We start from the raw sequence: 407,098 nt of genomic DNA, 5'->3' as shown, positions 1-407,098 counted from the left end.
TGTCCCCATTGGTATGATTTATAATATAGCCGTTTAAAGTATTTAATACTGTATAAGAAATAGTCATAGTAGTTGAGGTATGACAAGTTTGATGATTTATCTATACAAGAAGGACTTTTGTATATATTTTGTTCGATAAAATTCCTCCGATTGTTTGTTTTACTGTAAAGAGCGCTCGGCGGGATGATCCAAAGTTGTGCAATTCACCCGTAATTGTTCATTTCCGGGGCGGAATTCGACGAATAGGGACTTGAACTGGCTACAATCACGCCAAGAACGCTGTTGAAAACTAAGGTAAACTGTTCTTTCCCTCCAGAAGATGAGGAAAGTAAATCGGACGTATGGGGCTCTAAAATTACATCTGAAAATAAGTAGATAGTCATTACTATTCTTACCGTTAACAGAAATTGTTAATTTGTCATCACTACGTCCGTTTTAGCTGTAAATTGATAATCGTTTATAGGAAGAGGGCCTAACCTAGACAGCGACTCGCTTTTAAACTCTTCTTTAAGTAGAATGTGAACGTAAAGTGGTTTAGAATGGGGTAATCTGTGTAGTTTTGTTACTGACTAATTCACGATGATCCATGCATCAGTCACGATAGTTTATCTTTAGTTTTAAATGCATTCCCTTACAAAATGTAACTAAATGAGTATTTTTCAGAAGAGGGACACCACTATTTAAACTGTGGAATAAGTTTGGAGATTTTAAGTTTTTGTGGTTATTTATGTTCATTAAATAGAAAAAGACGTGTGAGTAAAGATGTAAAAGTACCTAACCTAACCTGAACTGTGGTTATTTCACACAAAAAGTGGCGGTCCTCTTCTGGAAAGACCGAAAACGATTAATCAATATTTATTACATGTATACATTGACTGTTTCTATTTTACTGCACCTACTTCGCAAATACCTCAAGTTTACAATCAGCCTTCAAATGCGTGTCGCGGACCCGTAAACAATCCGTTGGTTGTCAAGTAGCGGAGACAGGTCAAGATGTCGCTGACGAGAGAAAGTGATTCCGTGACAGCCGACCCTTAACTACGATCAAGTCATAGGGACGACAAACTGGGCCTTTACCGTTCTGTGACTGGAGGTAATTAATATAACCGACGTCTACCCGCGAGCCTGTCACGTTCCGAATCTCAATAGAATACCGAGGGGTTGGCGAAATTAAAATTAGGCTTAGAGATTACAGGGTGACGTTAATTATGATGTAAAAATCAGTGTTTATGATTTGCCAACGTATACGGAATTTTTACAGGGAAAGGTTCAAAGTTTAGTTTTGTTAAGGTAACGAAGGCATGTTAGGAAGCATAGTTATCAATAAAAAAAGTCGTTAGATTGTAACCAGACCAGACCAGGGTTTGCACAGTTTCCGTTTAAAAACGTAAAAAATGCTAATGGCGTAACATCTAAATACTAGCCTAGTACTACGATACATCTGGCGACAGGCTGCTTTAGTAAAGCTTTCCTATGGCCAGGTAACGAAAAGACAATAAAGTTGGTCAATAGATGACTTTCAGATTTTAAAGAAGCCTCTTTAATTTCATAGCTAACTGGTTAATGTGGTCGATTAAGCGTTGTTATCAAGCTTAGTATAATGGTGACAAAGAAGAAGCTGGTTTTAGTTACAAACCTACACAATTATTACATACTTCTTTATCAATTTTCTCATGTTCAGGTTGAAATGTGACAGCTTCCTCCGCATCTTCGTTTGAGATTTTTCCTTTGATCAGATTAAGATTTACACTTTGCCGACCCACTAGGCGTGTATTTTATGAAGAACGTGTGTTAAGTTAGGGATCAGTGTTGAATAAATGATTATAGCTTTGTAATGTGTGTGTGTGTGGAAATTATTTTGTGTTTCCTCAAATAGTAAAATTATTAGTAAAACCCCAAAAATTCTATAATTTGGTCCAGTTTAAATCCACCAAAACTACTGACTATAATAATAACTGTTACTTATAATTGCCGTAACAACTTACTTCTAAAACAATTCTACAACTAACTAAAAAAATATACACCTTGCTCCAAATTCTCTAATTGTAAACGATCAACTGGAGGAAGACTTGGCACACTTTGTACCAATCTTAACAAAACATTCAAGTCGTGAGAAAGTTGCAGGATTGTCGGGGTCGCGTGTTCCTCGGTCCGTGTTCCTCAGTTAATTACTCAACTTTGGTCCGTATTTCTTGTGATATTCGTATTTTTGACATAAACTATTCCGTGCCCGTCGTGGATTTATTTGTGTTCCTTCTCGCGGAGTTGGGTCGGTCTCGTCCGGCACGACATCATCGTCACAACCTCGATTTTTGATGGCTTTTAATGGATTTACGTAGACAACTTGAGAGCATCTAAGGGGCGTAGCCCGAGGGGAACTCATGGTATTAAATAAACCTATGACATTCCTTGTGCTTAATTTTGGCTGTATCCGTTTAGTATTTTAGTCTCGTCAGCTGTCCAGACAGACAGACACCACCTCAATTTTATAACAATAGATAGATGATTTTGCTAATCCCTCTTACATATACGAATAAAAAATTAAATTAATGACTTTATATACAAATTAAACCCCAAAGCTGTTCAAATGCAACCAAAGAAAAAATGAACTGATAAATAAAAATGAATAATTTTAAACAAAGTGAATCTTTGACGTGATTCATTTTTAAACAGTGATTGAGACATGGTGGAGACAGAAGGAAGCAGTGATGCCAACTTGTTAGACACGCTAAGCCGGCCACATTGTTGACAACATTATACATCAAAATACCTCTTCCATCGGATAGTGAAATATTTTGTTGAACTTTTTCTTGAAGGAGTTGAGAACTTGGTGAGCTTGGTAAGGTAAAGCTGTCCAAAACCCTTTAATGCCTAAACATGAGAACGTGCAACCCCATATTCCTGCATCAGGAATCGAATTCGTATCTCTAGCACCGTAAGTCCGAGATGCATCAGGAATCGAATTCGTATCTCTAGCACCGTAAGTCCGAGATGCATCAGGAATCGAATTCGTATCTCTAGCACCGTAAGTCCGAGACGCTAATCGCTGACAAGTACTGTCGTTTGTCTATGCCAGTAGGTTAGCAACTCAGTCAATTCAGTGTCGTTAGTATCCCTGTGAGCACACTGGCAATAACTTCTAACAGGATATAAAGATCCAAGTTTAAAAATATTTGAGAACTTAAAATTAATTAAAATTATATTTTCTGAAAGAAAACTATAAAATTTGAGTTGTAAATTAAACTAGGTGAACTGAAATGAACCAGACCTAAGCAAGATGTTGACACAAACAGTCGCGTGCGCCGATGTCTCGTAGTTTTCAACTTTTAATTATTCCATTCGACTGCAAGTTCTAATATCCGGTTTTCAGAACACGAGTTTTGACTGAATGGGTTAAAACTTTTTCCAAGTGGGGAACACCGATCCACCGGAAATAAAAAGAACTATTCGTGTCTGAACTAGTGTACTGTTGTTTCTTTGGATGTCACAAGTGACTTTTGCACCTAGAATTGTATAAGTAAAGTAATCTTATTGTTTACATTGTTGTGTGTTTGTCCTACGTTAAAATTACTCTTGAATGTTTTAAGAACATTTTTCATACAATTAAATGTTATATTTTAATCCTGTTTTAGGGTGTATGTTTTATGAACAAGTGATAATTTCAAAGAACAAGTAACATTTGTAAATAGTTTTATAGTTTTAACTGATAAAATTGTTTAATGTTGATTAAAATAATTAACAAGTAGTGAATAAAAAACACTCTACATACGTCGTATATTTATGAATATATATAGTTAATTTCTATATTAATTTCAATAACTCTTTTTTCTGTTCGTCGCGCTCAGTTATTGTTCTTCTCATTTACAGTATATATTTCTTGTGCATCTAAGTCAGCGTGATTAAGTATTAATGTAATTACACGGTAAAGTGACAAATAAAAAAATCTCTCAGTAGAAGTGCATATGAACTTATTAAGTCAGACCATTACTTTTGAGCTATTTTTATAAAAGCCCCGACAGGTACAAGTTTCATTCAAAACGTTTATGCATCTCATTGAGGTATTTCCATGCGAGGCAGATATCAAAATCGATATTTAGGGAGGAGAATGGATCTTATTTAATATTAACAGCCGGCAAGAGTGGACCAGAAGAGAATTCGAAACAAATTTCATTAAAGCGACAGTTCGGGAAAAGTTATGAAATAAAACTGCTAAAGTTTGACGATCGAGATAGGAGCGTAGCTGAAGCGGACTGGATTATCATCTATGTTATTGTATCTTCCTACACGTGATTGTACGTTGGGCTTATACATGTTGAGTGTTTTGTAAAATAAATCTATTTACTATACTCATGTAAACATGTTTTTAAATCGTCAACACTCCACATTCATACGTATTACTCTTAAACGTGCGATTATTTTATATGCACTAGCTTATTTTGATGTATCTAAACAATTTAGGATTACATAGTTATGCTAGTGTAAACTTATCTATTTTATAGTATATTTTTTATAGTATTATTTTATAGTAGTATCTGTAGTCATATTTGGGTTACAATACGCACCTAGTGGCGTCCCCATCTTAAATAATTGATTGATTGATTGATTGATAAAGTTTAAATGCCTCATCGATATTAATGAATAAAATGTTTACAAATGAATCAGCTGTTGAATACAGTTGATATCTGCGGTGGGACACACGGGGGGGACTAAGGCTAACATATCTTGTAGTGTCAGCGTTCGCCGCTAGAACCGCTAAGTTGAAAAAATTAATTTTTTTATTTTTAGTTATAAAATTAACTTTTTAATATTGTTTTAAAATTATAAAATAAATTTTTAATTTTTAAAATAAAACTGTCATAACATAACCTAACCAACCAGACTTGCTGATCATATAAAAACTGTATAAGATAAAAATCTAATTAATGATTATTTATAATTTTTAATTAATTATTAAATTAATTTTAAAATTTAGTATTATAAAATTAAACTGTCATAACCTAACCTAACCAACCAAACTTGCTGATATCCTCAAGAGTAGACATTAGCCACTAGAGATATGACGTCACTACACCTTTAGCCTTAGTCCCTCCCGTGTGCCCATTCCGTGATATCTGTAAAGTATAACGGAAATCACACACCAATAGCAAATAGTAACTCTATCATTTCAGCCTCTGGATTGCTTATATAATCAAATAAATAAATAGTAAAGTCTTACCTTAGCAATCCTTGTTATGGTGGTCCGATATTAATTTCAAACCCGTAGGTTCATCATCAGTCGGAAGTTTAGGTAGACCAAATTTTTGTTATAAAATCCACCCGATGGGTTTCGTAGAAATGTTGACATTTAACACGAAGACACACATTACAGTTGACATAAATAATATTCTGAGTTTAGGGATAAAAACCATGGTTTTATAAAACAGTGGGATAACCTCACTTCAGTCAGGGAACACGCTGCCGGTAGAACTGTCAAAATTTAGTCAGATTGTGGGTTGAGGTTATGTTGACATTTTTTGACTACGGAATGAAAAAACATATGATGGATGTATTTGGATTGATGCGGCTAGGTGTCTGATTGATTATTTGTTCTCAGAAGTGTATCAAAAATTATGTTTGCTGAGAAATTACGTTGGTCATTGAGGACTTCAGACGGGTTGGATTTAGTATTGCTGTATATATGGAATTGTTCGATTATGTCCAGCTTGTTGCTTTTTGGGCCTTTATGTAGGATTTCTAGGTCTTGGTCTATGGTCGAATATGAGTGCATATGATTTATAAGATGCTCAGCGTATGTGGACTGGTTGGTATTGGAATTTCTGGGAAGGTGTTCTTTGTATCGGGTTTTGAAGCTTCGGCCTGTTTGGCCAATATAATACTTAGGGCAAGTGGCACACTTGAGTTTATATATCCCCGAAGCTTCATAATCGTTTACTCTGCTATGCTTTGGTTTGTTGAGGATCTGGGTTAGGCTGTTTTTTGATCTGTAGGAAATTCGGTAACCTTTGTTACTTATGATGTTATGGATGGAATAAACGGCCTAAACCCCAGAACCAATTTGTTGTGATGACATACCACGGCCGAATTAACAATTCCATCCATAACATCATAAGTAACAAAGGTTACCGAATTTCCTACAGATCAAAAAACAGCCTAACCCAGATCCTCAACAAACCAAAGCATAGCAGAGTAAACGATTATGAAGCTTCGGGGATATATAAACTCAAGTGTGCCACTTGCCCTAAGTATTATATTGGCCAAACAGGCCGAAGCTTCAAAACCCGATACAAAGAACACCTTCCCAGAAATTCCAATACCAACCAGTCCACATACGCTGAGCATCTTATAAATCATATGCACTCATATTCGACCATAGACCAAGACCTAGAAATCCTACATAAAGGCCCAAAAAGCAACAAGCTGGACATAATCGAACAATTCCATATATACAGCAATACTAAATCCAACCCGTCTGAAGTCCTCAATGACCAACGTAATTTCTCAGCAAACATAATTTTTGATACACTTCTGAGAACAAATAATCAATCAGACACCTAGCCGCATCAATCCAAATACATCCATCATATGTTTTTTCATTCCGTAGTCAAAAAATGTCAACATAACCTCAACCCACAATCTGACTAAATTTTGACAGTTCTGCCGGCAGCGTGTTCCCTGACTGAAGTGAGGTTATCCCACTGTTTTATAAAACCATGGTTTTTATCCCTAAACTACGTATATTATTTATGTCAACTGTAATGTGTGTCTTCGTGTTAAATGTCAACATTTCTACGAAACCCATCGGGTGGATTTTATAACAAAAATTTGGTCTACCTAAACTTCCGACTGATGATGAACCTACGGGTTTGAAATTAATATCGGACCACCATAACAAGGATTGCTAAGGTAAGACTTTACTATTTATTTATTTAAATAGTAACTGCTGAAATATTATCAACATATAGTTTGTAGCATGAATACTACAAAAATACCGGTATGGTTCATAAACATAAACAAACCCCCTATATCAATAGTATTAATTAACATATGGTTTTGTTTACTTTCGGGCCAAAAGCGTCATTTATTTATGTTTATGATCCATACCGAGTCTTTCCTAGTACAGTATTCATGGTTTGTACACATGCCCGCTAATTCATTAAAACCTTACTTATGATAGACGACCTGTGAAAACACTTCATGATGTATTAGAAAACACTAGTTAGATCAAAGATTTTTTTTTAAATTTATACTGTCAATTAATTGATAAGATTATAAGTACCGTATGCTAATTTGTATCCAACAGTACATAAATAATCACAAACAAATAATAATACCGAGCGGTATTAGGTTAATCAGGCACTTTGAATTTTAATGCAAAGTTTTTATTTCCATAATTTATTTCGATAGTAAATACAGTTACAGAAATTTTAGATTCCGCATCTAAGATTCGCCATCACGGTGGTTGTAATCAGTGTCTTTGCTGAGGCAGTATGAGTTCAGAGTTTCTTTGCAGTTTGCGGGCGTTTTCCATTTCTGAGAAGAGGGAATCTTTGCTGTCCCTTCTCTTTTCTTGGGCCTTATTTGAAAGTAGATGCATTTGTCTATACTTCACCAAATCCGTCAAGAACTCTTGGTATGTATTGTACTTCTGCAAACCACAACAGCAAACGCAAATATAAGTAAAGTAATTGCACCCTTGAAGATTGATACAAAGTACTTTAAACTATCACAAACTCGACCATCCGAATCAGTAGAAATGTAAAGAGTTTTATAAAGTTTGTGGCCTCATATTTTTATCTGGGGGTGCACAATAACAAACTGAATCATCAAAACCAAGCATATGGAAATAGCATTTGAAATATTGAAGATCGACGAATTCGAACGCTTAAAATAACAACTCTTTTCTTGACTTATTTATAGCAACACTGTGTCCACGAGTCAAAATATTGAAATGATGAGGATATGTTTTGATTTATACAATGTTTTAGAAGATTTCTTCCATTTGACAATCTCTAAACCCTTTCTTACTAACCATATATAGTATTTGGTTAGGTGTAAAGGATGCCGTGCATGGCATGTCATTATCAGCAGTCCAGAAGTCCTGTCCAGGTGATGTGAAAGGCGTCATTGTCGTTGTGCTGGGATCTCACTGATAGTCACTCATGATTGGACGAATGCTATATTTACAAATTGTTTAGGTTCCAGATTTTCTCGAAGAAATATTCTTGTTTAGACCCGCATTGTACAAAAATGATCTTGTACAACTTGGGGCTCTAAGTCGAAGTAGTTTTAGGAGTGGAGAAGAAGTCAGGAAAATAGTTAATAAGGTGAATAAATGAAAGTTGTACTTATTATACATATTTAGTATGTTTCTCTTACATTACCACTCCACGAGCTAACCTTAAAATAAGTCTTAAAAACTTATAATTTGAGGTAATATTTTGCCCATGCCTACCTTTTGGTCGTTGATCTTATTGGTTCCCGCCCAGTTTCGTTCGGCCGGCTCAGTCAGGCCCAGGTTTTCACACCAGTGGCTGTACTCGTTGTTGTCGTGGCCGTACCAGTATTTGATAATCGCGTAGCTGAAAATATATATAAAACTTGTATATTAAGCATGGAGATACTATTCATCATTAGAAAATGATAGGTGATTTTTTTGGGTTGTGCGTGAACGCTGATCAATAGATTGAATACAATGTTTTTACCTACCACCTTAAGTTAGTTACTATTTGTTCCCTTTACGCTCAACAGAGCCTTTGTGTCCTTTAAATGACTTTCTCTATTAAATACCTTTTTTCAGTTCACATTTTAAAAAGGTTCTTAACAGGTAAATTGTATCTCAGAACATTATACCATCGGTAATAAATGTCCTTGAGTGAAGTTCAATATGTTGTTTGAAATTCATATGAAAATGAATTATCTGCGTTTAGTTTCTGGAAGAAAGATATGAGTGTGTCTTTTTAGGTGTTCATAGAAAAACTATTAAATTATGCAGGATTTTTATATTTAATATTTCCCCTGAAAAATTATCATAATTTATTGCAATGAAAGTTTGCTCATTAACCCACCCAATTCCATCTATTTTGTGGTGCATATTTACACTATTATTTACTAAGTTTTGTTCTCTTTCAACTTTTGCTAAAATGTTATTTAACAGTTTTACTCACGCCAAACCATCTTCGATCATCCTAGACACTTCCTGGTTCCTCGTAATCAACAGAAACTCCTGATTGTCTGGGTTTCTACGGATGTCGACTAGTTGCCAAGGTGGAATCAGACCGAATCTCACCCACTTCATCACCTCAACCAGGGACTCCTTACGGTTCTCCCAGTCGTACATGAGCCACCTGACTGCAGACATGAAAACTTCCATCTCGCTGTAACAAATAAAGGTGTCGAGGTGAAACTATACTGAACCTGTTCCACGTTATAGCCGCAAATAATGTTCTCCCTAAAGTCAGATTCTCTTTTGGCTGAAGTCCTATCGGCTGCAGACGCAACTAACATAATTTTCATCTGTCACAGCTTGCTCCTAGGCAATGTATATCCGAATCTACATATATGTTTAAAGATTGAGAGGGAATCCTTAGTTCGTAGGCTATTTCCTCTGCTCAGAGAATACCAACATGGCCAGAAAGCCATCTGACTTGCTCCCATCAGAGACTGATGACCATTATATCTCGAGAAACTTCAAAATACACCCTGGCGGTGAATCCACGTTTGCTCACAGTATAGTCAATTTATATAGTCTTGTGATTTTATTTTACTTTTACCATTACCTATCCGCCTCATTTGCTACTAAGCTCTAATTATTCTCATACATTACAAGTTTTTTCCATAACGTTTAAACTGATTAAAGTGTTAGAGCCAACTCAGTACTGCTTAGTTCACTGCTGAACCTACAGTGGTTCTCTGTAGAAGTAAAGAAACCAAGAACAGAAGCTTACCAATGGATGCAGATGTAGTTGGATCGCAAGAAGACGCACACCTCGGGTTCCGACATCTCCAGGAAGTCCCTACTGGAGACGAGGGTCAGGAAGAACCTCTGGACGCGAGGCACCATCAACTCCATGACGGCGCCGACCCCAGCGGCGCGAGCGTCCAGGTACAACAGGAACGCCTTGTCTTCGGAGAACAACTCTTCGTTGTCTATAAACGCCCAGCACTGCTCCTCCAGCTCTGTTAAACAATCTCCAGAATTAAGAAAATCTAGACACTACTCGTGAACTATAGGTTCAATACTGAACTCCTAAAATTACTCAATCGCCTTACTAATAAGCGGTACGTCACTACTTGTGCATGTATTTAAAGCTGAACATGTTGTTACGAGTAAAGTGGAGAGGTTGATGAAGAACATATTTTTTCTGTAGCCAGGACTATTTATCAAAAGGTTCCGGATTGCTGGGTCCACTTTTCAAAAATCATAAACGATCAGACTTTTCTCAGGATCGAACTAGTGTTGCTAATTACACACTATAACCGCTCGAGCCAGGTATACAATTAGGGGTTAATCTTTTCTTTGATATCACCAATCACCATCCATTGAGGATCTACTAACCAACCCAAAACGAAACTTAGATTCTCCCAAAAAAAATTACCAACCTTTAATCTTGAAGTACTGTGACGCCACGAAGATCTCCAGAATGTTGTCCCGCCTGAGGAGCGAGTAGCTGTCCTTGCCCAGGTGCAGCATCCAGTCGTATATACTCGAGAACGCGTTGCTTGTCACCATCGCCTCCTCCACTTCCATCCGGGCCGTGGGTCGTTCCACGAACAGCGCCGAGTAGCACTGCAGCACCAGCAGGTGGCAACGAAACGCCTTGTCACCCACCACCACGGTCACGTCGGGGTTGACTCCGTTGACGATCTGATAGTGTATGAGGTCGTGGAGGTCGGTTTTTGGCGGGAGTTGCACCTTGGTCCACTCGATTGGCGGGCCCTGGCTGAAGCCCATCTTGCTGAGGGTTATCTCGTGTTGCAGTTGGGCCACAGTGCAGGTGTCTCTGTGGTCGCCGCGGTTGTGGTCGAAGACGTCTTGTCCGGATGTTCTTGCAGGCATCTTAGAGAATAACTCCGCCTGGAACAAAAGTAATTATTCTTTGTTGTATTATTATGTCGATGGACTACAAATTTATGGAGCAGTATCGCGAGTTTGCACTCCAGTACTGTTTGGTTTCTTGAATTGTACTGGTTCACTCATTTTCTACATACGCTCCACGGACAGGTTCGACGCTCATGTTAGACTGGTAAATACAAGGTTAAACAAAATACCGCCAACTAAATAGTGTTTATATAAAACACAGTTAGTGTTTTACCTACCTTTCTAGTCTTTCTAAAAGCATTCGATAGGATTGTGCCTTTCCCTGTCGTCGCAATCGACATTTCAGAGCTTTTGGACTATCGCGAGTTGTTCCCATCTAACGGTTATGTAACAGGTGGCATCATCGAAAATGTAGTCCAATGACAAAAGAAAACGTCAACATTCATCTTTACCCAGTCACAGATAGAGTATATTCTATATACGTGTCTGTTATAGATAGAATTATTAGACAGACAGATGAAAGCATATGTGCATCTTTACGTATTAGTTTAACTTTTAAGAATCGGGTATGTTTCTCAACCTGTTGTTACGACACGTATTTTTAGTGTTGATGGATCGTAGCTATAAGCAACATTAATCTGTCCTGAACAGTGACCAAGTTCAATTTCCTTTGATAACCAATTAAACTAACAGGATAGTTAGATCCCACCACGATCGACAACTCCATATGTATCCACAAATTATAAAAGCTCTACCTCTTAAGTTAGACGAGCTTTCTCTATGATAAATGGAAAAGTATCCATACTTCGTATTGATCGTACATAAAAATCCATAGGAAGATTAAATCATCACATCATTGTTTTAACAGTATTATATTTAAACTTACCGGGAAGGTAGTCCTGTCTCCACTCATGTCTTTGATAGGATTTCGACTGTCAGGCTTTATGTTTACTTTGGTCCTTTGAGGATCTGCTGCTACGATACTCAACTGCTTTGACTCGTAAACCACCTAAAAATTATAAATTATGTTGATATTGATTCACTTTCGAACCATCAACCTGTTAAATTTTATCCCTCTGTTTCAACAACGTAGAACCTTTAATATAGCCTAATATAAGTACGACTTACTTTCATTGTGCAGTACTTACCTAAAATACTACTTGAAGTAGCAGATGGTCCTACTTACTCAAAAGCGATATCCAAATTTTACTAACATAAATAAATTTTGGCTTGAAGATACTTTTGAAATTTGTGTCACCTACAGGTTATGTTATTATTAATGTTATGATTGATTCGTACACCATATGGTGTATCATAATTTGTTCTTGCAATAAAACATCAGTTAAAACAAAACACCAGTTTTGTATTTGTGTATTTTATTTCAAGGCATTGGTTTTGTTAACTTTAGACGAGAAGTTCTGTTCAGTTTATCGACATTTACAAGTATTTACAAAATACCTACAAAAGGTTAGTTACATAACTAATAAAGTTCCCATTACTTTACACTGACTAAATATAAAATATGTGTTTTAAAATTTAATAGCTACACAATATTTACCAGGTATTAAAATAATAGGCATAATAGTGAGAAATCTGTTTAACATTTAATTGGATTGCTGAAGCTGATTCAAATATTGAACGAATATTGATTTCTTGGATACTACGGATTTACACAATTATGTATGGCATTATTTGTATCTACCAGAATCCAAACAAATCTATATAGCCTAGGTCAATTAAATAATGGATTAGTACCTAATATTTACAAAATATCACAAACTACCTTATAAGTTGTTTTCACCCATTTTAGTCGCTGACTAAAACACTTCTAGGTATATATTTAGATGTATTCTTCAAAAAAATATTTTTTAAGAAGAAAATTAAAAAAAGGTAAAACAAAAACAGGGAGCTTTAAATTTATTATAAACCTGTTGAGGGACCACTTTAAGGTTGCCGCTCGGGGTCGGCTGGAAGGGGAAGGATGGTTTGTCTTCTGAAGATGACAAGTCCGAAGTAGTCTGATCATCTGATGACCTAAAGTCGTATCTGGAAATATAAACAACAACAAAAATTAGATTCAGCGGATTTAGAAATGTGGCATACAAATATATAAATTAAATTACCATTTATTGAAATATCTGTAAACACGGATCACGGAAACACGGATCGGATTCTGTGCTTGCTGAAAGAGAACATGTCCCCCAAAAATGTTTCATTTTGTTATAATTGTTTTCCAAATACTCTTCTTGCACTTAACTGTAAATTGTTAGCTTCGTGATGGTGGTTATGGTGGTTATAGAACCAAATAATTCAATGAGATGAGCTTCGGTTTTCGATAGTTCGAACCTGGACCAAGACGTTCTTAATTACTAGTGGTTTAAAATAATCCTAAATGAGCAGCTAGTCTTAGTGAGTAACATAAACACTCAGATTATGTCATTCCCTTCCCTTGCATTCAGCTCAAGCTAAACATTAGACCTTGAGTGTTCGTCACTGTGTAATTTGGATTGATCGATTGATTGATTGGCAAAATAAAAAAAAAATAAAAACAAAAGAAAACCTTAAAATCACACATATACAGAAGTCTTAAGATAGTTTCATATCATAAATACACCTTACTCCAATTTACTTTTGTGCGTTATTGACGGTTACTCAAACCAAACATTTCCCTAACAAAAGTAAACTATTTTTAGCGGATTTCCCATATAGGGAACAAGCTATTACCGTAGTACTCATGGTAAGACCTGGACCCGGGACCAATTTACTTTTTCGTTTTGAGGTCCAAACACCAAAAACACCATCCGTTAAAATTCATATATATATATATATATTTATATTTATATATATATATATTTATATATATATATATATATATATATATATGTCCGTTAGCACGATAACTCGAGCAAAAATGATCCGATTTTAATGAAATTTGGTATAAACTTGTAAACCTACATTTATTCGAACGAGTTCGCGAACTAGCATGATCGGACTATGGGAACGGGGGTTTAGGGGGGGTTTTATGGGGTAAAAATAGGTTTTTCCCATTTTCGACCCTAAAAACACAAAATTTCACAATTTCTTTCCAAACCATCTTGTAAAGCTTAAAAAAAACAAATAATTTTGTATATTGAAGCGTTGTTGTGCGCCTAATGGTTACGGAGAAAATTCCAAAAAATTGTAATTCTATTCTATTTAAATAAATTCTATTTAAATAGGGAATAAATGTGATATATTTTAGTGTAAATCCAATCAGGCAAATGGAAATTCGCTTAGTCTGCAGGTTTGCTGCGACGGGGGTATTTAAATTCAAAATGACTTGGTTAGGAAAGCTTAACCATATTTATTTTATAGATCTTAACAATAGAGATTAATAATTTGATATTCTCCGTTCCAAGTTTTATACTCACTTTCCACGTACGAAATTACCGGACATATCAGTCTTCTGGTGCTCTAGAAGTTGATGATAGAAACTCTAAAATCTGTTAACAAGGAATACAAAACCATCAACTCTAATCAATGTAAACCACAATGTATAATTTTAAATTGACACTAAAATGACATATACAATTAAATATATTATGAGGTTGTAATATTACGAAGAATTGTATTATTTCTACAATACCTGCTTCATACAGATTGTGAGTAATTCCCACCAAAATCTTAATCGTTCTATGCACGTTTTAGGTTATGCATTTAGCTAAACCAATATTGTAGTTTAAAAAGTTTAACCAGAATCTTGCAATCGATGGATACTATTTCAAATTTGTTAGTCTAGGACTCGTAATCACCTAGCTATTGAGTTTGCCGAATATTTTTTCAAACAATTGTATACATTTTACAATTTTAACCAAACTGCTTTCAAAGATATGTAAAGTTAACATTACAACCATAAGCAGTTGTAGACTAGTAATTTAAAACGATTTTGTTAGTAGATGTTTCATTAAAAGTACACCACTTACCGGTGTCCGGAAAATAGTTTTCTTCACGAAGTTAAGCCGATATCAGTTGGAATTTAAAACTTCAAAACTAAACTAACAAACAGAAACTAATTTTAAAGCTATTTATTTGTTTTCATCAGCTGACACGATGAATATGTGTAAATAGACACAAGTATTAATTTTAACTAAACTACCCACATTAAAAAACACATGTGACTGGTAAAGATCGAAGAACGGTATTAATTAATAGATTTATTAATTTCAGATAAAACGAATTCTGGATACTATATGAAATCCAACTATTTAACCTGATTTATGACACAGTATTTGCACCATCGACTGTGAATAGTGCAAGTATACTTTTGTCATAATGTGAAATATAAACTATGTTTTGATATATGTTTAATGTTCGTCACTAATATTAGCACAAAAGAATCTACAAGCATCATGCTAAATCAGGGATTATATTTACTGTAATATGTAATCGTATCCAACCCAACCATCACATGATCCAACCACACTTTTAAAATACTTGCACTTAAATTAAAACTACTTTTTTCTGATATTCCTAACGCGGGACTTTGATCAGTTTATGCATTGTTTAAATATCGGCATTCACTACGTCTTTATGTATGAAACTTAAGTAAGGAGGTGTAATACAATAATTTGCAATATTAAAATTATACCGACCTAGTTTCATACCTTAAATTGAAGTGAAACACAAACTTAGAATTAATTGGGATACTTTCATTTCAGTTTTAATTTCAATGGCCAAGAACTATCTCAAACCATTAAAGTGTGTAGTCTCTATAGAGAATAATGACTATGGAGCTGAACATGTACTAAAAGAATATTATTTGCTTAGTTTTCATGCACACATTTATTTGATTGATACAATTTATATCTCAAATCGTTTTCCTCAAAACAATTGACGGTCAACGTGTTACAACTTGACGAGGACTGATGACGTCAAAGACCACGTGACGTGTGTCAGCCAATCACAGCTCGTGTCATTGGTCCCGAGGGCCCCGGGCCCCACACATGTCTCGTCATTGATGGACCTGCAAAGCCGGGCCCTTGAGAATTCACAATGGAATTCATTTGTTATTGTTTACACGTCGATATGTAACAGTCGTTACGCTTTGGTTTTTGGACATCCCAAGTAAACATCCCATCTATTTGGACTGGATGTAGTTAGTTTTAAATTTAAAAATAACATGAGTTGCATTATAATTGCCAGATTTATGATTTAACGTGGAATGGTAAATGAGAAGTACTTAATTTATAGTGTAGTTGTCATTGGTTGGAAATCATAATTATTTTACACACAACTTGCTATCATTTCATCGTGCTATCTAACAGCAGGTCTTGGTAAGTTATTAACTAGACCAGGGTCTGATCTGGACTGCTCCCCAACAATGCTCGTAGAAATGCTAGGAACAACAAAAATAACAAAATAACATTACGACATAACAATTCCAAATTTAACGAATCTATATCATTCGAATGAAAATCGAATGTGTCTGGAAAACAGCTGATGCTCCCCTGCTTTACCAGATTGGGTTTCTTTAAGTACTATTGTACAGCTGATTATATTTGACAAGAAATGGTTATAAACAAAACATAACCTCTCCTAGAGATTATGAGTAGTGATTTTTAATTTTTTGTTCTTTACAACCTGTTTTATAAATATGATGAAGAACAAGTAAAATGTCATGCAATACAACAAGTAAGTAACGTTTGAGTGTTTTTTTTTTTTTTTTTTTTTTTTTTTTTAGGGTGAGGAGGGAAAATGCTTTTACGCACACAGGTAGCCAGCCTGTAGTGTGAGACTCCTGAGTTTATCACAGACTACTCACTAAAAAACCCCCTCTACTCTGTTGGACACAGACCTGGAATTGTTTGTCACATTACTTCAAGTCAGGCCAACATGTGACCTAAGCCCACAGGGCTCGCACCGTTTCTGGCATTATTTATTTTTTGACCTACACCGCATCCCGGTCGAGGTCAAGCTTCTTGGCGCGGAGAACACCCTGGATGTAAAGTGACACACAGGTCCAATTGTCCTCACCCTCCATCATCATCGGTATGACCGTGTCCACCGACAGCAGTCCTACGAACTGTTGAGCCTCTAGGCGGGGCCTTTCCCAATGCTGGCAGTGGAAGAAAGTGTGTTCCACGTCATCGGGAATGCCTGGGCAGTATATGCAATCGGGTGACACGGCTTTGCCCATCCTGAACAAGTACGACCGGAAAAAGCCGTGACCCGTCAGAAATTGGGTGAGGTAGAAGTTCACCTCTCCGCACCGCCGATTAACCCAAGGTTGGACCTGTTGTATCAGTCGCCTGGTCCAGAGCCCCCTTGTCTCCTGTTCCCAGCTCTCCTGCCACAGCTGGAAGGTCCGGGTGCGTTCCTCAATACTTGCCTGGTCCTCCCCACGGCGCTGATAAATTGCCTTCCTCTCCGCCGCCAAAAGTTTGACGGGGATGACTCCAGCAACCACCAGGACGGCGGATTCGGACACTGTTCGATAGGCAGATGCTACCCTTAGTGCTGCCTGACGCTGCACTCGGGCGAGCCGCATCCTATATACCTCCTTATTGAGAGCGTCTGCCCAGACCTCCGCACCGTACAGGAGCACTGACTGGACCGCAGACATCAACAGCCTTCTGCGGCTGGACCGTGGACCTCCGACATTGGCCATTAACCGACTAAGGGAAGAAACCATTTTAGCGGCCTTGTCCGCCGTACGGGTGATCTGGTCTCGCCAGCTGAGCTTGCTGTCCACCATGACCCCAAGGTACTTTGCGGCACGAGTGGTTTGGACTTCAACGTTCCCCACCATCAAAGGCACGATGGTGTCAATCCTCTTTTTAGTCAGAATGACAATCTCAGTTTTGCTCAGAGCGAGCGAGAGACCATGTTCTGCCATCCATGCGTTAATGGTTCGCATGACTCGATTTAGTTTCAGCTGGGCAAGCTCAATGCTACGTGCAGCTATTAAAGCCGCAACGTCATCTGCATACCCAACTAGGACGGTTTCCTCAGGCATCTCGGATCTCAAGAGGCTGTCGTAGGCGACGTTCCAGAGGTCCGGGCCCAGTATGGATCCTTGAGCAGCACCAGAAGTTACATCCATCGTCCTGGAGCCTTCTGTAGTGTCGTAAATGATGAGGCGGTACCGGAGGTAGTCCTCTATCATGCGCATGAGGTATGCCGGGACGTGGAAAGTGTTCTCCAGTGCGTCGAGCATATCGCACCACCTCGCGGAATTAAATGCGTTTCGCACATCAAGTGTTACAAGCAGCACAACCCGACGAGAATAGTTGTTAAACTCCTCAGCTCTCATTACGGCTCGCTTTACCTCCTCAATAGCGTCAACCGTTGACCGTCCCTTCCTGAAACCGTACTGACGAGGGGATAGATTCCCTGCAGCAACCACGGCTGAATTCAGTCGGGAACGGATCAACTTTTCCAAGACTTTCCCAGCAGTGTCCAACATACAGAGAGGTCTGTAAGAGGAGGGTAGGTCTGGGTTTCCTTTTCCCTTCCCCACGAGCACAAGCCTAGCTGTTTTCCAGCAGAAGGGAAACTTCCCCTCGGCCAGACAGGCATTGTACGTGCTCAAAAGGATTTGTGGGTTTATTGAAAAGACTTTCTTCAGGGCCTCACCAGGTACCCCATCCGGTCCAGGAGCCTTGTTGTTCTTCAGGGACAGAACGGCCGCCTCCAACTCCTCGAGACTGAAAAGCGGTACGTCGTCCACCCTTCCGAACTCCCGCAATGGACGCAGTGTGTGAGTCGGGAAAAGGGACTTTACGATCCTCTCCATAGAGGCCCCGTCCATAACGGAAGGTGGAGAGCGGGTGCCAAGCTTCTTGGTTACTATCTTGTAACCAAGGCCCCACGGATCGGAATCGACATCGTCCCTTAATTTCTCCCAGCAACTGCGTTTGCTCCGGTTAATGGCCCGGCGAAGAGACTTCCTTGCCACCTTGTAAGCGTCAGACTTAAGACGTCTATCTTCAGGTTCTCTAGCCCTGGTAGCAAGACGTCTGGCTCTCAATGCTGCCCGTCGTAGTTCTGCGATCTCGGTTGTCCACCAGTACACAGGTCGCTTATCGCACCGGGATATCCTGCGAGGCATTGACTCTTCGCAGGCCGAGACTATCAGCCTCATCAATGATGTAACTGATGTCTCTGCGTGAGCCACGCCGGATGCAGCAGGTACCACTGGCTCTCCCCGTAGTATGACTTCGGTGAATTTGGCCACGTCCAGCTTTTTGGTGTTCCACCGAACGGGCACCTGCCGAGACACGGTAGCTTGTCTCTGATGACTATCCATGACATCAAAAATGATGTACTGGTGGTCACTGGCCGTATAATCCTCTAGGACTCTCCAGGCTCGTATCCTCGGCAAGAGGGACTCAGATGCAAGCGTGATGTCTGGGATCGTTCCCCTCATTCCGGGACGCTGGAAAGTTGGCGTGTTGCCCTCGTTTATGACAACAAGTCCAGCCCTGGCAGCAAAGTCCAGGATGTACTTCCCCCGGGAATTAGTGAGAGTCATTCCCCACTCGACAGCCCTAGCATTGAAATCCCCCGCCACGACAACGTGCCCGGCGGTATCGCGCACGCTCTCTTCCAGGCGGTCTATCTTTCCACGAAAGTCACGGATAGCCTCGTTGGGGGTGAGGTATACACTAAAGTAAGTGACATCCCCGCACCGGACCCAAACGAATCCTCGGCCCTTCGCGTGACTCCTTACCTGCACTTTAGCTGTATTACGAACCCAGAACGCAGCAGTACCAAGTGTATCGGGAAACCAAAGAGATGGGTCCCTGTCCCGGTACTGGTACTGTTCGCTGACCAAGAGCGCGTCAACACCGTGTTCGAGGGCAAGCTGACTGAGAAGCGCGTCAGCCGTCCTGGATCGATCTACATTGCACTGGAGGATCCTTATCTTCGTGGTTGGGCTTTCGCTTGTTGTAGTGCGCCTTTAAATGCACTGCACTGCCCAGACCCAGCTATATGTTTAGCGTTTTTATCATTGAGGCCTTTCTCCTTACAGAGGAAACAGGTCTCAACTTTACAGTCCCTACGAGTGTGACCCACCTCCCCGCATCGAAGGCAGTTCTTGCCTCGGTCGGGCCCTTCGCAGTTTCGGGAGGAATGGCCGAAATCAAGGCATTTAAAACACCTCGTTACTTCCACCCTCCGTCTCAACCTGCAATTAACCCATCCAACCCTCAAATGCTGGAGTGCCAAAACCTTACTGGCGTTTGCGTCTGCCATTTCGGCGACCGCCATCCGCTGTTGACTCCGGTTTGGTTTCGTGAGCCACACCCTCAGACTAGCCGTTTGTCCGGCAAGCTCGGGGACAGCTTTTTTTAGGGCATCAATGACGTCATCCTCCGTTGACACACAATCCATATCCCGAACCTCGACGGACGTCTTGGGTTCGAGAGCACGAACGGTGCCCTGACCTTCCACAGCTGCCTTTAGTTCGGCAGCAAAGGCGGCTTTATCTTTAGACTTACCCAGTTCGAGGAGGACGTCCCCGTCCCGGGTTTGTCTAATCGACCGTACAACCGTGTCGGTTTGCTCTGGCTTAGCCTTGGCCTTGATAACACCCAAGACTTCGGCGAATGATCTTCCCTCCAAAGGCTTGACCAAAATTGCCTCAGTCCTGGGCTTTTTGGGCCGCGACTTTTTAGCGAGTGCCGAGCCAGGCACAGCTTGGGCCACGCCGGTCGATTGCGCCCTCACTGCCACATATGTCTTGGAGCCGACTTCCGCGTGCCTCAATTTCCTCTTCTCCTTTTTCGTAAGGCGCTTTTCCCACACAGTCCCAGATGGTGTTTCTACGACTGACCCCTTTCGGGAGCTACCCTCAATGGGTGTCGCAGGTTGCTGTGGCTGTTGAGGTTTCGCTGGAGCGGCAACTACGTCAGAGAAGGACCTAGAAGTCTGGGTCGCCTTGACCTTAACTTTAGGCTTTGCTGTCTGAACAACCTCTTCTCTTTTTGGAGGGCTTTCTGATGTAGGCCTCCTGCGTTTCTTGGAAGGTCGCGCATTGTCGTCAGGTAGGGACACCACCTTCTCGGCGATCCTTTCCATGGCCGCCTTGCTCACCAGCCGGCAGGCGAAGACAAAACCAAGGTCGTCCTCGAGCTTAGCCATGCCATTTTTAACCACTTGGTTAACTCCTCTCTGCGTCTTAAAGGTTTCAAGCATTGCCTTTATGGTCTGCTCCATGTTTCGAAGCCGGTTTTCAATGTCATTTTCTGCGTCGAGATATTGCTGACGCAGAAGTACCATTCCCGACACTTCCAAATCTAACGCTGTTGTTAGGGATTCCTCCGGCATCCCTTCACCAGACTTAGAGGGTGGTCCACCGTTTCCTTCTCCACTTGTCAAGGGAGATCCCAAAGTCAAGTCTTTTGTACACCTGAAAGATGCAGGTGGAGGGGACGTCTTCACGCCTTTCAATGTTGGCGATCTCTGGACCTTGGAGCTTCGCCCAAAAGGGTCTCGCTCTACTTCCGACTTCTTTTCTTGCTCATTCGAGCTACTTATTAAAGATGTGTTCAGGGTATTTGTTATAAAAGCCATCTTGTGTTTACCAGCGCATCGTGCGGCAAGGGGCGGCCCGGAATAGTCAGGAACGGGTATAAAACGTTTGAGTGTTAAAAATAGCTGTTAAGCACTGTCAACAATATTCTTCAATGAACCATTTCAAAAATATTTAAGGGGAGATCCGGAATTCAGGGTCCTTTAAGTCTATAAATTGAATGCTAAATGATTTCGTTGAAATTCTTCTTTTGAAACATGTATTTCACTGAAGGTCATGATTTCGTCCTTAAATGTGAGTCCCCACCACACTAGGTAGCAACGACCACAGTTGTCCGGTAAGCACATATTTTCCGGACTAGTAACGTAGTCTATTACAATAACTAATCAATACTATTAGTGGACTACTACAATAAATAATCACGAGTAACTTAAGTCATCATTGCAGGATTAAATGTAAAGTGTTTTCTCAATTTATAAATAAATGTAATATTAAAAAGTAAGGTGAGTTGGTGGCTCAGTAGTAGTGAAATGTTTTTAAAGTCACGCATGACGGTGATGTCACGGGTTCAAACCTTCGTAATCGCCACAAAGTTACACCAGTACAGATTACTCTTGTATTGTACCGGCTCACCCCTTGATTGGCTGGATACGTTCTAAGCACAGACCCAAGGCATTTTTGTAAACCAAATGGTTAAAAGTGGCCGCCAACCTCTTAAAAAGTAAATTCCCATAATAGTCTATTATATTACTTCTTGAATTATTACTAGTAGTATATCTCCTGTAGATTTAAGTGAGTGTGTAGCATTTTGATGGTTTGAATTCGGACCCAGCTGTCCTAGATCATTTTGCTTTTCATAAATGGTCCTAAATAATGAAACAGCTGGTCTTAATCAGTAACAAAGGTACAAATATTATCTCACACCATACTGCACTCATAATTCACTCATAATTGGATTAAAATACGCACCTAGATGGTGGCCCAATATCAATTGATAATGATAATATGGATAACACTATCATTTTTCTCCAGCATCATTCTCGATTTTGAACAATTATATAATACAAAAGCTAAATGATATTTCTACATAACCCTATTACACCGACCATCACTGTGTTCAATATGTTGGAGTGAATGCAGCTGATGTAATAAGGTCTGATAAGCCCATTAATGTTATTACTGTTCGGATGGAAAGGCCTAGTTTGCATACAGAGGAGATCATATGTCAGACGCCCCACTGCTTCTTACTTCCTTCCTTAGATAAGCTGTACAGATATATAGACAACAGGTCGAATCTCAGCGTCTAGACTATATGAAGTGGTTCACTACGTCTTTTTATGGCCTTTTAAGATTTTCTCATTCGAAATAGATTAGTTGGATTTAAAACTGCACCTTTAAATTGATGTTAAGTGTGTATTGGATTACTTGGTGAAGTTGAATTGGTTTTACTAGAGATGATCTAACGAATTATTTATTTAGGATAAGAATTTGAAACAAATTTTAATGTCGAAATCATTATACATACTTCGTTACATAAGGTCGTAGACTAACCAACAACAAGTAGACTCTCATTCTATTGTAAATTTGGAAGCTTTTTTTTCGTGCCAAGTTCATGTCCGGAGACACTGGGTGTTAGTGTCGAAGACATTTGGTTTATATTATTTTTGGGTTAATTTTATGATTTTTGTTTAGTGTTTGCTTATATAACTAGAGTAAGGGGGTAGGGGGGGGGTTCATTGTTTACGAATAGATAATTTTATTTGGTTTAACGAGGTTTTAAATGGCTGAAATTACGAGAAACAAATTGTAAATATACACGACCTCTACAGTGCACCGGACAGAACTAACAATAAAATTGGCTTCAGCTGTTTCATAAGGATGAGAAATCTACTAAGGGAGTTTATTTATTTATGATAAGGTATAAAGAAATCAGGGTGATTTTGAATATTTTCTTACCGTAGATTATAAAATTAAATGTGTTACCCAAATGTTCTTGAATATGATCTGAATTATCAATGAAAATATATGAACGCCACTTTGAAAAATCAACAAAAAACAAATAAATATATGGTGAGGATTTTTGATCGGAATCAAGCAGTTTTACGAATAAATATTTTAAACAATAATTCTTTTAACTAAATTTACTGAATTAAACGACTCCGTAGTATTTGCGACAATGTTCAGTGGTGGTTAGTTCTATCAGCTGTAGTTTAGATTCTGTGATCGTCCACACGATTGCAACGTTAATGCCTAACTGACCACTGGCTACTCCCAAGCATTAGGTTGATCAAAGACAACTACTGTACAGTGCACATGGCGAATACTGTCTTGGCATTGGTCTGCTGAAATACCCGATGTCGGACTACATACATTCTTGGTAGATCATAGTGGAAAAAGAATTAAAAAATGAACCATTTAAAGGTTAAAGATCTCTTTATCTCTCAGAATATGTTCTCATTACGAATACAAATGAAACTATTAACAATAAATAAAATGTTATAACAGAAATATAGTAAGTGAAGCTAAATAATGTAAAATATGGTTACCACAGGAAATTTGAGGAATATTACAATCCACTTTGAATATACATTTGTCACTGTACGTACAAGTCTGTTCCAAGTGACTATCATATGATCCGAAGACCATCATAGGCCTGCAAAGAGATTATTTGACATCATTAATTTTTAATAGTCGTAGTTTTTAAATCGGTTCATATTTACATGTTGTATTAACTAAACTTTTTATAAATTCATTATTGTCTAATGAGTTGTAATAAGTATTCTGTTTAATTTAATTTTTGTTTTTAAATATAAACCAATCATGATGAAAACAAGACCAAATAAATTACTGATTGAATTTAAATAAAGCAAACTACTGTATTCTTGTTTAAATAGACGACGAAGGGGACCTTCACGTATTGCATTTAAGAAGGCGCGAAAAGCAATTTGCAATCTGAGTTCACATTGCGTTCTGTCATTTGCAGGCGTCAATTTGTGCATTTGTTTACTCTCAATCCTTAGTAACTCGATACAGTATTAGTCCACATTTTGATATAAATATTTTCATAATTTCACAATTTTGGTAATGTTGACGTGTATAAACAATGTTAGATAAGTATCAATTTAAAACACTGGAAATATTTTAGTTCATACAAGTATATTAATGTAGATCATACAAGAATTATTCTTTCGGTTCAGTTACGCTTTATACACTCCTTCATAGGTCCCAATTCAATGGAATTATTCAATGGAATTCAATGGATAACGGTTCTCATCAATGGATGAGAAGTTGTAATAGTTTTGTTTGCGAGCTACAATTTGCCAATATAATGATTGTGTTACTAATCCTCCTGGATAGGCCAGAAGACCACGATTCTAGATCGTATTACTTTTTATTTTATATCTAACTAGCTGTGTGCCCGTTCTACGCACGGGGATCTTATAGTAGTCAGTTGAATGTGACAAAAATCACAAAATGTGTCGGGTTTTTGGACATTTGTAACTTTATTTCTTAAGTAGGTAGGCCATGTATTCCATGGATAAGTACCAGTATCAAGGATCGTCATCGAAACGGTTGTTATGAATAAATAGGTAGGCGTACGTACCCAAGATATGGGCTATGGGCCTATTGGCTCTATGGTCCAGCGATTGCATCACATGGTGAGTAGAAACAGAAAGTGACACATTGGAAAAACGAGTTTAGCATCATCCGTATACCTCTATTACTTACAATCACCCACTGCAGTTGTGATTTTTTTACTTTACACTTTACACAACCGCCATTGAAGCGCCGTCAATGAGTGGAAACCTTGTTTGTAAGCTATTAGCGACGATCATTAATAAATTCAAGTTTCCCAGCCCTATACAACACTGATTCAAGGTCTTCTTTCTGGTTATCAAAACTCAAGAACAATTTCATACACAAATAATCTCTGGTTCCTGACCTGGATGATGCCTAGCTATTTAATTTCATTTACGGTTACACTATAATATTGCACTTGCGATTAATTAAATCCGTTATGTAAGAAAAACGTTTTTAATCTCACTTTGTTTGGGATTTGCTTTCAAAACGTGATCGGAAATGATTGCGGTATTTGTAAACAACATTTGTAAACATATCAGTGACAGCTAGAAAAAATAATCTTGATCCGAACAGTTGTTCGTTATTTCATAGATGATTATTATGTGATAAAAATTGACCGAAAACTTGGCAAAAATCGCACAAAACTGCGTTTTGAACGTCCGTAATTTTATTTACAAAGTAGTGAGGCCATGTTTTAATGGCTAAAGACACTATCGCCAATCCAGTGAATACATTAAAATAACTTGGATCTTGATAGGTACTCTCGTTTTCATGGAGAAGATTGCGTAAAATGCCATCTTGAGTGTTACAGAAAGACAGACAGAAATAGAGATAAGACTTCTTTCTGCTTCTTTAATGCATAAAACGTAAAAATAACCTAAAAATAACCTAAAAATATATAATTCTGAGTAATGTACAGACAAAACTAATTTTATTTATATAGATGTGTTTATTTGGAAATATCGCTGGCGTTTTTAGACGGATAATTTGATTATTGAATCCCATGAATTGTCATGGGATTTGATTTGCATAGTTTTACGTATTGAAGCTTTTTAATATTTATATTTTATTACATTAACCTTTTAATTTTATGAACTTCTGTGCAATTGTGAACAACATTTAAGCTTTTTAACTTTATGTTTGTATAATGCTTTGGCGTGCCAACAAATTGTGGTCGTTTCTTAGGGCAGGATCTGTAGCATTACTCATATACTTCATTAATGTTATGACCTAATTTGTAGAAAAATGTAAACTTAGACTATACGATTCGTATTTTTAATTTTTTTTTTACAAATTCATAATCTATTTCAGAGGTAGTTTTAGATTTTTTTATCAGTCTCAAAATAAACAAATTTACACAAATCGTTATCGTTAATTTGTATATAAGTGAGTATCACAAACTCAAATTCCATTTCAGTAGGGTATATATGTCTCTTTCTCTTTCTCAAGATAAACAAACAGTAAATTATCTTCATCTCTCACCCCTCTAGAAACCTCCCTTATACAAACAGGGCTTTTACAAATAAAGCGAAAAGCAATAAACAATATCCTATAGAAGCTGGATGAAGACTCGAGGCGATGGTTAGCGGACCGGAAATGACGTCATTGTCCCAGTGTCAGACGAACAAAGGTCTTGAACCGGAAGTTGTGATCAGCTGTGAATGAAGGGGTGGAAGTGGGGGTGGTAGGTGACAAGTGTCGCTATTCTAGGGATTTGTTTCATTCATTAGCATTGTTTAAACGGCTTCAATTACACACGTTTTATTGGGTGTATAACTTTAATGGGGTGCGGTAAATAATATATCGTAGTTATTGAATGGGTTTTAATTAAATAGGGGTAGTTTTAGGACAGTGATGTGTTGTCAGTTAAACCTATTTAGAATTTTAAATCATTCGTAATCGTTTGTGACTTTATGTGGATGATTATTTCTGAATTAATTGACCTAAATTCAAATTGTGTGAGATACTTAACTGTTTGTGCTTAGTTTGACTATTGGAAAACCAAGATTATGCACAATATTTTAAGGTTTTTTTTAAATTATTTATCAGATTCTTGTTTTTGAAATTATTCAAAATCAAAATATAATACCAGGTACCGTTGTCGATAATAATTTAAAATAACCATCGTTTGGTAAAATTTAGCTAAATATAATACACATTTAACAACATTTTAGGAAATTTTTGATTGTCTTGTAGATTACACAAACTAACGTGTTGTTTTATTTTCAGGTAAGTGTCTCAGAGCTTTTTCAAATAATTCAAGGAGAAACTGTAAGTATGTGTTCATTTGTGTGGAAATTATGGAGCTATATCATCACACTGGACTATGGATACGTTTACTGATCTCTTTATCTAGTAAGTGATATAGCATCATTGAATACGATTTAATACCACCTTACAAGAACAATCGGACTATATTATGTAGTACAGTAATGCCGGGACTCAGGAGCAAGGCTGATAGAGTGGTTGAGCTCCATACTTTTGTCCTGAAGGTTTAGTTTTACTAATCATTTATGAACATTTCTTGTAGTATATTCGTAAATCAGTGGTTCGTATTCCTTTATTACCTGTAGATCCACAATTCAGGATTTCGTGGACGAGACGAATCACCTGCGTTTTGGATATCTCGTCCCCATAAGGGGCTACAAGATTCTCTTTCAATGGGTGACTTTTGACAGTCAATACTTTTTAGTTCAATAACAGAATGAGAAACTACTTACTGATTAACACCATACAAAACATACAATCCCGATCGAATCACCTAAACCAATAACCTAGATCCAACATCAACACATTGCAACTAACAAACGTTTACCCTTTTTTATTACATCATTAGCACCCCAATTACCGCAGATACCAGCCATAACAGATTTTACCGCGATAAAAGTGAAACCGGACCATCCAACTAACGGTTGGTGAAAAGCCGCGGAAATCGCGACCGGGGATTAGGTGTTGCAGAACCGGCTTATTCGCACTACTGCTAGACGATTTGTCAGCGAAATCACTTTGATGGGAGACAATTAGTGGAACTGCAATAACAGGAGCGTTCGATATATCCCTCCCTCTCACTCTCTCTATCTCTCTCTCTATCTCTCTCTCTCTCTCTCTCTCTTCGTTGTTTCTCACGGATGACAAATCCTCTCATCTTTATTTGCTAACGATTGCCCGGTCACGCTCCCGCCTTTGACTTCCGATTGAATAATTTTTCTTTTTACTCTAATCCAGAGCGATTGCTATCTATTTATTACTCGTAACTTCGGATGGCGGGATTTTATATCGGATTGTTATATCGTATTGTTGTATTAAATTCTAATTTGAGTACTTGATGGTACAGTACTATTGTTTATGTTAAAAGTGTATAACCCCAATGAGATTGAGTGATTGGAATCATGAAATATTTTTTAAGTGAAATCGGTTACACCTCTTAAATTCGTGTAGACATACTAGAGGGACGGATCGAATCTGAAGTCCGACAGGCTAGTTAATTGATATGACAATACACCCAAAAAGATAATGACTACTTAAAAGGTAAAATTCTAATAAAAATAACAATGGGGATTGGGTGACTACTTCAAGAACGAGTTTCGAGTTTTTCTAGTAAAAAGCAGAGCAGAGGCAGGGATAAAAGTAAAATTTTTACCATCTCTTACAACCGAACTTTTAGTTTTTAAAGAGATATTTACATATATTTTATGAAACTTACTCCATAAGTGCGGTAGTAAAAGACACGATGAGCTTTGAGTGAAAATGTCAGCCTGCATACTGACATATTTGGTCAAATTTACTAAAACCCTATTCATTTAAGGGCAGCTGGGTCAAACATTAGAATATTCCCTTCAACCGGCAAACTTATAACTTTTTTAAAACTCCATTTGCAGTTATATTATATGGTTTGCTAATATATTTAGAATTAATATTTATAGTCGAGTAATTCATTTAAACTGTAATTTATTGTATAAAAACAAGCTACAACTATCTAAATAACAATTCTTTTTTTTCATTTATTATTCCTCCACAGAGAGACTCGGCGAGAAGGCGCGAGATGCAATTTGAGTACTGCCTTCATATTGCGTCCGCGAACGTACAGGCGGCGTTGTAGTTCCAGCTATCAATATTTTATCAAGTTTCCTTTCTCACAATACATTTTTATATATTTTTAATGAAATTGTAGTCTTTGTTTGGATGAAAATGTTTTTCCTTATCTACGGCAAAGGAATGCTGGTGTATTTTTGAATGATATGATCATGCATTTTGATAGAAGCCTAAGTTTTAAAGTTTTGTTCAATTTAAAAATTTATTTCAACTGACTTCGTGTAATTGTTACTCTGTCTTTCTTTCTAATTGATTGATAAACGAATTGAGTGATGGACTAATTTAGTTGAATATTACAATAGTACTTGTAACAAATGTAGTTAAATGCAATTTAGTCATACCATAATTTCTAAAGTGGTTTAATTGTGTTATGTTCTCCATACAGATTTGATTAAAAGGTTGACATAGTCACACTCCAGGAAACTCCACTTTGAACATATTTAGAGTAATGAAAGAGTAAACTCTCCGGTATATAACTAACGTCACAATCGAGATATGGGGACATATTACGTATTTCCACCCAAATATGAATTAGATATGCGTGTAGGGAGAGTGACAGGCCCTGTGTTGCTTTGCTATACTTACTTGGAATCACCGAAGTTCGGCCGCTTAGAAAGCGACCTCCTCCAGCATTGGTTTAGCATTAGCGCGCAGGTCGTTTTCTAAGCGGCCGAACTTATAGAATATTCTTTTAGCTAATGAAACAGCTGGTCTTGGTCAGTAACAAAGCTACTCAGATAGTCTCATTTAAATCTACACTCATTCTCAATTCAATTTAGGTTTAAAATACCCTAAGTTTCACCCCATCTTGACCCGAAATAAACCAATAGAGATGAGCTGTTACTATTTACTAGAACTATTTATATCTAGTTGTTCAATGGCCATAAACAGCTAGATTCAGTTTTAAATCATAAACTACCCTTGAATTTAACCAGGATTGAACTGACGACGTTCTTTCACTTAGTTACCAGCTAAGTTACTGGCCTTGTAACTTAAACAACTTAAAACAGGACTTGTCTTAGATTTCATCGGTAACGCTTGGGTTTTACTCCTAATCAAAATAAAAGTTGAGTCTAAGATGAGAGAAAATGCGAAGCTTGTTTTCAGATTACATACCTTTTTTGGCCAGATCCATTTACACTAGTATAAAATTAATATTAATTCCCTAGTTATCAAGGACTCTGTGCAGTTTTGAATCATCAAACAATTATTGATTTTTGATCAGGATCGATCCTATGACCTTAAAATTGCTATACAAGTACTGTAACTACTTCTAAGATCAGCTGTTATTATGGCCAAAACAATTGGTTGATAGTAAAATTATAAAAAGACCGTCGGTGCAGTTTCGAACCATCATAAGCCTCTCGACTTAAGAAATCGACCTAATTCGACCTAAGGAACCGTTGACCTTGAAACGATTAGGTGATCTTTCAGCTATCTTGAGACATTAGTACAATATCAAAATCCTTAATTCAGGGATGTCAAGTAAACATTGTTGTTTTTGAGGACCATCACACAAACTAATGACAGTTTCGAAATGGCAAATGAAACCTAGTGGTGAGGACTCTAACCACTCAGTTAGCCCCACTTTTAGTGAAATTCAGTACTCCTAACTCAGAATCTTTTCCCGGAAACAGAACCGTGAAGACTTACCACACACCAGACGGCAGATACCTCACCATTAGATACTCCCGGAGGTAGTTAAGAGCCACGTTTATATTAGTCAACCACTACCCACTTAGCTATCCAATTGTTAGTCTTGTAATTTGCATCGTTGGCACTCGAGTCCCTGAATTCAGGACATTCCTTGAGAAATGTGCCCAGTGACCTGAAACCGGACCTGGTAGTCGAAGGGTAAGGAGACAGGTTTCCTCATACAGAGTATAATAGCTAAGTAGCTGCTAGGCTGCCGCTAATCAACTGTTGAAGGCCATCGGTTCCTGAGAAAAGTACAGTAGATGGTTCGACTTGTACAAGGAATTCGGGACCAGGAAAAAAGATCGTGAAATTGTAGCACCACTATCCAGTGGTACATACTAGATACTCTGGGCGGCAGGTAAGGGCGGCAGCGGCCCGCCCAGTCCCGCCCCGCGCCTGCGCGTGTGTGTGTTCTCTAAGGGCTGGGAGGTCTCTGATACCTCAGTACCCCGACTGCCGCCCGCGTCGTCCGTGCTCGACCCTTCCTATATTTTTGTACCCTCTCGCCTCTTCGACTTCGCGGCTCTCCGCTTTTCTTCTTCCTCTCGCGTTTTGGTGTGATTTTCGGTTTAAAAGTTGTTCTCTCTGTAGAGTAGAATTTTTTAACTACGATAAGGTTTCGATACTTAGTGGTGAGTTTTGAGTGTAAGTTGTAAGTTTTTGGGGAAATTTTATAATTAGTATATTTGGTTCCATTGGAATATCCGTTAGATTTTTTATAACATGTATGAATGGCATGGTTGACAAAATAATTTTCTTAACTTTTCATAGTTTTTAGAGATGTTAGTATAAATATTGTCAACAACAATGCAATCAGTAACATTTTTATTTAGTGATTTTTGCAATTGCTAATCTGTTAAATCTAAAAGGCATGTTCCTATTTTAAAAAATAAAACAAAACGGAAAAGAAAGACTTTTCGTATGCAAAATATAGACTGACTTGAATTCAACCTCTTTTTCGTGACGTTAATTTTTACAACTCTGTTCGAATACATTAATAAATGTTCGTTAATAACCTTATAAAAAGTTATATAGTAAGGATTATCCAAAGGTTTATATTTACTATCGTTATGGTGCGGCAACATTGCGTTATTTTTGCGTTTTAATGTTGCTATTTAATATAATGTCAATTAATATTAATATTAATTATCAGATAATACTTACGGTAGTACGATTTCAATGTTACCGTCATTGACAAATAAAAACAATTATTGTATTTTTTAAGCAGTACTGGCTTTTGGCCGAAGTAAAGGAGACAACGTATACATTCTATTTTGTAAATACTTTTGGAAAAGATTACTGTAGACTTATAGAAGTGTAAAAATCTCTAGTAATATAAATTTGACATGAAATATGTATACATTTAAAAGAGTAATAAATCAAAGAAAGCTGGATATGCATTTAAGTTTTTAAGAATTTATTAAATATATACGCCAACCTAAACTTGTTGTATAGTAGGCCTACAAACTAAGTAGAGTTAAATACGCTTATAAAACTAAAATGAATTATTTTTTTACCAAAGATTTTATTGTTGTGCATAGATTTAATGTCTGTTAAAATAATCTATTTATTAATTGATGCAATATTTTTTCGTAGACATGATCTAGACTTCTATATCATGATAGACATCAATAGACATGACGAAGATAGATATAGCACAAATTACATAAATTGGCAAGATTTTATTTCATGATAGAAGAGTTTTACCAAGCCTCAATAAAAATGTTAGTTTTTTGTATTGGATAAACCCAGTAATCATAGATATAATGTGAAGGGGTTCTACAAGCTTGGGGTTGTCCCAAGGTGGTTTAGCGCTGGTTTTATTTACAGATAATGTCGGGTTTACGGACTATAAACAGAATTGAGTCTGGCAAATGAGTCAATTGCATAAATCTGGTCTCAACTAGGCCCTGAAGTGGCTCGAAACACGGACAAATAACTTCTTTACTCAAATAACTAATTTGCCTTCATTCTTTTTATTTTTCGATACTGTCTGCAACAGTCAAATTTTTTATTAAAGAACCATCAATGGTTTTGAGGAAAAGTGGTACAAATTTCAAAAGTTAATAGATTTTCCGGGTACTGAACCTGTCTGTTTCCGTATTTACAAAAACTGACGCACAATGTCATAATGATAAGTTAAAAACGTCTTTAAGTGTAATTATTTTTGTCTAAAATATATATACATATGTAGGCTGAATGTGTGCATCTAATTTTAATTTTTCTGTACAGAATCACCTGCATAGGTTTTTTAACTAAGCCATGCTTCTTATAAAAAAAATTCACGTTACAATAGTTGTTTCCTAATAAATGTGTTAGAAGACTTATTCAAGAAATTTAGGAATGCATGTAATATTATTTGAAACTACTGCGTTTAAAAAAAATAATGACAGAATTAGAACATAAATACTGTATTAGGCTACTAATTATATTCGGTATTAGATAAATCTATTTAATACATTTAAACCCTTTTATACTTTTTCCTCTAATAAATACCGTAACAAAAAAACACAATATTCATTGTATGACTAATTAGGTGTACCCCTTAAAAACCCCAAAATAAAACACAATGGGTTTTTAATGTCTTTAAGGTCGAATTTGTTTTTTATAGTAGCCTAGTAGTAGGACTTATAATTCACAAGTATAATGATTATTAAGATCCTCTTTCAAATCGTGACCAAGTCGACAACACGTTTTACCCAGAAAGTCGGAAAGGGTGGCCAGATTTGGTTATTGATGTATTGTAGTAGGGAACAAAACATATGTTGTCTGTCGGGAAAACAAACACACATTGTAAACAAACTGACACAGATTGGACAAAACAATATTCAGCCTCTATATAGGTTGTGATTGTGGGCCAATGGGGGTACAACTACCAGCAGAAATTTGGCAAATATTTTTTTAATGTTATGTTATTCTTCCCTAAGCCTAAAAAAATCACCTCTTTTAGTTGTGTATTTATGGCCGGAATCCCTTTGTTATTTCAATAATTCAAACATTAATTCATTCCAGCTCGTTTAAAATAAAACTCTAAGACATGGGGTGATTTTCCCTTATTTACAAAGTAATTCAATGTTTATTGTTGGTGAAATTAATTTATATTGATCAAAAATGTTTAGTAGCTTTATATATTTAAGGATGATTGTGGACATTATTCTTTTATGATTAGCTTAAAAATGTTTTACAATGAATATGAATATTGACTATGATCCCCAACACTTTACATCGGAAGAAGGGATATATAAGATGACAAAATTACTAAACACACTAGTGTGAAACCAAAACCACAAAGGTATAATTTATTTGGATCAAAATAGAAACTATGAGAATAAAGGGAAAAGCAAAAAGGTAAAAGGCAAAAACTGGAATAGAGCTGTAACAAAAATAAGTTTGGTGTTAAAGATAGCTAATGAACATTTTTTGTTTAGATTTCCTCTCTTAAATTAGCTTTCCTTAGTAGGGATGCGTTTGAATGGATTCTTACTAAAATGATCCTCTATTTTCATGTAAAAAATATGGTATGCGTTGAATCTTTGTTATTGACTTTGGGAGATGGAATTTTATTGAAACTGTAAAATCTTAAGCCTTTTTGGATTTGGATCATTTTAAGCTACGATTGAGTTCGTGATATAAAAAAAATATTAAGGTAAACTCTGTAGCATATTCTCCACTTACAGTAAACTTTACAGCGGATGCTTTAGCTGCTAGTATAGATGCCAGTCGAGAAGAAACAATATCCAAATTTATCTTTTCATAATATTTTCACCGTTTTTTCTTTTTTAGTTAAATAAACATCAATAATAAAAAGTTGGCATAAAAAGTCATTCCTCGTTCTATAAGGGACAGAAAAGTACATTGAAACTGGTTTCATAATAGGGATGATAAAACTATAAGAAACATGTCTAATCTAATTGTTTTGTTGTATACAGTCTTGAAAACATTCCTATTTCAAAATTACTACTATTACACTATTTTAACATTTCAATAACACCAACACTATTAATATCAACCGGTCCGATCTTCAGAAACACATTATCCCTCTACATGGGATCGAAATGAAAGTCTATATCAAATACATCAATCTCTGTGACTATCAATTTTCTGCGCAACGATTCATATTTCACTTTCACTTGTCCAATTTTCGATATCACTTAGTGAAACGTTTGTTATATGTAGAATGTATCAATCTTTGCACGCGTGCTGTCGTTTAGTACTGTCAGTTATTTCTGCGAGAGAAGTTTCAACCCCTTGTATGCAAGGGAGGATTATACAGCTGTAGATTAAACATAATCGGTTATGGATTTATCATTCTATGGGTCAGCTGAAGACTATAGTGAGGTATGCCAAATCATGGTCTTCGCAAAGATGACAGAGTTTTTTAATTTGTCATACCTTTCATGACGGGGTAATTTCATCCGTCAACTTTGACTATGAAGGTATATAGTCAAGATTAGGTTTTGGGTGACGTCTGAAATATGCACTTTGCGTATTACTGTTAAGTTATTATTTTTTACTAACTTTAAAACAGTTCTTGTCATACTTCGGCGAAAACTGCTGTTTTTAATAAACGCGTTGTGGGGTAACCTTTTTTACCCTTAGGGACTACTTTTATCTTACTTTAAAACTCGCCCGCTGATTTTGCGGACGAAAATAGTCCCAATAACAACATTTGTTTGTATTTATAACAACACGTTTTCTGTTTAATATGCAGTCATGCATCGTAGGCCACACTGAAATTACATCAACATTCATCTGTTATTGGCATGTAAACGAATCGGATACATTTGAATTTATATTATTTTGTTTGTGGAGTAATACGTGCTGCTTCTGACCAACGGTAACGTCATTCTGTTCTTGTACAACAGTAAACCAAGTCGAAAATAATTTTTGGGGCATTTAAAAAGTTAACCATGTACGAATCATAGTTGTGTGATTTAGTTACTTAAACAATTACGCAGTAGTGTATCGAAAATGATCCAGAAGTTTCTTTTCGACCCTTCCTCAATGCCTAACCTCTGCTTTGCCTCGGTCATTAAACTATATAATTCGTATTGAAACAAGTCACAAAGTTTATCTTGTCCTTAGGTATTATGAAGAATGTGTGAATGAACACTGTAAAGAGTAATCAGAGGAAAACATCTCCAATGTATTATGCCAACCCTGAAGTGAAACAATATAACTGGCATCAACGCACTTAAAAACATCAATACTTTTAATATTGTTTAGGGGAGAACGCATACCGAAAATATTCAAAGCCAATACAAAACATTGGTTATTAATTTTGTCCGACATGTTAATAAAATAAATTGGTTAAAAATGAATCATCTTGTAAATCAGTATAACAATATACGTAATAATCGAGTACACAAAGCTTCCTGAAAGTGTTTAGTGAAGTATTTCCTTAAGTAAACAAACGAAACTGTAAAACTAAAAATACGCATATCCGTACTAAAGAGGAAAAAGTCAACCGGGCTAATAATATACGTGTTTCCCGAGTACATAACAAATAAACTTTTCCCCACGTAGACTAAATGACTGTAATAATATCACGTGAACCGATATTAAAATATTGCTTTTCCCCAGGTCAGTTTTGTCGTGCGTGTTCCCCACACACGCTAGTCTTCGTCGGAATAAGGAGGGGGAGGGGGAGGGTTTGATTTTTGTGTGAACACTAAACCTCTAAAGTATATATAAATTGATCGTGGAATTCTTTGATCTTCTCTGAAATCAAATGACCTGATAGCATTCAACGCGTATGCCATACTAAACGTACATTGTTAAACATTCAAGTAAAACGTTTTAATATATATCTACAATTAACATTCTTTAAACGTAAAATACAGTATGTACAGACTAGAATCTTTGATCATTATTAGACTGAATAAGATACTGAGGGAATCATAATAGCGATTTGCCTAAATTGTACTATTGGTCACCTGAACATTCAGGAACAAAATTTAAGCTATGAAAGTTGACAACTGTTTACATTTATTTATCCAAATTTTATTCATTTATTACATTCCCTTTGTAAAATGTTGAAAATTTATTAGAGTTGATTATTAATAAAAATGTCTATGAAGTTGAACTCAATGTCTTCCAACCATTGGACATTTCCCAACGTGTGTGAATTTACATTTCATCGTATATTTTTGTTAAAGTGCTACACAAAAATGTAATATAAAAGCTACTCTTATATTGTTCTATCAAGGGAATTACAGTCATAAGAGTGTATCAAACGTTTTAGTAGCACATTTTAATGCCAATAACGTCCGTAATAATAACTCCAAATTACAACAAATACATCCTGTTCCTCTTTTGGCAAGACACACCTATAGACAAAACATACCCTTCTCACCTGGTTTAGTCTATGGCACACCTTTTATGATACAACTAGTTCACAATAGCAACACTTAAGTAGGAAATCAAGGTGTAAAGTTAAAGGTTGTAATTATGATTTACAGAAAATATTTAATTCAGAATCACCGAGTGGGCCTTATAATGACAGTGACCGGTTAAATTCTAACGCTATTTTGACATAATACTAATAAACATGCTGTATGAGTGTAAAAACTCTCAAGTAGGGCTTATTGAGTTAAAATGCGTAATATTTTCCACGTTAACCCAAATATATGTAATATGTGTTGTTTTAACGTATATAAAATGAAGCTCTCACTCCGTTTCCTCGCATGTTACCCGCCCTGGTTTAGCAGGTAGGGGAGGAATGTAGGGGAAGGTTTCCCAAGTGATAAATCGAAATGACATGCGACCCTCTACACTTGGCCTATCTCGTGACGAGAGCTACATATCGATAGTAGTATCGGATACAGCATCTATCACCGACTAATTTATCGATATCCCCTTCTCGACATGCTTGATTGCCAACATAGGGTATCGCCGTAGCGACACTCTTTATATATAACATAAGAGCGATAAGATGTATGTCAATAGAATTGTAATTTTGACAAATAATATGAGATTTAGCAGTAAATTTGTATTTCTGTGTGCTTAATATCAAAGTGGGAATAGTTTTGTATGTTTGATTTGTATCCTATTTTGGATGGCATTCTATTGGATTAACTGGATAAGTTCGTAATCGTCTGGTAAATAATACATTGAAAATTATCTCTTATAGTGCACCAAGATAAGTAAAATTTTAACAGTTTTTTTTTGCAATGTTAGGAAATAGGGAAATAACATAACTAAATCACAGTTTATCGTGAAACATTATTTCGATAGAACCAATCAATCTAGTGAAAATATATCGAAATAAATTCAACTGTATGGACATACAATCCATATTGCAAGGATAACCTGTACTTTGCCTTCAATATGGCGTTTTCCTGTAAAATGGAAACTTTTAAAAGTGATTTCCAAACCAGTGTAGTAAACATATGATGGGAGTTTTTCTAAATCTTATCTTACGGAATTTACCAACAAAGTTGGATTTTCTGTAATTAAATACAGAAATCCGTAGGTACATCACGAAACACATGGGTATGGGTACATGAAATATTAGTTTATGAATCAAGGAGTTTGTAAAATATTGTAACTATCTCACTTTTATTGATTTCCATAATTTATTGATGTACGAATCCCATTGATACCATAATCTACCAATCCCAGTACTTGCAGTTATCTAAACAGTTTAAATCTTCTGAACACACGACTCTAGGGCTTTTATGGTTAAACTGTATCGAAACCTTTTCGTCATTCTTTCAGCTTTACTACAATTTAAGCAATAATCAAACGAAAGCAATAATCACAATAAATTGTAAGACGCAAAAGACAAACAGTGACTATGTGCGAGAGTGAGACAGTTGTGTAACAAAAGACAGCAAGCTGGAAGGGTTCGGAAGGTACGTGCACCATGGGTATGGTGTCCACCATGGGTACCATCATTTGCACCATCACACACACCATGTGCACCATCGAGGACCACCATTGGGGTTCCCTCACCATCACAACACCGTCCAGACGTCGGCTGTCCAACCTCTCAACGCCAGTAAGTTCCGATTGGAAAGTTATAAACATGCATGAGTTATGTAGATCTATTATTTGACTGCTAGGGCTACCTGAAATCATTAAATTATTACATGGTGAGACAATGAGAATTCCACACAAATAGTACAAAATGTAACACTAGTTACTTCATTTATCTACATACCGAATACTCGCTCTATCATTTCTTTGGAAATCGCTCAAATTTCCTTGTTGTTTTGTAGCTATACTTCAAGCAAATCTCTGGGACAATTTTAAAAACTTTGAAATTTAAGTAGCCTAGGGATAACCCCCCAAAAGGACAGAGCCAACGGAAAGTTTCCAACAACAAAGGTACGGCTAACCTTGGCTTTAAGCTTTGACTATTAAAAGGAATAAGGAGGTCATTTTTAGACTATGGGAACGCGACACGTATTTTTTTCCAGATTACCTGGATATCAGTGTTCGAACAGTTATTTTTGCTTTCACCAATCCATTTTCAGGTAAAAGCTGTATTTTTAAACAGTTTTATCCATGTTTTTAATTGCTTTTCGATCTGGAACCGCACCTTGTGGAACAACTATTAAATGCTTTCCAAACAATCATCGAGTTAAATAAAAAATTGTTATCTAGTTTCCACAGAAAAGGCTCAGTTTTATGACTCCATAACACCATGTTTACTAAAATTACATAGTTTGATGAGGTTATAAGCAAAGCTGTTCATTCCTTGTTTGGTTATTTATCATTTGACGGTGAAACAAAATTCTTGTACTCTCATTGCCTCACCTCGGTTTTTGTTTAGTTTTGGATTCATTGTAACTCTAAAACGCTCATTAACTGAAGAAATTAGTAGCTAAGTGGTTTAACATCCATGTAATCCTTCTCTTGTTATTAATATGATCATCATATTGTTGTATAACATCACCAATGCTGACTTTTATGATTTTTTTCTCCTCCCCTGCGTACAGCTAGAAATGCCTATCAAGAGGCAATGCTAATGACCCAGCAAAGTTATGGCCATAAGAGTTATCTGGTGACGGACACATGGTCCTAGCGTTCAGTCAGTAATCCGCCTATCGTCCGTGTAATAGATGACTGTCCATGCAAGACGAATGACGATGTGGAGGCAATAGTAGCAACTGTTGTCTCTCGAATTAAACATCTGAAGTGGAACTTAATTTTTACGGAATCTGCAGAAGAAAATCCTATATGTATGTGATAGTGCAAAATATATTTCCTTAACATATGCTTGAAGATTTGGGGTTTCTTTACAGTTGTTAGTGGATTAATTTAATACCGATTTCCATATGTGGATCATTTTAGTGTACAATTGCATAACTCAAACTGTACTATGTGCAAGTCAAGCGTGGTAGGGGAGTGCTTCTTTAGAAGTTCGCCAGTTCGATGATTCGAAACTGAGCCCAACTGTTCTTGATTATTGGACTTTAGGTAAGCCATCGTGTCTAAGGAAATGGCTGGCCGTAGTGAAAATCCATACTGATCGTGTCGTTCTATTCTACACTCATCATTCTTAACTGTAAATTGCACTTAAGTTTGCAACCCGTCTCGAAGATTAGTTTATATATAATTTATTTAAAAGTCAGTATTTTTTTATTGTTAACTAAACCCAAATCTCCTTGAATCAAATAAATGGTAATTGGTATTTGTCAAGGTAACCGCTTCCTCTAGTCATTCTTGATAGTGTTCAATATGTTTTAGTTTCTCCCTACTTCATCAGTCATAAATACAACGAAATATTTTTCGAGCCTTCCTCGTGTCGTACCGGTTTTATACTGTGAAAGGTCAGTTACTCTATGTTTAAAAACTAGATCCAGAAGTCCTGTATGGACAAGAAATTGACATAGTAATGACAAAGTTTTTCTTAACACTTCTATCAATTTTGTAGCTTTCCATTTTTCTCAATAAACAATACATAACGCACATTTATTCCTCGTACCGTTGTAGATTGTGTCTACAGTATGGTCTGGGTATATAGGCAAGGTCGTAGTTCGCGGTCCGTTGTAGATTGTGTCTACAGTATGGTCTGGGTATATAGGCAAGGTCGTAGGTCGCGGCCCGTTGTAGATTGTGTCTACAGTATGGTCTGGGTATATAGGCAAGGTCGTAGGTCACGTACCGTTGTAGATTGGGTCGCGGCCCGTTGTAGATTGTGTCTACAGTATGGTCTGGGTATATAGGCAAGGTCGTAGTTCGCGGTCCGTTGTAGATTGTGTCTACAGTATGGTCTGGGTATACAGGCAAGGTCGTAGGTCGCGGCCCGTTGTAGATTATGTCTACAGTATGGTCTGGGTATATAGGCAAGGTCGTAGGTCACGTACCGTTGTAGATTGGGTCGCGGCCCGTTGTAGATTGTGTCTACAGTATGGTCTGGGTATATAGGCAAGGTCGTAGGTCGCGGCCCGTTGTAGATTGTGTCTACAGTATAGTCTGGGTATATAGGCAAGGTCGTAGGTCGCGGCCCGTTGTAGATTGTGTCTACAGTATAGTCTGGGTATATAGGCAAGGTCGTAGGTCGCGGCCCGTTGTAGATTGTGTCTACAGTATAGTCTGGGTATATAGGCAAGGTCGTAGGTCGCGGCCCGTTGTAGATTGTGTCTACAGTATAGTCTGGGTATATAGGCAAGGTCGTAGGTCGCGGCCCGTTGTAGATTATGTCTACAGTATGGTCTGGGTATATAGGCAAGGTCGTAGGTCACGTACCGTTGTAGATTGGGTCGCGGCCCGTTGTAGATTGTGTCTACAGTATGGTCTGGGTATATAGGCAAGGTCGTAGGTCGCGGCCCGTTGTAGATTGTGTCTACAGTATAGTCTAGGTATATAGGCAAGGTCGTAGGTCGCGGCCCGTTGTAGATTGTGTCTACAGTATAGTCTGGGTACATAGGCAAGGTCGTAGGTCGCGGCCCGTTGTAGATTGTGTCTACAGTATAGTCTGGGTATATAGGTAAGGTCGTAGGTCGCGGCCCGTTGTAGATTGTGTCTACAGTATAGTCTGGGTATATAGGCAAGGTCGTAGGTCGCGGCCCGTTGTAGATTGTGTCTACAGTATAGTCTGGGTATATAGGCAAGGTCGTAGGTCGCGGCCCGTTGTAGATTGTGTCTACAGTATAGTCTGGGTATATAGGCAAGGTCGTAGGTCGCGGCCCGTTGTAGATTGTGTCTACAGTATAGTCTGGGTATATAGGCAAGGTCGTAGGTCGCGGCCCGTTGTAGATTGTGTCTACAGTATGGTCTGGGTATACAGGCAAGGTCGTAGGTCGCGGCCCGTTGTAGATTGTGTCTACAGTATAGTCTGGGTATATAGGCAAGGTCGTAGGTCGCGGCCCGTTGTAGATTGTGTCTACAGTATAGTCTGGGTATATAGGCAAGGTCGTAGGTCGCGGCCCGTTGTAGATTGTGTCTACAGTATGGTCTGGGTATACAGGCAAGGTCGTAGGTCGCGGCCCGTTGTAGATTGTGTCTACAGTATGGTCTGGGTATATAGGCAAGGTCGTTGGTCGCGGCCCGTTGTAGATTGTGTCTACAGTAAGGTCTGGGTATATAGGCAAGGTCGTAGCTCGCGTGACTGTTTGTTTCGCCCACATTATAATCCAGGCAGTGACCGCTCAATGCCGCCGTACTTACCTACATCAGCCTTTGATTCAGTAAATAAACCCAAACTGGCACTAATAAACGTTATGTCCTGGAATTTTAGCGGCTTAATGGGGAGGTTTTGTGTAAAAACTGGTAAACGGAACACACGAATATCTTGGGATATTGTGTTATTATTGTAGAGGACAAAACTTGCTGGTACTTTCGTATTATACCAACCACACCTAAATTGGTCAAATAAAACCCTCAGGTGGGGTTAGGTTAGGTATATTTTGTAATTTAAACTAATTAAAATCTTATTTGGAAGTTGATTTGGTCGAATACGAAAGTACCAAATTACTTAATACGCCTAATAGTTTATATTTTTTGAGATTTTGAAGGTGTTTTCCGTGAAATTGTTTAATTGGTCCAATACGTCTAGAATCCAATTGTTGTGGTACTAGTTGGAGGAATTTGTAGTGAAACTAACATCCTAACTAACATTTGTTATATTTTTTAATCAATGCAGGTAGTTGAAAATATTAATAATTTTAGTTTGTGCCAACACACATTATATCTGTATGTGGGTGTAATGTAGAGCTGTTATAACTTAAACTAAAAAATGCATTACATCTTAATATATTCGAACGATAGCTGTAGAAAATGGTTTATATAAACTTAAAACTTCCATTGGACATATTGGAAGCCTTGTATTGAAAGTGTCAATCAAAAATATCCCGACTACTAACGCCTTATAAGTATTGGGATATTTGATAAAGTGATTACTTTTAATGAAATTTGAATTGAAAAAAAAAATATCATAACTGAGCGGGACACACTTATGGTATACCTTAAATAACAATAAAGCAAGAAGAGGAACAAAAAAATTATCAAGAACGGTACATTTTTTAAAACTAATGATACTAAAAACGTAAACAAGAATTTATCCACCATGAACACCATGATGAAAGATAAATGCAGTCAAAGGCTGCCAAAGTGGTTGGAACGCTGCGTTCGATATAGTCGTGTTTTTCTATAATAGAGTTGTCTAGCATCGCATGCCTGTGGACGGTTCATAATATCGAAGGTCTCTATAGGGTCGGTTGACATCGCCCTGTCTGTACAACTACTTGTTGACAACACGACACACTCGATAAGCACGATTATTGACATTCGATTGTTTCATCCGGTTTATAAATCGAATGTATCGTCTCTGTTGTATTGGGTTCTTTCCTCAATCTTTGGCTGGATTTACTCAAAATTGTTGACAAATAGATACTTTCGATAAGTATCATTCTATTGTGTTATTCGGTTTGCAAATAAATGTTTTATCAGGTCCAGGTAAATCGCGTTCTTATCCTTCTCTAAGTATGTCCTGGATGTGACGCACACACCATCCAACCTGTCGAAGATATTATATGACGCTCAATTGGGAATCACACTGAAATGCTTGGATGTTTTTTTTACAAAATAATTTTGATTAGGAGTTCAGAAATGTATGAATCCTAAGATTATCTAATCAGTTCCCTTTTCTAGTTTCTTTTCTAAGTTATACATGTACCTGTAACTAATCGACTTCGTTACATGACAATTTTAATCTGGAACTGAAAAAGAACAAGTTGAGTTGATTTTCTAAATTTTTTGAAATGAAAGCTCAAAGTGTGAAACTTAAGAGTGGAAACACTGTATGCTTGACCCGTCGCGTCGTCTGGTCGGCTCAACAGCTGACTGATTGGCGCGGTTCGTTACCTCGGCTGTTACAAATGGCGGGAAAAATGTAATTGTCGGTGATAATTGTCGCGCTTGTTAGCAATTCATATCTCCACTCTACACTTGCCGCTGATTGAGGCGAAGTGTGGCTTTAACACGGCGAGAGAAACGTGTATCTTGGTTGAATGTGTTAGTCACGGTTCTTACCTTACTACCTGATTTTATTAAATCTTTGTTGCAGTTTAACATTACTTTCATTTGTAGAATTTTCATATAATATTTAACTTGAGATTCTGTTTTTGAAGATCGTTTAGTGGTTAGTATATACTGTTTTGGAGATTACTGCGGACTTTTTCACGGTTAGTAAATATCTAGAATCTGAATCCGTTCTCCAGTGAGATAGTACATAAAACATAACAAGATTAGCACAAAACCCAAAGTAGCTTTCCAACTGCGGCTAGGTTTGTGTATGTGTGTGAGTGATGTTTTAGACACTTTCTTACACTTGTACGGGATCAGATTTCAAGTTTTTCGATATAGGAATTTAACTATGAGACAATACTTCACTAGAGGTAAATTTAATTTTCGAAAACAGCACGGCAATAACAGTTGATTGACAATTTTAAGTTAAATCGGTAGCTAAACATATCTATCACTATCACCATTGACTATCACAGTCAGATATCACCTACGTTTTATTTTTCGAACGGCAGCAATGACAAGTATAGGTCGGCCGCTTAGAAAACGACCTCCTCCAGCATTGGTTTAGCATTAGCGCGCGGGTCGTTTTCTAAGCGGCCGAACTATAGTAATTAAAATACCTTTGCCACACTATTCTATTGAATAATCTTCTCTTCTACTTAAAACAGGCTTGGTTTCAATACAATATTTCTTATTGCCTCCCGATGATAATGAAGTAATGCCCTTTCGTATTCAAATAGATGTAATCTGAATCATTTCTCTGTGCTGTGAAGTATTGTAATTTTTTGTAAATTTGGTGGGATTCTGGATCCATATCAACGATGCCATAGTGATACCATCACGAAAATCAACGTAGAAAAATACTTTAAAATTCCAATTGTGTTAAAACAGACAGTATACAATCTAATGGTCAGCTGTGCGGTTAAGCAAACTAACAACAGTACCTATATTGCGTCATTGAACTGCAGGCTCTTCGTCCAAATCTCCGTACGTCCGTACTATTCACTCCCATAAGTTCCATAACCCTTCATAGTCAGTAAAAATAAAAAAATTCTAATTACTTAGGCTTACTTTGAGTTATAAACTTTCTACACCAAGTCTAAATAAACATTCGTTTTTATTTACTCTATGATATAAGTGTATACTTCAGCATCGATAGTTGAACATGACCCTGTTTATCTTCTTTGTAAGCACATTTACAAGCCGTGTTTAGCGTGTCATTTACAACACATTTCGTGACAGTAACAACCTGTTAACCTTACGTCACAAAGTTCATTTACTTTTTTGTCAACGCTAATAACGGCCATTGTTTCCCGCCCTAATTTCCCGCGTTTTTTCACGGATCGGCTGATTTACGAAATTAACAATAGCGTTGTAAAAATAACAGAGAAACGATATGAATGAACTTTCGATAACGAGAATAATGCTATCGCGATCCCACTATGGCGCGAACGGCGATGAGTTTTTACGAGATGAAATTTTATCGCGGATCGGTCCATTATGGTCACAATGCAAATCTGATCTCTTCAATGATTTATTGACTGGGATCCTATACTCGCAGTCGCTTCATTTGGTGAATAGTGTTTTAGGATGTTTATTTACGCGGTGTAAATTGGCTAGTAACACGTCTAAAATGATGTATTCACATTTGATACAAATTTGAAATTAGCTGGATATCTGGGTGGTTGCCAGATTAGGGATACTTGCCTACTAATCAAGAGGATCACCAGTTATAACCTGAGATAAGTCAGTATCTTTTTGGTGGTTTGAAACTGGACCCAGCCACCCTTAATCATTGGGCTAAAGTTGATGTTTCTGGCTAATAAGAAGCTAGTCTTAGTCAGTAGTAAATCTACATTGATCATCTGACTATCCTTCACTCATTATTCATTCACATTCAGCTAGAAATATGCAATAAAGTCTGCTTCGTCGTCTTGGCGTGGCTTGCATTTTGTGAACGTACATGTCGGTTTCGATGGGTCACTTAAATTATCCAAATTGCAAGTGTGCAATAGGGCTGGTGAATCATTGTTTGCCATGGTATTTCCTAGCTCTTATATTTTAAAATTTTAATATGTAAGTAGTCGCAGTTAAATAATTAACTTTCAATGTTATGTAATTAAATTATCTTAATAAGTACACAAATGTATCATTTTATTTTCATATAATTTTATTGATTTTAATATTTCACAACCCAATCGTCGTGCAGACACTTTCCCTGCTCTAGAGTCATATATTCTACAGAGAAACTTCTCATCTCCTAAAAAACTACCCTTTTCGCTTTTTAAATAAGTTTAAATAAGTGACCTACTGTGTAAGGTGAGTTAAATTCCACTGAGTCATGACACTAACACAAATTCATTAAGACCATTGGTGATCGTTAGAACTCTAACCCTGCGCTTCTAAGACGAAGGACAGTGTTAGATGAAGCAAGTGGACTTCTAGTCATGTTATTACAAAATTTGTAGTTTTTCAACTTTTTCCAAAGCTAATCATTCCTGACCGATTTTGTTTAATTTAATTCCAAAGTACGTCCTTGCCTATTTTCCGTTACTCCAGTGAAAAAGTTGATAGAAATCTCATGTTTTACATTGCGAACGACCTCTTAGCTTAAGGAGAAATGTCATCTCCATTCATAGGTGAAATCCATTGATGATTAGCGGGGTTGAAAACACGCTCAAACCGCTCGTAAAACTGAGTCTCTAGTAATTTAAACAATATTAATAGATAGATTATTAAATAAACGGGATATACAATTCACTTATTCTACAGCAATTTGAAGTATTGAACTAATTAACACCTTGTTTCACTTACGGCGATACATACAGTTTGTCAAGTAAAGAGTTAATAGCAGGAATCACGCGGGTTTGTGATGGCGGGCGATTATCGTGTCAATACTCAGTTTCCAAATTTCTCAAAAACTTGTCTGATAACCGGCGCCGATCACGTTACCAACATAAACTGCTCCGGCAATAACCCGCTAGTTATGATCCGAGCGCTCGTCTGTCCAAGGGCCAACTTTGTTTTGTCGAAATGGGACAGTTTTGTGTAATACAACCGAATTGGGGTTTAGTTGTAACATGTTTTAAATTTAATATTGGAAATTACAAAATCACCAGGTTAAATACATTTTAAAATAGTTTCTTGAATATTATAGAACATTAACGGACAGTAAATTAAAAATACGTCTGGTCACTTAAAAACATATTTACAATTATAATTTACAAGACGGTAAATATACATAAACAAATGGTGAGCGGTGATCAATTTCGATTGGACACTCCAATCATCATTAGACCCAAAAGCGAATGATTTTAACGTGTGTTAAATAGAACCATTTTTGTATTTTTATTCAGACGATAGTGTAATTTAAATATGATTTGGCTAAATATTTGGGTTTATGTAATTAACTTGTCATATAAAGTATGAAGATAGATTACCTGTCAGAGTTAGTTAGAACATGGTTGTTAGGAGACGATAAAGTTAATGGCAAAATAAATGGGTAAAATTAACAAATCTCTTGATTATGGAAGGATAATTTATAATCACTATGTCACAGAATTCAGTCACCAAAGAAATCGTTGTCACCTTGTATTTCTTTATGTCGCTCAGTTTGGGAACCATTCTGCATTTGAACAGTTTCAGTTTAGCCATCTATTAACATATCCTCATTAATGATTATATAACTGTAATCTGAAGCCTCTTACCGGAATATGCAGTTTGTTTTTACTTTTTTATATTTTCAGCACAATGAATACTATTACATCTTAAAATAATGGTTTATTAGTAACATTAAGCCTGTTTAGTGTTATAGCAAAAGAATAGATTAAATTCTGTAAAATTCATCCCGAGGCAGAAAATCAACATTTGGTCGACATCATTTCACTTACGCGGACGTCAAACTTGCTTAAGGCGATAAGGCTAAGTTCAGTATCTACAGTCGACGATCAACAACATTTTTTACAAGCATTTACAGTTAAAAAAAAAAAAAAACACTCAGCAAAAACACTCAGCAGTTAACACTTTTTAAGTTTGATTTTAAAGTCCTTTTAAAAATGATTGTTTAGCATTGGAAAATAGGAAAATACTTGCAGCCACTCATAGTATTATTTAGGCTAGTATACAACGTAAAAACACTGAGCATTGTAAGAACAACTCAACACAATAGTTCACTCTTAGTTGTTAGGGAGCAAGCTATTACTGTAGTCTCATGGTAAGACATGAACCTGGTAACTAACACTTAGCAATAGATAGATTTCTAGCACCATTTACACTACTGTTATTGAAATAGATTATTGTGAAAATCAAACCAGGCTAGTGAAAATTCGCTTAGTATGCAGGTTTGCATCCTTGAACAATCAAAAATCTTATAAAAGTTTTCATCTGATTGCCAACTTTCTTGACGATAAACGGCCACTTTATCCACTCAGCTACCTTAGTAGTGGCGAACCCAGAAAGAGCCATCACTTTAGGCACGTTTTCCCCATAAGAATAACATGGTGAGCTTTTTTTGACCACTTTTTTAAAAATCCAGCTCTCGGCCTATACAAGCCTATATAAATGTTCAATACCATTGTATAACACTATTACTATTTCAAATCCATATGCATTCTCATATATATTCTCAAAATCATCAACTTGATAGTGCGAGGTTTGTACGCGAACTCGGGCATGATCCCCCATATAAAATGCATGCTACCCATATAAAATAATGTTAAATTTTTTTCTTACTTTTTGATTTTTTTATGTTGTAATATTGTTTATAATCAAAAGTTGACACCCACTACGTTTGCCAGAATTTCAACCGTTTTGCCGTATCTCAAGCCGTTTTCGAGATATAAGCGTTTTTAGATAGTTTTACGGACTTAGACGATTTTTTATGGTAAATTTTATTTGTACCCATATAAAATAATGTTAAATTTTTTTCTTACTTTTTGATTTTTTTATGTTGTAATATTGTTTATAATCAAAAGTTGACACCCACTACGTTTGCCAGAATTTCAACCGTTTTGCCGTATCTCAAGCCGTTTTCGAGATATAAGCGTTTTTAGATAGTTTTACGGACTTAGACGATTTTTCATGGTAAATTTTATTTGTACCCATATAAAATAATGTTAAATTTTTTTCTTACTTTTTGATTTTTTTATGTTGTAATATTGTTTATAATCAAAAGTTGACACCCACTACGTTTGCCAGAATTTCAACCGTTTTGCCGTATCTCAAGCCGTTTTCGAGATATAAGCGTTTTTAGATAGTTTTACGGACTTAGACGATTTTTCATGGTAAATTTTATTTGTACCCATATAAAATAATGTTAAATTTTTTTCTTACTTTTTGATTTTTTTATGTTGTAATATTGTTTATAATCAAAAGTTGACACCCACTACGTTTGCAAGAATTTCAACCGTTTTGCCGTATCTCAAGCCGTTTTCGAGATATAAGCGTTTTAGATAGTTTTACGGGCACTGCCACAAGGGCCAAGTGAAGCGGTCATGCGACTGGGGAATCCTCAGGTGGTGACGTCACTGGGGACGAGCCTATATATAGAAGTGGCATCCGGGTGATATTTCATTCTCGAGCGTGATGCCGACCTGTCAACACTGCTCCGCTTCGCTGTCCAAGAAGAGCAATTTGGTCCGCCACTACAAGCTAGTACATCAAATGAAGGTGAAACTGTGCAAGGTATGTGATTTAATCTGTGATGATAATGTGGTTCTAAAATCGCATATATTACAAAGTCATAAGAATTGTAATTTTTGTAAGAAAAATGTGGTTGGTCATTTTAAAAGACATGTCAATTCTTGCAATAATTGTCCATATACAATGATTGAATTTGTTGGTGAATCGATTAGAACTGAACTTAAAAATACTCTTCAGTCTTGTCCTCTGCCAATAAAATGGACTTTAGTAAGGAGAATTAAATTTATAAAATATTCAATGGATCAAAGTGGACAATTAGTTAATGAAAAAGAATGTATTGCAGATTTTAGAAGCCTTACTACCTTAACTATTGAGAAAAGAGATTTAAAGCCTCAAATTGAAAATGCACTTTTAAAGATTGATGCTTCCATACACAAATACCAAGCCCAAGGCAGTGGATGGATATATGACCATACTAAGTATTGGAAGTTGCACGTTTACAAATATAAGCCCTTAACTCCAAAGTCATATATTCCCACACCAGAGAGTATTAAATCGAAACATGCAGTTTTAAATATAAAAAATGATGAGAATAAATGTTTTCTTTGGTCGGTATTAGCAGCTTTATATCCAAGGAACTCTAATGAAAATGCTAATAGAGTCTCCAGCTATGCACCCTACATAGGTCATCTGAATATGACAAACATAAAGTATCCTGTGAAAATATCTGATATAGATAAATTTGAAAGACAAAATAATATAAGCGTTAATGTATTTGGGGTTGAAGATGATAAATGTATATATCCATTAAGAACAACCAAACTAAATAGTAATACTCACATCGATTTATTATTATTACAAGAAGGTCGTAAATCACATTACTGTTTAATTCGTGATTTTAATAGGTTAATGTTGAGATCTACAAAAGATAACAATAAGAAGTATTTTTTTAAGTTGTGTTTGCAACATTTTTACACTAATGATATATTAGAACGTCACATAACATATTGTAAAAATTTTGATGCTCAACGAGTGGAAATGTCTAAACAAGATACATTACAATTTAAAAATTATAAATATCAACTTAAAGCCCCATTTGTGATTTATGCAGATTTTGAATGCTTTATAAACTCTAATAACCATACTCCATCTGGATTTGCATTTGTCTTAGTGAGAGATTCTAAGATTATTTCTGAAGAGTTATATAGTGGTGCAAATGTTATGGATGTATTTTTCAAAAGGTTATTTGAGACTTATGACTTCATTAAACGTCAAATGTCGATATATATTCCTCTTGTAATGACTCCTGAACAAGAGGCATCTTTCCAAAACTCAACGCATTGTCATATTTGTGAAAAACCCCTATATTTTGATAGGGTGCGAGATCATTGTCATTCATCTGGCCGATACCGTGGAGCTGCCCACAATGATTGTAATTTAAACTATAAAGTAACAAAGAAAATCCCAGTATTCTTCCATAACTTGAAAAATTACGATGGACATTTAATAATGCAACACTTGGGAAAATATGATCGTAAATTAAATTGCATAGCCAAAGATATGGAAAAGTACATTTCATTCTCTGTTGATGATTTAATATTTTTAGATTCCTATAACTTTCTGTCACTTCCATTATATAAATTGGCTTCCAATTTAAATACATTTAGATTCATAGACAATCCTCTACTACAGCGTAAAGGCGTATTTCCCTATGAATATATGACGGGACCAGATAAGTTTGCAGAGTCTCTACCCCCAATTGAAGCATTTTACAGTACTCTAACTAAAGAACATATCTCTCCCATTGAATATGAACATGCTAAAAATGTCTGGACCCATTTTAATATAAATAATTTACAAGAATATCATGATTTATATCTTAAAACAGATGTATTGCTACTGGCTGATGTCTTTGAGACTTTTAGAGACCTGTGTTTAAAGGATTATAAACTTGACCCCGTACATATGTATTCACTTCCTGGATTAACATGGGAGGCCTGTCTTAGAATGACTGGTATAAAATTACAATTATTTCAAGATATTGACATGCATTTGTTCATAGAAAGTGCAATCAGAGGAGGAGTCAGTATGATTTCTACACGTTATGCTAAAGCCAATAATAGATATATGGGTGAACACTATGATCCCAATCAAGAGAGTGTGTATTTAATATATTTAGATTGTAACTCGCTATACTCTACAGCAATGTGCGAGCCACTGCCTGTGGATGAATTCCGTTGGACTAATGAGATAGACTACAAATACAATCAAAATTATGAGTTTGGTTACATTTTAGAAGTTGATTTAAAATATGATAAAAGCTTACATGATTTACATAATGACTATCCATTGGCACCAGAGAAAATGAATGGGAAATTAATACCAAATTTAAATGACAAAACTAAATATATTTTACATTATAAAGCATTACAAAAATATGAGGAATTGGGGTTGGTTGTTACAAAATACCATAGAATTTTAAAATTTAGACAATCAAAATGGCTTGCACCCTATATTAATTTTAATATTGAAAAACGAAAAAGTGCTTATAATGATTTCGAAAAAGACTTTTACAAATTGTTAAATAATAGTCTCTTTGGTCGAACAATTATGAATCAACGAAAGTTCCGTGACATATATCTCAAGGATGAGTCACTATTAACAAAATATGTCACTAATCCAAGGTTTGACTGTAGCAAAAAGTTCGATAACAATTTACATGCTATACATTTAAATAAATTAGTTGTAAAGTTTAATAAACCAATATATTTAGGAATGACAATTTTAGATATTAGTAAAGTAATAATGTATGATTTCCACTATAATTATATGTCAAAATTTAAGAATAAAAGATTTCTAATGACAGATACAGATTCATTAATGTATGCTATAGTTACAGAGGACTTTTACAAGGAAATAGAATGTGACTTGCACTATTTTGATACCTCTGGATATAGTAAAGACCATTTCTTATACTCTAATAAAAATAAAAAAGTCACAGGCAAGTTTAAAGACGAATTAGGTGGTCATATTATGTATGAATATTGTGGTTTAAGACCAAAGTTATATTCTTATATTCCTCTAAAATGGTTATATGAAGAAGACAAGCAAGCTTTAGAGGTGAAGAAAGCTAAAGGAGCTGATGGTGCCACTGTTAAACATCTCCTCAGACATCAACATTATTTGAACTGCCTTGCAACTGGGCAAGATTACTATGAGAATGTGACAAGAATTAAATCTACAAATCATCATCTTCAAACCTTGACCATGAAAAAGAAAGTACTATCCTTTGACGATGACAAGAGGTTTATTCTGGAAGTTGGCATCAATACTCTTGCTCTTGGTCACTATAAAATTGATCAAACATAAAATGTATGTAGATGCAAAATAAATGCAAATGTTAAAAAAAGTCTTTTATTTATTTACCCTTACCATCCTCTTGATAGAATTGGTCAAACATAAATCTATATTTGCCATTATTCTTTGACCTTTCTTTGTCTATCACGAAAAAGCCATATTTAGTTTTATCCCAACATTGATGACAGAGATTTTTAAATTGGTTAAATGAAAAGTCATTACCAACATGATTGTTATATACATGTTTTAAATTTAAATCATCTTGTTTAAATAATATTAGGAAATTTACATTATCACGTAAATGTTTGTGTGATTTGCTGTAAGATTGACACAAGTAAAAACAGTTAATATTTTTATGTCGACCCATTGAGAAAAATTGTGTAATATTTGGATTATTTATGTCATCAAATACAACAACTGACTGTGATTTTACATCATTTGGTGTGATTTCACAGTCAGTAAACGTGTGTAATTTCACTTCGTCACACAAACTAAATATTTCAATTATTTTTTTATATTTTTCTTGTTCTAAAGATTTAGATATTAAATATAAGTTTGTAAATTTTAATCCTTCCTTTCTTACAATTAAATTATAAATTACAACCGTCTTCCCACTTCCACTTGGACCACAAATAACACATCTAATATTGGTAGGAAATAGACCCAACTTCTTTGGTATATTTTCCTTAGTATGTACTATTTTAAATTTATGTTTTTGTTGAATAAAAGACATTTTTTATATAATAAAAATGGTAAAAAATGTTAATAAGAAAACATGTAAAAAGGGGAAAGGTTTATTCTTAAAACCTTACAGGGGTCGAGGGTTATTGAATACTCTTATAAATAACCTTCCATTTCCACTTCACATACCATCTTATCAGTACTGTGGACCTGGGACGAATGTACGTGAGAATTTAGCTAAAAATGTACCTCCAAAAAATAAACTAGACTCTTATTGTAAAGAGCATGACATATTCTACATGAATAATCCTGATACCGCTGCTCGGAACAAAGCAGACATGAGATTAGCAGACTTAGCTTGGACTAGAGTAACGGCCAAGGACGCAAATCTTGCTGAAAGAGCAGCTGCTTATGCCGTGACAAATTTGATGAAGGCAAAAGCAAAAATGGGAATGGGATTAAAATTTAATAAAAAAGATGGACAACTACCAGCTGTTAGAGGCCGCAAAAGACGTGCCTCACTTCCGGGGGGTGTACCTAAAAAACGAGCTAAAAAATCTAAAACCAAGAGTAAAAGAGTGCGGAATAGTTAATTTGGATAGCTCATCTGGCACACATTGGACAGCATATCGTAAAAATAAAGATATTGTAATTTATTTTGACCCATTTGGAATCCAACCTCCAAAAGAAGTAATTAAATATTTTGAGGGATATAAAATCTTCTATACAACCGATCAAATACAAGATTTAAATAGTTCTATTTGTGGAATTTTATGTTTATCATTCATAAAAAATTTTTGTTTATAAAAATGGATTCATTTACTATAACATTTTCGGGTACAGAGCCAGAGCTTAAGTCAGTGTTCTTTCCTCCCATAGAATTAAATGATGATTATGTAATTGGATTAGTAGATTTTCAAAGTTATAATTCTATATTTAATGTTAAAAAACCTCTAAATACTTTAACATATTATAAAGTAGAGAAAAAAACATTACCAAAAGGAGATATCTCAGTTGATGATTTAAACCAGTTATTAGATGGTAAACTTAAAGTTATAATAGATAAAAATGGAGACGCATTAATTAATACTAAATCCAAACTTTTATTCAAAGGGCTTATTCCAAAATTAAATCAACTTAAAGGCAACAAATTAACCATTGGAGAAGGTGATGATGTTTTCTATTATGATCACAATGCTCCAGTTACAATAGAAATTTCTGAAGGAACATATGAGGTGGTTGAGCTTGCAAAGGAAATTCAAAAGCAAATCCCAGACTTTTTCCTTACAGCTAATAATAAAACTATGAAAGCGACATTACTTTCTAGCCATGTGTTTGATTTTACAAAACCATGTTTAGGGTCTGTCTTATTGGGATTTAAAGGTGTTTCTACTCCTGGTGTTCAGTTTGAATCTACAAATAAAATAAACATTAATAATGTAAATGTGATTAGAGTAAAATGTAATATTGCAAACGGGTCCTATTTAAATGGCAACAAATCACACACCATACATAGCTTTTATCCAGAAGCTCCTCCTGGCTACAAAATTATTGAAGTTCCAAGAAATATTATATATTTTCCTGTAAATAAGAGAAGTTTAGATGTTGTCAGTATTACATTTGCCGATCAACACGACAAGGCAATTGACTTTAACGGAGAAGAAACTACAATTACTTGTCATATAAAAAAGATATGAGAATTTATAAGAATTTATCTATAAGTGTACAAAATGCTAGGTTCCTAAAGTCAATAGGACTAAAGTTAAAATTTTCTATTAATAAAAATGGAAGATTTTCTAGACGTTACAGGGAAATCCCAATTCGACGATAGTGTGGTTAAAATTACAAATCACTCCTATGTTCCCCACAACACTTTGGCAATAAATAATTCTGATGAAATTCGAATATGTATTAATAATCAAGATTTGCTAACTCTCCCATGTAGGAGTTATCTGTATATTAAGGGAGAAATTGAAAATCATGATAAAGGTCATTTTATAAATAATGCATTTGCTTTCTTATTTGATGAAATTAGATACGAAGTTGCAGGTAAAGAAATAGACATTGTAAGAAACCCAGGAATTTCTAGTCTTATGAAAATATTGAGCTCTTACAATAAAACTACTAAATTGTCAAATGTAGCATTTGATTCTGACACGAATTTAAAAGAGTTCCATAAAGGTGGCAAGTTCAGTACTTGTTTGCCATTAGAGTTGTTAATGGGTGTATTCGAGGATTTTAATAAGGTTTTAGTAAATGTCAAACAAGAATTGGTGTTGAAAAGATCCAAAAATGATTTGAATTGTATATTAACAACCACTAGTGCTCCAGCCAGTGGCACTGCTGATACAATTCCCAAAATTACACTTAACTCTATTCAATGGGTCATGCCACATGTGATACCATCAGATGGGGAGAAGTTACAATTACAAAAGATGTTATTGCAAAATAAAAATTTGCAAATTGCATTTAGAAGTTTAGAGCTGCATGAACTTCCATCATATCCCAATACCACAAGACATACATGGTCAGTAAAGACATCTTCAAGTTTGGAGAAGCCTAGGTATATTATATTTGGTTTCCAAACAGCTAGGGATAATAGTGCACAAAAAAGAACTGACGAATTTGATCACTGTAAATTAAAAAATCTCAAAGTATTTCTAAACTCTGAATATTATCCTTATAGTGATTTAAATCTTGACTTTGAAAATGGAGATGTCTCTAAAGCTTATGAGATGTTTATGAGGTTTAGAGAGACTTACTATAATACTATCCCAGATCCTATGATTAGTAGGGCTGAGTTTATGAAGAAATATCCACTAATTATAATAGACTGTTCTAGACAGAATGAAACAGTGAAGGAAGGAATTGTTGATATTAAATTAGAGATTGAAACTGCAGACAATGTGCCAGCAAATACATCTGCATATTGTTTGATAATACATGATAAAGTGTTTGAGTACAATCCTTTGTCAAATGAGATAAATAAAATGTAAATAAAAGATGAAAAACATTCAACAAGAATTGGTTGACTCTGCAAATCAAATACGAGAGAAATATAGAGCTTTAAAACGTGGCAAGTTTCTAGAGGCTGAAGAGAGGTTCCAAACATTCCAACCTTTAATAGAGCCATTACAAGAATTAAAAAAAATCACAGCTATTGGCAAAACAGAGAGGCCTCAAATGGAGATACTCCCAATGACTCCATCTAGAATATCAATGATACCAAGATTACAACCATTACAACCATTACAGCAATCCACTCCACAGAAATTAGATTTTGGTCTTTTAGCATCAGACTATTTAGGAAATTACCTCAGTAAAAGTAGTATGACAGACACTACATATGGTATTAGACGAGAAGCAAATAAATTTTTTATTGGAAATAAGGAAGTTGATATTGCCAATGATGATGTCACAGTTGCAAATAAAACCTACAAGGGGACAAAAGGCTTGTGGCAGTTGTTAACTTTAAAAGAACCTGAGGATTATACTCAGGTTGATTTGCAAAATTATAAAGAGATTTTGGAAACCACAAATGGACATTTAAAGAGTTACAAAGATGGTGCACCAATTTCAAGTAATAGACATACTAAATATCTTAATATAATTAAACCTCTTTTTAAATCTGTTGGTGAAGGTTTGAGACAAGTGACTGGTAATAAAATAGACTATATTTATTGGGATGATCCTAATGAGCTTGTAGATAGGTTAAGACTTCTTTGGCTAAGTCGCCAAGCCGGTAACTCAGGAGTGGATAATGAAATAGATTCCATTATTGAGGAATTAAGAGAAAGTGGAATTATTTATTAAATAAAAATATGTTTATAGATAAATTTTATCGTTTATATAATCCATATAATAAGCCTACAGAACCCAGGGCTAGTAATGAACCTACTTTAAATTTACAAGACGATAGTTGGAATTGTTTAAACCGTAAAATTGGTAATGTTAAAGATGGGGAGTTTGTAGATGATGTATCAACTTTGGGTCAGACATTAACTAGAAAAGGTGATGTATTTTTACAAGGTAAAACTAAATATGAGTTTTTAGAATCTAAGAATAAAATTGGAATGCTAAAAAACAGAAAATTACTAATGTGGAAAAGGGTGAAAGTTTAGATGATGTGCCCACTTTACAACAGACTTTAATACGAACAGATGGTGGTACATTTGTACAAGACAATAAAAATTATGAATTTTTAGAATCAGAGAATGGTGTTTGGAATGCTAAGAAACGGAAAATTACTAATGTAGAAAAGGGTGAAAGTTTAAATGATGTGCCCACTTTACAACATACTTTAATACGAAAAGAAGATGGTAAATTTGTACAAGACGATAATAATTATGAATTTTTAGAATCAGAGAATGGTGTTTGGAATGCTAAGAAACAGAAACTTAGCAATTTGATAGAAGGTACAGATAGTAAGGATGCTGTGAATGTTTCACAAGTTCCAAAAATGGAAGCAGGCTATTGGGATTTTAATAATAAAAGGTTAGTACGTGTTAAACCTGCCGTTGATGACACTGACTGTGTTACAAAAGAACAGACTATAACTTTTGATAAAAAAGAAAAATGTTGGGATGCCAAAAAACAATATATAAGAAATCTGCCAATGGGGGAATATTTAGATGATATTTGTTTAATGTCACAAGCTATGTATTATGATGGATCAAAATTTGTATATGGAGGAAGAAAATTTAATTTGATGGAATACAATCCTGATTTATTAGTTGCCGACCCCACATCTTTGAGTGGATTTAAGTATATAGATAATAGACCATATATACCAGAAAACTATGTATTTAAAAGAATGGAAGATAATCTATTGATTGGGGCTAATGGTAATATATTTACAGTACAAGGAAAGAGTGATGTTATAAAAAATGAATGAAATTGCATACGAACTTCATAAGCCTGCAAGAAAGAATTTCATTAGAAGGTCTTTTAAAGTATTAGGTATAAACGAAACTGTACAAATAGATTTAATTGATATGCAAAACTATGCTAGAGAGAATTCTGGCAATAAATATATTTTAACTTTAATAGATACATTTTCTAAAAAAGCTTATGCTGCTCCGCTAAAGAATAAGACGGGTTTGGTGGTTACAGAAGCCATTAAAACCATTCTACCAAAGGGGGTTAAAAACATTCAATCTGACAATGGAAAAGAATTTTTTAATCAATATTTTAGCAAACTAATGAAACAATTAAATATTAATCACTATCACACATTTTCTACAACTAAAGCTGCAATTGTGGAGAGGTTTCAGAGAACTTTAAAGAATTGGTTATATAGGGAATTTAGTGCTCAGGGGAGTTATAAATGGTTGGATTTACTTCCAAAGTTAATTCGAAAATATAATAATAAGGTGCATAGATCTATAGGAATGAAGCCTAACCAAGTGAATATTAAGAACAGTAAATATGTGCATGAGAGGTTGACTTCTAAAGTAGTGCAAGTTAAAAAGCCAAGATATAAGGTAGGTGATAGTGTGAGAATTTCCAAGTATAAACATGTTTTTAGTAAAGGATATACCCCGAATTGGACAGGGGAGCTATTTACAATAGCAGAAGTAAAGAATACCAAGCCTGTGACTTATATCTTGAAAGATGAAAATGGTAATATAATCAGGGGAGGCTTCTATACAGAGGAATTGTTAAAGACCAAATATAAAGACATGTATTTGATAGAAAAGGTTATTAGGAGAAAAGGTGATTTATTATATGTCAAATGGCTTGGGTTCCCAAGTAGCCAGAATTCATGGATTTCCACTAAGGATGTCCAAGGGAGCGCGCCATGAGCCGGGAGCACGCCCGAGTTCGCGTACAAACCTCGCTCGATTTTGTGAATGCATATGGATTTGAAATAGTAATAGTGTTATACAATGGTATTGAACATTTATATAGGCTTGTATAGGCCGAGAGCTGGATTTTTAAAAAAGTGGTCAAAAAAAGCTCACCATGTTATTCTTATGGGGAAAACGTGCCTAAAGTGATGGCTCTTTCTGGGTTCGCCACTACTTACCTTTCATCTGAAGACACATTTGTTCTTGACAATAACTTCATGAATTCTTGTAAAGCGAACCCCCTAAAAATTACCACTAAATCTATCCTACATACCCTAATTTTCATTATGTATGAAAGACCATGAACACTATTTTATTTAAAAAGCATAGATTGTATCTAAAACGCGACGAAAGACCATAACACTTACGCAGCCCTCTTGTTAGCCGAGAACGTACTCTTGGTTAGCATATCTGTGGCGTGGAGCGTATCTGCTCACTTGTTGATACAAACACGCGCTTGCGTGGACAGCCGCGGTAAATTAATTTAGTGGATAATTTATACCAGGGAACTGAACGACTCATGTAGGCATTTCAAGATGGCGCGGTTTCATTTGATGAGAAATCAATATATTGTATGGCTTCTTCAGATGCTGGAGATGAATCAAGTTTTATTATTGTCTTCAAGGTAAAAAAGTGTCGATATTTTCTTTCTGTCAAATTTAAGGTGATGAGCCGTTTGATACTATCATCGATCGTGCTATCACGGCTCAAAAATTCCAAAAGAGCCACCAATAGGGAATTATTGGCTGTTTGATTGTTTGTCATTCCCAATTCATTCATAGCTCTAAAAGTTACATCTACTCACCTTAGTAAGAAAGATATTAAGTAGTTTCAACTGCTTTTCTGAAGGTTCTTTCACCTCTACCTCCGATTACTGATTGGACTTAGAAGCAGTTTCGACTTTGGAAAGATATATCGAAACCACTTTGAGGAAACGCCGTAGAAATTCAGTTTCGTTCAATCTGAAAGGTCGGTCGGTGTTTTCGGGACTTTAAAGACCTTATCCTTAATAAATTTGAATAATTGTGTAACTGAAAGCTGGGTAAGATCTTCTTCTCTCTAAGAAGCTTCTGTTGACACGGGTGAAGCCATGAAGAAAGTCCCGGTTTTTAAAACATAGAGGAATTGAAGGGATCACAACTGCTCACTTATGTTATAATAGGATGAGAAATAACTGCTTCTTTCAAGGAATATCCCATATATTTTATTTCAATTTGATTAGTCCCATGCCTTGTTGATATATTTCCCCATCGACTCGGTGCTGTCAACGCAGGATCGCGTGCTGGGTCCACCATTGCCATTGTTGTGTGTTGCGTGTATGAATAATGTTTCTATATGCTCAATGTTTTCAGTAGCTTTAAATGATGAAGTAATTGCGCTATTTTCACTTCGATTATGTGAGGAATTCGTATGTTTTTCCTCATAGGAAATATTACAGATTCGATTGCATTGTTCTAATCGATGTTTGGGTGATAAGATCTATGTAGGGAAAGAACATGTACAAAGCTATGAACTTTGTTTATACATATTCAATTTACTTTGTATTTTATAACCTGAAAACCATATAACAATTTTGTTCTTGTGGAGGGTTAAGAATATTTGGTGAGAAATCATATATCAAATCCAAAGTGATATAATGTAGTGTATCATTAGGTGTGTCATCGAGTTCATATTTTCATTCCACTTTCTATAAAACAAGTTACTCACCTAGCATTATTTAGCTTAAAGTATGCACCAAAAGTAACTCACTGTGTTACTAAAGTGAGTAAGTTTCAAAAATTTTCTCAATCAAGCATAAAGTTTCAATGGCATTTCGTTTCTAACATCATGCCAACTCTAAACATATCAAACCCCCAAACCTTTGTTGTAGATTGTACTAGGGCAGTGTCGTTCTCTCCGCGCGTCTGTGTGCGTGTGTTATTGTATGGGTGTGTGTGTGTGTGTGTTAGTGTGTGTTCCGTTATTTATTATTGCAATACTCGTGACCCGAGCTCAGCTCAAACAATGTAAATTAAAATTCCACACCCGGTCCGGTCCAGACAAAGGTACGCCATGTCAATCCCTCCCTTCTTTTGGATCATAAATATGTATTTGATTATTCTGAAATGACACTTGCTATTGATGTAGTGAAACAATGAAACTGGTTACTATATTTGTGTGAACTAAAAGTATTAACAGCACATTTTATCATCTAATTATCTGTTATTATATTATTTAAGTGATACATTCAAATTTTACGTAAACGGGTTAAGGACATTTTACCAAATATAAATATAGGCATTTGGCACGTGAAATGAAGCTTAGAGTGTGTAGATTTGCCGAACATTATTGGTATGGACGAATTTGTTAAGGGATTTGTCCCACATGCCGATTTCTTAAGGCATATTCCTAACGTGCTTCTAAACTGTAAATGATTTAATTTATCTAATCAAACAGCTGGACAATGCAATTAACTGGTGTTTGTTTATTTACATGATAAAGATGTTTGTGGTGCTTTTTTATAGTTGTGTTATTTAGTAAACGGGTTATGTTTGGTTAAAAAAGGTAGTAAAAGTTTTGTAGAGTATTGAGCACAGTTTTATAATTCATATACAGTAGTAAGCTACACAATTGATGGATTATGGTAAAACATCTCATTCATGAAGCATCAATATCAAAATGTTATTGCTACACTTGAGGTATGTAGTCATATTATTTTGGATCGATTCACATCAAAAGTGGGGGCTTGAAATTACCCAAAGAAGGGGTTTACACTTTCAAATCAGTTTATCTTTTTAAATTAAACCACACAGTTGCTATATTTTAAACACACGTCACTACCACTTATACTGTGCATGGGCTGTTTTATGTTATGTCAGTAGACAATCACATACTGTACTATGTCCATATCTCTTTAGACACACTTCCAACTAAACCTTCATCTGATATTTGCATTATACACAAAGCTCCAGCTAAACCTTACTGTAAAAGTAAATACCTTACTTAACCAGTAAATAATCATAAAAAGCGAAAAGACTTACTCGATCAATGGACAATTGCATCAGCGGAATCCTTATTGATCTTTAGATACATTTTTTGCTAAACTCTACATATTTTTACAAAAATCTAACCGAACCTGACCCAACAACCTTGCTTAATCAGCGAATAAACAAAACACCAACAAAACCTTTCTCGATCAATAGACAATTGCATTAACTGCAGTCTTACTGATCGTTTGATACATTCCCTGCTAAAACTTACATATTTTTACAAAAATCCGACTGAACCTTACCCAACAAGTAAATACTTTGTTTAGTCAGCAAATAAACATAAAATGCCAACAAAACCTTAGCCTACTCGATCAGACAATTGCATTAACTGCATCTTTACCGATCTTTAAACGCATTCTTTGCTAAACCCTACACAATTTTGCAAAAATCAAACTGAACCTTACCCAACAACCTTGCTTAATCAGCAAATAAACATATAACGCCAATAAAACCTTACTCGATCAGTAGACAATTGGATTAACGTCTTACCGATCTTTGCACACATTTTTTGCTAAACCTTACATATTTTTTGAAAAATCTAACCGAACCTTACCCAACAACCTTGCTTAATCAGAAAATAAACATAAAACGCCAACAAAACCTTACTCGATCAATAGACAATTGCATCAGCTGAATCCTTACCGATCTTTAGACACATTTTTTGCTAATCCTTCCATATTTTTACAAAAATCCAACTGAAACTTACCCAACAACCTTGCTTAATCAGCAAATAAACATAAAACGCCAACAAAACCTTACTTGATCAGTATACAATTGCATTAAATGCATCCTTACCGATCTTTAGATACATTCCCTGCTAAACCTTACATATTTTTACAAAAATCTAACCGAACCTTACCCAACAACCTTGCCTAATCAGCAAATAAACATAAAACGCCAACAGAACCTTACTCGATCAGTAGATAAACGCAAGGCACGCCAATTTTCGTGACGGCTGGCCAATAAATGAGCCTTGTTGTTATCGCGACTTGACGACAAACCCCGTATCTCGCCCACATCTGGGAAATTGAGTGTGAAAGTCTACCATTGTATTTACCTTCGGGTAATTGGAATATAATCCAATTACCTTGGTGCTCTTCTTTCAGTGATTAAACTTAGTGGAATATGTAGGATTAGTTCGGAATAGCAAACAAGTTTCTGGTTATCTAACTTAGGAAACTCTTCAATATAATGTTTATTTTATTTATTTACTGACACATTTGTAGGCGTATCACAAGACTAGAATTTGGACAAAAACTTTCAAATGCCAATACCAATAAAAAACCAAATAAGAATTTTCTAAAATTATATATGAAATATGTATAAATAAAACTAGTATCTACATAAGCCTCAGGTTAACTTACACATCATTTTTTAAACCCCTTGAGAAATGCCATGAGTCTGGGGGATGTAAGGTCGTGACAAAGTCAGACATCTGTCGACAGAACGACTCGACACTTTCATATTCAGAGTTGCCAACTTTCCGAATACAAATTAGGGAGGAAACTTTCATAAGTGCTTAATATTTGAGCGCAGGTGGCGACCCTGTCCCGACCGAGCCGTTCTGATCGGACTGTTTACGGGTTTGGTGTTTTAAAGTATATTTTTCGTTCGTAATCACTGTGATGTTAAATTTATCGTCTTAGTAATAAGCTATTAAGTTCTGAGCTCCTGTTTTATTTGTTTGCACGTTAAAAAGATAAATGTACAAATAGCTCTAGAGTTGAAAAAAAATTGAATCCTTTACTTCTCTCTTGAAACAAACAATTTAAGTTGAATTAATATAGTTTTCTAAAAACTGGTCGAAAATCAATATGAGCTAACGACCATGGATTAAACCCTTCCCTTTTGTAGGAAGAATACAAAAAACGTCACTGCAAAATAAAAATAAAATATTAAACGAAATTACGTTCCATTTATATTACGGAAAAACTAAAAGAATGCGTAGGATGTTTGGATTTTTTAAGTTAGTGGCTTTTTGGATGTCGAGACGGGTGTGAACAAAAGGCGTCGGTCCCCGAGGAGGTTGGCTGTGTTCTCTGTTCAGTCGCGCAGCTGCCACTGTACTCAATAATGTACTGGTTCACAATACATACACAATCACACACACAATCACACACACACACACTCATGCAATGTGGCAACTATGTGAAATGTTGAATGCTTTTAAAACTCTTTGTTCTAGCTTAAACTTTTTTCTTATTATTATACTTTTTCCAAGCATACAGGTCAAACCTGTTTGGTTAGTATTGTGTAAGTGCTATGTAACGTTTTTCTATATTGCCAAGTTATTTTTAAGTCGATCTTTTTGTTCGTTGGTTTCGTAGGTAATGTAAAAATAAAGTGTATTAAAATTTAATGATGACGTTTGTTAATCGTCCAAAAAAGTTGTAAAAATTTGCTAAACCATTTAGTAGTTATGCCACATACATTTCAACTTGTTCTTTTGCGTTGTGCTGTTTGTCCTTTGTCCAATGAATTAGTTGTATGTTTTTTTTGTTTATAACGCCATTGTACATCTTAATTTTTTTTTTAGAAAGGTCCTCGCTAACTTGTACATACGACCAATTTGGTAGCTGGACCAAAGTCATGTCTATCGGAGAGTATCATTAATTGATGACTGAACGACAAATGGCTTACATATAAGTAATTGTCCTGAGGATAAAGATAATGTCTATCTACAAAATCTATGCATCCCCGAATCCAACGGATACGAAAACCAAATAAATCTTTTACACACAATAATAAACATAATTTATGTGTATATGACGCAACAATATTTAACTTTAATTTACAATAAAAAAACCACATGACATTTCTTGACTACACCATCGCCTTATTTGGTCTAGGACCTTCGCCTTATTTTTTTACAAGGACGGCGATGTTTTGAGCGAACCTTCTTCTTCTTAGGCTTACACATTGGTTTCTTCTTTTTAAAGATCATCTTCATCAACTTTTTGATAAGCCCTGGCTCAGGGCGACATTTTTTCCTGATCTTCTTGGAGCTGGATTTCTTGGGTGTAGACCTAGCTCTACAACCGCAACGGCTGCTGCCAACATTACAACAATAAATTTTACTTATGTTTCAACTAAGGGTTCTCTACTTCTACATTATTACGATCCAATGGGGCCAGATAGTCCACTTTTGATTTTAATAGTCTTCTTAAAATTTCTGATGGAAACGAAAAACTAACTCAAATATTAATACAGTTAACCCCTTATTCTTAAAAGAGTACACAATTTGAATGTGAACTCAAAAAATCAAAGCCTGTTTACTAAAACTATTGTTGTAATATGATAATTTTCAACTTACCCGTCAGTTTGAACGTCTCTAGTGTGAAGACCCCCTCGTTTTCGACCAGGATATCTATCGATATCTTTCAAGAACTGCCTAATCATTTCTCGCGTCACCTGAGCAAAAAGTATACAAAATTAAGTCTACCAAACCGGTAACCGATTAAAAATCAAGGAAACTACGAGTGAACTTAGTTTAGACATAGTTTAAAAAATATTTTCCTTTCTAACTACTTTACCTCGTGTGCTAATTACACTTAGGTAAGCTTCAAACATTAGTTTAACTCTTTGTTTTAACAGCTTTCATTTACGTAACACTAGTCAAGTGGTACTTTTAGTACATTCTCATTAGAAAGTTATTTGTTAAAAGATACTAAGTCGCTCATTTATTCGCTGCGATTTTACTAATAGAAAGCACTGCGAAAAATAATACAAATTCGAACTTAGTCCTTCATATGTGATTGTTGCTGTATTAAACAGTCTCTTCAACTTTATATTTGTGATATGATGGATTGTTAATTGAAATCATTGTAAGGGATTGGGCGAAGGGGTTTCTTTACAGAAAACGGTTCTCCTCACTAGTGAATATACACAAGGGTGCTCCTGTTTAATAATTTAACATAGCTTGGTAACATTTCGTCTTCGAGCATTCTAAAGTTTAAAATTTAATTAATATGAATGCAATTTCAGAAAAATACGTACCGGTACCTTCTCTTTGAGACGCATTTTCTTCAAAGTGCGACACATACCGGCGACCGCTCTACGGTTCTTCAGAGGACAATGGTTCTTATGGAGAGTCATAATACGTCAGATTTAAATTTCAAGTTGGTTTATCAAATAATTTAGAACTATTGTAAATTTGTATCCATGGTAATACATGTGCATGATTTTCTTGACTGTAGAAGTATTTTACTTTATTTTAGCGTTGTTCATTCTTGAAAGTATTAATCTGAAAACTGAAAAATGCAAGTCTAAACTGTCATTCAAGTTCGAAATGTAAAAGTATGCTTTTAAACTTGAATTTATATATATATATATTTTTTTTTGCAGATGGAGAACCGATAAAACTTCCCGAAAACCTAGAAAGTCTTCCCAAGGCAGAACATTTCCCCACCCAGCGGCATCGCTGGAACACCAATGAGGTAAGAGTTTACTATTCACATGTTGAGACTGAGTTGTGTTATTACTTGTTACGAATAAGTGACGCAACATTCTACAATTGCGTTTGTACTTTGCGTAGACTCATGACGTTTTATATGTGCCTAGCCTAAGAAAGCCAAGAGTCTGAGCTGAATAGTATTTGTATCTGTCAGTGATACTCAAAATTGCAATTTTTACCCACTTCAGGAAAACTAAAGAACCGATTAAGGTTAAAATAATTTTACTTTATTCGCCAATTGGTAAAAAGCTCTCGGGCTATTTAAAAATAGCCATACGTTATTAATAATAAAGTAAAGTGTTATCAAACGTCGTTACAACTCCTAACACAATAATGGTATACATTCGAAATAAGAGGAAAGATACTATATTATAATAAAAATCACTATAATCCTTATCATTGTAATCTTAGGTAACTGTTCGCAATCGCAGACAGTACAGTTTTGACAGACGAATGTTGGTTCCACGTTGGAAGACGACGCGAAATTGTGAGTTAGAGTCGAAGGGATTCGGAAATGAAGTTAAGGTGGAATTTTGGAGGTCGGGATGGATATTTACGAACAAGTTCACTTGATAGAACTTTCAGGGTAGTGCGTTTTGCTGTTTATTTATTTATTAAAATAAACAACACAATGACTATCGTTACATTTTTTAATAGTTTGTAGAATATTATTGTTATATGGAATCAATATTTTTTACTTACAATTAATTTTTCTTTTTTATTTAGTCGCGAATATTAATCGATGGTGGTGCACCTGATTCGTTTAGTCATTGACAGTTGCCAGTCAACATTGTCACTTCGTGTCGTGTTATATAGGTCAGTAGTGAGTTTGAGATCGCGAGTCGATATCATTAATAATTGCAGTTATTACATACAACACCTTTAGTCGGGGACTACAAATGTATCGGAGATGAAATGGCTTGTCACGATACTTTTCACGTTTATGGGGTTTGTTTATTATCACGCATCCATTGTTATAATTATATTATTATTTGAAAGTTTGACATTTTTTATGGTTTTATTTTTGAAACTAGCTGTTGTACCCGTGCTTTGCAACGGGAAGAGGACACAAAATAGAAACATTTTAATCATTATCTCTTGCATATAATAGTTACAGATCCGCCAACGCTTTTAGAAATAAAATTCAACTTTTATAGCCTTAATAGAAACGTTTAAGTTATGACTTTTAAATCTGGTAAGTAGTGGATACCACCATTTTGGTTTTGATTAATTTAAAATCTTGTGGATGCTGATATGAGAAAAACTGACCAAATCTTCGAGTAAAACTTGAACATGATTTACCAGATTTTCCTTCATCTCCCTTAATTACACATCTTTTAATTTATTATTGACATTTTAAATTTCAATTTTGAAGTTGCAAAAATACTAATTATTAAATTTAAATATCTTTATATTAAACTCTTCTTTATATTAAATCACAAATCCTTCCATCTCCAGTTTCTTCACTCACAATTAATAAATCATTAGCAAAACTAAGTCAGCTGTTATAAACTTTAGAAATATTGCTGTGCCTTATCAATACAGTCTTTTGAAATATTAAAGAAACTATATCCATAGGTACTATAAAAAATTTCAAACAAATAATTTAGCATTAAAGACAGCAGACAAAACTAATATGATTATCAAAGCATCAAGGACTAAAAAATGTAATAGCAAATACAGAATATGTTTCATTGCATCTCTGATTCTACTATACAAAAATATCAACAAACAACTTAATATACAAACCAGTTCTTTTAATCAGTTCCATCGTCCATTGCCTTTACATTTTCACACTTACCATTAAGTAAACATAGTAACAGATATTTCATTGATTTTAGAAACAAAAGAACACTGTGTACTGCTTAGTTTTATGATATTTTCCTTGGTTTAATTTAATCAGTGGTGTGGCAAAACTCAAACAATAAATTTATCAAATAAAGTAAAATTTGAACTGAAAGCTATGTTAAGATAAAATAAGAGTATTTTGTATTACCGCACATATACAACAGATTTTAGAAAACAAAAATCAAAGACATTTTAGTTATTGATCGTATTCTTTAGTTTAATTTAAGCATAGGCTTAGCAACACACAATAACTTAATTTACCTAAATATACATATAAAAAACAATGTGATGTGCAAATTATAGTTAATCTAACACATGTGAAGCAGTTTGAATTTATTTAAAGTAGCCTCCAAATTCATACAAAACATCTATAAATTGTAATTTTCATACTGTTTCCATGAAAACATATCAATAACATTATTTTCACTTAAGATTATTAACTTAAGACGCTTTAAAAAATCCAAAGCAGAGCCGGAGTTGATACAGCAACGGTTATAAATTTTTTTTCTATAATCATTGACATAGTTTTAGAATAAATAATCCATGATAAAATGTTGGATCAAAATAAACCTACCTCATATTTATGGAAAATATTATTTCTTTGTATCAGCTGTCTGAAATTGTGAAATAGGCAGTTTAGCAGTTCTTCTTGTTTACATTTAAATGTCAAAGCAAATGTAAGCAAACATTGTTAGTGTTCTCATCACAGCCATGGAGACCAATCAATATTTACTTTTAAAATGTTCACCTAAGAACTTTTAAAACCAAAGAGGCAAAGCCTACGGTCAGTATCGAAATGTGAATAGTCCTATAATGGTCCTTGGTATGGTAACTATATTTTTGTAAAATTTAAGCCCAGTTAGTTCAGTAGTTTTTGCACCTATTAGTAATACACATACAGACAGACACCATTAGATTTTTATATAATAGTATAGATGTGTATTGTGTGTAGGGGCGTGGGTGGTCTAGTCCTGGTTTTCTATATTGTAGTTTTTTGCCCTGAAGTTCAAGGTTCTAATTCTATTAATCACGAAAAGCATTTTACTATGTAAACACGCCGTGAAATGATAGTCCGAAGCTCAAATTAGGAAATGTAAAATCACCTGTTCAGTTAAACTATAAGGGGAGGAGAAAATTAGGTTGATCGAAGAACTCTCTTAACTGAAATTATAACAACAGTAGATCTTGACTTTATTAGAGATAAACTTGAAATAAGCGCCCCCCCCCCCAAAGTCACCCCGAAAAGTGTATATTTGAATCCTTTTACTTTACGTACGGAGAAATTATCTACATTCTCAAAGTAACTATTATTTTAACACAGTACGGTACTGTAGGCCTAGTAATAACTTTTTTTTATTTGAGTAATTTACAAATGTGATTATAATTATTCGACACTTTCAAAATCAAATTGTTATGCAGAACTACGTCTAATATTTTGCAAAAACCTGCTAACCTTTTACAACATTACCTTAGTTGAAAACAAATCAGGTTACGCCCCAGACGGTATCAAAACACGAAAACCGCGCCGGATGTGCGAAATTGAGCGGGAACTTACATATTGGCGGGAAGCATGGCAGCGGCGACACAACGTTTCTGTCGTCTGCTCACATAAAGATGTTACTTGCTTTACAACATACAAGCGCAGAACATTCAACATGGCAGCTTACGACTGCTTGTCATGTCATGGGCAAGCTTTGGGTATAGCTTAATTTGTTTATAGGTTTTGTCAAAGTGTTGGTAGAGTTTTAAACCAAATTATATTGATGTAGGGTTTTGGTAGTGTTGTGATGAACCTAGTTTTTGCGTCAAATTATCGTTGCGATAAGTTTTTTTTATGGCTTCACTAATCTGATTACCGATTTAAGTAAAGCATATTTACACGTTTATCGAGCGTAATTGTGTTATTTCTGTTGTTAATGTTCGTTGTGTCATACCTTAGACTATTAACTATTAATTAGACACTCAAACCCCCCTCCACCAAAAAAAAAAAAAGTATTTATGACTGAAAATACTTGATGTCCTCCATCGTCAACCATTAAAACACAACTAGTGATCGTCCTGTGGTCGAAACTCGACCAAAAATAATTAATGTACAGACTTCTCTATTTTCTCCCCACACTGTAAATATAACATGTGATTGGAATTTCTTCCATTTGTTTTGATTGTCTGTTTACATTTTGTTGTTATTTCGTCACCATCATGGCAACCCATATGGTCCATGTTAATTTTTTGAAGTTTTCAAATTCATTTTTTGTTCTTATTTGTGAGCCTATTTTAATTTATAAAGGGATTCTGCACATCTACAGGAAAATATCTTTCCAACAGTATGCGTAGATTTTCCCTGCGATGCACACAAGCTGAGAAAAAAGGTTTTAAAGAAACATGCTTGCCTATTAATATATAAACGAGAGGTCGTCCAGTGGTCGAAACTCGACCATAAATATGTAATGTAAACTTACTCACTTCTCTATTTTCACCCCACACTGTAAATAAAACATGTGATTGGAGTTTCTTCCATTTGTTTTGATTTTATGTTTATATTTCGTTGTTATTTCGTCACCAGCATGGCAACGCATAAGATCCATGTTAATTTTTTCAAATTTTTAAACTCATTTTTTGTGCTTATCTTTGAGCCTATTTAAATTTATAAAGGGATTCTGCACACCTACAGGAAAGTAGCTTTCTAACGGTATGCGTAGATTTACCCCACGATGCACACGAGCTGAGAAAAAAGGTTTTAAAGAAACATGCTTGCCTATTAATATATAGATAGATAGATACATAGTTTTAGTAGTGCAGCACACTCTATGTGAGGGGCCTACAAACTGCATTTTATTTGAGTAAAACTTGTTACACCTGTTGCTTAAAAATGTTGTGTCCAAAGTAAAATGGTAATACAGAAAGTGTTCTTTTTAGCCATGTTTTTTTATTGCTATACTGTCTTTTACCAACGCTGGGCTAGAATTAGAAGCTAAGGCGCGGATAGGCAAAATGAGAACTGCACCTATATTGCGTCACCGAATTGCAGGCACTTTTCATTACCAATCCTAATAATAAGTTTACTATTAACTTTTTTGTTTTGAATTTTTATTGTGTAATTCGTTGACCATTGTTGTCTAGTTAACTATTCTCTCACTTTACTAGTAATATTTTCTACGTTACCACACATATATTGGTTGTTATCATGAAAGTATATTAATAAAATAGATCATAAGCCAATCAATTTATTATACATATAATAAATGTTGTATTACATATTCGTTAAGATACTTTTTAGTTAAAGGCATATAAACTTTTTCTTAAATTATACATACTTTTATCCCTAATATATAAACTTGAGACGATTTAGAAGGATTTTATCTTTGACTTCGACCGGTGTTTTGCTGTTTACTGTTTGATTCTTGTTACTTAAAAACTATTTTTTAACTAAAAATGGTAACATATACACATAAACTATTGTTTGTAACTTGTACTCGTATTATAATGTAGCAAACATCAAAACAGACTTCAGAACATTCAAAATTATAATAAGTCCTGCAGGCAAAGTCGCTCTTACCTGAATATCATTGAATCTTTAACGTTGATTAAATAATTACCTTTTACCTGAACGTCTTAGTAAGATCGCAATAAGACTAAACTACTAGTATTTGTCGCTGTAATGTTGGTACGACTGCGTGTGTTTGTTTCGCCAATGTTGCCAACCGTATGACAAACGCGGCTAACCGCCAGAATTTAATACCTCCCGCTCCCTCTGTTAAAAGCATTGGCCCTGAGACCCGACTCACGCTTTTATCACTACATACCCATTCTTCTTAGCATTTAAGATTTTCTGACTGTCAAATTATTGTAAATATCCCGGAATTATCGTATTTTTTAATTTAACGGATATTAATTATCGTATATTTATATGTATGCCCTAACACCTGAGTCAAGTCTTAAGGGGAAAACCCCCTATTTTAAACTGCCCTATTTTGTTTTATGTGTTAGACCGACCTTAACATTATTTTAGTTTACAGAATAATTTATTATAAACAAATAATTGTAGGCTTGACACAAATAATCCAGTTTATGAAATACCCGTATGGCTACCATATTGTGATAAATTTCACAAGCTACCTCGGATAGTATTATTATTTGTACAATGTAACTGATATTACTCTATGTACCAGATATTACTCTATGGGGTGGTCTGCCCGGCGCACGACCGCCCCATTTATCTCGCATCTATAAATGCACTCTGGTCGCGATTTTAAACGCCGATACGGCCCAATTAGTTTAAATGGCTTTTATTGACGTAATCGCACAAGGTTTTGAATTATTTATTACCTCTTTGTGTACTTGTTGCTGTTGTAATTTTTTAATGATTTTTAAAGATAAAAACTTGCATTTTAATGCTAACATGCTGTGTAATTTTGCATGTTCAGAAAACAATTATTTGATTAAGGAATTAGCTATTGTGTGACGTTTGGTTCAAGGAAATTGTCCCATACAAAGAAGGTTCTCCTCGCTAAGAAGATAGGTATACTACTTAGGAATTTGGTTAGATTTGGAACATCTGTTAAATTATTTTTCATATGTTAAAATTGGCTAGTATTTAATTCATATTGTTTAATATAAACCATTCTTATGAGCGAGCGAAAATAAGTAAGCTGGTTGAATTTAATTGATTAACCAATTATAAAAACGTTGCCAATAATTGTAAATATTTTGAGTCACACACTTAAAACAATGCCCTTCGTCAGATGTAAAAGTAGTAATATTTTCTTAGTTATTGTTCTAACAAACCTTTTCCGACTTCGCCTCAGTCAACGATTCCCGGCCTTGTAGCCAAACAAAGATGTTGTAATAAATAATTTTTAAAAACGACTGGAACAATAGAATCGGAGAAAGAGTTCTTCCCTTGATTTTTCGATAGTCTGGAAGAAAAATGTAACAGGAATAAGAGCATCTTTGACAAATTGGCTCTTGAAAACGGCGAGGGGACGGAAGTTGGGGAATCTGGGCCGGAACATGCCCCCCCCCCCCCACCGAGTGCCTCACTCACACATACACGCTTATACACTAACACGGTGTGGATATATGCTGTGGATATTTGGTGAGTCAGTATTGGTCATTTGCGGGGCCTCAGATACCAAAGCCCTTCACTCTTTACAATAGACAAACTCTCTCCCTAGTTTGATAATTCAGTATCTCGGCAGGCTGAGAAACTTAATGTAGTTACATTAGGATTACAACGAAGTAGGTATTTACACCAATTATATATAAATTTTCTTGGAAATAATGTGGTAGGGTTAAACTAACTAATGGTAAAGGGATACTTACCTCTCGATTTTTTTCATCACTGAAGTACAGTTTTGTACCTCCCATGTTGATTGTAGGTTAATTAAAATAAATTAGAATTAACATTCACAATTAATTGTAATATTTGGAAATTGCAATAGTAAGTTTCAAAAATCCTAACGTATTCGTAAAAATTATGTTTATAGTGTAATATTTAGGACAGATTCTAAAGCAAGTTGAAATTTCATTCTTGAGTCCTTGAATACAAATTGGATTAGTCATAAAAATAAAAATATTTATGAACGTAAACCTTAAATAGCCAAAAGCACAATGGTGAGGGGGGGGGGTCCACCACATTTACTGCTTGTCCATATACCAGATAAGATCCAAGCTGTGTTTGTATGTATGTATTCATATAGTGGGGGACACGCGACTCTCAAAATTGTAAACACCCCCCTAACCCCCCCCCCCTCCCACCAAACAATGGACTGTAGTCCCAGCTGTTATCAAGAATATAGAATTGAATAGGAAACAAAGGGAAAAATGAGAAATACTTTAATATTATACGGATTGTGCTGAATCCGGACATAAATTTCAGAGCAGTTTGTAGATATTATAAAAAAAATCTACGTTAAAAGTATGCCACTGTGAATTGTAAAAAATCTGCAGATCTCTGTAATGTTAGCGTAGTTAAAGCTAACTTACGTTATTTAAGGTGTTTTCTGTAAAACGTTTTCCAACGTTCTCTGTACCCAAACTGCTTTTAAACAAAAAAAGATTTGAATCCCTTTTCTCGTCTTACTTCATAACCTGACTTTTTAATTTAATTCAAATTTTATTTGATGATTTCAGTAAATTGATATCGTAGAACAGTATTGATATTAGTCCTGACTTGAATCCAAACAAAGTCTTTGAACCTTTTTGACGGAGCTGGTTGGTAACAAATAATGAAACTAGAGCCAGCGTTGAGGGAAGATCGTATATTTCCAATATTGGAATTTCAAGCTCAATTTTGCACATTTGACTCCTCACGGGTGAAAGGTTCTTGTTATTATTCTATACACAATGTACGAATGTACGTTTGTGAGTTTGTACAGTCATTTTTTTGAATTTATTCTTATTAAATTGTTTTATCTCAACTTATAACTTTGATGTTCTTACGTTGATTACATTTGTAAGACTCCAACGATTGAACAAAACTGGAGTTCCATTGTTTGAAAATTTTGTAGGTGTTATCTTCTAATTTAATTGTTAATGTTTAAATGTGATGAAAATTCTGTTGATTATCATGGTACACAGCTGATTTATTGAACTGTAGACAATTTTACAATAGAATAAAACTTCTTGTTATGAGTTACTCACAGAGTAGCTACGGTACAAATTATATTTTACTTTTGTATTTTGCTTCCATGATTTGTCATATGATATTAGATGCCATATTTTAAATATTTGTTGTTGCGCTGCAAAAAAATGTATTAGTTAGCAGAAATTTAATCATATTTTAAAAAAAAGTCCATAAAAGTTTTATAAACATCATGTAGACCTTATAACTTATAAACCGTTGTTAGTCAACTTGAAGTTAAGAAGGCGTATCAAATGGTAGTCCTAGACTATGGGACATAAAACACAGGACTTAGCGAAACAATAAAGACTCAACGACAATATTGTAACAAAAGCAGTTAGGACAATAACATGAACACAATACCGCGCGTTTATAACAATAAACGGGAAAGTAAAGTAAGTGTAAGTTTGTTCGGAGATAATTCAAGGGATATACACAACACCGACACTGGGCGTAATGTGATATTTAGCACCTTTGTTTGTAGAAATATATTCAATTTTACATCTCCGCTTTTTATAAATTAGCTTATGGAAAATGATATTACAGTTTATGATAGTTAAGTTATTTATATGAAATTTTGGCGGACAATAAATTGTTTTGTTTTAATAGTGTTTTCTGTAGATGGATGGTTACAATAAATCGTACCTCCTATACAGAATTTTGAGCCTTGTGTAACTTCAATTATTTAGATGTTTAAGAATCTTAAACTTAAATGAAAGTCATACATCGGATTATAAAAAGAAATTACAGGTTAGCTAGGTAATTAAACATAAAAGAAAACAATTTGTATATAATGTATTTAGTAGTTAATTAATTTCATAAAAATGTAATCTCTTGACTTGGCCAATGCAATGTATTGTTAATCTGGTTGAATAAAGGACTTTGACTTTGACTTTGAATCATATAATTATGTATTCTGTTTTGCTACAGAGTTCAAATTAGCAAATTTTGTTTATTTCAACGCCAATAGCCATTACTTTTTTACGTTTGTTAGGTAGTCCAACCATGGGTCCTGCCAATTCCTTTTGTCCTTATTTGGTTTTGTTTACAAAAGCGTACTATACTATTTCTAATATTCATTTGTGACTGCCCAAAAGGTATATTTCTTACAATCTAACCTTCTGATTTAACAACATGATATTATACTATACTGCCTGGATAATTTACCTAGCAAGAGGGTGTCATGAATTAAATAAATTTGAAAGTAAATCAGGGAATTTATGTATACTTGTATCTGTCGTTTGCCATTTCAAGCTGAAGCTAATCGGTTTCTTGATTCAATAAAAGAACGCGAGGCGTGAGGAGGGAAAGGGTAGGTTATTGGGTGCGTGAGGATAGAGAGGAAGCCATTATCAGCTGATTCACCGGAAGTGATCAGGCAGGATATACCGCCAACCGGAAGTCCCCGTTACAACCAATCAGTAGCCGAAATTTCCTGAAATTGGGGTGTTTTTTTATAGTTTCTTTTGCTTAAGTTTAATGTAATGTATATTAAATCGTATCGGTTACTCCAGTTGCTGTGTGTTCCGAGGATGATAAGTGCACTATTAAAATATAAATAAATAATAAAAGCAAGATTAAAAAAGTAACAGCTAGTACATGTTTACGCCCCACAAAGTCCAGAGTTAGACCTCGTGGAAAGAATAGATAGTTTTGAATTATAGCCATTTACCTTACAAGTGTAGTAAGAGCGTTTTTACATCACGCAGGTGAAGGTTGTGCAACGAGCAGAAGCGAGTTGCATAATTTACCTAAGTGATGTAAACACGCTCTTGCGTAACGTGTAACGTACAAGATTTTACCTGATCCGACAATATACAGGAGGTTACGAACAATATTAATCATTATCCATTTCACTCATCTTCTAACAGTAACGTTCATTTACAAACAAAAGCTAGGTTAGGAAAATTCTTCAAAACATAACAATTAAATTCAAGAGCACAGCTGATTTCTAGCGTTGAACGTCGTTGGCTCCATAGAAGTATATTTTTTAAGTTAATAACTCAATGTTATTTAAATGGGTTTCATTACATCACCGAGTGAGTTTTCAATACTTTACATCACTCGAGAAGTAAGGAAGTTGTATACATCACGCTTGGGATAGGGAAGTTTAACATGGCGGGTTAGGTAAAAATTATTATAGATGAGTAATACATGTGCTTTTGGTTTATTTAAGGATGAGTAATAAATTAGGTTAATTATAACATTAGGAACTTTAAAATTCAAATGGGAATAGTGGCGAATGAGTCATTTTACTGTGGTATTTGAGTAACATAATAAAGACTTAACCTAATGTTAGGTTTTAGTCGATGCTTAAACTAAGACAGGAGTCTATAAATATAATAACGAGATAATATTTAATTCATATAGTAAACAATTGGCCATTATAATCATCTCCAACTGGGTTAGTGAACCATCACAGATGAAAGAGTTACTGAGCTTTTTAAACCAAAATAACAAACATAGAAAACAGGTTACTTTACTTTAAATATTTAAAATTATATATTTTTGGTAACCAAACTATTTCCAGTAGTGATGAGGTGATACAATCCTATTCGATCAGTCTGTGTTAGTGAGGAGACGGCCTTGAGGAGGGATTCCAAAGTTGATTCATTGTTGAGATCTAATCACTGTGTAAAGTTGGTATCACTGGTGCCAGCTGTACTGTGTTCTGCTAACTCGGTCACGTGACCAAAGAAATGCATAGTGCAAACATTAATCAGTACACAATACTTCATTATCCAATAGTCGATGATAAAACGAATTACAATTAGATAACAGCTTGTTATGGGTATCAGTACAGAAACAATTGTTAGACTATACCTAAATGCTAAGTTAGGATTCCTTTTTTTGGTTTGTATGTAGGTAAAATAAAAAAAATAAACACTGGGTATATTTTATTTAATTCAAATTCCTACGTTATATAACAATTTACAGATCTCAACGAAAACGGAATTTTGAAGTAAAGACCTATTGTTGTTAAGTGACAATAATTAAGTTGGTAATTCTTAATTTACTATGAGACCCTATTTTACCCAATCATAATACTTTTAAACCAAATTTATTTATTGAGCACTTTTTACATCGATCGCATCGTGGCACTCTAAGATACTATGAAATTAATAATATTTGTTTCATCAGACTTTTTAGAACTAAGAATATTTAAAACATGCCACATCTTTGGGGATGTGGTTGCTACAGACGTAAAAAATACTAAAAATCTTGAAATCTATGGATGATGTTATAGTTGAGTAATACTGCCTCGTTACTTCATGGCAGACAGTTAAAATTTAACCAAAGGAAGGTTAATGGGACTAAATGTCTTGATAAGTAAGTTTGATTCTACACTATTTAAAATATTTATTTTTATTTTGAAATATCTTCCCTCCCCTCCCTTCTTTGTGCTGGGACATCGCCAGCGCCTTCGGCTTCCGGTCGTTCTTTACTCGACAAATAAACTACCCGAAGCGACCGATGGTGTAGGTCATGGTCGGGAACTAATCTTTTAATAAATTTTATATGTATCTTCCACGTTTGCAAGGTTTTTTCATCGTTAAATGACGCTAATCACTCGTTTAGGTTTACACCCGAAAACACTTCAACTCTCGCTTTTACCCAAATTAGTTCTCAAAACTGTATAATTACTTGACAATCCATTCCTAAGTTAAGTTCTCAGAATATGGTGCACGAAAGTCCACGTGAAATAGTGGCTAGTTCGATACAAATGGGCCGGTGTCCCTAAAGGACTGATTGGAGTAGTAAGATGTCCCAAACCCCAAACAAATTGTATAAGACATACACTTTTTCTGAAGATTAATTTTTAAGTTTGAAATATAAATTATACACGTATCAAAGGGTATTGTAGTAAACATATATGTGGCGCAATTTTAAATAAACTTGACTTTAGTTTCCAGTAATAAATTGATCCTATTCTACAGGTTTGTGTCCCACCCTTGATCATCGTAAAATACGACAAACCACCAAGCTTGGCATGAATTCTTATTAGGATCCACTTGGTAAAAATTATGTTTTATTTGTGATTGGACCCAGCTGTTCCTAATTATTCGGGTTTTATTGATCCTGACATAAAACCACAAGTTTTATTAGGTTACGAAGTTTACACAATACATCTCACCTAATGGATATAAAAAGGCAATTCACTTCCTCATGATGACTGGTGACAATTAAAGCAATAATAATATCTATTAACGGGTGGGGTTTGTTTCATTATACTAAGCTAATAAACTAATATTTCATTTTCGTGACTCATACTCTTAACACGTATGAACCAGTTTATTGCGACCACCTGATTCTGTTGAACAGCTGATTGATTTGATCCATTCACCTATTTGACAAGTAGGAACACAACCAGCGTCATATTTGCTCCAATCATCCCCGTGTCTCAATCAGCTGATCAGAGGGGGAGGGGGAGGTCAGCGCAAGGGTCCAGGGAGACCGGAAATAGACAGCAGTAACTGTTACTGGAGGGAGGTTTATTGGACGGACGTGGCGGGAATCACAACTTCCGGTCTGCCATTTGAATGTCTTCACTGACTTTTCTTCGGAATTCTTACTTTTGCTACAAAGATATTTGTGAGTGTTTTCGATTTGCTTGTAAGAAACGTTTGATAGTGTGTATTCTTGAATATTTTTTAGTTGCAATACTGAAAAACACTTACCCATAATAAAATACAGGCCAAACAACCACCACATCTATATTGTAGGTTTGTTAGTTACAAAAACATAAATTTATTTATCTGTAATAAAAATTGATGCATTTTATAAAATAATATAAATTAGGGATCTATTATTTCCAACTCTACTGATGATATTATAAATAATTCAAAAGGTTTAAATCGAAAAGTTTTTACGAAAAACGTTCATCCATACTATTTGTCCATCCATTGTGTTAATGATTTTTTTTTTCAATTTATAATAATTCCAATAAACATTGTTAGTCAACTAACTATTGTCTCGGTAAATTTAAGTTTTTTTTGTTGTGTTTTTTACATTGTGCATTTCGATCGTCTTTATTTCCTTTAAATCAATAATATCCTTAAAATTAGTATGTTAAAGTATGCACACTACAAAACCAAAAGTATACTCCTAGGATTATTGAAACAAAAATAACCCATTTAAATCTAAATTCAATCTAAATAAACGTTTGCATATTTTAGGAAGTGGTGAATATCGCGTGGGGTTAGACAGGGCGGTGATTTAATGGGGTCAAAATTCCCCCAACAATGGCAACAATAAGTCGGCAACAATGAGTCTACAATGCAAAGACTGAGAATAAACAATAAAGGAGCTCGAGGCACCATGTTAAACAGCGCGGAGACATCTCTTTGTCGAGGAAACTTAAGCTTTGCATTTGTCCTTCTGATTTGAAAACAATTGGCGATGTTTTGTTGAACGTTTCGTCCCTTGAGGTAAAATATTTTATATCGTCCACAGTAGTTGTAAAACACTATTGCAAGTTTGTTGTCTGGTTTGTATGTTGTGCAATTGGTTTCCTTAGATATGCTAACATCTGTCTAAGTAAGGTAGTATTTTGTCCCTTTTTCAGGGCTTACTACTATTTTATCGTATATTTTTTTAGTTTCTTTGTAAACGTACTTTTAAGAGCACAGTTTGATCAAATAGTTTATTTATGAATGGTTGTGTCAAACCTTAGGACATCACCAACTCTAGTCCTCGCTATTAAAACGTACGTTGTAACAACATCACCAAGTAATATTCCAATAATAAATAGCACTTTTTGTTCCAAACCCGACTCTTTCCATCATCCAGCAACTTCCCCCATCTAAACGAATATACTACTTATTTCAGACTCCATTCATACAAACCCCGCTTAATTCGGACAGCCATTTAACAAGAGTGTGTAAATATGTCATACATCTAGGTTAGGCATGCTGCATTGTACACTAGGCAAGTTTGATGCGCAGTAAGCAATGCTTAAGTACCTGTTAAAAGTACCTGTGTGTTTAAGGAGCTGTTTCAGAAAGTTAAGATTCAGAATATGTTAAATATTTCTTCAACATCGAGCCGTGTAATGTAAAACATGTATAACTCGTCTATAGAAGAAATCGTTTGTTTATTAGAGTTTTTAATAGTTATTGCTTGTAGAATAAACCAACAACGTTTCTGGGACGACTTCACTTTTATTTTGATGCTTAAAATTGTTTAACAGATTTTTACAAAGACACTAGATCGTCACGCTGTTTGAGATGCTAAAGTAAATCTACTCAAATGAGAGTCGGGGACGCGAGGGCATGATCTAATGTAAAACGACTCCAATAACTCAGCGAGCGGGACATTACAGCTGGAGGAATCCCATAAGTATTCCAGGATATTCAATAAATATTCCAGAATACAATAAATACTCCAGAATACACAGGATCGACCGAGGCGGGGCTGATTCAGACCCAGATTCCTTTGTAATAGACTACTTAAGTTCAGGAGATGGTCATCGTAAAGAAATGTGGTTAATCTTTACAGTCATTGTTAGTAGTTATTTCCATGAAAATTTCAAACTGAACAAATTTCCATTGAATAATCTCGTTAAGTAGAAAAAATCTAATTCTCAAACTTTGACAGCTTTCATTAAAATGTACAAGCAATTAGATATTTTATAATTTATTTTATGCAAATACGTTTACAAAAATTTTATAAAGGGATAATCCAAGTTACAAATTATTGGACTCAATTAACTATGGTCTAATTAACTGTATTGTAATTAATTATACTGTCATTACAGGTTTGTTTAAAATATCTCATACAAATGCCGTGTCTATTTATTAACATAATTTATCATTGATTAAATCAAATCATTCCTTTTTTTTTACCACAGACGTGAAAAAGATTTGTTATGAAAAATCAGATATTTATTGCATTAACTTAACTGTGACGACTAAATATTATATTCTATACGTATAGTAACTGACGTAATATGCCCAATATATTATTGAAATGTTAGAGGGTCGACCCCTCACATCTAATTGTTGTATTCAAAATAATAGTATAATAGTCAAAACGTTATAGGAGTAAAACAAAATAACTAATATAATGGTTTAAATACCTTCAGTCACCAGTTCAAATTAGTCGGCTATTGCGACCTAGGTTTCGGCACGAAATTGTACCATCATCAGGCGGGCCAGTTTTGAGTCTTCAGTCCAATGGACGTCGTTGAGTTAAAACAAATAAACAGTTCACGACATACAGCACAAATTTGTTTTAATGTGTTGTTTTGTTTTTATTTGTTTTAACTCAACGACGTCCATTGGACTGAAGACTCAAAACTGGCCCGCCTGATGATGGTACAACTTCGTGCCGAAACCTAGGTCGCAATAGCCGACTAATTTGAACTGGTGACTGAAGGTATTTAAACCATTATATTAGTTATTATAACCAGTTCAGGGGCAATCCCACATCTTATGATGTCGAAATTATTAAACAAAATTAATTTTTGATCAAATAAAATGATTACCTTATCCAACCACATTTGTCGGTATGACGACTAGTTTAGTCCCTTAGAACTTCATCAGGTAATTTCTTAGCAACCACATCATCAATGTACTATACATTGTGGTATGTCAATAGATTCTTTTTAAAAACAGAATTTTTTTCCATTCAAATATTATATTTGATAAATATATTAACAAGTTACAAATTAAAAAAGTATAAAAAAGAAGAACAAAACAAACTGAAATACAGGTGGCACTGGAGAGAAGAAGAAACACCATGATTCAGTCAGTTCAGTGACAGAGATAAGACAGTGTGCCAGGCCAGACTGTACAGTTTTCATTAGTTTAATCAATTTTCATTCCATTTTAACTATTTTATCAACATGACAAGTTTCAATTGTTGTGATTGTGACAGTTTTTTTTTAAAGAATCCATTGACATACCGCAATGTATTATAAGATATTGTGGTTGCATACAACATGACTTGAAGAAATTCTAAGAAACGAAACTGTGGTTGTATAAGGTAATCTATTTTTTATCAACAATATATTCCAACCAAGGGTCACAATAATAATTATTAGTTTGTTGGCCAAATCAATAAAAGATGTATTTGTTTTTGATTTACTACTAGTAACAAAAGTGTTCAAAAACAAAATTTTTAGTTTGGCATATTTATCTTAATGTTCACAGCAAATAATTGTTATAGTATGTAAGATTGCTGGTGAAAACTTCGTTTAGTAACTAATTGTAAAGTAGACTAGAGCTGTATTTATTTTCTTTATTTTCACCTACCATTTTATCTTTACATTTACCAATTACTGGAATATACGTTGTAGATGTGTGTTCATAGATTACTAAATTTCACAATAAAAAACCAAATGCAACACACGGAAGAGAGTATGAAAATGATAAGTACTGAAATAAAATAAATGAACTAGTCAATACCACATACATAACATGAGTTAGGATTATTATTAATTACTTGTACTTATTATTAATGTTACTTATTATTATGTACACTATTTTGTAAATGGTGTATCCGTTGATATGAATAAATAAATAAACAAGTAACTTAGGACACAAAATAAATTGATAACATTATTTAAGTTCAGTATGACTTATTGCTGTAAAAAAATCATTAGGACTTTGCGTTTTTAAAATTGTAATCGCATCTCAAAGAAATGAAACATTCGTCTACAAAATTGTACGATTACATAGGTTGTTTAAGTTATAGGTTTGCTACATCTATTACAGAGGGCGCCGAACATTCGGGGTACAAAGTCAGAAGGTGTTCACTATATTAGGAGATATTTAATGTGAAGTGTCAGGTGGGTCCCGTCCTGCAATCCTTGTCCATTATTTTAAAGCAGGCGGCGACGTGACAAGACTTAAGGTGAAAACTCCAGACGATTCTCTCTTCCTTACGACTTTCGAATACTGATATTAGTCTAATCGACTTGTCGATATATCGATATGTGCTGTATTGTTGATCGAAATTGACTGCTACATCGATTATAGATACTAAGAGAAAATGCAATACCGTCCGCATTTTTCATAAGTAAAGTTTTAATTACTTGGCATTGTTGAAAATGTCATCTGACATTTAAGTAGACTATTTAACATTTAACTATTCTGACATTTAAGTAGTTAAGGGAATATTTAAGTAGGGGACGACCTATCCATTTTGAACAGATGTGTCGTGATTTTTATCACTACGTTTGTACCCTGTTGTAAATGGACTTTTCTATTGAATAGAATATTTAAGCACGGTATTTATCTCACCAATTTTGACTTTCCTTTAAGGTCTGTATCAATTAATAATTGTTAGTAATTGAAAATTGACATTACCATTAATTTTTGAACTCTTGAAGTAGACATTTTATAGAAATTGGCTCGCTTTAGGTATTTTTCATAATTATTATGGTGGGAAATATGTAGGGGATTATTTCGGACATGTTCAATTACTATTACAGTAGTACAAACCAAGTGTTATGACGTTGAAACTGATTCCAGCATCGGGGGAGAAAGAACATAAAACAGTACACAAGTTTAGTCATAGCGGAGATACACAAACAGATCACACAAATCTGTAAAGTTGTCAAATTTAAGTTACCAGAAATGAACTACAAAACTAAGGAGATGAACAGCCATATTAAGCTGCTCAAATACTTTTATCGAACTTTTTTACGACACGTAATTTCCCATAGTCTCTACGCTTGTAAATGTGTATTGACAATCAATTCTCAAACCTAACTTTAACACAAGCCATGTTTTAGTTGCTAGTTTATAAACTGTCGGTTCCCGCCAAAATGACCCCCGGTTGTCTATTTTCCCGCGGTAAAGCCTAAGCCTGACCACTACACGAATTGGAGCGAGGTTAAAAATTGCCTGCCGCCTGTGACAACCCCTTGTTAATCTGGACTGGTTGCAGTCTGCTGGAACTAATGCTGAAACTATCGAGTAAAAAAGTTGATTTAGGAACATTTGAAAGAAAGATTTATCAAAATAATATCCCTACAACAACAACAACAAGTGCTAAATTGTTCCGAATTTTTTATGATTCCTCTAAATGCAAATTAGTTTAGTATTGTAATCACCGACAAAAAAGGTGGTAAATCCGAAACGTTACTAAACAATTTTCCTTAAACTTGCGGTGTGTCGAGTTGTGAAAGCGTAATTTTGGAAAATGGAATCCATGCTGGATGGTTTTGGCCGTGGATATATTTGTACAACTTTATCACAAATGAGCGAAGTATGAATATAGCATGATGTGAGGTACCTTTTATGGCTTATGTTATTTTACCAAGAACACTTATTTTCTGACCAAGAATCACTACCCGATAATCATACAACTAGGTGGATCCAGTTTCAAATTTACTTATGACTTGACTTTTCTCAGGATCGAACCGGTGACCATGTGACTATCAGGCTAGCACTAGTAACTCAGCCACCCAGACTACATACTTTATAATGTACATAAATATCAACGATGGCAAAACATAGGTGTGATCTTTAGTTACATTTATTTATATTATTCCTAATTGGATTACTAGACGAGACTACAGAGCGTGTAATGACAGTCAGGTGACAGATTCTCGCACGCTGATTGGCTGACTGAGGTCACGTGACGAGTACAACTGTTGTACCCCGACTAATCCCACAACACAATCAGTGAGATCGACTGATTTGAAACTGGATATTTAAAACTGTTTTAAACATCTTTATCAATCATAGTGTTAGGTTATTTTTATGAAAATGGTGCAAATGATACCTAAACTAAAACACTAAAATTGAAGAAAATGCTCCCTTCCTCACTTCTCAAGATTATCTCCTACTGATATATTTTCTACGTCTTAATTTGTTCAACATAATTTATTCCGTACATTCTTTTTTTTACCCATTGCACTATCTTGTGAAATTAAAAAAATTCGTATCAATTTGATGGTGTATTTTCACAACAAAATCTGATAGCGACGCCATTAGTACAAACTACACTTCTACCCTTTACCCTTTTACATAGTTGAACTGATTAAACTAAACCCTAAAGGTTTAGTTTTTATAGTTCGTTACAATTACACCGCTTAAGGGGCTGCTTAATAAAGTGACACAAAGTGGTAAGAGAAAAGGGTGTGCAATTATTCAAGGCATTTGTATTAACACGGTCTCATTACGGCGCGGTGGCGGGAAACCCTCCTCTAGCACATGTGTGACAGTGTTGCCAACATCGGCGGTGTTTTACATTTGGTTATCCAATGTATATGTATGCCAGTGTTACGAATAAAATGATAGAAGTGGTTATAACATGATTTATGTACCAGTGTTTATGCTGTTAAGAAAAGTTATGCTGTTTGGATTAGTGATATCTATAATTTTTAGATTTGAACTATGGATCTAACTAGTAATAATTCCATTCTCGTGGAAAATTTGAACCCAGGTTTACAATCAGAATACATGTAGTTGAACTGAACCATCATATAGATTGCACTGTTAAGTTTCTAGTATTTGTTAAATACCCCAGAATTTGAAGAAGTCAAACCGATAGAACGACCATTGACTATGGACTGCATATTGCAAATTATATTATCTTGTATATCACATCATAATGAATATAGCTTACAAAACAAGTTGAAAGTAACATTTAGTCACGTGGACGAGCTGTTAGTCGTTAATACATAAAATCTGCTATAGATGCAATGGATACTTCCGTATTCAAAAGTCAAATATTCTGTTGAAGTAAGCATTTCATGTGTAGCGTTTTAATTCCAATAATTGAAAATTTCGCTCACAATGAGTGTTGTTGCCAGCAATCCTATTGCTCACATAGATTTTGTTACCGTTATTGTTTAAACTATGACTGTTAAGTTGACATTATGTCAAAGATACATTGATACTACATTGTACAATGAGTTGACAGTTCTTGGTCAAAAACGTTATGCATACAGCAGAGACCAGTAATTTACATCAGCACACGGGGTAACTGGAAACTTTTAAACGATTTAAAAGACACGACAGTTACGAAAGCTATGCACTATGTCCTTATGCAAGTATACATACACTGTATATGTGAAGCTATGCTGTACATACAATCGCAACATGTTAAGCTAGAGTCACTGTTTTGCCATTCCAGTCAGGTCTGTCTCTCAATATTTAAACCGGTCACCTCTGTCACATCAGTTTTGACTCCCCCTCCTCCCCCCCTACACACGTGACCTCCCCCACCCCTTCTCTACAACACTTTGATGTTTTTTTTCACATAACTAAATCGTCCGAAAGCTTTCGATCACTTCCACCCTTACAAGGAGTAGGGTTAAAATGAGTTTAGTCACTTTGGTTGATCGTTTAGTAGTTAAATAGAATATTTGCCTTCAAAGATTCAAAATTTTTTTAGTCATGCAAAACGTATGGTTTTGTTTTTATAGAAAGTTGTTGTGTCTATTTGAGGTCCTCTTCATTTTATATTTCTTATGAGTTCTTAAGAAAGGTAAAAACACAAATTTTCATTGATTTTCAATTCTGTGTAAAATAACTACGCCTGTCTCATGTCGTTGTAAGGAAACGGTCTCAACCCTGGCCCTGTTTCCATCTAACGACGGCCTTTTAACTATAGCACAATGTTTGTAACTACTCAAGTAGTCAATCATTGAATGATAGCCAAATGAGAAATAAATGTCATCTGGTTCAGGTTACGATGAGGCTTAGAATCGAACTAGATTGATTAAGTTTTAAACTTTTAAATAAAACTGAGATTGCAACCATAACAAAATACATTGCCACTTACATCAATTTAAAAACAAATAACACACTTCCAATGGACCATAACCAAATATGTTGCAACCTGTAAAACAGTTTCGTCAACGTAACGTGAGCTAATCAACTGTTACTTATCTGGACCTAGTTAATTTTCACGCGTTACTTACCATGTATTTGTTTGAAAACACCTCATCCATCAAGCTACTGCCTCTTAGCTCGGGCGTTTAAAATGTTAATCTATACTATAAATCGTGTAGCAGGTTGAATAGCAGTAGCTATATTAGCTGACTGAAACAAATTGTAGTTCAATTTATGCATTTTGTCTGAACCTAAATTTTACTTTAAAATGTTTGTATACCTGCATGAAGTAATTCTTGGTTGCTGGAAAGGTAACTAGTTTCAGTTCAGGACTATTTCCATGCTTCAAAAAATCAACTTTAATCAATTATTAAAAGTTCACCAATTATGTTGGATAAACACTAGAAACATGATAAATATTTTAGCATATTAATGAAACATGTGATGGTAAAATTGAGTGATAGTTGTTATATTTACGGTACAGTACCTGAGGAGGTACTGTAAGGTTTAGGCCTAGTTTGTACCCCTATATCGAGTAATCTTCAGTGTAATCTTTGTTCAATAGTAACAACTAACTGATGTCTTTACTTTTGTACTGTATTTTGCAATTTGCTATCATACTGAGGATGACTTTTTATAAACAAATATTACAAGTCTTTTGTTTACTTTTTCCTTGTTATTTTGTTAACTAATTCTATTTGTCTATGTTAAACCAATACGGTTACTTGGCAACCCATAAGGCCAATTCAATTTTATTTTTTACTTGATTCGATTTTTGTTGGCAGTTTTAAATGCAGTAAACATGTTATTAGGCCAGATATAAATTATTTTCAACATTTTAAGGAAATTGTGCAAGCATACATACATACAAGCAAACATTGCTCATATAAGAGTGATAATCACTTAATGCCTCCTAGTTTAGATGTTTAATATCAAACAAATCACTGAACTTACAACATTTATGAACCTACTAAAGGTCTCCTACATTTTTAAATGTCCTCCTTTGATAAATAGAGTTGTTGTAATTACATATCATAAGACATAGTATGATGTCATTAGACTATGATCACTGGAGAAGGCCGTGAAAGATTGATGTATTTAATAAAGGTCCACCTGGATATGATGGATGCACTAGATGCGCTGGGAAGTTGAGTTGATGACTTGCACATCTCTATATGTTATATGTGTCATTCGCAAGCTATATGATGAAGTGAAGGCGGGGTAATTCATGAAATGTGAATGTAACCAAGGAACTTTTCTTCTGAATATTTAGAAAAAAACATTAACAAATACGATCTTATGTAATAGTGTTTCGTTCTGAACTGTATGTACCCAGTTAGTATCTGAAATTTGTGTGATTCAATTTATACATTCAATTAAAATCCATACGGTAAAAAATATATTCATTTTAATTTACAGATGAAAATTCAACAGTTATTTCAAAAGTATTGATTCGTAATTAATTTATAGTAAATATTATAAGGAGGTTGTAAAAGGATCCGTCAGAGTATGAACATAACGTAGATTATTGTTTTGGCTTATGCACCTTAGTATATCTGGCTTAGTATACTTTTTTTGCAACAAGTCTTAACTTACGTTTACTTACAAGTAAGTATTAGCTATTTGTTTTAAATCCGTCACATTTTCCTTTACTAAAGTACGTTTCCAACCGTCCCCCGCCCTTCTAATCGTTCGCTACGATGGCGGGAAGTGCTCCAAAGACCTCTGATAACAGGCACAACTGACTGATAACAGACTTGAGATGTTTTGATGTCTTTGAGAGAGCTGTAACGTCGCTATTGCTTGTTCAACTGCCATAAGCGGCATTTTATCTGTCTCGGGAGTGGAAGAGACCATTTTAATTTTGGAAAAGGGATGTTAGGCCTACAGAGAAACACGTTTAAGTGTATAGAATATAGATATTATTTTGATATTCACACTAACACACATACATCAAACCTTCGACACAGCGCGAGGTTTTGTCAGAAGTTACAATTATGTTCTATAAATAAAGCTAAAAGTCGATACTTGGTCCTAGATATCTGACTGTGGTAGACGCGGATAATTTTATACTAGCTTTGTTTCCCTTGGCGTGAACAGTCAAAGGATGTTGTAAATAGGTTTTTATACCACAATTTAAACATTCTTCCTTCAGAATTTATCATTCTTATTGATAAAATGTGGACGATTAGAAGAAGGTATGTTTGTGTTCTGTTACTAAACTGTAGATTTCTTGTATAACAACTTGTTATTTTACAATTTTGCTATTTTTATCCAATTTCCAATATAGAAAATAAGCTAATACCGTAGGTATCATAGCAAGACCTGGCACCGATTTATATGCACAAATCGATATATTCACCCCAAAGTATTGAATGATTTATCAGAAACATGATTCAAATTTCCTTTCTGAACTTCAGCCAATTAGTATCAAATCTAAAACATTTGACTTGAATGAAAGACACGAAATCGCCTCTTAGGCATGTTAAAGATCGCTGTCATGTTCCCTTAACATCATGTGAGCCGGCGCAAGTTTTGGCGGCAAAGTTTGCAGTTTTTGCCACAAGTTGTGACGTGCATTATCAGTCACGTGACGTGTGGTTCCCGCCAAAAATGGAATTAAAGTTGCGACCGCAGACGTGTTTCTGCAACACGTCAGGGCAACACGTTCAGCAAAATAACACTCCATAATTTCCACCATGGTGCAAACACGAAATACTACTTGTTTTGGAACCAGTTATTTTTGGCCCCAACGGTTTCTTAGGTAGTGGTTGGGACTTAGTTAAGTGAGTTATAAAAAGTAATGGAGTATTTCTGTATAATCAATCTTAATTTCATTGGAAAACTTTCATATTTTTGCTCTTTTGATTAATTTAATATTTTCAAAATACTCGTATTAATATCTTTAGCCTAAGAACGTTTTTTTCCCGTAAGTGAAGTGTTTTATAATTGAATTTTCACGTTTGATTGATGGTTTGCAAAAGTAGTGCTTCTTCAATAAGGGTTGAGGGAAGTGTTAGTTTCCTAAAACCCCTTTCCAAATACCTCGCTCTTGTCCTCTGTAATATTTAATCGAGACTGTTTTTGATTTAAGTATAGAAATAGTAGTTTTTACAAAATTTAGGTTGTAAATTAACTCGTTAATAGTTATTAAAAATGTATTTAAAATAAAACTAAATCAGATTATCAGTATTTCCAGAAAGATTCTCTTCCAGATAATTTGTTTTTCGCTATTTTATCTTCTGAGCAATTACGAAGAACTAAATTATTTTGGCTAAATGTTTTATTTATTTTAACCTTCGTTTATTTGATTAGATTACGTTGTTTATGTTATTTTTGAATTAGCTACGTGTTTTTAATCATCACTTAATAATATCGGTGTTCGCAATACTTTATATGTACTGGACATATCTAAAATTATAGAAAGGACTAAGGAATTATTGGAAACCTTTTTAACATACCTGAACGAATAACGTCAACAAGTATTATTAAGTAACAATGTTCCTTGTTTAATACAATTCATCAGAGTAGAAAGTGAGGTTATGAGAGCTCTGGGTGTAATAAAACATATAGCGATGTAAAGTCATTAACGGTTAACACATTAAACAAGGACCTTACCACGTTTCGACGTTTGTACCATGTTTCGACGTTAAGTTAACCTAACATTGAATCAACAATGTGTTTTATTTACCTGTGCAAAACGGTTTTCGAACAGCTGATCGTTGACATTCAACAATAGGTTCAGTGTTCAGTGCAGTTAGATTGGCTTTCTTCCATACCACCTGTATTGAAAGTTTGATTCACAAATTTATTGCAGTAAAAACACACTTGTTATAGTGGTGTGTTAACATTTGTTACATTTTAAGTAGCTGGACATTATCGACATTTTATCTAAGTTTACAAAACTTGTTGAAATGTAGACGAATTTACTATAAATAAATTGTATACATACACAAAACAAACTTTCAGTGAGTGAAACCTTAAGCACAGACAATGGAATAATGTCTGTGCCTTAAGGTTACCTTAATATTACTATTGAAATGTGTTGGAAATTTATAAACAATTTCAAGTGGTAAGAGGCAAATTTGTGTTGATACGCTTAGAATCTTTTGAACTCTATGGAATCTTTACCAACGGCATAGCTTTCAAACACGGATTAAAATATTTGTTTGATCATTTATGTATACTCTTAAGTTGTTCGCAATGAACATGGTGAGAAGGAGTATAATCGTCATGAGGAATACTCTATTAGAAGGTTTCTGATCTAAAATTGTATAGGCCTATTACACTACTAATCTTTTCATAACTTAGTAAATATTTTGTTTTATTTCTCACAGTTCTTATTTAAAGTTTTCGTGGAGATAAAGACGCTTGATTCTAAAACTAAAACCCTACAAAATTCAATAGTTCAATTCCACGAAAAAATACAAAACTTAATAAGGCAAATCCCTCAAACCGTTGAAGCCGAGTCGGAACAAACATACATACTTCCAAGACGACTTCGGACGCGAAAGTGGTGGTGAAGGGGGCCAATTTATGGCTAAACTCCGGGCCAAGTTTGGTAGCGGGTGGTGGAAGAGGGGGGGGTTTAGGGGTGGAAGGGGGGATTTATAGTGCTTTGCATCGGTCTCAGACGGGGTAAACAGCGATTTCTAAACTATCATTGTAGTTAACAGATGGATCCACGCGCTTGGCGTTCCTCAGGGATCGATACTAGGTCCGACGTTGTTTTAGACGCGTTACTTTAAATACTGATTACATTGTAGATTTATGACTATTGTGTAATTTGAAAGATAATTGTGAACATATTATTTCACGGTTAATTAAAACAGATGATTTTGGATGTGAAATAACATCATGTACTCAGGTTGAGGAAGTAACCGAAGTATATGAAGATTACACATAATTCTAGTCAAAGCCGAAAATCACAAAGCACACAGACAGGACTGTAAGGTAGTTACAACGATAAACCAAGCAATGAAAAAATTACAGTAACAAACTCTAATTTATTATGTTAATTAATTGACCCTGGTAACTGAATGCACAATATTGGTTGTTAAATACAAAATTTTAAAATCTATTTTTGCTACTTTTTATAATTTAAAAACGGATTAACATAACTTACTTCATTCAATTCTATTCTAGTACTATTCTAATATTTTCCATATGTTTTTAAAATCAAATTCTATAATATATTTTATAACAGTTACGATAATCATTATGGATTTTCATATATACACCTTCAATTGATTTTAGGCAGTTGTTAGTTGTTCCCAAGAAGGTACTTTTGTTTCTTTCTGAGGACGTATTACTTGTATTTACAAAAGAAATGAAACCAGGCTGACAAGCAAAGTTGAAAATAAATAGCCTCATCTACAAACGAATGTTTAAATGAAAATTCTGCCGTGAAGTATAAGCTTCATTAAAATTATATCCCGAGTTTTAGTCTGTTGGTTATATTTCTTAGCGCTAACAATAATTTATTTCAGTATTAAATATAAGTTTTCTTGTACAGTAAAGAAATATTACGAAAGTATTTCTACACCAACTACATGAAGTACTTATTTAACATTGGTTTCCAAGGTAATTTATAATGGAAACTAAAACGGTTCCATGAATTAAATTTTTACTTTCTTAGAAGAAAACAACTATTACCAGATTTTGGTAGTGGATTATCAAACTATTGTTTAAATAAATTTAAAGTTTTGTTATGAAAGGATATTCTATTTACAGTATGTTAAAATTGTGCATACCTTTTCATATTTTAAATGTATTCTTTTGTTACTTTAAGTGGACTTGCTTATCCAGAGATTTTTGTTGACTCTAAACTGTCATGGGTAGTGTAAGCAAAAGTAGGGATTTTACAGAACAATCTATAAGTATAAAAGAGGATGTTTGTATATATATATATATATATATATATTTGTTTGTTTGGCAGTGATAAACTCAGACACCGCTGAACCGATTGCCACGAAACTTGCTACATACGTGTAGAATGTCATGGAATAGGTTTATACACCATCAATTTCGTGATCCGTCCAATCGGCTCCGCCCCAGTGGCTCTGGAGTTTCCCATGTTAACCTTATGAGAAATGGAATTAATGAATCTTAACAGCTGTTTCAATTAAACAAGTTGGTTCTGTTCTATGATGTTCAATAGCATTAAAGTTAAAAGGATTACCAACAGGGTGCAGCACTATTATTTCTTTTACATTCATGACAACAGCTAATTTGCAACCAAAAGGTGAGTGAGCGTAGCGAACGAACTTCAACCTGGAGGCGAGTTAGCGTAGCGAACGAGCTAACCTGAAGGCAAGTGAGCGTAGCGAACGAGCTAACCCGAAGGCAAGTGAGCGCAGCGAACGAGCTCCAACCTAAAGGTGAGTGAGCGTAGCGAACGAGCTCCAACCTAAAGGTGAGTGAGCGTAGTGAACGAGCTCCAACCTAAAGGTGAGTGAGCGTAGCGAACGAACTTCATACTGTATATAAAGAAGGTTTCAACTGAATACTATAAGATCCCCGTGCGTAGAACGGGTACACAGCTAGTAAAATCTAAACTACTAATAATTAAAGCTTAGTTATCTGAAAAATTTGAGGCGTCATTTTAAAATAGTCTTATCCTAAAAAATACTCGACTTTTCCATATCAAGATCAAAATATAATCCAGCAAAACAAAAGACTAAACAAATTGGATATCTTTATAGTAACGTTGGATTCACATAGACCTATCCACATTTATTAGTATATAAAGTTTCCTACTGGAAAAGGATTAATCTTAGGCTTGACAAAGACAATACGGGACAAGTGTGCGGGTGGAGTTTAAGTTTATCTTTGCTTTATCAATAGTATTGACGGTTTTCTTTACTTCCGAAATAAATGTTCTATACAGTCAATTCTTTGAACTTTAAACTTTAAGAGTTCGTATCTGTATAACCGACTCAGGATTAATGTAATCTCTAAACCTTTACTCTAATTACGTTATTGTCCAATTATACTGCAATCCAATAAATTAAATCCATAATAGGTATACGATCTTTTATTGATTAGGCCGTGATAAAAACTGTGTTGAAATAGGCTTCGTATTCATAATATTGTATGCCACAGTCTAAGAAGATCAAACTCACATGATAAAACCAAACAATACTCAAACATCCAAATGTTTTGGTATGCTTTCACGTCCAGTCAGTCCTTTCAATTTTTAAACTGAAGGTCTCTAGAATCGGTTCCTTCATCTGTCTTCATATTGGAGGAAACCTATTCTAGAGCGTTTGCCTTGCTGTGTGATGTTGCACTTTGCTGTTTTAGCTTTACATAAAGAATGAACTAAAATTATATAATTGAATCTTGTAAAATTATTTTTTAAATTTGATTTTACCCACGAAGTTATAGAATAATAAGAATAAGATTATATATTAAATTAATTGATTTAAAATCGAATATTAGGGATTTGACAAATGATTATCGTCGAGAATCGGATTTCCCAAAAGGTTTTGCTATAATCTATACTTAATAGTGGGCCTACATACATAATCATGTATTTCCACAAAACAATGTCATAAAAACCACGTAAGAGTAAATCCCCAATAGAAGTACTGTTCCAAGGTACTGTTAACTATTTAAGTTAGTTAAACGTTTAAAACGGCTTTTTCGTCAAATAAACCTGAAACAATCGAACCCAGCGTCTAGGCAGTTACTGGAACAGACCTGGGCTGCATTACAACTACATTTGGACTCTTCAATATTTATCACGTGACTTGGACTTGGACTGGCCGTCCAATACTGTGGGACCTTCCTTGTATCAGTCAAAATGTCACTGGTAAATGTACGATAATATTGGCATATAAACATTTAAATTTATGGACTCCTGGGTTGAAAATACTTTAAAAATTGGATAGAAATGTATTTTTATTGTAATAGTATTTGCGAATACTTAAGTTTCATAACCTATTATGCCTAGTGGTAAAGTCTCTTTTCTGTTGAAAAATTGTCTAAAACACCGTATAGACAATGGGTGAAGGTTAGATGACCTATTTATTTTTAATTAAATTTAAGTAATATCTTAAATAATATGTAAGTGCATGCAATTGTACAAAAGTAACTAAATATAATCCCCCTAGTGTAATCCCCTTCATTATTCAACAGATAAACGCTTGTATAATGTAAAATCTTAATAGACAGTATAATGTATTAAATGTTTCACAATGTTGATCGATTTGAACCTAATGGACCAGGTTTACCAGTGTGACGAAAGGTTTAAAAGCCATGTGCCATTGGACTATTAATGATGCTATCCAACAGAATTTCGTCATTAGATGGTAAAAATTTCGTTGGTTTGGACCGTTCCCCCGTCATATAAAAAGACCAATGATATAAAACCCTTAAATTAGAGAATGTTCTTCCCCAAAGACAGTCCACGTATAGAAAGAAGCGGTCACGTGGTTCAAAATCTGGTCAAGGCATGACTTTTAATATTTAAATCGGTCACTTCTCAGCCACTTGTCCACTATCTGTTTAAATCTCCCTTGATACTCTTCGGATATCCGAAATATCCTGGAATGGGTGTTATATTCACCCTAGAACTGGTTTTATTTTAGAAAACGCGATTGAAAAATACTGTTAAATCACCTAAAATGTTTGATGTGATTTCTTTTAATTCGTCGGTGGTTTTCTGTACGGAAATGTTACATTCGAGTGTAATTTATTTTTCGTTTCTATGGTGTTTATTGGTTTCTAATAATAAATTACTTCAATTTTTCTACATTTTTACTGGATATGCAGGATATGTCTCTGACATAAGAAGTGACCTGCTTAGGACTTATGATTTACACAGATCAGCTGAAGCCAATTCTTCATGAGCCTCCCACATAGTTTACTGTATCAAAATTATTCTCAATCAGTTTATGTGACGTAACAGATGATTTGCAATAAGTTGTCATTTTAGTTTGACTTGGTTTAAAAGTGAATGTAATTTACTGAAATGAGTAACTGATAGCAGAACACTTTTTTAAAAGCCTAATTAAACTACGTTTATGGTCATTATAAAACAGGCTGCAATAACAGCACATGATCGCTATGTTTATTATCATTCACAAAAGTTGAGACAAAACAAAAGTTGATACTAAACAGCGAATGACCGAGAACATCTGGGTACAGTTACCTCCTAAAGCCACTGAATTTTCTCAGGAACGAACCGATGTCCCTGAGATTATTAGACGAATATTTAAACAAAAGCTCCCGGCTAGCCTGCTAGTTCCAAATACAGCACTAAATTATCAATCGACTGAACTATAAAGGTTGTATCAGACGAGAGCGTTGTCGTGTGGATGTATCCCTGGAGAACCGCCAAGTCGAGCCTCAATTTGTGGCTAATGAAAGCCTTTTTTGCCATTTGCTAATTGGTCTTTGTAAAATGTTACAACCTTTTCAGCCTCACTGAAAGCTCTGATAATGTAGTATGACCCTCTATACTGGTAATTAAGGGTTATATTGTAGAACTATAACTTGTGTTTAACGGAAATAGTACTTAAATATATAGGTCTAATAAAGTAACAAGTGGTGTTTTAGGATCTTGAATGAATTCTAAAATACGTTGGACTCATAAAGGGTAGATTTAATATATATATATTCTGCCAGGTGTGTGAAGACAATGTAAGAAATCCCTTAATTTTCTGTACACAGCGTTAATAATTACTTCATTTAGTAAGACTCTTTTACATACATTGTGCATCGCATTAAGATTCCTCAGCTGCAAAAAAAATTGGTGTAATTTATTGAGGAAATTATCATATCCCGAGTTAAGTCAAAATGAGATAACTTAAATGTATTTATTACCTTGGTGTGATTTGAAACCAATTTTAAATACGTATCGGTCAGAATAGGCTCACACGCATCAAATAAATTAGATTATTTGATCACTTTCGTGATCAAATTATCTCTATTGTATTACAAAAATATTTTTATCATAACTAGTTTATATTAATTTAACTTAAAAGTCATGTATTACAAATTAAAATCATTAAAGATGCAGCAAATTTTACCTATAACGGTTAGTTGCTTTGTTCATTGGCTTATATCAAAGAGATAGGTTTATTGTAAAATATTATTAACTGAGTAATTTGTCAGTAATATAAAGTTGTGGTATGCATACGTTAGATCAGGTTTATGTTTGCCAGTGAACACCATATTTAGTTTGTTTTCTCTATTTTTCAGCCTCCGTAGCTTAAAACAGATAGCTGGATTTATTACCAGGCAATATTATATCGGATGTAGTAATTATTCAAAAGTCTGTAATGTGTTGTCTGATAAGAAAAAGGTCAAGCTTTAGTCTCAGAGGACCTCCTTGCGTAGGGTTATCGTCTTCTTAAAATCCTAATTCTCTAGGGCTTGATAAAATATGTTTGAGGCTTTTGTAAATGCGATCACTACATCACCAATTTAAATTCCTTCATATTGTAATATTAAAATTTTTTTTTTTTACTTTTGGGTTTTATGGTTAATGTTAACGTGTGAAATTCGTTTACTTAACACTTTCAGACGACAACTTTTAATGTATGTAAAACCCCTCTAAATTAGTAATTTGAATAACTAAAGCTCAAGATAGAGCTGTTTTGGCCTTATCTCAATAGGGCATCTCGGACATTTTAGCCAGAAATTTCGGTCCTACGTATTGAAACACTTGCGTGATAGATAGGATCAACTAAGTGGATACTTTATAGTGCTTGTAATGTATATAATAAAGCTGAATTGCGAAATAGTTTACCATATTTAAAAATTTTACTTTCATATTTTGATTTATGATTGTTTACACCTTTACGATCCTACACGTTTTGGTTCGTTGTTGTTTTGATTAACTTTTCCCATTGTTTCTTTGGTTTATTAGATCCTAATGAAACTATACAGCTAAATATCATTAACCTTTGAATTGGTTTTAAATACATTTACAATTGCTGACGTAAAAATTACTCATTTAATATATTGTAATTGGTCTGTAGGCTCCTTAAAAAGCTTAAAGTAAAATATTTATAATTGAAGTTTTGTTCTGAAAGCCATTTCAGTTCGTTAATGTAATTGATTACATTCATTGACTGTATTTTCCCCAATATTAGTGTTGAAAGTGTGTGACAGTTGTAATGTTAGGGAATGTAGGGCGTATATTGTGAGGGTTGACCACAACTTAAGCGTCTAGAGGGAGGGTATACTAGGGTTTACTACCCTCTATTACAGGGCACTCATACTTACACTACACTTCATAGGCCATGCAAGGTGAAATCAGGTATGCAGGAAAAGTTAGTAACAGAAATCTTTCTCTACTTTTACCAACGACAGTTTTTTTAAAGTAGCCGTTTCAGTTCAGTTCAGTTCTTAGGATTTAAAAGTTTCTCATAACAGCATATTTTTACTAAACACGGGTAACGGACCAATGAGGTTGAAGGATTAAAAGAGAATGAGTAAAATTGTAATTATTCCAACTTAAACTAATCAGCTGTTCAGGCCAATTTAATTGTTGAGTGTTGCAATTTGTGTTTGGTATAATGTTTCGTTGCATCGCTGTCACTGTCAGTGACAATGAGAGGTTATAAACGAAAACGTAACCTCTCTTATAAGTTATGAGTAGTGATTTTTAGTAATTAAAACAATGTCGTAGGTAAAGTAGTTTACGAAATTCGTGTAAATAGTGTTAACGACACTGGTAGAAGTTTTTAAGGCCCTCGCCAAGGCTCGTACCTTAAATTTTCTACTCGTGTCGTTAGCGCTATCTTTACACAATAGTTGCATAAGCTACTAAATCAACAAGGGTCACTTTCATATCAATATGTGTAATTTTGTTTAGTTTTCCCATTGTTTTTTTATTAAGACACGGTTATTTTGAGGGGAAAACACTACACGCTTTTAGGTGAATCGGTCCACCCTTTAAAATGTTTGTGCTTTGTTGAGGTTAGGGGTCAGTCCTAATTGACCTAAACGTGTGTAAATCGTTTAAATCGTGTGTAAATCGCAAGGCAAGAGCCGATTCATAAAATAAATAATAAAAATTACTGTACAAAGTGCATCCATAGGTGACCATCATGCTCCAAAGGATGAGACAATAACCATGGGAAATGTACACAAATTTTCATTACCTTTTTATCATTATTTACCTTCCCTCTGTTGACAAAACTTGATTCAAATCATGTGTTTTACTCAAACTTGTTCTGTGACAGACAGTATGGTTACCATTATAGCCAAGACCACCACTAACAGTAACCAAGGCGTATGAAAGAAGGTGTGTGCATAGTGACGTCAGTGCGAGTAAAACTTGTTTTATTTTACCAAATCATATGTTTTCTTGTAGGCTAACTTTTCAAAGACTTTCGAATGACAATCATTACGAATTAGCATTGAATATATAACACTATTTAGCGTTTTATATCCAATATAGTGTTGTATTCAATATTGAATATAGTCATAGTGTTATACAGTATATTCAATGGTGGTAGTATTAGTATATAGCATTTTGATAGTGAGTACCTTTTAATCTAAAAACAGTAAAGCAGTAAATATTGTAACTGTGGCTGCCTTAACAGGCAACATATTTTTAGGTGACAATATACAAATAGTTTTAAGTATAATACCTTTTTCAGCTCCTACTTATGTTTTATATAATTGAAAATCTCTCATTTAAGTAGCCTTAGTGGAAAATAAATAGTTAGGCCTACAAATAAATCGGCAAGATTGTATTTACATATATTTAACAAAAACAGCACAAAATGGCATATAGCTTAAGTTGTAGGGATTTTATAACATTTTAATGACATACACTAAACATACAGTTCGGCCAAAACTTCTGTGCGCGCGGACAGGTCGCTAGCCCAACTAAAACTTACGGATACCGGTTATTTGCAGTGACATAGTGATATAGTGAGTGGGGTAGGGGTGAGTGAGTAGTTATACCTTCCGCAAAGATTCGTTCGTTCTTCGTGACGTTCCAATCCAGAGAGCTGAAACCCTACTGGACTGAGGCTGTTTTAGGACTTAGTCCTCTTCAGCCAACACAAGATTCGTGGCGGCTGAAGGATTAGGACGGTCGGGTGGTGTCCCAGCCCCAAAATTAGCCCTCGCTCGGCTGCTCGGGGCTTTGGCAATGAGTCACCCACTGGGCTCAATGCATAGTTGGTAAAATGTTTGTATATCACCATAATGTGTATTAAATAACGTCATTTTTGTAACCTGCATCAAATAACAAGAACATTGAGCCCTAACACGAAATAATTGCTATGATATTAAGCATACCACGACACGAAAACTGTCTATTATTTTAAAACTAAATGTATACTTAATATCGTCGCAATTATTTCGTGTTATATATATAGCTAAATAGTGTTATACACGAATACTAGAAAAAAAAACATTTGTCTAGTATTCGTGGTGTTATATATTCAATGCTAATTCGTAATGATTGTCATTCGAAAGTCTTTGGAAAATTACAAGAAAACATATGATTTGGTAAAATAAAACATGTTTTACTCGCACTGACGTCACTATGCACACACCTTCTTTCATACGCCTTGAACAGTAACGGCCATGGTAACTTATTTATTTATTCCGCCTAAGAACACATAAGAACCAAGAGCTAGGGTTTGTATATTTAACGAGCAAGACTCGCTAAGCCGCCATAATTAAGCTGGAGGTTTGTTATACTTTCATTGCATTAGCGAGGTGGGACTTGAACTTGTGATTTATTTTACATTTTTACCTCAGCTTTCCTTAAAAGTGTGAAGCAAATTGGTGCTGAGATTTTACGTTTATTGTCCTTATCCCGAACAAATGTCTTCCTATTTTGCGTAGAACAGTTATAAATTATTTCCCAGTTATTAGGTATGAGTAACCCTCGTTAATTTGGACATCATTGATGCGGGCTTTTGTCGTATGGTTTTAGTTGTGGAAACTGAATCATACTGTCTCCCATCAGTTTGTGAACATCAATATTATAAGGTTTATTTTAGGTAAGAATGGGAGTAATTACGACAATTTATGGGTAATATCATTAAAATCGCAATAACTTTTGAACTGTAATTTTTACAAAATTTGGGGTTGTACCATTTTGTTTAGAGTTGAAAGGATCTATCATCCTAAATATTATTTAAAATCATTCTAGGCGTTTTTGTGAAAATACGTTTTCCGTTGTTTGTGTGTTTTATGGAAAAACCACCATAAAATTAAAAAATAGTAAAAATTAAAAACCACTGGAGATACCATAGAAAAGTGCCCCCATAACATTATCTATCACAATTGGACCAGAGATGTACACATAAATCACTTCGTAAACCTATTTTGGGTTCAGGAGGATCCAAAATGAATATTTAAAATGTTGACGAAAACATAATATTCCACATAAAATCATATACTTTCTCAATATTATATGCATTGGGATAGAAAGTAAAAATAATTGGCGGGATTTAAACCTGGCCCGCCAGTATAGAAGTCAAGCTCCCTAGCCTCTAACCATAAAACCAGCCAAGGCTTATTTGGTGAACTAAGTTTATGGGATTTTTAGTGAATATGCTGGTTCGAATTAACTATTCACAGTTTATGTATTTTTTCCTAAACACGCCTTATTCTGTTGCAGGAGATCGCTGCTATACTTATCAGCTTCGAGAGGCATGCAGATTGGCAGTCCAAGGAGGTCAAAATCAGGTGAGTTCATTTCAGTTTTGAAATTTATTTAAAATAAATTACGAGACGTCACCCAGAAATAAACGCACTGTTTTATCAGAATTGGGAAACATGAGTAAACAAAGCTATCATATACCCGTGTTAATTTCGTGATATGTGTTCTGTGTGTGAATTGTTTGACGACATGGCAAGATGGATTATTTTAAGCCTCCGAAGAATATCATTATGGCATAGAAGTTGAAACACGGTTCATCCTATACATGTCAGAACCGTGAGGGAATATTTGATACGTACTAAACACTTATTGTGAAATAATGAATAACCAAAAATCACAGTTACAGCAAGCAATAGCACACAGTAAATAAATATGATATCTCAAACTTTACACGATTTTCAAAGTTGTTTAAAAGTAAAGTCTAATAAAGCTTGATGAAGGACTCAAGTCAATGATCAGGCTGGAGTCAGAGACGTCCACATGACACTCAGAGGACGTAACTCCCGCAGACATTGACTAGGCAAGACAAGCTGTCGCTTCCAATGAGGGAATCACTACAAGATAAAGACTTCGGACTGAGCATCGCTCGCTACAAAGTGTGGGCTTGTAACATTTGCCAAACCAGCTTCGCCATGATGTTTACTTGTTTTGTTTACCAGAAAGTTTTGCTCGAATTCGAGCTTTGTGAATTAAATGTAAGCCCTCACAGTTCTGGACCCCTTTAATAACTTCTTCAACAAATAAGAAGTGCATTTGATAGGTTTTTGAAAATTCCATACGGTAGAATTAAGAATAGAGCACTGAAAATTACAACATGCATAATTTTTGGTTTTTTTCTATTTACGAAATTTGGAATCCAGTTTTTGTGTGTTTGAAGAAGTTGATTCTGATACATATCATGCAACTTAGAATACTGCTGATTTTCTTATTACATTTAATCTGTAACTTCATTATTTTAAACGTGTATTTCCCAGTTTTTCCGCATAATTGGGTTGAATCGATCTGTCCTTAAATCAGTTGAAACATTATAAGTTGACATTATAAGTCATGCTTATGTCCGATTTCTGTAGAACTTGTTTTCATATTTTTATTCGTTTCTGTCATCCTCTGGAATCATTATCGCACGCTGTAAAATCTAACCTTAAACTAGTGAAAAACTAGTCAACATCAGAACAATGATTCGCCACAATACACATAAAATGAATGATCACAATACAAAATTTTTATCACAAGAGGATGAGAATTTCCTGTAAATGATCTACCCTGAAAACTATATCATTTGACGTTTTTATAAACCGTTCTTCATCGTCATTCTTCGTCGTGTCGAATCATGACCAAAGGCTAATGCTTTAAAATTTACATTAGGCCTAACTAAATAAAAACGTTTAGTCAACAACAGAGCGCTCAAACGTAACCGCACATAGAACACGCATCAATGCAGGCTTTTCAGACTGAAACATTGGATAAGCAGTATATCTACAACGTTAAGTCAATGGTATTAATAAGCAGCGGCTATCACAGTTTCCAAAGATCCCAGAAAGTGAAGTTGTCGCGATGATTTAGTCGTCGACACTGTTAGTCTAACTTGACTTCCAGCCAGTTTTGTATCGTCTCAATTTATTACGTAACTTAAGCCCTCTTTTGCCAGCCAGTGTTCGTTCTTCTAACTTTTAACTTGTTTAAACCAATCGTACGATTCAAGACGATATTTTTCTTTGACGTTTTAATGTGCGTTTTCTACAGTTGTAAACAGTTTTTAAATTTCAAAACAAATATTTAAACGAAGAAATTTCTATAAATAAATAGAAATATTTTGCAGTTTGGAGTAAAACTTTTCAAGATAACTAAATGCATTTTGTGATGATTATTTTTCTAAATTACACTATGCTGTGTTTTTTATTTGTTCTTACTACCTTATTCGTTGGACTAATTTGATGTATTATAGTATTTTGAAAACACTTCACTAAATTAATACATTTGGACCAAGTGTTTACTTCTCTTCGTCCTGTGGTTTTCGAGGTTTCCGTTTCTTTGTTATCAAAACACTAACGATATTTTTTAAATTTTATCATAAGAGTATAACATAAAATTTAATAATAATTTGACATAACCAATTGAAACCTTTTGTCAATGTTAACAGTCACTTTACTACAGTTATTCTTCAAGTCAACTCTGTTAAACGTTTATCTGTTATTCTTTGTAACCTAATTGTGCAACAGCATACTATTATAGGTTATACTACTTTAAGATATTTTAAAAATATTGTAAACAAAGATTTTCTAGTGGTCTTATCATTTGAGAATCTATTGCTAGGGATCCCCACACTTCCTTTAAAACGACAAGCTGTAATTATGGCAAATCTAAATTTTAAATGTACTATACTAAAATAAAATTCTAAGTTTAATTTGGCTGTAAAATAACTTATTTTAATAATTCAAAATATATACGTAAGAGTTTCTGTTTGTTGTTAACTGACAACGGCGTGTTTATCAATAACTACGAAACTATTATTTTTCTCTGTCGTTAAAACTCGTCGATAGTTAGGTTTGACTAGGATTTCTTCAAATAAGCTACGTAATCTATGGTATTTTTATTTTCACCAACTGACATCGGAATACAACTATTTTAAGTATCCAAACTAAAAATAATGATTACAGAAATTCAGATATATTTTGCAAAATACCCTCACCGGTTTTTTATTATCTAATTTATTTTGGCATGTCCCACAATTAAGATTTACTTCCCATCTAAGCCTGGTAGTATTTTTACCACTACAAACAAACCAAACTTTGAGAGAAGGAAACGGTTACGTAATCCCACAGGTGTTTTCGTTAAGTGGCAAACTTTGGCTGTTAAGAAATAAAACAAGACCATAAACAAAACTGGGTTTAGCGGAAAACAAGCCTACATTAAGTTTACTGCTGGAGAAAGAGGGGGAGCGACAGAGAGAGATACTGTGTGAGGTTGATGCATTAAACTCTCAGAACTAAATGTTCTTAGTGTATTTGTAGTGTAAATATTCTAAACATGTGTGTAGAGACACCAACCGAACATAATTAAACATCTACAACTAATTTTGATCATTATTTTTATATAAATTCCAAATGTTTACAATTTTGCCGATAAAATTATTTGTAAAACTTAGGACTTTAGATACAAGTCATTATTTTGATGAATATTAAACTCTTTATTTTAACGATTTCTTTTTACGTGAATCAAATTTATATAATTACCTCTTGCCAATGATTATGTAAAATTTTCCATTTTCCGTAGTTTTTAGACGGTATAACCTACTAATATTTCATTCTCCAACACTGAACGATGAAATTCGTATGTTCACAAATTCCCCAGCATATGCAAATGTACGACTTGTAAAAGGGTGTTTTTGTGTTTTTTCCTCCCTATACACCAGGGTGCCATACATAATTAACTCACTTGTACCTTTGTGTTTTGATGTTTTTCTAACTTTTATATTTGCATAATTTGTGCTTTTAATTTTAATTTATGATTTTTCCTGTAATGCAACTCCCTTGATAGTGTAATATGAATGAGTTGGACATGAACGAATTGGTAAAAATAGTAACTGTTTGTTTAAATAATACGTTTGTTATGATAAATAACAATGAAAAATGTACTTAAGGGTGTGTTGTTGGTATAATCGTTGGAATCTCGATCTTCAGTACGATGATGGCGGGTTTGATTCCCAGATTATTCAAAGACACTTTAGAAGTTTGAACCAATTTTGCCTTTTTGTGGTTGCAGTTCTTTTATGCCACTCGCGTGGACATCAACATTTAAGGACAAATGCCGGTGGAAAATGTATTACACATTTTTATATTTTGGACTGTTAAAATCCTGTCAAATGTAATTAAAATATTCTTCCTTGATATTTTTTAATGTGCTATACATATTATCACTGATTACTAAACTACTTAAATCAAATAGTGAGATAACTTTAATTAATGACGAACAACTTGAACTACTTTAAACGCAAACAATAACAAAACCAGGTCAACTTTGTACTGTCGAAAGCATTACGGGAACAACCAAAACGTGTGTGATTCGAGGGCTAAAAGTTATCAGAGATTGTGAATGCAGCCGGTTGTGAATCGGGGACACAAAAGTTGACAAATCGGTTGTTGAGAAGTTTCATTAATAAATTAAAACAGAGACAGAAGTGTTGGCCGGGAGTCAAGTTGGCGGACTTGCCGAGGAATACACGTTGAGACCGCCTCACAGTGGGGTAGGATGGTCGCTGACTTGGTGGTGGTCTACGCTTGAGGAGGTTTTAACGAATATTCCTTCTTATTTAAGCGTTTTTTGTAACGATAGTGGCATTTTAAAATGTTAGGGAACGGTAAAAAACCCTGTTTAGTTATTGTGTTTACGTCGATATTTTGTTGTGTATAGATAGCTTCATTATAAACAGTATCTATGTCTATAATCGATCTTTTTTTGGGTTCAAAAATCAGCAAAATTCAAGTTTGAGTGTGATCTACCTTGAGAACGTAATTTTAACAAATTTACCCTCAAAAGTAATTGCCAGGATCCGAGGTTTCTGAGTTGTGCCAGTTTCATGTAAATCATGGCATAAGATACCTAATGTCAGTAGGTTTTCAAAGGTTCAAAATTGGGCCAAGTTTTTTCTTGATTGATCAGCTTCATTACACATTAGTAATGTTTTGATATCATCATGTGTGTGTGTGTGTTGTCTTTCATTTTGACTTCAAATACAGTATTTTGAAAATATTTTAAAAGAATCTCAGTCTAATCCTCATGACCGGTGATTATAATTCTATCGGTCTTTTATCGCAAAATATAACTATTCACAGCTGTGATTCTGAAAATGCTGTTTTTAAATGAAATTAAATTGTAGACTAAGACTATTTTTACTTCGTTCTGCGTAATAGAGCGAAGAGTATATTTTTATTGTCGGTTAACGGGCCAAGCTGCTATCCTCAAATATCGTCTTTAGTTAGATTAGAGTATGAAAAATTGACTTTCATATTTTTTGTCACTAGCTAGAATCTCTGTACTACAATACATTTCTCTGGCCTCTTAGAACATTTTATTAAATCAGGGATCTTCTACGAAAGACAAACGGCCCAATGTCTGCCAGTTCTCCGTGGTTTATTCGATTGACAGAACCTGAAGGTGTCAATCTTGTTATTGTTTATGGCCGCTTCAGCTCAGCCTCGTCCCCCGGGGGTTGAGTCTCATACTTTAGTCCAAGATTGTCTCTTACACCCTCACCGCCCTAACCGACAGAGGGTCGCTAGTAATAAACTGTTTTATTGGTGGAGAAACACCCGTTTTACCGGTGCTTGGTTTTGGTTTGGTCGGTTCTTGAATTTACATTAAAGGGTTATTTTAGATCCTTTTAAACGAGTTTCGTGCTGACGTTTTGGGGATTTGTTGAAGTAAATACGCTTTACACTAGGGGGAAAGTAATTAGTCGTGTCATATATTTTTTTAACTAGTGTCACAAATATCTATTTTCCTCATATTTATTTTTCCAATTTTTTGTTTTTAAATGACTTAATTAGCTTTACTGTAAAACTAAAAAGATTTACAAACTTGTATTGTGTTATGTAATTTGTTCAAACGCACTAGAATAGATTGCATTTCATCATATAGTTCTCTAGTTTACATCTTGTTCAGTTTCTTAATTGAATAGGCCTATGTAAACAAATTTTATAAATTAATCGTCATTGTATGGATTTTATTATAAGATATTCTACAATATAGAGTAAGTTTTCTTGTCAAATACATTTGTATATATTTAGGTAGGTGAATTTACAACCCAAGGTGGGCTCCGAACCTTCTACTCGATATTTTCACATGACTATTTTGGTTTCACATGACAGTTTGGACACTGTCGGGATTCGATCCCGTGCTCTAATTACCATACTAGCTGCATCGGTAAAATATTAAATCATTTCGACTTGTTATTTCTCAGATATATTTTACTTGTTTACAGAAGAAAAAACCTAATACACACAAACAGAATTTTCTTATGACCAACTAATAAAAAAAACAATATTGTTTGAAAACTAAATAAAATAAAACTGTATTTCTATATTCTTACGAATGCATGTGCAGCAGAAGCAGATCGTTCGGCTTCTGTATCATATTGCATCGATGCGTTCACAGAGTTTCGATTACACTGAGTTTGCTTGATTTGATTATTGAATAAAGTGCAAAGATCACTGGGGCAGATATTCAACAGAATTTACGGATTCTAGAAATTTAATGTTTTTAAAGAGCACCGGTTAAGGTTTTAATTTAATTTGGGATATTCTCGTTGCTTAAAATAAATTGACGTCACATATTATATATAGCATATTCGTCAGTGAATTGGCAATAATCGCGATTTAAAGACTTTGTTCGTAAACAGAAACTCAAAATTACAAAAACAAAAAATAATTAAATTTAATCATTACGTAGTGAACGATTACCTTTACAGGTTAACATTTTTCATCGTTACCACATTTTTTAGCTCATTTTAGAATTGTTACTTTCAACAAGCGTTAAGCTTAATAATTCAAATTTAATAGTTCACAAAATTAAGACCTCGTTTGGTAAAAAACATAAGTAAGTTATCTGGAGGGTACTAAAAAAAATCATTTTAAATAGCCTTCCATAGTTTATGTTTGTCCAACCGGCTATCAAAGACACTACTATCGAAATCTGTTATTGTTCAATAGTAGTATGAGTTAGCATGTTAGATGTGTTGATAAGTTTATTTGAGGTTAAAATGGGGATTTATAGATGATCCTTGGTTTTCAACAATGAATTGCAAAATCAGTTATCGCTCTTTGAGATGGATCTCATCATTTTACTCAATCCATGTTTGAAGTTTAACTCCGACGCCTTCCTGTTTTAAATTCAGATCAAACTTCAGATTTTAACAAAAAACTCGTTTTTATTTCCACATTTACGTAATACTCAAGATTTTTGTACAAATTGGACATAATTTTATGACTGTCTCGAGAACACATTAGATACATTCATTCATTAGTAAGATTTTATACAGGTGATTTCCCCTTCAACCATAAGACCACACGACCAATCCACTCCAGTTTTAAACCTTGTCCCATTTCGTTTGACGATCGCGTTTAATATCCAAATTGTGTTTCTTAAATTGACCCAAACATGTTCTTGAGAGGGGAAGCAGTTTTGGCAAATATTCAGATAAAAGAGCGCCCAAATGTGGTCTGTAACTCTTGCTTGTTTCTCTTCTTCCAAGGGTCTGAAATTAAGTGGGATTTGCATCCAGCTTAATTTACTGATGTACTTTAAAGTTTACAAAGTGCCTTGGTTAGTTTATCTTATTAGTTATTGCTTCAGTGAAAACATGTAAATTAAATACGTTCATTGGTTAAGCAGGTGATCTTTTTTGCAAAAAAATAAATAAAAAGAAGGGAAACGAAATACTTTCAAATTCAATTAAATCATTTAAACTGTCGCTCGTTTTTCACACACTTCCTACTACATTACAGATATAACCTAACGCTCATATTTGTGCTACCTCTGACTTCTGAGTAGTTTTTGATGGATGATGGACCAACGTCAGCAAGAAACAAATCAAAATTCTAATTCACTCTTCGCCGTGGCTGAGTGATCATTTTGGATGAACTTCCGCGAAGTAAACATTCCAGGTCCATGCACAGGCAATTTGGAACAAGTTTCATCAATTTAGATCTTTAGATAGTAGTGTTGCTACTACAGTAAAAATATCTCGTCGTTTCTCTCATACCAGCTTTTGAATCATGCAAAACGTTTCGTAAACTATATTATAATTTTCGTTCCTTCAACTAGTGTATCAAAGACCAAAATTAAGTTATAGTTACATTCAATGAGAGGCTCTTTTCGCTAAAAATGTGAGTAAAATCATCTGAAATTGAATGAATCATGTTTTCCTAGTTAGTCATAGTCAAGTTAAATTTAACGAATACAGCTGCTCAAATCTATAGGTTTCTATTTACTAATCTAAGTCAATAGTGGTATCATATACGAAACACCACTACTATTGTAACTGTATTAGTTACTATAGTAGATAGATAAATCTTTCAACAGATAATTCTTCATCTAAGTGGACTTGTTTGTTTGTCCATGAAAGACGTAATAATTTTCAAAACAAAAATGTCAGGCAGTGAGTGCCAAATAAAAGAGCCGCTGTTATGACATATTTAATGTAGCCTGTAAACATGTTGGCTATTTCGCATGTTTTGTTGTTGAACTGTTAATCATATTAGCCTGTACAAGAGGAAATGCCCCATCGCGTTTGCAAATAATTCACTTATGTTTGTCAGAAACGGGGTTGTTGAAGGAATTTTCGTGCTGTTATTCATTCAACCGGATTATTGTTGCTGGCACAATAAGTTTATTTATTATTTATGCAGCTTCAACTGTGCAGATACTTTATAGTTTGACCTTGGATACTGAAGAATATAGATCGGCTTCGATGGATATAACTCAATAATAACTCAATAACTCGTTTATTCAACCAAAGTAACAAATACAGATTTGCATTAGTCATGTCAAACAAGATATGTCTTTACGTCTAGAATTAAAATAAAAAAATTTGTGCTTCAATCAAACTTATAAACGATAAGTATTTAATATTTATGTAACGATAAATATAGTTTATATTACCCTGAGAAAACATTGCGGTGTATCCAAAGTTAATTATCAAACCTAAAAGGGACCAATCAGATTTGTTGGTGGTACGAGTATAATTGAATATGCATACAATTAATTACTGAAGTAAACACCCATCTAGACTGTCCAGCCACGAATTGAAAGTTATCAAACCAATCACTTACCTTGCATCTTTCAGAGTAATTTGATTTATAAACATATGTTACTGTAAAATACTTAACCCTCCTTTTAAAACCCTTTATATCGTTTGTACCTATTAGTTATTCAGACGGTCAAAAATGTTTATCCTTGTTACTACAAGTCTTTACTTACCTTGCATGTGCAAAACAATAAGTACTCGTTTACTTTTTTCTAAATCTGAATTTCTACGACGTTTTTTTCGGTGAGACTTTAATTTTTATATTATATAAATTTTTTTGAAATCCATTTTTAAAGAAACCTTTTCTCTAGGCCATTCCATAGGTAATCGATGTTCAAATATTTCCAGTTTCTAAAACTGCATTCATTGGATAAGTAATTTTAAATCATAGTATTATCTCCCTCACTTTCAATCCCAGTTCCCCCCCCCCTCTTTTCTGCTGACCACTACCCACCCCCCTCATCACATCCCTTCCAAAATACCCATACTTTTACAACTCGTTTTCTGTTTTCTTCTGAATATTGCTTATGGGCAAAATATTTTACACACTTTATGAAAGAAGCTTTTAACTGAAGTTTCTCTTTGCATACAAATATAGCTTATTTTTCGTACTCACTGATACGTTTTTTAGGTGGAAATCATATATTTTAATATTTTTGCACATATAGGCCTATTCAAAATTTCCCGATTTGCCCTTGTTGCATATTCTTATTTTTATGAAAGTCTAAAAATAATAAATTGTTTGTTATTATTATCGAGCTATATTTAAGTTAAATACGAAATATAAAAAAAAATTTCCATTTTTATCGTGACTGATTTAGACTTTATTATTTACTGGGACTTCACGGAGGCCCAAATCCAAAGCCCGTTGATTTAGCTATAAGATAAAACTGTAACGCCGTATTTTAGAGCTCTTCTGAAGAAGCATGTATGAAGAAAGGAATCGTTTTCTCGCAGCAGAAGAAAATTTACTTTGCATCAGAGAACTCTCTCTCTCTAAAATTTCTCTCGATGTCTCTCTCACCCCAGTTTAGGGTTGTAAGAGGATCTGTAATCCACGAAATCCGTTAATTTCGACTGTTTAAGAACTTACAACACACCTAAAAATGTTACTTATAAACATAAATATTTCAATATTTTACCAATATTTTCAAACAATTCCAACTTCTTAATAATGTAACATAACATTAAAACGTTTAATTTAAAATAAGTGGGTCAAAACCTGCATATTATAAATAACAATCCGCTTTATTTGAGTGGCACATTGATCCATCGAGCGTCTGATAACAGTGAAATACGTTACAATAATTACTTGTCAAACAAACTGCAAAAATGCAACAAACTAAAAACGTAGCACGAACCGTTGGTAATTATGCAATTTTTATGGCATTTCCCTCTTGAAAAACGCCAAAGTGATCGACTAGTGCTGTTGAGTGTATTTAAATGTTAATTATATTTAATTGCCCTACCTATCTGATTATTAAGTGAACAAATTGAAACATTAATGCTGCCTGTAGGGAAGGTAGTAACAGTGTTGCAGCTATTAATGGCGAACGTGCATGTAAAGCTGGAAGTTGCGAATTATAAACATTAACTTCTTTCAAACTATGCTTTTACTGACGCTAAAGAAAGTTAGAGTTTTTATTGCCCTTATTAATTCCTTCTTTTATAGCTGTCTGAAGTAAAATGGGTTGTTCGGCTTGTTAGCACGGCTGAGAAAATATTTTGGTACTACAGCACCCCTACAATGTTTTAAAGTAGGGGTGAAGATTCAAAGTTATAACAAGTCATAACACTATTCTAAGTCATAGGTCAAATAACTCCGCCAACAAAAAAAAAATAATAATAATAATAAATTCAAATAAATTCTGTTGCATTTCAATTTTTCTAAACAATACAACACCGTGATTAACTCAAACAGATAATAATAACGATACTATAGTATATATTTTCATCGGGTCAATTTTTTTCAGTCAGTAAAAAATATCAGTAGACGAGTTTTACAGCTAACAAAATCTACAGCTCTCTACAGACAGAAAAAAAATAAAACCCACTTTATAGTACAACTAGATTTGTTTGACTTTATCACAACTTTGGTTTTAATCACATTGCTAATAAACCTATGGACATACTCCCAGTGATAGTGTCTGAAGATCAGAAGGTTGGCCATTTGTGCGCGTGAATAATATTTTAACCTCGTCCTAAAAATAACCTCCAAATAAAAGCCCATTTGTAATTTTTTGACACAAAAGCTTTGCACTAATTGAAAGTATACAGCTGTTCTACATTTTAAATAGAAATTTCAATCATGTCAAATAGTTTAAAGAGCCTTTCTATGTGGTGTTAAACTCACACCTGAACTATTTTACAGCTGAAGTCACTTTAAACCATCTCCTCAAACTAGAATATTTCGTTTTACATATAAATTTTATTTAGTCTGGAGTGAAATTTCTACTTTAAAAAGTTTGACATTTATTTCACACTGGTTTCCTCTTTAAGAAAGTAGTTTTTATCGCCAGTACAAGTCAGTCTTGTTTTCCACCACCGTTATAAGGGGTGTTTGGGGACCAGCAGACAGTGTTCTTCTTTTAGCAGTCTTACACAAGTTTCTATCACCCCCAGAGGACAAGTTGTACCTCAACAATTAAACATCCCTTTCGACCTTGTAACTGCTTTTCTTTATTTCAAACTAGTTAGGTTGAGATCCTGCCTCACTTAAATTGTCTTAGTCGTGCTCTTAGTTTGGGTTAATATATTTTTTCTTTGTAGGTGTTTGGATGAGATTTGTTCATTACATAGAATAGTTCAAATTAGGACCCAGTTTTCCTTGATAATTGTGGTTTTAATAATCCTGGTTAGAGAAATATCCGACCGTAGTAGTTAATAACAAAGCTACACAAGGCATCTACTTTTTCCATTTATATTTCAGTTCAACTACACACTTGCATCCCCATCATATAATGATATTTTTAATGTTCCAAGTGTAAACAATTGTTAAACTATTGACATTATCGTGAAAAATATATATAGGTCCTGGGACTTCAGCCCTGGAAGAAAGGTTTTTAATCTTGTTAGTAGCCAATTAATTTAAGCTTTAAATAGCTTCAAGGTCAGCATTGTAAGCTTAAGCTTAAGCTTGTAGGCCAGCTTTTGTAATAACGCATTGACCCAGTGGTATACACAAAATTTTAGCTTGAGTTTCTCCCTACTAAGAAAAAAAGATACTCTTCACATACTCCCCTTCATTTAAAGACATCATGCAATCGTTTGAATACCTATTTATCGGTTAATGTTACAATTAAGTTATACACGCCTTTACACATAAATACCGTAATAAATATACAACTGCGTTCATTTTGTTCGTAACAACGAAAAATTACCGCCGTAGAGATGTAAAGAAATTAATTAATTTTTATCTAATTCGATTTTTAATATTCACTTTTCATAATTAACTGTTATACTAGCCATAGACCGCAAATTATATCTTACTTGCTCGTGTAATTTATCAATTAAGCCTCAATTCAATCAATTTATCAATTAATAGTAAAAAAACACATACATACTAGGTATGTAAATAGCATTTCACTATTACCACTTAAATAAATTACTTCAACCAGATTTTGGCCTATAGACGGTTAAATGATTTCAAACTCTCGGCTCTCAGAGCGCTTGTCCCACAGGGGGGGGGGGGGTTTAGGGGGATAGACAGCGAGGGGGGGGGCGAAGTTGTGAAGACAATTAAAGAGCACAACAAACGGCTATAAACTTCCCCAGTGTGCCGCTCTTGCTCGGTCCTTAGAATAATTGTTAGTCTTTAATGGAGTTTTCAGTTTAAACCATGTAAAGATTTATTCCTTGAATCTCCTCTTGACAACGAGGTTAAAGAATGTGTCGTGAAGTTCGGATTGAAATTTTTTTTGTTCATGAGGTGAGATTTCATGGTTGAAGATTATTCGTAAGAGTTTTATAGTTTCTTTTATTTTGGTAAGGAGGAACTTAAGGTGGTATCTGTACTGAGTGACGAAATAATAAGGTAAAAATCGTTTGGTTATAGATGGGTATTAAATTTGTAACTCCGGGAGTGTCTAACTTAAAGCGGCTGATCTCAATCCAATATTATATCTATTGTTTCTAGGTGGAAAACCTACATTTGAATTTTATACCTCAAGACAAATGTTATACTCCCAACATTCCATTTGCATATCACATTCGAAGTAAAAAGTAGCTTTACAGAGATTTATCAAGATTTAAGAGGAATCTACTCAATGAAATTGATAATTGATTGAAAATAAATTCTAAATAAGTATTTATTATACTATCTATTTGTCCTCACAACATACATCTTACATCAAGGTCAAGGGTCAAGGGTTATCATCGTACATCAAGTTGGACATTGTGACCACCTTAAAGTACGAAACTTGTTTAACTCATCAAACATCTTCATTTTCTTACTCAATTATTGCAGTACATAATATAAGCAAAATAATAAGACTTCTCACAAGAAGTATTTTTTGAGAACAATTCCTCGTATTCCATTAATTCCAAGATCCTTTATTTCAGGATATTACTATGTACTCAGATAATACAGTGTCAGTAGAAATTTTATTTAATCAATTAATTCATGATGAAATAATTTCTTTATATACACTGTGTCATCCAAATTCACACACCAATAAGCGAAACAAAACCTATAGATTAATATTTCCAGTTATTTCGAAGAGATGAAAGGAAAGAAAAATAAGGACTCAATAGAAATACATGTGGTGTCAGCCGGCGCAAGATAGGACGTAACAGAAGGCAATATTGATGGGACGGTCGAGTGTGTATACTGTATTTGATTTTCAAATGCATCGCATGCAGGCTGCATACATGCACCGCTTCCCGCTTCCATCAACTTTATTTAACTCCTTGACCCTCGAGTCTCGCCTTTATGGATTTCAACTCTAATTTTATGCATTTAGTTTATCCCTAGAGAGGGTTTTTCAATTTGTGTCAGGAACAAAATAGTGCAGTAATACCAATCTATGGTTATTCGTGTTGAAGGGTGAAGTTGTAGTTACTGTTCATCTATTTTAGCCGTCTAACACCTACCTCTTCAACTGATATACATGTATCAATAAACCCCTTTCAACATCGCCTTGAATCAACTCCACTTGGAGAAGCCTTTAGGGTGAATTTGCTGATTAATCAGTTCTACTTGTGACTGATTGCTGTGATTTGTCGTCAAAAACTTTTGACAACCGACGTTGCAATACCATTTAATCTTTGCATGTACTATCAAAAGCATACCGAGTGCAGCTGATTGTTTACCTTCGATTACTTGATTAAAGTCCAGTGGTAAAGGACATCTGGTCCCAGTTTCAAGGTCTAAAATTTTTTATTACGATTAAACCAGTAACCTGCGGTATGAGGCCAGCAGACTGAGGTCCATATGATCAGTGTTTGATTGATGTTTGCATGTTTCAGACCCAAGAGCGGTTCCATGCTGCTCTACAGTCGCAAGAAGGTGAGGTACCGCCGTGACGGCTACTGCTGGAAGAAACGCAAAGACGGCAAAACCACCAGAGAGGATCACATGAAGCTCAAGGTCCAAGGAACCGAGGTGAGATAGTCTAGGAACATTTAAAAGTTAAAAGTACATAGTATGATTCGTGTCATTCAAGATTTGAAATTTACCACCACATCTTCGACTCACTTTAAAAGTAACGAAAATCGTAATATTTTAACAATTTTTCCGAGAACATTTATTTTCCCTTTTCAGCAAGGTTGGATTATGGCAAAAAAAATTAATAATTAAGTCAACTAAAACAGTGTAAAAGTTATTTTCTGCATTTCCACTAAAATCGTTATAACACATTTTACACATGTCTCTTAGACTTATAGGGAAATTAATTGAATTCAGTTCTTCTCTAAAGCAATCTATAATATTTTGCTGACAACTGCGTGAAAAGAGACATATCAATTATTTGCACGGTCAAAGAATATTTGTCAATAATTTGCACATTTCGACGGGAAGCAAGTGTGTGCTCCCTTGGACTTGGAATAATTGTACCGACAGTATAAGTTACGGAGGAAGCAGGCCTGCCAAATGTACCAACAAGTGCTGCCAACTTCCGTTCACCCACGTCAATAATTGTTTTCTAAATGTTAACCACGCGTCTGCAAAGTTGGCAGCCTGACTGTGATACATTTTGACTAAATAGTAGACCTAGTACAATTACATATATTGACACGTATTATAGTGTAAATTGTGTTTGTAGTAAAGTTGTATTGTTAAAGTTAATTTTTAATACCTTTGTTAGTACAGTAAAACCTCAACAGCAAGTCACCCTTGGTAACAAGTATAGTTTTGAAATACTCTTTGATTTTGTTTTACACATAATCACATGTTATTGCAAACATGGACAGGAGGTTTACCTTGATAACAAGTCTTATTAGCAAACCCCCTTGAGTGACTTGGTATCGAGGTTCTTTAGGGGTTATCTTAATTTGGGACACGTTATAACTGGGATACGGTTTTAATAAATGCTTATACTGTAAAATACCATTTAATAATTTTTTTAATAATATCTTAATCACATCTATTGTTAATAATATACTTACTTGTATTGTGACACTCTGTTTGGTTTTTTTATGAAACAGTAATGAAGTATAATAACACACCTTTTAATATAGATTAGACTTTCAAGACTATTTAAAATCCAATAAACAAACATTTAGCTCAGTGAGTTTTACAAACAAACCCTACCTTAGAATCAAATTATTCAGTGTCTTACTACGGTATTATTTGGCGATGGAGATAGCTTTATAAATAGTTGTTGTAAAGCATCGATTACAAGATAACAAAAATCTTTAAGAATTTGTTAACCGAAGTTAACTTTCTGTATATTATCAGTGTAAATTTTAACCCTGAATATTCCAATGTAATCTTTTTACTTAAAGTTCCAACTAAACTTCATCCCTGTCTGGTAATTTGTAAAGAATTCACAAGATGTCATCAGTTCGCGTTCCTAAAACTTGAGAAATTTCGTGCGAGAGGTGGGAATAATTTATCAGCTGTTTCGTAAACAGATGTTAATTAGCCACGAGGTGACTTTTTCCCGCCAAACTGTCAGCGCGGGTAAACTTTGACTCACTGCTGCCAACTGACGCTGACCACAGGATCAAACTTTCCCAGGTTTCCCTCGCTTAGCACGGTATATTAAATTAATTTTTCCCCAAATTAGACAGCTCTCCATCACGCAATAGATTTTTAATTTTTGTACACCTGGATTGAACTTTTTTAATAATGCTTAAATCGAGTCTAAACTTAAATATGTTTGTACAATGTTGGTTTATAGTTCAAAATATGTGTTTCATCTCTTTTATTAAATTTAGAAGAACATTTTTAAAACCTATTAGTTTCCAGAACGTAGGTATCCTTTGTAAAAAAGAGCGTGTGAGGTTATCCATCATTGCAAGAATATATTTAATTCCGTTGTACAATCAAAAATCTTATATTGATGTATATCCGATTATTTTTGATTGAGCTGATGTTAACAAATATTTTGTCAATTAACTAAGTTACAGTTAATTTAACATTAGACTCATTGGTAACACCAGACAATAAGCGATAGATCATAACAGTTTTTATTTGGATATACATTTTATTCGATGAAATAACAATAAATAACTAGTAAACGATAAGACGCAATATACACAAACCGGAAAGTAACACCCCTTTCAATCTTTAAATGGTTTAACTGATCCTTGAGGGTGATAAATCTATCAGTAAGTCTAACCTGTGTTTCGGTCTTGTGAGATTCGACACCATGAGACACCTCGGACCATTAGTTTTGCCACATTATAGACTGTGGCACTCGTACAGAGCTGGCGTCGTCGCCACGTCGCTGGTAACCACAGCTGTTATTTATTATTCTCATTACTATTACTGAACTCGGTACACTTGGCGGTCGCATTCTTCATTATTTCGTTTTGTTGTTTCCGGTATGAATTTTAATCGGACGAAGTTGTAAATTGAAATGGAATTAACTTTTGGGTTTATACTTGGTTGCCACTCAGTTTGTTGCGAATTATGATCAATAGAGTCCAATAATTGTCTAAATATTTTGATCGTTAATTTTTGCGTGAAACAATGTAATAATTTAAACAAAAGGTGTACCTATTTATGTACCTAAATTTTTGCCCCAAATACAAGGGTTACTTAATTAAAAGATTAAGTAAAATACAGCATAAATAGTTAAAAACTATACCACATTTACCTTTTGGAAATCTAATATAAAAATCTTAAAAACTTTATATTTTTTAATTAAATGAAATCGTGTTTTTCTTTATTAAATAGTATAATTATTTCATTATCAAATTTATTATCAGTTAAAAGACACTAGGAAAATACGTTAACCTACAAATGTGGCAATTCACATACCGATAAACAACATTTTTACAAGTATTTGCCTGAACAAGAAACGAAGAGATAACTGAACGCCTCACGGCTAATCTGAACGAGAATGGCTCAATAGAAGAGCAAAGCGCGGTTAACAGGCAGTTGGGGCTTTTGATTGTTTTAATAAGCTGTTTTACTTGTTTTAATCAGCTGTTTTATTAGAACAAAGCGGACGTCACGGCAAAATCTCTTCTTAACTCTATCTTCCTTTTAATTGTCTTTCGTTCTTTAGTTGCCTTTCTTATACCTTTTGTGGCTCAATCGAATTTGGTTGAGCGAGTTTAGATTGTAATAACTTTCTTTGCTTGTAGATTTACCTAGAAAGTGTTTTAGATTTTTTTATACTTTATCTGATTATTATGCAGAGGTTTTGTGTGGGAATCTATTCTACGTTTTAAGGTTTGCATATTGGGTTTTCAATATCACTTGAACATAACTAAAAACTTATGTTCAAAAGAGAATTGAATTTTTTAATACAATATCTAGGATTTTAAATTGAACCAAACTCTCTAAAAAGTAAGTGAATTCATTATTATTCTTTTATCCGTCGTGGAATGCATCACCAAATGTATGTAGGATTTTATTTTTTTCACATAAACATATTTACTATATCCCCTACTGATTTTTACACATCTGACGAAATTAGTTTTTGTAAATGGTTTAAAAAGTCGAGATTAAAAGGTTAATTACATAAAAACACTTTTTATCTATTTGCGAATACTTATTTTTTATTTCAAAATAAACTTATCACACACTTTTTAAATAAGCTCTATATTACGGCATAAGCCTTCTTAAGGATCAAACAATAATTTATTGTTTGTTCCTGAAGAAGTCTTATGCCGAAATATAGAGCTTATTTAAAAAGTGTGTGATAAGTTTATTTTGGAAAATGATTTAGCCGTTTGGCAATATTATGAAGAAACGAATACTTATTTGGTCATAGTTGATTTGCTTAAGGTTTTTTTATTATTTTAAAATCGAATAAGTAGCTTACAAGCTTATTGCTATACTTATTTGGTACCGTAACGGCTCTTCTTGTCATACTTTTGAATAGATTAATAATATAGTATAGGTAACACAGTCACTTTTTTTATATAACATTGTAAATACGCTCCTCATTTCACTGGTTCTTTTTAAGGTTCTCATTGAAATTTTCTCACCACCTCAAATACAATAAGATAACATAGAAATTTCTATCTTTAGACAGACACGGGTGTACAGTCTGGTACGTGTTGTGGGTTTAATTGTTACAACAGTGTAAGTTACAAAGGAAGCAGGGTTGCCAAATGTACCAACAAGTGTTGCCAACATACATTCATCCCCGTCAATAATTGTTTTCTCTATATCAACAATTTGGTGGTTTTGGCAACATCTGTCCCTTGCAGTTACGATTTCATGTTTTGAAAGATACAAAGAAAAACTCGACTTTAGGCCACAGATAAAGAATACACCTCAGGAGTTGGATTTTTACAACTAAACCCTATTCCAGTAACTAATATGTGTTACGTAAACTGTTGAAGAGAATTTAGGGAGGAAAGCTTTCGAGGGAGGGCTGCTTTGGGGATTCTTCAAACGATTAAGACCCAATTTTGAATTGTCACCTTAAAAAAGGATCTTAATACTTTAACTTTATCCTCAACTAATTATATTACCCATAAAGTGTATGTCAAGTAAGTACAAGGAACGTTTTTTCTTGGCTACCCCAAACAAATTTGGTTAGTTTTATTAGCTTTTTCTTATGAACTGACCGATTTTACTTTATATTGATTTTTATACAATCAGGATCCCTAATTAACATGAGCACAAATTTAAAGTTATGTAGGAGGGAAATTCCGTTGTGGTCCCGCTCAACAAATAGCATTTTATACAACATCATAGGATGTATGATTTCTGATTCTAAAACTGATCAATTTTACTTGGTATTATTTCAAAACCCATTTTCACCCTTTTGCTAGTTTTTTCAACTCCTTTAGCCCTTGCAATTGTTTTTCGTTATTTTGTATATAAATACAATCTTTTACGTCTTTTCGATTACAAACTACTATGACCACTAACGTGTGTGTAAGGTAAAAGCAAATTTAAGGACGACAATTCAGTTGAAGTTGCCTCTCTTGATGGACAGAGATGATAAAAGTTGAACACAACTGGAGGATGTTTTCGCGGGAAAAAGTGACCCGGGTGACTAATTAACAGCTGTTTGGACTGCCCTCTGTTGCCACCTGCTTGATTAATTATTCCTCCGACAAGAAAACTTCTTTGTCCTCGAGAAAAGTCAATTTGTCCTCGAAACGCGTGTCTTGTAGAAATCTTGTTATAAGTTTACGCGATAATGGACTCTTTGTTTAGGGACGAATTCGTTGAAAAAATTAGAAATTAATATTGATGGTGAAATTTTGCTAATTTGTGTGATAACGTTGTGTTGAAATTGTAAATTCCTGTGGTTAGACACATTGTAATTAATTCATTAATGTTCTGTCAGGATTTTTCAATGCATCAATACGTCATTATAGTCAGTAGGATAAATAACCTCTTTAAACTTTATGTTTCAACATAGGTTTGACAATATTTTGTCAACCAATTATGTTTGTGGTATAAGTTATGTCTTTATGAAGACAAATTAACAAGGACTAATTAGTAGAAAAAATCCCTATAATTGTACCATACAAAAGGACACTCCTTAAAACGCAATATCCTAACTCTATACAGTATATAGAGTTTTCACTCGTCAAAACTTCAGATTTTGCCAGATAAGGAGGCTGCTTGCAGTATCTAAAACTAGGAGTAATAACGTACCCTTCTCAACGTTGAGAGAGATAAAAATAATTGCACTCAAAAACGAATAAACATTAACCAAGGGGATGGGGGTTCTTGACAAAACAGCAATTGTGATAACAAGACAGTGGTATCCGGCAAACAGCAACAATAACAGTAACAAGATGGTAACAAGTTACCATCAAAGGGAAATTAGAGCTTTAATCAGATGAAAACAACGTGAGAACTACAATCAGCTAAACTGTAAGAGTATAAGCGAGATGTGTTCAACGGATGCGTTTGTTGTCTTGGTTGAGTATTAATACTTTGGTCGTTCCCAAACTGTTATAGGTCAACCAAATGAATAATTGTTCTGATATGATTTTTATTTATTTCAAAGTGTTTTGAAAGAATTTATATGTATTTAAGATTTTACTTCGAATGAACATAAACTGAGTTAAACTGTTAGTACCAAGTAAAAAATAATACATGCATGAATTAAACTCCGAATCTGTAACAAACGAACTCCGTGCAAAGCCAAACTCCGTGGATAGTTCTACGAGTCAATATAACGAGAAAAATCAAGAATAAGAGTTTTCCAAAATCGCTTTGTTCCCCAGATATCTTCAATTTCGTATTTTGTACATAAACATTTTTATCTTTGAATTGTTAAAATTGGTCTTTATGAAACTTGGTATGTATGTTAAAAGAGAAGGAACTATGTTCGAAAAATATAGCTTGGTCCAATTAAAAGTTTTTGCCATTGTAATTTTAATAATTTAAACTTGTATAAAATGGCTGAATTTATGATAAGATATCATAGACACTTTTATTCTGCATTTAAAATGTTCTATCAAACGGCACCAAGTTCAAAAAGATCGAATAAAAATTAGCTGAAGTATCATGAATTTTAGTTGTAAAATGAGGTAGAATAAGGCTAAGCTAATCAGGTTGCTATTCTTTTGCCATAAATTATTTTGAAAAAAAAATGGTGATCTTATTATATTTAGCTTTAATTACTATGATTATATTATGGCTGAAACCCTATTTTGTGTACTTTAACCTGAGTCGAAATGATCGTGGAATGAAATGTGGAATATGTAGGCCTATATTATTCGAAACATTGTTAAAGATAAATTAGAAACTTATCAACATCAATAATTCCTAATGTTAACCCTCGCTTAAAAGTATTACGGATCATAATAACATTGAAACTTATTGAAATTAATACTATGTGAGGACTTCTTTTACCCCCAAAGATTGTATCATCGTTTCAAATTTTCACAATAAAACATCACCACATTCATACTTCATTCATGGAACACATAAAAGTAGTTGCTAAAGAGTAGTGTTGCATAGTTGCATTAATTAAGCACACTAGACTCTTACATCTAGCGTTCCACTATACTCAATGGTCCAACCTCTTGGCGTGTTAACTCAAAGAAACCCCATTACATTTTACTGCCGCCATTAAAATGCACGTTAACTAGTATTAGAGTTTTATTCCACGTTCTTAATGTACAAATAGTATGCAACAGAGGGGGTTGAGCAGTGCATGTGCCTATTGATCAAATCTTTATACTTATCCTGTGTTACTTCACGATTGCTAAAGGATCAATATGTGGGATGTGATTTATGGATTGAAATGTGGTTTTGTGAAGTAAAAAAATCACTAAAGCTTAGTATTGAATGGCACTGTAATATTGCAGCGTTTTTTTATACAACCTTAGGTTACACATGCTCCCTTATAAATTTGTCGACCTTATAGATCAGTTGAAGACAATATAAGATTAGTTGTGTACGATTTATGTTTTGAGCGTTTTTTTTTTTTTTTTTACAATTGGGTTCTAGTTGTTATACAGACTTTAAAACTATTTAAACTGTAGCTTTTAGCTTTACCAACACTAAATACACACCAATACTATAATGATATGTCTTCTTTTAATATTCAAAGTCATCGATTCCTCCTTATAGTTTCCTCCTTTTGTAATTGATCAGCTGAAGACAGTTTTAAAATTCATGTCAAGAAAACGATTGAGGGTAATTTTTAGGCCAAATTACTTCTTTAGTCATAACACTTGTTTCCTCCGTAAAACATTATGTAAATTGTCATGTCCTACCTTTGACTGTAAGATTTGCACCATTGGAAAGTATGAATTCCATTCCTACGATTAAATTTGTAACTAGTTAGGGCCTATAGTAAAAATGAACTTAGATCCATTGAGCAACTGACATAATGTGCTAGTAAAAAATACCGATTTATTTAATCAATACCTACTTATATAACTGGCAAAACTGAAAGAGAAGATTATTATCATCTGAAATATATTTCACGTCCCTCCCAGCTATTATAATATAGTAATCCAGTATTATATTTTTTGTTGCAATACACTATATTTATTCAGTTTTACTCTTAGAGTAAAATAACTTGATTATCCATATACTACAATTGTTAGAAAAACAACCAAACTTCTAAAGTTTTCCTGCCAGTTTCACATAGTCAAAAGGTTGAGGATAGAGATAAAACAGTATGTTGCAGCAGCTTACTATCGGTGGTTTAAGTAAACTTAAATTGTTATAATACAACACCTGTAATGTAGAAATGGCATGCATCTTGGCGTCAGTGTATCTCTAGTCAAGGGTAGTAGAAAGATGACAAGATTCTTGACACAATGGCAATGTTGTTGTGAAGGGGGAGACTTCATTCATTGTCATGTGAGTGGCTTATTATACAAGTCTACCTCTGAGTGTGTGTCACCTCATTCATACTTACTACAGGAGACCGAACTGATATTTAGTGGTCACTTGAATCAATTCACTGAAGCATGTTTTACTATACGAATAATTTTGAGGTAAAGTAGTATAACCCTCAAAAGATAAGTTTTAAGTTCTGTTTACCTGAGAATCAAATTTTTCTAGATAAGTAGACATACAGCTAATGTGGTCCTTGAACTACAGCGATGCTAAATAATCAAACTACTAATTGTAATTCGTGATCGCTGGGTTTTGAACTTGGGCCATCAGAATAAAAAATATAGTCAGTAGCTCTCCTAAATACTGTATTAAAAATAGACATCCCAAAAACTAGTAAATACCGGGTGTCCCAAAAAGAATGGATCAAAAGTCAGCTTGCATAAATACTTTATTATTAAAGAATAAAAGTTTACTTTATATACACCTTTTTCCTTAACTTCATAAGTTTTTTCTACCCTTGTTTCACCGCCTAATCTCTTCATGTTCTTCGCTATTTAGTCAAAGAAAGTCAAGTAAATTTTCCAGCTCTGACTGCACATTGTGGTGTATTTTTTCCAAAGACTTCGCTTATCTTTGCTTTAAATTGATCTATAATTGGGACGAATGAGCGATAAAAACCCCTCCCTCTTGATCTTTCACAAACCTCAAGACCTTAAGAAATCACGCCACAGATTTTAAACCATTCAATACACTGTGCTTTCAACTGCAACTCCATTTAATATATTGCAGCTTAATGTTTAAAAAATTCAAACAGGCTACAACAATGGAACAGCTGATTTCTGTTGAAGGGTACCGAAAGAAACTCTAAGATATCAGATTTAAAATTAGCCATAGTTGACTTTTCTAGGACCTCTGTTAACACGTATAATAAGCTGTAGATATGATCCATTCTTTTTAAGACACGGTGTATATCTTATCAATAAAAAGAGTTAAACATTATTATATTGAGTCAAGCCTTATAGATTCCCTGTGTAGTTTTGCTACACAGTAATTGTCTTTGTACTATTATAGTGATGTGCAACATACGTGAGCGGTTGTAGAAGTCAAGGGTTAGATGTTAATCACACTACTTCATACATATTCAACACTGTGGTATCTGTGTAAACTGATATGTTACGTGCAAGATGAAATCATTCAAGAGGCAGACAAGTTTTTTATTAATGAGTGTAAACACTTACGAAACTATCAGCTTGTATTATCCTAGCAAAAAGGACTTATTTCAATCATGGATTAATTATTCTTCCTAGTGACGATCAAGGCTGGACCAGTCTCAAACTATAAAAAAAACTATTGCATTTGTAATTTTATTGTAATTTAATCAGAATTTATTTTATTTTTCATGGAGCACTAAAACGCGTTGTATTCTTGACCCTTGTAAGGGTTAGGCTTGTTTATCCCTTTTTTGTTGCGGTTAAGATTTCACAATGATTGATGTTTTTATTTCTTCAAATTTACACCTGTTCTCTTTTATTGAATAATGTTGTATTAATTGCAATGTCTTCATGCGCCTACCTAGCCTACGGATAGCAGCGAAGACGAGCAACGTAAGATTTCAGAATTGAATCTTACAAACCATGGTGAACTGGTACCCTGATCCCATTACAGTATATTTTTATGTTTGTATTTAAAGATCGATTTATAATGTCTAGTTCTTGTAATTTTACCTGCAGATTTGTGAACTAACTTCTTGATAAATTGTGATTATGTAAATTAAATATATATTTTATGTTTCAGTGTATCTATGGCTGTTACGTCCACTCTGCTATCCTCCCCACTTTCCATCGTCGCTGCTATTGGCTGTTACAGGTAATGATCATTGGACTATCGTTTTTTATGCTCCTTAATACATCTTATATGTTTAAATATTTTTTTGGTAGATAATATTTAACTTATTCGTGTCTGAAAATTATCCCTGCGAATGAACCATAATAAATAGCTCTAAAGGAAAATGTGATAATAAACTTATTTAATAGAGAATTTAATACAGTGTAGTAAAATTCCTGAATTCAGTGACGTTTTGAATTATATGTAGACTGTTTGTTTAAATCTTATTTATCTTGGTAAACAGTTAAAAATGATTCAAGATATTATGTTCAAAGAATGAATCTAAAAATGTTACATTGAATAATGCTAGCAATGAATTAAATTTACAAAGATTACAGAACCATTCTTCGGTTTTTATGTTAAGTCTGTTTAGTAAAGTCTACATAAGTATAGATATTCATTGGGATCACTTTTTAAACAATCGACAGAATTTAAATTAAACTTTTCTGTGACATTTTGTCTGTATTTCACATACAAGAATTATATTTCTTGTATATCTAGAATATTCTTTCAGAACATATTAACTTTATCAATAGTTAGTTTGTTAACCTAAAATACTATGCAAAATAAATAATTAGAATTGCTTTATTCATTCTTTTTTCGATTTTCCCAGAAATGATTTTAACTGTAACTTGAATTTTGTAGATAAATAGGCCGGCTTTTGATTAGTCTACATCTGACATGTCAAAGGGTTTTTAAAGTACCCCAAATAATACTTTTTGCAGCTTAAGTACAAATATAGGACAGATTAATATTTTATTACGTTTCATTGCACCAGATATTTTTAAATGTCGATACATTACTCAAATTCTCATTATATAGTCCTACCACTCCTCTTGGAATAGTATTTTTTAACCATTTGAATGCCACAAATCTTTGAAAATTATTATTCCGAGACATCATGGTAGTAAAATTACATACTAAACAGTCATTTCTGGTGCCACCGTCATTTCCATATCCGGGGAGAGGCAGAGTCGTAGCTCACGTTGCATGACTTGGTCAAATCATAACAGACTGTTCTCTCGCCTCTGGAGGTGTGTGCAATAAAAAGCGAAGTACCTCGGAATAAATCCAACACTTATTTGGCGGAATAATGTCCGAAGAAATGTATTCAAGAACAGTAAAAAGTTGAATATATGTTTTATAATGTCTGAGCCCTCGCCTTTACATCACCATACGCACTCACGCGATAAGACAGACATTTTATGATTACTATATTCTGGTAATCTGTGTTGTAAAAAGTATTGTTCACAAGTATAATACAAACAAATCATCTACAATGTGATGTTAGTAGATAGGTTTTCTGAGGTACTATTACAAATGCTGGTCTTTGTTTATTTCTATGGTACGTGAGTTTTATTGGTTTTGAGAAAGAAAAAAAACTATTATATGATGGGGCAAGTAAAAAGACCTTAGTTGTGTCATACCAACTAAACAGGTTAGTCTATAAACCCCTCAATTTGTATATTTTTAGGTTAGAGTCAGTAGGAGGACGAAAACAATATACAGTATAACAATTAGTTAAGTCATAAATAGCTTAATACCGCCTGATGTCTGAATTTACTGTCTGATGTAAAATTAAAATCTTTATTTTGTTGGATTATTTAGTTAATAAAAAAACACATTATTCATTTGATTGAACACCACTTATAAAAGGGTAAATTGTATGATGGTAAGATATTGTGATTTTTTTCGTTTGGATAAACTTGGTGTTTTTGTCATTGACTTTTTACCACATGTTGTATTACTCATGATACCACTGGTGAAGAGTAAATCACAAAGTTAAGACATCGGCAATCGTAGTGTAGAACCTTTGACCATGGATGAACAAGACATTCCATTCCCTTTTAAGAGTAATCGCCAGGTTTATAATAAAAATGAACGTATTTTTATGAACTATTGATAAGAGTGCTCTAATGTAAATTAACAATTTCTGTTGAGTACGCCAACTATTTTACCATGACAATAGATAGGAAGCCTTATTGTACACTACAGCATCTGTTATTTTAGGCCTATACTACTCCACCAAAAGAAAAATAAACAAGGGAAATTGAATTTTAACAGTAGATTAATCGATTAGTGGATCATTGAACTAGGTTCTTTTTGAATTTAAAAATTAGCTCCAGCTGATCCCTCCACCCTGGCTCTCTGTGTATTATACTCTGTATGGTGCAACCTGGCTTCTGCCCCCCCCCGTCTACCTGGAGACTGGCCAATGGCTAAAAGGCCCGGGTCATTCCGAGGTAGATGTTTTTTTTCCTAGGACGCTAGGCACGAGGCTGGAATTGTTTTTAACATTACTTCAGGCTAGACGTAGGGGTTGTGGCATTATCACTTAGATAAAATCCATTGGTGATATGGCGGGATTTGAACCCAGGATTTTAGGAACCGCAGTCCCGCGCTCTAATCACTAACCAGCTCGCTCCCCGCCGAGGTAGATGTTGGTCCAGGAGACATGTTCCATCACACAGACTACAGTACATTTTCATGTTTTGTCACAGAACCCTGACATTGTGCTGGTGCACTACTTCAATGTGCCGTACCCTGATGACAACAAGTAGGTAGATGTAGGTCCAGGAGACATGTTCCATCATACAGACTACAGTACATTTTCATGTTTTGTCACAGAACCCTGACATTGTGCTGGTGCACTACCTCAATGTGCCGTACCCTGATGACAACAAGTAGGTAGATGTTGGTCCAGGAGACATGTTCCATCATACAGACTACAGTACATTTTCATGTTTTGTCACAGAACCCTGACATTGTGCTGGTGCACTACTTCAATGTGCCGTACCCTGATGACAACAAGTAGGTAGATGTAGGTCCAGGAGACATGTTCCATCATACAGACTACAGTACATTTTCATGTTTTGTCACAGAACCCTGACATTGTGCTGGTGCACTACTTCAATGTGCCGTACCCTGATGACAACAAGTAGGTAGATGTAGGTCCAGGAGACATGTTCCATCATACAGACTACAGTACATTTTCATGTTTTGTCACAGAACCCTGACATTGTGCTGGTGCACTACTTCAATGTGCCGTACCCTGATGACAACAAGTAGGTAGATGTAGGTCCAGGAGACATGTTCCATCATACAGACTACAGTACATTTTCATGTTTTGTCGCAGAACCCTGACATTGTGCTGGTGCACTACCTCAATGTGCCGTACCCTGATGACAACAGGCAGGTAGATGTAGGTCCAGGAGACATGTTCCATCATACAGACTACAGTACATTTTCATGTTTTGTCACAGAACCCTGACATTGTGCTGGTGCACTACCTCAATGTGCCGTACCCTGATGACAACAGGCAGGTAGATGTTGGTCCAGGAGACATGTTCCATCATACAGACTACAGTACATTTTCATGTTTTGTCACAGAACCCTGACATTGTGCTGGTGCACTACCTCGATGTGCCGTACCCTGATGACAACAGGCAGGTAGATGTAGGTCCAGGAGACATGTTCCATCATACAGACTACAGTACATTTTCATGTTTTGTCACAGAACCCTGACATTGTGCTGGTGCACTACCTCAATGTGCCGTACCCTGATGACAACAGGCAGGTAGATGTTGGTCCAGGAGACATGTTCCATCATACAGACTACAGTACATTTTCATGTTTTGTCGCAGAACCCTGACATTGTGCTGGTGCACTACCTCGATGTGCCGTACCCTGATGACAACAGGCAGGTAGATGTAGGTCCAGGAGACATGTTCCATCATACAGACTACAGTACATTTTCATGTTTTGTCACAGAACCCTGACATTGTGCTGGTGCACTACTTCAATGTGCCGTACCCTGATGACAACAAGCAGGTAGATGTTGGTCCAGGAGACATGTTCCATCATACAGACTACAGTACATTTTCATGTTTTGTCGCAGAACCCTGACATTGTGCTGGTGCACTACCTCAATGTGCCGTACCCTGATGACAACAAGCAGGTAGATGTTGGTCCAGGAGACATGTTCCATCATACAGACTACAGTACATTTTCATGTTTTGTCGCAGAACCCTGACATTGTGCTGGTGCACTACCTCAATGTGCCGTACCCTGATGACAACAGGCAGGTAGATGTAGGTCCAGGAGACATGTTCCATCGTACAGACTACAGTACATTTTCATGTTTTGTCGCAGAACCCTGACATCGTGCTGGTGCACTACCTCAATGTGCCGTACCCTGATGACAACAAGCAGGTAGATGTAGGTCCAGGAGACATGTTCCATCATACAGACTATAGTACATTTTCATGTTTTGTCACAGAACCCTGACATTGTGCTGGTGCACTACCTCAATGTGCCGTACCCTGATGACAACAAGCAGGTAGATGTAGGTCCAGGAGACATGTTCCATCATACAGACTATAGTACATTTTCATGTTTTGTCGCAGAACCCTGACATCGTGCTGGTGCACTACCTCAATGTGCCGTACCCTGATGACAACAAGCAGGTAGATGTAGGTCCAGGAGACATGTTCCATCATACAGACTACAATACATTTCATGTTTTGTCGCAGAACCCTGACATTGTGCTGGTGCACTATCTCAATGTGCCGTACCCTGATGACAACAAGCAGGTAGATGTAGGTCCAGGAGACATGTTCCATCATACAGACTACAGTACATTTCATGTTTTGTCGCAGAACCCTGACATCGTGCTGGTACACTACCTCAATGTGCCGTACCCTGATGACAACAAGCAGGTAGATGTAGGTCCAGGAGACATGTTCCATCATACAGACTACAGTACATTTTATGTTTTGTCGCAGAACCCTGACATCGTGCTGGTACACTACCTCAATGTGCCGTACCCTGATGACAACAAGCAGGTAGATGTAGGTCCAAGAGACATGTTCCATCATACAGACTACAGTACATTTCCATGTTTTGTCGCAGAACCCTGACATTGTGCTGGTGCACTACCTCAATGTGCCGTACCCTGATGACAACAAGCAGGTAGATGTTCGTCCAGGAGACATGTTCCATCATACATACTACAGTACATTTTCATGTTTTGTGGCAGAACCCTGACATTGTGCTGGTGCACTACCTCAATGTGCCGTACCCTGATGACAACAAGCTGGCTGTCATCACCCCCTCCCTGGCTCTCTGGGGAGACAAGAAGGAGTGGACGAAGGAGGAGTTGGTTTCACAACTCAAGCCCATGTGTGAGTCTGGAGCTACCTCATATTCTTCTGGTGTGTGTGCCACGCTCTAACACTTTCTCTAACATTCTTCTTCTGCTTTCCGATTTTTCTTCTGCTTTCTTTAGCTGTAAATTGTGTTACCAAGGCTACGCTCTACCTCTATGATAAATCGTTAATGTGTATAGTGTTTGCGAAGCACTCAGTGTGTATCTGAAAGAGTTGTAGTGGTTTTGTGTCAAGTTTTAGTTATAAATTCATTTGGAATCAACGATTGTTATTTTTAAATACCTTTTGTCTTTGGATGAGATTTCCAACGACGCAACAGTCCTTTTTGTATCTAGAGACCTGTCTGCTTAACTGAAAGTGTGGATTTACAGCTTAAAGTGGGCCTCAATGTAAATTTTAGCATTAACTCACATTTTTTATTAATTTTTCAGTCCCCGAAGTTATAATTGGCAGAACTTAAAATTAAATGTTGGACATTGGTTTCTAGATCTAATTTTACTTTCAATCTTTTTAAAACAATGAGGTAATAACAAATAAATGTTACTGGTTGTTTTTCCATTTTCTACAGTTTTTCTAAGACCTCACAACATCTTTGTAAAATATATTTTTCAAATCGTTATCTGTCCAAAAGTTATTCATTTTATACAATTGATGCATTTGTCCTATTAAAACCAATTTTTTTTTCTATGTTGAATGTAGCTTAAGGAAACTCTAATTTCGCAAATCCATATGGATTGGGCATCGGAGGTAGAACAGAGTCTTAATAGGTTTTGTATCTCACTTGCTACTGTTCTCTTAATACTCGTATATCACCAACATTAAAATACCTCCATGGCACAACACAAAAATAGAGAAGGTAGGTTGTATAGAGGTTAACAAGTTTTTTTAGACTGAAATATTATTGCTCCCAGATCTTGAACAGTTTAAATAATTATAATAACTAAAAACAGCTGAGCTACTGAAAATTTTAAATTACATAGCATATGGTTTTTTTACGATCTAGTATTTTTGTGGATTTTGTCATACAAATTATTTAAATGCTAAACCTATTTAAATAAGACTATTGACTAAACAATAACAGTTAAAAACTAACATTCATTAACAATAATATATTAAAGGTCAAATACTTGCAGTGTAAAAAAGTGTAATAAAAAACAAAGTTAACAATGTGGATTTTTTTTACCAAATATTCAACATGGCATTAGTTTTTATGGATAAAATCACATATAATTTGACAATTAAAATAATTTAAAATTGATTACGCTTTGTAGGATTTTTATTCTTAAAACGCTCTAGAACCAAAGTATTATCTTTTTATACAAGGTAAGGCAATGTTTAATCTTGTACTTAGATTTTCATCTTTCTTGCCCAAGAAAGTAAATATTTTAATCCAAATTTTTAGTTATTGTTTATCTTTATTATTATCATTTATCAAACATACTTCCTGGTGAATATGTGTAGTTTTTCACCTAAGCATTAAACCCTTAGTCCAAAATTCGCAATTTAATTAAATACCATTTCATGATTTTTATCTCCTTATTTTTTTTTAGATTATTACCTATTTTAAACTGATTGATCTGTGTAGGTATTCGTTATTATAATTTCTATTATAATAGGTTACCTATTTTATAGCTTATTGTCTTTATTGTAAATTTGCTAAAACAAAATATTACTTCTTATCCACACGATTCTTGTGAATATTTCCTAAACTGATGGATTTTTCTAGTAAAAAATATTTCAGGTGGTGTCTTAATATTCCATTTTTTCTGGTACAAAATTTGTAATAGAAATATTTAATTGTTTTTTTATATTGATTTCTTTTATAGTTTAAACATTTACACACATAGGAAACACAAATAGGTAAAACAATAGCTTTTCATAGCTCTTATTGCCTCTCTGCCTTCTATGTATGTGTTAGTCCTTAAAAATGTGTGTCTAGTACCTTATTTGAACCTTAACAAAATAGTAACGTTGTTGAGTTTTTGCATGCAGTGCGTGTTGTGTTTATGTAAAAAACCAACCGATTCTTCAATATTGCTGAATATCTTGAACACTTCTGATACAAAAGAGTATTGAAAGCCAAAATCCGGTGGGGAAAATCATTTTATATTTTGCTAGTAAATTTTTAACGTAATATTCTGTTTTTCAGTCTACAGCGAAGATGAACCTGATCTCAACAACGAATTGGAAATTTCAGTAAGTATTTATTAAATGATTTCAAAGTGTTTTAAATACATGTATAATTATACATATTGTATAATTTTTTCAGATCACAAAATTATATGATCCAACTGAATTTTTAAAAGCTGGCGACAACTTAAATAAATATTATTGGAGATATGATCATCTCATATTTGGTTCATACAATGGAATTTAGCGGCTGCAAAATCGCTAAATTTTGTGAGATATATTTATTAAGTTACTCACAGATAAAAAACTCTCACATGTTGCTCCTTGTATATTTGACACATTAAATTGCAATACACATGTGATAGGGAAATGGATTAAAAGACAAAATGTAGTGTTCATTGTATATAGTTATTTGTGTCCATCTTTTATGTCACATCGACTAACAACAAAACTAAGTGACTAGCTCAATCACCTACCGTATCTTTAATTTTGAGAAAAAAAAAATTGAAACACCTGATTGATATAGATGGCATTCTCTTACAGTACCAAAAGTACCGTTGAGTTATAACTTTTAAGAGATAAATTTTGAAATCACTCTTGATCTACAGACTGCGGAGACCGTGGAAGCCATCGTGTCACAGCTGATGGATAAACAGCGTTCTGCGCGCGCAGCAGCTCTCAACAAACAGTTGGAGTGTGGTTGCGCAGACAGCACATGTCAGGACGGCAAGAACTGTTCACAGCCCTTGCGCAGAATCACTTCCCAGCCTTCCAACCAGGTATAACTGTCCCCACATAGCTTTGCTATAGGTTTATGCCATTGGCATTTTTCACATTTTTTATAAGGGGACACAGTTAAAAACCAACAGACATTTTGAAGAAAAATAGTACAAATGTTTGACCCTCCATAACTACTCCCCTACCCAGGAAATACAATATCACCTCAATACTATTGTTTTTCTTTTACATTTAGCAATTGACAACTAAATTGTGTTACTCTTTGTGAAGTTTGATCAACAAACAAAAGAAAGTAGTATTGTCTAATAAAAAGTAAATAATCCCTAACTATTGTTGGATTTGGTTTACTCATACCATATACTGAACAAAATTGATTGACAGTTACATGTATTACAATATTGATTGACAGTTACATGTATTACAAGATTGATTGACAGTTACATGTATTACAAGATTGATTGACAGTTACAGGTATTACCAGATTGATTGACAGTTACAGGTATTACAAGATTGATTGACATTTACAGGTATTACAAGATTTATTGACAGTTACAGGTATTACAAGATCTATTGACAGTTACAGGTATCCTCCAGTTCCATGATGAACCACCAACAGAGGGTGATGAACGTACAGACTCGGCCGATGACACTGCATCATTCCCATCACAACACCATTACAACTCATCATAACACCACACAGGTCAGTACGATGAGAACCTAACCGACTTGTCATAACATCAGGTAGGTCAAAAGTTAAAGCTGCAATAACAGGCCTTGGGTTGCCATATTTAATCCAAGCAAAAACCTGTCGTTGTCAGAGAGAGGGGGGAATTTTTCAGTTTTATGTAAGAGGAGTTTTTTAGTATTGTCAGATTTTCTGTTTTTCTAGTTTTTGAAAATCTGTTCAAGAAAGGAGCGAATGTGCTATCAGAGTTCTTATTTGAGGTCTTGAAAGTCAAACAGAATAAAATGCACGATCCGATTCTGTAAGTTTTAACCATTTCCCTGAATTCATGAAGGATTGTTGTAATTATATTTTTTAAGACAGCAACGCTACTTTAGGGAGCAAACAGGTTAAGTGGTAGAGAAAGCGGCTTTGGTTTCTGAGGTTTCATGTTCAAATTCCGTCAAGTACCTGTGACTTTTAACTATGACGTAATGCCCTGAATTCTGAGCCTAGTCTGAAGTAATGTGTAAAACAATTTTGGTATATAGCCTAGTCTCCTAGAATGTGATGGAAAAGTCCATACGAGGGATGTCCAGAAAGTAACAGATGTTTTGCATCAGTGCTGCTTGGAGTAGTGCTATCGCTAACATCTTGGTATTAGAGCCTTCCTACAGTCAACGTATCCAGCTACGGTAGCCTGTGCATCATATCTGTTGTACTTCATCTGTAGTGGAGGGTTGAAATAAGTGCTGTCAATGCAAATCCTGCCATTTTTGAGGTGCATTCTTGTTCTGTTCAACAAAAATCTAATCACAACGCCCACCTTACGACTAGTGAGACAGCGCAATGACAGTGCTCATTTTTACACTCAACTCTAGACAAAGTACTCGTACAAGGCTCAGTGCTGAGTGTATGAACACTTTAAAGCTAAGATGTTGGTGATAGACTACACCAACAGGGTATGACAGGGCTGATGCGAAACGTCTGTTACTTTCTGGATGACCATCGTATTTGAAGCTGAGTAGGAATTCAGGATGAGTATAGGATAAAGTTATATGATCTAAGAAGCTTTGTTACTGGTTAAGATTTTTGTACAGCCAAGGACATTTATTAAAAGCCCAATGATCCAAGAGAGCTGCGCTTAGTTTCAACCGTCAAAAAACAACTGACTCTTTTATTTTTGGGTTGTCAAGCGAGCACCCTAACCACTCAGCTATTTATCTCCTTGTCACATTTTTAAAATTTACAAAACTCAGTAAACTGCAACAACTCTATTAGTTTATTTTTTGCCGATGATTCTTGATTAAAAAATTAACAGCTGGGATTTTCAGGTTTCTACCAGCAACACCAGCGGGGGCTCTTTGGTTTTGAGTCTTTCGCAGATCCAGGGTGCGGGGGGGTTGCTGATTCTTCCCCCCGTAGTGGGGGCCTCTGATAAACCCCCGCCCCCCGCCACCCCTGCCTCTCTCAAACAAGAAGCGATGGAGGTAACTCGGGGCTAATGCTCGGTCTCCAACATACATGTTGTTCAGTGTTAGCTGTGAACTTGTCATCTCCAGATTTACTGTGAAAAAATCTAACTTTTAGTTTCATCACCCTTTTCATTTTGATTTCAACAAGATATGTTTACTTAACACTTAAATACTTAAATAGTATATTAAAGATTTTGTAAACTAAATTATTAGAATTTATCAATTTTTTTACAAAAATATATCTTTCTTAAATTAGTTTTTATTCCTCTCAAATCTTTCTTGATCCTTCCTAAATTAATCTTGTTGATAACAATAATTAAATTGCTATTACAATTTAACTAGAGACTTTGTTTGATCACATACTTATACTTATATTTTGGTCATCAATAACCTTAAGGTGTAAGATCTTCTAACCTATAATATCTACCAAATAGTTTTTAACTTGTTATCAGAGATCAATAACAAAATAAACTACTAAAGCCCATTATACCAAATATACATTTTCATTTCTCCCTTATCTATAAAATCACACTTAAATAAAAAAAAACAATAATTTAATTACAAAAAATATTTAAACAGGATATTGACAATTTATCACCAAACTTATTATGTCAGGGATTTACTATGTTAGATACAAAACGGATAGATTTTAACATTATAAAAATAATAACCATGAAAACCCCACAAAAGTCCAAAATAAACATATATTATGTTCATAACCCTAAAAATATCTCTCAAATTTATCTTGTTCAAAAATTTTATTTTAATTATTATGTATTCAACTATTACCTATATCTTTTTTGTTACTTACACTTCTTTGCTTGCATTTAATGAGCTAACCAAGATAACTACGGACACCTTTGAAAAACCACACAAACACTTAAACATACTCTATAATACATAAAATAAGGGCTGTTCAAAAAGTAAGGAACATTTTGGAATAAAATAAAACTATATAGTGGTTTATGTAACCTTGTTGCTGTCGAAATGATACTTTGTAGTTTGCTAGGGCCGAAAGAATGTCAAGTAGTCTTCATTAAATATTCCTCGTGGCTTAATAATAAACCTAAGTAAACTTAAGAGATAACACGGAAACACAAAACAAAAAATTTAGCACTGGTCGACCAGACGATAAAGTAAAACACGTGGTACAATGCCGGCTGAGCCGCGACTAAATTTTGAATGTATTTTTTAAACTGAATGCATCGTTTTCGAACAGAACCTCCATTCATTAAATTTTTTTCATCGATGAAAAATTTTTATATATCTAAATGTATAGTCAACAAAAACTGTATAACCGCACTTAACAACAGGCAAGATTTCCAATTACAGCACACTTTATAAACTTGAATATTGCAAAAACAGTCATTGAGGAGGCCAATATATTTGTATGCTACAGAGTGTGCCTTATTGTTAGACGGAAACTTACTTTCTGAACAGCCTTTGTTTTCATTTTAACATTAATAAATCTAACTATTATGATTTTCATAAAATACAAATGTTCAAAGTACAGTGTTCAATGTTCAATGTTTACTGTACAGACCGAGCATGTAGCACCCGTCTGTGTAGTGTCTTCACCTAATCATTCCGTCATTGCTGCACATCATCTTCTCTATGTCTGCCTATCTGTCTCTCATCTGAAGTATTCCTTCTCTCACTCATGTAGGATAGTCTAGTGTTAGTGACCGATGTGTTGATATGCTTCGTGTTAGTTAGTGTTTCCCGTTGTTTAGGTGTGTGTTTGGGTCGTTGTAAGCGCTGCAATGGTGGTGGGATTTAGGATGTAGTTGTGTTATCTGTTTGAGTTGAATTATTAGTGGCTAGTTTTAAAGTTTTGTTCAGCATTAATAATGTTGGATCTTTATCTTAGGGGGTTTGGCCACATTGTTGACTGGGGAAAATACTAGTCGACGTTTTGGATGTGTTGCAGTGATTCATTTAGGAAAAGCTATGTTTCCACAGTTGGCAAGTATTTTCCCTGGTTCAACAATGCGATTATCTCCCAAGATCCAGAATGTGACAGGCTACTTTGACCAAGGGATCTTTTACTGAGGAAATAGTTGCAAAATTAAACTTCTTTATTGTCTAAATGGTTATATAAGTTACAAAATGAGAAGGTATAATGTACGGTTTTTTAAAGTTTACCTATCAATTTGGCATCATTAAAAAGCCTGTGTGTAGTGAACAATATTGTACTTACCTAAAATATTCTGTAACTTTATTTCAAGTCATTTTTCATCATATCACTGGCTACAACATTCACATGGAAATGTAGTGTCTCTTTTACTTTGCAGTAGTTTATCTAAGTTAAATGTTTACCTTGATTTTAAGAAAGCGGAGCAAATAAGCGTTCAGAGGTCTCTCGATAAACATTTTGGGCTGCAATAATTCTAAAATATGAAGCAAGGTGATGTTTCATTCTTCTTAAAAACAACACTAGAACCTCTTTTGTTGTTTACCGTTGTTTTCAGAGAGAATTACTTTGGTACATGAACCACAAACGCATTGCAACACATCAAATTAAAATGTGAATTTCAGATGGAAGTTGTCAACTCAAGTGGACAAGTTTGTCATATGTTAAGCAGTCAACAACACAGACACGAACAGCAACAGCAACAACACCATCAGCAGCAGCAGCAACAGCAGCAACAACAGCAGCAGCAACAACAACAACAGGTGTGTTTATCAGAGCATCTGTAAATCATGGGTGCTACTTGTCCTCTAGGCAGCCTCAGTTGAACTTTTTCTGTTTGTTTCATTATTTTATTGCAGTAAATAAAATGTATTTCATAAAAGTGTTCGGGGTTTTAACTTTTAACTTTACTTTTTTAATTTTTTCTGACAAAAACCAATGGCGAAAAGGTTGGATAAGCAGAGAGGTTGATACAGATATACGTGAGTGGGTTGAAAACTTTTAGTTTCAATATAGTAAAACCGCCAAACGAACCATACTGGAAAGACATTGTATTCATATAGGCCAGCCATTGCCATAAATGTTGGTTAGATAATACAGATTTAGGTGAGTTGGTGGCTCAGCCAATAGCAGCACGGACTTCAGGCCCAAGGCAGGGATGTCACGAGTTCGGATCCTGGTCCCTGCCACTACTTTTTATCAATACAGATCACCACGTACTGTACCGGCTCAGCTCTTGCTTTGCTGGATGCGTTCCAAGCACATAGCCTATGTGGATAGGTAAATTCAAGGTTAAAAGAGGCCGCCAACCTCTTTAAAAATCTGTTTGAGAACCCTATTGTAAACATGGTCCATTTCCAATCTATCATCACAAATAGCATAAAAAATTATCCAGATAGGAAAAACTCACAAAATCAATTATTTCAACGACTAAATGTCTTTCTTTAATATTGTATGTGCAGCAGTCTCGAGGCGCGACTGCCATGGAACAATCAAATGCTCCAGCGGAGAAGATGGACATCAGCAACGGAAACATCCTTATGTCGAGCAACGAGTACGAGAGGAGTTACACGCGAAGGCGCGACACCAAGGAGCGCGAGAGACATAAACAACATGACTCGTCTAGTAGGTTTTATTCACAATAGTTTTTGTTAATAAAGTAATACCTATCGCAACTAAATGTTGGTTTCAAACACCTTTTGCTGAACAAAACCCTTTGGAAACAGCTCCGAAAATTGTAAAATACCATAACAGAGTATATGGTCATCTCAATTGGACAGCCTGAAACTACAATCTTGTCAAAAAAGTCTGAATTATCCAAAGTTGAAACAAAATCAATTTATATGGAATGAAAACATTAAAAAACTATACATTATGCTAGATTATTTAAATACACTACTAAATACCAAACAATAATGGAACAATAATAAATTAATCTACAAAATGGAATCAAACAGGTTCTGAATTGTTTATTTTTCGTTGGTATAGACAAAATAGCATGTGCAAGTGTGTGAATCGTTTTCATTTCGCTGTCTAAACTGTCTAAAATCCAAACAAAATGGATCCAAATCATTAAGTGTCTTGCCATCTAATAAACCTCTGTATTTTTCTCTCAGGTTCAGAGATGCTGGTGGACGTGAAGCCGTTCGGAATGCACCACTCGGACAGTCTCAGCTCCAAGGACTCTCTGAGCAGTTCTCAGTTCTTCAACGAGACGTTGGACTTGTCTCAGGAGGACATACAACAGACACTGTCTGCCAACATGCCTCTGTCTTGTGCCACCCCTGAGGCCCAGCACAGGTGAGCTGTACACCATACACAATACATAGTGTAAATCATACACCTTACTTACACTACACTGTAAACTATTGTAAAAATATAAATCATTCGCCTTACACTATACACTGTACAATGCAAACAATATTTCCTACAATGTAAATTATTCACATTACATCATATCTTCTCAAAGATTCAGATTTTATCCTTCCAGTATCTGTATGGTCTTCTTCAAAACCTACTCTTGCATGTTATATCCTGTCTTATCCTTTTTTGAAATTCTCTGTCTTATTTTCCACCCCACTTTTTTTAGCTAGGACTCTTGTACACTAAGCTGCTATTTTTAATTTGGCATACTGTTGTTAGTCGTATTAAAATTATTTCAGTGTAAAAAATCTAATCATATTGTGTATGGTTTTGGAATCACACATTTTAGTTTAATGTAATATAAAGTAATGTAGCATTTTTTACACGGATTTAAATTATTCTAATAACATGCGTACCACAGTTAAAACCTGTGAAGCATTAGTCTGAATTAACTTCATCAACTTCTTCTGGATTGATAAGAAAATCATTTATTATTTCACCAAACACTGGTTTTATGCAGTTTTCAGAATGTTTATTTGTTTTGTAAAACTTTCTGCTATTATGAACCATTATTAATTATAAATTCATATTTATTTGTCAAAATTGTAACGGTTTTAATACTTTAAAACTTTTTCAGACATTATAAACACTAAATAACATATTGTAACGCCAAGTGCCATTTAGATGTAAACAGATTTAAAGTGTTTAAAAACGTATTCAAAATATTTATGACAGACAAATTTTCTTCATTCATTATTTTATTCTTTTCTTCTTGTTTCGAACTTAATTTTATGTTTAACCTCTCTTTTCTCCATGGCTTTTACTTTGCAAATCCTGTCAATCCGGAATAACGTACATTCCCAACTCACCCCTTATCTAATCCGTCATTTCTGTTCTATCTTTCAGTTTTCTAACTACCGATCGTGACTCCCCTTCTTATAAACCCCGTCAATTTCATATAACCAAGTTTTCAAGAATTGACAAAGATGTTACTTGGTATGAAAAACCCCTCATTGTTTCAAGGTAAGTTTTTCTTTTATTTTTTTAACAGGGATAAAAAGAGAAGGACTGGAATTTTACAAAGAAAACAATTGACTGTGTTTAACACACCAGTGTTGCATAATTTTAAGTACCAGTTATAAAACTTCAACTTATCTTTGTCCATATTTCTTATCTATGAAATCTTTTTCCAAACTTGTCATTTTCCTGCTTAGTTTCACTAATATGTTATTCTATTGAACTTAGGCAACAATTTACTTCTCCAAATTATTAAAACCCCCAATTGAACCATACTGAAAAAAATATTTCATCAATAAAGACCTTCTGTTGCCAATCCTGTATACAAATATAACATTTTTGTGATCCACAATTGATAGGGACTTAAAAGATGTAATGGTGCAATATAAGTTACCCTTTCAGATTGGTTTTAAATTTTGTTGTGACAGAGAAAAATTATTTAAAAGCGGAACACTTTGTGGGTGACTGATTAAACTATAAAACTGTCGAACCCTTTTTATTTGGCATGTCCACTTCAGTCCATTGTATCTATATTCCAAGATCTAACACTGAATTTAATTAAAATTATCTTGGTACAAGAAAAAGCACTATAAGTTTAGAAATATATATATTTTTTAAAGCAACTGCGTTAATTTACAAATTGCTATGAGATTTTACAGGAAAAATATTTTAAACATCTACATATGGTTTTGACTTTGATTATTGATAGTTTTATTACATTAGTCAAATTCATCTACTATTGTATGGATTTTTTCAAAATTGTAAATTTTAACAGCACCAGTCAGTTAAAGTTTATATTTTGAAGATCCAAACCAAACCAAACTGTCAATTTAAGTTTGACAAAGTAATAAAAGATTCTTATTCAACTGAACACTTATTTCAATTAAGTGTTTTCAAATATTTACTGCTTTTGCAGCTCCTTTTATGTAACTAGTGATCAATAACCAGTTTGATGTAGTCCAGTGTGTTAGTTATTTCAAAGGTGTTGTACAGCGTAATGTAAGTTGTTTGAGAGTTGTAAAAGATTTTCAATTTTTTTACAAACAAAAGTATATATTTTGTTTTTTTACGTCTCTAATGAGAAGCTTGATAACCAAATCTTTCTGTAATTTTTAAATAAAAATTCTAATGCATAGTCACTTCTTTGTTATTTTTCATCAATGTCTATTTAAGTGTTGCAGTTTTTCCTAGTAAGTAAAAAATTATTAGTCCTATAACCAAATTTTTTTATTGTCTAAAAGTCATATTTTTCTTTCAAAAACATTTTTACACAACATTTTTGTCTCTGCAATCTTTATAAAGATTTTTATCTTATCAAAACAATACATCAAATTAATAAGAGGGTAAAAGTGGAAGCATCAGAAATTAATTAAAGACCTTATGCATTAAATTTGTTCTTTATTAATAATATGTTTTAAAATTAAAATTGTGTAATTGTGTGTGTTGTAGTATATATTTTGCCCTTATCTATTTCAAACACAATCATGTTTTTAGACATTCTTGTTTTTGTTGTTTTGCTGTATCTCTGTAGACCCATGCTACTCAGCGATCGTGTTAATTCTTTCTCACAGTAGATTTTTTTAACATAACTTGATATTTATTCAGGTTCATATTTGCTTAAAAACCATATTATAGAAGTTAGTAAATATTAAATTTAGTTTTTTCTCAGTTCAGTTAGATTATTCAGTTTTTATTTTTCCCACACACTGATAAGCCAAGATTCCCTTTTTAACCCACATTATTATCAGATTGTCCTCATGAGTCATTTGCACAGGGACCGCAGCAGCCACGGTAAGAGAGAGGAGGCCGAAACAGATGTATTGGTGTCCGGAATCAATCCAATGGAGTTCATAGACGTTGCCTGCTCACCACCCTCCGCCATGGACGATGATGTGTTTGTCAATCTGGACGCCTTCGACATGCTCGGGGACTTCCCGGAGCTTGAGGTTCTGGACTCCAACCACAGCGGAGGTGGGTGTACGTTGGAGCAGATTGGTCTGAAGATTGATGGTTTGTCGATCCCAAAACTGGGCTGTATTCTAGACCTAGACACTGTTTATCATTGGGTTATCTATAATTAATTATGCTATTTAACAATAGATCAACGTTTACATTAGACGTTAACAAGACAATAGTGCGGACTGTTTCATCACTAAATGGGTAAAAAGAGTCAATATGGCGTTCAATAACACAGATAAACAAAGCTAATTTGTTAATATTAAGATTATCATATAAGCTAATAACAACATTTACGTTTACGAACCTTTGGTTTAGAGATCTGTGACAATTCTTTAAGGGGAACTAACCCACTTGGTAAATCTTGCAAAGGGACTTAAACCTTGCAAAAGCTTAATTGATTTATTTATTCATTTTTTTATGAAAAAATTGACTAGTTCATCCAAAACCTATCTCTACTTGAGTTTTACTGAGCTTAATCTACATTAGTGTGAAACAAGGTTAATACATTCCCACTCTGTACAGGAGGATCAAGGCAGTTTTTCTACCCATGAACAATAAACATATCCCAAGACACATTGCCCAGATGTAATTGGGGTTAATGTGTTAGAATTTGAATGAGTTAATTGGTTTGAATGCTGACATAGATCAATTAAAGAATGGTTAGAAACTCCATTCCAGAATTGAAATCCTTGGTATTTTAAGACCGCACATTGCATTTTCACATTTTTCTCCTCTTACCAATATTTATTCTATCTTTAGATATGGTTTTAGGTAACGGTGCCACCAGCAGCACTACAGGGCAGAGTGACCAGGAACAGGCAAGCCCAGAGGGGCCCCCACCTGAACTCCAGGCCCCCGCCAATATCACCGACTATTCACCTGAGTGGGCCTATCCTGAGGTGAGATATAGGCTCACACAATTATGTAGTTTGTGTTGAACAAGTAAAAGTATTTAACTTAGAGAGTCATTTTATTAGTCATTTGGCAGAGACACAAGTAAAGTAAATAATAGTTTTCCAATAAAAGAAGTACGACTCAAAAAAAAATTTCTATTTCTACAATATTCATCCGAGCCATCATTTCTTGAAAGGCCCTTTCCACCAGCTCTGGTAGATAAACTCATGAGTTGTACATCATTCACAGCCAAGTCGGGATTCAAACATGCCAATCTACAGTGTCAACTTGGCCAAAAAGAGACCTAATAGTCCACCACAGTAGTTGGACTGGTAAAAACAGCGTGTTTGCGTAATTAAACAAGTTTTTATAAATAGTAGTCTAAGTACAGGTTTTGCTAAAAGCCATGGTGGCTGTTTGGGATACTTAAAGTTTCTAATCCCAGTTTCCCATGTGCTATATGTTGTTACTGACACAATAAATGTTTACCAGGGAGGTGTGAAAGTTCTGGTGACGGGACCGTGGTACTCTACTTCTTCTCCATACACAGTTCTCTTCGACTCCTTCCCAGTTCCAACAACACTAGTGCAATCTGGAGTGCTACGTTGCTACTGCCCAGGTATAGTACTGAACCATAACTAATGAAATATTTACTTTCTCAACACTTAAAACAAAAACTCATACAAGACGTACAACATTTTATATTTCATCTTGAGATTAACTTGCCACTCTTTTCAGTATTGTTGAACCAGTGTACACAAATCTTATCAAACACTGTCTATGGAGCTCTTTAACCAAACTTTGCTGGTCTGAGACTGGCTTTTGTCTTAGCAATGCAGTCACCATTGGCTCGCCTATGAGACTCGTACCTTACATAATGCTTCGGCTAACTACACAAACTAGTTCTATAGGACAGTTGAGGTTTATTCTCTAGAAAAAAAACACAAAATTACCAGTGAGGGGTCTAGTTTGACTATTTTTTCCCAAAACCTTTGACTATTAATAGTCAATGCTAATACCGATTAATTTTAATCTTGGTAAAAGAGGACTAATATTTCACTTGCAGTTAGATCAAGGACTTAAATTATCTTCATTCACTAGAAATCCTGTGGTATTCATATTTTAGAGTATACTAAACAATATTGAAATCGTAAAAAATCATGTAACATTGGGATTAACACTGTCTAATATTCCTTAAAAAAAATTCTTTATTTGTTCCTATTCAAATAACAATTAAATGACCTATTAAACCAAGGAATTTCCATAAAGTCCCTGAAAAGAGCTTTCTCATCTTGTCTAACCAACAACCAATGTTGCAGCCCATGAGGTGGGGTTGGTGACACTACAAGTGGCGTGTCAAGGGTTTGTCATCTCCAACTCAGCTATGTTTGAGTACAAGACGCCTCCCAGAGAGCAGCACAGTGTTAGAGAGTCGACAGCGGCGCCCAACGACAACCTGCTCAAGTTCACACTGCTGCAGAGGCTAGAAGCCATGGACGAACGGCTGGAGATCAAACAGGAGCCCGACACCGGTCATGACTTTGTGAGTGAATTTAGAACTGAGGATATATCGTAGGTATAGATTAAATTAAATTTCCTTTTTGTCAAGGATGTTATGTAGACTTATGGTCACTTCAGGGCCTAGAAAAAATGTTTATTAGGAAAGCATGCTTACCTTGATGATAAAGAATCCACTTTGGTACAAGAAACATAGGAAACCTTACATTGCAAAAACACAAAGTAACATTATTTCCCACCTCTATTTACAGGTGGAGGCAAGCCTCTTGTTGAAGCAGAAGAGTTTTGAGGACAGACTGGTGTCTCTGTGTCAGTCGTTGTCGCGCAGATCATGGCGCAGCAGAAGTGATGAGGACACTTCTGTTTCTTGGTGTTCCACTCTGCGCAGCATGACTCTGCTGCATCTGGCTGCGTCTCTGGGATACTCCAGGTAAATACTTAGTTGAGTCAATAGGCAGATTTAAAGATTTCATGATTGAATGGCCTCTAGATTGTGGGAATTGTTAGTGTAACTGTCCGAATCTGGTGTTGTTTAAATTAACTTTAGCTGTTACATACTGACATCATTGACTGTAAACATTCTCTAGTTTATTGTCTGTTGTCTGTACTGACAGTGGTGTTTGTGCAGGTTGGTGTGTGCGATGTTACACTGGAGGGCCGAGAACTCCTCCTTGCTGTTGGAGACGGAGGTGGACGCTCTCAGTCAGGATGACGAAGGCTACACTCCACTGGTACGTATTTGGATATTGGATATTGTAAACAAAACCATCCAGTACAGGAAACATATGACTGTACCCACACACACTCAGTGTTGAGGTATTTTTTAATTAAGAAGGGAAATAGACTATTATGTTTGTATCTATTAATTTTTTGGAGTTTTTCCAATAAGCTCGGACCACTATAAAAGAGTTTGGCTGGACTGTAAAGTGCTTTTGGTGTTTGTAAAGTCCAAATGACAAGACTCTAATTTCGGAAGACTCTGTACCATTCAATGTTAGGCCTACTATGGTTGTTTCACTGTGTTTCACTCAAGAGCTTGACACAGCCTCCTCTCTACAGTAGATGTGGGCTCCTATAAAATAGTTTGATGAAACTCAAATTCTAATTGAAATCCAAAATCACCTCACATTTTTTAAGGTAGTGTAACCTTCAATGTTATTGTTGATTCACTAAACTGACACATTACATGAGCTTGTACATAGGGTTTGTATTTCCACTTGACCAAGCTGGCAATGTTTATTGACTACAGATGTGGGCGTGCTGGAGAGGACACACTCAGACAGCTCTGCTTCTGTACCAGTGGAACTCGACAGCGCTCTCTGTGACAAACGGCCAACAACAGACGGCGCTTGACCTGGCGCGAGCCTCCAACCACTCTGCACTGGCGCAGCGACTACAGACTGTTCATCAGGAGAGCACCAACATTTCCCAGCCTGGTGAGACTACGGTTGTACCTGTAAAGGAACCAGCTTTGAAGATTTTACATATTATTTTACGTAGTGCCTGGACCATTAAAGTGATAGCCAAGGCTGTGTCACTACTCCACTTTTAGTGCCTTTCACATTAAGTTAGCACGGAGCATTGTGCTCAAGTTATTTCTGAAAGTAGCTCTTATTATGAAAAATCTGTGCACTGTGAGCTATCTGTGTATCCTTTAATTTCTTTCCGATTTATCTAAAAACAAAAACAAATATTTCTTTCATCATTGCAGTAAGTCATATGTTGGTGTTTGTTGTTTTCCTCTTCAAGAAAGATAATCTGTAAATTATTTATATTACAAAGTTTTATCTATGGTAATAACATGGTTTTCTATTGGTCCCTTATTTAAGAGCCTCTATTTTACAGAGTCCATAGCAGACGACAGCCAAGAAACGGAATCTGATCTCACTTCTTCCCTGTTGAAAGATGACGGTATCTTTCTCAAACCGGATGCCATTCCTAGGTAACCATACAAAAAGTTGTTAATTTTTTTTCTAAAGGTTTTTTCTTCAATTGGTTGTTCTTTCTACGAATAACTTGCTACCATTTATAAATGTTTTTTTTCACTTCAGTATCCAATGGTTTGTCCTAAAAACTCAAGTTAATATTTTTTCTTAAAACTGTAATAATTTATACGTCTTATACAGGTGTCTTACCATGTTTCATACTGTATTTAAGCAAAGAATAACCAACACAAGTACACTTCTCATCCTGTTGTAAGTTTTGAAGCTCGTTTTTGGTGTCAGTTCATGTCCGGTGGCACTGGACGTTAGTGTCGACAAAATTTTGTTTCTATTATTCTAGGGTTCATTTCTTCCTTTGTGCCTTTAGTGTTTGGTTATATAACTAGGGTACAGGTTATTATTTATATTTAGATAGTTTATTTGGTTAAACGAGGTTTTAAATGACTCAACAAGAAACAAATTGTAAACAAAAAACAAAACACGACCTCTACAGTACACCATACAGAACTAACAATACAATTGGCTTCAGCTGTTCCATAAGGATGATAAATCTACTAAGGGAGTATGTTTTATCTATGATTTAAGTGAGCCATTATCACTTTCAATGTACAAAACTAAATTTGTATGTGTTTTTTTTTTTTCAGAAATGACAGCCAAAAGTACAAATTGCTCAGTCTATATGTGAACATTCCACCCAACAGTAACAATAGTAACAATAACAGTAACAACAGCAATAACAACAGTCTAGCACCTCCTGCAGTCAACTCAACACCGAGTCCCAATTCAGGTTAGTATAGTCATAAACATAAGTCAAATTAACAGATTTTAGTATTAAAAAAAAATATTTTCTTTGCTTTTATATGATTAGACAAGTTTTCATTCCCTTAGTCTAGCTAGGAAAGTATCTTTACATTCAATTTGTAGCCTTGTGGAGTATTCTTTTCCTTTCAAATCCAGAAAGTTTACTGGTAAAATCGCAAAAACCGATCAATGTTGGAACCAGCAGCCTATTTTCCAATGGGTCAATAATTGGTTTTGGTTTTTAACAAAGTAAGGGGAAAAGAATAATTCAAAACATTGTTTTAAAAATAGCACAGGCATAGGACACAAAGTTTAAATATAGGCTACTAATTTTTGATAATTAATGAATTGTTTTGCAAAAATTTTTATGAATAACTAGTTTTCTTAATTCACTTCAGTATATTGATTCTCCTTCCAATTCCAGTAATAATAGTGATCTCATCTCTTAACCTCCTGATTTGTGATCATTGAGAAATTGCATTATTGATTGTTGTTACAGTAAACAACAACATGAAAAAGTCACAGTCCCAACAACAAAACAACAGCACGCAGACAGGGGGGACAGAAGGGGGCCGACTGAGCCCCCCACGGGGCAAGCATCGGAGCCACAGCAAACTATCCAGGTATTGTTCTATCAATAAAAATCCATCAAAATAAAGTGTTTACAAGTGAACAAAGGCTTGCCTTAATGGAAAAGAATCTATTATGGCACAATAAAGAAACACATTACTTTACGCTGTATGTGGAATTGGGAATATTTTACTGTTATTTACAATGCAGCACTTTCAACCAAGAGAGACTATTACTGTTTTCAAAATCAATATTGTCAAATTTTTTTTTCAAAAACAAGTTAAAGCGTGATGTCTTTTACTTTTTCTAAGTAAGTTATATTACTTACATCTAAACTACTATTATCAATTCTTCTCATTGGAGCATTGTAAAAACATCCTGCGGCTACTTGTTTAATGTAAAAAGAAATGGAGTTGAGGAATTAAGTGAAAAAATTAATCACTCGAATTAAATATTTTGTAATGATGTACTTTTGGACTAAGGCTTTTTAGGAAGTAAGGCCTGTAATGCAGGTAGGTCTATAATGACGTAATCCTCTAAGCCCACCAGTAAATAGACACGATTTTATTCTCATGGTGACCATTATGAATGGAACATGGGAGCAAACTGGTTTAGTGGTAAAATATGGGACTTTTAACCCTGGAATCTCGGGTTCAAATCCCACCAATCACCGATGGATTCAAGCCTTAGTGATAATGCTGTGATCCTCTAGGCCTAGCCTAAAGTAATGTGAAAATGGTTCTGGGCTAGGCCTAGCTTCCTAGGATGTGAAGGTGGTATAATATAGTTCCACGATCTAACTCTAACATGTGTCAACTTGCAGGTTTGAGCGCAGTATGTCTCTACCATTGAGTTCCCCACTCTCAGGTACAGACTCCGCCTACGACAGTGACATCGTTCATTCTCCTCCTCGTCGAATGGACTTTGCACTTTGTAAGTATTATTAAGTTAAACGTAAAGAATATTAAACAGTTACTAAACCAAAACTAAATAAAACATGGAAGCCGAAAAGTGTAGATATGTTTAGAACAAATCATGAAAGTATTGTGAAAAAATTAGAAAAACTAAACAGCCATATAAACAATAAATCCATCTTAATGTAAAATAATTAAAAATTCTTACATGAATGCTTTTAAAAACCCTATAACTTTACTTTGGACAGTTTACGAATCATTATGTAAGGAAATATACAGAGAACAGATACATAAAAAAAGTCTTTTGTGGCTTGTTATTGGGGTATGGGTTAGATATAAATATTATTTTTATTTGGGTTGTTTACTCTTCATTAAAATCCAAAATTTATTTTAAAACATTCTTATTGACAACAACAATGTTATTTACAACAACAATTTTTGATTGAGGATTACGTTTGAAAATCTGTATTGAATGGTTTTTCAAAATAACTCACAGCATTGGTTACAGCAATTTTATAATGTCTTTACTTTTAGTCACTTTCATTTAACTGTGACTAAATTGTCAATGTAGCATTTTTACTTTGATTCACACTTTAAAATCTGAACCTCAAATGTCACTGATTTTAGTTCTAAACAAAAATTATTATTTCTTCTCAATCTTTCTCCTAAAACCAGATCCATAACGTAGGTTTAAACTTAGCAATTAGTCCAATCCTTTCTGAGTCTCTGTATATTTCTTACTCACTCATCTGACACGACACAACACGTCACAACACGTTTTGTCGAGGTAAGTTTGTTCGTTTCGGCATGAGGCTTCTGCTTAGTCACGTTACGCATTTATGTACCTCTAGTTTCCGCATTTACTATTTGTAATTTTCTAGTTTCCGTACATGCTGATGCCTTCCCTGGCCGGCCGTCCCTTCTCGGTGTTGCATCGTACATTTTTTAACCTTTCGACCAAGTTTGTTTCAAACTGAATTTCCTACTCTCTCTTGGTGTTTTTTTCCAATTCCTATAACTTATGTAAGATAGATAACAATATTACCAGAACTGATTTCTGTTTTGATAAGGCTGAACGCACATGAACCATCATACCAATTTTTCTTCAAAAGTTAGGTGTACATACAAATCATACCAAAAGTATACAATGGTTTGCCTTATTATTGATTGCTATGCCTTTTTTGTATACTTATATTTTTCTGATGTATTGCAGTATGTTGCTAAAACAAATTAAGATCCCAACCTAAGTTTTACAAGGTTTTTCCAAAGCAATACCATAACTTTTTGAAACCACTAATCAGTAAATGTTAAGAATATATAAAGAAAATAATGCAGCTACTTGAATAGATTATGCGAATAGAATTTAATAGTTTTCTATTTTATAAGAGATGTTTTTAAATTTATTCATGCATTGTCTCGTTTTACTGTGTAATGATTTGCAAGCTTATTTCAGTAAAACTTTCAAAATATAATATGCACCTTGATCCAGATGGCTGTAGTATATTACTTGATTATTTTCCATATTGAAGTAATATTTTAGCTATTGTTCTAAATCACTGCATTTTACCTAGTCTTGTTCTAGCTCATTGTAATGATATGAACTTAATCTTTTCTGCATTTCCAGATTTATTCCATTTGTAATTTTGCACTTCGTTTATATTCGACTCCGCTCCATGACTCATACTCTCTGAACTACTTGGGTATATTTTTTATTAGTCAAGAAAACAAATTATCAAATTGAACTTGGTTGGGTCAACCATAGCATACCAAAACCTTTTGAGCGGTGTGAAGCTTGTTTTATCTTCAATTGCGTCATTAAAACTATAAAAAAATTAATTATTCAATTCAAACGAAGAATCTTAGTGACCAATTTTATTTACTATTAATCATAGTAATGGGAACACCACCCGAAGCGTATTTTAACCCTAATATAGTGTAGAATGGTGTGAAATGATCTGTAGCTTTTTTTCTAACTAAGATCGGCTGTTTCATTAGCCAGGATAATTTATTTAAAGCCCAATGATCAGGAACAGCTGGGTCCAGTTTCGAACCATCAACAAGCTACTGAATTTTCTCAGTATCAAAACGGCACCCTTAATATAGGTGTTTATTACTTTAAAATATTTGACTCTTTACACACTGAAAACAGACCCATACACTTGACGATGAGATGTTGTATAAATATGAGAGTATAAGGGTGGAGCAGAGGTTGAAACAGCTTGTAGATGCACTAGTGTTGCCACTAGGTGAGGTGACGTCGGGCCCGAGGAGCGAGTCTCCGATAATAGACGTAGAACTTCTATCAGACGAGGAAACTCGCAACAACTCCGACAACGTGGGTACGTATGGGCCACTGAAACGTTTTGGAGTAGCATCCTACAATATGCAAAATAAATAAGCAAGGAATTGTTTTGAAAAAGTATAGAGCTTAGAATAAAAAAATTCAGTTGCAGAAAGAGCCCCTCATCTAATTGTTGTGCACTATCATTGATGTTTTAACAGATACTGTACCATAAAATTGAAATTACAAAATGTAACACTGTTATTTTAATTTAAATAATATTTTTCCAGTGATTGGATTGAAGTTTAATGTTTCTGTTATAGTCTGCTAAAAAAAATATATTCTAAAAGAATTGGTTAACAATTTTAAGTTTGGTACGTTATATGGTTTCTGTGCTAAGTTATTCCGAAATCAATTTATATAAAATCATAAGCTAAAAATAACTGTTATTAAAATTCATTGTTGTAGCCCCGGAACTGTAATATATAAAATATTTGGTTTTACAATACCTTTATCAGTTCCAAAACTGATTACATTTTTGGAACTGATAAAGGTATTGTAAAATCAAATATTTTAAAAATAACTATTAACTGTAGGCTATATTTCTAATTTTAAAATTGATTAAGGTAAGTGAAATGTAACCATTTATACTAAAATTTTGAGTCATCTTGTCATACTGTATATGCTTAGAATTATTCTGCAAGATTTAATCACATTGTGTAAGATTTTGTTTAAAATAATTGAATACATAACTGTAAATATTAAAATTATAATTATCTACATCCTGTAAAATTCCTTGAATTTTATCTGATAGTTATGAGTGCTTAATAAGTAAAACTACGACTAAGATTAATTGTTGAGATAGTGAGTTTCCCTGAATGGGAAGGATTCCAAAACATTTACACTTAACACAGTTAACTAACCAATTAACCTATGGCGGATTAAAACACTGTCAGCGACAGTGTAATATTTTAACTATTGTGTAATTCAGGTAAGGGAACTATTCTAACACTAAACATTAAATTCTAGATCCTTGTACCCTAACTTACATTATTTCTACACTCCTATTTTCTACCTTTTAGGCTGTATTTCACATTTAAGAGCATTATTAACATGCCCTTTGATTCAACACATTCCAAACATTCTCGTTGTTAGCACTGAGTTCTTAGACTTAAAAATTTCACTTTTTCAGGGGAGCAAGAAGTGAGGGTTTTGACTTTGGCTGAACAAATCATCGCTGCAATGCCCGAAAGGATCAAGGTAGGTTGATTATTCTACCAATAAATAATATTTAGTGTACTACATTTTAGGAATAGGAAATTGAATTATGTTCTAATAGCTACACACAGCTTGCTACAAAAGTTATAAAACAGTTTAGTAACTCTTCAGTGTCAGAAGAATGCTGCTTAATAGCACGCATAATTGAATTAATTGATTAATTAGTAGCGTGCATAGCACGTGTAATTAAATTATCGATTTTTAGCTCCAAAACACTCACAGTCATCTTGGACCAAACACAGATTGTTATGTTATTGAACGATTGTTGACCAGAACGAGAGTGAAGGGGAGGACATGATGGTATTGCTGAGCAACCAGTCAGTCCAAGTTTCTATGGGTTCTCCTCTACTCATAGACGAACCTCCCTCCTCCACCTCCTCTTGCTGCTTTGATTCTGACAACCAGTTCAACTTTGATCACAACTACAGGTATGCAAAAGACGAGAACATGAAAAAATCATTAAGAAACAATTTTTAATTTACGCAAATAGTTTGTTAACAGTTTTAAAGAATAGTCTAAGTTAATGTAACACACTTTATGTACTATTTTTGTTTTGTTCTGTACATTCATCCATCTACATGGGTCTGTACATGGAATATGTCAAGCAAAGCAAGAACAAGAATGAACTGTACTGATAACTATTTGTGGCCACCGTGGACATGAACGCAAGAAATTGGTGCCATAGAATTGTAGTCCGTCTCACTACTGACTAAGCGTCCTGTTCTAGTGGGTTCAAAACCAGCCAATCATTAATGCCATGACCCTCTGGGCTGGAGCCTAGCATCCTAGTATGTTAAGGTAGGACATACTAAAATAAATGGTATCAGCATTCTGACACATACTTTCTCCCATAAGTTTGTCAACAACCTTTATCATGTGTAAGCGGTGAGTGTAAATATACGGAAATGGGATTTGTACAATTTTGTTCAGAATTTAAAGGACTATAACATACTAAATTTTTATCAAAATTGTTCGAGCCAATTTTGGGAAATCCGATTTTTCCGTTATTTTATGGGGTTTTTATGGGGAAATAACATAATTTACAATAACTTTTGAACCGTAATTTTTACAGAAAAGGGATTTGTACCATTTTGTTCAGAATATAAAGGACTATGACATACTACATTTTTATCAAAATCGTTCGGGCCATATTTGGGAAAATCCTATTTTTCCGTTATTTTATGGGGTTTTATGGGAAAATCCCCATCTAAAATCAAAATTTCTAAAAAATGAAAAAAAACTATCAAAATTGTAAGGACCATAACCTACTATGTTAAATCAAAACTGGATTTTTGTCTAAAATACAATTTTTCGTTATTTTATGGGGTTTTTATGGGAAAATTACATAATTAACCATAACTTTTAAACCGTAATTTTTAGAGAAATGGGATTTGTACCATTTTGTTTAGAATTTAAAGGGCTACAACATACTAAATTTTTATCAAAATCGTTCGGGCCATTTTCGAGAAAATCCTATTTTTCCAGTTTTTTATGAGTTTTTATGGGAAAATCCCCATTAAAAATCAAAATTTAAAAAAATGAAAAAAACGCCTGGAGATACCATGGATTAGAACCTACATTCCAAATTTCATCGAAATCGGACCACAGGTGTAGTCTCTAGCTCTGTACACATCCAGACACACAGACACACAGACACACACACACACACACACACACACATACACACACACACACACACACACACAGACATCACTTCGAAAACCACTTTTTTGGGTCCAGGGGGACCCAAAACGAATATATCCACTCAAAACTCAAACTCGAAAATTTTGACGAAAACAATACTTTCTCCATATACTATGGTATAGGGGGAGAAAGTAAAAAAATATAAACATAAACGAATACTTAATCTATTTGTTATCCCCACTTGTGTTGATGTTTTGCAGGTATTATGACGTCAGCACCCCTAGCTCCAGTCTCTCCCCCGCCTCTTCTTGCCTCCCCTCCCCATCTCCCTCCTCCTTCCTACCAGATTCCCCCTCCCCTCCTCCCACTACGGCAGACTTCTGTGAGTTCTTTCACGCATCTTCCAACAGTCTGTTCTTTGAGAAAGACTTCTCCAACCTTACACTGTCTGGTGAGTGGAACTTGCAATTTTTTTAATTTTATGATGTTTAACAATGGACCTCAGGCTTACTTGCTCAAACTCTTGAGAGCGTAGCATTAACAAAACCCAAGGTCCATACTTCCTTCAAATGACCTTATCTTAAGACAGAGTACTTAGTAAAAGCCTGACTTGAATTACACAAAAAAGAATTTTATCCATCTAAGCGAAAGTTTTTTTAATAAAATTAACTATGCATGCAGCATAACTATTCCATAAAACATATCTATAGAACCACATTATACTCTTCCACCACCTCTTCCTGATACAAAGCAATGGACTTGCAGCTAGTACTAATATAAATCAAAGATCTTGTTATATTTAGATTTATAATTTCACTCTGATTGGCAGACCGAGAACAAAGAGAACTTTACGAGGCCGCTAAGATCATCCAGAAGGCTTACCGCTCGTACAAAGGACGCAAGAAGCTGGAAGAACAAGACAAGGAGCGAGCCGCAGCCATCCTCATACAGAACTATTACCGCAGATACAAACAGGTGATTGTACAATGAGTATTACCTTAACTGACCCCACTGCAATTTTTTGATCAGTGTTGTGATCCAAAGATCTTTTAAATCACATAATTATACATCAACTAGGCTTCTCCATTTCCTTCTACATACCACAGTCTCTTTTTATTCCCACATTATTCTCCACATGCTTCTAGACTCTTGATCGTGTATTTCTGAACATGTTTTAGATAGTAAACAAATGGAAGTGACGAGAAATCAATGGTCTTAGACTCATCTATCTACATTAAATCGGATACAGTTTGAAGGATTCATAGATTTTTAAGGCATGATATAAGTTTCTACAGTCGGGACCACGAAAGTTTGCAGTTGAGGGAGGAGCCTATTTACCACGTGACTTTGAATGAGCCAATGAGGACAGTGCAGTGTTGCCAAATCTAATAATACCAGCTGATTTGAAAATATTGTTTAATATTTTAATTAGTGTCATCAACGGGCGATATGGCAACGTCGCACTAGCCTTGTCTTGTGATTGGCTGCCGCCAACTGCAAACTTTTGTGAGTCTGACTGTAGAAAAAACTTACTGGTGTATGATTTCCCAACTGAGGGTGCTACCTCACACATAAGCAAAATGTGTGGCAGAGAATTTGATCTAACAATATAATTATAGACAATATTATAATAGAATCAAATCATAAACATTTTCAGTTAACACTAATCTTGTCGTTTATTTCCAGTACGCCTACTTCAAGCAGATGACCAGAGCTGCTATGGTCATACAGAATGGGTTCAGATCTTATTGTGAACACAAACGGTTCAAGAAGAACCAAGAGGCCGCAGTGAGGATCCAGAACTACTACAGGAACTACCGAGACCAGGGAAGAAGTGGGGACGCTACTCCACCCACGGGCCTCAAGTGAGTGACTTTGGCAACATCGTGAATGTTTAACAAACTATTTTATATTTTGGTATTTTATATGAATAAAATAAGTAGTAAGAGTGATGAAGAACCTCGGACATAATGATAGTAACACAAAGCAGTTGATAGGAAACATCAAAGATCAAGTGTAAGAAAGGTTGAGTTTCAGGTTAAGTGTAAGAAAGGTAAAACTAACTTTACCTGATAAAATAAACAATTTTTCATTTAACAACAAAGATTCACAATTTACAAAACCTAGACAAATCGGAAATTACTTAAAGAAGATTCACCACAAGCAATTAATACCTAAACCTGTAACGTATATGGTAGACATTAATTTTTGTAAACAATCAAAATCACAACCCTAAACCAACGTATTATTTAAAGGGTTTGCTAAAAGTAAATTGAAAATAATCATCTTAATTTTTGGGAAACATGGTTCTCCATGTGAAATTGTTTAAATCATCTCTAAAATTCATAAAGCTCTTTGAACTTAAACGGTATTTATTCTACGCAGTATTTTTGTCAAAGAAAATAATCAAAATATTCCTAAACGATTGTTCATTTTCAGGCGCACATACTCCCAACGAAGACAACATCAGGCAGCTCGCAAAATCCAGCAATTTATGAGGCAGTCTAAGAACAAGTACGTTTCTAATTTCTACAATAATTTCTCTAAGTATTGTAAATTGTAACTACCTACATCATAAAAACTAAGCAAATACAATTTCCTTGAATTACTAAAATATTTCCTTATAATAAAAGTTAGATTTCTTCCCATATAAATAACATTAGGCCTAATGCGTACTTATTTTGCTTGGCTTATTACTACTTATTTCTTCTAACAAATCCCTTCTTAACTATCTAGATCAACCTCTGACAAGTGTAAAATTGTTCTGCTCTTTTTCCATCTTTTTACATAACGAGAAAGATTGGAGAGTCAATAACAACGTAAATATTATTATTTCTCAAGATGAATTCTTTAGAACATAGTTCACTCAGACACTTGTCTTTGTCTCTATGAAAAAGCCGCTGAATTAAATCCCACATTTTAGAATTTTTGTAACTTTTTTTTATTCAATTGACACAATGACTAACACTAATGTTTTTCCTCATTGCTTTCACTAGTTTGTGGGACTTAGCGTCAAGCTCAGGCTCACTGGTAAGTTTCAACTCGCCGACGTCCGTTCAGTGACTTGATGTAGCTTTTGTACATATATGCTCTGTTTTATGACCATACTATTGTTGATGCAAAAGTGTTTCTTAAATGAAGGTAAGGTGTGTATTATTTTAGGATCAGATTAGCCGATTGTTACAGACCATTGCATTGACGTTTAAAGGACCAACTGTTGAATTGTTTTAGCAAAGTTTACTATAGGTGAACTACATGATTCAAATCCAGGCTCAGCCATTGTCAAAAATTGGCCTTTAAATAATGCCCTTATTAAGAAGTAGTCAGGTCAGTATTAAAGCTACAAAAGACATCTTACTTCAATCTACAATCCTTCATTCATATTTTGTTTAAAATATGTCAATGGGGTACCCATCTTTTTTGTCCTAGGACGCTAGGAACGAGTCCAGGATTATTTTCACGTTACTTCAGACCTAAGACCTAGGGGTTCCGGCATTATCATATAGATAAAATCCATTAGTGACATGGCGGGATTTGGGCCCGGAACCTCAGGAACCGAAGTCCTGCGTTCTAACCACTAGACCAGCTCGCTCCCCCATCTTAGTGTATATTAATTAGTACCTAGTGTCAGGGAAGCAAGCTGGTCTAGTGATAGAGTAAGGGACTATGCTTTCCGAGGTGCCAGTTTTGAATCCCGCCAATCGCCAATGGATTTTATCTATGTGATAATGCCGCAACCCTCTAGGACCCTGAAGTAATGTGAAAACAGCTCCGAACTAGAGCCTAGAGTCCAAAGATGTGAAGGTAATACTTTAAATAAGTGTAATTCAACTCCGCCTCTATATAACATCTCTTTGTATTTTTGCAGGTTACAGAAAGAACGAGCAGAAAGAGAGAGGCAGGGGGGCCCGTCTCCCAGGGGTGTCCGTCCAAGGTCATTCTCTCCCGTCAGTTCACCTTCCATCGGACCAAGTAGCAACTCCAGGTCAGCCATACTCATACTTACAGAACTATAGTTGGGACAGACCCCCATAGTGAACCAAGGATTGGGTCTGTTTCCTGAATCGGGTATTGTTCACCGGAGCGGGAGCCGGTCCTTTGTTACTGCTGCTTGACTAAATTCGCACTAAAGAGGACTACAGAGCCTAATAACGACATGAATTTTTTCTGTAATATTATAAATTACGAATAAAACAATGTGATAACTGTGTTTTATCCGAAATTCTGTTTTAATTTGATAAGAAATTTCGGACAAATCGGTCAAACGATCAAATACAAAAATATAATTTGAAAAAGTATATTGAATTGCGTGAACCTTGGTAATAGATTATTTAGAATAGCCTGTTATTTCTGTAATGTTTGTTGAGCTGTATGAATGAGCAAAATAAATAACTATCCCACTGATGGCTTTCTTCATTAACAGCCAGAACTACAGAACAATAGTACCTCGGTAGTAGATAACTAAGAAAACCATATTATTTTTGTAATGTTGTCTGAACTGTCAGGAGGACCAAGTGAAATAATACTGATCATGTCTGGGCAAGAAAGTAATAGGTGACAAAAATAATAATATTATCTCACCTATTACTAAATATCCAAGGAATGTTCCAGATTATTATTGCAAGCGGTATCTTACTAATATTTAGTTTGTATGATAACCAGCGCCTTTATTTATTTTTCAGAGCCGCTAATGACATGGACAGCCCAGGATGATATTCTAGTGTGGATCCATGGAACTTCGAGGGCAATCAGTTTTATCTCTACGTTCTTATAGCGTTCTATCTGCTTACCGTTACACTCTGCTATCAGTAGGTCGAGTGGTGCTAAGACCGGGTTAATCTTGTTATGTTTGTTTGCCTTTGAGATACGACTGTGTTATGAGTCTTCGGTTCGTCTCCCAGATACTCCTCAAACCTTTGCAAAGCTCGTTTACTTGTTTTTCAAAGAGCTTCTCAAAGCCGAGGACCATCTTGGAGCCGAACGACAGCTCTTACCTGTAAAACAGGGATCCTTGTTAGTCAGTTAGTTACGATTTTGGTGTGTTTATTTTTCAAACCAGTATTAGTTTGTTGAAATTTAATTTCTTAGATTTAGGTAGCAAACCACGGTTCATTGTTGACAAAAATAAATGACATATTTTTATTATTTGGTCGGATGTTTGTTGGTGTGAATTCAGTGTTCAAGATTGTATTTTTGATACAAAGGTTCGAATTTAGCCATTGTAAATTTAGTTGGTAGGTCTAGAACTCACTTTGCCATAGTCTTGTCTTCAACCTCAAGCCAAATGTGACTGATTGAATTAATGTTTAAAATTTTTTTATGTAAAAGCAGACTTTCCTGTATGGACAGACAGTTAAAATATACATAAGTTTCTTATCAGGTGAATTCAAATGTGACGTAGTCTGTTCTATCATATTTTTTTTTATTTAACTCCACTAACTTATAACTATGACCTCCTCGATTTATAATTTAATACAGGAGATTTAAAAAGTTATCAAGATACTTTATTTAACTTTTGAAAAGCAGTTAATCTATAACAAAACCATTTTTTTCATTGTTTAGTTTATGTAATAAATTATATAAATTAAAATATTCCCTGACACTTAATATTTTTAAGTGAATATTCAAAGACAAATTCAGAGAAGGGGCCCTTGCGCCTTGCGGCCCAATTTTCTCCAAGGGTATTGTTCCTAAGGAACTTATAGGCCAAAAATTCCTTTTTTCTCTCTCCTAAACCCCCATGATTATATGGAAACAATAAATGTAATTTAAATTCATTAATGTAAAGACTAATTTTTTTAAATCCAACCAAGGTTTTGCTCACTAAAGAGTCTTGTTATCAACACTCTTAAAAAAAAGCGTTCACAGGTTTATACCTGTGAACGCTTTTTTCAATTTTTTTACTGAATTGTACTTTACTTATTTCTTTTCGAACAATTTTGAACATTGTCAAAGTTACATTGGCTAGAGACGTGGAGACGGGCAGTGCTTGAAGATTGGCTCAATATTTAGATTATGTATCAAATTAGTAGTACAAAGTCAGATAGTTTCGTCATAGTCTTTCCACCGCAGTCATCCCTCAGGAGAATGACTCGAGGAACAAGAGTCTAGTGGCAAACTACATAAGACGTCAACAACATATCTTTGCAATGATTATACTGTATACTGTAACCTTTCACACAAATGTCACTGGTCCTCTACAGTCTCCTGAGGGATCAACTGTCTTTGCTAACTTTGTAAATACTTCTTCTTGTTCTATTCACTTTTCACAGCTTACTCTATCTTTTCCGTAGAACAGGAAAGTTTTTGTATTTTCACTGTCTTTGAGAACTATATAAAAATTTAATCTTTCAAAGTAGCCTAGACTTTTCGATCAGGTAGGTAGAGAAATTTTAAAATTAGAAGCTGCACCAATCCGAAAACTAATAATTTAGAAATCGTATAATGAATTATGACTTTGACTTTGTGATTGTTTTCTGTACCTTCTCTGCTCAATTTTGTTCGTTTTCATAAGACTGTTCTTGTTTACATTTTCCTGTGTGATCATTTTATTTATTGTTCTCATATATCTTTTAGTTTTTATTAAATTTATATCTCAAGAAAGTGTGCATGTTTATGGTATTCCCATAGCTAGAATGTCCCATTTTGCCTTTCAAAGATCTTTCTCAAATAAGTAGTAGATGGACCAAAGATCCTTCATTTAACAACTATTGAATATTTGACAAATGTTTTCAACTTTTTCTTAGCGTCATGATTAGTATTTTCAATGATTACTCAGTTGATGTAACTAATTTTTTGGCTTTTCTTTTTTTTATTAATTGTTCAAATTTTACTCTTTATGTAATTTCTTTTCAAAGTAGAAAGATTAACTTCAAATTTAAATGTAATTTTGAAAGTAATTCAATCTTGTAGTGAAACAAATATTCACTTAGAAAATTTAGTGTTTAAAGATTGTTCTTTAACGCTTCTCACATGGATTTATTAAGTAGCTTTATCACTATTACAAAGTTTAGGTCTTTGCATAATAAATATTAAAACTCTACCGGTAGTTTGATAATTGAACCATATAATATTAGTTTTTAAAGTCAAGTAAGTGTTTTTAATAAACTTGTTAAGACAGTGTCTATTTTGTTCGGCAGCATATTCTGAGCTGTTTAGCCTAGCTCCATAAAATCAACACCAACTTAAGCATTTGTGTTACATTGTTAATTGCAATCGGTGTTTTACGTACACGTTTACGTTCTATACACGGCTGTGAAATTGTTTTCATTACTTTAAGTCTTTCTGTTTTGGAACCTCGATGGATGTTAAAAGTATAAATTAGTTATAAATACCACCTGTATATTTTATGTAACTTATTTGTCACTAAAATATATTGTTAAATTATTTCACCGTTTATAATATAATACGATAAGTGAGACGGACGAGATTCCGATTTAAAAAGTTATGTAAATATTAAGGTTACTGTTATATATTTGTCCTATCTTATTGTTTCCCTCGACTCGTTAGTCTTTAGTCTTTTTTACATCTGAATGTTTTCTAGTGTTTGTGAATGCATTTATTTGTGTACTTAATTTGTTTCCGACGCAGTAAAAAAGACAGGGGGACTGCAACGTTCTGTTTGTAAATTATATATAATATATTGTTAATGTACGCTTCTATTGCCATCTTCACTACGCGGTGATTGTTTTTATATTCATCTAGCACGATATTCCTGTAAGTTAAAGTGTTCAGTCGCAGCTCTCGCACCGAGTTTGTCTTACTTCCTCGAGGAAGTTGTTTCTTGGTTTTAAATAAATGCTACAGTAATATTATTTTCATAAACTATTTTGTCTTTCAAGTTGTCGTCAGTTAACCAACCAACTGATCGAATACATCTAGCAAATTTGTATTGTTTACTCTAAATCAGAATTTTACAGGTTTGTTCTAATATTAATTTTGTTCACAAAATTTTCAAATTTTGACAAAATTTACATCCTATTCATTGTTTTCTCTAACGTCCAGTTGAGAAATCATGTTTTGGTAAACAACAAACCGTGCGAGTGTCAATTGTTATTTAGAGTTAGGAGTTACTGATGCTTGTTCAAATTATATATATTATATACATTGTTATTATTGTATTGTATCGCCTATAGATATATTTTTCAACATTAGATAAGAAATGATTCCCTAGTCATATGTAATATTTTACATCTGTACTTACAATCTCTAGTTTTAAAAAGCCACATTTTATAACCTGCTTGAATCAGTCAATAATTTGTTATAATTACATTCATCTTAACATCTTATGTCTTGAGTTACTTTTCTCTTTCCTAGAAATTTGCGTATTTTACATTGTAATTGTTAGTAATTAAGTGGTTACCATGTTCATCAAGAGTAGTTTGCTGGTTTTTCCTGAGGAAATACAGTTTTTTGATGGTTTAAAACTGAACACGACCCTCTTTCTTCACATTTAATTTGGTATAGTCCTCGCCACCCTAACTTGAGGCAGCCCGAGGCCGCACTAGACATACGGCGTGCAGCCTTGGGCTGCCTCAAGTTAGGGTGGCGAGGACTATAGCTGAGTAATAATGGTGCTCAGCCGAGAAGTTTGCAGGTTCAATCCCCTGAAAAGTCATAAATTTTTTGGGGTTTAAAACTGGACCCATTTCATATTGTTCCTTATGATCTTGACCAAACAAAACTGATCCTAGTCAGTAACAAAGATAAATCGATCATCCATTCCATTCATTCTACACTCAGCCTGCGTTCATATCGGGGGGAGAAAAAATACAGGTTTGAACTCTATAATAGAAGTATTTAATAATAAAGAAAACGGGAAATCAAACTAATACTTCACTACTTAAATTTGAAATGGTGACCGTACAAAAGTAAGTATTTTAAACCGATTAAAGATACCGTAGGCATATTTCGAAACTGGACCCAGCTGTTCCTGATCATTGGGCTTTAAATAAATGATCCTGACTAATGGAACAGCTGTAACTAAGCCTCACAGATCATCTCACACCATCTTCTACACTCATCCTTCACTCATATTTGGGTTAAAATACGCACCTAGGTGGCGTCCCCATCTCAATGATTGATTGATAACCAAGAGTTTTTGGGATCCAACCAAGTCCTCCATTGGTAAATCCATTGGTGTTCTGTATTTTTATATTCACAGAATTAAAAAGAAATAATTACTCAAATTAAAAAAATTTAATTCTGTTCAGAAATTTAATAGTAGATCTGTACTCCCTACAAGAGTAACGAGAGTACTACTTATGTGTGTAAGGGGTATTCCAGTTACCCCTCTAGGAGTTAACCTCTTCTCCCAGTATATTATATACATGTTCCTTTTGTCCTGTTATTCCCATTATTCCTCCATAGAGATTATTTATTTGCATAACTAGTGTGTGAACACACAAGAGAAATGCTTGCACCCGCACAGGCGAGTGTGGAAATCTTTTCTAATGTGGAAATCTAAGAAAATATACTTGCAGTAGGTATTCAAAGTCAATGAATGTTTAACATCAAAAGGCATTCCCTATGCCATGCCACCATGACCTTTGAAAGAGGTGATTGGTTTTTATACAGAAACATTAAAGTGCAAACTTTCAGTGCCATTTAAGATAAATAAATGTTCGATATCATAAAAGTATATTAGTTTGGTGGTTTACACAGCTCCCTTACGAAATGTCAAAAAAATATTAAGAAAAAATAAACAACGCACATTACATGATCACATATATGCTAATGACTGGTGCTGCACCAAGCGAGATATCTAGTTACTACATCCCTCAACTCGACGCTTCGCCAACAGATATCGCTAAGAAAATCGATCGCGATTCTCCCGCCACCCCTCAGCCTAATCACTAACCCAGTGTTGCCAATGTAGGGGAGACCCAACACTCTGCAGGGAATTTTTAAACCTCGATATTTTATTAGTCCTGTTTAATAACGTTAATTGTTTACGTTGATTTTTGATTACTGATTGAAACCATTATATAGTAAATGTTGAAAGTTACTGACTTTATGAGATATTTGTACCCAATTTGACCGTGTTTAACAAAGGTTGTACACAATATAAAACGCGATTGTTTTGTGCGAATTTTACTGTGTCATTTCTTTATCATGCTACTTTCAATTCGATAGTAAATTAAAAAAAAAAAAAAAAAAAACATTTATGGGTGGCATCATATTCACTTATTTTCGAATAGCGAACCGACACGGAAAAGAAATTGAGTCAAATCATGTTCATCATTGAGGCAATTTCATTATTTTTAAATAATTATTATTCAATAATGTGCATTTTATTTAGGTACTAAATGTTAACAAATCCTACGTAATTTCAAAACTACACTGTTAAATTACCCGTTTTCATAATAAAATTGAGTCTGCAAGTAGACTTTCTAACTTTGCTAAAAACCAAATCAGTTTAATCTGAGTTTTATTTACGGTTACGTTGTGTAACAGTGCTCGTCATAACCAAGAGCGTTTATCTGAATTTTAGGATTCAGTTTAAAGTCAGCATTATAAACTATTAACTATACACTATTAATAAACTATTATTAACTATTATTCAGTGTGTAATATGGAAATGCAAAAAAATTGCATACAAAGTATTTTTCCGAGGGGAAATTTCACTCCGCGTAGTTGGCAGCTCTGCAGATCACTAATCAGTCATGCGCATTGTTGTCCGTGTTCTTGTCAGTTTCAAGTTCGGACGGTGAAGGGAAAATTCGTGTTTTTTCTAATCGTTTTGTGCGGCTTTATTCAAAGGATGTAGTCTTGTTGTTTGTTTTACTGTGTTGTCAGTGTATTATTGCAGTTTTTGTGCTGTGGCTGCATTGAGTGTGAAACCCCGTGGAAGTAGCTGTTAGTACAAGGGTGAGTCATCCCCTATTGCTGGTAGCTTTTGTGTGAAATATTTCTACACGATTAATCACTTAAGGTTCAGAGATTTTTATCATTAAATTGAATGTGTGCGTTTTTGATTTTATTCTCAATACGTGTAGGCCCTTATTGCTTAGCTAAAAATAAATGACAATAAATCATCAATTACTAAAACGATATCTTCTATTAAATATAACAATTATAAATGACTAATTCTTTGTTAAATCTTAACCATTTCGTTAACTAAATTTTATGCACAGTAAAGTGATATATTTAATAGAAATTTGAATTTAATTTATGATTCCAACCCTAATGTTTTATAGATTAAAAAACAAATACACAAAATTAGCTATCTAAAATCATTCCTAACTAGTGAACACTAATGTAATTTTTCGTTTTAAAAATAATCTACTGAATATTTAATACTTTATGACAGAGTACAAGTTTTCATATTTATTTTAATAATTGGACACAGACCTTACTACATTAATATTCATTGTTTGTGACAAAATGTTGTTTTGAAAAACTAAATCGTATCTGAAAAACACTTGCTAAACATTTTTATTTATTTAGTTTTGTATCGGCAATCCATTGTCAACTGGTGTGTTCTCTTCTTCGTATTGAATGTTGTTTTTAATCAATATTTGATCACAAATGGTTATCTAGTCAAGTTTTATTATTAAATAAAAATTGACCTCGGCAAAACGCTATTAGTCAGTGCTTCTTGCCATCAACAAAATGATGGTACATGGCTGCGCATGGTAGATAGGCTATTTTAATTATGGATTCTACGATGGTTTAAACTTATATTAACCTAGTCTATAGCAGGTCAATCTTGATGATGACAACTATATCACCCTTAAAAGTATGACAATCTCGATATTAGTTCGCCCTTAGTAGCAAGCTAATCTAGATAACAAGTCACCCTTGGTAGCAAGCTAATCTTTATCAAGGCACCCTTGGTAGCAAGCTAATCTCGAAATCAAGTCACCCCTGGTAGCAAGCTAACCTCGATATCAAATTACCCTTGATAGCAAGCTAATCTTGATATTAAGTCACCCTTGGTAGCAAGCTAATCTTGATATTAAGTCACCCTTGGTAGCAAGCTAATCTATATATTAAGTTATTCTTGGTAGAAAGCTAATCTTGATATTAAGTCACCTTTGGTAGCAAGCTAACCTCGATATCAAATTACCCTTGGTAGCAAGCTAATCTTGATATTAAGTCACCCTTGGTAGCAAGCTAATCTTGATATTAAGTCACCCTTGGTAGCAAGCTAATCTATATATTAAGTTATTCTTGGTAGCAAGCTAATCTAGATATCATGTCACCTTTGGTAGCAAGCTAACCTCGATATCAAATTACCCTTGGTAGCAAGCTAATCTTGATATTAAGTCACCCTTGGTAGCAAGCTAATCTATATATTAAGTTATTCTTGGTATCAAGCTAATCTTGATATCAAGTCACCCTTGGTAGCAAGCTAATCTTGATATCAAGGCACCCTTGGTAGCAAGCTAATCTAGATATCATGTCACCTTTGGTAGCAAGCTAATCTCGATATTAAGTTATCCTTGGTAGTAAGCTAATCTTGATAACAAGTCACCACTTTTATTATGATCAATTCCCCTACCAATGTTTGTTATATATTAAATAGGCTAAATGCTTATTTATTTTTAACGTGCAGACTTTTGACCTTCAACCGAGTTTTCCCTACCTCATTGGATAAATAAAAATTTGGAAAATTTGGATAAATTATTAATTTGCTAATTTATTTAAATGTAGCCTAATCATTTCGTGGACAGTACATTTTTGGAATCGCATGCAGCCTTTCGTATACATCAATCATGGTTCAATTATGCATGACCAACTCCTGCTGCTTTAACTCGCAGTGCTAGAGCACAGCTTCATTAATAAACATAGATTTAAATTGTTTGTTTTTATGTCGTGTAGTGTTTTTATCCAATTCTAGTCTTAGTTAATGCATCAAGAATGGTTAGTCGAAAAAATGGTTTGCAAACCTTTTTTCTTATTCATTTAAGAAAGAAGCTAGGATCTAATATCCTTTTTTATCGTTATATATTTTTCATTAATTCGTTGAAATTAATCATGGTGTAGTAGTAATACAATTTTCATTTTTGGTATTAAATTACAGAAAAAGTTTTAATTTATTCAAACTATTTCAAAGTTGATAGAAACAACGCATTTTGTTCAACAAAGTAGGCCAACAGAAGTCGAAAATTATATTTTTAATTGGTATTTTGAAACTCTTTGCCCATTGATTGGACCCCGCGGCGTTTGCTGGCCCGGGCTTTACGATGGGAGGGTGAACACATGACCCTTTCAGAAGGGTGGCAGTAATAATTTTACATCGTCCTCCAGTTTTCATGCTGACGAAACTAATATACAGTAGGTTTATAGATGATAAACTAAATTACTCCGAGGCTAGCATATGTTGACGCTATGCATGGAACGCTTTTTAGATCGGGCTGGAGAATTTTGTCTTGAAAGATGGATTTTGATCACTCGATTAACCATGGTTTTAATATTACTATAACTCTTCATGGAGGATAGTTTTTTTTACAGATTATTGAAAACAATAAAATACAATATAGCTGATCAAATTTTACAAAAACTAAATTTAAATTTACCAAATTTTGTAAATCTTTAACTTTCAACTCATAGATAAAGATATATTTTATTTGTACATAACATTCTTTCATGTAGTACATACAGAATAGGTTCATTGCCTGAATCTATATATATAAAATCCAATGTATGTTTGTTTGTATGTTTGCCCTTTATGGACTCCGAAACCGCTCGACAGATTGTAATGAAACTTTCAGGCATTATTAAGCATTATTCAATGATGGTTTGTGTAAAGTTTGGTGCAGATCCGTCAAAAGGGCTCCGCCCCAGTGGCTCTGGAGTTTCCCATGTTAACCTTATGAGTACTCATATTTAAATGGAATTAAAGAAAATTAACAGCTGGTTTAACTAAGCAATTTGATTCTGTGATGTTCAATAGCATTAAAAGTTAATAAGTTTACCAACAGGGGGCAGCACAATTATATTTTTTTAAATTTATGACAACAGCTAATTTGCAACCAAAAGGTGAGTGAGCGTAGCGAACGAACTTCAACCAGGATCTTGAAAATGAACAAGCATTTGACATAAAAGCATAGGACAGGACGGCGTCTGTCGGGCCAGCTAGTAAATTATAAAATAGACTATAAATTAGTAATTTCCTGTTATGAAACAAAATTTCAGTTATGTATATTACAAGACTAATATTAGGCATATTTGTTATTGTTTTTATGAAACATGCCCCAGGAATTGAATGAGTTAATATAGATAATTCGAGAAAGTCAGGTGTTACATTTTGATATTACAGTTGAACAAATTGTTTACCTTTTATGTGATTATACCCAGTTGCGAAGCAGACAAACTTCTCCCATACAAAACATATTTGGGTGATTCTAATAAAAGTAAACACGCTTTGACAAGTTAATATAAAACAGTAAAACATGCAATGTTTTCAATTGGTTTGAGTTCCGTTTCACGAGGATTATGATTTTCAATGTCAATGTTTTATGTCACAGCTATTTAATAGACTAGGCCTGTCTGTTTTACTTTACCTGTCAAAATGTGTAGCTTCATTTCAACTGTTAATTCTAAATCAAATATTGTCTCTTCCAGTTATATTGTCTAATTCCATGTAAGCGTGAAAAAAACCAGTTTGTCAGGTAACTGTAGGAAAAATATGTTAAACGTTTTCTTCATGCTCAGCCATGGGGGGCGTTTCCCACTGATCGCGGCACGCAGTGATTCTCCTGATTCCGCAGTCGAAGTTTTAATGCGCCAAGTTTGAAGGGGAAAGTCGTATTCCGTGGCTCTAGCTGATATCTCCAGTTAGATTATTTATAGTCATCCCTTCCTGTGTTAATTACTCTCCTCTCATTGGTGCAAATAGGACAACTTACTTTCATCAGAGTAATTTCAATATTGGAATCTATAAAGAATCGATTCTGTTTCCAATCACACAAAGAATTTCCAGTTTTATACCGTGGTGTGAAGTCAAAATTAGAGTTTATTCAATTATAGGGAGTTCTATGGTACAGATTCTCCTTGCAAGAGTCTTTTAGCGAATTTCCCATATAGGGAATAAGCTATTACCGTAGGTCTCATGGTAAGACCTAGACCCGGGACCGATTTACTTTTTCGTTTTGAGGTCCCAGAGACCAAAAACACCATCCGTTCAAATTCATATATATATATATATATATATATATTTATATATATATATATATATATATATATATATTTATTTATATATGTGTCCGTTAGCGCGATAACTCGAGCAAAAATGATCCGATTTTGATGAAATTTGGTACAAACGTGTAAACATACGTTTATTTGAACGAGTTCGCGAACCAGCATAATCGGACAATGGGAACAGGGGTTTATGGGGGGTTTTATGGGGTAAAAATGGGTTTTTCCCATTTTTTACCCTAAAAACAAAAAAATTTTGCAATTTCTTCCTGAACCATTTTGTAGAGCTTAAAAAAAGAAATAATTTAGTATATTGAAGCGGTGTTGTATGCCTAAGAGTCATGGAGAAAATAAAAAAAGTGCAATTTAAAATTGCCATGTTATTCTTATGGAGAAAATGAAAACTGTTGTAGTTTACTTGTTCATGGATATATAATGATAAAATTTGGCAAATTTATTTATTTCATCCTATACTATTGACATATGGCAAAAAACACGTTTTACCTTCCCCGTAGCAGCAAACCTAAGCACTTGTTAAATCTAATGTTATTTAAATTGGGAATAAATATGTCTTATTTATGGAAATATTTTAGTAAAAATGTAATCAGACAAGTTGAAATTCGCTTAGTCTGCAGGTTTGCTGCGGCGGGGGTATTTAATTATTAAGAGATTCTTAACCATGAAAGTGTCAAAGGCATGTCGTTTTTACTTTATATTTTTCAGGGATTACGTGTCATGCCTTAAAGGTATAGCTATGGAATTAAATATTAATTTGCCCCTTTTGCAACGAAAAGAATAATTACAGCACTCTTTTCCTGAAACCATAATTACAGTAGGTTTTATATTTTGCTTACAATTGTTTTTTTATTCCAGTGCCAAAGAACTGGTTGAAAGTCTAAAAGGTGTTTTTTTTAGTCGATTCCCGATGCACGGGTAAACTTACTCGATTATTAATAAGACAAATTGGTCTGGCAACAATGCAATAATGAAACAGTAGAATCAGCTGATTCAATATCAAACAGTCAACATTGCGAACTCCCATTAAAATCCCATTGTCCGAGGCCTTCTCCTTAACTATGTTTTTTCAGTTTGTGGATTAAATATAGTTCATAATATATTGTATTTGTTTGTTAGTTTAATTATTGTTATCTTTTAGGACGGATGTTGTTCTGAAAATCAGTATGTACTCGTTAACGCTTGATCATGGAATTTTTATTATTTAATTAAACACGTATATCGTAATGTATTGTACCTATTGTGTAGAAATGTCTGTATTGCATTCACAAAAAATCAGCAAAGCCTTAATCCTAGTCTTAATCAATGAACCTCGTAAGGATTCTTACATATCATCGTAAAGGAGTGTCCCCAAATATAGTTTTTTTTTCATTCTAGCTATATTATTATTATTGACTTTAGTACCATTTATTCAGGGCGATGGTGCAACTGGGCGTCTTTTAACACAAATATTAATTTGGGATTGAGTGAAACTCCTTGTTGATCTTTTGGCCAGCTGTTTCCCTTGTCAGGGTAATAAAATGTACAATGATGGGTCCATTCTGGAGCTGCAGACATTTCTCACGATAGAACTTGTAACCTTGTTACCAGGCAAGTGCTATTACCTCTCAGACACCTATACAATTAAAGAATAACTAGACAAGCCTTTATTGATCCCTATTCAATTCTGTCGTGTGGATAAAATAAATTACAAGCTGTACAGAAAAATATAATGTATCAATTCTGCTCTTCGTTGTGTAATATAAAAGTCCTGAACTGCCTCTTTACCCACCTTGGCTTTACTCGGCCATAAATCAAGAAGCAAAACAATAAACGTTAGGTTTCAACTTGGTGGCAAGTCCGCAGGGCGGCGCGAACTTTCAATCGGAACCAAATTGACAAAACCAACAAATTTCGAGAAGTTTCCCCACCATCTGCTACCTCGGGCCGAAACTTTCGACTAACGCTTGCAGCAATTATATAAATGCGTCTGTTGACTTTATATGTATTCTTGAATGATGTTTTGCTACTGAGGTTTAGAGAATTAAAAAAAACCTAGATTACTTAATTTTTTTTAACATCCTTTACATGATTATTATGCATGTTACAACGGAGTGACTACTCGTTGCTTAAGACTAAAAAGATATGCTCAGCTAGTTTTATTACACTAGCTCTTTTTTTGTATAAGTGTGGAATTTTTAACATATCTTTTCTTACTACAATCGCTGAACGTGATACTTTTCAAAAAAAATAAATTCAAATTCGAACATTTCTAATTTCTCAACTAATACACTTAATGTAAGTTCAATTACTGGATCCAATACTTGCTACTTATCAAACTATATTCTTGACCTAACAATTATAGTAATGTATATCCAATTATGATTCACTGCACATATTGTGTGCCAATAATTTATTTAAGTTTGAATCTCGGTCAAAATATACTATTATGATCCCATTATGATCTGCAGCTTGGTCGAATTGTCTTCTATATAAATAGATCCTGGCATAATCTGGAATGTGGTCAAACTGTCAATTCTAGTCTACTGTCGATGACACTATACTGTAATAGTATATCCAATTATGCTTTGTTAATGATAAAATTATGGTATAAAGACCTAATTTACAACAAATTTAGGGGCAAAATATACGATGGGAAATAAAAAATATATTATGGGAAATTTACTGTCTACAAATTTATGGAACTTTATTCTAACACTGTATTTTTTTTGGAGTTTTTTGGCGTACGCCAGTGGCATTTTTGACCGATTTTGTAAGGGAATGGTCGTAACTAACATCCACCTTTTGTTACATAGCATCATTAATTGATAGTCTAATGGCAAATGGCATCTGTATATAGTATCGATCTCGCCAGTAGCGTCCTTCAGATTTGATGGTGATCACTACAACTACTTATTTAATTACGATAGAATGGAAGTTAACTATATTATTTTATATTAGCCTATCCAAACCAATTATGATCTGCATTTCGACCAAATATGTTAATAACTGATCCATTGATCAATAAAATTTTGTTCCAAAACATAATTAAATTCTATATTTCTCAATCGCATTATGTTTTGTTATGGTAAATTTGCTCAAAACCTCCATTCCGTCATACTATGAGAACACTGTTCAAGAATGCTAAGTTCTCAAAGGATTTTGAACCGAGAGTTGTTGAAGCATTGCGTGACAGTCAAAAATAAACAACCAAGGCGTCTTAGTCTCCACACCAACACAACAATCCCCTCTTCCGTTCCGGCGAACTATGTTTTATGATTGTGCAAAATAACACCCTTGTGCGTCACTAATTCACCGCTAAGTTTACTTGTAGAAGCTAAAGTCAATGATAATATTTAACTATGTAAAACATGAATAAAGATGTTCTTTAACAGTTTGTAGGTTCCTAGCATAAGGTAGTCCATCTAATAATCGTGTAAATAGTGCTATAAATATCCCCACCACAGCAAACCTGCAGACTAAGCGAACTTACATTTAATTAGATGATTACTAAAATAATTTCATAAACAGGTCATATGTATTCCCTATTTAAATTCCATTAGGTTAAATGACAAGCTAGGTTTGTTACTTTAATGAAGGTCGAGTGTATCTTTAGTGTAGCCGTTTTATTTTAGTGTGAGATAGAAAAAAATATGATTTAAGTGTAAAAATGGAACTCGATTTTTACATAACGAAACCCCCGTCTCCATAGCCTCCGACCAAGCTGATTCGTTAACTCATTCAAAAAACAAAATATTCTACGTTTGTACTAAGTTTCATCAAAATATTATATAGTTTTAACTTCTGTTATCAAGCTACCCTTGCTTATAACACACCCTTTTATAACACACACATTACATACATATACATGACTTTGAATTAATAATGTATTTGTTCTTAGAGAACAAAAAAGCTTAGAGCACATCACAAAGAAAAAAAGTAAATCGGTGGGGGTCTAAGTCTCGTTCTAGACCTACCTATCATAATAGATTATTCCCTATAAGAGAAATCCTCTATATGTGATACAATTGTAAAGAAATTGTCCTTATTTTGATTCATCCAAATAAAATGTGTATATTTTTTCAAGCGACTTTCAGCTTGATGTACCACTTGAACACTCCCAACAGGATTACCAACTGGCCCAGAGTAACAGGAAACGTAGATTGAAAGATTGCTGGCCTTCATGATAGGATGGTGTAATGTCGGCAGTTGGCAACACTGATAGGATAAATGTAAGTTATCCAGTTGAGACCATTGTTTTATGTGAATGATGGGCGTTATTTTTTCGGTAACGTTTGATTTTGGACCGAATACGTTTAGTACCTTTTGATGGTCAATTAGACGAAAAAACTAAAAGATCATTTTTTACTTTCATATTGCTTCAGCCCAATGTGATTATAATTTGACTGCGATAATAACAATTACTACAAACTAAGAGTTAAATTTCTTAAATTAATTATTTCTATATCAATACTTGAATCACGTAGCCAACCCCCAGATTCATTAGAACTAAAGAGAGAACAGGTAAACGAGGTCCGCACGCAATTGTTATTTTTTTAATAATATAATAGCAAAATTAGTTTGTTGGCTGTTAATCCTAATCATTATTTAAATACAGTTCAACATTTTATGAGCTTATTTTAATATTTTAATAGTTAGGTTTTGACGTGTTCTATTTCTTTGCCGTTGAACTAATGATATTTAACTCAGTTTGAATATAGATTAAGTTAACTTCAATTGTAACTGGAAACTTACTTATTCTCTACGTCTATTGCAATAATGATATTTGTTATGCACTATACTGTATTAGCGAATTTCCCATATAGGGAATAAGCTATTACCGTAGTACTCATGGTAAGACCTGGACACGGGACCGATTTAATTTTTCATTTTGAGGTCCCTAGAGGCCAAAAACACCATAATAGTTATAATATACGCAATATACAAGGTGTCCGGTCATAAGTGTTAAATAAAATTTTGCATCAAACTACATGGTAATGGCGACATAATGACGCAGATATTAAATTCCCAACTTCAACCGTTATAGAATAACAAATAAATTACGATTTTTTTTTTAAGTATTGTAGGTAGTTGTTTTGAAAAAGGTTATATTACTCTGTTAAAAATGCATTAATTGTTAACAAATGTCATTTTCAGAATCCTCACAACATTTTAAATAGATATAACACATAATCGTTGGGGTACGGAAAAATATTCAATTTAAATTTCTTCGTTAAACAAATTATTTTTAATATCGACGAAAATTTTAATAATATTCAGCAATTTATTTCTCGGTTACCGAGTTCCACTGAGTTTATGAAATCTTACTAAACACTTCCTTATTTAAAGGGCTCCCTTTACAATGGTGTGTACAAGTTTTTACCTAATTTCAAATTTCTGTGTAGTATAATTGACGTCATAGTTTTTCATACAAAAGATTTATTTTTGTTACCATGGATATTGAAAATTGCATTTATATTAATTCAATCAACGCACGCAGTAATTTAAACGAAATCTAGTTTAGTAAATATACTTATATTAGGTAACTTCTTGGTATAAACAAGTGTATCTGTCATCTCCTAAGAAGATTGTTCAACCCGGAAGACATGGGATCCAAAAAACGCCGAAACTTAACCTCTCAAGGCTCAAAAGTATAACAGATTGTCACGTCACGTCAAATGTGTGGATATAAACGGCTGCGTTGTACGATTTGATTGAGTAAGTACACGTCTATGGAGTGTTAATATAAGAGCAATAGCCTACATATAAATAGAATGTAATTTTTCAATTAATGTTAATATTACTAAATCTAAAGCAATATAAATCGCTCGAAATGTATACAGTAATTAGTAGTCTTAAAAACAAACTTAGCACACAACATCTACAGAAGGAAGTAAAACGTTAGGAAGCAATACATTATTTTGAGACATTGAAGTTGGACAACAAATATATCAATTTGATTATGGTGTGGGTAGCCTCCGGATTGCGAATAATAACTATGATAGTGGTTTAAATTCCTTGTTCATGCAATCCAATTGTTGTCTTCACAACTAGTTTCAACCTGCTAGGAGGTCATCATCAGGTGTGTACAAGGATGAATTACTTCATATGAAGGTCGTCAGTAACAGTTTTTTTACATTCACACAAACACACGACGAATAAACACATAGTGCGCACACGTATCGGCCGTATATGTGTGCGCACTATGTGTTTATTCGTCGTGTGTTTGTGTGAATGTAAAAAAAACTGTTACTGACGACCTTCATATGAAGTAAAATCATCCTTGTACACACCTGATGATGACCTCCTAGAAGGTTGAAACTAGTTGTGAAGACAACAATTGGATTGCATGAACAAGGAATTTAAACCACTACTAGTGGCTTGTAGGGGCAATAGCCCCTATATATATATTCTAGTAAATATTTTGTACAAATTATTAGTCTCATGGGTTACCCTACCTTGAATTATCGTTTAACATTTTTGTATATTATAATATGTATAAAAGTTATTACATACCTGCATAATGCAATTTTTTGATGTCTGTTCTGTTTAAAATATAGATTCCAAAGGACTGTTCATGTAGTGTGTTTATAATACAAACTTTCTAATCATTATATACATCTAAGGAAGATTTTCAATAATAATCTTCATGACTATTAATTAAATATTTATCAATTCCTTTGAATATAGACAAATTCACTTAAATAAAACACATAGATATAATGTCATCCTCCAAATTGTATAATGCTAATTATAACAAAATCTCTCTGAAAACAACAGAGTATAGTATCCATTTTAATCGAACCCTTGGTCTTTATTTTGTTCTAGTACTATTTTAACATCATCTGGCAACTTTAACCGGCTAAAAGCTACATAAAGTTGACCATGGGTAAACACGGGTTTTTTTCAAATAAATGCCAACTTTTTGAAGGTTTGGCCTTGCGCTTTATTTATAGTAATATCGAAAGCTAATCGCAATAGGAATTGAATTCCTAAACTTAAACGGCATATTAGGATCTTTAGATGTTAGTTTTATTTTTGGCATGAAAAATATGTTCCCTTTGCCTACTCCAGTAATTACTTCTAACTTTACACTTTTTTCAGACATACCTAACACAACTAATCTTATTCCATTAACTAATCCAGACCCTGGAAAAAGTCTATATTTTTCAGCTTTATAATAGTATACATATTACAGTACATATTACCATATGATTTAAATTAAATAAACCACATGTTTTTAAGTAACCAAAGCAGACATGACCTGGATTCCCATGTTATTTAAATGTAAATTATTTTATTACGTAACGACCTTTTGGTGCATAATTAAGAAAAATGAATAATTTTCCCCAAAACTTCATGCCCAGACCTTTAAAATGAGACCTCTCCCAGCTTTCTACGGCCTCCCGTTCGCTCACAATTTCATTGTAAAATTTTGGGCTTACGGAATTAGATATATAGATCATAGATATCAATTTGGTAAATTTGATGCGTCGGCCGAATAATAACGTAATCTATTTGATTAGTAATATCAATAAGGTTGTGATACTATGTGTAGGGCAACACCCTACACTAGATCCAAATATCTACAGTATCTAGAAAACAAAACAAGGATAGATATATTAGACGATAAGTTATTCCTAGTATTGGATAAGTCTCTCCTTTATGATTATGTTGATTAAATTAAATCAACTATTTTTTTATCCAATTTGTAAACTCAAATCTTTCTGGATTTTGAAATTTGGTTTACTTTACCACGTCGTATTGCCAGATTTCATGTTAAATATTATCTATTTCTTTTTTGTTGAGAGAAAATTTCCGTTTAAAAGTTTGCATTATAAAAATAATTTATGTTTGTTCTAAGTTATTGCCAAAGGATATCTCATTGAGACATAAGAGGTCGACTAATGTGTGTGATATGTTTACTTCCGAATTCATATTACCTTCAGTTGTTATATGTTATGATTTGTCTCAGATTTAATGCATGAGTGGGATTGGACTAGAGACTAGAGGAGACAGTATACAAGTACGGTATGTTATGTTATTTTCTCTAAACTATCATTATTAATTTTAAGCCGTTCCTCGACCCGGGCGAGTCGAGTCACAGCTTGGCAAAGAGTGTTTTAATGGATAGCGGCATACAAAACAAAAGTTATACTCTCATATGGATGTATTAATTCACTTACATCCCTGCGAGAGGCAAATGCAATTATTTACATTTTATGTATTATAGTAAAAAAAACTTCCTATGAGTTTAATAAATATAACAGTAAGAAGTCAAGTAGATTTTAAAATTTATATCAACGATAGCAGAAGTTTGATTAAATTGTATAACTAGTATAAAACAGAGCTCTCGCAATGCAAAATATTGCTTTGTTTACATTAGGCCTGCAATAGTTCAGGAGTTTACCACCAGATGGCATTGGGGTATATCTCTGGCGGCCAGTTAAGGAATTAGCTACCCTTAAAATTTACGATCTAAAGATTGATGTGGTCAATAAGGATTAAATAAATTTACATTAGTTTAAAACTGACAGAAACGAAGATTTATATGAAATTTTTTTTAAATTTAAGTATAAGTTATCCTAATATACTTTTTTTTTATTTTATGTTTGTGTACGTCATGAGAGTTTATATGAATATTGAATATCCACACCAAAACATCAGCATCGATGGAAGTGTTGAAAACTTGACTAATGATGTAAATTTGAGAGCAACACATTTCTGAACTGAACCTTAGGTGAGTTAGATTAACTTCAATCCTCAATTTTATTACAGATAATACTAATATAATTATTGTGTTAATTGAATTAACATTCACAAAACTTTCAAAAGTAAAATTTTACCTCCGTCCATAACCATTAATGTGTAGCCTAAAAATGCAATGTTGAATATTATCACAGCCAATAGACCATTGGACTATACCATAATAGTCTGTGATGTTATATATTTACAGCATTTTATATTAAGTTTACATTAGACCTGCATTTCATCAGTTAAAACTGTAACAATTGTGTTACTTGTTTTAATAGAATGACATTTCCAAAAACCACCTTCCAGTAAGCATGTTAATAACACTTGAGTTGCTTTGTTGATGGTTTAATTACACAAAGGTTAAATACATAAAGGCAGAGTAATTACACCTAGAAGTTTCGTAGTCAGACATTGCAATTCTATTGACTGATTCTCAATTTCAACAGAAACATCAAAATGAACCAGAGAAGAAATATTTCTTGAGCCATCACAGTTTAGTCTACTGGGTGGGTCGACGACTGGGCCTGTACATACTTTCTTTACCATACAATGGATTGTTGTGAATGAAATAACAAGTTTGCCTAACTATACATTTGTTGTGTGTATAGCGTCTACAGAAAGCTTCAAGAACTTTGAAAATCCTAGAATCTTTTCAGAAAATTTAAGTTGAACCAAAATTTGTATTCGAAAAATGAAATATATGCTTTTCAATGTAGTATCGAGGTATTTTTTAACCACAAAACAAAAAATCATACTCTTGGAATGAAATTCACATTATCAAATTAAATTGAATCAAACCGTCAATTAATTTCAGCCTGAGAGTGCGCTGCTGTCCATAGTTTGATATGTGACATTTAACTACATTACTTATTAACCTAGCCAATTCAGGAAAACATGTTTGAACTACCACTTCTTGTCAATAGAAAATAGAAATTCGCTTAGTCTACAGGTTTGCTGTGGCCCGGTATTACATGTTCTTGTGGCCCTAAAAAATATACTGACCTTAATCAAAGTACGGTACCCATTCAAATACTACTACTCTGACAGTAAACTTAAGTAAGATAAAGAAGGGGAGTAAGTCACAGAGAAGTCCTCTTTGTGTAAGTTTTGTAAGGTAAACCGGAGAATAACCCGGATTAGGTCTCCGAGGACTAAGTTGCTCTGTTATTGTCATGTCATATTCAGATCTGTGCTCGGTAAAAAGAACCATATTTTAAGCATTCTACCCGTAGCAAAATGTACATATTTTTGCATATACTTGTATTGTTTCATCACATATGTATATGTATATTTAACGTAAATTGTGTATGATTGTTCTAATTCTATCAGTGATTTTGTCCGTGTTTTAAACCGCTGACATTTTTTACATCCTTTACAAGGGACCTGTCCAAATCCTATCCTTGTTCTATCTAACGTAAACCTTTAGTTGGATAGCGTCTCATCAATTTTATGTAGCTTTGCTACTAATCAGCTGTTAGCCAGGACCATTTTCAAAAGCCAATGATCAAAAACAGCTGTTTTTAGTTTCGAACCATCAAAAAGCAACAGACTATTCTTATAATCTAACCAGCAAACGTATATCACCTAGGCAAACACTATAACCACTCAATTACCCAGTAATATTATTCAAGGAATTTTGTATTTCTGTTCTAATTCCGTCAATGTATTTATTAGTTAACTAGCTGGCCCGACAGACGTCGTCCTGTCCTAATGTGGTTTTATGTGAAATGCTCATTCATTTTCAAGATGAGCTCGTTCGCATGGCTCAATCACGTCCTGGTTGAAGTTCGTTCGCTATGCTCACTCACCTTTAGGTTGGAGCTCGTTCGCTGCGCTCACTTGCCTTCAGGTTAGCTCGTTCGCTACGCTAACTTGCCTCCAGGTTGAAGTTCGTTCACTACGCTCGCTCACCTTTTGGTCGCAAATTAGCTGTTGTCATAAATAAAAAAAATAATAGTGCTGCACTTTGTTTGTAAACCTATTAACTTTTTAATTCTATTTAACATCACAGAATAAAATTGATTAGTTGAACCAGCTGTTAAGATTCTTTAATTCTATTTAAATATGAGTACTCATAAGGTTCCTAGGGAAACTCCAGAGCCACTGGGGCGGAGCCCTTTAGACGGATCTGCACCAAACTTCACACAAACCATCCTTGAATAATGCTTAATAATGCCTGAAAGTTTCATTACAATCTGTCGAGCGGTTTCGGAGACCATAAAGGACAAACAAACAAACAAACATACAGATATAGATATAGATAAAAGATATAGATATAGATATAGATAATAGCTGTACGGAGAGTGCCTACATAAAGTATCAGCTGCGGTTTGAGTTGATCAATACAATATCTGTGTAATGAGTGTTGGCGTTTGTGATTGTAACTGAATCAACGTCATCAATGACTTGACGACTATTTGATCGTTGATGTTATCTGTGAGCAATATAATTTTTTTATAAAATCTATATTATGATGGTTTCCTTTTCATAATTTGATTATAATTTCCTAGTGCAGTCACCATCAAATCATGAACATTACTACTTTTTACTTTATCCTCATTAATTGTTTGGTCTTAGACTTTCGGTGTAACACTACTGTAGATAGCTAATAAATCAACATCATCGATGAATCAGCATCACTTTGATTTTTAACACTACTGTATTTGTAATTTTTGTTACTATTGTTCCTGACGAAGGCTTAAGCCGAAATAAGGAGTCCAATAAGGATAAAATAAGAAGACAAAAGAAGTCCACATAAAGCGTTTAAAAGTCCATTTATTTATTTTAAATCATTCAATATTTTTTTAAATCTTTTGTATGGGGTGTAGAGTCATAATTTCTAATGATTCGTTATCTCAATACAGTTATCACTATCCTGTAAGGTTGTTTACTTTTTACTTTTCTCTCATTTATTTGTTTTCTCTCAATAGTATAACTCCACTGTTGAATCAACATCATTAATTGTTGAAGACAAGTCGAGTTTTTACTTTGATAGACGAAAACAACTTATTATTTTGAGTAAATTGCGCAAACAATTAAAGAGTTTTTACTTAAAGATTCGCAATAAAATGTTAAAAAATAATTTCTCTTTACAATAATAAGCCTAGTTATACATTAAAGTGTAACTAATATTTTATACCATGTCTCTGGATAAAACTGACAATCTTATGATTATAAGGTGAAATAACCACTCAGCTATCCAGTCAAATAATATTATTTACAGTTTTAGTACTTTGTTCAGTGTACATTATGAAAATTATTGAATTTAGTATTTTTAATTGAAACGGTTAAAATTATAATAATTATACTCTTGCTTTGTTTGAACTTTCTTTGTGCCTTTTTGACGCGGCGCACAAACTATTCAAAAAATCAAATAAAATTTATTTCTAAACTAATTTGTACGTTTAATCTATTTAATGATCATCCAACTCTCAGGACTGATCGACGACCTTCAGATGACTTATTTTCTCAGCTACTTAGTTTTAAAGTCATGAAAAACATCTAATTTTTGCTGTGACGAGGTGTTTTAACTTTGTGTATGACATCATCGGATTACCAGTTTGACCTGACAAGAACATAACAGAAGAATCGCCCACCCTAATGTTCAAGGGAGACTGACCCTCTAATTTATTCGTTTTGACATCCCCCCCACCACTTACTTAGGGGAGGGTGCCATTACAGAGGGCCGATGTCACTGCCATTTTAGTGCAAGTTCACTTGTCTCCTACGCAAACTAAAATATTGCTGTTCAATATTATCCTCTAGTACACTTTGTCTATTTATCTTGCTGTATTGATCATTATTGTCCTCAATGGGGTTTTCTCGTTCATCGATGATTGAGGCAGTTTTAGTTTTGTAAACAGCATTAGGTTTTGTTATGATGTGAAAATTATTCATTCAATATTTTAAAAGTATATTACTAATATTTCTATTATAATAATATCTTTACACGTAAATTTGGAGGAGCCCCCTAAATTATCAAATAATTTATATAAAAATTAAGCAAAATGGCAATATTAATGGTTGTGATTAGCATCGTTTTGAATTTCTTTTAATAATTTATTTATTTATTTATTTACCAACGGCAATACACCAATTTACAAAGATAATCAGTAGTTTGACAGCTTCAACAGTGAATATTTGTGCTTATGACTAGATGAACAATAATAAAAACGAAATTGATAACAATAATAGACAATGAAATACGTAACAGTAATAATAAAGAAATGAACAACAATAATAAATAATTAAATTAACAACAATAATAAATAATTAATCAACAACAATACTAATGATTTGAGATAACATGCAATATATATCGATAACAGAAAAAACAATACCCCCGCCGCATCAAACCTGCAGACTAAGCGAATTTCCATTTGACTGATTTGATTTACACTGAAATGTCTACTTAAAAATATAACATTTATTCCCAATTTAAATAGAATTAGTTTAACAAGTACTTAGGTTTGCTGCATCAGGGAGGGTAAAACTGCTTTTTTTGTAAAATGTTAATAGTTAGTAAGAAATTAAAACGTTTTCCAAATTTGATCAAAATATGTTCATAAACAAGCAAACTACAACAGTTTACTTATTCTCCATAAGAATAACATGGGAATTTTAAATTTAAAATTTTTTGGAATTTTCTCCGTAACCATTAGGCGCATAATAACGCTTCAATATACTAAATTATTTGTTTTTTTAAGCTCTACAAAATGGTTTTGAAAGAAATTGCTAAATTTTATGTTTTTTGGGTCAAAAATGGGAAAACCTATTTTTACCCCCATAAAACCCCCCGTAAACCCCCGTCCCCATGGTCCGATCATGCTGGATCGCGAACTCGTTCGAATAAACGTAGGTTTACACGTTTGTACCAAATTTAATCAAAATCGGATCATTTGTGCTCGAGTTATCGTGCTAACGGACACATATATATATATAAATATATATATATATATATATATATGAATTTGAACGGATGGTGTTTTTGGTCTCTAGGGACCTCAAAACGAAAATAAAAATCGGTCCCGCGTCCAGGTCTTACCATGAGTACTACGGTAATAGCTTATTCCCTATATGGGAAATTCGCTAAAAAGAAATTATCATTGTTCGACTCGCTCCTCTGCTGCCACTCGCCTAACAGCCACCAAGCTGGAAGCGAAGAAGTCGACCGACGAACATATTTCGTTCCCGGAGCGCATCAGACGTGGTATGGGGCAGAAGCGTAGATAGCTGGTCGAAGCATGGTCCAGCTCAAATAAGCGTTGATGCCTGGTGCTTCTGGGAACGTGCAGATTGATCCTCTCGAGCAGAAAAGGGCTGCTGATCTGGTTGTTTAGCAGCTTGAAGAGGAAGGCAACATCAGCAACTCTTCTTCTACACTCCAAGCTTTGGAGACCATAAGCTACAGATATTGCCTCAACTGGGATGTCCATGAAATTGACCCCAGCGCGGAATAATAAGTGTACTTTGTGATGTTAAATAAAATTTGAAAATGTAAACAAAGAAAACACACGTTGCATTTTAAACTATTTAAATATTAATAACCAATTGATAAATAATTTTCTTAAGCTGAAAATGGTTACTTTAAAAGACATGAAAGCGTTTAACATCTGGAATAATCATGATAAGTGCCACCGCAGTCATTTATAAAAAGTTGTTATGTCGACCGGATGAATGTTGAGAAAATGTATAAGGATCAAACTTAAATAATACTATAACTGACGTACACTATGCCTAATATATTACTGAAAGGTAATAAACATTGTTCGACCTCCTCACTTCTAACTTCTGTTTTCATAATGCTATAGTCAACCTGTTATAGGAGTAAAACTAAACAATTTTTTGATTATATAAAATGATAACCTTATCCAACCACAGTTGTTGGTATGACGACTAGTTTCGTTACTTAGAACTTAATCAGGTAATTTTGTTTGCAAACATATCATCAATGTATTAATCCATTGTAGTATGTCAATAGATTCTTAAAAAAACAGACTTCTTTCCAGTCATATATTATATTTGATACATATATTGACAAGTTACAAGTCAAAGAAGTATAAAATAAGAAGAACAAAACAAACTGAAATACAGGTGGCACTGGAGAGAAGAAGAAACGTCACATCATGATTCAGTCAGTTTTATTTAGTCAGTGGCAGTGATAAGACAGTTCTAGCCAACCTATGCAGTTTGATCATTTTTTATTCCATTTTAACTATTTTATCAACATGGCAAGCTTCAATTATTGTGTGACAGTCCTTTAAATAATCTATTGACATACCACATGAGGTTGCATACAAAATGACCTGACGAAGTAAGGAACTGAACTAGTCGTCACACCGACAACTGTGGTTGGATAAGGTAATCACTTTATTTTATCAATAGCCTATATTCCAATCAACGGTCACAACTAATAATAAATACATTTATTAGGGTTTGTACTCTGATGCACAGAAATGTAAAATTTCAATTTTAAACTCAAAATCAAAGTGCCTTTCAAATCCGTTTCAGATATGGTTAGTTTAACTCATCCATCTCCATGTTTTTTCTCCTGCGATAGTTTCACAAAATACAATCGCCATACAAACCCTTTACTTCACATTTACGTAGTCTCTTTCCCTCCATAATGCACAAACGGGGCGTCACAAAAGCGCGCGAAAGAGTTGGTTAACGGTTCGCAGATGTTTAAATGGGGAGTGAGAAATGAAAATTACTTTTCCCAACTGCGAATGTTTGTTTTGTCTTTGTGCGAAGCCGGGGGAATTCGACTGTGGAAACGGGCTTTTACGTGACAGAGAGAAATCATATAAATGCTAATTAGTTGGTTTGTAAATTTTTTTCCCCGTTGAAGGTGTTTAAAACTTAATATATAATCATTTAAACTGGCTCATTTCATGCTTCACATTTGCCCCTTAGTTTGGTTGCTATTTATGTTGGGGAATTTAAAGGTTTAACACCCAAACATTGTTGATGTGTCAAATCAGTTGTTTATAACGAACTTAACCTGTCCTGGTTATTTAAGCTTTATGATAGAGCCGTTGCTATTAATATTACTTGCTATTAACACTTCAGTATCTAATAGTCAATGACATGATGGAAAAACAATAATAGGCGTCTCGGACAAGAATAGTGTTCATTGTACTAAATAACAGTATTGACAGTCCCTCATGGTGCTTTATCAATTATCACTTTGTTAATGGAATCAATATACACGAGATCACAAGTAGAGTTTTCAATGTATAACAAACGCATACATTAAGGCTAATAAATCCACGGACATGAGAGAAAAACGGGATAGTGCGATTAGACAAATGCTTCTGCAGTGGGATTCGGTCGAATCAAGTTTATTTATCGCTTTGTAACAAGGTACAATCTAATCTAAGTTAAAGTAATTTTAAAATCGTGTGACTATTGTACTCGTAGTTATCTATGTTTAGAGTATCTATGTAGGCTATAGAGTATCTACGAAAATCTACAACTTATGAATTATTAATTCAATGTTGGTCTCAGTAAAATAGGGTGGTCAATTAATCTATTTGCCGTTTATATAAATATTTTGGTGCAAAGTGATTATACAGATCACTTCCAATTCCAAAATTTGCTGATTTTTGCATGAACCGGGCTGATTCTGGGCCCAGATTCCATTTCTCATTTTGCTACCAATTTATAGTGCATATAACAAAAATTCAACGTAAAATGGAAACAAAATCAGGTTTTGGACCGTCCTCTTAAAAAACTTTAAAACTGCAATTTTTTAAACATACAAAAAAGATTTTTTTTAATCAAATATTTTATTCACTTTCTGGCTAAAGTTTTAAAAATCAACGAATTTGGTTAAAACCTTTTTAATTGCCACTTGAACTCGGTGATACAAGTTTTACAGTCAGTGCTAAGCATTCTGTGGCGTAGTCTCGAGCATAATGCATTAACTAATCAATATTATATTTTACAGTCAATAAAATGAACAACGCATTGCATTCTGTGCTAAGCCTAAGTGCCACAAAATACAGGTTTTCTCTCTCTGTGTTTTCAAATGTTAGCCGTTCGATGTAGAATTTGAATGTGCAATGAATGTAAAAATTTTAAAAATTAATAACTGTTTTTGTAATGTAGAACGTCGTTATCGATATCAGTAAAAATTTATCAAAAGCGTGCTTTGGGAATTAGGTCGATATTCGTCCAGCATGGGACTACGCAGCTGTGTGCGTGTGTGTGTGTGTTTGTGTATGGGTGGACGGGGTTGGTGGTACATTAACGATTCGTCCTCCATTTCCATCCATTCACCTGCTACCCTCCCCCTCCCCCTCCTACCCTTCATCCCCTAAACGTTTGTCAGCTGGAACTAAGTTCATTCCTATATCACGATTTCAAAGATCGCTTATTTTAGACTCCACCGACTTTTCGAATGGATTGTGTTGATAATCATTTTTCATACTTAACGTTGGTAGTGAGTAATGTGATCACTTTTCTAAAATAGCTTTGCTTCCAACTCTACTATAGCTATGCAATTCCCTCTTAGGAAGTGAACTTTGTCGGGTCTGGACCAAAGTGGCAACATATAACAATACATCTACATCACTATTAGATTCGTTTGTTGTGTTTGAGGATGAAAGACCGGATCACAAAACAGGGGAACTATTCAACCTAGCTATCAGCCATCAAAGGATCCTCATCGCTAGATATTGAGGATGAATTGGTGTAAACAGCCTCTGTATGGTCAACATCATCAACGCAACTCTAGCTGGGGACATGACCTCAATATGTAGACTGAATCGCTTAGATTGCATCTAGTATCCTGAACAACGTTTCAATCCAATAACTATATGTAGAAGTAGTTTTGATAAGATTATAATTGAGTTTAGGTTTGGCATGCCGTTCTCTTGTGAGCTGTAGGTTATTTTAAATACATACCTACTTGATACTTACTTGTAAGTAAGTTATAAGAAAAGGTTTATGTTTTATAGTAACAAAATCCCAGCCATTCCTCGTAAAATTTACAATTTTACAAATACACAAGATTAAAATGAGACCAGCACCTCATCATTCGCACCTACTATTAGCAGCTACTCCGTCGTCAACGCGTACGAGATAATTTCGTCTTCCATTTCTCCACGTAAATATAGAGCGTCAATCAGATAGTCCATTCTGTCTGGTTATTTATAAGTCGTTTGATCGTTAGTCACCTTGTCGGAGGCCACGTGGCTGACGGCCCAGGTGATATGTCGTGGGTGGTTTGGGATGAAGAGGGGAAGGGGGGTATTTAAAATGCTGTACCCTCATTGCAGTGAGCCTGCAGACTCATTAAATCTTACGGCTAACAGTTAAGTTTGTTCATGAAAAGTACTGATCTTAACTATACTTTTCGTCAACATGTTGACTTTTACCGTAGGAGATCGTTGATTGTTTACTTAATTAAAAACTGGACACAGATGTCCTTGATTATTGGACTCTTATTTAGTAATCTTAGCTAATTATACAGCTGATCTCGATCTGAAACAGCCACACAAGTCATCTCACTCTATTCTACTTCATCCTTAGTTTATATTTGGGGTAAAATACGCTACAGTGGCATCCCCATCTTAATTGATAATAATGATGACAGTCTATGTCATCTATCGTCTGTTGGTGTAAATGTTTTATTTCAAATTGTCTTTACTTGCATTTTCATCAGCTGATTATTTAAATGATTTAAAGTTGTCATCTGCCAATGTTTTTGTTTTAGAATGTTGTTCATTAATTAGAGTTACAAGTTTGTGTTAATATGTATTCAATTATTTCTATGAAATAAGTTTACATCATGGTGTCAGGATATTAGAAGAGTAATAATAACTAATGGAACACCTCTACCAGATCCACTTGACATTTCAGACAAAACAAATGCAGCGGAAAAATTGATGATATTCAAGGTCCAATGGAACAACCATCTAACTTTGGCTGAAGGGTGGGGTGGCTCAAAATGCAGCAAGATAACAAGCAAAAACTTTTAAGATCTATTCCAGTGTCTCATTTGGAGGTAAAAATTGCACCTAATAAATAAAATATGCAATGATAAAGCCAGCTTTGGTGAGATCATTGGTAGAGTAGATGATTATTTTGATAATTCCAAAATCGTTACTTTTGAGCACTTTCTGTTTAAGTACTACCTACACAATCACCAGTTAAGTCTGAAAATGTAACTCCAAAGTTATTTTGGAAAGGTGACTTTCCAAAATAATCTTACCAATTAACATGGAAAGCATTTGGGAATATCTGTACCCAGGAAAGGATGAATGTAGAATGGAGTGAGATGCCTTGTGTAGCTTTAATACTGAGTAAGACGAACTGTTTTAGTAGCAAGGATCATTTATTAAAAGCTCAATGATCCAGAACAGCTGGGTTCTGGGTTGAGTTTTAGAACCATATAAAAGCTACTAACCTTTCTTAGGATCAAATCGGAGATTACGGGAGCACTTCAATTGCTAAAATTCAACAGAATCATTGTAAAACAATATTGCTTGATTTCTTCAAGCTATAACGTTATACAGCTAAACTGATGAACTAGGCTTTTATCATTTAAGATTATATATTTAATTAAATAATGCGTCATAAGAATGTCTACAAATAGAGGTGAAATTGAAAGGTTGATACATAAAAAATGTGTTTTAAAAATTAAAGCGGTACGCAACCAAAATATATTTCTAAGATGTTTTGTACGATAAAACGCCTCAAACTAAAGCAAACTGCTAAGCGCCTAATTAAGGAGAGTGGCCAATAATTTGAAGATAATTTTAACGGGATGGAACCCCTAGAACCACAATCCGTAAGTCCAACAACCTCAAGCTCAGCGGATGAAACAAACCGACCACAGATGTAGGTTCACCATGTGCAGCGGTTGTGCAGAATCTGTTTGTACGAGAAATATAAAAAACACATTTTACAAGTCAAGTCTACAAGTTTTCAAACGCTAATAGTACCGTACACTTCTCGATACAATTATTGATTTGAATTATTTGAATTATTTATTTACAATTTGATTTCTCGATACAAATATTTTTTTATTCTAAAAATATAATTAAATATAGGCCTAGGTAAATTTAAGATATTAGGAAATATAATTAATTCATAACTGGTTACACTTTGCAATGTTTCTAAAAATTTTCAGCGCGAAAAGTCACTATTTTGGCGGCAAATGGAGAGGTGACCGATGAAAGACAGAGTTGTCAGTCTGTTATCAGTGACACGAGTTCTTATCACTTGTCAACCCCTCACAATGGACTCTGGCGCAGTCAGTAGAGATACCGGCGTTGAAAAGTATATACTTTGGAACTGTACAGTTGATAAATTCACACAACTTTTCGGAGCTCATTTCATTTGTTGATAAATTTACACAACTTTATGAGTTTATTTACGTATTGACGGATTTATGATTCAAACCTATGATTCAAACTGATGAGTTCATTTTGTGAGTTGAGAAATTCATAATATCATAGTTCACAGATACGCGATGGATCGTACTTCAAGTTGAATTTTCAATTAATAAACTCGAATCTTAGATTGTTTAGTAGCTCTATCAAATCATTGAACCGTATTCGATTGATAAACTGCAATCAAAAGTTTGAATTTTATCAGCCACTATCTAATTCAGCTACGAAATTCCAAGTTAAATTTGCAAACTACGATTCAAGTTTGGTTAGTAAATGCTAAGCAAAAAGTTGATTTATATTCAATTGATGTCTATTATAATTAGGGGTTTGAGTGATCAGCGACTATTATTCTTTGTGATAAACAGCACAATGTTAGATTACTATTGTTGATCTAAGATTGAACCAAAGATTACATAAGCTACTGAACTAAGATCTAAGTTTCACTTACAACTGATAAGCGTACCGTTCCTTCTGTCTGTGATTGATAATCTACTATCAAAACCAGGTTTGTAAGTGATCAGTGAGGTCTGCACCGCAGATAACAGCTGATTGTTTGATGTTGCTCAGAGAGCCAACCCGGTAACCAGATTACGAGGGTTCAGATGTTTGATATAGATGTTTGTTTGGCGTTAGGTCAACCTACTGCCTTTTGTGTGGTCCCTGTGGTTGGGAAAACGGTTTAACATCTATCTGAATTTTAAGTATGTAGACTTTTCAATTTTGATTGATGATAGAATTGCTTTATCTTAGCAATCTGAAAATAACATCCTTGGATCGGCTTTGAAGTTGAAAATTCGTCAATTTGTTGACATGAGGAAAATTTTAAAATTAAATGTATCATACAGGTGATTTTGTCTTGACGATGAAAATCACATATGGCCTACACATAGTTCTAAAATAAAAAATAATAAAAATGTAAATGACAGTAAAACCGTGAATATGAAAAGACCTTGGAAACATGTACTTTCTGGACATACCCTGTACCATGAATACTAGAAAATACCCCTGTTCTATAAACAACATAAACTCATTTTCCCGGCAGTTAACCCAAAGAATTACCCTAAAACAGTAAAAATTACATAAGAATTGTGTATATCCATTTTTACTTAACTCTAATGGTTTGTGTATTTTCAGATGGCAGTATCTCAGAGCTAGTCCAACACCTGCAAACATTGCTAGAGGCAGCAAAATACAGGTAAGTCCTCAATCTATTTATTACATGCTACATTTGTAGTAATGGAATCATTAACTTTGGTTACCTTAATATTATTTAGATGAATTAATACCGTATTAGGAAATTTTAAGAAGAAAAAACAGTCAAATCACCTTAGTGTACTTATATTAAATCTATCGTCTTTTATTTGGGGTTTGGTACTATGAGAGTTGTTGGGGGCTTAAAAGGTTCCAGATTACAATGATTAAAAATTCTGCGTACAAGAAATTTTGTGGTATTTTACAGTAGTGTACTCATTTAAGCTCAATCTAACCTTTTTAGTCCTAAGCTTGCTACAAGGTCCCGGGTTCGATCCCCGCCAAGTCACCAATGGATTTTATCTAAGTGATAATGCCGCAACCCCTAGGTCTAGCCTGAAGTAATGTGAAAAACAATCCCTGGCTCGTGCCTAGCGTCCTATGAAAAAATTAAAAAATGGAATTGTCTGACCTTGGTATATTGTGGCCAAATTGAGAACTGAGATTTAAACCCAAACTTAAGTATTGAAATTATTAAAGTATTTTATATACGTATTCAAATTATGGATCTTAAATATTTTGATACGAACACTAAAGAATTTTGTGAATAAAAAATTAGCATTCACACAAGTAGCTTATAATGGATTTTTTAACGTAATATTATAAAAGAAAACTGTATTAACCCCTATTATAGTGAATGATTTCACATAAGAACTATTATTGTTATTATTTTAATTATTTGTATAACTGTTCAGTTAGTAAACGTTAAAATGACAATTAAAATTAATAACAATGAGTATCGTTATAAGAGGAGAAACAAAATGCCGTCAAGGCGTTAAAGAAGATTAATTCAGCAATTGTACAAATGATGGCAGTTATCTTTTTATTCATCTTCCTTGTAATCTTTCCGATTGTTTATTCAATGCCATTTTGTTCGACGGTTTATGTAAATTATAATGGCTCAACCTTTGTTGCTTCTTGTAGCTGATCTTTCTTTATCGATTTATTTTTTAAGGTTTAACCTGGCTTAAACTCGTGTTTGCCTCTGGTGGGAAAATATTCAGATTCAATCACTTTGCATTTTCAGCCCCATCTTGTCTTCATCGTCCTATTGTTAGGGTCTACCTCTTATTTTCCATGTATTTCACATTTACTATCTAATCAGTAATAACTTACAAGTATTTGTCTGCGCCAGTGTCATTTTAAGAATGTGTTTGTTAATACACGTTTAGAAAAGCGTTACAAACTTCTTAAATATTTGTGGGAATGTCGGAAGTCAAATCCCCTTCCTTTCACACCAATGTGCGAGGCACTACCACGAGATTCAACACACTGGTTTAACCTCGGTTTTAAAGAGTCTTATACGTCAATCAATTTGTATGTTTGAAAAAACTATCATCTAGCTCTTCGAGAAGAGAGGTTTTCAATGCAAAGAAAACTCTCTTTGCTAAAGACATATTTTTGTTCTTTGTAGATAGGCCTTTCGCTCGAAGTGGTATCCTTACCTCCACATAACATAACAAAGTTATTGGTGATTTGCGGGTCTTGAACTATGATCTAGAACAGAAAGTCCACTCTACAACTAGTCTATCCAATTTTGGAAATAAAAACAATTCGAGCTACTAAAATTGTTAACGATATACATTTATTGCTATAGAACATTTTAGGTGCGCCACTGAAAATGCATCAAACAAAAACAAATGTATATTTTAGTCCCCAAAAGAGTCGTAGTAGGGAAAATAAAATGGAAAAATATACCTCCAATAGCTAACTCTACGTAAAGGTTTATTATGCGGTGTTCTTTTTTAGTAAAAACTCTGATACAGCTGTTAATATATGTGTATGTTTTTGTATCCAAAGTCAAGGGTAGATACTAAATGACTCATTGTTAGGTAAACGTACAGTGTGTGACGCAACCACTCGTGTGTTTCATTATATTTCCTCTGAAAAAACGTAAATGTACGAGATGTGAAGTTCAAAGTTCACATTCCACTTGTCACTGATAAATGATACATTACGTTCTACCTTTCTTTGTAATGTCAACCGAATGTATTTGAATACTCGTTTTTGCAATGTACAAAAATGTATTATGTAGGCCTACTCTTATATCTGTTGTCACGCTTGTTCATAGGATTTCCTGTAACGTTTTAGGCTCATTAGGATTTCATTATCTAGTTTTGCTTTTTTAAAGGGGGGGGGGAGGGTAGATTAGTGGAGTTCATGTATTATTAGATTTATTACTTAACAATTAAACTTTATAACATGACTATTTAGCATGTGTAATGTGATGAATCCTTTGTCACCTAACGGTTTAAGAGTTTGTTGTTTACAAAATCTAATTAAAAAATGTTATTTTGGCTTTATGAGGTAAAAATTGGGTTTTCCCATTTTCAAACGCCCAAACATAAAATTTCTCAATTTCTTTGAAACGTTTGATTTTTCAGGGTGTAGTAAGACAACAATAAGTTAATATAATAAACTGTTCTAAATACAAACAACGATCATTTATGTTTCGAATTCGTAATGTCCTCTTTTAACGGCTTGTATGTAAGCAGGATCCCAATATTTTCCCAGAACGCTCCGTCTTTTCTTTTCCCTCACAACTTGACTAATCCCTAAGTTAAAGCTGTTGCTCGGAAACACTTCGTTGAGCTGTTTCTCAAACAAAGAGTTCACCCAAACTTATTTTGATCACTTACGGTTGTATTACATATATATTTATATTATATAATAGTATTTTTGATAAAAGTACAGTCTAGTGTTCATAATTTCTTTACTTATTAAATATTAAATTTTTATTTTGCTTGGACCTTTTTAATTTTGCAGTAATAGTTTTCTGCCTTCAAAGTATTACTTTGTTTTATTGTGAAATTTAATCTTCCACGTAACGTATTAAGAGCTAAAAACCAGGGGTTGTTAAGGGTTGGAGTAAAATTTTTTTTCCAAATGTTATAAAAATAGCTGAATTATTAGTGACAGCTAAATTAATCGATCGAACTATCGAGTCATTGAATATTTTGATTTAGTGGTTATTTATTTCCAGGTACACAAAGAGTCTTTATGATGAATTAATGAAAGTAAAATAAAAAATACAATATTAAGATACCGATTTTTCAACTGAAGTATTGTGACTCATTGACAGTTTGTGATAAAAGCTCACCAGTTAAAACGAGGGTTTCTAAAATGAATTGTTCCCAGATAAAATCAACGATCAAATAGTCGTCAAGTCATTGATGATGTTGATTCAGTGAGTATTTGTTTAGTTACAATCACAACAGCCAACAATCATTATGTGGATATTGATGAACTCAAACCTCAGTCGATACTTTATGTTGACCGTTTTTAAACACATTTCAGAGTTTATGAAATTAGTTACTTATGGCTTACTTTTTAAAGAATCTATAATAGAAATGAATATTTTCTTCCCAGTCCTTGTGAGATGACAACAAAATATACACAGATTATATTAAACTGTAAAAACCCAAATTCTAACAAGCAACATGATGTAATGTTATAATCATGTAATCTAACATTTGTAATAAACAACATTAACAACGTTTTGACTGAATTACCAATTTATTCTTTATATTTTAAGGTAAATGTGTGTAAGTAGTGTGGGAATAATTTTGTTTCATATATTATGTGCCCTAGCACATACAAAAATTAAGAATTTACTACTGGTGGAATGCTTATGGATCTCTTTACCTTGGCTCATAGCAATATGAACATGACAATATCACGCAGACGTAGGTGTAATCCTACGAGACCTAACCTGGTTTATCCGACGATTTACATTACAAAACACCGCTCTTCTCACCACTTGATCTTAAACTTAGCTAAAAACACTTAACAGGAATATTATTTGATCGTTCACTAATTCTACTGTATTCTTAACCCGTTTATTTATATACAACTAGCGAACCTAATACTAGGCAAATCTCCAATTATTTTATAACATGAATGTATTTGTTTCTATTTGTTAATCCCTACCGTGGAAAAGGTTGTCTTCAGTTGTCATACGAAGTAGAATTTTGTTAAACAAAACTTTAAACAACCGATTCAACGACATTTTACTTTCAAAAAATTTAACTAAACTATTAAATCATTTAATTGAATGGTCAAGAAAACTTTATATAAATTGCATTTGCGTTTATTTTTATTTAAACCCCACATTTCATACTGTGGTATAGTTATTTTTCTATTGGAAAGTAAGTAAAAACGTACTATAACTAGAACTACTGTACTAACTATAACTTTTAAAATCATATAAATTATAAAACACAAACACCGACGTTATGTTTCGTTCTAAAAGATTTTACTTCATAATTTACTAAGACGATAATCACACACTAATGAGTACAAAAAGAGAAAGACGTTTGTGTAGAGATTGCCTCGAGATACATGAAAGTTGCCACAAATGAGGCTCTTGGAGATTACTGCGAGCAAATTTGGCGGGAAATATCACATTTGAGCGCGAAAACCGGAGAGATTGATGTTCTTAATATTGCTGCGAGATCAAACCGGGAGGAAACATATCAGTGAACTCGCATATCACGGGAATAAGCATATCAGACAATTTGAAATAGGCAATGCTGCATTTATATCAATGAAAATCACTTAGGTGAATATTTCCAAGTATGTAAAAAGAACCATAATATTCTCGTTAGTATCTTTAACTTGTTTTAGTGATAAAATACACACATTTAACACTAACAAATACATATATAAGACACACATAGTTTATATTCACAAAATATCTAATATAATTCAAAAATGAAACAGTGATTACAAACGGTATCTGTGCCACAACCAATCATATGATAAAGTACCCTACTCTGGTGCTCTATTGAATTGTCATCAAGCAAATTATCACTCGATCCAGAGCAATAACTGAAGATCTATTTGATTTCGACACTAATACTGTTTGTCATTTGTGGAAATAATTCATAACTTACTGAGTAACATTACAATTTATTTTTCCTACAGTTACCCGACAAAGTTGGCTTCCTTGTACTGTTTATAGTACAGAAAGCTGCTAATTGCTGCATATTTATACTTTGTCGTACGGTTTATACTTTGGCACAAATCAGGATTCCAAAAAACAGCGTGGTTCTATTATGCACGTAATCCGTTTACGCTTGGAAATAGGTTGGCAACACTTAAAGATAATAATACTATGAGCAGCTGATTGACTATTATAACTACGATTTAACCTGTCATTTCTTGTTTATAGTTTTGGTATTTCCGAACTTTCTGGACTTTTCTTTTAAACGTTTTTAAAACATTCCTACGATCTTAATAAACAAGAAAATGCCTTTAAAGCATTTTTTTAGGCACGGAAACCACTTCAAATTAAAAAACATACGGAACTATTTTCTCAAGTCACGGAGCACATTGCTTGCCGAGGAAAATAGCGGAGTGATACGGACCGCGGGTACTACTTTCTCTAGGGCACCTATTTGTGTTGCCAGCTGAACCTAAAAACGTGTTGTATAGTGTTTGAAAGACTAATTATTTATATGCTTTATAGTAACTGTAGGAAAAATATAATGTGTAACACGAGTGCAAAAGGCCTTTGCTCACTAGTTTCACAAATAACTATGGAGCGTTGCTAATCCAATGTGAAAACAAAAATGTATTTTATTCAAATATAGTAAGATCTGTAATCCTATTCATTCAATTCATTATTTCGCAGCAATCATCCCATGTAAGGTCTACCGAGTTGTACGACAAGTGATTTACAAACAAAGGATTCCTGGAGTGAACTCTTTATTGGACTGTTATTGTCCGTATAATCTAAAAGATTATTCAGTTTACAGAACTTAGATTCATGCTTAATCACTCACACTGGTTATATTAGTATTGTTATAATTAAAAACTTGTAAGGTATTTTATCAACAATGACTAGTGGGGTGTTTAACAATAAAAAATAAATGTTTACAAAAGACAAATCTTTCTTATCACGTTTCATTACACGATCTAAACTAACAAGCTTACCAGCCAGGAACGACAATTGTAGTTTATCCTCAGACGTACACTATTTGTTTATTAACCCTGCAGATTACAAATAATATCAACACATAACCATATTATTTGTGTCGTGACAACATTTACTCTGGAGAACTCTTTTAAAATTTTAAAATAAATCCTCGCAAATAGTTACATTTGTATGGCCTTATGTTCAGCATTTTACCTGGTAATTGAACCTGGCCTGGTCATGTAACAAAAGTAATGTTACTCTGAAAGCAACCCAACTGAACATACATAACCTAACCTATCCAAACCGAGCATACCTAAACCGTCCAACCTAACCGAACATGCCTAACCCAGTTTCAAATAGCCAACAAAAAATACTACACAATACTGCAAATTCATTGGGAAAATTCTATAAAGAAACGTTGTGTACTTACTCCTTATTTGTTTACGTTTGAACTAATTTTTATTACTATACCCACAACTTCCAAAATTAAACATCGACTTGAAGGTAAATTTAAAAGTAATATTGTTGAAGAGGAAATTTAAAACTCGGTTTAAAATTTTCTCCCCACCAAAATCATAACGTAACTCAAACGATGATTGCACGTCAAAGGGAATTGAGATTAAAACGTGGAACACGGCATATGGAACATGGATCAAGGGACTGGATTTGGGCAAAGCCGCTTAAGAGTCCAGCTGGAGCGAGTATATCTGTATCTCGCTCTTTCCTTTTAAATTATACTAGTTAAACACACACACAAACCTACAGTTATGATATGAAACCAATCATATACAAGTATCGTACAGGGTGTTATTTTTTTCAACGCAACCCAAATAATTACCCCCGTGACACTATCAACAAAACCAGCTTATATTATGGTACAGTATCCCGGTTTTCTTTACTTCATTGCCAATCAGCTAATATGCATCGTTCAAGTTTTCTATGAGGTTTAGTGTTATTGATAATTTATTGTCAATATGGGTTTTTCGAATGCGCATGGCTTGCGGAAACGCTAAGTTGGGGCATATTCGTAATAAGCTCTCAATAAAACTAAATTAAACTCATAGATAACTGTGCAACAATGCATATCAGCTGATCAACAATGAAATTAAGAATACAGTGGTGTGAGCTTGTTTTTTCTTTCAACAATGTCTTATGGTACTTGTAATAATTTGGGTTGCGTTTAAAGAAAACGCTCTATTTAAAACTTGATTAGTTCAAGGTTTATGTGTTATTATTGAAAAACTCCAACTATCATGGCTATCGATTTTAAATTTTCAAAAAATTGGATGATTCTGACACTGGCTACAAAACTTTAATAAGATTTTGGTGTGTTTTAATCCAATTTATAGGAAATTTACATCAGATTGACGATAAAATCGTTGACTATAACTCTAATTATACATTTCATTGATGTGCTTAACCAGTTTTACACTTAACGTTATCAAAGCCAAACTAAAAGACCAACTAACTTTAAACTATAACAACTTCTCTATCGCCTATTGTAACAGTAAAGAAACAGTAAGGCAGAAATCTCAATTTTGAAAGTGCCGCACTCTGGGAATGGCTCATTTGACTATGTTCTATTTGAATAAAAATATGCTTCAGCTGGCTCAAGTAAATAGGACATCTACTTACGTATGTAAGATTGTATGTTACCAAGTAGTTCAAGTAGTTTGGTAAGGTTCTAAAGCCTCTTGTGTAAGAGGCATGAAACAAATGGTCATCCACCGTAGCTCAGAAATATAATACAGGGCTGTGTGGAAGTACCGTAACATCTCTTCCTTTTTCGCTCGCTATTTCAATATGTTTTGTGTAAGACAGAGTTTTTAAACCGTTAAGCATTGTTATTATGCATATCTAAGTGGGCCATTAAACAAGTCTAAGTAGGCCCTACTGGTTATCACAAACCAAATTATCGATTATTTATTTTTTTTTTTCATTTGTAAGCTGTTTCAAGAACGTATCCCTATCACTGTGAACAGTTTTTTTTTCTCTTTTTTTTCAATTTGAACAACTTTTTTCGGACATTACAAAGTACGGTAAAACATGTATTAATATTCGGCAGGGTGTTTTCTCGGGGTGATATGGAGATGTCCGTGATATGGAAACTTTTTTGGATGAGTTTCTCAACAATGTAATTTCGCCTCGTCCTGGTATAATACAGTATAGTAGGCCTATCTGCTTCTATTCCACCCTTGTACTCATGTTGAGATAATTGAATTCACATGTTATGTATCCCCCAAGGGTTAGTGCACTATGATGCAGATTGAGAAGCTACCACTGTCATACTTTAGGCCACCAACCAGTAAAATATATTCACTTCTTTTTAAATGGCCTCAAATTGTCTAGTTAAGATTCTAGTTTATTTTTAACATCTCTTAGATTAACAAAAACTATTTTAAAACAGTGTTTTAGAAAACGGCATTATTTGGAGACAATAGTTTACCAGTCTAATATTAGAATAACAACACGTTTTCCAATGTATGTGAGCTCAATTGTACAATGTATTAAAAGTGTCAAGCTAAGTTTTTATTTTTTTTATTTTACTAAAGTATTGAGGCAGTACCACGTTATAATAACCACATTATAATGCGGTACTACCATAGACTTACCACACACCAAGGAGACGTTTTATCCTACTGTATTTTTTATATATGAAACCTATTCTGAAATCTTTTACCATCTGGCGACGCTTTGTGGGTTTATTATTTTAGTTTAAATTTTACTGCACCTGCTCTTAGGTTGAGTAAACCAGTGCAGTAGTTAAAAAATACCGTCCATATAGTAATAATCAATGAATTAAATCAATAAATCGAGGAACCAACACATTCAATGACGTACGATGATTAATCATTTACAAAGAAAACGCCTCAATAGATCTTTCTTATTTGTTTGCCAAAAGTCTGTTTCCTGATATTTATAAATAAACAGTCACATGTTTTTCAATTGTTTTTGTTAAAAACAAATAATAGTTTTATTGTGTTGTTTTGTTGAATGAAATAAAGAAGATGGTTTTTGTTAACATTTATTTTGTCATTTCTAATGTTTGATAATACGTAATCGTCCTTGATATCAAAGTAATTGAATCACGCATATTGACGATACCATCAAGTGGTACAGAGCATGCACGCAAAGAATGAAAATTTGAGGTACTTGTTATAGGTACATTATTATTGCAAACATTGATACAGCAGCCTTTGTTGATATCTATTAATACATTAATGAGCATCTGTTGTTGATGTTATCACGAAACTTAGATATTTAGCTACAGTATTGGCTGACTATGGGCTTACATTATTATTCATGGAGGGTTCTTTACCACTTAATCAAAATACTCGTCAGACTTGCATTATAATTCTCTCTATAGCAGGCGTTTTGTTCGTGTGAATATGTCGTAGATAATAGTATTCTCAAATAGAGGTTACAGCACGATACTTCTGTCCCAAGGACACGGGTTCAAATCTGGTCAATAGCCAAAGATGTTCAGCTACGATACAATATTCAACAGGTGTTTTGAATACAATGGTTTTTCGGGCGGATTTTTATTCCCTTGAAAATTTTCAAAAATAGGGTCTGGACAGTTTCTCTGTCTTGAAGAAATCATATTACTGAAATTCGAACGGTAATTAAAAATCACAAAACTACATCTTATCAGAATTTATCAGGAGTTTTGTTGTAAAAATATTTCTCGAGATCTTCTGAGCTAAAATTGTTTAGAGAAGTAAGAGGTTTTCAGACAATTTGTCTAAGTGACGTTGTTTTAAAAAGCCTGTAAAACTTAAGTACATTTGTAAACGTGTTTAGTCCAACAAATGCAAAAATAAGTGAAAAGGTGAAGTTCAAAGTTCGCGGCCCACGCCAGACATCATGATAAATGGCTTGGAAATACATTCAGATTTTCTTTTTGCTCTTAAAGTGTTGTTGAAAGTGGTTTAAGTCTTTGTGTTTCGTTTTTAGTACTTAAGGTTAGTTGAAATTAATTGATTAATGTAAACTTAGTGCTGGCCATATGGACACAAAAAAACTCGAGGATGAGTCAATATTTTAGACTAAAATAATACTTTTATAATATTCTGCCTAGGCTATAATTAAATCTGTTTATTAATTTAATTCACGACAAACTATTTTACAGTCTATTCGTTCTTTTACGGGGTAGTAATATTTTGACTAAGGAATAAAACAATAAAACACTCTAAACCTAAACAGATATAGGCTTGAATTTTTAACTATGAAAATGTTTTTGTGTAAAACAGCGTGTCCCAATAATATTTGCAACATTGAAAAATATATTATACCAATTGTTTTGTTACCGTATCTTTTGTGTTAAGATAGCTTTACAAATCTAAAAGGAGAATGCCTTAATTTCCCTCAGATGCATATCATTTTGTCTTTTTTGAGAATTTGCAAATTATGGGTTTTTAGCTACTGGTTAGTACCGTAGTTATGAATTAGTCTCAAAACTAAACTAAAGGGTTTGGCTGGATGTGAACACAGGCTTTCAAAGCATTAGTCTCGTGCTTAATTCATTAGGCTAGGCGCACCTCTATCTAAATCCCATAATGAACAATGTTAGACATTTTACAGTAAATAACGAGTAGAGTTATTTTAATATATTCTAATCTAAAATGAATTCAATCATAACTTCACCGACGGTTAGAATCTTTTGACAACACCTTTCAATTTAATATGTTAAATATTTTGTAAGAAGCCACTTTGGTAAGAAATTTATGTTGACCAGTCCAACTTCGAGTGCTGCAAGAATGCGTTTATCGTATTTCATCTGTCTCGCTAAAAAAAGTAGAAAGCTAAACATTCCTTTTGTTTGTGTAAGTTTGGAAGCACGGCCCATTTCAACGATTCAGATTTAAGTAGGAACTTAATATTCTCCAAAGATAATCCTTTTCCTTTGCCCCGACCGCCTTAAAGAGCCTGCATAATCCACGAGTTAAATGACATTTTCACTATTTTTCTTATTAAATGTTATGTACTTGCAAGAAAATTTGATCATTGCAATTGTTCTACTGTTTCGAAGAACCAATCGATCAAATAATATTCTCATAAGCTTTAAGTGATAACTTTCGCTTCCCTTGGTCAATATCGAAATGGGGACAGCACAGAGATATTTTTGTATTTAGAACTATTGAACAATATTTTAATATCTGACGGTTAGTTAGGTCAGTAAAATACAAAGGATAAAAAGTGCACTGTAGTACATACAATACATAGTGTCAACCCTTTCATCGCATTAAATCAAATTGTTGACATTTTGAATATAAAATCTGCCTGATCGAAACCCAACAAACAATAATAATGAAATACGTGCAATCAGGAATAGCCGTTTAAATAGTTTAAATCCCCACTGATACGTTTATTGATTCAATTGCACAGCCTGGCCTAGCAGCATTGGTCAAATAATCAGCGGAATTGGTTATGTGGAACACGATTTTGCGTGATGAGATTTTCCCCAAATTAATAAGGGGATCCAATCCTGGTAATGACAACACCAGCCTGATTGGTAATGATGTTTGTGGTGGATTTTATTTACTTTCGGAACCCTCATTTCCAATACAAACTCATCATGAGGGAGTCTAGTGGTGACGAGGGACTTCTGTCTGCTACCAGTGGTCACAAACAATAACTTACTTATCGTAACAAGCAAATAATAGCTTTGGTAGTCTAATTAAAATAACTACTGCCCGTAGTAGCCTCCTATCAATAACGTTTACCAGTGCCCTAATAAAAATAACTTCTTTCTGTAGGCTATTTTAAATTATTTATATTAGCAGTCAATTATAAATTATAAATGCTAGCAGTAACCAATATTAAATAACTGCTACTATATAGTAGTATGTTATAAAAAGCTACTACCCTTTAAAAATAACTGCTACTAGGAGCCCCTGTAATCCAACAAGGAGGTCACGAATTGTGGATACTTATAGGCATTCACTGTGGATGCGAGACTCCCTGGTGTGGATTAACATCCGCAATAGTGAGTACTACGACTATCCGCAGTACTATTAAAATAATATACAATAATTAGACAAATTAGTTTACAACGCAAAATGTGGTTCGGATTCCACTATAAACTGTAGGTCCCTTAGTTGCGATTGGCTGTATGGGTTAATAATTAACAGTTGTGTCTAAGGAATATGTCGGCCTTAGTCACTAACAAGACTACAAGAACACGCCACTCATCCTACACTCATCTCCATTCATACTTGGTTGAAAATACCTACATTCGTATGGTCGCCTTTTAAAAGTAAAGTATTAACTATCCGTAAGCTATTGCAAATCACTTATATCCGTAGCTTGTGTATAAATAACTAATGTATACTCCATGCTACTAGGTAATCATAGCATGGTTTTAAAAGCTGACACTAGTATTCTATTCTAAATAACTACTGCACACTTCGTAGCCTATAATTATAACTGCTTCCCATTACCTTATACCGTGTGTTTTGGGGGTTTCCTTCCGTTAAAATCTTGTCAAACAGTAACAGTCTTTAGGTATTTGATAACCTAGCTATTGACCAGGCAAAAACGTTTGTGGAATGGTGAATCCCTGTAATTGGTGTACAAAAAATATCGTTTGGCATCAAAATTTATGTAGGGGTTTGTGTTTTAAAAGCGGATTTTTGTTCAAAAATCTTTCATTTTTTAATGGTTTGTGGCACTGTAAACAAGTTAAATTTCATTTTTTTATAATTTTTTTAGAAACAAAGAACTTCTTTTTCTCTTAACATGTTTTTACCCCTGAAATTGACGATTCACAACTACGAATGTCACAACTAGTCCACCCTAATACAATTTTATTTTCTATTGAATTTGTCCAATATAAAACTATGTGTATATATTTATAACAGTGGTTATTCACAATATTCACAATACGTCACTGGTACCATCCATTTCCAAGTTTCTTCTTACTCAGTTTGAGCTAAACACGACTTGACAAAACCAGTCAACGTAAGCCTCTTGAGGTCTCTGCTTTCCCCTGAACCTTATAAAACATTCCACAAGCTTGCGTTCTTTGTTGTATACAACAATTAAGAGAACAGTTTTCTTACGGACGTTATTTAAATTCAGGATACTAGATGAGGGAGACTTAAAGAGGGACTATGCGATTCAGTCAACATATTGGGGTCATGTCCCCAGAGTTTATGATTACAATTCGCCCACAATTTCTGGTAACGAAGAGCCTTTGATGGCTTGTAACTATAAGGCTAGTGTAGATATCCACTGAACAAATGTTACTCATATAAAACTGTGTTGTAAAATTAAGACTTAAAAAAATCAAGGCTAGTTGCTTCATCATACTTTCTCTTATATTTGGAAAATTGTCTTCTCTATAAACCAGTTGGGAACATGTATAAGCCAAGTCTCGGTCCGGTTTGTGCAGACGGTGTGTTGATGTTTACAAATAGTTTTTACTACGCAAAACCCCTAAAACCACTTAAAACAATGCATTTTTAAACTAAACTCTTAAAACAACGTAACTACTATGTTCTTTTACTTTCTGCCAAAATACATGAGACAATAAATATTGTTAGGACCTACATACGCAGGAGTATGACGGCTGAAAAGTGAATCTATATGTAACAACTTCAAAATACCCATGATAAATAATACAATGACCTACTAACCACAACAATACATATTCGTTTACTTATAACCATGTCCCACTACTAAGTTAAATAACTTATGTTTTTTTTTTTTTTTTGTTCAAAACATTCCAGAGACCACTAACTGTATAACAATTAAATTTCTTACAAATCACAGGCTTACGTTTCGGATCATTACTTATAGGATTTGTTTCACATTAGAATGAATGAATTACCTCAATGTTTTCGGTCACAACATCTAGAGTGGTTCAGTTGTTACATATACATTCAGTACAATTTACACAATTTCTACATACTGTGTTGAGTTATTAACGCCATTATGTATTTATACATTTTATAAACAATGAATTGTTGTTTGCTTTTTCTGGTAATGTAACAAAAATATCAAATGAACAAGAAAGACTCATAAACAAAAGTTAACATTTAGTTTACATTAACCCACCCAAACGTTACCGGAAGTGAAACGCACGTGGAATAGCCTTCAAATTTGTACAGTACTTAAAAAAATATACTTGCAGTGTCTATAATTTAAATAAATAAATAATTCTAAATTTATACAACTTAGATATTCTATAAACCAAACTTGGCCAGCAGTGGGGACGCAGGTGGGAGAGGGGAGTAAATGGTCACTTACCCCAGAGTGTATAGTTACAAGTCTCTTATCAAGGGGTTGTGAAAAAAGTAACTTAACAACCCCCCCCCCACTCTAGCCACCTTAAGAGGAGCAACTGTTGGTTTTGGCAGTTCCGAGAGCTCCCCCCTCCCCCCTTACATTATGTTACCACAACTCTCCCACTTTGTATCTTTTGTATACCCTGTCTCTCAACCTAGGCATGTTTTAGTTTGAAACACAATGATTGAGATTATCGAGATTTCAAAGATAAGTTAATAGGCCTAATTGTAGATAAGTAGCTAGGCGTAACCTTAACAGGAGGCAGGAGTCAGGAAAATCATCGAAATTTACAGCAACTCAAAACTACCTAATAAAATAGGGTGCTTGCAGTATTCAAAGTATTCTGATTCTTCACATTATACTTTGGACTCATCAAAACATTTCTCTGGCCACCAACTGTAATTGACATTTACATAAATGTCTTTTCTGGAAAACTTCTATAGAACAGTCTCTAATACAATGTTACTTTCTCATTCATTACGTATATGTATTTTCTTCGGCATCTAGGACAATATTAAGTTTTACAATTTTTACCGAATTCAGATGTCATAGTTATTGTTGTTGGTGATAGTAGTCATAGATATACCAAAGGTCATAGGTCATGGGTATATAGGTGTTGTTGGGCTTTGTTTCATAGATATTGGTTGAAAATACCATGGAATTTCAATGTTAAATTTATATTTCACACATCCATAGCATAAAACCAATCTATTAAATTGTTTGATAGCTATTTTCTGTTAAATTTATACTACATACTGTAGTTTATCAAAACATTCCAGAGAACACTAACTGTATAAACATTAAATCTCATACAAATCACAGGCTTGCGTTTCGGATCATTACTTACAAGATTTGTTTCACATAAGAATGAATTAAATGCCCTGATGTTCTCTGTCATAACTCAAAATAAAAACCTTTATTACTATCTTCTTCACTTAAAGCGTGGCAGGGAAGAATAATACATTGAAAAATGAAAGATGAAACAAGAAAAGTAATAGAGAAGGGGAGTTTGACAAATATGATTGCTACGGTGGAAAAACTGCACTTGAGGAATGACTGTACGTTATGTCAAACAAACATGGAACCGGGTACAAAAAGAAAAGTTTTCTTCAAATATTAAGATGGTTATTTTCTCATAACTCATCAATTATAATTCAATGCGGTGCTTCTAAAGGAAAAGACGATAATATTATTTGAGCTTTAGCCTGGAAACGCCAAGGAAAAAGATAGCAATATTATGGTCAACTTTTGAAATTCTCGTCGAAGCATTCTTTAACTATTACGAATTTCACTACAATCCACCCTTTGGATTTCATTCACTGGATTAAGCCCAGTTTTTTCTATTTATTATATATTGTCAGATATAGTTTCGTAATAGTTTAAGTTAACAAAATGCTTAAAATGTCCGTGAATAAGTGGCTTGTAGCAATTATTTCGAGTCTCATAATAATATTTATTCAATTGTCAATATCATTAGTTCGGCATTAATTAAACCCAACCAAGCTCTCTGTAATCCACGTTATAATGACTCCACATTCAAGTCTTACAACGAAGACTGCGGCAATAGCTACAACAGCTTTAGAGAATCATCTAAAATGTATACAATTTAAATTGGGTGATAAAACTAGTAATGCGTAACATATTTTTAAAAACGAAATTCATCAAGTATTATAAATACTCGTTTTTAGCTTCAAAAAGAACAAAAATAAATAATACTCCTGGCGTAGCAAGCATACCATGTGCAAGCATACCTGCATACTAAGTGAATTTCCATTTGCATCAGCTGATTTTCACTATATTTGAATAAGGTTAGGTTTAAAGAGTACCTAGGGTTGCTGCTACAGGGAGGTTTTTGAAGTGTGTTTTTAGTAAAATATTAATAGCTAAGCATAAAATAAATAAATTTGCCAAGTTTGTTCGAAATATATCCTAAAGCTATAATAGTTTACTCATTTTTCACAAGGATAACATACAAATATTTAAGTTACAATTATTTTAAAATGTCCTCCATGACCAATAACTGTGCAAAAAACGTTATTCGGTTGTTTTTTCAGCTTCGCCTACAAAGTGGTTGGCAAAGATATTGCGCAAAATTTTGTGTTTTAAGGTCAAAATGGGGGAAATCAATTTTTACCCCATAAACCACCGTTTTCATAGTCCTATCATGTTGTTTCGCAAACTCGATCGAATAAACTTAGGTTTACACGTTTATACAAAATTTTGTCAATTACGTATGATTGTTTCTCCAGTTATTACGCTACTTGAGTTGTAGACTCCTACTTGACATGATATTTGCAGCGAACGCCGTGCCACACTCAGATAGGCAATACTCGCAATGTCTGTATGTAGCCATATTGCATTTTGCGCCGTCATAGTTCATATCGGAACGCCGCTGTACATACTGTAACAAACTCATTATGTGTTTGATTCTTTTCATTGAATCTATTTGTGGAAGATTAAGTGGTATTATTTATTATTCAAGCGAAAATTGTTAATGCATTACTTAGTAGTGGAACTTAACACATCATTTGAGTAATTTATCTTTTTAGTCGATTTCCGAAAAATATTTTAATTTGTACACCTTAATTTAATTTGCTATATATAGTTACGATTGATTTACACTCCTAAATAAGAGAAAATTGTCTGTCTTTCCATAACGCAAAATCAACAGAACCCAAGTATTTGTAATTTACACAAGGATAACCTTAGTACTAGTATTTTCCTACTAAGGCGGTGAGGCATTGAGTAAGCTAAATATTGATTGGTCTTAATGATTACAACAATATTGATCTTTTCTTTTATTTGTGTATCTAAGCGTCTATATTACATTTCCAAACACCTATTTCAAACTAAAAAATTATACATTTAGCAAATTTTTTTTATTCTATGGATTTATTACTGGTTATAAACTTTTCAGTTTTTATTGACGCTGATACATTTACTTAGAAAGCGGAACTTTATCTATAATATGTGGCCTCACACTTTTGCAAAGAAGTTCCAACGCTAATGGTTTATAAATAAAGTAGTTTTACATTTGAAATTCACTAAATTATTATTTTTAAACTTGAGTGACAGCTGTGACCTATACCTCTCCCCCCTCACTCACCCCTCCCAAACTACACCCCCCCCCCGCACCCACTACTTATCCCCCCTTGCTACATGTTGCTGCACACTCCACCTCGGGTGTTCAAATTTTCAGTATTTGCAATCCTCGAGACAATCGTCTGACCTACATTGTCTACAGTTTAACGTTCATATTCTATTGTCAAGCGTTTCCACTTCACATATTGTATATTTTACACGCTTTCTTACGTTTCGTTTCCAGATCCTCTGTGAAAATGAAAATTTGTATTGTGATAACGTGATTTGTTTTACTAATACAATACTTTGTTTTATACCGATATGACTTCTTATGTTGGCACTATTTTTAAATTTTGAGATGCTAAATTTAAGATCAATTGCATATCATAAGATTGCACTTGACTTATACATATTGACCTATAAAACTGGAAAATCCTTATATATAATACGTGAAGGCGATTTCTACGAAACACTACTCCTCCGTTAATAATGGACGGATTTTTACAAACGAGGTTTCAACATTAACTATTTTTTGTGTAGACGCCCCCTTTTCACCAATTCCTGTAATATAAGTCCTCGTGCTTTGCCCCACAGGCCATCAAAATCCCAATGTATTTTTTATTAAGGAAAAATTTTTTGTTTACTTTAAAACAGACGTATAGTTTGTATTAATTGCAGCTGTTCATAATACACAGAAGAGCGTTCGTTTTCAGAGTGATTAAGTTTTAGTTTCAATAACTGGAGTGGAGTGAGCATTTGTTTTCAGAGTGAGTTCGTTTTCTGTTTCGATAACTAGAGTTGAGTGTTTGACAACATTATCTTTGAGTAGACTTTTTTTAAATCATCGGAAATTATGACTGTTATTAGTATTGAAATAACGCCTGTAATACTCAGTTATTGCTCGAATTCGAGCAACAGGTGCACTAGTATTATGTAATTTTAGGCCAAGCCATGCAAGAAAAATAAATAAATATATGTACTGTAAAATATGTTCACAAATTTTATTAAATAAGATACACATTGTAAAAAATACACATAAAAAATAGTAAAGTAACGTTAGCAGGTAGGTATTATCAGAATTCACACTATAAATAAAAATATTTTGATTTATAAATTACATACGGAAAAATTATGTATGTCTAGAAACGTTAGGAATATAAATAAAATAAATAGTTTATTTCAAATGTTGTTAACAAATAAAATAAAATTTCGAATGAATAAATAAAAGAGATGCGGCACTAAAACGTACATCCTACTAAACACCACCCTTTAGATACAGTACTCCTTCTAACGTTATGCCTACTGAAAAAAATAAAAAATTAAACATAAAAATAAAAAAAATAAAAAAAAATAATAAAAAAAAGTAATATTGTCCATCATATGTTATATAAGAATGAAAAATGCATGTAGGAGATACGTTTAATCCACGATGACATAAAACCAATAGCCTAATCAAACATTGCCCCTGATAGTATATACTATAACTCTATGACGGAGTATGTTTAGTGTATTTTCCGATCGCCATCGATTAAATATATTTCCTTAAGTATTTATCAGTCTCGTGGAACACATAAAGACAAGATAAAGGAATGATTCCATCTGTTAAATATGTACCAATTTAACATTTTCAAATCATTAACTAAACGGTACTAGCCTACGTTTTTAGACGCGTTTCCTTAAACATTATGTCATAGACTAAGGAGAATAAAATACATTTTTATTCTCCTTAGTCTATGATTATGTGATAGCACAAAATGTAAAGCACACTCTAAAAGAGAAATGAATTTAGTCAACATCAGTGCACTCAAACGTAAGCAACAAAAAACTAATTGAAACTAGTTTTAGATTTTCCAAAAGTTTTACCATATACTATCACATTAAATCTATGGTTTTACATTGCAATAGAGTTGCCATACATTTTAAGTGGGGCAATATAATAGCAGTTCTCAAAGCGTTGATTGAAACAAATCACATAAACTATTTATACCGTAGCATTGTTTTATGCATATTCAATCTATGGTTCAGGTACAAAATGAGTCCTGGTTTTAGTTTTGTTTTGCTCTTATTACATACACATGATTTATTTCTACACATGGATTAATTAAAAAAAAGAATTTTGAAGTGTAACTGACCAAACAAAAGATAGAACTATTTTAGACAAACATCTTGTGAAAGTTATATATAATTTTAAATACAGTCTATGCCAAACCAAAGTTTTAAACTTTGGAAGCTAATTCATTGAAACTATTTGAGGTAGGATGTTTTTTTAGCTTGATATTACTTACAATTTGCAGAACAATTAAAGATAGTACTAAACTGTCTTATGAAATATTTAGGACGTAAGGGTTCATTTGGTAATGGAGGCCACGACAACAATTATTTAATTTTACAGACGTCGAATATTAAATTATCCACTTCATTTGTAATAAGCTAAAATTTGAAAACATTTTTTGTTTCATCTTATTAAAAAGAAATAAATGTATTGTATCCTTATATATTATGGGTGCAACTATTACAATATCAAATCAGGACATCGATTTTATTTGTTTGAAACTAAGCATCAGGGTTGAAATATCTTTGTGTGATAAAACTTAGCAAACCATTTTAGACTTAGCTTAGAGCTATTCAATTATTCAGCTAATTACCATTTGGAATAACGAATCTTGTCACTTATTCAAAACTTGGGTTTCACAATATGACACGTAAATGCCAACTGCCAACCTGTCTAGCCAACTCGGTTATACACTTCAGTCTGCTCATTCAATTTATACAAAATTCTAGAGAGACTATTATTAAATGGAGTTGTATATTTTTTATAAGAAAAAAACTATAAGTTATCAGTTTTTTTTTCCATTTTATTTTACTTGAGCGTATACTGAGTGAGCTTAAACTAATTTTCCAAATACTGACTAAAGACTATTATTATTATTAGTCTTAGAGTCCAAAAAATTGTGTTTTTTTACATATTTACCAAATAAATTAAAACTCTTTATTTAACTACTGTAACTGTAGGTTGCAAGGAAATCTTACAAAGCTTCAGAGTGCAACACTAAAACAAAACTAGTGAAAATATGCACACACAGAAGTATGTTTCCTACATCTGTATTTTATGTTAAATAAAAACTTCAAGTAAAAATAGGCTAAACGTGGTCACGAATCGCCAGAGTGCGACGTTGAACAATGAGTTGAAAATATGCATGCAAAAGTGTTGTAAGCAAAAAACGTTTCTCAAAATGTTAGATGTTGTAAAACGACAGAAGGAGTTTGAATTATGTCCACAAAAATGTCTTAGAAAACCCTCAAGCAAAAAAATCATCTCGCCACTTAAACATGAAGATTTCAAAATAAGCACACTAAAAAACTGTTTACATAATGCTATAGTACCGGTACAACATTAAATCAGAATGCGATTAAAATATGTAAACAAAAATGTTCAAGTTGAATTAAAATTTATCCAAGCAACACCAAAGACGGGATCACAGTTTCCTCGTCTTCGCTGAGCACATCCCATTTTACCTCGTTTAACAATGAAAATTCCGCTCGGCTTTTAATCTCATTTGCCGCACAATTTAGCCAGTTACGCGTTTTTAACTTCTTTTTGTCAGTTATATTCTTTGTTACACAAAACGTATTTGAAAGGTTTTGAGTTGAAAGTAGTTTCATTTAGAAATTGATTTGCAATTAGTTTATATTTTGATAATTGCTGTATTTTGAATTACGTAGACCTATTACACTGTTGTTTTTTTGGAATCTAACATTTGTGGTCTGATGTCCTTTTATGAAGTGGGTGATAAAAGCAAAAGCTACCACATATATAAATATATTACATTTTTATCATAGAGGCTAGTTAACGTGAAAAAAATGGTTCTTAGAATGGTTATCGTGATTAGGCTCTACACAGTGAAATACATACTTAAATTTAAGATTGTCCAGCTGTTCATTCAAATAAGAACAATAAACTTTTATCCCAATTGAATAGAGGTGTAACTTACAGATAAAAAATATTCTTTGAAGGTTTAAAGTTTTTTGTGGAAGGCTTTGTGGATAAGGCTTTGGCTGGGCCTTGGACGCAACAACATCGATGTGCAAAAATACCTTGCAGCTAGTACTAATCGCTATGAGAGACAATCTTTAAATTGCCTTTAGTTGTTTATTTGCGATCCAAATATACTTGATTGTTTGTGAAGTAGAGGAATTGCAAAATAAATGCTTAAGACGTCGAATCTTCAAGAAATGTATGTACTGTAATTGCTTTATGGGCTTAAAGATAATTTGTTTAAGTAATTTAACAACAACCACAACCAAACTACTCGTTGGACTACAGTTGATTAGGCTATAGGTACCAGCTGTAAATTTAATCTAAGAGTTATTTAAGAGGAAATTTCTTTTCGTCATGAACTACTCACTCTAGTAACAAAGCAATAAAGCAACTGGAATTTCCCCGTCTTGGTGTTTACTGCTATAAGTGTGTATCTCAGTTAAGTTGATAACAAAGTTACTCAAATTCTGAAGCGTCTTACACTGCCATTTTACCATCAATGTCACCAAAAGTATTCATTATTCAAGCTAGCGATATTCAAAGTATTAAGCTACACAGATATTTACTAGAAGTCAATTACAACTTAACACACCCCGTGGGATTTCACAGGGAGAGCGTTTGTATTAAACACGTGGTAATGTTGAACAGCATGAAGTATTCAGGACCTGACTCAGCCCCTGATACTACTCCCCCCTCCCCCACCAGTGTATGTACTGCCAGGGGGAAGTGGGAGCACGGGGAGCTTATTCCACCAGCGAGCACGAGTTTCCACCCTTATTCAACGACCCTGTGTCGCTTTCCATACTCCAACTTGGAATAACTTCTATACTTAGGCTACAGCGTGCTTTCAAGCATTTGAAAAATACTCTTCCGGTAAAAAAATGTTACCATATAAGATACATTTTTATCATTTTCCCATCAGTTTCTTTATGAGGCGATGAATTGCTTTAGCTGGAAGATATTTGCACCGAGGAGGGAATGGCTGTTTTAGAGCTGGATTAATTTATACAATTTGGTTGTTATTTTGTATATCTACAGAAAATGTTTAACAGTTATTGACTTCAAGAACTTTTATGGCGTATCAAATTAAAGACAGGTGTGTAAAACATATCACCTAACGTTTAATATTAACAGTTTTAAAAGTGTTCTTAATCGTCTTACTTCATTTCCTACTGGAAACCCTTTCAACTTAAAAATATATTATATTTCTGATAATCTGACACCATTCAACACTCATCCTTCACTCATAGTTGGGTTAAAATACGCCTAAAATAATTGATAACTGATTAAAATTATTTCCTTTTTTACCTAGTTGAGGGCCAAATTTAACAATTTATAATTCAAAGAACGTAAAGGGTGGTACCTTTTACGTTTTCAATGGATTTCTGCTATTGCATTTTATCCAAATCCGAGTACCCCATTCATATACGGTTCATAACTATACACTATTGAGATCCATCGACGTTCCGTATGTCAACTTTATCTCGATACTCCCTATTCATTTGTTGAGTTCTTCATTATTTATTTACTGCATTGTGTTTTCCTTTTTTACAAACTTAACATTCTCTCAAACTAATATCATACCAACTATCTTAGAGCCACAAATATTTTGGAGTTTTGCGAACAAGTTCTAAACCTTTCAAACACACAGTCATTTCCTAGAAGTACTTTGGCTCCAAATATTTGGAAAACATTTATCAAGGCTTTGATTATACTAGTTGCGAGGGGAGAGTTTACCCCCCCCCCTCCCTCTCCCACCTGAAGGGCGATTGAAGGTTATGAAGGGCGGAAGATCCGTGGGGTGTAATGTTAGCGCAGTGAGTCATCTTGGATATGTCTGGTGCTAATGTATTGTTACGGTCTCGTGGATTTAATGGAGAAAGTCTAACCGTGTAGAAATTTTATTTTAGTGAGAGACTTATTTTTCTACTATATTTGTGGATTAACAGCTTAATTTAGGATCTGAACCACACGGTCATACATTATGACTTGGGTTAATGGGATATGATTCAGCTAAAAGACGTGGCTTAGCAAAAATCCATGTGTTTGAGGGGTATGCCGTAGCTAAAAGCCAAGAAAACATTTAGAAAACGTTGTTGGCGTGATGGAATATGATGTTGCTAAAAGCCGTGTGTTTGTGGCTCTTTATTTACATTCATAATACGCTCAAATTAAAAAAATAGCCAAATAATTTTTGCTTAGCACTCTTATCAAACACCCCATTCACAGCAAACCTGGATCTTCGGGAAATTATTAATCTTGAGGATTTTTTATGGCTAACTTTCAAAATTAGGTCCTTGAGAATCCCTATCAGTTTTTATAAGATAACTTTTTACCGATCCTTATTTTAAATTTATAGATTATTTTTATGCATTTCAGTTAGTTTCCGTTGATTCGTTACAAATTGTGAATGAAATTAATTAATACCCAAGCTAAATGTGTGTTAGCTGAAACACTTAGTGATTAGCAAAATTGTTGCACAAATGAGATTTTCAAGAGGCTGTCAAACGAGATAAATTGACCAGAAACGCTCAGAGTTCAGGCTTCTTAAAAAGTATTTATCTCCTCAGCGTCGTGATTTTATATATTCATAAGAAACTACAAAAGCAGCTTACTCAAGGTTTTTGTAACTGGGTCTGTAAAATATTTAAACACCATAACTGAATATAATTCAGTTCAACTCAGAACCAATGTGTAAATTAATTACCTTACTCATTTGTTTTTATTCCCCTGAGTGTTTAGATGTTTAATGACATGGAGCTGATATTTTCTGATGTAAAGGACTGGTCTTTTTATAATGAGTTTATTTTCATGTATTTTTTATGAAAATAGATCAACCACAATTCTTGTTATGAATGTATTTGTGAAGGGAAGCATATAAGTTATATAGATCATGGCAATAAAGGTGTTGAAATGATAGTCAAATATGAATATTTGTTCTCTTATACACAACAATATCAAACATACTAAGTACATTTAAACACAATACTCGGTATTGCAAGTGTAATGCTGTTTAATTGCATTTTCCGTTTCTGTTCAGGAATTGGTCCTAACTTATATTTATGTTTCACATGTGTTTTAGTTATATTTAAAAAATATTAAAGTGAAAATTTCAAAAATGATATGTTACCATACCAAACTAGTTTTCGTTATTAATATTTCTTGTATCATCTTAAGCGCTACAAAGGGGTTTTGACTGGATTTAATAATAATAGATACACTTAGAATTTGAATTACCAAGTTAGTAATTTTCCATGTGTTTTATTATCTTGCTCCGTCATATTAATATATTTTGGGGTTTCAATATTTTCTCTCATATTACAAGATAAAGCTTTAATATCAGAGTTTTCGTTTGACAGTCTTCGCGGTTGAGAAACATCAAACGTGTTCAATGTTTATGGTGGGGGGGGGGAGGGGGAGAGGGGAGGGGAGATTAAGATTTTCGATGACAAAGCCTAGACAGTTTCTTTAAACTTGTCGCCCTATATTAACTCCAAAGAACGAAATTACGTCGAGCCAAAGCTATCTGCTTCGACTTAATTTATTAATATATACAATAAATTGCTAGTAACAGAATAAACTGTAGTAATTTATCATCTGAACCACAGTCAGAGTCTAATGTAAAATCTCAAACTCGTTAACTATATTTTCATTCATTTCAAACTGTGGGCGAGTTACTGAAGATAACTATCATCTTTTACATCATCAACTGTCGTAGAACGAAAACCTCTAAGAGAAGTGTGACTTGAACAGATGCACACTCTACATATTGGCGTTTACTTGAGGACGGTATCTACCAAGACACTCTGGAGTTTCCAGATTTTTAGATGTTACAATGTTTTGCTTCATTCAACCAATTATTTCTTCGTGTACAGATTAATTAATTTATGTTCCTTTTTGTTACAGGTAATTATTTCGTCCAATGACAGAACTTTGCCGTTTTTGTGAGTACAATTATTTTAGTTGTTGACTTATTGTTGTACCAAGTTACTACAGGTAAATTTTGGTTTTTTGAGTCTATGAGTGCCAGACATAAAAATATGTTAAGTTCTGGTATTCGTGTATTTTATGTGTTTTTTTACGTGGGTTCACTTTATATTATCCGCACTTATACACTCATACACTTAAACACTTATTATCCGCATAAACCCATCGAGTTTTTATTGTGTCAGCGGAAATATTAGACTATAACAACGATGAAATTCCCGTCGCTAGTTAACCCATAGCATTTCTATTCCTAGTGATTAGATGTTTTATCAGCTTTACACGAAGTATTCCTCACCCAACCACTAAATTAGAAGCAAAATGTTCCCTACATTCTCAGTCATTTAACCTACAGTGCAGTAGTTCAAAATGTTCTCCATTACATTCTAAGGGATAATTAAAGACGGACAAAAGTAGTAAACTTCATACCCACAATTTTTCTTCGCATATATTTCCGGTGCATTCCTATACCCCCAAACCCCTCTCCACTCATCTGCGCAAGATTATTTGAATAACAAAACCACTAAAGCGAATGAGCCGGAGCAGCATGCATACCTGCATACCATGGAACAGAGTAATGGCAGGAATGGTGGAATTGAAACGTAACGGTCGAAGAACCGTCTGCACCTCGTCCGGAGCGAGAAAGAGGAGAGGATCAGATTGAGATGAAGCCGAAGACGTGAAGAGCACCTGGAATCCAGGACCGAGGGTGGGGGGTCAGGTGTTCTTTTGTTCATGTTCGTGGCGCTAGAGTGAGATGGAGAACTAGAGAGAGTACGTAAAGAGAATAGAGAAGACAGTTGGTCCGTTGGTCGGAGTGAAGTGAGGTGTTGAGTGTTGATCGTTCAAAGCCAACGGACGCCGAATCCCGAATCTGTATGATTCAGTTGTGCATTGCCTGTTAAAGTGATGTGTTTGTATTGTTGAGTTACTATCAGTGCCGTGTATGTGTTGTGTGACTTTACATTGGATATATGAGACCAAGCCAAGGTAAATTACTAATATTATAAGTTTGCTTGAAAATAACTAACTGTCACTATCTCAGTTAACGATTCGAATGTAGAATGTTTCAGGATGACAACTAAATCAACTATTGATTAGCTTCAAACATTAACTTCAACTCTACACACATAATCGTATGTCGAGTTTGAAAACGTATTTGAATTCTTTTCGTTGCTTAGCAACCATGATAACGAAATTCTAAACATTTTGCCATCTGTGTTTTGTGTATTATTAGTCTTCTGTTGTCTGCCTCAGGTTGATTTTTTATTTAGTGATTTATTTAATTCTGTAATTGAAAAAATATTGTTTTCACTTAGAATATTCACTTCTGAACATTTCAAAATGATTATTTCAAGCCCGAACCCCTTCATTTTCGTTCCTGAGTGCAAAAGTTGCACTCTAAACATATGCTATGCATTTTAATGGCTGATTCATTCATGACTGATTTGCTACATCTGAAGTAAAAATTTAGTTGTTTCAATTTCAATTTACGAATGATTTTGGAAAAATGCTGTGGTACATTTTGAACTTAAATACAGCAGCAATTGAATCTCAAAATGTTCATAGTTAAAATATTTATACTCTTATCATACGTGTAGGAATTGTTTCAGAATGGAACTCATACTTTTTACCAACGTACTGCGGACCTAAGAGTCATACTAATCTATTGCTATAATTAAGACGTACAATTGCCTTGAAATTGTGCATCCATTCTTTGTGCCAGTGATTTTATTAACTGACATCATTCTACTTCTTAGAGCAACCGTATTTAAAAATTAGAATGTTATGGCCATAAATTTATCTCAATAAACTAATATTTATCAGCATAAACATTCCATTAATTATGGGTCGTTTTTATCGGTTCAGTGTTTCACCTTTATAGCAATGCAGGAACATTTCAGTTTAATGACTAACTAATTTTACGATAGTATTGTCGTAACGACTCCCTACATCAAATACGTGTATAGCTTTACCTATGTTGAGTTCAGTGGCAGGGAATGTGAACATTTAACATGTTAACCAGTTGAAATCGTGTAATAATACTGTAGTCTATTCAAAAATTTAATGGGTGGCCTTATCGTGTTAGACAATTTTAAGCCAAAATACTTAAGTAATAGAATCTTGGAATACCTTTAAAACGTTATAAAATATTTTTACAACTTTCGTTAATGTTCCTGCCGAATTGTAAAATAAAATGCATTATCATCATGAAGATTCTTCCAAATTTCACCCCATCTAGTCAAAATAAACAAAATCAGTTTACAAAACTACCCTATAGGTTTTGTGATTTAGATGCTCATACAGTACTGATATGTATATACTTTTATCACTAATATTTATTTCATTACACATAAAACTTGTTCACTTTTAAACAATATTGCATTTAAGATGTTCAAACCTAATTTTCCTCACTGTGGCTGTAAAAAACCTCTTCGTAAAACTTAATTGAAACCAAAAGCCAACAGCAAATTTATAAGACAACACAGTGCGGTGGTGGAATTCCTATAATCGTAAATAAGTCTGACCCTAAACGTGCCTTAGAGGAAATTAAATCCTTACCCGGACAGAGCTACAGATCCTCTGACTGGGAATCGAAACTTTACGTTTGTTATGTGAACTGGAATTAATACGTTATAATCTGGGTTCGTAAGCCCCTGCTTGTATCAGCCTCCCTTAGCTTTTCATGTTGGATCAATTCATTTGACAATTAGACTCGTCTCTCAACACTTTACAATGTATCTACACTTGTGTATTAAATATTTTACAAAGTACTATTTCTACCTGACACGTGACACCGGTTGCTGAATTTTGGCACGTAAAATAGTTGCTGGATTCATCAGCATTCACCTGATTTCCTGGGTATTCAGTTTCTAGATCTTTGAACAACGTACCGTATTGATATACACTATATTGTGATAGTACTCTCTCTATGATGATCTGCGTTTATAGTCTAATCGAGAGAATGAATATAGCGGGACCAGTTCCAAATCCAGATGTCATTTTTCATAGGGCTACAAATTAACAAAGTATCGAGGATATGATGGTAACAAGAATTTGGTTTGGACCTTTGCCTTACAAAAAACGTAAAAAATTGCAATGGTACAGGAAAAATAAATTACACTGAATAAGTACAAATTTCTTATTAGCTTTTTCTACCTATTTTACCGTTTTCAGTGAGAATAAAGTGAAAATCTATTAACGGAGAAGATTGTTCCGCGATAAATCTAAACGTTGAAAGGTGCGGAGAGTGAAACTTGGATGATACATCGGCCTCCCCGCAATTTGGGGCGAAACGCAATAATACGAAATCCAAAAGTCGGAAGTGCACAAATGTCGCGGGTCATTTACCCTGTTTCGTCCTCTCTCCAACGCGAGGGTGGGTTTCGATACAAAACAAGATTATGGCTTTCGGCTTTGTCGAATTCGAGTAGACGGGCAGAACCAATTTCTTGTGCGCCTCCCCTCCTACCCCCCCCCCCCCACTATCATTGGGTAAAAGGAGTCTTAACGCGTCATTTGTTGATTAAGTGGATTAGAAGCACACAATGGAGCCACACTATTGGGCGTTGTAGGTCGCAATTCATTCATTTTCCCTTTAGTGTGGTTTATAGTTTACAGATTGCATTTAGAATCATTAACAAATCACTTAACACTCGTATATGATTTGACACTTAGCTAATTCATGCTACATTTTTACTCAATGAACAAATACTTCCAATAACACTGTTTCTTTTACAATACTGTAAAAGATCGTAAGTGGATGTAGAGTTCAATTGGAGACTCCAATCATCATCAGACCCATCAGGTGACATTTGCTAATTGGAGTACTTCTCGTAAAACACCATTTCCTGGAACACTTTATGGCAATTTCTGTTTTTCAAACATTTATTTTACTTTTACTCCCAATGGAAATTTTTGGCAATATATAGAAGAAATTAAAAGTGGCATGATGCAATGCCACTTTCAGTACCTATCAATAAATTAGAAGTAACAATAAGGTACATACACACAACCTAAGGTGTGATACAATACATCACATTCGCAACAATAATATGCAAAACAATTACAGGAACTGGATACTACGAGTAAATATAACAATTAATTTGCACAACACGGTTACGAATATTTCACAGTACATGACAGTGTTAATACATGTTATTACGTGTATTACGAAACATTACACGGTCAAATAAGTTACGTGAACCATCCAACGGGAATCTGTATTTCATATACATGTGGCCTATACTTGTATTTCACATACTATGTATATTGCAGTAGTCCGTTTTGCGAAACACTGAACGATAATCTTTTTAAACAGAAGGACAAACTCAGTTTCGCGGCGTATAATTTTTACACCAGGTTCCTCCTCCCGGGGGAAAAGTTTAATTGTATTTTATGTCTCTCCCATGTGTCATGGCGAAGGTGTTGTATTATTGAAATATGAGAGAAGAAAATTTATTTATTTTCCTTGCCAGTAAAGTATAGCTATTGCTCGTTTTATGCTTCAAGGGGATTCTCGTGTTAACTAAGGTCAGTATAAATTCCATTTATCTTGAACCCATTCATAAATTCAGATAGTTATATACTATTCTATGATGTACATTTTTAATTTTTGTGAATTCTTAAGCCGGGTTTTCCTAGGCGCGGAGTCGGCGAGCGGAGAGAGGAACGCGGAGAGCGGACTCCACTTGTCTTAGGCAATTTAATGTTACTGTTTTCCTAGAAGCGGAGCGGGATGCCATGTTAATTTCAATTCCGCTGTCCACGTTCCTCTCTCCGCTCACCGACTCCGCGCCTAGGAAAACCCAGCTTTTAGCGGAATTGATGGGTTTGTGTAAGGTCAGTAACTTAAAATTTTAATGTTCATGGTTCAATTCCGCTTTGATTCTAGATACTTTTGTCAAGTGGCTATAATATTAATTCGATTATATAACGTAGATAGTATCCAAACCAGGTTTTTAAAACATTCCCTTACAAAAAATGTTTTTAAATACGTAAAAAACACAAAACACATCAATCAGTATTTATATTTTTTACGTCTACTGTCGCTTTTTACGTTTTAATTCAATTACGTGAGTCTCAACACAGATTTTATACTGTTTGTAAGGGGACGGATTAAACTGGTCTTACCACTATCCATCGTTGACCTTATGTTAGGTAGCATCAATTTATAACCCAATTAATCATAATAAACATCTAGTTTTATTTATACTCCACCTGGTATCGCACTTTAGAATTCAAGATCCAATTCACTTTTCAAAATCAACAGTTTATTCTAAGATTTTACGAATTTTCCGAAAATATTCCCCCTAAACACATGAATTGTGTGAACATGTGTACGGGAGGATGAGAGGAACCAGTTGTCTAGTTAGTGTGGGTGAACCGGTGGGGTGAGGTTCATAATGTCCAAATTTCACAAACTCCAACGTCTAAAATATTAAATAAACAGTGTCTTTCATAACCTCCAAACTTCATAAACTCCAAAACTATAACTTTCAAATAAGCACAGTTTCACAATGTCCAAATTTCACAAACTCCAACTTTTAAATATCAAATAAACAGAGCGGTTCATAACCTCCAAGTTTCATAAGCTCCAACGGTACAGTCTCTGCCATAAGTCAATCGAATTGGCGGGATACCGAGGCGGACGGGCCGAATGAACCTCTCTGTTTTACACAAACATACATTCACTCAACCTGCTCTGCTACACTTATTTGTTAACATACAAATTTCAAATTGATATATTATTTTTCTGGAAAAACCAGTGCTCATTACTATGTAGCTAGTTTTTACCTTAACATAATTTTTATAATTTATTTAGGCAAATTAAAACAGATGATTGTTTTTTAACACAATAAAAAACATGAAAAATGTAGTAAGCGAGGAACTTTTTTATTTTTTGGTCAGGAAAAAAATTCCTGCGGCAAAGTTTTAGATCAAAGTATGAATTTTATTTTTTATTTGAAGCTTTTTTTGATACGGAGCCTGCTTGTATCATTTTTAAGCGATTAAAAATAGGCATAAAATCGCTTGGCGCGGCATTGGCGCTAGGAGTTTGGCCGGCTCAGCATCAGTTTACGGGATATAGAAACTGAGTTTCTAGCATTTAATTATCATTATACTGTATTACATCAAATATGTCATTACATTACGAAGAATGGTAACTTAATTTACAGGCGTATGTTTGTGCATTTTAATGCTTACCGGTAGTCTATAGTTAACAAAATTCTTTGATACAAATGCTTCCCCGATTGTAATTTCGGAAATTGTCTTCGTGAAATATGAAAAGGCATATAAAGATGTGGAGATAATTTAAGTTCTTGGTAAAACCCACTGAATTAGCGACCTGGCCCAGTTATTATTTCTACTTTTATTCTCCTTTCGTTAAGGTAAACTAAATTAGTGTAAATGCATCCCATTGACTAAACTTTACCCTAGATTTGGCTCTGGTCAAAATAATATAAACGAAAATAGAAACTACTCTTATTCTAAGTTTATGTGGTGGAATTCTTGCTAAAAGTGCGATTGACTTTACATTCTATCGAAATAGGCCTATTTAAAACGTTCAGCGGGTTCACAGTTGAGACCACATTACAATACCTATTTATTTGCTTCTTCATCCTCTTTAGCCATTTAGTTGTTAGATAGTATTACATGTTATATTCAATGGATATATTATGATTTTATTTTAAAACATTTAACGAGTTTATATTCATCTATATTTGAAAAAGCTAATCAACGGCTCACGTCTAACATTTTTGCCACTGCAGTGCATGGTTAGGGTTTGATTACCCATCTGTCGAAACCAATCACGAAATTACGTTTCTCCAGCATTGACAAGCATATAAAGAAAAGGAAACTACCTCAAAATATTACTGTTATAGGTTTTCCCTGTACTTTATTCATACTATGCATGCTAGTCTATATGATTTTAACCCCTTTTCCTTTGAGAAACAGAATGTACCTAGTTAAAACCTTCTCCAAACAAAATTAATAAATCCCGCTCACTGGAACTTGTCATAGTAATTGCTTTAGTGAAAAAATATATTGTCTCTACGAACTTTTTTAGTTTAATTCTCAGGTTAGTTCTAGAGTAGCCGTTGAGGTCATTCCACTTTAAACAAAATATTGATTAAACACTAAAGTAAGCGTCAAATGTTTACAGAAACGTTTAGAATATATCATCTCATTATAATGTTTTTGAAATAAAAACAAAGCAGGAGTTTTCCATTTAATATTGAATCCATAATTAATTAGTGAAATTAGTGATTTGTGTTAAAATTTTATTTGGCGTTTTCTGGTATCTTGGTTTTGTTGTTAAAGTTAGTGATAGTAAAAGGCCTAATTGAGTTCGCAGTTTACATGCCGATTTTGCAGTTTTTTTTAAAGTCAGTAAAAGATAAATTAATTTTTATTTTGTCCTTAGGTAATTAAACATTAGTCCATACGGCACGCGTACGATTGTAGTTTCTTTCTACACGTTGCAAAATGCTAAATTGCCCTACCTGTTTAAGCAATCTACAGAAACATTGTTTGTAAAAAATTAAAAAATACAGCCTATTTTATGCATTAAACTATTGGCTACAATTTAGCCACAGGCAGAACCTCTCTGACCAAAACAAAAAATAGGCCTATATATTTTTTTGCAAAGTATGGTGTTTCCTCTTGACGATAGCTTCCCTCCTGACTGCAACGCCAGCAAGGCCGTGGTGCGAAGTTTTTGCTGGACTGTACTTTTTCTTATCCAACCTAAACCCCTAATCATTTCGAGCTAAGTGCTGCATACATTTTAATTTATATTCACTGAAAAATTGAGATTCAGACTAGTTAAAGTTAAACTGTGTAATGAAATGTAAGTGATAATTTAAGGTAACATATTATAAATAATATTACAGAAACCCTTACAGTTAATAAAACACTATTCTACAAATTCTCTCCAGAAAGTAAATCTCATGAATAATTAACCACTACGGAAATCTATATATATATAATACGCTAAGCCGATTTTTGTGAACAGACCTCCTCCCTCATTTTTGGACCGATTTCGATGATTAAAGTGGCAAAAGAATGGCCCTGATCTGTAGTTTTGCAAAGTCTTTGTCATTATTTGAAATCTTTATTAGTTTGGGCAGGATCTTCCATCAAAGTTGGATTTTCTTCCATAGGATTAACATGGAGGAATCTAAATATTTAATTGGAAACTTTGTCTCCGCTAATTTGAGAGAACGATTACTAGTAGTCGTAGAAACTTGGTAGAGGTGTAAAAAGAAAGGTCTTGGTCTCTAGATGAGTTACCAAAAGAAAAAACGAAGTGAATCCCGTTAGGGCTCTGCCCCAGAAGCCCTTAAAGCTTCCTCCACAGATTTGTTTACATTTTCATGATGTGGATAATACTTTTGAATTAAACAGCTGTTAATTCTTAAATTGTATTTTAAACAACACACGTTTATTGGGAGTTATTGAACTGTCCAAAAGAAGTATTTGCAATACTATTTACTGATTTTAAAATATACTAGTTAACCACCCGTGCTCTGCCACGGGAATATTGTCAGCAATAAGAGACATAATAATTAACAAATACTGGTTATCTTTGTATTCTATTTAGGGGCAGCTTATTTCTTTACATAAAATAGAACTGATAGTTGGCCTATATAAACTATTTTATGTTAATCAAACCCATTTTATTAGTTTAACGAAATGAATGTTTTATTTTAATTTGAGTTTCATTTGAAAAATAAATAATGTACGAACTGCGCAATGCTGATAACCTAATAAGCTACTTATTCTATGGAGATAATTTGTTTATGTATACTCCTACATTCCCTGATTTCTGTTCATTATATTTGTTGTGTGGAATAAAGTTAGTCACTTAAATCATGCATCAGCACTTGGTCGCATCTTTGACCTATTCTGTGAGCAACAGCTGTGTTTACGTCGTATATAAAGTTGAGCATACTTTGGTACAATGTTAGAGGGTATTAACGGTCCAATCAGATGGTAAAAGTAGTAGTCCCAGATCTTAAGATTAAATAGACTACCAGAATGATGTTGATTCATCTAAGTGAGACTTATAACTCACCATTGCAAATGTATTATTCAAATAGTTTTTTGAAAGTTTTTGGTTTCTTTTGATACTTAATATTTTCTTTATAACCGATGTATGTAGCCCCGTTGATAAGATGTTCCATTAACTCAGAATGTTGATAAGGAGCTAATTTTACCTTCCCATTGTGACAACATCAGATGAGTATATTTGTGTCCCTGTTAGTCTATTCTGACTCGAAATTCATAGATTTTCAGTAGTGACAAATCTAATTTAACGACCCAATTCAAAAGAGTCAGTGTTTTTTGTAGGGACTTCCAGAGCACGTTTAACTGCAATTTACTTTTTTTTAGTTTGATGGTTCCTCTACGTGTTTTTTTCAATCTGGTTGTCTCTTTACGCACAGTTAATGACTTTCTACCTTTTCTCTTTCTTTTTGTACTTTTCACACCCTGTGTAAGCAACTTCCCTGTGTACAAAAAAAAAAATATTTGGGTATAGTTTACTGATAAATTGTAGTTCCACGTATCCAGTACTCGCCATCTCGAAAGGTAAATTTTGGTACTGCTGGACGTCTAACACTGAACTTGAGTAAGATTCATCACCTACGATAAAATGTTTGCATGTTTCCCACTCATTAGCAATTATCAGCACAACTTGCAAGTGGATTTCCCCATTATTGTTCTGGTGGCCGTAGAGAATAAATGATTTTGAACAGAACAAACGGTTTACGTCCCCTACTATGGGTATTATTACACGTTCCATACTTAAACTTAAACTCAATTACCTCATTTTTCAATAATACAAAATTTACATTGTAGTTCAACGTATCCAGCGTACTCGCCATCTCGAGAAAGTAAATTTTGGTACTGCTGAACATCAAACACTCACCTTGAGTAAGATTCATCACCTATGTTAAATTGTGTATATGTTTTCCTCTCATTAGCAATTAATTATCTGTACAACTTGATTGTTCTGGTGGCCGTAGAGACGAATATTCCATACTCAAAACATAAACTCAATTACCACTTTCCTTCAGATCACTTTGCAGGAAAACTAAAACATTTCAAAAATATAAAATTTACACCAAAACATTAAAAAATAATGTTTAAATACATTTATAAATAATACTGTTACTGTTAACACGCATAGATCTTTTACTTAACTCTGTACTACATTAACATTTCACTTCATGACGGTTACCCCTATTGTAATAAAAATACTAAACGGCCCAATCCACTGTCACCTTTCGTATGTTGTATAATACCGATAATATATGTAATACATGGGATGGAATACATGGGATGGATTGGGCCGTTTAGTATTTTTAATACAATAGGGGTAACCGTCATGAAGTGAAATGTTAATGTAGTACAGAGTTTAGTAAAAAATCTATGCGTGTTAACAGTAACAATTTTGGTGAAAACGACTCTTTGACATATAAAAAACTAACAGTAAACCGTATATCGATCTTATTTAGTCCACGCAAAAACTACTCGGATTAAGGATCACCCTACTAAAACAAAGGTTCTACTTACAATTTTATCATTTGTAATCGTTAGTGGTTATTGAAGAATATATTTCCCTCGGAAAAACATAATATATTACACCGAGTAGTAACTATGTTACATATACTTTTTATACATCGAGTTAAAAGTCGTCCAAAACCCGAAAGGTAAATCACAGAATAAATATAAATTCACAGTAGGCCTATAAATAACTTGACGTAATGTTTAGTGTTACGTAACCATTAAAAATATTAGCAGATCATAGTACATGTATACATATTGTCATTTCTTGTGTAATTTAAAACAGATTCTAAGCAATGCGTTCACCTACGATGAAACTTAGCAGCATTTAATTATTGCAATGGTTCTACGCATCATCGACTGTTTTTACTTATCCTAAAATCGACGCACGGCTCGAGTAAATACGGAGTGAGGAACTGCTACCAGTGCTACCCGGCCTCGAACGCCGGAAGTGGCGCGGAGGGGGACGGTCGGTAGTGATATCACTGAATCTAAATATCAAGTAGCATTATCCCTCCGTACATCGTTAGTTATATATAAACATCGAAAAATAAACAATTATATTTTAAGGAGTTTATTAACAATCTGTTTTCAATTAGCCAATTTGATATCTTGTCTAAATCTTTTCTTATTTTTAGTTTCAGCGACCTTTTATTGAAAGCTGAGCACACAAGAGCTGTGTCATCAGCATAGGCAAATATTTTTGAACATAAATCAAGCTCCAGCAAGTCGTTTATATATATCAAAAAATAATGGGGCCCAAAACCACTCCTTGAGGGTTGTCAAATTGCAAATCAAGCACTTCACTCAAAACATTATAATCAATCACGAGAAAATTTACAAAATGAATTTAATTTATTGTACCGTAAACACCCTTGTTTGTATAATTGTTCTTGCAGTTGTATTGAAGTAGTAGAATATGTTAAATATCTAGGATTGTTTGTTGATCATCATTTAAAGTGGGAGCAGCATGTAAAACAACTTTCAATTAAATTAAGGAAAATAAATTATGCTTTATATCACTTAAGAGACAACATTAAGAGTGAGCATTTAAAAAAGGTATACATCTCCTGATTTGAAAGTGTGATGAGATATGGAATAGTACATTATGGGGGTACTTATCCTACCATATTACAACCTGTCATCACGAACCAAAGACATGCACTGAGGGCTGTTTTTGGATTTAAAAAATATGATAGAGTAAGTTATCTTTTTGAACATGAAGAGCTTTTAACCTTCAATCAATTGCACGTAAACTCTTTGATTATGTTATTTCCCTATAAGGAAATTCGCTAAAAATGACACCAAAAATGATTGAAGCAAAAGTTATCAGTGGTAAGTTTAAAGGAGAAATAGTCATAATCCAAAGAATAATGATGATTTCATCCGAATTACCCTCTGAATTTAAGAAACTAAAATTTCCTTTTTGTCTTGCTTTCGCAATAACCATTTTAAGACACCAGGGCAATCCCTGACTGTCGTCGGTTTAAATTTAGAAAATGCATGCTTTCACACGGACAGCTGTACACATATATATACAAATATAACAATTTTAACGAATTGTGTTTTTGGCCTCTGGGGACATCAAAATCAAAAAGTAAATCGGTCCCGGACCTAGGTCTTACCATGCCACCTACGGTAATAGCTACTGTACTTTCTTATAGGGAAATTTGCTAAATAGAATCTAAAAACTTTAAAAGGTACCTATCTAATAACTTGTTGAATTATTTACATTGAACACTATTTTTAAATAGAATATGCAATAATCGTTACAACAACAACAACTTCATACCTTAATATTTTATACGACAGTCAAAGACTCCACTGTTTGTGATTACGCATTTTTATTGGTAAATAAAAGGTATACAATGCTTAGCTCTCCACTGAAAAGTCAATCAAAATATAAATTATCACCTTGTCAAAACTTTAACATTATTGAACTAGCCACATTAAGTTGCAAAGAGAAAACGAGACTGCTGTCGAGTAAAAAAGTGTAAATACTCGAGTATGAGCTTTTATTGAAACGTGACCAGTATACCTACAATATGATGTATAAGTTAAATCCTACTTATAAAAATGTATTTCTGCGTTTATGTATGTTAGTTTCTACCTTTTTATGTAGTTTAAACTCATCCTTTTAGTGGGTAGAATGAATAAAGTACGAGGTTTTCGGCACTTTTCTAACAAAGGGCTATTTTTACACATAACAAAAAAAACAACTGATGTAATCATTATGAAATTTTAACAGCTATTAGAAAATATACTTATAAAACATATTTATATGTTTTAAAATTTTTCATCGGTAAAAAAATCTCTTACGATATTTGTAATGTAATAATTGGCTTTTTAATTGAGAGACGGAACAGTTAAGAAACTCAGCTGAAAGCTTGAATTAAAGCTATTAAAAATATAAAAATGTAATTTGATTTGCACATTATGTGCTAACACATATTTGAGTCACACAGCTGAGTGTTCTTCAATCATTAAAATGCACGTATAATCAGTAGTTGAGCGCTGGCGAACGGTGCCTGCTATCTGACTGTGGCAACCACTGTAGAGACTTCTGGCTCAGACTGTACCGTTGGAGGTTATGAAATTTGGACATTATGAACCGCACTGTTTATTTGGTATCTTATCGTTGGAGTTTGTGAAATTTGGACATTGTGAAACAGTGATTATTTGAATGTTATAGATTTGGAGCTTATGAAAATTGGAGGTTATGAACCACTCTGTTTATTTAATATTTTAAGCGTTGGAGTTTGTGAAATTTGGAGTTTATGAAACGCTCCCAACCGGTGGTATAGAGCATCTCCCGCCACTCGCCTTCAACTGCCAGTAGTACAACAGCTGTAGATGGTGTATTTACATGGACAGCTGGGGAATTTACAATCTCTATAAACATCCAATTTTAGTAGGCCAAATTTATAGTGAGAGATTTCCTAACCTAAGAGGATACAAATAATCCCAATACATTTTTCCAAGTAAATCTAAAAGATTTCCTTGATAGGCATTTATTCTCTAGTCTAAAGGAATTCATTCACCCCCTCAAGGGCAATATTGTCCCCTAATGGAATCAATGTTTAATTTTAGTAAGCCCGTGTAATTATTAAACCTAGTAGAGGAGCGATTGGGCTAATAAAAATTTTTTAAATAGGCTAAATCCATTTAATTGTACCTGACTAAAAATCATAAACACATAATCGTTTTTTTATGTAAGATTGTAAATTATTGAAAGTACGCTGAAAATTCTAAAATCCCATATAATTATATTTTGATTACTACTTTTCTTTATGCACATATAACCTATGTCATTAAATATAACCGGTTTTGACTTGATTTACACTCTAACACTAAGAGAACATTTTAGTGTATAAAATCCTTAAAATCTCTTACTGAGATAAAACATTAGTATTTTGAGGGAAGAAAATGTTTTAGTATCCAACTATATATCAACCAATTAGTTTCATTTGATTAAATACTAATAAAGAAATTAGTTATAGACATTTTAATTTGTAAATAAATTACCAACCTTTAAGTTATTTTACATATTTAAGTCACAAAAATTATCCAAGTACTGAATAAGTATATTTAGTGCTTTCCTTTAATTCAAACTAGGTTAATGATCATTGGTGCATAGTTATTCAGTGATGACTAAGTAATTAAATTTACATTTTGAAGGGTGGGTTAGAGAATATTAATTTAAGATTTTGCAGTTGAGGAGAAATTCTATTTGCTCTATTTAATCCACTGATAGCGTAACTCGTTGCAGCCAATTGAGGTCACCGTGGCCTGTTAATTTGTGTCCTACACCAAAAGCAATTCCTGCTTAAACCAGTATAAAACCAGTATAAAATACTGCTATTTTTATTCTAGACGTGAAATAGACTACAGTTGGGTAAAAATGTTATTTCTACGTAACTTATTTTAATAAAAAATTAGTTAGATTTATCAAAAAATAAAGTGCGCTGCTAAATAAGATTTTTAAAAATATTTTAAACCTTGCGAAACTTTAAGTAAAAATTATTGTCCCTATCAAATATCATAAATTTAGTATATGAAAAACTATAAAAGATAAGGGAGATCTTTGGAATCAGCACACCATATCAAAATCTCTTCATTGTGTTCTTTTAAGCAAGAAACTAACAGCTAGTCAATATTGCTGGTACAAGTATACTTTGGTATTCATTCAATTTAGTTATTTTTTAATAGTCTGATTTTGTAGGACTTTATTAAATAATTTTTTTTTGTTTCTCAAATGATTTTTCTGTTCATAGGTATGTTTAAAGATAGAATCTGTTTTTACAATGCATATATGTTTACAATGGTTAGCCTAAATGAGACCAGTAATAAGCCAGTTAAGTATTATGATTTTGAACTACAGTTTTATGACGTATAATATCCCAAGTGTTTCCTTATTCTAACCACTTTGTCAATCTGCAAACTTTCGGTCCAAAGACTGTGGAAGTCAACCTAGATTCAGAGACAATCGAATTAAACCCCCGCGAGCAGTAAATCAGCTGTTCCTAAGGTCTTACCCCCCCCCCCCTACCGCATCACCAAACCGGAAATTGAACTTTAACCGGATGAGCTTTGCTAACTGTTCTCCTTGAGCCCTTGTCTTCAGATCAAGAATTGCTCAACGGATTACACTGTTTTGGGTTTGAGATAAAAACCACGTGTAAACAAAACGATTTCAAATGACAAACAGGTAATCATTTGATTGTTAGGATTTTATTTTAGTAATCTTTGGAATTACATCATAATATGTTAATGATGTAAATAGTAGTCAAGGTTGAAAATAGTTAAAATATTGAATCTGGGACGGTTGTGAAATATTTGTCCTTTCCACAAACTATAATTTGCTTTTCTATTTCACAGTTTTTTACAATAATTATTTTTACCTGATGCGGTATATAGTTATATTTACTCATACTTTTTCATTCCCCTTATAATATTGATGAGTACGAACAGCCAAGCACAACAAATTCAGGGTTTTGATAATTCGACATTGAACCCAGCTGTCCTTTGGATCTTAAGGCGAAGATTGTTGCAGGATGAGTGTTGTACGAATAAATAATACCATTGTTACTGACTGAAATCGATTATTCTTTAGTTAAGACTATTTGTTAAAGGCCCAACGATCAAGGCTATCCGGGTATAATTTCAATTCATGGAAAAGTTAATGTTTCCCATGTTCAATACGACAGCTTTCTCAATGAGGCAAGAACGATTTTCACTCAGCTAACAATATCGAATACATCGTAGATAAAGATTCAACATGAAAACTGGTTCAAGGTCCGATAAAAACATACTTTAAAAAAATTAGAGGGATTATTAATGATAGTTGTATGAAATATTGTTGTTGGCAAGAAACAATATACTTAGGGTGGGTGAGGGAAGAGGGAGGGGTGAAACAAGAACCGTCTAGTCATGTTGAGTAACAGATAGTGTACTGCACTTGCTGTGTACCAGACATAATAAATCAATAATTGTATCCTACAACATTCAAATCCTTGGTCAAAGGGGTATCTTTTACCCTTATAATATTGACTTAATAATTCCGATTCTGAATTATTTACGATATAAACAACATAAATATTGCAACTTTCATACCAAAGTTTTCTTCAGTTAACCATCTTACTTGTGAAACTTTGAGGCAAATATTGAACGATTCCAAAGTATTTGCTTCACTTCTCAAAGCTGTGAAGTTATATTTCACTCCTTCGATGATTAAAGACAGTTTCGTCTTTAAATAATTAGTAATTAGCCTAGTAGGCAAAATTTCTAGTTTATTTTTAGGCTCATTACAGATTTTCTTCATTGAAAAAGAATTTGAATTTTTCGCAAATTTTCATATAGGGAATAAGTTATCACCATAAGTCTCATGGTAAGACCTACTACATCCAGGACCTCTTTCATTTTTATCTATGTCCCGACTATCAATAACCAAAAACTTTGTTTGAAAATTACATAGTCAAAATATATATTTCAATTTAACTTTGCACACAAAAGAATTTCAATTCAAACATTTTTTTATAAAACATACCAAAGTTTAAACAATATTTTAGACAACAACGAATTGTGTCCTGTGGCTTCTAAACAATAAATGGTTTTTGAAGTTTAAATTTCGTAAGACAAAATTTTCTTACAATCATTTATTTTTTGTATTTTACCTTGTTGTATCAAAATTTACGTTAGACATACAAAATTTTGTTTAGGACTATAAGAGATTAGAATTAGTCTCCTCAATTTCTAGGTATTAATCAACTCTTACATACATATAAGTTATACAGTTTGTAAGTCAGTTCATATTATTCCAGTATCGCGTGTTACACAAGGGACTATTGAAACCCGTTTACAAATTCCTGTTAATCTCGTGACAAAGGTAACGGAACATTAGGTAGGTTGTTAATCGTTAATCAATTTAGGTATCAAAGCCTTTCCGATGTTTCAGCAAACTGTTAGATCACTGATAGCGCTTTGATATCTCACATCAGGTAAATTGTGAACCAGCCAATCTGTTCATGAGCTCCCTCAAATTACTTGGAATTAAAAACACAAGAGAAAATGTAGGGATGAATTGGAAAATTTCAATACGTAAATAACTTAAATTTTCAGGAAAAATAACATAAATGAAAACAATTATGAACCTGGTTAGTTGGTTGGTTTAAATTAATAAGATACCAAAATTAATGAAAATATTAGGGTAAATTGTATGTTTTCCAATATATGGTTGTGATTTTATTTAAATTTCTATGTTATAAAATAATAAATGATCGACAATACTGGATAATTGTGGGTTTGCCAATTTATATTTTTAACTCCCAATATAAATAAAAATAATGGCTAAATTGAAGGTTTTCGGGATATACATTATAAATGCAAATACATAAACTTTTAAAAGTATAAAAAGTTTATATTTTACAAAATTATCGTGTTTTATAAAAACATAGCTTATTTTTGTAACTTTGGCGCATTGTACAGGTAATGTTTGTTTAACTATAGCTCCCATATGTTACTTTTACTAGAACAAAACCTCATCACCAACTCATATTCTGCTCTGAAACTGCAGCTATTTCTGCTATGTTTTAAAACAAAAGGAAGTCAAATATGAAAGGCATTCAACGTTAATGGCACTTTAACTTCTTGCTCTGACATTTTATTGCGTTGTGCTTTTTGAAAGTATCTAAGAGCTAATTGTCCATTAGAGACTATTCACTGATGAAATCTTCACAACATCACTATTGAGACAAAATTACTGGTTTATCTAATTGGATGGGTAGATTCTCTGTCAGTTGCATCTTAATCAATTTCTCCGAAAACCTCTTTTAGAATAAATAAGTTTTAAATTCAAAATCAATTTACATTTTCGAGATGATAAGACGAGGGTAAAATATGATAACAATAGGAATAATTAAATCGCTGAATCCCTGAGGATTCAAGTTTTGGTCGCAATTAATTAATTAATATTAATAATATATACAAGAAAAATAACAAAAAAACTAATAGTTTGAATCCCAATGAAAATTTTAACTCAAATTATTTTATACCAAGCTCAAACATAATAGTTAAATCGAACAAGTAGGATTGAGTGGCCTATATACTGCACTTGGAATATTCTATTATTTCAAACATCTAAACAGACTAGATAATTATAAACTGTCAACGAGATAAAAACAAATTCCATCTCGTCCATTCTAGTTTAAACAATTTAACATCTTTTAGCATATGACACTTGATAAAGTTTAGTTTTTCAAATATTTATTCATCTTAAATTCACCTTTCATAAGGGAGTAAAATACATAAACTAACTATAAAATGTGATAAGAGATGAGTTTACGGGCAGGACAATAGAAAACACCAGGCGAAGGGGTACAAACTTGATTTATAAACCCCTTCACCTACAGGTGGTACAGTACTTAGATTTATCACCCCTAGGTCTATTATAAATTATAATTTTCATCACAAAAAAACTGTCTTGATATTCATAACACTAAATAAAGCTAATTTTTTATTACGAAATATTTCTGACAGTATTGAACAGTTTTTGACTCTCAAAGGATATTGATAATATTCTGTTTGACATAATGTTTTTCACTTTTGTATCTTAATGTTAAAGTAAGCATACAATCGTGTTTACCGCGGAGTTAAAAAAACACATGTTTAAAACCAATTTTTACAACAATAAAAAGAATGCAAATTTTTTGTTTACAGTTCTTTGATGTTGTCAACAGTTTGCCAGTGTTTACAACAGGAGTTTTGTGTTCCACGAGAAGTTGACAACATATCAAAGAGTATTTCAAACGTTTAATTAGGTAAACATTTCTTTTACGACACATGTTTACTCCTGTATTATTGATTATCACTCCTGATGGTTTACATTCGTTTGACAACAGCTGATTTCAATAAAAGTATTATACACTTTTAACGACGCTTTAGTAACTTATTTCTTACATTGACTTCACTGGTATCTGTTTATTTTTAATGGATTTTTATATTTACGTCATATTTATTATGCTTAGGACCTTCGGTAATTTGTTAATGAATTTATAGTTACGTCAAGAACGGATCCGTTACTGTTACTGTTTATTTATGTAAACTACAGTATCTGTTTATTTTACACAACAGCAAACTAGTAACAATGTTAAACATGTTTTTGAAATCAATGGCTGATCCTGCCAGAGTATAATATATTCTTAGTTACGGTTTACTAAGCATATACGGTATTAATAAAATATTTATATTATATTCATATTATGCGAGTATCTCAATATTGGGTGGCGAAATGGAAAGCAAATTTCCTAAACATAAAAATTTCTCATCAAATCAGTCAAATATAATTCAACTATGTTAGTTGAAACACACTTAAATACATGTACTGTATTTTAAATTGATTTTAGAAAAATCAGTTTGTCGATTGTTATCTTATTCCAATATTTTTTTATCTGATAAAAATATAACTAAATAATTATGTTTCAATATTAAAAACGTTCGGTTCAAGTTGTGCAAAATTAAAAGTTTAGGAGGTAATTTGTCTGTTGGAGGTTTAATTTTTAAGTAGAAAGAGGTATGAGGGAACTGTAAATGGTGTTTGGTGAGCTTTTATTGGCTTCTAGACACATTACCAGTTTATAGCTGGTTATTTCCTTCAGATTTCTCCTCCAAATGTTTCTCTTTAAAGTAAAAGAAAACTTTTACAATTTTAAAAACACTTAATGTTTACAAATAAATATAATTTTTTTGCCTCTTTTTACGTTAGTGACATATTTATTAATGGCTTTCGTAAGGGAGTTCCGTATCCTGGTCCTGCTCCTAATTAATGTCGACCTGTTATTAGAAATTATAATTAATTTTTTGCCCCCAAAAAAATGTCACCTGAGTCTGTTACGAGACCTTCGGATTTAAATCAAGCACTGTAACTACTCGGCTCCCTAGAAGTGTTAAAACCTTTTTTTCAATCTGGGGAATATTTCAATTAACTTCTTTTGCCCATTTTTATTTGATCTGAACTGAAACGAATAAAGCGATATTTTTAAAAGATACACTTGAGAAACTTTTGCTTTTTTACTCCAATGGAGATCTATTTAGAAACTTCTGACAAAACTAGCTAAAATCAACGGCTATTGAATATGTTTATTATTTATTGGTAATTTTAATCGTGTTTAAGCAATATACAGTATATTGAGTTGTTTTTCCAATACTACAAAACGTTGGTTCTAAAATACACTGCAGAAAATAATTACACAAATACAATAAATAACATAAAAGTTACCACGCTGTTTTGTAACAGAGTTGTTCTCTTCATTTAAATGTGTAACCGAGTTATCAAAATAATTTGCAAATAGCAAAATGAAAACTTGTATAGCATTATTTCAAAAGCTCTACTTCCAAGCTTTGGAAGTCCATGGGTCATTGGAGCACACGTTAAAGAGATAAATAGGCCTAAGTGTTGGTTGGGCTTTACCTTTGTGTCGAATTTCAGTTCAGTAGCTTCGTTAGTTTTTGCGTTCATCATGTACAAACAGTAAACATGAGCTATCTCTATTTCATAATATTACGTTACAAAACCTTTATGTTACCTATATTCATTATATATAGGCCTATTCTAGTTAAATTTTGTGTTAACAATTTAACAAAATTTACCGTAAAACTGTGTAGAGTGATTAAATATAAGAACATTTAACATTAATTTATAAACTATATTCGATTCCTCTGGATCTTGCAAACATTACCTACTTTTTGCCTACCCATTTGTATATCGCCTTATTCCAGTATATTTATTACGCACAATCATACAACTTTAATTTAGTTACAATAAAAAAGAATCAAATCCAATCAGGCATTGGTTTTTTTCTTAACTTCCTTATAATCAAAAATGAGGACCAAGTCTTGAGTGTAATAATGCTACCGTAAAGACTCATGACAAAATACCATTACAAATTTGTGTTCTTCATATATTTATAAAGACTTTCCAACAATTTTAACTACACAGATACATTTCTTCACTTACACTCCTGGGTGCACAATTTTTGAATGAAAGACTCCATTCATGAATGTCAATGGTGAACGTGAAGTGTTAAATTTTGTTGTCTAGGAATGAACTGAATGTGAATGACAAGGAGAAATTATGACCAATGAGAAGATTCAAGAAGAGAAAAATCCTTTAGCAGATTCCAAGGTGGATACAAAAGTGTATGACAGATTCACTAAAGCATTTTGCCAACAAACTTCAGATATAGAGTCAGGTAAAAGATTTCACAAGGTGATTGGTTGCAAGGGGATTGGCTAAAATCTTCTGGATCTTATTTTAATGAAGTCTTGCTCAACTTACGCTGGTGGAGGTTCAATAGCTCTTGAACTAGTTGATGGCTTCTCCTTGAGGATAGGGTGGTGGAAGTTGTGTAGTGTTGTAGATATTATATCAGTAGTTTAAGTAGATTATTAACAATATGACTTTGAAATGTATTTACAGTGAAATTTACCAGTAGAAATTAGACAGAGAAAGTATAATCAAAATTTCACTTCCTTTCTTGATCGTCTCAGGCACATATTTCTTGACCTTATCCAATTATTTGGCCACGGTACTCTTAAAAGCATTGTACATTTGTTCCCTAAAATTGTTCTTTAATAAATAGTTGAGTATTTTTAAGAGACAATGACTTGTAGTCTATACATCAACAATGTGTACAATCATGTACTGTATAAAAATACATGTTTAATAAAAGTTGTGTATTTGTTCATTTTATTATCATCACAATTCATTTCACTCCTCTTAGTCAGCATATTTTTTCCACTAGCTAAACAAGATTTGTTGTATTTTATAATGTTTCGCTATTTATGTAAAACTTTACTAATAATTGCATGACGTATGTAGTAAAACAAATTTTCCTCAGTGAAAAGAAAACAAATTTGGCATGAAAGTGAGGTTGATTTTATTTGCTGATACAGAAGACATGCTATGTATCCAGGCAAGCAGAATATTTATGTTAGAAGGCCTGATGATAAAGGGGTGGAAGCAGAGTAATTTTGATTCATGTGCAGTAGCTGAAAGCACATCCAATTTCGGAGGCTGCAGCTTTAACCTCAGGGGCTGTGTTGTCAAGTCTTATAACGGAAATGACACCGATGCCATTGTTTTTGCTAAGTTTTAATCATTCTTTAGGGAGTTTTTGTAAATATTGTCCCTGCACAGTGACTTTCCCATATTAGCTATTACCATAGGTCTCATGGTAAGACCTGGACCCGGGATCCATTCACTTTTTCGTTTTGATGTCTCCAGAGGCCAATTGACTCCAACATAACATTTTGTGATTTCTACGTACTATAAGTAGAGATAAAAAATTTTTAATTAAGCATATTGATGCATTTTTGTGTTGTTGTGTGGTAAATGAATAAGGAAAAATTTCAAAAATCTGTAAATTTAAAATTACCATTTTTTCTTATTGAAAATTAGTCAAGTCTTGTAGATTGTTTGTTTATATATTGACGAAATGTATTTATTTAATGTGTACTATTAACAATTCATAAATACCACATTTTATTACCTTCCCTGTAGCAGTGAAAACCTTAGACTTGTTAAACTTAATTTTACTTGGATACTTTATTTTTAATGGTGATTTCGGTTGGATACCATCAAAGTTATATACAAACCTTAAACAATTAAAAATATATATTTACACATAAGAAAGTAACATGAGATAAGTAAGTGAGACGTTCCTCTAATAGCTCCTCTAGGTCTACATGACGAAGATGGCCTACGACTGCTAGAGGACCTCCATCATGGCTCCTCAGCTACTGACATTGTCCTCCTCCACTCCTCCATGGCCTGTTGTTTTGTTATCTATTGATTGGTTTGTTTGCAGCTCTAGATGTGCTGGACACAGGACTGCTAGAGGACCTCCATCATGGCTCCTCAGCTACGGACATTGTCCTCCTCCACTCCTCCATGATCTGTTGTTTTGTTATATATTGGTTGGTTTGTTTGCAGCTCTAGATGTGCTGGACACAGGACTGCTAGAGGACCTCCATCATGGCTCCTCAGCTACGGACATTGTCCTCCTCCACTCCTCCATGGCCTGTTGTTTTGTTATATATTGGTTGGTTTGTTTGCAGCTCTAGATGTGCTGGACACAGGACTGCTAGAGGACCTCCATCATGGCTCCTCAACTACGGACATTGTCCTCCTCCACTCCTCCATGGTCTGTTGTTTTGTTATTTATTGGTTGGTTTGTTTGCAGCTCTAGATGTGCTGGACACAGGACTCCTAGAGGACCTCCATCATGGCTCCTCAACTACGGACATTGTCCTCCTCCACTCCTCCATGGTCTGTTGTTTTGTTATTTATTGGTTGGTTTGTTTGCAGCTCTAGATGTGCTGGACACAGGACTGCTTGAGGACCTCCATCATGGCTCCTCAGCTACGGACATTGTCCTCCTCCACTCCTCCATGATCTGTTGTTTGTTATTTATTGGTTGGTTTGTTTGCAGCTCTAGATGTGCTGGACACAGGACTGCTAGAGGACCTCCATCATGGCTCCTCAGCTACGGACATTGTCCTCCTCCACTCCTCCATGATCTGTTGTTTGTTATTTATTGGTTGGTTTGTTTGCAGCTCTAGATGTGCTGGACACAGGACTGCTAGAGGACCTCCATCATGGCTCCTCAGCTACGGACATTGTCCTCTTCCACTCCTCCATGGCCTGTTGTTTTGTTATTTATTGGTTGGTTTGTTTGCAGCTCTAGATGTGCTGGACACAGGACTGCTAGAGGACCTCCATCATAGCTCCTCAGCTAGGTACATTGTCCTCCTCCACTCCTCCATGATCTGTTGTTTTGTTATATATTGGTTGGTTTGTTTGCAGCTCTAGATGTGCTGGACACAGGACTGCTAGAGGACCTCCATCATGGCTCCCCAGCTACGGACATTGTCCTCCTCCACTCCTCCATGATCTGTTGTTTTGTTATCTATTGGTTGGTTTGTTTGCAGCTCTAGATGTGCTGGACACAGGACTGCTAGAGGACCTCCATCATGGCTCCTCAGCTACGGACATTGTCCTCCTCCACCCCTCCATGGTCTGTTGTTTTGTTATCTATTGGTTGGTTTGTTTGCAGCTCTAGATGTGCTGGACACAGGACTGCTAGAGGACCTCCATCATGGCTCCTCAGCTACGGACATTGTCCTCCTCCACTCCTCCATGATCTGTTGTTTTGTTATTTATTGGTTGGTTTGTTTGCAGCTCTAGATGTGCTGGACACAGGACTGCTAGAGGACCTCCATCATGGCTCCTCAGCTACGGACATTGTCCTCCTCCACTCCTCCATGGCCTTGATGAGGCGGCTGCTTGTTGACGCTCAGGTAAATCTCTGAAAGTATTATTTTCCACCTGTCGTGCCTATTTTAATAATTGTATTTTTTTAAAGAGAGTAATAATGAATGTTTTATGGATTATACCTTTATTCCCACTCTTCAGAATAAATACCTAATAAAATACAATGAAATTGCTTAAAAATTTGTAATAAGTATATTAAATTTTGTATAAATTTGAAAACCGGAAATATTTAAGAATGCTTCTTGAAAGATACATCCGTACATATTGGGATATTTTATGGAAGTGTAAACTGATCGGAACATGTTATATTTTTTTCACGCATTTGATTGGTGGGATTAACAAAGTTATTTTTACTTTGTTTTATTACAAAACTATTATAAGCTTGACAGTTCATTGGTTTCTGGTTTATTGGTTTATTGGCCAAGATTTTTCCCCATTTCATCATTGCACTGTTGCACTGTTGCAGTAAAATTCCCAAACACAACTGTTACAATTGAAAAAGTATTTCTTAAGGACTATCCCCTTAGTTTTGTTTACTAACAACCTATACAGCAAATTTAAAATATGCCACTTAAGAGAATTTTAGAAGGAATGAATAATGTGTTTTTTTTTTCAGTTTGTAAATCTTTACAGTCAGTTTGTGTCAAAAATAATGTTCAAAGTACAAACTATTTTAATGTTGTGCAGGCGAAATTCCGTAGAATGGTGGATGAAAATCGCTCAGTAGCGACTCGGATTGATGGAGAGATTCGTCAGGCCCATGAGGAGATGGCAGCGTTGCGAGAAGAGCTGGCTGACACAAGCAGACGGCTCGGAGAGCAGCTCAATGGTAAGTTGAACATATGGTTTTGCTTAGTTCTGGGATAACTCGTAGCACATGAACACATGAACTTCCATAGGAATTTTTCCTGAGAAACCTACAGATGTATTGCTCCAAGATCCAGGAAAAGGCCAAGGAAATACTAACCTTTGTCCTACGGCTGGTAAAATAAAAAGCCATAAAACATATTTCTAGAATGACTAAAAGCCAGAATTATCTTCATAAAATGGGTAGGATATATTTGGTCTTATGCAAATTTATTTTCCTGTCATATTTACAACCAATAACCAAACATCAGTTTATATAACCGGTTGTCTGGAAATGGTATTTTTTTAATTTTCTATGTTACTAATTTTTCCCGGTTTTCAGGTACCATAATCAGTACTCCGACCATCATCAATGGCAACTCCGCTCTCAACGGCAACAAGACCGCGACCTCAGAGAGTTCCGAGGTCTCGTCTCACCACACCCTGACCTCGGTTACGTCTACATCCTCGGGTGACGGGGCATCGGGTCGACCTGACCTAACCGCCTCACCACTCAAACTCAACTCCCCGCTGAAAATCAGACTGGACAATCTATCACCCAAGGAACCTGAGTTTCCCCTTAGTCAAACCAACGGTGAAAGTATATGTGGCAAAGTTACCGAGAAAGTTAAAGATGAGGAGTCGGAAGACTCGGAAATGGTCAACGGGGAGAACAAAGAAAGACAGCTGATCAGACCTCCGTCACCCATCCCTGGGCCGAGCAACAAGCCGGACTTTGGTGAGTGATTTGAAGTTGAAGGATTGTTGTGAATATCACTGGTTAGTTAACAGAAGTTTTACGTTTTGGTATTCTGGACCTGCCCTCTTGACTAGAAGGTCTTTTTATGGTTCATTTATATAGCTATAGGCTACACATTGAACCCAAATTTATCAGGTACCATTGTTATGAATCACATTTTAATTTACTTTACTTACCCACATACACAACTTACAAGGTAAAAATTTATTTATTTTTTTACACATCTAAAATGTAGTTAATCTGATATATTATGGAAAATTTATTTGAATAAATAAATATTCACCTGAAGGCTACAATGTTGCTTGAACAAGAGAAATAACTCTGGAACAATGATCTTAAGACTTCCTTGATAAAAATGTTTCATAATGTTTGTTTTAATTAAACAAAGCAACTTTTCCTGGATGTTTTTACCCTTTGTTACTTTGGGAACCTTAACAGTGAGGCTTCAAAATGATTATAATGAATTGTAAAGTCTAACATTGAATAAATTAAAACTGGATGTTTGATAATGAGTTTAATTTATTTATCACTTCATTGCAAAACTAAACAGTTTTAACAATATGTTTATAACTAGGCAAAGTTGGTTACAGACACATTATATTAGTTTTTAATTTTGTTTAGTTATACCATTGACTATACATTATACTAAAAGTATTGTACTGTTACAGTATAAAACTCTTTAAATTATGATAGGGTTTTGAATTTTTACTCCATTAATGGACCCTTATTACGTTTGTCACGTCTTAAAACTGATGCAAGGGAAATTCTTACTTTTAAAGAATTATATTTTTACCATTTTGACAGAGAAATTAATAGTTCAGTTGAGGCTATTAGCTTAAGCCTATAATGGAAGCATTTGTAAAAGAGAACAAGTTAAATCTTTCTGATTATTAAACTATTAACAGTTTTAATATGTAGGCCTACCATGAAATGTAGTTAAAAAGAGAGCTGTAAAATTATTTTTTATTTAATGAGCCAACTATTCAGAAATTCAAAACTCCCAATTGGCACTTAATTTACTAACCTAGTGGTTATTGTTTGGATTTAGTTCTAGATATAAGGACGAGTTCTTTTCTATCTCTATACAAAAATGTAAGGGATTTGGATTGCTTATCATTTAAATCAATTCTGATTACTATATACATACATTTTAAAATGCCACTAAACATAAAAAGAGTTAAACAGTGTTTTTTTCAGCTTTTTTTTTGCTGTGAAGTTTTTCTACAATGATATATTTTTTTCTTATAGGTGAACTCTTAGCCTCAAGCAAAGTTGCAGCTGGACCAAGTAGCAGCAATTTGACCACAAGATTGAGGCTAGAAAATGATAAACTTAAGAGAGAGGTAAGAACAGATTTATTGTTAAAAATGTGCACCTGGATCTTTAAAAAATAAAAACTTTTCGCAATTTTAAAAACTTTGCACAAAGGCTGGAATATATCATTCTTCCTGACAGCATTTTCATCCTGACGCCTTCAGCATTTTCAATATTATTGTCTTTCTTCCCAACTCAAACCTTGAAGCGTGAAATGCTCTAATTTGTAAAGTGATGGGTATTTACGTTTTTGTGTGGGTAAACTCTTTTCTATCCGTGGTTTCAATACTTGTACCATATCTTAATACTGTTTGATTGTAGAATCAACTAGTTTTGGTTCAAATGGAACTGTCATCAAGCATCACAAAGACAGAAATAATTATACCACTTGTCGGGGTCTCAGTATTCCATAAATAACATTCATGTATTCTAACAAAAACCCTTAAAAAACTGACCTTCGTTGACAAAATTACATTATTAAACACATAATTGGTTCTGATTGTTACTCAAACTTGTATATTGTCATGCATCATGAGAGAAGCTTGCAAAAGGGTAAAGAAATATGGGAATTTACTAAATTTATTATGAGGCATTAAAGACAAAGTTACTAGGGGAAAAGGTTTAATATTGTATTTGTTCACACCGAATATTTTTTTTTTTTTTCACCCAGACTTAAAAAAGACACTTCTCCCTCTTTCAAAACCCAAAAAACATAATAAAAGGCTTTAAATTTGCAGAAGTTTACTGTCTGAACTCTTAGTGATTCTAAGAATGTTACATTCACGTAACTATGTCATTTTAATTTCTACATGTAAATCTGATTGAAATGCTCTCTACCAACCAATATCAATTTGTAAACATACCTTTATGATATTGTTTGTTCCCGCAGGTGTCGGAGTTACGTAAGCTGGTGACAGCGTCCGGGGCCCCGACCCCTCCACCCGCACCCGCACAGACACCTCCTCCCCCCGCCATGCCTGACCTAGAGTCGCTCTCCGACCCAGAGAAGGTTCTGGCTTTGGAGGCAGAACTCACTAACACCAGGGACGCGCTGAACAGTAAGTCTATATTTTCAGCTTGTTGTATTGTTTAGGATGTAAGGATGTATAATACGGCGTACTACAGTATTAATCGTCAAAATACACCCAAAGTCCTTCTAATCACAACTTATTGGGACTGGAACCTGTTTGGATCAGCTAGAAACACATTAATATTTATTTATTTGTATGGGGGCTGGATGTCTACTTCTGTATCGAGAGTCAGAGGGAAAACCTAAATGTTTTATGTTGTGATAGTTGCTGTTTGGCTCGTTTCAAAAGTCCTGTCAATATATTTAAAAAGTAACTTATTTACTACGTGAAAATATTTAAAAATGTATTAAATTTAATAATATTTATTCTACCAAATAAATATGTATACTTTACTTGAAGCCAATACATGGACATTGAGACACAGCAAACAGGTCATTTTGAGTATGAATTATTAAAAGTCTATTGTGAATGAACACAGTGAATAATTAAGCTGGAAGCAGTTCTAGGGAGGGGGAAGAGCGTAAACGGCTGAAATATTGGTGTCCAAATCCCAAATTGCTGCTCTGGGCCCTCACCCAGGCTTTGGCCCCCAACATTGACGAATTGTGATCAAACGTTTAGTCTTTTCGAAAAATACAATAAGTTTGCAAAAATTAAGTTTTATGGTAATTCAGTGAGATTTGGGTTGGTAAATTTTGTATACTGTACTTTCTGTTAATTATAACACCCGTGGTGTTTTGTAAATGAGAACATATTTACTGGTTTTTAAGAAATGTTGATAAATGTTTTAGTTTTGTATAATGATAAAATTGTACGGTTTAAATTACTATTATGTATCAGCGTTTAAAAAAAGTAATTAACAAAACTATTTCACTTTTTTTGGATTTTGGAATAGTATCATGTCTTTTGCAGTAATAAAACTTGCTACGAACATTTTCTTGCTCACACTAGAATGTATGTTTATTTCATCCACCGGAAAGTAAAGCCATATGTTTTCCTTAATAGCTCCTTCTGTGCATTTATGTATTTTATTTATGGACATAGCCTGTCTCACAGTGGCGAATAATATTTACTGGTTTTAAAATACTTACTTCTCTCATAATATTTGTAAGTTTAACAGTTTAAGTTTAGTTCACTGTAATATTTGTAAATGGAATTAATTTTTCTATTTATTATCTTGTTTTTCTTCTGGGTGAAAAAGGCGCAGGCCCGTTATAGAGATAGATAATCCTTATTGTATTAAGTACAGTATATCCTGTTTTTTCTTCAAAAAAACTTAAATAAATTCATTATAAAAAAAATCAAAATCAGTTAACTACTTATTTAACAAAAAATTAACGTATGAAATAAATGAACCGTCAAGTATAATTTAAAGATATTTTTGCCCTATCAAACTATTGATTATTGATCCTTCGGGATCAGAGTTAGTTTATGATTGGGACGCGGCCCAAGGCTAAAACAAAGAGTAGATGTTGGTTTAAGGGGAGGGGCCCACAGGGGCAATTTTGGGAGTTGGACTTCAATAATTCCTTCCCTCCAATGCTTAAAGTACACCCAACTCTCTAATATACCTTTTTAATTCATATACTCTTCATTCAAGCTGGGAAAATGTTAATACAGTATGGAGATTACTTGCAGAATACTATAAAATGGAACTATTATGTAGAAATCATAAAAAAAACGTAATACAGTTTGTTTTTAAATGCCCATTCTGAAGCGTCAATTCTTTCTCCGGTATATATTTTGCAGACTTGAATCTTCATTTATAGAAATTGGTTTTTTCCTTTACAAATTATTACATATTTTTCTCAATAAAATCATAACCATGATTAACATTATAACTAGGCGCCGTAATTATTTATTATTGCCCATTCATAAACTAGCTTGCTTCTCTTGAAAATCTTTCACAATACTTAAGAGAAAAAGTAAAATAAATTGCTAGACAACTAGATACTTTCTTGTTAATTTAGAAAGATCCTGAGTGATTCTTAAAAGCAGATACAGAGAAAAGATCACCAGTGTTTACTAAAACTTCACGCATAAAAAAGAGGACCTTGAATGTTGAAACTTCACACATAAAAGGGGACCAAAATTGTTGAAACTCCACACATAAAAGAGGACCTCAATTGTTGAAACTCCACACATAAAAAAGGACCTCTGTTTGTTGAAATTGTACGCATCAAAACCAGTACCGTAGCATGATTGTAAACATATGGAAGAAATAGTACCAAGAAAGAGTACTTCTAAAGGGTTTAAAGTAATCCCAGTCTTTGTGTAGACTAGTATTAACAGAGCCATTTCCTTGATTGTTCTATGAACAAAGGAACGCTAAGCTACAATATTCTGAATGGGTGATTTTCCAATATTCCAGGCACAAATCAACAGTTTATCTGCTAGAAGCTTTGAATGCTTACAAAAAAATTTGTAAAATCTTTCTTTTATCTATTGTAGAAATGATGATTAGTGTTTTCCAAAAGAGTTTTTATCATGTCGATTAAAAATGCCAGTCGCTCAAAATTAAAATTAATATTGATTATTGATTAAATATCCAAGTAAATACAGCTAACATATTGAACAGAAGTACACTTTGACAAATTAATATTAATTATAACTATCGGGCTTATTTAATGAAATCTTTTTTTAAGAGATTTTAAAAACCTAAAAATGTGTGAAAATGGACTTTTCTGTAACCCCCAAAGGTGCATCAACGAATTAATAGCTTCAAGTTTATATCTTACTTAATATGATTAGGCAAATATAATTCAGTTGGTCTAAAAGGTTCTTTTCCCCTTTCTTTCAACAGAGTCAGTAATTCTATTTGAATCCCAGTTGTTTCTGTATCAAAGAAAAAGAGTAGATGAAACTTGATTCCTTGTTTGAATCTCACCAACTTGTATTATATTTTTTTTAACTCGTCTTTCCTAGTGTAATATTTTGAAGTAGGTAATTTCATTTAATAATGAACGGATAGATGGGAAAGGTGAGGAATAAAAGTTTGTGCAATATCTCGGTAGTTGGAGATTTATTAATCTCTCGCCTCAAAACTGACACCATTTGTCATAAACTCATTAAACTCTCCTTCTGCCTCATTCTCAAGTCATCAATTTGTTTTGATTCCTATCATAATATTTAATTTACAGTTTCAGAAAGAGATTTCATAACCGATGGTAAAAAGATTTTTTTAGCAATCTGTATTTTATGATTTCCAAACCCCATGACTTTTGTGCACCAATTAGCTTACTGACTAGTTTATCAAACAATTTAATTTTTTTTCTTTTTTTAATTTATTTATTTATTATTTCTCCGATATTCAACATCTTACTGTAGTTTACAAAATGAGTTTGACTATAATTATATAATCCTTTTGAACTACCTACTAATGGTACAATAGGTTATCAATAAAAAGATGAGGATTTTTTTAAAGACAACACTGCAAAAAACATGGAAAACATATATCATCTGAATACAGGACGTGAACAAATGAATAATTACTTACCCCTTTATCTTTAGGGGTATTTTTTGACCGTTTTTTGCAGATTTGAAGTTGTGTGTGTGTGTGTCCACAAAAAAATTATTTTTAAATAATTGTTATTATGTTTATGAGATGAAAGAAAACCAGTATACAAATAGGCATAATCAAATCACTGGATAATATGGTTTTCAAAGGATTCAAGAATATACTTTTCTCATGACAACTAAAAAAATGTTTGATTAGAAACCCTGTACCTCTTTTATAAACAAAAACTAGGTTAATTAGGTTTCCTCAAAAGAGGAGATGTCCTCACCAATTAACTGTTCTTCTTTGTTTTGTTTTATACAAAAAGTTCAGCATTTCCTTGTTTAGTTTAGTCAGTGTTGCAAATGCATTGTTTGATGACAACTCAATGTCTAATACACATTTCTTTTCCTAGTCCATACCATATGCTGTCTTATTGAATCACTAAATATCTAGAGTGCATCACTTTTAAAAACAGTTGTGTGATTTTACACACAAGTCTTCATTATTTTAAGTTTTTGTTCATCATAAGTTTATTAGGATAAGTTGTTAAGGCTAACTACTTGCCAGAACCATGTCAATTAGTTCAATTAGTGGCAATTAAAATTATAGTGACGACAAAAACAAAAGAGACGTAATGAAATGTATTTTCATTACAAAATACAACTAAAATACTCTATATTTATTATTAAAAACTTGGGGAGCAAGCTGGCGTAGTGGTTAGAGCGCGGGACTTCAGTCCCTGAGGTCCCGGGTTCGATCCCCGCCAAGTCACCAATGGATTTTATCTAAGTGATAATGCCGCAACCCCTAAGTCTAGTCCGAAGTAATGTGAAAAACAATCCCAGACTCGTGCCTAGCAAAAAAAAAAAAATAAAAAAAATAAAAACTTAATCAAACTGTCAAACTGCCAATAGAATCTTTTTGAATTGTTTATTAAAGTGAGATTATATTACTGATTGAAAAAGTATATACATCTTGTTCATGAACTTTGTGGCTATTCAATGTTAATCGATGGAAACCGGTTGAAATATAATTCCTGTTTCTAGTATTGTAGTTACAAATGTTTCTAAGGTGTTCAAAAATGCATACCCCGGATTTATAAATTTACAACCATACTAACAATGGTAAAAATTTGAGGACTCTGTAAAAGATGTATAAAGGACTCAAATAAATAATGTAATGGATAATATATAATTTCATTTTGGGTCTACTTGTAGATCGCCGATTCAAAATTTAATGACAAAGGTAATCCCTCATTTGTTCTCAGTGATGGTGTCGGATTGTGTGCACTTAGGTCTTTTAGCGAATTTCCCTATAGGGAAGTAGCTATTACCGTAGGTCTCATGGTAAAACTTAGGCCCGGGACCGATTTACTTTTTCATTTTGATGTCCCCAGAGGCCAAAAACACCATTCGTTCAAATTTTTATATATGTATATATATATATATATATATATAGGTATATATATAGATTTATATATATATGTGTCCGTGAACACGATAACTTGAGTAATTTTTATCCGATTTTGATGAAATTTGGTTTGAAGGTGTAAGGCGGGATAAACTTGAATGAGTTCGCGATCCAGCATGATCGGACCATGGGAACAGGGTTTTATGGGGGGTTTTATGGGGTAAAAATTGGTTTTTCTCACTTTTGACCCTCAAAACACAAAATTTCCCAATTTTTCTCTAAACCTTCTTAAAGAGCTTAAAAAAACAAACAATTCAGTATATCAAAGTGTTTTTGTACGGTTATTGGTTACGGAGAAAACTAAAAAAATGGTAAATTTAAAATTTCCATGTTATTCTTATGGAGAATACTGTAAAATGTTGTAGTTTGCTTGTTTATGGATATATTTTGATCAAACTTGGCAAATTTATTTATTTTATAGTAAGCTATCAATATTTTACTAAAAACACACTTTATTAGTTTCCTTGTAGCAGCAAACCTAGGTACTCGTTAAACCTAATGTTATTTAAATAGATCAATTGAAAATCAATTCAGCCAAATGGAAATTCGCTTAGACGGCAGGTTTGCTGCGGCGGGGGTATTATTGGATTAGCTTCGGCTTTCAATGACTTTGCCTGATTGTAACCCTTTCAACCTGTCATGCTACATTAACCTTCAACAGATTGTTGGTTTTAAATTATGCTTATCAAATTATTCCTCATCAAATTTACACCCAAGTATATTCGGGTTATTCTGTGTTTGGTTATGCATATTTTACTATGGTCTCCTATACACCAGACTTTATCAAGACAGGATTCTAACACCTCAATCTAAAATACGTCTCTTGCTAGACGCACATCACCTTAGAATTGACACTTATATATTTCTTAAAGATTACATATAAAGATGTTTCTCTATTGCATATGGAAAGCTTGGTTGTTGATCAGAAATGATAGTCTGCCACACTATGCTCAAATTTGAGGTTTGCCAAAACGTCCACTAGCTGGATCATGAATTTAGGAAAAAAAGTAGTAGGGGATCTTCCCCTCAAAATACTTGAATTTAGTAAACGCACTATAACAGCGTTGTCTTGTGTATTGCCTTCCAGATTACTTCACAAATTATCTACAAGAGGTTAAGTTACCTTTTTACTGTCCAAGTAATCCATAAGTCATCTATATGGCAACCGGTTTTGACACCATCCCTCTTGATACACAAAACAGCTGTAGTCATAGCAAACTTCAAAGGATCGTTTTGGACAGTGAAAAGGTAATATAAACCACTATATGTAACGGAACCTCTTTGATAACAGTATTATTCAACCACCAACCGCTCACCAAAAACCAAAAGACCAAGTCAAGTTTATTAAAATAAACTTGTTTCCCAGGTTGCTGCACATGCCAGTGGTATAGCTACCAGCTGTTTTTTTTTTATTGATACTTGTGAATATAAAATAATTATAAATGAAAGATTGTTAACAAGTAGTTTATGTTAGTCTTCTATCAGATATATAAATCATTGGAGTTTTAAAGGGTTGAGTTTGAGTGTTACACTTGAGTGTTTAACATGAGGAGTTTTTGTGTTGGTGTTCAGTTGCTGTTGTTACATACAAGAACAGACTAGAATGTATTTCAAAGACCTCAACAAATTATTTCAATATTGTTTCAGATTCCAAAGCCGATCGGAAGAAACTAAAAGCTGAGAAATTGGATTTACTAAATCAAATGAAACAACTCTACGCTACTCTAGAAGACAAAGAGAATGAACTGCGAGACTTTATAAGAAGCTTTGAACAGGTATTGTTTGTGTTCATGCTGAAAATAGTGTATAAATAAAGGATTACGGGGAAAAAATATCATTGAAATAACGAGCAATAACAAAAATATAATATAGGTTTTGTTTTGAATTTCCAAAACTACTCTCCTAATAACCATACTACAACACTATAGCATTAGACATATACTGACATTACGTAAAACCATTGACTATTGGATAAACATTACCATGCAATGCAATTACCTATTACTCCTAAAGTTTATTCAAGATTTAAAGGGGTTTTAAGAGACCTATTTAATAAGGGAATAATACATTATATTGTGGAGTAAATAATTCTTTAAAATATACAAAAAGTGAATGTTTACATAAGTAAAATCAATTCATTGACTTCCAATTGTAATTGGTTTGCTGGATTTTCTAACAAAACTAAATGTTAAATAGCAAAAAGGAATTCCCAAGAAATAGTTGCATATTCAGCGGTTGTCCTGCACCGTTTAACAATTTTATAAGACCAAGCTCAAAATGTCAATACTAATTTCCACAAAAATATTGTATTCCAACAATATAAATTTTCTATTGCTTCATAAATGCTGAGAAAAATTAACATTTGCATAATGTTAAATTAAAATAACTAGAGTTATTTCTCACAAAGAATGGCGGTTGACAAAGACAGTTGTCCAATTAAACACATTACAAAGTGCCTAACATACAGTCTTCCCGCGTCAGCTCCCGTAATTAAGTTTGAGCCTCCCTTCCGCACCTGTTTTAAATTAAACCCCAGATGCCTCTCACTTAAGTTTTTATTGGTTCCCCTGACTTAAGCTTATTAAACATTTGCCCAGCAGATTCAACTTTCTACTTAATAAGCTGTATCTAAACATTGAAAAATGTTTAAAAATAGATTTTCGACAAAAGACTTCTTCCCCTGAGATCTGTAAAAACACAAAATGTTCATCACTGGACCTCCCTGGTCATATTAGAACAAATATTATTTTCAGTTATTTATTTATATCAATTACAATTCAATGTATGAATTATTGTTGAGATAAGCACATGATTTTTTATCTTGGAAATAATAATCTTATGATTGTTTTTATCAACTATATGGTAGTGTTGACTTTCCAAGACTTTGCAAAGTTAAACAAAGATAAAAGTTTGGGACAAATCAATAATTTCGGAAGTTCTGCAGCAAATAGAATGGGTTTTTTGAAGTGCAGTTATGTTCATGATTTAATCCCATAGTTTTAGTTAAGTGTATAAACAGACCAGCGTAATGGACTCTGCTTTAACCATTAATTGTATTATACACCCTTGTTCTGCATAACGGACATAGATTGATGTGAATTAGTTTATTCTTCGTTTACTGGAAACCCTACTAATTCCTCTAAATCCAGTTAAAGTTAAGATATTTTCTACAGTAATAAATAATAATAAATAAAGTTGTGCTAATAGTCATTGTATTTTTACTATGGTTGGATGAATAATATTATAATGTTCGTTTTTATTGCATGGTCAGTTTTTTAAATGTAAAGGATAACTTTTTATTTTGGCATATCTCACATGTTTGGTAGCCATATTTAGTTCACTCATTGGGATAAACATTTTGAATTAGCATTACATAGCGACACTGAAAATACTTGAGTTTCAGTTTTTCAAAGTTCAATTTTTTTGGGATAACATAGGGCAAAATTTCTAGAGCGTTTAATGATATTTGACCTTATGGTCATACACGTTAGAAAAATAGCAATACACTAACATTTTGAATTTTGAACTTTTTAGAGGATGAGAGAAAGTGAAGAGGCTCTAGTGAGAGAGAGGGAGGAGCGAGAAAGAGAAAGATGGAGTCTGTTACGACATGCTCGTGATGAAGCCGAGCGGAGTCTCAGTTTAGCAGCGCAGCTCGACCTCAAGGACCAACAACTGATGGAGGTAATGCAGACAAACAATCAAGCTATGAAGCAATCATTAGCAACACACGCCTCAAAAAATAATTAGTGCAGCCTTAGTGTAGAATAGAGTGAGATCTGTGGCTTTTTCACTAAGATCAGCTGTTTCCCCTCAAAAATTCTCAAAAAGATTCTTATACTGATAAAAGTGCTTCTCACTCTCACTTAAGATGGAGCAGCAGACATTTTCAGGGCAGAAGGTCTAACGTGACCTAACATGGTCACTCCAAACCCATAAAGGTTTTTGGCCTCGGCGCTCTGCTGTCTTGGTTTGCATCACATAAAAAATTCCAAATCTTCCGGTTTCTTCATGCACTCTTCATCACCCCATTACAGTTTAGAATTACCTAGTTTCTGGTGTGTGCAATAACTTTGTAATCCTAGTAGCATAGTGGATAAAGTTCTTACTTTGTAATCTGTTGGTTGCTTGTGCAACTCAGGGAAAAGTCAGTAGCTTTTTGATGGTTTTAATAAGCCCCAGCTGATCTTGATCATTGGGCTTTGAATAAATGATCCTGACTAAAGAAACAGCTGATATTAGTCTGCAAAAAACACACAAACAGCATCTTACTTAAGTAAAATAAAACATACTGATGTAAAATAACCTGTTACAGTTTGTAAAAACAATTATAATAATAGTTTACATGATTAAAATTTCAATTACTTTTCCACCTGATTGATCAAGTAGTTTGTAAGGTTGAACCGAGTATGCCAAACCACTGCTGTAACCAACAGAGTAGAAGCAGCTTTTCTACTCATCACGTATTTGTCACGTCTAAAGCCTGCGTTGTTTGGTATTCTGGACCTCACCTCCCCATCCCCCTTCAGGTTACTCCTTACCACCCCTCCTGTCTACGCCTCCCCTTGCTACAAGGGTGGCTCAGTCTACTCTACTAACTGGATTGCGGAAGATTTACATCAATTTTCTCTCTGATAGTAACAGAAACCTGCGTAACTTTGTTCACCTTTAGCTTATGTATACCTAACTTCAAATGTATGACTTATCCATGTCTGTATGCATTACTAAGTGGTCTGTGAAACTTTGGGAAATGGTTCTACATTTCCAGGAAGGTTATTGTTTCTTTCCCATTTTCGATATCATTCCAACCATCAGGTTTTTATAAATAAAAATATAAAAATAAAAAAAAAAAAAAATTTTGTAAAACGACTAAAAACATTGTAGTTTGGTGAAAAATAATTGGTGCATAAATTCACTATAGGATTCCTTTTCAAAATACTGGCAAGAACAAATAATTAATTTTAGAAATCTTTTGTTTTAATGTATTTTATGAACATTTCTTGTCAAATAACCAATAACACTTAACAATTTACCCACAATTTTCAGCAAACCTTTTTCAATAGCTCGAAAAATGCATAGCTTAATCATCATCAAATGAACAACAAAACTTTAATTCATTACAACATGAGTTTGACTTAAAAATAATTTACATTAAAAAAATAAAATTGCATGCAACGTTGTGGTTGGGTGGGTTGCTGTGCCCAGGGTGACGGGAATACAAAATATGGCACATGACTGGAATATGAGAAACTCAATAAATAAACCTGCCTCAGTCTGCATCAGTTGAGTTTTCAACTTTGCATTTCTGAGCTTCTCGGAATATGTTTGCTATTCCGACATTACTGCAATCTTGTTTGAGAGGTAAACATTATTGTTTTTTTTTTTTTTTTTTTTTTTTTTATTAACTTCTACTTTGTATTTGGTATTTTTACATTTTGAAATTTAATTATTGTAATGACGAACTTTATTAAATCGTTTGTGTCTGGTTGAGTTGGATTTTGTTTTTTTATGTGTTTTTATAACATGGTTTTTATCCAATTTATTTCTTTCGGTTGTGATGGGGTTGTTGATTAACTCAGTAAAATTTGATTTATTTTACATGTTCTAATGGAGATGATATAGATGGGTAGCAAAGTATATTAAAATGTTTTTCTGGTAATCAGTATGTTTGATAGTTCAATTCAGGGAATAAAACGATGCATACAATCCGGTTGAGCTAAACGGTTTGGGTCAGGATAAGGTTCGTATGGGACACGCACAAATTTGTTTTGAGTACCATACTGAAAAATAATGTTTAGACAGGCAAAATTATATGATAAAAAATATACATTTTTCGGATAGCTCATGGTGTACGGAAATGAGCTTTTTATAAATAGAGTGATGAAAATAAACCAACTTAGAGATTATTCAAAATGTAAAATATAATAGTAACATAACAGTGGTGTAGTGGAGAGGGAATGATTCCCACTCTGCTTCATTAGTTCTGTATATTAGTTCTACTTATTAGTCAGTTCTTAAATGATGGTGAGGTTCCCACACTAAAATTTTTTATGACTACTCCACTAAGACCCTAAAGACCCTAAAACCCCAAACCCTAAAGATTGTACTTACTTGTCTTGATTCCTGAGACTCTCCCTAGAGCATAGGGCCTCCACTGTATTTCTTCACCTCACTCTGTTAGTTGATTCTCTCTCAATAACTTTCCAGGGTCTTTACTTCCATTTTCAACTCTTCCATTAGCATCCTCCAAGTCCCTCAAGACCTTCCAACTCTTCTTTTACCATCAGGATTCCAGTGTTTTTTGGCAACATCTTTGATTATCCTTCTTTATGATGTATCCCACACCAACATTATCTTCTTTTTACCTCTAATAAGTCGATGTTTGTCTGATGCCTTAATTGCCCATTCAAGATTATTTCCAACCATCTAGCTACCAAAGTTGCTTCCCTAGTTGTGCAATTGTTCCGTTTATTATTTATCTCTTCATGTAAACTTTTTTTAAATTAAAATACATTTTCAGGCCCGCCGTCAGTTGTCTGCCGCTGGTTGTTTGAGTGACCAAGAATCGCTGGCATCTGTCTCTGTGTCGCGGGGTGTCAACGGGGGTGGTGTGACGCCGACAGCTCCTCCTACGACAGGGCTGGCTCCCGCGGCAGGGGACAGGGGAAGCTGTAGTGCAGACAGCGGGGTACGAGGCAGTAGTGACAGAGAGAGTGGGGGGGCTACTTCCGCAGGGGGGAACTTATCTGACTCTACAACTGACGGTTAGTACTTTACAATGTTTAGTACAAATATGTTTTCTATTATTTTAAACACAAAACCAAAATTTTAAATTTGTACTTTTTTCTCTGGTAAGAAAAACTTACTTTTATAAATGAGCTGAGTAAACTGTTTAAATGTCATAATAAAATCAAATGTTTGTAGTTATCATATCTAAGATGAATAAACTTTGTCATACATTTTAAATTTTCAGAATATGTTTTCAGCAGATTTTAATCTGTAATGATTTGTTTTAAAACGGTCTTTTAAGTAATTAGTACCTACTTAACTCTAGGTTAATTTCCCATTCAACTTAAAATTCAAAAATTCTAAATCCGAAAATGATTGCTCCACCACTACTGAAACACTGGATATTTCCTACAGTTCATTACTCAAGGACCAAGATCCCAGGAGTCTACTTTGTCCTTGAAAGTTTACCTAGTTTAATTAACAATTTAGTTTATTCTTGTTTGTCTTTACTCTCATTAACTTAAGCATGCACTATCAATAACATTACTGACAACGCTATTTATTAACCAGCTAACTCCGGTTCTTTCTATACAAACTTGTAATCAGAAAATCCTTAACAAAATTATTTCCTAGTGATACTCATCTGTAGCGAGTGAAATAGGGTAAAATAGAAACAAAACTATTACTTTTAACGAATTCAGCTTGGCGTTACCACTTTTTGCGAACTACTCTACAAAGGTTGAAGTTAAATGCTCTTTCTTCGACTTTGAACTTTAAAACTAGCCATTCAATTTCCATAGTAAAAGTAGCCAGTAATTGTAATTTACAATACAATATAAATTGACTAATTGGTTCAGATTGCAGATTGTCTGAAAGGACTTCTTTATATAAACTTTAGATTTTTTATAGTCACGTCAATCAATACAGTAAAAAACTAAAGGAGAAATAGGTCAAATCTTTGTCTTTTGCACACTCTGTAAATGGCTATAAAAGAGCATAGCTATACAATCATGACACTGTGGGCTGTCCACCACAGTGTCCAAAAGTGAATGTTTTTCAAACACATTCAGTTTGGCAACATGTTTTGCCAACTCCAATCGTTGACGTTGAATGTTCTCTGCACCCTCACTGTCATGGTAGAGGCATGCCACACTCTGCACTTTCCCGTTGCATTTTCAGGACCGATCTCGCAGTGCCCGGCGGCGATGGACACAGACTGTGTCTCTGTCACCGGGGCTTACTGTGAGTAACCCAGAGTAACCCAGTTCAATCCTGTCCTTCCGCAGCCAAATATCATTCAGAGGAAACATTCCTGCCGATGTAGCTTACATATTACACTCATGTGGCATCACCTAATTGGGAAGATGAATGGATGAGCACTATAAACATTACATAAGTTTTTCTTATTTTTTATTCTTCTGATTCTTTTTTTTTTTGGGTCGGGGGGGGGGGGTGAGTGGTAGTTGGGAGGGTATAGTTTGGAAGGGGGTAGCCTACTAAAAAGGTTGCTGGTAGGATCCTGAAAAAGGTAGCTTTTTATGGGTTTGGAACTGGGTCTAGCTAGTGTTGATCATTGGACTTATAATAAATGGTCTTTGCTAAAGAACTATAGGCCATCAGGCTGTCTTAGAGGGGCCGCTATATAAATGTAACCTGTTTATGGTTAATTCAGCCCTAAAGGACTTCAACCAAACAGCCACTACTGACTAAATTATAAGGTTATGCACAAATAAGGTTATAATTGCTGTCCATTTGCAGACTTTACTAACTTAGTTGGACTCTAATCTAATTTAAATAAATTAATGCATTTTCCATTTCTCTTTGTGTGCATGAAACTTCTTCAACTTTATTTCTTTGGAACAAATGCATTATTGTATTTTTGTCATTCTCTCTGTTTTAACAACGATACTTATTTTCTGCTCATTAATTTCACATATTTTTATGTGGGGCCTTGGGCCTATGCTTATGTTACTGAATGTTTTCTTTGGGATTTTGAGTTCTACTATTGTTTCAATATCAATAAATTTAACTTTTCACCAAGACACCAAGATTTAAATTCACAGTTATGTATGTTAATGATTCCAGAAATAATGAATAAACAGTTTTTTTGTGTCAAACCATTTCCTAGGTTTTCTCCTTTGATGTGAGTTATTGATCAAGCATGGGTTGTTTGCATGATTTTAATGTTTCAACAATTTTGAGCTTGAATGATACACCCTTTTATTATTTAACAGGTAACTTTGTTAATTCAAGAAAACCCCTTCACTTTTCAAGTTAGATTATGAACTAAAAAGCTAGGAATATTAAATTTTGGATTCCTTTTGTGTACTATATATTATTTTTAGCCATATACTGATTGACTGAATGTTTCTCTAAGGATGGTAATTTTCCAAATGCATGCTTATACTAATTGATTGCGATATCTGAGGAGAAATTGTAGTCTATATTGGTTGTTCTGATAGGTTATCAGTGTCTTAAAGTTAGAAAATATCACATCTATAACCTCAAAATTTCCCGCTAACATGATTTATTACTACATTCAGTATTTAAACTTTTGTCCCAGGTATTCTAATGTTGAGCACTACATTAGAACATTCTCTTTATTAACATTTTTTTTTTTGGAACAGTCACAACGCCAAAGGACTGCAGTAGTCCGTCTCTCTCTCCGCTCAACGCTCATTCCTTCTCTCGCTCACTCGACACCGGAACTCTCTCCAGGTACGTCTATACTCGACAAACACTTAATGAACACTCGATAAAATGAGTGAACGTACCTTGTACATAATCTTAATCAAGCTCATCTCAGAATCAGAATGAGAAAAATGAAACATTTTTGATGGTTGGAAACAGTACTTCAATGTCCTCAATCATTGGGCTTTCAATAAATGGTTTCTGTTAAAAGAAATAGCTGATCTTGGTTATTAGCAGGTCTGCAAGTTGTTTTCTTAACCTCAACTGCCTATCACTATACTGGTCTGTGTGGAGTCTAAAACAGTGAAGTACTCTATTATATTTTACATTAGCTGTCCATTGGTAAACACAGTTAATATCCATCACATACCAACAATAAGTTACCTGGCTTTTAACCCAAAATATCATTTATACTAGCACTGAAATCTTCATAATTAATCTCAGTGGTATTTCCATAGTTTTTACCCTATAAAAGACTTTTCTTTGTCCTATAGACTCTTTCAATGTTGTTACTACCTTTATGTGACGTATAGTGTACTTGGCCATTAAACATTCAATTAAGGGGTGGTAGATGTAAAAGAAATATTAATTGTAGGATTACAAAAAGTTCCTCCAAAATATGCAGCAATATGGTTTATCCCCAACCGTTTTCCTGTTGTCCTGTTCCAGGTCTGTAGAACAACTAAGTACCCCAGTTCTGGAGGCTGAGCCCGTACGTCGTGGCAAGCCTGGACGGGGCAGCGGGGGGAGGAGCGGGGTGGGGGGCACCTGGGGCTCCATCTCTAGAGTGTTCGCCAGGAGCAGACATCGCAAAGTGTCCAGCCCCAATAGTCAGGACGGTATGTTTTGTTTTAATTTTCAATATCAAGACAGTCTTAGCAGATTTGAATTGCATGGAAGTCTTGGAAATTGTATAAATCAATAATTCTCAATTATAGTTCGGCCGCTTAGAAAACGACCTGCGCGCTAATGCTAAACCAATGCTGGAGGAGGTCGTTTTCTAAGGGGCCAACGTATAGTAATATTTTGTAACACATTTCCCAAGAGATTGGATCTCAGCTGATTTAAATTTTCAGTGATAGAAATCTGAAATCAGTTGATATAATTTGTGCATACAGTTTTTGTATGCATTTAGCTATTTACTGTTGGGAATGGATAAATAAATAAATGACATTTCCATCATATTCTATTACACTGATCAATACATATACCTACAATGAGGTACAAGTTAATGTGTTTCAGATTCCGTATGTGACGTGTATGGGCGCAGCTGGTCTCCGTTGACGGAGGAAGGCTACGCAGAGAAGCTGCGGTTGCTGCGCGAGGCTGCGTCTGTGCCGATGGAACGGTGGCGCGCACCGACAGTGCTGGCGTGGCTAGAGATAGCTCTCGGCATGCCACAGTACGGCCCTCGCTGCGCCGAGAACGTAAAGTCTGGCAAGGTCAGTTCTATAAGTCAGTTGAATTTAAAATAAAACATTGGCCCAACAAGATTTCCCTGCTCAGACGTTTCTCTTCGTGCAATTTAAGATGAGGTTTTTGCTCTTGTGGTTAGAGTAGGTTATTTTACCACAATCACCTCATTTTCCCTCCATTCACCTAATTTCCCCCCCCCCCCCCAATCACCTCATGTTTTCCCTCAATCACCTCAGTATCACCCTGATCATCTCACTGTTCACCCTGGCTAACATCTCATGCATCCTTTACACTCAAAGACTCCTGTGATCCGTAGGTTCTGCTGGAGCTGAGTGACTTGGAGCTGGAGGTGGGGCTGGGCATTACACATCCGATGCATCGCAAGAAGCTAAGACTGGCTATAGAGGAGCACCGACACCCCACACTGGTCAGATACCCCTGCATAGCCCAGCTAGGCCACACCTGGGTGTCTAGTGAGTGGCTGCCCGACCTGGGACTGGCGCAGGTAACATAGCCTCGTATGGTTAATTAGTGGTAGAGCGCGGGACTTAAGTGCTTGAGTTCCCCGGTTTGAATCCCACAAATCACCAATGTCTATGATTTATAGTATTATCAAATATTTCCATCATCTAAGTGAGTTTATACTATAGTAACGTAGGCTACTTGGTTAATGGTAGTTAATGTTAGTAAGACGTTGCCTCACATCTGTACTTATCAGAGAGTTTAGTTGGAGGGGACATGGAAACGGCCAAAAAGATACAAGTTTTGACGTGATTTGTTCTTTGAGATTGCTTCAATTTTTCGTTGTTTGTCTAATTAACTTTACTTATTTCTAGTACTCTGAGAGTTTTGCTGCCAACATGGTCGATGCTCGGATGCTGGATCATCTAAGCAAAAAAGAGTTAGAAAAATATCTTGGAGTTACCAGAAAGTTTCACCAGGCTTCCATTGTTCACGGGATACATTTGTTGCGCATGATGAAATACGACCGACAGGTTAGTCCATTAGTGTGTCTTATCCGTTTTCATTTTATGTGTTTAGGCCAGTGGCTTTTTTTGCGTTTTGTAAGAGGATGGTCGAAACCCTGGTCTGGTTACAGTGTCATTGACCGTTTGTATGATAGCTTCATTAGTTTAGTGACAAATGATATCTGGGTCCTGAATATACTCCGCCTGGAATCGAACTAGCAACCTTCAGACTTGAAGGCAAGCACTATAACCAATATACTACTATAGCAATATACAATATAGCACTATAACCAGTTCACCTTTGTACTGTACCGGCTCACCCCTTGCTTTGCTGGATACGTTCCACGCACAGATCTGTAGTCTATGTGGACGGGCAAATGCAAGGTTAAAAGAGGCCGCCAACCTCTTTTTTTAAAAAAGAAAGAAAAGAAAGAAAAAATTGTGTGCATAGACAATGAGAAAATTGTCATACTTACAGTTTATTCAGGGAGGACACAGGACAGCTACAAAATGACCCTTAAAGTTACTATGTAAGTCTAGTTTTCACAATCATTAAGGCATCGAAACAATTATATGTACAGCAATTAATCGAGGTTTTATCATGCTACCTTAATGACTTCACCCCTATTGGGGAAATAAGCTAAAATCATAAGTTTTTGTTGACCCAGTTATTTTTTACAAGTAGATACTATTTACCCTCTGTTTTGACAGCACGAGAGGCTAGAATTAGGAGGTCCTAGCTAAACCTTGTGGTAATTTACAGGCCTTGGCTGTGCGCAGACATCAGTGTGAGAATATTGACGGAGACCCTCTAGTGTGGACCAATCAGAGGTTTATAAGATGGGCGAGGAACATTGACCTGGGAGAGTATGCAGATAACCTCAAAGGTATCATTTACCATTAAATATTTACCTATGTGAGTCAAATGATCAGTTACATTCTTATATGTTGTTTGATCAACTATATTTTTTAAGAAAATCTGTGATTCTATAAGCTGTACATGGTTTATACATGATCAAATGTGGCAGATAAAGTGATTTTTCTTTTAAATGAACATCTGTGTTTTCATATTTCAGACAAACGGCTGTGATTTGATATTCTGTAGGGTCAGCTGTGATACTTTAGAGCTTCAACTTTGTTGTGAAATAAGTTTTCAATCTTGTTATATTCCTGATTATCTTTTATGTTATGGCTACAGACAGCGGAGTCCACGGTGCGTTGGTGGTGCTAGAACCGTCGCTAAGTGGAGATACAATGGCCACTGCGCTAGGGATCCCTCCTTCCCGTCACATGATCCGACGCCACCTCACCACCGAACTTGAGGCCCTTGTACTACCCGCCAGGTATGTCGTGTTCTGTCAGCCCGAGCAGGAGTACCAACCTAGAGCCAACAGATAGACCTACAATTCACATCTCAGCCCTTTGAGCTCAAGTGCAGTTGATCTGCTAAGCGTTTAACCAAACTATCAATTTTTCATTCTCAAAATCAGTTTTCCAAAAATGACACATCTTGTAAAACAACTAAAGTAGACCTAGAGTTACCAAAAATCATCGCAAAGTAGATGAGTTTTCATTTGTTTCCACAATTGTTTAAATGAGTAGCTATCCAGAAGCTGACTCATCATAGCATTTTTTATCTTACGTAGGTTTTTTACGTACATTGTTGGACCAAAAATTCTATTTGAGTAACTGATACCAATTGCTATAAACATTTATAATACTCACCCCGATGCTTTATCCGTTTGAAAATTCTGGCAATGTAGTGTAAGTTTTAAATGTGTGGTGCCTAGTATAGGCTGTCATTACTATAATTTCCTCCTCTGTTTGTAGTATGTCAAAGTATAAGGCACATTCTATTAAGTTAGGAACAGTTTTAGTTTATAAATCACGAATAATTACCAGTTTAATGCGTTTAAATGTTAGAAAAACCAGAGGAAATATTTATTTGGCAGCAGCCAATTCTGGTCATTACGTCCCATGAGCCACATGCAAAGTCCACTCAACAGGGCTATTTTGTTTCATTATTTTTTTCTTAAATCCTGCTGCTAAATCCCTCAATCATCTAAATGGTATTTAAAAACTTGTATTTATAAGAAAAACACAAAAAATTATACTTATCGAAGGGCTGTCTAGTGAAAAGTGGAAGAGAATATTAGCACAAATTACGTAGGTTGTTTTTCATGACAGTTTTACCAAAGTGGTTACCTCAAACTAGTCAAGTAAAGCTTCACAAATTGTATCCTAAGTTTTTTCAGCGTTATTATTAAGTTCCTACGCTTTTGTACATGGATCATTATATATGTATTTATTGTAATCTGTGTTTTATTGACTTTTCAATTGTTTTAGAATTTAACTTTATGTCAGTTTTGTGATAAGTGATACATAACAAAACGATGAACTTGTGAAACTGTACATCAAGAGACTAAAGATCAAAAGAACTTTCAAAACTTAGCTTAAGTCTGTGGTTGGTGAATAATTCTAGTGAAGTATTTCAAAACTTTCTCAACAGCTTGGAGTAAGTATCAGTTTCATGGTGCTATATGAGTTAGTAAACGTCAACAATGTTACTGCTTTTCGGTTTGTTATTGATAATCGGACACCAAAGGGGCTGTTTATATTTATTTTTTTACTCCACTAAAGTGTGTCTCTGATTATTAAAAATAAGTTTCACTCTGGTCTATGGTGAGACATTCCTTATAGCTTATATTTGTTACGAAAAACATTGTTTTTGTACATGGTTTGGGAGAAAATATCTGATTATGAGTTTATTATTTTGGCTTCAGTTCAGTTTTACGCAGTAAAGTGACAGCACTTAGTAAAGTGTTATAAATTGGGTACCAAGTTTTATATTTAATTTTTTATTGTTAATAAATATGCAAAATAAGATTTTTGACAACGAATTTGATATTTTTCATGATAATTTTCCTTTGGACAATTGTTGTTTTTGTTGCATCATAAATTTAAAATGTATATTAACAACACAAATCACAAATATAAACAATTGCCGTAAATAATTTTTATGAGTGCATAATAATTGTTCTCAAACTTTATTTAATTTGCAGAAAAGTAGGGTATTCAGTAATAACTACTTTTTATTTAGGCTAACATGTTTTTCAAAATATTTGTTTTTGGAGTCCCACAAAATATTGGATCTCAACTACAGACCTTTAAACGCTCATAATCTTGTCTATAGTATAAGGTTATTGTGGTTTTGTTTTACTACAACCTACAACACTGAAATAGGAACTAGCTTTGTTTAATGTGGTTAGAAAAAGATATTTTTTTTTTATTTCAACTGCTATTAGCAACCACTTTATTTATTTGTAAGGTATCAATGTTATTCAAACTTGTAAACTGTTTGCTGGTAAAAAACACACCAAAAATATTCATTTAGTTATTGTAACTGTGAAATATTGTAGAATTTGATTGGAGTTAAAACCAAGTTTTACGCATTTTATGTCATTTAAGTTTAGCCATAAGTCATTTTTAAAATTTTAAAGCTGTGTAACTTTTCAGGGAATATGTATGATACAAAATAATTACTATACATTATCTGTGACTAGTCATGTGTACACTCTTTTCATGAGTTTGACGGGTTGAGGCATGTGCTAATAGAAACATGATTCCAATAAATATTATATCATGTAACATGTATTACTAAAACATTTGCAAACGGATCATTCATAGGTAATATTGTAACTCTGCATTAATATTACATATAGCTTTCCTCCTTCAATAGTTAATGACATGCGGCTTGTATGAAATTGAATGAAACGGCTCGATTCTGCTCTTTAAGCTCTTCGTTGGCTTGTTACATTAAACAAAATGTAATCATATAATTTAACTTAATTTTTCAGAGATGTTTGTTTTTATTATGAGCTGAATAAATTATTTTTAAAGGATATTATGTAAACTTTGAATTTCTGGAAAACCGAGCCCTTGCTGAATTTTCTAGAAACATTTCTTGGCACATACTTACAAGCTTAAGGAGTCTGTGTTTTAATGTCATTTCAACTATTTAACATTTTACTATTTTATCTCAAACATTTTTAAGAAATTTTATTTACAATACTGTCTTCTTACTTTTTACATTAGAATTGATTTAAGGAAAACTTTAATAATAAAAATGACATCTTAGAATTTAAGGATGTATCTTATTTTTCTAGATATTTTTTTTAATAACAGAGGATATTCAAATCTGTGGTAATCAACACACAATATTGTGCATTTTGATTTCTCTTCTTTAACTATTCAAGGATATAGAGTTAAGTTTGTCTAGTTAATTTAATAATTAGCTACAGAGCCATTGCTATTTGTGTAGGAGCTAACTCAGTTTTGACTCCAATCATTTACAAAACATTCAAATGTAATCATTTACTTCATTGCAGTGCTTAAACGATTATTTTTTCATTCATTTCAATTACTTTTAAACTTTACTGAATTCTAAATTTGGTCAAGGTTTTTCGATTTTTGTACACAAGTTTTCAAACATTGTGTTTAGTACTATTTTTAGTCGTACGTAGCAGAGCATGAATAAAATCTTTGTCCAAAACCAAAAGCACTGGAGTGAAGTAAAATTTTACAACTATGGTGTATCAGTGTAAAACTTCTCTCCTTACTTAAATCTATGTATATAACATTTAAATGTACATAGTGTAATTCTCAAATTATTGATGTATTTATAAATTACATCAGTTTATTATGTAAGTAATGTAATTATAAAAGTAAAAAGATTTTTGTGTCAATGAAACGGTGGTTTTGACTTTTTCTTCCATTGCAACATTACTTTTTCTGTCTGGAAATTTTATGAATTTAAAGAAGTTGCGGTGAAAGATATTTGTCACATTTATGATAGCATTACTGTGCTAAGAAATAAAAATATTTTACTTCAGTTTATACAGAGGTTGTAATGTCTTTATCAATCTGTTTGTACAACATTCAGATATTAACCTTTGCTATTTTTTGTGATTTGTTTTCAAAAACTTAACAATTATCTGAGACAAAATTTATGCATACCGGTACGTTACTTTAATGATTTTAAATAAAAATTAAAAACTATTTAGATTCTAAAATTTGACAAACATCAAGTTAATGTCTGCAACGGGAGGTAAAATATCCCAAACTCTCTCCTGCCAATTGAAACACACATGTAATAAAGTTTATTGAGCTCTCAATTGATAAAGTAATATTTCACAAACTGGTATATATTTAGTTCCCTGCTTGCTTTATATGTGCTTCACATTAATGTTTATGTTTTCTATCCTATTTGTCTGGCTCTGTATTTTCAGGGTGAATGCATTTTACTATAGATAAATGTTTCAGTGTCTTACTTTTCTACAATTATTATCACTTTGTTCTTTGTTGGTGAAAATATATTTTTTTTTTATAAATAGTAAATAACTATTAATAATTGACTTAATATTTACTTTCAATTTAAAAGAAACAAATGATTATTGGATTTAACAAAATTAATAAGTTTTAATTAATTGTTAAATCCTCAAATAAAATATTATTAATGCAAAAACATATTTTAATTATTTCTTTAATTAGTAATTAAATTCGTAATTTAAATAATTATTTTCTTGGGAGTAAAAAAACTAAAACTCCATTATTTCCAACAACAATTTATTTTTTTATTTTATTTTTACATTTTATTTTTGTGTGATATAAAACAGAAAAAAACAGGATCTTAAAACTATGTTGTTAAAAGAGGCAAAATAATTTTGCCATATACAGCCAAATTGAATCTAATTTTAAAACTCAAGATTAAAATTGTTTTTGTTTTGTTATTTAGATTGTACAAAGTCTTGCAGAATAGATTAGTACCCGGGTTCGTACATAACCTGTAGGTGAAAATGATTTACTACTGTGCCTTCATTAGATGTTTCATACGATGTCAAGTCACTTCTCAATACGTTTTACCACTAACTAAATAATTGTTGTAGTTATTTTTTGTTTTTATAGTGGTAAACATTTACAATATGTGTTCCGGAACCATCTGCTGAATTGCTAGTATTTCACCTCTGTGAAGGGACAGTAGTGAGTGAATGTGATGTTTCAATCAGGGAGTTTTGGCACCACTGTTTTTTTGTTACCGCACAAAAATCTTTTGCTTTTGCATGTTGAACCTAGAGCTTTTTCCTGTTCCATACTATTTAGAATAGAGTTTACAAATGTTTTGCTGTTAAGCCTTGCTAGTTTTTCTTGCATATCCTTATTAGTGTATTTCTTATAGCACAAACTAAATAGCCTATTGGAGAAACTCGTATCATCGAAGCAGTAATTTAAGTACGATAATTTTTCATCAGGAAAGTGAAAGGGGTTTCAGTTATTTTCTTAAAAAACGTGACTTATATGTTATTTTAGTTTAATTCATTTTGTATTTTGTATATAGCTTACATAGTAGTAATTGAAATCAGTGCTGTAGGTATTAAACAGGTACTAAAGTTTGTAGTCTTAACAAGTTTTACTTATGTTAATATGAATGTCTTCATAATCTTTGGTAAACACACATAGATTTTGTATTGTAAATCATACAATATGACTTAAACTTCCATTGATTTAAGATTTTATTTGATTATCGAGTTACGTTTCATTAATATTGGCAGCCCGAGCCAGGTTGTGGTTCCTCATATTTTTAAACATAACCCATGAGTTTTTAAGATTAAATCCTTTTAAGCGTTAGTTCAAAATATTTTTTTTCAACGCACCATAAATATTCAAGCAACATCGAAGACTTTATGCTCTTCAAAATGCATCATAGTATAAAATATAGGTATTCCTAGTGTACTTTTCTAATATTAATAACAATTATTTTACTGGTTACTCTAATTCTAAAAGTATAAAGTATCTCCCATTCAAGAAAACTTTACAAAAAAAATAATTGTTTATGTTGTAATGTTTCTGTAAATAATAGTACAATGTATATTTCAATAGGTAGCATTATAAGTAATTTAAATTATTTTACTCTAAAAATTTCTTTAGTTAGAAAAAAAAGCTGTGTGACAAAGTAAAAAGTGTGTGGCAAAAGTAAGTAAATGCAGCTTTCTGTACTATCAGTGCAAGGAAGCCCACTTTGTCAGGTGACTGTAGGAAAAATCCATTCTTAGTTTAAAACAGCTATAATTATATTTATTTATTTTTGTTAGTTTTAACACCACTAGGCCTATATATTTTTTATTTAATTAATCTTGTAGCGATTTAAGTTATTGTCAACGATAGAGTTGTTTCAAGTTTTTGTTTGAGTCAGTAATTAGTTATTTTTAATATAATATAAAGGAAAATTATTGATCATTTTAAGAAACTCATTGCAACATTTAAGCTAGTAAAACTTGCATTTCTCATAATTTTAGTACATTGGTTTAGCATTTATCATTATGTGCCAGTACCATTTTGTACCGGTACTTAAAACTAAACTATCTCAACAAACTATTTACATAGAATTAAGGTCTAGGAAAATCCTAAATTTGTATTGGCTAAGATTTATAACTGATTTTGATATAAATATTTTTATGTGTAGGACCACATCCTTTTTCTCCAAAACACTCATTATAATTTTAGTTGTATTGCATGACTGCATTAGAACCTTGAATGTCTGCACACTACAATAAAGAGCACAAAAATGGTCCAATAAAATGATAACAACTAGCTGTTCTACTGTGTATAATGTGTATTATAAAGAAATTTAGCAGCACAGCTTGCAGCTCATAAGACCATTATTGTGGGCTTTAGGACTCCCTGCTATTAGAAATAGATATTATTTTATTTGTGCTTTAAATAAGTATCCGTTATTACATTTTAGGCAGTCAGGTGTCAACCTATGTAGACTTTTGACTACGATTTGTAAGCTTTCTCGTAGAGGTTCCAATTTTATAACATTTTAAGAAAAAATATTTGTTTTCAATTCATTTAGTTCATTGAGACTAGTTTTCATATCTGTTCCACAAACAAAGGTCTATTGATACCTCAAATATTATAAAATACAATTAAATTTTCCTTCTTTGATAATGGTTTATTATGCATAATATACATTTAATAGTTCTTGAGTTAAACATTTTAAAACTACTAAAACATGTTAACGGTTAACCCAACACAAAATCATTAAAGATTTTGTTATCCCCTTCTACAAACATTCAAGAAATTGTGGGACTTAAAATTTTGGGTCTAGTATCTACCAGTATTAGATAAAACCCAACATTTTATAGTAGCATACCTACAACTACCTAGAAGCAAATAAAATTGCTCTTCATACAATATGACTGTCTAAACAAAGAGTCTTGAGCTCTGGTTTGACAAATGATGTCAAAGTTTTCGTATATTATGGCAACATGTGACATTGTGATGATAACACATAAAATTATGTGATAATTAGGATGGCGTGAAGGGAGGTGGAAACCTCCCCTGCCCCTTACTCCCTTACTCTGAATAAGAATATAAAATTAGTTCTACCAGTTTTTCAGGTGACTACAAAATAACAAAAGCAATGGTGGTGGGGAAGGATTCTGATGTGAAAGCGCATCCCGCTTGCCACTCTAGATAATTTAATCCATAACACATGACATTATGATATACAGAGTGTCCCATAAGTAAACAGCCAGACTCCGGAAAATGGTTGTATGGGTCAAAGTAAAGAGAAAAATTTAATTTGTGATTTTATCCTTATTTTGACCCATACAACTTCTAAGACTTTTGACTGTTTACTTATGGGACAGCATGCTACAAGCTACAAGCTACATGCTACAATGTTGTTTATCACAATAAACAACATACATGACATGATGATATGATGTTTATGTGTGTGATTGTGGATTTGAGTGTGTGATATGTCATCTAGAGCAACATTCGTTCACTTGATGAGAACTGCGGAGGTAGATCGACGTAGGTCCGAGCGGCTGTCCAGTGAAGGTTCCCCCTCCCTACCACTTCCCCTCTCCTCCCCCCTCCATGAGCCGATCTACGCAACGATAGACAGAGACAGAGAGAGGGACAAGCGTCGAGCTAGCCTCAGAGTAAGTCCAATCTTTTAACTCCCAAATAAAATGGTTCTTTTTACATTTTCAGAACGTTCAGTAGTGTTTATGTTTATTAACAATATGACCTTTGACTATTGATGTAGTCATGCAAGTAGAAGTGTAATGAACGTAGTTAGGTTGAGTTCACAGAATGGGTCGAAAGGGACTGCCTTACATTTAAAGGATTATATATCCTTGCATGCCATCTGGGAGGTTTTCTCATACCAACTTCTTTGTCAATCACAGAATCTGTTGAATATGACAACTTTTTAAGCAAACCAAAATAATAGGACAACTTATAAAAGGACTCGCCTATTTTCCATTTAAATCAATTGGCTGAAGCTGTTCCGTAAAGTTACAGTGTCTACATGGGTATCTCAAAGTCAACGTACCTACATCATCTATCAGGGCATAAACATCATGGCATACACATCATGATCAAGACATAATTTGTTTAGCTACATTTTATGAAAACTTTTTTAGATTTACTCAAATATTCCTTAGGAGAACCTTTTTAAACCCTTTACACAATTTAGTTTTTACTATGCCTAACATTTTATCTTCATTTTTCACATGCTCACAGACGTACAGTTTGCTGTATTTGAAAAAGGTTTGTACTTCTTATACAAGTTTGTTGTAAAGCCTTCAAAATAAGTATAAATCTGTAAATGTGTTAAGAATAGCACAAATATTTTAGATATAAATCAGGACAGTGCATTGATCTAAAGCTATGGCAGTTCATTGGAAATGATTCGTGATATTTTTCAACAAAATCTCTTGGGGATCAATACAGTTGCAGGAAGCTGAAGCAGGCTCAAAATCATTTATGCCGTCAAAATAGAACACTTGATACAATATTATTACAACTCTCTCGTATTATGTGAACAATTTAAGAATAACTAAAAAATCTTTCCTAACTAATTTAAGCATTTTCCTGTTTAGTTTTCATCCTGGAGGAGTTCTCAGGTAATAAATTTAGATGATGAACCAATAAAATGTAATGTATGTACTAACTCATAGTAATAATATAAATACAGGTACAAATAAAACCCTTTAAAACCCTTTCATTGTTTTTTTTTATAGCTTATCAGTTATTCTTTTTATGTATGTTTCTCATCCTTAGTATACTAAAGGTCATGCCATGGCTAGTAGAGTAACAGTTATGTTGTAAACAATTTAATGTAAAAAAATGGGAAAATAAATATCTTATTTCTTATTTCTTATAAATACAACTTGTATTCATGTTTAGATCAAAATAACAACACAAAGTAAGTCACTGTCTCATAGAAGTAGTTGATTGATGTTTTGTTTGACTAATAGATTGTTTGTTTGATCAATTGATTAACTGATTCATCATTCATTCAACTTCAGGGTACTCTCAGTCGAGCGTTCGGACTGAAGTCTCGCTCAGAAGACCGAGAGAGAGTGAGAGACGACTTCCATCTTGCTCCTCCCCCCTCTCCCCCCTCGGAGACTTGCTCCATGGTCATCTGTCGGCCAGGTACGCTTTCGTAATTTTTATATCCACTCTTCCTCAAACTTATACACACATATTTCTCAAGTGAGGAACATTACTCAGGCGTGCCATTGCACTCTTTTAAGAACTGTCATATGCTTGTTGCCTCAGTGACTGTAGTTGTCACTTGGTAAATTCTTTACAAGTGTTCTTTACAAGTGTGTAATTGGCACTTGCCTAGCAGTGTCAGACGGAAAAGCTCCTGACTCCTGGATAGTCCTTGTGTTAATATACGTTTTCCAACACTATTTGATATATTCACAATTTTAATGTAAAATTTGTACAAGACTGTACAACTTTTTTAAGTCTGTACCTTGATAATCAGGGCCGCGTTAAGGGTCAGTGGCGCCCTGGGCAAACCCAAAAGCAGTGCCCCCCTTATATATATATACTGTATAACTATAAAGGTTTTGACCACAGCAGTGTAGGGAGGGGAAGAGGGAAGGGGGGTTGACTCATTAGTTTGCCGAAATTCACAGCAGGTGGGTTGGGGGTTGGGGTGAGTGCAATGAACTTGACAGTAGTTGCTATGCGATGCGAATGCCTCTTGCCCTGCGCCGATAGCTTAATGCACTACGCAGTGATTTGATTACTGTTCAGTACAGTACAGTGTGCAGTTCATTGCATTATACACGTATTGAACGAGATTCTACTAAGGGAGTATGTTTTTTCCATGGTTCTACTATAGGCTTATGCATAGGCCTATATATATATATATTTATACATTAGTGTGTTTTTTTACCAGTTTTGTTTCGGGAGGGAGTTTTCAATTCTGTATCAGTGGAAATACTGGTTAATACATTTCACTTTCTTTAAAACTGCTTCTCAAGTTTGTTTTCTTTGAGCCAACCGCTTGCGGCTCTCGGCTCCACTAGGTTTTTTATGCTTTTTTACAAGCCTACTTACTTGTATCAACACTTCTCTATTTATTTATTACTGGTTCACTTACTGCAGTGTGAGTGTCAACACTGACTAGTGACTGTCACAGTTTAGGTTGTGTTGTGACTGATTTGACGACTGTGGAACAGGCACAACACGAACACAACCTAGTGACTACTGAGGGAGGAGTACTGTGTACTGGACTGGCGCTGCGCGGTAGTTGTTGTAACTTGTGGGGATGGGGGTGGGACTGGGAGGGATAGGAGGTGCATGTCAACCGTAGGCCTGTAGACTACAGCTGGCCTACATGCTATTACCGTAATTTGCTGACGTCGCCTAAATTGCAAACAAAAAATCAGCTGATGTATTGCCATATAAGTATATATCTGTTTTGTTTTGATTTTTATTGTTTTTATAATTTTTCTCAATGGTAAAATGGTGTTTGCAATCTGAGTGACGTCATCATATGACGGGAATAGCACACCTATGTATTTTCCTTCCACCATGCAGGCCTCCCTGCCTCTCATATTATAGTGAGTGCGCCCGGTTCACACTGCTGTCTGCCTTTCCCTGACTACACGAGGTATAACCTGAAGTATTTTCAATTTTGTTGTATTTATTTACTTTTGCAATAAGGGAAAATCACTTAACTACAAGTTGAAATCGCCATTTTTATTTTTGAAATCCTGGCTGATAAAACCCTATTTTTCCTAGTGCGGGCGGCGGTTCAGGGCGCCCCCCAACCGCCGGCGCCCCTGGGCATATGCCCAGTCTGCCCGTTTATAAAAGTGGGCCTGTTGATAATTAAAAACCAACAAATAGATTTATTTATAAATCACTTCTTGTTCTTAGGTATCTGAATCAAAAGAGCGAATTTTACAATTCAAAAAAGTGAGAAAAATTTAGCTGACATCATCACACTCAATTGTCATTGGACATCAAACAAACACTAGCAAAAACATGTCTCTACAGGCTTTAGATTTTACAATAGAAGCCGCAGAACAATGAGTACAGAACTCTCACTGAGCAAAAAAGAATGTTGCATTTTAAATCTACACTAGAATCTAGGAGTACTGCTGTCAATGGCTGGTAGGCTAGGCAAGTCATGGGAGAGGTAGAAGTGAGAACTAATGTCATTACCACTGTTGCTATCAGCTGATCATATGTACTGCATGCATACTAAAAAAAAAAAAACAATTCTAATTATTCAACTTGTCTTTATTCAGGATCGCCACCGGTCAGAAGGAGGCCAGTTCGAAGACATCGCAGAGTGAAAAGCATCGGAGACATTGATACTCTTACGGTTACTCCTGTTTAACATTTTAGCAAAATAGTTTTTACTAATCTGTGTCAACAATCTTTTCCTCCCCCAGCCAATGCAACAACCCTGACTGATAATGCTTATTCTTCTTTCAAAAGTAGCAAAGGAGATTATTTAATAGTAGTAATAAGTGTACTTTTTATATTAAAACGAATCAAGTAACGATTTGTGTTAATCAGAATACCCATAAAATCTTTATTTAAAAAAGTCTAGTTGAAATGATTTTCCAATTTGCACTGTGTAAATTGTTTAATCTGTAAACTTTTTGTGATATACAGGGTGTATGTGAACTCTAAAATTTTAAATGGCCGCCATTTTGAATTGGTACAATTTATAAACTTGATACTTGGTGCAAAGGGTAGCCTTACCTGTCACTACTTAGGTACCAAGTTTCAAGTCAATTGCTTAAGGATTACGAAAGTTATGGATTCATTTGTGAATATCACATACAGACAGACAGCCGGAAAACGAGGCTCCGGCAACCCATGTTTATAATGTAAAATATTCTTGAATTAACCCAAGGAACAATCCTGTGAAGTTTTTTGGGAGAGATCACAAACACCCTGTATTTTCATTGGAAATAAAAATCTAAAACTATCAAGTATTTCATCAAAGATATCTTTTTTGTGAATCGTGCAAAATATATGAATATTTTATATAATCATGTGTCTATTGTGTACCTAAAAAGCTTCAATATTTTTGGATTCGATAAAGATGATTTTTTAATTACAAATCAACTAATCTGACCTAGAATAGAAACATTAAGACTTAAAAATCTAATTTTCAAGCTAAGATAAAAGTATTACATATCATTATTATTGTACCGTAATTTCTATTTTTCCCTACCTAAACATATTTTATAGCCAAATATTAATTAAATATTATTAAAATACACCTACTTTATAACATAATAGCTTCAATATGTTAAATCAACCGTTAGCTTCAGACCATGACAAATTGTTACATATAAAATCCTATTGGTTATAACAACGTAAATCTAATTAACTTATTAAGGTACCTAAATCTTCCCACTGTATGTCTCCTATATAGTTTTAAGTAACACAATATTATCTGTAATGAATATCTTTAACCAGTAAAATATTCAGGCCTAAGCCATACCAAACTGTAATCTCGAGCCGAAAGTTAAAAGGCTTCTTCTTTTAAAAATTAAAGCTTTAGCCTTTATTGCCTTTACGCTTACAGTAGTTGTATGTGTTGGTAGTTTTCAGCCTGATAGATAGTAACGAGTAACTGTAACAATTTAACTAAACAAAACAAACAGACTGGTAGTTTTAGATAAGGTGTTACATTGAAAATATGCGTAGTTGTAAATAAAACATGTTTAGCCTAAGTAAACTGTTTTAAAAGACAATTTTGACTCTTAGATCTCATACTGTATTCTGTGATTGCTTTAAATTATTTTTATTGTTGCTCGTCATGAACTCGGCTGCCCTGTGGACCAATCGAGGGACCGCTTAGACAATTGTAGTGTTCAACATTTGACATATCGATAGAATTCATGGGATGGTAAAATTGACTATAGATACCGTATTTTAAGTGGAGCCTAAGAAATTAATTTAAGAAGGAAATTTTAAAAAATGCTGGTCTTTTGTATTTTACAATCCTACAAAAGTCATTTGAAATGTGAATATTCCATAAGATCATACAATTTGAATAATTATTTTCTTTTTACTCCAGTGCACAAAGTGTATCTGTAGTCGATAAATACTTAATATTCAATGCAATATAATAGTTTATCATAAAATATAAATACTGATTCCAACTATATATTTCACAATTTTCTGTTCATTTTATAGACATAAATTACAAGTGCAGACAATATTAGATGAATCGTGTTACAAGCATGAAAATTATTTTCATTACCAAAGTATTTTCAACTTTTATGCCCATGAAGAATGTTTGTATTTTGTTATTAATTTTGTTGTTATTTTGTGTAATATTGTGCAGTGGATGTTTTGAAATAAATGTATGTTTATTGAAACAGTTTATTTACATCATTCCTCAATCAAAAGTTCCATGTATTTGGTGTCAGAATCCTAAATAACCCATGAGTTAATAAGAGGTAGATCAATTTTCTTGTTTTCCTTAGTTTCCAACCAAAGTCATTTAAAAGTCAGCAGCAGATAACATTAATAGTTCTGGGAAACTTGCTTTCAAATATCAACAAATGGATTTGTGTTATCTTTTAGTGGATTGGATTCCCCTAAATGACTAAGCTATTAATTACCATAGGTGGCATTGGCTACTAGACCTGGAGTTGATTAAATATTTTCTTTTAAATGTTCTCAGAAGCCAAAAAACTATTCAAACCCATGCATATGCATAAAATATGTTTCAATTTTTTCAGTGTTCAAATTAATTTTGGGTTTGATCAAATTTGGTAAATTTGTGTATTTTAAGCTATCACTAAAAAACCCTCTTTATTACCTGCCCTGTGGCTGTGATTCTAAGGATTTATACAACTTTTACCGTGTATTAAATTAAATTGCAAATTAATCTAGGGTTCATTCTTAAATACAATTAATAACAAGAAATTGAATTAGGAAGTTTGGGTTAAATAACTTCAACCATCAGAGCAAAGCGATAAAATAGGTTTTTTCACAATTTAGGATATTAAATATTATGTTAGCATCCTAAACTGAACCTAGAGTTGCCCCACAACAGCCTTTCAGGATTTTCAGGAGTCAATCAGCATAGAAAAACTTGTATTTTCAATCATTTAACTATTCTGGTAAAATAAGTGTTACAAGAAGTCTACTTGACTTGTGGTATACAGCCTCAATGGTAATATGCTTGCCTCGTACTGAAAACCTTCAGACTTTCAGAGGAAAAATCAAAATTAAAATTTTTTACAATAATAATAACTAGTGGTCGTCCTGTGGTCGAAACTTGACCAAAAATAATTAATGTACAGACTTCTCTATTTTCTCCCCACACTGTAAATAAAACATGTGATTGGGATTTCTTCCATTTGTTTTGATTTTCTGTTTACATTTTGTTGTTATTTCGTCACCATCATGGCAACCCAGTTGGGCCATGTTAATTTTTTGAAGTTTTCAAATTCGTTTTTTGTGCTTATTTTTTAGCCTATTTTAATTTATAAAGGGATTCTGCACATCTACAGGCAAATATCTTTCTAACAGTATGCGTAGATTTCCCCTGCGATGCACACGAGCTGAGAAAAAAGGTTTTAAAGACATGCTTGCCTATTAATATATAGATAGATAAAGTATTGTGTGTTACTGTTAATAACCATTCAACAAATCAATTAGTTCAGTTGCTATAAAAATAATCAATGGCAGCATTTAAGCCTAACCAGATTTGACACAGATTTAGTTATAAATACAGGGGATTGACAAAGTCCATAGATAAGAGTGAGAGAGATGGTCAAGTCAAGTCAGTAACCTTTGTCCATCCAACTTTCATTTCAACGTTCTCTCACTTTTGATTGGTCGCCTCCACCTGTTACATCACAGCCCCAGTGTTTCATATGGTGGGATTTTTTCCCTAATTAGGGATATTTTCGGTGTTTTAGGGAAAATTCGGGATAAAATAACTGAGCTGGTTACGAAGTAAATTAACTCGTTTTGACAATTTAAATCAAATACTATAATGTGCGGATTCGCGTTTAAAATTTCACAGGACTGACCTTATATATCATAAAAAACTAAAAAAAAATTTATTTTTATGTCTACCCTAGTATATACAATTTAAATTATGCATGGACACAAAACAAAACGCTAAAAAATATATACTATAGATTTAAAATTTTATGAAGAAAAAAATGTTTTTATAGATAATTACTATCTTGAATTACACCATAAGATGGAATCTTAGACTTCTACAAATGCAGATTTCTTTCAGATATTATAAAATGTGATTTATAATAATATATAACATATATATTAAGGTGATATGTGGATAATGTTGGACAAAGTGGGATATCAAGGTAAATCATGGGATAAAAGGGGTAATTTTACAGGGATATCTTGTGTTGGTAACGGGATCAACAGAAGGCAGAAGGCAGAAGTTGTCAGGAGGTTCACGAAGGAACAGCTGATTAAAGTAAGTCCTGCTTGCATTGTTATTGTAAAAGATAAGCTTGTTTCTACATGATTATCAACCTAACTTAAACGTTTTTCTTATATTTTCAGTTGGTTAATTTAATTGTTTTACTGTTGAGTTGCATAGAATGACATTTCGTTTTATGAACAAAAGTATATTGCGCAGTAAAACAACTTATAAAAGAGAACACCTAAAATGCTTGAACAAAATTCAAGAATGTAGGTTGGACTTAACTATTGCAAATGTTTACTATTTGTATGCTCCTTATTTAGTTTAACAATTAATATATAAATATTATTTATGACTTTTGCGCATCCAAATTGAACACGAAATAAGTTCAGATTAAAAGCTATACTAACGGAAATGTACTTTGCAAGTTGGGCTAAATTAGACAAAGGAAAGTCAACTTAATCTTATCTACTTTCAACCTGAATGCATATTCAGTGTTTAAGTCGCTGTTTTTAATGTTTTAAAACAAAAGTTCTATATTTAGCTATGCCCTAATTTTAACTGTTCAGCTTTTTAGTCTATTTGGATTGTTTAATCATATTATACAGCTAGGATTTCTTACTATACTAAATCCATAACTTTAAATCTTCTTGTTAACAATAATAATGGTTTAGTTTACCATTATTTACTTCTTGTTAATTACTAGAAAATTGCTGAGTGCAAGACTCATATTTACCAAATTATTACTAAAGATACAAAAAGGCGACTTAAGAAAATTATAGATTTTTTTCAATGGAAGAAAAAGAAAATCAGCAAAAACATACTGTATAGGCAAGATATAGTTTCAATAATATGATATACCATTGTTATTCCATGGGAACTGGGAAGTATTGTACATTGTGAAATTGTTGGACAAGAGCCAAGTCAAGTCCGTCATCCTCCTCTAGCCATCAGCTCCCAAGGCCAAAGAATAGATTCAGGATACGCTGCTGTTGGTTGTGAAACAAACAACTATACAAACACAACCTTCAATCTTATCCTTTGTGCTTTACCGTAGTTACTTTGATTGCATAGCGTAGCTTATAGTATAGCTTTTTGACAATTACACATGAAACAGGTTCATTAACTATAATGAAAAAACCTTTTTAAGGCAAACAGATTTTATGGTCTTAAATAGATGTTATAATTATTCAATATTTTAAGTGTATATTTTCAATGTCAGTGGGAACCTTATAAGGCAGGTGTATTTATTTTTACTAATAAATTATTTTCCCTGTTGTTTTTTAATGAAACTCTGCTTTAAGCTCGCTTGTATATCACTACTGAGTCACTGAATGTGAACAATGATCAATTTTTGATTAATTATGTCTGTAGTTTGTTGTTCATTCCATTGTTTGTTAATGATCCTTGTATAACAAGGTTACGCCTATAGATGAATTAGAGAAAATCAATTTTGCTATTAATTTCTCATTTATAATCATTGGATAAATTGGTATGTTTAAATGTATATGTTTAATTATTTGCGATGTACATGGTACTTGGTGAAATACACCGGCAAAAACCACACAACATAATTGTTTAATAACAACAATAATATAACATTCTAAAATAATAATATTTTTACGCACCGGCACCATAATAAAATCAAGCCAATAAAAAGCAGTCAGCTGATATTTCCTGTATCAGCTGATTTCTTTCTTTGCCTCTATAGTAAATGGCTGCAGGACAACAATGAAAACTAGTTGGCCTTGAGAGATGTAGGTTGAGTCTCTATCCAAGTTATCTAACTGTTTTCTAGCTCTAACCATCACAAACACAAAACTGACCCTTGACTTTAGATAAACACTATCATAGCCTTTCCATTAATATTTGAATTTTAAATTGTGGTTGATTTAGCTTTGCAAACATTTCTAATTAGTACAAAAGAGGATTGACCTAATTTAATTGTTGGTGAATATAATTTAAATATTTAGATTGAAATATTTAGGCTGCTTAATGATTTCAAATTTAAGGGAAGTAAGATTAAAACGAGATGTATCATTAATAAAACATAATTATTTTTTCAACTTATCTGAACTTAGAATTGGCAAATTGAAACACATATTTGTTTCTTTGTTATTATAAACTCTGGAACTTTGTAACTGGTACTGTGTTATTATGGGTAGTAGTGTTGTAAATTTTAGTTGGTTATTGTACATTCTTGTATTTTCCTTTGGCTCAAAATTATTTTTTCTACGGTTGTATTGGTGCAAAAAAATTTAAAATGAAAGTTTATAAATTCCTTTGTTTTTAAACTGGAAGCAACTACTACTACCGGTTAACCAAACAATTTCAGCTGTTTTTGTTTGGTGTTTGTATACTTTAAAATAAACAGTGTTCTAACCAAATTCAATGTAATATTCTTTAAAAACAGGTAAGTACATTCATTAAAACATGTTATAGCGGTAGAATTAATGACTTTCAGTCAATCTCTCTGATTAGTCTGATTTCAAGACTATACATGCCTTTATGTGAAGACAAGTGTTTTTGGATTGGATAAAACCTTTGATTCAACATCTTCCTGATTTCTATTGAAATGTGCAAGAGTAGGCCTATACATTTAGTTAATTTTATACAACGACTACATAACGTTACAGAAGATGTAGAACTATGGTTCCAAAACCAGTTCCAACAGCAACAATAGGGTTTTTGTGACATTAAATATGTATCAAGACTAGTTATTTTATTTTATTGTGTTTGGTTTCGTCTAAAATTGGTACTTTTAAATTTTGAAAGGGAATAAAAAAACATTTATTTTTCTAAAATTGTAAAAAATGTTGCACAACAATAATTGTTATCAAATTTTCTTAAATTTACAGCCGCACAATGGGACCTCTGCTAGGTCTCGTGTTGTCGGTGTTGGCAGCACTTGCGCCGGCATCTGGATCTAAAGTACAGAGGATCCCGAGTCGGCCATGTCTGCGCCATGGATACAACGACACCATCTATGAACACAGCGCCAAGGAGTTCTGGGGCACCCGGGATATACCACTGTCCAAGTACCGGGGAAAGGTACAAACTTGATTGTAACACTTTGAAGATCCACTATTCATATAACATAGATGGATATTCATCTCTATGTTTCCTAAATTGTTGAAATTACCAGAGCAAAGCAATCTTTTGGATTATACCTTCTAAAATGGTTCATCCCACCAGGAGAAAACACTGTAGCTAGATTTTCAGTTTGAATCCCCAAACTTTGAACCAATTCGCTATCCACTTCCAGATAGCTATACACAGAAATACTGATACATATACGTCTGTAAGTTCCCTAATTGTGTAAAGTACCATAAAAAGACAATATTTTACATTGTTTCCTCTAAATTGTAAATCCGGCCAGCTGAAAGCACTATAGATTGACAGTTTTAACCCTGATTTGGTTTAGTTTCGGGTTTGGTGAGAAACTCATTAAGTGTGCATTTGTCCATAGTAGAAATCTCGGTTCAGGATTGGTGATTTCTTTATGCGTTGAACACTAAATCAGGCATTTCGCTACATTTTGCTTACCCTTGCTTTAATTATGTCCACTAAACGTTTTTGAAGAATTTAGTTCTAGATTTTTGCGTTTTAATTGATGAGGGAAACGTTGACTACTTCAGAATCCAAATCCACTGCTAGTTTAAAGTTATGCTAGTTTATTAATAGTAATATTATTTGCTTTTGTCAACAGGTTGTGCTCATCGCCAACGTGGCGACCTACTGAGCCTTCACTCACCATTACTTGGGTATGAATGCACTACAATCCAAGTTTCAAAATGACCTCGTCGTCCTGGGATTCCCCTGCAACCAGTTCGGATTGGTGAGTGTCGTCTGCTGAACGATAAATACTGTGAATGAGCCTTGGTTAACAAAAGTAAAAGAAGTAATTGTTAAGTGGACAAGAATCTGATCTAATCAATTTATTATAGACAATGGTGTAGCAAAACTCTCTTGGCAACCAGGGCGAATGTTATTTGATATCCCACAGCTGGTGTTCCACGGGCTGGCATTTGGGACAATCCACCCCCCTCCCCCCCCCCCCCTAGATATGCCAGTATTGCCACTCTGCTTATATATAAATCATAAACGTCTTATAGATCAGATTTTGAGTAAACTAAAAAAAATTATATAAGGAAATTCCATAACAATTTAATTATATTCCATGTTTATTAAACATGACCGAGCTTAAGTTAAATTTCTAAACAACTTATCCATGTTTACCTAATGTTAAATACAATCCCAAACTCATTTCTAAGTAAAATAAAATATTTCCTTCAGTATGCTTTCGATACTACTTAAAATGTTTACTTAAAAGATACAGTATACTTTATCATTTTACTGCTCTTTTTTTAATACTAAAATGTTATTGTATTTTTACAGCAAGAGCCGGGAGCAAACGCAACTGAAATCATGAACGGAATCAACCACGTTCGACCCGGCAACAACTTTCAACCAAATTTCCAAATGTTTGCCAAAATTGATGTAAACGGGGAGAATGAACACCCACTCTTCACTTACCTCAAGGTAATTCACCCTTGTCTTGGTCATTTAAGTTAAGTAGTAATCTTATATCTTCAATTAATTGTGTTCAATTAAACATTTTTAACCATAAAATTTTATAATATTTAGGAAGCATGTTATTTCATACCTTGAGTGTTCCGTAAAATATAAATAAATTTACCATATAGTCATAAAGTCAAAAAAAATATTCTGTGAGAATGGCCAATAAAATACTCTTATAAGAAAATTACAAGGCCTATGGTAGTTCAAGACAAAATTTTCTTGATATTTTCAGCAAATGATTAGATCTGTTTTACAAACTTCTCTTCAGCGAATAGCCAAAAAATATAATCTCAAGGAAACGTTAAAACTTTTAGTTTCCCGTCCCAGAGATTTGAATATTTTTTTCTACATACTTTTGTTCGCTAAATCATATCATCATATACCACATTATTTGATATGTGAACTTTTCTCTAGCTCCACTGCCCCACCACCAGAGATGGGTTTGCCAGCAAAGCCAACCTATTTTACGAACCATTCAAGAACTGGGACGTTCGCTGGAATTGGGAGAAATTCCTCATCGACCGGTCCGGCCGGCCGGTTATACGTTACGACGCCAGCACCAACCCAGAAGTAATCACCAAGGATATTGAGAACCAAATCAAACTGGGATCTTAAAACAGTCCAGATAAAAACATCAGATTAGCCTTAGTTGCCAACAGTTTTAATTAGTAAATTATATTTACACTTAAATTATTGGGATTTTGGAAAATAGATGATATTGTAATTAATTACTCGAGCATTAACGAACGAGCATTAATGAAAAATTAACTCAGCAATCGAAAAACGTAAATTAATTTTGGAATTCAATATGATCCATGTTCTGTAAAGGTTAATCTTAAAACCAGTATTAAACACAACTGTGTTATATATTTATTACTTGGTAGGAAAATTTTGAAGTAACTTTGAAAAGATAATGTTTTTGGCTTAAATCCATAAAGATATTTTACTTGATGTGGAGGTGGTGATGTTTATGTCCCTGTTTATTACATTTTATTCTAAAGCTAACAAATATTTTAATTTTAAGCTTATTTTAAACTTATTTTAGTAAACCTTGACGAATGATCATGATAGGTTAATGATTGAGTTGGATTCTGAACAAATTCCAAAAACATACTTCTTAGATTATGATGGATTTACCAGAAACCGCAAAAACGGCGGGTAAATCTTGATGTCTGCGCTGAGTTTTGAAGTTCTTTAGTGCATTCAAACTTCAAAATGGATGAGCAGAATAAGAGGTTTGATTTTTGGAGTTAATGCAGAATTGAAAGCAAATGTGACGTAGTGAAAGTTATAAGAAAGGTGTACTTGGTTATTTTGGAATATAAAATTGTAAATAAAGTGTGTCTTCATTATTCCCTTACTATTTTAAAAGTTTTCTGTTTATTGTATCAATAAGTAATGCTATCCTTGATAAAATAAAAGGATTACCTTATCCAACCACAGTTGCTGGTATGACAACTAGTTTCCTTCCTTAGAACTTCAAACATTTATCGGATAAGCACAACTACACATCTATTGATAAGAACATGGAAATAGTTTAAATATTACAGTAGACCCCCTCTTAACCGACCTCGTATTAACCGATAATCGGATTATCCGCCTTTGATCGTAAAATAATACAGTTTGTTTTAACCGACCTTGCTTTGAAAGCAGCTCGGTTTAACCGCCGCTTTCTAGGAATCTCGCTCGACATTTCCGCTCCTACGCTGGGCGATGAGAACTGAACCATACGCTTATCTCCACAGGATATGACTAACAATAAGTTATTTTGTGATGATCACAAAAAATATAGCATAGCCTATTGTCAGTTTGTCATCATCGTTCGTAGCTCGAGCACATCTGATCTGATTTGTTATCTGTGCGGCAAATTTATAACATCATAAAGTGCGTTACGATTTTGAGAACTGATTATCTTATCCCTGGAGTAAACAAACAACGCAACTTGTAGGGAGGGCAGGGAAGGGGTGTTAACAACTCCAAGGTCAAGATAGTTTTTGTGCCTCGAGCCTCCAGTGAGAGGCTATAAATAAACGTCCTGTCTTGTAACAAAATGGTCGCTTGTATCTTTAATGACGACAAAAGGTTCTTTACTGTATTACGATGTATTTGGAAAGCATTAATTAATACATTACAGTAGTAAAGTTATTAAAATAGGAATTTTATTGACTCTTGCCTAGTATTATAATATATTCACTGAAAGTAGGCCTATTTGACTTAACCGTGTTTTGTGTTTATTTGTGACATTTCTATCAATATGAAAAAGGAGATAAGAGTAGTTTATTTTATAAATAATGCAAGTATGACTTCAAAATAATGATTGTATAATTCCAAATGAATAGCACTTTATTATGTTATGATTTTAGGGATTGCCCGTTTTATCCGACCTTTTGAATCATCCGACCTAGGTCCGGTCCCATTAGGGTCGGTTAAGAGGGGGTCTACTGTACCAACAGTTTTAAGTTTGATGTTAAAGAAGAATTCACCATCTACAAAGCTAAAAAAACTTGACCCATTTAAAATGTTAAATGATCAGACTTCTTTCCAGTCAAATATTATATTTGATACATATATGGACAAGATACAAATCAAAGAAGTATAAAATAAGAAATGAATAACGAAACAAACTGAAATACAGGTGGCACTGGAGAGAAGAAGACACCTCATGATTCAGTCAGTTTTGTTTTATTTAGTCAGTGACAGTGATAAGACAGTGCTGGCCAGCCTTTACAGTTTTAACCAGTTTGATCACTTTTCATTCCATTTTAATCATTTGATCAACACGACCATTTTTGACTATTGTGATTTTGAAAGTGTTTTAAAGAATATTTTAAAATACCACAATGTATTAATACATTGATGAGGTGGTTGCATACAGTGGCCTGAGGAGGTTCTAAGAAGAAACTAGTTGTCATACCAGCAACTGTGGTTGGTTAAGGTAATCCTTTTATTTGATCAATAATATATTCCAGCCAAGGGCCACAATGAATAAAATAATGCTATCCATCCATTCAATTTAAATTTTTTATTACTTGACTCTTTTAACGGTTACTACTTAGAACTATTAGAACCTCTTATTCCCTACATTTTATGTGGGTTGAAACTAAGTCTACTCGTCAGAGGCGGCGTTTAGGGGGGGCCAGGGGGGGCAGTTGCCCCCCCACTTTCATAAGGAATATTTATCAAAATTATAAAATAGAATTATATCAACAATAAATCTAGATTTCGCCCCCCCACCTCTCAAGCCCAATCGCCGCCACTGCTACTCGTAGAGCTTTGCATCATCCAAGTAATCTAAGTCCTGCCTCATTATGCTAAAAAGCAATTTTCAACTTTGGTATTTATATTTTGATGCTCTGCTCTTTACCACCACAATAGCAATTATAGATTCCCACATCCCATTGTAATATTAAAGAATTGCATACACATACTTACCGGTGTGGAAGTGGTTAATCATAAATCAATAGTTATTTTCCTACAGTCACCCGACAAAGTTGGCTTCCTTTCACTGTTTATAAAGGGTGCGCCAAAAAAACCTGACGGTTTCTGTTTTGTCATAAGTCAGCTGTTATACAAGCTAGAGACCTCATTGTTGTAGTGAACAATTGCTTATGTTATGCCATTTTTAGGTTATTTTTGTCAAACATTACTTCTTCGGAAGAAAGTTACTGTCTAGTGTGATGTGGCACGGTTTGGAGTCATCGGATCATATGTTTTTGAAGACGAAAGGGGAAACACCGTCACTGTGAACTCGGAACGCTATGTGGAAATATTGAGGGGCTTTTTGGTTCCACAACTAAGAATGTTAGGAGGGATAGACATGACCATGACCAAACATGGTTTCAACAGGACAGCGCAACTTGTCATACAGACAATTATTCAATGAAAGTTTTGCGTGAACTCTTAACCGGTAAAGTGGTCTTTAGGTTTGGTGATGTGCTGTGGTCAGCTCGTTCCCCAGATTTATTTCGTGTGATTTTGGCTATGCGGATACTTAAAAAGCAAAGTGTTAGTTGTTTGTTTCAAAATTTCGAACCATCCCTGAACTCAAGCAGTGTGTCCGGGAAGAGATTGCTTTTATTCATCAGGCGAAGGTGACTGCGAATATGAAAAAATAAATGGGAAGCCTGCGTTTAGGAGAAGGTCATCACCTAAGAGGTATAATTTTTCATAAATGAAAATGGCATAGTAGTGTGTACAATATAACATTATTTAATACATAAAATGTTATTTTGTTCTTGAGTTATTTAGTACTGTATTAAAAACCGTCAAGTTATTTTGGCACACCCTATAGTACAGAAAGCTGCTAATTGCTGCATTTACTTACTTTGTCGCACGGTTTATACTTTTTCGTACGGTCTATACTTTGGCGCACATCACGATTCCAACCAAACAATACAAAACAGGGTGGTTGTATTATGCAATTAATCCAATCCGTGTACACTTGGAAATAGGTTGGCAACACTTAAGATGATAATACTATGATCTGCTGATTGACTATTATAACTACAATTTAACCTGTCATTTTGTGTTTATAGTTTAAATTATATTTTCGTTCAACGCTTGGTTTTAACATAACCTGAAGTGTAGTATTTGAAAGATAAAATGTAAGTGGGCCTAACATGTTTAAAAATAATGAACATGGTGCAAATGATTGTTAATATAATGGTAGACCAGAAATAGGAGAAACTGAAAACATATTTCATAAAACCTGTTACCTGAAAAATCAAGAAAGAAGTATGAACGAGCATACAAACTGTTTCCCTCTTGGCGCATAAGCAAGAAAGTTACAAAACTGTCAGCAAATGTTTTATTGGCATATTTTGAAGAACAATCTACTTGTTTATTATGTGTTTATACTAATTATTACTGTTTATACCTGTACTCTTGAAAATAAGTAACACTTAAAGATACTACACGACTACAATCAGCTGGTGCAGTATTTCCAATTCCGTTCATGGCTGGGTTTAACCTAACCTAAAAAAGTGTTTTATAGTGTTTGAAAGACTAATTATTTATATGCTTTATAGTGACTGTAGGAAAAATATAATGTGCAACACAAGTGCAAAAAGCCTTTGCTCACTAGATACACAAATAACTATTGTGTAACTTTACCCCTTTCTGATCTCTCCCTATTGTAAAGTACAGGTAAAGCTACTATTTAATAACAAATTCTGCTATATGATTATTATCTTCAATCTGGGACTATACAAAATCATGGTAAATAATAAACTAATCTACAGTAAAATAAATATAAATTTTATTTTATTACATAATTTTACATAAACAATAATCAAACACCAACAAAAATGTATTAGTGAATGAGGAAAAATCACGCTACAACTTATCATCGTCAATCTTCATATTGTTGGAGAATGTCTCGCAGCAATGTAGTGCTAGGAGGCGCCGATGTGAACAAATTGCCTGCAAAAAATCATGATAATACTGATTAATTGTATCAATGATGCAAAATTACATTGGTACGGTACTGGCACAACGAAATTGTTGTGTGCAATCGACATCAATATTTGGTTCATACGTGTTCAAACTATTAAGATAAAAAATGTTCAACTGAAAGAGCACTTATATTTGTTTCAATTTTGTATTTAGGATTAAACTGATAAATCTTGACCCATGACATGAAAAATATTGATTTAAATTAAATACTATTTTTTTTTATACAAAATTATATATAATCTGATCTTTTCACTTAATAATACACATCTTCAAGTAAAAAAGGTTGTTGTGTTTTGTATTTTATTGAAGTTTTATTATATGTTTTTGAGTAAATTAACTTGTAAAATGAAAATGCTGCTCCAGGGGTTTTTCAAAGTCAGATTCTTGACTATTTTTTAATGTTTCACAATTGCTTAAACTATTACGGATTTGTATTCCTTACGAGTATGACACTAAAAATTAAATAAGTAACCATTTTAACTCTTAAATAACTATTACCCTAAGCACTAGGATCATTTCTGAATAGAACTCTTCTTAATGAAGGCTTGTCTTAAAATAAAATAAAATTTAATCTTGGTGACATATTTTCCACTTGTTTAATTTGACTGGCAGTCACGCCAACATTCATATTATTGCCCTTCACTACTTGGTATACAATAGTTCAGGTCAAAAAACGTGTTCACATGCCTGATTTAACAAAATAAAATATATCTTACCCACAAACTGTCGGTTGGACTTGTCGATGACTTTGCATTGGTTTCGTTGGAAGATGCGGAACCCTAGACAACGGAAACGTTCGTCCGTCTCAAAAAGTTTACTAGAGGATCCTGACGGGGTAAGATACGGCAAACCTGAAAATTTTGTTTCTTTAGGCTTTCTTCAAAAAATATTAGTAAGAAACAACTTTCTTTGCATTGATAATTTCAAATTTGTCACTGTAAGGACCCTGCATATTAAAGAATTATGGATTAAAAAGATTATGCTTAAATTAATATACCAGAAGTATCGAACACATTACAAACTTGAAACTCTAAACAGGGTTGGATGGATCTGTATTGTGCATTGTGCAACCATCCGAAGCTCCAAGCCTACAACCAACCTCCAAACATAATTATCACAGTATTTATTTCCATTCTTGATAGTAGTATGATATTGTTTAGCTTAAAGTGGTGTAGGCCAACAAAAATTATAACTCAGCAAACACTAATATCCACGCACCTGAGAACGGATTGATGAAGTCAGCCCAGTAGCCGGCCATCTTGAGCTTGGAACAGATGTCCTGGGCAGCCAGAACAAACTGCTTGGTAAGCTGTTCAGCCTCCAAGTCTCCGGCCGCAAACTTGGTCTGCGCCAACGTGACGACAGTCAGCTGTCCGTACACGTCTGCCCCCGAGAATAGCTCAAACACTCCTAAAAATATAAACATAGATAAATCCTCCACACACATTTACACTAGGCTCCAGCATGGAGGGTTGCAGTGTTATCGGAGCCAAAGATTTGTGATAACACAGTTTGGCAACTACAGATTTGTTTAAAGTCCTCCCTTCATATCTTAGGACACTAGCCTACAGGCCGGAACAGTTTCACACATTACTTCAGGCTGGACCTAGAGTGTTCCGCCAAAAGTTGGGGATTGGCTGGATGGAACCCAGGACCTCAGTGACCTAAGTTCCACGCTCTACCATTATCACTCCCCAACTTAGGTAACAACTGAGGAACCATTGACACTACACTTCCACGTAGTATGTATAGATAATTTAGTTTATAACTTAATGAGGATAAGAGAGCCTTGAAGTAAGTTGAACGATTGAATTTTTAAAAACAGGGTGGCTAAGTGGTTATAGTGCTCGCCTCGTAATCAAAAGGTCACCGGTTTGATCCTAGAAAAAGTGAGAAGCTTTTTGACTGTTAAAAATGGACTAAGCTTTCCTTGATCATTGGGTTTTTTATAAAATAATAAATTAGATATATAAAAATATCTTTATTAGACAGCGTTTCTCTAATACATCATTTTTTTTTTTTTTTTAAGGGAGAGGAGGCAAAAATGCTTTTACGCACACTGGTAGCCAGCCTGTAGTGTGAGACTTCTGAGCTTGTCAGACTACTCACTAAAAAAAACCCCCTACTCTGTTGGACACAGACCTGGGATTGTTTGTCACATTACTTCAGGTCAGGTCAACGTGTGACCTAAGCTCTCAGGTCTCGCGCCGTTTCTAGCATTCAATTTCATTATGACCTAGACTGCATCTCGGTCAAGCTCTAGCTTCTTTGTGAGGAGAATATCCTGGACAAAATGTAACATACAGGTTCAATTTTCCTCACCCTCCGTCATCATCGGAATTACCAAGTCCACCGACAACTGCCCTACATGTTAACCGTGACCTGTCAGAAACTGGGTAAGGTAATAGTCCACATCACCATACTGACGGTCAACCCATGGTTGGACATGCCGAATCAGTCTCCTGGTCCAGCGTCCCTGCAGGGGGGGGTTGTCAGCGGATTCAACTACGTTAATTTTCACTTTAAAACTGGCTAAAGCTTTAAAGAGTGGGAAGCCTAACTGATCTTCATAGTAAAGGTATGGAGAAATCAGATGTGGGGGTTGAGAACAGTTTAAAAGGGAGAGTAGAAAATCAAGTCCAGACTAATTTGCCTGGGTTCTACAATTATCTCCAATTTACTGTCTAAATGTTGCATAGTTAAAATAGATTTTTGTATAAAGAGCTTCAACTTTTTTGCATGAGTTGTGTGTCTAAATTATGTAAAGTATAAGGATGTTAAGGGTAACTGTGAGGCTTGCCTAGATTACACTATATAAGCTTACCTTAAAATATTTTATCAACAGAAATACCAAAATTGGGCTTAAACATTGCCTACTCACCTGGTCTTAGCAGGATTGGACATTCTTGAACTGTGCAAACTAATGAAGAATTTTCTACAACATGGGCCTGTAAAAACCACAAATAGATCAAGTAAGCATTATATGTCTCTCTACAACACATTAAGATTTTTCTTGACAATACTTCACTATTTACTATAATATTTCACGATTTACTGGGTATGTATAGGCCTATGTTATCTTACAAGTTCCATCCCTCTCCAGCGTGGAGACACTAGATTTAAGATAAATTTCAAATCAGTATTGATTGATTTTGACGAAATACAACTCTTTGATATCATTTTGTTCATGTTTAAAATGATCATTTTAAAAATGAATATTTTTCCCATTAGCCTATAAAAACCTACTTATGGACTTAAGTATAAAAAGCCTAAAACGTGAGCATGACAACTTTTCTGTGAGTGATGAGACAACAAAGTATATTGATTTATGATAAATCCTTTATTTGATTGTCTGGCGTTAAGTATCACTTTTAGACCTAAAAAAATATAGTAATAGTGCATTAACAGAAAATGTTGATGCACTTACAACAATATATTTTTTAAATAAAATATTATACTTAAAAGCAAATCCTGTTTAGAATTAGGTTATTTCAGGTTGGGTTGGTTTAGGCTAGGTCAGAACCAAAACACTTAAATCTGCTATTTTGCATTCTTACACACACAAATTAGTGGTAGTGAATTAACAGGACAGATAAAATAATTAGGATACTATTGGATAGTACCAATATTACTTGACTCAAAAGGATTGATTTTAACATGATGTAGTTTCTTCATTCAAAACTAACGTTGGTAAATAAGCTAGTAAAGTATTGTGAACATAAACATACACTAACATGACTAGCTACATTGGCAGATGAGTGGACATCTTGCCAGGCGGGTCCGGTGTTGCCGGGAAGATAGAAACGGAAGCCTTGAGGTGTCAACAACTCCCAGTTAGGGTTCACTCCGAGGCTAGTGTTGGCTACCTCTGTAAATGAAGAAATACAACTCTTAATAGATAAATAGTAAGCTACCTGGTAATATCTAGGAAAAGAGAAGATCGCGCTTCATGATTGAAGTGTAGGACTACTACCCTAAATTTTCCTAGGTAGAAACTGTCAAACAGATCAAACCATTGTTTGTTTTATGACATAATATTCGGTTAGAGAGACAAAATTAGATTTTAAAATCGGGGCTTAAGGAAACAATACGTAATAGTCGTTTCACAATGAGATAGTCCAGGATTTTAAAGTGTTTGTTAATTAATTGTCGGTTCGAGTTTATTGGCTCAGAATAATAATTACCACAATGCTAACAACGTTTAACTTACCTTTAACTAGTGCTCATCACAGCCACTTGAAAAATATGTGTAAGCTAAATTTTGAATTTTGAATGAAAATAACACGTGAATAAGAATATAACGAAATAATTTAACGAGGTTTAATCAAACCTGAATTGGTAGCCTACTTGGTTGACAACAAAGTAAAACATGACCTAATAATAATAACTCGGTCAATCGCCAGAGTCGTTTGTAACTAATTTTAATCGGTCAATATAACGTGACCGGTGTTTATAACACAAATTGAAATAATAGGTAGGTAAAACGTTTGTAATGCTTGGTAACCACCAAAGCCTTGTGTAATACAGAGTCTCTACGCTTAAATTCATGCGCACAGAATCCTGTCTTGAAAATGTGTAATCGACAAAATACAAAATATAACCTTTGTGAGTTTTTTTTATATACTATCCCATACACTATGCCTACCTCTCGGTATACCAGTGTTTTCTTTTTCTGGCCTTTTCTTTCTTTTGAGAATTCTTTACCTTTTTCTTGCCTACGTTTACTTGCCTTTGTTTTGTTGGTTTTATTAAGCTAATTTATACAAGTTTTAATTGAGTTTTCTATGGATTCTCATGGATTCTATGGATCCCTTCGTGACTGGTAATTAAATAGAGCATGATCGTGAGGCTCTATACTTAGACTACCACTTAGGTGTTCGTATGGTCTCGTGATTTTAATATTGGCTATCGCCAGATATTGGTTGGTAGGAAGTCGTGTAGCTAATGTTTCGTGGTTGAAGGACGACTGACTGAGCGGTTCTCTCCTACTGCCGCTGGCGTCAGGATTGAGAACTACAGTCATCTCCTCCAACATATGACGTCACTATGTCCAGCGTTCGTTGCGGCCTTTTTGTGAAATAAATCAACGTATTTGGGAATGGGTAGCCTCCGGATTATCAAGATACAATTAAAGTGGTTTAGATACCTAGCCTACCTATAATGTTGACAATCAAGTGACAATTAAGTGGTTGTGTAACAACTAGTTTCGGCTCACAATGGACTGGTAGCTTCATCCAAAGGTCGTCAAAGTTCATAAAATAACTTCAGAAGAGCGACAATGTCCTTGGGAAAACCTGAAGAAGGCTCCATTGAGACCCGAACCTAGTTGTTAAACAACCACTTGGATTACCACCATTTGGACACTTACCATCTTTAGTTTCAGCGCCTTTTCTTCCTACTATCTTGAAACTGTCATCTTGGTTGGAGTTACTTTTACGAGAATATAATGCAAATAAAGTCACGGGGTTATAATTTTTCAAATTGACTCTCTTTATCAGAAAACCTGCACGAGGATTCAACATCTGTAAAAAAATGTTTCAAATTGTTTATTAACAATGTGTAAGTTGGTATGCTAAATATATTCACTAGACCCTATACATTTTTACCTAACCGTTAAAAAAATTGTTGTTACCGTGAAAACTCACCCCATAATGACTTAATAACACTTATTAAGAAAACTTTCAGTGTTTTAGTTAACTTACTTGTAGGCCTATTTTGTGCGACTGTGAATACAATTTTGTAATTATATCAATCACAGACACCACCCACGTATTAAAAATATTATCTATTAACTTACTCTATTATGATGCTAAATAACCTTGTTTGAATTTTAAAATGGCTGTCGTTTTCGGGTATACAGTTTCTTGAAATGAAATGTCATAATACTTTAAACATGGCAATAGACATGTATTGCAATCGTCAAAGTACAGTAACTTAAAATATAAAACAAGTAGGCCTAGCATATCTTAACTGGGCTATGCTAATATCGATTGAAACCATCGATTAAGTTAGATTAGTAAACCTTCATTCGATTTATTTATAATCATCTAGTTTTTTTAGTTAGGTTAGGTTATGACAGTTGAATTGTATAGTTAATAAATATAACTTAGTTAAAAATATTGATTATTAATCGATATTTTCAATTTGATAAGTTTAGTTTCAATCGATATTAGCATACCCCAGTTAAGAAACTGTACCCTCGTTTTCCCCAATTTGAGTACTAAGTTTTTAAGGTCATAACTTAAGGCCTACATGTCTAAAAGACCATAACCACAGTAAAATACTTAAGTAGATTTTCCTCCTATTAGGGAACCTGATCGCATTTTATAATAATTGATTAATTCTAAGTTGTGAATTCTGATGACATCCAGAAAATTCTAAAATCAAACACACTCAAAAACGTTTTGTTAACTTGAGCTATGAATGCCTAGTGCTAGGGCTAAGTGTTTTTTGCCACTAAACTTGCTGTTCATCTCATTTAATATAACTAGAAAAAAAAATAGGGATTCTTAAAACAGAATTGAGGTGTTTGATCCTAAGTGTTTACGAACATTTACGCTATTTTGTAATTGTAGGACAATTTCCAGGGTCAGATTATTACTACGTCAATAATCTGTTTTTATTGAGTCAGATTGATGGTAAATAATCATTGAATTACTTCCAACAAATTTATACACAAACTTGGACATAAACTAAAAGGTTGAAAAAAGTTCTTAATGAATTTTGAGCTGAAATAAAATCATTTTAAAGAGGTGTTTTTAAAATAATTATATAATTTAAGAAATCTCTAGTAATCTTACCATTCATAACCTTAAATAAATTTATCTTGTTTCTTCTTTCATTCGACATTTGTTTTTTCTATATATGCAATGCAAACGCTAACAGGTGTTTAACCCCAGCAGTGTGGCCAAACTTCATAAAATAGCTGATAATTTCGTTATCAGTGGATGTGGATACATATGTATGACAAATTATGATAAAATTTATACAGTACTTTTGATGCTATAACAATGAGTACCACTCTACAATACATATTTAACTATTAATTCTCAAGCTAAAAAGCTATCGATAGCTCTATATAATCCAACATGCAAAGTTAAAAAAAATTTAATTAACATTAATACATTATATTTTTACTGATTAATATTGTTACACACTTAGTTTGCAATATACTGTATTCAAACCAAGATATAATAAAAGAATAATTAATTGGTGTAGGATAAACTATAATGGATGGAGTAGACTGTCAGTGCAGCTTTATTTTAAGATTTTATCTTTGTTACAGCAGCTTTGAATTAGTTTAGCCATAGATAAAAAATACTCCTCAAGGAGGTTAAAACATACTCCTTGAGGAGTATGTTTTATCTATGGTTTAGCTTTGTCACAAACAGTGGCGGGTCCAGAGGTGGCGGCCGCCTTTAACTCCAGGCCATGGTCTTCGAAGTGGCAACGTCGCAAGTGGTGGTAATAGCTGTTTTGTTTAAAATCATCTAATGGTATTTTTGTATTTACGAAAGATTGGTTACTGGAATATGACAATATTGACTCCACTTAACATGTACAGATATACATTTTTAATTCGTATTGTTTCAGTTTTCAATTCTGTATGTTTTATTTTCAATATTTTAATAAATTTATTTTCATAAATGTAAATTTAAATCAATAAAGTGCGAATCAATGAGCTGATGTCACCTAGTATCAGCTCATTGATGAGACATGGCAGACGCCATGTTATCTTATGGGACGTCTGTCATAAAACAACACCACTTGCGATGTTGCCAATTCTACCAGGGGCCCATTTCATAATAAACTACAAGTTTCAAGTTACAACTTGTAACTTGTAATTTCCATTAGATTTGCATTGGGCGATCAGCTGATTTACTAATAATATTAGTTTGTACTTTATTATGTAATGGGCCCCAGGCCGCGGCCTGGAGTTAAAGGTGGGCGTGGGCCACCCCCCTCAGGCATACTTCTCAAATGAGTTCAATTTACGTCAAGCTCCAATGACCCTCAAAGTTGTGATGTAAATTTTATCATCAATAATTAATTTTGTTATGAGAAAATGTACGTTTGTCAACAATAAATGTTTGCAAGGTTTTCTTAGTTTCATAGTTAAAACACAAAGCTAGCCTTCACTTGGCAACAACAATGAAATATATAAAATCTTTCTTCTTCTTATCAACTCAATGTTCGTTCAGCACTCAGCCAGCAGTCTGCTCTTCTGCTGCACTCGGCGAAAATTTCATTTCGGGTAACTTAACTTATTACATTTTTCTGAGAGTGAAAACTGAAGAATGTGTTATAATGCAAAGCCTATTTGTTTCACTGTCGTCTGAGTAAATTGTGTTACAGGTCTGTTCTGCCCACTCAAATTTTGAAACAAAACCATGGCAGCAGCTATTGGAAGGACATGCCATAATATAACCAAATCACTTGTATTTAATGCTTTGTGTAATAGTCCAAGTACATTGAAGATAACTAGACGATGTAATTCAGTTTTCAAAACACCTTTCTTCCAGTGCAGCCGCAGTTCCCCCATAAAATATTTTAAATACTTACCTGTTGGCTGCTCATCATTATACCGACACTATGGTAAGTTGCAATATACTTTTAACACGTTCGCTGCTACGGACGTTCCGGAACGTCAGCCGGGCCCCGGCGCCAGGAGCTAAGAACGTTCCAGAACGTCACCGTTCATTGTTGTTTAACGTTGCTATGGATAAGCCAGCACGTCACTAGCGTTCTATATTTCTTTGCAGCTCGTGGGGACGTACTTTTCTGACAATAAAAAATATAGTTTCCCAAATCACCACCAGGGTCGTTTGGAACAGGGCTTTGTTTTACCTCTTTCCTGCTAGATAGCGACACTACTTTACCGACTGTAACCTGGGTAGTGCTGCTATCTATCAGAATCACTTAGTACTATATCCAAAGCCAGTTTTATTGCAGAACATTGCCATCCAGTATAACTACTGTTGTTTTTACTGTAATTCAGTGTATCGGTGGCAATGTCACGCAGCGGCCGAGCGTAGTTCAGCAACTGGCGCCGTCCCGGCATCTAGCGCTCAGCAGCGAACGTGTTAACAAAGCATAGCCTTCATGAGTTTATAAATTCTTTTAGTTTTATTTTGTCACAATAGAGTAAGTTAGTAACTTGTAACAATTAAATCTTCAAACCTTTGTTGCTCTAATCCTCATTATTATGTTTATCTTTCTTGGTTTGTCCGCTGAACACTAATTTTTTACTTTGGATTTGAATGTTTAGCCACAGATAAAATAGACCCGCAGAAGATTCTTGAAACGGCTTTTCCACCACCTAAGGAGAGTGTCGGATCAAATCCAAACAAAGACCAGCGGGAGAAGAATGAAGAAGACGAAGAAGAACTTCGAAAACGTGAACAGTCATGGCGCACAATGAAGCTGTCACTGATTGCTATGGGCAGTTCAATCGTGCTTTTGGGTGGATACATCATTATTTCTTTTGGTTAGTAAAAATCAAGCATAGGCTTAAGTTTACCGGTACATACTTTAGGATGATGTAACTTACAGTAATAACTAATCCACTGAGAGCGAAATCATTGAAGTCAATATTTAAGTTAATCAATATTACAAAATAAGTAATAATCTCCATCTCAATTTGGCTTTTAAAAAAATCATATAACTACCTTGACTTTCACTAAGTTAACTCAGTTTTTGTGAACTCAGTTTCGGAGGTTCTGGATGGATCGCAAAGTGTTGCAGGGGTTTTCTGCAATCTGTCCAGGGCTTTTGATTGTAGACCATCAACTTTTAACCCTTTGCACTCCGGCAAAAATTTTTTGGTCCTAGCCAAAAATGCCGGTACTTTGCCGGATAGGCCTAGCCAAAAACTCCAGACATTTTTACTAATTTTTGTAAGCGTTTGGTAAAATTTATGTATCTTCCTTGTCTGATCAGATAGAGACATACTTTTTGTTTCCTTTTATTCCCTATGAAATTCTACATAAAAATAAGTGAAAATAACCCATATCAAATATAATTTTTTTTTTATTATTTTTTATTATAATACGTTTGATTTCTTATTTTTAGAAAAATATTATGTTTGAACGTGTATATCTAAAAAAAAACCATTGAGACCATATATAATGTTAGTATTCTCAAATTCTCTACTTAGTTCTGAACAAAACACCACAAGTTCCATGCACCTACCTTGAAAAATGAAGAAGTTGTAGGCAAATTTGAAAATTTTTGTCCGAACTCCAAAATACTTGCATCTTGATAAATGAGGGTTACCCCAAGACTGTATCACAAATCATTACATTTTTCAAACTATTTCTTCCAAAAATCAAATTTTGGTATTGTAAAAGTAATATTGTAGAAAAAACTCAAAATAAGTTTTTGTGTAGGGCCTTTAGCTTAGCACTAATGATTGTTGAAAACGCAAAATAAAAATGTCGAGAATATTCAAAAAGTAAATCTATTCAACCACATTAATTTTTACAATACTCAATAAAACATGCCATGCAAAAGTCATAAAAAAGTCCATGCAGTCAATCATTGAAACACAAGAAAAAAAACTATTTACAAATTATGCAAACACAAGACAAAAAAACTATTTACAAACAGGAATTGTTATTATTTGGTGCATTTGTGTTCGCCGAAGCAAACGCCATGTAGTCCTTTACCACAACGAACACATATTGTACGGCTTTTTTTCCTCTTGCCTCCCATTCTTGTGCTAAGAGGACTGCACACACAGCAGTTCCTCTCCTGTCTTCCAGGTAAAGATGTGATGCCAAATTGAGTTTTGTTATTTGGTCCATCGCCACGACCATCTTCTTTTTGGGCTCTACTAGGATTCTTTTCTTCGTACCACTGTGAAGACAGCGCCTCAATAATAGAAATGGTAAAGTGGTATCTTGAAATTACTTTTCCGCTGGTATTTTCTGAGTAAATTATATAGGCATTTAGGAGGATTCTTGCAAATATGTTAAAGGTGACTTTTTTCCAATATTTTAGGGTGCGTCTCTCATCCAAGTAACAATACATCATTTGATCATTGCCGTCAACACCACCCATGAAACGGTTGTATGCATCAATCATTTCAGGAATTTCTTTTACTAAATTTTCATTTGTTCTTTTTTTTATTTTTTCAATAGACTTAGCAGTATGTTTAGATGATAATAAAATAACTGGGTTTTTCTGACTTTTTTTCTCTCTGAAGCCTAAAAATAAAAGATGGTCATTTCTCATGTAGGTCTTTTGGCCAATGTCGAATTTTTCTTTTAGTTTAGATGGAATGCCTTTTCTATTCCTTCGTACGGTGCCGGTGATGAATGTAAGTTTCTCATACAAACTTGTAGCTAAAGGGATACTAGTAAAAAAGTTATCCATGAAAACATGGTAACCCTTGTACAGATACTGGCCTATCTCAAGCAGTTTGTGGACAACTTTGTAGGCTAGGCCTGTGGTTTTCTGTCCAGTACTTTTTGTTCCCTTGTAACAATAAAACGCAAGGCAATACCTCGAAATGGAATCGCACAGCATCCATAACTTTACACCCCATTTGTGATGGTGTTTGTTTGGGAGGTATTGCAATAACTGAGATCTTGATTTAGTTCCGATCAAACTTTCATCAACCGACAACTCACGATGTGGTGTGTAGTACAGCCTAAACAGTCTGTTGGCGGCTTCTAGCAGGGGCGAAAATTTTGCACACGGGTCATATCCAGGCTCCCCAATTTTAGGCAAATTTGAATTGTCTACCATATGAAAAAATTGAATAATACTTTCAAAACGAGATCGACTAAACATCTTTCCGTACCAGGGAGTATATTGGGAGTCAGATGTTGCCCAGTAGCTCTGAATTGTCGGTTTCCTATTTAGGCCCATATTTAAAATTACTGCAATAAATGCCTTCATTTCAGCTAGTGTTACCGGTCTCCATTTATGGGCTCTAGAATTAGGGGTCAAATTATGTAGATGTGATTCGATGTACTGATTAGCATACCTGTTAGTTTCTCTTACAAATTTTGTTAGGATTGTAACCGTGAAAAATAAATAAAAATAATCAATCGGTTCAGAATCACGAGGAGGACAGTGCATGGACCAGGTTGTTCGAAAAATAAAATGTCATGGTCAAATCCAGGGTCATCACTTTCATGGACAGGTTTCCATTCTTCTTCACTAGGGTCCATATCTGGTGGAATATCAGGGTCAGGGTTAGGGGTTACACAACGTTCGGAATTTCTTATTACATCTTCAATAGTAGCATGTACTGTATTCAAGTTCAAAAGGGGTGCATTTACATTTACTTCGTTGTTCAAAAGGGGTGCATTTACATTTACTTCATTGTTCAAAAGGGGCTCATTTAGGCCTACATTTTCTTCAAGGACATTTTGGATTAAATCTACATTATTGGTATCATGCAATTGGGTATCATGCAATTGATTAGTTGAGGGATTAGGCCTACCATTTGAAGCTAGGTTAGGACTAGGCCTACCTGAATTCAAAATAACAAACTCAACAGGCCTACTTTCAGCTATGTCACTAGGCCTACCAAGAGGCATATTTCTATCACGAGATTTTGTAGGTTGAGCATCTTCATCTGAACTTTCTTCCTCTGATAAAACATAGTCAGGGTCTTCATCAGTATCATCATCAAAACCTGACAAAACATCACTTTCGTTTTCACTATCAGAAGTTTCAGAATCTGATATGTTTTCCACAAAACTGTCACTCAAGTCATCATAAACACCAACACCAGATTCCACTACGTTTCTAAATAGTGTATTTTCGCTAACTGGTGATTGTCGTCTGCGTCTTTTACTGATATAAATATCTTCATCAGGACTGTCTGAATCTTCCATTGTAAACTAAATAAATAAAAGGTTAAAATTTTACTCTAAACAAACTGTAAACAGAAACATTAGCAGTAAACATAAACAATAACAATGCAAACAGCAAACAAACACCGACCTCCCAGTTACTGCAGACAGCTGGATTGCGTCAGCCGGCCAGCGCCATAGACCACAAAAACAAAAGATGACAAGCACAAAATTACAGCTACGAAAGGAGAAAAAAAGCATAGAGTAATATTTCACAACTCTTTCTAACAAATATGTCATAATATTAGCGCGTTTGGACTATTTATATAGCCAGTACGATCGATTTTACTGATGACCGATATTTCGGACGTCGGATTTTTCGGGAGATTTTGCTGACGTGCGATATTTCGGACCACGGAGTTTTTGGCCGAAATTACAACGTCCGATAATTCGGACGTCGGAGTGCAAAGGGTTAATCTACAAACTAAGTAAAAAACATTGGTATAAGAGAAAAGGTCTTAGGTCTATCTCAAACTACCTAAGTTACTAAACAGGAAACAACGCTCAGTGCCTAGTTTACAAACAGAACAAACGGTTTCTGTCAGATGGGATAGTGTCCATTATGGCGTACCTCAAGGCTCTATTTTAGGGCCATTGCTATTTCTGATTTTCATTAATGACCTTGATTCAAATATACGGTATAACAGACGGTAGTGTATTTTTGTACGCTGATGATACTAATGTCGTGGTAAAAAACAATGGTTTTCAGCAATTAGAACAATCAATTAGGTAAAAAAGCTTTGGATGAACTTAAAAATTTGTTTTACAAAAATGGTCTTTTGATGAATGATTCTAAAACCCAATTAATATACTTTAAAATTATTAATTGTGAAAAGTTTGAGAATTTATCCTGAGGAGAGCTAAAATCAGTCTTCTACAAGGTTCTAGGAATAGGCCTACACTTCGATTAGGCCTATAAACTAAAGTGGGAAAATCATACCCAATATTTGTCTAAAAAGTGAAATTCGTTTAGGTTTGCAATAAGTGTAAATAGGCTACAACATCAATGGATGTAGCCTATGTAAAACGGCTTACCACGTCTATATCGAATCAATAATTAGCTATTATGGAATAGTACTTTGGGGATGTCAGCCCCAAACAAAAGTTCTTTTTAGCGCTCAAAAATCCATAGTGAGGACTATGGCTCGAGTTAAGAGAAGAAAAAGCTGCAGATCTTTTATTTAAAGATATTGGTACATTAACACTTACAAATCTTCATATAGCCCTAGGCCTAGTTGAAATTGTTAAACTAATGTTCAATGATATTAAAATTTTTGATGACTATAAATTCAACCATACCTATCCAACACAACATCAGACAAATTGATATTTCCTCGGCATAGGCTTTCATTCTATGGAAACTCTCCAAACATGGCAGTAAAAGTTAATAATAAATTGTACAGCATTTTACAAAACAATAATTCCAAGAACTTTGCCCTTACATCTTCTCCTACAAAAACCCTACTACACTGTAGAAGAGTTTATTTTAAGGACACTTTGTAAAATGATATGCCGGATTATAAGTTCTTTTCTGGTTATTTAAGATATTTTTCTTCTGTTAACTTTAATAGTTTTAGTTTAGGTTTACAGTAGATTCCCTCTTATCCGGACATCGGTTTAACCGGATTAAAATCGGTAGAAATTACATCTCTTTAACTGGCCAATTTTTATCAGCACATTGGTTTAACCGGACTAGATGAGCAGGAAGTGGGCGGTACTGAAACGACTGTTCTCGTGGGAAAGAATTTAGACCCGTGATCACGTGTCTAAATACAATGCTCTCCTAAATTTATTTCAAATATCACAGTAAACGGTCCGTTTCAACAAGTTTTTGGGGACGTCGGTTTAACTGGAAAAACTGCTATCCGGACTGGCCTCAGTCCCGAGGAGTCCGGATAAGTGGGAGTTTACTGTAGTTTATATTGTGACGACACTCCAATCTTTTGTACCTTGTGTATTTTAAGATGTGATGAGTTAATAAAGAATTTTAATTTTGAATAAGTAAGTTATTGTTAGGCCTAATTATACTAAAATAAGTTGACAGCGTTTTTAGAAAACCTTCACTTTCTACCGCAAATAAACTAAACTGATAAGAAATTACAGCTGCGAGCGTTGAACGTATATATACGCAACTCAATCTGAAAGTCACAAGCGTACGACGCATATGCGTCATTTAGGTATTTTAAAGTTGTTTCTTGGCCGTCAACAGTTACTAGAGGTGTACTGATGTCATGGTTATATCACGCCAGGAAGGTGGAGGGGCCCTAGGTCATTTGGTATTGGTATGGCATTCCCTGGATTGTAAGTTATTTAAGGGGAGATTGGGTGTGTTGACCTCTGGTATGATTTTTGCATATAATATGATCAAGGACAGAATTATGTCATGGTTATATACTGTAGGAATGTCGAGATTGGTATGGCGTTCCCTTGAATGTGATTCATGTAAGATATATTTATCTTAGTCTCATTGTCTTAGAGAATAATATATATTAACTAGCTGACCCGGCGAACTTCGTATCGCCTAAGTTATAGGTTTCCCCTAAGACAGACCGATGGAAAGAAAGTACCGTTACGTTTAATTTTCAAGATGATCTCGTTCGCATCGCTCAATCACATCCTGGTTGAAGTTCGTTCGCTACGCTCACTCACCTTTGGGTTGGAGCTCGTTCGCTGCGCTCACTTGCCTTTAGGTTGGAGCTCGTTCGCTACGCTAACTCGCCTCCAGGTTAGCTCGTTCGCTACGCTCACTCGCCTCCAGGTTGAAGTTCGTTCGCTACGCTCACTCACCTTTTGGTTGCAAATTAGCTGTTGTCATAAATGTAAAAGAAATAATAGTGCTGCACCCTGTTGGTAATCCTTGTAACTTTAATGCTATTGAACATCATAGAACAGAACCAACTTGTTTAATTGAAACAGCTGTTAAGATTCATTAATTCCATTTCTCATAAGGTTAACATGGGAAACTCCAGAGCCACTGGGGCGGAGCCCTTTTAAGAATTTCGAAACGGGAAATAGTTTACGTCCGATTCGCATACCTACAGAATTTACACACCAAATTTCATAACGATCGGTGAAGTCGTTCCGGAGGAGTTTGCAGACAAACACTGTGACACGAGAATTTTATATATTAGATATATTGTAGATGTATTTATATATAGTCTCTTGACCATCTACTACGGCTTTTTCTATAGCCATTTGAGTTACGGCATGCTACTCTGGAGTCACTACTCGAGCTGTGAGGCAGTGCTGAGGTTGCATAAGGCGGCCCTGCGTGTCATAACGTCTAGTGCCTGGCGTGAACATAGCAAGCCCATCTTCAGAAGGTTAGGCGTGCCTACATTCTATCCGCGATGTCCACCATCATGCTACATGTAGCTGTACCAAGATTGATATACCTAGATACCGCCTAACAAGGACCCAACGCTGTTTCCCCGCTATGGCATGGAAGCTGTCCAATAAGCTGAGAGCTTGATAAACCTCGAGTCCAGGAAGTTTGAGAGAACGATGAAAGATCAGCAAACTCTGTTTGCCTATTTCTCCATCAAGGAGTTCCTTGAGGACAATTTAGCAAGTAACTGACTCTCCTTCCACTCCACCCACCAAAGTGTGTGACCTATTTTTGTTCATTTGTGAGGATCACACCCATTCAATTGAAATATTAACGCTTTTGCCACAATTGTGTATTTGAGATTTTGATACAGAAGAAGATGGATGGTGATCTTTTTCCGCAGGAGAATGTTAGAATTTTTCTGCGATTGCGGTGAAAGATAATGTTTCCTTCACCTAGGGAGACATTAGGGATTTGGCCGCCATCGTGAAAGGGACGATAATGTTGTCTAAACGACTGCAGGAGATATCCTGGATTTGGTTGCAGTGACGGTACATTTGGCCACAGTCACGAAATACGTTGATAATATTTCCGTGACCTATGAAGATATTCAGGATTTTGCCGCAATCATTGAAGATGATGATGCTTCGGGAGATGCCATGTCAATTCCAAGTGTAAGCTTAGGTGGCCTGTGATAATGTTTTTAAAGTTTTCTTGGGAGAGGGAGGCACTGGTAACCAATCGTGCGGGGGGCCGTGGTTTCTTACCGGCCGCCACTGATTCCATGGGTATTAATCAGAATGTGATTGGTTCAGCAAGATTTATTATTTGATGTACTTAAAATGTTTGTTTCAGGAGCGCCTCTGCAGAATGAAGACGGTTCCTTCGAAGAAGACGAGTTCTCCAGATTACCTACTGTCTCACAGTATCTCAAGAGGGCTTACAGAAACTCAAGTCTTTATTTAAAGGTATTAAGTTACAACCGTGTTGTCTCTATCAAAATCTTATCTTATTGTCCTATTTTAAAGAAATGCATAACTTCTCATCACTTTTCAAAGGCTGATGAACTGGTGGATATCATGTTGAAGTGGGTGTTTAGAACAAGCCTAAAAAATCTTTAAAAGAATTTTGTTACATCAACTTTTCAACTTGTTTCGCAGATGATACAAGAACCGTCACGCAAGAAGCTACTTCCAGATCCTGTAACATACCCGTACATTCAGCCACCCTACACACTAGTACTAGAGATGACGGACCTTCTAGTGCACCCAGAGTGGACCGTGAGTTGATAGTTCTAGTTGCCGTAACGTATATTCCCCAAAGATATACAATACGTTATATCTATATTGAACAGGTCAATTTGAGATTTAAAAATTGTTATTCTCCATTGGGATTGGAATACAGTATTTCATCTAATGTATCTACCAAAGCTTATAGCCTATGTATAACCTCTTCTGTTGGTATTGTGTTGTTGTGGTATTATTATGTGAAATGTGTTACTATTTCAGTACAGTACCGGGTGGAGGTTTAAGAAGAGACCCGGGGTGGACCAGTTCTTGGAACAAGTCGCACCTCCCTTGTTTGAAACTGTAATATACACTGCAGAACCAGGAATGGTAAGTAAAAATATCATTTGAATAGTCAGTAAATCTATCAACTCATTCATTCAAGACTTATCTTTGCCTTGACCCTTTGACAAAGGAGTTTTTTTTAAATTTTATATTAACCAATGTATTTTTGTAGTTACCATTTAATTTTGCCTGTTATGGCATATGCATTTCAAGGCAATGTGAACATATTTAATGATGATATATATATGAATTTGAACGGATGGTGTTTTTGGTCTCTAGGGACCTCAAAACAAAATTAAATCGGTCCCGGATCCAGGTCTTACCATGAGTACTATGGCAATAGCTTATTCCATATATGGGAAATTCACTTAAAAGAACAAATCTGTGTCCTTTTCTATTCTAGTGTTAAAATAAGCAAAACTGGTGCTATGTACAATTCACATTAAACCCACTAAGCCAGACACTCTTTTTCCCACTGGCTAATCCACACTTAAAGTAAGATTAAATTTCCATATAGTCAAGTTTTAAAATTCTTAATATTGACAGTTTTTAGAAGCGAAATAATACATTGGGTATAGGAATTAAGATCCAATCTTTGTTTCAAACTACACAAATCATGTTGACTAATGTTGGCGACTGCTGACAGATTGCCTTCCCCATCCTTGCAACGCTAGACTCCAAGGGCAGCATCATGTACCGTTTGTTCAGAGACGCGACGGATTACATTGACGGACATCATGTCAAGAACTTGGACTGCCTCAACAGAGACCTTAAAAGGGTAAGCAACACTAGGTTAATTGTCCACCATTGGTATAGCTATACATAGTCTACGCTTTTATCACTTGATACAGTGGAGATTTTGTGTTGGTTCTGCCATACTGTAAAGATTCAAATGCTTCCAGCAAACTTATTGAAAGCTTGACAGTTAAGAGTTTTCTTGGAAAGCTCGAGCCGAGCTGAGTACTGAAAAATTCGCTCGTAAATACCCATCAACTCGCACACCACTACCATGGTACCAAATTCTCAATCAATTTATCTGTACACTTGGGAGTATTGTTAAAAAATCACTGGTTTTGATTTATTTTAATCCATTTTTAAATACAAAATCTCTGAAATTTCCAATGTATACCATCCAGTACTCTAACCCGTTCAGGGCAAAACTTAAAGTATTCAAACAAGAATTGATAATAGAGGCAAAGCGCATGATGTTTTTAAGTTTTACTGTTTTTAAGCCCTGTTTATTGATTCACAGGTTATAGTGGTAGACTGGAATCCAGACTCGGTGAAGCTACATCGAGCCAACACCCTCCTAATTCCTCAGTGGAAGGGTGATGTCGACGACACTTCACTTATAGAACTTGCGGCTTTCCTCAGAAGTAAGTCATATTGACTTGTGATACTAAACAAAGCATCCATATAAGGCCCAGCTAAAGCCAGTTTTTAAATATTTTTTTACTCAAATAGCTTGTTGTTAAATGAGCCTTCTGAGCTTGTATTTTTATCTTTTTATACGCTAACCACAAACGTGAGAAGCATCTAGAAAATAGAAAAAGGTTTCTTCAACCCAGTTGAGTTCTTGGAACCTCATAGTCAAAAACTTTATAGTAAGGGCCATACCTTGAGAACAAATTAATCTAATTACAGAAGTAGACAGTGGATACTTGCTTATCTGGCCTGTTTATGATTCAATAATGCCTGTTTACTGAAGCCCGATACTTCTAGGTGTCAATACTGCTTCAGAAAAATCTAAATAGGGATACAGTAGATGGTCAATCATACAAAACAATTGGGGACTGCCGCTGTTCGGATAGCTGTTTTTTTTTCTTAGGATGGCTGGTCAATTACAGTATAAATTATTGTGATGTGGAAAGTGATTAGGGACCTCTTGTAGGGAATTTTTGATTTTGAGTTATATATATATTTAAATTCCTTATTAATTTCCGAATCGATTGGTGCAAGTCCCACGCATGTATGATTTTTGTTGTTAAAGTTATAGGACTTTGAAATTTTGTTATGGAAAAGTGTCATTTTGAGAAAAAAAAAATCAAATACACATAAAATCAGTGTTTTTCGTATTTAAGAAACGATTTTGGTATCAAAAGAAAGCTTAGTATCCTCTATGAAAGAAATACAAATTTATTTCTTAACTTTAAAAGTTTTCATTTAAATAACTTAATTGTTTTATTGAAGCATGTAGTAAAAATCGCTGTCAGAAAAGGGACCTCTTGTCGGCCCTATGTTATTTCGCCACAAGATAAGAAAAGGTACCTCTTGTCGGGACCGCAAAATTTGTGAAATATTTTGTTCGTCGTGAACTGAACTTTGTTTTAGTTCTCTAAATTTCCACTAGAATGCAGGACAATTCATTTTTTGGACTAAAATCTGTTTAAATACCCCCACCGCAGTAAACCTGCTGACTAAGCGAATTTCCATTAGCCTGATAGGATTTCACATTAAAATGCCTCTTTAAAAATATCATATTTATTCCCTATTTAAATAGAATTAGTTTAACGAGTACTTAGGTTTGCTGCAACAGGGAGGGTAAAAAGGTGGTTTTTTTATGTTAATAGTTTAGTAAGAAATGAATGGATTTTCCAAATTCGATCAAAATATGTTCATAAACAAGTAAACTACAACAGTTGACTTATTCTCCATAAGAATAACATAGGGATTTTAAATTTACAATTTTTTGGAATTTTCTCTGTAACCATTAGGCGCACAATAACGCTTCAATATACTAAATTAATAAATAAAATAAATAAATTATAATAAATAATAATAAATAAATAAATATAATAAATAATAAATAATAATAAATAATAATAATTAATAAATAAATAAATAAATATAATAAATAATAATAAATAATAATAATTAATAAATAAATTATTAAATATACTAAATTATTTGTTTTTTTAAGCTCTACAAAATGGTTTGGAAATAAATTGTAAAATTTTGTGTTTTTAGGGTCAAAAATGGGAAAAACCTATTTTTACCCCATAAAACCTCCCATAAACCCCCGTTCCCATAGTCCGATCATGCTGGTTCGCGAACTCGTTCGAATAAATGTAGGTTTACACGTTTGTACCAAATTTCATCAAAATCGGATCATTTTTGCTCGAGTTATCGTGCTGACGGACACATATATATATATGTGTATGAATTTGAACGGATGGTGTTTTTGGCCTCTAGGGACCTCAAAATGAAAAAATAAATCGATCCCGGGTCTAGGTCTTACCATGAGTACTACGGTAATAGCTTATTCCCTATATGGGAAATTCGCTAAAAGGGAATATTAGAAATGGGACCTCTTGTCGTTATGGCGAAATAACATTGAGCGACAAGAGGTACCTTTTCTCATACCATGCAGAGGTTAACAAAATGATTTATTTCGACCTTTTGCATCTTCTATTTGAGATTTTAACCGATACTTACATGTTCTATGTTAAATGAGCAAAAAGGGACCTCTTGTCAGAGATGCAAAATTTTACATTTATTATTTATGTAGTTTGACGTTGAAAGCCTTCATTCTAGTTTAACTGGTTTGTGTTTACAACCTATCTTTAATGTTTTATCCTTACTGGATGTTTGTTTATCAATATTGACTTGTTACAGCGATCGCTGACAACCAGGTAGACGATGTGAGAGACGTTTTGTTGCATTACAGTCAGTATGATGATCCGTTAGAGACATTCAAGGAGCGACAGATCAAACTCTTGGTAACAATCTTTGAATAACTCTATTGTTTAAACTAGAATTTTTTAATATTAATGTCTTGCATTCACAATCTAGGGCATATATGCCCTAGCCGAGGAAACTGTTTACACCGTACCTTTTTAAATCATTTAACCAGTTTAAACTGTATACATTACTTCAGGCTAGGCCTAGAGGGATGCATCATTTTCACTTAGTTCAAATTCCTTGGTGATTTGCAGGATTTGAGTCAGGGACCTACCATTAGACCAGCTCGATTTCTGTTTAAGATTATCTCTAGCGGTTGAAATAATAATGCTTCATAATACGATGAATGGGAATGAAAGAGTGTAGTGGGAAAAATGTAATGTTCTATCTTCTTATTTCATAGCGTAGACAAACTATCAATCTCATCGAATAAACTGCAAGATATTTTATCCCTCACCCCCCCCCCCCCACCTTTTAGGATAGAGTTAGTTTCTCTCAACCTACTTTCTTATGAACTCCTATATTATGGCTAAATAAATATATAGGATGGAGAGGACACAGCCAACTCACCTGATGAAAGGTTACAGACGTTTCAAAGAGCACATAAAAACACACACATCTTTCTTGAGGCGAAATATCAAGTATTATTATGTGTGTGTTTTATGTGCTCTTTGACTTGTCTGCAACCTTTCATCAGGTGAGATAGCTGTGATCCTCTCCATCCTAGGCTATATAGTTATTTAATCCAAGCTAAATGCTTTTTCCTAAAAACATAACCTTATATTATGACTAAGTATTTTATCATTTGAGTTGTAGTCTAAGTAAATGGTTATCTAGATAATGTAAAAAAATCAAATGTAAATTTTACAGTTGTTTGTATTGTTGCGATGGAGACCAACTCGTAAAATGTCACCTGCACTAACAGGGCTGCTTTAGTAATTGGGCTGGGCCCAGGGGAGCAAGAGGTTTTAGGTTTCTTGGGTTGAAGGAAGAGAAAAATTTACCCAGGAAGAAGGGGTGCAATTATGTCTCAAGTTGAGCGCAAACAAACTGTGGGCCTGCGTACTAACTTGGGGATTGGGAAAAATCTCTAACCGAATATGAAAAAACTGTGTATATCATTCTCACAATAATGGTACAATAACCATTATACATTTTTACAACTAATTTAGTTTTGCAGTTTTTGCATCACACTTTCATAGAAAGACTCCAGAAAACAACAGTCTCCCATTCATTTTACCTTACCTTGAAGACCATTCAAACTATTATTTTTTTATGTTAATTTTTTGCTCTTATTCTTGTTTTTTTAATGATTTGGTTCTTTTTACAAAGTCGTGGTTGTCCCAAAAATTGTTCTCCTCTTGGTAACTTTTTAAAAATTGTACAAGAATTTAAACCTTTGCTTAATCTTTTTGTTGCAGGAGGAAAGTAAAAAATTAGAAGAAGCGAGGAAAAAGGAACCATCAAAATTTCCTTGGAAGCCAAAAAGTTTTTAAATAACACTGCCTACTTATGCTTGTCTGCCTGTCAACTAGTCTGTAAATAGTACAGTGCAATGAGTTTTGTTAAGACTGTTCCATTACACAATATGTTCTGTTCCTTCGATGGCTTTATCACCTTAGACCTTTTGCATTTACTGTGGTTTTGGCTGATGTGTTCATTGTGGAAGTATCGACAGAAGTGATTTGGACCAAACAAATGTTAAAAACTGTACTCAATTTGGAGTTCTGAAGCGCCAGAACCTGTTTGAAGATATTGTTACACTAATGTTAAGTGCAGTGTTATTTGTGTTAAATATTTAGTTAAATATGTTGTTTTGTTTTATTTAACCTAGTTACGTCTGTTGGTTTTTACCATCAATTTATGATTTTTGTTAGGTAACGAATAATGCAACTAGGCACTAACCCATAGCTCCTAGGATTTTTACAGCAGGCTACAGTATAGTCCCGCTATTCCAAAAATCCACCTACTCTTTCAAATTATTAATTTGTAGGACGTCAGTACGAAGCTAACGTGAAATTGAACGATTTCACCATTCAAAGTATTGAAATAGTACTTGTATAATCAATAATTGTAATTGAAAATATAAATTTATTTTAAGGCAATTTTAACAGGCAATCTTGTAAAAAAAAATAAAACAACAAGATAACCATGGGTAAATAATTAATTGTCATATGGTAAAATAAAAAAAAACCAGTAAAACACATGGAAAGTAGAGTTGGCTCTTGATAATCTGACATTTACTAGTCCGACACACTCGGTATTCCGCACCCCATCGACAGTGTATTAGCACAGAACTGTCCTGTACTGTACAAGTGTTGCACGTCGCGACAGGCAGACGACTGTCTGTTTCCGGCTGTCACAAGTAGGTAGGCCTACGCTACTAGCCTCAGTCTCAGACAAAGATGTTCAGTGAAAAGATGTGCAAGTAACTGAGGTTAGCTACACTGTATAGCTAAGTGTTTAAATTACTTTGTGTTTTTTAATTCAAGTTTAGACATCGTACTGTACATTATTTGGTGTCATGTTTGATAGGTGATAGGCCTAGTTTACACACAGCTGACTTGACTTTAGTAATCCGATGTTTTCGATAATCTGACACTCTCCAGTCCCATACCCGTGTTTGATTAAGAGTCAACTGAATGAACTTAATTTCATGTTTGTAATTTTTTAGTACCAGTATGTCCTTAGGTTGCGTCGGTCGCAACTACTGTAGGTATAATATGCCTATAGTGTATTTAAGGTTACCTGAGGTATTAGTTGTCATCGAATGGTAACTGGGTAATGCAGATCAAGCATTAATTGCTGCAAAGGTTACGAAGAAAATTTTGCTGAAAGTATGTACTTTGGAATTAATTAACGTATACTATATTTGATTAATTTCTTGTAGCTTGTGTTGTCTGCTTTAAATGCTATAAATTAATAAGTTGGTCTCAGAATTATTTGTAATATGAGTCAAAGAATGTCAAATTGTCAGTAAAAAGATCTAAGTTGTGCAACCCATAGCTTAATTTAAGTTGTATTGGTTGAAAATAGACACATCTACTATAACTGTTTAAAAAGTGTGTTTAATCCAATAACAGCAGAAATAATGAATTTATACAGCTATATACACATACAAGTAGTAAGGATAGCCTACTGAATTAATATACAATAGCAGAAGCTACCACCAATACAAATAATTTTTCTCATCTGAATTTTAGAACAATGTAGAGAATGAAAAATACTATGATTGAAAACAAGAATAGATAGAAGATATAGTAATTGTGTCCTCCTTTAGCCAGACGAATTACCCTGTTCATGGTGTTTCCCAAAAATCCTCCGGTTCTTTCAAAGTCTGTGTCAATGTCTCGGAGAAGTTTATCCTGGTATTTGACCTCATTGCCGATGTCAATCGAAAGAGACTTTAGGGCAGAAATCTTGTCCTTTAGCTCCGATGTCATCTGCTCATTGGACTCCTCCAAAGCGTCGCCATCATATTGCGTCGGCAGTGGGTCGTAATAGTTACCCGCATGTGCTCTCCTCATTCTATCTGTAAAAATAACTTTTAAGTAGGCCTACTTTGGCACATGCAAAATTTTTAGAAAAGAGGTGTAAAATTGTTTGATATGGATATGTTCGGTTTGCTCCATACTTCTAAGCATATTTAACATAACAATATTACTGCAATACATTACTGAATATTACTGGTGCATCTTGTCTCATAACAAGAGATACAGGACTTCCATTTTGGCTTCATTATAAAGAAGCCTAACTTTTGGACACAGAGGAACTAACTTATTATACTCACATCTATTTTTATAAAATAGGTAGGCCCTAAGCTAACAAAAATAAATCTATTTATTAACCTTTTAAACCATTTAAGCCTACACAAACACAACTTGATGAACATAAGTTAGCTTATTGTGTCTTTCAATTGCTAAACCCTACAACAAAAAGTAATTTGTGATTAGGCCTAATTAACAAGCTAAAGCAATATGTTAAAGCTTTTTCATCACTCCTCACCGAAAGTAACTATTTTCGATAACAGCCGACATCAATGAACGTGGCCGTTTCCCAAGCTATAATTAGGGCGAGGGAAAATCGATCAGCTGATTTTCCCTCGCTCTAAATTTACTTTCCCTCGCTCTCAATTAGTTTTCCATTTATTCACTATGTGCCCTAGTGTCTTGTTACGGTTTCATTTAATGATTTAAATCAGCTGTATGTATTGTTCAGTCGTTTTTAACTTTTATTTTGATGTTTGAAGTATTGAGAAATATACTAAGGTTTCCTTTAGAATATTTTATTTTTATGTTTAAACAAATTGTTTGATAGATAATTATTGTAATATTACTGAGGTCTGCTATTCTGTGTTTGTGTATTTTTGCGTCGTGATGAAAAGTATCGTTCATAACTCGTACGGTACCGAAAGTTATTATCCGGCACTTGCTCCATTATTCCCGTCCTCGGCTTCGCCTCGTACAAGAAAATAGCTCTCACGTACTCGGCTTCACCTCGCACGTGAAATTGGGGTTACCTGTGTTCGGCTTTGCCTCACACAAAAACTTGAGCGCGCGCCGGAAAATGCCACTTTCGGTCCTAGTAATGAAATATACTATTGTAAACTTGATGGGATGTTAGTGAATTTATTTCTATCGAATACTTTGTTAGTTAGGGGCTAGAAACAGGTAGGCTATTATGTCACACTTACTATCTGAACACTTTTATAAAATATACTTAAGTAGTTCTCATCAAAGACAAAGTATGGGGGAATTATTTTTTTCTCTCTGGGAGTTTCATCACAAAATGTTGCTAACTTTACTACTTTACATCACCTATAGCCTAGCACAACAGCAATAAATAATAATAATTTCTATATTAACAAACATGTTAAATACAACACGGTATGTTAAGGAGGAAGAATATAAAGCTACTAAAATGGAAATCTTTCTCAAAAGAATATAATAACAGATAAAGAAATAAAATAGGTATGATCATAAAAGTAAGCTAACCTCTATTCATTATAGATGAGTGTTTATTCTACCCGAGAATCGTTGCTTTAAAGACTATGTTAAAGGATATTTTCATTTTACCTTATAAGTAAACTATACCACTAGAATACCTAAAGAAAATCAGCAATTCATCGTAATTTTTTAATGTTTTTACGTCCACGTCACAGGTTGTAATGTAAACTACAAAATAATCAAGCCCAAGCCCAAAGATTGACGTTTTTACGAACGAACCTCGAATAGAGAAAAACATTACTGCTGTCTGCTTCAGTCCTGTATTTTCTGGTCTATTAAAATGCAGAATGTAAAATGTAATGTAGCCCAGCCTAGCATTTTTATCCTGTTGTTTCATAGATTATTGAGAATTGAAAAATTGCCGCCTTTAACTCCGCCGAATTTTTGGGTATTATGTTTACAAAAATAACCTAAGTGATTTTAGGTTTACTACTTAGTTTTACTATCACAAAAATGCCTCAAATCACTTATGCACATTTTATAATTATTATGGCAGCCTGTTCTTACCATCGATCTCTATTATTATGGTTCCATTCTTACATGTCGTGTTTAATATTAATCTTTTTTACTTGTTATTATATATATTTTAGTTTTTTATGGTTAGCGTAGTGAGAAGGTTATTTAATTTGGATGTTGAAAGTAACCAGTGCATGTGAATTTTTACTATGATAAGAACATGAGTTGTAATTAATTGTAAAAAGAATTACTGTTATTTCTGGTACAGTACCAGTAAATGATGATTAAATCTGGAGAGCAGACAGGCTTTCAATTTTAAATAAAGACATGCTTACTTAAATGAATGCATAGCCTAAATCATATTCAGATTAGTCATTTCGTTCGGAGTCAGGGATCTACCCACCCCTATCAATAACCATCAGGTGATTTTTAGTTCCTGTGGGTCACCTTCAAGATGCCACACCAACAACCCACCACTCGAGCCCTACCGTCAACGTCAAAGGCGAGGTGACAACAATCTTGTAGTGACTAAGTGCCACCACGACAACCTACCACCACATATTTATTCAAGTTAAGGTCATCGTGCATGCTCCCGTGTATGTATCACCCCACAAAGCAAATTTACTTTTGTTTGGTAGGTAACATAATTGTTTTGAGGTGGCTTCTTTTTGGGTTGGAGTCTTGATTCGCTCTAATTCCAGAGTTTTGGAAGTAAGGAAGCAAGATTTTCGGTCTGCAAATCTTTGATGCTGCCTTTATACCATTATTATACATCTGTGATCAATGAACTTAAATAAAACTCATATTTCCTTTAGTCTTTATTGTATTTGTGATTATGTTTGCTTGTCCTTGGTAGTCAGCTGTTTTGAAGTATTAATCAATAAAATTCTAGGAAGAGGAAGAGGAAAGATATACAACAAGAACGGAAGAAACTACTGAAGTTTTTGGTTATAGTTTTAACGTCAGTGTAAATTAATTAATTAGGAATTTTCCGTATAATACTATCAGGGCTTTGTGAGACAAATTATTTAAGTAGTGTGCAAACAGTGTTGTACTTTGGTTTTACTATTGAAATAGTTCTGATAGGCCAATACATACAAATCTCAAATTCTGCCTTTATTGAATTGGTGCATTGATTGTTTTGGAAGTGAATTAGTGTTTTGAACTGGGACACCACTCAGTCTTCGTTTGTCTCGCTGTGTTTTAATTACAGGTAAGTGAATGGTCTTATTTTTTAGTAGATTTAAAGAAAAGAGTTTTAACTTGTCTGAGCGGAGAGCTTAGCACTTAAGCTTACAAGTTGTAGCCTAGTTCAAAATTTGTTTACTAAGTTAACATGTCTTCACAAGGGTAACCTATGTTTAATGCGAATTTTTCCTAGGCATAGCCTACGACATGGGTTGAATCAGAGGTGGTAGCTGCTAATAAGCGCTAGCGGTTAATGTGCTCACGTTAAAATCAAAAGGTCCGGTTCGATCCTGAGAAAGGTTAGTAACTTTTTAAACGTTCGAAACTGGGCCCAGTTGTCCCTGATCTTTGAGCATTAAATAAGTAATCCTGACTAAATGAAACGGCAAATATTTGATAATCTACAATGCGATATTGTGTAATTTTTAGATGTCTACTTAGCCTACAGTATTTTTCACGCTGAATCCAAAAATGCAATCAGTTTTTGTCGGAGAGATTCATAAGTGAACGTAAAACGAAGGTTAAAATGACGAATCTAAGGTTCATTGAGCTTAGGCTACCCTACTGATGGTATATGGTGTGGTCTGGACAGGTCCGTATGTGGACTGCGGACTGAGTGAGGAGAATAGCAAACATCTGTTTAATACTCGATTTAATGCGGAATGAAATCAATTTGTTTTGAAACCAAATAAGTTTTAATCAGTTCTTATTTAGGCATGTGAGGAAGGTAGGTCGGGTTTTATGCGGATTTGTGACTATATTAAGTGTTTTGAAGTGAGGTTAGATTAGGAAGGTAAAGGTTAGGTTATAACGAACTGACTCATCAATTTATGCTACTTCTAGACTATTTTTGCACAATTAAATAGTGGGTGAAACACAATGAAATAGGTAGGCCTAATGATATCAAAAATGTGCTAAAAAAAACTAAAACTCTCCATCTTTAGATTTAACGACTGCCAATAGCTATGTTTTATTTGAAATTAGCTAATTATAAAATAATTGGCTGCTTTCAAAACTGTTTTCTGGATTCACAGCAAATTTTGAATTCTAGTTATAACAGCAACGTTCAGCAATCGTCACAGTGTTACTGGGATTCTAAAAAAAAAAATTTTTGAAATCTCCCCTCTTCCCAGGGAAAACCAAAATAACATTTAGGGACATACGAATATACCTTGCCAGGTTCCATTGTTTGCTGTCTCAAACTCAAGGAGACAAACGTCAAAATAATTAAATGCATTGAAACTCAAACTCTTCATTTAATAAATCTAGAATTCTAATATTTTGCCAAAACTCTATTTATTCAAGATTTGCAATACACATTCTACACGTGACAGAGCGAATTGGTTTACAGGCTTAGTTACAACCTGCCTATATTTTCCTGCACAATTTTTTCGAGTCATTACAAACTGTTTGAAAAACATTATATGATAAGTTTTGTTATGAATGATGAGAACATATTTTTAACCTTATATGTCAAACTATTCTAAGAGTGAAGGAAAGTCAAGGTCTAGATACCGATGGAGACACGAGACAGTGACATGATGCTTATTGAACTTGTCACTGACTAGACAACAAGTGATGACATCCCGGTCTGTCACTTATGTTTCCTGTCCGATGTTTATTGTGATTCGCTGGTAGGCCTATAGTTTTCTTTAATGTCCCGCCTTCACATCTTTGAACGTTTGGCTTCATCTCACAATTGTTCACATTGCTTCAGGCTAGACCAGAAGATTGCGGTATTATCATTCTAGATAAAATCCATTGGTGTTGAAATAATTTGACCCTGGAATTTTGGGGTGCAAAGTCCTGCGCTCTACCACTAGACCAACCTGCTTTCTTCCTTGCTATGGCAACTGCTCAGTCGGTTTCGCTACTAACACCATCTAACTTAGTTGGTTTTTGGGCCCAAAAAGTGTTAACACTCATTTTAGTATTGCATGAGGTAGGCTATCTAGGTCTACTCTTAAATCTATGATAGTATTGAATAGATGCCTAAAAGCATTAGGTAACTTGGGATGCTGAACTAGGCATTCCGTCCACATGTACCTACCAGTGTTTGGTTTGTTTATTAAATATCGTTAATAAAATTTCTATAGGCACTAAAATGACCCTGGTCTGCTACTATTTTTGAAGATAGGGACATTTTATACACAATAGTTAAGTTTGTCTTTGTGAGTCTTTGTTTTGTCATAATTAAATAGTCGGTGAAGAAAAAAAAAGAAGCCCGGTATTTTACAGCATAGATACTATGTCAGTGGCTCAAATTTTTTCTCATCAATTTTGGCTTTAAATAATTTACCTAAAGGCCACAATTGGATGGAGCCTATAAGCTGCCTGGTGGTGGTCACAGTGCGCGGTTTGGAAAATCCATTTAGCCTAAATATCTTCAACAGTTTTCATGAGGATCTTAAATATATTAAAATGTGCGTGGGTTTTTATCTTAAGATTCTAAATTAACCACTCGACAGATTTATATGATTCTAGCGTGAGGGACACATTAATGTTAAATAATCTTATTAAAACATTATACTTATTTTACATAAGGGCGCTCTGTCCAGGGCTCAATGGAATCAGTTTTATCAACCTATATTATCTTTGACTTATCTATTTTATGTGTTTTGGTGTCAATGTAATTTTTAGGTTGTTTTTTCTAAGGGTCCAAACCTGGTCTTGACCCTCAATCAAAATTGAAGGCAGCACTAAGTCCTATCTACTATTATTGATCTAATAGTAAATGTAGTAATTGTTAAACTAATAGTTACTGTTTGTGGTAGAAGTGGTACTATTAACATTTTTAATCTTAATACATTTCTTTTTCAAACAAAATGTTTCCTAAACAAAACTTGGAAAGGCCAGTTATAAGTTCAAACATTTGAAATGCACAAGATTCATTCACCAAAACAGGTTATGCAATCGTAGAAAATAGATAAACTACATATTCATATTATTTTCCAGAATTAAATCCAAGTTGTTTGTTAACGAGATTAGATTTTGATGCCATCTTATAATCAATAATATATCTGGTTTATAAGGACACAAAATAAAAAAGAAGTTGGAGGGATGCTATTCTGCTTATTACAAAACTCTGTAGTAGTGTCTATTAAAACAATAACAATACACTATAACATGCGGCCATATTCAAACTTGTTGTAGTTGAAGCAAGGAACAAACATGGCTATACAGATTTACTGTGATGAGTTTTCTGTAGTGGGATTGTTTTGTTTTGTTTAGTACCACACCAATATAACCAAGTTTTACCAAGTGTTTTGCTATATTTTAGGTCTACATTCAGAGGATTGCTAACTGTAAAACATATAATTTCTATAAGTTTTGTTTTTGTTTTCATATTAGTATCCACACATTTTATAAATTAAAATGAAATGTATATTTATGAATTCCCAAATCAAGTCCATCCAATAAATTATGTAAAACTCAAGGAAATTGTTGTGTGTCTGAAAAGGTTTTTGTCTTTATCCTGTTTAATCTACAACTCTTTGAAGTTATCAAAGATTATCAGAATAAGTAGTCTCATGTTAAGACCTAGACCAAAGACCAATTCTTTTGTTTTGATGGCTCCAGAGGTAAAAAAATGCCGTTTTTCAAATTCATATATAACCACTGTGTGAGCCCGTTGTCAGATGAAATTGAGTAAAATTATCCAAATTTTATCAAATTTGTTTCCAACAAGTAAACCTACTTTTATTTATTCAAAGAAGTTCGCGAACTAGCATGATTGGATTATGGAAACTGGGTTTTATGGGGTCAAAAATGAGGAAACAATTTTTTACCCCATTTAAAAAAAAAACTATGTATCTATGTTGTAAAATTTTTTCCCCATTTTTGACCCCAGAATCATAAGGTTTTGCAATTTCTTCTAAACAATGCAGTAAATGGAAAAACAAATAAACCTGTATTGAAGATTGAGAGTAAACTAAATGTTTTCAGATAAAATTCAATAACAATTGTAAATTAAAAATATTATCAAATGTGTGTCTAGACATTTTACTTTACACTGTCACAGGAACTAGTTACAAAACCTAGGCCTATTTTACAGGAAAAAGAATCTGGAAACTATTTTTTGTAATGATGGGAAATAAGTTTACATCAAACAAAGGTCAGATTATTTCCACAGCTGCGAGTTCAATAAATATTCATGGGACATTTTAAATCCTGCTTTTTAAATCATGACAGAAACTCAATTTATTCTGTTTCTCCCAATGTTTACATCAGTGGTAATATGTTTTACCGTATATTATATGAGTACAGTATTCCAAAAATAAAGTTAACAACCCACAATTCTTTTATCTGGAATTCATTCTAAGTGTTACTCTATTTCACAATAGTTTCAGTCGCATTACAAAATCTACTATCTGAGTTTTCTTTCTGAAGATAGCCTATTGTTTTACCAACATACTCCCTTAAAGATTTAATTTTATGAATCAACTTTAAGCCAATTTCAAGGCACGTTTCCATCCTTTATAAATAGCATTTGCTTAGATTTTTCATAATTTTTGTCTATTTCTTACAAAATGTTGAAAATATAACCATATTTATTTATGCCTAGTGCTTGTCCTCTGGAATGATCAAAAACCATTAAAGAGCACCCTGTGAAAGTCATCTTGAAATAGGGGTTTGAATCAACATAAAGTGTCGGTAGCTTTTTAATGGTTTAAATCTGAACCCAGGCGTCCTTATAAATTGGGCTTTTAATGGTTTTGTCTAAAGGAACAGCTAGTGAGCTAGTCTTAGTCAATAAAAAAGCTACACAAGGTATCTCGCTCCATTTGACACTCATCCTTATTGAAAATAATAATAATAACCAACAACTTGTGTCACTTTGTGACTTCAACGATTATTTCTCATCATATCCCTATTATTTGCAGTGCGACCCCTATTATTTTCATTGGATGCACGACCTCTTCGAGGTATCTTAGTCAAAGATACAAAATCGAATGCAAGTCATTTTCTTCTTTACATTTTAAACAAATAACATTAAAATATTTTACTTGAATTTCCTAAAACATCAAGAAAACATACCATGAAAACACAGCATCCTATCACAACACAAAATCTAACAAAACACAAAAGTAATTTTCTTCTTTACATTTTATACAAATAACTGTACTAGAATTCCCTGAAACATCACTAACTGATAACCCTAATCGTATGGATGTAGCCAAAATTGTATCATGGCCATCTGTTTTGATGTCAACAAATGTAAACTTGAAAAAGTTCAGATGATTGACAAAAGAATTCAGCACAAACTATGAAATTTTAAATGCCTATAGGACAAAGGGCTTTTACAGGATATCATCCAAATCCGCAAAAGGCAAATCGATTTGGTCGATTTGCTGCACTCAAAAATCCAACAAATTCTTTTAATAATATAGATAATAACAATCAGGGCAATAATAAGCAGATATGACTCAGGCTTCATGTTTGACAATAACCTCAACTTTCTGAATCTGTTGGTATATAGTTTTGATACCTTTCTTTCGGAAAGAAGAAATATTTGCATAAATAGGTACTAAACACACCAAATAGGTTGCATATCCAGTACCTCACATTTTACAAATTGAGCACTGGTTTTGCTACTGTAATGATGTTTCTGCAGCCATTCCCTCCCATTTTCTCTCCCCCTTCCCTCACAGTCACAGGAGATGTTTTGGGGAGGTTCCAAATGCAGTTTTGGTTTCTTTGCCATGTTTTATGTGTCGCCAGTCGCCCTAGTGAAACTGTCAATACTTTCATCATGGTCTGCTATTGCCTTTCTGTGTTGCACAATATTGTGTAAATAACTGTATTCTTCCAATTGTCACTATTTATTCTTGGATGTATAAAAAGATAACTGATAGTTTCTCTACGTAGAGACACATTAAACAAGATACTTAAAATTTGTATTTATTAAGTTGGGCACAATTAAATGTAATATTATGACTGTATTTCAAATTAGGAGTTATATGCTCATTTGATCTCGGGTTTTTTGTTTTGGGGTAAGAGGGTTCAAATACAGAGAAAATTCTCAACTGAAATGTCCTTCTCTTTAGGTTTGCTAGACAGATGGACCACCTCATTAAGGTATCTTTTTTCAAAGATATTGGAATGAAGGTGAACCCAATAGTTTTGTATAGGCTGTAATGGTAGCTGAACACATGGAAATGAGGTATCTAACTATTATTTTTTTGTGTTCAGTTACTGTACAGTAATCTAATTGCAAAAATCAACTGTTGCTTATTAAAATATAGTAATTTGTTTGGATTTGGTGTTAAATGATTTTAAGCATTTTTAAATAAAAAAATACCTTATTGAAATAATGTTATTTCAAGACTATTTGTTCAAACAGTAGTAGTAGGTAACGATAAAAAAAGTGATTTTTTACACAAGCGAATTGAAACAATGAAAATAATTTTAAATAGAAAATGATATTTTTTTACTTTTATCCATGGATGTCATAGGATTAGCTCATTTAAGGCAGTAAAAAATTGTTTAAACTTGTAACGATAAGTCATCCAACAACAGTTAATATTATGTGGAGTTTGTCAACCCAAACTGTGGTGATAATAGAGATAAGTGACCTTGAATGTCACTGATAACAGAGATGTAGTACCCAAGTCAACACCTCTGTATATTTATTTACTCCCAGTGCTAGGTCACTTATGACTAATTTTACATTTTAATTATCAAATACTCCACCAATTGTACTTGGAGATTCATTTATGACTTGTTTGATTTTTAATCATCCTACCATTCTTCCTGAGGCGTTTGTGACAAGTTTGAGATTTAATCAGAAACTAGAGGTCGTCCAGTGGTCGAAAACTCGACCAAACATATGTAATGTACTAACAGACTTATAAAACATGTGATTGGAATATTTCCATTTGTTTTGATTTTCTGTTTATATCACCAACACCACATCACCAACATGGCAACCCATAAGGCCCATGTTAATTTTTTTTTATTTTAAATTCATTTTTTGTGCTTATTTTTGGGCCAATTTTAATTTATAAAGGGATTCTTCACATCTACAGGAAAATGTCTTTCTAACAGTATGCGTAGATATCTGCGATGCACATGAGATACTCAGTATATATCTGGAGTATATAGATTACTCCAGTTCCAGAAACTTTTATGCCGAGGCCTAATTTGATATACTGTATAACCACCAATGACTACACTACTTATCTACCTTTGTTTCACGTACTTTCAACCCTTACTCCTCAACGAGCACATACTCCTTACCACCATCTCTGTTTTGGTCCATTGGTAGAGTCACCTTTTATCAAAGTGTTCTAAATACTTTACTTAATGAGTATGTCTTGTGTGCACTATTTAGTCCAGTTTCAGTCATACAGTCTGCTCTAGTGTTGAGTGCCTACTAATGTAGATATGGTTTCATCAGTCTTGTGAATGAAGATAAAGTAGGACAACTAGTCTTTTATATGACTATTGGATGGTCAAGGGCGACAGTTGTGTACAATATTAGGTAGTTGTCCCCCTTAGTCAACAATGCAGTTGTTGACAGTTGATGATAGGCTAAGTTACCAAGGTGTCCAGCTCATAAAACAGTACCATATTGCAAAACCAGAAGTTACAATTTTATTGAACCCAAATTGTTTATTTTATAAAGTCAAAATCGTGCATGATGGGCCAGATCCCAACATCCTAATAGTTGTTTTTTTGTAGACACATTTACATTTATGTTTACATAAATTGTGTAACTGTTCTATACACTTCTAATAGGCTATAATGTTTAACTTATCTTGTGTAAACTGCATTGTAACACTGAATGAGTTCACTTGAATTCAGTAAACAGTACATAATGAGGACGTATGCATATACATATACAGTTCTTTTAAGCGATAGAAAAATTGATTAGAATTAAAAGTATACACATTTGATGATTAATAATACTTAAACATTATAAAAAAATATATGATTAACAGTTTATCAGGTGCATCAAATAACTAACTATATTATAAAAACGCCAAAGTACTAATATGCAAGTAAAATATTATACATAAATAGAATAGAAAATAAGTTTTACAAAGTTTATATGTTGTAATGCTGCAAGTTTATTTTTTTTCATCCCCAATACCATTGTCTTTCTTTATAATTATAATTTTCCAATTGCATCCAAATATATCTATGACAGTTAAGTTTCAAATAAAAAAATCATCTGAAAAAAAAACTAAAAATAAAAATATGGATGATAGATAATGTTCAATAATATACAGTACACTGAGCAATATACCATTTCTATTATTTACCATTGTGTAGGATTTTAATCTCTTAGTTCCACTATGTCAACAATTCATTCACATTATCACTATTGGTAGAGTAAATAGAGTGATAGCTAATCTCTAGTAAATGAACATCTATTGCTAGGCCGTTTTCTTCTTTTCTATTTTTCCTGTTACTATCCAACATGTTCTATTGTAATGGCAACATCTGTTCCACATAAATGAGATGTGTACTACAGTATCTAAAAGTCCACGAGTATTCATGTAGACTAAATTCATAGTTTACATTCAACCTTACTAAGTATTTCTTGTTACCCCTTACTCCTCCATTTGTAATGCATTGTCTTCTTACAGGTAGATTACTAACTCTCCAACTTCCAACGATCAACAGTTGGTTGTTGTTTTTAACTTGTACGTGTTTCAGAGCAACAATTGCGCTCAGCAAACACGTAACTTTAACTGTTGCAAAAACTCACCTCTTCAATCCAATAATGTTGAGCTCTCGGCTGTCAAGTATGTATCCCCCTCAATGGAATGGGTTCCGTGGAAAACATGGAAAATCAGGTGCAAATTTGAGATTTTTTATGGAGATTTCCGTTAAGTATTCTGTATTGGCCTGAATAAAATCATAATTAGTCGTAAATAACGTTTCTCGATCGCGGCAAAATCATTAACATATCCCGCGATTGCGTTAAAATCGGTGAACATCTTCGGCGGTCACGGAGACATCATCATCGTCTTTCGTGATCGCGACACAATCATGCACATCTGCTGTGATCGCTGTAAATAGCGAACACCTCCAACACCTGGAACTTAACGATTACACAAGTCTACGTTAGTAAAACATCACCAGTGTCTTTACTTTATAAATTTCACTACCATTGTTGTATATTGAAGCTCAAATCCGCCCTGGATGGTTTGCAGTCCAAGGTGACCTTCTGATACTAGTTGACAACGTAAGATCCTCGGCTGGATTTGTTTCTTGCCATTGCATATTTGATATATTTTATAAACATTAAGTGTAAATCCTCAACTAGATGGCCGCGAGGACGTTTGCCATGTTCAATGAACGACCTTGTCAAGGTGATCACTGACTAGTATTCTAGTGACCAGGCCTATAGTACAGTAGTTGCAGCAGTTGCGGGGGCGCTGGCGCTGGCGGTGGGTGCTTGTGAATGGACTGGTCGATGCGTCGTCGCCCCCAGCGCCCCTGGTGGCTCCCTCGCAATATACCCTTAGTCGCTATGTTCGGTCGTTCCCTGTGACACCTCGTACTACACTGGTAAGCTTTACACTCCAATATTCCTTCTAAATTACTGTAATTACCGTGTCAATATAGGTATTCAACATTGTCGTTGTTTTACTTTCCCACCCCAGTAACCCGACCGTGTACCACGCTGAGGTAGCCACCCTCTATGCTTTGTTTCACCACTGATCGCTCTGTGTTCAGTGAACGGTGAATTACTCCGCGTGTTCCGACCTGAAGCAGGTAGTTACGTTGCAAGGGGTTGCACTGAGCTAAGAGCTAAGCGCTACGGCCCTGATATCATCTAGCACGATCGATAGCTACCGTTTTGCCGTACCCTGATTTGGTTGTGGTCGAACCCTTCGTTAATGTAGCGATTTTTGGTCAAATACTGAATGTACGTGCTGTAAAAGTTACTAATCGTCGTTTAACTGATTTCCTCAATCATAATTCATTGTTGCAGTACACAAACGTATAGAAGAACGATTCTAAAATTGGAAATTCGTTATTATACATACAACTACCAGTTATCGTTTTGATAGCAGAATCATCAACTCCCAATCGACCGAGCGTAAAATTTGACTTATTTTACGTCTTGCCAAAGTGAGTCATTATATAACTGTGTTAAAACAGATCTTATCTCTGGAGGAGTCATAAGAGAGATGAGAACCAAACGGCCAACCGTGCTAACGATTGCATCATTCGACTAAACAATGACGGACTAATTGTAACAAGAGAAATGCATCCACACAGCTTGGTAACGGGCTTTGGATACATCAGTTAAGTTATTTAAGACTTTAGCCATTTCTGACAAATCTACTTATCACCCAGTCAGCTTCGTATATTTACATTGGAAGTTTTTTGTAAGGAAATTGTACAAACCATAACTTGTATAGTCATACTCGATATCATAAGATAATGGCATTGTGACCAAACTGTTCGTCTTAAAAGTAAACTAAGAGTACTAAAAATGTATGTATTCAAAAAATCTTGAAATATATTCAAGAGAGTCGTAAATTCGAAATTTCCTCTTAAAACCTCCAAGGCTCCAAGTAAACTGATTGTCCCTATGTTTAGAGATAGTTTTTGTCGGTGGCGAGTTCATGTTATTTTAGAGGCTGGTGTGGGAATTTTATCACGATTAGTGGAAAAAATAATTCACAACTTTTCAGGATCCCCGAAGCGGACGCCTGAATCTGATCCCGTTTTGAGGTGACAAAATCCCTAAAATCCAAAGATATTCACACCCAGTCAAAGGTGTAAAACCGATCATCAGCCATTTCAATGACTGGTTGTAGGATACATTGATTGATATGTGGACTGCAGAGTTTATCAGGCCCAACATCAAACGTATTTACGTTTGACGTTTACACACAAACGTTTACACACTAACATCTGCACAAACACGCTGACGTTGACGTGAATATTTGGTGACGTTGAAACGTCAATATAGCGTTAACTAAGTTATCTCCAGCTCAAATCGAAATGTTAGTGAAATAACAACAATTGCCAAGACGTTTTGGATTTCTACTGAGAAAATGCCTAAAAGTAAGATTAAGTACACAAATTCAGTCACAGCTAGTTGATTATCAACCTCTCTAATTTTTGGTTTGATGATGCATCAATTGATATGTGGACTGTAGAAGAGTGAAGCAGGTACAATCAAACGTATGTTTACACACTAACATCTGCACAAACACACTGACTTTGACGTAAATATCTGGTGACGTTTTAATGTTGGTCACTCCACATGTTGATATTGCGATGTTTGTGAAAACAAACGTTTTTTTTCTACTTTTTGGAATCTATAATCAGTTATCTTTCTCTTGCTAGAAGGTACCAAAACATAAGATTAGGACACAACTTTCAATGTTTGGCAGTAGGATGTACAAGAATGTAGCAGGTGTGACAACAATGCACGATGTTTACACACTTGACATCAGCTGTCTGCACAAACACGCTGACATTGACGTTTCATTGTTATCACTCCACAGTCGATATCGCGATGTTCAATATACGCTTGACTGGACCCTGACCAGTATCTTGGCATATCAGCTGACTGGGATGATCTCACATCCATGACGTCATCATTCCTCGCTAACCTCGGAATCTTCTGTAGGCTACACCTTTCACAGTGGCATCATTCGGAACAACCTCACTCAGAAATATTCTTTTTGGATTGGTATTAGGTTGTGATCGTAACAAATCAAATGGTGGTGTTTTCAAAACTAAACGAGCCGGAGCGGATTTATTTTCAAATATAACGAAGGTTGGGTAATCAATTTTAATGACGGATTGTGCAATGAGTTACCTAACCTTGGTTTAGCGGCAGGTGTAATGGCGGAAAATATGGCACGATCATACTGCATATCTTGGGTCAAGCTAAAACATAATCTGTGTAGTGCATTGGAAGCTTCAGCAATGGGTGATGCTCCGCTCTTTTTAACTAACTCACTGAAATTTTAACAGCTAATATGATACTGAACTATATATTACTAACTACTGTGCTGCAATTTCATTGAAGATTGTGAAAGTGACTTAGACTAAACCATCAAATAGTGCAAGTAAACTCTTATTGTAAAATCTGAAGCTTGATTTGATACGTATTTATTGTTGGCGACGTTCGAGTGCACTGATATCGACTTGATGTTTCTATCTAAAGTATAGATGATATTATCTGTCCATTCTGCTTTACTTATTGGTTATACTGTGCATGAAGACTACTGTGTATAACAAGCTATTTAATGATGTGTGCATTAGCTGACTGGCTGCCACCCTAGAAGGTGAATCTAAAGAATAAAAAACCCATAATCGATGGATTATGTTTTCAAAACAAAAATTTTACGGAATCCTTTTATTGAAAACGACATGTTTTTTCTTATCTAAGTAAGATGTTGCTACAAAATTAAAGGACAAGTATAGTAGCCTATACTTATTAAGATTTATTTAAATTGTCTACGTTAAATACAAAACAAAATGCGAAAATAAATTATTTTTTCCTCCAAATCAGCAAAATATACAAGAATATCCCAAAGTCAAATCTCACTTTTAATTTCCAAGATAAAACATATTGATTTTTAAATTGGCGGGGTCCGGCAAGTGGTTTTGCCTTTTTCACCGTCGTCGACTCGTCTATTAGGAATTACAACGTAAACTCTGACCACCCTAAACCGTCGTTTTCTCCCTACGTTGTGATATGTCTCAGCGAGTGACTCAAATATTTACCCTGTCTCCGATGTTTGATGTTTATTGGTCGGATCTTCGCAGTCTCTTCTGCAAACACTCACATGTTCAACTACTTCCTGTGAATAGGGAACAGTCATGCACAAAAAGATTGCTTAACACTTCTTTTCCATCACCATGGTCCATGTTGATTTTGACATGATCGGTGATCATCTAATGAATTACGATGTTTTAAATCAATTAACTGACAAGTATTCTGCATTACCGTACGGGAGGGGTGGGTTTAATTCACCACACACCCACAGAAATTTAATAGGTTCGGATTCTCACGTTTCGGTCTTCGGGTCTTTTTCAGAAGAGGGTCGCCACTTTTTAACTGGGGAATAATCACAGGTTAGTTTAGTTAGGTTAGTTAGTGGTTAGGTTAGGTTAGGTTATATCTTTACATACACATCTTTTTTTTATTGAACATAATGGTCACAAAAAATTGAAAATAGTATAGTATAACTTAATATAATAAATAAATAAACAACTTAATATAATATAATAAAATAGTGGCGGCCCTCTTCTTAAAAAAACCTCTGTCTTCGATTAAACATTTTCACCGGCGTAGACGCAAAAACAGTTCATCTATAGGTACTTCTGGTAAGGGTTGTTCAATGGGAGGACAGTGGTGCGCACCTTACCGTCTTCTTAATCTGAATTCAGTCTTTTATACAAACTTGTACATGTGTTTTCGGCTGCCAGGGGAATAAAGCAGATACATTTGGCCAGGTGAATATGTGTATACACACAATTCATTTTGTACCTAAAATCTCTTTGGTACCGCAATAATAACTGCAAACATATATAGTCTATAGTTGATACTCGCTAGTTTTTGCTCACTCCAGAAACAGGTTTAGCCATTGATGTTAAGGGGTAACTTGCCCGCTTTCTGCAATGTTTCCTCAAACAGCATTTCCTAATCACTCAGATTTTTCCAACTATCTATAAACAGGGGTAATCATAAACCAAGCACGATCTCCCTCATTTATTTGCCATAGTTTTATAATTTTCAATAGATTCGGATATGTTTAATCGTTTTTTTTACTTCGGAGTTTAGGGAACGTTTAGACAACGGATAGAAGAGGTACCTCCTGAAGACCACGTCAGTACTCACGTTTTCAGGGCTTCCCTTGACAAAAAAGGTCATAAATACACCAACATGAAGAGTTATATAATATCTATCTGCCACTCCTAAAATAGTTGAATTAGATTCAGATTTTTTAATATATATAATACTGTATTTACATTTTATATTATAACCACTATCGTAATTGCCACCTACTCTACGATAGGGCTGTGCAATGTAGGACGGCTTACCTCCCCCCCCCCCTACCAACCCTTACGATTTTGCATTCAACGTCCGTGTCTTATTTGCATGACCTCAATTGATTCCAACTTTTACTCCGACAGCAAATCCATCTTCTTCCTTGAATATCGTCCTTTTTATTTACCTTCCTTCGGCCTTTATTAAAATGCTTTAAACAAGCCGCTCTTTCACTGATTGCTTTTGTTTCTGCTATCTCTCGCTTGATTGTAAAATTGGCGAAATGGTGAAATAGCCGGTAACTGTGTTTTGTATGGGTTTGATTTTTAAATTGTGATATAAATCATCAATATTTGTAATCTAAAATGGCAAGACTATAGCATTGCTGTTAGGCGAAGACTGAATGCTTTTCGTAGACAGCAAGACATAGTAATTGAACGTGTTGACGTATTTCTGGTATGACGATGACGTTTACAGTTCGTCTTGCTGTACAAGTCATTACAGAAATAGCTAAATAGCGCTCAGGTTGAGATTGACGTCCAATTGGGCAATCAGAGCAAATAACGAAACTCTAATGTCAACTCTTCCTTCCGGTTTTGTGCAATGTAGGTCTCCACTTGACACGAAAAACGAAGAGGCAATGTTAAAATAGTATTATAATGTCTTATTAATCCTCATGTAAACTTTCTCACAACTGTCTTCATAAAAAAGAAAATTTGGGTTTGGATTTTCAAAAACCTTCATAACAAACAGTTTTTTTTTTTTCAAATAAAAAATTCTCTCGAGGATTATGGTTCTCCTTCTAGGAGTAACACTCTTCTGATGTATTGTGTGGTTTGATTAACCGTCCATTCAAGCAGTAAGTTATACTTCTCAGTCGCTTTCGCACAGTTTCAGATATGTAGTATATCAGTAAAACTTACAGAGAAGGAAATTGTTTTATCTCTCATAAAGTTTGCTGTGCGGTGCTAGTTAACAGGACTATTTTATTTGTTAGTTCTTCATACCAAACAGATAGGCACAAAAAAGAGGTTTTAGTTTTCAGTAAGACTTTCTCAAAGGGTCGCCAGTTAGATTTTGAGAAAAATCTGTAGATTTTTAACGGTTCAGAACTTGTTCCGGCTGTCCTAGATCATTGGGCTATTAATATGTTTCTGGCCGAAGAAACATCTGGTTAAAGCTACACAATCTTTCCCCCTTTATTCCACACTCATCTGTCATTCATGTTTGGATGAAATACACTCAGACGAGTTGGTATTTTAATTGGTCATTAATTTTGATTCCCCTGAACAAAAAATTGGTTTATACGAACCGCAGCACTTTGGTAGCCATACAAATTAAACTAAATTGTTTATATTCTAAAACTTGCTACAGCTTCTTAATTAAACGGAATTTATACTCTGTTGTACATCTATGGTGTATAATGACATTAACGTTTCGCTTCAAATTTACTATATTGTTACAAACAAGACATCGCTGAAAAGCTGTAAACCGAGAGGGTGGCGGATAACTGGAGATTCCTGAGGAAACTAAATAAGCTGGCGGAAATTCCACAAACGGATAACCTCCTCTCTCCCCGTCCCACCCCGGACAATAACTGGTACAACGGTATTTGCTATTTGTTATTGTTCAGCTTTTATATCTGGACCGAAATTATTGTCTTCCGAGTCGATATTTTATTAAAAATGTTATACTTGGACAACATGATATACTGTGTCTAAGGATCTTTCTCTCCTCAACATGCTAAGTATATAACTTATTCTGCATAGTTGTGCTAATTAATTTAAACGTCACTGGGGAAAATCGACGAATCGACCTCGGAAATGAACGAAATGAGACGAAGCAATCAACCCGGTGCGAGTGTAGTTGTAATCCCACGATGTTTATCCCCCCTCCCTCCCCCTCCCCAACTACTACACCAATGTACAACGTACAACCCTCCACGTGGGGGAACTAAAAATAACTACACTTGTCTCTCCAGATTTGTCACAGAGTCGCTACGTTGGTGGGACATTTTACCGGGTGTTTCTCCAGTAGTATTTGTTTACTACGTCAGGGAACGGTCCAAACCCTGGTCCTGTTAAATGATGATGTCCTGTAAATGATCGTTGAATGACAATCGATCTACAGATGAGTGATCATCCAAAACCAGCGCCGCCGCGCCGTCTACTTCCACAGTGAATGATGAATCGCACTGAACTTTACACTTTTGACTCTCAATCTAGTAAATTGGTTTCCACCGTCGCCTTTCCCAACTTTATTTGCAGTAAATTTGTTGTTTGAACACAACCGCAGGGATCGTGGCTACTTGATTTAGTGTGGCTGAAAACTTTTCTCAAAATTGTGTTTGCCAGTGAATCATTATGGTTTTGGGATGTCAATTTCTAGGTTTTGTAAGTCTACGTTGGTTTATATAGCTATCTAGACATGTTTTATCTATGTAACACCTCTCTGTTTGTCACCCAGCAGAGCGCCCGAAGTCTCTTCCTCACTCTCAAACTTGCTGTCTTACGATGGATATTATTTTCCATTTAAGACAACACGGTCACTATATCTCAATTGCACCCTTAGAAGTAAATTATTTTGGATCGTATTTGGTTACTTTGAATAAAGAACGTTATTCTCTTGAGAATGTTTAAAAAATGTATACAAACCTTTGACAATGCCGATAAAGTTTGCCTCAACAATAACTATAGGTATTTCGTTCGCTTCGTGAACGCATTGATAATATTGAATATTTTTGTCACACTAATCTTCAAGACTATTTAAAATTTCAATTTAGTTAACTTGTAATTGTGTATCTTTTGTGTGATGTTTATCTTTTATTCACTAACGAAACATTTTCCACAGGTTCACTGAGGACGTCTAAGAGACTACGTCAGCAAAATGGCGTTCGCGGGACTGAAAAAACAAATCAACAAATGCAACCAGGTTAGTGTTAGAATATTGCATGAATGGTGCGATTTATTGGTTTTTTACTTTGTAAATGTTTGTGACTGTTAGAATGGGTCGAAAGCGGTGTTTTCACATCTCAAGGGTCTCCACCGATGTCCGTGGTATACTCCACAACTGTGCAAGCTATGTTAAACCAGTACGATTCTTACCTTCTAAAGAATTAGCATCAGATTTCTTGTTCGAAAATGTTTTAATGATAATTCTATAGTTAACTGGTATAACCAAAACCAATGATTAATGACCAGTTACTACACGAGTTGTATTATTTAGAGCAGTGAGATATATATTTATGACTGGTATTTGGTTTAACCAGAAAAATCTTCGGTTATAGGAACATTATCAGGATGTATACCCTATTCCAAAGATTGTAGCCAATTTTAGAATAAAAAGAACTTAGTCCGACCAAACACTTGGCAGTGTTCTACAGTAAAATACCGTAGTATTCCTTAATCTCGGACTTGTCATCATGCCAAACTAAAATGGAATCCTGTAAAAATGTGAAAAACTAAATACAAAAGTAACGTTCATTACTAGCTTAATCTTTGCGGGACTCATCCACCTTTGTACTGTAGTAGTAGTAGTACTGCATTGTCCAATCTAATGATAACACACTTACCGAAACTATACGTTGTGATTGGACCCGGCGGTTTAGTAGTTACAGGGCTGTGGTTTTAGCGGGAAATTCGCTGTTATGTTTCTGTTGGTGTTATTGTTCACCTATTTCGGTCCTTTGGTTTGGTCGGTGGGGTGTTAAGGTATATTGTGCTTTTACTAGATCTATTGTAACTATTTGGACTGTAAATTTGTATCAAACTTCTGAGACTCTGATTGGGCCTGATCGGTCGAATTCGATCAATTGTAACTTGTACAAATAGTTACAGTGTGTTGGTGTATCGAAAAATATTCGTACTGATATTTCTGTGTTAAATATTGGACATAAGGGACGTATTGATAATTTATCAGAGTGTCTAAAACTCTCTACGAACATCTATTCTTGAGGCTCTCTCTGTAGTTGCTGTAAGTGAGTTACCGAGTCTTCGTTGTTAGAAGCATTCTGCTCCATAACAGCACATAACTCGACTAACATAGCTGTAACAGGTAGTAACTTGTCGTACATATTCTGTAGTGTTGAAAAGATGATAAAACTAAGCAGCTTATTTTCAGTTTGTTAACGCAGCTTTTAATGCCAACAATGGAAGAGCATAAACAGGTGTCAACAAACAAGTAAAAAAATTGTAGGAATAGGTATTGTAGAAACTGCTCAAAATAAAACGAAAATAAACTACTCTAGGGAAATTTCCGCCATGTTTTGTGTTTTTCTTAAACTCCACTTAAATGAAATTTGGTATACAATTTTTCAAAGGCATAAGCTTTTTGAGAAAAAAAAAATCATTAGCAACACGATCCAGATTGAGATGTCTACCACTTATGTTTTATACTCATCACATCCACTTATCATATATTAGACTTACCGGTATATTTAAAAATCAATTCGACGTTTTGCAATACAGTAATAACACTTGAAACTTTTAAGACTTATTTTAACACAGCCTATATTGAAAGGTCACGCCCTATATAATTTTCCTACACCCCAGAGACACTCATATAATATACAATTATTTTATTGGCTGTATATAGCTCGATATATGATGGAATTCTAGAATTTCGATTTCAAGTAAATATCGAACTAATTTACTTTCGTAGTAATGTCCCCATAGTAAGCTTTCATGGAGAACATCAAGCCGATAATGTATATCAGCCCTAAGGTCAAACAGCCATCATCGTACATGGCGAGGTGGCCAGTTCACCTGAGGGGGGGGGGTGTTGGGGTTAGCCATGTTGTCGTTTGATTATAATCACCTCCCTCCATCCATTACCTCCCTACCGCAAATTTGCTGGGTCACATGACTTTTCGCCCTCCTAGAGAAATTGTCTGGATCGACTCTTTCTGCTAGAGAGATAAATTAAATTATGCTTATGTTTTGATAGGTTACATCTAAAACAAAACTATTTCAATCGCTTTAGCTGTAAAAATAGTATATTTTCATACGGGCGTAAAGTGACTCTTTTAGACCCGAGCTCAAGTTTCAAGATCGAGGCGGCCGAGGTTGGAAAATAAACGAGGGCTGGAAAGACACTTTTTGCCCGTGTGATGAACTATATTTTTGTCATATTGCACCAAATATTAAGCAAACTAAGGTAGGAAACGAAAATGTTTTTCAATTAAAGATAACCTCTCAAACGATTTTCAAATAGTTTTAAGTGTTTCTAAAGCAAACAATTAGCTTTAAAGGGAGTGATTCAATAATTTCCCCTTTTACTGATTGAGTTACTGTACGTTATAGTATCGATATGTCAAACTAATGAGAAGAAGGGGACGAATTAAAACAATCGATAGCCTACATATTTACTTCTTGGGGAGAGAAGAGGCTGTTTTAGACCCTCAACGCATGAACTAAAACTACTGTTTTTGCTGCAGTATTACGAAATAATGCTAATGCTAACATATAACACCTAGAAGAGTGCTATCTCAGATGATCATAGTTTTTTTTTTTTTTTGCATTGGGTAATTTGTATTTTGAAATAAAAACTGCATGATTTATACCGCCAAAACTGTTGCTAAATCGCAAAGTGGGCGACGCCCAAAATAACTCAGTCGCCGCGACGTCCGTCGTCACTGCGTAGTGTTTCTTTTTGTCTTGTGCTGTGAGTTTGGGGAAATCTGTCTAAAATGTTGTTTGCCCAACAGTTTCGTCAAATATACAACACCGCTACACTTGTAAGTATACCGTGGAGTTTGAATCTTAACGGTAGACATCCCATTTACATAGACCAGTTGTAGACAGTTTGGTAACCCTCCAGAAAACCTAGTTAAATGGGATTTTCATAGTGTTATGCTATTCATCTCTTGTTTTTCATAAGTATTACTTTTCATGGACATACTATGGTTTCTATAAAAATGCCACCATCACAATAAGTTGTTACAACAGTTATATATGATTGAACTGTTGGTAGACAACATAAAAAGGTACTTGAGACCAACACACTATGGCAGTTCAATTAAAGTGTTAATTTGGTAAACTGCAAAAATAGTTTCAATTTAAACTTGGATGGAAAGTCTTCTTCTTGGCAGTTCGGTGACAGTCAAAGCTAAACAACGAGTTCTGGATTGGTGAAGTAAAAGTATACCAGAAATAAAATAAAAGTAAAATCAGTAAATATAACACTAAGTAATTTTGTACACAAAAGAAAACAAATTAACTCTCAAAAGTATTCAAAGCCAGAACAAAGCTGTTACAGTTCTCTTAGGAAATCAGAAAACCGCGTATTTCTCCGAAATTGAAGAGTTTTTTCGCATCTTTTGTCACTATTGTTTTACTAAATTAGTTAAAACCTTTTTGATGATACTGTTTGAGCTACCTACAAGCATATTTTTAATTTATCGTTTTCGGCATTAGAAAATGTTCCCGGTCGCAATTTTTATTCAATATATTAACTTGACATAACCTAACATGACTTGACTCAACCTAGTTTAGCCTTACCTAACCTAACTTGACCTTACTCAACCTAACTTTGGCTTTACCTAACCTAACTTGACCTTACTCAACCTAACTTTAGCCTTACTTAACTTAACTTGACCTTACTCAACTAACTTGGCTTTACCTAACCTATCTTGGCTTTACCTAACCTAACTTGACCTTACTGAACCTAACTTTGGCTTTACCTAACCTAACTTGACCTTACTCTACCTAACTTTAGCCTTACTTAACCTAACTTGACCTTACTCAACCTAACTTGACCTTACCCAACCTAACAAGGTAGTGGAATTCTCTTTACTGAATCATTTTCTTTCGGTTGTAGGCTTACTATTTGTGAGCGTTAAGTACAAATCTAGAACCCCATGGAAAATTTCCTATTTGCCCCGTTTCCTGTATCCCCTTCAAACCCTTTTAATGAATAACTTCACATAGACGTACTGAAGGAGCGGTTGATATTCTACGGACATTCGAAAATGTATTTATAGACTCGAAGAGGTGTTAGGTTAATACTGAGACGCTGAAAAGCAACATTTTCCTTAGCAGCGGAAATTGGTTTTCCAGATATCCGCCTTCTTAACTCTGTTATTTCAGATAATGTCCTTCCTTCTCACTAACGCCATTTCATCTCTGTTAATGTGAATTCTTCTTAAATAACCTCGCTCTGTGATTTCTCTAAATGTTATTATAATTTGTAAAAATTGTTTACTGTTAAAACTTGATGTCATAACAATTGTTGTTTGTAGTCGTCACTAATAATCAGTAAACGATTTCTAGGTTCGATCCCTACCAAATGCGATAGTTTGAGTAGGATGAGTGATATTTTGAAAACAATAGTACCAATGTTTATGTAAACTGTTAATCGTTTTCCCAGAATTTTACCGTTGACTGTAATTTTATCCTACTGTTACTAGCCACTAGGTAATAGATTCCTATACTTCATTCAAAGAGTCCTAAAACTAAAATCATACGCTTATTGTTATGATCGTGGTAGAACATTCTCAATTAAAATGTGTGGCACTATTTTCATCATTTTGCCACTTATTTGAGCTTTATTTTTCCAATGACGTTAAGAAAATGTTTCATCCGTATTCGCTACGAAAAATATTAACCATTTTGGTGGGGTAACTATCATTTTATCATAGAGGCATGTCTCGCCTATACCGGGGTGAAGTTTATAGACAATGTCAATGTTACAGTTATGTTATCTCGTGTCCGGTTCCGATGGTGCAGAGTGTAGGTGTGTGTGTGGGAAGATACCGACTTCCCTATTTCCTACAACCTTTACTGAACCTAACTTTGGCTTTACCTAACCTAACTTGACCTTACTCTACCTAACTTTAGCCTTACTTAACCTAACTTGACCTTACTCAACCTAACTTGACCTTACCCAACCTAACAAGGTAGTGGAATTCTCTTTACTGAATCATTTTCTTTCGGTTGTAGGCTTACTATTTGTGAGCGTTAAGTACAAATCTAGAACCCCATGGAAAATTTCCTATTTGCCCCGTTTCCTGTATCCCCTTCAAACCCTTTTAATGAATAACTTCACATAGACGTACTGAAGGAGCGGTTGATATTCTACGGACATTCGAAAATGTATTTATAGACTCGAAGAGGTGTTAGGTTAATACTGAGACGCTGAAAAGCAACATTTTCCTTAGCAGCGGAAATTGGTTTTCCAGATATCCGCCTTCTTAACTCTGTTATTTCAGATAATGTCCTTCCTTCTCACTAACGCCATTTCATCTCTGTTAATGTGAATTCTTCTTAAATAACCTCGCTCTGTGATTTCTCTAAATGTTATTATAATTTGTAAAAATTGTTTACTATTAAAACTTGATGTCATGGCAATTGTTTTTTGTAAACGACACTATTAACTATGAATCGGTTAACGACTTCAATGTACGATAATTGCCATATTTTACGCGATGGTTTGAGTATAGGATGAGTGATATTTTGAAAACGATTGTACCAATGTTTATGTAAACTGTTTAGGCCTAATGGTTTTCCCCAGAATTTATACTGTTACTAGTTACTAGGCAATAGATTCTATACTTCATTCAAAGAGTGCTGAAACTAAAATCATACGCTTATTGTTATATGATCGTGGTAGAAAATTCTCAATTGAAATGTTTGACACAATTTTCATAATTTTACCACTTATACAAGCTTTATCTTTTTACGACGTTAGGAAAATATTTCTTCCGTATTCCCTATAATAATTGGTACCTCAACACGAGAAGAAATTGACCTTGGTGGTGGGGTATTTATCATTTTATCATAGAGGCATGTAAGACTTGCCTGACTATACTGGGGTGAAGCGTTGGGTAGTTGACGTTAGACGTTGTAGACAATGTCAATACAGTTAAATGTTATCTCGTGTCCGGTTCCGATGGTGCAGAGTGTAGGTGTGTGTGGGAAGATGCCGACTTCCCTATTTCCTACAATATAAACGATCCAACCGTGCAGTTGTTAATACATAGCTGAACATTATTGGAAACGTATTCCGCTACCAAGATGATTTTCATTATATGGCAAATCGATTATAGTTCGGCAAATTTAACGTAATATATTGTATGTCAAGTGTTATATGTACTTGTCGTTAACACGAAAGGCTTGCAAAAATTTAAATTTGATTAAAAACGAATTAATTACAATGGAAAATCTACTTTTATGAATATATCGAAATGCAAGCGTAAAAAAGTGCAAACAGTTACTAAGCACTGTACATAAAAAATTCGTCAAAACGTGTACCCTTGAATATGATTGTGTTTAATTTTTCTAGTCTACGTTTTATCTAGTCCCAACTGAAAATGCATACACAATTTAAAGGCGTGATCTCGATGGGTTCTTGTTTTGAAACAGTATTATATATTTTAAAAAAAAATATTTATATATGCTTATTTTCTAAGAGTGTTGTTTATGGTGTGTTTCGATGTTACTGTGTCCCAGCGTCATGATCGAATAATCTACAATTATGTCGTTTGTCGTTGATTGGTTAATTGCATTGGTTGCTCTCTAGTCTCTGTAGAGTTAGTTAACCGTGCTATCAGACGGTGTCGCCACCAGTACTAGTATAGACAGTGTATCATAGTTTATGGTGTGGGTCGATGTTACTGTGCCCCAGCGACATGATCGAATCATCTACAATTATGTCGTTTGTCGTTGATTGGTTAATTGCTTTGGTTGCTCTCTAGTCTCTGTAGAGTTAGTTAACCGTGCTATCAGACGGTGCCGCCACTAGTACTAGTATAGACAGTGTATCATAGTTTACAACGTGGGTCGATGTTACTGTGCCCCAGCGTCATGATCGAATCATCTACAATTATGTCGTTTGTCGTTGATTGGTTAATTGCTTTGGTTGCTTTCTAGTCTGTGTAGAGTTAGTTAACCGTGCTATCAGACGGCGCCGCTACCAGTACTAGTATAGACAGTGTACCATAGTTTATGGTGTGGGTCGATGTTACTGTGTCCCAGCGTCATGATCGAATCATCTACAATTATGTCGTTTTTCGTTGATTGGTTAATTGCTTTGGTTGCTCTCTAGTCTCTGTAGAGTTAGTTAACCGTGCTATCATACGGCGCCACCAGTACTACAGTAGTATAGACCATGTATCATAGTTTATGGTATATAGTCAGTGATTCAGCTATGGGTAATAACTCGGCGAGTGCAGTGTGGAATATAAATAACGTGCTCAAGACTTGTATTAACTCTGGATCTGTCTGGAGTATTGACAGTTTTGCAACGCGACGTTTTCTTTTCGTACATCAATATTGTCGGATTTGGACGACTGCTAAGGTTTGTTTGAATACTCGTTTTCAACTGCCTAAAATATCTCATTGATGTTTGTATTTAAGTTTATTTTGATTTCGCCATCGTGTTTTCTTTTATTATAACAATCTTCACAATTTATATATTTAATATTTGTCCTTTTTTCTGGAATTAATGGCATTGTGCGTTATGTTTGAAGTTATAAAGTTGGTGACTTGAGAATCCAAGTAAATAGCAAATCTCAAACCCAAAAATGAGCGAAAATTAGTCTATAATTGAGAAAGCTGCCTTATGGCGATGCCTTGGTCAATAATAAAAGAGCTTTTAGTCGAGACCACGTTTCGTTGTATCATCGTTATCGATAAAATTCAGCAGATACAACTTGACGCCGATACACCTTGACGTCGATGCAACTTGACGACGATACACCTTGACGGCGACCCCTTTAGCCAACACGTTTGCTCAATGATCAATGAAAGCATGGTCCATGTTTCGAACCGTCAATAAGCTGCATGCTTTACTTTAAATGCAAATACCGACCCCTGAGTATAAGGCTAGGACTATATCCACTCAGTATATTATAGGTAAAATGTGGGATTCAGACAATTTTTAAGTTTTAGTCAGATACGGATGTTTTAGATCTTACCTTTGGTATGCTAATGTGAGTTCAATTTGTTTTGATATTGATATTGAACTTATTGAAAATAGGTTTTCTTTGTACTCGCTGGTTTAAGTATGGGCTGGGTAATGTGATTTCCTACAATTAAGTTTATTAAGTCCAAATGGTCATTTCATTTTTGTGCACAAATTCAAACAAGCTCCATGTTTTAACACAGGGTTGTTAACATGTTTTCAGAATAGCTTTGCGTGTATAAGCCGCTGGCCGCACGCAATGTTCCCACATACAATACTTATTATTGACGTTGGGCGTGGAACGCTCTCACTCATTATATACTCATGTTTCATACACAGTATTTCTGAAGCAAAAGGGAACATAAAGCTACCAAACCATTTAATTGTTAACTTAAAACCGCTAATGAATAAATGTACGAATTGTAATTTTTAAGAGCTGGGTGGCAATGAAAAGTCAGTAGCATTTTGACGGTTCTAAAACTGACCCAGCTGTCTTTCTGGCTTAAATGGTTCAGACTAAAGAATCAGCTGATCTTAGCCAGTAAACTATACAAGGTATATGACTCATTCCACGCTCAAATAATATAAAAAATTTGGCTATACATCTAGACGCGTCCCCACACCATAAAAGTAATAAAGAAAAATAATAATTGATCGATGTGTGAAAATAAATTAGTAACAGTATTAATAGTTACATACTATGGATGAAAAATCAAAATCCGTTGGCCCATTAAAATTGAGAAAATACTATAAATACCAACATCAAACGGTGGAACAAAAATAATGTAGCAATATGCAGCTGTACAGTATTGATCGTCGTGCATTGAGATTGGATGTCTTGAATCTAGAGTGCTGACTGCTGATACTGGACCACTAGTGAGCAGCAGTAGCTTGGTTAGCAAACTGAGAACCACACAGTTTATGAAATTGATGAAACAATGTCTATAAATAGTAGGGATACTACCAACCCTTTAGAATGTATATAATCAACAGAGTGAATAGTAAATGAAACTCTGAAGACTCAAAGAGTCAGAATCATGATTATATGGCGTGAATGATGATTTGAACTGTAGTTCAGCATAGTTAAAAGTTACTTTGAATATTTGTCGCAGAAAGCGTGGACAAGAATTAAAAATGTTTGTTTTCCGTCTATTTAAATTTTAAAATCTATACTTATTGTTACAGGGTAAAATTCACAAAAATGGAAACTGGAATTTTCAGCCTGTGTACGTTTGTTCAACTAAACATCCCCCTATCTGAAACTCGTCACGACTGTAAGACCGTGACATATACGACAGAAATGTAGACATACTCCCGGACATATAGTTAACTTGTGTGGGGAGGAGAGGGTTTAGGGGGTAGCGAGGGGTGAGGAAGGGGTTGAGCCGATTGTGCCTAAGTCTATGTGGGAGGATGTAACGTTTAACATCGCCCACGACCTCACAACCTCACAATCGTCCATGCCTCGGCAATTAGTGAACGTTATTGTTAACGTATTGGCATTTATATATACTGACATATCTATTCATTCACTTTCCTCTGAAATGGAATATTGCTTTACCGTACATAATAATGTAGTTTCAATTTGCAACCAGTTTTAGAATAACCAAAGGGTCAATTGAATTGAGCCAACTATGGTGTGTTTCCAACTATGGTTCGTCTTTATGGGAAACGTTGTATATAATATATCACCATTGACTTTAGGTTACGGAAGTACTGTAGACACCCCATATGGAATGGCTGTTGCGAATTTTGTGAAATAGCTATAAATTTTGTTGATTGTGCTAGTTTTTAAAAAACATTTTCTCTCTTTGTTTTCTTTAATGAGATGGGTGACAGATATAGTATTGTTTACAGTAAGTAGTCCTGTTAAAAAGTTGGTGTATTTGAGATAAGTCATTAATTTACATCGTCGCACAGTGTCAATACGAAATCCGACGACAATTTCATGGGGATCGAATGTTTGAAGGTATTGTGCTATCAAATATATCACATAAATACGATGGTTACCGCAATGTTGAACCTAAATGACCTTTTGATCTGTTGTGTAAGTGGTTGTAAACGTCGAGTTACCCCTTGCTACGTCCATTGCCCGGGGTGAACCCTAGACACAGTGGTGCTGGTGACGTGTCTTCAGGGACTGCTCTGGATATCTTAGCCATTCTCTCTGTGTCTCGTCCTCGTCTCCTGGGATATTGTGGATTCCATCGTCAGTCTCCTTACGTATTATCCTGGGATCAGTTAATCTTGGTGACCTCTGGCTAAGTTTGTTTGTAAAACCACTTTATTCCTGAATCGTATTACTGAAATGCATACAGCATAAATCATACTAACTGTCAATATTAATAAATGTCATAATCGAATAGATGAAGATTAGAACAACTATGTATTTTTATTTTGCACAAGTTTTATCTATATTATAATTAATTTTTATAGCCCCAGGATTGCGTATTAGTTTTATCTATAAATTATCTTCAAGGGTACTTAGTTTAAAAAAAATCAAAATCGATGCAAAATTGCGATAGTCGCATACACTCAGTAATATTACCGAGATTAACGGAAATGAGGGACAAAATCATTAGCATAATTAAATCCTGTATTATACCAAAGTCATACTCCAAAAATGGAATTTTATACAATAGGACCATTGACAGTAAGGCTATATAGAGATTGGAATAAAACAAAATTGAATTTCTTATTAAGTTACAGGATTGTGATGTAGCACCCAAGTGAAATGGTGCGTAAACTTTAAGGAAATTCCAACTAAATTGATTTGTTTACCATTATACATTTTTAATGTTTGCTGTAAGCACAATTTAATAATGTTTCATCTATACCACATGTCTTCCCCGGATAGTGACCTCGTTTTCTGAAAATCTGAAACTGGAATAACTGTTAGTCGGAGGTTGATGAATACAAATTATAAATATGCAAATTTGATCTCGGCGTTTAATGAATGCGGTCAAGTCTCTATGACTAATTGAAGGTAATTTGAGTTTACACATTGGTAGTTTTTACTTGGTACAACGCTTATATGATGGTTTCTTGTACAGTGTAATTTACAGTTATGTATATCTTACTTACATTTTTATTTTGTCTGTAGGTACTTTCAAAGCATCCTTGTTCCTTACAGAAATTGTAGGTCGTTAAGATGAATTGAAGGCAAGGCCATGAGTCGTGACCCTTCGAAGATCAAAAAAGGGAATACATAACGTAATGTCTGATTCTGGACCTTTCGTCTGATTTTGGGGTATAATTTGTTTTAGGACATTTTGCCTCTTTCCCGGACATATAACATTTTCTCCTAAGTTATTGTTTGTTGCCGGACCTATTGTCTATTCTCAGGACCTATTTTCCGTTTTCCGGACCTATTTTCCGTTTTTCGGACCTATTGTACGTTCTCCGGACCTATTGTGTCCGTCTCCGGACCTATTTTCCGTTCTCCGGACCTATTGTGTCCTTCTCCGAACCAATTTTTCGTTCTCCTGACCTATCGTTTATTTTCCGAACAAATCGCTTGTATCTCGGACTTATCGCCTTTTCCCCGGAAATATTGTCTGTGCTCCGGACATATCGTTTATTTTCCTTCCGGACCTATCGGTAGTTTTCGCATCTATAATGTGTGCCGGGACCTGTCATCTCTGTTTCCCGTGTAAGCTGGCCAAGCTCAGAGACTCATCTAAGCTTTCAGATGATGTATGGCGAAAGAATGTACATCCCCACTGGACGTATAAAGCGACGTAAATATAATAACTTTTAAATCATTGACAACCTTTTTGCTCTACAACAATTAGTTATCAGTCAAAGAGTTGGAGGCTAATATACCAAACATTTCCATCCAGAATTAAGCTTTAAAATCCATTCTTCAAAAAAAATATTTCGCTGACTAAAAGTTTGCAAGTCAAATTTCCATCCAACTTTCCTCCTCTGTCAGTGTTTCCAAATCTGACCAATTGCACGGATCGTTTTCACAATATCCTTTTTATGACAAAAATAACTGCCCTATCTCACTACATGTTCGCGCAGGGACCACAGTGAACATGTAAGAGGACAAAGAAAACAAGCAATTTAAGGGAGGATGACCCTTCCTCTGGGTGACCTAGTTGTCCCCCTCCACCCCCTCGCGGCGCCAATCAATACCAGCGCTACTGTAGGGGTGAAAACATCCACCCTAGTCATTCACTTGTCGTCTTATCACAATATTTGTCCGGCAGATTGCGTTTATGGCTCTTAGTGGGAGGTCGGTTTCATCTGTCTTCTCGTAAAGCGTCTGTGTTTTGTTTCTTTGGGAAGGGTGTGTCAAATGTGTGGGATTTGTAACTTGGCAAAAGTTATTTAATTTTTGAAACCGTGGGTGGCCGGAATAGTACCCCCCCCTGCACTGCAATTGTACCTCTCGCCGTACAACCACGTTATTTATACGTCATTTATGGGGGGGGGGGGTATAAAATGTAGGTCCACCACTCAGTTTGTAACGCAATCTAATGTATTTAATGAAGGCAAGATACAAGTAATCAGGATGATTATAATTGTAGAAATTAGAAGAGAGAGTAATGCCCGAATCGTACACCCTGGTTAACCCTCTGTATTTGTACCCCTTCGTGAAAAGGTTGAACGGCTTGTGTACGAGCTGGATTTTTACCCCCCCCCCTCAACCCCTACAAGTTTAAACTTCAATTGTCTGTCGATAAACTTACGACAGTACCTTGCTGAGCTCAAAATCACTGCACTGTTCAAGACATTTCATAAGACAGATTTGGTGTACACCTTCTCACGCCGGCTGATATTTCCTCCTTAAGTATGGAGGTGCCGATTCGGTGTAAAATCACACATTAGTTAATCCTTACGTCTTATCATTACAATTAAATAATACTTTACGACGATTTACGAAACATTTTCTAAGACGGTCTCTGGCAATGTTCGCTGAAACCTTTATCAAGTGTAAAATTAAGAAACGAAAAATTCTGTTACATGCCATGATTTTTTATCAGTACATTATATGGCCCTAAAAAAATAGTATACTTGATAGACTACTCTAACATGTTTACGAGTAGTGTGAAAAGGCTGAGTGGCACGTCTAGCAAGGATTAGTGATAACGTAGGTGGGGGACAATAATAGCTTTCCACCTCGGATAACCCTCACAACCCTTTATTTATCGTCCGCAGTTCCACGCTAAATGAACGAATGTTGTCTTCTGAAAGGATTACTCCCCCCCCCTCCACAACCACTCTGGAGGCTATTTGTTTTGTTTGACGTTTCACCCCGGATCAAATATTGTATCTACGTGATTCGTTTGGAACCTTCGAATTATCTCGGCTGAAATGTTTTCAAGAAATATTTGGTTTTACACTAAATAGATTCAACAAATAAGCTTGTTTTTAATTCATTGTTACCTTCCTTTTTGGGAATAGGGTGTATTACTTTAATTTATTTTCATTTTAACGTAGCTTTTATACGTGAAATGTGTGCACATTTAATTAGTCACATAATGTAGTCATAGGTTTGCTATCCTTTATCTCAATTTTAGTCATGTTCACATACATCCATCCTCCTGTGACATTAGTCCTAAGTCAATTATAACATAACGAAATCATATATTGCAAATGACAGACGACAAATAATTGAGTTAGCTCGTTATACAAAACACAAAACATTAGAGATAGTAACAATTAATTGTACGTTTTTGAATGGGCTGTTGAAGTATTTGATTGCCCATTTTGTAAGAAGTCGTATTTAGAACGACTGTTCTGAATGTTTTTGACTTGAGTTGATACATGTCAGAATAAAATGTATACACGGACGTCACACCACACATCAGTGTACTGTATTATGTGAGCGACCACACAGCCGTGTGGTGGTGGGGGAAGTCTAGGAAAGGAGTGGGTGAAGTCTATGGAAGGAGTGGGGGAGTCTAGGGAAGGGGTGGGGGAAGTCTAGGGAAGGAGTAGGTGAAAGTCTAGGGGAGGGATGGAGGGAGAGTGGGTGAAGTCTATGGAAGGAGTGGGGGAGTCTAGGGAAGGGGTGGGGGAAGTCTAGGGAAGGAGTGGGTGAAAGTCTAGGGGAGGGATGGAGGGAGAGTGGGTGAAGTCTATGGAAGGAGTGGGGGAGTCTAGGGAAGGGGTGGGGGAAGTCTAGGGAAGGAGTAGGGAAAAGTCTAGGGAAGGGGTGGGGTGAGTGGGTGAAGTCTATGGAAGGAGTGGGGGAGTCTAGGGAATGGGTGGGGGAGTCTAGGGAAGGGGTGGGGGAGTCTAGGGAGAGACTGGAGGCTAGGTAAGGAGTAGGAGAAGTCTAGGGGAGGGATGGAGGGAGAGTGGGTGAAGTCTATGGAAGGAGTGGGGGAGTCTAGGGAAGGGGTGGGGGAAGTCTAGGGAAGGAGTGGGTGAAAGTCTAGGGGAGGGATGGAGGAGAGTGGGTGAAGTCTATGGAAGGAGTGGGGGAGTCTGGGGAAGGGGTGGGGGAAGTCTAGGGAAGGAGTAGGGAAAAGTCTAGGGAAGGGGTGGGGTGAGTGGGTGAAGTCTATGGAAGGAGTGGGGGAGTCTAGGGAAGGAGTGGGGAGAGTCTATAGAAGTGGAGGGGGAGTCTAGGGAGAGAGTGAGGGAAGGCTAGGGAAGGGGTGGGGAAAAGTCCAGGGAAGGGGAGGGGGAGAGTGGGGGAAGGCTAGGGAAGGAGCGGGGAAAGTCTAGGGAAGAGGTGGGGTAAGTGTAGGGAAAGAGTGGATAAGTGCTAGAGAGAAGTAGGAGGGAGAACTGCCAGGCTCTTGTGGCAATTGTTTGCGTGCTCCAAATACTAACACAGGGCAGCGTATGATATGCCAGCCAAACAATGCCTCGGGGGCCGGTGCCGACTCCACTGAATACCCTTTTGTTTGTTGTGACAGAGCGTTCTGTTATATTTTAGAACTTGAGTTTTATTTTTCTTTTATCGTTTCTGTATTTTGCTCTTCAAGGCATATTTTACTTTTGCTCAAAAATACACTTTTACTTTACCTTTGGTATTTAAAATTGTGTTTTTTTTTTTACTTGACTCTGTTCTCGTGGTGTTCAATTATTTCTTTTTTTAACCATGGAAGGTGGACAAAAAATTCAATTAATTATTGATTTAGAAATTTGGCCTTTCTATATTTAATTGAAACCCTAAGGGACCAAAAAATAAGGGTTTAAAATAAGTTGTCACAAATAAAATGAGTAGAGGATAGTCCCACTTAATGATTGTCAATATACATTTTGAATGTTGTTGTTTCAGTAGTTTTTGAGCAATTTAGTACAAACATTCTCTCATGTAAATCTGTATATTTATGTGTATACGAAAACTCTTTTTATCTGACTTGTATATTTTACTCTTTTGCAAGGGGTTAAGTTAATATAGAGTAAAATACGTAGTACATTTAAATTCTTTTGACACCTACATAAATCTGTAACAGGTGTGGTGTGTAGGTGGTAACACAGACGTAGCTTTTGCTAAGAAATTACCTGAGTCCACAATGCAATGTTAATATAGAGTGGGGAGAGACAGCCCACACACCTGTATTCCATTTACTCTTCATTACACAATACTTCTCTTAGCTCAGTTTTTATTAATATAAAAATAAATTCTAGTTACCAATCAAATTGATTTGGGTATGACTTATTTGGTGTTCTATGCTTGAAAGAAGTTCAAGAAGTTTTGTCTTCTAACTATGATGTTAAAGTTGGCAATGTTGTAAATGTTGTTTTAGTAAAAACGATTTGATGGAATTAAATATTTTTAGTCCGCTTAACTTCTGCAGACGAAAGCTTAGTTTTTTCATGGCATGACATTTTTATATATTAAATCAATACATAAACCGTACAGGTGAACTACTGTGAAAAGCATATTAACTTAATGATATTACTTGCCTCTAAAGTACTTTGTAATGAGTGTCACTGCTATAATTGTTTTTCTAAAATAGCTTTGAACGAGAAACTCTTTTCTATTATGTAGTCGTATTTGATTGAAATGCACACATTAAGTTTATAGTTATAAATCAGATATTGAATAATTTTAACTAAATAAAATTAATTGTAGAACAATTTTACTTAATAAGCTTACTCATCCTTCATGGAATGCATTGTCACAATGTGTGGAAGATATCAAGGAATTACAGAGTGCCCAAGATTAATTGTAACACATGTTCGTTTTGTTATATAAATCTAGTTGAACATTCCGTGTGAGATAACAACCATATGACAAGGAGGCCAATTTAATGGTGAAATCCCCTCGTATATGCTTATGGTTGACCCAGTTCCCACCCCACAACTCCGAGGGTGGGAGACAATCAATATAGATGTACAAGTTAAGCCTCATGTTGAAAACATCTGATCCCATTCATAATACTGGGTCAGTCTTCGGACTTTGATGTTTAACTCATCAACAATACCACTCTCCACAAACCATGCCCAATTTGCAACATCCTTTTTTATTCAAAAGATAATTAAAGTTTGTCCCATGGAGAAGATAAGTTTTGTTCTATTGAGGTGTATGTAGATAGTAATATAACTGTTGGTATCATTTAAATATTTTATTTTAATAAATGTGCTAAAGGAGTGTGAAATACATAAAGCAATGGTTTGTACACCCTTTTGTAAATACAAAACCAAAAGAATCTATTGTTATGTGTGTTTCCCATGTAATCTATTCTTTAAGCTAAAAAATAAATATATATATATGTATATATGTATGTACTTATATATAAGTCTTATGTATGTATATATATATATACTTATATTTTATGTACTCATGTAATTTAGAACCAAACAAAGCCACCAAAAAATTAAGATAGTTACATATTTCCAACAATTATTTACTTTATACTTCATTTACTCTTTTTAAATAATCAATTCATACCTCGGTGACACCTCAATTGCAAACACCATTTAAGTAGAATGGCAGAAGAAGGGATGTTACAGAGAAAACTCTTATTTCATATAAAACAATTTTAGTTATCATATACATATTTACAAGAAAAATACACTAATCACAAGTGCAGGATATAAATAGCAACTACGAAATCATGTTTGTATTGTTCACACAATATTCTAGAGTAACAACTTCGCACAGCATAAAAGTGTTTCAGTGTAAATTCCGCCCTAATGTTATGCTTGGGGACCGATGTAGGTGTTTTACACGAGGTTTATTACTAAATGTGATTTCCTTGTTTCTTGAATGTCTCTGTACTAAAACACTTTTAAAGGTAAAGGTAAATGTCTGGCACTAAACACATTTCATAACTTAATCTCTATGACCTTTCTCTTTTACTCACTGCGAGGTGGCAAAGTTTTTCATTTCTGTCTTACACCTACATCTACACTTGAATATTCCAGTGTCATCAAACAGTCTCTTCTTCAGTTAATTCAGAATGTATATTGTTTCTAATGTTATATTACTATTACTTGCTTTCTTTAACAATTTGAAATAATTAGTTTCATCTTGCAAAAATATCTTTGTTTCATTACTTATTTTGCCATCTTTCCATTAAATTATCTACTCATATATGTATTTCTACTCTTTGTTTATTTAAAAAAATCTAATCAGACAGATTGAAATTCACTTAGTCTACAGGTCTTCTGTGGCAGGGGTATTTTGTAAACTGATTTAGGAATACTAATTTTCTAGCCATATTTCATTTTGGAGCTTCTTTTGAAGTAACAATAAGTCCCAGGCTTCATCATATGCTTGTTTTAGTCTCCAATGCGATGTTTCACAAAGGCAAATATTACTTTTCTCATCCAAATATACTAACAGTAATTATAAGTATTCAGTAATTCTTAAAGTAATTGAGAAATGTATTTATCTGTATTCTTCTTAGAATGGAATATAATAAATACTCTATTAGTAAATATTGTATTACTATTGGTGTACTTTTAGTCAGTGAAATATTTGGTGTATATCAAAAGAATATGATCATACATTAACCGATATTAATCTAGTTGTAGAAGATTTTCTTATCACTCCACTACAAAATAACATTTTGTTTGCTCACTAGAATTTCATTACTGCCATTCACTACATCTGACCATGTTTGATCACAATTTAATTACCTCTGACTAGTAATTTATTATCACGTGTTAACATTTCAATACTTCTAACCTGCAATCCATTACTGATCGTCTATTTTCTATCATTGATCAGAATTTAATTACTTCTGACCAGCAATTCACCACTGACAAGCAATGTATTACCCCCGACCTTGCATTTCATTAACTGTGACTAGCAAACCATTATCTTGGTTCACAATTTAATTACTTCTGATCAGCGAATCGCCTTTGACAAATAACTAATAACAAGCAACTTCTTACCTTTTCAGCAATTAATTCATTAACTCTGACTACATTACGCTGCCTGACCACATGCAATGACATGAATTAATTACTTGTAAAAGTAATAGATTTTCTGGGTAGGGCAGAACAAACGTTTTTTTCTAGTTTCAAGTAACAGTTGAAATATTGACTTGTTTTACAAATGAATTTTCCTGCCGTGATGTAAAAGTTTGTTAAAAAGCATAGTAAAACTAAATTAAAGGGAATCATTGTTTAATTATTGTATTGAGTTTGAACTTGTGGTTGTTCAATGAGTCAGTTCATTGTAACCTTTAACGACTCAGCTATGTAATTACCATGCAGAGGTTGACTAAGCCCACTAGCTTGTAGTTCAGAGGTTATCTAGAATATCAATATCACTACACCTACCTTAACTGTTATACTACTAGCTAACTGTTGTACTACCAGCTAACTGTTATACTACTAGCTAACTGTTATACTACTAGCTAACTGTTATAGTTCCACCCACACCCAACTTGTAGTTCAGATGTTATCTAGAATATCAATACCACAAAACCTACCTTAACTGTTATACTACTAGCTAACTGTTATACTACTAGCTAACTGTTATAGTTCCACCCACACCCAACTTGTAGTTCAGAGGTTATCTAGAATATCAATATCACAAAACCTACCTTAACTGTTATACTAATAGCTAACTGTTATAGTTCCACCCACACCCAACTTGTAGTTCAGAGGTTATCTAGAATATCAATACCACAACACCTACCAGCTAACTGTTATACTACCAGCTAACTGTTATAGTCTCACCCACACCCAACTTGTAGTTCAGAGGTTATCTAAAATATATCAATACCACTACAACCTACCAGCTAACTGTTATAGTCTCACCCACACCCAACTTGTAGTTCAGAGGTTATCTAAAATATATCAATACCACTACAACCTACCAGCTAACTGTTATAGTCTCACCCACACCCAACTTGTAGTTCAGAGGTTATCTAGAATATCAATACCACAACACCTACCAGCTAACTGTTATACTACCAGCTAACTGTTATAGTCTCACCCACACCCAACTTGTAGTTCAGAGGTTATCTAGAATATCAATACCACAACACCTACCAGCTAACTGTTATACTACCAGCTAACTGTTATAGTCTCACCCACACCCAACTTGTAGTTCAGAGGTTATCTAGAATATCAATACCACAACACCTACCAGCTAACTGTTATACTACCAGCTAACTGTTATAGTCTCACCCACACCCAACTTGTAGTTCAGAGGTTATCTAGAATATCAATACCACAACACCTACCAGCTAACTGTTATACTACCAGCTAACTGTTATAGTCTCACCCACACCCAACTTGTAGTTCAGAGGTTATCTAGAATATCAATACCACAACACCTACCAGCTAACTGTTATACTACCAGCTAACTGTTATAGTTCCACCCACACCCAACTTGTAGTTCAGAGGTTATCTAGAATATCATCACTACACATACCATAACTGTTATTCTACTAGCTAACTGTTATAATGCACTTTTTTAGGATTATAAAATTACTAGTGTACCTGTTGCTCGAATTCGAGCAATTGTGAAGCATTACAGACGTTATTTTAAAACGAATAACGGTCATAATTTCCGATAACTTTATAAAAGTCGACTCAATGATAATGGAAATACTCACGATGTACACAACAGTTAGATATAATCTAAATTGTTTGTAAATATCTTATCTTCTTTCAAAAGCTGATCTTGTTTTTTAGAGTTTTCTACAAATGTTTCCCACTCATAGCCTCATAAGGTTCTCTATAATAACGATTATAAATGAAGAAAAAACACATTATTTCTATTTCTTCTACTTGTTTGTGTTCTATGACTTTCTTATGTTTCCATTGTTTGCAAATCGGCTCTTTCAATGATTGCTCAAGAAATGTAGCACATTGTTAATTCAGTTTTATTTTTAGTATGCCTATATCAAATTGTCCAGAATTTCTCGCTGTTTTCCATTGTAATAACTACACCAACCCAAGTATTGTCTACAGATGCAATACGCCAAAGAATATCACCTACGTACAATCTCCAAGAAGTGGTAAAAAAGTCAGAAACTAACCCTGACAATAGACATAAGTTGACTCCATAAGAAATAACTTTAAGAGTTACTGTGATTTGGCAATAGTACATTATATTGCAAAACATGACACGATGCAGAAGAAAATCAATTTTAAAAACAGAAAAAACCATTGCAAACACTTCATTTTGACAAATTCAGTAAATCACAGTTTAAATATTAACAGCTGTTTCATTAAAAAGTAGTGTAAAATTATACATATGGTCATAATGTAAACAAATCTGCTGAGGGAACTTTAAAGGCCTCTGGGGCAGAGCCCCAAGGGAATTTAGCTCGTTCTTCTTTTGATGGCTCATCTACAGACGAAGACCTTTCTTTAGAGACCCCTACCAAGTTTCTACGCCCAGCCGTTGTCTGAAATTAGCTGTGACAAAAACCCGTTTTCCCCCGATAAGAATAACATGGGATGGGGATTTAAAGGCCACTGGGGCAGAGCCCCAAGGGAATTTACCACGTTTCTCTTTTGATGGCTCATCTACAAACCAAGCCCTTTCTTTAGACACCTCTACCGTGTTTCTACGCCCAGCCGTTCTCTCAAATTAGCTGTCACAAAGAAAAACAGTTTCAAATTAATATATAGATTATCTGTTGTATGTATTAGTAAAGGTAATCAAATGCTGTGTAATATTTTAAAAATTTATAACCTTGAAGATACTTGTTTTGAAAGAACTAAAGGGTGGCAGTCTGGCAGTCGAGTTAAAGAGTTTGTAGCAAAGCAAGGCTCAGTAAGAGCTGTATAGAGATTGCGACTTTGCCAAAACAAAGTAAACTTCTCTCTTTCTGTGATGTTCTTTTGTTTCTGTAGGTTTTAAGCAAAAGCTTTGCACTTCTCACATGACACACTCAATGTTTGTTCAGTACTTACGCTTTTTTAAATATAAAACCTGGATTTATTTTTTGTAATGTTATGTTGATGACAAGGCTCAATGAGTAGTTTTGTTTTCAAAATTATTACATATGCAGCATAAGTTAGGAATGCTGCTGGGATTATTTTACCCAATGATACTTGCTCAAAACTAGTCTACTGCAATAACGACATCGGCCATGAGTAGTACTTCTAAAGTCACTGGTTGCATAACTATGTGATTATATATACTTTTTGCTTAGATAGGCGTATGTGTAAATTTGGCAATGTTACTCTCATGTCCAATATTTAAACTCTCGGAGCTCAAAGGGTCTTGTACACACTTGTGGATATTGTTTTTTTTCAAACATTCAGCAATGTTTACAGAATATTGACAAAGGTTTTTGGTCTTTTAAGTTTCTAAATTTTGTTACTTGTTGCAGTACATGACGGAGAAGATGGGAGGAGCGGAGGGCACAAAGCTGGACTTGGAGTTTGTCGACATGGAAAGGGTGAGTTTTACCATGGATGTAACATCCCTCGTAAATTTACCATCCTTGTAGATCAGCTGATGACCATTTAAACATATTAGTACAGGTAAAATAGGGTTTTATAAACAACAAAATTTGTACATTCATGAAATTTCACCTGTGAGTTACTAATAATATGAGAAATGAAGATCCGATGAGGGTCCAAAATTTTGGGCATGCTAAGGCCCTTTTTGGGGCCCTTTTTGTTCCGAAGGGCCCTTAATCCTGAATAATTTTGTTTTTACGTTTAAGGTCGTGTGAGGTGTGGTTTTCGATGGTTTTAGTTATTTTAAATCGATAGGGACTAGTTTTATGTGTATTAAACCACTCCGTACAGGGTGTTTAGAAATATTATTACTTTTTACAATATTTAAACATTTATTCATAAAGTGATGAAATTAGTTACTTCCATGCATTTATCCAAAAAAAAAGGGATTATTGAAAATAACTGTAATTCTTTACTATATAAGAGAGAAGGATCTCAAGGAGTAAGAGAAAATATTAAATACCCCCGTCACAGCAAACCTGCAGACTAAGCTAATTTTAATTTGTCCGATTTTCAATTAAATCTAATAGTTTAATGAAAAAAGGGTCTAATAGTTTAATGAATACTTAGGTTTGCTGCTACAAGGAGGCTAATAAAGTGTGTTTATAGTAAAATCTTAACAGCCTAGTATAAAACAAATACCACTCCATACAGGGTGTTTCGAAATATTATTACTTTTTACGATATTTAAACATTTATTCATAAAGTGAAAAAAATTAGTTACCTCCATGCTCTATATAAAAGGGGATTATTGAAAATAACTGCAATTCTTTACTATATAAGAGGGAAGGATCACAAGGAGTAAGAGAAAATATTAAATACCCCCGTCACAGCAAACCTGCACACCTAGCGAATTTCCGTTTTACTTACTTGATTTTCAATTAAATCTAAAATAGCGTTGCGTTTAATGATAACCTAGGTTTGCTGCTACAAGGCGGCTAATAAAGTGTGTTTATAGTAAAATATTAAAAGCCTAGTATAAAACAAATAAATTTAATAAGTTTGATCAAAATATATCTATTAACAATAAAAAAAATCATTTTACACTATTCTACATAAGAATAACATGGGAATTTTAAATTTATAATTTTAGTATTTTTATCCGTAACTAGTATCATACAAAAACACGTTAATATACTAAATTATTTTTTTAAGCTATTTAAAATGTTCTAGAGAAAAATTGGGAAACTTTGTGTTTTGAGGGTAAAGTAAATAAGAAAACCCAATTTTTACCCCATAAACCTCGTTCCCATTGTTCAGGACAAAAATGCTTGTGCCGACAATGCTGCTCTGATGTCTTAGTGCTGTCCTGGTCGTCATAACCACGAAAGATAACTGTACTTGGATTGATTGAAAATAAGTTTGAGGAACTTAAGATACAAGTTAAAAACGTCAGTATGTATGAAAGGTGTTTTTGCACCACATTGTTCGTGCTTTAAGATTGGTGTTGCCTGTTCTGCAATATGCAAGGTTTTAGGTTTGTAAAGGGGAATCCTGCTTGAACACCAACTTGGACAAAATCAGTAAAGATGGACAAGTTGCTAAGAATAATAAAATTTTTAATGAGTCGTCTGAGAATAATTATTGTGATAATGAAATTGTAAAGAGAGATACTACATAAATTGTAGAAAAATAGCTTTAGTTTAAGTACTTCATTTTAATATGTAATGTAAGGTTATATACAAATGCAATTGTTTTAATTTTTAATAAATGTAAAAAAATAACTTTAATACTACCTTAGAAAAATACATATCAATTTGAAATTGGTCTTAATAGATTTGCATAATAAACTCGTTGAAAGATTATTCACACCACCTTAAAAGTTGAAATTTTTGCTTAGTAACCTATGTTATCATGTTATAGTGTGAAACTTCATCCATCCCCTTCATCCCCTTTTAGCGAACATCCCATTTAGGAGATAAGCTATTACCGAAGGTCTCATGGTAAAACATAGACCCGAAACCGATTTACGTTTTCATTTCGATGGCCCCAGAAGCCTAAAGCACCATCTACTCAAAATAGTATATATGTGTTTATATCCATATATAATATAATATATCCATGTTATATACGTGTCCATAAACATGATAACTCGAGTAATTTAGGTTCAATTTTAACGAAACCGGCATAATCGGTCCATGGAACAGGGTTTTATGTCGTAAAAATATGTAATCTTTGACCCTCAAAAGACAAAGTTTCCCAATTTTTCTCTACAGCATTTTAAAGAGCTCAAAGAAAACAAATAATTTAGTATATTAACGTGTTTTGTAAGTGTGTTAGTTACAAATAAAATTCAAAAATAGTAAATTTAAAATTCCATGTTATTCTTAAGGAGAATAGTGTAAAATGATTTTGTTTGTTTGTTTATAAATATGTCTTAGTAAAACTTGTCAAATTTATTTGTTTTATACTAGGCTATTAAGATGTTACTATAAACACACTTTATTAGCCTCCTTGTAGCAGCAAACCTAAGTATTCATTAAACTATTAGACCTCATTTCATTAAACTATTAGATTTAATTGAAAATCGGGCAAATTAAAATTCGCTTAGTCTGCAGGTTTGCTGTGACGGGGGTATTTAATATTTTCTCTTACTCCTTGAGATCCTTCCCTCTTATATAGTAAAGAATTAGTTATTTTCTATAATCCCCTTTTATATAGAGCATGCATGGAGGTAACTAATTTTATCACTTTATGAATAAATGTTTAAATATCGTAAAAAGTAATAATATTTCTAAACACCCTGTACGGAGTGGTTTAATACACATAAAACTAGTCCCAATCGATTTAAAATATCTAAAACCATCGAAAACCACACCTCACACGACCTTAAACGTAAAAACAAAATTATTCAGGATTAAGGGCCCTTCGGAACAAAAAGGGCCCCAAAAAGGGCCTTAGCACGCCCAAAATTTTGGGGACTCATCGGATCTTCATTTCTCATATTGTTAGTAACTTACAGGTGAAATTTCATGAATGTACAAATTTTGTTGTTTATATGGAGTGTTTTTGTATTATTTTACCTGTACTATATGTTTCAGTCCAGTACATGCAGAGTGTTTTTAATTTAATATTTTCCTCTTTCAATTTAATTTCATTTTTAAATGATTTTATACTTGACGTGGCTTGACGTGAGAAATTGAATCTTTGACGAAAAACCACGTCACAACCGGATGATCACTGCTATATTCAAACATACTGGCATCGTTACAAGTGTACTGGCCTGAGGGCAAATTATTTCCGCACAGTGAAGTTTTAAGTGAAAGTTTTTGAATTTGTATTGCCGTTGTATTACAAGTTGCCCTGAAGATGGTGCTCTGTATCAAGGCCAACACTTTTTTTACCAGGCTTCGGCTTTTTAAATTACCCTTGACTAAGCCTAAAGGGTAGCGGCATTATCACTTAGATCAAATCCTTTGGTGAATGGCAAGATTTAAACCTGGGACCTCAGGAACCAAATTCCCACCTCTACCACAAGACCAGCTCGCTCCTTGTGGCGAAAACATTGGAATGTAGCAGTGGTAATTTTAATGTAATATGGCTGTCGCTTGAGGAACAAGACTACAGTACTACATTGTAAATTGTTTAAAAAGTTTGTTCATGAATGTTAATCTATTTGTAAACTATTGTTTGGGTTGTGGTGTTAGAAGCGAAGTAAAGCTCACATTTGACCTTAAAATTAGGGGGAAAAATTTAGACAGTATAACTTAAACGTAACCAGATATAAAACACCAGAACAAGCTTAAGAGTAAACAATAGTGTTGAGTCGTATTGTATTATCGAAAGTTGATGGTTCCACTAAACTCAGAAGTTAAAAAATCTGTTCAGTTTTTAGTATCTTCACCTTATTACGCCTTGGAAGTTTTGCAGATCTAAAAGAGAAGCAATCAATATGATAAAGAATTATTTATTACACAATTAATTTTACAAAAATAATATTTAAACCTAAAAGAAACTGATTATATTACTTGTCACAGTACTTGCAAATGTTCAACAAAATTATTAAATTTTGAAACGGTATTATACTTACGAATGCTATGACGTAAACTGATTACGGAGTCGACATAATAACACCGTTTGATTGCTCTATAACTTATAAATGCAATTTAAATTTAAAAAGTAGGTAATGTTTTATGGTGTATTAAGGTTTTGACATTGCTTGCATGTTAAGAAGATTGTCGAAAGAAGCTATGTCTCCATTGTGACAGGTTAAAAGTAGAGTCAATCTCAAATTGTACATCTTTCATCGTTGTGTTGAAATTGCTCAGTATCAAGGCTCGGAGATTTTCTTTTTTATCACGTATTTTATTTCTCTCTGGAGGAAAGGGATCAAATTTAGACTTAACTCTGATGTTTATATTGCCATCAAAATAAATAGTTTAAACCCCTATTATCAATTTACTGTAATCACTTTTGGAAAACATTTTCAAGCTTTAATGCACATTCAATTAAATTAATTGTGGTGCCATTTTAAGAGTGCCCATAGGGAATGTTTTTGGAACCAATCAAAATATTGTTTTAGATGCCAAAGAAAAGGTTCTCCCCTGTAGAAAAAATTAAAATAAAAAAGTTAAAAACATACTTTTAAATTGGTTCAAGAGGTGGAATTCTCTAATTCATGTTTATTATTTACTTATTTGTAATTTTATGAATATTTTGCACTTTTCAAATCAAAGTAAAAAATAATACTAAGCCATAAAAGAAAAGTTACACATTTTTTAACCACTTGACAGCTCCATGAACTACATGATGAGTAAATACTCACATCAACAAACTGTCTTGTTTTGGTGTTGTCGAGGGAAAATACCATGACGAGGAATAGTCGTAGGTAGAATATAAATGAAATATCACGTTGATCACGCAACAAGTCACATGTGATGTGGATGTGATGAGTTTTGGCAACCAAATAATTAATCCCACACTAAAATGTCACATCACTTTTGACCTTCGGAACACTATTTGTCAGATTAAGCTAACCTTTCGTGGACTTGATATATTTATGTATTTTTAAACTATAAGGCCTATGTATATATATTTTTTATACCTACCGTTTTATTTGATGATCTTAAGAGATAAAAGTTTAGTAAATTCTCATTAATTCTTTTGTTTTATATAGACTTCATTTAATACAGGCAACCATTTCACATCAGCTTAAGAAAATGTCACAAAGCCAAATAAATGGTATCAGCAATCTGACACATACTTTCTCCTGTTAACTTGTCAATAACCTTCATCATTTTATAAGGAAAATCACAATAAGCTGCAATAACTTTTGAACTGTAACTTTTACAGCTATGGCAGGTTGCCCTTTTTTGTTTGGCCATAACATAAGTTCTAATTTTTGCACCATTTAAAACTACAGTTTGTTATTTCAGATCCAATATATATTATTCAAGCTTTTTCTGAAAAAAGAGATTCACTATAAACTAGGGTGTCCAAATGGTCCCGGAATAGAATTGGTTTTCATAGTAAAGTTGTGTAAATAAATAAACCAGTTTTGGCAATTATTAATTATCTTATTTAATAATGGCTGCATTTTCAAAAGTGGATTAATAAAGAAAATGTTTCTTTATTGTCCGATTTTTAGATTTTAAGTTCCATTATATTTGGATTTGAATTTCTTGATTTGTTATAATTATTGGTTTAAACGATAGTTTTCATGAACCTGAACATTTTAAATGGCCACTATTTTGAAATTTACATTAGTGAAAATTGCCATAAATTAGTTGTTTCTTAACTGATATTTACAATTTAAGTTTCATAGGAATTTTGAATAAGAGGTAGGCTATTCATTTTTTTTTTTTAGTTCTGTGCATAATTTTTATACACTGGGTTGTTTTTATAGAATTTGGCTTTGACATTTTTTCTGGCCGGCATTTTAAATTTTATACAGTTTGATAACAAATATTGTTGGAGCTCTTTTAAAACATAAACAATATAACCTAGGGGGAAAATATCATCAGTTATTAATTATGATTAAATTAAATGAATGGTAACTTTGGTAATGAAAGCAAAACATCAATTTGGTGTTCTCAGTTAATAAATACAGTGATATTCACCCTGTGCTATGTGAGAAGAAGAAAACCATTTTAAGAACTAATTTTCTCTTGGCTCCGAGCTGTACGCTATTGAAGCCCTTTTAATGTGACATTAAATCACTGTTAACTCAACTTGAAATTCTATTAGTGGGTCATTCGTCTTTATTTACTGCCCAACTGACTTTGGGCCTTTTAATCACTTTGCAAATACTTTAAGATCCATTTAGAGGAAACGTTTCAGAAAATTTTGATTTCCTATTAAATTTTGATTGAAAGAAGTCTATGGTGAATGACGAATTTGTCCAACCTTTCAATTCAAAGGCACATTTTAACGATCTATTTTGTGTTTTTAACACCATGGCCATTTTTAAACTTTGTTGTACTGGTCTTGTTACTTCCGTCTAGGCTACTTAACATATTTACACCTAATTTAATTAGTTGTAAAATATTAGGAAAATATTTGGCATAGTTTTATAATAGGATAAAAATCTTAAGAATTATTTGTTTATCAACGTGGCTAAAGGGAGTGTTTGGGTTTTGTGAACAAACAAAGTTGTTCCCAATCCAAGCAAATCATAAATTAATCTTTGTTATGGGATAAAATTGTAATAACCAATGACGACTAGTAATGCACTTCATGCATTTAAATATTAGAACATTTACCACGTTACTGGTTACTGGTTACTGCTGTGGCCACTGGTACCCTAGATGGTACTTGGCCTCCCCAACACACTGCCTCCATAGGTCTCTGCTTCTTGCATCTTCCTTCCTTCTCCCTAGCTTCCTCAGGTCTTTCTCCACTTGGTCGAACCATCTAAGTTTCGGTCTTCCAAGGGGTCTTCTACCTTCTGGGTTATTCCTCAAGATGTTCTTTGATAGGGAGTTGTCATCTTTTCTTAGAATATGCCCTGCCCATCTCAGTCTTCTGCTCCGTACCTCAGCGACAATATCCGGATCCTTAAATAATTCTCTAAGTTCCCAATTTTATGTCTCGATCTCCATTTACCACGTAAAGTTGTTTAATGTGAAATTCATTTATACCCCCTACCTCCCTTAGATCACATAACTGTGAGCATTACACAGTTTATGGTGGGGTTTATTGGGGTAGTTCATAGCTAAATTATCACTTCAGAGATGTAAAACTGAGCTTTACTGTTCGCCAAAACAATCTACCTCTCCTGATCTTTGTGCAGAATATATGGGTGGTGCTTGCCTGACAAAACAATAATTATGATAACCTGTTCAAATCTCACAATAAGGTGCTGATTTTATACTGTAGATAATATTATTTTGTTTTGTTCTACCTCCATTATTTAATTTTTAATAAGTACATGTTAGTTGTCCAAAATCAACCATTGTTGTAATATGTAACCACCAGTATGTTCTTTAATGTAGTTCTGGGTGAAAATTGGATGTTCATACCGTACCCATATAAAAATTTCAGTAACCATTCTTCAAAATTATACAGTATGATCCATTTTATTTTCTAGAATAGGCTTGTTTTTTGGCATCAGAATTGATCTTATTATCATTAGAGATCAGTTGTATCATCAGTCAGGATCATTTATTTAAAGCCCAATGATCAGGAACAGCTGAATCCAGTTTCAAACCTTAAAAAAGCTACTGACTTCTCTCAGGATCAAACCGGCGACATGTTGGCGACATTTTGATTAGCGAGCACATTAAGCACTCGCTACCTAGCTTCATATACATATTGGGTGGCAATGTTGAAAGTGAATGTAAAATATTAGTGAAGCTTGCACTTTTCTCAGGAAGCTAATCTTTTAAAAAATTGGGCAGCAATTACTTTATTTAATAACACAAAAATCCCATATACATTTGATTGGCTAAACAAGTCTACAAGGAGTTTTTTTTTTATCTATGTCAACCCTAAAGCAAACTTGAAATTTCCTTAGTTTCACAGGTTTGCTGCTACAAGGGTGGCAAATCAGCCTGGATACGTTTAGAAAATTAAAAAAAATATGATCACTTTAAACTGAGTTTAAGTCTGCTCACACTGTACTAGCAAACTACATGAGTAATAAAATGATTCTACCATAATCCTGATAGAAATTATGCATGCAAAGGATGATAGTTTGCATAGCAAAGTGTGTAATCCTGAAGTAATCTTTTGAAAGAATATAAGAAGTCATCAACCTTTGTCTATTATCATTTACTAAATTATCATTTACTGAATTTTAATATCACTGTAACCAATGTTTAAAGAACATAGATATCATTTAGAATCGTTTAACTTTTTTAGCTGATTTGAGTTTTGATGACATAAAAAAAGTATATTTTGTTAGATTTAGCTTCCATTTATTTGGTCTAACCAATTAAACTGACTGGTGATTTTATCATATAAAATAATACCGAGCATAAGTTGTTGGATACAATTTACATTTACAAAAATATTTAGTATAATATCTAATTTCTTGCAGACTTTTCATTTAATAAAGGTAAAAATCCAACGAGTAAACAATACTTAGCACACAGAACCTCAAGGGCTAAACAACGATGAAGCAATATCAAACTCAACTGTCGCAAACTATTGGACTTCTCAACTTTTCCCATCACTCCGACTTTTTATTAATTCTGTCAAGATATGAGTTTTAACTGATTATTTTGAAATATCCTAGTTTTAAAAACAGTTTGTTTCACCTTAATTTTAAGGATTTATGAAGACAAGGGCTTTTCAGGTTAAGTGTAAGAAAGGGCTTAACTTTGTCTGAATAAATATAGAATTTTTCCATTTCATTTCCATTTCTAAAGCTGTTTTCTGTTTAAATGTCTCTCCATATTTAATTAGTTATTGTTTCATAATTATCAATTTTTCACAAAAGAATTATTCTGTTAACGTAATAAGCAATTAGAGCAAACTAGTTGATGTATCTATGTTAAATTGTCATGTACAATGAACCCCTGTAAGTTCAGAACCCAATAATATACAAATGGTACAAATGGTTTTGCTTAAACCGTACAGCCATTCAATACTACAAACAAAAAAAACACAAAATTACACCCTAATTTAATTTTTCTATTTCTAATATTGTATATTATATTAGTTAAGCTTTTACTAACCTAATGAATTTCTATAGTTCAACCCAATCGAAATAATTAAAACAATTATTTGTTGAAATAAGAGCAAGTTAATTAAAGAGAGTGCCGGGATCATTAGGGATTCCGAGGACCCTTGGAGATACTCACGCCTCTGAATATTTTACCTTTTTTCTAAACAATCTTTTTCAGGGCGGAAAATCAACATTAAAAGTCCATTTTAATAATGTTTTTTTTTCTGTTTGATAGAGCGATTAGTATCCCTCTTTAAATAGATGTTTACTCTAATACCATTTTAATGATTGTGTAAATAAAGAGAAAGCTGGGACAACTAGCCCTGGTTTCCTTTGTCTAGCTAACTTACTAATTGGTCTGAACTTTTATCATTGTTTCAAATTATTATTAATATTACCACTTGAGATCAAGATCCACAATTAGGTGCATATTTTTACCAAAATATTAGTGAGGGATGAGTGTAGAATGAAGTGTGATTATCTGTGTAAAGTTGTTTAGCCAGGATAATTTATTTAAAGCCTAATGATCAGGTACAGCTCAAAACCTCATCATGATCAGGGTTTTGAACCGTAGCAGGATTTAATGGAGTGTGGTTTAAAACAATTTGACTTTATGTTAACTCATCATAGTCAACGCTCAAATGTTTACACTCAACATCATTTTACACAACCACTAAACATTTAAATCATTAATTTCTTTGTTATTCACAGAAAACAGACGTAACGTTCGAGTTGGTGGACGAGCTGCAGTTGAAGACGAAAGAGTATCTGCAACCCAACCCCACGGCCAGAGCCAAGATGGCCGCAGTCAAGGGTATCTCCAAGCTGAGTGGGCAAGCCAAAGCTTCCACCTATCCTCAGAGTGAAGGTGTACTGGGGGAGACCATGGTCGGCTACGGGAAGAAACTGGGCGACGACAGCATCTTCGGTAGGAGACAAGAAATTTGGGTTTTGCACTTTAAAAATGTAATACTTTGTGATTATTGTGAACATTTTTGCTTCACGATTAGTAAAGATCAAAGTTAACCACATGATTAGTTGTGTTCAAACTACTGTTTTATGTGCTTTTACTGTCTTGTTGTTTGATTTAAAAAAGGATTTTGTTTTTATTTTTGTTTGACTGTACAGTATTATTCATGTACCTACTATTCTGTGAATGGGTTTGATTGTTTTCCCAGCTTCCCCTAGGATTGTGTTCTATTCTTGTATGTTTGGACATTTTCTCAACTGAGGATGGGCTCAGATTCCAGAATACGAAACATCATAAATACTTTTTTTCAAAATTGAGTATGACATTTTGCTTATTTTGCATAAGCTTGTCATACAAAATGTTTTGGCCTATTTGTAGATTCCACTTTCTTTTTGTTTTGACTTGTTTATCATTGCAGTCATCCTGCAACTAATCAACATACAAAAAAACTCAACAATTACCCCTAGATTGGAAAGGTTCTTGGCAAAACCTTTACAATGTTTAATGTTTCCTGTGGTGGATTAACTGCTTACAGATATTTGAAAAACAGTTGAGAGAAACTCCACTCTATTTAACGGTGGAAGCCTTTTATGAAGAGAAATGTGCTGAAAATGTTGGTAAACGAGAACGTTTTGCAGGACAAGCGTTGGCTGAGTTTGGCGAAGGGCTGAAGCAGATGGCTGATGTCAAATACTCCTTGGACGACAACTGTAAACAGAACTTCTTGGAACCTCTGCATCATCTGCAGACCAAGGACCTCAAAGAAGTCATGGTAAGTAAAGAACTTCGCCTGAGGAAAGTCTGAGTTTTTATTTTTTGAGTTCGTGTCTTGAGCGATTTTACTTTTTCTCCAACAAAGACTTGGCTGACACAACAAAATCTTAAAGTACAAATTTGCTTCAACTGTTTTCAAACTTTTCAGTCAAGGTGTCCAAGATTAAGAAAGCTGATGGGGTAACTGAAACCAACATTGTTGAGGTTTAAAGCCACAGTAAATCTTCATATTTCCTTTTGAATTGTATCATTGTTGTCACGATCGTCATCATCACCATCATCGTGTTGAAAAATATAACCTCTCATACAAAAATCATTATTCCTCTTCTAGTAGCGGTAACAACGCCCAGTTTGGTTTCACCAGTGGCTTGCACATTAAACAACTCTCCAGCTGTTATTTATCAACGATTCAGCAGCCAAAAAATTGGCCAGCCAGACAACTTCAAGTTGATGTTTGGAACTGAGGCTGTAGCCCAGATAAACACATTACCAACATTATCAGCACAAACAAAACTGTACGTTGTATTGAGGGTGTAAAAAATGTTAATGATTTCATGCTCTAGCAAAAAACTGTTCATGGATTTTTAGCTTCAGAGTGAGTATAAGAATGTAATAGAATTATTTAAGTACTTCAACTGAAGAATTCTGATGTTGTGCTATGGCGAATAGTTACAACTTGTAGACGAGCAATGCACTAAGGTTTGTTACAAAGAGTTGGTTGAATCTCCATACACAAATAGGAGATTTTTACCTGCACATTTACACACAAGCAACAAGTAGACAATAGCTTGCATCAATAAAATCAATTTATTTTCAATATATGAACAGATTGTAAATAGTAATAGATTTATCCTTATTGCAGGTTTCAACCTAATTATTTGAGATGAGGAATTGTTTAAAGGCCTGTCATAACTTTTTAGGTTATAATCTCCAATTTGTGCACCTAAAGGATCTGCTGAGGATTTCCATTGTAATTATTTCACAATTTTACAGAAAGTTTGTTTGTTTAGCATCATAGGAAGAAGCTGCAAGGTCGGAGGCTAGACTTTGACTGCAAGAGACGAAGGCAGGCCAAAGGTAAGAATTGCACACCTTTTTACTGTCTGACTCTTCTCATCGGTCATTGTTCTTCTTTATGGCAGGATAGAGTAAAAATCATAATTTTATAGATAACAAAATTTTGTTCAGTTTTATATCTAGGATTCAACGTTATTTTAGTGATTATTGAATGATAAATTTAACTAGAAAATCATTAATTGATTTACTATCATAAAGTATTTTTATTCTTTTATTGATTTATACTTTGTATGGTCGCCATTTCAATGAAAAGTATTAAAGATTTAAATGTTTGATCAAACTTCTAAAGTATTAATTTTTTTAAGAACACTTATGAATACATTAAGAAAAAAGGAATGGTTACGCAAATAACTTGTCCAAGAAAGGAGTTTCATACTTTTCATTAGAAGGAATTTGTAGAATGTGAATACTAATACTTTCCTAAGAAGAAGCCTCCTTTGCGGGGCGAAATATCAAATGATTTTTTAAATATTTTTATCTATTAACTGTCTGTAACTCTTTTCTTGGGTAAGTTAGTCAAATTTCCATTCCTTCTTACTTTACGTATTCCAATAAGTGTTATCATTCTTTATGTAAACATTTTAATTCTTTCTACCTCATTTCAAAAATGTTTTGTAATTTAAATTTCATTTCTTTACTCAAAAAATAATAATAATTACGTGAAAGTTTGTAATCTGATTCCTGTTCGTCTTGTTCTTGACTGAGTGGTCTCTGGCTGTCGGAGAAGTTTCGATGTTCACATTGATGTTTTGCACCTAGTTAGTATTCTGGCACAGCACCGCACTTTTATGTTATGAAGAAGAAGTGATGTGTAGGGATGTGTTCAGCGGGGGTGTCTGTTGTAGCTAAGGGAGGCGCAGGCCTCTACAGCAGCCCCTCTCGCTCCCCCGCCCATGTCGCCGGTCCCGTCGGTACGTAGACAACTGTAGGCGTAAATTAAAGTTGAAGGTAGTTGTCGAAAGAGAAATATTTTATTGATGGCAGTATAACACATTGACAAGTATCGTTGAAATCCAGAATAGTTTTGTTATCTTCCTGAAAAACGCTTACCTCATTCGTATAAGCAGTCACAATGTACAGTCATCCACATTGGTTGTTAGACGAATTTCACTATAGTGTACAATCTGTGGTTAAAGCATTCCAATTAGGTGATTTGAATATGTCAAGGGATATTTAACAAGCACTGAAATTGTATTCACTAGTGTGTGTTTGGTACACATCTTATACTATCACAAGCACGTTTGGAAAAAGAAGGTTATTTAAAGATTTCTGACAAAAGTTGTCACTCAGTAATCACTTGGTGGATGAGGTTTCTCTACGTTCTTCTGTGGTCGATGCTCGTTGTTTCACCAATATCTTAACACCTCTCAAGAGGAGGATTGTACATCTTAGCAATCAATTTCTTGTTTTTGTCTTTGATCTTAAAAAAACAGTGATTAATTTGGTATAGGTTCGCTCTCAAACCGTGAGGGAAAGAAAGTTTTTAACAATTTTAGTGTGGTGTAAATGAAATCATAACTTATCACCCCCCCCCCCCCCCCACCCCTTCATTGCCAGTGAATTTTCTCTTTCCACCTCAAATAAACCTAAAATCTCTTGTACAACTGGGCCCGGCTCATGTACTAATGCAACTTTGCTTTTACTACAGTAGTTTAAGCTTTTTAAACGTACACTTGTGCCTCCAAGAAAGTAATTAATTGAGTATCCACAAAGTAAGGTACTTAACATCTTAAAACACATTTTGAAAATATTGTAACATGTTTAAAAAAACTATATTTTAATATTATTGATATTTCAGTTATATATAAATAAGATTTATAATATTAGTAAGATGAATAAAACATTTTTTTTAATGTTTTTCAGAATGTTATTAATATTTTAATATACTTAAAAATTTGGAATACATTTAATAGTTTCAATTAGTTATTATTTAATTATTTTTAATATAACTTATATATTTTAAATATTATTTATATAGGACGAACAACTTAACCATGCCACCATTAATGTATCAGAAACTATTATATTTAAAGAAAACATTAAATTAAGAACTTCAACTATTTTTTATGACATCGAATTCCACGTTTTCAAAAATTGCTGCCATTTTCCAATATTGCGTCTAACTTTGAATTTCTTATAGAACACCTTGTATTTTATGATTGTTTTAGGATGTGATTAAAAAATTTGTATTCTCGACATATATCTTCTTGATTAGTAGTTATATCGTGTTAAACTTTGAAAAAGGTGCTTGCTATGTACATTCTGCTTTCTTTAGCTCCTAAACAAGTAGGTTTGGATAGGAAATATAAAGGATAGAAAAGTTAATTTTCACCTATATTTTAAAAGGATTTTTAAATAAGTTACAGGGATTTCAAATTTTTATGTTAGCTGCTTTACTGGAAAATGGCAGCTATTTTTAGAAATAATTAATATATGTCTATTTTAATGTATTCTATGATCTTTTTATTAGAATTGCATCCGCATTCTAAAAAAGATCATATAATACAATTAGGTCCTCTCTGAATTCCAAGTTCCTGTCATTCAAGTTAATCAAATGGTTATTTAACTTATGAATGAAATTCTACAAGACAGAAATTAAAGTAAAAATAATAAGTACCACCAAAAAACCTTCTATAACACTACTCTCTAGACTGTTCTCTTCCGTTGCAACATACAGTAGTCAGTCACAATTACTGTAGTTGGTACTTTATTGTTTTGTTTCTTGTGCTCTGCAGTATGGGTAACGTTTAGTTTAATGCATAATTCACCAGTTTAGTGGTTGTTGTGTCGTTTTTCTCTTTTTCTCAACTCTGCATGACTCGTGTCGTCTTCTGCATTCTTTTATTCCATTCTCAATGTTCTATCTACTAGTGTTGTATGTGGTTTTTGTCACCACCAGTAATTTTACAGACATTTCTGTCAAATATGTTCCACACTATTAGAAAAAATTGTGTGGTATACTTTTTAGCAGTATATACAAAGTAAGGGGAGCGAGCTGATCTAGTGGTAGAATATGGGACTTGGGTCCCGATTTCAAATCCCACCAAATCACCAATACATTTTATCTAAGTAATAATGCCGTAACTCCTGGGCCTAGCCTGAAGTGTTGTGAAAAACTATCCCGGGCTAGAACCTAGTGTCCTAGGTCAAAAAATTTTCATACACCAAGTTTGTTCAAAATTTTGCACTGTTAATTCAATTCAGTATGTAAACTAAAATTAGTTTTACCCCCGGCTAAGAGTTCTTTTCCGCTAATTTATGGGTAGCATCATACTATGAAAGTAAAAACAGAAACTATATCATCAACTAAACTACAAGTTAGTATTAGGTTGAACAAATTTTATATATAATACAGTCCTGCATAATTAAAATAATGAGCACTTCAATACTGCAAAATTTGGTCGTAATAGTTTGACGCTTTTGGATTCCCACCTGTAATTATACCCTCAAAAGCCATTACCCCTTCTTCAGGGTGCCTACTGTCCACTATACAGGGTGTCCCCGAACTCTCTACCAATATTTTAGGGCATTGCTCCTGGTTAAGAAACTTACCTAAATAGCATATTTAAATTGTCCGGAAGTCCTTAGCTACTCACACAGCCGCCATTTTGTTTTTTTCAGTTATTAATTTTTTTCTAAAGAATGGTTAAACATACGAAATGGAAACTTTGCACAAACATTTATGACAACTAGACAAAGCTACCAAAAAATTATCACGATTTTTCAAATTCATAAAACAAATTGGCGGCCATTTAAAATTTTATTTCTTAAATAACTAAAAAAAAAATTGATTTTACAAAAATTTTAAATGGCCGCCATTTTGTTTTATGAATTTGAAAAATCGTGATAATTTTTTGGTAGCTTTAAATTCCTAGTTGTCTAGTTGTCATAAACGTTTGTGCAAAGTTTCCATTTAGTATGTTTAACCATTCTTTAGAAAAAAAATAATAACTGAAAAAACAAAATGGCGGCTGTGTGAGTAACTTAGGACTTCCGGACAGTTTAAATATGATATTTAGTTATGTTTCTTATCCAGGAGCAATGCCCTAAAACATTGGTAGAGAGTTCCGGGACACCCATACACATGAACTTCTACTGGCCACTGCTCTACATATGTTACTGAAAAGTTGCTGATGTTTGGGGATCATCAAAAAGTCGCTGATTATCATTTACTAATACAGCTATAAACAGTATTTTGATTATTAAAACTGTCAACAATTGAAACGGCAATGGAAAATTAGCAGTTAGTGAAAAACAAACAGTGCAAGTTTACAGTATCAGAATTTACTTAGTTAATTGCTTATTAACAAATGGTTTCTGAAATTCGAGGAATTTTCTTAATTATAACTGACCACAGTCACCATCAGATAATTACGGAATATTGCAGATTATTCTTCAAGGGAAAATATTGATGAGTATCCTTAATCGTAAGCATTTTTCCTTAAATTAGCGTACTATTCCAGTCAGAAAATTCAAACTCACAACAATGCATTATCTCTTAAGCCTGTTTTTATCACAATGACAAGATATTACAGTAATTTTAACAATTTTAAACTCGTATATTGAGTTCTGTTCTCTTTTCTTTTTTAGCTAATCAGTGATCTCCTCCCAGAGAACCCTTTAAATTGTGAAAAATTGAATGTTGTCAATTACAATAACCTAGTTCTGTGAGTTTTTAAGTTAACCTGAAAAATAGGCACAAATAAATAACTGGTAGGAATATGAACTGGCTCTTTTGTTGATAATGTTATACAGCTTTATTAGTAGAAATTCAGTTTTCATACAAGAGTTTTGCATTTTATTTTACATGGCGATCGTTTATCAATTGTGCATCGTTTAAGTTTAGTAGTTTCTTCTTCTGTTCTACATTAAAAATTGGTGGTGTTGTATATACTTGTGTATTTATCTTCAAATTGTTGTTCTTGGCATTTTATCTGAAATGTGTTATATTTGCTGTCATCTTATTGCTAGGTTTTTTTGTGGATCTGAGTAAAGAGAATAGGTGAAGGTGTTGTTATCTCTAAAAATACTATTTCACATTAAGTTCTACTAATACTTTTCGGATGGCTTGGTCCAGATTTGGTCTACCTATTTATCTTATCACACTAACAACTTGCATACAATAAAGTAGATAATGTGTCAAAGTTTGCGTACAACACCAAGTTACTACATTTCCGATGCACAAAAGCCTAATGTAAACACCTCGACCCAAACATTTTGGTAATTAAGATCTGGACACTTATCGGAACAATGCAGTGACAGTGTTGCCACTATAATACTCCACTGTATTAAATCCTTTTGATCAGACATTGTTTTAATTTTCATAACAGTATTAGTAGTGACGTAGCCACAGTTTTTGCACTAGTAGCTAGCTTTGAGCTGGAGCTTATGCAAGAAATTTACATCATACAAAAAGTGGTACATATGATAATCATATTCCTTGTGTTCTCATGTTGCAAAATACTAAATAACAAGTTGAAATGTCTGCATTTTCAGTACATTCAAATACATTTGTTCATTATAATAGTAATACATTTTTGTGGAATGAAACAAAAACTGTAAGATATATTCTACTTAGTAGGCTTCTAAGGTCGGAATGGGCATACAAATTTTTGACTTTGGGAGATGACTGAGCTGTTAACATGTAGTGAGAGTCGTTTTTACTGGATGTTTTTACTGGATGGATTGATATATTGTATTCAAAACATCAGAGATTGTTGCAATTAGTTTACAAGGCGATTATTTATAAAAAAAATATTTTTTAATCATCATTCTGTTATTCTAATGACCATCCACATTCAGCCTTAGTTTGCTCCAAATATCAGCAAATACTCTTCCGATGTACGATTTAGCTTACTCCATCCAATAGTCCTTGCAAATTTATTTGGATTTTGTACGAAATTAAATTAATTCTTCTCTGTCCTGTCTAAAAAAAATCAAGTTTGTTCTCCATTGATATAAAGTTTTACAAACTAAAAGCCTATTCCTATGATCCATTAATTTATGATTGACTAATGTGCATACAGTCTTAAACATAATGTATGGTTTCCAAGAAAAAATATAGTTTTACCTGCCGGGATTCAAAATTTGTACAACTTCAACTTCCCATGACAAAGTTTATATTATGATTTAGTGGTGCACGTAGCAGTTCCCTACCCAATCTTATTTAATTTGCCATGATATAAAATTGTACAAACTTCTACTATTCCCATGACAAAGTAAACATTATCAACCGATGAACGTAATCTAGTGCCTTCAAAAGATAATCTAGATTAACCTCTCTGGTGAAATTTCTCATACTTATTACGTCCATGTCAAATCCACTGGTACATTATGTTTGTTCCCATAAGGAAAAACCAACTCTCTAGTTTTATCGCTCACAATCTGAAATTTCACTGCTACTTGACAAAGTTTTCATGATCAATGCACGCAACAGTGCCGAACGTAAAGTAGTGTTTGCATGCGCGGGCCGAACCCACAGCAACGTTCACCGTTTCACACATACCTTCTTCTTCAGTAGTAATCTTGTTGAGGTAGTTGCACGTACGTCTCAGCACTAATATTACTGAAGAAGACCTGGGATGTGAGGAAACTGTGGACTTTGTTTGTTGTCAGGACTGCTGGCCGCTATTGACGTGTTCCTTTTGCCCACCGGTGAGTCCGAATCTTCAAACCTTTGCTTTTCTCTTTCCTTTTTTTGGGATTGTCGATTTTTTTACTTTTTTGCTTCTAGATTTAAACTGTGTTTTGTGACAGTGAATCATGTGAGTGGGGTTGGTTTTGTAAAGATTGTATAACAGTTTAAATAAATTGATAACTAGTTGGTTATTAATTTGAGTATGGGTGTAATTTTCTGATTTTCCCCCCTTGAAATATATAACGAATAAATGTTAAGAAAAGAATTGTGTTGCAATCCGTGGGAAATATTTAATGAAGAATGTTTAGTTAGCATGGAAATAATTATATATTTTAAATATTGATAGTAAAAACTCTGGTAGCTATATATTAAATATACAGGAAAATATTTTACCTACGGCCGTGTTTTTAAGTAGCCGTTTCAGTTCAGTTCTTAGAATTGAAAAGTTTCTCATAACAACATTGTTTACTTTCATAACAGCATAGTTTTGCTGATAATAACACGGGTAAGGGACCAATGAGGTTCAAGGGTTGAGAGAGAAGAAGTAATATTGTAATGATTCAATCAAACTTCAATTAATGATCTGTTCAGGCCAATTTAATTGTTAAATGGTGCAATTAGTGTTTGGTACATTTTTTCGTTGCATCACTGTCAGTGGCAATGAGAGGTTATAAACAAAAACATAACCTTTCTTAAAAGTTATGAGTACAGTAGTGATTTTAATAATTAAAACACTGTCGTAGGTAAAGTAGTGTATAAAACTTCACGTAAATAGTGTTAACGACACTCGTAGAAGTTTTTAAGGCATTTTCTATTTGTGTCGTTAACACTATCTTTACGCAATCGTTGTGTAAACTACTAAAATCTCATATTTTCAGATGTTACCTCATGATTGCAAGTATAGTTTCCTGTTGTGAAAAGCTGTGTTTTCCTGGGCACGGAGAGTGGAGAGTGGTGTGCGGAGAAGCGTTTTTCCACTCGTCGAGTGGTGGTCGGTCTGCTCTGCTGCTAAATTATTTAAGACAAGACCGCTCTCCACTTCTGTGCCTAGAAAAACCCCTAACTTCCCTTAGTCCTAACTGTACCTTAGTTCTTAACTTAAAATAGTCCAAAAAAACATTGCAACATAGAACTCTTCAAAAATCAACACGATTCATGCAAAAAATAGAGTTTAGTATGAAATTGTTTGTGGCTTGAACCATCTCATTGGTAGAAGGTTTGAAATATCTCATATTTCATTTAGAAGAACCAATCTATTTTAACGGACAAAGACATAATATTTAAATTTATTAGGCGACAAATATATTTTTTGTTTTAATATGTTTGCATTTTTGGAATGCCTTCTACTCTGTACCATCAGTTGCATTTTCAGTTAGAGGTTTAGAAAAATCATGATTGTTGTGATTTCCCCCACTGGCTTTTGTTGACTGGTTTCGTGGCTTGGTGTTGTTTAAGGTGTTTGTTTATCTTTCTGATTCCTATTGTCAATAGAGATACTACCTTTTTCCTTGTATGATCCTAGGGAGTACATATAAGTCAGATGCACAAATATATCGTAGGACATGCATCAACAGGCACAGTCAGGTTCAGACAGGAACAGATACGTCAAAACATCACTTCTCAATATGTCACTGCATGTTTTTTGTACTTTTTCACCTGCACATTTCACCTCTTCAATTGTTTGAATACTGATTTTAGTGGACTTTTTGTTTATTGATTTTTAGAATTGGTAATGGTTTTGTTGATGTGACGTTGAAGGTTTATTGTACTCTAAAAGGGAAAGTTTCAACATGTTCAGACTAGGTTGGTCGAATTAGTATGAAAAACATAAACAAGACGCAGCACTAAATAATTAAAGGGTCTTGGAATACATATAGTGAACCATTATCCCTGCTTATAGCTGTTAATATTTGCATCCTTGGAGATATTTTGTTATATTGCTTCCTCCTCCAAATTTACTGATCGCCACCAACTCACGCTCGATGTTCCAGAAAGAATATATGTATCATACACTAAATAAATGTCCATTTTTGTATGTTGGGTAAGAATATCAAATTAGAATTGGTCTATTATGTATATAATTTTATTGTACCTTTGTCAGATTTAGAATAGTAGTTTAGTTTTAGTTTTATTTACTTTATTTTCTTTTATTTGACCATCAAACCAAAAGATATATTGTTGCAAGCAAAAATAACAAAGTGGAAATCTCTTTTTATATTTGTTGTTTTTAAATATAAAGTTACGTAATTAAGTTCCTGTTGTGTATGTTTACGTTACTTGATACAATTTTTCAAACAATATTTTATACAAGTTAACGCGTGTTTATTTGATTTCTATTTATGTAATTATCTTCCATAAACTGTTAAAATTTTTCAGAAACTAAAACTCAATATGTCTTATAATGTGTTAAGTATGGTAGTGTTAATTACTTTCCGTAGAATTAATAATAGGTACTATGCTGATCAAAAAGTTATTTAATTTTTTTTACATTTTACAAATTATAACAATTTTAATAAGTTTGGTTTGATGGTTGCCGGGCCTGTTTCTCACTAATATATAACATTCAAGTAGTGGTCTTCTTTTTAAAATTTAAAACAATTGTTTAAAGCGAAACGATTAGTGGCAGCTTGATCTATTTCAAACCATCAAAAAGCTACAGACTTTTCTCAGGCTTAAATTGGTGACTTTTACCTTGTCAGAGTCTTTTTAATACCAATGGCTAACCAGCTGTTGACAGATTAACCAACAAGATAAAATAAAACAGTGACGAAAATTCACATGGTTTTTCACCGATTGTCAGACCGTTAAATGAAGGGTGACAGGTTAATGAGAGACAGGCTGCGGTGGCGTTTGTTTTCTGTTTGCCGTTTGTTTGGTTGACGTTGTTACTCACTTGGCCGTCTGGCTGCTGGTGTTTGACAGGGTCTAACATTGCAGATGATGAGATCAAACAGGCGGAGGAGAAGTTTGCAGAGTCGCTGCATCTGGCGCAGATGGGGATGTTCAATCTGCTTGAAAACGATGTAAGTACCATTGACTTTGAGGTTCTTGATTGAGGTTAGTTGCCTTCAAGAGCAAATTTATATCCAAACTAGCTGGCCCGACAGACGTCGTCCTGTCCTAATGTGGTTTTATGTCAATGCTCGTTCATTTCCAAGATGAGCTCGTTCGCATGGCTCAATCACGTCCTGGTTGAAGTTCGTTTGCTACGCTCACTCACCTTTAGGTTGGAGCTCATTTGCTGCGCTCCCTTGCCTTCAGGTTAGCTCGTTTGCTACGCTAACTCGCCTCCGGGTTGAAGTTCGTTCGCTACGCTCACTCACCTTTTGGTTACAAATTAGCTGTTGTCATAAATTAAGAAAAATATAGTGCTGCACCCTGTTGGTAAACCTATTACCTTTTTAATGCTATTGAACATCACAGAATCAAATTCTTTAGTTGAACCAGCTGTTAAGATTCTTTAATTCCATTTAAATATGAGTACTCATTAGGTTAACATGGGAAACTCCAGAGCCACTGGGGCGGAGCCCTTTTGAAGGATCTTCACCAAACTTCACACAAACCATCCTTGAATAATGCTTAATAATGCCTGAAAGTTTCATTACAATCTGTCTAGCGGTTTCGGAGTCCATAAAGGACAAACAAACAAACATACATACAAACATACATTGGATTTTATATATATAGATAATTAGGGACATTAAGAAAGGAATATTTTTGCAGAATTTATTAATTTTGAAAAGATTTAAAAAAATTTTATGCTTAAGTTTCTAAAAACTTAGATGTAAAATGAATGACCTATTGTAGGTGATCCTGATTGAAAATGACATTTCAGTATCAAGTGTTGTGTACAATTAAAATTTGTCTATTGTCCAACAGTTCTTGATAGGTACCAAAAAACTTAGAAATAAATTTACAATTAATTATCTTTTGAAACATAACAACCACATTGGTGCTGCTAATTAATAATATTAATTTATATGTAAATTTTACTGAGTTTTGGGATTTAAATGAGTTAATGTATACACATAAAGTTCTCTGAAATCACAGCAACTTGTGACATGTATAGTTATAGAACGAGTGGTTTCACAATGAATGTTTCACATATTTTTTTATACAGGTGGAACAAGTGTCACAGCTGACTTCTTTTGCCGAGGCGTTGTATGAATACCATCAACAGTGTACGGAGATCCTACGCACAGTCGTTGAAAATCTTCAGGAGAAGTGAGTCATAATCATATTACTGCACTATTTGATATATGCGTGCAGCTAAGGTGTATTTGATGTTAATCCCTGTGGAATGGGTGGACGTTCTGGGGTCGGTGGTTAAGATCAGCTGTCTGTTCCCTTAGGACCATGTTTAACAACCTTATGATCAAGAACAGCTGAGGCCTGTTCTGAACTATATTTTGAAAAGTTACTGCACTGACTTATAGCCTCACTTTTTTAGGAGTTTTGTCTAAAAAGTGCTGTGAGCTGCACTGGCAACACCATCTAAAAAAGTCTTATCCGAATTAACATTTACCTTCTTTTGAAAACATGTGTCTTGTATCTGTAGGATAATTTTACTGATTATTTTTTTACAAATTCCGTTTCTAACCATCTCATCACTTTCGCAGGAGGAACGAGGCTGCCAACAGACCTCGGTCGGAGTTTGTCCCCAAGACTCTGGCAGACCTACATGTGGAGGGAATCTCAGAACACGAGGATTACAATGGTGGGAGCATTTTCCACCTAAACACAGAACGAGATGACCCGTTTGACCCCTGGAGTAACAACAAACCCCCCGCCAGAGGTGGTACCAGTTTGTGGTGGTTGTCCAATGTGCACACTTCTTTGTTAAACTTGCAATCGTTCTTTTATCGTTGTGGATCACTATCCCTCCACTCACATCCTAGGACGCTATGCTTTAGCCTGGGACCGTTTTACACAAGGTTTAGAGGGTCGCAGCATTGTCTCATAGCTAAAACCATTAGTAATTGGCTGGTTTGAATGGGACCCGGGGGTCTCCTGCTACACCAGCCCACTTCCCAATGGGTTTGCTGGAAAACGGGGGATAGGATAACAGAAAACCCTTAAACCATAAAAAGCCACGAATGAGCCACGAATTATATCAACCGTGAAAATACGGAAGTTAAGCGGTGATTTTTGAAAACAGAAGAGATAGGTCAGTTCCAGTTCTTGATTCCTCGGATAATTTTGGATACTTGACTTGGATTCATTGCCAATTCAAGATTCTTGTCTAAATGTGAAAAATTGTGATCATGTACCCTGTTTATGGTAACATCATCGTAGTCTCCTGTTTTACTTGCTACTGAAATTTTGTGCAAATCCGTTAACACTTTAATATCTTGAGAATCCTGTCTTGAAAAAATGCCAAAATTATTAATATCCGCAAAAAAAAAAGGATGAATAATAGTTGATAGATCATAACAATTAACTTTTCAAAGTCCTTAAGGTAAATCATACAAGAAGTGTGCACTATTCTTCTATCCATTTTAATTTATTTTTTGCTTTAGTTAACAGAATTTTTCTTGCAAAACTTAATTTCATTATATTTTTAAGTGAACATTATTTATAAGTTATTTTTTCAAAGTATTTTATTTCAAAACTACATAGAAAGAAGCGCAGCGCAGACACATTAAACACAGGATATTTTGTTCCCTGAGCGACTTTGTCCAGTGTTTCTACTCTTGTTCCCTACTCTTGACAAAGTCCTTCAGGAGACCATAACCATTTAAGTAAAGTTATGGGAGTCTAAACATTTCCTTTGTAGTGTTTGTACTCTCAGATAAATTTATATTATTTTTGTAATATCATAGGTTTAATACCTTGTTATAACTACTCCCTTTGCTGTGACATAAGTTATTTTATCTAGTGTAAATTTTAAATCAATTTTATCTCATTTTATATTGTTATATCTTTGATGGAACATCTTCAGGGATATAAATTTAAAATTGTCAAAATGTTTTAGCCCAAAAGGAGGTCTATTGTGGGTGATTTCTACTTTGTGGCATGAACATAACTTTTTATAAGACCTATTTTTTTAGCCTTTGTATTGTATAAAAATTCATTAACATCATTTATTTCATTTGTATTTTTTCTGTTAATCCTGCATGGTTTTGATAAACAAGCACCACAAACTTATCTGGTTACTTGTTCCAAGTGGTATTTCGCTCTTGTGTTTATGGAAAACTGTATTTTAGACATAGATTAGTTGTAATTAGGGGTGAATTCACTTCCATCCAATAAAGAAACAGTAAAGTTTAAGCTATTTAGGCTGCCTATCGGCAGGATGATGATATTCATATCATTATCTTAATTCTATAAATTTGTTTTATTTTAATGTATGTAATTTTGACGTTCAATTAGGTCATTTAAAGACCAAACTAACAGAAATTTATCCATTTTATCAAATTATTTTGGAAATAAAAGCTCTTCTTGAGTATAATAGTAGACGAGTTCATAAATTAAACGTTTGTGCAGACTATAGAGCTAAAGAGATACAATATCTATTAGCTCTAGATCGGTATTCATTCATAAATCATTTTACAGCATATAGATTTTATACATAATATCCTTTTAGGACATTTTGCTATTGACATACAGTACAACCTCGCTAATGTACCACCTATGAGTCATGAGACCGGGACCTTGGGCGGAACAATGAAAAGGTTGCATTATCTAAGGAGCAACATATTCAGAATTTCGCCTTGATTGTGGAAGGCTATGATAATTTTCTCATGACCACAGGAGATTATTAATATTTTGCTTTAATCAAGGGAGAGGATGATGATATTTACATTAAGAAATATTAAGGAGTTTGTTGCTGTTGCAGTTAAACCAACGATAAAGTTTTCGTGATCGCGAGAGACGTTGATGATGTCCCTGAGAGTTCGGGAGATGTTAAATAATTTGCTGCGATCGCCATATTCGAAGATGATTTTTCCGATGGCCATGGGAAATTGTCTAGTATTTTTCCGTGATCATGGTAGACAATCATAATGTTTCTGTTACCGCATTAACGCAGGATATTTTGCTGCAATTGCCAAAGACGATGATGTTTTAAACGACGGGTTCATATACAATTTTGCCGTAACTAGGGAAGATAATGGTAATTTTCTGTGACCGCGGAGGATTAAAAATTATATAAAGATGGTGATGATGTCCACGGGTCCAAGGGAAATGGTCACAATAACATTGCAACCAATAGGCAATGGCACGGTCGGATTAAGCGAAGAGTCGGACTGGCCGAGGTCGGATCAGTGAGGTTCTACTGTATTAACAGTGTTATAAAATTGTTTACAACTCAGCAAAACTAAACTGAATCTAACTGGAAATACAGTAGAGATAGATCAGGGAAAAACCATTTGATTGTAAAACTAAAAAGTTAAAAAAAAAACATCAATAAACCATGTATTCTTTGTTATTGCTCGTGAGTGTAGTACATTTGTAAGTGGTGTTTAGGAACATCTCAAGCCAACTCTCCGACTCACAAGCCCAACCAGTTGGAGCTCATCACTAACAACCAGCCGCGCTCCACCAATGGTACGATCTACGCTACGCTAAAGCATGCGCTATCCTGCATGAGCGCTGTGCTAGTTGTTACTTTATGGTGTTCTCTAAAAGTTCTGCTGATCCTACTGTTTTTACACAGTTTTTACCCTAAGTCATGAATGGCGCAAGATTTTATATATTTGTTGTTATACAGCAAAATATTTTTTTTTATACAGTCCCTTGATTTACGAATAATTAGTTGGACAGCATGACAAAAATTTGGTTTATCACTTAGGCCAAAATGACTTAGCTCATTTCCTAACCTCGGCTTCGCAATGGCCGTTAAATTAAAGCTTTTGTCAAAAAGAGTCACTTTAGGCCGTAGTGATGAAATATACTCTAAGCTGTAGGTGGGCAATAGCCCTTGTGGTTTTGCTTATTTCATTTTAACACATTAAAATAGGAAGGCTTTTTACATTATTTTACCTTTGTCAAAATAATTATGTTGTATGATGATGAGTAGTTCTAGGGAAAGTGACTCCTCATGTGTGTTAAATGTTTTATTTTCATTTCCTTGAATGTTTTAGTGTTATTGTTTAAGTGTTTTGTTTTATTTTATTTTCTTTAAAACAAAACAAGTTTTCCAGTCATAAAAATACACTCTGTTTTAATGGTCATGTCCATTTTAATGTTGGAAAGACCCTGATTTGTGTAAACTACTTTTTATTCTTTTATTATTTTATTTTTAGAAATTGTTTTATTGATAACTTAATGTAGTGCATTATCTGGGAAATTCTTTAAATTGCAGTAAATCTTATACAAAATTATATCAAGTTTTTATACTGTATGTCGTAGGACTCAAAACAAAAATATTTATTTGATTTCAACCAATATATCATTGTGTAAGTAACACAAAAACTGTTTTTTAATAGGTCAAGTCTAGTGTTATTTATTGGATTTTTATATTGGTTTTATATTTCAGATGAATCTGAAATACTTGATCTTGATACCTACTTTGTTTTGTTTGAAAACTTGATTTGTTATAACTTATGCTTTGGCTTTCAGCTTTTGCCATTTTCTTTTTAATCAGTTATTACTAAAATGATTGGATTAAAACCTATTTATTTTATGGTCGGTTACCTAAATATATGACAGAATACAATATTTTAGTTGACGTTTTCCAGTTATGTAACCCTTGCATTTTGTGGAAATAAAAATTCATGATTCTTTTGATTCTAAAGGCATGATATTTGTTGAAGTTACATTTTCTGTTTGATATTATATTTTTGTACCATTACTTAAAAAAAACTATATTTATGTTTTTTAGTTTAATTTATGTAGGTTTAATTTTCACGTGTTTAACTTATATTAGATTAATTACAGTCATTTAAATATTTATCAGTTATTTACTGTCAATAGCTGCAGTCAGTGTTTTGCTCAAAAGTAGTTCAATGGCCCTTTAGCAGAGTATGCTGTAATTTATATTTCCTCTTTAATACTTTGATTGTTGATAAGGACATAAAAGATGTAGTTTAAAATAAGTTGCCCTTTTACTTTGACTTGATTAAAAAGTTGTTAAGAAATAACAACACTGAGATACATAGCAGCACAATCTATTTAATTGTCAATGGCTTAATAATCATCTAAGTTATTTTTATTTTAAAATTGGCTACAACTTAAGCATGAATTAATTTCCTGTTTATATTGTATAAATAATTATTTTTAGTTACCTTCCTTTTATGTTTAGTTTGGTTGGAACGGCATAGGCCCAATTTAGTTTATTATCTTTCAAATTATTATTTGCTTACTGTCAGCCTATAGATATATTTTGTGTTGCATTCTAATTATGCAGAATATAATATGCTTGGATTATGTTCTAACTAGATATTTTTTGCGTAAAAGGTATTATATTTGCATGTAAAGCATTATAATGGAAATTTAAGCTGTGGTATCTTACTTAATTATTTTAAAAGCAAAGTGATGGATGAAATTTAAATACAGGTTAGTTTACTCGACATTTATGTTTTAAGAAATATTTCAGGAATTCAGTTACCAGATTATTCTTACAGACGTTTCTTTGCCTATTTCATCAGCTGCTAAAATATAAAGTGCTTATAAAGTGGTTCTGTTCATAATCAAAATAAAATTGTTCTCATGGAAAAGTAATGAAAACTGTTAATTTAAAAAATAAGTATCTTAAAATAAGCAAGCAAAGGTAAAAACCAAGATTGTAAAGTTTTTTTTTAAGTTTATATAAACATTCTAGGTTTTTTATAATTAAGGTAAATTCTAATTGAAAAGCAGTGCAACGTCAACAGAATGTTGTGTATTGGGATATAAATTGAATTTTTGTTATGTGATTTCTTAGATCTTTGTAAATTATATTAAATTTTAGCAAAATGTTTTAGCGACTATTAACATTATAAGAAACCACCTTTATAACAATAAAAATAATTAGGTTTGAACAAACTTGTAAAATTGTTATGTCTTTGTTCTACAGCAGACTACAATGTGTAGTAAGATGTCAAATTTAAAAATAATTTTTAATATATGTATAAATAAAAAATATTGTATAGGAGGTAACTTAAAATATAAACGAGTTATAGTTTAGATGTTTAAAGATATCAAGTTAACCCTTTCAGTGCTATGAACCGATATATCGTTGTTTTAAAAAATCTCTAAGGGATATAGAGAGGAAGGTTATTTTAACAAAACCTATCTCTCTGATATACGTATTGTAGATCTACGTTGAACATACATTATGTTTACATATAATCTACGGATATTTAATGTCCATGTAGACCTTAAATCGATGTATATTGTACGTTAACAAGTGGGGAAATTTGAGCGTATATTATACGTACATTTTACGTAACCTATCTCTCTGATATACGTATTGTAGATCTACGTTGAACATACATTATATTTATACATATAATCTACGGATATTTTATGTCCATGTAGACCTTAAATAGACGTATATTCTACGTCAACAAGTGGGACATTTGAGCCTATATTATGCGTACATTTTACGTAACCTATACGTATTGTAGATCTACGTTGAACATACTCAACAAGTGGGACATTTGAGCGTATATTATACGTACATTTTACGTAACCTATACGTATTGTAGATCTACGTTGAACATACATATAATCTACGGATATTTTATGTCCATGTAGACCTTAAATAGACGTATATTCTACGTCAACAAGTGGGACATTTGAGCCTATATTATGCGTACATTTTACGTAACCTATACGTATTGTAGATCTACGTTGAACATACATTATATTTATACATATAATCTACGGATATTTTATGTCCATGTAGACCTTAAATAGACGTATATTCTACGTCAACAAGTGGGACATTTGAGCCTATATTATGCGTACATTTTACGTAACCTATACGTATTGTAGATCTACGTTGAACATACATTATATTTATACATATAATCTACGGATATTTTATGTCCATGTAGACCTTAAATAGACGTATATTCTACGTCAACAAGTGGGACATTTGAGCCTATATTATGCGTACATTTTACGTAACCTATACGTATTGTAGATCTACGTTGAACATACATTATATTTATACATATAATCTACGGATATTTTATGTCCATGTAGACCTTAAATAGACGTATATTCTACGTCAACAAGTGGGACATTTGAGCCTATTTTTATACGTACATTTTACGTAACCTATACGTATTGTAGATTTACGTTGAACATACTCAACAAGTGGGACATTTGAGCGTATATTATACGTACATTTTACGTAACCTATACGTATTGTAGATCTACGTTGAACATACATATAATCTACGGATATTTTATGTCCATGTAGACCTTAAATAGACGTATATTCTACGTCAACAAGTGGGACATTTGAGCCTATTTTTATACGTACATTTAACGTAACCTATACGTATTGTAGATTTACGTTGAACATACTCAACAAGTAGGACATTTGAGCGTATATTATACGTACATTTTACGTAACCTATACGTATTGTAGATCTACGTTGAACATACATATAATCTACGGATATTTTATGTCCATGTAGACCTTAAATAGACGTATATTCTACGTCAACAAGTGGGACATTTGAGCGTATATTATACATACATTTTACGTAACCTATACGTATTGTACATCTACGTCGAACATACATTATATTTATACATATAATCTACGGATATTTTATGTCCATGTAGACCTTAAATCGACGTATATTGTAGGTCAACAAATGGGACATTTGAGCGTATACTATACGTACATTTTACGTAACCTATCTCTCTGATATACGTATTGTAGATATACGTATTGTAGATCTACGTCGAACATACATTATATGTATAATTTATGTATGTGTGCTGACAGGGAATTTTGTTTTGAATTATTGATATAAATAGTATGTCAATCCTGTGGGTATTGAAAAATGTCCATCTATAATCTTTTTTCTCCTCGCATTAACTTGATTTTAAACCAATGCATAATGATGATTCCAACTAAATCAAAGTTAAATTCAATATTACATTGTAAACTATATGTCTTTTGATCTTATGAGTTTCTGGTTTCAAACAATGCTATCAGAATATAAAAATGTATAGGAAAACCAGGAAAATTACAACAAAAACTAATTATATTTTCTTATTGTCTTGATATTCAAAATTAGCCTAACTAATAAAATAGTGACAACATTACAGTTAAAATTCAACATCAGATAGCGCTACAGATGGTTGTTCAATGTGTTACCAGGTAGCAGCACTAGTTAGTCAAGGACTATTTAGATGATATTTTTCAGTTGAAACACAACAGTGATCATAAATGTGTTCTTGAAACTTTGCTGCAAAACATTATTTTCCCTAAAATGGCTATATTACGATAACCTCGTCCAACTAAATCAAAGTTAAATTCAATATTACATTGTAAACTATATGTCTTTTAATCTTATGAGTTTCTGGTTTCAAACAATGCTATCAGAACAAAAAATGTATAGGAAAACCAGGAAAATTACAACAAAAACTAAGTTTTATTTAATATTTACTCCAAATACCGGGATTAATCTTTGTTATATATTTTCTTATTGTCTTGATATTCAAAATTAGCCTAATTAATAAAATAGTGACAACATCACAGTTAAAATTCAACAACAGGTAATGGAATTGAAAGGCAAACAAAAAAGCCTTACGAAATATGAATTATTGCCCTAGCACTGAAAGGGTTAAAATAACATAAATTTATTTTATGATTTATGTTCAAGCTGCATTTTAGGAAATAAATAACGTATTTGTTCTCTTAAATATCAATTAAGAACAATATAGTTTCAGTTCCTACTCAGTATTAAATACACTTGACAACTTATGTACAATATATCTTTCAACCAGGCCAGCTGTCCTTGATCATCGGGCTTTTAATAAATGCTCTTGACTAAATAAAAGTTTTGTGACAAAGCCCTAAAAGGCATTTCACTCCATTCTAAACTTATTGTATTCATTATCGTTTTCAATTAAGATGGAGATGCTACTATGTATGAAGTATTTTAACCCAAATATGAATGAAGAATGAGTGTAGAATGGCTTGAGATGCCTTTTGTAGCTTTTCTTTGTTACTGACTAGGATATGCTTTTTCATTATTCAGGACTATATAAAAGCCCAAGGATTAGGACAGCTGGGTCCAGTTTAAAACACGCCTAGGGGATGTTGCTGACTCTAAAGCGATGATAATGTAATTGAGAGCTAGTTTTGGGCTGTATTTGACGTATGATATTCTGTTGACAGCTTCGCCGATGTCGTCGCCCATCAAGAGTTCCCCAGCTAGGACCCCGGCAGGCCAGACCAAGGGTCCATGCTGCACAGCTCTCTACGACTTTGATCCCGAGAACCCTGGAGAGCTTGGCTTCAAGGTGTGTAACTGTTTTGAGTTATAGTGGTAATCTATATATTTAATTCCGTAGGTGAATCGGTCCTTACAAAATATCTCGAGCTAGGAAAAAGGTAGCATGGCTGTTGAGCATTAATTTTAAAGCTTAAGGTCCAAGGACGGTGGGAAAAATATCAGAAGTGTCGAAAATTACCCCTGCTCTTCCCCACAGGCCGTATACATCCAGTCATTTTGTAATGGAAGTACTGCTACAGTGTTTCCATAAGCTGTTTTAAATATACCAGATAATGTAAACATTGCTTAATTGTATGTTTATTGATTTTAGTGTTCTGGTTTTAGGTTAGAATGGCAATGCAGTGTTTAATTAAATGTATCAGGTTAGGGGAAGACCACGACTAAATTTGTAAAAAAAGTGTGTATTTAATTTCAATTTCAATTTGTATACATAACTAAAAAGCTTTGGTCCCCTAGTTCTTTATTGAATTTGACTTATGGAGGTTACAAAACATTGAGGTGACTCTAAATAAATACAGGAGAAGAATTTTAATGAATGTCAAATGGCTGGTTAGGATAAAGTTCAGCTAGCTTGCCTAAGAAAAACGTAATTAAAAATTTTAGTGTTCAAAAAATTCTTAGAGGAAAAGAATAGTGGACTTTATTTCCTAAAGCTCCACAATAATAATCTTTCAAGTTTACAGTAAAGGCTAGAGTCCAAACTCTGAACCAATTGGGACCGGGCTTCATTCGCTATTCATTCGTTAAATTATATGCTTTTATGTCTCTAGTCATGTTTGGTATATTATAAAGCTTAGATTAAAAGATACAAATAAATGTTGTTGTACTTGCATTTATATTTTGCTACGTTCCCAGGTTCAGTCCCAAAATGATACTTTAGTTACACAATTAAATTATCAAAGTCGACAACAGCCATTCAGATTGTTGACCCTACTGTTCATGCACAACTTATCTTTTCACACTTATTGTCAATTAATTACTGTTTGGTTCTAAGAAAAGTTGTAAGCTTTTTAATTGTTCGTAACTAAACTGGGTCTAGAGCCTTTTAGTGAATCACACTGATTAAAGTAACAGATGGTTTGAGCGATGGACAAAGCTACAAAAGATATTTTACTCACCCAATGCTTAGGCAATATTCATTAGGTTTAAATACACCCTTGTTTTGTCTCCATTTTTTTAAAGTGATGTATTCAAATCACAATTTTGTTAAGTTAAGTATCTAAGTGTTAATCTGTTTTTAGGAAGGGGACACGATAGCGCTACTGAACAAGATCGATGAGAACTGGTTGGAAGGAAGCGTCAACGGTCGCACAGGCTACTTCCCAGTGACTTACGTTCAGGTCGTCGTTCCGCTGCCGTAAACGTTGTAACTTCTGCTCCCTGCATCACTGCAACCGTCATTCCGCAAACGTTTACGCTACTACATTTGTAAAGGTTTCGTTTGTACTGTCGCATGTCGAGATCGGCGTGATGAAGGTATTTTTGTTATCTAATTGTATTTTTACATCAAATCATCTCCGCACTGGCGTGATTGTGTATGAATCGTACAAAGTACGTAAACCTAGAATTTTTTTCAATTTTATCATTTTTACAGATTTATATTTTACTGGTTTAACCACTTTTTGCAGTTGTTTTCTATAGTTATTTTATGTATACAATACAAGAATCATTTATGGATCCTTCTTCATTTAGTATGTCAGAAATCATTAAACGCATATCGCTTACTACTAGCTGTCATTCGGAGTTATTTCGCTAAGTTAGACTTAAGAGTTACAGTATTGTACGTTTAATACATATATTTTGAACGCTTGTGCAGTGATGCCAGGATTCCGAGGCACAGTTTAAGTAGGTAGATGCTGTTTTGTTTGCGTCCTTCACATCATCATGTATATATTGTATTTAGACTACCAACTATTTCTTTTAGATTAACATACGTATCATTTAGCAAATGTTAAGACTGTGTTATATACATTCTTGATTTAGATGTAGTCAGATTTGATTGTTATAGTATTTAAGAGGAGGAATCGTTTGGCTGGATACCCCAATTGTTATGAAAGAATTTGATAACTTTGAATATCAGGAATCAATGCTATGAGATGTATCAACTGTTTAAATGTTTGTATACTGAGCGGAAATTTTACTACTATCATCAACTGGTTTTTGTCAGATCACATTGAGCCCATTTAATTAAGGGGGTTTTCTCCTTAAGGGAGTTTTGTTCTTAAGGGCTGATGGTTTTTTATTTGATAATCAATATTTTCCCATTAGTTATAACTATTTAGGTGAGTTGTTGGTTCAGTTAATACCGCCATTTTCTTCGGGCCCAAGGCAGCGATGTCAAGGGTTCGGATCCTGGTCCCTGCCACTACTTTTTATCAGTACAGTTCCTCTCGTACTGTACCGGCTCACCCTTTGCTTTGCTGGATACGTTTCATAGGCTCGAGGCCTATTTGGACAAGCAAATACAAGGTAAAGAGGTTGGTGGCCTATTTTAATAGGCCACCAACCTCTTTAAAAAAAATATATTTTATTTATAAAATATATCTATTTATAAAAAATATCTATTTATTTATTTTCAACAATACAGCAATATTTGTGAGACTCATAGTGTGTATCAATGCTTGTTAACCTTGTTAACAATGCTTGATTGTTACAGGCAGCTAATAGTTATGTTTTGTGTCCGAGTGTGATTGATGATGTTACTGTATTTGGAAGATAAATTATTTCCCCTTAAAACCTTCCTCTGAAAATTCTGTAACAATGTCTAACTATTGACACGGAATTGAGGTAGACAAATTGTAGATTGTAGCACTTTTGAATAACGTAGACAAAGATTCCTCCTCGATTTAGAAACTTATTAAAGTGATGATTTAAATAAACATAACTTACTAAACACTATACCATAAGATTTGCCATATTGGATTAATGCCTGGACTAGCTAGCCATCAGTTGTTAACTTTTATCAGATATTTATATTGTTGTTGCATTTCATCTTCAAGTAAACTTGCAATGTGAAGGGTGTTTCACTTTATGGAATTATTAGTCACATTCCATAAATAATGTGAAATGATCAATTTGGAATTTATTGTCTCCATTTAGTATATCAGTATTTAGCATCTAAAAAATTACTATAATTGTATAGACTACTTGGTACTGAAACCTGTAACTTTTGAAAATTTGTTATTGATTTGGGGCAGGGTTTTAACACACTCAAAATGTTGTATGGAGTTGTAAGTTGTAAGTTTTTGTAAGGTAGCTTGGGGATTCTGTCCTTGGGAGCTCGGTTCAAATCTCGACAGTCACTATTTTTTATTGCTGTGTAATGCCTTGACCTAATGGTTCAAAGTCTACTTTAAGCTGTGAAAAAAGGTTGGTTTCTTAGGCAAGGAGAACTGATTGTGTATTGGAACTGTTTCTTTTAAAGCCAAGCAATTTTGAAAGTTTAAATTCATATTTTCCACTAAGTTTTACAGAATATGAAGTGAAGCACCCAGTGTGTATGGTTCATGTGTTCAAGTAGATAGGCACTTTAGCTAGTCTGTATCGTCTGAATGTTGCGGAAATTCTTCACTCTATGCTCCACCGCCTACTTGGCTGTGTCCTGACAAATACTACGTTGCTGACTTAACGAATTTAGTCATAAACGGTATTAGCAAACGGACACTTCCTCCCATTGGCTTGTCAAAGACCTTTATAATTGGTAAGCAGTGGGAGTAACTATGATGTTTTTAGGCAAAATCACCAAGGCTGAAATTTTTACAGGATGTGAGTTTGTACCATTTTGTTTAGAGTTTAGAGTCCATTACACAATCTGACGGACACCGCTGGGTGGCGGAGGAGCGAGTGCGTGCGTGATATGTATCCCTCCTGCATGTCACGCTGTTTGACAATACTCCCGCCACAGACAATATGCCCGGCCTCTAGTCGTTATAGATGTCTCCCGTCTCTCCTGGGCTGGTCACTTCTCTAGCTGTTTAAACGATTGTTTTACTGATTATCATAGTCCGAAAGTGTTTTTTTCTAAAAAACAACAACAGTGGCCAGTCAGAAACGTTTTCTCTACCACATGTGTCACTTTGGGTATATTTTTGTGGTTTACATTTGCTGGTTGTATTGTACAGCGCTGTGAATGGTTATATTTTCTACTACGACGTACAGTACAGTCGTATAGTTGAAGCAGTGCTGGCATAGCCGAGCTTCTCAGAATGTAAGGTGCATGAGTGCAGCCTGCTGTATGCTTTATACGATAAAATTATGTAAATATCATCGATGTCGATTGCCTCCATTTTGTGTAAATTTTAAATTTAGTACGTTATTTACGATCGAATATATAATTTTAGACTCTAATGTGATTTCGTTAAGCTCTAGATGTATAAGTAGGTAATTATTTTATAGTGCATGGCCTGTTTTTTTATTCAACCGTTGTTATTGTTGGATTATGTTGATTTTTTAAACGTTTGAACAATGTCAATGAAGAAAGCAATTTAACTTTTATATGCCTTCTGTATCATATGAAATTGATATTTTGTAATTATAGACATGGAGTCGAGGGTAATTGAAAACAAATTTATTAAGAGAGATATAGAGTATTTTGTAAGAATTGACAGTTGTCCTAGTAAATTGCTTTACACTTATAAGTAGTTTTGGTGTATTATAATGTTGGAAAGATGCCAATGCCGGTTACCGCTCTTATTTTTGAGTACAGTATTAATATTTAAACGCATATACGAGACCTAGAATTAAATGTTATTTATATTTTCAAAACATTAACTATATCCTCTTAAATGTTATCAGATTAACTGGGGTGCTTTTATACCATTTTTTGGCATAGAGGACAGTTAGTGCTTAAAAGCTATAAGTGCTTGCACTAAATTGATTTAGTACCAGTTAAAATGAATAGGCGGAAATAGAAACATAATATAGAAATTGATGCTTTTAAGGTGCTCAAAAGTTTTTGTTTGCAATGGAAAACACAATGTTTGAATAGTTTCACATGTTTTATTGAATTTTACACAATATTTTATGTCATTGTTTTTGCATGACTGTGTGCTACTCGAATCTATCCTGTTGATTCTCCATAAAGTCTGTATCTGTTAAAAAAATTAAAGTGAAATATATACAAAAATATTTTAATTGTTGTTACCTGTTTCCCAGTTACCCAATGCGTTGTGTACTACATAACACTTCCTTACACTATGTACATTATGGAAGATACAATAATTATATGATAATTGTAGCTTTCTGAGTTTCATTACACCCTGCTGCCTAGGTCAATCTAAGCGATTATAACAATGCGTTTTGGGACTAAAGTTTGGCTGTATTCTTTGAACCTAACAAGTTGTTTTTTCATAATGGCAAAACAAGATGGAATGAGGCTAAGTGGAATACACCCGGTGCTGGATTTGTGGCGGAACAGCGTTCCGATTCCTCTCTTTCGGAATGATAAATATATTTGCATAAATAGTACTGCAAATATAGGTACTGATCACATTAAATAGGTTACAGTTCTAGCACATCATTTTTTTTAAATCAAGCACTACAGCCTACAGATTGTGCATCACATTGCTTACATTGGGGTTAAATTCCTCAGAAGCAGGATGAATGGCCATAGAATAGACAATGTGTTTACCTGATACAAAGACAACAGTTATTGGTGCAACAGTTTTAATGACCAGTCACAACTGAGAAAGTGGGAATTATCTTCTAGACAATTCCAAACCTAAGGTAACATCTTCCATCCAACCCACCCAACAAGCAGGCTTACATACTTATTTACATATATACAGTGTATATAAAAGATCAATTGAAACTGTGTTTTGAAATTTTGTTCTATTGGCAATTCTTTTTCAATAACTCTCTGGACACCATATTATACCTGAAGAAAACTTTTCCTTAGCTGAAAATGCAGCAAGTATTTTTTCCACTATTTTCCCTAAAAAAAACCTTGGCCCCTATGCTCTATTCTATGTAGTACCGGTACTCTATATTGTTTTTCAGTTAAGTTGCTCATACAAAAGTATTTTGTAAACAAATTTATATGACAAAACCACAAGAACACAATGGCAGAGAGATAATCTAATAGTATAATATTCCATGTAGTTTTCATTACACAATCTGACACTTCCTTTTCATCACAATAAATTAGGAATTGTTTCAAAGGTGCAAGGTCTATGTTCTTCAGAACAATTGGATATTTGTTTTGCAGTTATAAATTTATAAACCTACTAACTTTAAAATATAATTTAGTATAGATGTAGGCCTATACCTAACTTATCTTTCAGTCTCCATCCAAAGACATTTATTAATTAGAAAATTAAAGGAATTACCAACAAAGTGTTGTAATAGGCTAATAGGTTTTATAATAAAATACAAATGCTGTAACAATAATTAAAAAAAATTGTAATATATTTTATTGCTCTTCTTAGTAATAACATCCAAACAACAAGACTATTTGCTTGCCAATAACTTACAAACATTACTAAAAAAATTTAGGTGATGAAGTTACATTTGAAAAAATTGTGTTATCACATTAAAAAAACCCCATTCACTTGACCTTTACAATACAAATTACTAGCAGGTTTTAAATAATAATCTGTAAATAATTTGTGATAAGACTACAAGGTAACAGTAGTTAATAGTGTAATAAAATATATAATATTACTATAACAATAAAGGACAGATTTTAAAATGTTTTATTGCTTTTGAAGCAATCTGAAATCGAACTAAACCATTCATTTCCATTTTACATCACAGGTAGATATACATATAATAAATTATTTAAAAAAATATATCAGTCTTAAATTAACAAGTAAAAAAAGGGATTCTTGGAGATAAAAAAAGGGTGTTACATACAGCAAATTAAAAACATCAAAGGCACAATCCAGGCATAGCCTAAGTTAAAAAGTTCAATTATACTTATGTATAATATATTGTAACAAGAGGATTTCTTGAAAATATTTTAATTGATTATGCTAAAATATAGGAAACTGGGACTATACCATAAGCTTACTTGTACAGCTAATTTAATAGATATAGAACGTCTTCCCAAATTGATTAATCATCATCTGAAGACAATTTTTACATCAGTTCCACCCAATTCATGTAGGTTCAGTTGGTGTAAATTAATTGTTTACAGAAGACTCTTTACAAACAATACAGAATATTGTGAAATTTCACATGAAATAAAAGTCAAATCTGCTGCCATTTAAATCTAAATACAGGTCTGTGTTTTCCATGTTTTCAAAGTTCCGAAATGAGCAAAATATATTTAATAGGTTAATGATACTATGTTAGTCTACACATCTAAATTAGTAAAAACACTTATTGCAAACACTGGTTACTGGTAGTATGGCGAAAAGTAGCAGGTGCAACTCACCCGGGAAGGTGTCGAGGTACTCACATGAAATCCCACGTTTGGCAACCTCACACAGGAACTATCAAGCTCATACCGTAAACACCCACTTCCTGACCTTGTGGCATGTACCGTACTAATTACAACTGTTTTTAACCAAATAAAAGGATTTAATTATAAGCAATAGTGTCCTCTAGTTTTATAACCAAATATTAAAGCGTAAATCTTAAAATTTTCCCTGAAATTACTAGTGTTTAATGTTACTGACATGAAACAGAAACAAAATCTGACTTCAGTGTTTAATTAGGCCTATTCAAAGTAAATTATTCGAGTGATGCAAAGTTGTTTGATTATATGGATGGTTGATTTCCTAGCAAATGTCACCAGTAGTGAGAAACATGGATTGCATACATACTCTGTAAACATAGCCTAGGCAAGGATCTGGCACACATCATGATGGACCTCTCGCCGAGTGTGTACAATTTCCGGGTTCGCTTGATGTCCCACACTTCCAGCACAAAGTGATAATCCACTCCTCCGACCAGCAGAATGTTATTGGTCAGTAGATGAACTTCTATAACCTCAAAATCAACTGAGAAAAACACTAGTACTTTAAGCGTAACCAGATCGACTACAGTTACAGTGTTGCCACTTCCAAAAACTAGAACCTGGTTATTTGAGTCCAAAGCTTTCGGGTTCATGGGATTGTCAAAATGTTTTTCCGCAATTTTCTCCCCTGTAACTGAATTGTGGAAAACGTAGCTTCCACTGTTTTCCCACTGGTCGCACGGTAAAACCACCACTTTTTCCTCAAACAACATAAACGGGATTGAGTGGTTGGATTCCACATAAAACTGTGTATATTCTAGTTTTTTCAAATCGTAACTATAGATTTTACAGCGGATCCCTCCGAAGTTTCCTCTTGAGTTTAGGTAAAGAGCTATGAAGAGACAGCTTGAATTTCTTCCGGTGCAAATGTTTTCCACACTTTCGTCAGTCACAGGGATGATTTCTTCTTTCAGTTTATTTCCTGAGGTCAAATCCCAAATGTGCATAACTGAATCTTTACCGTGGGATTGCTCTATAATTCCGATGAAGTAGTTACCTACAACCTCATTCATACTAGTAAAATCACACGGGTACCAACCAATGTTGTCAGAGTACCACGTGGATATTTTATTAATATCGGGAATTTTATCAGAAAAATCTTCTTCTTTATCAAATATTCTACAAAGTTTCAGTGACACTACACCGTCAATGATTATATACACTTGTAATAGATTACACTGCACTATCAATAGGCTATCTCCAACAGCTTGGAAAAGTTGGGCGTTCATCTGCTGGAGTAAATATGGTACGGACTGGACTTGAAAAGGCGTACCTTCAATGTCCCACACATGGAACATGTTTTTATAACCTTCGTTCAATAAGAGATACTTGTTTATTAATTCCGTCTTATCGATGTTACCTCTAGAAAATTTATATTCCTTGCATCTGTTGTTTCTAAAATTATTGTATAAGTGAACTTCATGCATGTATTTCAGTCTGTAGTCACATATTGGAGTTAAGCTTTCACTGTCAATTTTTGTTATTTCAAATGCAGGACTAACGACGCATGTCATATTTTCCAAATCTAGTTTTGTACTGCAGTGCCTTTTCCATATTACATTTTTATTTACAGCATTTCTCCAATCACAATTGACCAGACAACATGATAAGAGATCTTCAACAGGCAGCAGACAAAATATTTGTTCAGTTACTTCTTCGGGTAAATTCAAAGGATCCATTAGAAACCTAAAATAACAGTAATTATTAGTACTGTAAAATTAAATTTGGTTGATGATTAGAAGAAGAGGATGAGGCCTTTACTTATTAGAAATACCCCTTCCGCAGCAAACCTGCAGGCAAAGCGAACTTCCATTTGCCTGATTTGATTTTCAATTAAATCTATTTAAATAACATTAGGTTTTTTAACAAGTAGGGCCTCTGTAACCAATAACTGTAATCATATAGGCCTACTAGAGTATTTGTTTTTTAAGCTCTATAAAATGACTTATAGATAAATTGGGAAATTTTATATTTTGAGGGTCAAAAAATAGGGAAAACCTATTTTTACCAACTAAATAATTGGTGTAAATGCCTGCATTTATGTGATCAATGTGTTGCTAAATTGCACCCGGTTTCAACTCAGAAAGGAGTGATTGTCAGGCCAGTACAGATGTCTTCTTGCTTCATTCGAAGATCGTCAATTCATAATAAATAAATATACATTTAACACATGTTCGTGTACGTGTGCGTGTTAAATGTATTTATTTATTATGAATTGACGATCTTCGAATAAAGCAAGAAGACATCTGTACTGGCCTGACAATGACTCCTTTGTGAGTCGAAACCGGTTGCAATTTAGCAACACATTGATCACATAAATATGCAGGCATTTACACCAATTAATTAGTATTTAAATGTGATCAGGAGGCTAAAATTCAATATAATGAACTATTTTTGCCCCATAAAACACCTTTCCCATGGTCTGATCATGCTGGTTCAAGAACTCATTTAAGTTTATTCCGCTCAAATTATTATTAAATTTATCTTTATTAAATCTTTATTTTTATTAAATTTATCTTCAATACAAATTTTATCAAACCGATAAAGACCAGTCAACGGTCTTACCGTGCCACCTACGGTAATAGCTATTTCCCGTATTTAGGGAAATTTGCTGAAAAGGATTTTGTGGGTACCTTACTGACAACAATAGAAGAAAATGCACAGGGCGGATCCAGGATTGATACAAGATGGGGGCTGGTGTTTCACCTCTCAGCGACAAAAGATGGGAGTTCGGGATACCCCCTCAGAAAAAATTTTTGACCTTGGGTCATAAAAGTATATTTTAATTTTAATTTACTTAATAACCGATGTACCAGTACTTGAATTTCCAGTATAGTCCTAGAGTTGTCCAGGTTGTCTTAAAGTGTTGTTTTATCTAGTGTAAACTGGACATCCAAATGGGTGGGGGGGTTAAAATTGTGAGTAAGTTAGTTGCAAGACATGTGAAATTAGAATATTAGTTTTGTTGATAGGCCTATTTAATTAAACGTAGAGGATACGAGTCCGGTAACCGGACGTGAATTAGGGGTCCGGCAGTTACTGTCATATCTTAACCTAACTAACCAAACTGATAATGAAAAAATCAAATGATGGTTAAATTCTGTTCATGAAATAAAATTATGAATGCCCCAAATTCTAACAAAAGATGTAGGCCTACAGTTAAAATGAAATGGCATTCTAAGCCAAATCTTTGACAAAAATCTAGTGTCACCGATGGGATTCGATTTGGATAGCTCTTAGACATCAGCCGAGTACTCTACCCACTGCACCACAAACACTGATAGCTGCACTACGTATCACTGCGGTAACGGGGTTCCGGGCCCCCACATCACCACCGGGACGTCACTGCCGGACGCCCAAGTTAATCCACGTCCGGTTACCGGACGCGGATCCTCTGCGTTACCGGTAGGCTAATTAAAATGGGAAATTCTGAGAAAAGGAAATTTTTTTAAGAAAATGTTTTGGTCTTAAGTTGCTAAAATGTTAAACTTAGCCTATTATGGTACCCCTAGTAAATTTCCCCATGGGGAAGTAGCTATTACCGTAGGTGGCACGGTAAGACCTGGGCCCAGGACCAACTTACTTTTTTCATTTTGATGTGTCCAGAACCTAAAAACACTAGGCCTAGGCTTACCTAACTTATTCGTTTAAATTGTTATAAGTTAGGCCTAGGCCTATACCTTGAGAACAGACAGTAGGCTAGGCCTACTACTAATTAGTCAACTTGGTGTTTGATAGTGCATTAAAAAAATACATAGGTCTGTGTGTGTGTGTGAATGTGATAACTCAAACAGACTAATTTTGATCGGGTTTTGATGAAATTTGTTTTGAAAATGGAGGGCGGGATGGACTTGAACGAGTTTGTAGTGGGATTAGGCCTCTATTGAGTTGGGGGGGTTACAAGCCTTGATAATCTTTAGGCAACGTGGGTACCTACACTTCCATATCTGTTGGCACAAACAACCGAATGAGTAATATTGATTGTACGATTGTTTAATACGATATATCGAATAATCGATGTAAGTTAAAAATCGATATTTTCATTCGGTTGTTTGTGCCAAAAGATACTTTATGGAAGTGTACCCGGCAACGTATTATAAGAACACCTTTGGCTACTGTACGGATAGGCCTACAGCACAACTAGACATTCCATCCCCATCTCAAATTTGTCGCCAGTTTTTTAATCAAAACTAATTTTTAACCGACTAAAAGAAAGTGACAGTATTTTCTACTGAATACCAACAAAATAATTAATGTTGACCCAGACACAACCAGCCAAACCTAGGCTTAGTTAAGTAGGCTGTGACATCTAAAACGTTTTGTTTGGATTGGCTGTTTTGTTAAAAATACTTACTTACCAATTAAAGTGACATAAATGAGCATGTAGATTTTTCCTTAGTCCACTAAATAACACCAATAATTGAGAAACTTTGGCTTGCTATTTGGCTGTATCATAAGGGAAGATGATGATAGGGTCTACAAACTGATCCCATATTTGTCGTTAGGCTAGGCCAGTCAATTAAAAACTTGCTATCGAAACAAATACGAATAAAATCCGTTTGAATTTAAACCAAAATTAAAGAGCATAATAGGCAAACTAAAAGTGACAGATTTCATGCAGAAATAGGCAAATAGGTTAGAGTAGAGGGAATGGGGAACATAACCTAACTCTGAAACTAGGTTGCTATGCTAGATAACGAAAAGAGAGAAGCAGAAGAAATGTTTATTTTTGTATGCGCTCGCACTTGGGGACAGAAAGACAGGAATTCAATTTAAGTGAGTAATAACGTATGGGAGCATTGAGTATGTATATTACGAACCAAGAAAAAACGTTTGTTGATAATTGTTTATTTAGTATAACCACGGTAAGTTATAGCGTAAGAAAATTTTGTAGGGACTCGCCTTAAATAAATTGTCTACACCTACTAACAGTAGGCCTACTGTTAGTACTGTAGTGTAAGTATTTTATGTATGCTTTTGCTTATCTAGATCACCAATGAAATCCTATTTAGTGGTTCATTAAAACTTAAATTAAGTCTAAGTTTTCAGTTATTAAAAATTAAAAAATGGCCTTCAAATTCAAATATAATATTTATTATGGAAATTACAACTGATTAGCCTCAAATCAAATCAAATATCATTTATTCCATGAAAATTAAATGGTTACAGAAATTACAATGATGGCTAAGTCTCACCAAGTTAAAAAAAACTCGTCGGTGAGGTCCAAATTGATGCATAAAGCTAACAAACAAAAAGTTAACATTTTTTAGTTTTTTTTTAACAAAGATAGTGCACCACAAACACCGATAGCTGCACTACAAAAATACTATTTTTACGGTGGTTTTTGTCGCTTTAACTTGCAACAAAGTAATTGACAGCACACTAAAAAATCTAAATGTAATGACATAAATAATTTCTTTATATCCTTATGTCAGGTTCTTATGCTTTATCCGTTATGGCCTTCACTGAGACAATATGCAAATACAATCGTCTTTCGTCATAGAAGTACTATACCACCTGGTTAATCAACTGCCGAAGTTGAACTCTATTGATTCCCATGGCAGGTTTGTAAAAGCAATGAAGTTGGAGGTGTTGGCTTGGCTGCTACACTACCGAAGGAATGTCTACCATTCGTGCTCCTGCTCCTGGTGGCAGCATGCTTTCTCAACTTGCTTAAACTCAATTTTTACAGAAAACCTCACGTTCTGGGTTCTGGGGGATTACAACGGATGGTCACTGGCCTTTCTCCAGCCGTCATTTCTTTTTCTTCCTGGCTTTGAAGGCTCTTCACATTGCTACCTTACTTACTTGGTCCAATCCCAATGCCGGTTCTGGTGTTCTGCTTCGTTTCCCAACTTCAAAAGTCTTTTTTGGGTACGGGTTGAGCATGAGCATGGTCTACTTGTTTATCTATAATTAGTTTTTAAGAGGTTTGTGGCCCTTTCATTTGTCCGCCCATACAACCTACATACCTGTGTGAAGCGTAGACAGCAAAGCAAGGAGTAAGCCAGTACAGTACAAGGGCGAAGTGTACCAATAAAAAGTAGTAGCAGGTGTACTACCTTGTACCAAAGCATCCGAACCCATCACGATATCGCTGCCTTGGGTCTGAAGTCCTCAGTGGTAGCGACTTACCAAACCACGTTTTCAATACATTTGTATCGCACTCTTCCTCCCTTTAAGGTTCTGTTCAGTGGTTCCACTCCAGACCACCAATCTACATCCCATGTGGGACACTATCAAGGCATAGTATGTAGTCATAGGTTCCAAGAGGAATCTCTCAAACGTGCGTCGCGACGCAGTTGAAGTTTTCAACGTGTACAAAAACAACGCATTTATTTTGATTGCTTGTGTTCCGAGAATGCGCGTTGCAGCGTGCTCTCTGGTTGTAACGCCTCCATGTGTACGTAGACTATGAATCCCATAGACCAAAGTTGACGAAAATAGACATGGGAGTTTTTCGCTTTGCCGAAGGTCCACTGTTTGTAGATGCTATTCTTATGAACAGTGGAATCGCTAAATGGATCTAAGTGCCAGAAACGAAATGTTTCAGTAAGCAAAAAACTATTTCACTTCTATTAAAATTATTTTTAACTGTCAAAGAAATTACTTTACGATGCAAAACAAATATAAGCCAAGTATTTTTTAAAGAATAACAAACCAAGGAACCTTTTATAGTATTAGTTTAACGGAAAAACTTAAGTCTAATATGTTCTTGCCAATCAAATAGATCTAAGTACCAATCAGTGTAATCACTGAGTTTATTGACTCAACTCATAGCCACCTCTCAACTCCAATACTATAGCAAATGTTGAGTTAAGCGCCTGACGACCAATGTACGCAGCACATGCACATATAAGAGCTGCATGTAGCGTTGCACATGTTGAAGGCGCTTAGAAAAACTGCTATTTACACTGCAAACAGCCAAAATTATAACTGAACACTTCAATCAATACAATCGGTACAAAGATTTGTTTTAAATCAATGGCACTATCATAAGATTATGAAATAATACGAAGGATATTTTTAAGTTCGATACCTTACTATTGATGTAGATATTCTACTCCCATATTTAATTTGTAGCGCATTTCGTTTAATAATTGTATTAAATTAATTGTTAAACCACCGATAGAGATGTTGGTTAAATGGTTTAAATTATAGATTTATGTCTAATACGTAAAAAATGTCGACCAAATTAAACTCAAACGACCACTTCTTGCCACACAAATCATATTTCACATCAACTATCACAATATGGTATGTTTTGATACATCTGGTCCATTCTAAAACAGATTATTACCTACTAGCATAGTAGATGGCTTTACAAATTACAGTATCAATGTTGGAGCAACAACCTTTTAAAATACACAGTAGCGAATGGCACACTCGTCCCATGTTCTTTTTATTATAAAAAAATAGCAGTCCAAACATATGGGATGTCTGCACCTGATTGTTTGATGTTCATCATCGGTTTACAATAGCGCCCTGGTGCGAGTGTCGGCGTTTGAATCTAATCAAATCCAACCGATGGCCCTAGTCCGTCGGCCCGCGTGACCGAAGGGACCGGAACCAATCCTGCCAAATCACCCATGACCGCTTCCGGTCCAACATGGCCGCCGTTCCTCTCACCGAGTTATCAAATACCATGGTGTCGCATGACACTCGGGGATTAAAAAGCCTAAAAGAAAAAAAATACCTGTCCTAGTGGCGTGGTTATGGTGTTCGCCTCAAAAGGTTGCCAGTTCAATTTTGAAAAAAGTTCCAAGAGGGAATTCTCGACTATGCCCTCGTATTTTGGGCTATGAATTGATTTTGGGTAAAAAAAAACAGACGATCTTAGTGGTATTTAACAAGGTTTTAAACTTATTTAGGCTATTTAGCAATATTATCGTTAGCCTTCTTCGCCTTAAATATGCAGTGTAGTGTGGCACGGCGTGATACATTCTAATCTAGGATAGTAAGTTACATAAATATTGTTTTTGTAGTTTTATTTGGTTGAGCAAGGAAGCTTTGTAAGGGTTCGATCCACATATTTGGCCTACATGATCCAATGTGTTTCCCCATAGTTAGGCTACAATTAATATTATATTTCTGTGGTGCATTATTAATCCATCAATTATAGAGAGCACACAAACTATTACTTAAGTATACAAGACTATATGGTGCTGCTCTTGCGGCAATTTGATGAACTAATCTCAACGAGTTCATAACGGAGGGAGTTGTTCAATGTTTCCAGAAGTTTTAACAATAAATGCAAATAGACGAAAAAAGTACATAAAGAGTTTTCCCCAAAAATTATATTCATGCACATTGTAAAGAATAAACTTTTGCCAAAAATAGTTATACATTCCAGAAGTTAAACAAATAATGAATGTAAAAAGACGAAAATAAAAGTAGGTACATAAAAGTTTTCTCTAAGATCTCAACTTCATACACATTAAAAAAAATAACGACAGCGAACAAAATTTTTAAAATAATTATTCATTAACGAAAAATCACGCCTTGTATAGTTTTTAAAAATATCAACGAGTATTAATGAATGGAATAGTTAAAATACGCAAGGTAGATAACGGGCATTTAAACAGATAAGTAGGCGAAGGCACACGTTTATCTTATCTTTTTAAAGTCCGCTATCTTCTTTCTTTTTCTTCCTTGTCATTAAATATTTAAATTTATCTGCACGTCCTACTATGGAATGTCATTGATTTATCAGTTCATTCATTGACTTGGAATATTAGCGCTGTTTTGTTTTATTTTATTTGTAGGTAAATGTTTTTAATGGGAAATTCCAACTACTAATTTTGCGAGATAACAACTGGTTGATGTATTTTCTTTTCTCGTGTTTTAGTTCATTCAAATTGAGTATATTTTTTATAGTAGTGTTAGACACTTTGCTCCCTAATGTTTTGTGTGTTTTATGTGTTCATGTTTATTATTTTATTTGGCGTATATGTGTAAAATGTGAAGCGTATTTGTTTATGATGTCGAGTAAATTTATTTTACTTTTTTTTGTCGGTCCATTCCAAGATTTGTTCTTTATCCTGCCCTGATACTAAAGTAGGGTCTTATAAGTCCCAGTCTCGATAATTAAATATAAGGGCATTGATAAAGGATAGCGAATTAAATTGACCGTATGTCACCAAAATAAGATAAAGTAACTTGATTGCACGAATGACAACCGAATAATCGAATACTGTATTATGTGAAAGTACAAACAATTCGACAAAGAGATTCAATCACAGGGTTTGATTGCTGTGTTTCTTTGTTTAGTTGTATTGTGATGATTGTAATGTGGTACTAATGCAGGTTATGTTTTTGATTATATATTATCATAGACAGATTGTTGTCTATGGTATTATAATTATATGCCTTTTATATATATAGATATGTTTATATAGATATGTTTAGTGATGACCTCATGAGTTCTTTGCTGCTCATAGAACGCAAAAATGAATTGTGAAGAAAACTAACACTGTACACCGTACAAAAATTACAGTACTGTGCCACCATTGATCATAGAATCTACAGTTTACTACTTTTTTTACATAGCTTCCTTCGATTAATTTCACTCCGGTGGTTATCGGTCTACAATACAACTTTTGGACATAGGGAACTAAACAAATCAAAAAGTAAACGCCGAGAGTTTCTTTTTTACCACCAAAAAAAATTAGTAAAATCATTTTTGAACGTTTAAAATAAGGGGGGGGGGGTAAATCCTTAAGGATTTTATAAAATTTGGTACAATAGGCAAACCCATTACCGGGCATAACTAGCCTATATACGAGTAGACAATTTGTTAATAAGCTTTGCAAAAGCTATGTTTTGAGGGTTAGGCTATAGACCTAATATACAAAATTAACTATGCTTACTGCACCTCGCTGTGT

The 407,098-nt window shown here is 34.2% G+C and overlaps 10 protein-coding genes and 1 long non-coding RNA gene across 27 annotated transcripts; 6 read left to right on the top strand and 5 right to left on the bottom strand.

The window, feature by feature from the left end:
- Positions 1 to 7,363: 7,363 nt before the first annotated feature.
- LOC129003912 (uncharacterized) lies at positions 7,364 to 14,524 on the bottom strand. Its single transcript, XM_054432251.1, has 8 exons — positions 14,449 to 14,524; positions 12,967 to 13,084; positions 11,925 to 12,047; positions 10,600 to 11,074; positions 9,945 to 10,176; positions 9,165 to 9,374; positions 8,453 to 8,579; positions 7,364 to 7,645 (listed from the first exon to the last, which is right to left on the bottom strand). Exons 1-8 carry the CDS (start codon positions 14,472 to 14,474, stop codon positions 7,466 to 7,468), a joined length of 1,491 nt encoding a protein of 496 aa, XP_054288226.1. The 5' UTR covers positions 14,475 to 14,524; the 3' UTR covers positions 7,364 to 7,465.
- Positions 14,525 to 38,740: 24,216 nt separating this feature from the next.
- LOC129002006 (calmodulin-binding transcription activator 1) lies at positions 38,741 to 165,452 on the top strand. Of its 6 annotated transcripts, XM_054429490.1 has the most exons (35): positions 38,741 to 38,928; positions 67,303 to 67,394; positions 103,278 to 103,345; positions 117,589 to 117,724; positions 127,805 to 127,876; positions 132,933 to 133,077; positions 135,212 to 135,258; positions 135,801 to 135,971; positions 136,508 to 136,630; positions 137,929 to 138,084; positions 140,608 to 140,745; positions 141,445 to 141,607; positions 142,099 to 142,282; positions 143,252 to 143,368; positions 145,137 to 145,333; positions 146,093 to 146,220; positions 146,708 to 146,834; positions 147,535 to 147,758; positions 147,985 to 148,163; positions 148,362 to 148,464; positions 148,983 to 149,169; positions 149,579 to 149,675; positions 150,321 to 150,463; positions 150,977 to 151,100; positions 151,871 to 151,980; positions 154,208 to 154,300; positions 155,435 to 155,502; positions 155,794 to 155,948; positions 157,425 to 157,615; positions 157,994 to 158,139; positions 158,851 to 159,029; positions 159,604 to 159,678; positions 160,161 to 160,194; positions 161,033 to 161,149; positions 161,847 to 161,981. In XM_054429490.1, the coding sequence occupies exons 4-34, from the start codon at positions 117,605 to 117,607 to the stop codon at positions 161,138 to 161,140; spliced, it is 4,104 nt and encodes a 1,367-aa protein (XP_054285465.1). In that variant the 5' UTR covers positions 38,741 to 38,928; positions 67,303 to 67,394; positions 103,278 to 103,345; positions 117,589 to 117,604; the 3' UTR covers positions 161,141 to 161,149; positions 161,847 to 161,981. The 6 variants fall into 6 exon arrangements, with proteins under 6 accessions (XP_054285465.1, XP_054285464.1, XP_054285461.1 ...); XM_054429489.1 differs by lacking the exon at positions 160,161 to 160,194 and having other exon boundaries at positions 161,847 to 165,452; XM_054429486.1 differs by lacking the exon at positions 38,741 to 38,928 and having other exon boundaries at positions 67,355 to 67,394; positions 132,933 to 133,107; positions 161,847 to 165,452.
- On the bottom strand, positions 65,724 to 67,097 carry LOC129002007 (uncharacterized). Its single transcript, XM_054429491.1, has 3 exons — positions 66,955 to 67,097; positions 66,272 to 66,369; positions 65,724 to 66,008 (listed from the first exon to the last, which is right to left on the bottom strand). Exons 1-3 carry the CDS (start codon positions 67,051 to 67,053, stop codon positions 65,804 to 65,806), a joined length of 402 nt encoding a protein of 133 aa, XP_054285466.1. The 5' UTR covers positions 67,054 to 67,097; the 3' UTR covers positions 65,724 to 65,803.
- Positions 165,453 to 167,872: 2,420 nt separating the features above from the next.
- LOC129004158 (uncharacterized) lies at positions 167,873 to 242,048 on the top strand. The gene is made up of 3 exons (XR_008491679.1): positions 167,873 to 168,033; positions 193,593 to 193,653; positions 241,963 to 242,048. It is a non-coding gene; the product is annotated as an uncharacterized LOC129004158 (long non-coding RNA).
- An 81-nt stretch (positions 242,049 to 242,129) lies between these two features.
- On the top strand, positions 242,130 to 276,986 carry LOC129003482 (kazrin). The gene is made up of 26 exons (XM_054431778.1): positions 242,130 to 242,298; positions 242,463 to 242,555; positions 242,587 to 242,679; positions 242,711 to 242,800; positions 242,836 to 242,893; positions 243,086 to 243,300; positions 243,336 to 243,454; positions 244,116 to 244,257; positions 244,618 to 245,013; positions 246,283 to 246,377; positions 247,238 to 247,406; positions 253,996 to 254,123; positions 255,883 to 256,032; positions 258,869 to 259,112; positions 261,705 to 261,795; positions 262,438 to 262,607; positions 263,011 to 263,210; positions 263,501 to 263,689; positions 264,021 to 264,179; positions 264,916 to 265,039; positions 265,351 to 265,495; positions 272,986 to 273,160; positions 273,747 to 273,773; positions 274,106 to 274,129; positions 274,535 to 274,664; positions 276,785 to 276,986. The coding sequence occupies exons 1-26, from the start codon at positions 242,130 to 242,132 to the stop codon at positions 276,874 to 276,876; spliced, it is 3,687 nt and encodes a 1,228-aa protein (XP_054287753.1). The 3' UTR covers positions 276,877 to 276,986.
- Positions 276,987 to 280,899: 3,913 nt separating this feature from the next.
- LOC129004363 (epididymal secretory glutathione peroxidase-like) lies at positions 280,900 to 286,263 on the top strand. Its single transcript, XM_054432931.1, has 5 exons — positions 280,900 to 280,965; positions 283,773 to 283,965; positions 284,624 to 284,752; positions 285,313 to 285,456; positions 285,910 to 286,263. Exons 3-5 carry the CDS (start codon positions 284,681 to 284,683, stop codon positions 286,108 to 286,110), a joined length of 417 nt encoding a protein of 138 aa, XP_054288906.1. The 5' UTR covers positions 280,900 to 280,965; positions 283,773 to 283,965; positions 284,624 to 284,680; the 3' UTR covers positions 286,111 to 286,263.
- Positions 286,264 to 290,735: 4,472 nt separating this feature from the next.
- On the bottom strand, positions 290,736 to 297,858 carry LOC129003028 (cobalamin trafficking protein CblD-like). Of its 2 annotated transcripts, none has more exons than XM_054431227.1 (7): positions 297,750 to 297,858; positions 296,318 to 296,471; positions 294,678 to 294,817; positions 293,831 to 293,897; positions 292,168 to 292,359; positions 291,666 to 291,800; positions 290,736 to 290,916 (listed from the first exon to the last, which is right to left on the bottom strand). In XM_054431227.1, exons 1-7 carry the CDS (start codon positions 297,750 to 297,752, stop codon positions 290,846 to 290,848), a joined length of 762 nt encoding a protein of 253 aa, XP_054287202.1. In that variant the 5' UTR covers positions 297,753 to 297,858; the 3' UTR covers positions 290,736 to 290,845. The 2 variants fall into 2 exon arrangements, with proteins under 2 accessions (XP_054287202.1, XP_054287203.1); XM_054431228.1 differs by having other exon boundaries at positions 294,684 to 294,817.
- Positions 297,859 to 299,164: 1,306 nt separating this feature from the next.
- Positions 299,165 to 314,207, top strand: LOC129004310 (mitochondrial import inner membrane translocase subunit TIM50-C-like). Its single transcript, XM_054432842.1, has 9 exons — positions 299,165 to 299,544; positions 300,218 to 300,436; positions 308,002 to 308,114; positions 308,307 to 308,426; positions 308,655 to 308,762; positions 309,364 to 309,495; positions 309,970 to 310,093; positions 312,333 to 312,436; positions 313,820 to 314,207. The coding sequence occupies exons 1-9, from the start codon at positions 299,340 to 299,342 to the stop codon at positions 313,892 to 313,894; spliced, it is 1,200 nt and encodes a 399-aa protein (XP_054288817.1). The 5' UTR covers positions 299,165 to 299,339; the 3' UTR covers positions 313,895 to 314,207.
- Positions 314,208 to 315,452: 1,245 nt separating this feature from the next.
- LOC129003832 (BET1 homolog) lies at positions 315,453 to 317,618 on the bottom strand. 4 transcript variants are annotated; one of them, XM_054432152.1, is made up of 2 exons: positions 317,393 to 317,618; positions 315,453 to 315,930 (listed from the first exon to the last, which is right to left on the bottom strand). In XM_054432152.1, the coding sequence occupies exons 1-2, from the start codon at positions 317,400 to 317,402 to the stop codon at positions 315,587 to 315,589; spliced, it is 354 nt and encodes a 117-aa protein (XP_054288127.1). In that variant the 5' UTR covers positions 317,403 to 317,618; the 3' UTR covers positions 315,453 to 315,586. The 4 variants fall into 4 exon arrangements, with proteins under 4 accessions (XP_054288127.1, XP_054288128.1, XP_054288130.1 ...); XM_054432153.1 differs by having other exon boundaries at positions 317,474 to 317,618; XM_054432155.1 differs by having other exon boundaries at positions 315,453 to 315,926; positions 317,474 to 317,618.
- A 1,162-nt stretch (positions 317,619 to 318,780) lies between these two features.
- Positions 318,781 to 394,993, top strand: LOC129002182 (endophilin-A). 8 transcript variants are annotated; one of them, XM_054429797.1, is made up of 13 exons: positions 318,781 to 319,073; positions 335,877 to 335,957; positions 357,647 to 357,715; positions 367,600 to 367,816; positions 368,497 to 368,630; positions 369,643 to 369,709; positions 376,325 to 376,363; positions 379,284 to 379,369; positions 380,467 to 380,570; positions 380,966 to 381,063; positions 383,814 to 383,894; positions 389,638 to 389,762; positions 390,997 to 394,993. In XM_054429797.1, exons 2-13 carry the CDS (start codon positions 335,913 to 335,915, stop codon positions 391,114 to 391,116), a joined length of 1,185 nt encoding a protein of 394 aa, XP_054285772.1. In that variant the 5' UTR covers positions 318,781 to 319,073; positions 335,877 to 335,912; the 3' UTR covers positions 391,117 to 394,993. The 8 variants fall into 8 exon arrangements, with proteins under 8 accessions (XP_054285772.1, XP_054285778.1, XP_054285773.1 ...); XM_054429798.1 differs by lacking the exon at positions 318,781 to 319,073 and adding an exon at positions 328,441 to 328,570; XM_054429803.1 differs by lacking the exon at positions 376,325 to 376,363.
- Positions 394,994 to 396,178: 1,185 nt separating this feature from the next.
- On the bottom strand, positions 396,179 to 401,831 carry LOC129002841 (uncharacterized). The gene is made up of 2 exons (XM_054430933.1): positions 401,573 to 401,831; positions 396,179 to 398,900 (listed from the first exon to the last, which is right to left on the bottom strand). The coding sequence occupies exon 2, from the start codon at positions 398,891 to 398,893 to the stop codon at positions 397,487 to 397,489; it is 1,407 nt and encodes a 468-aa protein (XP_054286908.1). The 5' UTR covers positions 398,894 to 398,900; positions 401,573 to 401,831; the 3' UTR covers positions 396,179 to 397,486.
- Between the last annotated feature and the right edge of the window lie 5,267 nt (positions 401,832 to 407,098).

Source organism: Macrosteles quadrilineatus, unplaced genomic scaffold (genome assembly GCF_028750875.1).
Source record: "Macrosteles quadrilineatus isolate MER2022 unplaced genomic scaffold, UCM_ALF_1.0 Scaffold_9__3_contigs__length_116548681, whole genome shotgun sequence".
In the NCBI taxonomy this organism is placed as follows: Eukaryota; Metazoa; Arthropoda; class Insecta; order Hemiptera; family Cicadellidae; genus Macrosteles; species Macrosteles quadrilineatus.
Note: the sequence above shows the minus strand (reverse complement) of the source record. Positions and strands in the feature narration are given on the sequence as shown.

Excerpts from the sequence above, each read along its gene's own strand:
- LOC129003912 (XM_054432251.1), bottom strand. The coding sequence starts at position 14,474 with ATGTCCGGTAATTTCGTACGTGGAAA. Across the intron at positions 11,075-11,924 it reads GAGACAGGACTACCTTCCCG|GCGGAGTTATTCTCTAAGAT; the intron begins GTAAGTTTAAAT and ends CTTTTGTTCCAG. Across the intron at positions 10,177-10,599 it reads ACAGTACTTCAAGATTAAAG|AGCTGGAGGAGCAGTGCTGG; the intron begins GTTGGTAATTTT and ends ATTGTTTAACAG.
- LOC129002007 (XM_054429491.1), bottom strand. The coding sequence starts at position 67,053 with ATGACTCTCCATAAGAACCATTGTCCTCTGAAGAACCGTAGAGCGGTC. Across the intron at positions 66,370-66,954 it reads GTCTCAAAGAGAAGGTACCG|GTGACGCGAGAAATGATTAG; the intron begins GTACGTATTTTT and ends CTTTTTGCTCAG. Across the intron at positions 66,009-66,271 it reads AGAGACGTTCAAACTGACGG|CAGCCGTTGCGGTTGTAGAG; the intron begins GTAAGTTGAAAA and ends TAATGTTGGCAG.
- LOC129002006 (XM_054429485.1), top strand. The coding sequence starts at position 117,605 with ATGCTGCTCTACAGTCGCAAGAAGGTGAGGTACCGCCGTGACGGCTAC. Across the intron at positions 142,283-143,251 it reads ACCCCTGAGGCCCAGCACAG|TTTTCTAACTACCGATCGTG; the intron begins GTGAGCTGTACA and ends TCTATCTTTCAG. Across the intron at positions 145,334-146,092 it reads GGACTCCAACCACAGCGGAG|GTAACGGTGCCACCAGCAGC; the intron begins GTGGGTGTACGT and ends ATATGGTTTTAG.
- LOC129003482 (XM_054431778.1), top strand. The coding sequence starts at position 242,130 with ATGGCTCCTCAGCTACGGACATTGTCCTCCTCCACTCCTCCATGGCCT. Across the intron at positions 246,378-247,237 it reads ATGATAAACTTAAGAGAGAG|GTGTCGGAGTTACGTAAGCT; the intron begins GTAAGAACAGAT and ends TTGTTCCCGCAG. Across the intron at positions 264,180-264,915 it reads TGATGAAATACGACCGACAG|GCCTTGGCTGTGCGCAGACA; the intron begins GTTAGTCCATTA and ends GGTAATTTACAG.
- LOC129004363 (XM_054432931.1), top strand. The coding sequence starts at position 284,681 with ATGAATGCACTACAATCCAAGTTTCAAAATGACCTCGTCGTCCTGGGA. Across the intron at positions 284,753-285,312 it reads CCTGCAACCAGTTCGGATTG|CAAGAGCCGGGAGCAAACGC; the intron begins GTGAGTGTCGTC and ends GTATTTTTACAG. Across the intron at positions 285,457-285,909 it reads CACTCTTCACTTACCTCAAG|CTCCACTGCCCCACCACCAG; the intron begins GTAATTCACCCT and ends ACTTTTCTCTAG.
- LOC129003028 (XM_054431227.1), bottom strand. Across the intron at positions 293,898-294,677 it reads ATGTAGCTAGTCATGTTAGT|GCCCATGTTGTAGAAAATTC; the intron begins GTATGTTTATGT and ends TGGTTTTTACAG. Across the intron at positions 292,360-293,830 it reads TCCAATCCTGCTAAGACCAG|GAGTGTTTGAGCTATTCTCG; the intron begins GTGAGTAGGCAA and ends TTATATTTTTAG.
- LOC129004310 (XM_054432842.1), top strand. The coding sequence starts at position 299,340 with ATGGCAGCAGCTATTGGAAGGACATGCCATAATATAACCAAATCACTT. Across the intron at positions 299,545-300,217 it reads ATCATTATACCGACACTATG|CCACAGATAAAATAGACCCG; the intron begins GTAAGTTGCAAT and ends TTGAATGTTTAG. Across the intron at positions 308,763-309,363 it reads ACACTGCAGAACCAGGAATG|ATTGCCTTCCCCATCCTTGC; the intron begins GTAAGTAAAAAT and ends GACTGCTGACAG.
- LOC129002182 (XM_054429796.1), top strand. The coding sequence starts at position 338,713 with ATGTTGTTTGCCCAACAGTTTCGTCAAATATACAACACCGCTACACTT. Across the intron at positions 368,631-369,642 it reads AGGACCTCAAAGAAGTCATG|CATCATAGGAAGAAGCTGCA; the intron begins GTAAGTAAAGAA and ends TTGTTTGTTTAG. Across the intron at positions 381,064-383,813 it reads AGAACACGAGGATTACAATG|GAACATCTCAAGCCAACTCT; the intron begins GTGGGAGCATTT and ends AGTGGTGTTTAG.
- LOC129002841 (XM_054430933.1), bottom strand. The coding sequence starts at position 398,893 with ATGGATCCTTTGAATTTACCCGAAGAAGTAACTGAACAAATATTTTGT.